This window comes from Topomyia yanbarensis, chromosome 2, assembly GCF_030247195.1.
Source record: "Topomyia yanbarensis strain Yona2022 chromosome 2, ASM3024719v1, whole genome shotgun sequence".
In the NCBI taxonomy this organism is placed as follows: Eukaryota; Metazoa; Arthropoda; class Insecta; order Diptera; family Culicidae; genus Topomyia; species Topomyia yanbarensis.
This window is the reverse complement of record NC_080671.1, coordinates 364,650,310-365,227,025: the sequence shown is the minus strand read 5'-3', so window position 1 is coordinate 365,227,025 and position 576,716 is coordinate 364,650,310. Positions and strand designations below refer to the sequence as shown.

Here is a 576,716-nt window from a genome sequence, read left to right as displayed (position 1 = left end):
TGTTACATGGCTAGTGTTACGATCTTAGTAAATTGGAGTTCGTACATAGGACGACATGATATGATATCAATAGATAACGTTTCGAGCACAAAGTGGGTTTAGGACCAAGCTCTCGCCCTGGACTTGGCGATGAGCCCTGGTTCGGAACTCTTTTAAACTTGGAGTGTCCCATACCAGGACTGCCAAAAATAACAAAGTACCAGATGGAGGCCCTTTGCGATCAACCCCCTTATACATACGCCTTCCAATGAGGATAATCCTCCTGTGATAAAGTGAACCATTCAGCACTTATTAACTTTTAACCACGGGGTGTCAAAAGTGAGCCTACGAACGCTCGTGTTCGAGCGATCATGAATTGATTACGTCAGGAAGTCTCTAATCTCGGCCCCAGCAACATAGATCCACGCGTTCTGTTGGACTAATAAAAAATAACGCTCATATCCACTAGACAACGCGTTCTATAGTGCCATCACCGAAGACTAGTGATATGGGGGATCTCACTCTCTTCTAGCATCTGAACTCAATACTGAATATTAAGTATCATATTCACTGTCCGCGCGATCATTCAGGACCACACAGGACCACCACAAATGGGCACACAGTTATAAAATAAAATTTATACAAGCGAATCTTCCCACCCACCAAAATCTCCAACCCGCCGTTCAGTAGGCGCAAACCCTGTGAAGTCTGCGCGTTCTATTTATACAAGCGAATCGAAGCATGTTGTCAGATGTCTTAGAACCTACAGAAGCATGTTGTCAGATGTCTTAGTGATAAAAACGCATGAAGTACATCCGAAATATGGAACGTGTATGCCAATAAAAAGAAAGAAGCGATATAAACTTATCACCCTAGGTACATAGAAAAATATTTGGACATATGACGTGGCTATAGCTTCTGTGGATATCTTTAAATATTTTTTAAAAGCATTAATAAATCAGTATCAAAAATAAAATGTATCTAATTGTTATTAAAAGAAGAGAAAAAGCAATTATATATCATATAGTTATTCAAATAACCTTAAGATATAAAACCCCTTTCAGATGACCACCTCTTTCAAATGATTGATGACGTCTCTCACAATTTTGTGGTAACCGGAAGTCGCCATCTCGGATTTCAAAATGGCACTAATCATCAATTCCCGATGTCTGCTGACCACCCCTTTTCAAATGACATCCATATTGATGATGTTTCTCACAATTTTGTGGGAACTGGGAGCCACCATTTTGAATTTCAAAATGGCGCTATTCATCAATTTTCAATGTCTGTTCGACCTTCTTTCACAAGACTTCTATGATGGTGGTTCTCAATATTTTGTGGTAACCCGCAATCGCCATCTTGGATTTCAAAATGGCGCTAATTTCGGTGTCTACTTACCAATCCCTTTAAAATGACATCCATATTGATGATGGTTCTCACTATTTTGTGGTAACTGAAAGTCGCCATCTTGGATTTATAAATGAGGGTAATCATCAATTGTCGGTGTTTGCTGAACCCCCCCCCCCCCTTGTTTTCAAATGACCCCCATATTGATGGTGGTTCACACTATTTTGTGGTAACCGGAAGTCGCAATCTTGGATTTGAAAATGGCGGTAATTGTCAATTTTCGCTGTCTGGTGACAATCCCCTTTCAAATGGTCGGTGTTAGGTCAGACCGGACTAAGTGACAGTGCATTGATTTCGAGAAAAACGCGTTGAAAGTTTGAATCGCAGCATCCTTTACATTATAATTGGAAAATAATTTTTACCATAATTCTTGTTTGTTGTTTTATATTTCAAATCTGGTAAAAGTGGAATGTAGATGAAGAAATTCTTTATCCAGTGCTATCATTAACTCATTTTTTGATGTTTTGCGACTTGGTCCGGTCTGACTTAACACCGACCAAATGACCCATATTTATTTATTTATTTATTTATTTATGTATGTATTTATTTATTTATTTATTTATTTATTTATTTATTTATTTATTTATTTATTTATTTATTTATTTATTTATTTATTCATTTATTTATTTATTTATTCATTTATTTATTTATAGTTAATATCAACAGACACAGTGTGGTCCTAATGATAATTTCTTAACATACTTAAAAAATTAGAATGTAATCTGCAACGTGGAATGTGAAGGTCAAACTCGGATAACACTCTGTTGAAAGTCCGTTGCAAACCAATGATGGCACCGTTAACTCCATAGTTGGTCCGGCGAAGAGGTAATCAGAGGAATATATTATTGCGAATAGAACGAGGATGAGGGTTCATATTCATCGCACTAAGAAGTTCGGGACAGTCGATTTGATCGTGCAAACGAATTGAATAAAAAAATACATTAACTTAACGCTACTCCCCCGCAAACAAATTTCCGGCCACCACCACTGACCAGAGTGAGCGGTGAATGGCGCTTATCAGTTTTCAGCTCGCACGAATACACCTTTTGTGGACAAATAATTATCCGATTGAAACGACAGTGATGACCACTAGCAGGGGCAGCTGAAACCGGAAGCAGCATTATCAGAATCGTTACGATAATGAATGGGATTACTATGGGAATTGATTTACGAGTTTCCTATCAAGCGAAAAATGCATACGAACCGAGATTTTATTTCGATAAGAATAGTCAACTACCGTGCATCGAAAAAGTATTACCGGAGTATGGGTACTATTTAGAATCAGGCGATCTGTAGCAAGTGTTCAATCGGTTGTCACATCAGTTTCGAAAACGCATTGTGGTTCGCTCATCGTTATTCATTTCACGACAAGAGATAGAACAAAATGAAAACAAAATTTTTATTTTAAAACAAATATAACTTAATCTATGAATTAAATACTTGCAGTACTATTTAAATAACATCACTTTTAAATGGTACTCGAATCTTGTAAAGGTACGGTACGAGCACATAATGCCATCATACGCGAACAAAACGATGATTAATTCTCATTTGTTCGGTAGATTATACTCATTCATTCCCGTCCCGTGGAATTTCGCTGTTCGATAGAGGGATCAAATTCTTGAGACACCGCGCGATTTACCTGTGCACTGGTGCGTACAGCATATCGAGGTCTGTCTGCTGGAGGTACGCGCAAAATGCGAATAATAGCCGGATTGACAGCAATAATTGAATAAATTATGATGGAGAGATTCCTATCCAAATTGATAGATTGCCTCCCAGTAAGCCGCAATGTTTCCGAAGCGTTTCTACTGGAAAGTGCCCGAGAAGAGTTTGGAGAAAACCGGCCGGTGCTGCGAAGGAGTATCATATTTGACAAGGGTAGCTGTTTCAGGTGGGGATTAAGTGAAATCTCTACTTTTTGTCATTGATTCCGCCCGAATGGAGATTGATTACGGGTGTTGCGACCTGACTGCGGCGCGACATTTCATGAGCTAGGAGGGAGTCGTCAGCAGCAACCACGCAACGGTAATTCCTAGTATTTGTTGATCTATTACCTTACTACAATCTGATGAAGTTGAAACATGCTTGGTCATGTATTTCTATCAATATACCATTGAAGTGAGCTGCTCCGCTGATGTGTATAATCGACAATCGAGTTTATTCTCTATCCAAATTTACACAAAAATCTTCCATTCATATAACGTTGTGATTTTCGGCGGCGAACAGCAATGCAAAAAGAAAACCTGTGGATAACGCAATCAGCTGCCGCCGCCAGCTTCAAGGCACAATTTACAGCTCAACGAATCGAATGCGATTGCTTTGAGTTCGAACTACAAAGGAGAAAATACGCACGTGTAGCTAAACGAGTTACACTTATAAAGATAAAGAACGAGACGCAATCACACTGTTCGCAATCACCTTGATCCGGCGGTATTCGATACAGGCATCCTCACGTTTGTGAGGTTCTAATTTTTGAAAATGTTTCGTTCGCAAAAAGCATCTTATATTACAATGATGGAGTCAGGGGTTAAAGTCTTCCCCGTCACCTGTCCCTACTCTTTTCTAGAAACAAACTAATGATTTGGGAAGAAGCGGGTCGAAAGACCAATTCATTCCGACTTGACAATGTTATTCAAAACTCACTAAATTAAAATCAAACAAACCACGCTAGGCACTTATGAAGGGCAGATTGCTACGTGCAAGTATTATACTCAAACGGCACACCACAGAAATCTTTATGCAGAGAAGAATGCATCACAACCAACCACCCCGTCATCTTCTTTTTTACGTTTTAACGACATTCAATTAGCTAGAGATTACTGGGTAGGGAAAGTTATGAAACTTAGAGCCATAGTACTCAAGTGAGAGCAAGGATGTGAAGTAAACAGATCGGAAAGCTAGAAGTGGCGGGGTCATTAGAACAGGCTTAATATCATGCGGGCTTAATTTTGCCTTCTGATAATGAGGGTCGAGCTTAGGCAGAATAACTACGAATCACCCGAGTTCACTATCATGTGTCCTGATAAAGGTAGACGTATCTATCTTTACCGTGACAACCGCCATCTTCGGCAAAAGCGTCCAAAGACACAGTCTTCAATACCATATCCTGAACCACAAACGGTTGCCAAATTTGTGCCCGCTGTTTAGATTATAATGGCTACTCCAAAAGCAGCATCCAGGACCCCGAAATCAACAACCAGCGCCCTCGGAGATTAATATCAATGACAGCGGACCTACGCTGGTGACCTGCAAGTTCTGCAAGAGGTAAGGAAGAGCATCTAATCGCTAGTACCAAAACAGTTTCGAAGATTATGACTACCCCGAACAGGCGAACAAACTAATGTTAGTTTTCAAATCATTTCCAGGGGTTTTTGATATTGACCAACGACTTAACCTGCGGGCCGACAATTCAGGGTGTTCGATCAACTTTCGTATTCAGCAACAATGGTTTCTGAACACAAAGTTTTGTCCTGAGACCATTGATGAAGGTCAATTAAAGTTAATTTGGTTCAGAATTTATCCATAAGACACATGGAACGTTCAGTTGGTTAAACGGCTGCATCAGAGACATTTCGAAACTTCCATGATAAATTGCCAAAGAATATTGAAAAAAGCTTACTGTGATAGTTCGGTGTCTGTGGCGAAAGTTACCCTTTTCAAAAATGTAGCGCTCTTAGAAAAGCATAAGCATAAGCATAAGCATAAGAGATCGCCCGTAGTTGCTACTCCGTTATTGACAAGAACCAAATTAGGTTGCAAAATGTTCATTGGAACAACATGCTTGGGAATAACATGATGAGCCACATTGTACAATCTATTTTGATCACTGCATGCTGATCAATACCGACGCCGGCCACGTCCGAATGCAGATCTTCTGGGAAAGGAAGGAATGTTAGTCCGATACATGTTGCTACTAGAGACCGAGGAATCCTCTGCATCTCCACATGTATCACGGGAATGGGAGAGTTGTTAGTAAGTGTGCCAATAGCGTTATCATGTGGTAATTGCTCTGGGCAGCCGGCTGCCGAGAATTTGGGAAATTTATCATTTGTTGTATTAATACGATTAGCAAAATAAGCAACTTGAACTCCGGATAGCCGGCTATAAGGAGCACTGCTTATATTTCTTAATAATATTCAATCACGCGACGAATTTTTTTCGTGGTTTCTATCGTGTCGGTGCTGATTTTACCCAGCGATCGTTTAAATAAAATAAGGAATCTTATACAGAAGGTTCATCAAACTCTTTGATAGGTGTTGCGAAGTTGGTGTTCTAGGATTCGCTCCATGCAAGCGATGTGACCTGTACATAGTTTATTAGATAGTAGTTTAGTAAGTTTTCGAGAACACGATCGCCCGAAAAAGATCTTGTTTAGTTTTTGGTTCTTTTTAAACTCTGGGTAGCCGGCTACCGAGAGTATCCTATGTTTTCTAAACAAAAGCAATTTCAACTCCACACAGCCGATCGTGGGAGTATTGCCTAGAAAAGCTAATCTTAACTGTGTAATGGGCAGGATCACTATTTATTGCGACATTATTTAGACTAATTTCGCTATACCTTCTCCACGATATATTTTTTGGGTTGCAAACTACCGAGTGATAACACGTTATACAGACAAAGAGTTATGATAGCTCGAGATGTTATAAATCAACGAAAGTATTTCCTATTTCTAATATCGGATTGTTTGTGAAATACACGTATACGGACGATTATATCGAACATTAAAGGGAAATACAGAGGATCGTTAATCTGATGCACGGGCTTGTTACCAATAACGGAACTTGAAATGAGATTCATTAAAACAAACGCGACCAATTTTCAGTACGTATTGACCCGCGATCATCGATACTAGTCAAATTAAAGTCTTATTGGAGCTGATTTCCCAACAACAATTCAATTTTACGGTATTGTTTTCTCCGCTAGATCTGTTCGCACCGTCTCATTCTGCTACTATTGGCAGAAGGCTGATAGTACCCAGTCGTCGCCGGTCTAAGGACCAAATGCCATCAATAGACTCGCGTGGAGGCATGAAATATAATATAAAGCTAACCAATGAACATGACAGCAAAACACTTATTCTTCGTGCTGACATAACTGAAGGTAATTGCTTACCGGTCCCGACCCGTCTCATGAATTGTCAATTCTCAAACCTTATACATGATTTAAGTCATCATTCCACTCAAATAAGACCATGTGTTTTCCCTAAGCACATTGAATCCTTTTTGGATCAGTTCCCCCGTTGGTAAAACAAACCCTAAACAAACATAGAAGTTAGTTTGTTCAGTCCAAAGAAAAGATTGCCGACCGGCAGATACGTGTTCCCTTACAGTGCCATCACACCAACGAACACCCAAAATTTACATACGACAAAATATCTGCAATCCCGAATATAAAAGAATCAAAACCTCTACTCATTCGCAATTAAATAAGAAAGTAAAAAAAAAACAGTTGAATATCCAAGGCGGCTCATTTCCAAAGATAGCACCGCCTATGAAATACCCAATAAAAATAGGTGACAAGGGACGCGGACGAAATTAGCTGAGCACCGACAGCCTGGTTTGCCACCTATTTTTCGGGTGAAGAATTTTGTGGCGACACCTGGTAGTCGCTAGTCGCTGGTGAAACGCCAATTATTTGGATATGGTAATTTTTCTTATAGCCGTATTTTTTTTCACTTTTCGGATTGAATTTTTTCTCTGAAAAGCCATTTTTCACTATTTTTAGAATTTACACTGTGTTCCTAGATGTTTTCTGTGCACTTTTATTGCCCTTGCATCGGGAATCGACGGCCCGTAATGCGAGGTGAAGATATTTTTTCATTTGCCGGAATTCGATTTTCACAAACTGTCACCACTCGCGTCAGTCAAAAATATGCCGAAAATGCTTTTATAAGCCACTTTACTTTCTATAATCGTTGAATTGCACCCTTATTGACACTTTCAATAACCGGGAGGCAGTAAACTGCGACGAAAATGATAAAAATTAACCGACTCGAAGGGAGCTCTACAAGAGTCAACCGCTCGCGACGAAGATACACACTCGACTCCAAAATGTAGCGCTCTTAGAAAACACCCTAAATAATAAAATTGAAACTTCATGTGAATACAAACGAAGCCGCCAAAAAAGAGGACAGAAAAAGAAATAGAGAATAAAAGAGTGGAATATGTTAGTAGAAGCTTATATTCTTTTGATAAATAGTGATCTTCTGAAGTGATTTTGTATACAATAAGTGAGAAGAAAAAAAAATGTATAAAGTACAAATTTGAAAAATGTGTTATGATTGGTCATACTGCACTATCCTTTTTTTGCTTCAGTTTATGTGTAGGTGCTGAAACCACAAAAATGAGTGAATCACTGTCAACAGTAACAGATAACCCGCCAGAGCAGAAATAGGTGCTTGATTTAGTCGTGTGAATAGAAATCATTTTTCGCTTGTTCTGTGCCCTTCTACCGCGAAATTCTACATTGTGTAAAATATTTGCTTTGCATTTCTCCGCTCTGCTGCGATAGAACATTGTGAAAGTAAATATCCTTACTGAATCGTAGACGTTTCTTTATTCCGGCGGTTGATTCTTACATCTTTGATAGAATCTTAAGTGTTTTATTCGCCCTCATTGGTTTTGTTGCGTTTTAATGTGTAGTAAGTCGAATAACTTCTGTGGTACAGGGCGATAAAGTGGAAAAGAGAGGCTTCTTTTGAGTGTAATAAGTCTCTTTTCCATATCGCAAAAAACTAAGAAGTTTTCAGTATGAGATTAATAACTATAATTGTCTCGTTGTTCAAAAATATAATTGATTACACGGTGCTGACGCAAGTGGCAATTGAGTACATTTATCCATGCACTCTTGCTTACACAATATCCAATCCATCATTTTGTTAGTGCTAAAAATCTTGGATTTTAGTCCGTAGTTGCAAATTCCTTACCAGATCTTCAGTTTCCGGGCAATTTTATCGACGAAAATAAACTTGAATGTGCAGAAGACATCACCACAAAATGTGGTAAAAGAAATCTTTTGTTCGGGCACTTGCCTGAAATTCAACGTGGCATAAGTTCCTGTCGCCGTGCGATGCCATTCTGTGAACTTTAACGTGGGCGTACGGGTTCAAGTTTTTTCTTCTTTTTCATTAAGCTTTTTTTTTAAACTCCACGTATCCAGACAAAACATTCACCACGAGGAATTCTCCGAAAATCATTAATTTCGTGATGGACAATCTTTTATTCCGATGAAACTTTGCACGTTTCACCGGCACGGAATACATTTTCTACAGTTAATGAGATCATTTTGACTCAAAAGCATTTTTTGAGGGCGAATAAGTTTTTGCATGCTGCATTTTCCAAAAAAAAAAATCGATTACTGTATTTTATATAGCAAAACAAAAAAAGAGAGTAGGGAATGCAAACTTCTACACGAAAAAAATATGCACTGAAAAAAAGTGTTTACAAAAATTTATGTAAAACACTTAAATTACAAAAGAACCATTTTTTATTTTTTTTGCCTTTCTCCTATAGAAAGGCTATGCAATCTCTCTGAAAACATTGCAAGAAAGAGTAAAAGGGAATGAAAACTTCTGCACGAAAAAAAAAATACAGTGAAATAAATTATATTTTTCACAAAAACAGAAATTTATATTAAAAAATTACATTACAAAAGAACCATTTTTTTAAATGCTTTATCCTTTGTCAATGATTATCTGTGCCAACCCAAGCCTCTGCATCAACTGCGGACAGGAACACTCGACACGTAGCCGAAAGTGTCCCGAATTCATTGAGGAGTGAATTATTACCAAAGGAAAAATTGACAATGACATAACCTTTCCCACAGTCAGAGCTCCACAAAGCCCAAGCTACTCCAGCACCCCCAAAGGAAACACCAAAGAAGGCGAATAGGTCACAATCATAGCCCAGCTACAAAAAGAGCTAGCAACCCTGCATGAAAGCAAAGCTCAAAGCCTAGATGACTATAAAGACCAAATAATCAACATTCTGAGGGAACTTTGTGCCAAGCAAACCAGCTATTTGCGGCCTCCGCCGAGATAGCCAAACTCTGGCAAGCCGTCACCGAGCTTTACAAACATAAGTCTATCCGCCCCTGGTAAAACAACAACAAAAACGTTCTTACGGAAACGATAGTCAAAAAGGGCAAGTTTATTGAGCCAACCCCCGTAGTCGGAACTCCTGTCGGCCTGTTAAACTTGCCGGACCCTAGAAGATCCAATCGCCAAAAAGAAAAAGACTCCTGAAAAAGTGTCTCGCATAAGCCCAGAAGTCCCAACTCGAAAGCTACCCCCCAGATGACTGCTTACACCCAACAATGACTCAACAATGTCCCGGTCCGCTCCCGCTGAAAAGCAACACTAAACACCCAAATCAGTTACCCTCATCGAACCTGGACAACCTATTCCACATCTCGCAATAAGCACAACAACTCGCAAACGCTCAACGCGTCAGTCAGCAACTACAAGAGCAACAAAATTCAACAGCCGAAACAAAACGAATAACCCTTCCACATCAACCCCAACCGAGGACGTTACAAGTCGTCGCGATGCATTCCCAGCGGCTGTTGACGCGGACCCGGATTTTACCCAGGCAAGTACTTCTAAACTAAATGCAACAGCACACAACCGTCCGTGCCTAAATCCTGCCAGCCAATACTTACCAGACGGTACCCGGCCGTCAATCATCGAACCTTTGAACTACGCTCACTCACCCGATGCACCAACTAGACCAAGAGCACACAAAGAACTCAACACTTTGGATTCCATCCCAATCACCCAAACCACAGCAACATCAACTGTTATCTCCGTCACCCAAGCCCTATAGCCGGATGCTCCTGGCACCCAGTACGGTCCCACTTCGGGAGCAGCGATACGAATGACCCGCAACGGAACAACTACACCTGTTCCACTAGCTGGTTAGCAGAATCCGTTTGCTCAGATTCACACGGATTCAGTAATAACAACAAAATCTGCATACCGTTCGTCAAAAGGACTCCTGTCTCGCGTTGTGACCGACTCCGAAGGTGCCGTAAACATTCGATGAGTCCCCGGCGGCTGCCGGCGCGGAGAACCTGGAACGCCTCTGGGTAAGCTCCATCAATTCCGTCACCCGTTCGTACCCATATGTCGCATTCTTCCTACCTTCAGGGTCCCATGTCACACAACTCGCCACATCAAAGTTACCGAAACAGCCTGCAACACAATGTACATATTGTTTACCAGAAACCCCCTTCTCAGCGTCGCCCCCGACTCGGGAAGTGCCGAGGACAACCGATGAGTTCTCGATGGTTGCGGGCGCAAGAGCTCGGGTTCAAAAACTGCCGCACCAACGACGAACTTCAGAGTCATCAGAGAAAGTAGCAGACATCGCCTACAACAAACCTGCTCACTTTGCATTAAAGAAGCACATTACCCTGCGCCTCCCGGGCTCGGGAAGCGCCGGAGACATCCGATGAGTCCACGACGGTGCCATGCCACACGTTTCCTGATGGCAATACCGTGACATTCTCGTCACCACCCGACCGAAGAGTAATCGAAGCACAGACTAACAGACATAACACTATGAGGGAATTCTCACAGTGGCCACTGTCCCAACTACAAATATATTTAAAATGACTTTATGGCGGGCGAAGCATTGTTTTCGAGTGTTATGTCTGTTAGTCTGTGATCGAAGTGCCAACCGTAGCTCAGACCCACCACCTGAAGGAATAAATTTCACAATGGCCATTCAGTGGAACACCAGCGGACTGAGACCTTCATCGCATGATTGCTCGCTCAGTGCCCATCTACCTCGCTATTCAAGAGATACATATAAAAATGATACAGATCCACCGTGGCTCATGCACCGTTACGCTTGGAATCCAGCTAAAGTGTCCTACTTCCTACCTCTACCAAACGGTCGGCCTAGGAACCAGAGTTGACCTGCCGTCTGAGTTAGTGAAACTTTCCTGTAAGATTCAGGGTGGCTTCTATATACATCCCTCAGGTAGTAAACGATGTCGGAAACAAATTGTGGAATATCTTCAAGCAACGACAGACTCCGTTCCTGCTAATGAGTGAGTTCAACGCCCATCACACAGCGTGGGTGTTGCCATCGCGGCAACGCCATCATCGTCACAGGTGAAGATAGCGACGCGGTGACGCTAGATTACGGCAGTATAACCTTTCTCCGGGGCCGATCCACATCCACCTTAGTTCATGCCGACATTGGAAACAGCGATCACTTCCCCATTGCAATTTCCCATGGTTGGATACCCCCATCAATGTCGCGACGTTGCCGTTGGATCTTCGATCGAGCGGATTGTCCCATCTACGATGACAACGTGATGGACGCCCTTGATTGAGACCGTAATTACTGGCCAGAGGAGCTCGTAAAAGTCATGAGCCTGGTCGCACAATCATGTATTCCGCTAACTAGCCTAGCATCACCAAACCGGGCTGTTCACCGGTGGAACCCACAAGCAGCGAAGGCAATCAAAAATAGATGACAAGCTCTTCGAGCTCTTAAAAATACCCCCCCCCCCCCATCCCGGACCATAAACGATGGGATGAGCGATGGCAGATTTTAAAGTTATTAGGAATCAGGCTAGGCAGGCCATCGCGAAATCCAAGGAAACCAGTTGAGCTGCCTTCCTGGACGGGATAGGTTCCGACTCGTCGGTTGCGGAACTGTGGAGAAAGGAAAATGCCCTAAGTGGCCAGAGACGACAAATCGGCTTTGCCTGAACGCTCAACGGTACCACGACAGTTGAACCCTCCGAAATTGCAAACGAAATCGGGAAAAACTTGCCCTTCATCTCGGGTGACTCCTCCCTCCAACCCTCCTTTCTAAAAACGAAGAGAGCCACAGAAGCCACCCCTACAATATTCACGCCAGATGCGAGCCAGAATTGCAACAAACCTTTCTCCGATGTGAAACTAGCCACTGCGCTAAGTACACCAAAGGGCAATTCTGCCAGACTCGACGTCTTCGGCTATCCCCTGTTAAGACATCTACCTCCGGTTGCCAAGCGAGCGCTACTAGACGGATTCAATAGGATCTGGGCCGGCGAGCCTTTACCAGACAACTGGAGAACGGCACTCATGATCCCCATCCCTAAGAAATAAGAGGGAACCAGAAGCTCGAATGACATCCGACCCATCAGTTTCCTCCCCTGCATTCGGAAAATGATGAAAAAAATGGTGAACAGACGCTTGTTAACCCTCCTCGAGGAACAGGATCTTCTTGACCGTTGGCAGTTCGCTTTCCGAAAGGGACTCTGTACAGGTGTTTAGCTAGGCTGCTTCGGCGCAATTCTACGCGACACCATAGCCAACGACCTGCATGCGGACATCGCAATCCTAGATCTCGTCAAGGCCTACAGCACGGTATGGCGCGAAGGAGTGCTACGCCAGCTGCACCAATGGAGCATCCGCGGAAACCTTGGCTGCTTCATCAAGCATTATCACAGTGACCGAAGCTTCATGGTAGATATTGGAGGAAACCAATCGGACCTATTTCGGGAGGCAAAGGGGGTTCCCCAAGCCTAGGCGCTGACAGTTACACTATTCTTAGTCAGCACAATCATGCTCCCGAAAGGTATATAGGTGTCTATTTACGCCGACAACGTAATTCTTGTAGCGATCGGCAAAACGACCGGTCGCACTAGAGTGAAGCTGCAGGCTGCCGTAAACTCCGTTGGGCATTCATATATCAACGAACCAATTTTCGCCTCCTGGGCGTGCTAATTTTCACCTCATCGGAAAACAATCTGTTTGAAACGCAATGCCTTATATTCCATTAGCGTCGCTTCTAACTAAGTATCCAGATCATGGACGCCAACGCATGGTTTATAAAATATATCGTTCTACTTTTTCACCCGATCAAAAAAACAATATATCATACAGATTAAAGAACCTCATCAGCTGCTAGAAGAATAGCGTTCAGTATTGCACTCGCAGGAAATAATCATGTGAAGGCTAACAACTAGTGATGACTAGTTTCACATCAAACATTGCATTGTCCCGAGCCGAATTTTATGATCAGATGAAGATAAAATCTCTGCCATTAGCAATCCGTTGAATTACTTGAAATAATTGATTATTTACGCCTGAAATTGCATTACAATATATTTTCAAGTTTATGTTTGGCCACACTGTTGATTCTTTCCTGTGTGCTGGATGCAAAAAGATTGGTCTGCGTCGGAAAAAAAAGTATGCCGGTCATGCGTATCACTGTATTGTTGAATAATCCATTATAACACTAGGCTTATATTAGCGTTTAGCGAGTGTTTTCAAAGTGAATGGATTCTCCAACCAAAATGAAGGTATGTATGTATCAGCGCAATGTTTAATATAGTTGTGGCAGAATAACGAGATATGATGAGGTAATTGTCGGCTTATAGCACATAGTTTTGCAAAGCGCCGTTGCATCTTGTTTCGGTTTAGTGTAAGAATGTGGTATTATTTTTCACGGATTCCCTACGGATACGAGGACCACCGCCTGTTGATCCGGTTCATGATGTCTTGGCCGCCCGAGACTGTAACTGATGGCACTGCTTTTCTGTTTGTTTTAAAGTTAAAAGTTTGTATTCTTCTTTCCATGGCGTCATCGTTCGCTTTGTCCCGCTGTCCTTGATAAGATTGCTGCTAGCCCGATGTAGGGATTATATCCCTTCTAAATATCTTGCTCAAGCATAAGCCTCTGTTATAGGGTTCGTCGCGGTTGCGGTAATTACCGCAACCGCGCGGTATTTACCGCACCCGCACCGCAAAAACTGCGGTGCGGTGAGACACTTTTTCTCGCGGATGCGGTGCGGGAAATGAGCTTTTACTGCGCGGTATTACCGCAACCGCACTTAAAAAAATAATTGATAAAGTTTGCATTAAAAAGTGAATTAAACCTTGACTTTTAGCATTTAAGAACGACGCAAATTATTACCTTACAATAGGGAAACATAATAAACATTTAATTGCTCTAATTTCCATGGACTTTACAATGATTTGAAAAGGAATCCGAATATAATCTGTATTCGACCCATCGTTACTTGATTTTTTACAATTCGTTTATTCAAATATGATAAAACAATTTGCTACTAAGAAATAAAATCTATAAGCTGTGTCCAATATAATTTGGCACCATTATATTTACGACATATTTTGAACACTTTGAAAAATGTACAAGCGAACCTTTTCAAACATATAAAATGCACAATCCAATAATTGAAAAACAATTGAATTGTACTGTCAAATCCAATTTAAAAAAGCCTCATTTCTCCCGATTCCTCTTGGCAATCGTGAAATTATGAATCGTTTACGATGGCGTTTTCTCAACTGTAAATTTTGATTAATTTGGAGAACTTAAAGATGAACTTAAAAAAGTCTTAAGACTTAAAAACAACCCAAAGAATGAAATTATCATCATCAAAACAAACGAATTTGGAGGAATCAGCAGTAAGGGAGACAAATGTTTGAAGAGCGTCTAAAATAAGCAGGGGTCCAAATTAGGCTGATAACTTTATTATTCGTTCTTCAACATCGTATTTATATCTCTGTTGTTTTCTGTGTAAATTCGCAATGAATTTTCCTGCAGTTCGTTTTTAAGACTCCTTCTACATAACTTTTTTTTTCATACGTCCATTGTTCGTCCAACTGAGAATATTTTCTACCAATTTAACAACTAATATTTTTCAGTTAGGAGTATTTTGTAACTTTTTGAAATTAAAGCTTTCGAAGTTAGTATAGGGTATTTCGATTTTTTTTGTGTTTCTCAAAGCCTCTTTTCATATTGTGACAAGTGTCAAAATTAGCCCAGATACCAAATTTTGCACAGGACAATTTTTGACCCCTACCAACTTCAATTGAAGTTTTCGCATTGGCATTATGGAAAAAATATTAGAAAAAATACATAAAAAGGTAGAACTTTCGAACTAGCTATTAGAAAATTACAACTCATACAATTTTAAGGGTGCAATCTTAGTATTTGAATAAGAATACATCCATTTCTTGAAAAATACGAAGTAAGTGTTTTAACGTATTTTGTTACTTAAATCCCCTATTTGTATAAACATTTCTGCTGTATGCTGTAGATCATACATCTTTTGCAGTTTTTCAAATGTCCTTCAACAACTCTGTACCGGTTGAGATGGGATGGATACCTGATCTGATATTAATTAAAAGTTATTAATCGCAGCTGAAGAACGTTTTTGTATGTATAATGATGAAATACAGCTACATTCCATAGGACTTCAGTGCTATGCTAATATTTACCTTGTTTCGAAAGTATTTATCTCAAGATGTATGGCATTTTATTAATAAAACTTGCAAAGTTTTTTAATAAATTTTTCATTCTGAAGAGTCCGTCAAAGTTAATGTTCGTGTAAATAGGAAATTATATATAATTATACAAATAAATTAATATTTTTTCAACACACTTTTGAAAAATACAGAATTTTACCGCATTTACCGCATTACCGCGCGGTGCGGTGCGGAAAATGCAGTGCGGTTGCGGTAAGCGGTGCGGTTTTATTATTTTCTTGCGGTTGCGGTGCGGACTATCCATTTACCGCCCACATCCGCACCGCGACGAACCCTACTCTGTTATGGAAAGCAATTCTGAATGCAATTTCCTAGTTTCAGTGGCTCAATTCAATCATGTGTCTAGATTAAAAATGTTTTCTAGATTAAAAATGTTTCTCTTATTGATCCGCTCTTTCTCTTAATCAAAATCAATTGTTTTCTCTCCTGTATAACGAGCTGCATTTTTATTTCTAAGATAGCTGCGAGTTATTTTTTCTTTTTTAATATTTAACGACATTCAATTTGCTTGGGATTACTGAGTAGGAAAAGTTTAGAAAATTTAGAGCCGTAGTACTCAAGTGAGAGCAAGGATGTGAAATATACAGATTGGAAAACCTTGAATCTTTGCCATGAGACCTGTTGGTAGAGTTGGGCGATTCGTAGTAATGAAGTCTAAGCTCGACTTCTGCCAGCAGAAGACTAAAGATTAGTCCGTAAGATTTTCAGCCTGTTTGTAATGACCCTGTCACTTTTAGTTTGCCGATCTGTATATTTAACATCCTTGCTCTCACTTGAGTACTACGGATCTAAATTTTCCTAATTTTCCCTAGTCAGTATTATCTAGCTAATTGAATGAAATTTAGGTAACCAGTAAAATAATATTTTTTTTTTCCTTTTTTTTCGACTATGTTAGTCACATTTTCTTTTTTACGTTTTAACGACATTCACAGGCCGGTTGTCACGGTAAAGATAGATACGTCTACCTTTATCAGGACACATGATAGTGAACTCGGGTGATTCGTAGTTATTCTGCCTAAGCTCGACCCTCATTATCAGAAGGCAAAGATTAAGCCCGTACGATATTAAGGCTGTTCTAATGACCCTGCCACTTCTAGTTTTCCGATCTGTTTACTTCACATCCTTGCTCTCACTTGAGTACTATGGCTCTAAGTTTCATAACTTTCCCTACCAGTAATCTCTAGCTAATTGAATGTCGTTAAAACGTAAAAAAGTAAAATAACGTTTCAACGATTAGTTCAAAGTAACTAACACACATATCCGAGTTTGTTTGTTTGCAATCCCTATTGTTACACAATATTCGCTCTTTTAAATAATCTGTAAATTATTCTCAAAAATTGCTGCTTTGCATTTGAAATCGCTTCGCGTACCGCCTTTGTGGTGGAGTCTTCATTACAGAGACGACAAGAAAAAGTTTTCAGTTGCTTCCACCATCCCACTTGAAGCTGTGTTATTTTAACATCTGTGGAATATGAACCAGATTAAACTTTTTATTTTGCATCCGAAGACTCTGCTATATGCGAAAATTTCAGCCAGTCAATAATTAAAATAATCACTCACTCTAAATTTCCGCAACATTTAGAATTACCCGATTGCGATACTTGTCAGAGTATGTAGCAGTCTGAAACAATTTCTGATTTTAGAATTTAAGCTAATTTGTTCACGAATGAATAAATTAGTTCTTCCGTAATTAGTTGAAGGAGAGCACTAAACGTTTCATGTATTGACAATTTTCCCTGATAGCTTTTTACCGGAGACAGGATAGCCTTCACCGGAAGAAATTTGTTCAGGTTATTTATTTATGTTTCACAATCCCTAATCACAGGCTAGAATTTCTAATTATAATTAGGAATACAATTAAATTATGCATTACCTTTCACACCCGCTTGCAACACTGGAAAAGTACTACGCGTCAGAAGGAACACATATACCAGGAAGTTTTGGTTCACGCGGATCTTGTGCCGCGATCAAAAATAGAATTAAACGTGGTTGTCGAAAGTTAAGATAAACTTCGCCTTTGTTTCATTCTCGCTGTCAGCTGCCACGCGGTGTGAACTGGGTGGTTTCCCCGTGATATAATTTGATGGAATCCGAGCATGTTTAGCAGGGATTCAGGGTGCAGCGAATTTCTTCCCGCGGCACAAAATTTTGCCATGACAGCAAACTTGGTCTTGTCGAGTCTCTTACTCCACTCCACGCAGACACAGATATGCATCCGATCCGGTTCCGGATAGCCTGACGGGATCACACCACGTACAAGTTTTACCGTGAAATCTCTCAATCCTGGCTAATTCGGTAGGGAAACTGAGTCTGAAGCTGATGCTGATACCGAGTGAATAATTTTCCTCTACGGAAACTTCCGGAAGTGTATGCAAATGTTTGTTTTATGCTGACAATCGGAGCCGGTGATTTCTGTCATGCGAGAGATATGAAACATAGTTTGCGGATTCTATCCGGTTAAGATTTGCGAAGCGCGACGACGCATTGTTGGACTTTTGTCTGCAAATAACGTTTTTGATTTGAAAGCATTGAAAGATTATTTGTTTGAGATAACAGGCGCTCAGATGGAGGAATCAGAAATAAATTTGTTCCGGTGTAGAATGTCCTATGAATTCCGTTAGTCATGCATTTATACAAACATCAAAACATGTAAACTCAACAATCAATAAATATAGGCAATATTCAAAAACTGAACCGTCTTTGCAAATTAAGTTTTGAAATTAAAAAATAAGTATATCTTCATACGAATAACCACTGTATTCATCTTCATTCTGTATTGTAGTATAATTAAAATTATAATAGTCAATAGAACAATTAATTTCAATTTTTATGAATTTTGGCAAGTGTGTCACTATTAACGTAAGTTTACAAATAGATTTTATTATTTTTTAACAACTTACACTGGAATTACTCATAGTCGCCCAGAGATTTAACCCTTTATAAGGCAGTGGCAACTATATTGCCACCTTTTTGTTTCGTTCATAACGCAGATATATGAAGTGAGAAGTGTTCTAATCTTATGAAATCTACTTGTTAGGAGTCTGGCAACTCTTCTTATTACTTTTTATTGAGGTACAGTGAAAAGTGTCAATTTGGTGAAGAGTTTTTTGAAAAAAATACGGCGATTTGCTTTTGGATAATAAAATTAGTTCGATTTTGAAAAAATACTCTAGACCCTATAAGTTGGTGATGAAAATTTGTAAAAACAACTATTTTCAATCCGAAAATTTGGTTTATGGGTGGTAAAAATTACGAAGAAAAAAATTAAATGAATAAATGAACGTCTGTAATCTGTGGTCTCATTTTTCAACTTATCTTCAGAATCCAGGGGCTAATCAGGTAATAACCAGTAACTCACCTTCATTTCTTTCTGAATTTCCGATCCAGCTCTTTTTCTCTTTATATTTCCACCAATCTCGTTGGAAGTTCATCAAACATTACGAAGACTGACGTTTTCTAACGGCGGTACGGGCGGTACCAAATATATTTTCAAAACATTATTTTATTACGAAATAAATGTAAATATATCCTAAACTAAGTGAAAAAAACCGTGTTTCTATTAATATAACATCCATTAATAGCCCCAAACCGAAGACTACATATTAAGAAGACTGATATCTCCTTCCTTCCCCCATACAAACGAGAAGCGACAGAGGTTACAATGCCTCTATTGGAGGAAGCTAGGAAGCTTAATGTAAAAGTGAATATGTGTGTGCATCACTATGGGAAGCAAGGTGCTTAGAGTTCTAAGGTGATTCGTCTTTGGCAGTAACTAGGTGAGAAGTGAGGTAGCGTGCAGCAGACTGCGAGGAAGAAAAATGACAGCGAAAAACTTTGTTTACGCACTGAAATCCAAGCAAACATATGGAGAGAACTAGTAAACAATGTTGTTAGCTTTCGTTTCTAAAACCAACATGGCTGATCGGCGTTTTTGAGGATCGTATAGGCAGTCGCCTATAGATGAATCGGGTAAAGAAACCATGGGTTCGCGAGTAGAGCTTATCCCAGTGAAACGTTTTGACTCAAGGGTCGTTGACAGTGTCACTTAGACACTTAATTTTGTCAGTCAAATCGCAGTATTTGTGGCCTCTTAAGTCGAAATTGGCATTGCCGAGCACGTAGCAAACATTGTTTTTTTTCTGAGACCTCTGTCAAAATGACGTTTTATTGCTAGGATTCATTAAATATTTTGCTGAAAATCAGTAAACAGTCACTTTGATGAATTATCAGGTTTAATAGTTGCCGTGTACGTATAAAGAATTCGTTATAATTTAACGATAGGTTTTCAATTTAAATATATCATTAGTGGCAACTGGTAAGTGTTGTACCGCTGAATCGAAATCACTTCCCTTTCTCGATTTCGTATTTTTCGCAAAACAATGGAATGCCAATAATGGCACGAAACACGAAATTCAATTAAAAAGTACCGCTGCGGCAGTGAGTAATGATAAACAAAATGAAATAAGTGATTCCCCCATTGAATGTGTTTATTATTTCTGGTGGTTACATGGTTTCCTGGTTTGTTGGAAATCACGGCAGGGGCGACGAACATTCGAACAAACAAACATTGCTTAATCGAGGATCATCGGATCTGGCGCGCACCGAACAAAACCGCCCAAACCACCCACTTCATTATAGTAGGACCCTCCATGAAGTGCTGCCATTGAGCGGTCGTTCGTCGGTGTGGATTTCAGTTGTTGTACTGTACAGTGCACCAGAACGAAACGATGAGGTGGTTTGTAATGAAGATTTCGGCGGCATATATGCGCACAGGAATGCCACATTCATCAGGATTTCGGAGGCTTTCCGGAAAGTGGTTTGTTTTTGTTCTCCTGTTTGGCGGAAAATATCGTTAAATGATTCGGAACATTGTTCGGAGGCATGAATGGAAACTGCTGAGCATGAATCACGTGGAATGTTGATAAAAATTTAAATGAAGCTTCTTTGTCAACAAATAAATCGAAATGTTTTATTTGCACACTTTGTGGTGGGATGATTTGTTACCCATTTGACACGTTGTTGCTCGGGATGAATTTTTGCTGCACATTCGCACACCATTCCGTCAGCCTGGAGGAACTTTAGAGAGTAAGTTATTTATTTTAGTTAAATTTATTTTTTGTTATGGAAATATAAGTGTCAACGAAGAAACCGTCGAGCTAACAACACTGCTTGGCAAAGGCAACACGTCAGCGTCGAAGCAACGCGGCGACAGTTAAGCGTCGCGTCAGTGGGTGACAAACGTCATTTGACGTCAGTCGAGTAACGTGAGTATCAAACTGTCAGCGACCAGATCACGTTCCCTTTGGCAGTTCTTTTCCTCATATAAGCTTGGCGTGAACAACTGCAACAAAAGTGATAGTGCAAATTGAAGTAATAATAGAGAAGTATAGTAGAGTATAGCATAGCCCTAGTAACAAGTAAAGTTTTATGGTAGGTTTATGGGCACTCATAAAACTTTGATGGCACTTGTAGCGAGCTATAAAACTGCAATTGTTGCTTGGGTAGTATAGTGAAAACAGGAAGGGAGTGACAGGGTGGAAAGTAGAAAGGTAATTAGAAGCGTCCTGGAATACCTGCAAAAATGAGTACCTAAGTAAATATACCTAAAGAAATTACAAAATTAAATCTGTAGTAGGGGGGAGCACAGGGAACCGCCCACCAAATTGTAAGTGAAATTTATACCAACATCAGTTATGAACTATTACGCAATTTCCTACAGTTTAAACTGAACACAACATTTACGCTGTCAAAACGGCCTTTTTTCTTTGTTCTACAGCCTCGACAATCTTCAAAATTTGAGGTTAGATGGACGAGCAGAGACCAACGGGAGATTCAACGGAGTTGGAACACGAGGAATCCAACTCTGAGGCCTGCCAACGTCCGAATAAAGCGGACAATATGGTCCAGCGTGACCAATGCGATGGACGGCGGCACTATACATGCGCCGGGGTGAATGCGAGTGTGATGAAGTTATGGGTATGCGGTGATTGCACCTCCATTCAAGAAAATTTATTTCGCTGGTGGTTCCAGTCGTTCCAGCGCAGCTTCGGCGCTTTTTGTCTGTTTGAGCCAGCTAGTGGAAAGGCTGCAGCTAAAATGAAAACGCGCTGAAATAGAGCTGTAACGCCGCCATCTTGAGGAGCAACAAAAACTTATTGACAAAGTGCTGGAAGGGGAAGAAAATTGCAGCCAACACAGTGGTGTTTCCGCGCCCAGTGCAACCAACGAAGCGGCTTCACTTCCACTTTACTTCCTCCGGTGCCAGACTAGCATCATCTATTCGTTGTTCGGTACCGGCGCTGGTTACACCCAGATCGATAGCGTCACCGATGGTGTCCATTCCCCTAGCAGTGTTGAAGTCGTCTGCGTCCCAGTCGCCGCAGGGAATGTAATCTTCTGAGAATGCATTGTTGGAACTCAGGAACCGAGTGGAGCAATGCGGAAGGCGAGCAAAACCGACACACGAGCAGCTATCAGCACTACAAGCACAGTTGAAACTTTGCCGCAATCTACTTGAAGGATTTTAATCCAGTGCGAACGAGTCGGACAACCAGAAGCAAACAGCACAGTGACGGAGCTGCTACCAAAGCCAGCGGCGAGCTAGTCGCGCATGGAGAAGCAGACCGGCGCCATTCTCAAGGCGGATCGAACGTTAGCAACTGTTCCGGAGGACGAAAGAATTCCGTCTAAACATTGCTCCGAAGCTGAAGCTGTAGGTGGAATCGACCCAATGTATCGTCGTGGGCCTGTAAGGGAGCCGGTAAGCCATACTAGTTTGGCAGTGATAAGTCAAGCAATCGCAGCAAAGGAAAGCAATCAAAGCTATATGAAACACTCAGGTAAGCGTCAAGCCTTCAATAAATGCAAACAAATACACTTCTCAATATTGATCCACGACTAATAAGTATAGAATCTCCCGTGAACAGTCGTGAAATTTCGCGCATCCGGAAAATAGTCCTGAATTGCCTCCTGAAGTTCCCCGCGAGTAGCATCAAGTTTTTCACGCGCGCCTGCGTGTAACACAAATACTAACTCCACCTAAAAGTCAATATAAGAATACAACCGATGAACGAATGCGTTACTCCCCCACATACTCGCTTCAATTCAATAAATTTTCCCTGCCCCCTCGTCGGTCAGGAAATGTGTATCAAGACCTAGTGTTCCCCCCTCAAGCTCCGGGAGGTCTAACGTAGCATTTCGAGTTACCATACACAACATAAGCCTGTGGCTTTCCAGATGGTGAGAATATGTTTCGTCTGCAAAGATGTCTGGTTGTGCGCTTGAGACAGTACGTAGTCTGCTAGTGTTACTAGCAGCAGTGTCCTAAGTGATCGAGACACTTCGTATGCGATTTGGATGTCCTAAGTTGCTGATCAATGCTCTGCTACGTAAGGTGCGAGGCATCACGGTCCGGTAGATTGGAAGGTCTCATCGATTTCGGCATGGCAGTGCAAGCGTTTTGCGACCACATCGAAGCGGCGAATGAACGCGCTCGTAATACAGGTACTTATTACGAAGCTTCCCGCAGATCAAGGGATGATGTGGACAGGATATAAGCGTAGTTTTCAAGTCGTCGAAGGTTTTTAGGCGATTACATGACGTCGGTGATGCAGGACGCGTTGAGCATAGTAAACTTCTTCGAACCTGAGTTCAAAAGGAACAACAAACGCAATAGTTCGAAAAACAAAGCGTTCGTGAACTCTCACGTGAAGAAAGGAGCAGACAGTGCTGTTCGATCAAGGAATGTTGCAACCGGCGCCGCGAAACAGTTCGAGTGCGCACACTGCAGCAAAACTTGTCCTCGAGTGCGTGAGTGTATTGCATGTAAAGCGTTGCGCATCGACGACCGTTGGAGAAAACTCCAAGCTTTGGGTCTTTGTCAGAATGGTCTATTTAGCCATGGACGCAGGGCTTGTCGGATTCGTAGTAGTTGTGACATCGATGTTTGTCAGTTCCGTCATCATCCGCCGCTTCACTCTCTAAATGGGCCACCAAAGGCTCCAGCATCGAATGCATTAGTAGCGGAGAATCATACCTACCGTCTTCTGACTTCCATGGGGGTGACGTTTCGAATAATACCTTTGCATTCTTGGACGAGAGATCAGATCTGACAGTAATCAAACATGGTCTGGTTGTAGCGTGGGGTTTGAAAGTCAGCCTTTGTGTCTGCGCTGGACGGGAAATACTTCCCACACGAAAAAGAAATCGCAACGCATACCTTTCGAGATGGCAGGTATTAACGGCACAAAATAGTAAACGCAAGAACGGTTCAATGTTTCAATCGGCCGGTGTGAATTTCCAGGTGCAATAGGCAGCTACAAAACACGCGCACCTTACGGGAAGTCCAGTTAGCAGCTACCATAACGCAAAGCCTACGATCCTCATAGGAATCGACAACCTACGTCTCGTGCTACCACTTAAAGTGAGAAAGGACGATGGTACCGGTCCGATAGCTGCGAAAACAAGATTGAGCTGGTGAGTATACGATCCATCAGAAATCGGGAACAACGAATCTTATAATTTCCAAGTAAGCAGTTGCGACGAAGAACTTCACGATACGGTGAAGCAGTTTTTCGTCATCGAAGAAGCAGGCGTGCGCCCGTCGAACATTCCAATGACTAGGGAAGAACAACGGGCGCTAACTATCCTGGAAGCTACAACCCAACGAGTAAAGAACCGTTTCGAAACGGGGTTGTCGTGGAAAGAAGATAATGCAGAATTCCCGAACAGCTACACGATGGCGGTACGTCATCTAGAATGTCTCGGACGCAGAATGGATCGCGATCCGGTTTAACCTCCATCCTCAGATGTGCGAATACGAAGCAAACGGTAACGTGCACAGCGCTACGAAAGCGGAGATTGATTCAGCAGGTCCAAGAAGGGTATGGTACGTCCCGGTGTGAGCGGTAATATACCCTAAGAAACCGGGAAAGGTCCGCGTCATTTGTGATGCAGCCGCCAAGGTCTATGGAGTCTCACTCAACAGCGCTCTCCTCAAAGGTCCAGATCAATTCTCGTCACTTCCAGCTGCGCTATTCCGCTTTCACAGTATGAGGTGGCGCTCAGCTTGGATATTCAGGTAATGTTACACCAAATCCACATCCGAGAGGAAGATAACAATTCCCAGCGCTTCTTGTGGCGTATTTGTCCATCGGAGATACCTACGATCAACTTGATGGATGTCGCTACCTTCGGGAGCGCCTGTTCGCTAGCTTCGGCACAACTCGTCAAAAACCGGAACGCAGCACAACACGCTGAGCTGTTTCCTGATTACCTATCGAGCTTCGGATCCGCAGAAGAGGCGACAAAGGTAGCAAGCGACGTGCGATGTATTCATGATCGAGGAGGCTTGATTTTCACAACTGGCCGTCAAATAGCAGTACGGTTCTCGAGCAAATGGGCGAAGTACTAGGCGGAATTGACAAGCAGCTGACCCCAATTGACGGGGTGAAAACCCTGCTCGGAATACTTTGGAGCCCATCATTCGATGAACTGAGTTTCTCTACCCTAATGAGCGACGAGGTACAAACACTGATTCGCATGGCAACTCGAGCGACGAAGAGACAGGTCCTACTTTGCGTCATGTACACTGTTTGATTCACTGGGGTTGCTCTCGTCGTTTATCATCCACGGAAAAGACTTGATCCAGGGCTTGTGGCGCGTCGGCACCGATTGCGACGAACAAGTAGGCGATTTAGTCTATGCGAAGTGGCAGAGGGAGATCGGTGTGATCAAACATATCGCGGAGATCCGAATTCTCAGATGTTACTTCCCCAACACCACGAGAAGGATCTACTCCGGGACTGAAATGCCTGTCGACGCAAGCGAAGTAGCCTATTCGTGCGCTATCTACTTAGGAACCTTCAACGAACACGGTAAACTACGACGTCCCAGCTTCCAAGACGATTTTCTGGACCGATTCCAGAACAGCGCTATCCTGGATTAATGCCGACCCTCGAAACTGTCGACAATTTGTGTCCTATAGAGTGGGCAAGATACTTGAGCTTAATTCGGTAAGCGATTGGAGATGGGTGCCTTCCAAATCTAATTTAGCGAACGAAATTGGGCAGTGGACAGTACTTCAACCACGACAGTAAGTGGTTCCAAGGACCGCACTTCCTGAGTCTCCTGGAAGCAGATTGGACCTGTCGCAATGAACCAGTAACGGTTACCACTGAAGAAATGCGCGCATCGACACTACATCACGGTTTCTCTGAACCAATGATCGATTTCGATGATAATCCCTTCAATGGCACCACTGCCACTTGCTCGCTAACCCCACCACGAGCGAGCTTTCACCTACACAGGGGTGGATTATTTCGGACCACTTCTGGCGAAATTGGGGTGATCCAATGTGAAGCGATGGGGCGCACTGTTCATCTACCTAACGATCCGTGCCGTACACCTACAGTTACCCACAATCAACAGAGTCCAGTATTTCGTGCGTCAGCCGATTTGTCGACCGAGTCCAGTATTTCGTGCGTCAGCCGATTTGTGGTCTACCTACCTAGTTTTTCAGAGACAACGAATTTCCAAGGAACCGATCGAGTACTGCAGCACCAGATAAACCAGGGACTGTCCGCAACGTTCACCACTACCAACACGAAGTGGAACTTCATACCACCAGGAGCGCCACACATGATGTAGATAACCCAGCTAAATCTCAATCATTGCGACATTGCATAGCAACCGTTGTGGCAGGCAACAACAGAAACGAAGTGCGACGTTGCAATTATTACAGAGCCGTATCGTGTTCCTCGCGATAACGGTAACTGGGTGGTGGATAGTGCAGCGATGACTGCAATCCAAGTAATGGGCGGTTTTTTATGTTCAAGAGGTGGTGAATAACACACACGAAGGCTTCGTGATCGCCAGGATCAACGGCATATTCGTCTGTATCTGCTACGCTCCCCTAAAAATGGACACCAGAGCAGTACAACCGGATTCTGGACGCACTAACCGAATCGTTTGTCGGACCATCGCCGATTGTTACAGGAGGATACTTTAACGTTTGGGCCGTGGATTGGGGTAGCAGGCTGACCAACGCAAGAGGTTACAGCCTATTGGAAGCACTGGTAAAGGTGGACGTAAGGCTGTGCAACAAAGATTCCACTAGCACATTCCGTAAAGATGGTCGAGAGTCCATCATCGACATAACATTCTGCAGCGCGTCGCTGATGGATAACATGAATTGGCGAGTTAGTGAGCAGTATACACATAGCGACCAGCAGGCGATCCACTACACCTTTGGTCGGCGGAATTGTACTATAAGGCGGAGAGTGAGGACCGGCAAGCGGAAGTGGAAAATAAAGGACTTCGACAAGGACCTTTTTGTGGAATCAGATCGTGCTGACAGCGTCACTCTAATTCGAGCGCCGATGAGCTGTTGGAAACAGCACAGAGGGCATTAGATGTAACAATGCCGAGGAAAATGTAGCCGAGGAACTACCGGCGTCCGGCGTACCGGAGGCTCAGCATCCTCCGGGCTTCCTGCCTAACAGCCAGATGGCGCGTTCAAAGAGCAAGATCTGAGGCAGTCAGAGAAGAGTGTAAAGTAACATTCCGGGCGGCCAGGGCGCGAGATAGTGGTAAGCAAGTCCACCTGCTACAAGGAGCTATGCAGATAAGTAGACGTTAACCCTTGGGACAATGCTTACCGTGTCGTTATGGCAAGGAGCAAGGGTCCAATGACGCTAGTCGAAATGTGCGCTCACAAACTGAAAATTACCGTGGAGGGTCTTCCCGAAGCACGACCTAACCGCACCGTATGTTGATGCAGACGGTGGAAATGCCGGTGACAATCAAGTTTCTAACGACAAGCTCCGTATAGTGCTGCAAAAACCAGGAAAACTACCAGGAGATCCAGCACCGTATCGGTTTATATGCCTGCTGGATACTCTTGGAAAACTTCTGGAAAGGGTCATCCTCAACAGGCTACCGACCTCCGCTGAAAGTGATAACGGACTATCGCATAGGCAGTTCGGGTTCCGGAAAGGGATTTCGACGGTGGACGCCATCCGCATAGTAATCGAGAGCGCAGAGAAAGCGTCGAAGCAAAAGAGAAGGGGTAATCGCTACTGCACCGGGACTATGATCGACGTGAAGAACGCGTTCAACAGTGCCAGCTGGGGGGCTATCGCCACAACGCTGCTCAGTATGCGGGTTCCGGATTATCTATGTAAGGTTCTGAAAAGTTACTTCCAGAAACGAGTGCTGATCTAAGAAACGAACATGGGGCAGAGGGAGTACCTCAGGATTCTTTTTTTTTTTTTTACAATGGAGAAGACCTTTATGTCCTAGCCCAGTACACGTGCTATTGGTAGGGTCCAATCTACCGCACGGGGTGCACTGGGGGCGCGTCGGACTCGAATGGTGACCAGCCATTAATACCGACTAAACTCCATTGGGCTCCGCCATCATTCCTCCCAGGAACTACCTCTCGGTATTACTTCTGGGGGGATGGCTGTACTAAATGTACTCATTCACTCTCACTCACGCGTTCATACATCCTGTATGAGGCTTACTTGGGTGCTCTCTCAATCGCACTTTGATTCACTCTCAAACACTCCCACATGAGGCTGACTTTTGTGCTCACCTTACTCATTCCTTGCTAGGCTTACTTTTGTGCTCGCCCTACCCATACCATGTGAGGCTGACTTGGGTACTCACCCTATCACCTGATTCACTTTCAATCGTGCCACTCTATTGTACCTTTGTCACTCCCCCTGGCATCCCATGTGGGACATTTTTCTTAGGCCCCACTTCTGACATACCATGCAAGGCTGACTTGTGTGCTCACCTTTTTCATTCTTTGCTAGGCTGACTTTTATCCTTGCCTCTACCAACCTGTGAGGCTGACTTTTATGCTCACCCTTAACATGCAGTGTGAGACTGACTTGGATGCTCACCCTTTCACTCCTCTGCCACGCCATGAGGCATCGATAGCTTAGTTCCAACATACTACGCTACGACCCTCCCGTCTTGGCATGAGGCAGTCCACTTATACGCCTATACACTCACTCTTCTGTCTTGCTTCGGGGTGGCTGGGTTTACCCCTTACGCGGTTGCCATTCGCTGCGCCAACCTGCCTCGGCATGAACAGACCATTCACTCTCTTTTTTGCGCTTGGCCTTTTTCGCTCCAGCTAACCAATCACTAATTAGCCGTGCCCGTCGTCTGTTGCTCGGTTCGCCAGATTACCTGTAGCCTACAGGCAATCTGGATGGTAGCAGCCGAGACTGCGTTCCACTTCTCCACCGATTGACACATCCGCTGAATAAGGGTATCAGGGGTTGTGTCCCAGCCACAGACGTCAAGCATTGCTCTTCTTTCGACGTCGAACCGATAACATACGAACAGTATGTGTTCGGCAGTTTCATCTACACCTGGGCAGTCCGGGCAGACTGGGACCTCCGCGTGCCCGAACCTGTGGAGGTACTGACGGAAACAGCCATGGCCTGACAGGAATTGTGTCAGGTGGAAGTGAACTTCCCCATGGGGTCTTCCCACCCAGCTCGATATGCTAGGTATCAGCCGGTGGGTCCACCTACCTTTCGAGGAGTTGTCCCACTCACGCTGCCATCTGGCGAACGAGGTCACCCTGGTGCGCTCGCGGGCTCCCCTATTTCCACGTAGCTCGAAGCACTCCTCATCTTCCCGAATGACCAGCCCGACTGGCATCATGCTCGCTATCACGCAGGATGCATCGTGTGATACCGTGCGGTAGGCAGATATCACTCTGAGGCACATGACGCGGTAGGTGCTCTCCAGTTTCTGTAGGTAACTGGTTACCCTCAGTGTTCTTGACCATGACGGGCCGCCGTACCTGAGGATAGATACGGCAACGCCTGCCAGTAACCTACGTCTACTGGCGCACACCTTTGAGCTGGACATCATCCTCGATAGAGCCGCAATAGCAGTCGACGCTCTCTTGCATGTATAGTCGACGTGGCTGCCGAAGGTCAGCTTGTCGTCTATAATGACTCCGAGAGACTTCAGACTCCGCTGTGAAGTGATCGCGACTTCTCCCACATGGATAACTGCATGTTGTGCCGACTTGCGGTTGTTGACGATAACTACCTCCGTCTTATGATGAGCGAGCTCCAGGCCTCTCGCGCTCATCCATTCCTCCACCGTGCTAATCGCGTGTTCTGCGGTTAGTTCTACCTCAGGAATTGACTCCCCGTAGACCTCCAAGGTTACGTCGTCGGCAAAGCCGACGATCTTGACCTCAGGAGGGAACTTAAGTCTCAGAACCCCGTCATACATCAGGTTCCATAGCCCCTCTCTTGCTGCTTTTAATAGCCTTGTTAAGGGCTAATTTCGCAGCTCGAAACACTTCACGGCGGTTCTCTCTTGCATCCTCGGTGCAAGCTCTTTGCATCCTACGTCTAGCTCTGAGGCAGGCTGACCGTAGAGCTGCAATATCGGCACTCCACCAGTATACCGGGCATCTACCGTTTCTTGGCAGTGTTTTTCTCGGCATAGTGGCGTCGCACGCGCGTGATAGAACAGCTACCAGCGCATCCCCCTTAGACTGTCGGTGTTGGCCTCCAGTCCCAGGGCCGCGGTGAAAGCTTCGCTGTCGAAGTGATTGGACTTCCACCCGCGTACCTGACAGGGATCTCCCGCCCTCGGATGCTGCACACCATAGTTGATCCTAAAGCGGATTGCTAAATGATCGCTATGGGTGTAGCCTTCGTCTACCCTCCATTCCATGCCTGGAGCCAGACTCGGGCTGGCAAAGGTCACATCAATCCACGCCTCCACTCCGTTTCTACGGAATGTACTAGCGGAGCCATTATTAGCTAGCACAGTATCGAGTTTCGCAAGCGCTTCCATTAGCGCTTGACCCCTGCTATTTGTACAGCGGCTGCCCCACTCCACTGCCCAAGCGTTAAAGTCTCCCGCTATTACTACCGGTTTCCGGCCCACTAGGTCCGACGAGAGCCTGTCGATCATCTGGTAGAACTGTTCTATTGGCCACCTTGGTGGGGCGTAGCAGCTGCAATAGAACACACCATTGATCTTGGCAATCGCCACACCCTCGGCGGAGGGGTGTATTACCTCTTGAACCGGGAACCGTCCCGTTGTACAGATTTCCACCATTCCAGACCCGTCCGACACCCAATTGCCGTTGCCGGCAGGGATGCTGTACGGGTCTGATAAGAGGGCGACATCTGTCCTCGACTCCGAGACCGACTGCCACAGCAGCTGTTGGGCTGCTGCACAATGGTTAAGATTTAGCTGTGTGACGTTCACGGCTTCTTCTTATTTAACTCGCCGAAGGGACACGAAGGTCCGCCCATAGCATGTTTATGGGCTTGCTTCTTAGCGGTGCAGATAAGGCACTTGTATGCCTTAGTGCACCCCCGCTCTTTATGTCCCTCCTCGCCGCAGCGACGACATAGTTTGCTCCTATCTATGCCTTTGCATTCGTATGCTTTGTGGCCGGATTCAAGGCACCGATAGCACCTATCCACTGAAGGCGGCTGGGGTATACTAATAGGGCATACCGACCAGCCGATCTTCAGCTTCCCTTTCTCGGTTACCTTTTTGGCATCCGCCTTCAGTAGCCTGAGGTAGGCTACTTGGGTGCCAGAGGGTCCATCTCTCAATCGCACAGAGGCCCGCTCGATTGTGACGTCGCAGTGCTCCTTAACGGCTGCGACGACGTCTTCTGCGGTCGTGAACTTGTCCAAGTGCTTGCACTGGAGAGTTGTTTCCGCACCTAGCGACCTGATTTGGGCGCCTTCACCGAGGACCTCTTGGGCCAACCCCTTGTATACTGCACTTGATTGTGCGCCTCACTTCAGCACCAGAAGCATCTCTCCCGTGTTAGTGCGTCTTACGCTACGCACATCCTGCCCAAGGGCCGAGAGGCTTTCGGCCGCCTTCATCGATTTTAGGACATCGGCATATTTGTCCTTGTCGGTTTTCAACCACAAGACTTCGCCTCTGTCCTTGGCCTTCTTCGCAGGCCGCGGTACCTCCGGTTTTGGTGCCGGCTTTTTCTTGGTGACCAGCGTCCAGGGGTTTGAGCTCCCCTGCCCCGGTCGTGTCGGGTTGCTGGTACCATCGCTCTCCACAGCGAGGTCACTCTCGCCCTCGCTTACCTCGCCCAAACGGCGTTTGACCTTAACGGTTGCACGCCGAGTGGTGTCGGTTTTGGCACCCTCGCCTGGCGACTTCCTAGGGCGCTTCGCGTTCGATGCCGTCTTGCGATTGCCCTTTCCTTTTCCATTCGAGGGGAACACGGTCGCCGCTCCGATCGACGTGGCTGCTCCGTAGAAGGTAAAGGCCACTGTCTGTGAACCTCTATCGACCTTCTCTCTTTCCTACCTATTGGAGGCCACTGTCTGGGTTTCTCTGTCGGGCCTCTCCCGACATTCCACCCTCTTAGCATAGGCCTGCTGTTCATGTCTTGCGACACGAACAGCTTTCCGGAGCTCCAGGAGGCTCAACTTCAACTCCTTGGCTATATTCTGCTTTGCGCTAGCGAAATCGATTATTGAATCGAGTTGCTTCGCTACTTTGCGCATCGCAGATAGTGGCCCCTCCGGTGCATTGGTAGGGCTATTGCCTACCGCTGCTGGGGGGTCACTGGTGCTTTCAGATGCAGCACTCATCGCTCCACTACTCTCTCCACGAGGGGGAGACCTCGCCAAACCACCTCTAGCGAAGGGGTTTGGCACCTCCGACTGTTTGTTGTTTTTATTTTTGTTCTCCATGTAAGTACCCACGAGTCGCGCGAGAATAAATGTCCGCCACGCCAGAGCTCCGCATTAACGTGGTAAGGGACGCTTACTGTGGGGGTTGCCCAGGTACCCCACAGGCTCCGTTAACGATCGAGCATCTTTTTCACCCCCTCGATCACTCATCCCTCGGCACGGGTCGCTTCACGCCTTGGAATTGGGGTTATGCCCTACCTTGCTTTACGTGGTATTCTATGCCCAGACTCAGGACTCTACACTCGGCCAAACGCTCTGGAATATTATGTACAACAGAGTGTTAACACTGGAATCGCCCAGGGGAGTTGAGATCGTCGGCTTTGCATATGATGTTGTCTTGACGATATCCGGAAAGGCTCTAGAGGAGGTGAAGATGTTGACGGCTGCGACAATAGGCATCGTGGAAACCAGGATGGCTGCCGTTCAGTTGCAGCTGGCTCACTACAAGACCGAGGTAGTGCTGGTCAGCAATACTGAAAAAAATTCAGCGTGTTGAGATCAGCGTCGGGGGACAATCCATCCCATCGATGCGTGCGCTGAAGCACGTGGGTGTGATGGTCGACGATCGGTTAATTTACAACAGCCATGTCGACTATGTATGTGAGAAGGCTGCAAGGGTAACTAACGCATTGGCAAAGATCATGCCGAATCACGGAGGAGCAAGGGGCAACACGAGACGTCTCCTGGTGGGTATTTCATCCTCAATGGGCTGCTTCGCTGACCTCAAAGCGGAACCGGACGAAGTTAAAAAAAAACACGTTTCGCCTTATGGTTGTTCGTGTCGTGAGTGCGTACAGAACGATATCGTCGGAGGCGGCATGCGTAATTGCCGGAATGATTCCCATCTGCATCACTCTGGCTGAGGACGTGGAATGCTACCAGCGGAGAAATGAACGTAATGCAAGGAGATTGGTACGAGTGGACTCGTTGGCTAAGTGGCAGCAAGAGTGGGATAACGCGGAGAAAGGAAGGTGGTTCCACCGACTCATCCCAAATGTGTCTGCTTGGGTACATAGGAAGCATGGAGAGGTGAACTTCCATCTGACGCAGTTTTTGTCCGGGCATGGATGCTTCCGGAAATACCTACATCGGTTTGGACACACTTCGTCACCCCTTTGCCCGGGATACGTGGTCTTCGAATGCCCCAGATTTGAAGAAGTCCGAAGGGATATGCCTGATATAACAGTGGACAATATCGTCGAAGAGATGTACCGCGACGAGCATATCTGGGGCGCTGTCAACAGAGTTGTTACGAGTATACTCTCCGAGCTGCAAAGGAAGTGGCGAAGGGACCAACAAAGTAACGACATTGGTTAGCACGCCGCAGTGGAACCACAAATAGGGTTTTGGGGAGAAATTCCGTCGCCGTGAAACTCACCGATGGTATAGACTGGGTCCACCGCCGGAGACCAGTTGAGTAGTACGCGATGTAGCACCGGGCTCGGATCGTCGGGGCGCCAGCGAACCGAACGTCAGGCTTCACCGGAATCGCCGGACCGACCTCGACACTCTACCGGGTAGCTCGTGAGCAGGCTAGATCCACCGTCGGGGATTAGACCGAGTAGACCGCGTCGAATAGCCAGAAGTGGGTCGTTGGGGCGCCAGTGAACCGGAAGCTACGCTCCACCCGGAATCGCTGGATGGACCTCAGCATCTGCTGGCTGGCCGTTGAGTAGGCTAGCTCCACCGCCGGGGACTAGACCGAGTAGACGAGGCGGGGAGCTAAATGGCTCACAGAAAGGTACATCGGTATCGGGAGCGGTCTGCCGCCGGGGAATTCACGATAGGGTAGATTCGGCGCCGTGGACTACCCCAGAATCGTGACGAAAAGGGGAGCTAAATGGCTCAAGAAAGCGGGTATCCATGTCGGGGGAAATTCCTCCGTCGGGGAACTATCGGTCGGAGTAGGATGAGTTCACCGTTGAGCACTATCCAAGCGGATCGTGATAAGGCCGGTAGCTGAATGACTCACGGAAACATGAGCTGAATGGCTCAGGGAATCAGCACCTAAACGGCTCACCACAGGGACGAGAAATAAACGGCGACGTAATGGATGGAGACAAGAAGCAGGAGAGGAATCGAGAGTTAAATCAAAGCTCATAGGTCGTGCCACTCCATGAACCAAGCGAGGCTCCCAGATAGAGCAGCAGAAAGAGGTGCGACGAAAGCGCAACGAACCCCCCCCCACGAAGTAATACGATGACGTAGTTCCGTGGGGAAGAAGGGCGTAAAAAGTAAGGAATGTTTTTAGTGGTTAGGCACGAACATGAGTCGTGAGTCCCACACAGTGCCAATACACTACAGGCCAGGCTTTTGAAGCTTTTTAACCTTACTATAAAAAACACACACAGACACACACAAACATTGTCCCAAATCGTCGAGCTGAGTTGATTGCTATATAAGACTTGGCCCTCCGTGCCTCGGAAAAATTCTTGAAAGTTTGAGCGAGTTCTATACATTTCTTTTATAAGAAATGTAAAAAATCAAAAAATTGCAGGAAATGTCATTATTTGCATATTAATGTATAAATTGTGTACAAACTGTAATTGTGACTAAAATGTAATATAAAAAATCGATGGGTAATGTAATTACCGACAAATTGAAATAAAATTTGTGAAAATCGGCAAAGTAGAACTGTAGTATATTTGCGACAAAGCAAAGACATATTTTTTTAAATGCGATTTTTTTTCTCGAAATATTGCAAGATCCGTCCCATAAAACAAATTTTTTGACTGTATTTGCGATTTGAGCGAGTCATTTTACTATGGAAATGGTATGAAAGAGGAAGGATACAATTTACTGTAAACTGGTGTAATTTAGCAGAAAACGGTACCTCGGTCGATGCTTAGAACGCCATAAATTTTTCCCCTTTTCATTTCACACTCAAACCTTATGATAGATTTAGTGTGAACAAAAGTCAAGATATTTCCTTGAAATATCGAAATACCGATGGACCTTCCCACTTGATATGTATTTACATTCCTTTTCGACCAGTTTTAAAAGTTCACACTATAAAAATAGTTCAAGTTTATCGTCCATAACTCCGACATTTAAAACAATGAGCGTTGACAACTGCCCACCACAGGGAATGTGTGCACGTTGTTGATCCCTGAGCACTGAGGTCGTCAGTCTGTCTGTTATTGTTTTTTGCACGTGGAATCCTTTCGGTATGTGAGCCAAACATATCCAGAGAAAAAGATTATCAGGAAATTAAATTACTGCTTCATAAGCTTCTAAATTACTCTTGTGGTTTTGCTCGGGTTTTGAAATAATTCACTTTTATGGCATTGTTTGTTGGTTGCCATTGGGAATGGCTTCACCGGTTTCTTCTCCGACTTTGCTATGCGACTCTGTCGGTGAATCGTCGGTGGTTGAAAACAGGGATGGGTTAAAATTGAAAGGATAGCACCGGGCCGAGACGACCACATGGCCAGTCGTCCCCGAAGAGCGTCAACACGGCTTGGGGGATGATAACCGGGAACATGTGTCTAAATCTTGCAAGAAAAGCACTCGGCACACATCGGTGCTAAAACCACATTGAAAGGATTAAAACAAGACTTAAATAAATTTTCAATCCTTGCTCAAGTGATGCTGGCTGTGTGAGATACCCCTTTAGTGCAGGAAATGCCCTAGCTTGAGGTGTTCAAATACCAAAAGATGCCGTCGGAAATTGACCACTTGCTGCAGCTCATATAAAACAGCCATTTCAATCGATCTAGAAATTTTAGCACCCCTAAAGACACAAATAGTCACACCGCAAAAGCGACATAAAGGTTGTGCTTCGCATAAAGACCAACCCACCCGACGGATGCGTCGTCTGCTACACATGCAAAGGAACGGAAGCGGCTTGTTGGAAAGCGGGAATGCTCCTCTGAACTATCGAAAGTGATGTCATACTTTCGCCAAGTTTCATCTGGCGGACGTGTCTGCTCTGTCCATCCGTCCGTTCGTCCTCCTCCTCAGAGAACTTCCTCATGCCGACAAATGATAAAGTTTATAGTCGTGACCAAAGTAGGTTTCCTTTTGCTGTTTTCGCCTCTGTCCGGGACGGAGAACCATCCTTCGTTCGGCAGTGACGAAACCACGAACTGCGGAAGCTGGTGCTGACTGGAAACTCTTTGTTCGGATAACTTTGGACGCTGCTGATATCGAGCTCGAACGGCAAAGGTAGGAAGGAGAAGAACACAATGTATGCACTGGGATTAGAAAGGACAAAAGTGTTAAGAAAAGTTTTATCGCCTCTGTTGACATGTTGGGCGGAAGTTGTTTTCCTATACCTGCTAACTGATGCGACGAGATGACTTCTGGGCAGCAGCGATGGGAAAGTTTTCCGAAGATTGGAGTGATGGGTATTGATCTCGGGGAAAGTTATTCCCTATGAAGAGAAACCGTCGCTGAAACTGTGATGAAGATGGACTGGTCAAATTCCTTTCAAATCTTTCGGTTAATAATATTGTTTCGTAATAAATTACTGTAGAAGATGGACAGTCATTTCAATATTTTGACAAACTAAATAATTGAACCTTAGTTTATTTGTTTAATACTACGGATGGTTCTTGTGGTTCATTGGTGAACACCCCAATCAGTGATTTCTTCCTCATGTCATTTGCACTCCACTGCAACGAATTTGAATGTTTTTCAATGATTACCCGAAAATGGAAAATTTATCCCAATGCGTATAAAAACACAATTATTAGTTTTTCCACATAAACCATGATCTTCTTTTCTCATGTTCGCGAGGGACTCCATCAAACAATCATCAAGAGGAGGAAACTTCTTATTTTTCCTGTCAAAATCCTAACTCTTGCCAAAAGTTTCCTAGCTATCAATTTTCGACTTTTCACACAGCACCTGAATAACATATTGCAGCCCGACCCCCACCCTGACGCCGTTTTCGCTAGAATCGTTCTGACCAATCTAATCTCTTCATCAACGGAGCCTTTGCGCCCTGTTTTCACTTGTTCACTACATTTTGGGCAAGATATGTACCCTATAATCAAACACTTATGCCCCCTTCCTTCGCCGATTTCGAGCACGTATCTCTTATTTCCAGCGCCAGCAGCAGCAGCAGGCAGCTGATCTGACGAGCTGATGACGATAATCACAAGGCTCGAGGCAACTGACTGATTTGGGGTTCCTGAATCAGAAATAAAAAAAGCCAGAAAAAGAGTGGTCCTTGCGGGCTTCAGGCAGTTCCAGACGCAAAAACAAATCAAGCTTGTACAATTGCGGTTCGAGCGAAGAAAAAAACACACCTGCTCTGATTCTTGTTCGCTTCGGAAATGTCTTAATTTTCGTGGCGTTTGTTTCGGTTGCTGGTTTCGGCGGGGGCCCCAGCCCTTTGCCAGGCTTGATACTCTATAATTTTGTGGGTAACAACCCACATCCTATCCTGCGGGTCCTTTGGTTTGAAGGGCGGATTCCGTGTGTGTCTTCAAATTTATGAACGCACGAACGGACACGGCTGACGGCGCACCTCGCAGTCAGTTGACATATGCCCGGTGAAATGTGGGGTGGCTGGTAGCTCCGGTTGGTGACCATTGCTGAGGGGTGTGTTTCCAGAACTAAGGCGACAAGCGACTCGATAACAAATCACTCTAGACCATAATGGATATGAATTATTTTCCCACTGATAAGGTTCTGTTTGAAATTCAGAAAATTGAGATCTGGACAAGGGGAAAAAGGTTGCCGGTCACTTGTGTTTATGGTGGTTACTTATGGGTGCGAGTTATAGTACCTTGCTGGAATAAAACATGGTATTGGTATTTGTTTATTATATGGACACAATCAGTGGCGTAGCCAGGAGGGGGGGTGGTCTTGTGGATTAAAACCCCCACCCAAACCAAAATTAATTAGATCGACAAAAAATTGGTGCAAACTAATTTAGTTAAACATTGTACAATAAAAACTTTAAAAGTATAGTGTCTGATCACTGCATTGAGAACCTATTGTTTTAGGCATCATGATGAATTTTGAAAAATTGTGGGAATTGGATCTTGTAAATGAACTCTTAGTCGAGGTTCCATAGTTGTCAAATTATTGCGAGCTCTTTTTTGAAGAGATGTTCCGAAACGTGGATTAGGAATATTGCTTGACTAGGTTGATTGTCTAAAAACTCAAACTTGCTCACCGAAAAATCTCATCCATTTAACTATTTGCTAAGAATATATTTCATTTTCGTTTGTCTCTATAAGCATTTGTTTTTAGTTGTGTTGTGACTAAGGATGGGAAATATTAAAAACTTTAAAAATTCTTAACCCATTATTGCCCAACTTATTTTTCACTCGCATTACATATTGAGTTTTCCGATCGGAACAAATGATGTGGTTATTCCAGTAAAATTATGTCTGTACTCAAAGTAGCTGATATAATAAGGAACAACCAGTGAAAATTTCAGATTGATCGATTAATTGGTTCCTGAGATATCGTGATCGTCGCGAATTAACTTTTCAACAAAATACAACTCCGAGATAATCGAGTTTTACTGTCGGTGCAGCGAGTCAACGGTCTAGCGTATCAAACACTACGCACCGCCTACGAGTGGTCAATGGGTAGCGGTCTATAAATAGCTATAACTCAAGTTGTAGTATTCCGATCTTAATGAAATTTTGAAAAAAAAAATTCCTCAGCGTATGTAGTTTCAGAATATTTAATTTACAAAATCTCGATTTTTGTCATCCTGACAAAAATGTGTAACCCCTTAAGAGAAAAATAGAATAACAACAAAACATAAACACCGGTTTAACCACTTTAACTTCTCTAAACGTATTCTGCAAGAGTATATGAACAATATTAACTCATTTATAATGCCTGTTCTGCATTGTTGCTTGAGTAATAGGAGTTATTCTCAGCGCCTACTACATATAGTAGGTTGGGCAATAATGGGTTAATTTGTTACTATGTTTTAATTGCCGCAAGGTTCTACTGTATCGATTTTGTTGGCTATTTTCGGCAAATTTGAGACTAAGAGAAACGAAAGCAATGAAATTGAAAGACGGATAGGTATTCTAGAGCGAATCAGTTATAAACTTAGAACGGAAAAACTAGAACTAGGCAGGCTCATATGGGCATGATCGAAAGGAAATGTGAAGAATTTTTTGCCTTCTGCATAGTAGGAGTTGGGCGTTCCACCCAAGTCTACCGCATGGTCTATGGTAGAACATAACTCATCATCATGTTTTACCGCCGGCGTCGGCGGTAAAACATGATGATGAGTTATGTTCTACCATAGACCATGCGGTAGACTTGGGTGGAACGCCCAACTCCTACTATGCAGAAGGCAAAAAATTCTTCACATTTCCTTTCGATCATGCCCATATGAGCCTGCCTAGTTCTAGTTTTTCCGTTCTAAGTTTATAACTGATTCGCTCTAGAATACCTATCCGTCTTTCAATTTCATTGCTTTCGTTTCTCTTAGTCTCAAATTTGCCGAAAATAGCCAACAAAATCGATACAATAATGGGTTAAGTTGGTGTCTATTAATGTTTTATATTTGAGTGTTGAATTGAGTAATGTAATAAAATTTTGTATACGAGGATTCGTTCTGGAGTTGTGAGCTTCAACAGTGAAGAAAAGTAAAATTAATGCTTGAAAACATTTTTTACGGTCACGATCACATTCTTTCAACTATGGATGTTTAGTATACTACAAAATATTACAACGTAAAGCAATAATAAAATAATTTTGGCGGGTAATCCTCCTAGAAGAAGTTACTCTTTTATATATATAGTTGGAGATTTTATGTCTTCAGCAAAGTTTTCAAAAATGCTATTTCAAACAACTTCGTTAAAGCGTAGGTGGTAAGTCGATTGCTTTGTACGTAGCTCACCTGAATTCGATTCCCAACCCTCGCACATAAGGTTAGAAATTTTTCTAGCTTGACAAAAGTGCCGAAAGACCCTAAGATTAAAGTCTCTATAATCAAAATGATAAAAACTTTGTTGAAGACATTCCATAACTAATTTTGTTGAAGGCACGATTACTCCGTGTATTCAGAATATTGAAATATATTAGACTGTATGTGAAAGAAACCCTTCAAAACAAGTTATTGTGATACTATTGTAATTGATAAATCTCTTCTGGTAAGTATAAATAATAAAATTCACGTTCTATTCAAGGTAGTCTCTGGTGCTTACAATAAAGAGATGTATTGGTAAGAACTGGCTTTAGGAAAACTTCTGAACTAGCGTTTTATATCTCAATATATTGCATTTATATAGCCTTCCTATTTTCAACAAAGTTGTTCAAAATTTCATTATCAACAACTTTGCTGAAGACACCAAATCTGTTACTATTTGAAAAAAGTAGTTTCCAGAATTACTTCAAGAAGATTTAATCACCAAAATTATCGTATTAAAAGGTGCGCTTTTTTATGTTGGAAAGCTTGATAGTTGATAGTTTCGTAATTAGAGGCACGATTGCGCCTTTTTCATGTGTCCAAACTATGATTCATTAGCTGGTTTTGTTCAATGGAATTGTGGAAACGTATGACATTCTTATTATACTTAGCGTGACTCACTTTAACGCAAAAGAATAATATTTAACTAGCTTAATCACCATAAGTTCAATGTTATCTTCATGTGATTATATTTTGAAATATTGGTGGAATGGGTTTGGAAGTGGAGGGAATGGGGGGTTAGTAGAGTGGGAGTGGAGGATGGGTAAGAAATCCTTCATCTTATTTCGGTATATGGGGTGGATGAAAGAAATGCTGGTGCGATGGTGGTCCAAGGGAAGGGAAGTGATGAAGGAGGGTGGTGCAAGGGAAAAAGGGGGGGGGAGTGGCGACGCAATTCTCAACTGTACATTTTGCCTTCCATTTGAGACTTGGTTTGAGGAAATCGGTTCAGTCATCACCGAAGAAGCGATGTGACTTTAATTGTGGAATATGCCCGGAATCCGGGACTTCCGGAATTGTCAATAGTGGACAATATATCCAAAGAATGTTTGATTGGTTATCAGTGATATAGACGTGTGAATCGAAGTAATTTGGTGACCATTTCAATAGATTTTGGCCTCTGAGATATTACGATTGAACCGATTCATATGGGAAATTCCGGTATAACCTTACTAATTAAACTACAACTCCGGAACAAATAGTGTGAACGCAATGAAATTCATCAGTGGTCAATGGGATTACTATATCCTTCATTTAAAATCAAGTTTGTAAAAATCGGTGAAGAATTCGCTAGGAAATAGGTTTCATATTAGTTAAGGAACTTGGCGAGATCATTGGAGGCATCACGAACCGTCATAGGTGGCCAATGGGGTCAAAGCTACTTTGATTGATCATTAATAATCTAGACCCGCAAATTAAAGTAACTTTGCACACATTTTAACATGTTTTACATGGGAAAATGTACTTTTGCATATAAAATATTGTTCGTGTATAAAGTGTCCGTTTTCGCTTCAGATAGTTATTCAGATAGTATTTACGACTCATGCCAGCCTGTATTGGTGGTCTAATAACACTCAGCGCTCTAATATCATAAATACCCTGACGTTTAAAGAGTTGCCATAATGATTTCAGGTTAGCTAAGGTCAGTTAGCTGACTAGTTGGGTACGGAAGCTGAAGTTTAACTATAATGTATGCATTGTTTGTTGTAGTTTGACATTACAACCAAATGTAATAAACTTTATTATTAGTTCGAATAGCAAAAATTTCGCATGAATTCATTAAATTTTATTTTTCTGGTGCATAAGCACATATTAATGGATCGTTTAACATTTTATTTTCTTATGGATCGCTTTGTAAATATTCATGAACCATAATTTAACGTTCGATATATGAATCATTTCTAATGTTCATTTTTACATCTTCTATGGACCAAGAAAAATTATTTAGCAAACATTTTCATCAAATTTATGGAACTTTTTCTGACATTTTGTTGCTCCATTTTGTAATACCGCGGAACATTTTTGTCGATATTATGGAACATATCGACGTGTTTTAATGTACATTGTTAATATTCTATGGATCAAGATGTCAGTTAATTTATGGCGCAAAATGTATCATTTTATGGAACATTTCCAATATTTTTATGGGGCATTGGTTCATTTTAATTGCTCTTTTATTACTATTTTAGTGCTCTTTTGAGACCATTTTATGGTTCAATTTTACATAATCTATGGATCAAATCACCCTTTTTTATGGATCATTCACACAGTTATTATGGATTTTCAGTTTTGTTTTATGGAACATTGACAACGTTTTTATGGATCGTTTTTCAATTTTTTATGGATCATTTTTGTTGTTTTAGCGGCGCAAACTTAGGGCTGCCGTTTTACATCATTTGTACATCATGGTTGTACCACTTTATATGGCAATTTGCTATGTAATTGCACTCTTCAATCCGTAACTCCGGAACCGGAAGTCGGATTCACTAAAAAAATCGATTGCAGCTTATGGGAGCGTTATACCTTTCAGATGGAACAAAGTTTGTAAAAATCTTTTCAGCCATCTCTGAGAAAATTGTGTGAATTTAAATGACACACGCACACCTACATACACACAGACATTTTTCGATCTCGACGAACTGAATCGAAAAGTATATGAGACTCGGCCCTCCGGGCCTCGGTTAAGTAGTCGATTTTTACAGTGATTGCATGATTTCTTTATATGAGATTATATGAGAAAGGCAAAAGCACACTTTGTATTTGCATTCTTTGACTTCATTGACATATTATAAAAGAAATTATAAAAAATCTTGTTGCTTCTGAAATTTCACCAATTTATCCAACTTACATTAAATGTACGCATTTGCGTACGTAATGTACGCATTAACGATTTTCATCAAACCCCCCGGCCCTCAAAAACAAACTTCTGGCTACGCCACTGTACGTTGCAAAATTCTTTGAAAATAATAAACCTCCAAAGCTGACGGTTTTGAAGCAATGTGATATTGACCATAAAAACAGTTTAAAGCATTTTTTTTACTTTTCTTCGCTATTAAAGTTAATAATTTAAGAACGACTCCTGGTATACGAAATTGTATTACGCCATTTTATTCAGTACTTGACTATCTTGACAATACTTTTAATTTTCTTCTTTTCTAATTCTATTTAGAGGTTATTCGAATAATTGATAGCAGGCATGTAATGCACCTCACAGCAAATAAAGAGAAGAATAAAAAACACTCTTTGCACTCTTTATGCGAACCACCGCTCTTCTCTCTCTCACAATAAACCTCTTCACTTCGATGTGTGTTGCTCCCATACGTGCATTCTACTCTATGGCTGCACCCCTTGAAGAGTAGAAATAAAAAGGCTCTTTAGTGTGAATCCTGGTCTCACGCGCACAGAAGCAGAGAAGGCAACCAAAAAACATTTTAAAAACATTCTTCCGATCAAACTTTATCTGAATTGTAGTTTGATTCGCCTTCCTACCTGTTTGCCAGTGAAAGGAGGCACAAAAAGAGGCCGTTCAAGGTGACTCTTTGAATGAAATTGTGCAGCTCTTGGTGCACAGATCTTTCTCTTTTTCGTTTTCAAGCTTCTCTTTGAGCGGTCGTTTTGTTCATCGTAGAGTTTTTGTGCTGCTCTATTTTTCGCCGGTGTATTTCGCTCTTTGTGGCACATTGTGTGAGCAAATAACAAGCCTGATTGATAGTACAAAACATAATCAAATGCTCATAAAAACTGATCCTGACCTACTAGTGGCCAACGGATTCCTATGTGGATATTTTCATACAGGTATTTAATTTAATTTTGACATAATTTGTCAACTATAAGATATTCACTAAGAGATCAGTAACAAAATCCTATAGCCACAATTTACCAAAAGTCCCATGGTGTTTAAAACATTAAATTCTCAATGTAATGATCAGATAATAAATTTCCAAAAAATATTATTTAAACATTAAATATTAAATATTTCTTCAAATTAAACTGGCCACCATCAATAACAATCAATTAATTTTGGTTTGGGGGTTTTAACCCCCAAACCCTTCCTTCCTGGCTATGCCCTTGGCAACGTAAAACATCTTTTGATAAAATAATCCTAGATGGATGCAATAATTTTTCAAACAAGTTTTGTCTCGAAAAACTTGTGTATTCAGAAAAGTTTTTGAGAATTTTGTTACAAATAACGTGACTGAAGACATGAGTACTCCATATATTGAAGGTATCGAGATATATTAGGCTATTTGCGAAAGTGAACCTTCAAAACAAGTTACTCTGATATTACTGAATATGATCAATCTCTTCTGCTTTTAATAAACAATAAAATAAAGCTTACAGTAATATTAAAGAAACCTGGATTTAGGAATAATTTCGTAAATTTCGTAAAGTCTCTTATTACGTTTTTGAAGAGTTGATTTCCCATGATTATTTCTAGGAGGATTTATCACTAAAATAATCATATCAGAAGATGTTTTTATGTTGGGAAACTTGCTGCTAAACTTTCCCAGAAATGCCTTACTTACCAGTCAGTCTAAGGCCATATTGCCTTTTTCTGTATCAAGAAGTCGTCTCCAGTTCACTCTGTCCATGGTTGGTTTGCCGCTTCGCAGGGCAGAAAAACTACTTAGGTCTCCTTCATCTTGGCCGATCTCTCCTCCGTGTAGCTGTCAGATTAGTTTCTAGAACCATTTTACCGAGCTGTTCACCATTCTGACGACATACCCAGCTCACCGCAGCCGCCCAAGTTACGCTGAGCGAACAATATGCGGTTCTCCAAGCGACTGTTGCAATTCGTGGTTCATACGCCGTCTCCACATACCGTTTTTCATATGCATACTATCGTAGATCGTTCTCAACACGTTCCATTCGAAAACACTAAGAGCGCGTTGGTCTCCCACCAGCATACGTCAGGTTTTTTGACCGTAGAGGACAACCGGTCTAATGAGCGCTTCGTAGAAGGTTGACTTCATGCGGTGTCGTAACCCAAAGTAACAACGTTCATCTGCTAGAATACTTTTCCGAATTTCACTGTTGGTGTTGTTATTGGCGGCCATTAGTGAGCCCAAATACACGAAGTCATCAACCAGCTCAATACCATCGCCATCAATCGATATACTTGGTGGACGGCGTAACCTCTTACTCTCATGTACTATATTTGACGCATTTACTTTAACCGTCAGTCGGATATACGTTCCCACCATCTCTTAAAATTTTGTGCCAGACGTTACCGGTGAAGCTAAGAAGCTGAACAGACTTCCCAACAAACATTTCGTGGTTTTATAAACGTTTTAACAGTTGCTTTATTCAGCTCTAGCTGAACATTGGAAGTATACGTGTAATCATATATCGTTTATTCCTCCCTTAAACATCCGGGATTTGGAGAATTTATTCAGCTTGTCTGATTAAGACACATGAAAGAACAATTCTTCAGCACGTATACAGCCTGAAGAAAACCACAGTTCAGCTTTATCAATAAACCTTTTCGTTACCGCTATTCAGCTGAGAGAATAGTCATAGGAAAATTGTTAAAAAAGACATTTATTTCAAGTTACACACACACGCCATCAATCTCTTTGGAAGCCATATTCTTTTATTAGTGCTACACCCAAAACGCGAACTGTATGAATTACATGCGAATAAGCATGATTCTAATGAGAATTTTGCATTGTAACTGGTATAATGCATATAAAGCGATATTGGTCCGGGACAAAAATGCATTAAGGCGATCACACCACAGAAACTTACACAAACCCACGATTGGGAATGTATTAGTGAATTTGACAATCGGAGTATTAGTATTAAAATGACTCCGCACTAATACACATGTAAAGGACATCTCCACTCGGATACATGTGCGCTCTGAAAATACTAATGCACGCTCAACGACCTGTTTCCTTTTCGCCTTTCTACTGATCACATGCTGCATATTGGAGAGAACAGTTTATAGCATCATCAAATTGGTGGGGTGTGGGTGATGATTATGTGTTGATAATATATTGAGCTTTCGGCGTTCTCTCAACCCTAAATTTACCAGCGATATGCGAGTTCTAGCCACTAGATAAGTTCATAAATGTTAATAATGGTTAATGATTATTTAAGCGCACTACACGCAGGAGAAAGTTACCTATATGGGAACATTGGCTAACAAGTTATTTCAATATTTGTCTGATAGAAGCCGTCCGCCAATCATTTTTGGCACTCCTCATATCAACAGTACTATCAGGTGATATCATATCAGTATTTCGCAGTAAAAGTATGTAGGTTTAAATTACCATAAACTATAAGGGCAGAGATGACATGGTTTTGCACTTTTGAGCAACAGTGGCAGTTACTCATTTCAGTTTTTATTATTTCCCGAACATGCGAATCCAGCGCACATCATACCCCTGGTCAACGATCATCGCAAATCAATCTGAGCACAAATCATTTTCTTCCGCTCTTCTCTGAAGCATAGAACGAGAGAGCGATGATTTACTGCAAAAACCATGCTATGGGAAAATAACAACGTGTATATCACACACTCTCGTAAACTGTTCACGCGTTTAGTGTAGTTGGGATTGAGCTGTTCGCAGACAAAAAAGCGTAACTGTGTATGAAGACAGAAGTTCTTACAAACACCACAGAGGTATTCATGTATAGAATACACCACCTTTTTGGCAGACTCAGCAAGCAAAACCAACTAATACTTTTACATGCGGGCAGATAATATGGTAGCGTGTATTCTCAATCAATTTATTTCATCATGAATCAAGCTGTGTTGGTATAATGCCGTAGCTATGCTTGGTCCACAATGCGAAGAAGGCATGATTCTAATTCGGAATATGCACGAAATGATGTAATGCCTTTTTTGCATTGTGAAATTGTTTTGGGTGTACGTTTCAGTTAGAGAAAAATTGTATTACCTTGTTGGATATCATATCACGTACCTGGATCCGAACCAGCAACCTGTTGAATACTAAGCACTTACCTTACTGTCTGCACCAATCTTGCATACATCAAATGCTTAAGATTTCACCGATGTACCGACAAGTCTAGGCTGCTGAATAAAGTCTGTACAAAGGCTACAGCAGCCTTCTATAGATTTGAGTGAACCTAGTTGGCTTGGGTTCGAATCCCAACCTACGATTATTTTTTTATTTCAATTTTTTTTAATTAATAATTTTTAGAACATTCGGGAATTTTAAATTAGATAATTTATTTATTTCAAAAATGATGATTATAGTCATTTTTGTTTCCAAGGTGAGGATTTATGGTTGTCACAAAACATTTAGATATGTAAAAATGATTCCGAAATTTGTACGGAATACACTAGTGAAAAAAGTATTTTTGATCTGACCACCTCAAACATATTTAAACTAAAAAGTCATAGTTCCAAGCAAATTTACCAAATGTATTTTTTTCGCTAACGAAGTTCTTTCGTTTTTCTACACAATGAAACTAGTTGTGCTAAAATTGGACCAAAATCAAAAGAGAAACATGCATTTGAAGTGAACAGTAAAACCATGAAAGTGGTGGTAACGGAATGATGGATTGAAGTCGTTTAAGGTGGCCATCTCCTCAATTTATTTACCACTCCCTGCCAAATGATTTTCTTTCCATTGTGATTTTTTTTGGTAAGCGGAAGTCACTGTTCGAATTCAATAGTTTATTTATTTATATCCATTAAGTTCGCCAGCGTGAATAATAATTTCATTGTACCTTTGTTTGCAAGTCGATGGATAGAAAAAAATCATGTCAAACATTTATAGCAACGTTGGAAAAAAAGTTTCTCTTTTGTTCAATATGAGAATATTCATTTTTCACAAGTAAACAGACCGTTTCGAATTAAAAGGTAAATTTACATAAACGAGGGCGCGTGTGATTTGGTAAGCTTGTACATTGAAAAACTGTAAATCGTGTATTTCCCGTGGTGAAAACTCAGTAGATATAAAAAAACTAAATAAACTTTCTTTATTTCTTTATTCATTTATTGATCTATTGCTCCTTAACTGTAATATATGCAAAACATCTCAATTGGAATATACCGAAATAATAAAAAAATCCTTCACTTAATAGTAAAAAAATGGTGTGTGTATTGGGACTCGAACCCAGGTCGGTTGCCATTCCTCATGATTTGCTAATCGCGCCAATTTTTGTAGTAATTACAATTACCTTTGTTAAACACATAATTCAGCTAAAAGTCAAAGGTGGTATAACAGCAAATGTAAAGGTAGAAACAACCTTTTGAAGACATGTAGTGCAGCTTAATGATTAAAGGTAGTACTATTGGTAACAGCATCGTTTATTCAACTCGCAATTCAGTCTAATTAAGATGGTTGAATAAAAGCTTTAATATTGTCGCTATTACATTTATTAGCAGTATAGTTCAGCCTAGTTGGAACTGGCGAATACTGGATTTTAAATAGGCTGAATAAACTGTTAATGTTTAAATAGTTCAGCGAAAGTTTTATTCAGCTTACATAACCTTTAATCTGCTTTAAATCAACACGTAGTCTTATAGTTCAGCTCCTAATGTTTGTTGGGTTCCGGAAAACCCTACCACTCGTGTCAATCCTTGCTCTTATTATTACACCTTGCCGTAGCCCTTTCCGAGTTTCATAAGGACTCGAAAATATCTCCAATTCTCACCACATATCACTCGATCTATTGTCGTTTGTCCGGAAATCCGTATTAGTGCATTATACGCCAATTTTCTCAACGAACTCGCTTTCTAACAGTGATTGGCGGCGACAAAGAATTTGAGAGAACTTCTTCAGCAATGTGTTAGCTCGGTAACTAGTTGCAGCAATTCTTCTCTTCGTCTACTGCTATTTCGATGTTCTTCATACAACGCGAACACTAGGACGAATTGGGCAGACGGCCACTGCACTGTATCGAAGACCGTTCAAGTTTTACTGCTGAATTGGAAACATCAGTAGATACAGAACACTAGATTAGGATTGTCGCTGGTGTTCCCATTATTTTCGCCTCGGAACATGTTTGTTTTGTTGTCGTCTTGAAAGCCTCTTTAGTAAAAGTCTGGTCCACACTTTTGGTACACGCAGAAAAATGAAGTCTGCTTGTAACAACCAACCAGTGCGAAAATGCTTCAATATATTCTAATTTTGATAAAATATTGAAAGTTCTGAAACAAAAACAGTTCAGCAGTTACCATTACACTCTACAAATGAGAAAAAATAATAAAGAATACCATTCATATCATCATAGATAAGTTTCTTTTATAAATTGTTATAAAATCAAAGAAAATACACTTTTGAAGTGGAATATATGTTCGGATCAACTTTGAAGGTTGGTCGTCAAATGGCGAATACTTCACAGTGCTCACAAGCTCCTATCTCATGCTTCCCTGTACGTCTATTGATAACATTTAATCTGTATGCCGGCATCGACTGGGTACTACCATCTTCTGCAGTTGAAGCGAAATGAGAAGGTGCTAGTGGGCATGGGTGGTACAACCCTACCGTAGACAGAATTGAATACGTGAGGTGGCAAAGAAACACCGCACGACTGTCCTTCGACGAGGCAGGAGGTTGGATTAAACCCAACAAGCCGCGTAGGAAACGCCACGTTACGAAGAATCAGGGAGAAAAGACGGATCGGAACACGATTGGAAAGTTGGCACATCGAAGTCAAGTCACTTTGCTTCCCTGGGTTCGAACGAAGTCTACACGATGAGCTGAAAAATCGCAACTTGTACACTTATCGATCAGCTCTTACTCGGTCGTGAGAAGGTTTCCATTAGTATCTCTTCATATGTCGGCCTGTGGCACATAGTCTTTGCTCGAGCGATTTACCTACTCGTAGAATTTTCGTAACTCTGTACAGATTCTCCATCGCCTCGATATCCCGGTCTTCCAGTTGGCGATTACGCATCTGTATTCGCACTGCGGAAGGTGTGAAGATGTGTGATGTCGGAGAGGAAATTTCGTTCGTTAGCACGTGGTTGTTTTGGCTCTCAGTTTGTTAGGCAGGTGATCTCAAGGGTGGCGTTCATGTCGCTGATGAGAAGCTTCACATTCTGACGCGAGCTCCAAATGCGCGTAAAATACATCTTTCTCGTTCTCGGCTCTCGCTTCGTGAGGGCAGTGCACGTTGACGATGCTGTAGTTGTAGAATTGTCCTTTGATCCACATACATCTTTTCGCTGATCGTCTGCTACTTGATTACGCGTTGGAATATCTTGCCCAGCACTACAAAGCGGATTCCGTTTGTTGTGCCGTCGCTCTAATTGATGGCCGCTTTTCCACACATTCTGTACCACCAAGCAAAGTTCTTACAATGCAACGGCTTTTAAGTTGCGATTTTTCAGCTCATCGTGTAGAATTCGTTCGAACCTAGGGAAGCAAAGTGACTTGACTTCGATGTGCCAACTTTCCAATCGTAGTCCTTTTTTCGTTACGTGGGTTTTGACCGATTGTTCCGATCCATCTTTTCTCCCTCATTCTTCGTAACGTGGTGTTTCCTACGCGGTTTGTTGGGTTTAACCCAACCACCTGTCTCGCCGGAGGACAATCGTGCGGTGTTTCTTTGCCACCTCACGTATTCAGTTCTGTCTACGGTAGGGTTGTAGCGCCCATGCCCACTAGCACCTTCTCATTTCGCTTCAACTACAGAAGGTGGTAGTACCCAGTCGATGCCGGCCTACAGATTAAATGTCATCAATAGACGAACAGGGAAGCATGAGATAGGAGCTTGTGAGCACTGTAAAGTATTCGCCATTTGACGACCAACCTTCAAAGTTGATCCGAACATATATTCCACTTCAAAAGTGTATTTTCTTTGATTTTATAACAATTTATAAAAGAAACTTATCTATGAAGATATGAAAGGTATTGTTTATTATTTTTTCTCAAACTTATTTCAAGGCGAAAACAATGGGAGCACCAGCGACAATACTAAACTAGTGTTCTGTATCTACTGATGTTTCCAATTCAGCAGTAAAACTTGAACGGTCTTCGATACAGTGCAGTGGCCGTCTGCCCAATTCGCCCTAGTGTTCGCGAATATTAAAGGTGTAAATGCATTTCACACTTACAGATGTCTTCGTCATTCAATTCCACCATACTCGTAATGCTGTACTCATAACGTTAAAGACTTTGGCCATGGCGAAGAGTTTTGCAATGGAAAGCAACAAGCAACACGTCGTTGGATATGACAATGTTAGTAACAAAAAATCAGATTATATGGACGATGATAAGATTGATATGCGTCTGCTGGATCTACCCCGCGAACTAGCCCTAAATTCATTACAACATGTCGGAATGCGGGACGGTGGAGTCCGTCTAGTTTGAAACCAGGAGAATTTTTTTTCCTGGGTACCTCCAACGGTGCTCGAGTCGTGAGAATTCGAGTGACGAAAACTAATTCTTTCTTACTTAAAATCAACGGGAATGATAGGCTAACAAGCTAAAATTCAGTCCGCATAAATCATCCCAGTTAACAGTTAACCCAGCAACAGGATATGGGTCAAAAAAGGTGAGTTGAAGGTGTGGCCCTATCAATGAAATTTCATAAACCAAAGTCAGGCCCGTTTAGTGCAGTTAGGAATGAAATTTTCGAAATTTTTCTCAAAAATCATAAAAATCAGACAACGGATGGATAAAATAAATACACACAGGACATTTAGAAGTATAAGCATAAACACCACAGACATAGAACAGACCTTATTCAATCCTTGAAAAAGACTAGAAAATATAGTCGAAACGTTGGAGAGAACATTAAAGCCTGTTCTGCATAAATTTTAAGACTGATGACCGCATTGCAGAATCGTAAATTTTCTGTTAATCAATCGGGATCTGGTAGGAAATTTTCTACGCGACCGTTTCCATTAAACAAACCATTGTAAACAGTAGAACAAAAGTAGATACCTACTGGTCCAATAATTCAATTATCTGCTCATTTCTTTCTGCCATAGAGTGCATCAACGGAGTCAAAGAACAGTGAAATGAAGGTTAAATTCTTACCCACAACAGTCTTCGATCATCCCCGAGAGATTTCAAATGGAATCAGCCAACCGAGGAGATGAAGTTTTGCAATCCTCTCAGTACACAGCATACAGACTAGGGTGGGTTATTATATCAATTGAATTCACACACGCTTTGTTCACGCCGTAAGGTAGTCGTTCAGGTCAAAAGATGTGCACATTTACAGGGAGTCCATGTGCGATGGTTTCTTATTACAAATCGCTCTAATGGTCCTGTTCATTTATTTTGCGATCGAAACAAAATTGACTGGGCTGGAAACTCCGCTGTCTCAGATGGCAGATGTAGAATGGTCCCTTTCTGAGTCTGCTATCGGTTGAAGGGGGTCCCGCCTGGGCTTAGCATAGAATTACATTGTTTCTGTAGGAAGGACTGCTGGATCGATTTGAGGGAAAATTGAGTTTTGATTAACGGTAATGGACTTTTGGGGTTTGCTCTAGGAGATTAATTGCAGGCAACTTACTGTCACGATAGATTTATGCCAGTGACTGCATATAGGATTTTTTGCGTTACACATGTATAAGTGTTTTTTTAGATTTGTATGCCAAAAATCAAGTTTTCAAATTAATTTCAACTATTGACTATTGTATTCAAACGTTTTAGTTTCGGCCATACCCGAAGAAAAAGGGTGTGTGAAGGTTTTCGTAGCCTTATTCGGTCGGAGCATAATGCTTGTTTTTCGACACTAATCAACACATCCAGCATCCAGCAAGCGCACGGAACTTTTCGTGAAAAAAATGAAATTTTCAAATGAATAAAAAAATCCTTTATTAAAATTTTTCGAAAATTCAACGTTGTGATTAGATATTTTTTACATAGAATGTGTATGCAAAGTTTGAAATAAATCGACTAAGTAGTTTTTGAATGGCAGTTAACACCGCAAATCGTGTTTTTTCCAGAGATGTTCTACAAAAAGCTTCATCACCGAGTCATTTATCGTTAAAAACATAGAAAAATTACAGAATTTTTAATAACATTATGTTATTAACACTGATAAATTATAATTTGCAAAAGTTTTGATCAATTCGCTTCACCCAAATTTCTAAAAAAACCTCAAAAAAGTTATTTTTCGCGCTAAAGCCCATACCCCCTCCCTTAAAGAAATTTATAACGTTGCCATAATCAAACGAAGAGGATAAATTTCTTATGAAAACTGCTTTTTTCGAAAAACTGGCTTGTCGTATAGATATAACAAAAGAGTTTGGTTTCAGTTTGCTTAACAACTCTCTACGCAAGAACCGTGCCAAGGAATCCGTTCCGAAAGTACATTTGACGAATTTCGCGCCAACTCGAACAAATGCTGGCAGCACCGTCTCAGATTTTAATGAAACTTTCTGTACATGAGAACTTTCCCACAAAAAGCCACTTTGCATAATTTGTTTTCCCAAAAATGATCTAGATTGGCCAAACTTTTTTTTACCAATGTTTTTCAAATGACTATAGTCTAAAAATGACAAATTCTACAAAAAAATGTTGTAGGAGTGATTTCACAAAATTAGTTAAATTTTTGAATAGAAATATTGAAAAAATTCTTCATCGACTCCTACACTGAAAAAATCGATTTTAAAAATTTAAGTCGCTTTACAAAAAAACCCATCTTTGATTTGGATGAAATTTTGTTCCAAGATAGAGAACTATGTTCCCTACCTATCGTCAAAATTTCACAGTTGAGCGCTTTCAAGGTAAAAAAGTTATTTGAATAAAACTCTTCCTTGTCCGAACTGAATTTTCGTCAGTGTATTTTTATCGAAAACTAAACCAATGAAAGTCATAATCGTCTCAGAATGATACATGCAAAAAGTATCAGTAACGAATTGGTTATAGCATCTCGGACTGGACTGGGATTCGTTTAACGGACATCTGGTACTAGAATACTTAGAGCACGACCAGACAACATGTTTGATATCGCGATAACCGCCACCACAAGCGAAGAGACTGCGATCATTATACGTAGAATGCCCATCTCCACGACTCCGCGATATCACCCGAATGAAGTCATGACCTTCATCCATTCTTTTGGACCAAGGCACAGTGGCGGATTTGCCTAAAACCAGCCAAAAAGGCGAAAATTGCATGGTAGTACTTTGGGTTCTAGTACATATATTGTCCTTCAGATGGTGCTGCCGCATGCTATTTTAAACGAAGCGTTCCATATTTGAGGTGTTGGAATATCCAAACAGTTTGAACCATTGCGTTTTGCTCATATTTTTTTTATCGAGGGCTCGAAATATCAGTATTATTCAAATGTAGCTGGATTTTGATAACACTGCTGGTTTCGAATATAGAATAATGGAAAGTTATGCTGAAGGTATGTACTTTATTTATATGTATTGATGTCAAAAGATGCTATTTTGTTTGTTTATAGAAAATGTCAATAACTTTCACGATTTTGTAGCAGACGGTTTCAGCACACATTTTTGCTAAATTATTGAAATACTTTTTTTGTTCACGTATGTCTATTATGTTTCAAAGCAATTTGTGTTCCTTGAACGATTCTCCATTTGTAAAATTTTAGAATTCTTGCCCGAATTTGCCCGTTTTTTAATAATCTTTGATTAAGTGGAGACGGAGACGGATTATTCGATTTTCAGTTTAAAATTTAGACTCGTACTTTTAAATACTGCTGCATCTGTGGTTGTCATAGTGAGTCGCACAAGACTGCATTTTGTATTTAGTGGTGAAAATTTCATCGAGATTCATAAACATTTTCAAAAGTTATCAAAAGTGGAACGCAAAAGACGTGAATAATTTTGGTAGTTCATATTGAAAACCAACGAGGTCAACAGGAGTGATCGCCAAAGGTTCCAAATTTCAAAAATCGATTACGAATAGCATGGTTAAACGTTTCCGGGAAACTGTAACGTTTGATCATGCAAAGCAAAACAAATCTAGAGGTGAAAATAAGACAGGATTCTACGAGCGAAAATCAGTAGAGTAGTGAAAAAGAATACTGGGATTTCATGCCGTGATTTGGCTAAAAATCTCACTTTGGCGCATACTCCAGCTTGGCGAATTTGTTTGTGAGAAGGTTGTCAGTCGTAGTATGTCAGCAAGTATGAAAACAAAACGTGGTTGTTCAAAATTACACCAGGAAGCAGTCCAGGCATGTTCTGACCAAATATAACGCATGCATTTGAATAGACGCTTCATCGTAATAATGGACTTTGGACAAATCCTCGGTCTAACAATTTAAATAAAACTATGAATCTCAATGAATTTCACTTGTTTTCGTATTTTTGTCATATTCATTTTTTAGTTACTAAAATTTGCATGCAAACTTGTCAATTTTCACACCATGCATTTCGTCGCAGAATCGGCTCATTTTTTATAATTTAAAAAAATACTATTTTTCGTTCGAGAAATATGTGCATCGGAATTGAATAATAATCGTACAGAGAGTTGAAAAGTTTTATAACTATGTTGTATAATATTTCAAAAAACATAGTTTGAAATGACTAATAACACCAATTCTCATAAAAGCTACATCATCTAGACACCCAAGTATCTTATTGCGTGCAAATCAACAAATTCTATCATTTAATTACACACAATTTAAAATTCGATACATTATAAACGTTATTGGCATACACTGGAACCATTAAAACCATTCATTCGTGAAAATTTGCTTATATTTATATTAAAATGTTGGCCATTTTGTATCCGACATTTTGAATTTTGAAAATCTGACATCAAAATCGTAATTTGCGCCCAAAAAACCGTGTTATGTACCTTTGCAGGTCAATCAAAATCATTTTCGACTTTTGGCCAGGTTTTTAGGGAAATCCGCCACTGTGTAAGGTTTGTTGCTATCGTTGGGATTTCTGAACATCCATCGCTCCACGAAATTTGCCAATTTTCGAGCGTCCTCTGAGAAGAAATATATAAAAACTCGTTGAAGCTACGCGATCTTTCGTAAATATCACCTTCTAATGCCTAAATGTCCATCTTCTCATTATCATTCTAATCCAAGTATCCGCTTTCTCATTACCCGGAATGAAGCACTGCGAAAAAACTCAAACTATGACGTCCAACGTTCAAAAGTCCCTTTCGCGTACAATTCTAAGCAATCTCTGCACACCACGAAGTAGACGACTGTTCACGGTTGTTCGTGTCGGGTACTCGTTCGTCTGACCTTTAATCGAAGTGCAAATGCATTGTGTAAAACCTGGGAAAAAATGGAGGGACTGCAATATAGGGACACTTGGGGTTTATGATGTCCCATGTGGAAATTCCTGCTAATTTTTTAGATTACCGAGACCAGGAACCACTTACTTCGGTTCTGTAACAGCACCCTACAAGGTACACTCTCAGGCCTTTACGAGGAAGCTTATGAGAGAAAACTGACTTTCCTCTTTAGGAAATTGATAGGCACATTAGAAGATGTTCCCACAATGGAATGGTCAGCTCTTTAGTGTACAAGCAAACGTAGAAATTAGTCGTTGTCGGTTAGGGCATTGCAAATTTTTTTTTTAAATTCTCAACCCCCCCCCCCCTCTCATATTGTGACAAATGTCAAAGTAAGCTCAGATGCCAAATTTCACATCATTTGTACAATTCTAGACTCCCGCCCACTTCGCTTGAAACGTTTGAAATTGGTATTATGGGAAAACATGGAGGAAAAATATATTAAATGCTATAAATTCTGAAGTAGCAATCAGAAAATTACAATTAATACCTCTTTTTAAAGGAAATAATCTTGGTATTTGAATGGAGATATCTTCGTTTCTGTAAAAAGTCGGGAAAGTGGGGTACTGGGTCATTTTGGCCCCCTATTTTTAAAAATCCCCTATTTTTAAAAAAATTTCTGCTCCGTAACGCAAATCATACATATTTTGCAGTTTTTCTAATGTGAAAAAATCTCAGAAATCGAACGGAACCTTTTTTTTTCCCTTGTCCGAATACGAGAAGTTGGGGTTTTGTCATTCATATTAAATTTTATAATTTTCTTGTGCATATATCTTTATTATCCTTCAATCAATTGTCATAAAAATGTACCTAGAAATGCAACAAAAATAAATTCGTTAGCGGTAAAATTCAGAAACATCTTTTTTGACATTGACTATGCCAATCACATTTTTTTTTCATTAAATGTCTTAATACCCCAACTTCCCCGATTTTTACAGGATGGAAACTTTTCTCAAGCGTATTTTATACTAAAAGTAGTAAATTAAATAAGAATTTTGTTGTTAATTGGAGTTAACATGTGCGATTTTATGATAAAAATGTCAAATCGAGGCTATATGTCAGGAAATTTGATGTTTCTGAATTTTACTGGTAACGAAAGTGTTTTTATTTTGTTCCAAAGGATTTTACACGATCAAAAAGATACAATGCATAAAAATTGAGTGAAGAATAATAGAGATATATGCACGAGAAAATGATAATATTTAATATGAATGACAAAAGGCCCTATAACCCCAACTTCTCGTATTCGGACAAAAGTCAAAAAGGTTCCGTTCGATTTCTGAGATTTTTTCACATTACAAAAACTGCAAAATATGTATGATTTGCATCACGGAGCAGAAATTTTTTTAAAAATAAGGGATTTTAGGGTCAAAATGACCCAGTATACCTCTTTGTTGTATTTTTCTAGAAACGAAGATGTCTCCATTCAAATACCAAGATTATTTCCTTTAAAAGAGGTATAATTTGTAATTTTCTGATTGCTACTTCAGAAGTTATAGCATTTAATATATTTTTCCTCCATATTTTCCCAAAAATACCAATTTCAAAAATTTCAAGCGAAGTGGGCGGGAGTCTAGAATTGTCCAAATGATGTGAAATTTGGCATCTTAGCTTGCTTTGACATCTGTCACAATATGAGAGGGGGGGGGGCTTTGAGAATTAAAAAAAAATTTTGCAGTGCCCTATTGTCGGTGGCGTAGCGCTCTTCTGTATTTCTTATCGAAGCGTTCCTTAAAAGAATGTTTCATTTTGTCCCCACATAATTTATATGCGAGATATGTCGAGAGATCATGCGGAGTCTCTCCACAGTAGGGAAACTTTTCATGATTCTCTCCGGATTTTCCACCGCGTGCCTTGTTTCTAGTTTGGAAGAGCAGATTCCGCGAAAGGTTCGAAATAAGACTGATGGAAAATAAGTTGTTTTCATATACTCGTTGAACGCAATTGCTTGCAAACCAGAATTTTCACTGGCAGAAGCAAGAACCCTTGAAGGAGCGAACCCTATACTTCGCAATTAAGGCCCCTGTTGAAGACTATACCATCAATCTCTACTTTCCGGGCGGGTACATAGACAAGATACTTCTTCGTACACGGCCAAGTGGTACACTGAAACCTCCATTTACGAACCACCTCCATTTTTTTTACGTAATATTCAATTTACGTAACTTTTTTACGAACTAAATTCGAAATAACGAACTCATTTTTTACGAACTAAATCCGAAATAACGAACTCAGTTGGACAGTTGGAATGTTTGAGTTCGTGCATTACAGCATGAAGTTATATACTTATGTATTTTTAATTAGTTGTTACTAATATAAGTTGCGTATTTTCGGAATGGGGTTGACGAGTGCATGACGGAAATCGATGTCATGAGCCGTTTTGGAATCCAATATGGCGACTTCCGGTTTTGATAAATTCTCTATATCCTCAACAATATGGGGTTGATGAGTGCATGACGGAAACAGAACCCATATTGTTCGTTATCAAGAATATTGCTCAACCGGCAATCGTCATATTGAACTTGGAAAAGGTTCCAATTGTTCATTTTTAGCATCTACTTGGCAAGCCCATTCCAAAAATACCCATATTGTTAGGGTTATCGAGAATATTGCTCAACCGGAAGTCGCCATTTTGGATTTCAAAACGGTTCCAACTGTTTATTTTCAGCATCTACTTGTCAAGCCCGTTCCAAAAAATACCCGTATTGTTAGCGTTATCACGAATATTGCTCAACCGGAACTCGCCATCTTGGATCTCAAACCGGTTCCAATCGTCCATTTTCAGCATCTACTTGTCAAGACCGTTCAAAAAATACCCATATTGTTAGGGTTATCCAGAATATTGCTCAACCAACGAATATTAATAAGAATGTGAAGCAAACTTTTTTACGAACTAAATCTTAAATAACGAACACTTTTTTTACGAACTAATTCAGTTTACGAACCCCCGGTTTGGTTCGTAAATGGAAGTTTCAGTGTATTTAGCTAAATCTCGCTTATATCGATGATGTTAAATGACTTATCTTTGACCTTATAAAAGTTTGTTATGAATATATACCAAACTCGTTACTGATACTTTTTGCATGTAATAGCAGTTGAAAAATTGGATTCTGAGATGATCATGATTTATTGGTTTAGTTTTCGATAAAAATACACTGAAAAAAATATTCAGTTTGCACAGTTGTTTTTTTTCTAATAACTTTTTTTTCCTTGAAAGTGCCCAACTTGAAATTTTGACGGTAGGTAGGGAACATAATTTTTTATCTTGGAACAAAATTTCATTCAAATCAAAGATGGATTTTTTTTTAAAAAAATTTTAAAATTGATTTTTTTCAGTGTAGGAGTCGATGACGAATTTTCCAATATTTTCATTCAAAAATTTAACTAATTTTGTGAAAACCACTCCTTACAACATTTTTCTGAAGGATTTGTCATTTTTAGACTATACCCATAGGAAAAATTTAAAAAAAAGGTTGGCCCTTTTCAAAAGACAGTTTGTGACAAAGTCTTCATGTACAGAAAGTTTCAATAAAATCTGAGAGGGCGCTGCCAACTCTGAATACGATTTAGCGCGAAATTCGTCAATTGCTAAATCGCAAATAGTTCACCTACGCCAATTACTAATGATAAATTTGAATATTATAGATCAACCTTTGTCCAAATCGCTTGCAATTAGTCAAACATTACGAAATTCGAACAATAATTCGATAATCAAAGAATTGAAAACTCCTAATAGCCGCATCCATGCACAATAACAGAATCCAAAGTCAAGTATAGCTGACCCACGTCGAATCCTCAATTTGTCAGCACAGCACGAATCTTGTCATATGGATTCATTTCAATTGCATAGGCAAAAGTTAGTTTCGAATTCCCACCTGACAAACACGGTTTGACACAGACGACACAGGTTGAATGCAGCATATTGTGCACCATGAGATTTGACCGTGCCCTATAAATAGTTCCTCGTTTGGCAAGGTAAAAAAGTACCGCCCAGCTTTGCAGGAGAAAGTTCTCCGTTGTCTCCGATTGTCCATTTAGATAAATAAGTGATTGCGGTAATGGTTAGTTGAAAGTTTCTCCTGCTCGTGTGTCGCATTCGAAGGTCCCACCAGCTAGCAATCGTGGATAGCAGCTAGCTGCAGGTTACTGTCACTGCAGATACTATGGCTACGGCAGAACGATGTGTGAACCATTTTGAACCACTGGCAGCACCAGAGTAAGTTTTGTGCTTTCTAATGCAAATTTCATGTTCGTTGGGAAATTGATTTTTTTCCCGTTGTTGGAAGGTTACTGCTGTTAGCAAACTGTCCTGTTCAGTCCCTGGTAAGTGCCTTGTGAATACAGAAGTAGCTTCAAATTGCATTTCGTTATTCAATCACGGGGGCTGACACTCGCCACTTGGAAACATATAAGTTCAAAACCTAAATCATCTGTGAATGTTCGCAGTAGTTATGGCGTAAAGTACTCTAATAACTAATTTGAATTGACATCAGGAAAAATTGTAGAAGCAAACTATTATCAAGAACATCGACCACAGATCATGGTAGACGTTCACGTTCATCAACATCTGAGTTCTTACTACAGATGTGTGCCTGAATCAGGGGAAATCCAGAAAAAAAACAAAACAAACATGAGTTTAGTTAGACATTACCTACATATCACAGTGATTACACCTTTTTCAGTGAGTATTTCACTGGGGTTATGAAGTTTCTCACTGCTACTTGAACGAAGCACCAACCAACGACACTGGATTGGATTCATTTGAATTACCCCTGCAGGCAGCAAAGTTCAAAGCAGATTCCAACTTTGGCCACATTTTCGCATAGGGGTGAAATCCGCATTTTGCTCAGCGCTGCTGACGGTGACAGATAAGTACACTTGGTTGTATCGCTGGCGGCTAACCGGAATCCCACCAAACCATGTCATTTATTACACCTCTTTGCGGAAAAAAGCAGTCTCCTCGATTTCCATGAATACAAAGAAGCTCTTTCGATTTTTTATGCGTACATGCCCCCGGGGCTATTAATCGATACCCTCTCGGACGGATGTTCGATGGGGCTTGCCAGCCGCAGCCTCAAGCCGTATGTGTCATCGACTGCCGATGGCATTAAATTATGTTCCTGTCCTGTCAACCGTAGATGGAATTTCCCGGCGACAGTAGATCCCATTGTTTCCCATCGGAGCTCCGTTGGTTTTTGATTGACGACTACAGCAGCAACAGCAGCAGCCAGGGGTTCTACGACCTGCGGACTGGGAATAGAGAGCCCGGCCACATCGGACTGCTTAATATTCATTCGACGATGATGGCAAAACAAATCCCACTCTTGGACCGAGCATTATTCATAAAACGAATTCAATGAGCGCAAAAGTAGCTTTCACGGCTAAGCCGGTATGGCGATGTTGCTGCTGCTGCTCTGAGACAAAAGCCTTCTTGCGACATCCGATCCCGGAGATCATCAAATCCGACTTGCAGGAATTCATCACTTCGCCCGACAGGCCCCAGTCACCGCTCTGTATCGCCTCGTTTCAAAAGGACAGAAACAAGTATTTATGATGAAAGCACTGATAAATGCAAATTTTCAGCTCCTTTTCCTATTTCCATTGCATCGACTTTGAAGATGCACCACGGGAAGGTAGCGCAGTCTGGTGGCATTTTCTTCCGCCGTCGGTTTTAGCTCTGCAAATCGAAAACGATGCAGATTTCGGAGATGACTGGCTGTTGTTTGGTAGGAATGAATCGAACACACTGGGTGAAAAGTTTATGGAACATTGATTTTGTTATTAGTCGATGTGAAATATTAAAATTTTATTCACTTCCGAAATATAGCCAAACAAATAATATATTACCAAAAATCCACAGTCCTGTAGTAATTTTTGTATGTACTCATTAAGGGGGGTAAGGGTACCAGGGTGAAAACAAATTTATTTGCGCAAATTGTTTTGGGTGAAGCGAATTGACTATGGATAAAATGTATCATTTCAATAACATTCTGTGTGAACATAGTATTAGGAAGCTGGCTTATACTATGTTCACAGTACAGAGTTAAAACATGTAATAATTAGCAACAAGAAGACGCTTTATCTGTAGAGAAAATTATTTTTTGCTTTGTGATCTTCACTCACGGTTTCCACTATGTCATTTCCAAATCGTTTTTCTGTACGTGAACTAGTTCACAACGTTATAGGCGTTATTCATAAAACAAAGATTGACTCATCATTTTATCCATAAAATTAAAAGCTTTGTTTACAATTCGACTATACAAGTTGAGCTAATTCGCGATTTATTAAATCTTGATAACGAACTGATTTTAATGGTTACGAATTAGTTCAGAAAATCAAAACAATAAGAATTAACTTGTGAATAATTTCACGAAACTCTGAATGTTTTTCAAGAATCCTTTCATGCATCGTGAACTTATTCATGATTGCTCAATATATTAATTATATATTATAGGCATATTAATAAATTGGTGTGGGCAAAGATTGAACAGTTTCGGAAAACAACCAGCCAGAACCGTAGCGTGCGGTTTACCAGGTTGGCCCCCGCCAAGATCGCCAACCTCGGAGAGGCGCTTACCGGTTTTGTAATTTTGGTGAGGATAAATCATGAAATAAGTCAAGATAATGTGCCTTTTCCAAATGAACTGAACACTGAAAAAGAAGAGAATGTAAACACAAAATGGTTGCAAAATTAATGCAATTTTTCTCGAGGAAAAACTGAGTCAGGTTCTAACTCCAACCTAAAGAATACGAAGACGAGCCCTTATTCATCTCATTAGTCAGGATGTCATAATATTTCGTTGATAACTCGACTTAGAGACACTGAATTGCGCTAAAATAGATATCATCATCTTTGCTTCATTCCTAAGAAGCAGTATAGTTAAATTTGAGCGAAGCGAAAAGTCGAGTACAACGTACCCTTATTCATCCTACCATTTGAGCTAATGCGTTGAATAGAGATAGCAGATACTGCTTTAACTAATGTGTTCACATGGTTCGGATGAATAGAGGAGCTAAGATGAATTAGGGAGCAGTAACCCAAGGGGTTTCCAACAGCGTTGATTACATGTCACTCACGAAAAAAATTACCTAGATTATTTAATGGTTTTAAAGATTATTGTTTCGAAAGTCCGATTAATAATTGAATACACGATTACTGTAAAATTCCTCAATTACTCTAGATTACTTGGAATCAAAGTGAATTCCTGTTGGAATTACTTCAGATTATTCGATTATTTTAAGTGGAATCTGCTCATCGCTATTTTATTAGATAATCCATTTAACCATTCTAGTTCTGCTGGATCATTTTTACTTTAAAAGCCACAATGTATGTGAACTGACAAAAAATCAAAACGACAATTCGAATAAATAAGAAACTGTTGTTTGCTTGTTTATTTATCATTTCTTATACACAATCTTCAACAACTAATAATTAAACGATTTTCTTGTGTTGATTGCAAGAGAAATTCAAATGACCTATGCTCACAAAGAGAAAAACTCATCAGTCTTTATGGATATCGAGGGGCTGCATCAGCATGCAGGCCCGTAGCGTGCGGTTGGCCCGCGTCAAGGGCGCTAACCTTAGAGGGGCACTGAAATCTTGATCTGTGTTATAAAATAAGTGAAGATAAATCATAAATTATTGCTCAAAATGAAAAGACCGAGGAATAATTTATGATTTATCTCCTTAATGCTGTAGAAAAAATCGTGAAGAAAGTTAGATCTTTTATCATCGTGAAGATTTAACTCCATCCCGTACCGTGAAAATTGAAGTCTCCTCAGTGCCGCTAGAAGTTACCCAAAATCATAACGTTCTCGGCAACTATCCTAGACGCAACCAATCCTGCACTAAAATGCAACTCTGATTGAAATGTTTGGGACTTTTGTTGTTCCTGATGTACAGAACAGCAGAAACAGTCACAGATGTCCCCACAAGGGGATCGTTTTCTTGCATTTAATGCAAAACATGACGCGCGGTATGAACACGCAGACGAACCTTGTCGAAGAACATTTGCTTAGACAACACAATCGCAGACGCGATACGAGTTTGGAGGGGCATACAATTTCATCCCATCTTGTGATTCAAAATCTCACTCACTGGAGAAAGGGGTCCCTGAAAAAGCCAACCCTATTCATCCCATGCAAGATCAGATCGATTCAGTAACCCCACCGTCGATCTCAACTATATGAACAGACATGTGGACACGGTAGTCCTTCAGATAAAACTTGTCATTTGTAATGTCAGTTGCTTGCTTTAGATAGGAGATCACCATTCTGAGTTTATGTGGTAAAACATTCTGTAGCGGCTGATTTTTTTTTTCGAAAGCTTTAGAGTACTTATCTTTGATCCGAAAGAAGATCAGACATGGCACGACCTAGTTTAATACGTATGATTTTTTAAACGAGAATCGGACTCTCTTCGATGGTGAATCTTGTTCGCCATCCATTTATCACACTATCTTTTTCAGGAGAATTCCCCCTAGAACCCAGCGAAAAGTGAAAACTTGAAGAATAGGAACGGTGGGACAGAAATTACGGGAGATACTAGAAATTTAAAAACGAGTCAGGAGATAATAAAGCAAAAGTGTGATCGCCTATCGTTTCTCGATGTATGGCTGGATGCTAATTCATGTTAATTCCAATCTAATGATATGCACCGTACTCATCAATTGACTAACCAGTTCACAGCTCCTAAAAATTGTCTTATCAGTATACTGGTCTTGATATACAATCTCCTGAATAAATGCCCCGCCCGTTGCCATCAAACACCCACCGTCAACTGATTCCACACAGGAACGGTTCAAGATTTGTGCGATAATTTACATAAAATGAACGATAATCAAACACGAACGATTTGCGATCGAATCTTTTAGATATCGAGTTTTTCGGCGTTGTTTCAGGTTTCCAGCCATTGGAAATAAATGAAACGGTTGGTGAAGGAACAAATATTCAAATAAATTTTTCGGATTGTTGTGTGATAGAGGCGGGTTGTTTTCCTAAATCGCTTGCTCAGTTGATCGATCCGCACGTATAGTCTCCCGAAAAAAATCGTCCGTTGCCTTTAAACATCTAACGATAACTGATTTCACGAAGTCTCCTGAAAAAAAACGCCTCGTCAATCGCATTCAAGCACTTGACTACGAATGATATTGCAAATAAAACCTGCAAACTTCTCTTGGTGCTCTATATTGATGTCTACCCGGTTAGATTGCCACAACGTTGAACAATTTCCCACCAAGGACGCTAGTCTTGGGAGAGCACTGAAAATTTTATTTGCTTCATTGACTAAGTGTAGATAAGTCACTAAATAACTCCGGATATGTGTGCAATTTCCAAGTGCACACTAAATTATTACTCGAAAGTCGAACTGAAAGGGGCGCAAAACTGAGATTACGCTACGGCTCTGTCAGCATGGTCTTTCACCGATATTAAACAACTTGCTATCTTTCGCATCACGATTCACAAATATCACCATTTGGCAAGTGGTCTTCTTCAGGATTCATATCATAGCCCCCTTTTGTACAATTTGTTTGTAAATGATGACGATTAATGTTTTGTAATTTTTTGCACGGATCAATTTTTTCGTACATTAACAAGAATATGGTAAGGTGCTCTAATGAGTCCAAGCTCGACGGTATATTCATTCAAAATTTTACTGCTCTACCGTTTATATCTTAGAATTAGCCGCAATTTAGTATATCCTTGGGATCGTTGACACTCTGCTCATAGACTTTTAGTTCATCGTTACAGATAGTTTAATTATAGAGGATCTCTGTTCGATGAAGAGTCGATGGCACTCCTCGTATTTTCTGGGGAAAACACAGAATCTCCAGAGTGTTTTATCTGAAAAACCATTCCAGATTACCTTAGTTTGGGTCCCTTCCAACTACTCCATTCCAGGCGGAGAAGGCGCAAACTCTAGCTTCACCATAGCTAGAGAGAGCGCATTAGAACGGGGTTTGGAGCTTGTCACGACGGGATATCACGACATTGAATGTGTTGTCTGGTCATGAGATGAGTATTGTCGTGCCAGATCCTAACTAAACGATTTCTTTTGGGTACTGGGTATGCTGGAGATAAATATCCAAAATTTAGTATTACTTTTTTTTCTAACATTGTTTGATCTCTACTACGAGTTTTTTAGAAAATCTAATGTTGCACTATCTAAAAGCAAATGCTAATAACGGTGTGAGTTTGCGTTCATCCTCTCCCTGCCATGGATGTCCGCTATCTCTTCTCTGTCTCTAATATAAACTCTACCATTCCCTTTGTGAATGTCGCTCTTGTGAATGACTCCGTTGTCAATGTATTTCAAAAGAAAATAAAATGTTTTCAAAGTCTTCAAAAATGTTCCGAATTGCCTCCCTTATTGTAAATGAAGTTCAGTCTTAGGCCTAAGGAAATTCAATTAAAAACTTTTGTATATTATCAATATTCCTAGTTTTGGAATGGCCATTGAATTAATATAAAAAATAATCTCAGGTCTTAAAAAAAATTGAAGCTGTAGTACCTTAGATTTAAAAACATTAAATTGTAAAACAATAAAATGTTAGCACCGTTAAGCTAACATAGACATGTCAGTTAAAATAAACAATCTAAATATAAAAATGAATCACTACGAAAGAACCCAAATAAATACTTCATTTGCTTCAAAAGGCAACAGTTAATGTGCTGCCGTTTGTGTTCATTGTTGCCTTGTTCCAAAATCATTGTCAAGAGTTGTACTTATCTTGAAAAAATATATGATACCTTGAAAATCTAATCTCATACATATCTGCAACGATGTAATATACTGCATTTTGAAATAAAGCAGGATTCATGATGAATGCAAGAGTAACTAGAAGATTCAATATTTTGCAATGTTGTCCCCTAACGCGACATGTAGACTTAACTGTATTTTGTGGTTTCATAACACCACGGAATTTTTGCGGATTTCTTCGACGACGAGTTATTAAAAGCAGCACCAGGCATGCAAACGTTTTCCTCCTAAATTGGAATAAGTCTAGCAAGAATCGAAATTCACGGATTATTTTCTTCCTAAAATTTAAGTGGAATAGGTCAATATATAAAAAAGGCCGAAAAGTCGTCTGAAAAAATGAGAATAAATGGTTTGTCAAATGCATGTAACATTTTGTGGAGGGGAAGTTAGCTAAACTGAAACTTAACGAATTTATACTGAATAAAAAATATCAAAGATATTATTTCGTAACGTGCTTACCAGGAGTGAAAAAATATCTAATAGAGGGTAAAACGTAAGCCATTTTTGGGATGACGATTGTGTGACAAATGCCAAAATCTAAAAAGATTTTAAATCGAAAAACACAACGGGAAATGCATGTTAGACTGATCCAGTAACATTTAATACAAAATCTATTTTTGAAAGTAGGCAAATCCTGTTTCTTATTCACATTATTATATGACCCAGTTTATCATTAATCCCTTTTTGTCGAAGATATTTAAAAAACTAAAATGTTTAAACACTCGTTTTGGTATTCGCCGATAAAGGGTATCGCTAACGGGCGTAGTTTACTATACAGAACACAAGAGTACCTTGTAGCCGGAAATGAGGATCGTTATACCTCGTTAGTTATTACTCGAGTTTGTGGCCCAATCATTTTGATATATTCTGAAATACAGGTTTTGACTGAAATTTAAGTATATGAGAGTGTTATTAAACCACTAGTAAAATATCTTGTGAAATTCATCTGTGGAATAACTGAAAAAATATTTAAAAACCTATTTTAATCCACCTAGCGGTGCAATTGTGCCTTTCTCAATCACGAATCACGAGAATGTGTGCGTTGTACATATTCATTAAAAGCTTTTAAATGCATATATTACATTTTATTATTATGCATCACATGACAACTATATACAGGAAAATAAATCATTATTCGAGTTCTAAAATTTTGAAAAAGAAGAAACAGCCATGGTAATATTAAACTGAAAAAAGGTGCAAAATCGGCAAAGTCCCAAAAAGTCGATTTTTATAAAAAAAAAAAAATTCGAGATAACATAAAATCTCGACGTTTCATGAATTTTAAAGATGTTTGGCATCAAAAATACGAATTCGATTTCTGAAATTTCATGGGGTCCCCCCTTTGAAAAAAAAATTTGAGTTCCGGCTTATATGGGAATTTCATATGTGACCGGACGATTTAGTCTATATTTCCGGACTCATATAAGCGATCCGTACGAAATTTTATAGACATCTATGGGGATATTATAGCTATCATTTGGAACTAAGTTTGTGAAAATCGGCCCAACCATTTCCGGGAAACTGATGTGAGTTCGTAAATTTTGAAAGATGGCCGCTTTTCCCGGGCACTTCCGGAACCGTCTATGGTGGTTAATGTAGTCAACGAAAGTTTGGTTGGCCGTCGGTGACCTAGAACAGCAAATTTAAGTTGTTTGAGAGACATTTTAGCGAAATTTTTACCTTTCTTGCTTTCATCGGAGTATCGGTTTGAATCACAATTTGCTATGTGATCGCACGCCACAACCTGTAACTCCGGAACCGGAAGTCGGATCGGGATGAAATTAAATAGCCATTTACGGGGACGCAATACCTTTCATTTTAGGCCAAGTTTAGTCGAATCGGTCTAGCCATCTCCGAGAAACCGATGTGACTGTTATTCTGAATTTAGATACTTCCGCCGGGGCTTCCGGAACCGAGGATGGTGGTCAATGTGGCCAAATGGACTTTGAATGGATGTTAGTGACCTAATACTACAAATCGAAGCAGTTGTGGTCATATTTTGGAAATTTTTTCACCTTTATACATTCATTGCAGAATTTATTAAAATCGACATTTGCTGCGTGTTCGTACTTATCACCCTGTAATTCCGGAACCGGAAGTCGGATCCATTAGAAATTCAATAGCAGCCTATGGGAACGTTGCACCTTTCATTTGAGACTAAGTTTGTCAAAATCGGTTCAGCCAGCTCTGAGAAAAATGAGTGACATTTTTGGTCACATACACACACATACACACACACATACATACATACACACATACATACACACACAGACATTTGCCGAACTCGACGAACTGAATCGAATGGTATATGTCACTCGGCCCTCCGGGCCTCCGTTAAAAAGTCGGTTTTCAGAGCAATTGCAATACCTTTCTATTGAGAAAGGCAAAAATGAGAGCTAATAGGTGAAAATTGAAATAAAATTGGTTTTGCAGTTTCGAATTATTTTACGGTTACGTTATGATTAATTGATTACATTGTACCTATGGTGGATTACGTGAATTATTTTAGGAATAATTACCCTGATTATTATTGATTACCAATGCAATCAATGGATTACCGAATTATTTAGAAAAATCAAAGTAATCTTTGATTAAGTCTCACTATGTTGGCTTGTTGGAAACCCCTTGGTATAATGATTGCCACCCGAAGGAAGTCACGACCTGCATCCTTCCTATCTAACCAAGGTTGATTGATGCCTTTGCGATTCCTAAACTTCCATTATCCCACGAAATTAGCAAAATCTGACAAGAAATACTAAAAAATTCGTTAAAGCTGTGCGATAGTTCACAAATATTACCTTATAATGCCTTAGTGTCCGCCTTCTCATTACCATTCCAATCTAAGTGCCACTTTTCTCATTACCCGGAATAGAACAATGCGAAAGAACTCAAACTAATATTTGTATCAGGCAATCAGGAACGATTTTAACATATTTTCTGCAGGAAAATAAGGTGTGCTTTCCATGCTCCATCGATCGAGGCGCCTACTTGGAACTGTAACGATGTGGACATGGTCGTATAAAACCATAAGTTTTGTAAGGAGAATGCTTAGCGCGAGTATCTTGCTGTCAGAAAAATTTGTGTATTTGAAGAACAAATATTACGTTTATTTATCATTTGAATGTAAATCTTCGTGGAATGCTGTTGTCGCCGATAAAGGATTCATAGTTCCATGTATTCCGATCAAAAACCAAATTCAGTACACAGCGTTGGGCCCAGCTGCCAGACGAAATATTGTTTCTCTCGTTAATCCCTTGACGAACCGGTGCCAATAACCAGGTTTTTCCGTTTTCATCAAGTTTTTTATTAGCGTTTCTAACGTCGCGAGTATTCGAAAAAAAATTGGGCGATCTGACGTTCAAAAAGTCCTCATAGGACCTTTTCGCATACAATTCTGAGCACTCTCTTGACAATAACGGAGTGGGAAACCGTCCACGGTTGTTAGCGTCAGATATTCGTTTCATCTGACCTTTAATCGCAGTGTAGAGAAACCAGCCAGTCAAAACGTTGGACGCTTACAGCAGAGGAATTTCTTATTTTGATTCGATTGTTTCGGATACAGTGGACGCGTTGCCTTTTCGATCAATGAGCACACTAATGAGGTAGAGTACAACGATAAATATAACGTGCTTGGCCGCGCTGGCCTGCCTGCTTCGTTTCATTTCCACTGTATTCAAGATGGTCATATTAAAACCACGCAGTAAGATAGATCGGTTATCAGAATGAAGACAACCCCATGACATAGCGTGGGAGTTGAAGTCTTCTAGAACCAGCTGAGGTGCGATTGGAAATAATACACTAGTTTACAAGAAAAATGAAGCTTCGAGAAAAAATATGTTTTAGACTAATTTTGGGTCGCTAAATACGAAAACAATATTCATTTTTTGCTTAAAGAAGCGATTTTGTGATTTTCGAAAAAAAAACTTGTTTTTGAGTTTTTTTTAGTTTTTAATAAATATTTCATGTGAAAATCATCCAATTAATTTCATTAATATGCAGGTTGAAAGGTACCGAGATGCCCTTTCCAAAAGCATATAATATGTGTCGATCATATGTAAAATGTTTAGTGTTGCAAGCGACCCAAGTTACTCAATTTTTATCATTTTTTTGCACAATTTTTTTTCGGACCTTTTAGAGTCTAAGATGATAGATAATATATTTACGTTAATTTTAAGTCTAATAACACTAACATCGGATGGAATATGTTGATGTTATGGCACATTGAGCGAAATTAAAATTTTGTAATTTTATGAGGCCCTGCCCTGGTGCGGAGATTCAGAGGGTGTAGCATTGGTCTCATAAGTCAGTCGTCAAATATTCGAGCCCCTATCGGGAAGGAGTCTCAGTGGGATTGTGGGACTAGTCACATAATGTTCTTTAAACTAAGATTCGACTGCGTAGTCTGTTGAAGCAAAAGGCCAAAATACCTCTAAGGGATTGTACTGCCAAGGCTGACGAAATGTGTATCTGCAAAGTTCAATAAATACCAACCACTTCATGGAATTAAAAACGAAATATTTTTTTATTATCTAATTATATACCTTTGTGCTGTTCACACAATCACAATTTACGCATTCGTTTGTGTTGGATAGAGTCTTCTCGAATTTTCATCCAGCAATAGTTACCCATCATATCTTCGTCCCAGAAGCTCTCATATCGCTTTTCTGATGGATTCTTTCTTCAAACACGATACGCATACTGACTTAGGAGTCCAAAGTCCATTTAAGAATTAAGCTTCGAATCCGGACTAGTGTTTATAAGCAGTAAGAACATTTTCGGTCAACCGGTTTCTGGGACGATTGTTAAATATATAATCACCACAGACAAAACAAAACTTTTCCAACGAATATTTGCACATTTTAAAAAGAGCACTTAGTTGTACAATGAAAAAAAAATCCGAAAGGGATCATCCATAAATGACGTAGCATAATATGGGGGAGGGGGGAGTATTGTATTTTGTGATGATGTGTGACGACATGGGGGTAGGGCGTCATGTCATACTACGTAGCTTCTTTAAAGGGAAATAACTAGCATAGTTTTTTATTTTTTTTTTAGGGGACAAAGGGGGGGGGGGGGAAGAGAATTACCGTCAAGCTACGTAATTACCAGGGGGGGGGGGGGGTATTTGGAGGTTTGTGATGAAATGCTACGATGGGAGAGAGGGTTGTTAAAAATCACTCAAAAAATGCTACGTCATTTATGGATCGTCCAAAACAATTCACATGCCGCAGTTAAAAAAACAGGGGCCAGCATTCATTCATACTCATTCGAGAGCCCCTTGTTGCAACACCACGAGAAATCTGTGTGTATTTTTTGTTTCTAAAAGTTAAATACCATTGGGGTCCATCAGATAATGAAATGCGATATCAGGGTTTTTGGGGCGGAGACATGGTAGGTGACTACTGCTGAAGGCAAGCTCGAGAAGGCTGTACCCAACACAAACAATTACTAACAAGTATAGAAGATTATTTCAGCCGAAAGCATGATTGTGCGACAAATACAAAGTTACAACTTTCACTCATACTCATAGTGCCTAATACCATCTACATTTTTCATTCGATGTTTTGTGACCATTGGCTTAAAATTTATGTAAAATTTTTTTTTTATCACATTAGATTATAAAAGAATTTCCTTCTGCCCTTCTGTTATGTGTTATAAAAAATTAACTAGAAATATGCATTTTTTAACAAGAGCTAACATTAGACTTTTTTACGTTGGTCGCTTCTAATCTTAATAATTGTACATTTGATCTACGCATATTATACATTTTCGGAAAGGGCATATCAATACCTTTTGAACTGTTAATTGTTTCGATCGGATCCTTTTTGATGGATATATTGACAATAAACTAAAAAGTGCCCAAAACATCCTTTTCAAAGAAATTTTGAATATACTTCTTTGAAAAAAAACATGGACTTTGTTTTCGTATTCAACGATCCAAAATTGACTTAGAAAACATCTTTCTTTCCAGCTTAACGCGATTACCTTAAAATTTTTAAAAACTGTTCCATTAGATTCAGAAAATATGAAAAATTAATTTTTTTGTGATAGAAAATTAGACCAAAATCAAAAAAAAAGTTAAGCAAAAAAATGTCTGAAAAAACTCAAACTTCTTTGCAAGAGAAATTGAGCATGATTTTCGTGTTCCTCGAATAAAAAATAATCTAGAAAACACTTTTTCTTCATTTTGCTTGTAAACTATTGTAATCTTATTTAAGACCAAAAGATATATGTGAAAAACAGAACAATTTTCAGTTAATGTTTAATAACATTACCAGTTTATATCGGATTTGCTTAGTCTTAAAATTCTCGTGAAAAATATGTCTGTCAAATAAGACTTTAAAAGATTTTTTTACTGGAATATTTTTTTTAAGAAAAATGAACTAAAAATGACTAATTTTTAAAAAAATCCTTTTTTGACTTTGGTTCCTCTTAACCCTAAATTGTTGACAATCCATCCGAACATGTTATAAATTTTTGAAATGGACACATCAATACCTTTCGAATGGTTCGTTTGTGTTAATCGGAAGATTTGTTGCTGAGATATTGACCAATAACTGCAAAAAGTGCTTAAAAACACGTTTTTCAAAAAATCTTAAAAACGATTCTTTGATAAAGAAAATAAATATGATTTTCGTGCTCAGCGACCCCAAATTGACTAAGAAAACATCTTTTTTCTTAGCGTCATGCAATCACCCCAAAATTTGTAAACTATTGATATCATTAAATCTTTGTCTATGATTCGGATTTAACAAGCGACATTTTCCACACCGCATTTTCCACACCGTGCTTTATGTGCAACGACGGCAGTCCATCCCCCGTAGTACAAAAAGGCGAACAAATAGACAGCCCTGTTCAAAAGAACAAATTTTGGAAGAATAAATCCGGCGAAGGGCTCGAAATGATGCTGATGGAAAATAAGTTTTCATTTATTCCTCGATTTTTGCTGAACGCAATTGCTTGCATTCCAGAATTTTCACTGACTGAAGCACAGGGATCAGGAAGGACCACTCCCTATTTCGCAATTAGGGCCTTCTCGGAGACAACACCATCAATCTCTACTTCCCGGGCGGGTGCGTCGACAAAATACTTTTTCGTACACGGTCGAGTGTTGTTTAGTTAGATCACGCGATATATCAATGATGTTAAATAGCTTGTCTTCGGTTCGGAAGTGGACCATCCAGGGGCCAGTTGTATTAGATATAACTAGCATCGAGAATGAGGCTTATCGGAATTATTTTTGCCATCGGAGAAATATTCAAAACGACCTCCACTACCTTCCCATTAGTCAACACTATCATGCGGGCTTCAGTACCCGCGAAAGGATGGTTTTATAGCAGCGAACGGAAAATTAATGCAACGAAATTTAAAGGAATGGAGTAATTGGTACTTAGCTGTGGAACATTTGTAGTATCTGTATTCAACACATTTACGCTGAGCCGTCAGACATAGAGCCCTGTTAACAAAAGGTGTTTCCAAATAGCCACCAAACATTATCAGAGAATTTTAATTTTCACTTACACACGCCATAGCTGAAAAATGTGAAAAAGGTGTTCCGCCGGCCCTGTTGGCTGAAGCATGGGGGCTATAAAACAGCCAACCCCGTGTTTGCGTAGATCCGTGCAACTCAAACTTAAATCGGAAACAACCCCGTCTACTTCAACCAGCTTCGCTGGAGCGTAGACTCTGTACTCCTTCGCAGAAGGCCCGTAGCCAGCTATATCACTGGCGTGCCATAAGCTGTTTACCACTATTCTAAGCTTATCATGGTGTATTTTCGAAATCGTTCGAATATCGTTCCATCATAATTCGAAAAATCTGTGATAAATATATATTTTTTGTCCTTGGCCCGGAAAGAATCACGAAGGGCCCGGTTGCGGAGCATGGATGTAGTTTTACCCGGGAAGTCGATTTTATTTCGATATGCGTGGGGCGAATCATAATCGGAGGAAAACATTTCTGCACAGTCCTAGCTCGGCGTTAAGTATAAATGTAAAGAATAAAAATGGGAAAACCGGATATACGCAACTGATAGGAAATGAAAAAAGGAAAGACGGATAGTGTGAGCAAAGCAAAAATGAAAAAGAAGACTTATTGCTTTAGTCCTATCATCTACTTAAGGAAACTGCTCAGAACCTAAACAATTTTCATAGACGATGGAGATAAGAAAAGGTAAAAATATGTAAATAATGTAGCAATAGAATGTTATACAGTGAAGATTCGTTAGTAAGGTTACGATCTCGCCCTTACTAATGAACACGATTCGCTAGTTGGGTCGATTGACAGATGTTAAAAACTGTCAAAAGAGGTAGGAGTGTAGAATTCAAATGCCCACATTTTTATTTCTTGTCTGCTTAATTGTCAAAGTAAATTTGACATAAGATTTTGACATCCAGTTGTATTTTAGTTGGGGCACAACCCAATTAGCGAACACCTATCCCATGTTTCTAGAAAAATACGGAAAAGTGGAGTACTGGGTCATTTTGGCCTTAAAATCCCCTATTTTTAAAAATTTTTCAGCTCCGTGATGTAAATCATGCATATCTTGCAGTTTTTCTAATGTGAAAAAAATCTCAGAAATCGAACGGAACCCTTTTGACCTTTGTTCGAATACGTGAAGTTAGGGTTATAGGGCCTTTTGTGATTCATATTAAATTTCATCATATTCTCGTGCATAGATCTCTATTATTCTTCACTCAATTTTTATGCATTGTATCATTATTCTTCATCTGAGTTGGAAACACCGTTCCGTACGGTACATACAGCGCGCATTCGGGAATTAAACACAGTGTTTTTTCGGTGTTTTTCGCGATATTCGCGGTTTATTTTTCGACAAAAACGTGAACGAAGTGCTTCTCCAGTGGTGAACAGTGAAAGTTTGGTGAAAATCGGTTCAGAAACGGCTGAAAAAAGTGAATTTTAGTTTTGCCCACGCGGTGCGATAGGTAAACAAACAGCCATCGCTGTGCCTACCCGCGTGGTTGCCGGGCCGATCTTGCATTCACTCACTGGTGGAGTGTGACGGTGTGCTGAACGGGCGATATTTTTCGAGTCGCAAAAAACGTAAAAAGTTTTTGAAAAATTATTGATTTTTTTTTTTAACGTTGGATTTGGTGGTATTTGAGATACCAGTACAGTGTGTACCGCTATTTGTACGGTACAGTGCGGGCCAAAAGTGTGTGAACGGCAAAACATCAATATTGGAAAAGTGCTTTTTTCTTGCTTGTTTTGCTATTTAGAGGCTGTGTAGAAGCAAGTAAGCGAGCAGATTCATCACTGCACATCTACAGTGTGTCCCAAAATTGTGGGAACACTTCGGAAAAAACGACGTTGAAGGGGCAAATAAGGTAAGATCTTTCCTTTTCGTTACCTTTTTTGTCCATTTGGGGTTGGTATCGGGTGACCGTGCCACCGCATTTACCAACGTCTGGTGGTGTGATCCAAGATGGCGGCCGCTAGTAGCGGTGACCCGGGAGGGTCAAGCAAAAGAAGACTACCAGAGTACATGGACCCTACGAACAAATTCGGCGAATTGACGTTCCTGCAGTTAACCGGCAAAGACGGTGTACCATTGCCTAGAAACCCGTTCATCATCGGTAAATCGGTAGAGGTTGTCGCTGGAGGTCCAATCGAAGGTGCGAATACCGAAGCTCAAGGGACACGGTATACCCTTCGAGTTCGGAATCCTGCCCAAGTTGCTAAGTTGCAGAAAATGACCCAGCTCATTGACGGCACTGAAGTAGTGGTCGAAGCTCATCCGAATCTGAACGTAAGCAGATGCGTAATTTCCTGCTACGATCTGATTCAGATGGAAGAGAAGGATGTTTTACAAGAAATTATAAGCCAGGGAGTGATTCGTGTACAGCGAATTACAAGAAAGGAAGCTGAGAAGAGAGTGAATACGCCAGCGCTAATCTTGACCTTCTGTAAAACCACATACCCGGAATACATAAAGATCGGTTTGCTTCACGTTCCTACTCGCCCATACTTCCCGAACCCGATGCTTTGTTACGGATGCTTCAACTACGGCCATACTCGCGTTCGATGTCCTGGTCCTCAGCGATGCTTTAATTGCTCGAAAGAACAACACGGCGAAGAAAAATGTAAAGAAACTGCGTACTGTCGGAATTGTGAAGGCGATCACCAACCAACAAGCCGCGAATGTCCTGTGTATAAAAAAGAAATGGAGGTCATAAAAATAAAAATCCGCGACAATCTAACATTCCCGGAAGCACGCAAACGAGCGGAACATCTAAGTAAAGGCAGCTATGCTCAGGCCACAGCACAACCGAATGAGATCCTTAGCAAGCTGAAAGAGTTGGAACTGGCAATGAAGAAGAAGGACGAAACGATCGCAAAACTTCTGGCGGAGACCAAACGAAAAGACGAAAAAATCGAACAAATGTTGGCGTACATCCATCAGATGAAACAACAGTCCGCCAGCCAAGAAAAACCACAGCACAGCAAAGAACAGAAGCAAATGAACCAGGCAATCGGGCCCGTAACGAGATCCAGGAACAACTCACCAGCGATAAATACGGATTCGAAACGAGGAAGATCGCAGAAGCAACACACCCAGTCCAGCAAACCAACGACAACCTCACCGGATAACTTTAGCCCGCCACCAAAAAGAACCGCTACCACTACCACCAACGAAACGATGGAATATTCAGACGATGAAATTGAGATTACCGAGACGCCTCCTAGCCAGCCTCTTCGATAATTCTCATTTTCATCAACGTTTGGATACCAACGACAACCCACGCACGAATACTGACCACGAGATAGATCGGTTTGGAAGAGAGGAAAGTGTAGTACTCCTTCCAACGCAAGCACAGCAGGATGAAGGAACTATCCGGGCCGTCATACCCCAACCCGTTGATAGTGAATTCACCTCTGTGGCCGATAGGAACACCGATTTCACCACTACAACTTGCGAACCAGTAAACAAAAGAATCCCGAGCGACGAACAGAAGGAGATCAGCAAAACTACACGAAGCCTTTCCCCAGTGCCGACTGCAGTCGGTGTTTTTAAACATGATAGTGTAGTTTGTACGACAGCGGTTGGCACTGCGGGGCTTGACCCTCCACAGGTCAGTTCTGACTTTGCCAAACCTATTACGGATACTGCTGCGCTAAATTCCTTTACAGAGTCGACTAACATCACCGTACCCATACATCTCTGGAACCAACCATTGCTTTCACCTGGAGAAGGCATATCTACAGGAATGTTCCACGTTGGCTCAGCAACTCTAGCGTGGAAGCAGCAAGCAACGAAAACTACACGAAGTCCTTCCCCAGTGCCGATCGCAGTCGGTGTTTTTGAACATGATAGTGTAGTTTGTACGACAGCGGTTGGCACTGTGGGGCTGGACCTATCTCAGGTCAGTTCCAAGTCTGCTAACCCTTTCACAGATACTGCTGCGCTAAACGTATTTACAGATCCGGTTGGCAACACTGTTCTTGCTGAACCTTGGCACCAACCGTTGCTTTCACCCGGAGAAGGCACATCGACAAGACTATACCACAACGAATCAGCAACCCGATCGTCGCAGAAGCAATCCACTAAAACTACACAAAGTCTTTCCCCAGTGCCGGTCGCTGTCGGTAGTTCTGGAAGTAATCGTGTAGTTGTTTCGACAGCGGCTGGCACTGTGGGGCTAGACGTCCCACAGGTCAGTCCAATATCGCTTCATCTACGCGCACATACTGCTGCGGCTTCCTCTGTTGCAGATGTAACCAGTTCGAGTCCAACGAGTAACCGGTTTGGGGAAGAAGAGAAGAAAGTAGCTTCCCCACTTCATAATGAAGGGATCGACCGGGGGGAAGAGAACTGTCCCTACCTCCCTGATATACAGTCCTCGCAATTCTCCTCCTGGCTTTCCGCCGGCGAAGATGCATCGCAACATCACAACCAGTACCAGAGTACCGATCGTTCCGTCGATATCAGCACACGCAACGTGCCAGCTGGACATAGCAGGTCACATTCGTCATCGTCTTCGTCAACGACTTCCGCCAGACGAGATAGTAGATGTTTCGCACTTCAGTGGAACATTCGGGGACTGCGAACCAATGTCAGCGAACTTAAACAGCTTATTACTGAACACGAACCGAGCCTAATAGCACTACAGGAAACCAAAGTGGACAATCGAGTGATTCCAGCCGACTTCATCGGCAAGAACTATACTCTGTTGCTTCAGACTGGTAGCTGTCGACACTGGCAACACGGAGTGGGCCTGGCCATTCGGGATGGAGTGCCTTTTGAGCGGATTGACGTCGATAAAGATATCCAAGCGATCGCAGTTCGGGTTCAACTACCACAGCAAATGACGGTGGTATCAATATACATTCCTCCCAGTACTCAACAGTGCCAAGAAAAACTGTGTAACCTTCTCGAACAGCTTCCACGTCCTATGTTAGTGCTAGGTGACTTCAACGCTCATCACATATGCTGGGGATCCAACAAATCGACCGCACTAGGTCATTTCATCGCAGAAAAAACGTTGGAAGAACACCTAGTTATACTTAACAATGGGTCGCATACACGAGTCGACCCAGCCACCGGTGCTACTTCAGCTATCGACCTGTCAATTTGCTCCGTTACTGTGGCCTCGAAGTTCACCTGGCGAACACTTCCAGACACCTATAACAGTGACCACCTGCCCATAACCGTTTCCATCCCCGGGTTCTCACATGTTCCAACAAAAAGGCGACAATGGATTTATGACCAAGCGGACTGGACGGCTTACGAACGATTGACCGCCAACGCTATACAACCGGGCGTCGAAATGTCAATCGACCGTTTTGTCGATCATTTGATCACTGCAGCAAACACTGCAATACCCAGAACCAGCGGAAAGGTCGGACCTAAGGCAGTTCCTTGGTGGTGTCCGGAGGTAAAAGCAGCCATAAAAAGTCGAAGAAAAGCACTCAGAGCACTGAAGCGTATCGAAATGGAGGACCCACGAAAACCTGAGGCACTAAAAAGCTTTCAGGAAGCGCGGGCAGCAACAAGAAAATCAATCCGTGATGCCAAACAACGATCGTGGGAGGAATTCGTCGCGAAAATAACCCCAAACTCCACTGCATCGGAAATGTGGCAGACAGTGAACGCGTTAAGAGGAAAACGTCAGCATCGCCCAGCCGTCATTAAACGTTCATATGGCTACACGGATAGTGCAGAAGAAGTGGCTGAAGAACTAGCAGAGCATTACAGCGCAATATCGGCAACATCCAGCTACCCTCCTTCGTTTCAAATTGAGAAGGAAAAGGCCGAACGAAACCGTTTCAACTTTTCACCAGATACCGACGGCATCTATAACTCCGACTTCACTTTGAATGAGCTTGTTTGGGCGCTCGACAGAGGACGAAGTAATTCTACAGGTCCGGATTCAGTCGGTTATCCCATGCTACAACGACTACCATTGTCGGTGAAAACTGCTTTATTGGAGCTCTTCAACAGGGTTTGGCGCAGTGGTGTATTTCCATCCTGTTGGCGAACTGGAATTATTGTGCCAATCCCAAAGCCGAATTCGAGCGACACGGGTCCATCTGCTTTCCGACCAATCACGTTAACGAGCTGTATGGCGAAGGTATTCGAGCGGATGGTGAATCGACGGTTAACTACCGAGCTTGAATCGAACGGGCGGCTAGACACTCGACAACATGCCTTCAGATCCGGCCGGGGTACTGACACATATTTTGCGGAGTTGGAGAGGTCATTACCCGACCGTGACGAGCACTGTCTGATAGCATCGCTTGACTTGGCTAAGGCGTACGACACCACTTGGAGATACGGCATCCTGCGAACATTACGAAAGTGGCAGATACGCGGAAACATGATAAACATGCTCACAAGCTTTCTTTCAGAGCGAACGTTCCAGGTTAACATTGATGGGCATTTATCGCGCAAGCTACCGCTGGAAAATGGTGTACCACAGGGTTCTGTGCTCTCAGTTACTCTATTCCTCGTAGCAATCCAACCTATCTTCCGGGTGGTTCCGAATACCGTGACAGTGCTATTGTACGCCGACGACATCCTTCTTGTAGTGCGGGGCAAAAAAGAACAACCACTCTATCGAAAGCTACAGTCAGCAGTAAAAGCCGTTCATAGATGGGCGAAAAGTGTTGGATTCACGATATCAGCAACAAAATCCAGCATCTTTTACTGTAGCCCGAATGCCCGCCGTGAGCCCACGCAATCCATCAGGATAGATACAGTAGCTATACCGTCACAAAATCAACTGAAAACCCTCGGTATCACTCTCGACAGATCGCTGAACTTCAAAGCGCATTGCAAGCTAACGAAGAAGGCATGTGAATCCAGGCTACGTATCCTGAAAATGATCGGAGCAAAGCTACCACGTGGTCAACGAACTTCCTTGCTACAAATCGGCTCCGCCATTGTCACTTCGCGACTATTGTATGGGATGGGACTCGTTAGTCGGGGCGGAGATGCCGTCACAAAAACTCTCGCGCCCACCTACAACAGGATGGTAAGATTTGCATCTGGTGCATTCGTTACAAGTCCGATTTTAGCCATCATGGCCGAAGCAGGCACCTTACCATTTGATCTCCTCGTTCTCCAAAGCATAACCCGATTGTCCATCCGTATGCTGGAAAAAAGCAGAGATAAAGCGGATCTCCCACTAGTACGTCGAGCTTCCGAAGAACTGTCAGAGGTGATCGGAATGCCCTTACCAAATATTTGTACTCGAACGCGACTAGCCACCCGAAAGTGGTACGAGCCCAAGCCCCACGTCGTGTGGGATATCAAAAGAAGTGTGAATGCCGGAGATCCCTCTGAGGTGGTCCGTCCTGTCGTTCAGGAACTCCTGAATGCTCGCTTCAGCAACTCAACGGTTGTGTATACCGACGGATCGAAAGACGACGACGCAGTAGGCGCGGGAATGTTTGGAGAACATCTCCAGCAGTCGATTGGTCTTCCGCCACAGTGCAGCGTGTTCTCGGCCGAGGCGTTTGCAATTAAAACAGCGGTAACTTCGTACTACACTTCCAACGATCTGCTAATAATGACAGACTCAGCCAGTTGTTTATCGGCAATTGAAGCTGGCACGTCCCAGCATCCGTGGATCCAGGAGATTGAAACCATGATACGACATCGTCCAATCAATCTCTGCTGGATTCCAGGACACGCTGGAATTCGCGGGAATGAAGAGGCAGACCGCCTCGCAGGAGAAGCCAGGGGTAATGCCCCTTTGCAAATAGCCATTCCGGGAGCAGATGCCAACAATCAGGTAAAATCAGCTATCCGAAATCATTGGTACCGTCGATGGTCTGCATCCACTGAAGTGAAGCTTCGCGAAATAAAATTCGATACGGTAAAGTGGACTGACCGCGAGAGTTCGGCTGATCAACGAGTGCTTACCCGGTTGCGAATAGGGCATACCCGATTGACGCACGACTTCCTTCTAAAGAGAGAAACCCCACCAGTTTGCGACTGCTGCGGGGTAACCGTAGATGTTCGTCATATAATTCTTCAGTGCCGAAAACACGACGATGCTAGAAAGATGCACAACATCGATTCGACCAGCCTGCGAGTGGCTCTAGGCAACGACGGGGACACCGAAGACAAACTGCTAAGCTTCCTCAAGGAAACTAATTTGTACAAACGAATATAAAAATGAATTGTAAATTATTATGAGATGTTAATACGAGTATAGAATCCAATTTTCTTCCGACACGAATGCACCGTTTGGTGTAAAGTGTCGTTAATAAACAACAACAACAACAACAACAAATCTATTATTCTTCAATAATTTTCAAAAAATGTAACTTGTTGAACGTGGAAAACCCTGTGGAATTAAACAAAAATATAAACGTTACCGTTGAAATTCAGAAACATCAATATTTTTGATATTAACTCTACAAACCTCATTTTTTCATTAATTGTCCTAATACCTCAACTTCTCCTATTTTTCCAGGAATGAAACTTTTCTCATGTCATCCCTAGGCGTATTTTACACATTAAAGGTAGTCAAATAAATAAGAATTTTGTTGCTAAATGAAGTTAATATGTGCGATTTTGTGATAAAAATGAGAAATCGACGCTATATGTCAGATAATTGCATGTTCCTGAATTTTCCACGTTCAACAAGGTATAGTTTATAAAAATTTAGTGAAGAATAATAGAGATATATGCACGAGAAAATGATGAAATTTGATATGAATGACAAAAGGCCCTATAACCCCAACTTCTCGTATTCGGACAAAGGTCAAAAATGCTCCGATCGATTTCTGAGATTTTTTCACTTTATAAAAACTACAAAATATGTATGATTTACATCACGGAGCAGAAAAATCATGAAAATAGGGGATTTTTGGGGCCAAAATGACCCAGTACTCCACTTTCCCGTATCTTTCTAGGAATAGAAATATCTCCATTCAAATACTAAGGCTATTTACTTTCAAAAGAGGTATAAATTGTAATTTTATGATTGTTACTTCAAAAGATATAGTATTTAATATATTTTTCCTCCATATTTTCCCATAGCACAAATTTCATAAAATTTCAAGCGAAGTGGGCGGGAGTCTAGAATTGTCCAAATGATGTGAAATTTGGCATCTGAGCTTACTTTGACATTTGTCACAATATGAGAGGGAGGACTTTCGAGAATAAGAAATTCACTACCTTTCCGCCCACGAGTGACACAACTCAACAACAGATCTGGTCAGCAGGACTATTCCTCAGAGTTTCATTGATGCCTTTAAAAGAAGTTGGATCTTAATCATGCATGAGCTTCATCGCATATTAGTGTAACTTCCTCTGAGTATTCACAAATTTGTTTCCACTAATAAACTTTAAATCCTTTCAGGTCCGTACAACAGCGACAAAATTCAGACTTCCGGGTGGTTATGCACTGGGCCAATCACTTCACACTATTGATTCTTCTGCCCTGTTCTAACTACCCGGGCAGAAATTTCCGAATCACAACTTCCATTTTCTGTCTATTTTGACGAGAGCGAAAAATTTCAACGCGTACGACTACTGCGATCAAATCAAAGAAGAAAATAAAGCTTTTTGACAACTCCAAAACGGGGGTCTTTGTTTGGACCAAGGGGTGTTCCATGATTCAAAAATTTAGAAAAGTAAATATTGGCCCTACACTAATAACTTCTCCACACGGTAAAAAAAACTTTACCCATTTTATGTATTCAAATTGCCCATTTGCGGAAGTTATTCGAGCTGTCAAAAAATAGGTATTTTTTTGTTCCTAACAATGAGTACTTTTTAACCATTTCACAACTACTTGATGAGTTAATGTCAATGGCTATATTGATCTTAGTAATGGGTGAAAAATCCTTAAGAATTATTTCAAGCGAGTTAATCTGCAAACTAAGGATCGTAGCGAAACCTGCAAATTATCGACCTGTATCGGAGTTCGTGGCGGAGACGGAACATTTTGGCAATGCTCTGAAAACAACGGCTGTTTAGACTACTGAGGATGTTACAAATATGCGCCACTTCGGCATTTTTAGAGCAGCCAAAAGATCCAGCCATTAAGAATATATCTAATTGGCGGTTTTATTTTGTTAAGTAGTTTTAGAATAGGATCTCTATCTAGATTCCTATTCTTTTATAAGGAAACAATGAACGTTATTTTGTTTTGTTTTTTTAATTCAGAAATAATTCTATTGGCAGTATTCTTTTCATTCTGGCGCGATTTTCATGAATGAGTATTTTTTACGCATTTTGTTGTAACAGTTCTGCGAAATATAATGGGTGAAACATACCCAGGTTGACGAAAACAGACCTTTTTCGTCAACCTCATTTATGGGTACAAACGCTTTACCTATTTAAAGCGGACCCTACACGTGTAGAAATATTGTCAATAAATCGATTATTGATCAATATATTGATCGTGTAAGGGTATCTTGAAAATATTGATCATGTAGAAATCAAATGGGATTGACGTATTGAAGCAGTCGTGACAATATTTTTATTGACAATATTCTTGTCCCGTGTAGGGTCCGCTTAATGGGTTATTCCACTTTTATTGAAAATGCGTAGTTTTCTACGCATTAATAAGTACTTTATTTTATCGTTGCAGAACTTGCTGAACTGCATGAAGTTGCATCGGCGGAACAGCCGATGCATAGTTTACTTATACTTTCCAGTATTTCTAACCGAATTCCCAAAACATTCCCACGATAGTGTGGAACATTTTGCATCTCGTTTCAAATTCAAAAGAGGAAAAATGAGAGAACTGCCGGTTTGAACTGGAAGGAAAAAAAAACTTAAGGGCACGGAATATCTGGTGGCGGGAACTTGGTTTGGATTTTCTGAATCGCTTTCCGTTGCAGTGCCATCCCCGGTTCATCGCCTTGCACCGCCTCAAGCATTGTATGCAATTTTGGATGACGGCAATGATGCAGAGTCCACGTCAAAAGTCTTGTTTTGATGGAAGATTTGAAATTCGTTCTCTCGCTGTAGAAAATAAACAAACAAGTTAATAAAAGGGAACCGAATATAAATTCATTTCTTTTCCTTAATTGAATTTGGCATTATTATCGCAAGGTACAGGATTGCGTGGTCTCTCTCTCTTTCTGTGATGTTTTTGGATATTTGAGGGACTGCTCGAAATGTTCAAGGTTGGTGTTTAAACGCAAATCCAAGTTTCGCCTGCGTTTGATTTTCCACAGCTTTTGTAGCACACATTTATAAGATAAAAGGAATACTGTATTATTCTAGCTCCGTTTGTTTCATTTTTCACTCAGAAAGAACCCTTCAGAAACGGCAAAAATCGCAACAAATTGTATTAGCTCTGCTCAAACAAACTTTTACATTTGTTAGTCTGTCTCGTTTACTTCGCAGCACAAAATGCAAAACAATTGTCAAGTCAGACATTTAAGCAGAAAAACGACACTTTCCATTCAACCTTTTCACTACACCGCAGGATTCCGCCATACCCTCCTTCCATCCTAGAGGGACACCATTCAGAACAACGAAACGCTTGAAGAACTGACAACCAGGGAACATTCATTTGAATCGCTCGCTGCCCTGCTATGCTAGTTTGCTGCCAGAAATGTTAAACCCGTGAGTTTTAGTTCTGCCTCTCCGTGTTCCTTCGACGCAGGCAAAAACGATTTACCGCGGCAACAGGGAGAAAAAAAAAGCTGCTAACCGCTGTCGGAACGAACCAAGCGCCATCATGTCACTTGTCTCCGGGCACGAGGCAGACCAGGCCGCGGCACAATTGACGAGAGAATGCCGGTGTAAAATTTTCAGCCATGTCAGCAACTCAATTTGGCGAACACAAGAATACTAGCAATCTAACAGAAGTACATAAATATTGTGTTTGCCTTCAGACTTTGCCCGGCGGAACGTTCTTCCGGGCATGATTATTTCAGCAGGATGACGCTTAAATGTCTCTTGCTGGTTATTACTTTAAATGGGCGCTTAAATTAAATGATATGTTTTTCGAGTTTGAAAGAAAGGATGAAATTTAAGCTGCTACGCTGCGATGGACTGCTATTGAGGTTAAAATGTACAATGAAAAAATAAAAATATTATTTAACAACGATTCGTTCGTTCAATTTTAAAATCCTAGCTCCATTAGCTCGTTGTACTGTAATCTGTTGCCGATAATGGGATTTCCGCAACGTAGCCACAAAAAAATAAATGAATAAATGCTGCAATGTTTATCACATTCACATTACATTATCCCATAACAAACGCATGATGATGTTATCGATGTGAATTTGTCACAACATTTCAATGTGACGTTTAAAGATATTCTTTGTCCAATTGAATTGGACGATAGTAGAAAATTTGGTAACTTGGTGCCGATCAACATTATTTGACAAAGCAATCTTTGGTTGTTGAACAAAAACTGTTATAGTAATCGCTGAAATCAACTTATTAGTAACTTTTTTGTAATCGTGCATGAAATAGAAGTATTCATCACCTGATCCACTTATGTATTGTACAAGCTAAAAAATGTTGTCAAACAAGAATGTATGTATATTGTGGCATTTTTTCATTAAAAAGAATCATTTTTTATTTTAAGTTCCAATTAGTGTAGTATATATATTAGACTGGTTCATTTTTTGACTTTTAGCTCCACCAGGCTCTACTGATTCCTTTTATGGCCCTTGTTAATTGTGCAAATTTTGATACCGATCGGTTGTGTCTACGGACCCTCCAAAAATTTCAAAGTTTGTATGGGAAATCAGGTAACATTGAAAATAAATTCATAAAAAATTACCCCGTCAATCAATTAATCAGAACACTATATATTTCTACTGAACACATTCGTGGAACATTAAAAGTTTATGAATATTCGCTGAGAAAAGTTATTAATTAAAGAAGCAGCATATCTTCAAAACAAGAGGATTTTACTATTAATCATAGCAACCCTGTTTGAATAGCTGTATCTGCCATACGCGAGCGGTGGGTGGCAAGTCTAGTTTACACTTGTATAATGATGGAGTTATTCAAACAGGGTTGCAATGATTAATAATAAAATCCACTTGTTTTGAAGACATGCTGCTTCTTTAGTTAATAACTTTTTTCAGCGAATTTTTATAAACTTACAATGTTTCCCGAATGTGTTCAGTAGATGCATACCTTTAGAAATAAATATTGTTCTGATTGATTGATTGATTGATGGGGTGATTTTTTAAGAATTTATTTTCAATGTTAACCGATTTTCCATACAAACTTCCATACAAGCTTTGAAATTTTTGGAAGGTCCGTAGACACAACCGATCGGTACCAAAATTAGCACAATTACTAAGGGCCATAAAAGGAATCAGTAGAGCTTGGTGGAGCTAAAAGTCAAAAATTGAACCAGTCTAATATCCATTGTTCACGGGAAAGTATAAAGGATAAGGTAGACAGAAAGTGTTGATGCTCCACCTACTTTACGGAAAGACAACGATTCATCAGACTCTTCCATAGATGTCGCGGAGTTGGTGGTTTGGAACAGTATAAGGTCTAGGATTCGCTCTAAACAAGCGATGTGACCTGTAAAGCATAATTTATTAGGTAGTTGTTTAGTTGGACTTCAAGTACCCAAGCACTCGAAAAAGAAAAGATCTTGTTTAGTTTTTGGTTCTATTTAAACTCTGGCAGCAGGCTAACGAGAGTAACCTATGTTCCCTAAACAAAAGTAATTTGAACTCCACACAACCGACCGTGAGAGTATTGCCTAGTAAAGCTAATCTTATCTGCGTAATGTGCCGGATCACTATGTATTGCAACAGTATTTAGACAGATTTCGCCACTTCTTCTCTACGATTTATATATATATATATATATATATATATATATATATATATATATATATATATATATATATATATATATATATATATATATATATATATATATATATATATATATATATATATATATATATATATATATATATATATATATATATATATATATATATATATATATATGTATATATATATATATATATATATATACATATATATATATATATATATATATATATATATATATATATATATATATATATATATATATATATATATATATATATATATATATATATATATATATATATATATATATATATATATATATATATATATATATATATATATATATATATATATATATATAGCTTGAATACTGGACATCCGGAGCACAAAAATAGAAAGCAACTAAAAACAAATTTAATACTACTAAGGGAAATTACATGGTGCTATGGAATGAAACAGATAACTTATTTAAGAGCGCCCAGTGAAATTAAGGATTCCTTTTAAGGGGCTCTAACTAGCACTAATTATATTATAAAAAAGAATTTAACTATTTAACAATCTAAGATAATTTAATTATTAGAATTGATCATTCAATTTATACGATAACAAAATATAACAGCCGTGAAAAAAAAGAAACTAGTTATGATAAAAACGAGTTTAATCCGACTAACAGTGTTATGAGACATTTCTTATAACACTTATCACTCTATTCGGATATTATAACGATTGAGAACATTTATAACGTGATGTTTCGTGATGTTTTTGATAATACATACTACATGGGACAGTGGTAGACCTCCAAGAAATGCTCAAATCAACATCTTCGGACATTATAATCAAATTAGCATGGGACAACATCTTTGGGAGAAATATCGAAAGTAAAACCAAAATAAAAGTCCAGCGAAAAATGCCCTTTAAAATAGGCTGACAATCCGCTTAATACTAATGCTTTGTGAATAAGATATTTAAGTTTTTCATTCAATGCATTATGAATGGAAAAACTGAATTTCCTTTTATGGACTATATATGTGCTCGGCCAAAAAATTGAAATAGAACATTGCGCATATTTGAGGTACATATCATTAATAGCGTTTATTCAAATTTTCATGGCGATCTAACTAGACCTGAAATTGCAGCTATTCAAAACACGTTACCTCAACTCAATTATTTCAATATCGACTTTTTCTGAAAGTGACCTTATAGTGAGCAACATATTTCGACTCACAATAGTTAGTGGTTGAAAAAAGGAATTTGATTTCACTAATCCTAATACCAAAGTCTTTGATAATATTTACACAAGTACTTTGTAATATTCACGCTCTTATTAACAAAAGTGAAATTCTAATTTTTATGCATTTGCCTAAAATATACATTAGGGTCTTAAAAGTAATATGTCCAAATATGGAAGGCGGCAATAACATATGAATATTCAAATTTACAAATTTTGCCGCCACGCTTGTTCTGTATACCCTGAGTGTACTAAAAACTTCAGTTGTGTTTTTCTCAATACCATATTTTTTCGGTGGCCGAACAAATAATTTTTTATCGTTCTGAAATTTCTACATTGTTTTCGAAATTGCTTTCTCCAGCGATGTACGTAGGATTTCTTTTTTATTGCACTTTTTTAAACAAGCAAGTTTGTATCGATTTTTATGAAATGTTCAGCGATGCCATTTTGCGAAAAATCAAAACATCGTCGCTTTCTATCGTTCTAAGGAATCGAAAAAACTTGTTTTTGGCTCTAGGTCAAAAATTACGGAAGGTAGATTTTCGGCAGTGGACCTTTCCAAAAGAACCAGTCTGTGGGAAAATGTTGTCCAGCCGCAATCTTGTGTTGAAAACACTTGACAATTTTAGTTTTGTAATATAACTCGCATTTTACGGGATCTCGATCTTTACATTGTATCAAGTAAAATTTCCAAAATATTCCCATGTTTTCGTGCTCTACAGTGGTGTAATCCCTTAATACAATTTTGCAATCTTGTTTAGAGCAAATAATGCCATTTTCTAATCTTTCTCGATCTGCTACATGTACAGACAAGATCGAAAAATAATTTTTTTTCTCTTATGGCGATAGATGAACTGAAAAATATATCAAAACAATATATGTAATTTTTTTAAGATTCTGACAAACATTTTAACCTTTTCTGTGGAACGTTAGTATCAAAAATTCATGTCAGAAAATGTAGAAATTACAGACCGCGGAAAAAAACGGGTACAGAAAAACAAACAGAAGGTATACATATAATATATAAAATATAAAATATATAATATAAGGATGTCGTGAAATCAGGTCAACCCCTATTCCCCTTTAACAAGCTACGAAGCATGACATGACCCCCTACCCCCCTGTCGTCACACATCATCACAAAATACAAAACTCCCCCTCCCCCATGTAATGCTACGTCATTTATGGATGGTCCCAATATGTAAATTGGAAATTTGGTTGTTTCATTGGTTTCAACTATAACTACCAGCTGCACTTTTCCAGTTAGGAAATTTTTCTTTACTCCGCCATATTGTGAAGTTTTCTAAGGAAAAGTTTTATTTTGACTCCCAAATGTGTGTACGAGTATGCATGAATTTTCAAAAAGTTAGGACGTTTCTTTCCCTTTCAAAAAATCACTAAAACAAGCCTCTTTTTATCTCCCAAAGCAGTCAACCCCCTTAATTGTACCTATTAATTTGGAACACTTTTTAAACATAAACTACGTAAACAAATGAACGAATGGGAGAAGGTTCGCCGAATTTTGAAAGAAACCGTTTAATTATTTTTTTAATAAACTACCAAAAATGGTGTACATGGTGTAGTTCGATGCATTGGAAAAAAGATATCCTCAAGTAGACATGACTTTGTTGTTACTTGAAGTCATTTATTTCGCTTCTCGTTTTCCGACATATATTTTAGAACGATCAAAGGGTTATAAGTTAGAAAATTAGCTATCAGAAGGTACTGTCAAACGAAGGTTTGCACACTGATAAGTGATCAAGACACAATTAGTCAACTTGAAATTGTTTGGTGCTTAATTCAAGCGGTGGTCGGTAAAAAATAAGGTACAAAATATATCCTGATATCATCCTTTTTCGTTTTAACGAAATAAAATTCGGCTGGTATATTAAAATGGATTATTACTATATTGAGCAATAAATAAAATGCTATAACTTTTTAAGCACACAAGACAGACACTTGGTGTCTTCAGCAAAGTTGTTCGCAAAAGAAAAATTGAAATTTGCAGAATACATCATCTCAATACAATCACTTAAAAAAAATTTAATGAAAATATCTCACTTATAAGGGGATTAATCAGTGAAAGCATATGATAGTTTGTTTTCAATACTTTTCATATGGCTGTCCCACAGTCTTCGACATCATCTACGCACTTTCTCTATGTTTACTTAGCCAAGACAAGGATTGTTGTGACTTGGTGGTTTTTCCTCGGCGAATGGAACACCATATACTTTGTTTTCGACAAATTCAAAGACAACAAATTAGTATTAAAATAATTCAACAGGACACTTGGATCATGATTTATACAATCAACTAACGTCAGAACACCTTTACATAGATAAAAAAGCGCAGTGTCATCGGCAAAGAGTCTAGGAACACCTTTTAACTTTAGATTCTCAATTTCGTTGATGAAAATTAGGAATAATAACGGCGCAATATTGCTGCCTTGAGGCACTCCCACGTTTATTGGGCGATAAGTATTGTTCACATTACCAACTGTTACGAACTGTTTCCTGTCTGACAAATAACTCTTGAGAATGTCATTTGCAACTCCTCTTATACCGCACCGGTCTAGTTTTTGCAAAAGTATACTGTGGTTCAATGTATCAAATGCTTTTCTTAAGAATGAAGGACTAGACCAGGGTTGTTAATGCGATACATTTTTCACGATAATTTATCGGCGTTACTCGTTAACGATAATGTATCGTTTTCGGTAACTCCGTTAACGGTAATGTATCGTCGTCTTCATCGTCATCGTCGATAATTGTATCGTCACTTTCATCGTCATCGTCGGTTCATCGATTATCGCGATACATGTTGCGTTACTTTCCCGTTTATTGGAGTTGAAGTTAATGCGGTTAACTTTCAATTGTTTAGAAATAAATACCTATTGAAGGACATGTTGTTGGTAGTTGAAAATCTATAGTTTTGGACATTTTCTATGCACAGCGGGGTCTGACGATGCGTCAAAATAAAATTATTTCAACTTTTCGGGAAAATATATTATGTTGAAGGGAAAGTTGTTGGCAATTGAAAATCAATAATTTTGGACATTTCAATACGCAGAAGGGTCCGACGATGTGTTAAAATTGAATTTTTTCAACTTTTCGAGTAAGTTGGTGCACAGAAGAGTCCCAGGTGCACAGTGTTTTCAAGCGGCAAAAAGGTGATCAATATTGTTTTGACCATGAAGAAAACAAATTTTGAGCTATTGTGCAATTAGTAATTTTAGCACGCAAAAACATATATTGAAAAAACTACTAAACCACTATTATTAGGCCATTCACAAATTATACTACACATTCAAGTCGTGTGGTGATTAACAGATTTTATTATAATTTTAATTTAAATCAGAAGATTTCGGATTTTGAAAAGGAGAATATACATACATATTTCCAATGTTTGATTTCCTTTTCTAGTTAGGAAGCTTTACGCCCCCTCCTCCGTTTCTTCTCTCCACTATGTAACAAGATGCTTCATGCTTCTTTGTTTTACCCTTAAATATGTAGTGTAATTTATGTACGGCCTCATAATAGAGTTTTAAACGTTTTTTGAATACAGTGAAGACCCGTTTTTATCAGCCCCTTGGCGAATTATAGGCTGATAAAACGATGACATTGACAAAATCGGCACATGTTTTTTCTGGTTCTGAAGAGACGAAGTCGAAACGCAAACATCTGGACTAACATATATTTTTTCTTTCTTTATAATAAACCGGAGCGGTTAAAATATTCTTCTTTAGTTACTCGACAAAGCCTCATAACCCGTTTTGATCATTTAGTAGAAAATTCCCTTAAGGAGGTCTTACAGTACAGTATTATTATTTTTGTATATTTTGCATCTTTAAGATAAGAAAAATATGCTAAAGAAGGAACTTACTCGAATTTGACTTGAACGTAAGCTAGAGCCCACCAAACGATTTTGAGAGTGTTTGTTTTACAGATTAGTATTGGTATTCGTCTGCGGAAATTGGCGGCTTCCGTACCAAAATATTGCTTTTTGGGCACTAAAACATTCGATAACTTCTAAGTTGTAAGAGATACAAATAAACTTACATTACAAAAATTCTGTATTTTCTTATGCTGAACAACATCTTGGAACATTTAGAAATTCTACAAAATTACCAGGAAAAGTATTTTGAATAAAGCAATTTTCAGGGGTATATCAAAAAAATGTCCACAAATGTAAATTAAAACCGACAGATAGACACATAGTCTCTTCAGCGAAGTTAATACTTAAGATATTCTCAACAACTTTGCCAAAGAATTTTTTTTTTATTTTCATAAACATAAGCAAAAACTTTCTTCTCAGCTTTAGAGGGATTAATCACCCAACTAATACTTTCTAAATGCAAAAAATATAATTAAACTTTGCTGAAGACACTATAACTAAAAATGTTTTTCGTGGTTCAAAGAATTTCTTTCACCTTTTTGCCAATTTGGATCCTCGAGTGAATTGAAAATGTCCAAAACTATCGATTTTCAACTGCCAACAACCTGCCCCTCAAAATAAAAAGTTCGCGAAAAGTTGAAAAAAAATCTATTTTGATGCACCGACGGTACATTGAAAATGCCCAAAACTATTTATTTTCACTTACCAATAACTTCTTCAATATAACAAACTTTCCTCAAAAGTTGAAAAACTCCATTTTGACACATCGTCGGACCCCCCCTTCCCCCCTGTGCATAGAAAATGTCCAAAACTATTGATTTTCAACTGCCAACAACATGTCCTTCAATAGTTATTTATTTCTAAACAATTGAAAGTTAACCGCACCAACTTCAACCCCAATAAACGGGAAAGTAACGCAAAATGTATCGCGATAACCGATGAACCGACGATGACGATGAAAACGACGATACAATTATCGACGATGACGATGAAGGCGGCGATACATTATCGTTAACGGAGTTTCCGATGACGTTGACGGGTGGTTAACGTTATCGACGATGACGATTAATTATCGATTAACAACCCTGGACTAGACAATCGCTCAATGGCTTTGTGACGTTTAAAATGTATTTAAATTTACTCGTGCTTAATTTGTATCATTAAAGTTATTTAGTATGTATGTATATAAAGTTAACATTCTTCGTATGTAAACTTAATTACATGCATTTATTTTTATTTCAATCTCTATACTCCCCACGAGTTACTTCCAAAATCCGCAATATTTGTTTACATTGCTTATTTGGAACCGTTGAATTGGGTTCGATCGGAACTTTTGACTTCAGTCTTCGCGCTTCTCTATACAATCATCTCTGCAAATTACCATGAAAAGATGAAGCTGCTTGTCACAGTGCGCTTGAATATTTCATTTTATTTCGTTGCGGGGGCATATTGTTTTGAACATAACACTCGGGGAGAATCGCGTCGACTACCGATCGGACCACTATATGAAAGCAAAAATCTAGTGCTTTCAATATGTTGTGATGTTGTTTGCTTCTTTTTGCTCCTTAATGAGTTATTTAAGGTGGAAGTTACCCGAAAAATATCGCAAAGTTTGGAATATCTTTTTAAATTCAACAGAAAGGAAGTAACTTTGTTCGGCAAAAATATGTGTTATGATACCGCAAACAATATATTTCAAGAGGGTAGGAGAATGTCTAAAAAAGCACTTTTTTCAGGTTTTTTATATAACTGTCGAAATTGACAACATAGGTAAACAACATATATAAACACTTTATACATCTTTAGATAGTTTGTACGAATACATTTCGAATGAACTATAGTTTGTTAAAATCGGACTATTAGCGAAAGAAATATTAAACATTAAATATGAATGACGGATTCTTACAGTTTCCCAATGTCTAGAAATAAGACCAAAAACATGAAATTGACTATTATTATTACTATGTTTTCACTGAATAATCCACCTATAAGTAGGATGTTTCCATTAATTTTCTTTTAAGTGATTATATTGAGATGATATCTTCTGCAGATTTATAGTTCTTTCTTTTGCGAACAACGTTGCTGAAGACACCGAGTGTCTGTCTTGTATTTTTTAAAAGTTATAGCATGTTATTTACCATTCAATATAGTAATGATCCGTTTTAATATACCAGCCAAATTTTTTTTCGATAGAACGGAAAAGCATGATATCATGACATATTTTGTACTTCATTTTCTACCTGTCACCGCTTGGATTAAGCACCAAACAATTTCAAGTTGTCTGATTCCCAGCCAACATTTTGATTCACTTTAATAAGTTGCAATTTGATTAACTGTAATCTTCTACGATATGAATTGATTGCAAAAAATGCACAGATCTCTTCTATGTGAACAAAAGTGGAGGCCATATCCGTACAACAAATCGGTATAGTAGAACTATGTGATTTACGACGAATTTTGATCTCATCAGAAGTATTATACAATCATCTAGCTTATCATTTTGAGTTTATATATGATCAACTTTACAATCACACATGAAGGTTTATGCAGCTTAAGGCCCCAATGTGGTAACAAGAAGTATTTTTAAAAAAAATAATATTATGAAAACAAAAAATCAGGATGAAATTTCCATAATTCTGTTATAAGACACAGTTACGCCCACACTGGTAGATATGTTTTTCACGGGTGAGGTTGGAGTTACTGGAACATCAATTATTATAATTATCTGCCACGATTTACTTCCAGTTTCGAACCTGAGATCTTCGTATTCCCAGCATAGCCGCTATGTACTCATCTATTTATACACTGTCAAGCAACGATTATATTTGATCGTTTATATCGCTTTATGATTACGATCTAAAAATACCATAATCCAACCTAAATATGGCCCTCCAATGATACCTTCTATACCTGTCAAATCACAACCTACATTCTGTACTCAAGCCATTTTTATTGCTCAATTATTGAACTAGAAGGAGGTGACTATTTTTTGAACGATTTTGCAGTTTAATCCAATTGCAAATTAATTTCAAAATTGCTTTTATTAATCCGCATGTACAATTTTGTTTTAAGTTATAGTGGACTAATAAATAACTTCAACTCAACATTGTATTTCGATCACAGATTTGCATTTTATGTGAACTTTTTACAACAAAACATAATTTTTGCTTGCACTATTTGTAATTTTGATTTAGTCTGTCATTATTTGTAATTTATTGTAAACTTTTATATACGATTGCTGGTTTGCTGGGTTGTGTCTTGAACACTTATCAATGTGCAATCTTTCATTTGCCAGACAGCTTATTTTCTAGCTTATGACTCTTTGTTCGATCTAAAATATACCTTGGAAAACAAGAAGCGAAATAAATGACTTCCAGTAAGTGGAAACAAAGTCATTATAAACTCGTCTACAAGAAACTTCTTCGAATACTGTCCACTTGAAAATTATTTTTGAGGATATCTTGCTTCCATTGCATCGAACTACGCAAACTACACCATTTTTGGTAGACTGTTAAAAGAATCATTCCACGGTTTCTTTCAAAATTTGGCGAACCTTCTGCCATTCGTTCATTTGTTTGGGTAGTTTATGTTAAAAAGTGTCCTAAATTAATAGCTACAATTAAGGAGATGAACTGCTTTGGGGGACAAGAAAGAGGCTTATTTTCGTGATTTTTTGAAAGCGAAAGAAACGCAATAGCTTTTTGAAAATTAATGTATACTCGTACACACATCTGAGAAGTTAAATAAAAATAAAAAATAATAAAAATTTTCCTTGGAAAACTTCACAATATGGCGGAGTTAAGGGATATTTTCTTACTGGGAAAGTGCAGCTGATAGTTATGGTTGAAATCAATGAAACAACAAAATTTCCAATTTACATAAGTATACCTTCTGTTTGATTTTCCGTACTCGTTTTTCCACGGTCTTCTAAAAATTATATTTTTTGACATGAATTTTTGATACTAATGTGCCACAGAAATGGTTTAAATGTTTGTTAGAATCTCAAAAAATTACATATGTTGTAGTGACATATTCTTCGTTTTATCTATCGCCATAAGAAAAAACCTCGATTTTTTATCTTGTATAGCAGGTCACCTCGTTAAGGGATTATATATGTAGCGTATCGACATAGATTAGAAAATTGCATTGTTTTCTTTAAACAAGATTGTTGATTTGTGCGTTTCTCTGAGGCCTACCCCTGTCCCGTATAGTATGTGTTATCAAAAACATCGCGAAACATCGTGTTGTAAATGTTCTCAATCGTTATATTATCCGAAGAGTAGTGTTATAAGAAATGCTTCATCACACTGTTAGGCGGATTAAACTCGTTTTTACTAATAAATCTGAACTACTAAACTACTAAACTACTAAATCAAACTGGCAGAATTTTTTATGTTATACTCCACTAGAGGTCGATTCCTTCACCCTCGCTTAACTGTTAAATCAGGTTTACTGGTGCAATAAACCTGGTTTTTGGATCGATTAGTTATTGGACATACTCTTTTAGCTATAAATTTAGCCTGTTTCGTGCTGGTATTTAAGCGCCTTAAAAAATGTTTTAAATTTAATTTTTTAGAAATATATTTTTGCTTGGTTCTATGTCTTTGAGACACTCATTACCCAAACTCATAGACACTCTTCTCTCATATATGATTACATTTGAAATGTTCTCTAAGGAATTTAGAACATTTTTTGTTTATTTTTAGAATAAAAATGAGTAGTGAAGCATCCATATGTTTGCAATCATAGGCAAACACATATGGATACTTTATTACTCATTTTTACAGCGAAACAAGATTTGACTTTTTTAGAAATAGCGGAAAAATAGATAACAAACAATACATTTGACATATTTGATTCAGGTATATTCTTGATATTATTAGTGGTTCGGGTCAAAAATGCATTGCGCTACATCAACGTACTAAGTTAGCTTCACATTTTTAATATGCCGCAAAACAACAACACGCACGAATTGGAAAGGGTCAAATTTAGCAGAGCTATTAGAGCATTTTTTAGAGAATATAAGTTCCTATCTTAGTTTTCGATATCGTTCGAAACAATGTGTGCGCGTAGAATGCTCATGCTTTCACAACAGCGCCATACCGGACAGAACGCCCCACTATAAGTTCTGGATGGTATGCCTAATTATTGGCGCAACTGCAATGTAACTATTTAGGAAATTGTGAACTTTAAATAACAGTAACACTGATTTTTATGTTAATTGAGGTTTCATACTTGGTATGACCTTTTTGTAGCATGATAAAACTTTCAATAATTCGACTAGGACATATAACCCCATTATTGTACGGCATATTACACTCTAACTGGGACATTAACAAACTTAAAATTTGAACATCCTTAAAATATGTTTAAAATTCTTTTTAGCATGTTTTAACAGAAAATATAGAAGGAAAAAATTTCCAACTATTATAGTAGGGGACGGTGGGGAGTTGTGAACATAGTTTTGTTTTCGGGGCATAACTACCATAAATAGTAGTCGATTTTCAATGTTAGAGCTGGTATTTGTTAAGGACACCTTAATACATCCACGGGCTGAAGGAATTAAAAAAAAAAATAGTTGTCTTGTTTGAGATATGACAGAATACGTGAGATGCATGGAATCGACATTTTTTTAGTTTGGTTGAGAGTTGTGAACCATCGCAAAAAGTAGAAGAGATGGAATATTTTACTAATTTATTTTTATTAGGGCTATAGAAGATAAATTTTAAGATATTTCCGAACTAAAGATGAGATGTACAAGTGATCTGATTTACAATGAGTCGGTGACAACATGATTCGCGCCTGAATTCGCGGTTGTGACACGGGGAAAAATAAAATTGTGACAATGAAATGTATGGTTCACAACTGTCCACTAATGGTGGTTCACAACCTCCCACCTTACATATCTTCGAAAAATACGTATCTTCATCGACACACTAAAGGTTCAACCAATTTTTTTTTGTCGATGAAAGACAATTGCCTCAGGAATGATTTGCACTAATTTACTTGGAAACCAGCTACATAAATGGACTCCACATACCACAAATACAATTGAGTAAAAAAACTTTTTGTATGGTATATTTAGTCGCTAATTACCTGAAATGGAGAACGTGAGTTAATGCAACATTTGGTAATGAGAAAGTGACGTCATGACAGGAGAAACATTTAACAGTAGTTACCACATTTTTATCATCTATAGCTTAGCGGGAATTGACGGTGTTCACAACTCCCCATGGTTCACAACTCCCCCCGTCCCCTAATGAATTAGAGTGGTTGCTGCGGAGCAAAATTAAACTATTACTTTTGCAAGCGTATCGATCATACTGTAGTGTGCATTCTAATTCAATTTATTTCATCGTGGATTTAATTGTGTTGGTATAATGTAACGTATGCGGAATAAAATTTGGACAAAATCCAAAAGGCATTTCTTTGTAGAAAACTCTTTATTGAATGTTCTCTCTATATGAAAATATTTGTCAGCTTATTAACTTAATTGTTAATAAAAAAATTTGAGCCCATTCGAAAAGGTTTATGACAGTTTGCAGGATATTTTTGCAAAGGAGGTGAAAAAATTGATGTTGGCATATTCTTAATTTCTTTCTTAATTTTGACTATCATGTTAGTTAGTTTTATGTCGAAAATTATTGGCATATACTCTCTGCTTCAAATTATTCCACAAATCCTCATTTGGACGCAGTTGTGGTACATTTGGAGGGTTATCAGCCTTTTGTACAAAAAGTATGCCATAATCCTCCAATGCGCCAAAAATTTTTGGCATTATAGCTAGGTGCCAGATTAGACGTTCGCTGCCATTTTGGTCACATGGTATCTCCTAGCGATCCGAAATTAACACTGGATGTTTAAAATAAGTGTGCCTAGAGTATGACGTTTAGTATGGTGCCTTGCAGAGGGTTGCATTTTTGTTTTAATGCTGGAAGCGTTGTCCAAATTTCATGCCGCATACGTTATTTACTAAATTTGCCCTATAATGCAGAAAAGGCATGGTTCTAATCCAAGACACGAACGAAAGATCGTAATGCGAAATTTGCATTGGAAAAATGTTTTGGTTCTGGTATTTCAACTACGACGTATAGTCTTCTTCGGTGTCATATCAGACTGATATGAGCATCGAATAAGGTTATACGTTGCGGTCGAAATATTAGTATCTGTTGTTTGATGGTGGAATGCAACAGCATTTCACTACTGTTGTAGTGGTATCAAGGAGAAGACATCTGTCTTAAGAGGGTTAATATATTCCTTAGTTTCATATATGTATCGTTTAGAACAAAAACTTTCACAAGTGGTGTGAATTAACTATCAGTAAGTTAACTGAATTTTCAAAATTTCACTATGCGGCTGTGTTATACATTTTTTTTAAATTCTTGAAAATTACGTAAAAATTAATCCCCAACATTTTATTTTGTGAATTCTAGGCACTTTATTATCAACGCAAAACCGGTTTTATTTGAGTTAATGTGTTTTTGGAGGATAATGGAAGGTAACCAGCCATTTTTTCTGATATTGTGAGCACTAATTAATCCTCCTAAAATAACATATCTTTTCATAACCATCCAGTTACAAGAAATCTTATAAAATGGTAATTGAAATGTTGAAATAAAATGTTCTTGACCATTCGATAGAACATTTTAAAATTATATCTCAAATTAAAGAGTTCTAAGCTTTCGTTTAGTGAGTGTTTCATCGACACTAGTTTTGTGATAATATATTCTACGTCGTAGCTGGAACGGTTTTGTTTCCTTCAAAATGTCTGGATTGTTCATTTTAAGTTCAGCTGTTCATATTTTTTACCATAAGCGACATAGTTTCTGATAGTATCATTCCGCATGATACACTTGTTCGTTACGATATTCCATTACTGCACTATATCGAATGTATCTTGTGCGGATAAATCAACCAACCCTATCTCAATAACATTAAACGAATGTGTTGAGAAACCGTCCCAATTATCTCCACGAGGCAGTAACTTTTCCCTCCCCATCCTTCGTGAAAGCGGCTTGTTAGTAATATTGTTATTTTCCTAACGCCTTTTTCCTTGGCACATTCCAGACACCCTTTCGTTGTTCAACGCTGCACCCTTCCGGAACACACTGTCTTTCTCATTTACCGACATAAAACCTCGCGGCGGTCCCAATAATGGAGTGAAATAATAACTATGGATTTCCAACCCCGGCACTGTTTGTCTGCTTTCTTTTATTCGCTAATCCCTGCTCACCAGCAAACCGAAGGGGGTTGGAAAAAGCCATCACAAAAAAAACTCATTTCTCGATTCCTTGATTAGCTTCTTCCCCTTCCTGTTGATTCACGCAAGCTGAATCCTTCGGATCAACTAAAAAAGCAACAATATTTATCCTAACTCCCTTCGTCGTCCCCTTCATCCTTTAACAATACGCATTGGACTGGTTTGACTTCCGAATTTCACTTTTTTCCCTTGCGCCGTTTCGCGAAATACCATTTATATGGCATTATCTCTTTCACCGCTTGATACACACGAACCACTGGCAATCGCCTCCACCCCTTCGGCGATGCGATGTTTGATTGGGAATTATGTTTGACACTTTAATTTCAGCATGTTCGCGCGTTGAGTAAGTTCGACCAGGAAGGAAATCAAAGGATGAAAAATCGAATTTGATGGGTGGATTTTTTTCATTCTCTTTCAACATACCGGTGAGGATGGTAAAAAAAATTGCAACATATATTGCATGTGTGCCTCGCTACGGGTTATGTTCACATTGACGGCTGTCACTGTTTAGAAAGGTTTTTTTTGCAGAGTTCCGGTGGTTTGAACTTTCTGCTATCGTGGTACGCACTATCGACTTGAAAATCAATTTACGACCGTATGCGGCTTGGCGGGTCGTTTTCACTGCATTTCGGTTTCGAGGTTAGAGAAAGGGATCGATCGTAATAATTAATTATTTTACATTTATCACACTTTCCGTCCGCCCGGATCAGGTTTCTTGCTCGTGAGGACTTGTTGTTATCGCGCACATGCCAAAATTCATTTGTATCATTTGATGAATGATGATGTGGAAAACATTCGAATTAGTGGAGAGTTGGAACTTGTTGTGACCGTTCAGATAACTCGTTGCATTTTGTGAATGTTATTTTTCTTCAAAAAATTATCATACTTACGGCCTAAAATTTTTTTTTGTGTTATATGATTTATTTTCAATAAGTTTTAATAACTAAAATAAAATAAAATCTTTGTATTCCATATAAGAAAACAGGAATTATTTTTAGATTACGCTTCGGTGGATGATAATTATCATCGCTTATTTTAATCATGTGCTTCTTAACCGTTATATGTCCAACGCGGTACCCAGATACCTTTTCAGGTTTCAATTAATAAAAATCCCATGTTTTATCCATAGCTGGAAATTGAAACTTTGTGACATCTTAGAACTCCACTAAGTCAAGGTTTTGGGTTAATAATATTGTTGATATAGTAAAGGGGGAAGGAGGAAGGGCTCCTGAATTTTTTTAATATGTGACAGGCCGATGTGGGTACCCGGGTACCCACAAAACTGAAATACCAAGAACTAAGGTAATTTCCAACCGATTTTGATACTTTTTGGTGTTTTGGATTCGGGAGCTCATCCACTTTTGGACTTAGTGAAAATGAATCGGGTTACTTCATTTGATTCCCGGGAATCCGGATTTCCGGAAGCATGTACCAGTGCTGGGATACCATTTGTGAATTTCAATGGAATACTAGCAATATTAGTATTAAAATTCTTGGATTTGCATCAGTAGACTATATCTCGTGGTTTTGGAATCATTTGGTGATTTGACCTCGGAACGGACATTCCGGAGCAGGTTCCCGTGGGCAGTAATGCACTCCAATTCCATTTTTCAAACTGCCATAGGGTCCAGTAACAACAAATAACAGATATCCGAGACAATTTGAAGAGTTTTGATACTCATATTGCTAGGACATTATTAAAATTTCCAATCATATCCTAGTACTGATACTTACTCCTGAAAATTCAGATTACCAAGAACCAGATCCATTCATCCGGTTCAATTTTACAGAATCAAAAAGTGGACGAGTTCCTGAATCTAAAACATATACAAGTGTCCAAATCGGTTGAAGGAAGCCATAGTTATGAGCATTTCAATTTGTGGGTACCCGGGTACCCTCGTTGGCCTGTTAAAGGTGTTTTTTTGTTGGACACATAACTGTTAAATAAATAGCAAAATAAAACCGAATGCATAATTAAAATAATCAAATTAAACGAAGAAAATGAGAAAGAAAATTGGAAAAGCATTGCAGAAATAGGAAAATATTGCAAAATGGATAAAACAGTGAAAAATGGGTAAATAACGAAATTAAAACTAAAACATCATGAACATGGAAAACATTAAAAATTAAAAAGTAAAAAAAATGAATACAGCAAAAATATAAAAACAAGACTACAATAACAAATATAGAAATGAACGAAATGGATCCACTGAGATAGTTGTAAAAATAAGAACTATACAAAATGTTTGAAATATAAGAATTAGTATCACATTTAAAAATTGAAAGCATGAGAACAGGGAAATAAGAGAATGTTAAAAATGTTTCAAAACAGAAGATATGATAAAGTAAAAGAATGGAATGAAAAAAATAATAAAATAACTATGAAAAATAAAAAAACTCAAAGAAGTATTAAGTAATAAAAATAAATGGAAATAGATTGAAGAAAAAATAGAAAACAGGAACAAGTGGAAATAGCCCAAAAACAGACAATAATGAAATCATAGAAAACATGTAATATGCTAACAAATTGTTTGAATGGGTAGAAATGAAAATCCTAGAAGAAATTGAAAAAAAAGGAATATTATCGTGAAGAAAAACGTTTTTAATCCACCTAACAGTGTGATGAGACATTTCTTATAACTCTTATCACTCTCTTCTAATATTATATCGTTTGAGAACATTTAGAACTTGGTGCTTCGCGATGTTTTTGAATACACATACTACATGGGATAGTGGTAGGACTCAGAGAATCGCTCAAATCTGCATAGGACAACATCAGTGCCAGAAATTTCAAACCAAATCAATGGGAAAGCGAAAAAATGGCCCATAAAATAGACATACAAACGAATTATTGTTAATGCTCTATTAATAAAATATCTAAATTGTGGTGGGAAAACTGAATTTTCCTGAACCAAAAAAATCGATTTTTTTTTGAATCGATTTGAAGTTTATACTTTACTCAAATTTCCAACGCGACTGAGAACTAAGAAATCAACGCTTTTTCTTGAAAAGGGCGATACTAGCAGTGATACCATTCAAAGAAAACCAACAATGAATATTTCCATTCTTGGTTTTATTTCCTATTTAAGAACTATTGTGTTTTTACATCCTAGATTTTATGATTCAGTGATCGAAACCCAAAACTTCATAAAGTATTTGAAATTATTAAATTAAAATTTGTTTTTACTATTGAAATTGACAAAATGATAGAATCGTCTTTTTGGCGATTGTTTACTTTTTCGGTCCCACCTATCAGAATTGAAGTATCGCCCTTACGTTTTTTTTTACAATAACTACCGTTCTACACCACAGATTTCGTCTGTGTTTTATCAATAGCGATCATTGTTACTATTTACAGCTGGTATCAGCTTGATAATCCTAAAAAAATACGAAAATAACAGTTTCGCCTCTAAACTGCTAGCAAAAAAGTATGGGAAAATGTACTTTTGCATATAAAATATTTAAAATAATCCATAAAGAATTGTAAAACGATCCATAAAAAAGTTGTCAATGTTCCATAAAACAAAACTGAAAATCCATAAAACAGTGTGAATGATCCATAAAAAGGGGTGATTTGATCCATAGATTATGTAAAATTGAACCATAAAATGGTCGTAAAAGAGCACTAAAATAGTAATAAAAGAGCAATTAAAATCAACTAATGCCCCATAAAAATATTGGAAATGTTCCATAAAATGATACATTTTGCGCCATAAATTTACTGACATTGATCCATAGAATATTAACAATGTACATTAAAACACGTCGATATGTTCCATAATATCGACAAAAATGTTCCACGATATTACAAAATGGAGCAATAAAATGTCAGAAAAAGTTCCATAAATTTGATGAAAATGTTTGCTAAATAATTTTTCTTGGTCCATAGAAGATGTAAAAATGAACATTAGAAATGATTCATATATCGAACGAAATTATGATTCATGGATATTTACAAAACGATCCATAAGAAAAGAAAATGTAAAACGATCCATTAATATGTGCTTATGCATTAGAAAAAATAAATTTAATGAATTCATGCGAAATTTTATGGTAAACTTAAAAAATAAGCTGTGCTTAATAATTCTCATAACAGTGACAGTGTTTTAACAAGTGAGCTTATACTGGGAGCTAGTGTGATCCGAGGCCAAGGATCCGAAGCGGCGCAAAGCCGCTGAGGATCCGTTGGACGAGGCATTGATTAACCCGTAGCTGGAATTGCAGGCAAACCTGTGGTTCTCTCGTTTGCCCGGTTTACTTAAACATAGGGGCTATAGCTAGTTAAAAGCCGACTGAGCGGCAGCGAAGTCGGACAGTGCACAAGAAAGCGATGTGGCGTAGCCACATTAGTCAGTGTTCGTGTATAAAGTGTCCGTTTTCGCTTCAGATAGTTATTCAGATAGTATTTGCGACTCATGCCAGCCTGTATAGGTGGTCTAATAACACTCAGCGCTCTAATATCATAAATACCCTGACGTTTAAAGAGTTGCCATAATGATTTCAGGTTAGCTAAGGTCAGTTAGCTGACTAGTTGGGTACGGAAGCTGAAGTTTAACTATAATGTATGCATTGTTTGTTGTAGTTTGACATTACAACCAAATGTAATAAACTTTATTATTAGTTCGAATAGCAAAAATTTCGCATGAATTCATTAAATTTAATTTTTCTGTGCATAAGCACATATTAATGGATCGTTTAACATTTTATTTTCTTATGGATCGTTTTGTAAATATCCATGAACCATAATTTAACGTTCGATATATGAATCATTTCTAATGTTCATTTTTACATCTTCTATGGACCAAGAAAAATTATTTAGCAAACATTTTCATCAAATTTATGGAACTTTTTCTGACATTTTATTGCTCCATTTTGTAATACCGTGGAACACTTTTGTCGATATTATGGAACATATCGACGTGTTTTAATGTACATTGTTAATATTCTATGGATCAATGTCAGTTAATTTATGGCGCAAAATGTATCATTTTATGGAACATTTCCAATATTTTTATGGGGCATTGGTTCATTTTAATTGCTCTTTTATTACTATTTTAGTGCTCTTTTGCGATTATTTTATGGTTCAATTTTACATAATCTATGGATCAAATCACCCTTTTTTATGGATCATTCACACTTTTTTATGGATTTTCAGTTTTGTTTTATGGAACATGGACAACTTTTTTATGGATCGTTTTTCAATTTTTTATGGATCATTTTTGTTGTTTTAGCGGCGCAAACTTAGGGCTGCCAAAAAGTATCGCCCTGTTTGTTTGCATGGAGCGTGGAGGGCGAAACTTTAAATAAATATACAAAAATACAGTTTCGCGCGTTGTATTTTTTGCTGTAGTTTAAGAAAGCAATATCGTAGTATCCAATTTTTTAGGTTAATTTGTTGCGTTTTAAAGCCCTCATTCGCATGTATGAAAAAAGCCTTATGTTTACATTTGTAAGTATCGCCCTTTTCACAAAAAAAGCGTTGAAATGAAAGCTTCTGATATCACACTATCTCTGAAGTGCATGCGTGCATAGTTCCAAATTTTACTTCGACATCGACTTTTTCTAAAGGTGACTTCCCAGTAGTATCCTTGATTTGAATTATTATCGCTAATCCTAATGCCAAAGAACAAATAAAAACCTCTCGAAAACTAACCGTTTGGGAAAATCATCATCATTACTGGAATTTTCATTTTCACGAAACTTTTCGATAACCTTCCGTCACTTGCGTTAATGCACTGGGTGCACAGTGCTCTGAAAATCTAGCGAAATCGTCTTAGGGCACCAGCGGGTCTGTAAAGAATACTAAAAATTAATTTCATAATTTTCAGTTCAGCAATTCGAGAGATCGTGATCACCGAAAGCCATGAAAAATAGACTACGTTGTGAAGCGATAGTCACTATTTATTAAAAAATCACGGTTAAATAAAAAATAAAACTATTAAAAAATTTCAAATAGTTTTCACAAACTTATTAGGAAAAATTGTTTAATAAGCTTTCGTAATATTGTGTAGGAAAAAAGCTGAAAATTTCAGTATTTTTTCTATCTGCAACGTATAAACCCTTAAGTATACCAATTAATTGATATACGAATTGGAATAGGTTCGCCAAATTTTGGAAGAAGTCTATAAAATAACCCCTTGAAAACTACCTAAAATTGTTGTAGTTCGATGCAATAAAAACATCTCCAAAAATGAAATGTACCTATTAATGTGAAACACAGTGAATAATACATACAATAAAGACCAGTCTCATGGTGTATTTTAGGCTGACAAAATGGGGACATTGACTAAATCGGGCAATTTTTTTTTCTTTATAATAAATTGAAGCTGTTAAAATATTCTTCCCGTCCCTTGATGTAGTCTGATAACTATTTCTGAATATGTTGAATTTTTCATTTTTGCATATTTCCATCTTCATGATAAGGAAAACATGCTCAAGAAAGGATTTACTCGAATTCAGTCTTGTTCGTCTGCTAGAGCCCATCAAACATATGTTTATATTTGGCTGATAAAATCAGGGTTTCAATGTATTATAATAGATATTCAGTATTCGAAGAAGTTTCTTGTGAACGAGTGTAGAACGACCTTGTTTCTACTTATTTGAAATCAGCGGCGTAGCCAGAAATTCGGTTTGGTGGGGGTTTGGTGAAAATCGATCATACTGTCCAAACGGCATAATTCCGAAACCGTAATTTTTGAAGCTTAAAATTATGCAGAATTAATTTTTCAGAAAATAGTAACAGAGTTCGTGTCTTTAGCGAATTTGTTGAGACTTTATTGTAGTTATGAATATTAACCTGAGAAAATTCACCATAAATACTTCTTGGACGATATACCGTCAAATTTTTTTTATCAACTGAAACGCTGTTTAACGTTTGTAAAACTCATCGAAGATACTAAACCTCCGAAATTGGCGGTTTCGAAATGATGCTAAATTACTGTTTTTGAATATTTTACCTATACATATAATTGGTCATACAACAAAAATCAAATGCTCATCAAAATCGATCAGAACCTGATAGAGTCGAATGGAAATCGTCATTTTTCATAAATTTCTCTCTACATTCGGAAAGTGTTATCCTCGTTATTAATCATATTACGTTTTCGTCTCAACTCGACGCATTCCAAAAAAAAACCTGTCTTAATCCACCTATTGGTGCAATTGTGCTTGTCTCATTTGTCCAGACTACGATTCCATGGCTGGTTATGTTCAATACAATGGTGGAAATGAATATTACATATTCAGTTCGATTTGCACATACATACAATGGATCAACAGCCACGATCTTGAGATACTATGTGATACTGAAACATCGCTTGAAACCAGCGGCGGATCATGGAGAAAGATCCGGGAGGTCCGGGTCCTGCCGAAAATTTTCAACTTGTTAGGAAATTTTAAACTTGTTTTAATTTTAAAGTAGTAACCCCTCACTGCATACTCCCTCCGGGCCGGTATGATTGACTATTTTTAGAGTGATTGCATAAGCTTTCTATATGAGAAAGGCAAAAATGTACCAAAGTCCAAAGAAGTCAATTTTTGTCAAACATCTCAATTTTTCATGCATTTTAAAGTCATTTGGCATCAGAAATACAAATTTGATATTGAAAATTTTTCATTTCAGTTTATATGGGAATTTGCTGCGTGATTGCACTCTTCAACTCGTAACTCCGGAACCGGAAGTCCAATCAATAAAAAATTCAATAGCAGCTGATGGGAAGGTTGTACTTTTCATTTGAGACTAACTTTGTGCAAATCGGTCCGGCCATCTCTGAGAAACAGAGGTCACATTTTTTTCCACATACACACACACAAACATTTTCCGATCTCGACGAACTCAGTAGATTGGCATATGACACTCGGCTCTCCGGGTCGGGATTAGATTGACGAATTTTAGAGTGAATGAGAAAGGCAAAAACATTTTTAGCAAATGTTGAAAGTTTTCATAGTTTCATAGACATTAAATCAATTTTAACTTCGCTTCCTATTAAATAAAGACCCTTATTACAGTACATTTCTACAAAAACGAGCTCAATTTGAAAAGAAATCTGAGGATTATGATTGATTTCAGAACTCTGTAATTTTCTATTGGAATGTTTTCAGGCAGGAATTTGATATTGATGCTATTAGACAACTGTGAAATCAAGACCAATAGATCAGTTACATATCAGGACCCCATTCCGACAATTTATCAAAAATCCTCATGATGTTTATAACAACAGGTTATCAATCTACGGATCAGATAATTGTTATTGTAAAATTGAATTAAATCAGTCTGCATCAATAAATTTTCAACTTCAATCCAATATATTTTTTGGGTTTGGTGGGGGGGGGGGGGGTTGTATGGTGTTAAACCCCAAAACCTTCTCTTGGCTACGCCGTTGCTTGAAGTTATTTATTTCGCTTTCCATTTTCCGATATGTTTCAGATCGATCCGATGGTCATAAGTTAGAAAAATTGCAGTCATAAGGTTCGCACAAATGAACATTTTTGCACTGATAAGTTATCAAGTTCCTTCCAGACAACTTGGAAGTGTTCGGTGATTATTTCTAGCGGTTGTAGATAGAAAAATGAAATACAAAATTCGATTTATCGAAATAATGTTTGGCTTATTTCAATTGATTATTACTATATTGAACAATAAATAGGCGACAAAGAGTAAACCACAAACAACAAGCCATAACTTTTAAAGTATTCAAAATAGATATTTGAAGTCTTCAGTAAAGTTATTCGCAAAAGTAAAAGCTACAAAATTGCTGAAGGCATCATTTCGATATAATCACTTCCAAAAAAATTTGTGAAAATATCTCACTCATAGGAGGATTAATCAGCAAAAGCATAATACCAAAAGAGAGGGCATATTACCTCCATTAAATTCTCCGAAGATACTATTGACCTAAAATAAGCCGTTTTGGCGTTAATAATAGATTACATGTTTTTGGTCATATTTCTGGCAATGGGAAATGATAAAAATCTTTCGTCCGCATTTAATGTTAAATATCTCTTTTGATAATAGTCCGATTTCAACAATCTATAGCTTGTTCGAAAGGTATTCGTTGAAGCTGTCTAAAAACATATTAATTATTAGTCTACATTGTCAATTTCGGCAGATAATTTAAAAAAATTGCAAAAAACGCCATTTTTACGCATTCAAACATTCATATCTTGGAAACTAAACATCAGAATCAAAAACAAATTAATAGCGTTCATACTGTTTTTTAGTTCTTTCATTTAAAATTGGTTTGGATAAGATCGGTTCAGCCATTGCTGAGAAACACGAATGAGAATTTGTCCGTTACATACACACACACAGACACACACACACACACACACACACACACACACAGACATTGTCCCAAATCGTCGAGCTGAGTCGATTGGTATATAAGACTCGGCCCTCCGGGCCTCGGAAAAAATCTTGAAAGTTTGAGCGAATTCTATACATTTCTTTTATAAGAAATGTAAAACAAGAGAAAATTCAAAAAATAAATAAATCTTTAAAAAATAAATGCGAACATTTTTTTTCTGGTCAAATGGAAAACCGAAAACATGCACAACACACAAAAAGATCAAAATAAAGTAGTAAGAAAAATATCCACAAAAAATGTAACAATATAGAAAACATGCAATTCAAAATTGTTTAAATGTGTAAAAAAAGAAAATGCTAAGTGTAATGGAACATACCAATAAACAAAGATGGGTGAATATTGAAAAAACCCATGCAAAAGAAAAGCATAAATTTCAAAACTGATAAATTGAGAACAGAAAATTTCACAACACGAAAAAAATTGAAACGAAAAAATAGTAAAAAACAAATGAGAGAAACCTATAATGAAAAATATGGAAAAAGGAGGATACAGAAATGCTACAATAAGTTTACTGGAAGATATGAAAAAATACAAAGAAATAATAGAAAATAAAAGTTGAGTTAAATAAAGAAACGAATAAAATGAAAGATAAAAAGCAAAAATGGAAAAAACATGAAAAGATGAATCGAATTGAAAAATTGAGACAAATTCAAAAAATGGGACATATTTTATAAAAGACACAAAATTGGTAAAAATAAAAAAAATAAAAATATGGGGCAAAATATATAAAAAAGTAAAATAAGATTGAATGAAGAAAATAGAGAGAATACAAAACTTGGATGAAATAGAAAAAGAAACAAAAAAGCAAATAGGAAACAAAAGAAAAAATGCAAAAATTCATTTAAATTGAGAAAGCTTGTTAAAAATGGCAAAAACTGTCGGGTTCTCGTATTTAAACAAAAATATTAAAAATAACTGTGGATTGATTTCTTCGTGGATATTCATGTTCTTTTTTGATTTGTGGAGTTATTCGGATATTCAGAATTAGTTTCACAAATCGTATTTGACCAGTCGACCTTTTTAGAGAAGGTTGCTGAGTTTTTTCTTATTTCTAATACATTATTTTTTGATTCATTTAGCAGCCACGTCGGATTGGAATAAGTAGAAATAGAAGTCACATGTCGTCTTGAAATAAAAAATCGCGATTGTACTAATCATTAAAAAAACACTGTTTTCTTGAAACACATACACAGAGTGAAAGTTTCGAAATAATTAGTAAAATACGAATTAAAATCAATTTCGAGAGCCCAGAACTTTCAACTTCAACTAACTTAATTTTTTAAAAAGTTGGTTAAAATTATGAGATAATTCTTGTAAAATATGAAATAGAAAGTAAACTTCAGGCTTTTAAAACACAATTCGCAAAAAAAGATCGTGTTTTTTTGCTTACTGCGCGTTAAAATCGTTTTTGAGTTCCAAGTTTCAAAGTTTTCCTTTGATTAGTTTCATACAGTATAAACGTTATAATGTAATAATGTACGATTAACTTTATAATAGAAATTGTAGGAAATTACATCATACCAATATTGAAATTCTAATTGAATTTTCAAATAAAATGTTATTGAAAAAATATTTGATAGAATAACTCCTTCTGTTCAAAGTCCGGGCCCCCTACAAGACTCTGGGCCCGGGGGGAAACACCACGTTCCCCCTCCCCTCTCGGCAGTCCTGGTGTTGGGTGCTTTCTCGGTGCAGTAAAATTTTAGTTCATTGAATTAGAACTGAACGAACGCAGCTAAGCAGTCGGCAATGGCAAGCATTCATATTTATTTACAACATATATGAACTGATCTTCAATCTGAACAATCGAACTCGTCCTATCTAGGAGGTGTTAGGTATTGTAGATTGTTGATTAAAGTCATTTTGAAATCCAAGATGACACCATTTGCATATAATTGAAAAGGGTCTGGTCCAGAGATGACGAAAATGGCTGATTAAGATGATTTTGAATCCCAAGACTGCGGCCTCCGGTAACTACAAAAAAGTGCAATTATCAATATGAGCGCCATTTGAAAGGAGCCAGTAGATGACGGAAATTGATGATTGAGGCCAATTTGAAACCTAAGATGGCGGCTTCTAGTTACCACGGAAATTGATGATTGAAGCCTTTTTAAACTCTAAGATGGTCTTCTGCATATGATAACTTTTTAGCGCTTTATAAAACAAGGTAGTTCTTTTGAAAGGAGGAAGAAAACAGATGATGGAAATTGATGTTTAAAGACAGTTTGAATGTGAAGATGACGAGGTTCGGTTATCATCCGTGGAGGTATAGTTCTCGGCATTATGATTATGTTCAAATCAGTGCATACATATGAATATTGATAACATTCACTTCATCCAACAATTAAACAAAATAAGGAAATATGAATCATCACTCGCACCGAATAAAAGCTAAGGCAAATATTCAAGATTCAGATGCAAGTCATAAGATACTCATTCTCGAGAAAAAATTGGAAATTTTTATCAGCTCCGATTTCGGAAGATTTTTAATCCGATTAAATTATTTTGAGGAATTTGACAGGATTTGTTGTTCCTAAAATATTAATATTTATTAAAAATCGGTGTGGATATGCTGTTACCTGGATTCCGAAGAGTTATTTGTGGTTTTGTATAGATCATCCACAAACTACGACAAGCGGATACTGGAAGCCACCATGTTGAACTTCAAAATAGTGGTATCCAACGGGGAAAAAACGATCGGAAATGGTGAGTGAAGCTAAGCAATCATGTGAAAAAAATTCACCACCCAGAGGCGAGACTCGAACCCGCAACCTTTGAGACTCCGGCCCAATGCACTAACCCTTATGCTATCCCTGGGTATGGTGACATCCCAGGAAGAACATATGATTATCCCACTGGCGACGGTGATCGTACCCTGCCTGCAAAGCGAGGAATCACACACAACGGCAGCTGATCACCCCAACACATTTGATCTATTTAATTTCCCCGCTAGATACCAAGGCCCGGGTTTTTATAATCGTCTGATGTCTAATTTTTAGTTCATTACCCATCGTACTTCGGTGGGTGACAGAGCTAATGAAGACTGTCGATTTCTGGTCCCTTGCCCAGTGAACAGAGGTATGACGGGAGCGAACCCGCCCGTTCGAATTAAACTAATAATTCAATTTTTTTGGTCTTTTGGCTTAAGTGCCAATACCTTATTTAGGACTGGTGGTATCCAACGGGGAAAAAACGATCGGAAATGGTGAGTGAAGCTAAGCAATCATGTGAAAAAAAAATTCACCACCCAGAGGCGAGACTCGAACCCGCAACCTTTGAGACTCCGGCCCAATGCACTAACCCTTATGCTATCCCTGGGTATGGTGACATCCCAGGAAGAACATATGATTATCCCACTGGCGACGGTGATCGTACCCTGCCTGCAAAGCGAGGAATCACACACAACGGCAGCTGATCACCCCAACACATTTGATCTATTTAAGTGGGATAATCATATGTTCTTCCTGGGATGTCACCATACCCAGGGATAGCATAAGGGTTAGTGCATTGGGCCGGAGTCTCAAAGGTTGCGGGTTCGAGTCTCGCCTCTGGGTGGTGAATTTTTTTCACATGATTGCTTAGCTTCACTCACCATTTCCGATCGTTTTTTCCCCCGTTGGATACCACCAGTCCTAAATAAGGTATTGGCACTTAAGCCAAAAGACCAAAAAAATTGAATTATTAGTTTAATTCGAACGGGCGGGTTCGCTCCCGTCATACCTCTGTTCACTGGGCAAGGGACCAGAAATCGACAGTCTTCATTAGCTCTGTCACCCACCGAAGTACGATGGGTAATGAACTAAAAATTAGACATCAGACGATTATAAAAACCCGGGCCTTGGTATATCTAGCGGGGAAATTAAATAGATCAAATGTGTTGGGGTGATCAGCTGCCGTTGTGTGTGATTCCTCGCTTTGCAGGCAGGGTACGATCACCGTCGCCAGTGGGATAATCATATGTTCTTCCTGGGATGTCACCATACCCAGGGATAGCATAAGGGTTAGTGCATGGGGCCGGAGTCTCAAAGGTTGCGGGTTCGAGTCTCGCCTCTGGGTGGTGAATTTTTTTCAAATGATTGCTTAGCTTCACTCACCATTTCCGATCGTTTTTTCCCCGTTGGATACCACCAGTCCTAAATAAGGTATTGGCACTTAAGCCAAAAAACCAAAAAAAATTGAATTATTAGTTCAAAATAGTATCCATTATAAATTTTCGTTATCTTCTAACCCGGTGCAAGGCACCCCTATTGACGACATTTAGCATACTTTGGGAGCCGGAAGCCGTCCTCTTGAATTTAAAAATGAAGAAAATTGTCCCTTTCAAATGAAACCAATATTGATGAAGATTTTCACTGTTATGTGGCAATTAGAAACCGGTATTTTGGTTTTCAAAATGGCTATGCATAAAAATTTCAAAAGGGAAATAAATTTTTGGATTAAACCAAATGTTTCTGTGCAAGAGTGTACAATACCTTATATTGGGTTAGAATTTGTAGGTTTTGGATTCTCAGTAACTACACTGATAATATAAATTCGTTAATATAATGAAATTGATCATGCAATGCGCGAGTTCATTCATTTCTGCAACGAATTATTTTCGTGTATTGTAAATTAGTAGGTTTCGTTCATTTCATGAACAAGAATGGCCGCTTGGCGAACGAAAGCTTTCGTAAATTTTACATATTAAATGTACACTGCACGAATGTTACAGTTGATAACGATATTATTTTTCGTGAATGAAACGAAATGTTTTGTTTATTTTAATAAACGTTTGTGTACATTGCGAACAATCACGTTGGTTCTGGATCAACAGGAAGAGAAAAAACTGGCAGACACGGATACTGTTACTAAATAGTCAGACCGATCCCTCGTGATGATCAACAAATATCTGACGTTTACAAAATTTCGTAATAAGACAACGAAAGTCGTTTTGTAGGCTCCAGATATTTGACCAGTTAGACGAGTTTGCTGATGAGAAAGTGAAAGACAGCGGTCACGATACTCAGTGTGCTCCTGCGTCTGTCCGAGACAGTGCAAAGCGAACGAAAAAACAGTTACTTGTGTGCATTGTTTGAAGAACAAAGGACAGTGGCGGCGCTAAGGGAGGGGGGGGGGGGGGGGGGTTGCGAAGGGGGCAGTGTCCAACAAAAAGAAAACAGGTTGACGGGGTATCCTGATACCCGAAAATTCAAAAGTTTTAGCTATGTCAATTTTTAATCGCTTTAGACCACTTTTGGATGTTTTGAATTCAGGAATTCATCCATTTTTAGAATCAGTGAAATTGAACGCGACGAATACATCTGGTTCCTGCTAATCCGGATTTCCGGAAGGATATTCTAGTACTGAGAAACAATTTGTAAATTCTAATAAAATTCTATAGGTATCAAAATTCTTGGAATTGTCTCGGAAGGTTTTTTCTTATTGTTATGGGATTATACGACGATTTGACGGTCACTCACGGCCTTGCAGGTACATGCTTCGAAAAGAGAGTTGCGGGGTCAACTATATTATAATACATTATATATCTCAGTATTGGAATTCGAATAACTGGGAACCAGATGCATTTTTACAGATGCTAAAAGTGGTTGAGTTCCGGGATTAAAAACATCCAAATGTGTCCAGATTGGATAAAAAATGCAATAGTTATGAGTATTTCGGTTTTGGCGGTACCCGGGTACTCGGCCGGCCTGTTTTGGGGTTAAAGAAATACAAAAACCCTTCCTCAAGCCCCCGATCACTGTATCATTAGTTTTATTCCCTCAAAAGCTATGTTTGGTATTATTCTAAAATGTCACTAAGTTGCAATTTTCAGTTTGGGAAAGAGTACTGGAATTTCATTAATTAAAATCTGCAAAGGAGTACAACATAAGTGCGATCTTATGAACAGAGTTGTAGCCTCACTTTGCACCGTGATTAATACGTAACGCTGTTGCAAGGCTTCTTGGTCAAGTTTGAATGCGTTTTATTCTGTTGATTCCAAATTGATAAAAAACAAAGAGAAATCCGCCCTTTTAATTTTTTTAATGTTTCGAGCAAATCTCGTTTTTGTTTAATTACTTTTCATAAAACGAACAAATGTAAAAAAACTGGATAAATTACAAAGTAATCCTTGTTGTTATCTATTTTTGAGATAGTTTGGTTAGTCAGAAATATGAAAGAGGCGGCAAATTTAACTTTTTGCTCCGAGCGGAAAAAAGCCTAGCGCCGCAAAGGATACCGTTATTAGTATTCTTGGGTGATTTTTCAAGATGACTGAGTCTCATCAACAAAACGTGATTATTCGGCCTAACACAGTGGCGATTGACTTCAGGTCTTTTCGCATAAGGCCAAGTATACGTGATGTGGAACATCTGCTGAAGGTGAAAATGCAGCTTCGGTTTTCGGAAGTCACCTCCATACAGCTTGAACACGTCAGACATACGGTGCTGATAACCAACAAATTCGTCCAGGCGAAAAGATTTATTTCGCAGAACAACTTGAAACACGTGCTTGTTTGTGACAACGTTGAAATCAAGATTCCTATATACATGGATAATGGAATTATTGAAGTTAAATTACATGATTTATCTCTACTTACTTGCAAAGTGGCAATTAAAAAATTCATGTCGAAATTCGGCGCAGTAGAATTTATTGCTGAGGACACATGGAGAAACTACTTCCCAGGTATTTCAAATGGTGACTTTGTGGTGAGAATGCGGGTAGACCAATCCATTCCCTCCTACCTTACCCTGCAGTACAAAACAAAAGGGGGTGATACCATTACACAGCGAGCTCTTTGTACATATCAAGGACAAACGAATACGTGCCAGTTCTGTGATCAGACGGCACACTACGGGCAACCCTGCCCAGAAACCACTGAGGAAAGCTCACCTGCAGAAAGAAATACCAGCACCCAAGCTCCAGTATCTTCACCTGAACCGCAAAAGGTTGCCAAATTTGTGGCTGCTGTTCAGGCAATAATGACAACTGTAAAAGCTGCGTCAAGTACTTCAAGCTAAACAACTAATACCACCAGCAAAGAAACTACCACCAAGGATGGAGTGTTCACATTCGTGACCCGCAAGGGTAAGAAACCAGGAAGAACATCTGATCGCGAGTATCAAGGCAGTAATCAAGATGCTGATACGAGCGTAAACGACAACGAGAGTGACATGGATAACCCCGAAATTGGCGAGAGAAGGAACTTCTTCCCGACGCGAACAAAGATCTCCGCTCGCAATAGCAAGTTGCGCGCACGGTATCCTACGGGCTCAAAAAAAAAAAATGCATTGTAATTTTCATTGTTTACATCTTGTAAATATATAAAAGACCCGTGGCTCCTCTAAGTTAACGCATTGAGCCGTGTCAAATAAACGAAAAAAAACTAGTTCTAGACATGACTATCAAAGAACTGATTACGGACAGGCCGAGCTCGTAATGGCGATGTGTAGTGTTTTACTAATGAGCGGGGAGTCTTTTTGGCGATTATTTCACCAAAACAAACGATAGAGTAATTTCGGGAGAGATGCCGCACATTTCAAAAAAAAAACAATCCTTCATCAAAGTAAGCCATACAATATATGATAAAATCATATTTATCAATTGTGGCAGCTATCTAAAATATTTTGAAATGGTTTTTGACATTAAAAAAATATATAAAATTTTCACGAAATTTTAAAAAACAAAGTTCAATTCGGGAGAGATGCCGCACCTTGGTCCAAAACCGAAAAATGATGAACAAAAGTATTTTAGCTCTCGTTGATATTTTCGTAATTAAGTGTCTTTAGCTTAGTTTCATGAAGCTGCATAATGCCTATAAATTGGCTAGCACCTTCCTTTTTGCCTTTCTCATATAAAGAAAGGCTATGCAATCACTGAAAAAATCGGCTTTTCAACCGAGGACCGGAGGGCCGAGTGCCATACACCATTCGATTCAGTTCGTCGAGATCGGCAAATGAATGTGTGTATCATTTAAACTCACAATTTTCTCAGAGATGGCTGGCACAAACTTAGTTTCACCTGAAAGGTATAACGCTCCTATAGGCTTCTATTGAATTTTTAGTTGATCCAACTTCCGGTTCCGAAGTTACGGGTTGAAGAGTGCGGTCACACAGCAAATTCCCATATAAACTGGTACAACCATGATGTCCAAATGACGTAAAATATATTACAATGGGTTCAACATTACTCTAGTTTGCGGGTCTAGATCACTAATGATAAATCAAAGCAGCTTTGACCACATTGGCCACCTATGACGGTTTATGAGGCCCCTGGGGAACCCGCCAAGTTCCTAAGCTAATATCACACCTATTACCCAGCGAATTCTTTACCGATTTTTACAAACTTGATTTCAAATAAAAGATACAGTAATGCCATTGACTGCTGCTGAATTGCATTCGGTTCTGCCTCTTGGTTCCGGAGTTACAGGGTGGTTAGTAAGGTTACACTGAAATTTCCCATATAAATCGGTACAATCGTATTACCACAGAGGCTAAAAACTATTGAAATGGCCACCAAATTACTTCGATTTGCACGTCTAGATCACTGATTGCCAATCAAACATTCTTTGGATATATTGTCCACTATCGACGATTCCGGAAGTCGCGGATTCCGGGCATATTCCTTAGCTTAGCTTAGCTTAGTTGACCGCCCGTGAGTTTCCCGTGATTGCTCAAAGCCTGTTAAAATTGCATATTTAACCAATTGTATGATACTTGGGAGTAGTTTATCATACTCAACGTGCAACCTAAAGAGACTAAGATTATAGTATGATCAATAACGTAGATGTCCACGCCCATGTAGGTCAATTTTGGGATGGGAAGGAATGTTAGTTCAACACTTGTGACTACTATGACCAAGGAATTCTCTGCATCATCCACAAGTGTCGTAGGACAGGATTGGTGTTAGTAGGTACCCGACCAGAAGGAAATAACACAATTATAACTCATGCTGATATTTTGTTACGAAAAATTTCCTATCACATTTTGTTATAAAGTAGAATCCGTTAGGTGTTAAAATAACAAAAATTCTAACAAAAAATTCTCTACTGATATCAAATTTATAACAAACGTTGATAGCAAAATAACACGATCATAACAACTTGAGATAGCTTAAATGACCACAACATAGCTTGTATTACTTATTGTATAATATCAACGATTTTAGCGTGTACGTCTAAAAATAGAATACGAGAAAAATACAGCATACATTAGGGCGCTTTTTGCTTTGGAGCAAAAAGCTTCATGCAGCAAAAGCTTTTATAGCATTGCCAAATGATTGCATACCTCTGCTGGCTGATTGTTATTGTGAATATATGACACGCAGATTATTATTTGTCGATAATGCCGCTTTGAACCTGGGTATTCTGAGTTTGATGGGGAAGTTTCCTGCATGAACCAACGACGTTGTTTTCGACTGAGGTTTAATGTTAGCATAATATTCCACGCATCCGTCAAGGGCAAAACGATTATAGATGCAGAAGACGTTTCCAGAACGCACACATTGACACTTTGCCCAAGCCTACGTGCTGTTTGTTTTCCTGGTGTCATACGCTTTGTTTTTATTCAGTTTTACTCACTAATACAGCTGCCTATATGACGATAGACTGAATAGCTTTATAATATCTTGTCAGATTAGGAAAGAGGGGCTATTTTTAGATTCTAAATAGTGTGCTTTGGCGCTTCTCCTATACGTTAATGTGTTTTACACACTTTTTAAAAATATTGTTGATGCGACATGGTAACATTGAGCGGATATTTTACGTACATTATTTTACGGCGGATACGACAAATCTTATCCAGGATTCCTCGTAAATTCAAAGCAACATATGAGGTTTCATTATTTTGTCTCTTTTTGGCATTTTTGATGTGGGAAAGACTAAACAAACCAGTACAATTATCTCGCACCTAATAAATTGCTAGAAATGCAAAATCTTTCACAGAAGTTATATCTATCAACTGCGAATATAACAGATGTATGAGAAAATTCGAGAAATTGTTGATGTTTCTTTGATGGGACGGATTCTTGAATATTTCATGTTTTTTTCTGTTGCACATTTTTTTCCAAATTTGATTAAATTTTAAGGAGGAAATTAACAATATTTTTGCATTAAAGTTTTTAGATATTTCAAGGATTATCTAAAACGCATTCAAATCACTTGTCAGTTGGACCATTACATATCAAATTTATCTTACGGGGCATGAAGAGTTATAATACTCAAGTAAACTCAAACACTTTTTATGCGGAGGATAAAATAAAAAAGTCGCGATATTTTAGAAATTCAAAAAACGCACAACCTAGAAACCCACAAACTGGATAAGGTTTGAGTGTTCATAAAAACCCGCATAAATTGGAGAAATCGCACTGAAAGTCTTATCAATATCCTCAAAATACGCTACGAAAATTTTGGAGATCAGAATAATATATATTTGGAGATCAGTATATATGAAATAGTTTTTGTGACCTGAAAATTCGTTTTCGCAATATGCAGTTTAGATTAGAGGAAAATTAATGATATACTCATTTGACTAAGCCATAAAAACTAGTTTTAAAACGCTTTTTGATTTCAATTCGCGTTTCTTCATTTCATGTGGACTGTTTCATACTACCTCCTACTCGACGTAATGTGTCAGACGAGTGTCTCAGAAAATAGGCAAGTGTCATCAAACACCTCACTGACAAGTTCTCCGACCGCATATAAAACATGTCTATACTCAAAACGCGGAATTTTGAAAATCCAAATAAAAAAAATCAAAAACTTCGAAAATTCGCTTTAAAAAGTTGAATTTCGACGCACAAAAAGAGACTTCAGTGTATAAGCAAATAGACTGTCATTTGTATAACCGTTAGCATTCAAAGATGATTGTGAAAGAATATATAACTTACTGTAACATCATCGTTGTATGCGTACATTAATACCATATTATTAATCCAATGATAGCACCAGAAGATATAATCTTGATAAAAGTTTTCTTGCATTCCTGATCGGTATATCATAAAGATAACACAGAGAGTAATAAATATCTACATGAGATATAAATTTGATAGCTTTCTGTTATGATGTTCTGATCGGGTAGGGAAATGAATCAGAATATATCTTGGTAGATATTGTGATTTAGCTAAGTACTCGCGCGATTTGTCTTTTTATTTTAGATCAAAGTTTTCAGGTGTGCGACCTCCAGTAGAAATATAAATCCATTCAAATAGGCATTTTAAAAATGATTCTTCCGTGGGGCGTAATGAAAGGATAAGGCCGCATGGAATTTGATGGAGGTCTATTAATCTATAGACAATATGATCTTAGCAATATGTACGAAGTCGCTCGCGATTAATTTCAGAGAATTCGAAACGAACAATTTGATTTCCGAACTGCCGGCCATCGGGAGTATTGCTTCGTATTAACACTTCAATAATCATTTTCAAAGTTTGCAGTACAAAGAAAGCGTTCAAATGTATAAAAGATATCCCAAATGAATGTGAAAAAATTCACTGCGAAACGTTAATGACAAGTTGGTATCTCCACTCTCCCTATCAGACACGTTCCCATGATTGGGTTAAATACCAATTGCAAACGACATGTTTATTATGCGTAACAAATTTAATAAACACTACGACAGGGGATGCCTCGGTGATCCAGCAGAAGAATGGATAGAAGAACAACAATACTAGCAAATATCGACTACAATATGAGCGGTACAAATTCGAATGAGTAACGTAGAGTACTGCACTGGATGATTTTGAAGAAAGGACAAAGAGTGCAATTTTATGAAGTTTTAGCTTCCGATGGCCCTACATTTTCTGTCAAAGTGAAGTTCTGGAATGTTGAGCTTTTTATCACTGTTTAGGAAAGCAAAAGTGTCATAAAGCTAGTGTCAGGCCTCCATGAGACCTCAAGAAGTCACTTTTGGAGGTATTCGTAAATGTAGAATTGTCGGTAGACGGTTCCAGATTTAATAAAAAAAATACCTAATTTAACACATCTACAGATCGCTTGCAACATAAAAAACTTTTTGTGGAATTCGACAGCTCCATCTTAGGCCAATTCAATAAATTTCCGTGGAAGCACCGGTATATTAATATATTCTGCTACTTAGTGTAGAATTAGATTTCGTCCTTTACGGCTAATATACAACCGCCAGAAGAAACTTAAAACGTTGGTACAAAATCGAGAGTAGCGAACCAGCAAAGGTGACTATATGTCAGTGATTCACTAAATTCAGAATGGATAAAGGTTATGATGTAAAACCTTAAGGTCCGTGCAGGTTAAGTCTTCGGTACGGAGCAATACCTCGACCTAGAACTCCTAGCATGTTGTTAGTCACCTCTGACGACATGGGAGCAGTTCTCAGAGGTTCTATTTTTGGCTGGAATAGTGCAAACAGATTTCAGCCCGCCGGACACCACACGGCTTACCGGATTCCGGGCATATTCCACATTTTAAGTCACATCGGTTCTTCGGTGATGACTGAACCGATGTTTTTAAACCAAGTCTGAAATGAAAGGCAACATTTGCGGTTGAGTATTGTGTCGCCACTCAGAACACCCCCCTCCACCCTTGCCCTCGCACCTCGTTCCTTCATCACTCCTCTCCCTTTGGACCACCCTCACATCCCCATTTCCTTCATCCGCACCGTATACCGAAATAAGATGAAGGATTTTGGACGTATCCTCCTACTAAACCCCCACCCGCTCCACTTTCAAACCCATTCCACCAACATTTCAAAATATAATCACATGAAGATAACATTGAACTCATATTGATTACGTTAATTAAATATTAGGGGAGCCCGGGGCTAGTTGGTGGTTGGGGTTATGTGACACCTATTATCCAATGTGTTTTTTAAACATTTTGTTTTGTAAAAGTTGTGGGTATTGTGTTTTCGTGCATACCAAGTATTTTTTTTAAACTTGAACACTTTGTGTTATTTAGGGTGATTTTAAATCTATTTCCCAATTGGTTTTGTTTTTCGATAATGCGTAAAAAGCGCTTTCAGGGTCCGTATAGATATTAAATCTATCCATGAATTGAAGTTATTTGTTAAATAGTTTTTTTGTAACATATACAGTTGGAGTAAGTTGGCGATGACGCACACGGGGCAAGTTGGTGCTACTATTTACAATGCAAATATAGTCATCAAATATTTTTATTTTTGGAATTCACTCCAAAGTAAAACTTTGTGTATCTCGTCAATGCAGGGGGTATTTACTTCGGCCAATCACCTGAAGAATTTCGAAAATATGCTTTTGAATATGGAATTCGCGTCAAAGTAAAATGCCGAGGTATTGAGACTGAAATATATTGGAAATTGTCGGTTAATATTCAATTTTATTGAAAAGATATTCAGCACGAGCCTTTGATATAATTGAATCTCCATTTTCTGGCGTATTCATACATACCGCCAACTTACCCCGGGGCCGGGGCAATTCGGCGGGATTTCCGTGTCACACGTTTTTGTCTATAAAAACAAAGACAATGCAACAAACACTTTGATAAAATTCAGGGCTGTTGGCTACAGCCGTATGTTCTATTTTGCAAGATCTATCAACATCAAAGCGGTAATAAATGGAAACACCGCAACCTAGCCCCGGTCTCTCCTATACTTTTTTGTTTAAAGTGAGTCTGCGTCTACTTTCGTGGTAGTCGTGGGATACGTGCTAAGTGAAATAGGAATGTAATGGACATTTCCACAATTCTATTGAACAAAACCAGCTAATAAATCATAGTTTGGATAAATGAGAAAGGCGCAATTGCACCACTAGGTGGATTTAAACAGTTTTTAATTAAGGGAGTAATCTCGTTTCTAGAAACAATTTTTTATCCAGAAATATAAAACTATTTTTCTTTCGCAACATTGTGTAATGGTTAAGATTCAAGTTACCTTTTTTGAGCATGTGTTAGATTTGAACGCTGGGTAGTATGGGTAGAAAAAATTGTGTTCAGCTTTGCCACCGGATTATCCATTTAAACCTTTTCCAAACTCTAAAAGAAGAATATCAGCCGATTTATTAGATCACAACGATTCAAATCATACAAAATAGTTGCTGGACAACCTATCGGTTTCACTAAATGGTGCTTTTGAAAAATTGTGTGATTTTTTTGTCACACTACCACACCGTACTGGGGTACGTAACACAACAGCGCAATGAAAAAACCACAGCCAGTTTTTCAAAACCACCATTCAGCCAAGCCGATAGTTTTTCCAGCAGGTATTTTGCATGAATTGAATCGTGATGATCTAATGAATCGACTGATATTTTTCTTTTAAAGTTTTGAAAAGGTTTAAATGGATAATCTGGTGGCAAAGTTTAACAGAATTTTTCTTACGCACACTACCAGGCCTTGAGGTAACTTGAGCCTTAAGTTGGTTTATCTTTATTATTTATCCATATATTTGTACGAGCGATATATATCTACGTGTTAGTAAGGGTTCCTTAACCCTCGAGCACTCGCGCTGTTGTACTTTGTACAACACTTTGGGATTTTTCGTTATCATTTAGTTGCAAAGGTATTTATCAATGCCAAACCACTATGTATTCCTCAGAAATCATGTTTTAGACAAGATACACTCATTTTTGTGCACTGATATACTTTAAGTGCAACAATACAATCTGAAATTGTTTGATGAAACCAGACCAATAGAACGCGCGATGTGGGAAGTTCGACCAAACAATATTATGTTCAATATATCTCGTGATCTCGATCATGTGGGGGGTCACTTCCTTCGGCAAACTTGTTTAGAAGAGCAAGAGCTAGTCAGTGGAAGATAAAATAGTTTGATATAAAATTCTGCCGCTAGGTGACGCCTGTTATTTTTTCAGTTTACTGTATCTGAAGATCTAGATTTTTTAGAAAGTCAGTATCTTCGACGAGGTTGCTAAGCAAACCTGTGAGGTGGTATAACGGCTGCTTCAGAAAACTACCGTTAGGCGGCGCTAGTGAGCATGTCAGTTGTTCATGCTAATATGTCACAATTTCCTGATTTTTTAGTGAGTAAGTGCATTCGGCAAAGTTGCTCAAGAGATTAAAACCTTCGAGGTGGTATATCGAATAATATGGAATTTTTCCACTAGGAGGCGCTAGTAAACTTGAGCATGTAATTTTTTTGACCCATCTCAGTTTCCTGTCTCTTTAGAAGTTCGTTGTTCTCTTTATTCTTCGAACTAAAACCGAAAATGGTGAATGTAATCAATGGAAAGAATAAATCGATGATATTCCGAAAATAAGTTTACTAAATTGTCAGGTGACGTTCCTCTTACTCAACTAAAGTAATTTATTTATTTACAATTTTGGAATATGTACGCAAAGAAATTAAGATTTGGAAGTCTCATGTGTACCATTTCTGTAACACCAATCAACCACTCACGATGGTAAACTGTAAAAGGGTATGCACAGAAATAACGACACAACCTTCCAAAGTACAGAAAAACGCTAAACAAACACAATTGTTCTTCAATTTCTTCAACCTACTGATTTGATACGAAAATAGTATAGCTCACTTATGACATGAATTATACTATCATACTTCTAAATAGTCGCAATCTTGAGATTCAGAAATCATGAATATGCACGCTCACTAGCGCTACCACGGTGTTCCTAAAACCGTTATTAACAAAAAATCACCATAAATTTGTCATACGGCATTCGAAAGATACAGTATCCCAGCATCTTCCCAGTGAATTTCAAAATGATCCATCGAGAGATTCGAGAGAAATTGCGATTTGAAGTTTTATGGCACGTTTCATAAGGCTACCAGCAAACACCCACGGGTTTGGTCCAATCTCTATAAACAAAAAAATATTTGTCTACTTATTTACTACATGGCATTCGAAATATAGTAATCAAGTATATCCCCTGCAAGTTTGAAAATAAATCATTGACGGAATCGAAATTTATAATGGTTTGGATGTGGTATGCGGTCATAGATGGGTTTTCTACCAGACTTCAAGCGTGAATCCATGTTTGTCCATTGACTATTTAGATCGTTTATATGTGTCGCGGTTTTTAAAGGAAAACCTTATCATTTAATTAAATAAATATAATGTACAAAAGGTGTTATTTATATGGTGCACTGAAAAAATATGAAAATAGGGTTGTCTACCAAACGTTGAATATAATGTGTAAAAAATAGATATTTGGTATTTGCTGATTCAGATCAATCTATGTTATGATACGGTTTCTGTTGGAAATTTTGTACAATCGTGATTCGCTGTTTGGGTTGACAGATGTTAAAACTAGTCAAAGGGGATGTTATTAGTACCAGCTCATTTGCTCATATCTCTAACTATTGTCAGTTTTATTGTCGGATTTAACCTTATCATGAGAATTTGACATTCAGATGTTTACACAGCAATTGCAATCAACTAGTATATAGAAATTGATAGGCCGCTATTTTTATTACAAAAATATTCACTAAATAATGATAATACATATAGTTGAGATCAATTATATTGACAATTTATTGATGTTGATGACTCTATTTCATATTCTTCTTAATGAAAATTAACGATGAAACGTCTACCTGTTCAATAATGAACAAATAATTAGAATTGATCAACAAACCATTGAGATATGGCCTTTTGATGTAAACATTCCAATTTTTATCCATTTTTTTAATTTACACATTATATTTAACGTTTGGTAGACAACCTTTTTTCATATTTTTTTAGTGTACCATATAAATAACACCTTTCGTACATTATATTTATGTAATTAAATGATAAGGTTTTCCTTTAAAAACCGCGACACGTATAAACGATCTAAATAGTCAATGGACAAACATGGATTCACGCTTGAAGTCTGGTAGAAAACCCATCTATGACCGCATACCACATCCAAACCATTATAAATTTCGATTCCGTCAATGATTTATTTTCAAACTTGCAGGGGATATACTTGATTACTATATTTCGAATGCCATGTAGTAAATAAGTAGACAAATATTTTTTTGTTTATAGAGATTGGACCAAACCCGTGGGTGTTTGCTGGTAGCCTTATAAAACGTGCCATAAAACTTCAAATCGCAATTTCTCTCGAATCTCTCGATGGATCATTTTGAAATTCACTGAGAAGATGCTGGGATACTGTATCTTTCGAATGCCGTATGACAAATTTGTGGTCATTTTTTGTTAATAACGGTTTTAGGAACACCGTGGCTACATAGTGGCAGAATCCTAAACTATTCAGTGTTTCGCCTCGTAGGTGCGGCTATGTCGAAGATACCGTCCTGTTAACAAATCAGGAATTCGAAATACAATATGCCAAAAATGGCACGGCCACTAGAGCCACGTAGTGGCTGATTATCGAACTATTTCGCATACCATCTCGTAGGTGTTTATCACTAGAACAACATTGCCGAAGACACATATCAGCTGAAAAATCACACTTTAGATACAGTAGATCGAAAAAATTAATGCTCACTAGCGCCGCCTGGCGGTAGAACTCCATCTTGTTAATTCGCCCATCCGAAAGGCCATTATCTACTGCCCAAGTTTACAGCAGACAGTAGTGCTCCAAATGATACGGTTCACGAGGTATTCTAAAGACTATCTGTGTTGTACAAAGTACAACGCGCGAGTGCTCGTGTAACAAAATTTGACGCGAGTACCGGAGGGTTAAAAGCAGCTTTTTGACGGTTTCTCCGTACAATAAATTTATATCACTTACGTTGATTCTTAAAAGTTTCATTTTGAAGTAAAAAAAGATCATTAATTCATACATTTAGGTTTTTTACGCGTTTTTTGCGAGGTATTTTTTACATTGATTTTTTTACGCGGATTTTTAAACATTTTTACATTTCTTATAAAAGAAATGTATAGAATTCGCTCAAACTTTCAAGATTTTTTCCGAGGCCCGGAGGGCCGAGTCTTATATACCAATCGACTCAGCTCGACGATTTGGGACAATGTCTGTGTGTGTGTGTGTTTCTGTGTGTGTGTGTGTATGTAACGGACAAATTCTCATTCGTGTTTCTCAGCAATGGCTGAACCGATCTTATCCAAACCAATTTTAAAAGAAAGAACTAAAAAACAGTATGAACGCTATTAATTTGTTTTTGATTCTGATGTTTAGTTTCCAAGATATGAATGTTTGAATGCGTAAAAATTGCGTTTTTTGCAGTTTTTTTTAAATTATCTGACGAAATTGACAATATAGATTAACAATTTATATGTTTTAGACAGCTTTAACGAATACCTTTCGTACAAGCTATAGATTGTTGAAATCGGACTATTATCAAAAGAGATATTTACCATTAAATGCGGACGAAAGATTTTTATCATTTCCCATAGCCAGAAATATGACCAAAAACATGTAATCTATTATTAACGCCAAAACGGCTTATTTTAGGTCAATATTATCTTCGGAGAATTTAATGGAGGCAATATGCCCTTTCTTTTGGTATTGTGCCTTTGCTGATTAATCCCCTTATGAGTGAGATATTTTCACAAATTTTTTTGGAAGTGATTATATCGAAATGATGCCTTCAGCAAATTTGTAGCTCTTACTTTTGTGAATAACTTTACTGAAGACTTCAAATATCTATTTTGAATGCTTTAAAAGTTATGGCTTGTTGTTTGTTGATTACTCTTTGTCGCCTATTTATTGTTCAATATAGTAATAATCCATTGAAATAAGCCAAACATTATTTCGATAAAACGAATTTTGTATTTCATTTTACTATCTACAACCGCTAGAAATAATCACCGAACACTTCCAAGTTGTCTGGAAGGAACTTGATAACTTATCAATACAAAAATGCCCATTTGTGCGAACCTTCTGACTGCAATTTTTCTAACTTATAACCATCGGATCGATCTGAAACATATCGGAAAATGAAAAGCGAAATAAATAACTCCAAGCAACGGCGTAGCCAAGAGAAGGTTTTGGGGTTTAACACCATACAACCCCTCCCCCCCCCCCCCCCACAACACACAAAAAAAAATATTGGATTGAAGTTGAAAATTTATTGATGCAGACTGATTTAATTCAATATTACAATAACAATTATCTGATCCGTAGATTGATTACCTGTTGTTGTAAACATCATGAGAACTTTTGATAAATTGTCGGAATGGAGTCCTGATATGTAACTGATCTATTGGTCTTGATTTCACAGTTGTCTAATAATTGATGCTAATCAAATTTCTGCCTGAAAACATTCCAATAGAAAATTGCAGAGTTCTGTAATCAATCATAACCCTCAGATTTATTTTCAAATTGATCTCGTTTTTGTAGAGATGTACTGTAATAAGGGTCTTTATTTAATAGAAAGCGAAGTTAAAATTGATTTAATGTCTATGAAACATAGAACTGCTCACCAAAAAATGCATAAATTTCAACATTTGCTAAAAATGTTTTTGCCTTTCTCATTCACTCTAAAATTCGTCGATCTAATCCCGACCGGGAGGGCCGAGTGTCATATGCTAATCGACTCAGTTCGTCGAGATCGGAAAATGTCTGTGTGTATGTATGTCTGTATGTATGTGTGTATGTGGAAAAAAATGTGACCTCTGTTTCGCAGAGATGGCTGGATCGATTTGCACAAAGTTAGTCTCAAATGAAAGGTACAATCTTCCCATCGGCTGCTATTGAATTTTTATTGATTGGACTTCCGGTTCCGGAGTTACGAGTTGAAGAGTGCAATCACACAGCAAATTCCCATATAAATTGAAAGGAAAAATTTTCAAAATCAAATTTGTATTTTTGATGAGAAATGACATTATAATGCATGAAACATTGAGATTTGATGTAAACTCGAAAAAATAACGTTTGACCAAAATTGATTTTTTTGGACTTTGGTACTTTTTTGCTCTGTTACTATTTTCTGAAAAATTAATTCTGCATAATTTTAAAACTTCAAAAATTACGGTTTTGGAACTATGCCGTTTAGACATAAAGATCGATTTTCACCAAACCCCCACCAATTGTAAAATTGGTATTGTAAAAAAACGTAAGGGCGATACTTCAATGCTGATAGGTGGGACCGAAAAAGTAAACAATAGCCAAAGGGACTATATACTATATATACAATCATTTTGTCAATTTCAATAGCAAACACAAATTTTAATTTAATTTAATAATTTCAAATACTTCATGAAGTTTTTGGTTTCGATCACTGAATCATGCAATGTAGGATGTAGAAAACACAATAGTTCTTAAATAGGAAATAAAACCAAGTCTGGAAATATGCACTGTTGATTTTCTTTGAATGGTGGGTTTTTTCAAGAAAAAGCGTTGATTTCTTAATTCTCAGTCGCGTTGGAAATTTGAGTAAAGTATAAACTTTAAATCGATTAAAAAAATTCGATTTTTTTTTGGCTCAGTACAATATACTTTACCTTTAGAAAAATCAGTTTTCCCACCACAATGCATCGATTGAGGAATTTAGATATTTTATTAACAGAGCATTAGCAATAATTCGTTTGTATGTCTATTTTATGGGCCATTTTTTCGCCTTCCCATTGATTTGGTTTGAGATTTCCTGCACTGATGTTGTCCTATGCTGATTTGAGTGATTCTCTGAGTCCTGCCACTATCCCATGTAGTATGTGTTATGAAAAACATCGCGAAGCATCAAGTTCTAAATGTTCTCAAACCATTTAATATCCGAAGAGAGTGATAAGAGTTATAAGAAATGTCTCATCACACTGTTAGGTGGATTAAAAGCGTTTTAATTATAAATATTGAGATGGAATCGGTTTCATACAGTGGAAATTTTGAATGTAAAGCCAACTTTAATATATTTTCGGATGACTCTCATTTACTCATTATTCAAAGTATCAAAATCATAAATAATTGAACAACACAACCATTTCATGAAAATTTTTGTCTCGCGTGCCCTCGATCGATTCATCAAAATTTCATTTCCAGCCAATGCGATTTCTGCAAGCATAACTTCCACATTCGGAACCGAAAACGCCACAAGAATATCTAATTTACCAAGGCGAGCTCTCATCATGTAGGTAGCCAAGGATGTGGCTATAAATATTCCCGGCACCAGCTCAACTCCCTACGGAGCTCGGCTAAGCAATTATCCTAATGGACACAGATGTTGCCAGCAGGTAATTAGGGATTCATGATCGAATAAAACATTTTATGACGATTCCAAAAATAAAACTTTTCAATCTAAGTTTTGCTTTGTTGAACTTAGGTGTTTTACCTAATGGCCAGATGTTATATATTTCGTTATAAATTCTGGAAAAATATTTTGCGATTTTTCCGGAAATTCACGGCAATAAAAACTGTTTAATGTGATGGTGTAATTCTCATATGTAATCAATTAGGCTTGTTTTCGAAAACAGCACACTTGTTATGAACCACTTGCATTAATTTATCATTAATCTTTATTTCCCGTATAATTAGCTCGATAAGTGAGGGCTCATCTCGATTGAAGAAATTAATTTAATTTCCCAGCAGTCTAGAGAAATTATACTATTCAATAAAATGATTTTTTCCGCCTTCATTCGCTCTATATATCAAAAATTATGCGTACCTACATCAAAGGTCATTCATATTCACATTTTCCCCGTTGGTAAAACCTATGGGGAACCAGTTGCGTGGAAAATATGCCCCATTAGCTGCATCAGGTTTACTCTTTAAAAATAAATTGCCGTCGGATGCATTTCATTTTTTATGTATTTCGCAGGATTGGTGGCACAGGCCTTTTAATTAAAATAAAAATGCCGGTGTTGGAATAGCTGCGGGTAAGCGATATTTTTTGTTGTTGTGAATCCTGTACAAAGGCCGCGTTTAATTGAGTTTTCATGCCACGATCCAATAAATAGAGCAAAACATTGTTATCAAAACAATAGCCCCTTTTCTAAATCCATCAGGAATATATGACCTGTCATCACCATCGCACGAATATTCGTCATTCAGGGAATATTCTGCAACACGGCAAGTCAAAGATTGCCATCGTGAGTGCTGGTTTTGAGAAGGTGCGCCAAACCTGGCCGGCGCGACGATCCCAGTATGAAGTTGGTGTGCAGAAAGGGACGACGGCAGCAGCGGAAGGTGAAGGAATCGTGAGGCCATTAGTCCCGACAGTGCATTCCATGCCGGTGTATCAACGGTTGATGGATTCTGAAAGCATGACGGTCAAAAACAAACAAATTTGTTTTCCATCAACCTAGTTTTGTTTTTTCATGGTGCACTCTAATTGGGTAGGGTGGTTCGGGATTTTTTAGGTGCGCCCATTTTTGACTGCAGGTTTGATTGCTGCAACAGTGAATGCAATTTTATATGGTCTTTCAAACGAGTGTAACTAGTGTAAAAGGATTAAATGTTCTGTAATAAGTGCGACAATACGAGATTCGTTTGTCTCTTACGGGCAATTTCTTCACTGGACGAAATCCGGTTTTCGCTGAAAACCAGTTTTCAGGTTGCTGGTAATCTATTGGCCGAAAACTGGTTTTCAACGAAAACCGGTTTTATCCAAGTGAAGAAATTGGCCGTTAGAGATTTTCCCTTGTTGAAAAATCTACTCAAAAATGAAAAAATCAATTGAATTTTTTTTTTTTAATTTTCGCAAGCATCTGAACTATGTTTACTTTATTAGTCAAGTTATTTGATTTATTTCGCTATCTTGTTTTTATCTAATACAAACACTCTAGTATCATTTGTCAATTCCCAATTTGTAGAACCATCCTACTCAAACGCCAACTTCCCAACCGTTGAGTCCGGCTGGCCGGCCCGGCAATGATGGCGATGATGTGGCTAACCCAAACTCACCGGCATTGGAGTAAGATGATAGATTTTGTATAAAAGCCGTTTAATGCGTACGAGGCCACATTAAAATGTCGTTTGTATAACGATGAGGTGGAAAGTCCGTGGTGCGTAGTCGTGAAACGGACTACGGGGGTGGTGCCTTAGCAGCAGTAGTAGCAGCAGCAGTCCCTTTCCTAGCTTCCGCTCCCTGGAAGAAAATACAGCCGAATGTTTTCGCGTGTAAAAGGTGTTCTCTAACCCGCGTCACGGCGCCACGGGCAGTGCGACCTCGAAGGGGAGTCCAAATCGAGTGTAATTCTTTTGTTTTAAGCTACTAGTCATGTTCATCGTCATCGCTTTTGCGTTGCTTGCGTGAAGCGCAGCTATTTGTTTCCAATTTTCAACAGTTACCCATCCATCATCGCCGTGGAAAAGTAACAGTTGCCTTTGCTGGCAGCGATGGGAGCCGAACTCGCTGATGGTTGATGTTTTCTTTTAAAAACGATAACTTCACTAAAACGAAGCAGAGAAGCGATCAGATCGCTTCTGGATTACTTCCGGTGCTGGTCCCCTCTTGGTTCTATTAGGTGATAGGCGCACGCTGGTCGGCCGAAAACCGAAGAGAGTAAGATATTAGACTTTTAAAAAATATGATGAGCAAGCTGAATCGTAGATCGTAATAATAGGTTTCGGTCGCGTTGCTTACTTTGGGAATATGGAAATCAGCATGAGAAGGTGGTTTTTTGGCGAAGAAAGCTATCTGTTAGGCCATTGGGTGTTTTATTCCGCCTTTTTGGGCAAATTTGCAGTGATTGTTGATGGAATTCAAAATAAGAAGTGATTGATAGAAAAAATGAATTAAAGTGGTGTTTTGGGTTTTGGTAAAAATGATTATCATTCAGTAAAAATTTAATCTTTCACCGAAAAGTAAAGTCGGCGATGTATTCTGCTTTGAACTCCACTCAAATAAAAGATTTAAACAGTGATTCTCAATCTGTGGCTGAGCCCTATGGAGGCGTGATGTCGTTGCTGGGATTCCGCGAAGAAAAATCTATTTTGAAAATAAAAATATACCTGCTGACTAAATTAATTGAATGTAATAACAATAGTTGTATGATCAATTCCCAACGGATTGATTGTTTTATGCATCATGGGGACTTTTGAACAATCATGGGAATGGGATCTTCTAACTGATCTCGCAGTCGGAATTCCCTTTTTTGTCAAATCATTTCAATATCATTTAAAATACCTGCATGAGAAGAATTCAGTCGAAACTGATCATGGAGTTCGGAAATAATAACTCCAAGATTTCCAGTCATCCAAGAGTTCACTTTGAATGGATGTACCGAAATATGGGCTGGAGACAATTTTTAGAATAGGAAGCGCAGTTGGAATAGCTGTGCAATGAAATTGCAATTGCATAAATTTCAACATTTGCTGAAAATCATTTTTATGAAGTAGAGACGAAGGTGAGTTGAGACGAATGATAAGTATGATTAATAACAAAATAACACTTTCGGAAAGTATAAAAAATTATGACAAATTGCGTCTTTTGTTTGTCTCTGTCAGGTCAGCATCGATTTTTACGAGCATTTAATTTTTGTTGTATTATCAATGATATCAATGACTGTTATTTAAAGGGCGAACATGAAATTATTGCGACACATTCAACAGGGCATAACTTTTTTACCATTGGGTAAAAATCAACCAAATTTTGCACACTTTCTCATTGATGTGTATTGTTTACATGCTGTCAAACTCGAAGTCGTGTTTTTCGATTCAACGAAAATGGAGGTGAACCAACGTGAGTCGAGAGAACAAATTCTTTCCAAACACCTGGAATTTCCTGACCTGTCGCACCGGCAGTTGGGAAAAATGTTGAACATTCACCATTCAACCGTCTCCAGAGTGTTGAAGCGATTCCAGGAACGGTTGACGTTGAACCACGGCAAAGAAGCTGGAAGAAAACCGGGACCGGAGAACAAAAAGACGAAGGGAAAGGTGAAGCGGATGATTAAAGCAAATCTTAACGTCTCAAGCCGTGATTTGGCCAAAAAGATCGGCATGTCGCAGAGCTACGTCCAGAATGCAAAGAAGAGAGCTGGACTACATACATACAAGGTACAGAACTTCCCAAACCGCGACGAGCGGCAACAATCGACGGCTAAAACTCGGGCACGGAAGCTCTACGAGAAGATGCTGACAAAATATGGCTGCTGTGTGATGGACGACGAAACGTATATAAAAGCCGATTTTAAGCAAATTCCGGGGTTGGAGTTTTTCATCGGCAAGAGCGAGTTCTATATGGACGACAAATTTAAGAAGAAGAAAATGTCGAAGTTCGCCTCCAAATATCTCATTTGGCAGGACATCTGCTCTTGCGGACTGAGGAGTGAGCCTTTCGTGAAAAAGGGCACAGTAAATGGCGAGATCTACAAATCTGAGTGCCTCGAGAAGCGCCTTTTGCCGTTCTTGCAGCAGTACGACAAAGCTCCGCTATTTTGGACAGATTTGGCATCATGCCACTATTCTAAAAGAGTCCTGCAGTGGTATGAGGCCAATTCTGTCCAGTTTGTTCCAAAGTACATGAATCCGCCAAACTGTCCGGAGCTGCGCCCGGTGGAGCAGTACTGGGCAATGATGAAGCGGGAACTTCGGAAGAGCAAGAAGACAGTCAAAGACGAGAAGGACATGTTAAGAAAATGGAAAAAAAAACTGAAACTGGTACCGGATGACACTGTAAAGACTTTGATGGAGGGCATCAAGCGAAAATGCGTTCAATTTTACACTCAAGGCTCCATCAATTAACTTTTCTTTTGAATTTTGAAGTAAATATATGTATAAAACTACCCTAAAATTTTGGTTTGATTTTAAACATTATAAGAAAATTGGCATGACATTTTCGGTGTCGCAATAATTTCGTGTTCGCCCTTTAAGGTCAAGATCACACAATTTCAAGACCGTCAGCATTGAAGGTTTAGTATCTTCGGAAAATTTTATAAATTGAAACAAAAAGATAAAATAATTTTTGAGTTAAATTGTCCTTGAAATAGTTATGGAGACTTCACTCTTTAAACAAAGTTAGTTGGTAACTTAATGTCTTCTCTAAAGTTATGGAGAGTGCTATTACAAACCACTTCCTTGAAAACATGTATGCTGCATGGGTTCAGAGTATCAAAATAAGTATCGAAATAGGCACCTGAGTTTCAAATTTTGCGCCACTTGTTCGAGCTAGTAAGTATTGAATTTCTTGGGCATTGAAAGTGTCCCTGTACACTTAAACTGTCTATGAGGCATGAACAATGTTCATTGAACATACTTGCAACTACAAATCTTATATTTGGCAAATAAATATGTTTTAGTTGCATTGTTCATGAGGTGTCCCGAAATATATTAGGTTAATTGTGAAAGAAAATCTTTAAAATAAGTTATTCTGATATTGCTGTGTATAATAAAACTCTTCGGTTGTTGATAAACGAAAAAATTCACATTTTGTTCAAGGTATAAGTTTCTGAAAGTTTAAATAAAGTTATTTTGAAGAAACCTTGATTTAGCTCGATGTGCTGCATACATGTAGCATTCATACCTTCAGCATAGTAGTTTGTCCTCAAACAACTTTGCTGAAGATACGCAGTCTCTTACTATTTTTCTCCATAGTTACTTCTAGGAGAATTAAAAACTAAAATGTTTATATCAGAATACGTGCTGTTTTATGTTGAAAAACTTCTTCGAAGTTTTTAAACCTCCAAAGATGATGGTTTCAGAATTATATCGTTTTAACCGTAAAAATAGTTTTCGATAATTTACTCCACTTTTAGAGTGTATATACTTCAACTTTTGAAATATAGTATAAAATAAAGTTATTTGTGGAGATGTGAAAGCGGCGAAATCAAATTTACATCAAACTATGACGGTTTTCACCAAACCCTCCAAACCGAATTTCTGGCTAGCACCACTTATCCGTGGGTGTACGCAGGAACCCAGTGTGATTTCTAAGGGGTCTGTAGTACGTAAAAAATTGAAAAATGCTACCTTAGGGTACGTGACGATATGCTGCAAGGGAAAAAAGTACACGTTTATACAAAGGGCATGTAGACGCTGACCAACGTAGGGGAGAGTGAGGACACTTGATCCTTGGGGATGGTTATGTTGACAAAGTGGGAACAATGGCAAAATATATTTGTATATTTCCTTTTAATAAACCGATGCTCCAAAACTATTCTTCTTTAATCCCTAGACATAGCCTAATAATACTGGTTGGTCGACAAAATCGGGTCAAAAACTGATAAAAACGGCTTTTGAATGTACAATATTTTAGAAAATATGTGTTTAAAATCTATCTCGAAGATCTTTTCACAAATTTTTTGAACGGTTGTAACGTATGCGGAATGAAATTTGGACAACGCTTCCAGCATTAAAACAAAAATGCAACCCTGTGCAAGGCACCATACTAAACGTCATATTCTAGGCACACTTATTTTAAACATCCAGTGTTAATTTCGACCCATTAGGAGATACCATGTGACCAAAATGGCAGCGAACGTCTAATCTGGCACCTAGCTATTATGCCAAAAAGAAGCTTTGGCGCATTGGAGGATTATGGCATCAGGAATCAGGAATCAGTAGCGTCTGGCTCAAATGGCACGTTCCCCATGTTGATCGTAGATTTGTGCCTTGCCAAGAGTCGTCTTTTCATCATTTTCCTGATGGGAAGGATTGGGGAAGTGGTAAGGTTAGGGGTAAGGAAAACAACGACACAGAACAATTATAACAGAGCATTCTGAACCCCGGAGTGATGCTGAACGATCTGCAGGTGCTACAACAGCAGGAATAAAACTTCCAACCCCCGGAGGGATTTAGAACCTCTACTCAAACAGTGAGCGGATATATCAACACCCCCGAGGGGATATTGAGATAACAGAACGACGACACCCCCGAAGAGATATTATCATTCAAATACGGCTAAAAAACTATAGCTCTTTACCACACTGGGTTAGGAACAAAAGCATATCCCTAAATTTCAGCTCTCTGTACATAGGTTCATCTATGTATGGAGAACCAAAAATCCGGATGCGCAATTGCATTAATACAGGGCAATTGCATATCAAATGATATGATGTTCCGTAATCGGCTTCACAAAGATCACATGAATAATACTCAGCGCGCTGAATAGTAGCCATGTGATAATTGAGTTTGCAATGTCCAGTCAGTGCCCTGACCAGAATACTGCAGTTGTGCTTGGAAAAATGCAACAAATTTCTTGACATTTTCGGATTCACATCCGGCAGAAAAGCCTTTGTTTGAACGCAAGTTTGCAAGCTACGCCAATGGTTGGCATGTTCGAATGCAGCCCAAGAGCGAATCTTGTGCTTTATCCAACTTATTGACAGTGGTAGAACTGGTTCTGGACCAACGAAATCAGTCGCAGCGCCAGCTCTAGCCAATTCGTCCGCCCATTCATTTCCAGTAATACCGGAATGACCGGGTACCCATAGAAGGTAGATAGCATTTGAAATGCTAAGTTCTTCGATTTGAGTTCGACATGCGATTACTAATTTCGATCTCGAATCTGCCGAACTAAGTGCTTTCAGGGCAGCCTGACTGTCAGAGCAAAAATAGATTCTTTTACCGCAAATTCCCTGTTGAAGTTCGGATTGTACGCCACACAGAATCGCAAAGATTTCTGCTTGGAATACGGTACAGTATCTACCAAGCGAATGAGATTGGTTTAATCTCATTTCATGACAATAGACACCAGCACCGGCTCGGCCCTCCAACAAAGAACCGTCTGTATAACAAACTACGTATTCTTCAAGTTGTCGCTCCATCCAGCCAGACAGCCATTCCTCACGAAGAGGTATTCTCACATTGAAAGTTTTAGAAGGAAAACTACATGTGAGTGTAAGGTCACTGGGAGCAAGTGTATACTCATCCCAAGTAACCATTTGGGGCCACAGTCTTGTGTGGCTAGTTACACGATCTATTGGGTTACTGTTCCAGAGCCCAGTAACCTTAAGACGGTATGAACAAGAAAGTGCTTCTTGTTTCAGAAACACATGTAGTGGTTTTATGTTCAAGAGTGCCTCGAGAGCAGCAGTAGGCGTTGTCGAGAACGCACCAGTCATCGCCATCAAGACCATCCTCTGAAGATGGTTTAACTTTGATTGGATTGTCATGACTTCTCCCTTCTGCCACCAAACAAGGCACCCGTATGCCAGTATTGGTCTAACAATTGTTGTGTAGATCCACTGAATGTACTTGGGTTTGAGTCCCCAAGATTTGCCGAAAGCCCGTCTACATTGGCCAAAGGCCATGCAAGCTTTCTTGATCCTGAAATCGATGTGAGCTGTCCAATTAAGTTTTGAGTCGAGAATTACCCCAACGTACTTAACTTGATCTTCGACAATAATTTCAGAGTCAAAAAACTGCAATGGACGAGCTCCGGTTGTAATCCTTCGTTGCGTGAAAAGCACCATTGAGGTTTTATTTGGATTAACTGATAGTCCAACATGAAGACACCACCGCTCAACAACACATAAGGCTTGTTGCATCAAATCAAAAAGTGTGTTAATGCAAATACCGGTGATCATTATATGATAATCATCGGCGAAACCATACGTCGGAAACCCAAGCTCATTTAGTTTTCTCAACAAGCTATCGGCGACAAGGTTCCATAGAAGTGGTGACAGCACACCACCTTGAGGACATCCGCAGACACTCAGTTTCCTCACCCCTACTTGTCTTAACGATGAGCACAGATGTCGGTTGCTAAGCATTGCGTGTATCCAGTTCGTGATATATGAAGGTACTCCATGATCTCGTGCTGCTTCCAAAATGGATTCGAAAGACACATTGTCAAAAGCGCCTTCAATATCGAGAAAAACTCCTAAACTTGATTGCTTTTGTGAAAAAGCTTTTTCAATGTTGTAGACAACATTGTGTAACAGGGTGGTAGTAGACTTCCCCCGCTGATATGCATGTTGCATTGCATGCAGCGGGTGCTCGCCCAAGCTACCATCCCGAATGTAGTGGTCGATTAAACGTTCCACTGATTTGAGAAGGAAGGAGGTCAGACTGATCGGTCTAAAGCTCTTTGCCTCCTCATAAGTGACGCGGCCACCTTTGGGAATGAATTTGACAGTTATTTCCCGCCACGCTAATGGAATGTATCCTGTTGCAAGACTGCAAGTAAGAACCTTTTTCAAAATATGCTTGAAGTGTTCATATCCTTTTTGTAGTAGAACTGGAATAATTCCGTCCTTTCCCGCAGACTTATACGGAGCAAAACTTTCAATCGCCCATTTGATCGATTCGGTTGTCACAATTCTACGAGCAAATGCCCAAGAATCAGAACTGCCTGAAAAGAACTCAGGGGCAGTCGTCAGTGATGGCTCCGTACAACCTGGAAAGTGTGTGTCAAAAAGACAGTTGAGTACTACATCTTCGTCAGATGAGTATTCACCATTAGCAGTTCTAATGGAACTGACATGAAAATCTTTCGATTTCGAAAGTAACTTATTTAATCTACTAGTCTCGTTGAGACTTGAGACATTTGTGCAGAGGCTTTTCCAACCACTTCGCTCAGAGGATCGAAGGGCATTTCTGTATGCTTTGCGAGCCAACTTAAATGCCTTCGACCCGTCCCTGCGTCTGTGATTCCAAGCTCTCCTACATAACTTTTTGAGTCGAACAAGTTCGGTATTTCACCAAGGTGTTCCTCTAGAAGCACGCATAACTCGAAGCGGACAAGCCTCTTGGTATGCTGCTACTATGAGCGAGCTTGTTTTATCCACGACCTCATCCAAATCACTTGGAGATTCAATCGTCGGAAGATACCCATGAAACCTAGTCGCCAAGCCCTCTTCGTAGAGTTCCCAGTTCGTAGATTTGGGATTACGATAGGTGACGATATCTAGCGAGACGTTTAAATGATCAAAGACGATGTACTTATGATCAGATAACGACGGTTCGAGCTCGTTTGGTACGAGCCAGTTTGTCAACTCATGCGTAATACTGTCAGAGCAGAGAGTTACATCTAACACCTCTTCTCTGCCAGCTCGTGCAAAAGTTGGGCGGTTTCCTGCATTAAGAATGTACAGATTTGTACTACTTAAGTATTCCATCAATTCGGTGCCTCTCAAATTGATATCAGAGCTGCCCCAAATTATGTGGTGGGAATTTGCATCACTGCCGATTATGAGAGGAAACCCATTTCTGCCACAGTATGATACAACCCTTTTGAAATCATCAGAAGGTGATGGTTCATTATGCGGCAAATATGCCGAACAATAGACGTATTTCTTGTTTATGTTGTCAACAGTCATATTTACCATGACAGTACAAATATCACGAGTTGTGAGGTCCGATATAAGACAAGCGTCAATTGCACTATTCGCAAGTATACATGCGCGAGGCATTTCACGTGGATTTGTCATGCCATTTTTGTTGAAAGCTACGAAGACGGGGTTAAGTAGCTTTCCAACATAGAAGTTTCCTTTATGGAAATACGGTTCCTGAACCAAAGCTATGGAAGCTTTCCCTTCCTGCACAAGGCGAGATAGATTCATAGTTGCTGTACGTTTATGCTGAAGATTAATTTGTGCTACTCTAACCATATTCGATTACAGCACTACACATTTCATCATCAGCACTTGTTGTACAGCAACTAGAAGATACCAAACACGTTGGCTTATAATCGCATATAGCGAACCCCGAAATGGGTATTAGGGACATGAACATCATTTGAATTCCACGATTTGCGAAGAAACGAACGTCCACTGTGTCAGAGATTCGCATAACACAGCAAGGGTAAGACCCACGACACTCCGTGCGCGACTGGCATATTTTAGTCCTGCCAGCCATTCAGTCCTCGGCACGGAGTAACACCTTGACTTGAGGACTCCTGTTTTCAGTCGCCTCCTACGACATGGGAACAGGAACACAGTGGATCAATTCTTGGTTGACATACTTCAACCCGCCGGATGCCACACGGCCTCTAGGCTGGTTTTGTCCGGAGAAAGATAATAGAGTTATCAACCTCCTAGTGGACCACAGAACGTCTAATCTGGCACCTAGCTATTATGCCAAAAAGAAGCTTTGGCGCATTGGAGGATTATGGCATACTTTTTGTACAAAAGGCTGATAACCCTCCAAATGTACCACAACTGCGTCCAAATGAGGATTTGTGGAATAATTTGAAGCAGAGAGTATATGCCAATAATTTTCGACATAAAACTAACAAACATGATAGTCAAAATTAAGAAAGAAATTAAGAATATGCCAACATCAATTTTTTCAACTCCTTTGCAAAAAGATTCTGCAAACTGTCATAAACCTTTTCGAATGGGCTCAAATTTTTTTCTACATTAAGTTAATAAGCTGACAAATGTTTTCATATAGAGAGAACATTCAATAAAGAGTTTTCTACAAAAAATGTCTTTTGGATTTTGTCCAAATTTTATTCCGCATACGTTATGAGATCGTCGAACTAATTATTTATGAACATTTTCAAGTACAATTATTTTCTAAGGGCTTTTGCCTAGAAAAACACATTTTTCGAATAAAAATAACTACAAATACAAAAAAATTAAATTTTGTTCACCTCATACTCATAATCTTAATAATTAATTTGTCAATATAGGATAGCTGAACTTCCATATCTATAGGTTATAGTGTGCTTTGTTTCTTTAGCCCTAGTACACGGGGGATCAAGTTACCACTCGCTTTTACAAAAAAAACCTCGTTTTGGCATGATTTTCAAAACTGTTCATATTACTGACAGGACATAGTTTTCGGATTTACATATTATTCATAGCGCTTATAATTCGAATGGACTAGAAGATGGCGAATTTTGCAATTGAAATTTTCATTTAATTGAAAAGTTATGAGAAAAAACAAAAGTGGGATCAAACGTACCCACTCTCCCCTATATACCAATTGGTCGATTCTGAAAGGTGTGGAATTAAGAATTAAATTTCTTATCACTGAATAATAAACAGCTATTAACTATTATGGCAATGCAATTCAAAAAAATTTAAATTTTCTTGCAAAATTAAAAATGCGCGATATCGATCTTCATCAACATCAAGGGAACCTTCGAAAATACTGCCTTCGAATCGAGTCAACGAGAGAGAAAGTAAAAGGTGATAGGGCGGTCCACTGCATTGAAAAAATGTGCTGCCAGACAACGACAACGTCGTTCGTTAGGAGGCTAGACCATTACCATGAGAGACTGTCCTCAAGGAGAACTGCTGTCACCTCTTTTGTGGTCTCTGATAGTAAACGGACTCCTCAATGAACTGGAAGATGTGGGATTCAAGGTACCGGATCATCACTATTAGTAGCAATGACGAATTTACTAAGTAAGACTCAACATATCAAAAGAATTACGGAAAATACCTTAAAACGCGACGTAAGGGAATTTTTAATATTTTTAATGAAGAATGTCCCGAAAAGTTCTTCATAAATTTTAGTATTTCTGGAAAAGAGTGCTGTGAGCGTGTTATAAGGTTAGGCTTAGAGCAAAAGGTGTACTCAAGTCAAAATTTTATCGTATCAGTTCAAGCAGGACGGTTTTATATAATTTTGGTACGTACAATTCGTTTTTGTTGTGAAAATTCATTAAAAATAAACATTTACTATTCATTAGGGTGGCTTAAAAATAGTTTTTGTAGAAACTGTTCATAAATTATTTTAAAAGTAACTGTTGTGCACTAGATTCGTTTTGGATATCAAAACTTGTAAAAAAGGAATATTCCCACTCATTAAGGTGGCTCAAAAATAATTATTTTGATGAAATCTTTCATAAAATTGTTGAATTGTATCGATCGTGCGCTGAATTTGTTTTCCCTTCACATTAGGGTGGCTCAAAAATAATTATTTTATCGTAGCATTTAATAGTTTTGTAGTAGTTATTTTTGTACACTGCATTTCTTTTTGATATTAAATCATATTAGAAAAAACCACTTGTTAGGGAGTCTACAAATAATTATCTTATCGTCCAGGTTCTTAATTTTTATGTTAATTTTGGTACGCTGAAATTATGTTTAATTTTCAAAAGAGTTAATTTCTATCTCATTAGGGTGCTTTAAAATGATTGTTATATCTGAATGATTCAAGTAAGATGGTTTTGAATAACTTTAGAACGTTGAATTTATTTTTGATGTGAATTGATAAGCAAACTTAATTTAGTTTGATTCACGCATAATTTTGTTTTCGTCATGGTTTGAATTTTTTGTCTATATGAATGCTTCAAAGAGATTTTTTTTGGTTACAAGAATTGAGTTAATGTTTTATTATAAAGTATTTCGGGGCTACCATAAGTCTACTCGCGTCTTTTAGAATTGAAATGTTTATGGCTTAATAACACGTCACATGTAGTTTTTTTTTCAAGCAGATTCAATTTTACTTGGGTGTGTGTTAGTATTATACAATTCTGGGTTGGATTTTTTTTAATTCGTTTATTTTACACGGCTCACTGCGTTAGCTTAGAGGAGCCATGGATCTTTTATATATTTACAAGAAGTAAAAAATAAAAATAACAATAAATTTTATTTTGAGCCTGTAAGATCCCGTGCGCGCAACTTGCTATTGCGAGCGGAGATCTTTTTTCTAGTCGGGAAGATGTTCCTTCTTTCGCCAACTTCGTGGTTACCCATGTTTGTCTCGTTGTTGCTTACGTCGGTATCATCATCTTGATTACTGCCGTGATACTCGCGATCAGATCTTCTTTCTGGCTTCTTGCCCTTGCGGGTCCCGAATGAGAACACTCCATCCTTGGTGGTAGCTTCTTCACTGGTGGTAGTACTTGTCAAGTTTGAAGCTTTTGCAGTTGTCATTATTGCCTTAACTGCAGCCACAAATTTGGCAACCGATTGTGGTTCAGGTAAAGATATTGGGGCTTGGGTGTTGGCATTTTTTTCTGCAACTGAGCTTTCCTTAGCAGTTTCTGGGCAGGGTTGTCCGTAGTGCACCGTTTGTTCACAGAATTGGCACGTATTAGTTTGTCCCTGATATGTGCAAAGAGTTCGCTGTGTAATGGTATCACCCCCTTCTGTGTTGTACTGCAGGGTAAAGTAGGAGAGAATGGGTTGGTCTACCCGTATTCTCACCACAAAGACGCCATTTGAAATACCTGGGAAGTAGTTTCTCCATGTGTCCTCCGTAATAGAATGCACTGCTCCATAATGCGACATGAATCTTTTAATTGCCACTTTGCAAGTAAGTGGAGATAAATCATGTAATTTCACTTCAACATTCCCATTATACATGTATACAGGGATCTTGATTACAGCGTTGTCACAAATAAGCACGTGTTTTAAGTTGTTCTGCGAAATGAATCTTTTCGCCTGGGCGAATTTGTTGAAGGTTATCAGCACCGCATGCCTGACGTGCTCAAACTGTATGTAGGTGACTTCCGAAAACCGAAGCTGCATTTTCACCTTCAGCAGATGTTCCACATCACGAATACTTGGTCTTATGCGAAAAGACCTGAAGTCAATGGCCACTGTATTAGGCCGAATAATCACGTTTTGTTGATGAGACTCAGTCATCTTGAAAGATCACACGAGAATAAAAATAACGGTATCCTTTGTTGTTCAGACAATGCACACAAGTAACTGTTTTTTCGTTCGCTTTGTACTGGCTCGGACAGAAGCAGGAGCACACTAGCTATTGTGACCGATGCCTTTGATGGTTAATTCTGGGTTGGATCGATTTATCTACAAAAAATTGAACAAACGATAATTTAAACAGATACAGTTTGATTTAATGTCGATAAAAATACTCTTTGCGCTCGGCTCCCCTCATTTGTGCACTTGTAGAAGCTTTGTGGATCATAAAATCAATATTATTTGAAAGTTGTGCATGTCTTCATGTCATTATTCTAGCTTTAAAATAATAATTGAAATTTGATATCAATAATTACTATCAATACTCCATTCGCGGTTTTTTTTTCAAATTTTGATTACTTATCGCAAGTTTTCGCAAAATTACCATTAGCTCATGTGAAAGAGAAAATTTAATGCATTCAAATGAGTATAGTGCGATAGCGGGCATTGGTGGGCGTCGTGGTTGTTATGGCTTTAGAAGCTCTTACTTTATTAATTATCATGACCAGCTATTTACACAATGAATAAACCAACTAATAACTAATTTGTGGTAAGTTGACGATGTAATTTAATCAAACGATTCATTTTGCTGAAGCAACTTATGCCATAATAACAACTGTTTCTTCGAACAACTAAAACAATCGGATAAAGTCACTGTGAGCCAAACCCTGGAGTTACGCGCTTCTGAAAGCTGTGAAATTTTTTTTCCAAATTTTCTCCGACGCATAAGCCAACACAAGAAAAATATTGATGAATATATCGTGTGACCTCCATATCTGGACTTAAGTGCGAGCTCATCCCACTATGCACTGATTGTACATGAGACGTGGTGATAGATCATGTGGATCCTCCCCACAAAAGGCACTTTTTCCAGCATTCTCAATACCAGAGTCATCTTCGCGATTCGCTGTGCAATTGTCGCTTTGAACGTTATTGCTATAACGTCGTATTCGCTTGTATTTAGTGCAATGCTGCAATTTATGTTGTGCGATAAAAACAGCCTAACATGCAGACGATTATTGTCGAAGAAGTCGTAATTTAACGCATAGCTGTCCCACTTAACGTCACTTGATACGCATTTTAAGGGTCAGACAATTTATTCCCATCCATTTGCATTTAAAATATTGGCTCACTGGAGCAAGAGGTCCTTGAAACAGCCAACTCCATGCTACAGTAGATTCACTCGAATCGATGACCACACCGTCGATCTCAAATTTGTGAGCAGACATGTAGACATTTTTGATCCAACAGAAGATTAGATGTTATCTGACCGAGTTCAATTTGTATCATTTTAAGCGGCAAGTCGGCGACTTTGGTGACGAATCTTGTTCGGTCTCGATTTCATCATCAGCTGGGTCTTTTCAGGAGAGTTTATTTTTTATTCAGTATTCTGTTTGTGTTGGCGCTCCATATTGATGGCTTTGTCCGAAAGCTGGAACATTTCGGTTTCCCGTGACGCTTTCGAAAGATCTTCTGCAAGATGGTTTCCGATTCTGAGACAATTTTAGAATATGTTGATACCTTTATTGCTAGCATTTTATTAAAATTTGCAAAATCATATCATAGTACTGGAACCTCCTTCCAGATATTCAACTAACTGGAAAACAATTGCATGCATCCAGCTAGTTTAACGATCCTAAACGTGGACGAATTTCAGAATCAAAACCATCCAAAAGTGTCCAAATTGTTTAAAAAATGTCATAGCTTTGATTTTTTAAGTTGGGAGGTTAAAGGTGTCATTCGTCGGACACACAATTGTTATGCCTAGAGGATCTATATAATTAACCAGCGATAAGCATGTGCCAACTCCTTCACTCACGTAACGGTTTCCAACTTTTCACAAAGATGTCATAATGTTGCGCTCACTAAAAACCATTAATATCACATTAAGCGAAGACTGCAGAAAAAACTGAACCAAAACTAATTCGCTAACTATGAAAATACCTTTCTGTGGCCTGATCGTTTGATACAGGATCCCTGTTCATTCGACGCTTCATGAGACAAAGGAATACATATTCCTTTATCTCATGACGAAAGGAATGAATAATGATCCTGCATCAAATATCTATGTTTTCCCACACCTTTTGGCGACCCATTTCTCAAACGTGTCTTACAACGATTGTAAGCTTGAATCGAGGAGAACCTAATTTATCTATCTATCCACATATAACGTTGTCACCTTTCGCCTAAATAAAACAAAACATTCCAAAAGAAGAAGCTACGTGAGATCCCTGGCCTATACACGTGCGCAACGAAAACAGGTGCCCCTGACGGTTACCGGTATAATTAGGAAGGAAAAAGATAATTTTCGATGGCACCCATATGAGTTATGGGCTTTTGTATTATCGTTCCTGCAACAGCTGCATAAATGCAGCATTGCCTTTCCGACGCGCTCTGGCAACTATCTGTATATGTACCTACCTAAGGAGCCTTTCCTGCCCACTTGTTTCGGTAATTGTCATTTATCATGAAAATAGTTTTCGGAAGTTAGTCAACAGCACAATTGCGGCCGATGCAATATACAGAGAGAGAGAGAGATGAAAATTATGCCAAAAGGAGCAATTTCCTGTGCCGGCTTTTATTTCAGTCAACCGAATTGTGCGCTAGTCGGTAGAAGGAAATATGATCTATTTGGCACTATCATCGAATGCTTTAAATATTATGCAACGCAGTAAAAAATATACAATGTACAATAAAATTATTATATTTTTGTAATAAAATGAGATAAATTACCCAACAATTGGAACGTTTTTGCCTTTCTCATATAGAAAGGTTATGCAATCACTCTGAAACACGTCAACCTAATCCCGGCCCGGAGGGCCGAGCGTCATATCCCATTCGACTCAGTTCGTCGAGATCGGAAAAAGTCTGTATGTGTGTGTGTATGTGTGTATGTATGTGTGTGTATGTGTGTGTATGTGTGTGTGTGTATGTGTGTGTGTATGTATGTGCATATGTGTCAAATAATGTTACTCATTTTTCTCAGAGATGGCTGGACCGATTTGCCCAAACTTATTCTCAAATGAAAGGTGCAACCTTCCCATCGGCTGCTATTGAATTTTGGATCGATCGGAATTCTGGTTCCGGAATTACGGGCTTCAGAGTGCGGCCACACAGAAATTTCTCATAAAAACTATATGAAAAATTTAAAATAGAATTTTTATTTTTGATGCTAAATGTATTCAAGGTGCATAAAACGTCGAGATTTGATGCAAACACGAAAAAATTTTGACGACGATTCACTTTTTTGGATTTTGCACATTTTTGCCTTTCTCATATAGAAAGGTTATGCAATCACTCTGAAAAACGTCAACCTAATCCCGGCCAATTTTTTTTTCGACTCGCATAAGGTTTCTGGATTTTAACAGGGGCGTGGTAGATGGTTTACGGAGAGGGGTTACACCCCCCCCCCTCTACTGTTCACTCCCCTCCTTTAAAAATCTCCTTAAATCACCCCTCAGACCACCACCTCATACCCCTCCCTTTCAACCCCATCATCTTTAAACTACCACTATATTACAAAGCATACCAATTTAAGCTGGGGAGTCGTTCGTTCATGGGACATTCGCCCTCCTCACATACGCACCCCCGCATGACAAAATGAGTTAGCAAGCAGATACAGTGGCGTAGCCAGGGGGGGTTTTGGGGGTTAAACCCCCCCCCAAACCAAAATTAATTGGATTGAAAAAAAAATTGATGCTGACGAATTTAATTTAATATTCCACAAAATATGGATTAGAGACAATTTTTCGAATGGGAATCTAAATTTGAATAGGTTGATTGCATATAAAACATAAGCTTGTTTACCGAAAACTTACATACATTTCAACATTTGCTGAAAATGTATTTTTTAGATTGTGTAGAGTTTAGACAACAATTCAATATGGTTAACAACAAGAATAACATTTCAGAAGCTGGTTGAAAGCTGATGTAATTTTGTCTCTAGCAGGTCAGGATCGGTTTTATGAGCATTGGATTTTTGTTGTATTATCAATTATATGAATAGCCTCTTAGCAGGATGCAATGAATGGCGTACTAAAATTTTGTGTGCTACGTACTAGTACTGCAAGTTGTGAGGTTGACTAATGAAGAAAAGTAAAATTAATGCTCGATAAATTTTTAACGGTCACGATCACATTCATTCGAAACTGCGAAATTTCGATGTTAAGTAACATTGAAGAATTTCAAAACGTAAAACTGTTCATCTGTTGATAGAATAATTTTGACGGTTAATCCTCCTAGAAGTAATTGTAGACAAGAATTACTCTTCAACCAAATTTGGGTCGAGACTTAATGTCTCCAGCAAAGTTTTCGAAAGTGCTATTGTCAAAGACATAAATATCCCACATATTCAGAGTATCGAAATATAGTAGTAGAAAACCTTTACAACATGCTATTCTGAAATTACTGTATTTGATAAATCTCTTCTGCGGTAATTAAATAATAAATTCACATTGCGTTCAAGGTGCCTTTGAAGCTTACAAAAAAATAAGGGAACTGGATTTAAAACAAATAATTCCCAGATATTAAAAGGACTCAAAAACACAATGAGTGATTCCATTTTCAGGAGCTAGCATCAATTCGGCGCAAGCTTAGTTCGCCCACCAAGTTAGTGTCGGATTCTGATGAGATGAAGTCGAAACGCAAGTTTCAGTTCCATCCATCCATAATTTAGTTATAGGTTTTGTGTTCTCAACTCGCAATGATTGTTTCAAACAATTTTATCCGTAGCGCAGAAAAAAATAGTTTTCACCTAAATGTTTCTTCACTAAGAAGAAATATAGCAGGCCCAGTCCATTTCAATCCCTATATGTTGAATTCATGTAGCCTTCATATTTTCAACAAAATTGTTTGAAATGACATTATCAAAAACTTTGCTGAAGGCACCATGTCTCTTAATATTTTTGAAAAATTAATTCACCATAATTACCTCTATGAGAGTTAATCACTAAAATTTCTATATCAAAGCAAGCGCTGTTTTATGTTGATAACTTCCCGAAGTTGTCAAACCTTCAAAGTCAAGGATTATTATTTTAGGTGATCTTGAACGTTGAAAATTTTTTAGATCATTTATCCCACTTTAAAATAACGCAATTTTTGACTTCATTGACATATTACACAAGAAAATAATCTATAGAGGTTTGAAAACTGTTCCATGTTGATCCTTCTGGTTTGTAGACTGGAATGACATCTGTTAAACTACTTATGTTTTTGAGTTTTCAATAATTTATCAAACTCATATTAAATTTTAGCATTTTTTCAAAAAAATTGCGATTTTCAGCAAAACCCCCTCCAAACCAAATTTCTGGCTACGCCACTGAGCAGATAACATTGATCTAATGCTGATTAGGCTAATGGAGTATGATATTTTTTTGTTTCAAGTGTTTCACCGTCGACACGTAGCTCATCAAGTTCGTGGCTGGCATGCCGTTGTGTATAAGTGCAAAGTGTACTAAGAATGTAATGGACATTTCCACAAGTATGTTGAACATAAAAAGCCTCCGTGCCATAGTTTAGAGAAATGAGAAAGGCACAATTGCACCGCTAGGTGGATTAAAACAGGTTTGATATATAGGTACCAGTACTTATTTTGAAGATACAAACAATTACAACAGCGTGATTTATAACGGGTTTTCAATAAAAAATAAGATTTTTTTCAGTAATGTGGTAAAAAAACAAAACCAATTTTTCAACGAATTTAGTATTTTTTTATTAAAAAGATAATGATTAAAACTTCAGTCTACTTTCTACTTCTGCAGCACTCAGACGTACAATCGAGCCAAGTGAACAACAGGCCTCTCGATCTAGTGTGCATTGTCTCGAGAATAAAGGAAACATCGGATTATTCTTGTCATCATAAGTAAAATTGACGAAAAAGCTCTACACCGACCCAACGCTGCGGTCGTTGACTTTAAATATTGTTTAAAAAGACCGAGTTTTAGTGAAGTGGAATACCTTCTGAAGGTAAAAATGCAACTTAGACTTACGGAAGTGTTGTACCTTCAGTATCATCATCAGTGCTGAGCTCCATCACGGTGCTGATGGCAAACCTACTAGACAAAAGAGAATGAAACGGTTAGCCGTTAGAGCAGTAAGCGATGCTTATTGAGTTACGGTTCTCATTCCAATGAATTGACAACAGTCAGACGGTTCTCTTCTGAATCTCTCACTCATTGGAATCATTATTGAGAGGAAGGGAAATTGACCGTCGTTTTATTAACAATATAAATACGGTTATGACGGTCATCTTATTAGAAACAACGAGCTAGAATTAACAAACAGGCGGTTTCACATAAATAGCTATGCATAAAAGAAACTGAAAGGTGGAGAAAAAATCAACAAAACACCGCATGCTGCCTGAATACAATACACTGATAATATTTCGTTTACCATACCAATACAAAATAAATGGTACTCAATCTGTCGATCATTTCAATGCGTTCTCTCTCGCACGGCTTCTGTGAGAGATAGTTAACTGAAACACTATCCGAGGAAAATGGAAATGAAATAACGGTCATTTTTGTGGTGATACGGTTACTTCATATTTACCGTCACAATTTAAAGAGCATCGTGAGATTGCACAGCACTGATCATCATCTTTGCAGTGCATTGTTAATATTATTCAACGCGTTAGCACAAGCCGAGCGTTTCGTTTTGAAGAACAACTTAAAACACGTGGTTGAAAGAGACAACGTTGGAATTAAGATTCCCGTATATATTGAGAATGATTATATAGATGTAAAGTTATATGACCTATCACCTCGTACCCCTCCTGAGCCAATTGCAAAATGCATGTCGCAATACGGAGAAGTAGAATCCGTTACACCTGATACTTGGAGAAACCACTTACCGGGTACTCCTAACGGCGTTTTTGTAGTGAGGATGCGGGTTGAAAGGCCTATACCCTCCTACTTGACAATAAAACTCAAGACTTACGGAACTACAATTATGCAAACTACGCTATGCACCCATGAGGGGCAAACTCCTACGTGCAAGTATTGTGATCAGACAGCTCATCATGGACATAGTGTTTATGATTTGAGATAACCGAGCACACAGCACCAGAAAACCTAATGATATTTCGAAACATCGTTGCTGTCTAAGCCTATGTATTTGCGAGCAACTTAAAGACTTAATCACTCGCAACACGGCTCAATGTGCTAGGTTAACGAATCATATATTTACAATGTGTGAAACTTAAAACAAAAAGTCGAAATCCGACAGATCACGCACACGCAATTTGCTATTTGCTGTGAATATCTTCTTTAATCTGGGAGGAACAAGGGCTTCTTCGCCTACTTTATCTTGGCGGTCATCCAAATCACTCTCCATGTCGTTATCGTTATCGTTAACGCTGTGATGGTGTTCGTGTTCAGATGTTCTTTCTTGTCTCAACTTACGGATCACATACTATCTTTGGTATTAGCTTCCTGCTGGCTGTTTATTTGGGGGTACCGTACGCAGATTACGTTTAGATGTCTCTACTGTTTCATCATACATTGCGCCTGTGTGTATATATACAATCATGTAAAGAGACAAAAAGTTGTTACTGATAGTAACATTGAGTTCTTTATGATAAAATCACCTAAGAACAATGATGGAAGCAAAAATTGATACAAATAATGTGACTATTGAACTTATATGTGATCGGCATCTGACCAAAGGGACGACTGAATCACGTAGCTTATTTTAAGGGGAGGCTTTCAAGTAAACTCAATTTATTTGAGGAACGACCTAAGTACGAGTAAAAAACTTCAAATCTGACGTAATAGTACGATCTCAAACTCTGAGATCGATTTTTTAATCCTTTTTTCCACTTAAGGGATAGTTTTTAAATTGAACCATTTTCCAATGAGATTGCACGCAGTTTTGAAAAATCGTGTTTTGAGAACACTTTCGATGAATTATTAGTGGTAGAATGTCAATATTACATAGAATTATGGGTTTTTAAGTTTCTCAAAATTCAAAATAGCCTATCCAATATGGCGCACTACCACTAAAAAAATAAATGGTATTTCATCCAAAAGCGAGAAAAAAGGTTTTGTGATTCGAAAACAATAGTTAAAGTTTATATGAATCAACATAATAAATAAAAGTGGCGATTCCAATATGGCGGAGTAAAATGTGACTTCAACAATATTCACTAATATTTTTCGTTTTCACGAGTTTCTGTGATTTTTTGATTAGTTTGCGATACTTCTATGGATCAAGCCGTGAAATTCGATCACGAGACCTGTTTACATACGTACAGTGCAACACGAAGCTTTCTGGGAACGTGCATAATTCCATAAAAAGGTTTCGGGCCGAGAGTATCCTATGACGGCCAGGACGCCGCTTCAAACAATGGCCCGTAGGAACTTTTTTGATACGTGAATCGAAAAACCCGTTTAACACAATATAGTAGACACTTATACTTTTCAAAAATGCAAAGAAAAAAAAATCATTTTTTTGGAAATTTTGAATGAGAACCCCTTAAAAATTTTGTCCAACACTACTAGTGTATACGTGCTCAAGTGGTCGGTGTTAAATCAGACCGGACTAAGTGACAATTTATTGATTTGGAGAAAAATGAAATTAAAGTTTGAATCCAGTAGGCAGCATCCTTTGTACTATAACTAAAAATATATTTTTGCAATAACTTTTGCTAATTGTTACATATTTCAATTCTGGTAAAAGTCGAATGTAGCTGAAAAAATTCTATATCCAGTGCTATCGTTATCTAATTTTTTTATGTTTTGCGACCTAATCCGGTTTGACTTAACACCGACCAATTCTTGCTAACATAGGCTCTCATAACTAGATTCGCAAACCGTTTAACTCTTATTGAATACCTCTATAAGTAATTATCTGTTGTTTATTATCGTAGCAATCAATAGCGGGCTAGAATTGGTTTTCGAAATTTTATCGCTAAGTTTTCTATATTATATCTTTCACAACATTTTCACAATACGATCTTCGAATCAGTTCTTGAGTATGCACTAGATGAAAGTGTATTATAAGTTGGGTAGGATTAGTCGAAATTTCGCAAAGAAATTATTTTTTATAAAAGTTTCGGGAGGGGCTTTAGCCCCCTAGCCCCCTCCCCTCTGGCTACGTGCCTGAAAACAGAGTTTTCAATACCAATGCCTGAACCACAAACAGTGGCCAAATTTGTGGCAGCAGTTGCACAGACCATAATGACAACCACAAAAGAAGCATCCAGTACCGCTAAATCAACTGTAAGCAACATTGGCAAGGATAACAATAACAGTGACGGATTTACGCTGGTCAACAATAAGTTCAAGAAACAGGGAAAAACATCTGATCGCGGACACTAAGCCGGCTTCGACCTGGACGTGAAAAACAAAAAAGAATTAAATGATCCCCCAGATGCAGCTTGCCAGCAATCCCCGCGAAAGAAGGTCTCCGCTCGCAATAAAAAGTTGGGACCGAGTCTTCTTCCGACAGATGATGTCCTCCATCTTGAGGGTTCGGTGAATCAAGGTATGGGAGCAGTTATATTGACGGCCGGCGTCACGCAAACTCATTCCGTCCATGTTGTCGAACAGCTTTTTCAACGTTTCCTTCCTCTTCTTCGTCATTATCATCGCCGGACGGCCGCTATCGGCCTTCCGCTCCACGCTAAGGGATACCAGGATCCGGTAAACCGTACTCATGGGCACGTTTTCGTCTCGAAAGTGGTCTAGCGTAATTTTTTTCCACGATTATCATGCGTTTCGTAAAACCGTACAACACGCTCGCGGAGTGCTTGCTGTTTCAACGCTATCTTTGACTGAACTGACAGCACCCGAGCGAAAAAAAACATGTCACCCGTTTCTAGGGAATCCAGGGAGCAATTTTCTTGGCGAAAAAAATACACTCTTTACTTTAATTACAGAAAGATATTGAAATCATTCTCATTTTTATTGAGCACCCGTTAGTGAAATTGAATCTTGGTTAGCAATAGCAAGCCAAAACAAAACATGCTATGTTATAATTTTCACAAAGAAGAGAAATTTAAACGAACATCAAGTTTTCTCCACTAGAGAGAAAATTGTGTAAAACTGCTTCTGTACGTGAAGAGCACAAAACCTTTAGCTTAATTAATTGTGGAAATTCGACTTCCTCTCATCAGACCCCGGCATTAACAATTAGCCTGGACTAATCTAAGTTTGAGTCGAATTCTGATGAGACGGAGGCGCGTAAAAGTAGGTTTTCCCAATTTTCTTCTTAGTCTTTCGTTTTCTTCTTAGAGAGAATTAAAATATAGTAAAAAAATTAGTGTAAACATGGGAATGACATAGTTATCCTAAAATATTTTATGACTTATCTCTTATTTTATAAAGCAGATACAGATTTCAGTGCCACCTAGGGTTGGCGTCCTTAGCGAGTTCTCCAATAAGTATCGAATGAGTGCGGTCGTCTAATAATATTCATAAAATTCATAAAATAATATTGATATTTGCGATTTCGGATTAGTTTTTATTTTCAGTTTTCAATGTTACCATAAGTTTGTTTAAATCAAATAGAATTTTTGTGTGAGAACATGCCATTTCTTAAGACAGCCAGCTTTAAAAATATACGTATTTCCAGAAATGGCGATCTCTCACACATTTTTTTTTCTATTTTTAACATTGTTGTAGCGATTTGCATAACTTTTTATTGACTTGTAAGTATGTAACCCAAAAACTGTTAAATATTGAAGGTAGCATCACAAAGATTGGATGAAAAATATCCGGTTTTGTGAGCAAAAAGATTGTTTCTCGACACATTGATATAAAAAACGCCTATTGATTATTATTATACATACTTCACAAAAACACACTAAAGCGGCTTCCTGACCTCGCCAGAGATACTCATCGTGTGGTCACATTTTGATATATGATTATTATCGACAGCAGCTGGCTCTCCTCCTGTTATTTCGTTTACACTCTAATTCGCTGCAAAACAACTGCCATTCACGGCTGCTGCCTGCCACCGATTAGATTCGATCCTGTGTAGTAGAACTAGGAACAGAGCACACGTAAATAAACACATAAATAACAATAAAAAGATAGCAGACCACCATCGAGGCAGCGCTGACCTGCGATAAAGCCGAACGAAGCGATCAAATAGATCAGGAATACACTAACACGAGTGGTTTTATCCCTCCTTCTATACCAGCTCGAAGGTTAAAAATTTTGTTCCGGAAGGAAATAGTCAGGAGTGAAAAAAAACCGACAATATGTCATATTTCATTAGGACACTATTGTCTTCGACTGGAATTGTATAGTGGAATATCTGCGAAAAAATAAGCCCTAGAAGTGTCTTCCTGTCATGTAATAAGTGTTACATTTTTTGTTGACGAGAGAAAACATAGCATTGAAATATAGGAATCTGCTGGACGAGTAAAAAACGACATAGCCAAAAAAAACCTTATCTCTGACTGAGTGACTTCTATGCATATTTGATGATGAGGGAGTTGAGAAGTGCCAAACGAACCAGTAAATATTCATTCATCTAAAAATATCACTGTTCACGTCCAAATAAACATAGTACAAAAACAAAAACATCCGTTTGATATAGAATAATATCCAATCGAGTAGTTTAGCTTTAGAAAATATTCCTAATTTCCATTGAACTTATAACGATTTGACAAAGGCAAAGGACCTATACGCGAATTTCTCGCGATCCGAATCCGTACATTTTATTGGGAGTATTCTAATCTTAATCTGATCCGCACCCAGACTAGAAACATTCTATGTTACTATGATCTCATGAAAATTATGTCAAGCTACATATGATTTTGTAGTCATTCCTATAGCAGCAAAGTAAAAAACTTTGCGTGTCCTTTATCAATCATCGTTTGCTATTTTTTTTATAAACTTCATGATGAGTCCATCTGGTACCCTCCGAGAGGGTAAGTTAGTTGATGTTTACTGCACCGAATCTAAACCGTTCCCTGTTTTTGCTGTTCAACCATGTAGAAAAGTTAACAGTTACTCTCCAATAGTTATCGCTCCCAACATTGTAGGATGTAGTCCGCAATCTTGTGTCAGTCGAAAAGGAACATGAGGTTAGGTTATGTGTGAGACAAATGAAGAATTTATTACAACGAATATTTGGCATTCCGTTCTTTGGTCCTCCATGCGGAATGAGTTCCCTCGAAACACACGACGCGTCGTATGAAAGTGCGTTGCATGAATAGACACTGAAAAAGGGATTCCGCAAAGTGGGTCCCGGGTACAGACTCGGTTGGTTGCACCCGTCCAGTCTAGCCGGAATGTGTCGGTCATTTAATCAAAGCCATAAATTACCTTGGGGTTGGTCCTTTGTCATTTTATTCCAGGTTTTTTTGTACTAAAAACTCAATTAGAGCCAAGGGACAAGGGATAAACAAATGTGGCATTTCAATTCGTGACATAAATTTAATTATATGCAGTCATGCGAGGGTGTCAGTAGGGACTAGCAGCTGATGAAGGTATTCAATCATGCCGGCAAAGAGAATAATAATGGATTTATTCGGTCTACACATTTTGCTTACATGGATTTTAAAAGGGATGCAAATATAACAATACTTTAGGAATTATTGCAAAATAATCACTTTTGGACAATTTTTGGTGGTTTCAATAACTTGATTCTTGGGTTAAAATATGTCAACTTTATTTTTGTTCAGCCAATGCATTATAGCCCCAAAGCCGTATTTAGGAAGATCAAACTGTTCAGTTTTAGATATATAGTGTCTTCGGAAAACTTTCTTAGTATTTTTCTGTCGATTTTGTGGTATTAGTAAAATAAGGGTGGTCCTTGAGATTAAGGTGTTCAAAGTATCAACTTTTTAGATATGTGAAATTGAGCTACGTAATGTTCAACAATTTTATAAATTATAAAACGTTTAATTAAAGTAACTTTGCTAAATGAACCATATGGCTATTTCTAACGGTGCATGTGTTATGATTTTTTTAAATATTTAATGTAGGCTCTTGAACAATATGTTTTCTTTTAATATCTTTTTATGTGTTAATTTGTCGCAAATGCTTTGTTCTAGAAATTAGAATTTTTATAAAGGCACAGTTTTGCCGAAGCAACCAAACTTCTATCTCTTTTGTTTTCTCAATTACACGCAATTTTCAAAACATACTTTAGAAAACATATTCGCCGTGCAACATTTTAAAAATACTGAGAACAAAGCACTTACGTTAAATCATTGAATGAAATGTCAAATGAAAAATAATGATTTTTGGAGATTACATCTTCATCTTTCTTATAGTAAAATCAATTGAGAAATGGTCAATTTGTCTGATAATGCTGAAAATCGCAGCCCATTCTATTGGTTAGGATTTGTTCAATATTTTGATTTTTCTGTTTAATTGATAAACACTGAAAATGTCAAAAGCGACACCGAATCGCTTATTAATAAAAATTCTGCAATAAAAAAGCATTCTGTGAACGTCGTTGGAGAAAGCAATTGTGAATATAGTGCGAAAATAATTTAATGTTGCGATGTATTTGTGCAGGTTTAAGAAGACAAACATATTTTTCAACAGTTGTTACGGCATTTAATTAGCAAGGGACTGGAAGGTGAAGTATATTTTTCAATATTTAGAGTCATAGTACTCAAGGGAGAGCAAGAAGTTGAAAGGAGAAAGTTTAGAAAAGCGTGGAAGGATCATATATGCAAGCTTAGAGCTCACCGGCGACTTAACCTTTTGTCTGCTACCGTAGGAGTCAGGGTCTTTTGGCATTAGAAATGCGAATCTCCTGAGTCTACGGCATGTCCGAACAAGCGTAAAGTAACTTGTTACTTCATGCTGTCGGAACCGACCTATGCTAGCAGGGTTGAAGTCAGTGTGGTCGTTTCCGATTCGAGTCTGAATTGCGAGGACCTGCCAAAAAAAGGGACTGGCTGTTTCAAAGACCCCATGCTTAAGTCAGTGAAGATACTGGAATGCAAATGTTTGCATTCAGCATCAGTCGCAGCTGACGGCAAGAAAATATACGTCAACTCAGACTCTTATCGGGTGACCTTGCTCTGCCCTACCCAACTACCTTCTCTTTGACAAGGTTCGTCTACCTGTTCGCCTCTTTGCGCCGCGGGTCATAAACTGTACTAATTGCAAACAATTGGGACACACAGCCTCCCATTGTAGCAATAAAGCCCGCTGTGGGAAATGCGGTGGGAATCATGCGGATGATTCCTGTGGTAGAGATGTCGAAAAGTGTCTCTACTGTGGGGGAAACCCACATGATCTCCCTTCATGTCCCGCGTACAAACAGCGCGAGGAAAATCTTAAGCGTTCCCTTCAGGGACGCTCTAAGCGATCTTTTGCAGAAATGCTTAAGATAGCTACGCCACCTGTCTCTACGAACATCTTTATCAACTTGTCTACTGACGAAGGCGACTGTGATGAACCCCAGGAGGGAACATCTTCTGCTGTGCCTAGAAGCAATAGAAAAAGGAAGAACATTTCCTCTTCCAAGCTTCGTCGTAAAGGCCAGAACGTGTCTCTTCATGGTCCCCCTAAAATAACTACCCAAAGAAGTACTGGTGCAAAACCGAAGCAAGTCGCTCCCGGTCTCAGTAACCTGAGCTCAGAAAAAGAGTTCCCAGCACTTCCAGGAACATCAAAAACCCCATGTGTTCCCATATCTCAGCCAGAGAAAGAAAACAGTGCTGGCTTAATAAATTTCTCTGACATTGTGGACCGTATTCTTACAGCGTTAAACATTTCTGACCCCCTTAAAAGTGTCTTGATAAGCTTTCTCCCCGCAGTAAAAACATTTTTGATGCAGTTCACTGCGAAATGGCCCCTCCTTTCAGCGATTGTATCCTACGATGGCTAATTCATCGAACGAGGTCAAGGATTTAATCACTGTTCTACAGTGGAATTGCAGAAGTATTATCCCAAATATCTATTCGTTTAAAATCTTACTAAATAATTTGAAATGCGATGCATTTGCTTTATGCGAGACATGGCTCACTTCAGAAATAACCCTACACTTCCACGATTTTAATATTATTCGCTTGGATCGAGAAGACTCTTACGGAGGAGTACTTTTGGGTATCAAAAAGTGCTATTCTTTCAATCGGATCGACCTCCCCTCGACACCAGGCATTGAAGTTGTCGCTTGCCAAACCAGAATTAAAGGCAAAGACCATTGCATTGCTTCCACCTACATCCCCCCTAGAGCCTCAGTTAGCCACCGACGGCTTTGCGATATTGCGGAACTCCTCCCCGCATCGAGGCTAGTTTTAGGTGACTTCAACTCCCATGGCACGGCATGGGGTTGCCTTCATGACGATAATCGATCTGCCCTACTCCATGAGCTTTGCGACAACTTCAATATGACTATTTTGAATACGGGTGAAATGACACGGATTCCTGCCCTTCCAGCGCGACCGAGCGCCTTAGATCTGTCCCTCTGCTCGACATCGCTGCGGTTAGATTGCATGTGGAAGGTAGTCTCTGATCCCCACGGTAGCGACCATCTGCCAATCGTAATTAATATTGCTAACGGTTCAGGGCCACCGAATACAATCAATGTTTCGTATGACCTCACACGAAATATTGATTGGAAGAGCTACGCGTCCGCGATATCCGACAAAATCAAGTGCACTCAAGAGCTTTCTCCGGAGGAAGAGTACGGGTTCCTGGCAGGCTTGATTCTCAATACCGCGATTCAAGCTCAGACTAAACGCGTACCAGACGCGAATTCACGCGGGCGTCCTCCCAATCTATGGTGGGACAAAGAGTGCTCAGACGTGTACGCGGAGAAGGCTAGCCAGCTAGCTACCGACAGTACGCGATGGCGGAAACGCGCATGAAGAGTTTGATAAAAGCCAAAAAACGTAGCTACTGGCACCGGTTCGTCGACGGACTAACGAGAGAAACATCGATGAGCACTCTTTGGAGTACGGCCCGGCGCTTACGAAACCGAAACAGTACTAATGAGAGCGTGCAATATTCAAACCGTTGGATATTTGATTTTGCCAAGAAGGTTTGTCCGGATTCCGCCCCGGCACAGAAGACCTACCGCGCCGCGTCCCCTCACAATAACGCGAACGAAACACCGTTTTCGATGGTGGAGTTCTCACTTGCTCTCTTATCATGTAACAATAAAGCCCCAGGGCCAGACAGAATCAAATTTAACTTGTTAAAAAATCTGCCAGACTCTGCCAAGAGACGCTTGTTGAATTTATTTAATAAGTTTCTTGAGGGTAATATTGTCCCTCATGACTGGAGGCAAGTGAAGGTCATCGCCATTCAAAAAACAGGAAAACCAGCCTCCGACCACAACTCGTATCGACCGATTGCGATGCTGTCCTGTATCCGAAAGTTGTTCGAGAAAATGATCTTGTTTCGCCTCGATAATTGGGTTGAAGCAAATGGCGTACTGTCAGATACACAATTTGGTTTCCGCAAAGGCAAAGGGACGACCGATTGTCTTGCGTTGCTCTCAACAGAAATTCAAATGGCTTATGCTAGCAAAGAGCAGATGGCATCAGTTTTCCTAGATATAAAGGGGGCTTTTGATTCAGTTTCTATCAAAATTCTTTCTGAGAAGCTGCACCAGCATGGTCTTTCACCGACTCTAAAAAACTTTTTGCTAAACTTGCTGTCTGAAAAACATATGCATTTTTCGCATGGTGATTTATCGACATCACGAATTAGCTTCATGGGTCTTCCCCAGGGCTCATGTCTAAGCCACCTTCTCTATAACTTTTACTTGAATGACATTGACGAATGTCTTGTCAATTCCTGCACGCTAAGGCAGCTTGCAGATGACGGTGTGGTCTCTATTACAGGTCCCAAAGCCGTCGATCTGCAAGGACCATTGCAAGATACCTTGGACAATTTGTCTGCTTGGGCCCTCCAGCTAGGTATCGAGTTCTCCACGGAGCAAACTGAGCTAGTCGTATTTTCAAGGAAGCGTGAACTATTGCTCAGGTTTCATCTTTCAAATATCTCGGGGTCTGGTTCGACTCTAAAGGAACCTGGGGATATCACATTAGGTATCTGAAACAGAAGTGCCAGCAAAGGATCAACTTTCTCCGTACAATAACTGGAACATGGTGGGGTGCCCACCCAGGAGACCTGATCAGGCTGTACCAAACAACAATATTGTCGGTGATGGAGTACGGGAGTTTCTGTTTCCGCTCCGCTGCGAACATACATTTCATCAAACTAGAGCGAATCCAATATTGTTGTTTACGTATTGCTTTGGGTTGCATGCACTCGACACATACGATGAGTTTAGAAGTGCTGGCGGGCGTCCTTCCGCTGAAAAATCGATTTTGGGACCTCTCATATCGATTGCTCATCCGATGCGATATCTTGAACCTGTTAGTAATTGCAAATTTCGAAAGGCTTGTCGAGCTCAATTCTCAAACCCGATTTATGTCCTTGTACTTCGATTACATGGCACAAAATATCAATCCTTCTTCATACTATCCCAACCGTGTCAATCTCTTTCATGCTTCTGATTCAACTGTATTCTTCGACACATCCATGAAAGACGAGATTCGTGGAATCCCGGATCACATACGTTCGCAAGTGATCCCAAGCATCTTTCATAGTAAATTTTGAGAAGTCGACTGCAACAAAATGTTTTACACCGACGGGTCAAGCCTCGACGGCTCCACTGGCTTCGGTATATTCAATCAAAACCTCACCGCCTCATTCAAACTCAATGATCCTGCTTCAGTTTACGTCGCAGAACTTGCTGCTATTCAGTATACCCTTGGGATCATTGATACTTTGCCCACCGATCATTACTTTATTGCTTCGGATAGCCTCAGCTCAATCGAGGCTCTCCGTTCAATGAAACCTAGAAAGCACATTCCATATTTTCTGGGGAAAATCTGAGAGCGCCTGCGTGCTTTGTCTGTAAGATCGTACAAGATTACCTTAGTTTGGGTTCCCTCGCATTGCTCCATTCCAGGTAATGAAGAAGCGGACTCTTTAGCTAAGGCGGGCGCTTTACAAGGTGACATATATGAAAGACCAATTAGCTTCAGCGAATTTTTCAGTATTACTCATCAGAGAACCCTCGAAAGTTGGCAAACTTCATGGAGCAATGGTGAACTGGGAAGGTGGCTACATTCGATAATCCCTAAGGTATCGACGAAACCTTGGTTCAGGGGGATGGATGTGGGTCGGGATTTCATTCGCGTGATATCTCGGCTCATGTCCAATCACTACACGCTGGACGCTCATCTCCGGCGTATTGAGCTCGTGGATAGTGGTATCTGCGCTTGTGGCGACGGTTATCACGAGATCGAACATGTTGTCTGGGCATGCGCCGAGTACTGTTCTGCCAGATCTCAACTATTCGATTCCCTTCGGGCCCGAGGAAGATCACCCAATGTCCCGGTTCGAGATGTACTAGCAAGCCGCGATATTCTTTACATGTCCCTTATATACACGTTCCTCAAAACCATCAATATCCAAATTTAAATGCCCCTATCTTTTCTCTTATCATTCCCAGAAGTGCCCTCTTCCGCCTACCGTACCCCAACGATGGTTTGATACGACACCAAGACGAGACAAAACATCTGTCGAATGAACCAACAACACGAGATCTACAGTACAATATCACACGCGCAACGCGGTGTGTTTCCGATCCGTATCTGAGCCGTACTACGAAATCGTCTGGAGGAACCCCTGCCGGCTCGAGGAAAACCGCCAGGCGTCCCAATACTTGATACATCCGTTCGAATCTGTAATCCTGGCCGTTGATTCCTGATGCCGGAAACTGAAAGTTTATATCCCCCCCCCCCTGTTCAGCCTTGTCCACCCTCTCTGCCATGTCTCTGATACACAGATGTTTGACTTCACCCCTTCTCCCCTTGAATATCTTCCCAAAACTTATGTGCCCCCCTATCTTCTAGTTTTAGTTGATCAATATTTAATCTCGTTAAGAAATGCACAACAGTACCACTACTTTAAAATAGCCCTAAATAATTCCCCTTAATCTTGAACCACTCTCTCTAGTTATTTCTAGTTAATAAGCTTGTAAAATGTTCCGCTTAGTTAATAATTAATTTCTCCTACAATCTCCCTTCTAAAAATCATAAAGTGAATTACTATACAAAGAACACACAAAATGACCCGTCCCCCAAATTTTACGAATATTATATTATACCCTCTTTTATATTTATATGTTTTTAGTTTCATTATATAAAACAAAGTAATATTGAAATGTGTAACCCCTAGTTTTAAGAAATTCAAAATGTAAAACAATGAAAAAATGGCACCTTTAAGCTAACGCGTACGTGCCTTATCAAATAAACAAATTGAAAAAAAATCCTTATCAATTTAGACTGCTTACGGCTAAAAATTGAGCAGCTTCTAACATTACTAGAGAAGCACCTATCTTGATCAAAACAGGTTTGTCGGGTTTCTTTACTCTAATACTTTAAGGAAAAACGGGTTTGAAACCCTATATGTGCTAGAAAAACATTAGGTATGAAAGAGTTAATTTTATCCATCTTATTTGTCTTATTAATTCAATAAATTTATTTTTTTTTTGGTTTTATTCATATTATTTATTTCATTTATTTTAATCATTTTATTAAATTGTTAATTTTTCCCAGTTCATAATTTTTTTTCAGTTTCTTAATTTTATTAATTCGGTTTAGTAAGTTTCCTTTTACGATTGGATGACATTTTGTTCGTTTGAATCAATATATATTTACTCTCTTATTTTTATAACTTTTTTGATATTGTCTAATTTTCAATTGAGCTAATTTGATTTCATTATTTTTTTTAATTTGATTCGATTTAATTTGATTCATATTAATTCTATTCGTTTCACTTCAAATTAATTTTATTTATTTTTTGCTTTAATATTTTCCAATGATTTGTTCAGTTTATTCGAAGTGTTATTCGTGCCGGACTCGAAACTTTGCTTATCTCACATCCAGTTGCTTGTTAACTTCGCGTGAGTTCGGTAAACTAATAAACGATTCAATGATAGGTGGTGTAAATCCGCCACGATGTGCCATGCACTCTTAGAAAAAATGAAAATTACATTTCACGTAAACAACGCAGCGATGTATTTTTCTGTCCGATAATAGGATATACATGCTATGATATGTAAAATTGAATATTGTGGCTCTTTTGATGTAAAACTCAGACTGAATGACCTAGAAAAAGCCGAACATCTCATATTTTTACATGTAATAAAATGTAAATTTATGTGAATTGGGACGCACCTTTTATGTGAATCTGGCAAGACGTAAAGTTACATGATTTTTTTTTTTGCTGCGTGCTGTTCAGCAAAACAAAAACATGTGTTGCTATTATCATTGAACTGAACTTTGTTGACTGTTTTTGATTTGACAGAAGTGTGCCTCAATGTTCCACACATTGTAAAAACGAGTGAAATGATTGTTTATTACTGTGTATCGTATTCTTATATCGTGTTTTCTAAGCTAATAGAGCATGTATGGCACATTGTTCTAAGCGACTCACCCCTTGAGAGTACCTACTTTACTACCCATAATCACATATTCATGTCATTTGGATTTCTGTGTAGTAATTTTTGCCATTTTTAACGTATAACTGCGTTTTGGTTATTGATAGAGGGGTGCACTTTGCAAATTCAACAAAAATGATGTGTAACGAAATCAATATTTTTGTTATTTTTGCGCATATCGCTCAGAAATACTTCTAAGAACAGATTGCAGTACATGAAACTATCGACTGTTGATAGTGTGGAATAGTATGCAAACTTGCACATGTATCCTAGCGCCCGGATTTACACCCTCTTGCTGCGTTTGGGAAAAAATGGGATTATTCACTCATCCGGTACGAACAATTAGCGGGTTAACGTAAAAAATCAGCGAAATATTCCATCAAAATTCTGAACTGGACTCTGTCAGAATCCCTATAACCAGAACCAGGACAAAGACAGGGCCCTGAACAGGGTTTTGTCAAAATCGGTACTAGACAAAATTACCCTAAAAAACAGCGAAAAAAATATATCATGAGCTATTTATTATTTGGCTCGCATTGAAAATACCGAACAGCTAAGAAATCCCGAAATAGGGCACCGAATGTGTGAACCATGCAACTTTACTACAAAATACGATGTTGCAGCTTTACACAGATTTATCAAAAATCGGCATAACTGATTATAGCGTCTTCAAGACCAAGTGTTGCCGGTTGTCATTTTTTTTTGACGTAGGACTTACGTCTTTCTTTACTATACTGGGTGTCATTTCAAAATTTTCAAAACGGATGCGTTACGTACACTTTGAACCTTAATAACTTTTCTCCTACTAAAGGAATTACTAATATTGTTTCATAAATCGAAAGGAAAACGTTCAACGCTTGCTATTGATACCTTGTTTGCTATGTAAAACTTGTTTAAAAAGTTCAAAAACTACTTTTAATGCGAATCAACATTAATGCTAGAACCTATAAATATGGGTGTCACAGTTTTACTTAAAGCCAGACGTGTGTAAGCCACAGAGCAGAACGCACGTACGTGTGCTGCTCAACGAGAAGCTGCATTTTGACCACCAACCAAATCATAGCTACTGCCTTATCGCTGCCAACCAAGAACTGTCGTCGCCCTGCGTGAAATTCATCGCTCTCAGAAGTGGACAGAGTTACTAATTCGCAAGCTGCTCTTCCAGTGCCTGGTTTGTGAGATTGCACAGCATTTCAAAACCGATCTACTCTTTCAGAGCTCAGCCGTAATGGCCCTCTAAGAAGCCAGCGAGGCCTGCCTGGTTAGTTTGTTGGAAGATACCAATCCACAGTGGTTTTTTTTTTGCAAAAAACACGCGATTAATTATTTACACAAAAACGGTCAAGTTTGGATCAATAATGTCTTCTGAAAGTTTTATCAGTATTTCAAGACCTTTCTTCTGGTTTAGTACATTGAGTGATTAATCTCCCTAAAAGTGAGATATTTTTATTATTTTTTTAAAATGTATAGATAATGAGATAATATGTTCTGCAATGTTGTAGAGCTACTTTTTGCGAACAACTTTGCTTAAGAGTTGAAAACTGTATATTCAATACTTGTGAAGTTATAGTGCCTTGTTTGTGGATGACCCCTTAAAATATTTTTTTTTAATATAACTTTTTTGGTATCGTACCTATGAGTTTAGAATGTTCTACAAAGTTATTTGCGTCAATGCCACCCACAACTCTTTATAAGAACGTTTTGTTGTAGCTCTTCTATCTTCGAAGTTATTTAGCAATTTTTGAAAAAAATAGTGTTATTTCCAATAGCAATAACTTTTGAACGGGCGAAAACGGGCAACCAGCTATAATTATAAACATTAGTACAACAAATGAACTACAAAATCCAATTTATTTCATTTGTCTACTGTTGTCTCCGGTGCTGTTATGGACGGTTTAGGAAGTGCTTTTCGCTGCTTAGTATGCATTTTTCATTAAGTGGAATTGTTCATCTGTTCCTCGCTGGATTCTCTTTTTACGTATGCGTGTGCAGGAAAGAAATTGAGAGAGAGAGAGAAAGAGAGGGAGAGAGAGAGAGAGAACAAGAGAGAGAGAATGAAAGAGAGAGAAAAAGAGAGATTGGAGAGGACCGCTAAGCGCATAACTTCTACGAAATCGCGCAAAAATCGCTTTTAAGAAAATTTTGTGTACGTGAGTTATGAGCACCCAAAGTTTTATTATAAGTCACCAGAATGGAATATTTTATTTCTTATAGAAAAAAAAACCACATTTAAGTTAAATACATTTATTACAGTTTATTTAAACATCTCATCGCTGCTATTGTCATCGCCATCGTCATCGTCATCACTGCTAGTGTCATCGTCAACACACGCAGACTGAACATGGGTCATAATATGTTCCGGCACACTGAACGGGGAGTTGAAATACTCAGCATTCATACTAAAAACATTAGTTACTGTGAGATTATGCTTGATCCACAGTCTTTTGAAATAAATACAAGACTTCTTGACTATTTGCATTATTCCAGCGGCAACATCGGGCATATTATGTTCGTCAACGTTATAATATTGAAAGACTTGTTGAGCTACTGAACCTATTTTCATACTTTCTGTCGCGGAAACCCCTAAGGGAAAACAAGTCACGTTTATCAAGGGAACCTAAATAGTATAACGAGTGTACTTTTCAATAAACAAGCATACTAAGTATATAAATCGTGCATTCCAATTGTACACATTTTGATGAAAATCCCTTTAAATTAGTTAAGCGATACTACGTTTCGTATCATTGAATGTACGAAAAAACGTTTACAGACACTCTCCCGCACACGTGACCGCGTCGAAATTCGGAAATCTTCTAGTTTTGAGCGTTACCCTTAGTAACAGTCAAGGATTGTTACATCTCGGAGCTGTGTAACACTGATTTTCTTAAAGGCGATTTCGTAGAAGTTATGCGCTTAGCGGTTCTCTCCAATCTCTCTCTCTTTTTCTTTCTCGCTCTCTCTCTTTCTTTTTCTCTCTCTCAATTTCTTTCCTGCACACGCATACGTAAAAAGAGAATCCAGCGAGGAACAGATGAACAATTCTAGAGAAAATTTTCAATAGGACGTAAGTAACATTGAGAGCCTCTCTTTGTTTACTTTCTCTTTCGTTTATTACGACGTCATTACAACACTTTGCACTAATTTTCCAGTACATATCGAAAGCCGACGGTTTTTACTAGAATATTATGCAAAGCATAGAGTAGTAAATGTTTGAATGGCCGAGTAATGAACAGAAGAGAAAGACCCCAAAGAGAATCTCTCATTGTTACTTCCGTCCTATTCTAAATTTTCTCTAGAATTCCACTTAATGAAAAATGCATACTAAGCAGCGGAAAGCACTTCCTAAACCGTCCATAACAGCACCGGAGACAACAGTAGACAAATGAAATAAATTGGATTTTGTAGTTCATTTGTTGTACTAATGTTTATAACTATAGCTGGTTGCCCGTTTTTGCCCGTTCAAAAGTTATTGCCATTGGAAATAGCACTTTTTTTTCAAAAATTGCTAAATAACTTCGAAGATAGAAGAGCTAGAACAAAACGTTCTTATAAAGAGTTGCGGGTGGCATTGACGCAAATAACTTTGTAGAACATTCTAAACTCATAGGTACGATACCAAAAAAGTTATATTAAAAAAATGATTTTAAGGGGTCATCCACAAACAAGGCACTATAACTTCACAAGTATTGAATATACAATTTTGGACTCTTAAGCAAAGTTGTTCGCAAAAAGTAGCTCTACAACATTGCAGAACATATGATCTCATTATCTATTCATTTAAAAAAAAATAAGAAAAATATCTCACTTTTAGGGAGATTAATCACTCAATGTACTAAACCAGAAGAAAGGTCTTGAAATACTGATAAAACTTTCAGAAGAAATTATTGATCTAAACTTGACCGTTTTTGTGTAAATAATTAATCGCGTGTTTTTGGCAAAAAAAAACCACTGTGCAATCTGTGCGCTATCAATACCAAGCGAATAATCATCATGCCGAGCGGGAAACGGCGAAATAATATTCACAACAAACGGTTCTTATTAGGACCACAAAATCGTTCTCAGAAGAATTACAATTGAAATTTCCATTTCGTGCTTTGGAAAATAACTTCCCTCTTATCGGGTTAGTTATTTTATATAACAATATCCGAAAAATGTACGATAAAACTAATAAACTGACCAATTGGACGGAAGCAAGAAAATACCTACAAAAATTTGAGTCAGAAAAGTGACATTGACGGAAAAATGCTTCGATCGTGTCTAAGTGTTTGGCAGCTGAAGTTGCCGATTTGTTTTCCAACGTCAATTATTTGCGCTGTGATGTACGGAACAAACAGATATTTGCGCGATTCGTTGGGAAATAATCAAAACAATTGTGTAGTAGATTCCGTTGATTTTACCGTAAATTTTGATAGATTTTGTAAAAGCATTAATTAGCCTGCTTTGATTGGAGTTTTTTGCAAATTTTTCAAGAACATTAGTGAATGTGGCAACCCTGCTACTAAGCGAAAGCCACACCAAAAAGAATGATGAAAATATTTCCATTTGTCGCACAAAAGGATGGTCTTCCATTTGCACTAAGAAGTTTATAAAAGAGATCGCATTGCGATATACAATGCTCATTCGATGTGAGCTGCGAAAAGGGAATGTTCGTGTATGTACGCAGCAGAAACGAATTCGGGCAAGGTTCGAATCGTTAGAAAGGATTCTCGTCTGGTATCACCAAAAATAGTTATTTGCAAACCGTTCTTTTTAGGATGAAAACGTAATGGAGAAAGAATTGAATTAGAAAGTTCCATTTAATAACTTGGATTGAGTTTGCGCCTGTAAAGTCTGCTGTACTTTATCAGTGACACATATAAACCAATGTTTATCGAATTAATCTACAAACTACTAAGCGAAAGCCACACCAAAAAATGATGAAAATATTTCCATTTGCGCACAAAAGCATGGACTTCCATTTGCTCTAAGAAGTTTATAAAAGAGATCACATTGCGATATACAATGCTCATTCGATGTGAGCTGCGAAAGGGGAATGTTCGTGTATGTACGCAGCAGAAACGAATTCGGGCAAGGTTCGAGTTGTTAGAAAGGATTCTCGTCTGGTATCACCAAAAATAGTTATCTGAAAACCGTTCTTATTAGGATGAAAACATAATAGAGAAAGAATTGAATTAGAAAGTTCCATTTAATAACTTGGATTGAGTTTGCCCCTGTTAATTCTTCTGTACATGTACCAGAGATTCATATAAGCAAATGTTTATCAAATTAATCTACAAACCCGAAGGTTTTTGCAAGTCCTAGAAAATCAGTGAATGTGGCAATCTCATTCGACATGAAATTTCCAGTAAACATTCATTCAAAATTGGCATTGGCTCAAATTATCCATGAATGTCATATGATATGCCCAAGTTTAGTCTTACGTCAACACCGCGGTTATGTCCCGGACATTACCCACTCCAAGTTTTTACGTATGCGTGTGCAGGAAAGAAATTGAGAGAGAGAAAAAGAAAGAGAGAGAGCGAGAAAGAAAAAGAGAGAGAGATTGGAGAGAACCGCTAAGCGCATAACTTCTACGAAATCGCCTTTAAGAAAATCAGTGTTACACAGCTCCGAGATGTAACAATCCTTGACTGTTACTAAGGGTAACGCTCAAAACTAGAAGATTTCCGAATTTCGACGCGGTCACGTGTGCGGGAGAGTGTCTGTACACGTTTTTTCGTACATTCAATGATACGAAACGTAGTATCGCTTAACTAATTTAAAGGGATTTTCATCAAAATGTGTACAATTGGAATGCACGATTTATATACTTAGTATGCTTGTTTATTGAAAAGTACACTCGTTATACTATTTAGGTTCCCTTGATAAACGTGACTTGTTTTCCCTTAGGGGTTTCCGCGACAGAAAGTATGAAAATAGGTTCAGTAGCTCAACAAGTCTTTCAATATTATAACGTTGACGAACATAATATGCCCGATGTTGCCGCTGGAATAATGCAAATAGTCAAGAAGTCTTGTATTTATTTCAAAAGACTGTGGATCAAGCATAATCTCACAGTAACTAATGTTTTTAGTATGAATGCTGAGTATTTCAACTCCCCGTTCAGTGTGCCGGAACATATTATGACCCATGTTCAGTCTGCGTGTGTTGACGATGACACTAGCAGTGATGACGATGACGATGGCGATGACAATAGCAGCGATGAGATGTTTAAATAAACTGTAATAAATGTATTTAACTTAAATGTGGTTTTTTTTTCTATAAGAAATAAAATATTCCATTCTGGTGACTTATAATAAAACTTTGGGTGCTCATAACTCACGTACACAAAATTTTCTTAAAAGCGATTTTTGCGCGATTTCGTAGAAGTTATGCGCTTAGCGGTCCTCTCCAATCTCTCTTTTTCTCTCTCTTTCATTCTCTCTCTCTTGTTCTCTCTCTCTCTCTCCCTCTCTTTCTCTCTCTCTCTCTCTCTCTCTCTCTCAATTTCTTTCCTGCACACGCATACGTAAAAAGAGAATCCAGCGAGGAACAGATGAACAATTCCACTTAATGAAAAATGCATACTAAGCAGCGAAAAGCACTTCCTAAACCGTCCATAACAGCACCGGAGACAACAGTAGACAAATGAAATAAATTGGATTTTGTAGTTCATTTGTTGTACTAATGTTTATAATTATAGCTGGTTGCCCGTTTTCGCCCGTTCAAAAGTTATTGCTATTGGAAATAACACTATTTTTTCAAAAATTGCTAAATAACTTCGAAGATAGAAGAGCTACAACAAAACGTTCTTATAAAGAGTTGTGGGTGGCATTGACGCAAATAACTTTGTAGAACATTCTAAACTCATAGGTACGATACCAAAAAAGTTATATTAAAAAAAAATATTTTAAGGGGTCATCCACAAACAAGGCACTATAACTTCACAAGTATTGAATATACAGTTTTCAACTCTTAAGCAAAGTTGTTCGCAAAAAGTAGCTCTACAACATTGCAGAACATATTATCTCATTATCTATACATTTTAAAAAAATAATAAAAATATCTCACTTTTAGGGAGATTAATCACTCAATGTACTAAACCAGAAGAAAGGTCTTGAAATACTGATAAAACTTTCAGAAGACATTATTGATCCAAACTTGACCGTTTTTGTGTAAATAATTAATCGCGTGTTTTTTGCAAAAAAAAAACCACTGTGGATTGGTATCTTCCAACAAACTAACCAGGCAGGCCTCGCTGGCTTCTTAGAGGGCCATTACGGCTGAGCTCTGAAAGAGTAGATCGGTTTTGAAATGCTGTGCAATCTCACAAACCAGGCACTGGAAGAGCAGCTTGCGAATTAGTAACTCTGTCCACTTCTGAGAGCGATGAATTTCACGCAGGGCGACGACAGTTCTTGGTTGGCAGCGATAAGGCAGTAGCTATGATTTGGTTGGTGGTCAAAATGCAGCTTCTCGTTGAGCAGCACACGTACGTGCGTTCTGCTCTGTGGCTTACACACGTCTGGCTTTAAGTAAAACTGTGACACCCATATTTATAGGTTCTAGCATTAATGTTGATTCGCATTAAAAGTAGTTTTTGAACTTTTTAAACAAGTTTTACATAGCAAACAAGGTATCAATAGCAAGCGTTGAACGTTTTCCTTTCGATTTATGAAACAATATTAGTAATTCCTTTAGTAGGAGAAAAGTTATTAAGGTTCAAAGTGTACGTAACGCATCCGTTTTGAAAATTTTGAAATGACACCCAGTATAGTAAAGAAAGACGTAAGTCCTACGTCAAAAGAGAATCCAGCGAGGAACAGATGAACAATTCTAGAGAAAATTTTCAATAGGACGTAAGTAACATTGAGAGCCTCTCTTTGTTTACTTTCTCTTTCGTTTATTACGACGTCATTACAACACTTTGCACTAATTTTCCAGTACATATCGAAAGCCGACGGTTTTTACTAGAATATTATGCAAAGCGTAGAGTAGTAAATGTTTGAATGGCCGAGTAATGAACAGAAGAGAAAGACCCCAAAGAGAATCTCTCATTGTTACTTCCGTCCTATTCTAAATTTTCTCTAGAATTCCACTTAATGAAAAATGCATACTAAGCAGCGGAAAGCACTTCCTAAACCGTCCATAACAGCACCGGAGACAACAGTAGACAAATGAAATAAATTGGATTTTGTAGTTCATTTGTTGTACTAATGTTTATAACTATAGCTGGTTGCCCGTTTTTGCCCGTTCAAAAGTTATTGCCATTGGAAATAGCACTTTTTTTTCAAAAATTGCTAAATAACTTCGAAGATAGAAGAGCTAGAACAAAACGTTCTTATAAAGAGTTGCGGGTGGCATTGACGCAAATAACTTTGTAGAACATTCTAAATTCATAGGTACGATACCAAAAAAGTTATATTAAAAAAATGATTTTAAGGGGTCATCCACAAACAAGGCACTATAACTTCACAAGTATTGAATATACAATTTTGGACTCTTAAGCAAAGTTGTTCGCAAAAAGTAGCTCTACAACATTGCAGAACATATGATCTCATTATCTATTCATTTAAAAAAAAAATAAGAAAAATATCTCACTTTTAGGGAGATTAATCACTCAATGTACTAAACCAGAAGAAAGGTCTTGAAATACTGATAAAACTTTCAGAAGAAATTATTGATCTAAACTTGACCGTTTTTGTGTAAATAATTAATCGCGTGTTTTTGGCAAAAAAAAACCACTGTGCAATCTGTGCGCTATCAATACCAAGCGAATAATCATCATGCCGAGCGGGAAACGGCGAAATAATATTCACAACAAACGGTTCTTATTAGGACCACAAAATCGTTCTCAGAAGAATTACAATTGAAATTTCCATTTCGTGCTTTGGAAAATAACTTCCCTCTTATCGGGTTAGTTATTTTATATAACAATATCCGAAAAATGTACGATAAAACTAATAAACTGACCAATTGGACGGAAGCAAGAAAATACCTACAAAAATTTGAGTCAGAAAAGTGACATTGACGGAAAAATGCTTCGATCGTGTCTAAGTGTTTGGCAGCTGAAGTTGCCGATTTGTTTTCCAACGTCAATTATTTGCGCTGTGATGTACGGAACAAACAGATATTTGCGCGATTCGTTGGGAAATAATCAAAACAATTGTGTAGTAGATTCCGTTGATTTTACCGTAAATTTTGATAGATTTTGTAAAAGCATTAATTAGCCTGCTTTGATTGGTGTTTTTTGCAAATTTTTCAAGAACATTAGTGAATGTGGCAACCCTGCTACTAAGCGAAAGCCACACCAAAAAGAATGATGAAAATATTTCCATTTGTCGCACAAAAGGATGGTCTTCCATTTGCACTAAGAAGTTTATAAAAGAGATCACATTGCGATATACAATGCTCATTCGATGTGAGCTGCGAAAGGGGAATGTTCGTGTATGTACGCAGCAGAAACGAATTCGGGCAAGGTTCGAGTTGTTAGAAAGGATTCTCGTCTGGTATCACCAAAAATAGTTATCTGAAAACCGTTCTTATTAGGATGAAAACATAATAGAGAAAGAATTGAATTAGAAAGTTCCATTTAATAACTTGGATTGAGTTTGCCCCTGTTAATTCTTCTGTACATGTACCAGAGATTCATATAAGCAAATGTTTATCAAATTAATCTACAAACCCGAAGGTTTTTGCAAGTCCTAGAAAATCAGTGAATGTGGCAATCTCATTCGACATGAAATTTCCAGTAAACATTCATTCAAAATTGGCATTGGCTCAAATTATCCATGAATGTCATATGATATGCCCAAGTTTAGTCTTACGTCAACACCGCGGTTATGTCCCGGACATTACCCACTCCAAGTTTTTCTAACAATTTTATGGTCCTGTAATTTTCTTATCGCAAGTAACATTCCGTTATATTTGATTGATGCTTTTTGTTACAACTAATATAATGGAAATTCACGAATTTCTTTAAAACTGTGCAGTTACGGTTCTGTCGAACCAAACGAAATCCTTGATTATTAATTTCACTTTTTAATTGGTTTAATCAGTATCAGTTTAATTTTTCTTAATTCGAAATTATTTTGGGTTGGAATTATAACTTCCAGTTCAGTTAGAAGTACAGTCCTCCCTGCTACCTTCGGTTGAAAAATGTGCTCTTTATTCGCAATACGCAGTTAAAATATTGGAATGTCGTATATAAAGACTCCGTCGATCCCATGTGGTTGCTTCAGATTATATACCGATACTGTGATAAAGTTGCCTAATACTCAACCTGCCTCCATATTTCGAACCCATTCTAATAAACTATAAAATTGCTTCTGTTCAAACTAACTCACAAACAGCCTCACAGAAGGCTTTTTCCTAAAGCAATAAAACATCTTACCAAGAAATGTATTCAATCGGAAAATTAAATTTTCACCCTCGTGCTGCCGCCACCCGTTTCCCATAAAAAAAACACTACCCTTCTCTCGTGCCAGGAGCTGTGCGTCTTGGTGCTAACCTCTCGAGTGAGATTACAGTGCCAGCAATGTGTTTTCCGACTGATAAATTCCACACCCCGGTTTGACATATGTCCCCCGTAATTTACTTCGAGCTTACGTGCTATCTCTTCTCCTGTAGCTACGCGCGTCACTCGGATGCGGACGGGTTACTCCACAGCTCTGCCCTGCTATACCGGCAGCAACACGTGTGCAACAAGCAACAACATCAGCAGGCAAGAATCTCACAGAAAGTCCCATATCAACCCGGAGCACCTCCTACATCCCGTGTGACTGTTTGCAGGGCTGGTGGTACGTTCGTATAGTCACTCAATCGTGCTTGAGCTGCTCCAAAAATTGTGGAATTCGGTGATGTATGTTTTCCCACACAGGGACCGTTAACCAACCTGTCGGAGATACCGTAGACTGACTTACATGGTATCTACAGCGCGGGAAACCATTCCCATCACTCGGTGCTCCGGGGAATGTGAAGCTTTTGGAACTAGTCACCACCGTTGAAATACGTGGAATTGTTTGCCACTATTTGGTGTGTCAGCAGATCTCTCTTGCTCTAGCTCTACCTGTTCAAATACGCCAATGTCAAGTAACTTAAGGGATCGGTTCATATTTTGGGCTGGAAGTAACAAACTACTGCTATGCAAACAATCGAACCGAAATGTGTTAGGTAGGCTGACTTTCGCTGGCTTCCAAGATGAATTGAATGTGGAAATGTAGCAAATTGATGGTCGCGAATAAATTGATGTGCCAGTCGCGACACAATGTTATACCTTCTCTTGGATTTGTAGCACAGTTAAAGCTTCATCGTACTTTGGTAAAATACAATTCAAAGTGATTTTCTGGCTCGCTTATTACGAATTCCACAACACCGATGGAATCACTTGACACCTAGTGATGGAAAATCGTACATCAAGCTGTACAGGTATGGCTGTCGAAATTTGGGTAGTGTAGAGCTAAGTTGGCCGCCACCTTGTTTTTATATATTTCTACAAGGTAGTTGCTTCTTCCGAAGGGATTTGACGATTCGATTTAAAGAATGAATGCAAATATAGATGCAGCGGCGTGGGAATAGATTTTCAGATTTGAACATTCAAACCTTAATTAAACAGCGTTGTCCATAATGGTAACAACGGATCTCATTACTGAAAAATAATGCCACTTTTAGTGATAGGAAAAGCGGCTGCAGCAGAAATGATGTAATGTCAAAAATCTAGATTTTGACGTGGGACTACGTCTTTGATTACGATGTGGGGGTACACTTTGCAAAGTTAACAAAAATAGTACGTAACGAAAAATGGTTAGATTTTTAACGTTTATAATTCAACCATTTCACGATAAACTTTTGCGCATATCGCTCAGAAATGCTTCTAAGAATACGTTCCAAAAGATTACGGCATTAAAAATTTAAATAAAGTATAACATAGTCAAAATAGCACGCATCCACACACAAAAGACACATTCCAGCGTTAGGGGACAATGTTTGCACGCATTATGCAACTGTTAACAGCTTGTCATTTGAAAAATCCTACGATGTACGCTCAAAACACTTAATTGAATACTTTAAATGTCCTAACACAACGTTAATGTTACGGGTTCGATGTTTTTCAGGTTGTCATTTCATTCTGAGAGGTGAAAATGTCGCGTTAGGGGACAACAGACCAAAATATTGATTTTCGAACCTACACTTGTATTTATCAAAAAACCTGCTCTATCTCAAACTTTAGAGCATCCATTTGTTCTGGGAATTTGATCATCGATAGTCACAGAACAATACTGTATACTTAGATTTTCGTGCATTCATGAATTTTTTTCCACGGCCGTTGCAAACGCTGCGTTAGGGGACAACACCAAAATGAACACAAACGGTCGCATATAAAGTGTTGTCCCCTAACGCGACCGAAGTGTTTGTTGAACCTCAAACAAAGCGAAGTATATTACCTCTAGACATGTGAATAACTTAGAACAAAGATTTGAAATGCCAAACTAGATGTATTTCTAGTTTCACCTTCATGTGTATTTGACAAATGATATTTAGAAATCAAATTAATATGGATTGAGAACAGGCCACACCGCATACCACAGTGTGGCCCGGTATAGAAGAGATTGTAGACCACAATCGCCACTTTCTAATGGTTCGAAAAAGGTGGTTTCAAGTAGTTTTGGTAAGTTGAATACATTATTGACATCGGAAAATATATTAAATAAAATTAACTGTTGATTAGGGTGACTCAACAATTTTTTATTTTGTTGACCAAATAAGTTTTTTCAAGCAATTTTAATGCGCTGACTTTGTTTTTTGACATTGTAAAATCTTGAAAATAAAATTGACATTTGATTGGGGCAGATCAAAAAACGTCATTAGGGTGGTTCAATATTTATTTTCTTGTTGCGTTAAAAATAAACAAATAAACAAGGTAAGACTGTCAAACGATTATACTCAGTCAAGCAGTTATGATATTTACTACATATTGTATATAATGTCGCGAAAAACCAGTAATACGGTTGAAGTAAAGATTTCAAAATAGAATATCGCCCTTCCAGTTCAACATCTGGCGTTTGTTCAACCGTTTCTACTCATAGATCTGCAAGAAAACACTTAATAATTATGATTGCGGAAATTAATCAAAATGCAGCCGTTTTACGCGATTTTTGGAAAAGAAGGGAAAGACGCAGCTTTTGGAAAATTTAGATATATTGCAGTATAAAAAATTGTTAAAATCTGCACACAATTGCGGTCTTATGGGTCAGCTGGCCGGCTTGTCACTGAATTATCTAGTTTTCTATAACTGGAGAATTTCGTGAAATTGCATCTTTTATTTGCGAATTCTGAGAAATGCGTATCCTCGATAAAATTTTGACTTTACCGTGCTATCAAAACATTAAAAAGCTGTGTTAAACTACAATGCTTGGTTCATGTAAAAGAAAATCAATTTCGAAAAGACAAACCGTGGTTTGTTCCAAGTGGTCAATAATTATAAACTGCGAAGTCCCGTTCCAATTTTTTTTTCAAAAATTTTCCAACGGTGATTTAGTTGGAACCGTAAATCGCTGCCATCTTTTTCTGATCCCAAGCCCAATACGTTGGAAAAATTCGGTAAAAAATGTCCATTTTTACTGAAAAGATGCAAATTTTCAAAAATTTCACAAAACTTTGGTAAAGTCCCGTTCCATTTTTTTTTCAAAAATTTCTTCACGGTGATTTAGTTGGAACCCGAAATTCCTGCCATCTTTTTATTTGTGCTGCTACCAAGCCTAGTTCGATGGGAGATTATTTTTCAATCGTAGGGCATTACAGTAAAATTTTCGATTTCCGAATCATTTTTTCAAAAATTCCCAATTCCTTTGATCTAAAAAAAATTATAATTTGTTTTCAGTGGTTTTCGTTTGTTTTGAGACTAGATGCTGCTGTTTCATGTTATTTTTAGACATATTTCGACAATTGTTTTTTTCGATTTTCAACATTTCATGAATTTATCATGAAAACAATATTCAAACGCCGCACCCCCTTAATGATGTCCGATTGCGCTAAAAACTTGCATAGATTACTTTGTCGATGTAATTTATGTAAAACTTTATGCGAAAATTTAAGATGACCATTTTTATTGATATCCTGCCTCCTGAATACCCCTAGTTGTCCATTCAAATTTTGGTTTTAAACTGTGAAGACCGATTACAATTTTTTTCAAAAATTTCTTCACCAGGGGTTTCCTGGGACCCAAAACTCGTAATTTTTTTCGTTCTGCTCCCCGATCGTGTGTTGAACAGTGTTATCCCGTCAATTTGAAAGAATATTTATGGAGGACAAGTGAGTGTTATTCTCTATGACCAAATTCTTCCATGCGCTCTCATACTTGTTTGGTATATTGCGTTCCATTCCACATCTTTGAACCCTGTTCTGAAATTGTGGATTTATTCTTAGATAGTTTATCCATTGATAGATGTAATAAAAACTTGATTATTTGGCGATATTATAAGGTAGTCCTGTCCATAAATGGCATAACCCCCCCCCCCCCCTCTTTCCACCCCTTAGGCTACTCATACCATTGCATGGCTGTGCTATTTCTAAAATAGGTTGCTTATATCTTTTATGTCTATATCCTGTTCTGTAGCTCCCAAAGTATCTCTGCAGAAGGATTTACCGTACTGTAACGGAAAGCGTTAGGGGACAACACTTCAGTGCACCCCTATGAAAGAACGATTTCAAAGTTTGTTATATACAAATAGCACATTTTTAGAAAGGTATTGATGAGTACTAATAGCTTCTGAAAGTATTTCATAGATATCGTGCATTGTTTTCGTGAAAAATTGAAAAAACATGATTTTTGCGTTAGGGGAAAACGTAAAAATGGTCAATTTTTGCCCCCTTTTATCCGGCAATCCATTCACTCAAAAAATCTGCGTCCAAAGATGAAATCTTTGTACAATATGTATACAATAAAATGGCATTTAAGAGTACTCAAAATTAATTTTATTACGAACACACCGATGTGGTACGGGAAAATATATGCAATTATTAAAAACGAGTCTTAAAAGTATTATTGGTTTTTATTGACGAGCGTCATAAAATTCTTTTAAAAAATTTCTATATATCTATGATTTGGGAGCCTTAAACCAATTCCAACATATTTGAGAACAACTTTTACTTATATTAGCAGATTTATTTTCATGAGGTAAGCGATACAAGTGCGTTGAATGTGTCTTTAAGCATTAGAAACGATACACATATTCTCTCACTAAAGCGGATCATACTATATATTAGTATTGATTCTTAACATTTCGCTTTAGTAAGATTGATAAAGAAAAAATTAAAAAATTTAACATGTATGTTAAATAGAGGTAAAAATTATGTTAAATCGAAGTACGTTAAATCGAGGGTATGTTAAATCGAGGTATACCTGTAATCCGGATTTTCCGGAGTAATGTTCCAGTACTAGGATATGATAAGTAAATGTTAATAATGCCCTAGCAATATGAGTAACAAAACAGTCTCGGAAGTTATTTGTTATTACGGGACCCCATGGCAGTTTGAGAAATGGAATTGGTATGGAGATACCACTCACGGCCCCAAGCGATCCTGCTCCGGAATGTCCGTTCCGGGGTCAAATCACCAAATGGTTCCAAAACCACGAGATATAGCTTACTGATGCAATTCGAAGAATTTTGATACCCATATTGCTAGTATTTCATTGAAATTCACAGATAGTATCCCAGCACTGGAACAGGCTCCCGGAAATTCGGATTCCCGGGAACCGAATGAAGTAATTCGATTCACTTTTACCAAGTATAAAAGTGGATGACTTCCCGAATCCAAAACACCAAAAAGTATCAGAATCGGTTGGAAATTACCTTAGTTATTTGTATTTATGTTTTGTGGGTACCCGGGTATCCACGTCGGCCTGTTACGTAGTAAAAAAATTCAGGAACCCCTCCTCACTCCCCCTCTTACTATTTCAACGATATTATTAACCCAAAAGCTTGACTTAGTGAAGTTCTAAGATGTAACAAAGTTTCAATTTCCATCTATGGATAAAACATTGGAATTTCATTAATTGAAACCAAAAAAGTACCCGGGTAACACATCGGACACATAACGGTTAAACAGGGTTGTCCAAAACGGTAACAACGGATTCCATTACTATAAAATAATGTCACTTTTAGTGACAGATAAAGCCACTGTAGCAGTAATGATGCAGTAATGTCAGAAATTTAGATTTAGACGTAGCACTACGTCTTTGTTTTCGATATGGGGTGCACTTTGCAAATTTTACAAAAATGCAACGTAAACGTAATGAAAAGTGGTTAGGTTTAAAACGCTTTTTTTCGTAATTCAGCTATTTCACGAAAAATTTTCGAAATTTGTTTCTAAAAATAGATTCTGATGGATTAACCCAGAGATTTTTGATACCATGGCATTAAAAATTTAAATTCTGTATAACATAGACAAAATAGCATGCATTTGCACACAGTCCCAAGTCCGACACGACAGATTTATGTACCGAGCGCGCAGAGTGGCCATATCTACCGATTTATCGGTAAACCTACCTGGGCTTCCCTACCGATTCACAGACGTCCAGGGGAAAACTATCGATATTTTCTTATTCTTACCGAAAACTACCGATTTTCATTGATTTTGAGCACAGCCTACACCAACACAAATTTTTTATTTGCGTTTGTTCGAAAATCTTAGGGTGCCCACTGCCCAGTGAAAGTTCCAATAACTAAACATCTTTCCTCAATTTCTTCAAAGGGTCATTTGTCGTTTCCGTGTATCAGTATCTTACAACTTTTTTTCAACACTACATTTTTGCAACAAAAAAATGGCCTACCGATAACTAACGATAAACTTTTAGGAACATCGGTTATACAACTAACTTTTTCCTATCTTTTTTAAGAACATTATACAAGCAAGTCATAACATAGCTCCTACGCCACATACACCCCTCCACCCTGCCTAACCATGCATCTGACATGAGCAAATATAAAAATACGTTTTTCAACACACTAACCTTGCCGGTGTTCCACGAAACTGCTACTTGAGGAAGCTAGAACATTTTCCTATACAATCAACCCGAGTTTTTGACGGAAAGCCATCTGTAGTTCTTATTTTGTGCGAAAATATCACTCCTCTTCATTTGGGGTTTCTTTTCGAAACACTCTTATTTTTCTTCTTCCCAATTTCATAGCACATATTCAAATGCACTTTAATCACACACACCACTGCAAAAACACCCGCGAAACTTTAATCGTTTGCTAACAAAACTTCAAATTTTCTGCCACTGTGCGAAGGAAAATATGTGAAAACTCTCATTTGTGCGTTTGAATTTTCACTTCGATTTCCATTTTTTCTCAATGTATACAAGCGAGTCGGTGCCTAGCAACAAGCGTGCGTTACTGGCTTCCACATATCTTCACCTTAAAGAAAATAATTAAGCATGAATGAATTGCACATATTTTGTCGTATATAATTTTAAATGTTCTTTGATTTGATGGCATTGTAAGGGAACACTAATTTCTTTGTTTGTTTAGTGTTCATTTGGTCAACTAGGAAACTAATCCACTGGATATTTAATGCTTAATGCTTGTGGGGAAAACGCATGGTCTTACCTGAGTGAATGATGACTTTTGAATTATGTATGAGGGTTGAGAATTGACAATTTGCAAGAACAATTCAAAACCAATTATCAATTTGCGGCAATCTTTTCAGCACGAGGAACAAATGTTTTATTGTCATATTTAATGATTTACTTTTACTCCATTAATTCGTCAATCAATCATATCGAGCTAGGAATAAGTACATACTATTTCGAGATTTGTTTGTTTCGTGCATGATATTAATATCGTTTAGTGACGCAGCATCGATATTTTTCTGTTTCGCGTCTTCATTGTAATATGGCAACGTTTACTCGAATGAAGTTACGGGATCTCAATATGCTTGTGACAATACCTATAAAGGACCATTTATAATTTCTGCCCCGCTATTAGGGGGAGGAGCAATGGCAAATTGTGACATAAATGGGATGGGAAGCACAGCCGCCTTACGCACGATTGTGCCATGTATTGTATTGGGCCAGGGGTATGAAGAACGTGATAATATGAGAGAGAGAGAGAGAGAGAGAGTTAGATAGTAATGGGCAATCTTTCCGTGACATAATTTATGAATGGTCCACAATACTACTTTTTTAATTTGCTGGGATTTATATAGACTAACGCATCCCTTTAAACTCATTGTTTATGGTCCATTTTATATTGTCGACAACACTCCCGACAGCCGGCTGTCCGGAGTTCAAGTTGTTTTCAATGAGACAAACTCTCGATAAACGGTTACCCAGAGTTTAAACGCCATAACATCTAGAAAGTTTACGTATCCTACAGTCAATAAACTATTCAAACTTCTTATGCACGAAACTATATTCTCAGTCGCATCGCTTGCTTGAGGCGAATCCTGACAGACAACTCTTCCACTACCCAATCCGTGGTGCTTATGGGAGTGTCATTGAGTCGGAGCCTTCTGTTAAGTAAGTACCACATCAACACCTCCTTTCTCATATCCCAAGTTACGGTAAAGATGGTCGTGGCTCGCAATAGTGGTTCTCAGGCGAAACTCTCGCTTGGACTGAAACAATTGTTATTCTCAAACAACGCTCCTCAAGTAGTCTGGCTGGAAATGAGAGTCATCAGTCTGCAATCTACGAAGTACACCGTTCCTGCGCAACGCATATCGCGCACTAACAAACACTGTAATCATTGAAATCGTTACACACAAAAATGACTTCTAGATCAATGAGATACTCCTTATTGAAAAATGCCCTTAAATTTAAGTATTATACAATAAATACACATAACTAATTAAATTCAAAGTACACAAATACATCATTAACTGAAAATTTATTTTCTGCTACCAATGATTCATCAATTTAAAAAAAACAGTTTGTTCCTCAGATGGACGAGTAATGAAGCATTCATATGTATATGAACTTAGATATTTATTTCTTTTTCCAAAATTAAAAAAAAATCTAAGCCCTTAGGAAGAACAATTCAATACTTGTCTCGTTTAAAGGAGGGAGCAAGTTTCCGGATAGTGAGTACATCAGTGATATTGATTTGTTTGTGATAATATTGTTCTACCAGAGACAGAAAAAACCGAGAAGAAATATTATTCAAATTTGAAATATGAATTAACGCGAAATTGGCTAAATGTCGGTCATTGGTGTCTTCGGAGGTACTTATTAACGTAACGAGCTGTTCCTTCTGATACTGTATTTCTAAAAATTCATTCCCCTAAAAGTTAGATATCATCTGAGAACTATGCAATGGAACGCAATCTTCAAAAATAATCATCAAAATGTTAAAAAAAAGTAAATGGACATTTCAAATTTAGTCTCAGATGAAAGTGGAGAATCTAAGCATTTGATTAGTGAGTACTTCAGCAATACTGATTTTTTGTCTAAACAATGTTCTACCAGAGCCACCGTTTGGAGAGTTGTGTTAGTGAATACGTTTTCGGGGCATAACTACCACAAACATAGGTCGATTTGCGATATTTAGACTGGTATTTGAATAGGACCCTTTAATACATGGCTGAAGAAATTTAAAATATGCAATCTCTATCTTCTCTGATATTGAACGGGTTGCGTGAAATACGTGCAATAGGCATTTTTTTGTTCGGTGGGAAGTTGTGAAACATCACAAAAAGTTGGAGAAATAGTATTTGTATAGTATTTGTATGTATTTACACCAACAGGCTTCTAGGCCCCCAATGGTGGTTTCTTATACACTAGTTACATCAATTAATTTATTTACATTCAACAGACCTTTACAGTTTAAATAAAACAGAAATTTACAATCTTTACATGGCATGACAAACAAATGAAAAATAGACATTACAATATCGACAGACCTATTTAACAATATTCACATTCTAAACAAACATACTAAATTCAGCTACATTGTGAGTTCTAACGTCCAGGTCTTCATGTTGTATTATACTTCTTTGTAAATTCCCGATATCGGATGTTATGTGGCCAAGTAGTTGTTTGCAGTGAGTAAAGCCATGTCAAGTGATCCTCGAATTTTTCGCAAAATCACCGATCTCCATGAGGTATATTTTATTGTATAGGGATTATGGTGATTAGCTTTTTGTATAAATATTTCGTTAAAATTCCTTTTTGTCTTTTAGATATTAACCCTTAAAATTCATTGCATGAAAAAATTGAAAATTTTATATCTCAAAAACTACTGAAGATAATTCAATGAATTTTTGCACACTTATGGAATGATATTTGCACTATCTTATAAAAATATTTTTACTTTATAATTGTGTGAATAACGGTACTTTGCATCTATTTAAAATTTTCAATTGTATTTTTTCTAGTGTTTTTCACGCTAAAAATTTTCAAAACGTATATCAAATTATGCGAAAATCTTTCACCTTCAATAATCTGTAATGACAATTTTTCATTTTTGTTCCTATCGAGAGTTATAGAGGATTTTGTAACAGTGCGCTCTTTCAACGCACGGCCCACTTTGATGCAACCCGCGAGAACGTACATATTGGCAACGCCGCACGTCGCAACCTCCTAATGCGCATCGCTTTGAAGGAGCGTATCTCAGGTCAAAAATTTGCATCTTTGAGACTATAGCAAAAAGACAAGCTTTTCTTTATGGATAATTGAAAGTGATGTTTTGTGAGTTATTTAATTTTTGTCACTCAATACCTCGGACAAGCGCGCTCGGATGTTGCCAGCCGATGAGAAAAGTGCAGTGGGCATGTTTTAAACTGCGTTGACATATTTTTCGCAAATTGACATACTTAACCACGTTTTATTTTCAGTTGGTTCTGTCTGAGAGGTAGGTATTTCGAATCTTTTCTTAAATCCACATAGCGACTTTTCAGCCATGCGCCATCGGGTCGCGCGTTAAATTACGCGCTCATTTAATTTGCATCAGTGCGAGTGAGAAAACGTTTCAACGTTTGTTTTTGTTTCGATCGCACTTGGGTGTTTCCCATATAGAGACAACTCGACGAAATGCTATATTATCTCAAGATAAACAATATTTGCTCAAAAAACCATTCGATTGTTTTATGTTATAAATATGGGTCGATCACACGGATTTTGCATTCCGTTAAAAAAAATTCATAATTATGTTCGTCGCATCTTGTTTTTGTGGCATCCATGTGGAGTGATAAATTTGAAAATTATATTGGTTATCACATGTGTAGCATATGTCGTAATGGGCGCAAAAAATACAACGAAAATAAATATGGACATGAACAAAACACAATTTCAGTTAAATTTTCAATTTTACATCCCATGTTTATAGTAATGGGTTCCTCTATAACGTGTTTAAAATATAGGAAAATTTACATTATATTGCAGTGTTTGCCAAAGTAATGGAACTGGAATATTCGGTGACTCAACAGGTACATGCGGAAAACTGTAACGATGATTTTGAAATAAAGATCGTTGATGATTAATTGAAATTCGACAAAAATAACTAATATCTTACCAGAACTTGGAGAACCTCCAATTAACAGAAGCAATAGTGATAAAAAAACCCAACATCGATGCGATTGAACAACAGATTTTATGTAAACTTTTTTCAAAAGACACATCGTTGTTTAAAGGCAATATCACTCGGTGAAAACAAAAACGTGAAATAAAATGCTGTTGGTATAAGATTTTCCGCTTTCAAATATTAATGTTGTAGACTAAAAAAGAATTTGGATATAACGTAGATGTATTTTAACTAACAAAAGTGTTTCTAAAGATGTTAATTGTTAGTAACGTTAAATTATAATAATAAAAAATATATTAAACAACTATAATTTTTGTTGTGCGCTTATATCAATAAAATTTAACGCATCTCAAAATATCCGGAAAAAAATCCCCTTCGATAATCCGTATTGAAAAGTTTGCCCTTTTGCGCTAATCGAGAGATGTGATTTCTTTTAGTCATGCGATGCGCACTTCCCACACGATGCGCATTCTGACGCAGCGACGTGCGACGTTGCCAATATGAACGTTCTCGCGGGCTGCATCAGAATGGGCCGTGCGTTAAAAGAGCGCACTGTTACAAAATCCTCCATAACTCTCGATAGGAACAAAAATGAAAAATTATCAATACAGATTATTGAAGGTGAAAGATTGCCGTATAATTCGACATACGTTATGAAAATTTTTAGCGTGAAGAACACAAGAAAAAATGCAATTGAAAATTTTAAATAGATGAAAAGTACCGTTTTTCACACAATTATAAAGTAAAAATATTTTTATAAGATAGTGCAAATATCATCCCATAAGTGTGCAAAAAATCATTGAATTATCTTCAGTAGTTTTTTAGATATAAAATTTACAATTTTATCATGCAATAAAGTTTAAGGGTTAATATCTTAAAGAAAAAAAGGAATTTTAACGAAATATTTCTACCAAAAGCTATTTACCATAATCCCTATACAATAAAATATACCTCATGAAGATCGGTGATTTTGTGAAAAATTCGAGGATCACTTGACGTGGCTTTACTCAGTGCAAGAGGTTTCCATTTACTATTAAGGCATACTCTGAACGAAGCATATTCAATGGTGTCGCATGATTTCGAAGCAGGCACAAGTTTCCTCACCTCCATTGCGTCGCTCGTACTAAGTCTAAGGCATTTCGATACTAAAGTGCTAACTTCTGCTTCGCTTACATGTGGTTCAATATTAGACAGGTATAGAGAGAACTCGACATCTGTCTCCAAACTCCGCGGCATAATAGTTGGAATAATTCGACTAGTGTCGCTCGATGTGTTTTGACTTTTAACAGAAGAAACTGGAGTTGAGTGACGATCGCAGACTTTCGCCAAAGGGTTTAGTTGAGATATGCTATTCTGAATTTCATCGATTTTGGTTTTCATGTACAATATTTCCTTTTCCATGCATGACGATGGTGATTCCGACTCCGTTGGACCCAAAAGTGAAGCAATTAGAGTTTTGTGGAAAGCATCCAAGCACGAATCGCAAAGCCATATCACATTTTTTGTAAGTGCATTGATATTGGTTTCGTTTAATCCTACGCATTTGGCGTGAAACCGTCCACTGCAGCTTCCTTCGCACATAGTGAATAGATCCATTTTGCAGTCGATCACCGTATCACATTTTTTGCACATCATCCTTCACTGCTCAGAGTAATAACAATTAGACGCTGTATCCAATGAACAATGGCACCTCGGCACTTGAAATTTATCGAAATAATTCGTAAACTAATCGCAAAACCACTGTTCAATTTGCACTTTGGTATAACACAGCTTTAGATTTAGGCGGCAACTATATCTCATCACTTTATTTCCACGGAATCAGTACACTTCTTGTATATAATTCAACGAAAACGAAGAGCAGAAAATTGCAAATAAAAAAGTGACATCATGACAGTAAAAATATTTAACAATAGTTACCACATTTTTATCATTTCATACTACGTTCACACTACGAGTTAAAACGTGTTTTAACGCTATCTTGGTGACATTTTTCTTGTTGCTAATTATTATAACATGTTTTAACCAGGCCCGTAGCCAGGATTTTGTTTCGGGAGGGGCTTAAAAAAATTGCATAAAGCTTTTAATTCTGACAATTTGATATAGTCACTAGAAACTAAATTAAATTTTGAAAAGCTCATAATGAAATGAATTTCAAATCTAAGACAATCCTAAAAATATGTTCATTGTCACAAGAAAGGTTATAGTACTTACTCTCGTTACAACAAAGTATATTCTAGAGTTCACAGTGTTTATGCGCTAACCGAATATGACAATGCTTGACGGTGCTGGAAAACACTAGGTGTTCCAAGCTACACCTTTAAAAGGCGTAGAAGATGCTAAACCGAAATGAGTAGAAAAATATCCATAAAATGTTCGAACGAAGAGAATGTCGAAATTCGCACAAAATCTTCTGATTTAGCGAGCGATTTGTAGATGCCCAGAGACGGTTCAACTTCTATTTTCTTTGTCTTGCGTTCTGCGAGTATTACCAGTTCTATTTAAATGAAACTATTTTCAAGACTAGCCTTGGTCTGGTAGATTAGAGATTAGAGGATTTTTGGTGATCAATAGGATCAAAATATAAATTTAAATGATTAAATAAACTGAAGGAAACTGCCCACAATTTAATTTACTAAAGAAAATTGTCTACAAATCGAACGAAAACACTGATTACTAATATCTTCTAATTTTCCTTCAAGTCGCCAGTCGCCGTGCATATTTCGTTCACCGTGCTGTTTCAAAATCACGAAATTTAAAGAACTAGCTCCTTGAATCTATCGGAGAGATCCAGATCCCAAATCCTCTCGTTTTATTGAAACATTCCAACTAAAGTTGAATCAAAATTTTAAATACATGGTAAGTTGATCATATAACGTGCACTGGTGCCAAACAAACTACTTATTCTCGTATTGTTGCTAATAGTTTTATGTTATTTCTAAATTGTGACGTATTTAGATAGGTATTTTTACGGTGACTATGAGAGCGGTTTTCATTTTGATAAAAAACAGAGTTAGAAGTCACGTCAAATCCACCTAAACGCACGGTAACTGGTGACTTGACGGTACGTGAAATTTGTTAAATGTATTACCAAAATAACTAGAATGTCTATCTTCTGACGTCGCAAAAAGCAGAAGCAAAAAAAATTGCTACGCTTTAGCAGGCTATAGGCACCAGTGAATCAAGCTAGCTATTGTTCTATATCAGTGCACATACAAATTGTATCGTTGCTCCTGGCTGCGGAGTGAAATGAGTTTGCCAAATGAAGCAAAAGTGTCTGTGCTACGGGATAACACGAACAGTTCAGGAAGTGGAACAATTAGTTAAAGTGAAAATTGAGCTTAATCTCGCTGAAGTTACCTACATTCAGCTACATCACGTAAAAAACTGTGTTTTGATCACGTTTAGAAGCTTAGCACAGGCCGAAAACTTCATTGCAAAGAACAACATGCAACACGAGGTCGAATTTAATAACACCAGAATCAAGATCCCCGTGCATATGGAAAACGACATGGTGGACGTGCATATCCATGATTTGGCCCCGCGCACGAAGGAAGATTTCATCAAACGAATCATGTCGCAAATGGAGAAGTAGAATCTATTACGAATGATACCTAGAAAAATTTTTTCACCGGCATTCCCAACGGCGTTCGTATTGTGAGAATGCGAGTGACTAAACCAATACCTTCTTACATGACTATCGAATGCAAATCACCGAAGGATGGCGTGACCTATAAGCAAACAACGCTAATCACATATCCCGGGCAGACCCCAACATGCCAATTCTGTAACTATACAGCCTACTACGGAAAAACATGCGCCGAAGCAACTAGTCAAAACTCATCTACTACAGCCAACTCTAACTAGCAGCCACCGATACCTTCAGACAAACCTAAAACAACGATCCAATTACCCAATAATGCAGGTACAACGACCACGACAACCGCTCCCAAACCAACAACTAGCATCGCCAATAAAGAAGCAAATACCGATGAAGACGGATATACAACAGCGACCCATAAGAACAAGAAACAAATAAGAACCTCTGATCGTGAACAGCAAGAAAGCAGTACCGATGACGACATGGACGGGAACGATAACGCGAGAGAAGGCAGACTGAATGACCCCCAAGCGGCCTCACCACCAAGGAAAAAGATCTCAACACGCAGCAGCAAACTGCGTCAACAAGATCTGGCAGACCGACATTCTTAGATTTTTTTTAATTTTTACTTATTGACCCACGGCTCAGTTGTGCTAACGCATTGAGCCGTTTCAAATAAAACTTTAGATTGGAAAAAAGAACTAGATATAATTAATATGAACAAGCTCAATAATTTCAGCATCTTTTTATTCCGACACATGGACGGGTATACATCGCACTTACTTCACCTCTGCCGAAGAGTAACGTACGGCCAACTTTCTTTGATGATTTCTGTTGTTCTGTAGTTGAGTGCCCAGAAAATATAGAACAGCTGCTCTTGGGTCGATTTCAATTTATTTATTATTTTCTCTCTCTTTTTCTTCGTGATCTCTGCTCATCTCTCTCATTTTATTTCATAACGAACACAAATAAAACGAAAACATGAAATCGAAACATTAATCCCAACTTATTGACTGTAGACTCAACTAGTTACAACATTTTAGTCGCTCTTCGTGATAGGCTACTGATGTTTGTTCACTTTATCGTCACGTCGTTTTTAGACTTACATGGACATTAATTGGAAACCATCGAAAGAAACAGAAATGCTACTGCTTACAACATTAAGTTTATTATGACTGATTGACTAATATGTGGTTTAGCATCAATTGACATCCGTTGAAAAGTAAGGATAAAATTACAACAGATAGTCCTACCGCTACTATGTACGTTTGTGTATGTCAAGAACATTAGTAATATACGACGGTATACAATTCGTGGGTTGATGAACACCTCAGAAAAACCACTGTTTTACCACTTTTTGGCTTGTTTATTTTTTGGTGTTTTTCTTGCTTATTGTTCGATTGTTTAAAATATCACTAATTTGCGGTCTAATAATGTTTAAATACGGAACGCATTCTCCGCATAAAATGAAATTGAGTGTCAACCGAAATACTTTACTATTGCATTAAAATGACGCGAAAACAAAAACTGTCTTCTCGACTATATTGTCATCAACTAACGGAAATGTTTTTGTCTAGCACGCTTGAGTGAGATGCCTGATGTTTCTACTAAGTGTACAGTGCACTAACCTATTACAGAAATTCAATTTGCTTATGCTTTAACTAACTTTATTCTGGCTAATATATAACATGATATCTGAGTTTTGTTAGACACAACCACTAGCGATAAAGTTCTCATTTTGGGACAGTTTTTGAGCTCACTTTTCTATAAAACTTCTGCATTTTATTATATATTTCGTTTATTTTATTCGGTTCAATGCATTAGCTAAATGAAGCCTTGTGTCTTCAATATATTTCCATGATGTGAACAATGAAAGTGATAAAACGTAAATAGTTGTCCTACAGATCTCGTGCGAACAACTAACGATTGCGTGTGGAGAACTATTTACTAGGCTGGGAAATATTTTTCCTAACCAACAGTGTCGCGGTGGTTGTTCATTTCTATCTCGTACACTTCCTTATCATCATAGTGGTTACTGCCACGTCCATGTTCGCGAATTTCTGACGGGTCACGAGTGTCGACTTCCTCAATGATGGTGCCGACCATTGATTTTGAGATACTAGACGCAGTTTTTGCCGTCAATATTATCCGAACAGCAGCCAAAATTTGGCAAATGTTTGTTTTTCAGGAAATGGTTTTGGAGACTATGTATATGCAAAGATATAATGTGTAAAATAATACTATCGCATTCAGTTTTTACGTGCAGGGTCAGGTTGGAGGAAATATGTCTGTTCACCTAGATTTTCACCACAAAAACACCATTTAATATATAGGGAATTACTTCCTAGATGTGTCCTTTATAATAAATACCATTTTTTTTCAAATGTGACAGGAGCCTTTTAATAGCCACGGTCCAAGTAAGTGGTATCAGATCTTGTAGCCGAGCAATGATTTTCTCATCGTCCATATATATGAGGATCAACCACATGTTTCTAGTTGTTATGCAAAATGACTGGTTTCGCTGGGCTAATTTGTTAAATGGCATCAGTACTGAACGCCTGACAAGGTTAAACTCGTTAAAGGCGATGTTCGTAAGCATAACCTCCATATTCACCTTCAGCAAATATTTCACATCATGAATGTTGCTCCAGCCAAATACGGAGGCTATTGACTTCAGGTCTTTTCGCATAAGATCGATCTTATGCGAAAAGACCGGAAGTCAATAGCCTCCGTATTTGGCTGGAGCACTACTTCTTGCTTCTGCGACTCAATCATTCGACAGATCCCCACAGCAAGAATTAAAGTAACAATTTCTTTTGTTCTTCCGACGAGTCACACAACATGAAGGGAACTGTTTTATCACACTCAGCATACTGAGTAGATATCCTGACCGCTGTCTTCGGTGGTTCGAAATAGCAATCTTCCTCACAACTCTCGCATTAATTTGTTGAAACCAAACAAGATACATTTTGTTTAAGAGTCACCGAAAAACAGGTTGTTTCTTAAATTTATTTTTGAAAATTTTCGGGGGGGGCTTTAGCCCCCTAGCCCCCCCTCTGGCTACGTGCCTGGTTTTAACTCTGTAGTGTGAATATAGTATAAATGTACAAACCTTCCTGAAAAGCTGAGCTGCGTATGTTTTGGTACTGCACCTTAGGAAAATCATTTTCACACATAAATCCAAGTGCCTCCTCCGCAGTAAACGCTTCCGCAATCGGAAGAGTCATAGCTTCTAAATTATCGACGGTCGATCTTACAGAACTTTTCGACAATCGTTCGATTTGTTTGCCTGCTAATCGGAAACCAGCAGAAGTAGCGTTGGCGGTTGAGGCTTTTCTTTCTTATTTATCGCGTAACATTCCTAATCGCTTTATTTTTGTTTTTCGACATGCTTCGAAAAATGGTTTCCTCATTCATCTTTTATCTTCGACTTCGTATCTTAGCTTTTCTTCAAGCCACACAAAATGTCCGGTTCAAACCAGTACTATTTGCGAACTTCAATGGAATTCTAGCAATATGGGTATCAAAATTCTTGGAATTGCATCAGTAGGCTGTATCTCGTGGTTTTGTAACCATTTGGTGATTTGACCCCGCAACGGACATTCCGGAGCAGGTTCCCGTGGGGCCGTGATTGGCCATTCCATTCCAATTCCATTTTTCAAATTTCCATAGGATCCCATAACAATAAAAAAAGACTTCCGAGACAATTTGAAGATTTTTGATACTCATATTGCTAGTACATTATTAAAATTTACAAATCATATCCTAGTACTGGAACATTACTCCGGAAAATCCGGATTACCAAAAACCAGATCCATTATTCCGGTTCTATTTTACAGAATCAAAAAGTGGACGAGTTCCTGAATCCAAAATATCTAAAAGTGTCCAAATCGGTTAGAGGAAGCAGGAAGCTATAGTTATGAGCGTTTCAATTTGTGGGTACTCGGGTATCCTCGTTGGCCTGTTAAAGGTGTTTTTTTTTGTTGGACATATAACTGTTAAAACGAATATAATTAGAAAATATTTTTGACAGTTGTTCAACTTAGACAGTGCTTGCTGCGATGAGAGAATATTTTAAAGTGGCTTTCTTGATAATACATCGATATGTGTGTGTTAATGCGTTAAATCTGTTAATTCGCCAATTTTAGCTCATATATACTCAGAAGTATGATCTTTTATGTGGTTGAAACGGTATTCAATTTCAAGTGCCCGTCCAAGTACAAGTGGTGATTCAAACAAATACAATAAAGGTCAGTCTATTGAAAAGCGTTATTTCTCACTCATTGACATTGATTGAAATCCAATGTCTTAACGCAGCTTTTGAAGAGCTGCTAGCTCAGGCTCAATCTTAGTTGAAATGCCTATATGTTTCACACAAGGAAGTCTCTTAGGACAATTGATGTTTGGTTTATTTATTTATTAAAAATCTATGCCATTAAAGCGAAAAAACTGAACATTGAATTATGTGGCGAATCCGTCGAATTTTATAAGACTACTGCTCACGATTTCTAGTTTGTTTTCGAAACAAATGGTTTGGCAAGGGAACTGTTCCTGTGGCAAGAAAATCAGTATTAGCAGTCCCATGATGGCCTAATTACGTTATGGCAAAATCTAGCCAGCTGTCATAACACCAAGGACATGCTTCAATTGTTGTCAATGGGGTTCAATTGTGTGTGTTTTTTTACTTGGTTGTAAAGCTTCTACGCCGACCTAGCACTAGCTCAATAGTTACACCATAGTCTTCCATTTCGAGTGATTTCATTCTTTGTGTGCCAGAGTGAGGGACTCTGAACAGAAAAGATAACTCTAAACCCTACTCATCTAACCTCCACCAAGGAGTCCGACATATGCCTGATCCCCTGGATTCCGTTTGAAATGACTACTTTGGGAGGAGGCTGTATTCATGTACTTCACTTGTTTCTAGATATAACTGGTCGTTAGGGCATTGCAAAAAAAAACTTTGTTTTTTAATTCTCAAAGGCCCTCCCTCCCACATTGTGACAAATGTCAAAGTAAGCTTAGATGCCAAATTTTAGATCATTTGGACAATTTTAGACCCCCGCCAACTTGGCTTGAAATTTTTGAAATCGGTACTATGGGAAAATATAGAGGAAAAATATACTAAATGCTATAATTTTTGAAGCAGCTATCAGAAAATTACAATTTATACCTCTTTTTAAAGGAAATGACCTAAGTCTTTGAAGGGAGATATTCCTCTTTCTAGAAAAATTGGGGAAAGTGGGTTACTGGGCCATTTTGACCCCAAAATCCCCTATTTTTCAAATTATTTTGGAGTTTTTCTGATGTGAACAAATCTCAGAAATCGAACGGAACCTTTTTGACCCTTGTCCGAATACGGGAAGTTGGGGTTATAGGACCTTTTGTCATTAATATTAAATTTTATAATTTTCTCGTGCATATATCTCTATTATTCTTCAATCAATTTTCATGAAATGTAGCTTGTTGAACGCGGAAAATTCTTATGAATACAACAAAAATTAATTCGTTAGCGGTAAAATTCAGAAACATCAAATTTTTGGACATTAACTACAAATCACATTTTCGTTTCGTTGTCCTAATACCTCAACTTCTCCTATTTTTCCAAGATGGAAACTTTTCTCATGCGATCCTCAAGCGTATTTTACACTAAAAGTAGTAAATTTAATAAGAATTTTGTTGTTAAATGGAGTTAATATATACAATTTTATGATAAAAATATGAAATCGAGACTATATATAAGATAATTTGATGTTTCTGAATTTTACCGATAACGAATCTATTTTTATTGTGTTCCTAAGGATTTTTCAGGTTTAACAAGGTACATTTTATTAGAGTTGATTGAAGAGTAATAGATATATGCACGAGAAAATGATAAAATTTAATATTAATGACAAAAGGCCCTATAACCCCAACTTCCCGTATTCGAACAAAAGTCAAAAAGGTTTCGTTCGATTTCCGAGATTTTTTTACATTAGAAAAACTTCAAAATATGTATAATTTGCATCACGGAGTAGAAAAATTATTAAAAATAGGGAATTTTGGGGTCAAAATGGCCCAGTACCCCACTTTCCCCTATTTTTCTAGAAAGAGGAATATCTCTCTTCAAAGACTTAGGTCATTTCCTTTAAAAAGAGGTATAAATTGTAATTTTCTGATAGCTGCTTCAAAAATTATAGCATTTAGTATATTTTTCCTCTTTATTTTCCCATAGTACCAATTTCAAAAATTTCAAGCCAAGTTGGCGGGGGTCTAAAATTGTCCAAATGATCTAAAATTTGGCATCTAAGCTTACTTTGACATTTGTCGCAATCTGAAAGGGGGGGGGGGGGTTTGAGAACTCAAAAAAAATTTTTTTTTGCAATGCCCTACTGGTCGTACTAGTACGCTGGTCTCATAACCGCCATATCAGTTCTGCACGGCATGATATTCTACATGCGTTCCTTTCTGCGTTGACCAGTTGGATACCGTGACCGATCCAGCGATTCCGGTTGGAGGGTGGTTTCTGGTTTACTGATGCCCCGACGATTTGTTGGTGATTTGTCGCGTTCGGTGCTACTCGGCTTAGTCCCCATCGGTAGAACTAGCCTATCTCGGTGAAGAGTTCCTGGACGAAAGAATATCTCCCGCAACCGTTGACGCACGCGTTATTGTTGCTTCAATGTAGTCCGGTAGAATGCCGAGGTTTGTCCGGCGATTCCGGGTGGAGGATTGCGTCCGGTTCACTGGTATCCCGATGATTGAAGCTAGCGATTCGCTACGGACTACTCGGAACAATCCCCGACGGTGGATCTTTCCTACTCCGACGAAGAGTTCCCCGGCAGTGGAAGATCTTCTGAAACCGATAATACCCGGGGAGATGAAGAGGTCAAACCTGTGATTCCGGGTGAAGGGTTGATTTCCAGTGCTACCTCACGATCTATTCGAACTAGTTTCCGGCGTAGCCTACTCCAACGTAGAAATTTCCAGACGGCATAAGTTCACTCGTAACCGTTATCACGATGCTGGTCGGTTAGGTGCTGAGGTCAGTCCTGCTATTCTGGGGGAAGGATCTCGCCTACTCCGATTGCACCTGGGAAGGATCTCGCCTACTCCGATTGGAACAGTTGAGTGCCAAGGTCGGTCCGGCGATTCCGGTTGGAGTGCAACTTCCGGTTTATCGGTGCCTCGGCGACTTGAAACCGTGTACTGCTACGTTGCTGGTCGTTGCTCCTCTCGCCCTCTTCGTTGCTACGCCGACATGATCTGATGAACTTTTCTATTCATCGCGTCCAATTTTCGATTGTCCGCACACATTCTTTGGACAATATTGTTCATGTTAACGTCCTCCTTGACAATGGTTTTCATTTCGTTTTGCTCGTGCTCGAATCATGAGCATTCGAAGATCATGTGCTCAGACGTTTACTCTACATCACCGAACGCGATGCAGAACAGTGATATCGCGTGGCCGAACCTATTCAGATACTTTTTAAGGAAGCCATGCCCGGACAAGAACTGTGGCATGTGGAAGTTCACTTCTCTGTGCGATCTGTTCACCCAAACCGACAGGCATGGAATTAGTCGATGGATCAATCCACTGTTTACAACGTTATCTCACTAATATTTCCACTTGCCGAAGGTATCAGTTCGGGTTTGTTAACGGACTCCTCTCGTGCCTTGTTCCCTACAACACTCGCTATCTTCTTCGAGTAGAAGGTTTAAGGGAATCGTTTCAGTTATCACGTAGACTGCCTTTGACGCACCCAGTCTTCCACAACATCTATCGCCTCTGTTGAGAGTATTTCTAATCCCTTTAGTGATTCGCCGATCACTAGGAGAATCACGTCTTCACACCCCTGGGGAGGCTTAGCGTCAAGCGTCGTACATAGCATTCCAAAGATTTGGGCCGAGCATGGAATCCTGCGGAACGCCCGCTGTCCCGGTTATACTTCTTTTTTTGGCGGCAGTTTCGTAGATCAGTTGCCGGTTCTGAAAATAGCTCCTCAGAGGTACTCGGGAACTCTCAGTCTGTGCAGTGAATCGGCGATTGTAGCCCAACTAGCACTGTTGAAGACGTCTTTTACGACCAGTGTAACCATTTTGTTTACTTATACTGCGTCATTCTACTGATGTGTGTGTGTGTCATTTAGCTTCAGTTATCACCGAATAGATTTCTGGAGGCGATGGCATTTTAATTCTCGTCATGTTTTAACTGTAGGCTATATTTAATAGAAACGCGACGCGCGCGAGCCAGGGCACGGCGTCCCGTAGATGACCAACAATGAGCTCGTCGGGATTCCTGGATTTTCGTTACCTGTAGCACAACCATAGTGTTCCAAAGAACAAAACGAACTGATCCCTTTGTTGATCACTTCAAAAATATTAGCATGTTGAAGTAGGAAAATGCAAATATCTTTTTACCAAAACAGCTGCTAGTCGAATAGGAGGGGCACGTGCCCCCCGTGCCCCTCCCTGGAGCCGCCAGTGCCAACGGCGTCTCAAAAAATACGCGGTCTGAAGTTTTCTAAAAAAATGTCAAAATTTCACAAAGCCTTCTTTCACAAACTCCCTACTCCATTGTTTTAAATTTCTTATAAAACAAAAAGTAAGAGAGGTAGGGCTTCAATCTGATTCAAAATAAACTTATTTAAATAAATTTATCTTTACAACTTTGTGAAGACCGTGGACGTCTATCTTCCATCAGGAAAAAGTTTATTTTGCTATTTCAGCTAAATTAAAACCACCCTAATAACCATCCCAACAAAAAAGGATCGTCTTACGTACATAAAATCATTCTAAGACATGATAAGGGTAAATCATACAGATTCGTCAGAAAATAAAAATTCCTACTAAATTAGCGATCTGGACAAATGTGTATCCGTGGAAAAAATTGTCACCGGAAACAGTCGGCAAGGAATAACTTCTAGTATAAACCCTGGTAGAAAATAAATAATTCTTCTGCAGGAGAGTTGGTATCGTTTCATTATGTCAGATTTTTAAGCGTGATGTTTATATGCGATTCTAATATATTTAACCTGCGCAGACCAGGTGACTACATTTTCTAATGTACAAGAACCTTTTTCTTAATATTGAAATATCGGTATTTAGTCAAGTAGAGATAATATATTTTTTTGTCAATTTATTCTTAATACTTCAAATTTACCTCCTTCAAGGTAAAATAAAACCCCTTTCCCCTCCCCATGCATGCGCTAGCGGTTAGTCTACAGCCAATAAAACATGGGGTCGTAGCCGACCCTACCTGGTCTGCGGAGGGTTGAAGCGGGTTTTACCAAACCTGTTCTGTTTTTTCCGACTGCTGAAATCATACTCTTTTAGGAAGCATCTAATTTTCAATCATTTTCTGAACCATTGATACTTTTATCAATGACGATTCCTCCCACAAAAGGCTCATCTAAAATTCAAATTTCTAGTAACTCCGCTGCCTAAAAGTTCATTAAACAATGAATGTATTTTGTGTATAATACTCTAAAACTAAACCGAGTTTCTGCCCGAAAAAAGTATGAGTTAATGTCGGAATTTTTGAACCTTTTACAGCACTTTTCGGTAGAATTTTATTTGACATTGTTTATATTCTCAAAATAAAGTTTAGCGTCTCATAGCTACCAAATAAATTGCTTAATCAATCGCCCTTTAAAATAAAAAAAATTCTTCATAAATTTTGCGACTATCAGAAATATTGACGGAGCGGCAACAAAAAATATATGGACGACGAGGATGGGATTCGAACCCACGCGGGCAGAGCCCATTGGATTAGCAGTCCAACGCCTTAACCACTCGGCCACCTCGTCACTCTGTCAGACCGTGTGAAAACTACACATTTTGTTGTTACGTCTTTCCTTGGCCGCCCGGCTTGGCATTGGCAATCACACTTATCTTTCGCATTTTAGTCAGCTACCTGGTTCTAATAAAGGGTGACTAGCTACGACGGCACAAACTAAACCGAAAGAAGCCAGACAGACAGAGAAGTGACTTTGTTTTGGATTCTAGCATTGCCCTGGTAGGTACCTTCTTGTTGCCTTTGTGCCATGCTGTGTGTGCTTCAGTCAGCTCCCGAGAGCCAACGGAGTTCGCCCATTAATCTGATTGATGTAAAATAATTTACCGTACGGTAATGTGTTTCGTTTCGTGCGTGGCTCGGTCTGCCCGGGATGAAACAAAGCGCACAAGGTGATAATGATCTCATCTCGTTCGGGGTTTCTATACTTATTATCTCATTTAGTTGGACGTGTTTCCCTTAATTTTGCTGGTTACGCTGATACGTAAGGGGAATGGGGTGTAACTGCGCTTTAGAGGCGGTGTTGTTATTGCAGATACTAAGGAAGATCGTTTTTAATTATTATGACAACTGTAGAACACACTTGATCAATAATCGATCAGAAACAGTTGAATCAAGCTGTAGGCGCATCCCATACCAGATCACCCTACCTGTATGCTGCCTGCTTTCGTTTAGTTATTTCTAAAAGATGACTTTATCTTATCCCGAAAACAGCGCTGCGGGAAAACGCGTCGCTTACCACGTCGTTGCTGGCAAGTGTGTCGTTTCGTGGGTAGTTATTTAAACTAAATTAGCCCTTGAAATCACGGTTGAAACAGAGGACTATCAGACGTTCCAACAAGACACCAGTTATTTGCTTGTTTAAACTTCGGCTTTAGCTCACTTCGGATGTGTCTGTAAAATGTATACCATGAATACAAATAACCTAATTATTTAAACTTTAGGCACTTTAACATAAACTTGTTGAAAAATGTTAATTCGTTAGAATAATGACATGACTTTTTTTATTGAATGTCATTTAATTTTTTTGTCGTATCACGATATTGTGATACCACATAAAAATAAATTGTGATAATTTCGAATATTATCATTCCATGCATTCCCCCACTCCTTCGGACATAATCATAAAAAACCTGACTGTCCAACATTGTAGCCATTCGCTGCGATTATCTCGCGTCGTATCATATTCAAGCAACTTCATTCACATCGTTGGCTACCGTTCAGTCGTTTCTGTCAAATAAAACGCACTGCTCTCGACTAACAAGTTAATTAGTGAAACATGTGTGAGCGAATGGAATTAAGATGTTAACTAGGCGAATTCGACGTTCGAAAGCGGAAGCGATAACCGTCAGCCACTGAAGAAAGATAAGTCCAAAATTTGATGTATGATGAATTTAGTACGGATTCAACACAGTTAAGTTGTTTTTTAGTCGTTGCGAGATATTGAGTTTTTTTGTAATGGTATCGGCTCAAATTACCTTGAGGTTTTAGATGTTTATGCAGAACTTGTCTTGGAAACACGATGGCACTGGAATTTTCAAAATAAAAGTTAGAAAGTTGTTAAAAAATATTTAGGACCAATATGGTGAAAGAAGGCTCATGAGTCCTAAATATTTTTAACAACTTCTAATTGAAGCTACATTATCAATATTATTTCACACAATAATTCCAATTTGTATGTGCCTTGCTATGATCTATGTAAACACACTCTGTCGTGGATCCCTAGAATGCGTATGAACAAAATAATACAAGATGTTTCCGCAGATTTAACGGAACATGTCATGTATTCGATTTTTACACTTCCATGTATAGATATGAATTTCTTATAAAAAATAAATAGCTCTAAAAGGCGTCCGTACGGTGCATACCGAAGATACGAAATATACGTCGGTGGTTGAGAGGTAAGCGTGTGTGACCACTTCTCTCACCCCAGTGGGTCTGTGTTCAATACCAGCTGAGGTCGTTGAGATTTTTTAAGGTGAAATATTAATAACAATACTCTTTAGAAAAATGAATTTTACACGTGATGTAAATCTTATTTCACTCAAATATTTTGATACTGAAATATGACGAACATGTGGATCTTTTGATGCATCTTGAATCACGAATAAACGGGACTTAAAAATAAATAATACTCTATTGAGAATTATGTCCCATAAACCACTTTGACACCAAAATCTGAAGTATATTTCATGACTCTAAATCTAGCAAACTGGATCATACTGCGTTTTCATGGAAGCAACAAATGAACCCGAAGGTACCCTTTTCATGATCAATGTGATTAGAAACATATTTATTCGCAGAAAATTTAGACTTGTAATTTTAAGCATGTAAATCCATCCAAAGCAGTTTTTATGTTCAGCGATACTTTCAATGGCAACTTGCGTTTCCAACAATTTAAATGCTTATCCTGATCGTTTGAACCATTTCTTTTTCATAGTATTAGTTTGTATAGGACTCATTTATTCATATTTCCTAAACGAGAATTCCGAACGAAACAATATGGAAGCTATAAGGATAAATGGAAAGAGACTGCATTATAATCAACTGAATGCACGGATTTTGTGCTATCGACATAACCTAGACACTTCACACTGAGTTTACTTCAATGCAAACGAAAACTTTGAAATATCTATCTTATTCCCGAATCGCATTCTTCCTCTGTCGCTCTCTGTTTAAGGGGCTTGAAAGCACATGTGATCTTGTCTTACTTTGCTATTTCGAATTGCGTATTCGAAATTCTGTACAAAAATCTTTACTTGGGAATATGTGACCAAAAATACATTTTTTTTGTCCCTTTATGGGCAGCTAGGGCCGAGGGTGGTGGCTAGCGGGTTTCATACATCCTTGACCTGACGGACAAAGCTATGGTGCCTTGAACACAGGTAACGCAGATTCAAGGCCATCATTGAAATGATAAGTTCTGCGTTTGAGATGTACTTTCCCCGGTTGCCAGACGAATACCTGTAATTATTACTTGTTGCTTTGTATGTATGTATGTATCTAATGTTCAGTCCTCACAATCGTCTGAACTCTCGATCGAAGCAGATCGTTTTCTTGTGCTGTGCATAGAGTGGATCAATATAAATATATACATTGTGAAGGCCAGTCATTGTTTGCGGCAGGCTTTGTTCGCCGGTGCCTAGGTTTGGTGAAGTGAATAGTTCAATAACCGGACAAGCCGCTATACAAGCTAAGTATCTTTTTTTTTTCTCATTTCCCTTTCCCCCGATCTGTCGCTACTTCTTAGATCCCTTTCCCCTGAATATAAGTTTCATCTCTCGTTTACACCACGTGCTATTCTCGTGCCTAAATGGCCGAGGGCGAAGTAACATTGGATGGGAATGATATTCCCATGGATATACCGGATAAACCCGAAATTACTCCCTCCCCTGATTCCCCCAGTCCTCCTCGTATTAAAACATACCCACCCAGTTCAACTGGGCCCTGGGTGGTCTATTTCCGGCCCATTACGAAATCGCTTAATATTTTAGAGATCTCACGGGAGCTGACTGCTAACTACCCGGCCGTAGCTCAGATAACACGTGTTAGAGCTAATAAGATACGCATATTAGTGAATGACCTCGACCAGGCAAACCAGATTGCTCGCAGCGAGCGCTTTACAAAGCAATTTAAGGTGTATATACCTTGTTTGGCAGTGGAGATCGACGGGGTCGTTGCCGAACCGGGTTTGAAGTGCGAAGACGTGTTGAAGTATGGAGTTGGTTGCTTTAAGGACCCCTCACTTGAACATGTGAAGATTCTGGAATGCAAGCAATTGTATTCAGCAAAAACTGAGAATAATAAGACAACTTATTCATTGTCAGACTCGATTCGGGTGACTTTCTCCGGGTCTTCCCTCCCCAACTATGTCCTCCTGGATAAGGTTCGTCTACCGGTTCGCCTGTTTGTACCGCGGGTAATGAACTGCAGCAATTGCAAGCAGCTGGGCCACACAGCCACCTATTGTGGCAATAAGAAAAGGTGCGGCAAATGCGAGGGAGAACATGAGGATGACGCTTGCAGTGGAGAAACTGAGAAGTGTATTTACTGCGGGGGCCTTCCGCATGATCTTAAATCATGCCCCGCGTACAAACAGCGCGGGGATAAAATTAAGCGCTCCCTTAAGGAACGCTCGAAGCGCTCTTATGCAGAAATGCTAAAGAATGCTTCGCCATCTGTCCCTTCCGAAAATTCCTTTGCTCTTTTGGCTGGCGTTGAGCAAGAATCTGACGACCCACAAGAGGGAACATCTTTGGTTAACCCAGGGGAGTCCAGGAAGAGGAAAAATCAAGCTTCCCCTAGATTGCCTCGTAAGGGTGCCAAGGTGTCGTCCACTCAGAGTGCGCCAACTACAATCAATAAATCCAACGGAAGTGATGCACTAAAGCCGAAGCAATTTGCTCCAGGACTTGGAAATTTTAATTCTAACAAGGAGTATCCACCACTTCCAGGGACACCAAAAAACCCAAGTGTTCCCTTTTTTCAGACAAATACTCAGTCCAGTAGCGGACTAATGAAATTTTCTGACATAGTGGACTTAATTTTCACAGCTTTCAATGTTACTGATCCTCTTAAAAGCATTCTGATACATTTTCTCCCTATGGTGCAAACATTTTTGAAACAGTTGACTGCTAAATGGCCCCTCCTTGCAGTGATCGTATCCTTCGATGGCTAAGTCATCAAACGAGGTCACTGATTCGATCACTGTCCTACAGTGGAATTGCAGAAGTATCCTCCCGAAAATCGATTCCTTCAAATTCTTACTAAACAGTTTAAAATGTGATGTTTTCGCATTATGTGAAACTTGGTTAACTTCCGATATAAATCTCAACTTCCACGACTTTAATATAATCCGTCTGGATCGAGAAAACCCTTATGGAGGAGTACTTTTGGGGATCAAAAAGTGCTATTCTTTCAACCGAATTAACCTCCCTTCGACACCAGGCATTGAAATTGTCGCTTGTCAAGTTCTAATCAAAGGTAGGGCACCGAACGCTTTGTAATATCACGGAATCCTTACCGGCACCGCGGCTAGTTCTGGGAGACTTTAACTCGCACGGTACGGTATGGGGCTGTCTTCATGATGATAATAGATCAACATTAATCCAAGATCTTTGCGACAATTTCAACATGACCATCTTAAACACGGGAGAAATGACGCGGATTCCTACACCACCAGCACGCGCAAGCGCGTTGGATTTATCGCTATGCTCGACATCGCTACAGTTAGATTGCAGGTGGAAGGTGATCCCTGATCCCCACGGTAGCGATCATTTGCCTATCGTGATTTCAATTGCTAACGGTTCAAGACCATCGGAAACAATCAATGTCTCGTATGACCTCACACGGAACATTGATTGGAAGAGTTACGCGACCGCGATATCCGTTAAAATCGAATCCACTCAAGAACTTCCTCCGGAGGAAGAGTACAGGTTTTTGGCTGGCTTGATTCTCGACAGTGCGAATCAAGCTCAGACTAAACCAGTACCCAGCGCGAATACCCATGGACGGTCTCCCACCCTATGGTGGGATAAAGAGTGCTCAGAGCTGTACGCGGAAAAGTCCACTGCATATAAGGCCTTCCGGGAAGACGGGTTACCCGCTAGCTATCTACAGTACGCGTCGTTAGAAAGGCGAATGAAGAGTCTAATGAAAGCCAAAAAACGCAGTTATTGGCGCCGGTTCGTCGACAGGTTAACGAGAGAAACAGCGATGAGCACTCTTTGGGGTACGGCTCGACGTATGCGTAACCGTAATAGTACCAACGAGAATGTGGAATATTCAAACCGTTGGATATTCGCTTTCGCCAAGAAGATCTGTCCGGACTCTGTCCCGGCACAGAAAACGTGCCGCGCCGCGTCTCCTCACGATACCGCGAACGAAACACCGTTTTCGATGGAGGAGTTCTCACTTGCTCTCTTATCATGCAACAATAACGCCCCAGGGTTAGACAGAATCAAATTCAACTTGCTGAAGAATCTGCCTGATACTGCAAAAAGGCGCTTGTTGAATTTATTTAACAGGTTTCTTGAGGGTAACATTGTCCCTCATGACTGGAGGCAAGTGAAGGTCATCGCCATCCAAAAACCAGGAAAACCAGCCTCCGACCACAACTCGTATCGGCCGATTGCAATGCTGTCCTGTATTCGGAAGTTGTTCGAGAAAATGATCATGTTTCGCCTCGACAATTGGGTTGAAGCAAATGGCTTACTGTCAGATACACAATTTGGCTTCCGCAAAGGCAAAGGGACGAACGATTGCCTTGCGTTGCTTTCTACAGAAATCCAAATGGCCTATGCTAACAAAGAGCAGACGGCATCAGTCTTCTTGGATATTAAGGGGGCTTTTGACTCAGTTTCTATCAACATTCTGTCAGAGAAGCTGCACCAGCATGGTCTTTCGCCAATTTTAAATAACTTTTTGCTAAACCTGTTGTCTGAAAAGCACATGCACTTTTCGCATGGCGATTTAACAACATTGCGATTTAGCTACATGGGTCTTCCCCAGGGCTCATGTCTAAGTCCCCTGCTCTACAATTTCTACGTGAATGACATTGACGATTGTCTTGCCAATTCATGCACGCTAAGGCAACTTGCAGACGACGGCGTGGTCTCTGTCACAGGGCCCAAAGCTGCCGACTTGCAAGGACCATTACAAAATACCTTGGACAATTTGTCTGCTTGGGCTCTTCAGCTGGGTATTGAGTTCTCCACGGAGAAAACTGAGTTGGTTGTTTTTTGTAGGAAGGTGCCGTGCGTGAGCCGGCGCAACTCCAGCTTCTATTAATGGGTGTAACGATCAATCAGGTTTTCACATTTAAATATCTCGGGGTCTGGTTCGACTCTAAAGGTACCTGGGGATGTCACATTAGGTATCTGAAACAGAAGTGCCAACAAAGGATCAATTTTCTCCGAACAATAACTGGAACATGGTGGGGTGCCCACCCAGGAGACCTGATCAGGTTATACCAAACAACGATATTGTCGGTGATGGAGTACGGGTGTTTCAGTTTCCGCTCCGCTGCGAACATACACTTCATCAAACTGGAGAGAATCCAGTATCGTTGCTAGCGCATTGCCTTGGGTTGCATGCACTCGACCCATACGATGAGTCTCGAAGTGCTGGCGGGCGTTCTTCCGCTAAAAAATCAATTTTGGGAACTCTCATATCGATTGCTCATCCGATGCGACATTCTGAACCCGTTGGTGATTGAAAACTTCGAGAGGCTCGTCAAGCTTAATTCTCAAACCCGATTTATGGCCTTGTACTTCGACTACATGGCACAGAGCATTAACCCTTCTTCATATACTCCCAACCGTGTTCGTTTCCTAGATACTTCTGATTCTACTGTGTTCTTCGACACATCCATGAAGGAAGAGATTCGTGGAATCCCGGACCATATACGCCCGCAAGTGATCCCCAATATATTTTATAATAAATTCCGAGAAGTCGACTGTGACAAGATGTTCTACACTGACGGATCAAATCTCGATGGGTCCACTGGCTTCGGTATCTTCAACAATACTATCACCGCTTCATTCAAGCTCAATGATCCCGCTTCAGTTTACGTCGCAGAGTTAGCTGCAATTCAGTACACCCTTGGGATCATCGACACTCTGCCCACAGATCACTACTTCATCATTTCGGACAGCCTCAGCTCCATCGAGGCTCTTCGTGCGATGAAGCCCAAAAAGCAATTCCCATATTTCCTGGGGAAGATACGGGAGTCCTTGTGTACGTTATCTGAAAAATCTTATCAAATTACCTTTGTTTGGGTCCCCTCTCATTGCTCTATTCCGGGCAATGAAAAGGCCGACTCATTAGCAAAGGTGGGCGCATTAAATGGTGACATATATGAAAGACCAATCTGCTTCAACGAATTTTTTAGTATTTGTCGTCAGAGGACACTCAGCAGTTGACAAACCTCGTGGAGCAATGGTGAACTTGGACGATGGCTACATTCCATTATCCCAAAGGTATCAACGAAGCCTTGGTTCAGGGGGATGGATGTGGGTCGGGATTTTATTCGTGTAATGTCCCGACTTATGTCCAACCACTACACCTTGGATGCGCATTTGCGGCGTATTGGGCTTGCGGAGAGTAGTCTGTGCGCTTGTGACGAGGGCTATCACGACATCGAGCACGTTGTCTGGGTATGCGCCGGGTATTTGGACGCCAGGTCTCAGTCAAAGGATTCCCTTCGGGCCCGAGGTAGACCACCCAATGTCCCATTCCGAGATATGCTGGCAAATCGTGATTTGCCCTATATGTCCCTTATTTATACTTTCATAAAAACGATAAATATCCCAATTTAGCCCCTCTCTTTTTATTTCTCGTTTTAGAAGTTTTCTCCTGCCTTTTGGGACCGATCAGCTCCAGACTGCAACTATGTAACCGCCGTCGCACTTACCACTACGGAAACTGAAGCGAGAGCGACTCGAGGTCCGATGACTTTTGAAGGATTCCCCGCGGGTCCGAAGAATACCATCCGCCAATCCGACCTACTAGACTGAGGCGCTAATTTGTCTCGCTGATCTCCCGTTTGCCCGAAAGTTGCAAGTTTTGCTCTTCTCTCCCGGTCACCATCTACGCTTTCTCTCCCCTGTCCTTGATACAACTGCTTCTACAGCCCCCTCTGAATATCTTGACCAAGCATAAGTCTCCGCTAAAAAAGTTCAAATTTGTATTCTGTATTCCTAGTTTTAAGATAGTTGTAATTTTACCTTTTTGTTAAAACTATTGTCCCCCATCTTGTAAATAGAATTGTATCCCTAGTTTTAAAACACCGGTGAATTTTCTCATAAACATTTGTTCCCCCTTTTGTGTACCAAACTATATTGTTAGTTTCAAGATAACTGTAAATATTTCCTAAAAAACTATTACTATTGAGTTCCTTGTTTTAAAATTTTTCATAAAAAAAAATCTTTTGCTCCCTCTCTTGTATATAGAATCTTATTTCTAGTCTTAAGATAGCTGTAAAATTTTTCTTTAAAAAAAAATATTTCACCATTGTAACCTCCTAGTTTTAAAATATCCAAAATGTAAAAAAAAAATTTCACCATTGTAACCTCCTAGTTTTAAAATAACCAAAATGTAAAAACAAAAGAATTTGGCACCGCCAAGCTAACGCATTTGTGCCTATCAAATAAACGAAATGAATAAAAAAAAATGTTCAGTCCTGGGTGGTGTATGCGTGGAAGGTGTGCTTTTTAGCTTTCGAGTCCAGGAGTGCATATCTGTCTGGGTTAGCGTGGGCGTTTACTAATTGTGTAATAGTGTGATCGCTAAAGGCTCGAGAATTTGAATGCTAGCGTGTCTCTAACTTTGCGTGCACAAATTCGATTTTAGATTCGTGTGGCCATTCGCATCTTCACGTGTATTCTTGAACGATCGCGCGCGGACCGTCAGAATCAGAATATATTGGCTCAAATGGCACGTTCCCCGTACATAGTCGGGGATTTGTGCCTTAAACGTGTTGTCTGGTGAATATGAGCATCATTCTTGATTGGTCCAACTGAAGGCATGAGTCTAGGCTGATCGAGAGTAGAGAATTCCGAACGTAGCCGGTCTATGATCGCGCGAGTGGTGGGTTAATGCTTGAGACCGCGATTGTAAAGTTATAGGTGTTGAAAAGTTCACTTAAGTAAGGGGGTGTTTTAATGTTGGCGAAATTGCGAGCGTAGGTGTGTGTGGATGATTGAAATTGTAATGTAAGTTCGCGTTTTTGGCCAGGTTTGTGTTATCGCGAAAGTTAGGGGCGTTTGTGCGTTTTGGATGTGAGTGTATGTGGGAGAATATGCAATTGATTTTGTTAGTGAGTATTAGTATGAACCTAACTTAAGATATAGTAATAAAAGGAAAAATAACATGCCGAATGTTTCTTTTTTTAGGTCACTAACCGTGCATTGAAGAATTCCCAAAAACTCTGAACCAGGCCCCGTCGAGTCCAGTCTGTCCGTCTTGTCCTGTCGTGCCTGGGCCCTCCAGGTTACATACATTCACCAGACGAGACTAGCTTATGTCAGCCCACCTGTGCACTGGCCTCGCAGAATCGAGGCGATCATTGAAATGACAGATCCTACGAGTGAACGCACTTGGCCCAGTCACCTGTCAAGCATACGTTGATTTGTGTGTATTGAGATATACGTGAAGCCCGTAAATAATATTTTAATACGAATAATATTTTATACGTTAAAATAAGAAATGTGTAATATACTACTTGCAGTTTGTCGATCGTTCCTACTTATCTGATTCCATCGAGCACGAGAATACATCTCCATTGTTCCAAAACCTGATGGCAGAGAAGAATCATTGTTGGCAGCAATGTTGCTCTTCTTGGATGTATGAGCTCGAAAAGGTCATCACAAGAATATAACGCATGAGACCGAAAATAAATAAAAATAGAATAAAGAGAAGAGTTAGTATTGTTATTGAGTATTAACAATATGCCGATTTTTTCAAGAGTTGTCCTACTGGAGTTGTAGAGCTAATTGATTCAATTAAGGCATGGACCTAGACTTCTGGAATCGAGGATAGAGACTCCCGGACGTGAACGATTCATGAATGCGTGAGTGCGGGGGACTGTAGGTTCACGCTTGAGACCGCGTCCGAGTGATTACAAGTGCTGAGACGTTCATACTATCACCGGAATGTTATAATATCTGGAAGAGCGCGAGTATAGGTTGCGTGGATGGCCGCGAAGGGCTCAGGCATTTTTATATTTGTCTGTCGCGTGTATGTGACTTTGTGTGTATACATTCGATTTTATGTAGTTTAGTGGATATGAGCACTATACTGTCCATAACAGCATAAGAGTCCCATGTTGAAAAACAGCAAGCCGAGAAAAACGCTGTTCAAGATTGTCCCGTCCATTGAGCCAAATGGATGGGACAACCATGTTTTGGTATTTTTTATATTTTCTGCACAAACCCGGTAATATTTGTGCAGTGTGATTCAGTGGTGATACAGAATACAATCCAACGGATAACTCATTTTCGACAAAAATCCACATGGGACTCTTATGCGTTTATGGGCAGTATATCTTCGATTGATCCACCTGAAGGCATTGGACCTATGCCACTGGGGCCGAGAATAGGGGATTCCTGTCGAAATCGATTCATGATCGCGCTAATACGGGCATTTGGAGGTTCACTCTCGAGACCGGGATTGTTAATTTATAAGTGCTAAACCATTCACTCAGTCACCGGGGTGTTATACTTTTTACGAGATCGTGGGTGTGGTCGTGCGTGGATGATCGCGAAGGACTCCAGCTTTTGTATGTGGACGTTTTTGTCGCGTGTGCCAGTATGTACGCAACTTCGCGTGGACACATTATTCTTATAAGCGTGTGGCCATTCGCATGTTCGCATATTCTTCAATGATCGCGCGTGTTCGTCTTGACTAGTTTCTACCTCTATTGGTCCAACTAAAGGCATGAATTTGGGCTACTAGGATCAAGGGCGGAGACCTCCGGACGTGACCAATTCATGATTGCGCGAGCTTAGGTTCATAGGTTCCAACGTTCACCTGATCAATCGGGGAGTTTGAATATTGGCGAGATCGCGGGCGTTCGTACTTGTGAACAGGTTTGTGTTATCGCGTAGGCCACGTTTGTACGTTTGGAAGGAGAGACTGTTAGTGTACATGAGCGAATAAGCAATTTGTGTTAGAATGTTGTGCAGAGAGAATTGGGCCCAAACCCACATTGTATATTATTTGACCATGGCAGTGGATAATAAAGGTCGCCAAGTTAAGTACAAAAATTGCACTATGCTATATTTCACTCTAAGGAGGAAAATTTGGTAAAAAACAAAATTTCTCGCTAGGGTGAAAATTTGTTGGTAAAAACCAGTCTTTGTACAGGAGGGCACAAATCCTTTTTTCATACTGTGTTGCGTTTCGGCTTCGCCTCATCAGAAACCAACACTAACTTATTGTCGGAATAGATTAGCGCCGGCTTGACGCAAATCCCTTAAAACTAAACACACACTTTGTGTTTCAATCAAACGACTGATCAAACGTGATGTCTCGTTCGAGCAGAAGTTCTGTTTATTCCGACAATAAGTTAGTGTTGGTTTCTGATGAGGCGAAGCCGAAACGCAACACAGTATGAAATAAGGATTTGTGCCCACCTGTACAAAGACTGGTTTTTACCAACAAATTTTCACCCTAGCGAGAAATTTTGGTTTTTACCAAATTTTCCTCCTTAGGGTGAAATATAGCATAGTGCTTTCGCATAGGCCTGCTAAGCTAAGAACTTCTGCTCGAACGGGACATCACGTTTGATCAGTCGTTTGATTGAAATACAAAGTGTGTTTTAGTTTTAAGGGATTTGCGTCAAGCCGGCGCTAATCTATTCCGACAATAAGTTAGTGTTGGTTTCTGATGAGGCGAAGCCGAAACGCAACACAGTATGATACTAAAATTGATCACAATGTAGCTTAACTAAAAAGAAAATAATCGTATCCCAAGTTTCTGTGATATAATCACTGTAATACTGCTTTGGTGGAAAAGCCACCGGACCACATCAAGGTACAGTATCATGCCGAGGGGTGACCGTAAATACAAATTTGGATTCAAAATCAAATTGAACGTTCCAGGTTCCTGATCATTAATTAACCAGATAATGAGATTTTCAAAAACAATTCATAACTTTTTGATACAATGGTTCTCAAATTCATACAATCCGGTTTATTAAATAACTTTATTCAAAAATTGTTCAAGAATTTCATTTTAAATAGTCAATTCCTTCAGCTTCTTCATTTCATGGATTCCATTCATTTTGGATATTTGACAAATTTTAGATAGGATAATTGCAAATTTATTTCATTCAGAATACTTTTTATTCATTAGGGGAGACCGGGGCTAGTTGGCGGTGTTTTCAGTTTTTATTTTTCCCGCTTTGATATAGGTAGATCTTGCAAAATAGAACACGCGACAATAAAGGGCAGACTGTTAGCAACATCTCTGAATTTTATTGAATTGATTTATGCATCGGCTCCATTTTTAGAGACAAAAATGTGTGACGCGAAAACCTGCCAGCTTAGAACGGCCTCGGGGTAAGTTGGCGGTATGTATGGATTCCCCAAAAAATAAGCAATGAAATGAAAATTCAAATACTTCGGGTTTTTTTTTGGAACGTGCTGAATGTCTTTTCAAGAAAACTGTACATTAACCGACATTTGATATTATATTTCAGTCTCAACACTCCGGCATTTTGACTTTGACGTGTACTTCATATTCAAAAGCAAGTTTTCCAAATTCTTCAGGCGATTGACCGTAGTAAATGTCTACTGCATTGACGAGATACACAAGAAAAAGATTTTCTTACTTTGGAGTGAAACGCAGAAAAATTAATTTGATGACTATTTTTGCGCTGTAAATAGTACCGCCAAATTACCCCAACCCCATATTTTATAAAAAAAAAGCTATTTAAAAAATATCTTTTGTTTGTGGATAGGTGTAATATCTATACGGATAGCTCTTTTCAAGTACTATCAAAAAATATAATCATTCGAGAAATATATTGAAAATCAACCTAAATAACACAAAGTGTTTAAAATTTAGAAAATTTATTGGTGGATATGAAGTTACGTGTCAACGATGGAAAATTGAGCAGAATTAATACATCAGTGGGAAAATTTTTATTCAATTTAGTATGACTTTTATTAAAAATGCAGAAACTAATCGTTTAAAAGCGACGCGATAACTGAAATATTCCGCCCTATTTCGGGCTAACTCATCAATATGGAGCACCAAAAGCACACTAAAGCATTGGGATGCTTTAAAGATAAGTTCCCTGCTGATTTGTCTGTAATATCATTTGAAGCTAGGTGTTTGAAGGTGACGAACGGAGGATTTTTTCGGTGGACTTTGTAAAATCAGTTGACGCTAGGTATTTGAAGGCGACAAACGGAGAATTCTTCGGGAAACTCTACGAGCAGAACGGTTTACTGAGCGGACGACTTATTAGGTAATTTAACCCCCATATCATACAATATTCCGAACGATTTCAATAATTGACATTATATTTATTTTTTGTGCTAAGAAGCTTGTAAATTTTCCGAAAAATCATTTTCCAAAAAAATAAAAAAATCGTTACCATTCAAGCATGCATCGAGTGAAGATATTTTTGGTTTATTCCGACTTTCCGTAGAAAATTATACGCATGGAACTTAGTTGAACATTTTATGATCTTCTTTCGGATCAAAGATAATCAGTGGACAGATAGGTCAAAAGTCCGCCCAGATAAGCTCATAAGACTTGTGATATTCATTACTCACATGTTTACATGCCCGCTCATAAAGATGAGATCGACGGTGTAAACGGGATAAAATTGTGTGTTCCTTCAAATCCGTATTTGGCAACGATTGTCTGCCCGGTCGGTTGTTTGTACCAAACGTCATGCATTGCACCATGGTAGCAATAAGGCCTTGTTTGACAATTTCGCAGAAAATCGTGCGGATAACTCTTACATAGAGAATGCTGTAATGTGTGTATATTGTGGGGACATTCCACATGATCTATTAGCATGCCCCGCATATAAACAGCGTCCGAGGAATCTGAGGCGCTCTATTTTCGTTGATTTTTATATTTAAGAAGTAAAAAAAGCTTGAAAAGGTGAGCTTACCCTATTCAGAGGCTTCTAGAGTGCCACGGATCAAATATTCTTATTTTTAGTGTGCATAGTCTAGACATTGAAAAAAGTACCTGCTCGTCCATTTTGGTTTGCGCCTTTTATGCAGTTGAAGTTGGCATATCGTCGTTGTTGTGCTATCGTATGACAAACACCATTTTGGTGTAAACTGAGTTAGATATGCCACATCATTTGTTTAAAAAATCTCTACAAAGTGACGTTTTCAGAATTTTGACATTCGACTTGGTTACTGAGATATAGCGAGAAACGTGCTGAGAAAATATTAATTTTTTGTTTCAAATGACTGTGTATGGGGATTGGTTCAAGTTATCTTAATGTAGAAGATGGTTTTATGTGTAAAACTATCTGAGGGACACAATGGAATAATCATTTTCAATATAAAAATACACGAATTGTGTGAAAAATGCAGTTTAAGTTTTTAACTGGAAATATAGCATATTTGGCAACACTGCAACCAAAAATAACTATTTTTTACAGATTCCCTGTCTCATTTCCTTCAAAATGCATTTCCTCAATTGTTTATGGACCAAATGAAGCCAAAGATATAAATAAAAGTTAATAATTGATGATTTTTTCTATGGAAAATTTCAAAATTTATCGAGGATGGATTGCGAGAGGCATAAAAAGGGGGCACACTGCTGTTTAAAACTCAACGAGGTCAGAATTGACCGCAAAGTCTTGCGACATCAACTTTAAATGCAGTGCTTGAGAGTTACTGGGAAACATTACCATTGAATCGCGCAAAACAATACAAACGCAGAAGTGAAACATATGACCAAAGCTAACAGCTATGAACAGTAACAAAACTAAGGATTTGGTCAACTGATTGACTCCGACGCATAGTACAGTGAATATAATGTATGAATTTTAATGGACGATGAAACTTACTACTGTATCTAAACTAGTACCCAAATTAGCACTAGTTAGACACAAACAATATCAAACAGTTCACAGGACACATGTGAATCTCTAAAGCAACTGACTTGTCCTCAGTGCTGTCCCGGGAAGGAAATGCAGAAGCTTTTTTCGAGATAACATAAAATCTCGACGTTTCATGCATTTTAAAGATGTTTGGCATTAAAAATACGAATTCGATTTCTGAAATTTCATGAGGTACCCCCTTTGGAAAAAAATTTGAGTTCCGGCTTATATGGGAATTTCATATGTGACCGGACGATTTAGTCTATATTTCCGGACCCATATAAGCGATCCGTACGAAATTTTATAGGCATCTATGGGGATATTATAGCTATCATTTGGGACTAAGTTTGTGAAAATCGGCCCAACCATTTTCGGGAAACTGATGTGAGTTCGTAAATTTTGAAAGATGGCCGCTTTTCCCGGGCACTTCCGGAACCGTCTATGGTGGTCAATGTAGTCAACGAAAGTTTGGTTGGCCGTCGGTGACCTAGAACAGCAAATTTAAGTTGTTTGAGAGACATTTTAGCGAAATTTTTACCTTTTTTGCTTTCATCGGAGTATCGGTTTGAATCACAATTTGCTATGTGATCGTACGCCACAACCTGTAACTCCGGAATCGGAAGCCGGATCGGGATGAAATTAAATAGCCATTTATGGGGACGCAATACCTTTCATTTGATGCCAAGTTTAGTCGAATCGGTCTAGCCATCTCCGAGAAACCGATGTAACTGTTATTCTGAATTTAGATACTTCCGCCGGGGCTTCCGGAAACGATGATGGTGGCCAATGTGGCCAAATAGACTTTGAATGGATGTTAGTGACCTAATACTACAAATCGAAGCAGTTGTGGTCATATTATGGAAAAATTTTCACCTTTATACATTCATTGCAGAATTTATTAAAATCGACATTTTCTGCGTGTTCGTACTCATCACCCTGTAATTCCGGAACCGGAAGTCGGATCCATTAGACATTCAATAGCAGCCTATGGGAACGTTGCACCTTTCATTTGAGACTAAGTTGGTCAAAATCGGTTCAGCCATCTCTGAGAAAAATGAGTAACATTTTTGGTCACATACACACACACACATACACACACATACATACATACACACATACACACACAGACATTTGCCGAACTCGACGAACTGAATCGAATGGTATATGTCACTCGGCCCTCCGGGCCTCCGTTAAAATGTCGGTTTTCAGAGCAATTGCAATACCTTTCTATTGAGAAAGGCAAAACGAAAAAAATGCAGTGAAATTGTGAACATTCATGAAAATTAAAACTAGATCGGATATTTTAGTTGTGCCCCCCCCCCCCTTGCTCAATCGGCTGGAGCCGCCTACAGCTGCATTGCCACGAACCCGCATGATCCAAAATGTCTGCCGCAGCTGTTTTCCGTTTTCGAATCAAAACACGGTGCTACAGTGATTTTGTACTTTTTAAGAGACCTAGTATAGGTTGTAGATCTCATCAAATGCAACACTGAACAATGAATGAAAAATGTTGTATACCCTCAAAATCTTGATTTATAACAAAAAACGATTTTTCGAAACATACGGCACTAATTTTTTTGCGTGATCATTTTTTAAATGATTTAAATTTTTTTTAGGTGTATTGGAAAGAAGAAGAAATTTCCTTTTCTACGGTATGCTATTTTATGTTCTTTAGTTAAAAATACTATGCGGTTTTGGGACAACAATATGAATGTCACTATTATTTTGCTACTTTTTCATTAAAAATATGAAAATTGATTAAAATTTTTATTAGGATTGTTTTAATATAAATTTAAGGAGAGCATTTATATTTATATTTATATTTATATTTATATTTATATTTATATTTATATTTATATTTATATTTATATTTATATTTATATTTATATTTATATTTATATTTATATTTATATTTATATTTATATTTATATTTATATTTATATTTATATTTATATTTATATTTATATTTATATTTATATTTATATTTATATTTATATTTATATTTATATTTATATTTATATTTATATTTATATTTATATTTATATTTATATTTATATTTATATTTATATTTATATTTATATTTATATTTATATTTATATTTATATTTATATTTATATTTATATTTATATTTATATTTATATTTATATTTATATTTATATTTATATTTATATTTATATTTATATTTATATTTATATTTATATTTATATTTATATTTATATTTATATTTATATTTATATTTATATTTATATTTATATTTATATTTATATTTATATTTATATTTATATTTATATTTATATTTATATTTATATTTATATTTATATTTACATTTATATTTGACCTATTTCTGATTTAAATCGGTTGAAAAATGACTGAGTTGTTAATTTTTTTTCAAATTAGAAACCGGCTCGCTTCAACTCTTAAGGGGTATTGTCTCGCACTATAAGATTTATCCTATTTCATATTCAAAGTTCACACACATGCTTTTGAATGTATATATAATCGAGCAAAAAAAATCGTTTTTTTGAAAATTTTATATGAGACCGTCCCCTAAAAGTTCATGCAAGCAAGTTTCTAATTTGGAAAAAAAAAATTAACTCTGCCATTTTTCAGCTGATTTGATCATAAGTAGGTCGTTGGATACGGAATTAAATGTTCTCCTTAAATTTTTATTAAAACAAGGACGCTTTCTGATAAAAATGTTGAGCAATTTTCATATTTTTAATGAAAAAAAAATAGCAAAATTATGATAATTTTCATATTGTTATCCTAAAACCGCTTAGTACTTTTAACAAAAGGACATAACATAACATATCGTCATTTCTTCTTCTTTCCAAAATACTCATATAATTTTAAATCGGTTGAAAAATGACCGCGTAAAAAATTTTTTAGTTCCGAAAGTTTCAAAAATCGTTTTTTTTTGCTATAAATCACGATTTTGAGGGTATAGTAAATTGATCAAACATGGCTTTGTGTTATATTTGACCAGGCCTACAACCTGTACCATATCACTTTAAAAGTACATTGAATTATTTTTATTTTGTGGCACCGTGAAATTAATGGAAAGCGTGGCTTTTTAGTCAATAACTTTGAATTCGAAGCGATGCCATGTACATTTTATATGCCGATCGATTACAATTATTGTAGGCTACAATTTTTTACACTACTAGAAAAACTAATTCGAATATAATCATAACGCGAAGAAATCACTTATTCAGCCTATTCCAAGCAATGCCAATAATTACAATGAATTAAAAAAATGTTTTTACCATAAATTATAGTCTGCATTAAAATCAAACGATATATAAAAATGAATACCCATAAAAATGAAACGCCTTTTATCCACCTAACAGCGTGATGAGAGATTAATGATAACTCGTGGAAACTATCTCATCGGATATTATATCAATCTATTTAGTGACCGGTTAAATTTTGTTTTCGCGAAATCAATTCGTATTCTATGTCGTTTACTTTTTGCTGGATATGGGTTTGAGAGTACTAGAGTAACTAATTACTAAAGTAGTACTCGGTATTGTTTGGAAATTATTTTCTGTTTTGGCAACCGTTCGTGATTTACCAGATGATGCTGAAAACTGTGTGATGGTGTTCATTACAGTGGATATAGTTTCCTCAGTAGTATCTCCTCCTTCCCGTGGTGAGAGATCCGATTACTGAGCTGCCACGTGGTGGTGTCTGTTTATTGCATTTGAGCTAGGAAGGAATTAGTTGGACCTACAGCTTTATTACCATACACATGTTGAGCGCAACGAAATTCCTTCAAATTTCAATCGAAAAAGGTCTCACCTTTTCGTACGGTTACATGATATGTTTAGTAAATTCTACTACAGTATCCGGAGCAAGATAGGTTGTCATACATAGGCATTTTCATAGTATTGGGGATCACGAACAAATTGAACCACCACCGTGCTACTATCTTGAATCTTTTGAGTTTACTTATATTTTTATTGCGGTCTTATTAGACATATTTTCTTTCGTGGCTATGAACAAACACTGTTGCTTAAATAAATTAAATAATCCTGCATAGCGCTGTAAAAAATGCCAACAAAATGTAAATACTATACAGTAAAATAAACACCGTTCCGGAAACAGCCAACTGATCCAGGCATCCTGATCGGTGCGACGTTAACAGTCGCTTCTACTAGTCGGAACGGACGAAACAAACTTCCACCCGGCAGGCAGCAAAGAACAAAAAAAAAACTCAAGCTACTCGGCAAGAGATATTATGCTGTAAAGTTTTGTAAATAATTTCCAACAAATTGCAGAATAATAATTCATAGGAAAAAATACAGGCGAAATGTTCTACTACCACACTTTTTATATATGCAACAGTTCGTGGAAAGGAAGGAGCGAATCCCTTTTCTCACTGTTTGCTGCGGCAGAAAGTACAGGATTGTTTGTACAGGAATTTACGCCTTGAACAGCAAAGTAAGAGCAAGAAAGTTTTCCTCCACTTCATGTTACTCTTTCATGTTGTTGATCATTTTTTTCAGTTGTATTTTGTAAGAGTCTAGTAGCTGGTAGCAGCTCACTTGTGCAACTTGCCATAGAGATGAAGGCTCGACAGTACGTGTGTATGAAATATTTAAAAAAAATTACCGTCATTTTAAAACATTTTTTAGTTTTATTTTGAAAATTTTGTTTTTAAATCATTTCTTAAACCCTGCTGCAGAGCTCGATTAATACATAAAATTACGCAATTTAATATCTCGTATTTCGAGAGTAATTTTATGTATTAATAAATTTCTGTGTTTACTAATCAAATCAAACCCAGCCTCCCCTACAGTATTTGTTTCACACTTTCTTTTGCCAACTACATAATGAGCAAAATAGCACTGTACTTCTTTATTCATAGTTGAAGAGCAACTTTCTTTTTGCCGCGCGGCATCCAGCTCCATTTCCAGATAATATTTCATGTAGACAGAAACGGTGCATTTTTTTGTCGCTGTATAGTTGTTCCCTTGGGGGTGAATATTTCCGGCGAAAGAGCACCGATTGCAATCACGAGCAACAGCCAAATGAGCGGGAATTTAATTAGGAGAGAAAATAACGATGAAACGCAATTATAACGCGGTTGTTGTTGCTGCTGCTGCTGCCCGTGCAATGTTTTCTTCCCTTCTCACTGCTAACTGTTGCGTGCAATCAAAATTAACACCATTTATCCAGGACGAAGTGCAGCAAGTTTCGGTCTTCCCCGGGTCGGTTTGCCGAAATTAATCCCAAGCAACTTTTCATCAATGTTAGTACCCCGCTGAGAATTCTCGCGAGGCGTATAAAAATCTACGACCAGCCAGTATCGTTTGGGAAATCACACCTCACGGTACGGTTGGCCGGCAGTGAAAAGCAATGTGAACATCAGGATAATATTCATTAGACTTGAGCACATAATACACAGTGCTTTATTAAACTTTGCCAATGGCATGGTGCTATCTCGTGTACAGGGGATGATCATAATCGCCTCGTAATACGCTTGCTGTAAACATTGAGTTCCGATAATGGAATTCCTTGTCCAGATCATAACGTTATGACGATGGCAGTTTTATCCCTTTTCGTCAACAGCACGGAATGAAGCAAGCAATATCCTTTCATTATGCAAAACCTGTAGTTAATGAAATTGGCGCCGAAACGACGCTTCCGCTTGAGGTGAATCTTTTCCACTAATCTTCTCACAAAATTTTGCTTACTTTCACGAACAGCAGATCAGAGAGTAATTTTGCGGTAGACTGACTGACGAGTCCAAACTAGGAACGAATCATGTTTTTTTTGTGAAGAGTCCAGCTGGGCAGAATGTGCCTCAAACCGTGATTTTAATAAATTTATCATTTCGGTTAACCCTCCGAAAGTCGCGCTTATGGCCCACTGAACGAGCAGCCGCTGGTGTCCTAAGACGATTTCGCTACAATTTCAGAGCAGCGTGTACTTAGTGCAATGTGGTATAAATAGGTGTGGAAGAACACACGGTTTGCTAGTGTTGGCAACCAAAAATATGTAAACAATCCAGAAGCACAACGGGTCGACGTCATAGCTCTCACACGATTTAATGGGAGCAGAACGAACGGTGTGACGAAAGAGAGTCGATTTATTCTGTGATCACTCACACCACTCATAAGATTCATCTTACGAATACCAAAGTTCTATCTTCACCATTTATTTATTTATAATTAATTAATATCAACAGACACAGTGTGGTCCTAATGATAATTTCTTAATCTATTTAAAAAGTCAACATGTAATCTGCTACGTGGAATGTGAAGATCGAACTCGGATGACACTCTGTTGAAGGTCCGCTGCAAACCAATGATGGCACCGTTTACTCCATAGTTAGTCCGGCGAAGAGGTAATCGGAGGAATAAATTATTGCGAAGGGCGCGAGGGCGAACATTCATATTTATCGCACTGAGAAGCTCGGGGCAGTCAATTCGATCTTGCAAAATATCCGAAATCGTCATAGCACGGAATAGATCCCGTCGCACTTGCAATGTATCGAGTCCAATAAGCAAACCCCGGCTTTCATAACTTGGCAGCTGGTGAGGATTGCTCCAAGGCAATCGACGAAGGGCAAACCGAACAAATCTGCGCTGTACTGTCTCAATTCGATGGACACCGTTGAGATAATGAGGGTTCCACACAACTGAACAATATTCCAGAGTTGATCGAACGAGTGAGCAGTAGAGAGATTTCAAGCAGTAAATATCTGAAAAGTGCTTAGATATTCTCATTATGAACCCCAAACAGCGTGATGCCTTTGCGACAATATAGCTGATATGCTGTTTAAACGTCAGTTGTTCATCGAGAAAAACTCCGAGATCTTTGACGCAATTCGCTCTGTCAATTGTGGATTCAGCTAGACAGTAATTGAATCGAATTGGCGTTTTTTTCCTCGAGAACGTAATGACCGTACATTTCTTGGGGTTTAGGGTCATTCGGTTGATCTCGCACCATTCCGCAAAGGTTTCCAGTTGGCGTTGAAGGAAAGCTGCATCATCAGTATTCCGTATTCTATGGTATAACTTGAGGTCGTCGGCGAAAGACAACCGTGGTCCTTCTAAACAAAAGTTAACGTCGTTGAAATACAGAAGAAAAATCAATGGACCGAGATGGCTGCCTTGCGGAATACCAGATGAAGCAAAGAATTCTTCGGATACACAATCACCTATCTTGACTGCTAGACGACGATCACTGAGATAAGATTGCATCCAACGGAGAATATTAGTACCAAAGCCAAGTCTATCCAATTTTGCCACTGCAATAGCGTGATTTATCTTGTCAAAAGCAGCTGAAAGATCCGTGTAGATAACGTCAGTTTGAAGGCCGTCCGACATAGCATCTGTAACATATGTTGTGAACGACAGAAGATTCGTAGATGTTGAACGTTTCGGCATAAATCCATGCTGAGTCTCGTAGATATACTGTTTGCAGTTGCTGGAGATGGGTTCCAACACAGCCATTTCAAACAGCTTAGGAACTGCGCTTAGCGTTGTAATACCACGGTAATTGTCAACTACCTTTTTATCACCTTTTTTGTGAACTGGAAACATGAAGGACGATTTCCAGAGTTCGGGAAATACTCCGGTTGATAGCGACAATTGAAACAGATGACAAAGAGGTTCAATTAGACCAGCAGAACATTTTTTTAGAATAATAGTTGGTATACCATCTGGGCCTGCCGAGGTTGAAGCCTTCATTTTGCTAATCGCCAGTTGTACCATATTATTGTCGATATTGATAGAGTTCAAAGACTGGTATGATTGAGATACATTGAGAGCCGCGCGTGAAGCCTGGGTCGGTGTCAGTTTCTCGTTGGAGAAAACACTCGCGAACTTTTCAGAGAATAGTTGGCAGATCTCCTGTAAACTAGAGCTCATACGTCCTCCATAGCTCATCGTTGAAGGCAACCCGGATTCCTTTCTTTGCTCGTTTACATGCTTCCAGAATGTTTTAGGTTCGGACTTCAACTTACGTTGCACGTTTCGCAAGTAATCGGCATGGCAACGCTTCGATGTCTTTTTATAGACTTGGTTAACATGAACGTAGTGTTGTCGCAGCACGTAGCCCCCAAACTTGGAGTACTTCTTCAGAGCGGCTCTTTTAGTCGCTTTTAACCGTCTCAGCTCGGCAGTGTACCACGCTGGGTGCTTAGATTGAAGGCCACTTCTTTTGGGTACATAGCGATCGATAGCATAGCTCATAACATTGGAGAAGGTCTGCACTGCACACCATACCTGCATATACTACATTTCACTAAGTGCACTAGCGCGAAAGGTTAACTACGAGTGGCCCTGCACTTCGCAAAGTTGTTTTTTCTGGAGTCAGTAATAACCTTTGCCCTCAGTTCTCTGTCTCTTTTTGGTCTTTCTCGAAGCGGGAAGCCCCAGCTTCTAGGTTCACCCCCTTCACTCTCTGTAAGATAACGAGAGAGAGAGAGAGAGAGAGAGAGAGAGAGAGAGAGAGAGAGAGAGAGAGAGAGAGAGAGAGAGAGAGAGAGAGCGAGAGAGAGAGATAGAGAGAGAGAAAGAGAGAGAGAAAGAGAGAGAGAGAGAAAGAGAGAGAGAGATAGAGAGAGAGAGAGAGCGAGAGGAGGAATGATGCGTAAATATCATGCATAGAATATACATCCCTTAATAACACAGGGAAAACAATCCGTTCATAAATTCATTAACAAAATATCACGACTTCGTGAACTGAACGATTTACGAAAATCGTGACCAAGTTCCTGGAATTGTGAATAATAAACCTCGTATTCATGAAACTATTTGTGTTTCCAAATAACTAGTTCGCCCCGAATATATATACTTGACGTTACATTCGAATTTGTTTTGGTTGTGTTACTGTTGTTATTCCCTGCCGCGATTTTTCTGTTTTCCGATCACGTTAACTTGCTATTTAACTCTTGAGTTTACTATCGGATTTTTCTGTCAGACTGGCGGGATTTATGATACTGATTTCAGCATCTTAGTCGCAAATTTCATAATTTCTATTCACGATATCGTGATATTTTAATCATAAAGTGTGATTCATGCTAATGATTTCAGGATCTGAGTCGCGATTTTTGACAAATTAAACATGCGTAATGTGGTTTATGTTCATGATTTGAGGAACTCTGTCAAAATTTTTGTTATTTATATTCACGTTGTCGTCATATTTTAGTCTTATTTATTATTTATTTATTTCCTTATCTTCGGTATACACCGTACAGACGCATTTTAAAACTATATATTTCTTATTAATATCTTATATCTATGCTTGGAAATGTTAAAATCATACACTGAAGAAGCTTCGTTAAATCTGCGGCAACATCTTTCCAGTGGATTATTTTGTCCATATGAAGTACGGTGTCTAGGGATCCACAACAGAGTGGGGTTACGGAGAACACGAGGAGGCGCATGCAAATTAACGCCCGAGAGAAGATCGGGACTATCGATATTACCTGACAGCAAGTCGAAAACAAAAACTCTTTGCAGGAAGATACGGCGAGTCGCCAGAGTCTGCAGACCGAGTAGCATACATCTATCGGCATAAGGAGGCAACACAACTGGATCATTCCATGGAAGTTTCCTGAGGGCGAATCGCACAAAACATCTTTGTATACGCTCTAGTCGGTCAATTTGAACGGCATGGTATGGTGCCCACAGAACACTTCTGATCAGGGCACAGTAGAGTGCTTTTAGTGCGTAGAAATCATCGAAGTCCGCCGTGTTCCGCTTTAAGAAGCCCAGCATTCCGAAAGCCTTAGCAGTTGTCGCGGTGATATGGTCGGAAAAGCTTAACTTCCTATCGAAGAGCGCTCCCAAGTCACGGATCGAGTCGACGCTTTCAATTGTTCTACCTTTTAGGCTGTATTCATAACGTCCTGAAGTAAGCAAGCGTCCGAAACTGATTACTTTGCATTTATTAACGTTGACTTCCATTCCGTTAAGCGTGCACCATTCTTGAATAGTACAGATATCTTCTTGAAGCACTACGGCGTCAAGTGCAGAAGCGATAGTTCGGAAGATTTTGAGATCGTCCGCGTACAGCAATTTCCCAGACTTGATCCGACTACAGATATCGTTAATAAACAGAATAAAAATAAGCGGGCCCAGATGACTTCCTTGCGGGACACCTGTGGGTGTTCTGAATGTGCTTGAACGCGTGTTTTTTATACTCACGAATGCCGAGCGATCGGAAAGATACGACTGCAACCAATTAGTCAACCAGGTGGGAAATCCCAAACGCTTTAATTTCAAGATTGCGATGTGGTGCGGTACTTTGTCAAAAGCTTTTGAGAAATCGACGTAAATTGCGTCCACCTGATGACGCTTCTCGACGGCGGGAAACAACTTAGAAGTGTAGGCTATCAGGTTAGAAGTTGTTGATCGTTTTGTGACAAACCCGTGTTGATACTCCAAGATAATGTGGGATGCAGCTGCATACGTGACGTTGTAGACCAGCTTTTCGAGAACTTTGGAGAGACAGTTTAATAATGAGATACCTCTGTAATTTTCGACGTTGTGAATATTTCCAGCCTTGTGAATGGGAACGATAGCAGCTTCTTTCCAGGCGATAGGAAAAATGCCTTCAGCGAGAGTGCGATTGAAAATGATACACACCGGAAGAGACAGCACGTGGGCGCAGCTTTTTATAAATTGGGGCGAGAGATGATCGGGGCCAGGCCCTTTCGACGAATCAACAGCAGTCAGAGCCTTCAAGACGTCAGCTCGGCTTACAGTGGGACGAGGGAGATTTATGTTGTACGATGATAATGTTTCCAAATACTCTTCCGAAGGGACGGTATAGTCGTTTCTAAACACTCCGCGAAAGAAATCAGCAAACAAATTTACGGTATCAGCTGGAGATTGCGCGCTTGCGTTTCCAAGGAAGACGTCAGTGGGAGTACTACCAGATCGTTTTCTGCTGCTAACGAATTTCCAAAATGTTGCGGGGTTATCGCGAAGGCTATTTTGCACATGATTCAAATACTCCGGGCCGTTTCGTATTGCAGCTCTATCCGTCGAAGAGTAACTTTGTTTTCGTCTGACTTATGGCGGAAATACCGCTTGCGTTGTTTTCGCAGTGCATTACGCAAACGGCGAATCTCAGCGTTCCACCATGGAAATTTGAAATCCACCCTCCTGTTGACTCGTTTCAGTGGAACCTTTAGGCGGAGTATGTCATATACTTTGCCATAAAACAGCGCGACTGCTTCGTCAAGCTCATTACAACACATTAAGTCGGTCCAGTCGACAGTGGCAATCAGTGCGGAGATTTCGTCAAAGTTGCAACGGTTAAAGTCAAAATCAAGCTCGTCAATCGAATGAAATGAATCATCTCCAGTGTTTGTACGTACATCTAGCCGCAGGACAAACGGTTTGTGGTGAGGATCGACTTTGAGAATAGCAGTCGGAGGTTCAAGCAGCTCTACGATATCCGTGTTGTTTACGAATGCAAGATCGAGGATCCTCCCGTTCACATTCGTCAATGAGCAGATCTGGTACAGACCGCCTGCAACCATAGACTCCGTTACAGCTATTTCTTGTTCCGAAGAGGCATTAATAGGTAGGTAACATTTTAGATCATTATCGAGCGACCACTGAAGGCGTGGAAGATTGTAGTCTCCAAAGACGAGAACAGTGTCGGTGCTGCCAGCATTGTCTAGAATTGTTTGAACGGCATTAGCGTGCGCGTGATACAAATCCGGATCACTATTTGGCCTGAGATAAACACAGCTAATATATACAGATTGATTCGGGAGCGCGATACGCACGGCGATTTGCTCCAGGCGTTCAATTCCAGATAAGCTTAGCTGCGAGCCTACGAGGTTGTTCTTTACCGCTATTAGGACGCCACCGCCTCGACGCAGATGACTGGTTGTTGAGTTGCGGTCGCAGCGATATATTACGTAGTTTGACGAGAGCTCAGCGTTTAATATGTCTTCGCGCAGCCAGGTTTCCGTAAGGACAATGACGTCGTAGTCACTAGAAGAGAGCGCTAGATGGAATTCTTGTGTTTTCGTTCTCATTCCTCGCACGTTCTGGTAGTAAACGGAAATAAACTGCTCGGAATGTGCGGTAACTTCGGGAAAAGGCGATACAGGATGTGAAACAGGCGATGTAACTAGTTGGGAGGAGGGCGAAGAGCAGTGGAAGTAGTCATTGTTGCTGAGTCGGGCGCATTCGGTTTCCAAAAAACCTTTCTGGAATCCGACTTCTCTTCAAACTCACGATAAGCAATGCCAACTGGCCATGTAGATGCCGTCATAGCCTTTTCTTTGAGATCCGTGGGCATGCCAACTTTGTAGGAGACAAAATTCAGCGTTCTAGGATCTCTGCCACGAGGGACCAACTTGACGACAGTGATGTTCGAATTTCCGAGTTTATCCGCAGCTAGCTTGGTGACGCTTTCATCAGGGACATCGGGCGAAATTCCTGACAGGTACAACCAAAACTTTTTATCTTCACGATTCACAGCGATAGATGGTGTCAATGAGTCGGCGGCATCAGTACCACGTAGCAGCTTAAAAGGATTGGAGCCTGTATCATCGTTGTCTCTCTTTCTTTTAGCAGAATTAAAGGAAAATTGTCGCGGTCCAGGAATCGGCGTTTTTGGTACAGCGTCTATCAACGTTTTGAAGTTGGTCCGAATTTCTACCTTTAGTTCCTCCAGTATGTCGTTGCGAATGGAATTTTTAAGCTCCTCGATCACCATTTGGTTTGCGGACTCAACGGACACTAATGCGTTACGAAAACGTGCTTTGTCCATGATATTTTTGCAGGTGTTACACATCCAAAATAAGTTAGACTTGTTAATAACAGCGGCAAATAATTCGTCGTTTAGTCCGCAGCATTTTGCGCAAAATGACGAAGAGCAAAAACCGCCACATTTTACAGCATTACGACCATCGGAAAATTTATCAGTACAACTCTCACAAAATCCAGGCATTTTACGATATGCGGTAGTGTAAGGGTTACTAGTTGAAATGCTCAGTAACAGATGGCGCCACTTACACTCTACAAGATGATGACAGGTATGTTTTTGGGTACGAAATTCACTTAGGTACAAGATCGAAGGAGCGCAAGAAAGTACTAACCAAAACAACTACGAAATTACTTCTCACCTTTCTCGTTCTGGCACCTGGAGTTCAGGAAGGCGGAGGACAACTGATGGATGTATATGTTCTTTCGGTTGGCAGAAATAAAACACAGCAGCGGCGATGATGTTTATTTCTGCTGGATGATGAATTAGCAAATTGATGGGCGGTATTTGGTCGTGTGTTATGTTGATAATTTGTTCAGATGGTGACACTTTTGTAAACTGCGAGTGGAAGTGATGGTGGTGGAGTGGCGAGATGGCGGAGTGGCGAGGTGACGGAGTGGCGAGGTGGCGGTGTAGCGGTGGTATGGCGGTTGTGGCAAATCAGCAAACTGCTTCAGCTTGTCCAGAATACCTTGATATTGCGGTCCTACCTTGCGTGTGAGCAAAACACCGTCATTCGGCAAGTGAACACGGAGGCTGGATATCAAGTTTGAACGGTTTTGCAGGATATCGAGGCAACAAATTACAATGATATAAACAAAAATTGAGGAGCGCGGAAAACAAACTAAACTTTCACAAACAGTGTTGGCAGTATTCCGGTCTTATTTAGTGTTCATGATTTCAGGATCTTAATCACAATTTTCGACATTTTTTTTCACGAGTTGTGTGATTCACGTTCAAGATTTCAGGACTTAGTCACTATTTTCGTAATTCCTGTTCACGTTATCGCGATATTTTATTCTCGACCTTGCTTTCGAATTTGACACGTGTAGTAATATGACCCATGTTCATGATATCAGCAGTTTAATTCTGTGAAATATATCATGAACACAATTTGTGGTGCTGAACGCAGTTTTCGTTTTCTGCACAAACATCACACTGAACCCTATCAAATGAATAACGATGTTCGAGGTCCTAATAGTTTTCTCATATCTACTGCTCGTACCTATTACTGGTCGCTAGCAGCTGGACATTTCATGAAAACGTGCTGGGAAACAAATAATTCCACGAATAATACTCCAAATTTTGTGAAATAATTGACATGAAAACTTTATTACCATGTTGCATGAAATTGAAAATAATCAGAAAAAAAATAATTTGACGAGTATGAATGTGCATAAATGACGATTCACTGTTCGTGAACTATTTTATGATCACGAATAGTTAGTCGTGACTATAATACTAGGTGTCATGAACCAGTTCACGAATATTTCAAAATTTCTCACTAGGGTGAGGGTTTTTACCAAATTTTCCTCCTTAGGGTGAAATATAGCATAGTGCTTTCGCATAGGCCTGATAAGCCAAGACAAGTTTCGGCTTCACTGTTTCTCATCAGCATAAACAGAACTTCTGCTCGAACGGGACATCACGTTTTATCAGTCGTTCGATTGAAACACAAAGTGTGTTTTAGTTTTAAGGGATTTGCGTCAAGCCGGCGCTAATCTATTCTGACAATAAGTTAGTGTCGGTTTCTGATGAGGCGAAGCCGAAACGCAACTGAGTATGGATATATTTAATGATTTTGTGACCAACTTCACGAGCACGAATGGTAGGTCGTGGCTATTGGAGGAACATGGGGAGACTTGATCAAGTTTTCAGTTAAATCTACGTAAATCTCTAAAAAGTTTTCAATCCTTCAAAACTCGTTGAAATGTAATAGATGTGTGCGAAAAATGTCGTTATCGGCGGCCTTGGTGCGACTTGGGCAATCGGCGGCCGCTTATCAGCGTGACGCCATTCGCTGAAACCATTGGCGGCGGCGTCGGCGCAATGCGGCGTCTGATATTTTTTTATTTGGATGGGAAGTAGGCTATTGTGTCTGCGTGTTTCAAAATTAAACCAAATATTAACAACGTAACGGTGTCATCAGCTTTAAGTATAACACTATGTTGTTCAACCGGGAATGAATTTTATTTGAGAAAGCGAAAATAAAATAAAACGTAAATATTTTCAACAGACCCAAAATTGTGATTGATAAAGATAAATTTAAACCATCGCTCCCATTGCTTGGAATGCTAACCGTTAAGAATATCAATGCTAACATTTGAGAAAGCATGAACAGTTTTTCACCATCCAATTCATTTTAACAAATATTCATCTGAGATAAAATAAGAAGACCTGTTCAGACCTAAAACCGAGTGAATTGAACGACAAGTCGACAACTATAAGCCTCCCCATCTAGTTTGAATTATCTCGAGAACAAAGGTAACGTATTTATTCTTGCCATAATGAGTAAAGTTGATGTAGGATCGTTGATCCAACCCTACACCGCCATCGTTGACTTTCAATATTGTTCTATACGACTGAGTTTACGTGAAGCGGAATATTTTCTAAATATGAAATTTGAGCTTTTGGTAGTCGCCTTTCTTCAGGATCATCACCTGCGCAATGCCACACTAATCTCATTCAATATATTACACCAGGCAGACATATTCGTTTTGTCGAATAACCTGAAACGCGTGGTTGGAAGTGACATCATACAGATTAAGATTCCCGCATATATGAAAAATAATAATGTAGAGGTAACCGCATACCCCGTCTAAGCAACTTGAAAAATGCATGTCGCAATACGGAGAAGTAGAATCTGTTACACCTGATACTCGGAGAAATTTCTGTATGCTGAGAATGCGGATCAAAAGACCCTACTTGACTATACAACTCAAAAATAACGTAACTATCAAATAAATGCCCATAACGTACAAATTCCTTCGTGCATGTATTATAATCAGGGGCCACACTATGGACTATCCTTGCGCAATATAAAGATACAGATACAGAGGAGAATGCATCTCAGCCAATTGCCGACTTATCTACGATAAACCAACCCAAAGAGAGTTTTTCATACAAATACCTGAACAACAAACGGTTGCCAAATTTGTAACAGTTGATCAGGTCCTAATGAAAATTGCAAAACAGCATCCAGTACCCCAAAATCAACTGTTAGCACTATCGGCGAGGACGTTAATAACAATGGCGATGCGTTAACGTTGCTCAAGCGCAAAGACAAGAAGCAAGAAACAACATCCGACCGTAGGCACTAATACAGCTTTAACTATGAAGATCTCGACGTGAGACATGAGAGAAGCAAATAATTCCAAAGATGCAGTAGGCGAGTAGACGACTGTATCTCACCGCGCAAGAAGGTCTCCGCTCTTAATAGAAAGCCACGAAATCCTATGGATAATCAATGATACTTTTTTATTTATCTCTTTTATATATTGAAAATATATGTTAAGCTCTCACGATGGGCCACGCCAAATAAACGAATTGACTCTGATCGTTTTATATACTGCACTCCATATTTTGGCCACGAATCTATAGCTAAAAATCTGTTTGAATCCACCTACCGGTGCAATTGTGCCTTTCTCATTTATCCCAACTATGATTTTATGGCTGGTTATGTTCAATATAACATTGTGGAAATGTCTATTACATTCTTATTACTCTTGATGAGCATATCCCAAGTAGCACGCTTTGTTACTGTATAGTATTTGTAACTCTCTTGGTAACAACTATGTTATGGAAAAAGCGCACTTTGTTTGTTTGTTGTGCAACATGTTCCTAATTCCAGCAAAATAATGAAAACAATAGCTGTGCCACTTGTCGAGCACTGGGTAGTTGGACAGTTCTGTTTTACGGTGAAATGGCAAACAAAGAGGAATTTGCAACTTGTTAGACTGTTTGTGCAAGTTAGCAAAGTTTCTGATCAGTTTCACAACTGTTATTGATGTTTGCATACACATTATTGGCCAGCTCAATAGTTACATAGTTGCACAATCAGTTTAAAAACCCGTGGAAATTCTTTTCAAATATATCCAACAATAAAAAATATTGTGTAACAGTTGTGCAACATTTAAAACTTTCAACAAGTTGCAATTGCTATTTGGGATATAAGTGCACGACTATCACGAACCTGATAAGCAACATGTCGATGTTGACACACTTGAAACAAACAAAAATATAATACTTATATAGCTCAATCAGCGTGAATCGCATGTTGTCTTCGTGTTAACTTCATGGTGAAGAAGGAAAAGGATATAATTAGTAGGAGGGGAGGATGCGTCGGGAATCATCTAACTTATTTTAGTATACGGGGTGAATTAAGGAAATGCATGTGGGAGGTTGGCCTGAGAGGTGGGGGGAGAAAGGGGGAGAGGGGGTTGAGAGGTATGAGGTAGATGGAGGGTTCAATACCGAATTTCATATTATACCTTCTTTTTGAGACTAGGTTATTAAAATTTGGTTCAGTCATCACCGAAGTGGCTTTAAATCTAAAATTTGCTTGGAACCCCGGGACTTCCGGAACTATCGATAGTGGACAATGCATTCCAATAATTTTTGATTCGCCATCAGTGATGTAGGCTTGCGAATCGAAGTAATTTGATGTTCATTTCAGAGAAATTTTAAACCTATGAGGTATTACGATTGTAACGGTTTATATGAGAAATTCCTTTGTGACCGCCATAACCAACCTATAACTCCGGAACCAAAAGTCAGAACTGAATGAAATTCAATAGCAGTCAATGGGAGTATTATATCTTTCATTTGGAATCAAGTTTGTAAACATCGGTTAAGAGTTTGCTAGAAAATAGGTGTGATATTAGTTCGGTAACTTGGCGAGTCCCCAGGGGGCATCAAGATCCGTCATAGGTGACCAATGTGGTCAAAACTACTTTAATTGGTCATTAGTGATCTAGACCCGTAAATCGAAGTAATGTTGAAAGTATTTGAATATGTTTTACATCATTCGGACATCATGGGGTTACCAGTTTACATGAGAATTTGCTGTGTGACCACACTCTTCAACCCGTAACTCTGGAACCGGAAGTTCGATCAACTAAAAATTCAATAGCGTCTTATTAGAGCGTTATACCGTTCATTTGAAACTGAGTTTGTGCAAATCGGTTCAACCATCTCTGAGAAAATTGAGTGACATTATTGACACACACATAGATACACACATACATACACACACAGACATTTAGCGATCTCGACGAGCTGAATGGAATGGGATATGAAACTCGACCGTTCGAGCCTCGGATGGTAAATCGATTTTTGGAGTGATTGCATAGCCTTTCTTTATATGAGAAAGGCAAAAAGATTCTTACCATGACAAAATTTCGAACAATAGGCTAGCATGTTAGTAAATTTCGATTTCGCAAAGTTCTACTGTATCGATTTTGCAGGTTTTTCGGTAAACTAAAGGCTAAGAGTAACGAAGGATATAAAAATTGAAAGGCAGATGGATTTTCTTGAGAGAATTTGTTACATATAACCTTACAGAAATTCTTCCATCATGGCGATATGAGTATGTCTAGGACTAAGTTTTCCGTTCCAAGTTTCGTTTCGGTAGATTTTCTAGCCAGGTTTTAATAATGTACAGAGCTATTGCATGGCTACCCTAGTCACAATTGTGGTTTTATGGTAGTTTTATAGCCACTGATAAAACTTAGATTGCACTTGTAGCGTGCTATAAAACTTCAATTGTTACTTGGGATAGTGTAACAAACTTACTGACTACTAAGAATCCTTCCTGGCGGGGGCTCGAATGTAAAACGGGTGGCTTATAAGACCAAGGCCTTACCCTCTGAGCCGCCAGACCAAGGTGAATAGTTAAGCGTCGTACGGCTTTGAATACTATATCGAAGGCATTATGTGACGTGAGTTAACTTCCAAGGCCTGTTTTTAATACCGCAATACGAGTTGTCTTACCGATTAAATACGATTTCTTGTCAAATACAAGTCTGATTACATCACTGAGAAATTACATCCAAATCAGGTTTTCGACTTGTGCAAAAATAACACTCTAGTTTTGAAAAGCAGAAGGCCGATACAACGATCGACCAGCAGACGTTCAGCAATCGCTATACGGGACTTTCTTGCGTGCACATTTAGGTAGAATGGATGCAAAATTAAAATTGTCGCTATTTGATGCAACCTCGAAAAAAAAATTTGACATGGAGTGACTTTTTTGAATTTTGGCACATTTTTGCGTTTCTCATATAGAAAGGTTATGTCTTATGTTAAAATCGTCAACCCGTAATCTCGGCCTACCAGGGCCAAAATTTTCTTCGACTGACATAGGGTTTTTGGAGTTTAACATGAGGGTGTACGGAGAGGAGTCCCTCCCTTTCGCTGGAACCCCCCACCCCATCTTAGATAACCCATCATTACACCCCACTCAGTCCACCACCCCATCCATCCCTCGGAACCACTCCCGTCATCGTTACACCACCACTAGGCGTACCAAACTAAACTGGGGAGTGGTTCATTCGTGAGTTTTTCACCTTCTTCACACACCCACCCCCGCATTTCAAAATTAGTTAGCAGGAAGACAATATTGAACTAATCCTGATTAGGTTAACTAAATATGATATTTTACTTTGGTTCAAGTGTGTGACCGTCGACACTTAGCTCATCAGGGTCGTGGCTGGTGAGCCATAATGTGTAGGTGCAAAGTGTACTAAGAATGTAATAGACATTTCCACAATTATATTGATTATTAGTCATAGATTGGAGAAATGAGAAAGGCACAATTGCACTGCTAGGTGGATTAAAACAGGTTTTCCATTATCTATTCTCTCCGTTAAGCTTACACTGGTCAGCTATTTTTGTCCTCGTCCCTTATCTTTTTATAAAGTGATTCATCAACAGTGCTATATTGTAAAATGAACCACATAAATTAAGAAACTATTTTCTCGATTTTATTGTAATGCACAAGCAGTCTTCATGTTATTATATTCAGAATTGCACATATTTTGTCGCATGTAATTTTAAATGTTCTTTATTTTGATGGCATTGGAAGCGAATACATATCCGCCGGTTGATGCCAATCGAGCTGACATTTCTTTGGACAGAGCAAACTAATTACTTTGTTTGTTTAGTGTTTATTTGACCAACTAGGAAACTGAACTGCATGTAATGCGCATGGGGAATACGCATGGTCTTGTCTGAGTGAATAATGACTTGAATTATGTATGAGTGTTGGGATTTAACAGTTCACGAGAAGAATCTAAAACCTGTTACCAATTTGCGGCTGTCATATTATCACCAAGAACAAATAGGCCCTATTGGAAGATCTGTGCCGATTTCATTTCTAATAATAATACCAAAGTTTATACAAGATAAATAATGCTAGTATTACGAAATCTTCAGTTACATAGGTATTTCGACAAATGTATCGAGACCGCAAAAGTAATCGCTTTTCATTATATTGTATTGTTTTTGGAATGTAGTGTTTCACCGGAACGAAGAAGCAAGGAATAAAAAAATCGAATCCAGATTTGTTTAATTCTTTACTCCATCCTGTTAACAAAAAAAATTAAGGGTTGTGTACAAGACACGCTCGCAGTCACATTGAAAATGCAGCATTTTTGGTGTGGCTTTCGGTTAGTGGCACGGTTGCCACATTCACTAATTTTCAAAAAAGTTTTGCAGATATCATCGAGGATTATTATTTTGAATATTTTCTTATATTATGATTCAATGGTAAACGGACAGAATTAACAAGCACAAACTTAATACAAGTTTATTAAAGGAATTTTCTAATTGAATTCTTTTTACATTATATATTCGTCCTAATATGGACGGTTTGCTAATAACCATGTTTTGGGTTACGGACGAAAATCCTATGGACCGATTTGAGCCTTGCCTGCACGATTAATATTAACGATATGAACCAACAATTCGCCATCTCGCTTCTGTTCCGCCATCGTCATTTGGAACTGCGAACAAAATCCTTCCAGCGGACAGATAAACGTCCCCCTTCTGTAGCTCGTGTCAAATAAAGCATCTAACAGGTAGCGATAATCTAATTGGTTCTGCCAGCAGAGCAGGCATGGCAAAGAAGAAATTCGGTCAAAAATATTCCATTCATATCTAGCGAAGGATTTTTTTAAATTTTTGTTAACGTGACTTTAAATTTTTATTCATTTGTCACGGAAGCGATGGAATGTATAGAATGCTTATGAATGTCAACCTCATGGTCCGTGTTAGGGAAAGTCTGGCGCAAATTTGTGAAAGTTGTATACGTTTATCCCTATTTATTCCATATTTACGGAATTTTCAATATTGTGCTAATAAAATACACAGATAAATTTCATAACAATTTTTTACTGGCAATTTTTAAAATCGATTGGTGTTCGAATTATGAACATCCTTCAACAATTAACAAAACGTAAGCAAAAACTTTGTCTGTTTTCTTACATTTTCCCAGTGTTTATAGTTGCAACCAATTTTTAAGTTGAACTTCTCTGAATCGATTAGTGTACAAATGACGCAAATCCATCAACAATTAACAACGCTACAGCAATTTAAAATTATGCCATATTTTAGTAACGCTACTCCAAATCCGATTTTAGTTTTACACCTAGCTCCAGTCCCATATAGTAGAGTAAAGCATTTCAATTTTTCAATGCTAAAAATTGCGTCACCTGAAAAGCAACGTCGCGAAATGATTTTACACAAGCACTTGTAAAATCGTCTACTCTCGCATCGGGATATCGGAAAACAACTCGGAATCGCGCAGTCAACGGTGAGTCGTTTGATTAAACGTTTCTACCAAACTCTCAATTTCGAGCGAAAGGTGAAATGCGGTCAGAATGGATGTTCTATTAGTGATGAGGATCACAAGCGTGTAGCGAAAGCTTTCAAGTCGAAGCCTCATCATGGGCCTACTGTTTTTAACCACCCAGCACAAGTTGATGTTCCGGAGGAACAAAGAAAGCAGGAACTTTCGAAGTTTGCCAATAAATACATGATTTGGCAAGCGATATGCTCTGTGGGAAATGAAATCTACCTCAAGGAGAAGCGTTTGCTTCCACTGTTGAAGCAACTCGAGGGCCCTACGGTCTTCTGGCCGGATCTAGCTTCATACCACTATTCAAATGTTGTCCAAGAACCGGAACTAAGGCTCATTGAAAAATACTGGGAAATTTTGAATCAGGCACTACGGAAGTATCCCAAGGAGGTCATTAACTGAGGAAGACATGAAGAAAAAGTGTGTTTCCGTACAGAAGAAGCTGCAGCCGGATGTTATACAGAACCTAATGAGTAAAATTAAGCGTAAGGTGTGATGGTATTGAAGTTGAATAAAATAGAAAACATCTCTTGAGTAAAAACAATATAGTTGTTTTCGCTGTCTAATTCACGACTGATAAGCTGAAAAATACCCTTTACAAGTTGAATAAAATAAAAAAGTAAATGCTGACTAAGGGGTCATATTTTATTGTCTGAAAGTATATGTATTGAATCTGTAGTCGACATGAGAGAACCCATTTTCGATTTTTCAGCGGAGGAAGGACTAACAGCACTTCGAAGCTTATCGTTCCAGTTGAGTGTATGCAAATGTGAGTTACAATAGAGCATGCTACCCAAGTTGATGCAGCGTAAGTAGAAGTACTGTTGTGAATGCCATTCTTGGACGCTTTAAAACTAAATAATTGAATTAAAGAATATCGACGATCAAAGTTATGTGCGGAATTCGTCAATAATGATGCATTCGAAGCAAACGTATAAATTATATTGTTTTGTAAACATTATTATGAGAAATGTGGCATTCTTTTTTCGGAATTCCGAAGCGATTTCGATTTACCTTGAAAATCACATCTTCTCAAATGTGTAAACTATGCCTATCCACTAAACCATTGTGTAAGTAAGATCCGAGTTGAAAACTACCCTCGATTATATATGACTATAAATGGGTTTACCGATTAACCTAGTTAGAAGCAAGCCAACCAGTCTGCTCACGAGAAGTCTCCTTCGACTGCAAACAGAGTGATTTGAGTTTCTTTGATTCAATAATTGCTTCGGAAACTCGGTCATTGGTTAACTTCTCCATTGAAGTCGTGATCAAACGAACGCTTCTTCCACCCAGAAGTCAAATCACGGTGTTTCACCCACTCACAACATATCTCGTACGAACACGGCGGCATCTAATTTATATCGCCTTCTTTCCGATTCTTTCCCCGTACCCCAATTGGCAAGAGCAAGAAAGGTGATCCCGGTGTTCCTATTTAGCAGGAACCCGCCAAACTGCGCTTGATTCTGTTTGTTTTATTCACCCGAAGAGAAGTTGCAAACAATTTTCTTGAAGGAAGAAAGGGCCGCCAATTCGTCACTCTCGAGCAAAACCGTTTCCTACCGCTCATATGGCACCAGCCGCAGTTAACGAGAGATGTCTGAATTTGTATCTGGAGGGGCTCAAAAGCGTGACTTATGGTTCCCGCTGGATCACACGATTTCAAACAAACTGCGAGTTCGGTTGATGATTGAGGCATTCTGCAAATAAAAAAAATCAGTTCCTCCGTGGCTGACTGTTGACCCCCACTCTTTAGTAAGCAAGCCTGACTGGATGAACGCTAATTAGAAACATATAGAAGACTTGCATCTTCTATTCGGAGAAATTTAGGGATCGTGACATTGGATTTCCCGGATATGTAGGTAAGCTGTTGTGGATCAGCTTTGGTAACGAACTGATGACTGATTATTAAAAATTTTCAAAATATTTGCTATTCTTATATACACTAGTTTGAAAATTGTTAACTTATAAGACTAGCAAAATTAGATCTCTGCACAACATGGTACATATTTTGACAAAACATCGACTAATGACTTCATTGGTACTGAATGCTCAGACTGCACTTGGTGAATGTTGATTATCACAAATAAGGAAGGAATGAGCTAGCTTGTTTGCTCTGAAAAATGCTCCGACTTGCTACAAGCGGACAAACTCCCGTAACATGAAAACCAAGTGGGTGTAAAGTTTTACGCTTACGTCACTTCTCCAAACTGTGTGCCGTTTCGTACCAAGTCAAAACAAAAAAGTCAAGCTAGAAAACGAGCTCTCATCTAGCTTGACTTTGAGGGACTTTTCCAGCAAAATATAAATAAATATGTACATAGCTGGAAAATGAAGTGCGCTTCGTAGCGACAGCCCAAAGTGTCCCACCGAGTGTCATTAGGAATCTTTCGCTTCACCTGGCCGGAAAGGTGGAAAATCAGGATTCTTATACGTAGCACTGCTGCTGCAACGTCTTAGTCTTGGACTGCTGCTACTTCTACTTCTGGCAATTACTTTTGCCCTCGGGGTGAAAAGGGACGTACTGCAGCGGCTCAAAGAGGGTGATGTGCAAACAAAGCAAGTGGAAAACCTTGTTCATTACCGACCATTCCCAGATGGGAAGGTGCACTAGAAGTGGGTACTAGGATAACAACGGACGTTGTTATGTAAACGATTTGCATATGAATATACATAGACAGCACATTTTTGTGGAGTTTTTTTGTTGTTCTTTTGCAACTAATAGTACTGAATAGGGGAAAGGATCGTGACGTAATAAAGTTATGGAAAGTACAAGAGTGAGAATGATCTAGGATTTAGATCTAGTTTAACAAATGGTAGAATTTATAATTTAACAATGGAATGGAAATTTTGTAATTAGATAGAGTTACTACTCCCAGAGCCGTCTTAAGACCACTCGGGGCCCCTGGGCACAACTGCGTTGAGGGGCCCCTATAATTGAACAGGCATATACTGCCATCTATGCCACCTTGAAATATATTCTATATTTTTCAAATTTAAGCCAAATCATTCAACCATGTGAAAGTATTAAAAATACTGTAGGTATCAAAACATATCGAGAAACAATTTAGATTTCCATCACTATAGATGGCCTGGTAAATGTCCAGGTACCGTCGAAAAACAGAAAATGATTTTGATAGATCTTAAAAAGATATAGCATTTCTGACCAATCTTACCGAAAGTGACAAAGAGCATTACATACTATATGCGGTTATGGGAGTTCGAACTCAAGTGAGCTGCGTACAGTGTAATGGACTTACCAGCTGCGCTATTCCCACCCCATATGATATAATCTGATCTTCATTGTTGTAAGCCGTTGTTGGTAGGGTTCGCAGTACCGACCCTTTTTGGCGAGAACCGGTACTACGGTACTGAAGCCCTCAGTACCGGTAGCACCGGTAAAGTACCGGTACTCGAATATTTTTTTTAAAAATTCGAAAAAAGCTTTAAACTGAAATTGAATGCTCAAACTGATGATCTTATTCTCAGATGATTGATTTTTGCTGATCAAAAAACATGTTTATTGTTTTTAATTGCTTCGGAATGGCAAGACTCATTTCACAGAAGATATTTTTCGTATAGGGCACCTTCTTTTATTTCGAAATCTAGGCCATTTTGAAATCAATAACTGCTAAGTGGTGCGATTTTCGTCGACTTGAACAGATGGTAAATGTATGAAACCCTATTAACAACAGTAAATCAAAGTGAGAATGGCAGTAAATCCGAGCAGGTTAATCGCATTTCCTCTCTTGCTTTTTTGAAAATTGGTTTCGAACTTTATGTCGTTTGCCTACTATTCTCTAACGCATATCCAGGCTCTTTGCTTTCCTGTTAAATTATGGAGTTTTGCTGAATTTTCCGATTACCAATAATTACAAATCGCCCCATTTGAAGCAGTTCACCAAGTCTAAAACTGTTAGCTACTAAATCGCTGTTCGTTCTATTATAGATAAAGGTTTAAGAGTAAATCAAATACAGACATGACTTGGACCATAGTCTTATTACGCGCCACCCCAGTGAATAATGGAAACCAATCAGAATGTCGCTAATAAAACTTTAACTTCTAGAATTACTATGATGATGGCCCCACCTCATTCCCACACAAAGGTGTTATCTCAACGATTTATCTAGAAGTCAAATTAATATAATTAAACGTTATCTTGCAGACCGATATTTTGAAACAGATCCCCCTGCAGAGTTAACATATTTGTCATACAAATTGTATAGTACCGAAAATAATGGTACTGGCACGAATTTAATGTGGGTGAACATGAAGGTTATCAAAGTCACCCCGGAATACGAAAGCGGACTTGAAATTGAAATCATTTTTGGACAAATAATTATCATCGAACAATTTGAGGTAAAACCATCAAATCTTCTTCACCATACATCAGTACATGGTTTAAAAATGTTAAACATGAAATGTTAAACTTGAAAAAATGTGTGGTGTTGAAAAATATGTAATGATCACTTCGAAAAATGATCAATATCACCTCGGTTTACGGTACGTATTGCAGAAAACATTTCATTGGAGCGAGTAAAGGCGCTATAATCTATCCCAGGAGCTTAGGACCAAAGGAGTGACATTAACCTTTTTAGCCAAATCACTCCCAACGATTTACCAAATCCCCATCAAATTGAAACGATCGGTACGGTTGTCCCCATTTCTTCCTTATTCAAGGTTCAAAATGATTCGTTGATTGAATTCTTCATTAAATGAATAATTTGATTGCCGTATAATTTTGAATCATCTTCATTCTGTACGCTGCACAATTGGTCTGGCCGTTTTAATGATTGTGTCACATACCATATGTGCCACAAACATTATTACTGACAAGAAAAATTGTACGTGAAAGTCTGCAATTTTCCAAGATTCCCACATGTATTGGCTGTGTATGTGCATAATAGACTAAACCAGCATTGTAGAAGATAATTCAAAAATGTTTTTGCTCAACATGATTTGAAACTTGAATCAAAATGTTGGATTGACGTTTGAATTGGTTCAATACCATCCTGATAATGTGGTGCCTCGTTCCCCATCGCTAACATCACTCCGGTTGATTGTCTGATGCTCTTTAAAATCACATTGGATAAGGTGCAATGTGTGAATTCGAGCAACTGATCCATTGTTTCCCCGCAAGCTAAAGAGTTATACACAATTAAGTGCTACTATTTTTTGGAACTATGATTCTATATTCATCCTAAGTTGGGGGCCCCCAAAAGTCCGGGGCCCCTGGCCCTGGCCCAGTGTGCCCATGCGTAAAGACGGTACTGACTACTCCATTAGACATCTCAAAAGGTTGGTGTGCCGATAAAAGTTAGAAATGCATGCAGTTTAATCAATCGCGCAACAATACACAAACTCGTTGTCACAAAAGGTGACAAAACTTATCTCATTTAATTTCAATTAAGCTCCACTATCCTGTATCCGTCACCATCACCGAGTCGCTTGTCGATATTTTTACATAGACAAATTACAGTGTTATTGAAATGATACATTATAATGTACAAAAGTTTTAATCAATTCGCTTCACGCAAATTTCTAAAAAATCGCAAAAAAGTGTTTTGTTTTTCATGCAGAAATCTTTACCACTCCCTTAATAAATATGCTGCCGTTTTTTAAAACTACTGAATATTTTTTAAACTAAACTGAAACTGAAATCAGGAAATGAATTTCTCATATTCACTCATTGCTAACCAATTTTTCTTTATCAACACTTTCTTTAGTATCAGAATGATTTATATTCCCTCCCCAAGGTTGAGGGGTTTGACGGTATTGCAAACATCATCAAGCATATTGCGCTCTACAGAAGCTCTTACAGACAATTGCTTTAAGATGGTTATTGATTACGCCTCGATAGTGGCGCATCGAGGAGACCGAGAGGGCTTATGGGGCTTTTTAATGTTTTGTGTTTCTTTATACTCTGCGTCTGGGTCGTCCTGGATTGATTTTTGCTGTGGGCCGTATTTGATGACATTGTTCCACAGTTTGCTGGCTGTGTTGGCGGACGGGGCTCACAGCGGGTGTCATTGTGTGCCCATTTACCGGTTGACTTCATCATCGTGCAAAGACTTATTAAATTAATTTAATAATTAAATTAATTTAATAAATACATAAGTGCACCCAAAACTCTAAGAAAAAACGCTGTAACAGCAAGACGTTTAATGCTAGAACGGTCGCAATAAAAAATTCACCAAACGGCAATACCAACACATTCAAATCTTGTCTGCGTCGCACTCACGTTTCATTAATTATACATGTAGCTTTCAAATTGTTTACAATATCGCCTTGATGTCAATGGGAAAGTTACAGGAAATGTTATTGGCCTTACGAAAAACTAATTTCTGTTGATGGAGAAACGCGAAAAACTTCTGAAAAGGTCGTAATAAAATAAAATAATTGGGTTGTTAAAACAAAATTAAAAATATTTCGAGAACTACTACATTTCAGAATATTTTCGTTATAAGAATTTTGATTTAAAATGGCGTTTAGAATCATATTTAAAAATAAAATTCTACTTTTGACTGCAAAAAGTATGAATTATGGAAATTTGTGAAAAGTTGTTGTTAGGAATACTTTTTTATTTAAAGTTTCTCCATGATCCAAATACACTGAAAAAGCTTCTTTTATATCTGTAAAACGATAAACATGAGACTTTTGACAATTTATGATGGAGTAACACGAATTACTTTTAAAAAGGAAATAATTACATGAATTAATTGTTTGTGTTGGAGCAAAATTCCAAATATCCCGAAAACTATCGCATTTTGGAAGATATTTGTTCTTTATTCTTTATTAGTCTTATACACCAACAGGCATACCAAAGCCCCGATGGCGTTGGTCTTAATAATAAACTTATTACTAACATTCAAGTCATATACACAAATAGTGGTCATACAATAATTCACAAAAACGGTAAAAAAGTCAAATGTAGTTAAAAGATTGATTAAAAAGTCTGGAAAATCGCTGACGCAGAGTTTGTCTAGACACGTTGAAATCGAAAGCTGAAGCAACCTGGTTGAAAATCCTTTGTAGACCAGTGATGGCTCCATGCATACTATAATTAGTGCATCTGAACGGTAATCGAAGCATAATGTTGTTGCGTAATGTTCGTGGTGCGACGTTTATATTAATTTGTTCTAATATAGCTGGGGCATCTATATGACCTTGCAAAGTGTCGGCGATGAACAAAGCTCTTGCTGTATTTCTTCGAACATAAAGGGGTTCCAGTTGAATCAGCTGACACCGGTTTTCATAGCTAGGTAATCGGACAGGATCTCTCCACGGCAATCTACGGAGCGCGAAACGTAAAAAGCGACGCTGTACGCTTTCAATTCTCTCAACGCCGTTATTGTAGTTTGGGCTCCACACTTCAGGGCAATATTCTAGGATTGATCGGGATAAAGCGCAGTACAGCGATTTGAGACAATAAACATCTGTAAAAATTTTGGCTATCCTGAAGATGCATCCTAGCGCTCGAGACGCTTTACCGACTGCGTAGGAGACGTGTTGTTTGAACGTAAGTTGAGAATCCAGAATCACTCCCAGGTCCTTCACGTGACTGACGCGTTCGATTTCTGTTTCTAGAAGACGGTACTTAAAATAGATCGAATCCTTTTTCCGTGAAAACGATATTACCGAGCACTTCTTCGGGTTTACATACATGCGGTTCATGGTACACCAATCAGCAATGGCTTGAAGCTGCTGTTGGAGAAATCTTCAATCTTCAATTGTACGAATTATGCGATAAATCTTGAGATCATCCGCGAAGGACAATCGGGGAGTCTGCAGAATTAGATGTATATCATTGAAGTACATCAGAAACATTAACGGTCCCAAGTGGCTCCCTTGAGGTATTCCTGACGTAGAAGTGAATATAGGGCCCTGGCAATCTCCTATGACAACCGCTATCTCTCGGTCTGTGAGGTAAGATCGAAACCACTGCAAAACACTACCATTTATTCAAAATCTCTCCATTTTTGCTATTGTGATATCGTGGTTTAGCTTATCAAAAGCGGCGGATAAGTCGGTGTGAACGACGTCAGTTTGAGCGCGTTATGTAGGATGTTAAGCATAACAGGTTAGATGCAGTTGACCGCCCGGACGTGAAGCCATGTTGATCGTCACTTAGGTACTGCTTGCAGTGAGCCTGAAGAGGTTCCATAATCACCAGCACGAACAACTTCGAGACAGCGCTCAATGAAGTTATCCCACGCGCTTATTGCCCTTTTTATGAACTGGGAACATGTTCACTGATTTCCAGCAAGATGGAAAAATACCTCTAGTATTAGATGCTCTAAAGATCTGAAGAAGCGGAGCAACCAAAACTTCGATGTGCCTTTTCAGTATCGCGGAGGGGAGCCCGTCGGGTCCCGGATTGACTTAAGTCGAGAGGAAGCTCTGGTAATCATCGTTGCATTAAAATCGATAGCTCCCAGAGTGTGACCCACAAGTGGAGCTCTGCTAGCCGCGAGTTCGATTTGCTCAATAGTTAGTGCCTCATCTGTGAATACATTCCCGAATTTTTCGGAGAAAAGTGAACATATGTCTCGAGATGTAGCAGCTGTGTTCCCATTGAAAGTCATAGACGACGGCAGTCCTGATTCCTTGCGCTGCTCGTTCACATATTTCCAGAAACGTCTAGGATGCGACTTGAGATTACGCTGAATATTTTGCTGATATCGATAGAAACAGTGTTGACTGGCTCGTTTGTACGCATGGTTGAGACTGACGTAATAGTCTCTGAGTGATATTGTGCGATACTTGGTAAACCTCCGCAGGGCAGCTCTTTTTATAGACTTCAGCCGTCGCAGAGTATTCGTTTGCCATGGAGGGCCGGTTTGTCGATGGTGAACTTTCTTTGGGACATGCCTGTCAATAGCGTACACCAGAACGTTTGAAAAGGTTTGAACTGCGGTTTCGACATCTTCGAGGTCCAGAATATTTTCCCAATCGATAGTGGAAAGAAGGTCTGCGATACTGCGATGATCAGCTTTACGGAAATTGTAGGAGACAGAAAGCGGTAATATATCGAAGTCATGCACCACGGAGCTATCAATCGTGGCGATCAGTGGAGGATGATGTGCCACTGGTTTTACTAGGGGAGAGGGAGCCGTGACTATTGATGTGGCGGAAACCTGGTCGCTGACAAAACAAAGATTGAGATGGCGGCTATTCTCATTGGCAATAGGATTGATTTGTACTAACGTGGCTGAGCTATAGCTATCAAGTAGCCTCACTGCACATGGGTGGAGAACGGAATGGTCCGAATCCGGATAAAGAAATCCATTACGGGAAGATTTCCATGAAATGCTAGGAAGATTAAAATCTCCTAGTACCATGATCTCATCAACAGCGTGAGCATCTTCGAGGATAGTAAAAACTGAGCTGCAGTGTGCTTCAACGTATTCGGTATCACGAGCGCGGTCGGGTGGAACATACAACGCACACAAGGACAACTTTCGGTCGCCAAGCTCGATAATCGTCCAAACCTGCTCTAGACAAGCCCAAGAAGTGTTCTCGACGATTCTTACCTTCAAGCTGGTTTTAACCGCTACTAATACGCCGCCTCCGGTGGATTTTCGGCTGTTGCTAGGGCTCCGGTCACAGCGAAACACCTCGTATTCAGTACCAAACACCTGACTGGAAAGTGTGTCATCGTTCAACCATGTTTCGACGAAGACAATGATGTCAAAACTCTTATCGGAGACTGCAAGACGATATTGCTTAACGATTGAATTAATACCACCAACATTTTGGTAGTATAGCAGCAGTTTAGCCCGTCGTTGGAAATCGAATAGCTTTGAGGCAAAGAAGAGCTCATAGATGCATTGTACTTGCCTGAGGTAGGTTTGCGGAAGACCCCTCGTCCCAACTTCACCACAGGACCGGGACGGCTGCTGGTCGCTGGCAGGAAGGGCTCGACTGTGGTGGGGGGACTAAGGGCTTCCTCACGGCTGGCGGCAGGTGTGCGTCCCGGTGACCGAAGAGACGACATTACGTGTGATGTATGCAATGCAGCTGAACTACGTGTCTCTCGTAAACAGCTGCGCTTCGCAGGCAGGAAGAACGGCGTCTGGTGCTGATACGGTACAATTAACGGAGAACTGGAATCGGGGAACATTTCAGCGCTTGAATTATTCAGAAAGGATGGGTACTTGCCGCAGAGGGAAGTTTGGAAGACCCTTTCTCCACTCCCGCACACAGGACCGGGACGACTGGTGAACGTTGGCTGCAGTAGCTGGACTGTGGCGGGGGGATCGAGGGCTTCCATAATACAAGCTGCGGTGCATCCCAGTAGCCCGTTAGCGAAATCTATCCTGCTTTGGCTGGTCGAAATTAAATTCCCGAACGAGTACTCCAGTAGGCCAAGTGGACGCTTTGAGTGCAGTGTCCTTTAGTTCGCTCGGAAGCTCAACTCGGAAAGAAACGAAGTTGAGTTTCGTGAGGTCGGTGTCCTTCTTGACCAACAAAACTGCTTTGGGTGCATCGCTTATTCCAAGGCATTCTTGGGTCATGGCGACGATTTCCTCCACTGTATGGCTCGGGTCAAGACGGCTCAAATAGACCCGGAATTGCTCCCGCTCATCCGTAAATGTTCTGATTTCCCGCTGAATGGCTCTAGTACCGAAAACAGTGGCTGCAGTGCCGCGAATTTTAGCATTATTCTCGCGACGTCGTTTCGGAGTGGGCGGATCCTCCGGAAGTCGCTTGACAAACAGCCCCCTTTGAGTTACAGAACCATAATTGGCCGGAAAATGGTTTTCAATACGGCTCGAGAGATTTGAGACGACCGTGTTCAAATTATCTACAGCCTCACATAATTTTTTTGTGTCCACAGTGGGAGCAGCGGAAACGGATTGCTGCACCCACTCGTTAAAACAGCGAGCACAATCGTCGCAGAGCCAGTACAGGTTGTTGTTGAAACTAGACAACAGGTCTAGTGCGGATCGCTGCACACCGGGAAAACAGGTGCGGTAGAAAATCGATCCGCAATGGCCGCGACATGCAATTTTCTCAATCCCATTAACGGGAGAGTCGCATGACTTGCAACTAAAACTCATGGCTGATTTCAATCCGCCTTTTGTCGCTTACGATCTTTTGAAAACCTACCCGAGATTTCGTCTCGCTGTGCGCAAACTTGAAGTGTGGGGAACACTTTCCACTACTCGCGTGCAGATGGCGAAGTGAGCGAGTAAATTTTTTTGTGGGGAATTACACACAGGTTGCAGTCTCACAATTTCACCGTAGACTCACAAAGTTTTCACAAGGATTTCAAAGTTTTCACAAGGATTTCACTGGTGAGCAGTACATGATACAAAACGGAATGTCCATCAAGCGACTGGAAATTTTTTGGCCGAAAAACGGTAAGTGAAACACAGATAAAATGCAACTTTCTCCAGAGCAAAAACAAACGTCAACACGATGTAAACAAACTTCACAGAATTTTTTTGTTAAATGCATTTTGATTTAAAATGATACTTAGAATTATTTTCTCTAATAAAATTACAGTTTTGTATGTCAATTAGTATGAAATTTAAAAACATGTATAAAGTTATTGCTAGAAAAACTTTTTTTCTGATAATTTCTCCATCAAGAAATTACATTCAAAATATTTCTTTTCTCCTTAGGTTTTTGTTGACAAAATTTAAAAACTAGAAAAAATGGGTTCTTGCAATTTGAATTTTTATGATAAATTTTTGTTTTTGTGAAAAATGACACATTTTTTTCAGTGTATATTTTTTTCTTGCAGAAGTATTCATTCCCTGTAACTCGTTCTCAGGTAGTTTTACTGTATAAAATAGTGTAATCGAACAAAAAAATTGAAATTATTGCACGTAGAAACGTCTACGCCCTTTTTGAAAAATTGCTCTTGTATTAGTATATTGCAATTACCAGAAAAAATCATGGAGATTCATACAACGAACACAAATGTAAAGTTTCGTTCGAATCGACGATGGTCTGCCGGTTCTCATGGAATCCCTCAGCTATCTTAAGACTAGGAGCTCGGCTAGCTTCAAAGTTTGAGTCAGAAAAAACTGACTCGGAATAGTGGTGGAGTGTTTCGGTCGATGTTAAATTGAAATTTCTTCTCTATCACGGACGTCAACAGCAAGGTAGCGACTGCACAAATCACGCTCAGTCCTTCCCGTCATGTACGGGAAGCAAGACCGACGGTTTGGATCCATGCACCCGAACCGAGGGTCCGGATCCAGACACTTGTCTGCAGCGTTGCCAACTTTATTTTCAAAAAAACTGGAACCTCTCTTTAAAAAAGACTGGAAAAAACTGGATGCCCGAATAACCAAATTTATCCTTGCAAAAGGGAATGTAGTTTAGGGATGCAAAGTATTTTAAAATAAAATGGATCTATTTTTAATAAAACAGGATTCTCAAATATGAAGACAAACATTCAATATGAAAATGTTCAGCTACTAGACAAAATAAGAAAACAATTCTCATATAGCAGCGAATTTCTAGTTTAAGATAGTATAAAAGCGATCGCTACTATTTAAATATAACTTTTAGATCATTTCACATTACAAGTTTTAAGAAATTTGAAATGTTAAACGAAAAAATTGGTACCTTCAAACTAACGCACTATGCCATGTGTAATTAACAGACTAAAAAAACAATCTTCATTTTAATTAACAATATCTGCTAATCTTGCACTCCATAGCATATCAATTTCTAATGACACATTCCAGCGTTAGGGGACAACGTTTGCACGCATCTTGCAACTGTTAACAGCTCGTCGTTTGAAAAATCCTACGATGTACGCTCAAAAAACTTAATTGAATACTTTAAAAGTACTAACACAACGATAATGTTATGAGTTCGTTGTTCTCTAGGTTGTCCTTTCTTTCTGAGAGGTGAAAATGTCGCGTTAGGGGACAACAGCGCAAAAAATTGATTTTCCAACCTACAGTTGTATTTATCAAAAAACCTGCTCTGTCTCGAACTTTAGAGCATCTATTTGTTCTAGAAATTTGATCATCGATAGTCACAGAACAATACTGTATACTTAGATTTTCGAGTTTTTAGGAAATTTTTTTCACAACCGCTGCGAACACTGCGTTAGGGGACAACACCAAAATGAACACAAACGGTCGCATATGAAGTGTTGTCCCCTAACGCGACTGAGGATTTTGTTGAAGCTCAAACAAAGCGATGTATATTACCTCTGAACCTGTGAATAACTCAAAATAAAGATTTGAAATGCCAAACCAGATGTATTTCTAGTTTCACCTTCATGTGTTTTATTAAGAAATCAAATTAATATGAAATGAGAACAGGACACACCGCATACCACAGTGTGGCGCGGTATAGAAGAGATTGTAGACCACAATCACCACTTTCTAATGGATCGAAAAAGGTGGTTTCAAGTAGTTTTGGTAAGTTTAATATATTATTGACATCAGTGGCGGATCCAGGGTCTTGGGGGTCCGGATCTCCCCCCCCCCCCCGAAAATTTTTAACATCTTGATAATTTTTAAAAAGTTTCTTTTTTAAATTGATTCTAAGTTCAAAATCTTTGCAAACCAGATTCGATTACCAAAACTGATTTTAATTAAATGAGGGTATTACATATTACATATTGTACAATGAACATTTTAAAGTCGAAATATTGGACCCCCTCCGAAATTTTTTTCTGGTTCCGCTCCTGATTGACATAGGAAAATATATGAAATAAAATTAACTGTTTCTTAGGGCGACTCAATTTTTTTATTTCGTTCACCAACTAAGTTTTTTTCATGTAAGTTTGGTGCACTGACTTTGTTTTTTGACCTTATAAAATCTTGAAAATAAAATTTACTGGTGATTAGGGCAGATAAAATACGCCATAGGGTTGTTCAATATTTAGTTTCTTGTTACGTTACAAATACACAAATGTGACTCAGAAGCAATTCAACAAAGGAAAGACTGTCAAACGATTATACTCAGTCGAGCAGATATTCTTTTTACATATTGTATATAATGTCGCGAAATACGAGGAACACGGTTGAAAAAAAATTCGAAAGAGAATATTGCCCTTCCAGTTCATCCTCTGGCGTTTGCACAACTGTTTCTACTCATACATCTGCAAAACGACACTTATTAGTGATGATTGCGGAAATTAATCAAAATGTAGCCGTTTTACGCAATTTTTGGAAAAGAAGGGTAAGATCCAGCTTTTTGAAAATTTTGATATATTAGAGTGCAAAAAAATTCGTTAAAAACATTCACACAATTGCGGTCTTATGGCTTGTTATTGAATAATCTAAATAATGGAAAACTGGAGAATTTCGTAAAATTGTATCTTTTATTAGCGAATTCTAAGAAATGCGCTTCCTCAGGATAACAATTTGAATTTAACGTATAAAAACATCAAAAAACTGCATTAAACTACGATGTTTGGTTCATGTTGAAGAAAATCTATCCCGAAAAGACAAACCGGGTTAGTTCCAAGTGGTCAATAAATAACCCGCTAATTTGAAAGAATGTGACGACGAGTGAGTGTTATTCCCTATGACCAAATTCTTCCGCGCGCTCTCATACTTATTTGGTATTCTAATGCGTTCCATTCTATATCATTGAAATCACTTCGAACTCTGTTCTGAAATTGTTGATTTATCCTTAGATAGCTTATTTACTGATATATGTAATAAAAAACTTGATAATTTTTCGATATTATAAGGCCTCACCCTTAATGAACCCCTCTCCCCGCCCCTGAGACCACCTATGACACTGCATGGCTTTTGCTGAAATAGGTTGGTTATATCTTTTATGTCCATATACTGTTCTGTAGGCTCTCAAAGTAACTCTGCAGAAGGATTTATCGTATTGCAACGGAAAGCGTCAGGGGACAACACTTCAGTGCACCCCTCTGAAAGAACGATTCCAAAGCTTGTTATATACAAATAGCATATTTTTAGAAAGGTATTGATGAGTACTAATAGCTTCTAAAAAGATTTCATAGATAACGTGCTTTGTTTTCATGAAAAATTGAAAAAAAAACATGATATTTGCGTTAGGGGACAACGCAAAAATGGTCAATTTTTGCCCCCCTTGTATCCGATGATCAATTCACTCAATAAATCTGCATCCGAAGATGAAATCTTTGTACAATATGTGAACAATAAAATGGAATTTAAGATTATTCCAAATAAATTTTCTTACAAACCTGTCGGTGTGGTACGGAAAAATCAATTCAATTATTAAAAACGAGTCATAAATGTATTACTGGTTTAATAGACGACCGTCACAAAATTCTTTTAAAAAATTTCTACATATCTATGTTTTGGGAGCCTTAAACCTACACCAACATATTTCAGAACAACTTTTACTTATATTAGCAGATTTATTTTCATGAGGTAAGCGATACAAGTGCGTGGAATGTGTCTAATGTGTATTGAAATACGACAGGGTGCAGCAAAATATGGTTACTGAAAAACAATTTCCCTTGTTCCCTAGAGAGGTTGTACTCTTCACAATTTCATTTATTTTATTTTATTATTTATTACTAGTTTATATAGTAAACTACTATTGTAATGCAAATAGTGAGGAAATAATTTTGGCGCACACCTCTGGGAAAAAAACTGGATAAAACTGGACAATATTTAAAAAAAACTGGACGATTTACACATTTGTCTGTTTGACTGGATCGAGTAAAAAAAACTGGAAGAATCCAGTTTAAACTGGAAGGTTGGCATCGCTGCTTGTCTGGACCTAAGCACCAAGTCTCGGCCTGGTTCAGGTCCGGACCTGGTAAAGGGAAAAGGGGTTGGGCTGGATCCAGGGACTGGTCCGGACCCGGGTACTGTTCCAGAATATCCTGTTTAGCTTTTCACGGTTCCGCTTGGTTTTCAGCGCAGCACTCCAGGCAGGAAGCCCATATCGGAGTGACAATTACGAAGCAGTAGATAGCAGACGTCTCGTGCTGCGTCTTGGACCTCCGACGTTTGGCATGATTCTCACTATTGCGTCCGTTGCCTTCGCCGACTTTTCACAGGCGTAGCCAATGTGGATGTTGAAGCTCATCCGGTCGTCGATTATAACTCCTAATTGCTTCAACGCACGCTTCAATGCAATCACGTGCCCTCCGACGTCGATCTGCATCCGCTGAACCGCTTTGCAGTTACTGACCAACAACATCTCCGTCTTCTGGTAAGCTATTTGCAGCTAGACCCCGTTCATCCAGCTCTCGATCGCGTCTATTGTCTCCATCCCCGACACCTCCACTTCTTCAAGTGAACACCGTTAGTGACACGTCGTTCGTGAAACTCACAATTTCACTTTCCTGGGCAGCTGCAGCGTTAAGAACCTCATTCTATGCAGTGCTGCAGCGATGGCTTCCCAGCTCGCACAGTTGATCGTGATCCAGCAGGCATATGGGCCTGTACGAGGCCGGATCGCCAGGTGGCTTCCCAGTCTTTGGCAGCAACACCAGCATCTTGACTTTCCACATTTCGAGGAAGTTGCCTTCATTTAGACACTTCTGCAGCACTATCCTGAACATGTCCGGATATACTAGGATCGCAGCATTCAGTACCACGTTTGGTATTCCATCGGGACTAGGGATATTCTTTGATTTCAGGCGCTTCGATGCTTCTGCGATCTCGTCGTTAGTCACTTGCCGATCCGTGTTTGTTCCTTTTCCTTCGCCGTACGGTGTCGGTGGCCATATAGTTGGATCGAGCTTCGGGAAAAGACCCTCGACGATTATCTTCAGCTTACTCGGGCACATTTCGGCTGGCGTCGTCGAGCCCTTCATTTTTGCCATCACGACTCGGTATGCGTCACCCCAGGGATTGGCGTCTACTTCTCAGCTCCTTGTGGCAATCTGACTTGCTAAGTCTGATATCCCGTTTTAAAGCGGTCCTAGCTTCCCGAAACGCTGCCTTACTCTCTTTTCTAACTGGTTCCGACATTGCTCTTTGAGCCCGCCTTATGGCTCTGAGACAAGCAGCGCGTAGCGTACTAAGCGTCTCGTTCCACCAGTAAGCTGGACGCCGTCTGTTGCGTGGTTCCAGTTTTCGAGGCATTGTGGCGTCACATGCCACCAAAATTCTTCTTGTTAGATCAGCCGCATCCACGTTTTCGGTCCGGCCGAACTGCCTCAACGAAGAGGTCTTTGTTGAAGGTTTTCGTCTTCCACTTTCGCTCACCGGTCATCCTTCTCCGTACAGCGGTAGGGTTCCGTTGATCGATACGGTAGCGGTCACTATGCGTATACCTTTCGCATACTCTGCAATCCATGTCCGCCGTTATTGAAGGACTACTGAATGTGACGTCGATGATGGACGTCTTTTCGAAACGTGCTAACAGAACCTTCATTGCACAATCGTACGTCTAACTTCGCTAGAGCTTCCTACAGGATACATCCTCTTGGGTTGGTTACTCTACTGCCACACTCCACAGCCCAAGCGATGAAGTCACCCCCAATTACTACCGGCTTCCGACCGATCAACTGCTCGGTTAAATGCTTCAGCATTAGGCTAAACTGCCCTACTGTCTACCTTGAAGGAGCATAAAAGCTGCACACGAAGACGCCGTTGATTTTGGCTATCACGGAACCCTCATATAAGCGTTCTACCACTTCTTGGACGGGGAATCTGCCCATAACTTGTATCACAGCGGTTCCTGATCTATCCGCCACCCAGTTACCTTTATCAGGGGGGACTTGATACGGCTCTGAAATCAAAGCGACATCACACTTTGTTTCTGTCGTAGACTGCCACAACAGCTGCTGTGCGGTGTCACAGTGATTCACATTTATCTGGGTTTTCTCCATTACCGTTTGCCTGCAATCGCCTTCTCATAGGCAGGGCATTTAAGGCCACCCGTCTGCTGGTCGTTTCCGTCCACTGGGATGCAAAGCAAGCACTTCGGTCTCTGCGTGCAGTCTCTCGCAAGATGACCCGTCTACCCGCATTTCCAGCACATCCCGGAGCTATCCGGGCCATTGCAAGCCCCTGCTAAGCGTCCAAAACCCAAACACTTGTAGCATTTCTCCGCTTGTTTATTCACTCGCGGGGCGGCTCTCAGTGGGCATCTCGACCATCCTACCGTAACTTTTCCTACCTGCAGTGCCTTATCGGCAGAGGTTATCGGTAAACGAATCATCGCTGTCTGCGTTCCTCCGTATCCCTTCTTAAGCCGGATTGTCATGTGCACCAAGGTTACACTGTTGCTTCAGTGCCCCTATCAGCTCGTCTTCCGTCGTGATTTCATCGAGGTCTTTGCATACAATCACCACCTTCGAGTTTAGGGCATTAACTTCTGCCGTTTCACCCATCGATTTCGTGATATTTTTACTATTTTTTGTTAACGACCTATTGAGTCAATTTGTCAACTGTAGTTACGGCATTCAATTAGCAAGGGATTGGAAGGTGAAGTATATTTTTCAATATTAAGAGCCATAGTACTCAAGGGAGAGCAAGGAGTTGAAGGGAGAAAGTTTAGAAAAGCGTGGAAGGGTCATATGTGCATATGTGTCTCTGTTGTAGACATTTCCATAATGTTATATTGAACATAACCAGCCATTAAATCATGGTTTGGATAAATGAGAAAGGCACAATTGCGCCACTAGGTGGATTAAAGCACGATTTTTTTTATTCGGCATATTATGATTCCTTTTCTTAGTACATCTCTGTACTATACTCTATCTATAGTCATATTGGTACAAACGTACAAATGCTCGTTACCTTCGCGATAACAAAAACCTGGTCACAAACGCGACCATGCAATTTCAATAATCTACACACACTTACGCCCGCGATTTCGGCAACATTAAAACAGCTCGGTAGTTAAGTAAACGTAGCACATATGGTCGGTGTTAAGTCAGACCGGACTAAGTGACAAAATATTGATTTCGAAAAAACAAGTTTAAAGTTTGAATCACAGCATCCGTTACATTATGATTGGAAATAAATTTTTGCCATAATTCTTGTTTATTGTTACATATTGTGACCGAACCCGCCTCGATCGGCCACGTAGCGTAAAAAATGCTTCTACCACCGTACTTATTTGGCAAACACGCGGTTAGTCCCCACTCGGAAATATAACCAATAAAATAAAGAAATCTCCCGCGAAATCCCCGCTAGTTCACATCGACCTATTCACTTACCGATTAAAGTCGTACCGTCTCCTTGTATCCAAGTAAAGGCGCTCATCTTCACTCTTATTGATTTTGCGGCTAGGGTGGGCCGTTACATCACCCCCTCCCAGCGATTACTATGAATGGCACATTTTTAGTTTTCGCGTCACTTATCATTCCATGCCATTCAGTTCCAGTTTGTATGAAGATGTTAAAGTTTAGGGCCCGGAGACCCATAGAACGGCTTCAACAAGCTTATGTGGAACCGCCCTCTTTCCTTGTCCTTATCTGGATGAGCCAAACAATAGACATCTTCATGACACACCTTGGTAACACGGTACGGTCCCTCATACACCATGAAGAATTTTTTTATTACACCGTCTATTTCTGAGGATACCGGATTTGCTTTCACTAAAACCAGGTCGCCTACTCGGAAGCTCATAGTTGGTCCTACCAACCTTTTGTTCCGGACCGCCGCCTTCCGTTTCATAGTATGTATTACCTCTAGATTTACAGCTTCAGGGCTGCTTCCACCCGGTGGGTAATCCAAAAGGCCTCGTAGAGCATCGGTGGGTTTCGTTCCGAATTGCAACTCGTAGGGTGAACACAATGTTGACTCATGAGATACAGCGTTGATCATTTCCGAAAATTTTCCCAGCTTATTTGCCCAAGTTCGGTGATTCTCTTGACAATAGCTTCGGCACAGACGGGACAGTTCTCGCATCACCCGTTCTACTGGGTTCGCTTGAGGATGCCGAACACAGGTATGGATCAGCTTAATCCCTTCTAACATGCAGCTGTTCACCCAGTCTTTAGCCGTGAACTGTGTTCCCTGATCGCATAAAATCGCTTCTGGTTTTCCGTGGGTACTAATATAGGCTTGCATTCTACGCCATAGGACCCGAGCGGTTGGTTTTCGGATGCTGCACAGAGTCACATATTTTGTAAACACATCAAGGATTACCAAAATGTGTTTCACTCCTGCGGTCCCTGTAGGTAGGGGTCCATACAAATCAATGGAAATGATTTGGTTTTTCTTTTGAGGCAAGATGCTACGGCATGTACCCGTCAATTTGAAGTTTCTGTTTTTTGCTAGCTGACACGTCAAACACTGTTTAACGAAATTTTTCACATCCTTACGCATGCCTCGCCAATACGCTGATCGTTTAATAGTCTCGTATGTTTTGTAGACACCGAAGTGCCCCCTTTCCTCGTGGAAGAACTTCAGAACGTTCAGCACCAGCCCCTTCGGGATCCAAACTCGCCAATTTGCGTCTCGTTTCATGGACACAAACAAAATACCCTCACGAATCTGGCACTTCATGTTCTTTTGAACGATACTTCCGGACTCATCCAGTATGCTCTGAACTTTTCTTATCGACGAATCTGTCTCTTGTTGTGATCGTATATCCCGAATGGCACAGCGGAAACCCTTCTCAGTTGCACTTAGCCGACCAGTCATCAAGGCTATGTGAAACGCTGGACCGGTTTCCCTTTCGTTGATTATAAATTCTGTGGGATATCGTGATAGGGTATCCGCGATAGTATTGTCTACTCCCTTGCAATGTTCTATATCATAATCATATTGTTGCAGGAAAAGGACCCATCGGGTAAGGCGTCCGTTGAGAAGCTTACACTGTTTTAGAAATATCAGCGCCTTGTGATCGGTTATTATTTTCATGTGTCTCCCCAACAGATATTGTCTCCATTTATCCAGCGCCCATACCACTGCAAGCGCTTCCAACTCGGTAACCGTATAATTAACCTCCGCCGGTTTTAAAGTCCTACTCGCGTAGGAAATCACTTTCATGTCGCCCGAACTGGGACGCTGAAAAAGTATCGCGGCGATCCCTTTGGTTGAGCTATCAGTCTGGACCTCGAATACGAGGTTCGGATCAGGGTGATTTAACATAGTATACTTAAGAAACAGCTCCTTCAGCTCATAGAATGCAGTCTCTTGTGGTTTCAGCCACTTCCACGGCTTTTCCTTTTGAAGGAGATCATATAACGGTCGGGCTATCATGGAGAATTTTGGTACAAATCGGGAGACGTAGCTTACTAGTCCCAGGAAACTGCGCAAGTCGTGCAATGTCCCGGGTGTAGGAAAATTGTGTATAGCTAAGGTTTTATCAGGGTCAATTGCAATGCCGGCTGCTCCAATGACGTGGCCCAAAAAACTAACGGTATCACGGAAAAAATGAGACTTTGCCACACTGACCTTTAGCCCTGCCTCTCGCAACCTGACAAACAGACGTCGCAAATGAGTGATATGTTGTCTGAACGTGGCAGAGTGCACCAACAAATCATCCACATATTTTTCTACGAAAGCCAAAATCTCCGGCCCAAGAATCAAGTCCATCGCTCTCGAAAAACTGGCCACGGCGGTGTTCAACCCAAATGGCAGAACATTGAACACATATGTCCTCGAATTGTACATGAACCCGGTATATTTACGATGTTCAGGAGTGATCGGAATTTGCCAATACGATGAAGTAAGATCGATTGATGAAAAGTATTTCGATCCATGAAACTTCTGCAGTATTTCCTGCATATTCGGTGGTTTTTCATGATCCCTGACTAGCACTTTGTTTAATCGGCGTGCATCAAGGCAAACTCGCACATCGTCATTTTTTTTCATCGTGGTGACTAGTGGATTGACATATGGAGTTGGACAGCGGCCAATTACTCCCCATTCCTCCATCTGAGTTAGCGTTTCCTCCACCTTTGCTGCTCGTGAAAAGGGGACTGGATATTGTTTCATGTTAAATGGTTTATCATCTGTCACTAATATTTCGTGATGATATAGGGTAGTTAATCCTGGTCGTTGTTCTGAGAATATGTCGGCAAATTCTTGCATCAGTTTTTGTAATTCAATGTTTTCAGTCTCGCTTAAGGTTATTCGCGCCCCTGGATTATTTTTTAATTCTGTCTCTATCGGTTCTTCGTCGACAAAGTTGATCATACGTTCGCACAGGGAAATGTTTTCTACGCAATCTTTTCGTCCACTGGTTGGGCTGAAGTTGACCTATAGCTCCTTTCCCTCTTTCACTAAACGGATTCTCTGTTCATCCAGATGGATCCAGACACTTAAATCATCTTGAAAATCTCCACCAAGTATCATAGGGTTAACCAACTCTTGTACAATTACAAATGGGACATCTACCGGCCACCCATTGAATTCCACTGTTAATAAGACTTGTGTTGTGACTCTTTTACTTTTCTTGCCAAATGCTCCTCGTAGAGATATTCCTCGCATGGGTAGTTCGGCCATACTTATATCGCTTCTTTTTAATTGGTTGTACAGCTCTCTGGAAATACACGACAGCTCGCACCCGCTGTCTACTAATGCCTGTAGTTGCATATCCCCGACAGTTACAGTAACGTATGGAGACTTCCTCGGTTTTGTTTTTCTAACCTGTTCGTGATCTTCCTCGAGTAACTCATCAGGTCCAACAAATACTGTTAGAACCGAAGAATCCAGTGATCCGGATACCTCTTCTTCTTCCACCACGGCCATCCGCACATTGCTTGAACTGGTGTAATTGTGTCCTCCATTCGGGCCTAGCTGACCCCCAGTCGTGCCTGCCCACGCGGTTCTGTTCCCGTTTCGACCGCTGCCAGCTGATTCACGAGAACGCCAGTTTTGTGGAGTGTTCGAGTTACTATAACGCGTTGAAGAGTTAATGAATCTATCTTCGGATTGTAGAGTGTCGAAGGCCGCTCCGATGTCCATACATGATCCCAACAGCTGTTGAACATTTCGAGGAAAATGCTTCGACAAGTGTTGAATAAGTTCTCTTTCAGTCGGAGCAGGAGTAAGAAACCTAGCTTTGGTGACAATTCCCAGAAAATATTGGGCCATTCTGGACCCTTCCTTGGGGACATATGAGCCCCGTGCAATATCCTCTGAAACTTGGCGTTGCGTCGTGGGTCCCCAATATTGATCTCGGAAATAGTGTGTGAAAGCTCCATAGTTCTGGAACAAATACCCAAACCCTCTAGCCCATATCTTGGCTTCACCCACCAAGCAAGAGAGCGCGACAGGCAATTTATCATACTCCCCCAAGCTTTGATGTACGCAATACCGTTCCAGTTCGGTTAAAAATTCCACCGGGTGGAGATCGTCATTTACGCCACTAAATATCGGTCGTGGAAAGAGATTTCCTCGAGAAACATATCCTTCTGCGGTGGTGGGAACAGCCGAACTGTTGTTGTTTAAAGATGGACCAAGATCTGTGCCCCTCGGCCCAACTGGTCGATATCCATGTGGAATACTGATACCAATTCCGTTGTCGCCAGGCCAGCCGTGTGACATCTGCTGCGGCAATAAATGACCAGATGCATATAAGCCAGACCACCGGCTACCGTGCGCATTCACACTTGCAGGGCCGAACCAGGCAGCGTTATGACTTTGTGGAACGTTAGGGTGAAGAATTGGCGCAATGTTCGGCCAATCTATTCTGGTCGTGGGAACAGCGTATTGTACTCCAGTTCCGCTATTTGATGGAAAAACCCGTTGACTGTCCTGCGTTTCGATAGGTCCACTGATGGTTGGTGGGTGAACCAACGCTGGGTTATTTTGTGGAGGTTTAGCCGCAATGTTTTGTTCTAACGCATTCATCCGATTATGCAGTGACTGGACAAGGTTCACCAACGTTTCATGACACCTCCTATTCTGTTCTAATAGACTAGCCGTCTCTGATAAACCCTCATTGGATCCTAACGGCGGTCCTGCTTGTTCCGGATTCTCTATCTGCCCTACACCAGGCTCTCCTCCCGGCCCGATGTTTTGATCCCACGCATTGTTCACTACATTTGCATTAGCGGGAATTCCGTTTTCTCCGCCATTATTTAATTGCGAACCCACTATATCATCTGACCTCGCTGGGTTCGATTGCGGTGTAGATGAAAACTGCACTCGGTTCATTTGACCCTGAATAAACGGTCCAGTTGGGGAAACCAGCCAAGAGGAATTATTCATTTTGTTTATTTCACACACTGTTTGTTCCGATAAACGATCTCTTAATGTTTAACCTCTACCCGACTTGCTCTCGATCAGGCAGATACTCGCTCACTCACTGGAGTGTTTGCACTACCACCAATTACCCTTTGCTGGGTTACCAACACATTTTGGAATCACTTCTACATTTGCTGATCGATAACACTCAACGGTTGTCTCCTTCACTGCTCGAATCTGACAACCATTCTAATCACAATCGTATCTTTACTGGTTGTCTCTTTCACTGCTCGAATCTCGTAACAATTAGCTCCAATCGTATTTTCACCACTTCCTTTGTCCCGAGAAATAAAGCACTATGCAAATTATTACTCCCCGAGCAATTCTTACAATCAAGTTCCCGGACGAGCCCCCAGATGTGACCGAACCCGCCTCGATCGGCCACGTAGCGTAAAAAATGCTTCTACCACCGTACTTATTTGGCAAACACGCGGTTAGTCCCCACTCGGAAATATAACCAATAAAATAAAGAAATCTCCCGCGAAATCCCCGCTAGTTCACATCGACCTATTCACTTACCGATTAAAGTCGTACCGTCTCCTTGTATCCAAGTAAAGGCGCTCATCTTCACTCTTATTGATTTTGCGGCTAGGGTGGGCCGTTACAATATTTCAAATCTGTCAAAAGTTGAATGTAGCTGACGATATTCTTTATCCAGTACTATCATTATCTCATTTGTTTATGTTTTGCGACTTGGTCCGGTCTGACTTAACACCGACCATATAAACTTCAAAACGCGATCTCAAGCATTAATCAACCACTCGCACGATCATGAAACGGTAACGTTCGGAAGTCTAACCTCGGTCTTAGCAGCCTAGATTCATGACTTCCATTGGACCAATTAAAAAAGGAAAGCTCTCATATTCACTGGACAACAGGTTCCATAGCGACATGACCGGGAATTCTAGTGTTATGGGGTAACTCACTCTCTGTCAGAATGTTAATTGTACACCGAAAACTAAATATCAGAATGAAGGTCCGCGTGATCATCCAAGAACGCACGCGAATATGTGAAGGGCCACACGGTTACAAAATCCAGTTTTGTACACACGAAGTCACATGCATGCGAGCACATGCGTAGAAAACCGTTAACATTCGAACGCTCAAGCCCTTTGCGATCAACAACGAACACCTACGCCCACGATTGCGTAAACTTGATAACACCCCGGTAATAAGGTGAACGTTTTAGCACTTACGAATTTTCAAACGCGGTCTCAAACGCGAACCTACAAACGTCCGTGTTCGCGCGATCATGAATTGGTCACGTCCGGAAATCATTACCCTCCGTCCAAGCAACTTAGGTCCATACATTCAATTGGACTAATTCAGAAAATAAAACTCGTATCCACTAGACAACATGGCGTCATGACACGAAACTTTAGTGATATGGAAGACTACTTTCTTGTGGTATCTGAGCCGTACACCAAAAATTAAGTATTAGATTCACGGTTCGCGCGCGATCACCCAAGAATACACGCGAACATGCGAAAGGCACACGGGTATAAAATAGAATTTATACACGCGAAGTTACATACACGTTATTAAACGCGAAATACAAACGCACACGCGGTTGAACACGTTAACGTAAAAAGGCTCGAGCCCTTCGCGATTATACACACGATCGCGAAGTCTCTATGCCCGCACATATCTGAACCGCACAATGAATATCACATTCAGAACCACGGCCCAATGCAACTGGCCTTAAGTAGTGTTTTATTGGGCGACATTGCCTGTCTCGTCTGCAATTGTACTGTGTGAACTCTCGAAAAAACAGAATGAATGTTGTATTAACTATACTGCCGTTCTAAGCATAATTGTCCCATGTATATAGGGAATCCCATAGAACATGGGACAAATATGCTTATAACGGCAGTATATTATACATAAAACTGACTAATTTTTCAAAATATTTGTCATACGGTTTGGAGCCAATTTTTTCGTTTGCGATTTTCATAGCATTTTCACTTCAACCCTATATCCACATGTGTTACACTACTATTGTCTTTTTTGCTTAGTGCCAAGGGAAACTGTTCTATATTCGTTAGATAAAGTTAGTCTGTTCAGCTCAGCACCCAATTCAATTATTCTAACAAAACACGTTCAAAAATACCCACCGAAAACACATATAGTTCCCGGCCAATGAATGAAAACACTGCCGTGTAAACATGCATTCCACCCGAGTCCTGAACGGCCAACAAAGGCCGTCCAGTGAGTAGCGCAAACAAAAATTGCAAAATACATATTCAAATTTCATTACCAATTCCATAACCGTACTCAGCGCGACAGTGGCCGGTGCGCGATGACCGACAAGGACGCGTCCCAAAACGATTCCGTTGCCTGGTAGCACGGCCGGCCTAGGGAACACAGGATCGGGAACCTAGCTAGCATGCATCTATAGCGGCAGTCTGCCGCTACGCCGCGCTTCGGTTGGTGGATGGGAAAATCTAAATCTAATTTCAAATTCAATAAAACCGAGCGCAACATTCGTCGGGACCATTTCGGGGGCGGAAGTTGATTGACCGTGAGACCGCGGCATACTGGCCACTATTCATCGTTGATGTTGGTGCTGATGCTGGGATACGGCCCAGCGAGCAGCACAAATGGATGCGCTTTTGTACAAGTTGTAAACAAATATTTGATTAGTTGAAATTTGTTTGTTCTAGTTTTTGGGAAAATGCATTTCCTCCGGTGTGCGGACGTGTTATGATACTAGAATTGAGTTAAAATTTTTACAGATGACTCCGTTGGTCACTAAAATCAAATTTGCAATGGAATCCAGTTTCGTGCTATTGAAATACTGTTTTGTGTAAACCAGGTCGTTGTTTATTGAATCGAACAGTTGTTTTGTTAAGTTTTTCCAATTGTAACTAACCATTTTGATTATTGCAATCCGCTTTAATCGTAATAACATCACAAAGCAGCGTCACAAAAATGCAAACGCATCCGTAATAAACGCACATCCATCCTACTCGTGGACAAGGAAGCGAGCAATAAATGAAACTAATAAAATTTCACGCATATCCCGTAGATAGCACACCTCAAAATGGTGAACTTTATTCCCCTCGGAAGTCGGCGTAACACTTGTCCGTTCCGAGCAACACTTCCTTCACGCGGTGAAAGTACGCAACAAGAAGCCGTTTCAGTTTATTATGTGCATTCCATGGATGTAGAATTCGGAACTTAATAAGATTTTCCCCCTCGCTTACTCGGATTACCGCACGCTCGTCGATGGTAAAAATCGCCATCAACGCCACCCTCGATCCAAGAGTTTTAGCTGCAAACTTCCCTTATTGCACGGAGGAATACATTTCCAGCAAGCGTAGTGCTTCGTACAGATACCTACGCCATGTGTACGAAATGGGTAGGTACATTCCGGTCCTCATTCGTCATACCGAACCACGTGCAGTATCCTGGAACGAAGTGAAAACTTTGACTGTTTCTTAGCAACCACCTACCGACCGGTGAAACAACACACACAATCTTTGACGGAGCCAGCTCAAGCGGAAAAATTTAATACCAAAACTTATTTACAAAACAGAACAAAAGTAATCCCGCGGGAAAATTTCGATGGCCTCTGCAGAGTTGGGCTGCTGCAGCTGGTTGCGAGTGAAATTATGAAATGTGACAACAGGGTCGCACTGAGGTAGGGTGTGGAAAATTTCGATAGAAATAGTTTTGAGTCGAATTATATGATAAATAAGATAATTGTGCGGATTAAGCCAATTTACTCTGATTATTAAAAACTCTTGTGAATTAGTGCTTCCATTTTCAGTCTGCTTCCTATATTTGCCGATTAAGGTATTTTCAGAATCTCTTTAAAAAACTAAAGGCATCTTTTGGGAGTCCCGGGAATGAGAAAATATAAATTATCGGAGTTTTAGAATCCCGAAATGCGTCAATCCCGGCAGTTCTATTGGTAATATCGTGTCCATAATGGATTAAAGTTTAATTTTTGCTTTTCAGCTGACAGAAAATGTACTAATGACCGTTGAACCCCGTCAAAAATGGATCGATATTGATTCGTTTCCAGTGTTATATTATGTTATGATCAGGGCTATAGAGAGAAATTGCGGGCCCGGGGAGTCCAGCATAAGGGCTCCCTCCATCAGTGTAAATTTTTCGAACACGCAAACTTTCGTTTATTTTCCGTCGGTCTCTGTCCGCATTCAGTATCTATCACCGACTCCAGAGAGGTGTTTCCACAACCAGATATCGGGTCATCAACACATGGACCGGGACCAACGGCTCTACTTCCCTTGTAAAGGGTTTTCACCTCAGAAAATTTCATCGACCTCGTCTGGGATTGAACCCAGACCCACTGGACTAAGTGGCAGTCACGCTTACCACTCTACCAGCGCAGTCTATAATCAAAATTTGGTCAAATAAGAATGCATGAAAACTGATTTTTGCGAGTCCCTCATTTATATATTTGGTGCAGTACCATTAAAAAAATCACTATTACAACATTACGCAAAATGCAGTAATAAAATTGAAACACAATAAATTAAAAAAAGCAAAAATAACATTCAATGGATGCAGAATTAAAATAAAAGAAAGCAAAAAATAAATGAATAAGGAACAAACGAGAAAAAAAATAAGTAGCTAAAATGGAACAAAACAAGAAAGCTGAAAAGTGACATTTAAAATGATGGAAATAGATTAATAACATGCAAACACTGAAAAACTCGAAACCCAAAGCGGAGAATCGACAGAAAATGGACAAAATTAAGATAATGGAAAAGCTGAAGTTTGAAAAAATAAAGAGCAACATAAAACAGATTGAATAAATGAAGCAATCAAATTAGACGAAGGAAATTAGACTGAAGAAAAAGAAAAATATTGCCAAATTGTTAAAATAATAAAAAACGGGTAAACGACAAAATGAAAAATAAAATATCATAAATATGGAAAACAGGAAATTCGACAAAAGGGAGGATAACGAACATATCAAAAAAAACCCACAAGCAAATAAACAAGTATAAAAATGGACGTAATGGATCCACGGAGTTAGACGTAGAAATAACAATAATGCAAAATGCTTAAAATATACAAATTTGCAACAAAATAACATACAAATAGAGAAAAAAATGTTGAAAATAGTTCAAAATAAAAGAAAAAATGAAGATAGGCTATTGAATAAATAAATTGTTTAGCTTTGAAAATTAAAAAATGGACATATTATATATTTATTTAAAGAACTAATTTAGAACTGAATAAGTACAATAATATTATTATTATTATTATTATTATTACTTTTTTTTTCATCAGACATTATTGTCTTAGTGAAAACTAACCTAACGCTTAACTAAAGTTGACAATTCACACTATAATAAAAAACAGCTGAACATTGCATAGTAAGATTTTTTGCTTGAAAGCATTAGTCGTTTCGTTAAAATCAAATAGATTGTAAAAGCCGTTAAATTCCCTGATCATTGCTGTCATCGGTTCGTTCATGCCATAGTTGGTTCTGTGTCGGGAGGTTTGGAGCAGCATAATAGAACGCCTAGGTCGTAATGGTATAGCCAGTAATAGTTTGGATAACAGTGACGGGGCGTCGATTTCGGATATCAGAAGTTTGGCTATGAAAACAGCTTGGTCTGCCTTTCTTCTTCCCTCGAGAGTGTTCATCCCAATCAACCGGCACCTCTCGACATATGGCGGTAGATTAAGAGGATCCTGCCAGGGTAACGATTTAAGCGCATACCGGATAAATTTCTTCTGCACTCTCTCAATACGCTCGACCCAGGTTGTCTGATAGGGTGTCCATACCACAGAGGATGATTCTAGTATCGGTCGCACCAATGAGCAGTACAGTGCTCGCAAGCAATGTGGGTCTTTGAACTCTCGCGAAAGTTTTAGCATGAAGCCTAATTGACGATTGGCTCTATCAATAATCGCATTTCGGTGGTCGTTGAAGGAGAGTGCACTATCTAAAGTCACACCCAAATCCTGTACAGTAACAGACCTCAAGAGGATAGTCCCATTTGTTTGGTAGTCAAATAGGATTGGATTTTTTTTTGCGGTGATAAGAAATGACGACGCACTTTTCAATGCTTAGTATCAGGTGGTTATAACGGCACCAATCGGCGAATGTATCTAACATTCGCTGTAAAATCCAACAGTCTTCGATTCGGCGAATAACAAGGTATATCTTTAAGTCATCGGCATAAAGTAGTCTACAACCACGAGGTAAAAGATCCACAGCATCGTTAAAGAAAAACGCGAATAGTAGTGGTCCAAGATTGCTGCCCTGGGGTACACCTGAGCCGTTATGGAATGGTTCGGAAGTGGATGAACCAATACGTACACGTAATTGTCTGGCTACTAGGTAACTTCGAAACCAGCTAATTAATGTTTCGGAAGCACCAATTCGCCGCAACTTTTCCAGGAAGATTTTGTGATCGATTCTATCAAACGCCGCCTTAAGATCAGTGTAGATAGCGTCCACCTGATATCCGTGCTCAATTTGTGATATACACGTTGAAGTGAAATTTACTAAATTGGTAGTTACAGATCGACCCGGAAAAAACCCGTGCTGATCACATGATATATGGGTTTTCATGCGTGAGAATAAATATTCATTAACAATTAGCTCAAATAACTTGGAGCCAGCACAAAGAGAAGTGATTCCACGATAATTCGCAATATTTTGCTTATCGCCTTTTTTGAAAACAGGAAACATGAATGACTGTTTCCAGGGCTTTGGAAACCGGTGCTGGCTGAATGATTTATTGAAGATTGCAGCAAGCGGTACCAGCAAAGAAGCGATGCACTTTTTGTATACTACAGCAGGAATTCCATCGGGTCCAGGAGAGAATGAGGATTTAAGTTTACTTGCCGCTCTCAATATCGCTGAATGTGTCACATCGAAAATATCCAGTTGCAAAGAGTTCGCCGCAATATTCTCTGCAGCTCGCCGAGCAGCGTCATCGGGGGTTGTCTCATAACAGAATGCACTGGCAAAGTGGTTGGCAAATAACGAGCATTTGTCGGAGGAATTACAGCAGTTCTGCTCTCTTAAAAACATGCTTACTGGTAGACCAGTATGCTTACGCTTACTGTCAACAAAGCTCCAAAATGATTTAGGATTTCTACGTAGATTGGTTTGTGTCTTTCGAACATATCTTGTGTAAAGTGACGCATTCAATCTTGTATACGCAGTGCTAATACGCCGGAATCTTCTCTTCATTCCAGCCGTTTTATAGCGACGATATTCTCGTAGTGATAAATTCTTCCTGCGTTTCAGTTTTTTGAGAGCATTGTTACTCCATCGAGGGCCACCTTGATATTTTATTCTAGGAACGTTCGCGTTGAACCAATCAATGATGATATTAGTGAAGCAATGTACAGCGGCGTCTACATCAACGTTATCAGTTACAGGAGACCAATCGAAATCGGCTAAATATTCGGCTAGTGCAACATAATTGGCTCGTTTTAGGTCAAGTAAAGAAAAAGCTTCTTCGTCATCTTCCAACACTGGCTCTGATGTAACAGATAACAAAACTTCCAGGGGAGGATGGTGAGCGTCAGCTTCAATCAAAACGTCAACAGATTCGGACACTTCATGGGTCGACGAGTTCGAAAATACCAAGTCCAAGGTTCTACCATTGGTATTGTACACCAAGTTCCTCTGATCAAGATTAGAAAAAGCCATACCATCGATCAAAGCATAGCCAGCACGTCCAACTGTTGACTTTACTGGATCGATTTTTGCGCAACCTTCTTCTTTATGCATCCAGCACAGACCGGGTAGATTGTAATCACCAACTAAAACAATTTCATCTCCGACGGATGAAGAAGCATTAATCGTAGAAACCGAAGCGAGATGGTTTTCCAGAATTTGATGCTCATTAACTCTATCAGGTGGGAGGTAGAAAGAGCAAACAAAAAGCGTTTTGTTCGGTAGCACAACTCGAACCCATATCTGCTCCAGCGCATGGCAAAACTCTGTCACAACTACCGAGGAGTCCAAACTTCTTCTCACAGCAACAAGAACTCCTCCTCCAGTGCTCTTAGAACTGTTATGTTTGTTACGATCACGCCTGTGAACATCAAACGCTGAGCCGAACAACTGTTCCGACTGTATTCGTTCATCCAACCAGGTTTCTGTCAGAATGATAATATTGTATTCGCAGCATGTTGCAGCAAGGAACCAAGAATCCAGTTTTGTTTTTAATCCACGTACGTTTTGATAATATATGCTTAACAAGTTCCCTGCAGTTTCTGATGTCGAGAGTTGCGTATTACTGGTTGCCGGAAATTCGTAGACGTCGGGCTGCAATTGTGAGTTGCTTTCAGAACGTGCAGAATCTTGCCAAGCTTCGGCCGAACATATACGTTCGTGAATATTACCTGGACAAAGACGAATGATGTCATCGCATATATTACTGTCTTCCACCGCTTCGAAGGAGGGCCAAACGGGATCAGTTTGGGCATCGGGCTGCAGAGTGTCTGGCTGTAATCGTGAGTAACTTTCAGATGGTGCAGAATCTTGCCAGGCTTCGGTCGGACATATACATTCTTGAAAATTACCTGGACAAAAAATAGTGGCATCGCTGCGTGCGTCGAAAGTGGCAGTTGAAACGTTGGCATGCATCTGAAATTGGTGAATTTCACTGAGAGAGTGCGCAGCATCATCCTTAGCTTCGAATGGGCATATACTGCTCATCAAGTTACCTGGAAAGATCCATGATGAAGAAGTTGATTGCTATGTAACATAGTCAACACGCTGTCTGGCCCTCTTTAAACGTATCTGGTATAGCGGGCATTCGGAACTCCATGAAGAATGACTGGCATCAAGTTGTTCCTCGATCGGTAGACTCTGCTGCGTATTTCGCTTGTAACAATTTACACATTTTCGGACATCCGAGTTACAATCCTTGGCCTGATGGGCTTCGGTGCATTTGGGACAGCAAACAGCATTCTTACATTCAGATGCTTTATGACCGTATTCTGAGCAATTGAAACACCGATGAACATCAACCGCTTCGACTACTCTGCAACGTTCCCATCCAATATTGATTCGTTGACATTTCATCAAAAATTCGAATGATCGGGCGTCGGTTTCTAACACAGCAATCATTGGATTATGTAGCCATTTTTCATTCTTTTTTACACGAATGATATTCAGTACAGCCGAGTCAGGTAGTCCGTTCTGTTTCCTCAATTTTGGTACAAGCTCATCTTCAAGAATCTCTTCGGAAAATCCAATAATCTTGATCCTGGGTTTGAAGGCCTTCATGATTTCGATATCGTATTTCTCACCAAGCAGCGCATTGGCTTTCTCTGTCAGCATTTGAGCAAACTGACTCGATTCACATCTAACGCTGACTTCTCCAATATTTCTACAACGAACTTCTTTCACAGCGAAGATAATGGGATCAATTTTGCTTTGAATCTCGCATTTAGTAACCTCAGCTGGTTGGACACATTTTGGTTTGAACAAAACTGTTTGCTCGATCAACGAGATTGTTTTCGACTTTTGCACAAACGAGCTGGAGTTAAGGTTGGACGAATCTGATAATACAACAGTGGTTCTAGGGTTTTTAGCTGGCGGTAGAACTGCACGAGAGGTGGTCAACAGACGTCGTTTTCCAGACCGTAAAGACCCTCCTTCTTCCAGCGTGTCAAGATTTCCGTTATACACATTCTTTCCCACAGCTGGAGATTTTAATTCCGTTGTTGGTGACATACGAGCAACATTAGCAAATGATCTGTTGATCACATTTTCATTTCCTTGTGCTGAAGACGCAGCGAGTAGTTTTGGCAGAGTGGAGAGATTTTTACTGATAGTGCAATCTATAACAGCGAGCAGTTTCTTTTCGACATTATCAAAACAGTCTTTCATCGTGCTTTTGGTTGGCTAAAATAGAACCACGAAACAGACACATTCCACAACAAAATTAACGAAAAACTTGGAGAGCGCTCTGATTGCGTGATTGTATACAAATGCAACTCAATACAGAAGAAGTAGAAATAAATAGAAACAATTGGACGAAATAGATAGAAGGAAAATATAGAAAATAGGAACAAGAGGAAAGAGCCCTAAAACAGACAAAAGAAAAATCATAGAAAACATGTAAAATCGAAACGGTTTAAATAGAAAATGGAAAAACTAGACGAACGGGGGAAAATAGAAATACTACAATAAAGAAAAATAAGAGAAAACTAGAACAAAATAAAAGGGGTTAAATATTAAATAAATTAATATAAAGTAATACTTAAAATTAGATGAAGTGGAAAACAGAAAACATGCACAAAATACAAAAGTATCCAAATAAAATAATGGGGAAAATGTTCAAATTGTAGAATGAACAAAACGGAAAACATAAAATTGAAAATTGTTTGAATGGGCAAAAAAGGAAAGTGCTGAAGGTAATAGAACAATAAATAACAATGAATGGTAATAGAACAATAAATAAAAATTAAAGAATATAGAAAAAAATCATACAAAGAAAAGCATAAACGCATTTATCATGCCTTTAGCACAAGAACAAAAAATTCACAACAAAACAAAAAAACTAAAACGAAAAAATAGAAAAAATTATTTTGTCGAAAATGAGAGACCTAATAATGAAAAATATGGAAAAAATACGGATGCAGAAGATACTAACGTAGGTTTATTGAAAAATATGAAACAAAATACAAAAATAATCGAAAGGGTTAATATTTTGTGAAATTAATTCAATAAACTTAGTAAAATTAATTGAACAATTTTATTTATTTATTAACAGACTAAGGCCGAAGTGGCCTGTGCCGTATACAAAAGATTCCTCCATTCCACTCGGTCCATGGCCGCGCGTCGCCAGCCACGCAGTCTGCGAAGGGTCCGCAAATCGTCTTCCACCTGGTCGATCCATCGTGCTCGCTGCGCGCCACGTCTTCTTGTACCGGTCGGATTGCAATTGAGAACCGTTTTCACCGGGCTATTGTCCAACATTCTGGCTACGTGCCCGGCCCACCGTAGTCGTCTGATTTTCGCGGTATGACAGATGGGCGGCTCCCCCAGCAGCTGATGCAACTCATGGTTCATTCGCCGTCTCCATGTGCCGTCTTCCATCTGCACTCCACCGTAGATGGTACGCAGCACTTTCCGTTCGAAGACACCAAGTGCGCGTTGGTCCTCCACGAGCATGGTCCAGGTCTCGTGCCCGTAGAGAACTACCGGTCTAATCAGCGTCTTGTAGATGGTCAACTTCGTACGACGGCGAACTCTGTTCGACCGAAGTGTCTTGCGGAGGCCAAAGTAAGCACGATTTCCTGCCACGATGCGTCTACGAATCTCTCTGCTGGTATCATTGTCGGCGGTCACCAGTGAGCCCAAGTACACGAACTCTTCAACCACCTCGATTTCGTCGCCACCGATGCAAACTCGAAGCGGGCGGTTCTCATTCTCTTCTCGTGAACCTCTTCCTATCATGTACTTTGTCTTCGACGTGTTGATGGCAAGTCCGACGCGCTTGGCTTCTCTTTTCAGTCTGATGTAGGCTTCCTCCATCTTTTCAAAGTTTCGTGCAATAATATCAACGTCATCGGCGAAGCCAAGTAGCTGAACGGACTTTGTGAAAATCGTACCACTCATGTCGATCCCTGCTCTTCTTATGTTGTACTCGCGGCATTTCTGCAGTACTTGACGAAGAGCGAACACCTGGTCCGTGGTAGATCGTTCGCTCATGAAACCCGCCTGGTACTGCCCCACGAACTCTCTTGCAATTGGTGATAGTCGACGGCATAGTATTTGGGAGAGTACCTTGTAGGCGGCGTTCAGCAGGGTGATTGCTCGGTAATTACAGCAATCCAGCTTGTCGCCCTTTTTGTAGATAGGACACACGACACCTTCCATCCACTCCTCCGGTAAAATCTCCTCCTCCCAAATCTTTGTAATCACCCAGTGCAGCGCTTTAGCCAGAGGCTCGCCACTGTGTTTTAGTAGCTCGCTTGGTATTTGGTCAACCCCAGCGGCTTTATTGTTTTTGAGCCGGCTAATCTCCTCCTGAATTTCTTGGAGATCCGGAGCCGGTAGTGTAATGTCTTCCGCGCGTGCTCCCAGGTGCGTTACCGTGCCATCCTCGTCGTCTGCTGCATCGCCGTTCAGGTGTTCTTCGTAGTGCTGCCGCCACCTCTGGATCACCTCACACTGGTCCGTGAGAAGATTCCCGTTTGTATCTCTGCACATGTCGGCCTGTGGTGCGTGGCCCCTGCGCGAGCGGTTCAACTTCTCGTAGAATTTCCGTGTGTCTTTAGCGCGGTACAGTTGCTCCATCGCTTCGCGATCTCGGTCTTCCTGCTGGCGCTTTTTGGTCCGGAAAACCGAGTTCTGCCTGTTCCGGGCCTGTTTATATCGCGCCTCGTTCGCCCTCGTGCGGTGTTGCAGCATTCTCGCCCATGCTGCATTCTTCTCTTCGACTAACTGCTCGCATTCGCCGTCGTACCAGTCGCTTCTTCGGTCCGGGCCCACCGTACCTAGTGCAGTGGCTGCGGTGCTACCTATGGCGGATCGGATATCTCTCTAGCCATCTTCAAGGGCAACTGCGCCTAGCTGCTCTTCCGTTGGTAGTGCCACTTCCAACTGCTGCGCGTATTCTTGAGCCACTCTGTCATCTTGTAGCCGCTCGATGTTTAGCCGCGGCGTTCGGCTTCGACGAGAGCTATGCAAACGGATGACAAAAAAACAAAAAAAAACGATAGAAAAAACGCGAAAATTAAAAGACATGAGAAGATGAAATGCATCTAAAAAAATGCGACGAATATTAAAAATTGGACTAATTTGAAAGAAACAGCAAGAATGGTAAAAATATAGAAAGGAAAATATGAAACAAAATATATAAAACAAAACGTAAAACAAGAATACATGAAAAACATAGAAAGTCTAAAAAACCTGGATGAAATAGAAACAGAAACGCCAAAAAATGTAGAACATTTAAAGAGAAGAGAAAAAAAATTGGAATGAATAGAAACTCTAGATTATATGAAGAATATAAAATTTCTCCGATGAAATGCCGAAAACATGGAGAAAAAATATTTAAATTGAGAAAGCTAAAAATGAAGAAAAACATTAGGGTTCTGGTATTTAAATAATATCATTTCAGTGAACACGAGAAATTACTATGAATTGTTTTCTTCGTGGATTTTGCACATTAAAATCGCTTTCGAGTTATCAAAGTTTTCTTTTGATTAGTCTTTCATGCAGTATTAACTTTATGATATAATTTACGATTGACGTTATGATAGAAATTGGATCATATTTGGTAATTTCTGTTTTTGACAGTACGAACCCTTTGACCACAGTTAAGTTTGGGCTTATCAGTTGCAACACCTTCATTTTGTTACGGTCCATAAAACCACCTATGACGTCGTCATAATTTTTTCAATCGAAAATTTAGAGAAAAATATTTTTATCCCATTTACAAAATTCTTACGAAATCAAAAAATCTCATGATAATTCACCAAATCACCAACATTGTTTATACCATGAAATGTTAGATCTTCTAATTGATAAAATCATATATTTGTTTTCCAACATGCTGAAATTTAGAATTTATGCAAGGTATCCTAATTAATTCATAAGAATTTATGCAAGGTATCCTAAACATACCAATATTCAAACTCTAATTGCATTTTCAAATAAATTGTTATTGAAATATTTGTCAAAATCATGCTTTCTGTTCAAAGTCCGGGCTCCTTCCACAACTCCGGGCCCGGGGGGAAACACCCCCTTCCACCTCCCCTCTCGGCGGCCCTGGTTATGATGGTTTAATATATTTATATAATAGTGTTATTAACGCCGAACGTCAATCAGATTTTTCCCCTGAAGAAGGCGCGCGCGAAAGCGATTTTATCTAAAACGAAAAGTTGGTATTAGAAACTATTTATACGAGTGTTTTCTATAAAATATTAGTAAGTCAGAAGCAAAAACTATCCTTTAAGTGTCATTCCAGTCTACAAATTCAAAGAATTAACTTAGAACAGCTTTCAAACCATAATAGATAACTAATTTCAAACCAAAAGATTCGACAAATCCGAAATATTTGTCTTGAAAACCTGTTAAGTCCGCTGAAAAGAACATTCATAATTCATATAAAACAATACCGCTTCTAGATTCTCAGTAATCCATTAAGGATTTCGAAATTCATATCCTGTCCAAAACATCTCACACTTTAAATAAGTGTCTGACACGTGTGTGCACGCAACGTGTTATTGCGCGTGGAGCAATTTCTTGCCCGACAGGGAACCATTTGTTTGCTAGTCTACTCCATCATGGGGGATCATTCAGTTTTCTCTCTTTTAATCGTTCACGTCAATACCATCATCGTTAAATATAATGTTATTCCTTGTTTCATGCACTTATGAGTCACGAGTGTGATCCCGCCGTCATTAGTATTAACTTGTTCGCTGATGGAGCTGTTTATTTGGGGGTGCTGGAAGCAGCTGCTGCATACGTCATTCTGACCAGGCAAGCATTTGTATATCAGATGATGACATTCAAGGTTGTGTTTTGGATTTGAAATACACTTAATTTTCCTACCGAATCTCAGCTTTTTGCATCTTTTGCCGAAACCTCACCAGCTGAGATCTCTGCAAACAATGTTTTCGCTGAGATCTTAGTAAAAGTGACGAATGATAGCTGAGACTCGGAAAATATTTCACCGAAAATCAGCGAACAAATCTCACTTTGCTGAGATATTAGTTTCTAAATTTGCTGACTATGTGGCTATTGGGAAATTGCCGAGCCGAATTGAGTGTGTAGCAGTGGATTGTGATTCATTTTCCTCAGCCAACTTCGCACAAGATATGCCGTCTGAATATAATATTAGCACAAATTAATTAGTCATTGATGGGTGCTTAGTGTAGTTTATGTAATTTTATGCTCTGTGTATTTTGAATGATATAGTTAGGTAAGAAGGAATACGTTTTTGCGATCCGCATCCTCACTACATAACAGCCGTTAAGAATTACCGAGAGCAAGGTTAACAGATTTGAGTTAAAATACTCAAAATAAATAAAATTTTAATTTCAATGGAAGGTCAATTTTCAGGAAAAAAGCACACAAAAATATTAATATAACTTTTGAAAAATCCTTCTGACAAGTTCGATATGTTCAGTAAAAAGCTTTGATTTATCAAAATCAGTCTATCTTCTGACCTCGCACAAAGCAGAAGCAAAAAAATCGCTACGCTATAGCAGGCTATAGGCACCAGTGAATCAAGCCAGATTTTGTTCTATATCAGTGCACAAACAAATCGTATCGTTAAAAACTGTGTTTTGATCACGTTTAGACACGGAAAACCGATTCATCACAATTTGAACCAAACAATTAGTTGATTTTTTGGTTTCGTCTAGTTAGCATTTGGGCGAACTAAGTTTTTGTTGAAAACAATAATCCAGCGCTGTTAATTTGGGCTGTCAGTCTTAGTCTGGACACGAACGTTTCAGCATAGCACAAAACTTAAAAAGCCTACCTGAACAAAAGCCGGAAACGCTTGTCTCAGCTTGTAACGTTTGTTTCAGTCCGGACACAATTGCATATTCCGTTACACTACCATTTCAGCCAAGACACAAACGACTGGAATCCAACTGATCTCATTGTTGAATTAAACTGCTTCATCGCAAAACACAACATAGGATATTAAAAACTTTTTTTTTCGCCGAGCAATGGATGAGGGTATGGAATTAAATTGAGGAAATACTCTGTATATGTTTCTCATAATATTTTCTTTTTAAGAACTGTATTCTTAAAAGAGACGAAATGGTCAAAGGTATTTAGGGATTGTTGATAATTGATTGATGATTTCAATTTCGGACGATTTATTTCTTTTCTATTAAGTCAGCAATCACTACAAAAACACTTCATACTCATTCCACATCTAGTTTGACATCTCAAAAGATGAAAAATAATTATTATATTGCATATTACAAAATTTGTTAATAATTGAAATTTTACTTTCAATCTTCAGTAGTATACATGTATTGAATTAAAATGTTAATTAAAATTATTCCTTTATTGAAATGTTTTTAAAGAAAAACTAGTTAAAACCGACTATGAGGTTAGTTGAATTTCTGTTGTTTATGTACACGGAAAAATCCGTTCATTAATTCATGAACAAAAAGGTCACGATTTCGTGAACTGAACGATTTACGAAAACCGTGGCGTTACATTAGAATGTTTGGTTCGGTTACTGTTGTTCCCTGGACATGTTCAGTTTTTTTTGTGATTCTTGTTCATGATTTGGGAATACACAGTCGACAGTTAAACGTTGTTCATAATTTCAAGAGTTTATTTGCGATTCTTGTGAATTCCCATAACGTTAGCGGGATTAAAGTTAACGAGTCAAGGTCTTAGTCGCGATGTTCGTGCTTTCTATTCACGTTATTGTGATATTTTAGTCATGAGCAGAATGATTCGTGTTCATGATTTCAGGATCTTTGTCATGATTTTAAATATTTTTGTCACGAGTTGTGTGATTTGTGTTCATGTTTTCAGGATCTTAGTCTCGATTTTCGTAATTTCTGTTCATGTTACCATGGTATTTTATTTTAGAGCTTACTTTCAAAGAGTAACGTAACTAATGTTCATGTTATCAGCAGTTTTATCATGGTATTCGTAAATTCTCTTCACCTTATCGTGATCTATTATTTTTGGGTTCTAACGATTTTTTTACTCGTAATAACGTGATAATATGAACTGGATCATTAAAATAAGACTCATTCGCGATATCTGGTTCTGTGAACTATATCATGCACACTATTTGGGGTTCTTAGTGCAGATTTCGTTTTCTGTCCAGACATCACAATGAACCTTATCAAATGAATACGTTACGATGTTCGAGGTCCTAATAGTTTTTTTTATATCTTACAGCTGGGTATTTCATGAAAAAGTGCATGGAACAAAAATGATTCCATGAATAATACTCCAAATTTTGTGAAAGAGTTCACGTAAAAATTTCATTACCGTGTTGCATGAAATTGTAAATGACTAGAGATATCTTCTAAATATCACAAGCACGCGAATAGATACTAGATAGATCGTAAATCATGAACCAGTTCACGAATACATGAATAATATTTTATGATTTCGTGAGATTTTTCGCGAAAACAAATGATAAGTTGTGACTATTATACTAGGTATCATGAATGCAATAAATAATACTTCATGATTTCGTGAACTATTTCACGGGCACGGATATTGGATCGTAACTAATATATTAGGAATCATGAACCAGTTCACGAATACATGAAAAATATTTCATGATTTCGTGAACTATTTCACGAGCACGGATATTGGATCGTGCCTACTATATTAGGAATCATGAACCAGTTCACGAATACATGAATATCATTTTATGATTTCGTGAACTATCTCACGAAAACGAATGGTAAGATGTGACTATTATACCAGGTTTCATGAACCGGTTCATAAATACATGAATAATATTTAATGATTTTGTAAACTACTTCATGAGCATGGATGTTGGATCGTGACTAATATATTAGGGATCATGAATTAGTTCACGAGGATTGAATGAATTCATGAATAAAATTCCGAATTTCATGAAAAAATAGCCAAAATATATTGATTTTGTGAATGAATGTTCCTATAACTATGAAAAAATCATGATCCAACCTTTTATTTTATGAATAATGTTTATAAAGCTGTGAACTAGTTCGCGTACCGAGAATCGAATTAGAAATAACTTAGTGGAATCCGTGACTGAAGTTCACAAAACAAAAACAAATATTTCCACAAATGAAAGCGTTATGCGGGCGTTACTGAAGAGAAATTGTACATAATTATAAAAGCCATGATTTTTGTTCATGGTCCTGTTTTCGTAACGTGATTGTTCCAGGATTCATGGCTTCATGATTTTGGAAATAATTTTTTTCCGTATACTGGTTCAGGTAGTTGCGTCTAGGATAAAACAAGCTTTCTAAGCTGGGACATAACATTATGCCCGGCTTGTATGAACATAGTTGCTGTTTCTACCTTGATGTATTTCAGTAAGGTGTGCATCTTGGCTGGTTTGCTGTTATTTCGTATGATGTGCGTCTTGAATCAAAATCAATAATAATTTTCAATAACTATTATTTGAGAATGTCGTAAAATTAAAGGTAAGTTTAGTTACGATTTTAATTTTTCTGTTGAAATCAACTAATTAGGAAAACAAAATTTGGTTTTGTTATTTTTTCCATCGAATGGCTTTCAGTGGAAGCACAAGCAGAGAACTTCATTGCAAAGAACAACATGCAACATGAGGCCGAATTTAGTAACACCAGAATCAAGATCCCCGTACATATGGAAAACGACATGGTGGACGTGCGAATCCATGATTTGGCCCCGCGCACTAGGGAAGATTACATCAAACGAATCATGTCGCAATACGCAGAAGTAGAATCTATTACCAATGACACCTGGAAAATTTTTTCACCGGCATTCCCAACGGCGGCGTTCGTATTGTGAGGATACGAGTGACCAAACCAATACCTTCTTACATGACTATCGAATGCGAATCACCGAAGGAAGGCGTGACCTATAAGCAAACAACGCTAATCACATATCCCGGGCAGACCCCAACATGCCAATTCTGTAACCATACAGCCCACTGCGAAAAACATGCGCCGTAGCAACTAGTCAAAACTCATCTACTACAGCCAACTCTAACAAGCATCCATCGACACCTTCAGATAAACCAAAAACAACGATCCAATTACCCAATAATGCAGGTACAATGACCACGACAACCACTCCCAAACAAACAACTAGCATCTCCAATAAAGTAGCAAATACCGATGAATGTGGCATTTCTAATTGAAATTAGACCTGGATGCCCGTTTTTTCCCGTTCAAAAGTTATTGCTTTTCAAACTTTTGCTAATTTTACCAAAAAATATTCAATAATCTCTAAGTCGAAACCAATGATCTTTTCTGGAAAGATATGTATCTCCATATTCAGTAAAGATGTTCGGAAAAACAAGTTTTTGACAGACATTTCTGAATACTTTATCTAGGTCTTGGATCATCAGAAACCTTCCCAGAAGACAGCATTGCTGTACGCTTGACCGTTTTCGTGTGAATAATTTTTCGTATACTTTTGGCGAAAAAAAACCACTGTGCACTGCCACGAACCCGCTTGGACCAAAATGGCCGCATTAGAAGCGCAGCAAGCAAGCTTGATAAATATTTATTCAACCTATAACTTCGAATTCAAAGCGGTTTTGTATATCAATCGATTGCAGTTAATGAAGCCTAAAATTTATGGAAGAAATTTTGATGAAATTGAAAAAAAAATGTAAATTTGCCTAATAACTAGATTTTTATTGGAAACAACGATATATTAAATCAAGTTCATTGTTGTATTACTTGTGAAAAATTGTGCGCAATTGATCATGCTTACAGAAATAAAAAAGTATTTGCAAAGCATTTGTTCGGTGACTCTCGGATCGATAGGTCGATCTTTCCAGTCCGTGCAGTGTAACGTTCTAAAGAATAGTGCTAATCCGCTGTCAAGGTTATCTTGCACATTCCCCCTTTGTCGAGGTTTCAGTATTTTTCCCTCCTTTTGTGTTTTGCGCGTTTACCGTTACCGATCAGTAGAGCAGTGGAGCAGCAGTAGTAAGATGCCTGGATGTCGTTATTTGTACAAGTTAAGTACCGAAATAATATGACATTTCCCATTCTTGTCTCCAATACAAGCTTGCATTGGGTAATAAGCCCGTGCAAAAATGACTTCCCCGATAATGATTTTCCTCAAGACGAGATGGATGTAGAAATAACATAGCCTCCCACATCGGTCGATTGCAACGATGTTCTGTATCCCGGAAAAGGTTTTGTTTCGCCTCAATCAACAATTGGGTCAAAGCAAATGGTTTACTGTCAGATGAAAAATTTGGCTTCCGCAAAGAAAAAGGGACGAACGTTGCTCTCGACAGAAATTGCCTGTCATCAGAGCAGTAGAATGGGATTTCTTTGCATAATTGGCATTACGTGCAACGCGTGGTATTTTTCATAATTCTTCTTTGTATCATTCGGATTTTTTAACAAATAATAAATTTTCGGGAGAAAAAATCACCCGCTTTCTTTTATTTTTAATATTTGACCTGCGTCTTTTCTGGGAAAACCCCGACATGTTTAAAAATCATATATTTTTGAAGTTTTCATAGGGACACTTATAAGGTACTATTGCAATAACTACTTTTCCGCATTTTTTTTCTATTAATTTCACACTGTTTTCAGGATGGAAAAAATATGTGTTCGTATGTTAGGCAGTTAAACACTCTTGGTAGTTGGGTAGTGGTAGTTTTGTCTAAATTGAACGGATGTTCAAACTGACGATTTCAATACTTTGTACAGCTAGACACTAGAGGTGTGCGCCGATGAAAAATGTCGTTGTCGGCGGCGTAGGTGTGATTTGGGCCGGCGGCGGCGGCGTATCGGCGTGACGCCGTTTGCTAAAATCATCGGCGGCGGCGGCGGCGCAAAGCGGCGTGGGATATTTTTTGATATGGATGGAAAGTAGTAATTTGCTCAATCATCTTGCTATGTTGACTATTGTGTCTGCGTGTGTCAAAATTAAACCAAATATTGATGACGTAGCGGTGTCATCAGCTTTAAGCATAACACTGTTTTTTTAACCGGGAATTAATTTTATTTGAGAAAATGGAAAAAAAAATAAAAGTAAATATCCAAAATTGCGATTACTAAAGATAAATTTAAACAACCGCTCCTAATGCTTGCAATGCCAACCGTTACGAATATCGATGCTAACACAGTTTCAGAAAGCAAAGTTTTATGCCATTCATTTTAATAAATATAATGAGATAAAATAACAATACCTGGTCTTCAGTCTAATTTCTACTTCTGCCTAAGCCAGACCTATACAACCGAGTGAAGTGAAATAGAATTTATTAACCTGATACTTGGAGAAATTTCTTTATGCTGAGAATGTGGATCGATTATTCAACTAAAAATCACGGAACTATTAAATAAACCACGCTTTGTCCCCATAACATGCAAATTCCTACGCGCATGTATTAACATCAGACGCCACATCGTGAACAATCCTTGCGCAATACAAACATACATATACAAACGAGAATGCATCTCAGCGAATTGCCGACTCATCGACGATATACCTATTTGAACAGTGATCTCTATACAAATACCTACAAACGGTTCCCAAATTTGTGACAGTTGTTCAGGACATAATGACAACTGCTAAACAGCATCCAGCACCCCAAAACCAACTGTTAGCACTATCGGTGAGGATAAAAAGGCGACGTTGCTCACGCGCAAGTGCAAGAAGCAAGATGCAACATCCGACCGTCGGCACCAATACAGCTTTAACTATGAAGACCTGGACGTCAGACATGAGAGAAGCAAATAATCCCAAAGATACAGCAGACAAGCAGTCAACTGTATCCCCACCGCTAAAGAAGGTCTCCACTCTCAATAGAAAGTCACGAGCACGAGATTCTGCGAATAACCAATAATGTTTTTTGCTGAAATATTGAAATAGAAATTAACGGGACGTTTTTTGGGCCACTCTGATCGTTTGATACACCGCACTCAATATTTTGTCCACGTATATCGTTGGAAAAAATCCTTAGCATGATAAAATTACAAAATAGTGCGGCTTCCAATACAGGTTAAACATCGAATCACTTTCGAACAATAGGCCAATATGGTATGGTAGTTTCGATTGCGGCAAAGTTCTACTGTATCGATTTTGTAGACTTTTTCGGTAAATTAAAGGAAAAGAGAAACAAAGGATAAGAAAATTGAAATGCGGATTTTTCTAGAGAGAACCAGTTGTAAACGTACAGAAAACCTTCCATTATGCTGACAGAAGTATGTTTCACTAGTTTTTCGTTCCAAGTTTCATTTCGGCAGACTTTGCAGCCAGGTTTTAGGAATGTGCAGTGCTACTGCATGGCTAGTGTTACGAGGCTACTGACTACTAAGAATCCTTCCTGGCGGGGGCTGGCTTATACGACGGGTGGCTTATACGACACCAACGCCTTACCCTCTGAACTACCAGACCAAGGTTAATAGTTAAAAGTCGTACGGCTTGAATTACTATATCGAAGGCATGACGTGACGTGAGTTAACTTTCGAGGCCTGCTTTCAACATCGCCAGTAGATGTTCAGCAATCGCTATACGAGCTTTGCTTGCGTGCAAATTTGAGTAGAATGGTGATTCACGCGTGCGATGGTAATTTGCAACGTATTTTTATTTAAATATTTACACAGATTTTGTAGAAACAATTGTACTGGCTTATATGTCGGTTCATTAAGTTTTAACTGTTTCTAACCATGAAAAAGTGACATCATTCGCGATCCGGATGACTATGCGAGTAGGAAGTCAGCAAAAGTATTGTCCAGGCTATTTTATTATCATATCGATTGATTGATTAGTAAAACAAGAAACGCTTAGAACAAGTATATTGCTTAACTTCTGAATATCTTAATACCTTTTACCGACCTATTCGGCTGATATTCGCTTGTCCAGTCTTTAAACAGCGGAACACTATATAAATTCACAGTTCATAAGCAAACCGCTCGCAGATACGGTGACAGTTTAATTTCTTGCTGAATTACCGTGCGGTTCGAAAGCAGCTTTGTTTCCATATGGACTACAATATGCTGCCTCAAGATTGGTAATGGTAAGAATCACACAAAACTATTACAACCAATAAGATTATCGTAAAGTAAACCAAAATTCTTTCACTCAATACACATTCAGGTCAAATTGTTGCTTCGCAATGAGAGGATCAAATGATTTCCGAATAATTATTTATTCACAATGAATAATAAAAACTTCCTAGGATGACAATGATATGTTATAAGCATATGCTATATACAATTCAGAGCGCATAACTTACGTTTAGTATTTATTCCTCTTCTATTCCTCCTATATTTGCGTTCGCAACTTATTTGTGACTTCGTGTCAATTCTGCAATATTATATTGCATTAATCCTAGTATTTTTAGTATTAAGTTTCAATGATATTACCTTCAGTAGCGTCACTAGTGACCTAATCGTGACTGTGAAGTGCGTGAATTAGGTTCCGTTAACTACAATATGAAAATTTGCTAATTTTATGGAGTTATACAAAAGCAGTTTAGTGGGAAACTAACCTCGAATTAGTTACAGATTGTTAAATGTGAATTTCTATCACCGATAATGATCACAGCTGCTTTACGAGTTAATACATCTAACGCGACTTGCAAATTGCAGCGTATAACTGTGTTTTAAATACAATTTCAAATAAATCTTTATAATTTATAAATCGAGTAAACTTTTTAGAATATAATCTTCAGCACACGCGGATTGGCTTTCTTCTACTGGTTGTCGTTTCATACCAGCGCGATCGAGTACACGGTGGGTCTCCTGTCATGATCGTTAAGTTGATGGGTTTTTTAGATCTGGTCGTCTCGATGAGGCGCGTGACCCATTGGGTCGTTTACAATGGACTCGGCGCGAGTTTAAATATGATCGGCGGCGCAGCACAAAAAAGGCAATCGGCGCGCTGACCATTTTTTCCTAAAATCGGCGGCGTGTCAAAATCATCGGCGGCGGCGGCGTGGCGCGGCGGCGCACACCTCTACTAGACACTATCGTGAAGTTCAAAACTCCAACCCTGTCTCTTCGCTTCAATCCCAATCCGCTTACCTTTTCTCGAAGAACTGCACCGTTTGCAAATCGTATTCCTCCTTCCCGCTTGTTGACGAACTTGAGAAGATAACTGAGGGGGAAATCAACAATTCGTCCTAACATCTTCAGCACAAAAAGGAAATAATTCCTGAAAAAAGGTAGACACTGCTGGAAAATATAGTAAAGTGTAAAATTTAGATCAGCCAGATGAGATAGAACAGCAAACTTCCTCCGGTCGGAACAGCAAACTTCAATTAAGATCGCTGTATCACGATAGGAAATCCTCACTTCTAGTGTGTTTACCTTCTCACCCCCTCCCGCCCAGGGAAGGGTGTCTTGTAATAACTCCGGCCTGCAGCATCCTTCCTGATTTTTTTCTCCCCGTTACAGAAGACGTACTGTTTGAGGGATAGCCGTTCCCCCTAAAATGGATGGTTATTACCGTGTTCTGGAACATTGACAACTGGCGCAGGAATCTAGTAGGGCAATAATATTCGACTCCTGACTTGAATACCTACTCCTCCGCACATTGGTCACGACGAAGCCTCGGCGCGAAGGCGATTGTCACCCGGTTTCCATTGTCGCCGCGGGCGCGGTGAAAAACTTTGTCTTTGCCTGCCTGTCTCATCGATGCCGGAACGGAATGGCGGTATAAATTTATTATGAAGCTATTTATTGAAATTTTTAATTAAATTTTCGTTTTTCGGCAATCCCTCACCCGTTGGGATTCTGAGTGGAAACGAGTGAACTGCCGATGAGAGGAATGCTTGATGCGCCGGCTAGTCAGCCATCAGCTGGAAACTTTTCGCACGCGCGTTCTCACACACACACAGTAGCAACTTTTTTTTCCCTCGCAGCCCCTATCAATAATGCAGGGAAATGAATTTTCGCCAGCCGCTGCCAGCCAGTACACAATGGAACGAATCAACGAAACGCGCAGTGTAAACCGTTCACCTGGAAAGAGATGAAAGATATAGGCTTCCAAATTGGCTGAACGAAAAGGATGAGCTATTTCGGGATGTTAAATTGATTGAAAATTGAATCATTACTTTGAAAATTGAGTGATCCTCGTGGCTGAAAAAATTAGAAGATGATTGCTTTTGTTCGAAGCTGCATGCTTACAAAAACGCTTTACCCAGCAGTGGGCGTTCAATATAAAATGAATAAGTAGGCATCAATAATCAAAAAAGGTTTTTTTTTACAAAAGTAATAATAGAATTCAAATAGTCTTTAAATATACAAGTTAAAATCCCAATATTGCTGTTTTTGTGCGTTTTATTTTATTTTGGAAAACATGTTTTCTTCAATTTCTTTATATCTTTAATTTTTCGGATGATGGACATGTAATGTAATGTAGATCTTTTAGCTTTTAAGAATTTTTTTCACTAATTGGTACTCAGACAATAGTCAAAGCTCAAAATTGGAAATTAAGAGCAACTGAAAAACCGAAACTTATATTCTTACTCTTCGTTACTTTTAAGCGCAAAAATTAAATAGACCAAGCTTGAAACAGAATTCTGAGCCAGTTTTCGCTTCCATTTCAGTAACCCATTCTAAAACATGTTTTCCAAACAAACAGATTTGGTTATACACAGCTAATTTTTCATGGCTTCTTGGCTGTAGACACAAACCAAATCACGCTCTGCCAGCTTACCAATTCATGCATGGCTGTCTCGCAAACACAATGCCTTTGCCACTTTGCTGTCTGGTAAACTCTTCATTGCATTGTTAGACATCATTCTTCGAAGAAGAGGTGAGAAGTTCTTTTTTCGACGAAAAACAACTATCCGAAAGCGTCAAGTCAAGTCAAGCAAGATACTTAATTTATTATGTAAATAAACAATCCAAAACAGCAAAGAATGCAGCCCCGTTTGGCCGAGAGAAGAGAGACAGTCAGGTAGGTGCAGAGCTGCTATCAGGTACACATCGACGCACGGTCCTGGGGAATGTATTTCTTTTTCAAGCATTTTCACTGTTCGATCCCTTGGGGCCATTTTTTCCTTTTTCGGCAGCTATTCTTGCCTTTGTGTTGGATGAAAAGAATGTGCACTTGAAAAAATAACAATTCTCCATTTCTTTCCCTATCTGGTCTAAACAGTTCGTTGGTCCAACACCTTTTCAGAAACCTAAACTTGTTCTTCAATTCTTTTTCCCTTCTAACTTTGAATACCTGATGGCGAGCTGTCCTATTTGTGAACCAAGCTCTTTTATACGACGATTACATTATTCTCAAGAGGCGCTTCAATCACTTTCAAGAGTTTAATTTTTTTCACATATTCAAGTGGTCGTCTTTTTACGACCGGAATTCAATGCACGGGATGAATGGACTTTTCGAGGAGATGCTGTCGAAAACCAACCGCCGAGTACGTAGCGCCTGGTTGCTAGGTGACCTAGGCTGCAGCCGATGGACGAAATCGTTCGTAGTTCGTACGTTAAACTAGTCCAATTGAACAATTTTTTTATACCTACCTTTTATTCATTCGGGGTAGCTATTATGGCAGTAGATCCTGTTGTGACCCTTTTTTCACCTCGAACCAAGCGTATGAGATAGTGACAATATCCATTTGGCTAAAAATAGTGTGCAATAATAATTTTAAATTATAGGCCTCATTAATTAAGCACATATCCATTCAGAGCTGTCGACCAAATTAAACTTTTTATTAGAATAAATTACCATATTTAAACAAAATCAAAACCCCAAATTTAGAGCGGACTGTTACCGCCTCCTATCTCGTTATTCTACCACTAATATATTAAACATTGCACCAGAAAACCTTCATTTAAGCTAAACAATCCATTTATGATTAGTTTACTGGAAAAGTACTTGTTAAACGCTAGAGTAGGCCTAGTGTTATAATAGCTGAATGAGAAATGCGGTAATACAATTTATCGTCTTGTTTTATCTTTCTGCATCCAGCACACAGGACAGAATCAGCAGTGCAACCAAATTAAAACATAAAATTTAATGCAATTTCAAATATAAGTAATCAATTATTTCAAGTTATTCAACTGGTTGCTGATTGCAGAGATTTGATTTTCATCTACACACAAAATGCGGCTCGTGACAAAGCAATGTTTGGTGTGAAACTATCCATTACCAGTGGTTAGCCTTCGCATGGTTACTCCTTGCGAGCGAAATTCTGGGCGCTCTTTTTCTAACAACTGATGCGGTTCTTTCATGTAAATGATATTTATGTTGGTTTGGTTTTGTAATAAAAAGTAGAATGATTCGTTTTACATAGGAGTGGATCCAGAAAAAAATTTTGGAGGGAGGGTCCGAAATTTCGATTTAGAAATGTTCATTGTACAATTCAATTGTAATACGTAATGACCTTATTTAATAAAAATCAGTTTTGGTGGTCCAATCTAGTCTGGAATGATTTTGAGTTTAAAACGACTGAAAATGGAAGCTATTTTATAAAGGCGCTTTAACCTAGGCTTGATGAGCCAGGGCAGGGTGTAAATACCTCTGTCCCATCCCGAAGGAGCAAAGGAGTGACATTAACCTTCTTAGCAAAGTCACTCCCAACGTTTTATCCTAACCCCCTATAAACTGAAACGGTCGGTACGGTTGTCCTCGTTTCTTCCTCATTCAAGTTTCAAAACAATTCGTTGGTTGGATTGTTCATTATATGAATAATTCAATTTCCGTATAATATTGAAACATCTTCAAACCCAACTCTGCACAGTAGGCCTGGCCGTTTTAATATTTGCGACATATTGTAATATGCTTCAAATATTAATGTTGACAAGAAAAAACACTAAAGAATATCTGCAGTGTTTTCCAGGATGCTTTTCAATACTGGCTGTGTGAGGGTTAGGATAGAATAGAATAGAATGAAAATGGAAGCTATTTTAATTTTTTTAACAAGTTAAAAAAATTTGGAATGAGTCGTCCACTATGCGTATACCAAGTTAGAAATTTTTCGACGCAATGTGTTTCAACTTGATTTTTTGTTGATGAGGTACAATTTGGCACGTCCCGGAGGCGATGGTTGGATTGTTGTGGTGAGAATAGATACAGAATTGATCATTTATTATCATTTATCCTGAAAATACAGAAATTTCTGCTAAATAAATATTATATGTATAGATGTTTAAGAAACAGTTCAATCATACTTTACTCTGAGAAAGGTTATAGATAGTATAACTTCATTTAAAAGTTGTTCAACAAACAGAACAATTCTCTCTCTAGTAGGGCTAAAATAGGGCCATTATCCTATTTATTTTTTATAAGAATTAGTTCGAACAAGAATTCCAAGAAACCATGTTGCAGGAAATTTTTGGTTTTATTTTGATAATCATAACTTATAAACTGAATTAACGCCTGAAGGCGAATTGAACTCATCTGCCAAATGAATGGAATTAGATCGAAATTAGATGAAATCGACTGTTTAGATGTGTGAAGTTTACCTGCTCAATGCCCTACAACATAATAACACAAACCTCTCAAATGCATTGTTCTAGAGATTTTTGGAATTTTCATTGGAGTATATTTTTACCGTAGCACTGATGTTTCAATCCATTTTGTTTGGACAGTTGCAAGTGATTTTTACAACAAAAATGTTTTTTTTTAAACCTTCATATTTTAAAGCATTGCAATTCGATTTTCAATCTATCAATTCCATTTTAAAGATCAACGATCGGTTCGTTATGAAGAATCAATAAATGTATTTATTTTTTAAAGAGCTGTGTTTTTTTAAACAAAATTATTCAATAATTTTCAGAAAGAAGAGATAACAGCCCTAGAAGCGAAATGAACACTACCATGCAGTGAATCGTTTGAGTTTTGACGTCCAGTGGGCCGAATAAAAAGCGATTCGAATTGAATGATATGCTACACCTCCGCAATAAGGGGCATTGCACTCGAGAAGAATTTAAAGATTGTAGGAATTCTACTTTTTTATTTTGATTATAGAGGTTTTAACCTTAGGGCCATTCGCCTCTTTTCGGGTTAGAAAAATGTTTTTTGGAAAAATCTCTAACTCTCTGTGCGGGGTTGGGAATCGAACCTAGGTGAACTGCGACCAAGGCAATCGATTTACTGATTGCGCTATGCCTGTCATCTCGAGAATTCTACTGGATGACGACTGAATTTAATAAAAACATGAATAAAATTGAATTAGCTTATTTTTTCTTTCATCTCATTCTATTTCACATAATATTAAACATCCTTGAAACATTTCGGAAGTCGTTAGTTGAAGATCCAAACTTTAAAAATAAGGTTCCATTTTCTGCACAGTTCCGGTTTTGGTAACTGAAAAAAATTGTTGCCAAAAACGGAACCCTACTGTACTGTGAAAATTTCAAAACGATAAATCACTTGCTCTAGAGGAATTCCACGAAGATCCGTCCGAAAATCTTTAAAATCGTGACCGACCTTCTTAGATTCCAATGAAACTTTACACGTTTCACCGTCATGTAAGACTAAATATTTTCCACAGGTAATAAGATTATTTTGACTCAAGAGCAACTTTCAAAAGGGCGTAAACGTTTTTTTTTTGAGTTTCAATTTTTTTTGTTCGATTACTGTATTTTATACAGCAAAACTATCTGAGAACGAGTTACAAGAAATAAATACTTCTGTCTGAAAAAAATATACAATGAAAAAAATGTGTCATTTTTCAAAAAAAACAAAAATTTATGATAAAAATTTAAATTGCGAAAAGACTCATTTTTTAAATTTTTTATATTTTGTTACCAAAAACCTAAAGAGAAAAAAAACATTTTGAATGTGATTGCATGATGGAGAAAAAATCGGTAAAAAAGTTTTCCTAACAATAACTTCGTACATGTTTTTAAATTTCATACTAATTGACATACAAAATTGTAATTCTATCACAGAATATAATTCTAAGCACCATTTAAAATCAAAATGCATTTAACAAAAATCTTCCAAAATGCGATAACTTTCGAAATATTTGAAATTTTGCTCCTTCAAAAACAATTAATTCATGTAGTTATGCTCTTTTTAAAAGTTATTCGCGTTACCCCTTCAAAAATGTCAAAAATTTAATGTTTATCGTTTTAAAGACGTAAAAGCAACTTTTTTAGTGTATTTGGATCCTGGAGAAGCTTTCAATAAAAAAGTTTTTCTAACAACAACTTTTGACATTTTTTTTTATAATTCTTACTATTTGCAGTCAAAAATACAATTTTCTTTTTGAATATGATTCTAAACGCCATTTTAAATCGAAATGCTTTTAACAAAAAAATTCTAAACTGTAGTAGTTCTCGAGATATTTTAACTTTTGTTTTAACAACACAATTATTTTGTTTTATTACGACCTTTTCATAAGTTATTCGCGTTTCTCCATCAACAATAATAGGTTTTTCAAAAGGCCCGTAAACTTTCCTGTAACTTTCTCTTTGACATCAAGGCGATATTGTGAAACATTTTAAAGTTACATGAAAACAACCAAAATATGATTCAGCTACATAGTTTAATCAACAGACCCTATGGTTGAAATATATTTTGGTTGCTTTCATGTAACTTTCAAATGGTTTACAATATCGCCTTGATGTCAAAAAGAAATTTGCACGAAAGTTTACGGGCCATTTGAAAAACCTATTATTGTTGATGGAGAAACGCGACTAAGTTTAGAAAAGGTCGTAATAAAACAAAATAATTGTGTTGTTAAAACAAAAGTTAAAATATCTCGAGAACTACTATATTTTAGAAAATTTTTGTTAAGAGCATTTCGATTTAAAATGGCGTTTAGAATCATATTCAAAAAGAAAATTGCATTTTTGACTGCAAATAGTAAGAATTATAAAAAAATGTCAAAAGTTGTTGTTAGGAAAACTTTTATATTGAAAGCTTCTCCATGATCATAATACACTAAAAAGGTTGTTTTTACGTCTTTAAAACGATAAACATTAAATTTTTGACATTTTGTGATGGGGTAACGCGAATAACTTTTAAAAAGAGCATAATTACACGAATTAATTGTTTTTGAAGTAGCAAAATTTCAAATATCTCGAAAACTATCGCATTTTGGAAGATTTTTGTTAAATGCATTTTGATTTTAAATGGTGCTTAGAATTATATTCTGTAATAAAATTACAATTTTGTATGTCAATTAGTATGAAATTTAAAAACATGTACGAAGTTATTGTTAGAAAAACTTTTTTACCGATTTTTTTCCATCATGCAATCACAATCAAAATGTTTCTTCTTTTCATACGTCTCCCAACCTTTGAACGGAACGGATCGTTATATTTCACAGTAGTGTTCGGTGTGTAAATTTTAGTGAGTCAAGGTCATCCTTTGTTCGTTCGTTAGCTGCAGTTCTGCTGGTGCCGAAAGTAAATCCAGCACATTGTTTTCGCTGGTGCGGAACAATCGACGTTGTTTGCAGATAAGTTTTGCTTTATTTTTTTTCCCTCGTTTGCTTTCTCTCCTTTTCCCTACTTTTACTCTACCTTGTAATCAAATAATAAGACACATTCCCGTTTATATAACGCTCTGCCCTCGTGCTTAAATGGCCGAGGGCGAAATACCATCTGATGTAATCATGGAAGTCCCTGATCCCCCTATTACTCGCATTGCTCCCCGTATAAAGCAGTACCCAGAAGGTTCCTCTGGGCCATGGGTGGTATATTTTCGGACCGGAGAGAAACCGGTTAATATATTAAAACTTTCTCGAGATCTGACTGCTAATTACCCGGCCGTAACTCAGATAACACGTGTTCGGGCAAACAAGATACGTGTTCTAGTGAATGATCTCGGGCAGGCAAACGCGATTGCTTGCTGTGAGCGCTTTACGCGGGAATTTAAAGCGTACGTGCCTTGTGTGGCCTGTGAAATCGATGGGGTAGTGTCCGAACCGGGCCTGAAATGCGAAGAACTGTTGGAGCACGGGGTTGGCTGCTTTAAGGACCCCTCTCTTGAACAGATTAAGATCTTAGAATGCAAACAATTGTATACCGCAAACACCGAGGGAGGTAAGACTACCTACTCTCTATCAGGCTCGCTTCGGGTGACATTCGCCGGGTCCTCTCTTCCCAACTACATCCTCCTTGACAGGGTTCGCCTACCAGTTCGCCTGTTTGTACCGCGGGTCATGAGCTGCAGCAATTGCAAGCAGTTGGGCCACACAGCCACATATTGTGGAAATAAGAAACGATGCGGCAAATGCGAAGGAGAGCATGAGGATGACTCTTGCGACAAAGAAACTGAAAAGTGTATTTGCTGCGGGGGCCCTTCACATGCTCTTAAATCATGCCCTGCGTACAAGCAGCGCGGGGATAAAATTAAGCGCTCCCTTAAGGAACGCTCAAGGCGTTCTTATGCAGAAATGCTAAAGAATGCTTCGCCATCTGTCCTGTCCGAAAATCCCTATGCTGGTTTGGCTAACGTTGAGCAAGAATCTGACGACCCACGAGAGGGAACATCTTTGGTTAACCCAGGGGAATCCAGGAAGAGGAGAAATCCAGCCTCCCCTACATTGCCCCGTAAGGGTGCCAAGGTGTCGTCCACTCAGAGTGCGCCATCTACAACCAATAAATCCAACGGAAGTGATGCACAAAAGCCGAAGCAATTTGCTCCAGGACTTGGAAATATTAATTCTAACAAGGAGTACCCACCACTTCCAGGGACATCCAAAACCCCAAGTGTCCCCTTTTTTCAAACAGATACTCAGTCCAGTAGCGGACTAATGAAATTTTCTGACATAGTGGACTTAATTTTCACAGCTTTCAATGTTACTGATCCTCTTAAAAGCCTTCTGATACGTTTTCTCCCTATAGTGCAAACATTTTTGAAGCAATTGACTACTAAATGGCCCCTCCTTGCAGCGATCGTATCCTTCGATGGCTAAGTCATCGAACGAGGTCACCGATTCGATCACTGTTCTACAGTGGAACAGCAGAAGTATCCTCCCGAAAATCGATTCCTTTAAATTTTTACTAAATAGTTTAAAATGTGATGCTTTCGCATTATGTGAAACTTGGTTAACTTCCGATATAAATCTCAACTTCCACGACTTTAATATAATTCGTCTGGATCGAGAAAACCCCTATGGAGGAGTACTTTTGGGGATCAAAAAGTGCTATTCTTTCAACCGAATTAACCTCCCTTCGACACCAGGCATTGAAATTGTCGCTTGTCAAGTTTTAATCAAAGGTAAAGACCTTTGCATTGCTTCCATCTACATTCCTCCTAGAGCCTCGGTAGGGCACCGAACGCTTTGTAATATCACGGAATCCTTACCGGCACCGCGGCTAGTTCTGGGAGACTTTAACTCGCACGGTACGGTATGGGGCTGTCTTCATGATGATAATAGATCAACATTAATCCAAGATCTTTGCGATAATTTCAACATGACCATCTTAAACACGGGAGAAATGACGCGGATTCCTACACCACCAGCACGCGCAAGCGCGTTGGATTTATCGCTTTGCTCGACATCGCTAAAGTTAGATTGCATGTGGAAGGTGATCCCTGATCCCCACGGTAGCGATCATTTGCCTATCGTGATTTCAATTGCTAACGGTTCAAGACCATCGAAAACAATCAATGTCTCATATGACCTCACACGGAACATTGATTGGAAGAGTTACGCGACCACGATATCCGTTAAAATCGAATCCACTCAAGAACTTCCTCCGGAGGAAGAGTACAGGTTTTTGGCTGGCTTGATTCTCGACAGTGCGAATCAAGCTCAGACTAAACCAGTACCCAGCGCGAATACCCATGGACGGTCTCCCACCCTGTGGTGGGATAAAGAGTGCTCAGAGCTGTACGCGGAAAAGTCCACTGCATATAAGGCCTTCCGGGAAGACGGGTTACCCGCTAGCTATCAACAGTACGCGTCGTTAGAAAGGCGAATGAAGAGTCTAATGAAAGCCAAAAAACGCAGTTATTGGCGCCGGTTCGTCGACGGATTAACGAGAGAAACAGCGATGAGCACTCTTTGGGGTACGGCTCGACGTATGCGTAATCATAATAGTACCAACGAGAACGTGGAATATTCAAACCGTTGGATATTCGCTTTCGCCAAGAAGATCTGTCCGGACTCTGTCCCGGTACAGAAAACGTACCGCGCCGCGTCTTCTCACGATACCGCGAACGAAACACCGTTTTCGATGGTGGAGTTCTCACTTGCTCTCTTATCGTGCAACAATAACGCCCCAGGGTTAGACAGAATCAAATTCAACTTGCTGAAGAATCTGCCTGACACTGCAAAAAGGCGCCTGTTGAATTTATTTAACAAGTTTCTTGAGGGTAACATTGTCCCTTATGAATGGAGGCAAGTGAAGGTCATCGCCATCCAAAAACCAGGAAAACCAGCCTCCGACCACAACTCGTATCGGCCGATTGCAATGCTGTCCTGTATTCGGAAGTTGTTCGAGAAAATGATCATGTTTCGCATCGACAATTGGGTTGAAGCAAATGGCTTACTGTCAGATACACAATTTGGCTTCCGCAAAGGCAAAGGGACGAACGATTGCCTTGCGTTGCTTTCTACAGAAATCCAAATGGCCTATGCTAACAGAGAGCAGATGGCATCAGTCTTCTTGGATATTAAGGGGGCTTTTGACTCAGTTTCTATCAACATTCTATCAGAGAAGCTGCACCAGCATGGTCTTTCACCAATTTTAAATAACTTTTTGCTAAACCTGTTGTCTGAAAAGCACATGCACTTTTCGCATGGCGATTTAACAACATCGCGATTTAGCTACATGGGTCTTCCCCAGGGCTCATGTCTAAGTCCCCTGCTCTACAATTTTTACGTGAATGACATTGACGATTGTCTTGCCAATTCATGTACGCTAAGGCAACTTGCAGACGACGGGGTGGTCTCTGTTACAGGGCCCAAAGCTGCCGACTTGCAAGGACCATTACAAAATACCTTGGACAATTTGTCTGCTTGGGCTCTTCAGCTGGGTATTGAGTTCTCCACGGAGAAAACTGAGTTGGTTGTTTTTTCTAGGAAGCGTGAGCCGGCGCAACTCCAGCTTCTATTAATGGGTGCAACGATCAACCAGGTTTTCACATTTAAATATCTCGGGGTCTGGTTCGACTCTAAAGGTACCTGGGGATGTCACATTAGGTATCTGAAACAGAAATGCCAACAAAGGATCAATTTTCTCCGAACAATAACTGGAACATGGTGGGGTGCTCACCCAGGAGACCTGATCAGGTTGTACCAAACAACGATATTGTCGGTGATGGAGTACGGGTGTTTCTGTTTCCGCTCCGCTGCGAACATACACTTCATCAAACTGGAGAGAATCCAGTATCGTTGCTTGCGCATTGCCTTGGGTTGCATGCACTCGACCCATACGATGAGTCTCGAAGTGCTGGCGGGCGTTCTTCCGCTAAAAAATCGATTTTGGGAACTCTCATATCGATTGCTCATCCGATGCGACATTCTGAACCCGTTGGTAATTGAAAACTTCGAGAGGCTCGTCGAGCTTAATTCTCAAACCCGTTTTATGTCCTTGTACTTCGACTACATGGCACAGAGCATCAATCCTTCTTCGTACAATGCCAACCGTGTCCGTTTCCTAGATACTTCTGATTATACTGTATTCTTCGACACATCCATGAAGGAAGAGATTCGTGGAATTCCGGACCATATACGCCCGCAGGTGATCCCCAATATATTTTATAATAAATTCCGAGAAGTCGACTGCGACAAAATGTTTTACACTGACGGATCAAATCTCGATGGGTCCACTGGCTTCGGTATCTTCAACAATACTATCACCGCTTCATTCAAGCTCAATGATCCCGCTTCAGTTTACGTCGCAGAGTTAGCTGCAATTCAGTACACCCTTGGGATCATCGACACTCTGCCCACAGATCACTACTTCATCGTTTCGGACAGCCTCAGCTCTATCGAGGCTCTTCGTGCGGTGAAGCCTAAAAAGCAATTACCGTATTTTCTGGGGAAGATACAGGAGTCCTTGTGTACGTTATCTGAAAAATCTTATCAGATTACCTTTGTTTGGGTCCCCTCTCATTGTTCTATCCCGGGCAATGAAAAGGCCGACTCATTAGCAAAGGTGGGCGCATTAAATGGTGACATATACGAAAGACCAATCTGCTTCAACGAATTTTTTAGTATTTGTCGTCAGAGGACGCTCAACAGTTGGCAAACCTCGTGGAGCAATGGGGAACTTGGACGATGGCTGCATTCGATTATCCCAAAGGTATCAACGAAGCCTTGGTTCGGGGGGATGGATGTGGGTCGGGATTTTATTCGTGTAATGTCCCGACTTATGTCCAATCACTACACCATGGATGCGCATTTGCGGCGTATTGGGCTTGCGGAGAGTAGTCTGTGCGCTTGTGACGAGGGCTATCACGACATCGAACACGTTGTCTGGGTGTGCGCCGGGTATTGTGACGCCAGGTCTCAGTTAAAGGAATCCCTTCGGGCCCGAGGTAGACCACCCAATGTACCAGTCCGAGATATGCTGGCAACTCGTGATTTCCCCTATATGTCCCTTATTTATACCTTCATAAAAACGATAAATATACCAATTTAGCCCCTCTCTTTTATTTCTCGTTTTTAGAGTTTCCTCCTGCCTTGTGGAACCGATCAGCTCCAGAGTGCCACTATGTAACCGCCATCGCCCTTACCACTACGCCTGCATAGAAGGAAACTGAAGCGAGAGCGACTCGAGGTCCGATGACTTTTGAAGGTATCCTCGCGGGTCCGAAGAATACCATCCGCCAATCCGGTACTCGACGACTTACTATACTGAGGCGCAAATTTGATTCGCTGATCCCCCTCCCCCCCCCCCGTTCGAGCGAAAGTTGCAAGTTTTGCTCTTCTTTCCCTGTCTCTCCCCTGTCCTTGATACAACTGCTGCTACACTGATGCGGAAATAAGCCACCCTTTGAATATCTTGACCAAGCATAAGTTTTAGTTAAAAATTCAAATTAGTATTCTGTATTCCTAGCTTTAAGATAGCTATAATTTTTACTCTTTATTGAAACTCTTGTCCTCCATCTTGTAAATAGAATTGAATCCCTAGTTTTAAGATTTCTGTGAAATTTCTCATAAATATTTGTTCCCCCCTTTTGTGTACTAAACTATATTGTTAGTTTTAAGATAACCGTAAAATACTATTACTCCCACTCTTGTATATCAAAGTGAATCCCTTGTTTTAAATTTTTTCATAAAAAAATCTTTTGGCCCTCTTTTGTATATTGAATCTTATTTCTAGTCTTAAGATAGCTGTAAACTTTCTTTTCCTTTGTAAAAAAAAATATTTCAACATTGTAACCTCCTAGTTTTAAGATATCCAAATGTAAAAAAAAAAGCATTTGGCACCGCCAAGCTAACGCATTTGTGCCTATCAAATAAACGAAATGAATAAAAAAAAAAAAATGTTTCTTTTCTCTTTAGGTTTTTGGTAACAAAATATAAAAAATTTAAAAAATGGGTTTTTTCGCAATTTAAATTTTTATCATAAATTTTTGTTTTTTTGAAAAATGACACAACATTTTTTTCAGTGTATATTTTTTCGGACCGAAATATTCATTCCCTGTAACTGTTCTCAGATAGCTTTGCTGTATAAAATACAGTAATCGAACAAAAAAATTTTGAAATTCATAGACGTAGAAACGTTTACGCCCTTTTGAAAAATTACTCTTGTATCAAAATATTCCAATTGCCAGAGAATATCATGGAGATTCATACAGCGAACACACCTGCAAAGTTTCGTTCGAATCGACGATGGTCATATTTTGCGATCGTTGTTAAATACACATGAAGGTGAAACTAGAAATACATCTATTTTGGCATTTCAAATCTCTGTTTTGAGTTATTCACATGTCTAGAGGTAATATACTTCGCTTTGTTTGAGTTTCAACAAACACTTCCGTCGCGTTAGGAGACAACACTTCATATGCGACCGTTTGTGTTCATTTTGGTGTTTTCTCCTAACGCAGCGTTTGGAACGGTCGTGAAAAAAATTTCACGAAAGCACGAAAATCTAAGTATACAGTATTGTTCTGTGACTATCGATGATCAAATTCCTAGAGCAAATGGATGCTCTAAAGTTTGAGATAGAGCAGGTTTTTTGATAAATACCAGTGTAGGTTGTAAAATCAATATTTTGCTCTGTTGTCCCCTAACGCGACATTTTCAGCTTTCAGAATGAAATGACAACCTGAGAAACATCGAATCCATAACATTAGCGTTGTGTTAGGACTTTTAAAGTATTCAATTAAGGGTTTTGAGCGTACATCGTAGGATTTTTCAAACGACAAGGTGTTAACAGTTGCATAATGCGTGCAAACGTTGTCCCCTAATGCTGGAATGTGTCAATAGTGATATGTCATAGTAGATAGTACACTTAGATTAAGCAAGGTGCATACCACAATAGATCTAAATACTGGTCGCAGTGGTTCGTCTCCAACAACAAAAAAAACTATGAACGAACCACTCCCCAGCTTAATTAGGGACGTCTTGTGATATAGCGGTGGTATAACGATGATGGGGTTGAGAGGAAGATGGCTATGAGTGATGGGGGTGCAATGAAGAGTTATCTAAGGGGAATTTAAATTGGTGATGATCAGTGAGGAGGAGGGGGTATACCAACGCTCAAGTTTCAAATGAATACAGTGACTACGTTACTATAATCTCAATATCACGGAAGTGAGGCAGAAGGCAACTTGGAAAAAAACTTAAAAAAATGCAAGGTCAATATCTGTCGAAGTGGGATGAAAACAAAATGAGTGGACGTAGTTAATGTCATGGCTTCATGAGACCTCACCTGGAACAATCGTTAAGCACTCTAAAATAGATGATCGTTTTCAAAAGAGAATACGAAGATGTTTTTCCGTAATCTTGATTCAGTTTTGTCCGAGTATCGATATCAGACAGCAGATATTTGGAATATATACAAGCGAAATTATAAACGCGTTAGTCTACGAGACATACAATGCACACTACAGTGCCCAGAAAAATAATGAATTTTTGAAAACTCAATCGGCCCACCCCTGAGTCGATTGCTAGTCCAACCAGGAGTACTTGCTCCAAATTTGAAGCAAATCGGATAAGTCTAGCTACCGGACCAACGTGCCTGAAGTTTGTATGGGATTTTTCGGTAATTTACATGTAGAAAACCCACTAACTCGCATTTTCACCGCTAGGTGGCACTATATGCATCGTATTATCACTGTAAGTGAAAATAAGAAAGATAATTTAATTATCTATAACTTTGTCGAAGACTGCTAGTCAATCCGGCTTTGGTAAAAGAAGTTGTTGAACTTTGAACGAAGTGATGTCTGAGTCAGTTTTGCATGGGGCCTATCAGTGCATGGTTGTGGATCGGTACTCGATTACCACCAACTATACATTTTTGTGAAATAATGGTTAGATTTAGCTGAATGGTATGTTCACAAGAATTGTAGTACATAATATGAGTTACGTTTTGGTTAGAAAATTTTAGTTCCACATGTAACGGCATAGAGGGCGCCAACACTAACTTTTCATAGGAGTGAGATAGAATATCGAGATGTTCGGAAGAATTATTTAAAAATGCTTGCTCTACAACTTTGTGGAAGACATCTAATCTCTATCTCTTTCCGTTGAAAAGTTAGTATTGGCACCCTCTATGCGCTAAAATGTGGAACTAAAATTTTCTAACCAAAACATGACTCGTATTACTTACTATAAATCTTCCGAACATACTATTGACCTAAGCCTAACCATTATTTCACAAAAATGTTTAGTTCGTGCGAATCAAGTACTGATCAACAATTATGCACTGTTAGGCCCCTTGCAAAACTGACTCAGACATTACTTCGTTAAAAGTATAATAACTTCTTTTACCAAAGCTGGATTGACTAGCAGTCTTCAACAAATTTGTAGGCAATTAAATTATCTTTCTTATTTTCACTTACAGTGATAATACGATGCATATAGTGCCACCTAGCGGTGAAAATGCGAGTTAGTGGGTTTTCTACATGTAAATTACCGAAAAATCCCATACAAACTTCAGGCGCGTTGGTACGGTACCTAGACTTATCCGATTTGCTTCAAATTTGGAGCAAGTACTCCTGGTGGGATTAGGAATCGACTCAAGCATGGGCCGATAGGGGTCATTTTTTTCCTGTCACTCTAATGCACACGCAATAAAAAGAACGTGCACAATAACATTCAAACGCTCGTGTCATTCGCGATTGTACAGACCCGGTCACAAAAGCGATCATTTACGTGTAGCTACGCCAACGATCTCGCACTTACGGATTTATAAACGCAGGTGTCACTTGATTTTTTCGATATTGGCACTATGAGAAAATATGAGAAAAAATGTATTAAATGCTATAAGTTTTAAAGTAGCACTCGAAAAATTACAGTTTAAATCTTTTTTAACCCTCCGGAAGTCGCGCAAATGGCTTACTGAACGAGCAGCCGCCGCTTCTCTAAGACGATTTGTCTAGATTTTCAGAGCAGCGTGCACTCAGTGCACTAGCACGACTGCAGGAGGGTTAAGAAAGCATTCTAAGCATTTCAATAGAAATATTTCCGTTTCTCGAAAAATGCGGGAAGTTGGGTCATTTTGTCACAAAAATTTCCTATTCTTTATAATTATTCTGCTCCATGATGAAAATCATAAATATTTTGTTGAAACATGAAAATATTTCTAATTAAGTAAACGTTTTAGCGCCAACGAATTTAGAAAACGTGGCCTCAAGTGCGGTTATACACATGCCCGTTCCCACGCGATCATGAATCGCTCATGGACGGAAGCCCATACTCTCGGTCCTAGCAGCCTTGGTTCATGCCCTCCGTTGGACCACTCTCAAAAACAATCATGAAAATTCCACATTCTCTCATCTGAAGCGTACACTCAATATCACAATCATAATCTTTTTTTGCGACAAATGTCCTTTTAGTAGGTGACATTTTCCGTCTCGTCTGCAATTGCAGTGATTGGTTCAGGGCAGGGAACCCTCCTGCAGAGAATCCTACTCTACAGCTCCAGTTGGATCGCTCTAAAAATAGTATAGTAAATAAATACAATTTAGCTTGAATTAATCCAACGCTAAGCATTGTTTGTTATCTGTCTTGTCTGTAATTAAGATACATTCAACGCCCTTTTAAATTGGTCCATTCACCATATTCACGCCAATTTTCCAGAAAAGCTGCATAATCGCACATACACAGTACAATCACATCAAGATGTCAAAACAGAAAAAAGGAGTCGAAGTTGCGCTTCAACGCAATCCGACAATCGAACCGAATCACGACACGCCATGCTTTATTTCTCCAAGCGCATACACTGAACGTTTTCACTCTAGAATTCAGAAGATCCTAGGTCGGATTTGTTTGCTCACTTGTTTCATGCGCTACTTGATCCTCACCGTCCTGTTGTTAGTAGACGTCGGCTGTTGAATGGGAAGAAAAATATTTATGTTTTCGATTTCATGGTATTTTGGTGTTTTCAACTAGATATTGACGGTCATGCGTCATTGCAACAATTCTTTCACGGTCTCTTATTAGTGCTGGGAAATTAATAATTTGAAGAGCTCGAAATTCATTGGTAGGAATCTCCAGTTCAGTTTTAAAGTTTTAGTTATCGATTTTATTTGTATTACTACTCCCACAAAAGTTAAAGCTTACTTCATCACACAGAATTAATTATCAAAATCATTTGTCGATTGATTTGTGAATTTCTATTCTATTTTCTATAATTTTCTGTTGTAAAATCTTCAAATAATTAGATCTTCAATAGTTGAAACTTCATACACATTAACTGTGGAAAAGAAACGTACGAAAGCATGCAGTCAGTTAATTTACTCAACCAGTCAGTCATTCAGTCAGTCAATTTGAGCCAACCGTTAACATCAGCAAAACAACAGAAAGATAAAAAAACAGCCCCATTCAGCCCAAAACTGCTTCATAATTAAGACATCAAAATAAGAACATTAATTTGTATTCTCGCTCGTTTCATCCTCCTTGTTTGGGCAGCAAGAACGAACGAAGGCGATCATCATACACATCAGGCGAGCAAGTAAACGAATGTGCTTCTCCCTTTAAGTTCCTACATGGAGGGAAGAAAAGAAAGAGTGCCTTTTTGCACACGCGGCTAAATGGCTGTTTTTGGTTGTTCCACCTTCCGCATGGGGCACCGTGCCGTCCCGAAGCTGCTGGATTGATGTTGCCACCGCCGCCGCTGCCAGCCAAGCGGAGCCAAGAGAGCGGAGTCGTGGCCCGGTAATTCAGATTTCGCGGAAAGCATTCCTCATGACAATGACAGAGCTCGGGAACCGCGCGCACCGCGCCGCTGATGGGGCGCGGGCACGACGGGGACCTAAAACGACCGGCCGTAAAGTAAACAAATGCGAGAAACAGTATGTTCGGCTGACTGTTTTATTTTGAATCACCATGAATTTGGGGGAATTTGTGGAGGCCATTCTTGGTGCATTGAGTTTGCTAATGGTCTTGGCTTTTTGTTTGATGCATTAGGTTATTAATAAATTATTTCGGAATGTTCTGGAGTCTTTCGGTGGTCGGAAATTTCGAGAAGCTCAAGGGGTTTGTTTAAAAGCTGAAGAAATTATTTTACAGAAGTCTTTTTTCTCTTATTTTCACGTTGTTTTGCCGTATCTTCCGTTTCTTCCGTACTACATTCTTACTTTTTTGCTCAAATTTTTTTAAATTTGAACTTTCTTTCTCTCTTACTCTTTTACTCTCTTACGCTCTTACGCTCTTACTCTCTTTCGCTCTTACTCTCTTACGCTCTTACTCTCTTACGCTCTTACTCTCTTACGCTCTTACTCTCTTACTCTCTTACGCTCTTACTCTCTTACGCTCGTACTCTCTTACGCTCTTACTCCTCTTTTACGCTCTTACTCCCCTGGTAACAATTTAGGTTTTATGATAGTTTTATAGCCACTCGTGAAACTTAGATTGCACTTGTAGCGTGCTATAAAACTTCACTTGTTACTTAGGTCTCTTACGCTCTTACTCTCTTACGCTCTTACTCTCTTACGATCTTACTATCTTACGCTCTTACTCTCTTACGCTCTTACTCTCTTGCGCTCTTAGTCTTTTACGCTCTTACTCCCCTGCTAACAATTTAGGTGTTATGATAGTTTTATAGCCACTCATAAAACTTAGATTGCACTTGTAGCGTGCTATAAAACTTCAGTTGCTACTTAGGTCTCTTATGCTATTACTCTCTTACGCTCTTACTCTCTTACGATCTTACTCTTTTACGCTCTCGCTCCCTGGTAACAATTTAGGTTTTGTGATAGTTTTATAGCCACTCGTAGAACTTAAATTGAACTTGTAGCGTGCTATAAAATTTCACTTGTTACTTAGGTCTCTTACTCTCTTACGCACTTACTCTCTTGCGTTCTTACTCTCTTACGATCTTATTCTTTTACGCTCTTACTCCCCTGGTAACCATTTAGGTTTTATGATAGTTTTATAGCCACTCATAAAACTTAGATTGCACTTGTAGCGTGCTATAAAACTTCAGTTGCTACTTAGGTCTCTTATGCTATTACTCTCTTACGCTCTTACTCTCTTACGATCTTACTCTTTTACGCTCTCGCTCCCTGGTAACAATTTAGGTTTTGTGATAGTTTTATAGCCACTCGTAGAACTTAGATTGAACTTGTAGCGTGCTATAAAATTTCACTTGTTACTTAGGTCTCTTACTCTCTTACGCACTTACTCTCTTGCGTTCTTACTCTCTTACGATCTTATTCTTTTACGCTCTTACTCCCCTGGTAACCATTTAGGTTTTATGATAGTTTTATAGCCACTCATAAAAGTTAGATTGCACTTGTAGCCTGCTATAAATCTTCGCATATTACTTGGGTCTCTTACGCTCTTACTCTCTTACGCTCTGACTCCCGTACGCTCTTACTCTCTTACGCTCTTACTCTTTTACGCTTTTACTATCTTACGCTCTCACTCCCCTGGTAACAATTTAGGTTTTATGATAGTTTTATAGCCACTCGTAAAACTTAGATTGCACTTGTAGCGTGCTATAAAACTTCACTTGTTACTTAGGTCTCTTACGCTCTTACTCTCTTACGATGTTACTCTTTTACGCTCTCAGTCCCCTGGTAACAATTTAGGTTTTATGATAGTTTTATAGCCACTCGTAAAATTTAGATTGCACTTGTAGGGTGCTATAAAACTTCACTTGTTACTTAGGTCTCTTACGCTCTTACTCTCTTACGCTCTTACTCTCTTACGCTCTTACTCTCTTACTCTTTTACGCTCTTACTCTCTTACTCTCTTATGATTTTACTCTCTTACGCTCTTACGCTCTTACTCTCTTACGCTCTTACTCTCTTACGCTCTTACTCTCTTACGCTCTTACTCTCTTACGCTCTTACTCTCTTACGCCCTTACTCTTATACGCTCTTACTCTCTTACACTCTTACTCTCTTATGCTTTTACTCTCTTACGCTCTTACTCTCTTACGCTCTTCCTCTCTTATGCTCTTACTCTCTTACACTCTTACTCTCTTACGCTCTTACTCTCTTACTCTCTTACGATCTTACTCTCTTACGCTCTTGCTCTCTTACGCTCTAACTCTCTTACGCTCTTACTCTCTTACGGTCTTACTCTCTTATGCTTTTACTTTCTTACGCTCTTACTCTCTTACGCTCTTACTCTCTTACGCTCTTCCTCTCTTACGCTCTTACCCTCGTACAGTCTTACACTCTTATGCTTTTACGCTCTTATTCTTTTATGCTTTTACTCTCTTACGCTCTTACTCTCTTACGCTCTTACTCTCTTATGCTTTTACTCTCTTACGCTCTTACTCTCTTACGCTCTTACTCTCTTACGCTCTTCCTCTCTTACGGTCTTACTCTCTTACACTCTTACTCTCTTTCGCTCTTACTCTCTTTCGCTCTTACTCTCTTACTCTCTTACTCTCTTACGATCTTACTCTCTTACGCTCTCACTCTTTTACGCTCTCACTCTTTTACGCTCTTACTCTCTTATGCTTTTACTTTCTTATGCTCTTACTCTCTTACGCTATTCCTCTCTTACGCTCTTACCCTCGTACAGTCTTACTCTCTTATGCTTTTACGCTCTTACGCTCTTATTCTCTTATGCTTTTACTCTCTTACGCTCTTACTCTCTTACGCTATTCCTCTCTTACGCTCTTACTCTCTTACGCTCTTACTCTCTTACGCTCTTACTCTCTTACGCTCTTACTCTCTTACGCTCTTACTCTTTTACGCGTTTACTCTCTTACTCTCTTACACTCTTACCCTCTTACTCTTTTAATCTCGTTTATTTTCGTTTTTGCTACACCTTTTCTCGTTGCCAAAAAAAGTTTTGTTATGGTATAGGATAATTTTTATTAAATCGCTCAGACTAAATGCTTAGTCTGAATTTTTAATATTATGGTTTTTCGGAATGATTTTGAAACTGTTGAAAACAGTTTAAAGTCAAATAGTTCCCTTTAGTTAATTTTTGCATATTAAGGGTGCAATATTTATAACTTAGTAAGACATGAATTGTATTTCGAATTCCTCTCATCAGTGTCTGATATCGACTTTTCACAATTTATATTTCTGATAGTAATAGAACACAATGCAATTCCTGACTTACTAAGTTATGGGAATTGTGTCCTTCACGTCAATTTTTTTTTTCATTCTCTTTCTTCCATAGACAGTAATATATCCTAGTGCCGAAAACAGATTTTCATTTCGCCATATTCATCAACAAATCAAAACTTCTATTCTTCTGAGACACATGATTCTGTGTGTGGTACTAAGTTGGCGCTAATTATTGATGCCACGAAGTCCATGACTTAGCCAATAGTCTTGTTCAAAACTTCCATGATAATTCTACTGTTAAACTGAACCTAAAGTAAAGATCATTTGTATTTTCATTTATGTAGACTTACTATAATGAACACGCCTGATTGATACAAACAGAATTACAAGCATACTTCCACAATTTTCGCATTTATTGCTCAATGATTACTCGTCCTACGGTCGGACGGTAATAATTAAAAAAAAACTCAGCACCCCGTTCAATGACCAGAACGAAACCAATCACGTTGAACTGTGTGAAAAAGAAATCATGATACGTTGAAGTATGGTAATGAGCCAGATAAATTTGCATTTTAACGAGTAAATATTTTAGACCGTTTTAAAAATTCATAACGCTTTCATCAATTTTCCGCCATGATACAGCCACTTTTCGCCAATTTGAGGGACGTATGCCACCAATAGCAATTCGCCCGCCTACTACTCTTTCATCTCACTCTCTGTCTCTCTCCCTCCCCCGTGATCGTACGCGCTTATTCAAATCAGGTGCTCTTCTCGTCTCGTCGGTTGGCCATCAGGGACAGACAGGTTCACCGCAGCCAGGGTGTACTTACCCGTCGTCGATGTCACCGTGATTGATCCAATCCGACCGCAGCAGCTGGAATGGTGGAGGAGCCCAACTGCCATAAATTGCGGATCGTAGCACACGCCGTAAACCGCTTAATGAAGAGAGAAACTGAGCATTTGCGTATTTATGCGAATCGGCTTTCCAAAATTGTTCATGAATATTTTACCGAAATATCTTGTCAGCATGCCATCACCTGTTTTGCTCTGCGCGTTTGTTATTTTGCACTCTATATCATCGAAACAAAAGTTTGATTCCTCTCGACTGATGCCCAAAAGTTTCATCTATACTCTTGTTGCTCGGAATATGACCAATCATTAGGGGCGAAGACGATGGCCAGCTGAAAACAATAAAAGACGCCCGGTGAACCGGTTAAGAGATGGAACCACACTACACTACCATGGCAACCCGGTGGTTTTCGTCGTCGTCGTCTTCGCCTGCCCGGACAAAAGTGAACGGTGACGGTGAAGTGTTGTTAAAATTCATGACCAATTAAACTTTATGGAGCAATAAGATAGATAGGCAAAACGATAGTTGTGAGAATGTTTAGAAGGTTCGAGGTTCGGAGCGAAGTAATTCCCAGGGTGTGATTTCGGATGTCTTGATTCGGCCATGGTAATTTTGTTTTTGCCTTTTATGCGATTATGGAAGTTGAAACAATTTCGCTGATTGGATTTAATAGACCTCGAACGAGTCGTTTCTTGTTTGGTTAAATAAAGCATTGAGAATGTTTAAAACATATTCATACATAAAATTGTTTGCGTGCTACAGCCACACCTTTCAACGTTGGAGAATATTTAAGGGGGTGCTCTACTCTCGAGGCCTGAAATTAAGATCATATAGAAAGGTTATGCAGCTGCTAAAAAATGACAACTTTTTAACACGAGGCTTAGACGATCAAATCGCATATACCATTCAACTCAGTTCGTCGAGATCGAAAAATATTTGTGCGTGTGTATGTATGGATGTGTGTGTGTCGTGTGGACATGGTAACAAAATTTCCACTTAGATTTCTAGGAGATGGTTGATTCGATTTTCACAAATTTAGTCGCAAATAAAAGGACAGCGTTCCCATCGGCTGTTATTGAATTTATTGTATATCAGACTCTAGTTCACGAATTGCAGTATGATTAGTACGGTCGGAAAGCACAATTTGTTCCGAAGTGCCATCTGGCGGGCAGACAATCCCCAACCAATAGCACACAAACACGCTCCATAATAAATGCCTACTATGTACAAATTTTGACGGCAATCGGTTAACCCGTTTGGGAGTCTATAAATCATATACATACAAACAGATAGATTGATAGATAGATAGATAGATAGATATGGAGGCTTCAACCTTAGCGTAGGTACATCGATTTCTCGGAGAATGTTTCGACAGATTTCCATAAAATTAGTCTCAGACGAAATGTATGTTATCGCCACAGGCTGCTATTTTTTACGGATCAGCTGTAAGGTTTCGGAAATATAAATTGAATTGTTCGGTAATAGGGTAAAGTGCCTATTTTCACCATACTAAGCAGGGTGCCTCACTAATTCATTAATTTCTTGGCCTACAATCATTGGAATGCGTAAAAATAGGCATCAACAGCTTTGCTTTGTTGTTAAGAACCAATATAATAACACAAATGCACTAAAAACAGTGAAATTCTTGTGTTTGAGCGCAACGAAAGCTCGAATCGAGTTCTCCTATTGTTGCGCTACCATTTAACTCAATGCGTTGAACAAAGATGGCAAACACTGCTCTAACTAACGGCTTCAAATGGATAGGGCGATAATACAAACATGACGAAAATGGGCTTAGCACTCTATATGAAATTGCCATAGATGAGCTGGAACTGGAAAACTGTTAAAGAGGGAAAATTTAAAAATCGAATTCGTTCTTTAGATGTCAAATTTCTTTAAACTGCATGAACCGTCGAGATTTAATGATATCTCGAAAAAATTGAACAACCATCAACTTTTTGGGATCTGGCTGATTTTGTATCTTTTTGCCTGAGTAAATCGTTAAGAATTAGCTTCGTCCAGACAATTTTCTTAGTATATACGAATTTTTCGCAAACATGGTGGACGATTCATAGTTCTTTGGATAAACTTATATTTTTCATAATGAGTTTTTCGTAAAAACCATGAAACGACCTCCGCTAGCTTTTTACGAATCGGTTTCATTAGAAAAACGAATAGTTCGATGAAATAGATGAAAGTCGTACTAATATTTACGAAGATCTTTCGTATTTTTTCCGAAGTATCCGCCACCAAGCCTCACATTGATTCCACTCAATACAGAAGTTAGCAATAACCCAAAAGGTGTACGAAAACATTTACTTGATAAATTTGTTCCATGATTTCAGGTCTCTGAAACGATTTTCAACATAATCTTATTCGAGAAATGTATGAGTGTAATCATGCTGAGTGAGCAAATAATTAAACGTATGCTCTATTTATGAAAATGGATGTTGGATTTTCGATGCAATAATCGCTATCTGTGGCAATCAGAAATTTTAATTCCGGTAGTCGATAACGATAAGAAACTCGCCAAAACAAATAGCTGTGGAAATGTTTTTAATTATAAGGAATCAATCTTTCATAAATATAAATGCAGTACAGTAATGACCCGATATTATTAACTAACCGTAACTTCAATGTTAATCGAATGGAAAAATTAATAAAATCGAAAAATATATTTGATTTTTTTTTCTATCAAAAAATCAGTGAACAATTTCAAACTGGTTGGTTGCAGAAATACCAACCCCAATTTTCAATAAATGCAGATATTTTAATTTTGCAGAACCCTGCGACAACTTGTAGTCGAATTTTAAATTTTTGGATCGCTCTGAAAGAGGTCAAGTTCCTTTTAGAGAGAACGAATTCTATAAATGAGTGGCGAATCTGCCTGAAAGTGAGATTAGAAATTATTCGATTTAATATAAACAGAAAATTGTAACTTCCTTTTTCTTCATAAGAAACTTTTTGGAAACTACATTAGACTTCAAAGCAATTAAATTATTAATATATTTTGACGAAAAGATATTACAGGGTAGAAATCAAGATATTCAAAAAATTCAATATATATTAAACATTACACACCAAAAAATAATGAAAATTAAACGACATGTAAATCAATACGAATGTAAACATACAAAATTTTGGCAAGTGCATGCGATCACTGCGCGAAAACCGTCAAATCGGATGACGACTTTATTGAATGTATGGGTTTTTGCAAAAATGTGGTACATATGCAATGTGGGAAACAACTGAACAAGCCGTTTTTGAAAAAACTTGCGGAAAACCCAAACTTATTGTGGATGTGCAATGAATGTGTCAAGCTGATGAAGTTTGCTCGCTTTCGCGACACCGTTTCTTCACTTGGATGTGTTATCGCTGGGAAAACGGATGACGTCTGTGCTGAACTAAAGGCCGAGTTATCCAAAAATACCCAGCAAATTTCGCGCCTGGCTAGAAAGGTTTCAACAGCTACTCCAGTCCTGCCAAACTCCGGTACCTCTCGACCACTTCAGAAACGTCGTCACGAGGATGGCCCTGATCCGAGCAATATTCTTGTTGGTGGTCGAAAGCTAGTCGATAATAGCAACATTGTTACGGTTCCACCTCCCGCGCCGTTACTCTGGATGTATCTTTCCCGCTTTCATCCTAGCGTTAGCAAAGAGACTGTCGAAAAAATGTCTAAAGAAGGACTAAATTGTAACGAGGAGATAAAGGTTATTCCGCTTGTTAAAAAAGGCATAGACGTCAGTACTTTGAACTTCATATCCTTCAAAGTTGGAGTTCACCCAAAGTACCGTGATGCAGCTCTTAATCCTGACACATGGCCGCAAGGCATACTGTTCAGGGAATTTGAAGACAGCCGTACCCAGAACATTTGGAGCCCGCCGACTGATTTTCCACCGCCTCCAGAAGAAGCATGTACCTCTCTAATGCAACCCGGCCCATCAATGGTCCTGCAGAGGACTCCGCAACGATTGGCCATGCCACTATACCAAGCCACACCGCCCTTGTGAAGGAGTATCGATGCCGATCGCATACTGGGATGCAACGCAGTTGGTACTATGGAAGCCCTCGATCCCCCCGCTACAGTCGAGCCCTTGCCGCCAGCGTTCATCAGTCGTCCCGGTCCTGTATGTGTGGGTGGGGAAAGGGTCTTCCAAGCCGCCTTTCTCAGCAAGTATTATAAAAATTGTAACGATACAACGGTTGAACCGATTCACGCTTCTAGCTCATCGTACGACTCTCGCCGCAAGCTGCTACCACCCCGTTCCTGCTCTACGCATTCCGCCATCGGGTTCCAACGCATACTGGGACGCACCGCAGTTGGCACTATGGAAGCCCTCGATCCCCCCGCCACAGTCGAGCACTTGTAGCCAGCGATCATCAGTCGTCCCGGTCCTGTGTGTGGGATGGGTAAAAGGGTCTTCCAACCTGCCGCAAATGGCAAGTATACATCTGTTCCGAACACTTCAAGCGCTGATGTATTCTTCGCTTCCAGTTTTTTGCCTTTTGCTCCGACATCTTGTTATCAGATGCCAACCATTTCTCTCGACGACGACGATAGTCGTATTTTGGGGCGCGACGCAGTTGATTCGGGATGCCTCGAATCCCTCACCACAGTCGACCAGGCGACCGTGAACCGTCCCGATACTGTTCGTGGGATTGACGAAAGGATCTTCCTACACGGCAACATGGCTTCGCTCTCTGCTGTACCTGATCCGTCCTCCAACAACATCGAGGTTTACTACCAGAATGTTGGTGGCTTAAATTCATCAACGGACAGCTATTTGCTCGCGACCACGGGTTGCTGTTACGACGTTATCGCCTTGACCGAGACGTGGCTCTACAACCGTACTCTGTCCCGCCAGGTCTTTGGTTCAACATTCGATGTCTACCACTGTGACCGCAATGCCCTCAACAGCCAAAAGACATCAGGCGGTGGTGTGCTTATCGCCGTTCGCCGTGGTATAAAAGCCCGAGTGATCAACGATGACCGGTGGGCGAGCTCCGAGCAAGTGTGGATTTCAGTGAAACTTGCCGATCGCAATCTGTTCCTGTGTGTTGTGTATTTTCCACCTGACAGAATTCGTGATTCCAGCCTGATCGATGTACATCTTTCCTCCGTTTCTTTTATCGCCTCGATCGCCGCCCCGTCTGATGATATCGTTATACTGGGCGACTTCAACTTACCTGGCTTGACGTGGTGCCAAGCAAGTAATGGTTTTCTACGATTGGATATCGAAAAATCTGCGCTTATTAACAATGCCAGTTGTATTGTGGACAACTACAGCAGCGCAACTCTTCGGCAAATTAATAATGTCACCAACGAGAATGGACGTACATTGGACCTCTCCTTTTAAGTGCCCGGGACTGCGCTCCGTACTGCTGCACTGTACCGACTCCTTTAGTCAAGCAGGTGCGTCATCATCCCCCACTACATCTTGTACTTGCTGGTAACCTAGGAGCGAATTTTGAAGACGTCTCAAGCTCTATCGTCTACGATTTTAAAAACGCTGACTACGACAGCATCGTTAGCACGCTGTTGGATATAAACTTGGACGAAAATATTAACAATGACGACGCGAACGAAGCAGCGATGACGTTTTCTAGTATTCTTAACTACCTTATCGACCGCCATGTACCAAAACGAACAATTAGTACCGATGAACACCCTCCCTGGCAATCAACCGTCCATAGACGTTTAAAATCTGCCAAACGAGCTGCATTTAAAAAGTTCTCGAAGCATAAGACACTTGCATTACGAAATCACTACTTTCAACTCAACCACGAATACAAACAACAAAGCAGACGCGCCTTTTTTAGACACCAGCGAAACGTCGAGCGTCAACTGAAATCCAAGCCCAAGTCGTTCTGGAAGTATGGTAACGAGCAGCGAAAAGAACCCGGTTTGCCATCTTGTATGTCGTTTAATGGAGTTTTAGGCACCGACACTAAGGAAATTTGCCAACTGTTCTCCGACAAATTTTCAAGCGTTTTTTCCAACGAGCGCCTGCCACCACAACAAGTCGCTGCCGCCGCTAATTTAACTCCTTCTCTAGGACGAACCATCAACCGAATTTGTGTCGATAATGCTGCCATTCTTGCAGCAAATGCCAAACTGAAAGCATCTTGTTCCCCGGGTCCAGATGGTGTTCCCTCGATTTTTGTCAAAAAGTGCATCAGCGGGCTTCTTGAACCACTTCGGCGAGTCTTCGAGCTATCACTCACTACTGGTACATTCCCTTCCTGCTGGAAAGCAGCGCACATGTTTCCAGTTCATAAAAAAGGAAACAAATCGAACATTGACAATTATCGGGGAATCTCGTGTTTAAGTGCTGTATCAAAACTGTTCGAGCTGGTTGTGTTAGATCCTATTTTCTTTCACTGCAAACACTACATTGCAGATGACCAACACGGTTTCATGCCTAAACGATCGACAACGACAAACCTGCTCTCGTTCACAACATATGTAATGGATGGATTCGCTGACGGATTGCAAACCGATGCTATTTACATGGATCTATCTGCGGCCTTCGACAAAATCAACCATGATATCGCAATAGCGAAGCTGGACAAACTCAGCATTCATGGACAACTTCTGCGCTGGTTTCGTTCCTACCTCGATGGAAGGCAACTCCAAATCAGCATTAAGGACTGTCTATCTGCACCATTCTTCGCTACATCCGGCATCCCACAAGGAAGCCATCTCGGTCCAGTAATATTCCTCCTCTACTTTAATGACGTCAATTTCACATTACAAGGACCCCGCCTTTCTTTCGCCGACGACATGAAAATTTTTCAACAAATACGGGATAAAACCGATGCCGGGCTTCTTCAGAGGGAACTGAACAGCTTTAGCACGTGGTGTGATCTAAACAGAATGGTTTTAAACCCGAGCAAATGCTCAATCGTTACGTTCACGCGGAAACGCCAACCGACTCAGTTTAACTACCATTTCTTCGGCTCGAGCATTCCAAGACACTCTCACATCAAAGATCTCGGAGTCATCATGGATTCGGCATTAACATTCAAACCACATACGTCATACATCGTGGATAAGGCATCACGACAGCTTGGGTTCATCTTCCGAATAGCGAAAAACTTCAGGGACGTATATTGTCTTAAATCGCTTTACGGCGCGTTGGTCCGCTCAACGTTAGAATATTGTTCAGCTGTTTGGAATCCGTACTACCAGAACGGGATTGACAGAATCGAGGCTGTCCAACGCAGGTTCATACGCTTCGCCCTTCGTCATCTCCCATGGCGAAACAGATTTCAGCTGCCGAGCTATGAAAACCGTTGCCAGCTAATACACCTCGATACACTCAGCATCCGGAGGGACTGCTCTCGAGCCCTGTTCGTCTCGGACTTACTCTCTGCCAGAGTGGATTGCCCTACAATCCTCGGACGTCTGGATCTTCAAGCCCGCGTTCGAGCTCTACGCAATAACTCCCTTCTGCGAGTTCCGTTCAGGAGAACCAACTATGGTTACCAGAGCGCTGTTACCGGACTCCAACGAATTTTTAACAGTGTGGCGACGGCCTTTGACTTCAACAGGACGCGGAATGCGATAAAAGTGAAAATTTTGTCAATTTTAAAATGTAATTAGTTTAAGCAACCACCATTGGGGCCAAGGGGCCTGTTGGTGAAGGTAATAAACATAAACATAACATAAACATAATATTTTACAGCAATATGCATTTAAAAATACATTCAAGAGCATTGGTTTGCCGTTTAATGAAACTGTAATCTCCAATCAACGTGTAAAATTACAATAAATATCGCTGGAAAAAGCACGACAAGTTGTGTGTATTTGTGCTGGGACTTAATTTTACATTCATATTCATGCTCCAAATATGTGCATGAAAATAAATTTAAAATTACAAAATATTTTTTTCTGTGTATCGTCACAATAATTAGTTTTATTTGGCTATTTGGCCTAGTTAAAACGCGAAATAAGAATAATTGTGTACCAGATTCAAAATTGTCGAAACCATCACTTTTAATATTTGGCATATTTCAAAACTGTTCCAAACAATAAAAAAACTATTGAAATTCGAGATTAGCTTAGGTTAAGATTTAAAAATTAATAAAAGATTATAGTAATATTCTTGATACCACTTGATACCTAAACCTTGCGTAATTTCAGTTATCAATCATAAAAAATGGGGATTTGGCGAACTTTTCTTAAAAAACGGTTTTTGAGTGCTTTTATATTTGGACAAGAGGTGTAAATGGTTAAAATTGAAATTGTGTAATTATAAACAATCTCTGAAAATTTCAGATCGATTGGTTCAGCGGTATTTAGAATATTTTGGTCATCACGCGGTCACTTTTTGGAAAAGTCTCCTCGAGATAATCACGTTGTGTAATTTATTCACATTTCAATGAAAACGTACCCGAACGTGGAGCACAGAAGACTATTATTTGTTTGATCCCGTTGATTTAAAACACGGCACAACAATACTCAAAGTTTGAAACAGGTCTCCGGAAATACACTGTGATATAGCATGCACCCATGTATACCCCATGCACTTCAGAGTGCTCAGTTCGCCATGAAAAGTGGATCAAACGCTATTGAGGATATGATACTCCAAATATATGAAATATATTTTCGGTTTTTGGCCAAGAACAACATATATAAACCCTTAAGGTAAAATAGTAAAAGTATGTATTTACCGAGGAATTTTTGATGAAATGTTCATCTGACTGTAACGCAACAGTCTGCGTTTTGGCTTATATAAATGTCGAATTTTGATTGCATTAATCGTAATTCTCAGCGGTCAGTAATCATAAAAAAACTCAACAAAACTACCGACTGTAAAAATGGCATTAAAAAATTTTCATTCTCAGCAAAGTTACAATCTAAACAAACTTTTTTGAAGATATTACTTCTCTACCTTGAATAGACTTCGAAATTTATCGCAATCTTTATTGAAGTCTCCAAAAATAGGTTTTTATTCCACAATATCTCAATATATACATAATGTTTCTGAATAAAGTATCCCGATATCACCAACCGTTTTCTTTGTGATAAATTCGTGTACAAACAAGCATTTCATGCACTTTTGAATAATAGAAAAATAATGAATTTGATAAATTATTTCGTATTAATCCCATTTCTGTACGCAGACTCCTAGTAGTGTTACCAAAAAAAAGTGCCGAATTGTACTTAATGAAAGGACAATGTATCTCTGCCATTTATGCGATTGATATTTCCCTCTGGATTGAATTGTCTAGGAATAACAAATCGAAATAGGCTAGTTTAGGATTAAAACACATAATTGAGCTATTTTTGTAAATGACACGTTGAAATGAACTCCTTATTTATAAATTAAAAATTATAAACAAACTATGAAATTATAAAATAAAATGAAAAATGGAATGTGGAAAAGAATGGAATGGAAGTGCCGGCAGGCTTATTGCTACTTAATGTAACCACTTTTCCAAACTCTTGTAAACAAACTTTCAAAAAGTAGCTCTTTTGCTCATATTTAGAGATTGTTGAAACTATGACAAACAAATTTATCTCGTTCGTTTTATTTATGTCATTACTTTAGTTTATTTTAATTTTTCATTTTTTTACATTATATACATATAACATAGGAAATTTATTTTTGACGTTATTCTTTACTATATTTTATTCTATGTACTTTGATGATTTGCTAATTTTATTTGTTGTTTTTGCTCATTTTGTTTATTAGATTCATTTTCGTATTTTATTAATTTGAATCGTTTGATCAATTACAGAAATTTTATATGATGTTTAATTTTTTTGATTTTTATCAACTTATTCATTTAATCATTTTCATTCCTATCATTTATGAATTCCTTTTAATCATTTTGTTTATTTTATTCATTGTTTATTTTGCTTATTTAATTTATTCTTTAATTTTTTCCATCATTTTATTTATTTGTGTTATTCTTTTTAATTCATTTTGATTTAATTTCCTTGTTTTGTTTATTTCATTTATTTTATTTATTTTATTGATTTTTCATTTCATTCTTTTTTTTTCTTTAAATAATTTTATTAAATTTCCTCATATTACTCATTTAGTTCATATTGCTAATTTTACTCGATTAATTCATTTCATTAGTTCTTTTTACTTTAATTATTTCATTCGAATAATTCATTTTATTTTTTATATAAATTTAATTCATAAATTCATTTAATTGGTTTTGCTCCTTATATTCATATACTATTCATTTCCCTGTCTTCTAGCCGTGAGTTCGAATTTCGAGCATTTTTTTCAGGATGTATTGCAAAGAAACTACTCAAGATATTTTATTGCGGTTTTTTTTATTTCGCTTATCAAAAAAATTAACTATTTCTTTTAACTAGAATCCCAAATAGCTCGTGTCTGTGTAGTAGCACCTTTTAAATCAAAATTCGTAAACACACGATATACTAAAAATTTTAGAACGGAATTTGCCTACAGTAACGAAAACACGACTTTTTAGAAAACGCATCATAAGCTAAAGTTTAAATAGAATATTATTAATGAAACTTGCGATTTAATCGGTTATGCCAGGGTAATAGATATTCCATAGATTACAAATATGTAAAACAAAAAAAAAATTTGAAATCGCCCAACCGGAAGACCTCCGAAATTTGTTAATTTTATTCATTTAATACAATTTATTTATTTTATTCGATTCTTTTATTTCGTTCATTATATTCATGGAATTCATTACATTGTATCGTTCACTTTATTCACTTCATTTACTTTATTTTATGAACTTTATTATTTTATTCATTTTTTCATTTTATTCGTTTTGTTTATCTCATTAACCTTTATAATTTCATTCATTTGGTTGCGTTCTTTCCGTTTATAGTGGTGTAAATATGTATTTCACATAGATTTTGAAAAAAAGAAAGATCAAAGAAGTGATATAAGAAATATCTTATCTCACTGCTAGGTGCCTTAAATGTTTTTTTTTCAGTGTATTTTGTCAATAAGTACCACTTACTATGCAATGATATTAACTCGCTCGTCATTTCGATCAAACTTTCTTTCATACTTCATGATGTTCTTAAATTGTTTTGATACGCCATTTTAAAAAACTAAGTCTTGAAAAAAACATTTGAATGAAAAAAAAAGATTCTAGGGTGGAAATCAACATATTAATAAGGTTTAATATAAATTGAACATTGTCGATACATAAAACCCACTTTATTCGTTAGTTGGCCCGGTCAATGTGAGAAATGAGGACCGTTATGTGCCAAGTACAAAATAACATTGGACGGTTTATTTCAAAATAGTTCTTAATATTCAAAATAAGCATCAAAATTTGAGATCAGCTTGGATTATTTTCTGGAAACCAAAACAATTTTTTTTTGGCGATTATCAACTTTATATCACTTGATACCTAGTTCTTGCGTAATTTCAATTAAAATTAATCATAACTCTTTTGGTGTAGATTTGCGCAAGATCGCAGTAAGATTTCCTTAAAGTACACAAAAATTGCTACAAATTAAAGTTAGAGCTCCGTTTCTGCCTTTTCCTTCGTATTTAAAAACCTAGTTGTATTATTGCATTATAGAGCCATGAAAGGTATAAAAAACATCGTTCAACACCCCTAGTTCAAAATGCTCTGGAGAGCTTATTTCACATACGATATTCAATAAAATTGGAAGTATGATTCCTGAAGTACCGTAGAATTGGGAAAAATAATATGGAACATGAATTAAATAAAAACTTTTTGGGGAGTTGTCATCTCATTAAATTTATTTTGTAATTCCGGTGTGGTTTAAGCGTCTAGCAGACAATTAACCGCTGGATAATCTGCAAATTATTTTCAATATTTATCATATGCAATTTCCTTCACCTGTTGGAATTGGAATGACCGGCGCGGAAGTCCGTTTGCCTACCTTTTACCTTGTTGGCTACAGCGTCATCTCGTCAATGCCGGGTGTATCGTAGAGCTTCATCTTTGTCGGTCTTGGGTAGCGTCCAGTTCCGGGGATCCGCACGTTCAGGGATCTCAGGCCCCCTTCCAGTGCATATAGCCAACGTGTCCGTCGCCTCCCACAAAGTCGGCGTTCTCTTTCTGGCTAAATATTGTTTCTTCTGACATTCGTAACACATGACCAACCGATTGCAGTCTGCCGTATTTTATCTGTTTAACAATATCGGCAGTTTTGTAGACTCAATGGTACAACACCTGATTCATGCGTCTGCACCATTTTCGTATATCCCGCCGAGTATAGTCCGCAGCACTTTACGCTCGAAGACTCCGACTGCTCTCCTACCTGACACCCTCAACGTCCACGCTTCGTGGCCATAAAGTTCGACAGGGAGGATCAGTGTCTTGTATAAAGTGAATTTTGTTGACGTTTGCAAGTTGCGGGACCTAAGCTGGTTACGTAGACCATGAAAGGCCCTGTTGGCCTTTTTACTTCACAGGAGACAGTCACAAGAACCAACACCACTAGACCTGCTTGTCTCTTTACCTGCGACCATGTACTTCGTCTTGGTTTATGACTAAGTCTATCCTCGCGGTCTCCTTCTTAGAAAACACGAAGGCCTCTTCTACTGCTCTACGATCGATTCCAAATACATCAATATCTTCCGCAAAGCCAAGGAGCATATGCGACCTTGTGATGATAATTCCGTTCCTTTGCACTCGAGCTCTTTTGATAGCTTCTTCATGAGGAATATTGAACAGGAAATTTGAAACTGCATCGCCTTGCTTCAGTCAATCTAAGGTCACAAATAAGGTTGAGATCTCATCTACAATCCGAATTGCTTGATTTTGAACAACCCAACGTCGCAACAACCCAAAGACACTTGTGCTCTATAACCTATGTAACAAATGAAACTGAACCGTCTCTATCCGATCATAAATATGTATTTTTCGATCATGTAATCCTAAATCTACAAACTGGGACCTCTCTTTGGAAAACTTGCCGACTAAATTTCATGGATATTTTCCAACAATTAGTCAACTAGACGACATAGATGACGTCGTGGATACGACAAACTCATTCATAGAAGTATCCTACGAAGAAGCTTGTCCACTTCGTACTGTTAAAACGCCTAGGGGAACTCCGTGGTGGAGGGCTGAGTTTGAAAGAATGAAGAAGGATATGAGAAGAGCTTGGAATCGACGCCAGCGTGATGATTCCAGGGTTTTCAGATCAGCTCGTAGTGCATATATGAATTGTCATAGATCTGCAGAGCGGGCTGGCTGGCAGAACGAGGTTAGCAGGTTAAATAAAATTCTCTCGAAATCGAATGATTTTCAAATGAACTCCTTAAAAACCAGTGATGGTGTTCATGTGACGGACGAAAAAGATGTTTTTAATTGTCTCTTCGACACACACTTTCCAGGTTGTATCGATCCGGAGCTGAACAATATTCACAGATCTCATTCTGGTGTTTCGGGCTAGTGGGCAGTTGGCAGCTTTACTCCATATAAATCACTCGGAAAAGATGGAATACTTCCCGTGCTACTGCAAAAGGGATGTGATATGCTTGAACATGTCTTGAAAAAGATTATGCTTTCCAGTCTTGCTACCGGGTATATCCTGAAAGCATGGCGAGAAATAACACTATCACTCTGCTTCACGATGTTGTTTATAATATTTAGAAAACCTTCTCGCTCATGCAATCTAGCTTGGGTGTATTCCTAGATATTGAGGGTTCTTTTGACAATGTGTCCTTCCAGTCTGTTCTGGAAGCGACGCGCGGTCATGGGATACCTGCATGTATCTCGGGTTGTGTTACGCACGCTGCAGCGACAAGAAATAATCCAATTTTATCAATCCTCAATAAATGTTTATTTAGATTATAAAATTCCTAGGAAATAAGTAAGTAGATGTAAGTTGTAGATTTAAGATTGTAAACGAATTGTGCTTACGCTTAGTATTTCTCTTTGTCGTACAACGCTCCGTATAACCTTTACATATAATCACGCGTTGCAACTGTTAAAGTTCGCGGAATCTAGTAGTAAATATGCTTAGGTGAGATGGCTATGGCTACAGTTATAATAACTCACCTAATAGTTGCTCTCGCAAGTGTTCTTACACAGCGCAATACGGAGTTTCAAGCTATATTGATTCCTAAATTATGCACGAGCTGCCTATATGCAGCAACCAGCCACCTGTCCGTACTATTGTTCTTCAGTACTTAGCTATTATTTCAATTTAGGTTAAGATTTAGTTTTAATTAGTATTACAATAAATTTAAGTTAAGTTTAAGATTCTTCAAGTATTTTCTCACCTAGATATTTTAATTAGATTTAAGTTTCAATATATTCAATAGGAAACCTTAGATTTCAATTACTTAACAGAATATACGATGGGACGCCTAGCTATCACTGCGCACGTTATCAATCTGTTCTCTTTTTCCTCTCTGTCACTTGCGCTCGATCGATATAAGCTAGGTAGGTCACCTTCACCATCGCTGACGATCCCTCGGCTGGTGCACCCTCAGTACACTATCGGTGTCACTCAATGAACGGGGCAAATGGGGCTCGTTGGTCGATGTGGCGTAATCAACACTCCCCCCCGTAATTCGTTGTAGATTCTTCCGCGACGCATTACTACGAACGCCTACATCAAGTACTGCGAGCTTCACTGTTGGTCTCTCGTAAATTCCGCCGCTAACAGTTTGCACCGTTGCAGATCGTACCTGTCCATCCGAGGCAACCTTTGTTGCTATGACTCTTCCCTTTGGCCAATAGTTTCGTGGGAACTTTGGATCGGCTACGATTACAATATCGTTAACTTCGATGGGCTTCATCGCCACGAACCATTTGGATCTTCTCGTGATGGTCGGAAGGTAATCTCGGAGCCACTGTTTCCAGAAACTGTTGGCAAGGATTTGAGAAGTTTCGTAGTTGTTTTTCAAGGCCCGAGAGCTGTCGTCGAAAGTGATTAGTGGTTTCAACCCGTTGGAGGATTGCAGGAGAAAATGGTTAGGGGTTAGTACCGGAGAGAGGTCGCCATCAACGGGAATATTGGTCAACGGTCGAGAGTTGACTATGTTCTCCACCTCATTCAGTGCGTTCTCGAGTACCTCGGCGGTTACTATCCTTGACGCTATAACCTTACTCAAGTTCTGCTTCACGGTCCTGATCAAGCGCTCCCACGCCCCACCCATGTGTGGTGCCGAAGGTGGATTGAATCTCCACTCGGTGTGCCTTGATGTGAACTCGGTCACTAATTTGTCCTGATCTATGTTCCGAATCGCCTCTTCGAGAACCTTTTCAGCGCCTTTAAAGTTGGTGCCTCTGTCACTATATATTACCGAAGGTGTTCCCCTTCGGCTGAAGATATTTCTCAAAGCCATAATGCACGAGTCCGTCGATAGTGAGTATGCGACCTGCAGATGGATGGCTCTAGTAGTGAGACAGGTAGCTAGAACACCCCATCGCTTCTCAGTGCGACGACCGATTGATACCGTCATCGGCCCAAAATAATCCAAACCTGTGTGAGTAAATGGACGAGTATAGGCAGCCAGCCGTGCTTCTGGTAAGTCAGCCATCATTGGAGGACAGGGTGTTGCGCTGTCGTTATTGCACTGCTGACATTCCCTACGCACTCTCCTGTAGACAACTTTCAATCGTGGGATATAGAAGTGCTGACGTAGTTCATTTACCACGGTTTCGTGATTTTGGTGATGGAACTGCCAATGAAAGTGCGCCACAACGAGTTTTGTTATGGTGTGTTCGTGGGGAAGAATTACTGGGTTGGAGGCATCTACATCGATGTACTTGCATCCCCCTGTCCGGCCTTGAACTCGAAGCAGATTCTGATTGTCCAGTGTAGGACAGACACGGTAGATTGAGCTGCTCTTCGGTATTCGCTTCTTCTCTGCGGAGAAGGCATTAATCTTCAGGATTGCCACCTCGTCCGCGAACACGTCGCCTTGGGCTATGCGATACAGATAATTTTCGGCTTTGACCAGTTCTTCGTGGGTGAGTGGTCCACTAAGTGGTCGCTCCTTTTTCGCCAATCGTCTCCAGTTGGAAGCTTGCCGAGCGAACACTGCAGTTCGGCGTAATAGCGTCGTCCAGCTTGAGAATTTCTCCAGCGCGATCAACGGTTCTGGTGCAACAATGTGTGTAAGTAGATGAGGACGAAGTTCTTCGTCAGTTGTTCCATACCGCCGCGAAGTTATAGGCCACTCTTCTACTGGTGTCGATAGGAACGAGGATCCCCGAAACCACGGACTTTGCGAGCTGAGATCCGGGAAACCTTTCCATTTAGTACCCAAGTCAGCTACGTTCTGTTTGGTCGATATCCAATGCCATTCATATACTTCCGTGCTCTCCAGAATTTCACTGACTCGAACGGCAACATATTGGCTGTATCTTCTATGGTCAGAGATCAGCCAGCAGCACACGTCCCTGGCGTCAGTGTGGAAGAACCGCTGATTCACCTTAAAGCTCAGGGCAGTTTGGACGGCATTCGTTAGTCGCACTCCGAGGACAGCTGCTTGAAGTTCGGCTCGAGGAATGGACAAGAAGCGAAGTGGAGCCACTCTCGTCTTGGCGGCCACAAGCGCACATTCTATATTAGCTCCTTGTCGGAATCGCAGATAAACCGCGGCTGCAAACCCATTCTCACTTGCGTCGACGAATGTGTGTATTTGTACCTCGGCGTTAACTGAGATCTGGATCCGAAAGCATCTTGGAATTTCAACTTCTTCTACCTTGGGAAGGACTTTCAGCCATAGCAGCCACTTTTCGAACTCATTCTCTTCGATTTTATCGTTCCAGCCAATTCCAGAGCGCCATATATCCTGCAGCAAGACCTTGAGGTACATCAGGAAATGTGCGATAAATCCGCATGGATCGTACATCAGCATCAGCATTCGAAGAGCTTCTCTCTTGGTTGGTCGCCGTTGACCAGATAGGAGATCTTCCTGGCACTTCGAGGAGAGCTTAAAGGTAATGCAGTCTTTCTCTGTGTCCCACCACATTCCAAGAATTTTCTCCGTGGGAAGGCCATCATTGACGTTTAAGTTTTTATTGGTCACTGGTTTTTCATTCAGCGATAGCAGCACCGTCGATGAATTCGACAGCCAATTTCTCATTTCGAAGCCGCCTTCCTGGTGAATCATCTTGATGTCGTGTACGAGCGAAATCGCTTCCTCTTCCGTCTCGACGCTGATGAGCATATCGTCGACGTAATGCTGCTTGACTATCGCATGAACTGCGGCCGGAAACTCGTTTTCGTACAGTTTGGCATGCTTGTTTTTTACATACTGGGCCGTGCTTGGTGAGCAGCAGGCCCCGAACGTCATCACCTGCATGATGTAGACATTAGGTCCGCCTGTGCTCTCCTCGCGTCCCCAGAAAAACCGTTGACAATGCTGGTCCTCTTCTCGCATCAGTACTTGATGGTACATCTCCCTCAGGTCTCCGCAAACTGCTATCCGGTGTTCTCTAAATTTTATTAGCACGCTTAGCAGAGACGCTAGGAAATCGGGTCCCTTAAGAAGGACGGAGTTGAGCGAAACATCGTAAGCTTTCGCGGCGGCGTCCCATACCAACCTCGTCTTTGCAGGTTTGTTCGGGTTAACAACGGGAAATACCGGAAGATACCAGACCCTGGGATGCTGGATCGTGAGCTCGGCATCGGTAAGCTTCCGTATGTATCCTTTGCAGATGTAATCCGCGATCTTCGTGTTCAAAACTTCTGCCAGATGCGGATCATTCTGCAGCCGATGTTCCAGGCACTCCCAGCGCTTTAGTGCCATTGCTTTATTGTTCGGAAGGCGTACACCGTCGTATTTCCAAAGAAGGCCTGATTCATATTTATCCCCTTTCCGATGCGTTAGTGTGTCCAGCATTTGTAGTGCCCGTTCATCTTCTGTGGACATGAGCACCTTTCCCGATTTGACCACGCCCATACTGTCAAGGGAAAAATATTCCTTCATGGCCTTATGTAGATAATCTCCGTTTTCTTGGTTACATGAGCAAATATCTAGCATATGATTGTTGACGACACCGGTGCTGGACGAACTATGTGCGACATATCCGTAAACGCACCATCCTAAGCAAGTCTTGACCGCAACTGGTTCCTTTGTTTTACCTTCACGACTCTTCGTTACGTGGCCAAGCTTGGCGTGGTCGACACCGATTAGTATGCGTGGAGCAGTGTCACTATACGACTCGATGGGAAGTCCTTCGAGGTGCCGGAACCGTTTCTGCAATTCCGAAATAATCATCGTTTGTGGTCGCAGTTCTAGCTTGTTCACGGTACGCGCATCCGACAATGCATGTCTCATCGATTTGTTCGATGTGCCAGAAATCTGCAGACTGACCTTTTGGGACTTGCACTCCACTCTTTTCGTGCCACCAGTCCATTTTAGACACAAAGGTGCTATCTGTCCAGAAACTCCTAATTCATCTGCCAGTCCTTGCTCCAGAAGGGTCAGCTCAGAACCATCGTCGAGAAATGCGTATGTATGTAATTCTTTCGACGGCCCGTATAGAACAACAGGAACAAACCGGAGAAGTACTCCACTGGTTTTAGTTTGATGGACATTGACACTGCTCTCGAGTTTCCCGCCGGGGATTAAAGAAGTGGATGGACCAGAAGTTATTGTTTCCGACTCGGACTTTTTGCTACCGTGAAGAAGGGGATGATGAAGGTATGTACATCCGTTGATTCCGCATGTCCTTTTCAGTTTACAGGGACTATTATGCCGTTGAAGGCATTTTCGGCAGAGTTTGAGTTCCTTGATCGTAGCCCATCTAGAGTCGTAGCTGAATTCTGAAAACCGTTCACACTTGGCTACCGAAGAGCAGGTTCCCTTACATACTCTGCACGATTGCGAGAAATCCTTTTTGTCCCTGGTTGGGTTATACGGTTGCTTCTTATCCGTCTCGATATGCACGTTAAGCACGTTCTCCCTTCTGCTGCGGACCTTTGATTCGTCTTTCGGTCCGTTGTTCTGCGTTCCCATCACTGCGCTGGCATCTTCCGCCATCACGTACAACCAAGTGCTAAACTCTAGCAATGTCGGTACCGGATTTCCCCTAGTCGATCTTGCCCATTCCAACTTAAGTCCGGGCGGTAGACGTTCTACCAGCTCGTATCGCAGAGAAGAGCTGTACATGTAGTCACTTATCTCGCACGCTTGTATTGTGGCGCAGAGATTCTTCACCGAAAGTGCGAAATCGACAAGAGTTTCTAACTTTTCGACCCTAGGAGCTGGCAAATCTCTCACCTTCTGGATGACCGCTTGAATGATCGCTTCAGGCTTGCCATATAACATTTTGAGCGTTGACATCACGCTCGCCACATTGCACGGGTGCAGCAATTCGCACCTTACCCTATTCAGCGCCTCACCTTTCAAACATTTCCGCAATCGAAGCATATTTTCTTCGTTTGAAAAACCGCACATTTGCGTTGAAGAGTTGAACATGGCCAGAAACAATGGCCACTCTTCGGCTCGTCCGCTGAACTCTGGCAAATCCTTGGGAACGGCGTGACGTGCAGCCAATTGACTTCTATTCAGAAGATACATGGTATCGTCGCCATTATTTTCCGTGGGTTCAAGTCGATAACGTGGAGGATTTGGCGTTGAACCCTGCTCAGGAACAAAGTTGTCGACGCCACTCACCCTTCGGGTTAGAATACTAGGTTGTGTCCATTGCAAGTTGTGAGGAACTGGGCGAGGGGGATGCACCCCAATTTGTTGTATTGGACGTCCTCCAGGGTTTGACAGTGGAACGTGGAGGGGAACTTGTGACGTTCTTTCTCGATTGTAACCGATTGGTGGTTGCCCTTGACCGTAAGCGATGTGCTCTACAGGCTGCGAACTTATCGGCTGCTGTTCATTAGTCAATGTGGGCTGAAAATGGGCCTCACCTCTATCACCAATACGGTCCGTACCCTCTATCCACTCCTCTATTTGCGATACTTTGTCGACTATTGACCCAACTTCATCCTCCTCACTATCGCTTCTGTATTTGTCGAGTATGGCGAATTTCATGTCCAGAAACCTCTGCTCCAAGGCTTTAGTCTCTTCCAGTTTGCGTAGCTGCAACTTCATCTCACGCCTTGATCGACTTCTGCTGGTACAGGTGCTCGACCTTGTTAGGGTATTGTTAGATCGCACAGATATTATATCCTCAGATGGTTCAGGTTCGTGTGTCGATTGTTGCTGTGAAGAACAGATATTGTCCGGATGGAGAGGATTGGTACTGTTACTAGTTCCACAAGACGGGCAACTCCAGTCTGTCTCTGAGACTGCTTCAGTAACATTTGCGCACGTGAAATGGTACCAGTTGTCGCATGAGTCACATTGGACCATTCTGCTATTATCCCGTTCATCGCACAGGGAGCAGTGATTATTTCGTGTGGACCGGCGAACTTTGTTTATCAAGTTGGCACCCGCGGCGCCTTGCTGGCTTCCTGATCCCGTGTTAAGTACAGGAACATTCATAGTAGTGTTGAAAGAGAGTCCAAGTACTCGTTCAGGTTGCGTGTTGATGGCTGCTGCATCGGTGTTAACAGCAACGGCATTAGCAATGGCGGCGGTACCCCTTGTCTGAATCGTCAGCTTAGCGGTTTTTACTTTTTTATTGGATTTTGTATTGGACTGTTTGCCCGGCATCTTCTCAGTTCCAATAAGCGAATTTTATAATGTTACGCACGCTGCAGCGACAAGAAATAATCCAATTTTATCAATCCTCAATAAATGTTTATTTAGATTATAAAATTCCTAGGAAATAAGTAAGTAGATGTAAGTTGTAGATTTAAGATTGTAAACGAATTGTGCTTACGCTTAGTATTTCTCTTTGTCGTACAACGCTCCGTATAACCTTTACATATAATCACGCGTTGCAACTGTTAAAGTTCGCGGAATCTAGTAGTAAATATGCTTAGGTGAGATGGCTATGGCTACAGTTATAATAACTCACCTAATAGTTGCTCTCGCAAGTGTTCTTACACAGCGCAATACGGAGTTTCAAGCTATATTGATTCCTAAATTATGCACGAGCTGCCTATATGCAGCAACCAGCCACCTGTCCGTACTATTGTTCTTCAGTACTTAGCTATTATTTCAATTTAGGTTAAGATTTAGTTTTAATTAGTATTACAATAAATTTAAGTTAAGTTTAAGATTCTTCAAGTATTTTCTCACCTAGATATTTTAATTAGATTTAAGTTTCAATATATTCAATAGGAAACCTTAGATTTCAATTACTTAACAGAATATACGATGGGACGCCTAGCTATCACTGCGCACGTTATCAATCTGTTCTCTTTTTCCTCTCTGTCACTTGCGCTCGATCGATATAAGCTAGGTAGGTCACCTTCACCATCGCTGACGATCCCTCGGCTGGTGCACCCTCAGTACACTATCGGTGTCACTCAATGAACGGGGCAAATGGGGCTCGTTGGTCGATGTGGCGTAATCAACAGGTTGGATAAACGCAATGCTTAGTAATTGCATACTTTGCTCGTCACTGCGACAGGCTGAGATACGGAAGTTGAGTATTTGCGGTTGTCCTCAGGGCGGCGCGCCATATACATATTTCGGAATCATTTCGGAACGGTCACATAGTATACATTCTATGTGAAAATACCTCTACTTTTCGAATATCATGGTCTCGTTCTGCGCCTAGGTGCGCAAAAAGTTTTAAGCAGATTTTGAAGCTTTGTTGCTGATATGGAGACGCATGGTGTTTTGTGTAAAATAGTTAGACAATCTACAGTAAACCAACACGTTCAACAATGGTTTTTAAGTAGTGTTCTTCATTTTTACATTTCTTACAAAAGAAATGTATAGGATTCGCTCAAACTTTGACAACTTTTTCCGAGGCCCGGAGGGCCGAGTCTCATATACCAATCGACTCAGCTCGACAAATTGAGACAATGTCTGTATGTGTGTGTGTGTGTGTGTATGTGTGTATGTATGTATGTACAAAATGTCATGTAATTATCTCAGCAATAGCTGAGCCGATCTTAATAAAATTAGTTTCAAATGAAAGGCCTAACGTTGCCATTTGACACTATTATTTTTGATTTTCGATATGTTGTTTACTTTCTGAGATATGGGCGATTTTGTCAAAACACGGCAGGTTTTTTGCAAATAACTTTCGAAAAATACATTATTATCCCACAAACTGCACATAAATAGAAAGCTTGTAAAAATACCTTTCTAACAAGCTGTAGATTGTTCGAATCCGTGCACGAGCGGCGGAGATATTAGACATTTTGTATTTTTAGTCCTCGCTTACCAATTTCCACTAATTAAAAATGAGATTGTTTCATACAGAGTATTGCTTTACTGGTGTTTTAGGGGCAAAACTAAACCGATTTTGAATATCGGGGTATGAAAACACATCTACGTGATTCAAGGAATTCGATGTTAAAAACATTTTGTGAATTACCTTTATAATAAATGAACTATTTCTCAAAAATCAATATATTAGTTCACTTCAAAGACAAAATAATGTGTTGATAAAGAAACAGTGAGTTCTAGTATTTATTTCTTAGATTAGGCATTGCGTTCAATCATAAGGTAAATGTTGGATAGTATATCAATACACAGATCAACAAGTAATTCACCTAGTAGTGAGATAAAAGATTTCTAATATAATTATACTTGTGGCGTCACCGAAAGCAACTGTATGTTTGAAGCCCAAAAATCTAGCGAAAATTTAGCTCTTTTGCAAGATTTAGGTTATACTGGTTATGGCGCAAAAATTACTACTTACATTATTTATGATAAGAATGTAAGAATCAATATATCATAATAATATACCTATAAAAATAATGTCACTGCATTAACCATCATTTGCCATTCCTCACACGCCCCCACCATCTCTCTCTCTCTCTCTCTCTCTCTCTCTCTCTCTCTCTCTTTTTCTCTCTCTCTGTCTCTCTTCTATCGCACCTATCTAGCTATTTCTGTATGCATTTCTAAGTTGTGTGATAAGATCTTCTGCCAATCTGAAATATTTATTAATTGTAATTGCGAAGGTTTGAGAAAACAAAACTATTTCTTGTCTGCTGCTACATCAACTCAACTTTAATTCAATTCTATTCAAAGCCTGTATCTACACTATAATTAAGGAAATTCATGGCTATATCAGAAACATCTTTGGCTTAACTGGGTAATATGAAAGTTTGACGATGGAAATTTTCAAAAGAGACATTCCACGTGCGATATTTAAACTATTCGTATTTCTACTGAATTTTGAATGAAATATATACTCAAAGACTGAAAGCTGAAACCAGGATTTCGAAGACAAAATACAAGAGAGGAAGAGGTTCTAGAGACGACAATGCGAACCTCCCACCCGAGTTCGGATTGACGGTGACGAAATCGAGATGGTCGACGAATTCATGTATTTGGGCTCACTGGTAACCGACGACAATGATAACAGCAGAGAAATTCAGAGAGGGATCTTGGCGGGAAATCGTGCCTACTTTGGACTCCGGAGGACGCTCCGGTCGAACAAAATTCGCCGCCGCACGAAGTTGATTATCTACAAGACGCTGATCGGTGGTCCTCTACGGCCACGAGACCTGGACTATGCTCGTGGAGGACCAACGCACCCTTGGAGTTTTCGAACGAAAGGTGTTGCAGATGGAAGACGGAACGTTGCGCAGGCGAATGAACCATGAGTTGTATCAGCTGCACATTCGTTGTATTGGTACGAACTTCCATGAAAAATAACGGATCAAAGACCAAAAATATCCACAAATTAGATCCAGGAAAAGAAGTCCCCAAAGTACCCACTCTCGATGGGGGATGCAACTACAATGTGTCTTCTAACTTATCGTCGTCCATATTTGGATATACTGAGTAGTTTGAACCATTTCTTTTTCACTATATTGGTCTGTATAGGACTTATTTATCCATATTTCCTGCACGAGAATTCCGAACGAAACAATACAAACACGGCTTTTATGCTATCGACATAGCCTAGACATTTCACACTATTTACTTCAATGCAAATAAAAACTTTGAAATATCTACCTGTCTCATTCACGAATCGCATTCTCCCTGTCGTTCATTGTTTAAGGGGCTTGAAAGCACATGTGACCTTGTCTCATTTTACTATATTCAATAGCGCGTTAAAATACTGGACCAGTAAATTCTATTCTGTACATAAATCTTTTTTTCGGGAATATGTGGCCAAAAAGTAAACTTCGAATTCGTCAAGTAAAGAAGTCAAGTCAAACAAAAATAATAAAACCAAAAAAAGATGGAAGACCTAGAAAGTCCATTGCATATTTATTAGCCTTTTTTCAAAAGATGGGATTTTCAAAAACATTTCAAAACTTTCTGATGCAATGGTTCTCAAATTCGTACAATCCAGTTTATTCATTTTCTTAATTCAAAAATGTTTTTTGCTTCAAATATATAACCATTTTATTTTAATTAATTATTTCATTCCGCATCTTTTTATTCGTTTCGTTCATCTGCCTTCATATTACTTATTTTATTCGTTTCATTCTTTGGATTCACTCTGATCAGGTTATTCTTTTTGTGCATTTTACTCATATCATTCATTGTTTTCAATGTATGCATTTTATTCATTTTTTCCAGTTTATTCATTTTGTTCAGTTTCTTCATTTTAATAATCTGACTACTTTTTCAGTCTTAATCATTTCATCCAAATAATTTATTTGATTCAATTTATTTCTTTATATTAATTTATAACCATTTACTGTTGTTCAATTTTTCATTTTAATCAATGCATTTAATTCTGCTCATTTTCTTCTTTTTATTCATTTTATCACTTCAGCTCATTTTGTTTATTTGATTCGTTTGTTTTATTTATGCATTTCATTTATTTTTTACTTTATTCATTTTGTTCATCCATTCTTTTTATTCATTTGATCCATTTCATTAATTTGATTCATTGTATTCACTGGATGAATTAAATCAATTTGATTCATGTGATTCATTTGATTCATTTGATTCATATGATTCATATGATTCATTTGATTCATTTGATTTATTTGATTCATTTGATTCATTTGATTCATTTGATTCATTTGATTCATTTGATTCATTTGATTCATTTGATTCATTTGATTCATTTGAATCATTTGATTCATTTGATTCATTTGATTCATTTGATTCATTTGATTCATTTGATTCATTTGATTCATTTGATTCATTTGATTCATTTGGTTCATTTGATTCATTTGAATCATTTGATTCATTTGATTCATTTGATTCATTTGATTCATTTGATTCATTTGATTCATTTGATTCATTTGATTCATTTGATTCATTTGATTCATTTGATTCATTTGATTCATTTGATTCATTTGATTCATTTGATTCATTTGATTCATTTTATTCATATCTTTAATTTTATGCATTTCATGTTCAGTCATTCATTTTATTTCATTCAATTTGTTAGTATGAGTCAATTTATTCTATTAATCTTATAACTATTTCTAAGCATAATCTTATTTCTTATTTAATAACCTAATCTAATTTTATTCGTGTATCTTATAATTTTGATTTACATTAATTTTTCTACTCATTTTATGAATTTATAAACCTATTATTTCATTCTTTGCTTTACTTTTTTATTTCGGTCGTTTTGTTGATTTCTATAATTTATTCAGTTTATTCGAGATTTTATTCGTGCAAGACTAGAAACTGTTTTCATCCCACCTCTAGTTGGGTGCCTACTTCTCGTGAGTTCTGCAAACTAATCCAATAGTGAAATGTGTAAGAAATGTCTCATCTCACTGCTAGGTGGATTAAATCGGTTTTTATGATACTATTGACATTGGTGAACAGTAACGGAAAATCTATCATGAAAACGAGATCATAGTTATAAGAAAGGTTCAACGACACTGCATGGAAAAATGCATTTAATATTTTACGACTTTTGACATCAAAAATGAGCTCAGCACCTCAAAATTAGCTTAAATTGTGATTTTCAGCCAAATTAGGTAACATTTGAGGTTTTGTCCGACTTTTGTTTGAAGAGCCGCCACTGTGCGGCGGCGTTCTGTCACCTTTGTTATGGAACTTGTTAGCCGATTGCTTGTTGAAGAAACTTGGATTTCCAACCTACGGGTTTGCTGACGATTACCAAATACTAATTACTGGATTTTGCATCGGAACAATCTTTGACTTAATGCAACAGGCATTAAAAACTGTCGAACAGTGGTGTCGATAAGTTAAATTATCAGTTAACCCAAGTAAAACTTCAATGGTTCTTTTCACGAAGAAGCGAATAACAACCGGGGTTCGTCCCTAGCAGTTCTTTGATTCTGAGCTACTGTGTGCGGATCAAGTCAAATACGTTGGAGTTTTATTGGATTCCAGACTGAATTGGTCTGCTCACATTGAGTTCAGAGTCAAGAAAGCGTGCATGGCCTTCAAGCAGTGCTGACGAACTTTTGGAAAGACCTGGGGTCTCAAACCGAAATACATCTATTGGATTTACACGACAATTGTACGTCCAATACTGTCATACGGATGCCTTGTGTGATGGCAGAGGGGAGAGGTGACGACAGTCCAGTCAAAGCTAAACCATCTGCAAAGAATGGCGCTCATGGCGTTGACTGGTGCTTTTACCACAACTCCGACTGCTGCTCTTTTTTATAGTTAATAGATTTATTTAGGCCCAAATGCGGTAGCTCGACGGGGCCGATTGTTCATTTTTTACAAAAAATAAAAAAAACAACTAAGTCAAGTTTTTTGTCTCGTTCAAACGTAGCTTTCAGCTGCGTGTTGAGATCCTTTTTCTAGGGGGCGAAATATTGCCAGTGTTGTCCACTGCAATTTGAGGTTCGATCCGTTTGTCTTCTTTCGCGTTGTCGTTCATGTCCATGTCCTCAACCGTACTACTTTCCTGCTGCTCGCGGTCAGATGTTCCAGTTTGTGTCTTACTCTTATCGGTCGTTATTGTATGTTCGTATTTTTCGGCATTCGTTTCGTTGTTGTTGTTGCTGGTTGTTGGTGCTTGATCCGGAGATGTTGGTTTTGCAGCTGTTAGTGGTTTAGCGTAAGATGGTTCTGGGCTGATTTCAGTTGGATTGGTTAAGTTTCCCTTAACAGTTTCTACGCAAGGTTTTCCGAGGTGCAGCTTCTTCGTGCAGAACTGGCACGTAGGAATTTGCCCTGGGTAGTACTAAAGCTTCACAGTGTTAGGAAGGGACGATGCTCTCATTCAACAGACATCACTAGTAACGTACCCAGTGGGTACGTTACTAGTGATGTCTGTTGAATGAGAGCATCGTCCCTTCCTAACACTGTGAAGCTTTAGTATGAGGGAATTGGCTTGGTCACACGCATTCTCACCACACGAACACCGTTAGGGATGCCCGGGAAAAAAATGCTCCATGTATCATGTGTAATGAAGTCTACTTCTCCGTATTTTTGCAAGCATTTTTTAATCGCGCCGTCAAGCGTACGCGTAGCCAAATCATGGACCCGAACTTCTACAGCGCCGTTCTCGATGTATACGGGAATGCTATATTTAACATTGCCGCATTCGGCGGTGTGCTGCATGTTGTTTCACGAGGCGAATGACTCTACTTGGTTAATGTTGTTGAACGAAATCAGCACGCAATGTTTGATATGATGCATTTGTAGGGTTTTCACTTCAGCCAGATTGAGTTCCATCTGCACTTTTAATAATTGTTCCACTTCCCGAATGGCTGGTCTTACGGGGCATTTTGAAAAATCAACAGCAACACAGTTCGGCCGCATCTGGGTTGCTTTTTGCTGGGCACCGTCACTCATCACTATATCGCACAGTAGGTATAGGCTATTGTTATATGGACTGCTTGTGTGATAGGCACCGATTGATTTTTAGGTAGAATTGACTGTTTCACTTGCGCGGGACGATTTTTTGCTTCTGCTCAAGGCGAGATGTGAAGACAAACTGTGACTGCTGCTCTTGAGGCGCTTCCAAATATCAAACCATTACATATACAACTCAAACAAGAAGCACTATCATATGCATACAGACTGCAGGTTACTGGGCTTTGGAACAGTAACCATGTTGATCTTGCTATCAGTCATACGCGATTGTGGTCACAAATGGTTACATTGGGTGAAGATATTCTTGCTCCCAGCAATATTACACTCACATGTAGTTTTCCTTATAGGACATTCCATGTGAAGATTCCCTCTCGAGAGGAGTGGTTATCTGGCTATATGGAAAGACAACAACAAACGCAAGTGGTCTGTTACACTGACGGTTCTCTGATGGAGTGACGAGCTGGTGCTGGTGTCTACTGTCGTGAAATGAGATTGGAACAATCTCACTCACTAGGTAGATACTGTACTGCAGTGGCGGATCCAGGGGGAGGGTCGGGGGGGTCCGGACCCCCCGGAAAATTTTAAAATTGTTATGAAATTTTAAATTACTTTCAATTTTATAAAAGTTTCAAACTTAAAATCATTTCAAACTAAATTTGAACGCCAAAACTGATTTTCATTAAATGAGGTTTTGACATATGACGTATTGTACAATGTTCATTACAAAATCAAAATTTCGGACCCCTCCCGAATATTTTTTCTGGATCTGCCCCTGCTGTACTGTATTCCACGCAGAAATCTTTGCGATTATGTGCGGGGTACAATCGGCCCTTCAACTGAGTTTGTCCGGCAGAGTTGTAAATTCTGCTCTGATAGTCAGTCTGCAATCAAGGCCCTTAGCTCAGACAAATCACGGTCCATGCTAGTGGTCGCGTGCCGAACCCAAATCTACCTTGTCTAGGTGCCCGGCATTGCGGTATTACTGGAAATGAATGGGCTGACGAATTGGTCAGGGCAGGTTCAGCGATTGACTTCGTTGGTCCTAAAGCCCGCCCTGCCAATTTCGACAGGTTTGATAAGGGAAAAAATACGGTCCTGGGCTTCGTCCGAGCATCGTAATTATTGGAGAAATCTACAAACGTGTCGCCAAACAAAGGCGTTTCTAGAACAACCGTGCCCAGTTATTTCTGAAAATGCCCTACATTTTTCTGAGCTTCACTGCGGCATGCTGACCAGGGTTTTAACCGGCTACTGCAAACTCAATTATCACAATGCAACTATTCAGCGCGCTGAGTCTTTTTTATGTGATCTTTGTGAATCCGACTACGGAACCTCATATCATCTGATATGCAACTGTCCAGTGGTAGCGCAATTGCGATTTCGAGTCTTCGGCCGTCCTTATATAGACGAAACCATGTTTGGACGACTGAAACTCAGAGACATACTAAAGTTTCTTATCCAATGTGGTAAAGAGCTTTGGGCTTATTCGCAGGCAAGTTGAACTACTTGTGAGTTTAACTTACCTGTTGTTTATTTTTGTTTTTTTTTGCTGTTATTTTTCCCACCCTTCCAATTCTACTTCCCCACACATCCTTGTCCTTTCCTTTCGCTCAGGAAATGACGAAAACATACGGCAAGGCACAAATCCCCGACTACATGCGGGGAACGTGCCATTTAAGCCAATATATTCTGAAAGTCAAAGTTTGTATGTTTGTATGTATGATTTATAGACTCCCAAACGGCTTAACCGATTTCCGTGAAAATTTATACACAGTAATAATTGTTATGGAGCGTATTTGTGTGCTATTGGTTGGGGATTATCTACCCGCCAAATGGCGCTACGGAACAAATTGTGTTTTCTTTCTATTTCGTTGAAAATCGCAGTAACGCGCGATGCGTATTAGCTAGTATATAATAAAATGATTATTCGTTTGTATATAGCGACGATTGTTGGAGCAGTATCAAAGTTTTCATCCTATATTTAGGATTTTAACTTGACCTTCTATTTAAATGAGTTTCGCAGCCAACTTGTAACAAACATGAGAAATTCAGGACCAGTACAATGATTACACGGATGCTTCTTAGGCGGGCTTCAGAGAATTAACCGTTTTGTGCCCGACGCGGTATCCGGGTACCTTTTTAAGTTTCAATTAATTAAATTCCTATGTTTTATCCATAGCTGGAAATTGAAACTTTGTGACATCTTAGAACTTTACTAAGTCAAGCTTCTGGGTTAATAATATTGTTGATATAGTAAGGGTGGGAATGAAGAGGGGCTCCTGAATTTTTTACTACGTAACAGCCCGACGTGGGTACCCGGGTACCCGCAAAACTAAAATGCCCGTAACTAAGGTAATACCCAACCGATTTCGATACTTTTGGCCGTTTTGGATTCAGGAACTCATCCACTTTTGGACTTGGTAAAACTGAATTGGCTTACTTAATTCGATTCCCGGGAATCTGGGTTTCCGGAAGCAGGCTCCAGTGCTGGGGTATTATTTGCGAACTTCAATAGAATACTAGTAATATGGGTATCAAAATTCTTGGAATTGCATCAGTAGGCTGTATCTCGTGGTTTTGGAACCATTTGGTGATTTGACCCCGGAACGGACATTCCGGAGCAGGTTCCCGCGGGGCCGTGAGTGACCATTCCATTACAATTCCATTTTTCAAATTGCCATAGGGTCCCGTAATAATAAAAAACAGACTTCCGAGACAATTTGAAGAGTTTTGATACTCATATTGCTAGTACATTATTAAAATTTATAAATCATATCCTTGTACTGGAACATTACTCCAGAAAATCCGGATTACCAAAAACCAGATCCATTATTCCGGTTCTATTGTACAGAATCAAAAAGAGGACGAGTTTCTGAATCCAAAATATCTAAAAGTGTCAAAATCGGTTAAAGGAAGCCATAGTTATGAGCATTTCAATTTGTGGGTACCCGGGTACCCTCGTTGGCCTGTTAAAGGTGTTTTTTTGTTGAACACATAACTGTTAATATAGCTAGCTAATACAAGGCGCATGAATTCTAATAAATAGGATGCTATACAGTATTATCATATGGAACAACCAAAGGTCATTTTGTGACCTTCGATGTGTCTAAGAATAAAATTACAACTTTCGGGAAAACGTGTATGGAGTTCAAGAACGTTATAATTTTTGTTCAACGGGACGTACTATTAATCTGCAATTCCATAATTCCCAATCCTCAGGAGTCAGATTCAAAAAATGGAATTAGGGAGAAACTTTTTTTTTAAACCACAAGGTGTAAGTCCCCTTCAACGTTTTAAAGCCATCACTGCGGTTTTCCCGAAATTTTGGAATCAATACATATATTGAAAGATAATTATTACGCAAAAAAAAATTTATAATGAAAAAAAAAAGATTACGAAAAAAAAATCCAGATTTCATCAACTTTCCCGTTTTGTCAAACAAGATATTTCGCCTGGTTTTTAAAAACTGGTCTTTGATGCACTGGAGAATGGACGTTAAGGGGTCATTCAAACAACATTATATAATTTAAAAAGCATTTAAGATAGGTATTTGGCTTCTTCAGCAAAGTTGTTCGCAAATATAAGTAAATTTGCTATATGGCTCCCTAAGAGGACCATTATGCATAACGTCACACAAAAGAATTGATCCCCCCCAACAAATCACAAGTTGTCCTCTCTCATATCTTAGTATATCACGAAATGAGTTTATTTTTTCAATTTATGATTTAGAGATCGGCGTTTCAGTCAATAAAAATCAAGAACACTCGTTGTTCTCTTTCTCCAACGTTTCGGTCCTTATTGGACCTTTTTTTAAGGACCGAAACGTTGGAGAAAGAGAACAACGAGTGTTCTTGATTTTTATTGACTGAAACGCCGATCTCTAAATCATAAATTGTCACATTAACAGTCACTAGTTTATTTTTTCGTCAAAGAAAAAAAAATTGCTCCACGTCCACCAAATTTTATGAATGGTCATCGTGGAGAAAATGGAAAAGCTTTAACACACGAAATTCAATGGAAAGTTCGACATTACTTCAATAACACATCAGAATAGTTCTCATACATTATTTGTTAGAAAGATCAAACATAAAATATTTAAACATCCGTTTTCTAACTGGAGTTCAAACACATCGTTAATGATTCTTGTTTCAGTTCAAGAACAAACAAACGTATTTGCTGCCGTATTTTCCATTTAACCTTGAAATCACCTAATTCTCTAATTGAGACTATACTAATAATTGCCCCTCGAAAGACAAAAGTTGCTGCGCAGTCATTGTGCACTTTTTCCCAACTACCAAGTGTGCAAATATTGCTTCTCACCTCGTGATCACGAATCACACGGCCATCCGGCGTCGGTGTAATATCTTAAATGGCTCTCGATGATTTGCACAATCTTCCGAGCTGAGTGATGCCTCATTTTACCGCTCCACTGGCGTTGACTGATTTATTGCTTGAGTAGCGCGAAATTGGTTTCTACGCCTACCTCTTTGTTCTATCTGCTGACGCTCTTCCGATATCGACCGGAATCCGATTGCTTTTTGTTAAATTTTCTTCACCCGGCAGTAAAACGTTAAAAATTCATCATTTTACTATCAATCCTAAATTATAATTTTTGCTCGTAAATTTCCTCTTTTCAAAAATACCATAACGAATCTGACAGACCAAATGTGCTCTAAATTTATATATTTATAAACCATTCAGCATTTGACAAACATGTTAAAGCTAAGATTTCAAACAAATAATTACTAAAAGCCCTTAACTAGCAGCTCGTTACTGTTATTGGCACAGCAAAGCGCAAAAACCATCAAATCATTGCAGCACAATCTCGTCGTCACCACATCCAAGGGGATAAGCACCCAACGAGAATGCTGCCAGCTAGCAAAAGCTGACAGTCTATGAAAACTCTTAGTCACAGGTCTGAACATCATAATTACAGCCGTAAACGAGACCGCATTTGTTGTCCCCATCGATCCGAACCGATTATCGTCTTCATCAGTGGCTTTATTATCCGCGAGATCCATTGCCAGGTACCCATAAAAACGCGTCGTCCCTTCATGAGCACCGATATTCGCCATAAGTCGCAACTCTTCTATGTGCCCGTGGGCAGTGCGGCCAGATAATTGCTGGACTTTCCTGGATACAGGTTACAATCGATTTAGAATCGTACTAAGAGAACTGGAGACGCTTCCGAGCGGAGAGCTGAAAAAAATTGCAACAAAGGATCGAACATCAACAGATTGTCCAAAGCGTGTCAACAAGTCTTGGAAAATAATGAACCACTAAATGGCAAGTCGTTCGCTTTGAACAGAGAGGCGGAAAGGGCGTAAAAATCTCACCGCCTGTTGTAAAGTCGTTTTGTAATGCCTCCACCCTCACGCTCCGGCGTCGACAATATTCAGCCTCACGCTGGCCGAGATCAAAGCGGCATCCTGCCTGGCCGTCGCGTCGTTTAAGCAAGTGAGTGTGACCTGGCGATTATACGGTGATGAGTGATTCTTTCCACCGGCCTGTTGAAAACTGTGTGTCCCACCCGGCAGTAGATGATGGAACGATCTCCACTTTCCTATAGATGTGACGATCTTGATCCTCTAATGAGTGGGAGTCGTCGTCGGCGGTGTCGTCATTCGATTTACGATCTCTGCCCCGTGCCCATGAGCGAGTGATGTTAGGGACTTGTTCGCATTCTGAAACCAGATGGTCCTCGTCATGGTAACCGCGACATGACACGGACTGATTCGCTCCGCGGCGATCGAAACCCACCACCACCGCCGAGCAATGCCTATGTCGTTAGCACATACATAGGCCACCAGTCAGTTCATGTCACGCACATGTCCACGACATCTTCTTGGCGGATAATAAACGGCTGGATGCTGATCGAGAATTAAATCGATACTTTTGAAGACATCTAGGATGATGTGAGTTGTTTGGAACAGGGCAGACTTGCTCCAATTTGACGCGCTGCGTTGCTGGTAGCTCATATGGTTCCGGGGGAGTCGAGCGTGTATCTAGAAGAACAGTAATAAATATATAAGTTATGTTATAAATAGGGACAATTAGTAGAACGCTTCCATGTATAAAGACTTCCTGTATTTAGGTGCGTGGTTGGAAACAAAATGGAAGTTTTATATTCTAAAAATGACAAATCCTACAAAAAAAGAAGTTGTAGGAGTGATTTTCACAAAATTAGTCAAATTTTCGATTAAAAAATAATGAAAAAATTATTCATCAACTCCTACACTGAAAAAAATCGATTTTAAAAATTTTAAGGAAAAAAAGTTATTTGAAAAAAACTTTTCGTTGTCTAAACTGATTTTTTTCAGTTTATCGAAAACTAAACTAATGAAAGTCATAATCATCTCAGAAACCAATAAAACACAGTTTGTGAGAAGATATTGTCTAATTTTGCAACTAAGGATATTTTTATCAGTTTGTTCAACTGCCCAGTTATATAACTCTCGGGGAGTTGTTATGGTATTTCCATAGTCGCAAGCAAGACTGGCACTTTTTGCCACTCGCTTGAGAGTGCTACCAATAGAATCACAAAGTCCATTTCCATGGGATGTCACTGAAAACATGCCATTCTGCGCCTAACCCATACTTTGAGTGGAACCTGCACAATCTTGCGAAGTTTTTCTTATTTTTGTATGGTACTGCTGCTCCATCAAACATGGAATAAATTTTAGAAAAGTTTGTCAATTGTTTCTTAAAATTTATCAATTTTGAGATGAACAACTGAACTACAGTCTTCCAGTCCTCCAGTATTCCAGTCCTCCAGTATTCCAGTCTTCCAATCTTCCAGTCTTCCAGTCTTCCTGTCTTCCAGTCTTCCAATCTTCCAGTCTTCCAGTCTTCCAGTCTTTCAGTCTATCAGTCTTCCAGTCTTTTAGTCTTCCAGTCTTTCAGTCTTCCAGTCTTCCAGTCTGCCAGTCTTCCAGTGTTACAGTCTTGCAGTCTTACACTCTTCCAGTCTTCATTCAAGTTTGTTATGAATATATACCAAATTTGTTACTGATACTTTTTGCCTGTATTAGGCAACTAGCTGTTGGTAAATTGGATGCTGAGATGATCATGACTTTCATTGGTTTAGTGTCGATAAAAATACACGGAAAAATCAGTTTTGATAGGTTTTTTCCTTGAAATTTTTGACGGTAGGTAGGGAACATAATTACCTATTTTGGAATAAAATTTCATGAAAATCAAAGGTGAGGTTTTTTGTAAATCGTTTTTAAATTTTTAAAATCGATTTTTTCAGTGTAGAAGTCGATAGATTTTTTTAAATATTTTTATTCAAAAATTTGACTAATTTTGTGAAAATCACTCCTACAACATTTTTTGGAGGATTTGTCATTTTTAGACTATAGCAGTTAGAAAAAAAATGATAAAAAAAAGTTTGACCCTATACCAAAAACAGTCTAGATCATTTTTGGGAAAACAAAGTATGCAAGTGGCTTTTTGTGACAAAGTCTTCATGCACAGAAAGTTTCATTAAAATCTGAGGGGGTACTGCCAATATTTGTTCGAGCTGGCGCAAAATTCGTCTAACGCAAAAATTATTGATTTACATGTCTGCCACCCCTGAAAAAGATGACCGCGTAGCAGCGCAAACACTGAGTACTTATTTCTGGTACCTGTCCGAGACACAAGTTGGTATGGCGATTTATGTCCCAGAATTTAGCACAGACGAAAAGGTCCAGATGTTGACTGCGATAAAAAATCGCGAAGGAAGCGAACTTCGTCAGGTACGGTATCAGCTGTCTTCGCTCAACGTCCTTAAAATCATTGAAAGTGCCAGACTTTGTTAGTAAAAACCCTATGAGTTTCTTTGAAAACTCTGTCAACTCAACAGATTTCATGAATGAAGATCCGATGCAGTAGGAAACTTTAAGCGAGCTTCAGAAAGGACAAAAAGTTGCCAAATTAGATAATGTCGTAAATGACTGTGCGGAACGGGGAGTTGCGCTAATACAATGTTTTTGCGGAAAGCTTACAAAAGACGAAACACAGCTTCATTATCTGTTACAAGTGATACAAGAACATAGACAAAACTTCGCAAACAGTAACAAAAGCCCATTAGATCGTAGGCAAAATAAATAAGCACTGGCAGATTACACAGAGACATGCGTTTTTTTAATTTTTTAAACATAAGGTGATCCGAGCTTTTGATATCTTTACCACTTTGCGCGTAAAGGACACGAAACCTAGAACCAAATTAGTTATTGGAGGGCGTTGCGAGCTCCTCCCATCAGAATCCGGCACTAACTTAGTTAACGGACTAAGCTAGCGCCGGATTGACAGTAGCTCCAAAAAACGAAAACACGATTTGTGTTTATGAGCAAACCTCTAGTCCTACGTGATGTCCCGTAAGAAAAGAATTTCTGATTTAAGCTGATGAGAATTCTCACGGGACATCACGTAGGACTAGAGGTTTGCTCATAAACACAAATCGTGTTTTCGTTTTTTGGAGCTAGTGTTAATCCGGCGCTAGAAATAAATGGAGCCCGCCCTTTTCGAATGTGAAGCTGTAATATGTATGTTTGAAGATGAAAATTTTGAAAAGAGATATTATACGTGTGCCATTTACACTCTTCGTATCTCTATTGAATTTTAAAGAATCATGCTCAAATATGAAAAGTAAGAATACCTTTTTGTGATAGTAATATTGAAAATACATATTCATTGTATTGGTATGAACTATTGTGAAGAATAACGGATCAAAGTCCAAAAATATCCACGAATTAAATCCGGGAACAGAAGTTTCCTAAATACCCCACTCTCGATGAGGGATACAAGTGCGATGTGTCTTGTTCCTTATCGTCGTCCATTTTTGCTCTATACTGAGTACACTTCAATTGATGTTTCAATGTCAGTCACAATTAGTAGAGAGGCATTGGATAATTCAGTACCGTTGTGCGCACTTTTCATCAATTTTTCAATTTTGACGAATTACAACTCCTTTAATAATCGATGGATTTTTATCATATCAGCACAGATTTATCGTCATCGTGTATGTTTTATTTATGCCAAATATGAGCAGAATTAGTCCACACATAAAAAAGTTGTTCATATAGGGTTCAAAAATATTTTTGTGGACTAGCTGGGGGTTACTTTGCACTCTTCTTGAATACGATATAGAATCAAAATTAACCAGTTTTCTTTTATTGAAATATCATTAATTTATTCTGATATCAGAGGCTTTTTCAACAATAAAACTTCACCCATTTATCGCATTTTCTAAAATAAGGGGTGTAATTTAATTCAACATTTACAACGTTACTTGTCAATAAAAAACTTGAGTGGGTTTAGACTGCATATTGTTTTTCGTAGGGAGAAAAAAGGAAAATGATGAAAAATGGCAATATTAGTTTATTTCTAGTATGTCAGAATAGGGTTTTGAGAGCATTTAAAGATTTTTTGTATTATAAATTATAAAAATAGCCACACAGTGGGATTGAAAATTTCGCAAAATGAAAAAAAAAATGAAATAAGGGGCTATTTATGGCGTACATTTGAGTGCTAAATTTATGTCGTAATTAGTACACGAGGCCACATTTTCAAGTTATGCACTTTTTATGTCAAGAATTCTGAAATGAAGGTTCGAAACCGGTTTTTTTACGGCCAAGATCACCAACTTTTTCAATGTTTTCAAAGAAATTATACAGCATAATACAGAGCATCTTTTGCAAAAAACAATTCTGGTAATTAATTCTTTTAGAAATAATTACGAAGAATAAACTCAAAACATTATTGAGAGGCTTGGTAGCTTCGGTAAAGTTCTTGATAATGTTATTCAAAACAACTTTTTAAATACACAAATATCTTCAATAACTCATAAAAACCGATCCTGACGTACTAGAAAAAAACGGAAAACGCCACTTTTCATCATTTTTTGTCTTCTTTCCGAAAATCAATATGTGGTCTCAAAACACTTAAGATTTTTTGTTTTGTTGAGCAGTTTCAATTTACGAGCCTCCAATCACTTTTATCGATCCTTGAAGTGTTTTGTTTGTTTTGGTAAACAGTGTTAGGAAAATGACAAAAGGCATATGCAACATGGTTAAAAGACATGGCTCTACAAATGTCAAAAGTATAATAAAACTAACAAAAGCGCGGCTGTTAGTAAATATTGAAAAACTAAAGTATACAAAGTAGCCCCACGCCGATACACGTTTCGTTTGAGTTCTTCGTATTGTACAAGTAAATTAGTAAATAGATATTTTTCAGATGAAGAGATTTTGAAAAACATTTCATAACTTTCTGATACAATGGTTCTCAAATTCGTACAATCCGGTTTATTCATTTACTTTATTCAAATATTGTTTTAAATTTCATTCTAAATAGTCGATATTTTCAGATTATTCATTTTATGGATTTCATTTGTCTTGTTTATTTTATTCATTTTGAATATTTGACTAATTTTATGTACATGATCATTGCATTTTAATTATTTATTTCATACAACATTCTTTTCATTCATTTTGTTCGTTAGGGTTCATTTTATCTATTCTGTTCGTTTCATTCTTTGTGTTCACTTTGATCAGTTCATTTTTTATTTTATTTTATATGTTCTATTTGATTTTTTTCCAGTTCATGCATTTCATTCAGTTTCTTCATTTGAATAATCTATCTTTTCAATTTTATATCTTAAATTTATTGGATTAGAAACCACCGAAATAAATAAATAAATACGTAGAATGGACAAATAGTTATGATAGTGTTGTGTCAAGGAGAGTATTCCTCATTCTTCATTCATATTGTTAGTAGTTTGTATACGCATATACGAGTAATAATACATTGAAAACCCGTTTTTATCAGCCCCTGTTTTTATCAGTTTTTTGACCCGATTTTATCGACCAACCAGTATTATGAGACCATGTCTAGGGATTAAAGAAGAATATTTGAAGAGCTTCGGTTTATTAAAAAGAAATAAACAAAGCAATATTTCAAAATTTATATAATTTTTATTCTTTTACAACTTATGGCACATATTACGTAAGATTTATATCATGGTCCATCCAGATACGCAGAGATGTATGAACAACAAACAGTATCTCAGACATTCAGCTTATTAAAGCTTTTAGACACAGGACGAACTATATTGTAATTACAAGAACTGTGTATCAACCCAAAACCAGACTAATCATGACATTATAAACTAGTTTCCCCTAAAGATGATGCTAAAAAGCATCGAAACGTCGGACAAATATTAAAATTCCTTCCATTATTTATCAAAAGACTGACAAAGCCGTTAAAAGAAATCTTATATAAACAAATATGTTTTGCCATTGTCCCCATTTCGTCAACCTAACATAAACAAAGAGGGCTGATAAAAACGGGTCTTTGCTGTAACCTAATGATTGGGTTTAACGGAACTTCAAATTACATTCATAAATGCAAACGCGGCGATTTTCCAATGCCTATTGACCTATGATCACCGATACTAATTTCTATTCTATTCTAACCATTACACAGCCAGCATTAAAAAGTATACTGGAAAACACTGCTGTGATTCTGTAGTGATTTTCTTGTCAATATTAATATTTGAAGCATATTTTGATATGTCGGAAATAATAAAGCGGCCAGACTTACTGTGCAGAGTTGGGTTTGAAGATGTTTCAAAATTAGACGGCAATTAAATTATTCATTTAATTAACTAATTGTTTTGAATCTTAAAAAAGGAAAAAAACGAGGACAACCGTACCGACTGTTTCAGTTTGAAGGGGATATAATAAATCGTTGGGAGTGACTTGCTTAAGAAGGTTAATGTCACTCATTTTGTCCTTTGGGATGGGACAGAGGTATTTACACCTTGCCTTGGCTAACAATCCTAGGTTAAAGCGCCTTTACTCGCTCTCATTATAGACCAGAACCAATAGAGATTGCAAAACGACCTCTAAAAAAATGTTTGGGAATAACATGATGAGCCACATCGTGCAATCTAAATTGATTCCTGCAATCCTGATCAATACTAACACCGGCGACGTAAGAATGTACATCTTTTGGAAAAGGAAGAATTGTTAGTCCGATACTGACAGGTCTCCTAGTCGATTGGAATGAAACGGATAGATAAATGGTAAACACACGATTTAAATGACAAGTTCTTACACCAAAGATTTCGCGTCGGCATCATTCCCAAGGCAAATGGCTCACTGAACGAGAAGCCGCAGTTTCTCTAAGACGATTTCGCTAGATTTTCAGAGCAGCGTGCACTCAGTGGAACTGCCGGAAGGTTAAGCTCTTACGGTAGAAATTAATAGTGTGCAACGAATTTTTCACATAAATCATGTCATACTTACACCAGTCACGGTGGATAATCAATGCATCAGGGCGATAATTGGGAATTTTGCTGCATGTCATAGAAAAAATATTCGACTCTAATTTCCTCTTCCTAGCAAAGGTTTGAGACATCGGTAAAGCATCCTTGTGATCATCCAGGCGCCAACCACTCATTAGCATCAAAACAAATATTACTCTCATTTAATTGCTTTCGCTGTCGAATTCGATACCACCGCTCGTTGAATTTTTTCACTCTAAAGAGCTAACCCAGTATGTATAAGCCGTGAAGGACCCATTCAACTTAAAACTCCATGTAACAAGCGCGTAAGTGAACTACTCCTTTCGCCTTACTCGGAATCGAAACGCATTTCACAGATGAAAAATAAGTTACTGATGAGGAGAATTCAAGCATAAAATGCTAAGTTACTTTAAGTTTGTCCCGACATGCTGCAGACTCAGGTAGATCCCGACTCAAACGGTTAAACAGAAAGGGTTAAGTTGTTAACAAACTCAAAATTTGCTCATATGACCCAATTCCACGTTTTTTAAACTTTCATCCCTCACACCCTTACTCTTCCTTGAGTACTATCCCTAGTAACAATTGTGGTTTTAAGGTAGATGAGTTGGACACCCTTGAAAGAACTATTTTCATAACCAAAATGCTCAAATCCGTAGCTCACGCTTATTCACTATAAACCAAATTTTCACTGGTTATGCAGATACTATCTGGACGTCATTGCACACTCCCTAGGAATACTCGCGATTAGCTTATTAGAGCTATAAACTACGATTGTTGACGAGAACAATTGATGTCATAAACTAAGACCTGCTAGCAATGGACAAATGATCACAAATACGAAATTTGTTCGAAAAATACAGAGTCCTATTTGAAAGCAAAACTTGTATCCACAGATAGCAGCTTCAATATAAAGAATATATGAAACGATCTCACCGGTATCCAAAACGCAAAACGTATCCAACATCCCTCGCCAGAGCCGTAGCAACCTAAGGGGCAAGAGGGGGCTTTGCCCCCCCACGCGTTTTCCGACGCACCTCATACTTACATACTTTCTCACATTTAAATAGTTTAAAAGAAAAATGGAAGGAATAAGGAAAGAAATTAAGGAATAATAAAAAAAACAATAAAGTGATCTATTTGTATAGTTTATACTGTGTTAATTAGTAACGGCCCGAAATTTCACCGCAGCAAATCATCACAACATAACGCGATCTTGTGCATGTATGTGTTGGCGGTTTACTGCCCAGCGGGCGATATATCGCAGCAGATAACGGTAGTTCGGCACAATCTTTTCCAAAAGACCAAGTTCCAGCGCCAATTGCAAAATGCAACTCTATTGTGACGCTCGGTGTAAGCTGAGTTAGCTAGTACGCAGCAACCTGACATAATGAGTTCGATGGTCTGGTGCGGTAACTAACACATCCGGAATATATCCTTGACGTCTTGGTGGCAAACATACCTCCTGCAATTCCTCGTCGGCATTATCCTGTCCTGGATGGCTATCAGTAAATTTATCTTGTTTTAGCCACAGGTTCGATGCAGCCTTGTTGATGTGCGGCTGCTCCAACTGGTGGGGGTGGGCACCAGACTGCCCAGTCTCAAGTTTTTGAAAACTCAGTCGGCTCATCCTGAGTCGATTCCTAGTCCCATCAGGAGTCTTTTATCCAAATCGGACGAGTCTAGCTACTAGACCAACGTGTTAGAAATTTGTATGGGATTTTTCGACAATATACATGGAATCAGCGTACTAAGTTGCATTTTCACCGCTTGGTGGCACTGTATTAATCATTTTATCACTGCAAGTGAAAATTAGAAACATATTTTTTTACCTACAACTTTGTCGAACACTGCAAAGCATAAGCATAAGCCTAAGAGATCGCCCGTAGTTCCTACTCCGTTATTGACCAGAACCAAATTAGGTCGCAAAATGTTCATTGGAACAACATGCTTGGGAATAACATGATGAGCCACATTGTACAATCTATTCTGATCCCTGCGCGCTGATCAATACCGACGCCGGCTACGTCCGAATGCAGATCTTCTGGGAAAGGAAGGAATGTTAGTCCGGTATATGTTGCTACTAGAGACCGAGGAATCTTCTGCATCTCCACATGTATCACGGGAAGGGGAGAGTTGTTAGTAAATGTGCCCATAGCTTTATCATGTAATAATTGCTCTGGGCAGCCGGCTGCCGAGAATTTGGGAAATTTATCATTTGTTGTATTAATACGATTAGCAAAATGAGCAACTTGAACCCCGGATAGTCGGCTATAAGGAGCACTGCTTGTTTTTTAATAATATTCAATCACGCAACGAATTTGTTCGTGGTTTCATTTGCACCGCTTGGTGGCTGTATAAATCATTTTATCACTGCAAGTGAAAATTAGAAAGATATTTTTTTTACCTACAACGTTGTCGAACGCTGACAATCAGTTTAAATTCTTTAGAAGAAATTATTAAACATTTAATGAAATGCTGTCTGAGTCAGTTTTGCATGGGACCTAACAGCACAAGGGGGTGAATCATTAGTTGATTCCTACGAACTTTATTTTTTGCTCAATAATAGTTGGGTTCAACTGAAAAGTATGTTTGGAATTATTTTAGTGCATGATATGAGTCATCTTTTGACCACAAAATTTCAGTTACATATTTCACCGCATAGAGAGCGCCAACACTAAATTTTAAAAGAAGACAGATATAATATGGAAATGTTACCAAGAATTACTGGAAAAGATTTGTTCTACAATTTTGTAGAAGACACCTAATTTCTATCTCTTGCCACTAAGTAGTTATCTTTGGCACCTTCTTGGTGGTGATGTGTAGAACTAAAATTTGTTAGTTAATTAATGATGCATAGTATGTTCTCAAATTCTTTTAAATATACTATTTTGCTAAACCCAACAAGTATTTCACAAAGTAAAAATTCGTAGAAATCGACTACTCATATCATGTGCTGTTAGGTCTCATGCAAAACTGACTCAGACATAGCTTCATTAAAAACACTCCCAGTAGGACGAAGAATCGAAGGAGATGGCCCGAAAGGCGTTGGGTTATTTTATTCTTGTCACTCTAGTGGGCACCGTGCTTTCTGCTTCCACTACTGCTTTCTACGCAGTCTGCAGATTGCAGTTAAGGTTGTGGTTCGCTTACGCTAGGTGAAGTGCGCAGTAGTTGCTGCTTCATATAGTCCATGTCGGTTCGCACTTTCCACAAAGTATTCTCGCAATTGTAGCACCTGCGCTACGCATAGTGCCTGAATGTCGACTATTCCTTGTACCTAGGCAATGTGAATCTCTCCAGCGCCGACTGCGGATGACGTATTCCCGCTTGTCTAAACACCTTCCTCAATTTACTCTCAAGATATTCCAGGTCAATCCGGTTCCATTTTGATGACACCGAAACTGTAGGTCAACGCGGGGACAGCAAACGTGTTGATTGCTCTCCTTATTTCCCGTATTCAGGAAAGAACCATGTCCCAAATCATCACGCTTTCGTCGATCTCGCAGCCTTCAGTGTCGACTAATTGCCCTGGTAGTAGCTGAACAGATCGGAATTTCTCTAGGCCAAACGCCATGCCGACGTCGTCACTTATCTTTTCGACTAGTTTGATGACTACACCCAGTCGTTTTGTCGAGTCATCATAGATCTTGAAATCGTCCATGTGGAAGGTATGGATATTCTCTTCCGGTGAGCTTTCTTCATAATTTATCTGATAGCCATGCCCGTTTCGATTGAGTGTCCTACTGAACGTTTTAGAATGCAACACGTGTTTCCCACTTCTGAGCCTGCAGAGTCGTCGTTTTCCTCTCCAACGCCTGCTGCAAAAACCTCATGGCTACAGGATTAGCTTTATACATCTCCAATACCTTGATGAGGAAAACATACCACGTATGCTTTCTTGTAATCGATTAAGGCCATACTAAGGTTCCGTTGGTAACATACAACTTCTTCAACAATGATTGCATCGATGATGGCTTGATCTATGCAGTCATTGTGTTTTTCTTGCATCCCTTCTGCTCCTCTGTCAGGATGCTATTCTGCTTACAGTGGGTCCATACGTATGTGGTGATGAAGGTGCTCCTGGTCTAATGCGGACTTGGACTGTACTTGGATGGGTTGGACGTGTTGCTGCCCTTAGGAAGGAGAATTGTAGTACCACGGGTGATTGAATCTGCTAATAAGCATGGTTGGCGTAACGCCCTTTTTGAAAGTGCAGCCATCGTGGGATGTACAACGGTCAGCTTCATGTACCAAAAGGCATCTCGTCAATATCTTAACCTGACCATTCCTCCTTGCGCTATAGCCGCGGTTTCCCTTTGCGATGTTGTACGGGGGTCTCCCAAATAGTGACCTAAAAGTTAGTGACATCGCCGATATCCGGTAGGCCTTCGCTTCGGGCTTCTCGTGTTTGATTTGGTCGTACAAGTGTATCGCCTCAGCCGTTTTAATAAGACACTGTGTTGCTGTTCTAGTGTGTCGAGTTTTTCTGTCAGCAGGTGAGCTCCCCGCACGCGAAGCTCAGTAAGTGCAATGATCGTAGCCGCATGACGGCATAATTTCGCCGATCTTTTCCCGTCTCTGTACGCCAATAGCCTTTCAATAGCGGCACGTTTATTCGACATCCTACTCTCCCATGGAGGTTCTTGCCTTTCCCGGTGATTTTGAGGCGGGTCGTCTCTACGTATAAGTCGGTATCCTAATCATCTTCCGGACACCACTACAGCCTGTGCCCCCTCACGCAAAATAGGATTGCTACGGCTCTGTCCCTCGCTCCATCGAAATCGCTTTTGATACCAGTGACCGGGTGCAGATATTCATTGTAAACAGGACAGCAAAGCTTCGTGATTTGAGTGTGTTGAACGGAAATAAACTCGTAGCCTTCCGTTCTCACAGAACACTACAACTTAGTCGCTCACTTTCCGCTTGATTTTCCATTATGTGAGAATTCAACAACAATGAACCGGAATACGGAACTGAAATTCTTTCTATTATATCAGAAATAATCACATATATTACAGATTTTGAAAATCGAATAATGAAGAGCAAAAAAAATAAAAACTTTGACGGGAGCAAAAATTGTTTGCGTGCGCGTTCGTCGACGCTTGCTTCGATCTGACCCATGATCACCGATACTAATTGGATCAACGTCGTATTGGGACTAATTTCCAATCAACTATTCATGTTTTCGGTAGTTTTTCACCTATATATCCGCTCGCGCCATATCATACTAGATTGGCAGAACGTTGATAGCACCCAGTCATCACCGGTCTAAGGATTAAATGTCATCAATAGCGTAAGAGCATAGGAGACTTGTAAGTATTAAATTATCTCATCGTTTGACTACCGTTATTTGCACATCAAAGAAAGTCTCCAGAAAGTAAAAGTTTCGATCGTAGTGAGACGAATATTATTCACTTCAATGTTGTCAAACTACTGCAGTATTTGGGAACTTATTGCTGGAGTTTATCTGATGACAATACAAAACTTTTTCCTTGCTCGACTGATTCGTTTCGCCACGGTAAGCACTAGTAACGAGACGCGTTACCCGAAGGCATACGAATCGAGTATGTAGTAATATCGAACTGAAGGACCAAACCATAAAAATTGCGATGATTATGACTGAAAGAACGACTGAGATAAAATGGTACATTCTGCATGTCCTCTTAGTCACGCAAATCAGTTCGGTCCATTTCCCGCCATTCTTAGTCGCGATGCACCGAAATATAAATCTCCATTCCAAATTAAGACATAATTTAGCACGAAACAAACGCATTCCTCCCCGCACCCAGTGCAAGTGGGACGGGCCGAGGGACGAAACGGGTGCCAACATACTCACCACAAGGTAACACAAATCGCATTTAAAATGCAATGTGTGAATATTCATGAGCATCGATAATTTCCCATTCCTTTCAACGCCGAGTGAATGTTTCACGCTTTTATGAATCCCTGCACAGAAGACCAGGGAGCATCCCGCCCGCTGGAGGATTACAGTTCCGGTACCATCACCGAGCGTGGTCTGGCTGGGAAAGGTCGAGTGTGCAAAATTGGAGTTAACAATTTTGGCAGCGCGTCGGTGGTGATGCTGAGTGGAGTGTCTCTGGATGCAATGGCCCCGGAAACTACACGCTCACAGCATTGTAACGGTGCCGCTGCTGATGCCTACTCCCCGCGATGACTCTGACTCTGTTTTGGTGGGCTTCTGTCACGTACAAAGCGAGACAGCAGAGCGGGAGTATTTTCGGGGCCCCGAAATCCGGCGATTGGTCTGGGGTCTGTCGGCACTCTACTTGCTCGCTGTCTGTCTCATGGCAGCGGCAATTTAAAATGCAAATTTCACGGCATCACCACCGCACAACAATTAAGTGTGATTATTCATATTTAGTTTAAAGAGGGTTTAATGCTTTACCAATTTTTGTCGGCGGCTTGCCTTTTGCTGCCACCAGGGGTGTAACTTGAATGTGTAACAGTTGCAAGGATATAAATTTTATTTTAAATAGACGGCACATGCATGACATTATGTATATTCGCTTAATATTGATTTTGACGGCACGGTGCTTTGCTTTCCTTTGCATATCGGGTCTCCGTATTGCCCTTTTGAATGCGATGTCAAAATTAAAATTAGAGAGTACACCTATAACATAGTACTGTTAAAATATGTGGTTTATAATTTATCAGGACATGGAAGTGTCATATTGAATGTGGCTGATAAAATAGACTGCAACAAATTCGTAAAATCGGATTTAAATAAAAGGTAATAAATAAAGTACATGTAAAATCGGAAATTGACGAAAACGGATCGACACTGTATCTCAAAAAAAAACAACTGATTCGTCCAAAAGGTCACTCGACAAATTGCACGCAAAGCCCCACTTCAAGCATGAAAGCGCATCAAGTGAATCCTCCGAGGGTACACCGAAAATCGTATTACGACCGGGGAAAAAAGCAATCATCCCATCCACCCCGGACAGCACGGCTCAACGCTCACCAGTGATAATATTTTAATGCGGGAACAAGAGCACTTCGTTGAATCTCCGTGGTCCCAGTCGGCGTGCTTGCGAAACGCGCCCAGTAGACGAAAATCATCTAAATCCGTGGAATTAAGTCTCGACCCCGAACTAACTCCCCATCGTACACCCTTTGCCCGTCTTCACTTGTCAAGAATTTTTCCAAATAATGTTTCAATCTCACCTCTTCCCAATTGTTCCACCGCTGCACGGTGTGGCTCACACTTGGGTGCAGTTTGTGGTAAAAAAATAAAATAAGCCGCCTTGAACTGAATTTTAAACATTTTCCGGTTCCTTGCTCATTTTGACTCACCGCACAATGCTAAATCTTTTAATTCGCGCATTTTGCATTCGCGGATTGCCGATTTGCATACCGGCTGACACGTCGTCGTCGTCGCGGCAGGTCGCGCGGATGCATTTAACGCTGCATGTTTATCTAATGGAAGATTTAATGATTCAGTGGCGGTGAATCTGGCTTTGCCTTGCCTTGCCATGGCATGGACCCGCGCGACTCGTTGCTGGCGGGAAGGAATTCAAATTTATACTTGTTTTGCCAAAGATCAACTGCGTTTTTGTGGTGCGAATGAATCGCGAGCATCACCGATGGCCGGCAGTGATTAATTGTTTGTGGTTGGTTTGTGTTTTGGAGATTTTGTCTGGATATGGAAATGTTTCTGTTTTGGGAATCATGAGAAGTTTGAGCATTTTTGTGCTATTCGTAATAACGGAATTTTTACTTCTGCAGATTCATTTGGGGACAACGCAAATTAAGCCTCAAGTTACCTTTTTGAGCATGTGTTAGATAGAATTGAACGCTTGGTAGTATGAGTAGGAACATTTTTCTTCAGCTTTGCCACTGGATTATCCATTTAAACCTTTTCAAAACTCTAAAAAAAGAATATCAGTCGATTTATATTCTTCTGATATTCTTCTTTTAGAGTTTTGAAAAGGTTTAAATGGATAATCCACTGGCAAAGCGGAACACAATTTTTCCTACCCATACTACCAAGCGTTCAATTCTGACACATGCTCAAAAAACGTAACTTGATTAACATTACAACCTAAAGCTAGCCAATTCAAACACTGTAGTACATATTTTGTTGGGAGTCTGCCATAGAGATGGTTAAGGTTCAGGATGGTTAAGTTCAGGTTTTTTAGACCGAAATATGGACAAGACCCGTACCCAACGGGTTACGGTTTTTTTTGCCAGAAGCATGCGTTCGTTTACTATACGTGCATCTTGGGGGCCATGCATAAATGACGTAGCATTTTGGGGGTAGGGAGGGTATACCAAATTTGTGACGAAGTTTGACGAGGGGGAGGGTAGGGTCAGAAGTTGTGCGACGTAGCACTAAGTTTAAAACCCATTGTTTATAGAAAACAATTTAATGATCCTCCATTCCCAAGAGAAATAAATTTTAATTCAAACAAGTTACATTTGATGCGGTTTTTCATGAAGTAAATTTTACGATTCGTGGAATTACAATTGTATGTGGATTTAACTTGCTACATTAGTTATCTAATGCTGATAACTAGTAAACTTATTTTGGAAGCTGAATTAAATTTTCACTTCGGATTCAACCAAGCAAAGTTTAGTAATTTAGATGCACGAATGCTTCTTAGAATCATTGGCAGCTGCAGTATTGTGAACTGAGAGCAGTGGCGGCGCTAAGGGAGGGCGAAGGGGGCAGCCGCCCCGAGCGGCAAAATTTGAGGGCGGCATATGCTGCTCAACATAACTTAATTATTTATTAGTGATTATCATTGTTCATTAATCGTGATAAACGTTAGGCGCGTGTGAAAAATTTGAATTCATATTGTTTTTGCGCCTGTAGAAGATTAAGAGTGTTAACGATCAAAAGTACGACGGATCTGACAGAACAAAACAATATATATCTGAACCTGAACCTCAAAAGTAAAGATATTAGCAAATGCAAAAGGAAATTGTTTTGAAAAAAACCTTTATTAATAACTTAACTAATTTTGAGAAAAAAAAAAAACTGTAATGGCCTGAAGTTAACAAAAGGAAGAATAAAGGTAAAAGTGCAGTTTATGTCTCACAAATAAGGAACCAGAAAAAATGGGCTCTTGCTGCTGTAATTGAAAGTAAATTTAATATAACTTTGTTTCTTATATTTGTATTAACAGTGTCTAATTGTGGCAAATATATCCCACACGTTATACGGCACTTTATTTATTTGCAATAACCTTTCCCAACTTTTGTGAATTTTGGTTTATACGCCATCTCTACATGTTGACATCCAACTGAATCAGACCATGCATCGTTTGCAACACCAAGGGTACGTTGCAACTTCGCCTGTATAGCCCCAGAGCCGTAACCTTGTCTTCTGGCGCCCTTGGAGGAGTCTCAGTTTTGTGCCCTGAACACCACTTTGACTTTCCTTTTCTGTTCGACTTTCGAACAATAATTGAGTGTGTAATTGAAAATGGCACACTTATCGTGACTTACTTTATGACTTATCTGCACTTAGTTTATAATGTAAATTAACATTTCGAAGTATGTAGACTTTTTTAAAAAAGCACGAAAACTATGTTTAAGAAAATCCTTCGAAAGTGACGCGGAAATTCGAAACCCTCAGTAGTACCGACAGATCACTAGAGTTTGAAGACTTTTTGAAAATAACGTCACTGCAGATTTGTTTTTCGTTAGGTTAGGTTCGAGGTTAGGTGTTTGATGCCTTTTTTTAGGAGACTTTATGTCGGACTGACAGCATCTAAATGTCGGTTTACATAGTTGAGATCGACGGTGTTGTTACCGTTTCGATTAGGCGATGCGTAACCGCTCTAAGCACACTTTTAACAGAAAGACTAAAAAAAGCTACTCTTCACCACGTCAAATCGTTATGCTCTCTTGGCTCAGGAAGAGTATGACTCGGACGATCTCCATGATGAGACATCTGTTACTGCTCCTAAAAACTGTAATCGAACGAGATTTGTTGTAAAGGTAAAAAAATTCTCATGAGCGACCGAATATAACAGCTACAGGAAGTGCTGACACAAAGCTGAAGCAAACAGCTCCTGTTCTTGTAAAGTGCCCCTTTTTAGATTCGACTCACGAACAATAATTTAGCCTGTATAGCGCATTTATCCTATTTATTTTATACAGGAGATTTCAGCGTACCTCTAAGCTTGGCGCCCTTGGCGGGGGTCAACCTGGCCAACCGCATACTACGGGTCTGCATAGCCCATTGGCCAACCGGTTCAATGAACATTTTGTAGCTGGTTTGCTTCGTACCGTATCGTACTCTGTTTGACTGAAAACCCGAACCCAAAGTACCTGCGAGAATCCATCTCTGAATTTCTCTGCTCGTGTGCTCATCAGTGGTTACCATGCTCACCATACAATCCTCTGGTAAAATCTCTTCCTCTTAAGCCTTCTAAATCGCCCAGAGGAGTGCTCTACCCAATTACCTCCTCTCTCACATGGCAGTTGATATTTATCCTTTTTCGACCATATGATTTCCTCTTATTATCTTATTATTGTCGTTTAGCTTCATCGCCTCGTTATCTGGATCTACCTTTTTTTCGTCCGAATACCGAGTTTTCTCTGATTAATGCTTGTCTGTACGATCATAGCTGATAGATGTTGAGCCTTTGCGTGTTGTACTAACATTTGTGTGGCTGTGAAGATTCCGCATCGTTGGTCGTTGTCGTTCGTAACGGAGTGCAGACTGTTCGGTTCGTTCACTGGTTTGTACCTGCTGACCTATCTGAGCGTTCATGTTGCCGTAAAACAGGTTAACATCCCATCGTGAGCAGCAGTCATAGAAACGCTCCAGCTCCGCTTAAAATGTATCTTTGCCATTCGCTGGTCTCACTTTGTGTGTACAGTGAACGTTGATGATACGGTAGTTGACGAAACGGGCTTTTGCTTCTCACTACACACATTCTCTCGCTGTTACTTGATCAGGCGTGGACGAATCTTGTCCAGCACTATAAAACCCAACTCGGTCGTTGTACCGCCGCTCTGGTAGAATGTGGTTTTCTGTCCTGCCGAGCAAAGTTTCTGCAATGCTACGAACCCAAACTTGCGAGTCTGTTGCACGTCGTGCAGAATTCGGTCGATCCTCTGGAAGCCAAGCGACTTACAGTTCCAAATTTCCAATAGCAGTCTTTTATTCGTAGCATGACTTAATTGAACCGATCCGTACGCAAAGCTGTGTTTCCGGACGGCTTGTTATACATGCCCAAACCTCCTATCTGGTTGGAGGCTTCTCATTTCGCTACAGAAGGTGACGATAGCCCACAGATTATCCGTTGTGTGCCCAACAAAAAGAAAACAGGCCGACAGGTTACTCGGGTACCCGCAAATTCAAAAGTTGGGAGCTATGTCAATTTTTAATCGATTCAGAATACGTTTGGATGTTTTGAATTCAGGATATCATTCACTTTTAGAATCAGTGAAATTGAACCCAACACATCTAGTTTCTGCTAATCCAGATTTCCGAAAGGATATTCCAGTACTGATTCTATAGGTATCTAAATTCTTGGAATTGTCTCGGAAGGTTTTTTTTTCTTATCGTTACGGAATCATATGACGATTTGACCTCGGAACGGCCACCCACGGCCAGGCGGGAAGCTGCTTCGGAAAGAGCATTGCGGGGTCAATTATATTATTATAAGTTATATATCCCAGTATTGGAACTTACCTCCGGATATCCGAATAACCGGGAACCAGATGTATTTTTACAGATTCTAAAAGTGGTTGAGTTCCGGAATTCAAAACATCCAAATGTGTCCAAATTGCATAAAAATGCCATAGTCATGAGTATTTCGGTTTAAAGGGCACACGGCTACCCTGCTGGCCTGTTAAGGAATTAAATAAATCCAAAGCCGTTCCTCAAGCCCGCGATCACTGTATCATTAGTTGTATTCCCTCAAAAGCTGTGCTTGGTATTATTCTAAGATGTCACTAAGTTGCAATTTCCAGTTTGGGAAAGAGTACTGGAATTTCATGAATTAAAATCTGCAAAGGAGTACGCTGTCGGACACATAACGGTTAAGTGCAATCTTGTGAACAGATTTGTAGCCTCATTTTGGTTACCGTGATTAATACGTAACGCTGCTGCAAGGCTACTTGGTCAAATTTGAATGCGTTTTATACTGATGATTCCAAATGGATAAAAAATCAAAGGATATTCCGCCCTTTAAATTTGGTTCGGGCTTTTGTACTATATATCCAATTCTTTATTGAAATTTTAATAAAAAAACCCAATAAATCATTTTAGGTGCAATATATGTTTTATCGACAAAATGGCTGAAAAATTATAAATTGTTTTATTGTTTATCTGTCAAAAAATGAAATTCGTAGCCACGCTACCAAGTTTCAAAGAATCTTAGCATCAAGTAATGTTTCGAGCAAATCTCGTTTTTGTTTAATTAGTTTTCATAAACCGAATACATCCAGTGTAAAAAAACTAGATGAATTTCAAATTAATCCTTTTTGTTGTTAACTATTTTGTAACAATTTTCATCAACATGCACAGAAAACTGTATTGATGAGATAGTTTGGTTAGTCAGAAATAAAGGGCGGCAAATTTAACTTTTTGCCCCAATCGGCAAAAAGCCTAGCGCCGCCACTGACTGTATTTTTTTCATCCCCCGGCCACTTTGCATGGGACGAGGGGGAGGGGGTAGGTAAATGCTACGTTATTTACGAGGGGGAGGTTAGAACTTTGTGACCAAATGCTACGAGGGGGGAGGGAGGCGTCAAAAATCGCCGAAAAAAGCTACGTCATTTGTGTACGGCCCCTTGGATAATATTGCGGTTGGCTGCATCTAGCTCTAGTTCAACGGGACGTGAAGTCGTTTCATGGCGCTGCATTCCATTGGTTCGATGAAACTTATTTAACTAAAGTTTACAGACCAGTTCCACATCACATCCATCGTTTGTACGGATCTACGCTTCCCATGCAGTCGTAGAATTCCGAGAGAGCTCCTGGGAACTACTACGGTCTTACAATCCGAATCGCACTTCGAGCACACATTGTTCGATTCGTTTGCGCTGTAGTATATCACATGCGTTTCTACGTTGCAAAACTTCCTAACCCCGTCTTCGTAGCTTTCAACAAAAATGGCATGACAAATTCACGTGAAATGCCTCGTGCATGTATACTTGCTATTGACGCATATCTTATATCCGACCTCACAACTCACGATATTTGTGCTGTCACGGTAAATATGACTATTGACAACATAAACAAGAAATACGTCTATTGAACGGCATATTTGCCTTTCATTTTCTGATGATTTCAATAGGGTTGTATCATACTGTGGCAGAAGTGGGCTTACCTTCATAATCGGTAGTGATGCAAAAGCCCACCACATAATTTGGGACAGTTTAGATATAAATTTGAGAGGCTCCTAATTAATGGAATACTCAAGTAGTACAAATCTGCACATACTTAATGCAAGAAACCGCCCAACATTTGCACGAGCTGTCAGAGAAGAGGTGATAGATGAAACTCTTTGCTCTGACTGTATTACGCATGAGTTAGCAAACTGGCTCGTGCCAAGCGAGCTCGAACCGTTGTTATCTGAACAGATGTATAGCGTCTTTGATCAATTAAACGTTTCGCTAGATATCGTCACATATCGTAATCCCAAATCTACGAACTGGGGCCTCTACGAAGAGAGCTTCTCGACTAATTTTTATGCGTAGCTTCCGACGATTGAATCTCCAAGTGACTTGAATGAGATCATGGATAAAACAAGCTCATTCAAAGTAGCAGCATACCAAGAGGCTTGTCCGTTTCGAGTTATGCGTGCTCCTAGAGGAACACCTTGGTGCAAAACTGAACTTGTTCGACTCCAAAAGTTATGTAGAAAAGCTTGGAATCGCAGGCACAGGGACGTGTCGGAGGCATTTAAGTTGGCTCGCAAAGCATACAGAAATGCCCTTCGATCGTCTGAGCGAAGTGGTTGAAAAAGCCTCTGCACAAATCTCTCATGTCTCAAATATGTTACTCTCGAAATTGAAAGACTTTTATGTTAGTTCGATTTTTTTATATTGTAACGACATTTAATTAGCAAGGGACTGGAGGGTGAAATATTTTTTTTTGTCCAATATTAAGAGCCATAGTACTCAAGGAAGAGCAAGGATTTGAAGTAAGAAAGTTTAGAAAAGCGTGGAGTAGGGCCAATGAGCAAGCTTACAGTTTCCCGGCTACTTAGCTCTTTGTCTTCTGCAACGCAGGAGTCAGGATCTTTTGGCATTAAATGCGAATCACAAGAGTCTGCGGCATGTCCATACAAGCGTAAAGTCGCTTTAATGACCTATGCTGTCGGAACCGATAAACAGATAAGTCACGGAAAACTTCCACCCTAAGCATTTTGCGACGATGAAACTCATTGAATGAGTTAGTTTTTGCCGTCACTAATTGCGTGCCGGGGTGTTTTATTTCATCGACTATTGTGTCTGCCTCTCAACAAGTTGTGCATATAGTCACTGTGTGTTGATTGAACACGGCGTCGGCAGCTTTCACCCAAAGCTACTGGATGGATCCCCATCGCGGCACATTTTTTTTCCTTTTTTATTAACGACTTAGAGTGAGTCAATCTTTTTCCTTTTTTATATTGTAACGACATTTAATTAGCATGGGACTGAAAGGTGAAATATTTTTCAAATATTAAGAGCCATCGTACTTAAAGAAGAGCAAGGATTTGAAGTAAGAAAGTTTAGAATCAGTTCGATTAGAACTGTTCATGGTGAATACTCGACTGACGAAGATGCAGTACTTTTTGATACACACTTTCCAGGCTGTATGGAGCCATCATTGACGACTGCTCTGGGTTTCTTTCAGGTAGTTCTGATTCTTGGGTATTTGTTCGTAGAATTGTGACATCAGAATCGATCAAATAGGCGATTAAATGTCTCCAGTTCTACTACATAGAGGATATGAACACTTCAAAAATATTTTGAAAAAAAAATCTTACTTGTAGTCATGCAACAGGATACATTCCATAAGCGTGGCGCGAAATAACCGTAAAATTCATTCCCAAAGGTGGCCACCGCGTCACTTATGAGGCAAAGAGCTTTAGATCGATCAGTTTGACCTCCTTCCTGTTCAAATCAGTAGAACGTTTAGTTGACCTCTACATTCGGGATGTTAGCTTGGGAGAGCACCCGCTGCATGCAATGCAACATGCATATCAGTGGGAAAAGTTACACAATGTTGTTGAAAAACCTTTTTCACAAAAGCAAAAAAAGTTTACGAGTTTTTCTCAATATTGAAGGTGTATTTGACAACGTTTCTTTCGAATCTATTTCAGAAGTAGCACGAGACCATGCAGTACCTTCATATATATCGAACTGGATACACGCAATGCTTAGCAACCGACATCTGTGCGCATCGTTAAGACAAGTAGAGATGAGTAAACTGAGTGTCAGCGGATGTCTACAAGGTGATGTGCTGTCACTACTTCTATGTAACCTCACTGGTATTTGCATTAACACACTTTTTGATTTGATGCAACAAGCCTTACGTGTTGTCGAGCAATGGTGTCATCAGTTAATCCAAATAAAACATCAATGGTGCGGATCACGCAACGAAGCATTACAACTGGAGCTCTTCCATTGCAGTTCTTTGACCCTGAAATTTTTGTCGCAGATCAAGTTAAGTACATTGTGGTAATTCTTGACTCAAAACTTAATTGGGCAGCTCACATCGCTTTCAGGATCAAGAAAGCTTGCATGGCCTTCGGCCAATGTAGACGAGCTTTCGACCAATTGTGAGGTCTCAAACCAAAGTACATTCAGTGGATCTACACAACAATTGTTAGACCAATACTGCCTCACGGGTTCCTTGTTTGGTAGCAGAAGGGAGAAGTCATGACAATCCAATCAAAGTTAAACCATCTTCAGAGGATGGTCTTGATGACGATCACTGGGGCGCTCTCGACAACACCAATTGCTGCTCTAGAAGGAATCTTGAACATAAAATCACTATATATGTTTCTGAAACAAGAAGCACTTTCTTGTGCATACCGTCTTAAGTTTACCTCCAAAGTAGCATTTCTGGTTTTATAGCACACTACAAGTACATTCTAAGCTTTAAGAAGGGTTTGAAGAGTACCAAAAAAACCCCAATTGTTACTAGGGTTGGCTCTGGAACAGTAATCCAATAGATCATGCAACTGGCCACACACGACTGTGGTCCCAAATGGTCAGTTGGGATGAGTATACACTTGCTCCCAGTGACCTTACACTCACATCTAGTTTTCCTTTTAGAACTTTCAATGTGAGAATTCGTCTTCACGATGAATGGCTATCTGGCTGGATGGAGTGACAACTTGAAGAAAACGAAGTTTGTTTTACTGACGGTTCTTTGTTGGAGGGCCGAGCCGGTGCTGATGTCTATTGTCGTGAAATGAGATTAAACCAATCTCATTCGCTTAGTAGATACTGTACCCTATTCCAAGTAGAAATCTTCGCGATACTGTGTGGCGTACAATAGGCACTTCAATAGAGAATTTGCGGTAACAGAATCTACTTTTGCCTCTGCTGAGAAGACAGAGCAGATCGGTGGTGAGCGTAGTGCAAGACCAGTTTCTATACTACTGACGCCCCTTCATCTAGTTTGGCCCGTCCGTGTATATTCGCGCGTGGTTGGCGTACTTTTGCTCGACAAGTTGATGGTAACTCGCGTTACGCTGAGAGGAAAATATTACACTGATACTATTAAAAATCATTAACGCGTTGATAATTCCTTCTGGACCGGGCGGACAGTCTTCTTATAGTCTTCGAACAAAAGTCGGACAAAACTAAAAATGAAAATAACATGTTAAGGTAATTTTGGGGTGCTAAGTTTTAATGTCAAAAGTTATAAAAGATGAGATAAATTTCTCCATACAGTGTTATCGAACCTTTCTTATAAGCATAATACCATTTTGATGATAAATCTTTTTTAGTGGTTAGCTATATCAATAACAACATAATAATTGGATAAAACTACTTTCAATCACTGCATAAAATGTATGTTTACGTTTTATTCAGTTGTTGTTTTACACTAATCATCATGCTCCTCCATATTAACAAATATTTATGTCGATTTTAAACCCCTTCGGGAAAAATGTATAAAACGGGACCTTGATTTTCGAAAAGTAGATATGATTTCCCATAGATTGTATAATAAGTGACCGTTCCGAACAGTTTCACCTGATTGTACAGAATACATTCGTGAAAAAAAAATTGCTGTCAGCCTACCTATTATATATTTGTAATAATAAAATATAGTTCGAATCAAATTTGGCGAACATGTTGAAATGGCCAACCAAGTTCTTTAAATGCGCTTTAAAATAAAACGATTTGTGCTCCAATCGGATTAAAATTGAAAGAGCAACATGTTTTTGTAGTGAAGATAGATACTGTGATTTCGAAAATGAATTTCATTAGAATTGTTTGACACAGAGACGTTTAAATTGCTATTAAAAATCTAATTCTCATTCGGTGGTCACAGAAATTGGAGAATATGTTATCATAAGAAACCTAGAAAAAATAGCAATATTTGAAATATAGGTATTGTCCGGCCTCCGGCCACTGTGCAGCGTATATAATAAATTCATATTCACATAATACCCATTCAATCGCGACTGCGCCCAGCACCTCAAAACCAACAGCCAGTGTAAAAAAATATATTTCAAAGGAAACAACAACAAGAAACAGGCAGATACATCCGACCGTTAGAATCAAATCAACAATAGCGATTTAGACATGGAAGTAATGAAAGCCAAGCTGATTGAGCACCTAGCTGCACTCATAGACGCAGCTACAATTTTGACGTTGCTGAAAAGAATCTGCACTAGGGCACTGCAAAAAACTCACTTTTTAATGCTCGACGTTTCCCTATCACTTTCTGGCATGATAAATGGTGTACGCTATCGAATCGCATCACTTTCTAAGCGCTGCATTGTTTTCATTTTGTATTTTCTCTAGAAATTTTGGGTGAATTTAGTTCAATGTGTAATGGTCACATTGTGTAACTTTCACTAGCAATTGTACAACAGCGCATTGGTTTTGTATCATCAAAAACGTGTGTTAAATTATTCACACGAATGCGTTGAAGCGTACAGCAATGATGTCTTATGCAATATTTTATAATGATCCCAGATATTTACACTTAATTTTTTCTGCCGAATCTTAGCTTTTATGCATCCGTTGCCATAATTTCAACAGCTTAGATCTCAGTAAGCAATTTTTTGGTTGAGATCTCAGTAAAAGTAACGTGTCATAGCTGATACTCGGAAAATACATTACAGAAAATCTGCAAACAATTCTCACTTTCCTGAGATATCAGTTTCTAAATTTGCTGACTACAGGTCTGTTGGGAAATTGCCGAGCCGAATTGAGTGTGTTCATTTTGGTAACATAGTTATAGTGATTAATTCCCCGTGTAGTGCGTTATTCCCCGCGACATTTATTTCAAAGTGTGAAACCAGCTGAAGTCTTTGAAGAGTTTGCTTTACGAATATCTTTAGTGAAGACTACATTAAAAGTTATAGAGCGTTGTTTGTGGATGACCCTTTTAAATATTTTTTCGACATTACTTAGTAAATGTTGCAGATAAAGCTTCAGCATCTTCCAGAAAGTTATACATCTTATCAAGATACCTACCTTTCCAGAAGGCATATTTGGTCTATCAAGGGATAGACGTTTGTTTATCTTAGTCTTAAATTTGCCGAAAATAGCCATTATTACAAAGTTGATCTCAAATGTAAGGTTCAAGATCCCCATCACCGTGTATCATTACCATGTAGAACGAAAGTAAGTTAATTTAAAATTTGATTGAAAATTAAGAAAAAGTCGATGCATATGATTAGAACATCGAAAACATTTCACACTTTTTTAAATAGAAGAAATAAATAGAAGGATGAAGCAAGCAGGAAGAAAGAGAAGGACAAAATATAACACTTCTCATTTTAATCGGCACCACCACCATTGCTTGTTATGCATAGTGTCTGAAAAATAGGTTAAGTACGGTTTAATTTACCTAAACCTATGATTGTATTTACACAACTATATCCATTCGCATCATCAAACTGAATGCGACTAGGGCCCAGAGACGAAAGCAATTCTCGCTTGAATAAACGCTTTCATCTGCTGGGAACGGCACATGAGTGCCTACTGTAAGCCTGCCCGGTATACGGACAAGACAGGCTGGACCTAACCGAAAGGTGCTCGTTAGATACACGTATAAAAGTAATAAAAGATATCATGCATTTACACATATTTAGATATATTAATATGTTTCTTACACTTCGGTTTCCGATGCTGGTCCCTTCTGTGGTAGAAAGGCAATCATCTGCAATGTATGAACCCGGGATTCGTTTCCCAACGGTACATGAGGTTAGCACTGATTGCAACTAAACGTCCTCCCAGCGAGCACACATTTTGCATTTGATTTTTCCATCGAAACACCGCGAAACGAACTTACCCCGCCACCGTCCGGTCCGGTGTACCGACATATGCACGTGATTATTGCGCGCCCGATCATCGGGATCGTGATGGCGCACATATAGCCAAGCAGCCACGGTCCGTATGCAGAAAAGGAGCAATTGAGTCTATCGTTTATTATGCGTCCACCTTTCGCACCCTCCGCCATCGCTTGATTCTTGCACGATTGGTGGAGAGGCGGAGCCTCTCCTGTGATCATGGGGACCGACATGCAACAGTGGTTTTCGTCCGCACCCCCTTCCTCAGCCCGCCATGATTGTCAGCTGACGACGCCGCGGGATTCTCTATTGCCGGTACCACACACTTCATTACGATCCATATTAATGTCTCAATTGCTTACGGTGAGTGCAGTTTGTAGTTTTCGCGTAGGGCTTGCGGGTCTAAGTACTAATCTACCTTTATGTATATACAGGGGGTATTTATTTGACCTTAGCAGTGGATCGTGTTGTTAGCTTATTTTGTATGCTTTATTTTCGATTCGATTTGCAGGTCTCTTGCCCGTCTAATGCTGTTAGTGCAATTCTATCGATGGTGCCCCGTCAATTGCACAATTGAGAAGTTGATGTAAACATTATTGTAGCCATACGTCAAGTATGCTTGAACTGCATCTGAACTCAAATCATAGACGGCAAGCATGTAGATTTCGTTTCGTTGTTGTTGCATTGCGTTGATTTTTTATTGACATGAGAATATTAAAACAAAAACCGAGAGAGACATATCAAAATTGGTCGACAATGACTGGGCAGTGCGTAAGCCTCTTGTACCTGAAGGCATAAAATAGACCCCACTTGCGGTCCTTAGCTTCCTGCCCAGTAACTCCTAGTCCTGGCCTCCTCGTGGCGTCGACTGGGATACGAGTAACCTTAGTGAAGATCGGGTAACCAAACCCGGTGGGAACTTTGGTCGTATGCTGGCAAGGAAGGGGGGGGGTACCCTTCTTCGGAAGGTGTAAACCTGTCCTGGTGTCCAGGTGGGACCTTAAGCAGTCCTGGCACGACGGCCCACCGGCGAGACAGGTGGTTGGCGTAGGCCCTATAAGCCGCCCCTTAAAAAACCCACATAACGAACAATACAGAAGAGAATACGACCCAGAACAATCGGCAACGACCCACGGATAAAGGCCGTCAAGTACTGCAGAAATGCCGCGAGTACAATGTACCCACACATCATTTGTTCATCGACTTCAAAGCGGCATACGACACTATCGATCGAGATCAGCTATGGCAGATTATGCACGAGTACGGATTCCCGGACAAACTGACGCGATTAGTGAAGGCGACGATGGATCGGGTGATGTGCGTAGTACGTGTCTCAGGGACGCTCTCGAGTCCCTTCGAATCACGCAGAGGGTTACGGCAAGGTGATGGTCTCTCGTGTCTGTTATTCAACATCGCGCTGGAAGGTGTAATAAGAAGAGCAGGGATCGACACGAGTGGTACGATTTTCACAAAGTCCGTTCAGCTACTTGGCTTCGCCGATGACGTTGATATTATTGCATGAAACTTTGAGAAGATGGAGGAAGCCTACATCAGACTGAAAAGAGAAGCCAAGCGCGTCGGACTTGCCATCAACACGTCGAAGATAAAGTACATGATAGGAAGAGGTTCACGAGAAGAGAATGAGAACCGCCCGCTTCGAGTTTGCATCGGTGGCGACGAAATCGAGGTGGTTGAAGAGTTCGTGTACTTGGGCTCACTGGTGACCGCCGACAATGATATCAGCAGAGAGATTCGTAGACGCATCGTGGCAGGAAATCGTGCTTACTTTGGCCTCCGCAAGACACTTCGGTCGAACAGAGTTCGCCGTCGTACGAAGTTGACCATCTACAAGACGCTGATTAGACCGGTAGTTCTCTACGGGCACGAGACCTGGACCATGCTCGTGGAGGACCAACGCACTTGGTGTCTTCGAACGGAAAGTGCTGCGTACCATCTACGGTGGAGTGCAGATGGAAGACGGCACATGGAGACGGCGAATGAACCATGAGTTGCATCAGCTGTTGGGGGAGCCGCCCATCTGTCATACCGCGAAAATCGGACGACTACGGTGGGCCGGGCACGTAGCCAGAATGTCGGACAATAGCCCGGTGAACACGGTTCTCAATTGCAATCCGACCGGTACAAGAAGACGTGGCGCGCAGCGAGCACGATGGATCGACCAGGTGGAAGACGATTTGCGGACCCTTCGCAGACTGCGTGGCTGGCGACGCGCGGCCATGGACCGAGTGGAATGGAGGAATCTTTTGTATACGACACAGGCCACTTCGGCCTTAATCTGTTAAAAAATAAATAAATATCAAAATTGGGAACCCAATTTAGTAAAATTTGTCATTTTGAACGAAAAACGATTCAGCAACAATTCCTGTCGAATGAGATACTTGGAACTATGGCAGCGCAGTAGGTATATATGAGTCAATATTATTTATGAAAGCAGCATGTTGTCTGGTCATCTCTGAGTTATTCACGCTGTATGCTCAGAAATATTGATAGAATATTTAACCGTGAGGTCACAAATGAACTCGAGCGTTCATCTTTGATAGCTCACTAGTTATGTTATCATATGGACATGGATTGTCTTTGCTTTGTGCTTTGAATGAACCGAATCGACAACTAAAACTCACGATATTGCTGAGATATTTCAAACAATTTTAAAAATTCAAATCTCTTGATTTTCTTTTTTTTTATAACTGTCTCGCTGAACATAACAGTCCTGAAACGAACTGAAAAAATAAATAATATTCTTCATAAAATCACTCGAATTGCTAGGAATGGAGAGACACTAGCAGTAATCCCCCCGTTTAGTGCCATCCCAATCCAACCCAGTCACCTCTGGGGAGAAGGAATAAATTATTTTAATTATCAGCTTTATAGCGCTCCCCGCGAAAGCAGAGCTCTCCCACTTGTCAACGGCTCCACCAAAGTATCGTAAGCCCATAAGTCATATCCGTTGTACTGTGCTGTGATGCCGCGAGGTAAGATCCTTAGGTACGACAAATTTCCTGCTTGCTTTCTTCCGCACGTTAGACACAACCGGGTGTTCCATTCTAGACAAGACCCGGTCGGCGGCGGTAGTAATTTTAGTTACCACCCATCATCGCCCACAGTAAGCGGTACGCAACTCTTCGTCAAGTGTCTCAAGCTTCTTATGGTGTCATTAGTTGATAATTCTTATTAAAATCACTGTGCGTTGGTGACGTGCGGTGGTACTTTCCGAAGAAGTGACACTCTGCTAGTAACACTGCAATTTTGCCTACCGAATGATTAGCGTACAGAAATATTCGTGAAGTACTTGAAACTGCTTTTTTATGAATTATACATCTTGGGTTATTTCATCCAGAGCAACGCCTATACGACCGAAAATTGCATAATAATTTGCTAACTTCAATTGCTCATGTAAGCAGAAGATACCAAGAGAATATAATTTAGCAAACGAAAAGAAAGAAAAAAAGACCGGTTCCAACATTTCCATACTTTGTAGCATCAGCAGCAGCTCGATGCAGGTTTTATACGAAGCCAGCAGAAAATAAAACAGTGAGTGAGAAGGCATCTTGCTAGTCGTATTTCATTTCGAAGTTTGCCAAGCCCGCCCTCCCAAACACCGAAAGGGAGGAGATCGAGCGTCGTGTACTGGCGCTACCGACGCAGAAGTTAGTAATTTCAACAATGTGTTACAATATTTTAATATCGCCGGTTGTATGTTTCTCCTGGAGCGCAATCTCACATGTTTTAGCGACAGGTTTCGTTTCTCTTCTGTTTTTTTCTATTTTGTTTGTCTTTTTGTTCATTCTGATGACTCGAGTGAGTTGGAATTTGCCTATTTTTTATTCGCTATAAGTTATTTTGAGTGAAAAGCGCATGAATTATTTTACGGAATGGTTCTAAATATTCACCTGGAACTAACACCGAAAATACATTTCGACAGTAAAGCTGTACGCACACGAGGCGGCATGACACACGGCACAAAAAAATCCCCCAATCTTTTTTTCTATCTACTCCAACGCGGCAACAACAACAATATTGAAATTGGTAGAACAAAATCCATTGTGAATATTTTGTGGCATGTGTCCTGTCGACTGGAGTGCAAACAGCTTAAATGGCTTTTGCAATAGATTTTATTATTTGACATGGCGTAAATTAAATTTAGAATAGAAATTTGAGAACATATTCAACTTTAATTTTCTTAATCGATTGACAAGTAACAAGCGACAACAAGCAACTATTGAAGCTATGGAAGGCCTTCTTTATCGGTCTTCATCGCACACACAAGTAATGAGAAAAGCGTGTCTGGATAGAAAAATAAATTGTAGTATTAGGGGGATTTAAATTGCCACCTGAGCTTAATGAAGAAACTCTTAGTAAACATGTAAAGATAAACTGGAGGTTAAACCGAAATTCGTTTTTTCAACTGAATTGTGGATCTTCAAGTATGGCATGTAGGAGGTGATGCCATTCAATTTAGCACTCAATTTTCAATTTTTTAATTCATCATTATTTTAATGGATGTTTTTAGGTTTGGGATCCCAAGTTTTCCTGAAAATTCATGTGTCCCTGTCCCAAGCCCCTGCACACTTTCTTGGCTCTGAACTAAATGTGAGCAGACCTGTTGAGTTTGGAATCCAATATAACTCCAACGTACTTCACTTGATCCGCACACAGTAACTTAGAGTCCAAGAACTGCACGGATGATCCCCGGTAATTGGTCGCTTCTTCGCGAAAAGAACCATTGATGTTATGTTTGAATTAACTTAGAATTTAACTTATCGAAGTCACTGGTCCACAGCTTTTACCTGTTGCATTAAGTCAAAGGTTGTTCCGATGCAAAGTTCGGTAATTAGTATTTGGCAAATGACAACAAACCGTCAGCAATCAGGTTCTATAGAAATGGTGACAGAACGCCACTCTGGGCTCAGCCGCAAATACTCGGCTTCCTTATCTCTGCCTGTCTCAGTGATGAACGAAGAATGTAATTACTGTGCATTGCGTTAATCCAACACGAGTAAAGTAGAAGAACACAGTGTCAAAAGCATCCTCAATATCTAGGAATACACCCAATCTAGTTTGCTTGAGCGAGAAGGCCTTTTCAATGTTGTAAACAACATCGTGAAGCTGAGTGATTATGAAATATGTTTGTTGCATTTTGTACAGTGGATACTAGGCCGCGCTTATGTTTCTGGTGTGATGATCGATTAACGGTTCCAAAGAGATTACGCCGATTGACCCAGAACTCTTATCTTCTTCATAGCTTTGAGCTCCCATCTTTGAGAATAAATATAACAATTATTTCTCGTCGTGCTTTCAGGATATACCCGGTGGCGAGACTGGTAAGCATAATCTTCTCTAAGATATGTGTGAGAATATCAAATCTCTTTTTCAGTCGCACAGGGAAGATTTCATCTTTTTCAGGCGATTTGTATGGAGCAAAACTGTCAGTGGTAACCAATGTGCATGCTAACGCCCACGAGTTCGAATCATCGAAATAGGATCTGTACACTAGGGTGACAGGAAAAAAATGACCCCTATCGGCCCACCTCTGCGTCAATTCCTAGTCCCACCAGGAGTACTTGCATCAAATTTGAAGCAAATCGGACAAGTCTAACTACCGGACCAACGGGCCTGAAGTTTGTATGGGAATTTTCAACAATTTACATGGAGAAAACCCACCAGCACGCATTTTCGCCACTAGATGGCACTGTATGCATCGTATTATCACTGTAAGTGACAATAAGAAGGAAAATTGAATTGTCTACAACTTAGTCGAAGACTGCAAGTAAATCCGACTTTGTTAAAAGAAGTTATTAAACTTTTAACGAAGTGATGTCTGAGTCAGTTTTGCATGGGGCCTAATAGTGCATGGTTGTGTATCAGTACTCGATTCATACGAACTAAACATTTTTGTGAAATAATCGTTAGGTTTATCACAATGGTATGTTCAAAAGAATTATAGTAAATAATACGAGTCATGCTTTGATTAGAAAATTTTAGTCCCACCTGATACCGCATAGAGGGCGCCAACACTAACTTTTCAACGGAGAGAGATAGAAATTTGGTGTCTTCTACAAAGTTATAGAACAGGCATTTTTATATGAGAGAAATACAAAAATAAGTGAAATTAACTAAGATTGATAGTTTTATTTAAATTAAGTTTGACCGATGATTTCTTCAAAGTACATTCTACGATGAAACGTCCATTTAAATTCATGCGTTATACTTGGTCAGAACATGCTAGTACTGCTTCCTGGTATAGTTTTGAGCAACCACGTTTTGTTGTCATGCTTGCTGACATACTACGACTGTCAACCTTCTCACAAACAAATTCAACCAATTAGAGTGTACGCCAAAGTGAGCTCTTTGGCCAAATCACGGCCGGAGATCTCAGCATTCTTTTGCACTACTCTACATTTTTCGCTTGTAGCAAATACATATTTGTATTTGCTTGTAGTATCCAGTCATATATTCCACCTCTAGATTTTTGATATTTGGAACCTTTGGTGATTACTTCTGTTGACCTCGTTAGATTTCACATGAACGACCAAAATTATTTACGTCTTTTGCGTTCCATTTTTGATAACTTTTGAACATTTAATATGAATCTCGATGAAATTTTCACCACTAAATACACAACTCTTCCTAATCAAAATGCAGTATTGTTCGACTCGCTATGACAACCGGAGGTGCAGCAGTAATTAAAAGTACGAGTCCAAATTTTAAACTGAAAATCTTATAATCCATCTCCCCCTCCACTTAATCAAAGATTACTCATAAACGGGCAAATTCGGGCAAGAATTCTATTATGTTCCATATAGAGAATCGTTCATGGGACACCAATTTGCCTTGAAACATAGTGGACATAAGTGGACAAAAAAGTATTTCAATAATTTAGCATAAATGTCTGTTGAAACCGTCTTCTACAAAAGCGTGAAAGTTATTGACATTTTCTATAGACAAACAAAATAATATGTTTTGACATCAATACATATAAATATAGTACATACCGTCAGCATAACTTTCCATTATTACACATTTGAAACCGACACTTTTATCAAAATCTAGATACACTTGAATAATACTGATATTTATGAAAATATGAGCATAACGCGATGGTTTAAACGATTTGGATGTGTCAACACCTCAAATATGGAAATTTTGAAGTGTTTCACTTAAAATAGCATGCGGCAGCACCACCTGAAGGACAATATATGTACTAGACCCCAAGGCACTACTATGCAATTTTCGACTTTTGGTCAAATCCGCCACTGTGCGCTGCACCACTTACCACAGATAAAACAGGTGAGCACCCCCCTAGACTCGACAACCAAGAAGGAGCGAACGTTCACCCTCCCCCACCCGGACCGAACGATCGAGAAATGTCAGTACGGTTTGAACCTTCGTTCGATCCGGTTACAAATCTTGATAGCTCCTGGTTTACCCATAATTTTCCAACAGCAACAGTCTTTCTGAAGACTATCTGCCTTTTCTACTCAATCAGTCTTATTCAAGATTGTTAACTGATTAAATACTACCAGTGGCCATTTATATACACTAATATTTACAAAAGAAACAATTACATATAAAGTCTTCGTAACTGACGTTGCAGCCGTGTGCGTGTGTGCCCTCAGTGCAATGATAATACTAAACGACAGCAGGGCCGGCGGAACACTTTTTTCCCGAGTGGGTAGTAATATTCGAAATGATTTCTACCCGTACTGACGAAAGTTGAGACATGGTGTGTGTGTGTGTAAGTGAAAATGAAAATACCCTGACAATAGCTGGTGGTTATTTGGAAACACCCTTTGTTAACGGGCTGTGTGGCGAACGGCTCAGCGAAAATGTGTTTGTTGATAACTGATACTACTTGGAACATTTGTACAACTAAGTACCAATTGCTTCATTCTTTTAAAATTCGTTGCTTTGATTTTCCGTTCCCTGCGATAGAACCTTCTTGGGTGGATACTGAAGCCCGCATGATAGTGTTGACTAATGGGGAGGTATCTCCGATGACCGACATCCTTTCAGGCTATCCATATCCATTCAATACAACCGGCCCCTGGATGGTCTACTTCCGGACCAAAGGTAAGCCATTTAACATCATCGATATATCGCGTGATCTAACTTAAGAACTCTCGGGCGTATACGAATAAGTATTTTGTGTACGTACCCGCTCAGCAAGTATAAACAAGGAGTAGTCTCCGGTAGGGGCCTTAATTGCGAAAGATGGTGTTGGCTCCTTCCAGAACCTTTCGCTTCAGTCAGTGAAAATTCTGGTATGCAAGTAACTGCGTTAAGCAAAAACCTAGGAGTATAAGAAAACAACTTATTTTCCACGGACTCATTTTGAGCCTCTCGCCGGATCTGTATTTACAAACTTTGTTCTTTCGAATGGGGCTCGTCTAGATGTTCGCCTTTTTGTGCCGCGTGACATAAACAACCGTTGTTGCAAACAATGGGGCCATAGAGTTACCCATCTAGAAACAAGGCACGGTGTTGAAAATCCGGAGAGGATCATGTTTAGTTTTCCTTTTGTGGAGAGACTCCGCATGAACTGTCGACATATTCAGCATATACATTATACGGGGAAAAACTGAAGCATTTTTTTTAGGACCACTCCGAGAAGAAATGCCATAGAGGGCTATATCTGAAACAATCGATCAAAACAAGAAATTCCTCCGGTGGAAGCGTACAACGTTTTGACTGGTTTGATTCTCTACACTGCGATATAAGGTCAGACGAAAAGAGTGCCCGGTGCGAACAACCGTGGACGGTTTCCCACAACGCACAGTGGCTGGAGGCCGGACAAAACCCCGAAAAGTTATGTTTGAAATATTGATATTTTATATTTTTTTCTAAATTTCTCATGCATTGAATGATAAATATACAAAATTTTATGATCATTGGATAAGAATAGGACTTGTAACAGCAGTTTAAATGTAGCAATGTCCAGACTTTTTAATGATTTTCGTTTCTGAAACCACAATTTCTATGTTCGCTTCAAATGCATGTTGCTCTTTTGATTTAGGTCCGATTTTAGCAGAACTAACTTCATTTTATAGGGAAATGGAAGAACTTGGTTTGCGATTATAATATTTTCACTAAGTTTGCTTGGAATTATAACTTTTTTGTTTAATTATGTTTGAGGTGCTCAGATCAAAAATACTTTTTTCCCAATTGTATTCTTTACAATCAGGTGAAACATTTTGGAACGGTCACATATTATACATTCTATAGGAAACTACCTCTACTTTTCGAATAACATGGTCTCGTTCTGCGCCTAGGTGCGCAAACTGGTTTAAAGAGATTTAAAAGTTTTGTTACTGCTGTAGTGGCGCATGGTGTTTTGTGGAAGATAATTAGAAAATCTATAGTAAACCAACACTTTATACAATGCATATAAAGTAGTGTTCTTCATTTTTATGATAATGTTGATATTGATGAACAGTAACGGAAAATCTATCATAAAAATGAGATAATAGTCATGACAAAGGTTCAATGACACTGTATGGAAAAACTCATCTAATATTTTATGACTTTCAATATAAAAAATGAATTCAGCACCTCAAAATTAGCTTAACTTGTGAGTTTCAGCCAAATTAGACAACATTTTAGGCTTTGTCCGAGTTTTGTTCAAAGATCCGCCACTGTGCAACGTGGTGGTGGGCGCCACCTTAACGTTCGTAAGATGATGAAAGCTTTGCATAGCGTCTATGCTAGTTACTGCTACAGTAGCGATGAGGGCGATCATAAAAGAGTCTGTGCTGCAAACATTCTCGCCACGAGACTTTTGGTTTTATTTTTACGTATCAACGACCATTCCCACATCGTTACAGTTCTAAGGAGGCTCTTTGTTTGATCGAGCATGGAAAATACTCCTAGTTTTTTTCGTGGGAAAAATATGGGAGTTCCTGAGTGCTTTATCAGAAAAACCGTACCAGATTACCAGAGACAAATATGTTCTTTCTCATTGCTCGATTCCGGGTACCGTAAACCGGGGTGACATTGATCACTTTTTGAAGTAATCATTACATATTTTTATACGCAATATATTTTTTTAAGCTTAATATTTTTATACCATGTACTGATGTTTGAAGAACAAGATTGGACAGTTTTACCTGAAATTGTCAGCATACTACTACTTTTTCAAAAATGATTTCAATTTGAAGTCCGTATTCCGAGGTGACTTTGATAACCTGCATGTTCACTCATATTAAGTTCTTGAAGTGAATGTTTTTCATTTAAATGTTTGTTTAAACTAGTTCTGAATAGATACTTTTTGTTAAATAGATGGTAATTGGTATTGTACAAAGTATTTCAATACTGTGCAAAGGTCGAGTGACCAAAGTTCGTATAATTCAAGAACTAGAATAAAAGAATCTGAAAACAATTTTAACCGCCAAGTTTATTTTATTTCAGTGGTTTATCAATCAACAAAGAATTTCACTCATTTTAACATGTTACAAGTTTGAATATAAAATAATATTGCGAATTTAATATTGAAATAATTTGAAATAATCGTGAACTAGTTTCACAATTTTTTTTTAAATAAACAAGCTCTTAAATATCAATTTTGCACATCTGACCCTAAAGACGAATCGCTTGGAATTCATTACTCTTGCTAAAATCTCAGATTTCTTTGTGATAGAAAAAATAGTCCTTTTACAAAGCTTTGTAAAAATAAAGTAAAGTAAAATTTCGGTTTTTTGTACCCAAAAATTAAACGATATACTCAAAAAGTATGTCAAATCAGTGCACAGTGGAAGAAATCCGACAAAAAAGGTAATTAATTGGAAGCCGCTGAAAAAATATGACAATATGTACACCAAAATTTTTTTAGGAAATAAAATGCAATCAAATTTGTTCACCGCACGCACTTGTGACCGGAGATATGGGGCTTTGAAGATCCGGAACTTTACCGGTATTCATCAAATCTGAGGCCTAATTCAGAAGCCGCTAAAAATTACAAATAATATACCCTAAAAGTTAAGGAAAGCTCTAGCGATCAAGATGCAATGAAATTTGGTCACCGCACGCACTTGTGACCGGAGATATGGGGCTTTGAAGATCCGGAACGTTATGCAATCGCCAGCTTTATCGCATTTTCGTAACAAGGATTTTGCTGATCAAAGTCTCAAAGGAACTGGAATCAGATAAAGAATTATGCTCAGTAACTCAACTAATCAAAAGTTCCACATTAAACAGTGAACGTCCTTCAAGTTCATGTTAAATTTCATAGAAACTTATATTTTTACAAAAACTTTCGAAACTCCTGCAATATAAATTTCAGAAGTTTCAGAAGGGCTTTTTAAGAAAAGTACGAAAGGATGTCGTAAATCATTCATTATACCATCAATCGCCAGCTTTATCGCATTTTCGTAACAAGGATTTTGCTGATCAAAGTCTCAAAGGTTGCGAGATCGACATCAGACGATAATAAAAACCCGGGCCTTGGTATCTAGCGGGGAAATTAAATAGATCGAATGTGTTTGGGTGATCAGCTGCCGTTGTGTGTTGATTCTCGCTTTGCAGGCAGGATACGATCACCGTGGCCAGTGGGATAACCATATGTTCTTTCTGGGATGTCACCATACCCAGGAATAGCATAAGGGTTAGTGCGTTGGGCCGGAGTCTCAAAGGTTGCGAGTTCGAATCTCGCCTCAGGGGGAATTTTTTTCACATGATTGCTTAGCTTCACTCACCATTTCCGATCGGTTTTCCCCGTTGGATACCACCAGTCCTGATCAAAGTTAGCCAGAAAACAACGAATGGAAATTTACAACAAAAGTATTTTATTGTTATATTAAAATGAAATAAATCAACCAAAAATTAGAACATTTTCAACCTATGGGTACCAGAGCGAACAAATACATCAACTTGATTTAACCGTTATGTGTCCAACAAAAAACACATTTAACAGGCCAATGAGGGTACCCGGGCACCCACAAATTGAAATGGTCATAACTCTGACTTCCTTTAACCGATTTGGACACTTTTAGATGTTTTGGATTCAGGAACTCGTCCACTATTTGATTTTGTAAAATAGTATTCCATCGAAGTTTACAAACAGTTTACCAGCACTGGGACCTGCTTCCGGAAATCCGGATTCCCGGGAATCGAATGAAGTAACTTGATTCATTTTTACCAAGTCCAAAAGTGAATGAGTTCCTGAATCCAAAACACCCAAAAGTATCAAAATCGGTTGTAAATTACCATAGTTATTGGCATTTCAGTTTTGTGGGTACCCGGATACCCACGTCGGCCTGTTACATAGTAAAAAAATTCAGGAGACTCGCCTTACTCCCCCTTTACTACATCAACAATATTCTTAACCCACAAGCTTGACTTAGTGAAGTTCTAGGATGTCACAAAGTTGCAATTTCCAGCTATGGATAAAACATGGGAATTTCATTAATTAAAACCCAAAAAGGTACCCGGGTAGCGCGTCGGACACATAACGGTTAAAGAAAGTTATTCGAAAAACTTTTGAGCAATGGTCTTTCGTTTTACCGTAGTCCACAGTGGTCAAAAGATGACAAAAGAAAACAAAAGGAAAATAAATAAATCAATAAAAAATAAACGTACAAATAAATAAACAAATTTGAAAAAGAACCTTTACATTCACATGAAATACTGCATGAGCCCAAATTAAAATCTTTCGATTGAGCTGGATTCGAAAAAGGAATTATGTACCTATTAGCCGGAGCTAAGTGCTGATCGTAACTAGGGTTCGTCGCGGTTGCGGTAATTACCGCAACCGCGCGGTATTTACCGCAACCGCACCGCAAAATCTGCGGTGCGGTAAGACACTTTTTCCCGCAGATGCGGTGCGGGAAAGAGCTTTTACCGCGCGGTTTTACCGCAACCGCACCGCAAAAAAAAAAATTGATAAAGTGATAATTTTGGTTATTCTAAATTGATAAACAGACTGCTATTACGAAAGAAAATCTAGCTGTGTCCGAAATATTTTGACGCAATTATTTTTACGACATATTTTGGACTCTCGTTATTTTATACTTCTAAGTAAGACTTCACAAACTAACCATTTCAAATACATAAAATGCAAGATCCAACTTAAGACAAAATTATTAGATCATTTAAAAACAATAAATTTTTACTCACAAATCCAATTTAAAAGTCCATCACTTCTCCCGATTTCTGTTGGAAATCGTTGAATTATGAATCGTTTCCGATATCAATTTTTCAACTGTGAATTTTGATTACTTTAAAGAAATTAGAGATAAACTAATTATGCGGGAACTTAAACACAACCCAAAGATTTTTATAATTATCTTCATCAAACCAAACGAATTTTGAATAATTGGTAGTAAAGGATACAAATGTATGAAATCGTCCAAAATAAGGAGGGGTCCAAATTAGGATGATCATTCTATCATTCGTTCATCAACATCGTATTTCTATCTTCTTTGATTGCTGTGCAAATTCAATGTGAATTTTTCTGCAGTCAATTTTATTGGACTCTTTCTCAAAAAGTATGCTACATAACTTTTTGTCGCGTACTTCCATTCAAATTTACGATAGTTTTCTACCAAATTAAGTCCTAATATTTTTCAGTTAACCCTCCAGCACTCTCGCGAATGGTTTACCGAATGAGCAGCCGCTGTTGCTGAAAGAAGATTTCGCTAGAGTTTCGGAAGGTGTTTCACAAAATACAACGGCGCGTGTGCTGGATGGTTATTTTGTAGCTTATTTGAAACTATTTTTGCCAAATACCACATCGTTTGACTCCCGTCTACTTTATTTGAAGTTTTTGCCATTGGCTCTTTGGGAAAATATTATAGGAAAATACATTAAATGCTAGAACTTTCTAGAACTAGCCTTTAGAAAATTACACTTCATATATTTTTAAAGGGAGCAATCTTAGTTTCTGAATGAGAATACATATGTTTCTTGAAAAATGCGGAAGTTAGAGTTTTGGGATATTTTGTCCATAAAACCCCCTATTTTTAATAACATTTCTGCTGTACGTTACAAATCATACATTTTTAGCAGTTTTTCTAATGTTCAATAATTCTGTACCGGTTGAAACCGGACTCCTGATTAGATGTAATGTATAGATCAATTTTTTTTCGTCAAATATGGCGTCGTTCTTATTGATGAAATACAATGTTTTTATTTCACTGTATTGGAATATATGCGCTACTATATAGAAGTACTGGTATTTTGACTTTAAAATTTTTGTTGTTGAAATTCCTTTAAGAATGAAAAGTGGTTTTTACTACGTAAATGCGCAAATCATCCATTTCATTTTCATATGTCAAACACATTGAAAATATGACAATTTAAAGAAAAAAATACTTCATTTCTTATTACATTTTTTTCAATTAACTGAAGGGTTGCTAAAATAAAAGTTTTCCTATTACTGCAGTACAACGTTTTTGAATGTATAATGGTTGCATGTTAAATGTACGGAGTTTTATTAATAGAATATGCAAAAGTTGATTTTTTCTTAAACATTACATTCTGAGAAGTCTCTTAAAGTTAAATTTCGTGTAAGTAAGAATAACATTTTATTATATATGGTTATACAAATGAACAATTTTTCAACACAATTTTTAAAAATATAAAAAAATTACCGCATTTACCGCATTACCGCGCGGTGCGGTGCGGTAAATAAAGTGCGGTTGCGGTAAGCGGTGCGGTTTTGATATTTTTTTGCGGTTGCGGTGCGGACGATCCATTTACCGCCCACATCCGCACCGCGACGAACCCTAATCGTAACAATATCATCGACAAACTTATTCCTTGTCCCAGCCCGAAACCCGTTAGATTGACTTTTGCCAGATATGGGTCCCGCAAAGATTGTCCGCTCCGAATCCGCTCAATGCAAATTCCTTCCCCATTGTAACAGTCCGGAGCGGAGCCGAAGCTAATGGTAAGCACTCGGAATAGATCTATCGTTATCGTAACGTTCGAAATCAATTGTGCCACTCATGTGTGTTTCCCATAAGCAAATATGGCTCAACCATCATTCGCAAAGCCGCACTCGGCAAACAATTGCTATTTGCAGGAGATTTCCTCATTATACGCCTTTCTCCCGCACTAAATGTTAGCGTTTCTCCGTGGCATCGTGGTAGGCATTCGGTTTGTTGGGTAGGCCTATTTATCGCAACAGCAGCGGTTTGATGCTGCGTGCGTATGTTGTGTGTATGCCGTTGACTCGGTCATGTCGGGGTCCTTTTGTGCATCCCACATAGCCAATATATTCCATTATGTTTCTTTACCCTTTTGAACATTAGGCCAAACCCATATCCGCCGTTCGCTGACGACGATGACGATGATGACGACGACGAGGAAGAGAAGGAGATAAAGGATGGGGACGTAGGTAACAATTGTTCGTTCCGCGAGATGACGATGGATGCAGCAGCAGCAGCAGCGGGTTCGTTATCACAAACCGCATGCCAATAAGACCCGGTCCAACTAGAGACGCACACAGCCTTTGGAGATGGTTCGTGGTTACAGTTATGAATTCGGTTCACGGTTGCGGGTAACTCAAATGCAGCGGATCGCACTGCACTGCATTCACACGATGTCACATAATGTGTACAATCGGGGAAGAATGCAAATACATTACCGGAGAATTTCTGAAACGGATGATGTCGGGTTTGCCTGCCGCAATCTGAGGTGCACTGTTTGCCTCCGGTGGGTTTGTTGGCCTAGTTGGTAAACAAACGACCGTGAAGATGCAGCGACATTTCCGTTTGTTGACGATGCGGATAGTGATACCGTCGGTTGCGGAATGAGGTCAAAACAGTACGGTACATTGTTTGTTGAACCGGTCGCTTTGCCTTGAGGATGAATCGAGTTTATTTTTTATCTGAAGCACCTAACTTGATCTTCACGTTTTAACTTTTTTTTTATTATATCGGCATGTAGCGATGCAACATCTGATTTTGTTCAAACTAATTTTAGCTTTCCGGAACACACCAAATAACAACCCTTAATTTTCACAAACTCCAGTCTCAATCCACCGAACTCCCAGTGTTCAATCGTTCGAGTAAACAAACCGGCACCGTTCGGAAGCGAGTTCTGCAATTCGATATTCTCTGGACCAAATTCTTGTTCAGCGCAATGGAAACAACCGTGCAATCGGTACAGTAATAGCCATCCCTGAACGAACATACAGAATCCATAATTTATTATATTAGACAAATAATTCAATTGAATTCCAAATATTCCAAATAGTGCCACCGCGTGCGCAATCGAAGCCCAATGCACAGTCGGTGTGTGCACAGAGCACACAATTGTCGTCGTTTCTTGGTCTTGTAGGACACTTGCCGTAGCAAACCAATCGATTGGCAGTGGAAGTCCCTCGTTCCTCACCCCCGTTTCCCAATCGCATGCTAGCTAGCGGAAAAGATATGCTAAAATCTACACCCAGTCGATGCGCACGAGAACCGAGTGAAGCAACAATTAGAGCGAAGTATGCAAATGTGCAATTTATGAACAAAAATTGCTCTGACATCCAAGTACGGGTTGCGTGGAGGTTGGACAAATGGGCCGACTAGAAGGCGGTATTTGTTTTGTTTCAGCAACGCTGCAGGAAATTCCGACTCGCCTTGCCTGGGATAGTGGTACGGCTATGGTACACCTAGTTTGCTCGGATGCTGCACATGTAGGTACGAACGATCGGAGAAACGTGCTTGCGATGGCGACGTTTGCCACAATCGGAACCAGGTGGATTAGGGAAACGAAGTATACATATCTGCATCCAAAGATGTGGGCTTGGCTTTACTTTTTGCCAGGCGATTAGAATCAATTTCCAATTTTTCCGATAATTTATGCCTTTATTCTTTGCCATATGCGAAGAAGCGTCGTTCGTTTTGCGGTAGGGTGGCATGAGATGCACTCGGGCTAACTTGTATATTATGCTGGAACTGGAATCAGATAAAGGATTATGTCCAGCAACTCAACTAATCAAAAGTTCCGCATTAAACAATGAACGCGTCGTTCAAGTTCATGTTAAATTTCATAGGAACTTATATTTTTACAAAACTCTCGAAACTCCCGAAATATCAATTTCAGAAGTTTCAAAATACTCAATTTTTTTGAATTTGACTCGAGTTCAAATGCATCGATCATAATACTCTGTCACGTAAATTTCCTAGTTGAACGTCTTCGGTTGCAATGAAAATGTCACTTTTCGAACCACAGGTACAGAAAACCTGCCAAATCAGATATTTCTGTGTGAGCTTTGGCAGCTTCAGATGCTTGAAAATATCGGCCACTTTTCCTTTCCGGTTGGAATTACGCTGGTGGCAGTTGATTTGTCTACTTTTAAAGATTTCGCTAACTCGACGTGCAAGTAGTTCGGATTCAGAGATCGGTTTTGTTATCCACCAAGTTTCATCCTCCAAGCAAAATTGTTCTAAATTTTTAGTACGATTAGTTATCCACCAAGGCCCATCCACCAAGGGACATCACTTCTACCCAACTATAGGCGTAATTGTATCTATTTCTGGCATTGCGTAGCTCGAAACAAACCGGTTTTTGTATAAAAATGCTGATAGGGAGAAGTCGCTTCGATTTAAATTTGAAATGTGACTCCAGTATTATGAATTATGGCTAAAACAGAATTGGTGTGATTTTACCTCGATTTGATTCGACCCAATCATAAAAAATCCTGGAGGATAGGGCTCTGAAGTAAATTCTAGATATAACCAATATACAGAACAGATCCTTATGATCCTGGCAACGTGTCCTGATGCAGCTAGTCAAGGCCATTTATATGTGGAGTGACCTCAGCAGTCAATCAAAATGATTTTTTTTCGATTTTTATTGACCCAAGCACAAAAAATCCTGGAGAATGGGACTCTGAAGTAAATTCTAGATACAACCAATACACAGAACAGATCCTTATGATCCTGCCAACGAGTCCTTATATAGCTAGTCAAGGCCATTTATATGTGGAGTGACCTCAGGAGTCAATCAAAATGATTTTTTTCGATTTTTATTAACCCAAGCACAAAAAATCCTGGAGGATGAGACTCTGAAGTAAATTCTAGATACAACCAATATACAGAACAGATCCTTATGATCCTGGCAACGAGTCTTGATACAGCTAGTCAAGGCCATTTATATGTGGAGTGACCTCAGGAGTCAATCAAAATGATTTTTTTCGATTTTTATTAACCCAAGCACAAAAAATCCTGGAGAATGGGACTCTGAAGTAAATTCTAGATACAACCAATACACAGAACAGATCCTTATGATCCTGCCAACGAGTCCTTATATAGCTAGTCAAGGCCATTTATATGTGGAGTGACCTCAGGAGTCAATCAAAATGATTTTTTTCGATTTTTATTAACCCAAGCACAAAAAATCCTGGAGGATGAGACTCTGAAGTAAATTCTAGATACAACCAATATACAGAACAGATCCTTATGATCCTGGCAACTAGTCCTGATGCAGCTAGTCAAGGCCATTTATATGTGGAGTGACCTCAGCAGTCAATCAAAATGATTTTTTTCGATTTTTATTAACCCAAGCACAAAAAATTCTGGAGGATGAGACTCTGAAGTAAATTCTAGATACAACCAATATACAGAACATATCCTTATGATCTTGGCAACGAGTCTTGATACAGCTAGTCAAGGCCATTTATATGTGGAGTGATCTCAGGAGTCAATCAAAATGATTTTTTTCGATTTTTATTGACCCAAGCACAAAAAATCCTGGAGGATGAGACTCTGAAGTAAATTCTAGATACAACCAATATACAGAACAGATCCTTATGATCCTGGCAACGAGTCCTGATGCAGCTAGTCAAAGCCATTTATATGTGGAGTGACCTCAGGAGTCAATCAAAATGATTTTTTTCGATTTTTATTGACCCAAGCACAAAAAATCCTGGAGGATGAGACTCTGAAGTAAATTCTAGATACAACCAATATACAGAACAGATCCTTATGATCCTGCCAACGAGTCCTGATGCAGCTAGTCAAGGCCATTTATATGTGGAGTGACCTCAGGAGTCAACCAAAATGATTTTTTTCGATTTTTATTAACCCAAGCACAAAAAATCCTGGAGGATGAGACCCTGAAGTAAATTCTAGATACAACCAATATACAGAACAGATCCTTATGATCCTGGCAACGAGTCCTGATGCAGCTAGTCAAAGCCATTTATATGTGGAGTGACCTCAGGAGTCAATCAAAATGATTTTTTTCGATTTTTATTGACCCAAGCACAAAAAATCCTGGAGGATGAGACTCTGAAGTAAATTCTAGATACAGCCAATATACAGAACAGATCCTTATGATCCTGGCAACGAGTCCTGATGCAGCTAATCAAGGCCATTTATATGTGGAGTGACCTCAGGAGTCAATCAAAATGATTTTTTTCGATTTTTATTAACCCAAGCACAAAAAATCCTGGAGGATGAGACTCTGAAGTAAATTCTAGATACAACCAAATACAGAACAGATCCTTATGATCCTGGCAACGAGTCCTGATGCAGCTAGTCAAGGCCATTTATATGTGGAGTGACCTCAGGAGTCAATCAAAATGATTTTTTTCGATTTTTATTAACCCAAGCACAAAAAATCCTGGAGGATGGGACTCTGAAGTAAATTCTAGATACAGCCAATATACAGAACAGATCCCTATGATCCTGCCAACGAGTCCTGATGCAGCTAGTCAAGGCCATTTATATGTGGAGTGACCTCAGGAGTCAATCAAAATGATTTTTTTTCGATTTTTATTAACCCAAGCACAAAAAATCCTGGAGGATGAGACTCTGAAGTAAATTCTAGACACAACCAAATACAGAACAGATCCTTATGATCCTGGCAACGAGTCCTGATGCAGCTAGTCAAGGCCATTTATATGTGGAGTGACCTCAGGAGTCAATCAAAATGATTTTTTCGATTTTTATTAACCCAAGCACAAAAAATCCTGGAGGATGAGACTCTGAAGTAAATTCTAGATACAACCAATATACAGAACAGATCCTTATGATCCTGGCAACGAGTCTTGATACAGCTAGTCAAGGCCATTTATATGTGGAGTGACCTCAGGAGTCAACCAAAATGATTTTTTTCGATTTTTATTAACCCAAGCACAAAAAATCCTGGAGGATGGGACTCTGAAGTAAATTCTAGATACAGCTAATATACAGAACAGATCCTTATGATCCTGCCAACGAGTCCTGATGCAGCTAGTCAAGGCCATTTATATGTGGAGTGACCTCAGGAGTCAATCAAAATGATTTTTTTCGATTTTTATTAACCCAAGCACAAAAAATCCTGGAGGATGAGACTCTGAAGTAAATTCTAGATACAACCAATATACAGAACAGATCCTTATGATCCTGCCAACGAGTCCTGATGCAGCTAGTCAAGGCCATTTATATGTGGAGTGACCTCAGGAGTCAATCAAAATGATTTTTTTCGATTTTTATTAACCCAAGCACAAAAAATCCTGGAGGATGAGACTCTGAAGTAAATTCTAGATACAGCCAATATACAGAACAGATCCTTATGATCCTGCCAACGATTCCTGATGCAGCTAATCAAGGCCATTTATATGTGGAGTGACCTCAGGAGTCAATCAAAATGATTTTTTTCGATTTTTATTAACCCAAGCACAAAAAATCCTGGAGGATTAGACTCTGAAGTTAATTCTAAATACAACCAATATACAGAACAGATCCTTGTGATCCTGGCAACGAGTCCTGATGCAGCTAGTCAAGGCCATTTATATGTGGAGTGACCTCAGCAGTCAATCAAAATGTTTTTTTTTCGATTTTTATTAACCCAAGCACAAAAAATTCTGGAGGATGAGACTCTGAAGTAAATTCTAGATACAACCAATATACAGAACAGATCCTTATGATCCTGGCAACGAGTCTTGATACAGCTAGTCAAGGCCATTTATATGTGGAGTGACCTCAGGAGTCAATCAAAATGATTTTTTTCGATTTTTATTGACCCAAACACAAAAAATCCTGGAGGATGGGACTCTCAAGTAAATTCTAGATACAACCAATATACAGAACAGATCCTTATGATCCTGGCAACTAGTCCTGGTGCAGCTAGTCAAGGCCATTTATATGTGGAGTGACCTCAGCAGTCAATCAAAATGATTTTTTTCGATTTTTATTAACCCAAGCACAAAAAATTCTGGAGGATGAGACTCTGAAGTAAATTCTAGATACAACCAATATACAGAACAGATCCTTATGATCCTGGCAACGAGTCTTGATACAGCTAGTCAAGGCCATTTATATGTGGAGTGACCTCAGGAGTCAATCAAAATGATTTTTTCGATTTTTATTAACCCAAGCACAAAAAATCCTGGAGGATGAGACTCTGAAGTAAATTCTAGACACAACCAATATACAGAACAGATCCTTATGATCCTGGCAACGAGTCCTGATGCAGCTAGTCAAAGCCATTTATATGTGGAGTGACCTCAGGAGTCAATCAAAATGATTTTTTTCGATTTTTATTGACCCAAGCACAAAAAATCCTGGAGGATGAGACTCTGAAGTAAATTCTAGATACAACCAATATACAGAACAGATCCTTATGATCCTGGCAACGAGTCCTGATGCAGCTAGTCAAAGCCATTTATATGTGGAGTGACCTCAAGAGTCAATCAAAATGATTTTTTTCGATTTTTATTGACCCAAGCACAAAAAATCCTGGAGGATGAGACTCTGAAGTAAATTCTAGATACAACCAATATACAGAACAGATCCTTATGATCCTGCCAACGAGTCCTGATGCAGCTAGTCAAGGCCATTTATATGTGGAGTGACCTCAGGAGTCAACCAAAATGATTTTTTTCGATTTTTATTAACCCAAGCACAAAAAATCCTGGAGGATGAGACCCTGAAGTAAATTCTAGATACAACCAATATACAGAACAGATCCTTATGATCCTGGCAACGAGTCCTGATGCAGCTAGTCAAAGCCATTTATATGTGGAGTGACCTCAGGAGTCAATCAAAATGATTTTTTTCGATTTTTATTGACCCAAGCACAAAAAATCCTGGAGGATGAGACTCTGAAGTAAATTCTAGATACAGCCAATATACAGAACAGATCCTTATGATCCTGGCAACGAGTCCTGATGCAGCTTATCAAGGCCATTTATATGTGGAGTGACCTCAGGAGTCAATCAAAATGATTTTTTTCGATTTTTATTAACCCAAGCACAAAAAATCCTGGAGGATGAGACTCTGAAGTAAATTCTAGATACAACCAATATACAGAACAGATCCTTATGATCCTGGCAACGAGTCTTGATACAGCTAGTCAAGGCCATTTATATGTGGAGTGACCTCAGGAGTCAATCAAAATGATTTTTTTCGATTTTTATTATCCCAAGCACAAAAAATCCTGGAGGATGAGACTCTGAAGTAAATTCTAGATACAGCCAATATACAGAACAGATCCTTATGATCCTGCCAACGAGTCCTGATGCAGCTAATCAAGGCCATTTATATGTGGAGTGACCTCAGGAGTCAATCAAAATGATTTTTTTCGATTTTTATTAACCCAAGCACAAAAAATCCTGGAGGATGAGACTCTGAAGTAAATTCTAGATACAACCAAATACAGAACAGATCCTTATGATCCTGGCAACGAGTCCTGATGCAGCTAGTCAAAGCCATTTATATGTGGAGTGACCTCAGGAGTCAATCAAAATGATTTTTTTCGATTTTTATTAACCCAAGCACAAAAAATCCTGGAGGATGGGACTCTGAAGTAAATTCTAGATACAACCAATATACAGAACAGATCCTTATGATCCTGGCAACGAGTCTTGATACAGCTAGTCAAGGCCATTTATATGTGGAGTGACCTCAGGAGTCAATCAAAATGATTTTTTTCGATTTTTATTAACCCAAGCACAAAAAATCCTGGAGGATGAGACTCTGAAGTAAATTCTAGATACAACCAATATACAGAACAGATCCTTATGATCCTGGCAACGAGTCCTGATGCAGCTAGTCAAAGCCATTTATATGTGGAGTGACCTCAGGAGTCAATCAAATCAAAATGATTTTTTTCGATTTTTATTGACCCAAGCATAAAAAATCCTGGAGGATGGGACTCTGAAGTAAACTCTAGATTCAACCGATATGCAGTACATCTGCTCGTTTATAATTTCTAGCTATAATGGTCGCTTAAATCAAATTTTTCAACCAAGGCACAGTTGTGGTGGGTCGATGTTTCGCAGTAACTTAAGTTGTAAGCACACAAAGTTTCAATTTTAGCACCGGCGATGGAAAGCCTGGTGAATCGATTGAATTAAAGAATTCAACAAGATAATTTATACATTTATATGGATAACTGAATTTCCTTCGAATTTATTTTCGATGCAGTAGTGTACGAAATTGAAGTTCACATATGTAATCTATCAATTCTGCAACGAATTGTATTATTTTACAAATTCCTGTGGAAATGTGTTGCATCGTTTAGCAATTTCCCAATTCATATATCCAACATTTTCTTGGCGAATTGACCTGCGAGGGTGACTATAAGAATCATGCAATAAATGAATGCACATATTAGTGGAAAGTTCTGTTTCCGAAATATATTTCCAATAATACGAAGGCTTAAAATAGTGATGGGGGCGTGGGTAAGGTTCGTTCAGAGAAATGGCAGAAAAAATGTTTTGGCGATACAGACGAATTTTGATCTATATCTATCTAAGTTTTTATTTTGAGTTTGTATATGATCAACTTTACAATCCCACATCAAGGTTTATTCAGCTTAATGTCCCTAATAATGTATAAAGATCAATGGTTGCATCCAGAAAGTAGATTGAAATAAATATTATGAAAATAAAAAAATCAGCATGAAATTTCCTCTAAAGCTATTTTAACTGATGTTTCTCATAGTTAAAATTATTGCTTTATGAACATCGATTATGACAATTACCTGCTACCAGTTATTACTTCCAGTTTCGATCCTGCGATCTTCGTATTCCCAGCTTGGCCGCTATGTACTTATCTATATATACACTGTCGAACCACGACTATTTATGATAATTTTAATCTCTTTGTGATTACGATTAAGATATACCATAATCCAATCTAAATATGGTTCTTCAATTATACCTTCTATACTTGTCACCATTGGCGTGCGCAAGGGAGGGCTAGGGCCCCCTAATGTTTTGGAATTTTTTAAAAACTTTTATAAGTATGATTATCATGTTCAAGACATACGAGAAACATATGAAACTTACTGCATAACTCATTTTGTTTAAACAAGCCATGTAATCTTTGAACGCCTCGATAAAATCAACAGTCGTAACAAGTTCGTTGAAATCAGGAATCTCGATAAGAAGATAAGATTGCTGAGAGGAAGCGGTAACTGCAGCAAAGATTCGGTTACCGATTTAAAAATATAAGAGTGCTGGCGATCAATTTTTTGCTTTGACTAAATTTTTTAAACTTTTTATTGCAAAGGCACATATGGCGATTCCAGGAGGTATTACATGGAAAGTAATAACAAGAGAAACTTTCAACTTTCTTCTAACAGTAATATAATATTAAAAAAACTTTTGGAATTGTAGATATATGTTACTTGTTTGGATAACAACTTATTCTGCTTCTGTTTTTTCCCTTTAATCACATTAAATTAGCTAGAGATTACTAAGTAGCAAAATTATAAAAATTCCAGTTATGAAAGGATTTGGATTATACAGATAGGAAATATGGCGATTCGCATGGTAAAGAAGGATGACTCTGCTGTTGCCGTGAGACATTTCTAGCTTTCCGATCTGTAAATATTTAATCCTTGCTCTCACTTGCGTACTATGGCTCTAAATTTCAATATCTTTACTTTCATTACTAAGTAATCTCTAGCTAATTAAATGTCGCTAAAAGGAAAAAACTGTGTAAGAACTCTTTTTTATACGAAGGAGAAATAGGAGAAAAGGTTTTTGTGAAGCATATAAAAAAATGATAGTTTTTATTGTAATTTGTTATATTTTTACTGAAAAAGCAATACAAAATGATGATAAATATTGGGTTATTTGCCCTAGCATATAACCCATATATTGAAGTTTCATTTATAGAAAAAAATGCTTCTGAAACATCTGAAAACATTCCTTTAGGAAACTGAAAAAATACCTATATTAATAAACAATACTTTAATAGTGAATACCAAAAAATATATGTTTATATTTCATATTTCATGGAAAGCATGAGATATATAATTCCACCTTTAGGACAAAAAGTGTTGAGGAACGACCACCAAGAGATTGCCTGATCATAGCGTAGCATCAAATTCATAAAGCGATCAGTTCAGCAGTCACATGACTATCGAATAACAGGCGAGCAAACTGGTTTGATGTGGGGTGCCAACGAGCCACAGATGAGAAAAATCAGACTAGGAGCTTATTGATCACACTGGTTATATGTTGAAACAGTGTAATGAGCTGAAAGCCGCTGAAAAATCATGACGATCATGACAGGGCGCATAAGGCTTGAGAATTATAGACTAGCATGTTAAGGGCAGTGTAAAATTCAGGAGTTGAAAAAACGGCACGAAGTGGTCGCCCACGTAATCTCGATGATGGTTGGAAAAGAAACTACAATCTGAATGTTGGATGGCCGCATATGGCTTATCTACAGACTCGATTGTGATAATTATAGAGACATAACGCGCCTCAATATCGTTTATAAGGTACTCTTCCGTGTTCTGTTTAGCAAGCAGATTTTTTTTCTGTGATTACCCCAGCGGGCTACAAGAAGACAAACGACGAACCATTGCCTTATGACAATACTACTAGTGCCCTGGTAATAAAATTAAAAGATAAATTGAAGCATGTACTCGAAAATACGATTCTATACAGTGTACGAAGAAACGAAACCATAATCACATGCTTCTTGGTTTCATGAAAGACTTCGGAATTGGCGTCGATTACAAACTTGTCAAAAATGTAACTTGATATAACTTCTGACAAAATACTTCTAAAACTTTATTGTTAAATACTATGATGAAGAAAAGAAAATGGAAAATAACTCCATGCATGCTTACGACGAAAAGCTTTTGGGCATGTAGTGCGCAGGAGAGAGATTCGCTAGAGTGATCAGTAGACAATCTGAAGGGCGTCGTCGACTTGGGGGAAAGCGTTGTTCTCGCTGAAGTTATGCAATCGAGGAAAATATCTGTGTGGAGCGTAACAAAAAGTGGCTTACAGAAAATCTCTAATGCATTCTACCACGGCACTATGGGAAGGTTCCATACAAACAGGTGGCGAAAAATATATTCTTTCACGAAAAGCTTGCTTGAGTTGTTAATGTTGTACATTATTAATTACATTATTACTCATAATAGACGTATCCAGGATTAAAAACCTTAAAGGAGGAAGGGGAAGGGAAGGGGGGCTTGGTGTGAAGTATGCAAGTTTAATTTTTTTTTCAAAGAAAATATTAGCAATTCAAAGAATTTTAGTCAATTCATTCACTTTCCACATAATGATGCAACATTTGAACAATATTTGCTTAAATTTTCATTGGGCGAGTGATACTGTTTCTTCGAAGGCACCTTTAAAAAAATGCGGTGCGCATTATTACTCAAATTCTACTGGAACAATCGTTTCGAAATTTTGCACAGTTCTTCTTCACATCATTCTCCAGGTAACTACGAGACCTTTCGTTAAAATTATTACTATACCTATTTTTACAATAAAATGTTTTTTTAGCGAAAATGGGATTTTTGGCTTTAAAACGGTACGAAAAACTTAAAAATCAAAAAGTAAAAACTCAGATTACATGTGCTTACCCCTCAAAAAGATAGTGACGAAGAGAGAATGAAAGTCGCGAAAGAGGCAGATAAGTATTTTAATTTATTTATTTACATAGAAGTAAATAGAAAAATGTGTGAAGTGCTTAGGCTATTTGGTGATTATTTCAATGTCGATATGACCAATGGGCTTTAAAGGTAATGTCGCTCTTTCAGGTGATTGCTATGCAAATATATCTTCTTCATATTTATAGCTTGCGATTATTTTTGATTCATTTGGAATTCTTGTTCCGGAGATACAGATTAATGAATCCTATATAAACCAGTATCATGAAAACGAAATAGTTAAGACTATCAGAATGTATTAAAAAATTTCTTAGCCACAAACACTGTTTTTAACGAATCCGAAGCTCATTAATATAAGCATAAAAAGTGAATTGTAAATCATGCTTTTTGGTATAATAAGAATTTCGTCGCTGTTCTGCTATCTTATGACAAGTGCCATTTATCACATTTCGAGAAAAACGATTTTTAAAGTTTGAGATTGAATATCTTGAAGCGTATAAATGGTTTAAACAATTCAAAGAATACAATTGATTGCGAATTTTTAATATAAATGTAAACAAAAGTCACGCTAACACGTATCACAGGTGTGTATTGATGACAAAATTTTTATGACGTGTCATAATCGTGCATGGAAAAATTTCCATGGAAAAAATCATCAATTTTTAACTTTTATTCATATCCTTGGCTTCATTCGGTCTATAAACAATCGGTGAGATGCATTTTGAAGGCAATGAGTCAGGGAATCTAGAAAAATCGTTATTTTTGGTTACAGTGTTTCCAAATATGCTATATTTCCAGTTTAAAACTTAAACTGCATTTTTCTCACAATTCGTGTATTTATGTGTGTGTGTGTGTGTGTGTGTGTGTTTCTCAGATAGTTTTACACATAAAAACATATTATACATCAAGATAACTTGAGCCAATACCCAGACACAGTCATTTGAAGTGAAAAAATTAAAATTTCTCAGCACGTTTCTCGCAGTATCTCAGTAACTAAGCAGAATGTCAAAATTCAGAAAACGCCGCTTTGTAGAGATATTTTGGACAAGTGATATCTAATTCAATTTACCCCAAAATGGCGTTTGTCATAAGATAGCACAACAGCGACGATTTATCGTGTTAACGGTAACTTGGGGGTTTCAGTACAACTCAGTACCATTTGTTGCTATACAGTAATGTTGTATGACATAAATGTAGTCAGATCAGCTATCTTTTCAATACATCGGCTCTAATTGTAATCCTCGTTCATTTAATTGTGGAATATGGAACACTCAACCGAAACATGTATGAAATGAAATGAAACATGAATTATCCTTCTCTGGTCTAGTAGTTGAGACAGCCAATTAAACTTCAAGTGAGGCGTTCTCAGCTTAGGGCAAATTAGGGCAACTAAAATCTTCGCTATTAGTTAAAAGATACCTTGCATCCCCCATCGAAAGTTTAAGGGGGACATTGGAGGCCTTTTTTGCATATAACTTCATATCAATACGATATATATGCATTTCTAATAAATTAATCACAAAGCTGGCATTCTTAGCTTTAAAATGGCATATTTCAACATATGATTCATCTAAAGTTCAGCAAAGATACGTACAGTTGAGAAAATGCACATGATATGTCTATTTTTCATAATTTTTTTCTTTAGACATCCATATTACACAGTTAAGTTAGATATTTTTCCGAGATACTCTTCTTAGCTACAGTTTATATTAATACTGAGTAAAGAATTGAATTAAATGCAATTTTCGATTTTGCCTCCCCATAGTGCATGGTTTGCATCAAATACCCGGATTCTTCGGTCGTTATAAATAGCACTGGTTTACGAAAAAAATTGATTTCTTTCCTAACTATGTTTTCTAAATGTATTTTGGACCAGTCACACCCACCTCGAAAAGTGTTAATTTTTTTTTTCCTACAGAAAGACTATTTTAAACTTGATTCTCGGAGTTGTTCAGAAGTTTTTGTTGGTTACCATTTTTCTTATAAATACAATAGAGATTCACCCAAACCTATAGATAGACATTTTTTCATAAAGTATAATTGTAATATTTTGGTGAAAATCTTGGTGAGAATGCACATATTATCCTGAAAGTAGATATCATAAAATAAAATTTAAAAAATAAAAAGTAGAATCAAATTATTTTTTAAGCCTAAAGCCTATAGTTGTTACGGAATTTAATTAGCAAGGGACTGGAAGGTGAAGTATATTTTTCAATATTAGCCATAGTACTCAAGGGAGAGCAAGAAGTTGAATGGTGAAAGTTTAGAAAAGCGTGGAAAGGGTCATATGAGCAAGCTTAGAGTTTACCTGCGACTTAACCCTTTGTCTGCTACCGTAGGAGTCAGGATCTTTTGGCATTGGAAATGTTGATCACCTGAGTCTACGGCATGTCCGAACAAGCTTAAAGTAACTTGTTACTTCATGCTGTCGGAACCGACAGCGATATGTGCAGTGCGAACAGATTTCAAGTAATGTTTGTCTGCTGTCCAGAAGGTGCCATCATGTTGTCGAAGCGGTGCCGGAAACTGCGTCAGGACTTCATGAAGGCTTTCAAAGCTAATCCAGGACTTTCGGGCATGAATGTAGGAAGTTTTCTTCAAGTACAGGTCTATTAAGCAATAGAACTGGACCGTAAAGCAAAGCATTACGGCAAAAACGCGGGTCTGAAAAACGTATGTTCAGGATCTGAACACATTTAATAAATACAAAGGCTGATGAGACGTATGTCAAATTTAACTTGAAACAGCTTCCGGGACAGAGGCTTTATGTTGTCAAAGATCACTGAGATATTTCAAAGGAGTATAAATTTGGTGTTGCGGACAATTGCAGTAATGGCCGTAAAGCTCCAATTTACGAAAAACAAAATTTCAATGAAGTTGAGAATGTGTAATATTAATTTCTTCTAGATTTATAAAATAAATGAAACAACGTAAATTTCAATAACAAAATAAAATAACTGTTTCATAATCAAACTTATACCAGAAATCTAACTGATAATGAAGGTCATAACTGAAAGTTTTGAATCTGTTAGCCCCCCCCCCCCCTAATGGAAAAGGCTGCGCACACCTATGCTTGTCACATCACAACCGACATTTTTTCCGCAAGGCATTTTTTCTTAATACGTAAAATGCGTACATTTTTATTGTTTAAATATTGAACTAGTTTAGCAGATAATTAGTGAAGTGCTATATAGATGTGATTATTTTTACGAACGATTTTGCACTTTATTTCAATTGCAAATTGATACTCCAGAGTATCCACGAACCTTGGTCAAAGATGCATTTCTTTCATCGGACCTAAGTTATTCAACCAGCTTCCTACTGATTTAAAGCAAATAACATGTCGCACTCGTTTCCAAGCAAAATTGAAACTAATTTTAAAAAATAAAATAGGAGAATTTTTAATATAAACTTCGTTCACCACCAATCGAGCTTATTCCTTTAGCTATAATTGGTTTACATTTTTTTAAATAAAAACAATTGATAAATGCATTTTTTATAGCAATATGTAATAAATAAACTTAAATTATTATGAGCTTCCTGCAAAGCTACGATGGGACCCTTAAAAGGATTCTTTTCCGCTGGGTACTCGCCGTAGCTTCTTGTCAAATTTTGTGTTTTGTCGGTCTCGTATTTTTTTTTGTTCTCAGCATTTCCGCGATTCGTAACTTTGTTTTGTTGTACTGACCTTTTTTTGTACGCTGAGAACTGATGTGTCCACTACCAGGGGGCTCCGTTTGTGAGCTTTTTGGTGTGGGGGTAAGAGGCGGGCTATTAAAAAAAAAAGAAAAAAAATTGATTCGTATACAATGTTTCAAAATTGTCATGAAAATTCCAGATTTACAATTTTGTTTTAAGTTGGAGTGGACTCATAAATCACTTTAAGTAAAAGTTGTATTTCCATCATAGGTTTGCATTTTATGTGAACTTTATACAACAGAACAAAATTTTTGCTTACACTACACTATTTATGTGTAATTTATTTTAAACTTTCACATACGATTGCTGGTTTGCGGGGTTAGAGTTATAGTGTACATCGCATGTCTCCTGAAGACTCACTCTAACTCGCCTAATCTTCAATATTTTGCGGTGAAAATTTAGGCAAATATTGCTCAAAACTTACATTATTGACTGAATAGACTCGGTACCCCTTTAAAAAAATTTTGAGGGGGGTTTTTTCCTTAAAAAAATATGTACCTACTCTTTCAATATAACAGTGTTACGTTCTTTGCTTATACCCGAATTTTAATTGATATTGTAAGTAGCGTTTTCCGTAAGCGCAAGATTTAGTGGCTATTTTAGAGCAGAACAGTTCATCCATCATCCAGCAATGTTGATTCTACTTCAGATGAAGCAATCGCAAGTGCAATTTTCAATTTAATTTTCAACCTAATTTAATTTACGACGAATTCATGCAATTCAACAGTATTGTATTGTCATTCGCGTAAAATTTCTCTATCAAATTAATACTTGCCATTCCATTTGTGTGTTGGTAAACCTAAATGAAATAAAATAAACCTAATTACAATAAAGTTTTAGACGACCCCCCTCCCCTTCCTCGGCTCAAGTATGCTTCCTCCCAACATCATGCAAAAATCCACCTCATGAGGTGACCATCTCCTTGGTGGAAGAAACACTTATGTCAAAATCGAATTCGTCGCTAATAATCACATTGAATAAATTAGATAAGGATTACTTAAAAAAATTCACCCCCCTTCCTTTCGTGGTCCCCCCACCCATCATGGCCACCTCCTTAGTGGGAGAAAAAAATAAAAAAAAGAATTTTTTCAACTTTTCGCGAACTTTTTATATTGAAGGGCAGGTTGTTGGCAGTTGAAAATCGATAGTTTTGGACATTTTCAATTCACAAGAGGATCCACCAGTGCACAGTGTTTCCAATGTGTCAAAAGGGGAAAAGAAATTCTTTAGCCACGAAAAAACATTTTTTAGCTATTGTGTCTTCAGCAAACTTTATTTATATTTTTTTGCATTCAAAACGTATTAGTTGGGTGATTAATCCCTCTAAAGCTAGAAGCAAGTTTTTGTTTGGTCATTCATGAAAATAAAAAAAAATTGGCAAAGTTGTTGAGCATATCTTTAGTATTAATTTTGGTGAAGAGACTATGTGTCTATCTGTCGATTTTAATACACATTTGTGGAGGTATCTTTGATATACCCCTGAAAATTACTTTTTTCAAAATACTTTCCCTGGAAAATTTGCAGAATTTCAAAATGTTCCAAGATTTTGTTCTGCATAAAGAGAATACATAATTTTTGTAATGTAAGTTTATTTGTATCTCTTACAACATAGCAGTTATCGAATGTTTTAGTGTCCAAAAAGTAATATTTTGGCAAATTTCCCCAGACGAAGCTATACCAATACGAATCTGTAAAACAAACACTATAAAAACCGTTTGGTGAGCTCTAGCCTACGTTCAAGTCAAATTCAAGTAAATTCCTTCTTTAGCATGTTTGCCTTTCTCATATAGAAAGGTTATGCAATCACTCTGAAAAACGTCAACCTAATCCCGGCCCGGAGGGCCGAGTGTCATATCCCATTCGACTCTGTTCGTCGAGTTCGGAAAAAGTCTGTATGTGTGTGTATGTGTGTATGTATGTGTGTGTGTATGTGTGTGTATGTTTTTTTTTTACAATGGAGAAGACCTATGCAAAGTGTACTAAGAATGTAATGGACATTTCCACAACTATGTTGAACATAAAAAGCCTCCGTGCTGTAGTTTAGAGAAATGAGAAAGGCACAATTGCACCGCTAGGTGGATTAAAATAGGTTTTTCTTATCTTAGAGATGTAATATACACAAAAATGAAAATACTGTACTGTAAGAACTCCTTAAGGGAAATTTTTACTAAATGGTCAGAACGGGTTATGAGGTTTTGTCGAGGGACTAAAGAAAAATATATTAACCGCTGCGGTTGTTTGCGTTTCGACTTCATTTCTTCAGAACCAAAAAAAATATGTGCCGATTTTGTTAATGTCATCGTTTTATCAGCCTAAAATTCACCAAGGGGCTGTTAAAAACGGGTCTTCACTGTATTCAAAAAACGCCTAAAGCTCTATTATGAGGCCGTTCATAAATTACACTACATATATAAGGGTAAAACAAGGAAGCATGAAGCATCTTGTTACATAGTGAAGAGAAGAAACGAAGGAGGGGGCTAAAAGCTTACCAACTAGAAAAGGAAATCAAACATTGGAAATATACATACACTCCTTTTTAAAATCCAAAATCTTCTAGTTTAAATTAAAATTATAATAAAATCTGTTAATCACCACACCACTAAAATGTGTAGTGTAATTTGTGAATGGCCTAATAATAGTGGTTCAGTAGTTTTTTCAATGTACAGCGACACAATCTCATTTTCGTACACCGCTATGCGGAATGCTTATATGCATTTTACAAGTAAAAATTGAGTTCACGAGACATTTTATATATGTAGAAATGTTTACTAGACAGCATAGAGAAGATACAATAATTATTTTTGTACCACAAATGCTCATTTTTTCAAAAATAATCATAATTCTAAAGATAGTCAAATATACACGCAATCTCATATTCGTACAGTACACATATTTTTTCAAAAATCAATTGAAATTTCTACAATAAATATTAAATGTGCTAGCTTTTGTTTGTAATTACAGTTTTCAATCGTATTGGAATGCTAACCACTAGTTTTTGTGTGTATTCAACTTAAATTTTATCCCATTCTTCTAAATAGTAGTTTCTAAGATCATTCTCATTATAATCCGGATAGTTTCGCACTTTTTATCCAAATACTCCCATTTATTCTTCTAATCAAGTAATAAATGGGGTCCGCAGCGGAGAATCCAAAACATTCAAACAATCATAAATTTACTCTAAACGTTTTTTGCACGCCTTATACTTTAGGTTCTTCTCCTGATCGAATTTTCAATATCCACTATTTCTTAGTACAAGTACCATTTTATGGAAGCGTTGCCTTCAAATGTATTTCAAGATATTCGTATTAAAATACACATTCTGATCCATCATTCCATCAATGAAGATCATATTTCTAGCACTTCTAGTGGACATATAATACCCCATACAAAAAAGGCCACTGTCTCTGCGCTTGGCTGCTGTTATAAGGCTTTTACGTCCAGGTCTGAGTTCGATTTTCTCCACTCGAAACAACAGCCATTTGCGTCAAAAATGCTGAATTTGGACAATCAAACAAGACAAAGTTTACAATCTTTCCAATATTCCGATAAAATGTTTCAATGTTGTTTAGTAAATAAAAAATCAATTATTTGTTCTTTTCATTGATGAACAGCTTGTTGCTCAGAACACAGGCATTGTAATTGTCCGTTCTTCATACATTACGAGCCGTACCAGAGCAGACTTATACTTAAATACTACGATTCAATTTATTTACCATGTATATAACATTAATTATTCGATTTTCCCAAATTTTTCTAATTAAAATCCGTTTATCCCTCATCGTAAATTGTCCACAGTTCAAGTTTTTCGCAATATCTGCTCTACGTTTCGCCACATCAAAGCTTTTAACGACATTTTAAACTGGGACGCAACCTTTGAACAATTTCAAAGATTTCATGAAGTGATTTACCCTCATTTTGGCGAGTAATAATTAGTTTTCGTCCCATAATAGCAGCTAGTTTACTTTTTTTTAACTATTACGTTAATTTGAGAGAATTTCTTAAACTAGTGTAGAGGAAACTGTGCCAATGAACACTTTTCTGTAGTCATAAAATCCATTTTCTAAGTAAAACAAACAATAAAGAAATAACGGGTCTTAAAATTGACAATTTGATTGACTTTTCAAAAGTGTACGAATATGGAATTGTGCCATTTTCACACCAAGTAATGATTTTTTTATGTGTACTGTACGGAAACTTGCACACTTTAGGTTACAAATGATAAGAAAATGACAGATGATGATTCTACTACCACATTTACAAAACAATACCTATTCAGCTTTTTGTTGGTGGCTGCGTTCCCAAATGCGCACCCCACTTTGACAAGTCGTCCGTCCAATGTCAATTTTGACAAATCATCAGTCTTGTCAATTTTGACAAGCCGTCGCTTGAGTTTCAATGTTCACATCACGGTAGGCGTTCATTTCTGTTCTCAACTAAAACGTTAAACGTCAAATTAAAATTTTGTATATTTTTCCGTGAAAATAAAAAAACCGATTTCCTTTCGAGTCGGCACAATCGAGTGAATTGAGGTGTTTGTTTTGTGGATCATCTCTAATTCAATTCGCCGATTGATATACTGAGAAAAACAATTATCAGCGACACTCGATTTAGTTGAAACAAATAAGCCGGTTGAATTGCAACCGATTTCGTCATTACAGCTGCAATCGTCAATTTTCTATGAGATTGTTTTTATCGCTTTTCTAGTTTGGCTTTATTCTTTTTTACGACGAATGCAAGATTCGTTCGGGCTTACTTCGAATAAGGGTGGTTGTGATAAATGGTTAATTTTGATCGAAAATCGCCCATCTCTAAACAAGGTTTGCAAATTTACTGTATTAAAAAAGATGGAGTGCTTTTCCGGGTGATTTTGCACCGAGTTTCGTTGGTCATATCGTACGTGATGAATTCATGTAGGAGCAGAAGCTTGAATCCCTTAATTCTCTCGACACTCATAGTAGCATCCAAACAACTGAGAATATGTTATAAATCTATTAACCAGCCTACAAAAAGATGCGCGAAGCGATTGATATCAACGGAAAAGATTATTGAAAACAAACTAACAAATTTTAAATTTGACGTTTAACAGTTGAGAACATGAGCAGGGTAGGTTAAAGTTTGTGACACTGAAGGCTTGTCAAAATGGACACTCCTGTCGATTTCTCAAAATTGACACTGGACGGTCGACTTGTCATAGTGGGGAGCGCATTTGGGAACGCAGCCACCAACAAAAAGCTGAATATTAAATAGCGCAAACATTTGTGAAACAATATTAAACATATACACTAGAGGTGTACGAATATGAGATTGTGTCACTGTATGTGCTAAAAATGCTAAAAATTACTAATTACACAATAGCTCAATTTTTTTTTTCTTCATGACTCAAAACAATTTTGATCACTTTTTTGCCTTTCTCAATAGAAAGGTATTGCAATTGCTCTGAAAACCGACTTTTTAACGGAGGCCCGGAGGGCCGAGTGACATATACCATTCGATTCAGTTCGTCGAGTTCGGCAAATGTCTGTGTGTGTATGTATGTGTGTGTATGTGCGTATGTGTGTGTGTGTGTATGTGACCAAAAATGTCACTCGTTTTTCTCAGAGATGGCTGAACCGATTTTGACAAACTTAGTCTCAAATGAAAGGTGCAACGTTCCCATAGGCTGCTATTGAATTTCTAATGGATCCGACTTCCGGTTCCGGAATTCCAGGGTGATGAGTACGAACACGCAGAAAATGTCGATTTTAATAAATTCTGCAATGAATGTATAAAGGTGATTTTTTTTCCAAAATATGACCACAACTGCTTCGATTTGTAGTATTAGGTCACTAACATCCATTCAAAGTCTATTTGGCCACATTGGCCACCATCATCGGTTCCGGAAGCCCCGGCGGAAGTATCTAAATTCAGAATAACAGTCACATCGGTTTCTCGGAGATGGCTAGACCGATTCGACTAAGCTTGGCCTCAAATGAAAGGTATTGCGTCCCCGTAAATGGCTATTTAATTTCATTCCGATCCGACTTCCGGTTCCGGAGTTACAGGTTGTGGCGTGCGATCGCATAGCAAATTGTGATTCAAACCGATACTCCGATGAAAGCAAAAAAGGTAAAAATTTCGCTAAAATGTCTCTCAAACAACTTAAATTTGCTGTTCTAGGTCACCGACGGCCAACCAAACTTTCGTTGACTACATGGACCACCATAGACGGTTCCGGAAGTGCCCGGGAAAAGCGGCCATCTTTCAAAATTTAAGAACTCACATCAGTTTACCTGAAATGGTTGGGCCGATTTTCACAAACTTAGTCCCAAATGATAGCTATAATATTCCCACAGATGTCTATAAAATTTCGTACGGATCGCTTATATGGGTCCGGAAATATAGACTAAATCGTCCGGTCACATATGAAATTCCCATATAAGCCGGAACTCAATTTTTTTTTCAAAGGGGGGACCTCATGAAATTTCAGAATTTGAATTCGTATTTTTGATGCCAAATATCTTTAAAATGCATGAAACGTCGAGATTTTATGTTATCTCGAAAATTTTTTTTTTTATAAAAATCGTCTTTTTGGGACTTTGCCGATTTCGCACCTTTTTTCAGTTCAATATTACCGTGGCTGTTTTTCTTTTTCAAAATTTTAGAACTCGAATAATGATTTATTTTCCTGTATATAGTTGTCATGTGATGTATAATAATTAAATGTAATATATGCATTTAAAAGTTTTTAATGAGTATAAACAACGCACACATTCTCGTGATTCATGATTGAGAAAGGCACAATTGCACCGCTAGGTGGATTAAAATAGGTTTTGTCGCTTGGAAACACTGTGCACCTGCTGCTCTTCTGTGCACCCACTTACTCGAAAAGTTGAAAAAATTCCAATTTGACCCATCGTCGGACCCTTCTGCATATTGAAAATGTCCAAAATTATTGATTTTCAATTTCCAACAACTTTCCGTTCAATATAATACACTTTCCCGAAAAATTAAAAAAAAATCATTTTAACGCATCGTCGGACCCCGCTGTGCATAGAAAATGTCCAAAACTATTGATTTTCAACTGCCAACAACATGTCCTTCAATAGGTATTTATTTCTAAACAATTGAAAGTTAACCGCATCAACTTCAACTACAATAAACGGGAAAGTAACACAAAATGTATCGCAATAATCGATGAACCGACGATGATGATGAATATGACGATACATTATCGTTAACGGAGTTTCCGATGACGATACATTTTCGTTAACGAATAACGCCGATAAATTATCGTGAAAAATGTTACGTATTAACATCCCTGACACATACACATACATACATACATTGTATCAATTTGTCGAGCTGAGTCGATTGATAAATGGGACTCGGCCCTCCGGGTCTCGGAAAAAGTTTTCAAAGTTTTAGCGTATCCTATAAATTTCTTTTGTAAGAAATGAAAAAAAAATATTAAAAAAATGAACGAGAAGTTAGCCGGGATAAAACGAAACATCATTGTCTTACTGCAAAAGCTATTCAGATCGTTAGGAAATTATTTGATGGCCACGAATATGCCCATTTTTTGGTAGTTAGATAATTATTCGCGACAATAAAATCCACTGCATCTAGCAGCCATGCGTCTCCACTGAAATCCTTCTTGGAGGAAGCGCATGGTGCTTCATATTTTCCTAGGTTTTACAACACGCGCTTTCACAAACTGGTGGTAATGCTTAATTTTCTATATATTTTAAAATCATACATTCTCATGGACTCGGAATCGAGTGCGTCACGACGTCCTGGACATTAAGACGTACAAGAGCGTATTATAATATCTGAAAGTAAGAATGTGTCAAAAGATTCGAAATCATTCTTATTTCGCAAAGTCCGAAATGATACACAGAAAAAAATATTTCGTAATTTTAAGTTTATTTTCATGCACATATTTGGAGCATGAATATAAATGTAAAATTGAGTTCCACCACAAATCCACACGACTTGTCGTGCTTTCTTCAACGATTTCAATCATAATTTTACCCGTTCATTGACAACTACAGTTTCATTAAACGGAAAACCAATGCACTTCAGTGCATTTTTACTTCAATATTGCTGTAAAATGAATGACATGTAATATCACACGAATGAAAGTGTAAAATCGTATGCTTTTTGATGCTCCAATTGAGTGCATTGATTTTAACGTAATTTTCAATCAAATTTTTTATTCAAACTTTGTATGTTTACATTCGTATTGATTTACATGTCGTTTAAATTTCATTATTTTTTTGTGTGTACTGCGTCATAATGTCCAGGATCCTATAATGTAGATAAATAATTGGATGTTATGATGCACAGTAATTGTGTTGTAAGGTCCAGGAAAAAAGATGGCACACTCATAGTTTCGAATAAAATGATCTTTAGGAGCTGCATGACACCCAAGATTACAAGTATTTAAAAACGACAGCGCTGCCACAATTTTATGAATAAAAAAATGTGATTATATAATATAAAAAGCACAATACCTAAAACGCTTCATGTTATATTCACGTAAGAAAAATCGAAAAAATCATTTTGATGCCCCCTGAGGTCACTCCACATATAAATGGCCTTGACTAGCTGCATCAGGACTCGTTGCCGGGATCATAAGGATCTGTTCTGTATATTGGTTGTATCTAGAATTTACTTCAGAGTCCCATCCTCCAGGATTTTTTGTGCTTGGGTTAATAAAAATCGAAAAAATCATTTTGATTGACTCCTGAGGTCACTCCACATATAAATGGCCTTGACTAGCTGCATCAGGACTCGTTGGCAGGATCATAAGGATCTGTTCTGTATATTGGCTGTATCTAGAATTTACTTCAGAGTCCTATCCTCCACGATTTTTTGTGCTTGGGTTAATAAAAATCGAAAAAAATCATTTTGATTGACTCCTGAGGTCACTCCACATATAAATGGCCTTGACTAGCTGTATCAAGACTCGTTGCCAGGATCATAAGGATCTGTTCTGTATATTGGTTGTATCTAGAATTTACTTCAGAGTCTCATCCTCCAGGATTTTTTGTGCTTGGGTTAATAAAAATCGAAAAAAATCATTTTGATTGACTCCTGAGGTCACTCCACATATAAATGGCCTTGACTAGCTGCATCAGGACTCGTTGCCAGGATCACAATGATCTGTTCTGTATATTGGTTGTATCTAGAATTTACTTCAGAGTCTCATCCTCCAGGATTTTTTGTGCTTGGGTTAATAAAAATCGAAAAAAATCATTTTGATTGACTCCTGAGGTCACTCCACATATAAATGGCCTTGATTAGCTGCATCAGGACTCGTTGACAGGATCATAAGGATCTGTTCTGTATATTGGCTGTATCTAGAATTTACTTCAGAGTCTCATCCTCCAGGATTTTTTGTGCTTGGGTTAATAAAAATCGAAAAAAATCATTTTGATTGACTCCTGAGGTCACTCCACATATAAATGGCCTTGACTAGCTGCATCAGGACTCGTTGGCAGGATCATAAGGATCTGTTCTGTATATTGGCTGTATCTAGAATTTACTTCAGAGTCCCATCCTCCAGGATTTTTTGTGCTTGGGTTAATAAAAATCGAAAAAAATCATTTTGATTGACTCCTGAGGTCACTCCACATATAAATGGCCTTGACTAGCTGTATCAAGACTCGTTGCCAGGATCATAAGGATCTGTTCTGTATATTGGCTGTATCTAGAATTTACTTCAGAGTCTCATCCTCCAGGATTTTTTGTGCTTGGGTTAATAAAAATCGAAAAAAATCATTTTGATTGACTCCTGAGGTCACTCCACATATAAATGGCCTTGACTAGCTGTATCAGGACTCGTTGGCAGGATCATAGGGATCTGTTCTGTATATTGGCTGTATCTACAATTTACTTCAGAGTCCCATCCTCCAGGATTTTTTGTGCTTGGGTTAATAAAAATCGAAAAAAATCATTTTGATTGACTCCTGAGGTCACTCCACATATAAATGGCCTTGACTAGCTGTATCAAGACTCGTTGCCAGGATCATAAGGATCTGTTCTGTATTTGGTTGTATCTAGAATTTACTTCAGAGTCTCATCCTCCAGGATTTTTTGTGCTTGGGTTAATAAAAATCGAAAAAAATCATTTTGATTGACTCCTGAGGTCACTCCACATATAAATGGCCTTGACTAGCTGTATCAAGACTCGTTGCCAGAATCATAAGGATCTGTTCTGTATATTGGTTGTATCTAGAATTTACTTCAGAGTCTCATCCTCCAGGATTTTTTGTGCTTGGGTTAATAAAAATCGAAAAAAATCATTTTGATTGACTCCTGAGGTCACTCCACATATAAATGGCCTTGACTAGCTGTATCAGGACTCGTTGGCAGGATCATAGGGATCTGTTCTGTATATTGGCTGTATCTACAATTTACTTCAGAGTCCCATCCTCCAGATTTTTTTGTGCTTGGGTTAATAAAAATCGAAAAAAAAACATTTTGATTGACTCCTGAGGTCACTCCACATATAAATGGCCTTGACTAGCTGTATCAAGACTCGTTGCCAGGATCATAAGGATCTGTTCTGTATTTGGTTGTATCTAGAATTTACTTCAGAGTCTCATCCTCCAGATTTTTTTGTGCTTGGGTTAATAAAAATCGAAAAAAAACATTTTGATTGACTGCTGAGGTCACTCCACATATAAATGGCCTTGACTAGCTGCATCAGGACTCGTTGCCAGGATCATAAGGATCTGTTCTGTATATTGGTTGTATCTAGAATTTACTTCAGAGTCTCATCCTCCAGGATTTTTTGTGCTTGGGTTAATAAAAATCGAAAAAAATCATTTTGATTGACTCCTGAGGTCACTCCACATATAAATGGCCTTGACTAGCTGTATCAAGACTCGTTGCCAGAATCATAAGGATCTGTTCTGTATATTGGTTGTATCTAGAATTTACTTCAGAGTCTTATCCTCCAGGATTTTTTGTGCTTGGGTTAATAAAAATCGAAAAAAATCATTTTGATTGACTCCTGAGGTCACTCCACATATAAATGGCCTTGATTAGCTGCATCAGGACTCGTTGGCAGGATCATAAGGATCTGTTCTGTATATTGGTTGTATCTAGAATTTACTTCAGAGTCTCATCCTCCAGGATTTTTTGTGCTTGGGTTAATAAAAATCGAAAAAAATCATTTTGATTGACTCCTGAGGTCACTCCACATATAAATGGCCTTGACTAGCTGCATCAGGACTCGTTGGCAGGATCATAAGGATCTGTTCTGTATATTGGCTGTATCTAGAATTTACTTCAGAGTCTCATCCTCCAGGATTTTTTGTGCTTGGGTTAATAAAAATCGAAAAAAATCATTTTGATTGACTCCTGAGGTCACTCCACATATAAATGGCCTTGACTAGCTGTATCAAGACTCGTTGCCAGGATCATAAGGATCTGTTCTGTATATTGGTTGTATCTAGAATTTACTTCAGAGTCTCATCCTCCAGGATTTTTTGTGCTTGGGTTAATAAAAATCGAAAAAAATCATTTTGATTGACTCCTGAGGTCACTCCACATATAAATGGCCTTGACTAGCTGTATCAAGACTCGTTGCCAGGATCATAAGGATCTGTTCTGTATATTGGTTGTATCTAGAATTTACTTGAGATTCCCATCCTCCGGGATTTTTTGTGTTTGGGTTAATAAAAATCGAAAAAAATCATTTTGATTGACTCCTGAGGTCACTCCACATATAAATGGCCTTGACTAGCTGCATCAGGACTCGTTGCCAGGATCATAAGGATCTGTTCTGTATATTGGCTGTATCTAGAATTTACTTCAGAGTCTCATCCTCCAGGATTTTTTGTGCTTGGGTTAATAAAAATCGAAAAAAATCATTTTGATTGACTCCTGAGGTCACTCCACATATAAATGGCCTTGACTAGCTGCATCAGGACTCGTTGCCAGGATCATAAGGATCTGTTCTGTATATTGGTTGTATCTAGAATTTACTTCAGAGTCTCATCCTCCAGGATTTTTTGTGCTTGGGTTAATAAAAATCGAAAAAAATCATTTTGATTGACTCCTGAGGTCACTCCACATATAAATGGCCTTGACTAGCTGTATCAAGACTCGTTGCCAGAATCATAAGGATCTGTTCTGTATATTGGTTGTATCTAGAATTTACTTCAGAGTCTCATCCTCCAGGATTTTTTGTGCTTGGGTTAATAAAAATCGAAAAAAATCATTTTGATTGACTCCTGAGGTCACTCCACATATAAATGGCCTTGATTAGCTGCATCAGGACTCGTTGGCAGGATCATAAGGATCTGTTCTGTATATTGGCTGTATCTAGAATTTACTTCAGAGTCTCATCCTCCAGGATTTTTTGTGCTTGGGTTAATAAAAATCGAAAAAAATCATTTTGATTGACTCCTGAGGTCACTCCACATATAAATGGCCTTGACTAGCTGCATCAGGACTCGTTGGCAGGATCATAAGGATCTGTTCTGTATATTGGTTGTATCTAGAATTTACTTCAGAGTCTCATCCTCCAGGATTTTTTGTGCTTGGGTTAATAAAAATCGAAAAAAATCATTTTGATTGACTCCTGAGGTCACTCCACATATAAATGGCCTTGATTAGATGCATCAGGATTCGTTGACAGGATCATAAGGATCTGTTCTGTATATTGGCTGTATCTAGAATTTACTTCAGAGTCTCATCCTCCAGGATTTTTTGTGCTTGGGTTAATAAAAATCGAAAAAAATCATTTTGATTGACTCCTGAGGTCACTCCACATATAAATGGCCTTGACTAGCTGCATCAGGACTCGTTGGCAGGATCATAAGGATCTGTTCTGTATATTGGCTGTATCTAGAATTTACTTCAGAGTCCCATCCTCCAGGATTTTTTGTGCTTGGGTTAATAAAAATCGAAAAAAATCATTTTGATTGACTCCTGAGGTCACTCCACATATAAATGGCCTTGACTAGCTGTATCAAGACTCGTTGCCAGGATCATAAGGATCTGTTCTGTATATTGGTTGTATCTAGAATTTACTTAAGAGTCCCATCCTCCAGGATTTTTTGTGCTTGGGTTAATAAAAATCGAAAAAAAATCATTTTGATTGACTCCTGAGGTCACTCCACATATAAATGGCCTTGACTAGCTGTATCAAGACTCGTTGCCAGGATCATAAGGATCTGTTCTGTATATTGGTTGTATCTAGAATTTACTTGAGAGTCCCATCCTCCGGGATTTTTTGTGTTTGGGTTAATAAAAATCGAAAAAAATCATTTTGATTGACTCCTGAGGTCATTCCACATATAAATGGCCTTAACTAGCTGCATCAGGACACGTTGCCAGGATCATAAGGATCTGTTCTGTATATTGGTTGTATCTAGAATTTACTTAAGAGTCCCATCCTCCAGGATTTTTTGTGCTTGGGTTAATAAAAATCGAAAAAAAATCATTTTGATTTGATTGACTCCTGAGGTCACTCCACATATAAATGGCCTTGACTAGCTGTATCAAGACTCGTTGCCAGGATCATAAGGATCTGTTCTGTATATTGGTTGTATCTAGAATTTACTTCAGAGTCTCATCCTCCAGAATTTTTTGTGCTTGGGTTAATAAAAATCGAAAAAAAAACATTTTGATTGACTGCTGAGGTCACTCCACATATAAATGGCCTTGACTAGCTGCATCAGGACTCGTTGCCAGGATCATAAGGATCTGTTATGTATATTGGTTGTATCTAGAATTTACTTCAGAGTCTCATCCTCCAGAATTTTTTGTGCTTGGGATAATAAAAATCGAAAAAAATCATTTTGGTTGACTCCTGAGGTCACTCCACATATAAATGGCCTTGACAAGCTGCATCAGGACTCGTTGCCAGGATCATAAGGATCTGTTCTGTATATTGGCTGTATCTAGAATTTACTTCAGAGTCTCATCCTCCAGGATTTTTTGTGCTTGGGATAATAAAAATCGAAAAAAATCATTTTGATTGACTCCTGAGGTCACTCCACATATAAATGGCCTTGACTAGCTGCATCAAGACTCGTTGCCAGGATCATAAAGATCTGTTCTGTATATTGGTTGTATCTAGAATTTACTTCAGAGTCTCATCCTTCAGGATTTTTTGTGCTTGGGTTAATAAAAATCGAAAAAAATCATTTTGATTGACTCCTGAGGTCACTCCACATATAAATGGCTTTGACTAGCTGCATCAGGACTCGTTGCCAGGATCATAAGGATCTGTTCTGTATATTGGTTGTATCTAGAATTTACTTCAGAGTCTCATCCTCCAGGATTTTTTGTGCTTGGGTCAATAAAAATCGAAAAAAATCATTTTGATTGACTCCTGAGATCACTACACATATAAATGGCTTTGACTAGCTGCATCAGGACTCGTTGCCAGGATCATAAGGATCTGTTCTGTATATTGGTTGTATCTAGAATTTACTTCAGAGTCTCATCCTCCAGGATTTTTTGTGCTTGGGTTAATAAAAATCGAAAAAAATCATTTTGATTGACTCCTGAGGTCACTCCACATATAAATGGCCTTGACTAGCTGTATCAAGACTCGTTGCCAGGATCATAAGGATCTGTTCTGTATATTGGTTGTATCTAGAATTTACTTCAGAGTCTCATCCTCCAGGATTTTTTGTGCTTGGGTTAATAAAAATCGAAAAAAATCATTTTGATTGACTCCTGAGGTCACTCCACATATAAATGGCCTTGACTAGCTGCATCAGGACTCGTTGCCAGGATCATAAGGATCTGTTCTGTATTTGGTTGTGTCTAGAATTTACTTCAGAGTCTCATCCTCCAGGATTTTTTGTGCTTGGGTTAATAAAAATCGAAAAAAAATCATTTTGATTGACTCCTGAGGTCACTCCACATATAAATGGCCTTGACTAGCTGCATCAGGACTCGTTGCCAGGATCATAAGGATCTGTTCTGTATTTGGTTGTATCTAGAATTTACTTCAGAGTCTCATCCTCCAGGATTTTTTGTGCTTGGGTTAATAAAAATCGAAAAAAATCATTTTGATTGACTCCTGAGGTCACTCCACATATAAATGGCCTTGATTAGCTGCATCAGGACTCGTTGGCAGGATCATAAGGATCTGTTCTGTATATTGGCTGTATCTAGAATTTACTTCAGAGTCTCATCCTCCAGGATTTTTTGTGCTTGGGATAATAAAAATCGAAAAAAATCATTTTGATTGACTCCTGAGGTCACTCCACATATAAATGGCCTTGACTAGCTGCATCAGGACTCGTTGCCAGGATCATAAGGATCTGTTCTGTATATTGGTTGTATCTAGAATTTACTTCAGAGTCTCATCCTCCAGGATTTTTTGTGCTTGGGTCAATAAAAATCGAAAAAAATCATTTTGATTGACTCCTGAGGTCACTCCACATATAAATGGCTTTGACTAGCTGCATCAGGACTCGTTGCCAGGATCATAAGGATCTGTTCTGTATATTGGTTGTGTCTAGAATTTACTTCAGAGTCTCATCCTCCAGGATTTTTTGTGCTTGGGTTAATAAAAATCGAAAAAATCATTTTGATTGACTCCTGAGGTCACTCCACATATAAATGGCCTTGACTAGCTGTATCAAGACTCGTTGCCAGGATCATAAGGATCTGTTCTGTATATTGGTTGTATCTAGAATTTACTTCAGAGTCTCATCCTCCAGAATTTTTTGTGCTTGGGTTAATAAAAATCGAAAAAAATCATTTTGATTGACTGCTGAGGTCACTCCACATATAAATGGCCTTGACTAGCTGCATCAGGACTAGTTGCCAGGATCATAAGGATCTGTTCTGTATATTGGTTGTATCTAGAATTTACTTGAGAGTCCCATCCTCCAGGATTTTTTGTGTTTGGGTCAATAAAAATCGAAAAAAATCATTTTGATTGACTCCTGAGGTCACTCCACATATAAATGGCCTTGACTAGCTGTATCAAGACTCGTTGCCAGGATCATAAGGATCTGTTCTGTATATTGGTTGTATCTAGAATTTACTTCAGAGTCTCATCCTCCAGAATTTTTTGTGCTTGGGTTAATAAAAATCGAAAAAAAAACATTTTGATTGACTGCTGAGGTCACTCCACATATAAATGGCCTTGACTAGCTGCATCAGGACTCGTTGCCAGGATCACAAGGATCTGTTCTGTATATTGGCTGTATCTAGAATTTACTTCAGAGTCTCATCCTCCAGGATTTTTTGTGCTTGGGTTAATAAAAATCGAAAAAAATCATTTTGATTGACTCCTGAGGTCACTCCACATATAAATGGCCTTGACTAGCTGCATCAGGACTCGTTGGCAGGATCATAAGGATCTGTTCTGTATATTGGTTGTATCTAGAATTTACTTCAGAGTCTCATCCTCCAGGATTTTTTGTGCTTGGGTTAATAAAAATCGAAAAAAATCATTTTGATTGACTCCTGAGGTCACTCCACATATAAATGGCCTTGACTAGCTGCATCAGGACTCGTTGGCAGGATCATAAGGATCTGTTCTGTATATTAGCTGTATCTAGAATTTACTTCAGAGTCCCATCCTCCAGGATTTTTTGTGCTTGGGTTAATAAAAATCGAAAAAAATCATTTTGATTGACTCCTGAGGTCACTCCACATATAAATGGCCTTGACTAGCTGCATCAGGACTCGTTGGCAGGATCATAAGGATCTGTTCTGTATATTGGCTGTATCTAGAATTTACTTCAGAGTCCCATCCTCCAGGATTTTTTGTGCTTGGGTTAATAAAAATCGAAAAAAATCATTTTGATTGACTCCTGAGGTCACTCCACATATAAATGGCTTTGACTAGCTGCATCAGGACTCGTTGCCAGGATCATAAGGATCTGTTCTGTATATTGGTTGTATCTAGAATTTACTTCAGAGTCTCATCCTCCAGGATTTTTTGTGCTTGGGTCAATAAAAATCGAAAAAAATCATTTTGATTGACTCCTGAGATCACTACACATATAAATGGCTTTGACTAGCTGCATCAGGACTCGTTGCCAGGATCATAAGGATCTGTTCTGTATATTGGTTGTATCTAGAATTTACTTCAGAGTCTCATCCTCCAGGATTTTTTGTGCTTGGGTTAATAAAAATCGAAAAAAATCATTTTGATTGACTCCTGAGGTCACTCCACATATAAATGGCCTTGACTAGCTGTATCAAGACTCGTTGCCAGGATCATAAGGATCTGTTCTGTATATTGGTTGTATCTAGAATTTACTTCAGAGTCTCATCCTCCAGGATTTTTTGTGCTTGGGTTAATAAAAATCGAAAAAAATCATTTTGATTGACTCCTGAGGTCACTCCACATATAAATGGCCTTGACTAGCTGCATCAGGACTCGTTGCCAGGATCATAAGGATCTGTTCTGTATTTGGTTGTGTCTAGAATTTACTTCAGAGTCTCATCCTCCAGGATTTTTGTGCTTGGGTTAATAAAAATCGAAAAAAAATCATTTTGATTGACTCCTGAGGTCACTCCACATATAAATGGCCTTGACTAGCTGCATCAGGACTCGTTGCCAGGATCATAAGGATCTGTTCTGTATTTGGTTGTATCTAGAATTTACTTCAGAGTCTCATCCTCCAGGATTTTTTGTGCTTGGGTTAATAAAAATCGAAAAAAATCATTTTGATTGACTCCTGAGGTCACTCCACATATAAATGGCCTTGATTAGCTGCATCAGGACTCGTTGGCAGGATCATAAGGATCTGTTCTGTATATTGGCTGTATCTAGAATTTACTTCAGAGTCTCATCCTCCAGGATTTTTTGTGCTTGGGATAATAAAAATCGAAAAAAATCATTTTGATTGACTCCTGAGGTCACTCCACATATAAATGGCCTTGACTAGCTGTATCAAGACTCGTTGCCAGGATCATAAGGATCTGTTCTGTATATTGGTTGTATCTAGAATTTACTTCAGAGTCTCATCCTCCAGGATTTTTTGTGCTTGGGTTAATAAAAATCGAAAAAAATCATTTTGATTGACTCCTGAGGTCACTCCACATATAAATGGCCTTGATTAGCTGCATCAGGACTCGTTGCCAGGATCATAAGGATCTGTTCTGTATATTGGCTGTATCTAGAATTTACTTCAGAGTCTCATCCTCCAGGATTTTTTGTGCTTGGGTCAATAAAAATCGAAAAAAATCATTTTGATTGACTCCTGAGGTCACTCCACATATAAATGGCTTTGACTAGCTGCATCAGGACTCGTTGCCAGGATCATAAGGATCTGTTCTGTATATTGGTTGTATCTAGAATTTACTTCAGGGTCTCATCCTCCAGGATTTTTTGTGCTTGGGTTAATAAAAATCGAAAAAAATCATTTTGGTTGACTCCTGAGGTCACTCCACATATAAATGGCCTTGACTAGCTGCATCAGGACTCGTTGGCAGGATCATAAGGATCTGTTCTGTATATTGGTTGTATCTAGAATTTACTTCAGAGTCTCATCCTCCAGGATTTTTTGTGCTTGGGTCAATAAAAATCGAAAAAAATCATTTTGATTGACTCCTGAGGTCACTCCACATATAAATGGCTTTGACTAGCTGCATCAGGACTCGTTGCCAGGATCATAAGGATCTGTTCTGTATATTGGTTGTATCTAGAATTTACTTCAGAGTCTCATCCTCCAGGATTTTTTGTGCTTGGGTTAATAAAAATCGAAAAAATCATTTTGATTGACTCCTGAGGTCACTCCACATATAAATGGCCTTGACTAGCTGTATCAAGACTCGTTGCCAGGATCATAAGGATCTGTTCTGTATATTGGTTGTATCTAGAATTTACTTCAGAGTCTCATCCTCCAGAATTTTTTGTGCTTGGGTTAATAAAAATCGAAAAAAATCATTTTGATTGACTGCTGAGGTCACTCCACATATAAATGGCCTTGACTAGCTGCATCAGGACTAGTTGCCAGGATCATAAGGATCTGTTCTGTATATTGGTTGTATCTAGAATTTACTTGAGAGTCCCATTCTCCAGGATTTTTTGTGTTTGGGTCAATAAAAATCGAAAAAAATCATTTTGATTGACTCCTGAGGTCACTCCACATATAAATGGCCTTGACTAGCTGTATCAAGACTCGTTGCCAGGATCATAAGGATCTGTTCTGTATATTGGTTGTATCTAGAATTTACTTCAGAGTCTCATCCTCCAGGATTTTTTGTGCTTGGGTTAATAAAAATCGAAAAAAATCATTTTGATTGACTCCTGAGGTCACTCCACATATAAATGGCCTTGATTAGCTGCCTCAGGACTCGTTGCCAGGATCATAAGGATCTGTTCTGTATATTGGCTGTATCTAGAATTTACTTCAGAGTCTCATCCTCCAGGATTTTTTGTGCTTGGGATAATAAAAATCGAAAAAAATCATTTTGATTGACTCCTGAGGTCACTCCACATATAAATGGCCTTGACTAGCTGTATCAAGACTCGTTGCCAGGATCATAAGGATCTGTTCTGTATATTGGTTGTATCTAGAATTTACTTCAGAGTCTCATCCTCCAGGATTTTTTGTGCTTGGGTTAATAAAAATCGAAAAAAATCATTTTGATTGACTCCTGAGGTCACTCCACATATAAATGGCCTTGATTAGCTGCCTCAGGACTCGTTGCCAGGATCATAAGGATCTGTTCTGTATATTGGCTGTATCTAGAATTTACTTCAGAGTCTCATCCTCCAGGATTTTTTGTGCTTGGGTCAATAAAAATCGAAAAAAATCATTTTGATTGACTCCTGAGGTCACTCCACATATAAATGGCTTTGACTAGCTGCATCAGGACTCGTTGCCAGGATCATAAGGATCTGTTCTGTATATTGGTTGTATCTAGAATTTACTTCAGGGTCTCATCCTCCAGGTTTTTTTGTGCTTGGGTTAATAAAAATCGAAAAAAATCATTTTGATTGACTCCTGAGGTCACTCCACATATAAATGGCCTTGACTAGCTGCATCAGGACTCGTTGGCAGGATCATAAGGATCTGTTCTGTATATTGGCTGTATCTAGAATTTACTTCAGAGTCCCATCCTCCAGGATTTTTTGTGCTTGGGTTAATAAAAATCGAAAAAAATCATTTTGATTGACTCCTGAGGTCACTCCACATATAAATGGCTTTGACTAGCTGCATCAGGACTCGTTGCCAGGATCATAAGGATCTGTTCTGTATATTGGTTGTATCTAGAATTTACTTCAGAGTCTCATCCTCCAGGATTTTTTGTGCTTGGGTTAATAAAAATCGAAAAAAATCATTTTGATTGACTCCTGAGATCACTACACATATAAATGGCTTTGACTAGCTGCATCAGGACTCGTTGCCAGGATCATAAGGATCTGTTCTGTATATTGGTTGTATCTAGAATTTACTTCAGAGTCTCATCCTCCAGGATTTTTTGTGCTTGGGTTAATAAAAATCGAAAAAAATCATTTTGATTGACTCCTGAGGTCACTCCACATATAAATGGCCTTGACTAGCTGTATCAAGACTCGTTGCCAGGATCATAAGGATCTGTTCTGTATATTGGTTGTATCTAGAATTTACTTCAGAGTCTCATCCTCCAGGATTTTTTGTGCTTGGGTTAATAAAAATCGAAAAAAATCATTTTGATTGACTCCTGAGGTCACTCCACATATAAATGGCCTTGACTAGCTGCATCAGGACTCGTTGCCAGGATCATAAGGATCTGTTCTGTATTTGGTTGTGTCTAGAATTTACTTCAGAGTCTCATCCTCCAGGATTTTTTGTGCTTGGGTTAATAAAAATCGAAAAAAAATCATTTTGATTGACTCCTGAGGTCACTCCACATATAAATGGCTTTGACTAGCTGCATCAGGACTCGTTGCCAGGATCATAAGGATCTGTTCTGTATATTGGTTGTATCTAGAATTTACTTCAGGGTCTCATCCTCCAGGTTTTTTTGTGCTTGGGTTAATAAAAATCGAAAAAAATCATTTTGATTGACTCCTGAGGTCACTCCACATATAAATGGCCTTGACTAGCTGCATCAGGACTCGTTGGCAGGATCATAAGGATCTGTTCTGTATATTGGCTGTATCTAGAATTTACTTCAGAGTCCCATCCTCCAGGATTTTTTGTGCTTGGGTTAATAAAAATCGAAAAAAATCATTTTGATTGACTCCTGAGGTCACTCCACATATAAATGGCTTTGACTAGCTGCATCAGGACTCGTTGCCAGGATCATAAGGATCTGTTCTGTATATTGGTTGTATCTAGAATTTACTTCAGAGTCTCATCCTCCAGGATTTTTTGTGCTTGGGTCAATAAAAATCGAAAAAAATCATTTTGATTGACTCCTGAGATCACTACACATATAAATGGCTTTGACTAGCTGCATCAGGACTCGTTGCCAGGATCATAAGGATCTGTTCTGTATATTGGTTGTATCTAGAATTTACTTCAGAGTCTCATCCTCCAGGATTTTTTGTGCTTGGGTTAATAAAAATCGAAAAAAATCATTTTGATTGACTCCTGAGGTCACTCCACATATAAATGGCCTTGACTAGCTGTATCAAGACTCGTTGCCAGGATCATAAGGATCTGTTCTGTATATTGGTTGTATCTAGAATTTACTTCAGAGTCTCATCCTCCAGGATTTTTTGTGCTTGGGTTAATAAAAATCGAAAAAAATCATTTTGATTGACTCCTGAGGTCACTCCACATATAAATGGCCTTGACTAGCTGCATCAGGACTCGTTGCCAGGATCATAAGGATCTGTTCTGTATTTGGTTGTGTCTAGAATTTACTTCAGAGTCTCATCCTCCAGGATTTTTGTGCTTGGGTTAATAAAAATCGAAAAAAAATCATTTTGATTGACTCCTGAGGTCACTCCACATATAAATGGCCTTGACTAGCTGCATCAGGACTCGTTGCCAGGATCATAAGGATCTGTTCTGTATTTGGTTGTATCTAGAATTTACTTCAGAGTCTCATCCTCCAGGATTTTTTGTGCTTGGGTTAATAAAAATCGAAAAAAATCATTTTGATTGACTCCTGAGGTCACTCCACATATAAATGGCCTTGATTAGCTGCATCAGGACTCGTTGGCAGGATCATAAGGATCTGTTCTGTATATTGGCTGTATCTAGAATTTACTTCAGAGTCTCATCCTCCAGGATTTTTTGTGCTTGGGATAATAAAAATCGAAAAAAATCATTTTGATTGACTCCTGAGGTCACTCCACATATAAATGGCCTTGACTAGCTGTATCAAGACTCGTTGCCAGGATCATAAGGATCTGTTCTGTATATTGGTTGTATCTAGAATTTACTTCAGAGTCTCATCCTCCAGGATTTTTTGTGCTTGGGTTAATAAAAATCGAAAAAAATCATTTTGATTGACTCCTGAGGTCACTCCACATATAAATGGCCTTGATTAGCTGCATCAGGACTCGTTGCCAGGATCATAAGGATCTGTTCTGTATATTGGCTGTATCTAGAATTTACTTCAGAGTCTCATCCTCCAGGATTTTTTGTGCTTGGGTCAATAAAAATCGAAAAAAATCATTTTGATTGACTCCTGAGGTCACTCCACATATAAATGGCTTTGACTAGCTGCATCAGGACTCGTTGCCAGGATCATAAGGATCTGTTCTGTATATTGGTTGTATCTAGAATTTACTTCAGGGTCTCATCCTCCAGGATTTTTTGTGCTTGGGTTAATAAAAATCGAAAAAAATCATTTTGGTTGACTCCTGAGGTCACTCCACATATAAATGGCCTTGACTAGCTGCATCAGGACTCGTTGGCAGGATCATAAGGATCTGTTCTGTATATTGGTTGTATCTAGAATTTACTTCAGAGTCTCATCCTCCAGGATTTTTTGTGCTTGGGTCAATAAAAATCGAAAAAAATCATTTTGATTGACTCCTGAGGTCACTCCACATATAAATGGCTTTGACTAGCTGCATCAGGACTCGTTGCCAGGATCATAAGGATCTGTTCTGTATATTGGTTGTATCTAGAATTTACTTCAGAGTCTCATCCTCCAGGATTTTTTGTGCTTGGGTTAATAAAAATCGAAAAAATCATTTTGATTGACTCCTGAGGTCACTCCACATATAAATGGCCTTGACTAGCTGTATCAAGACTCGTTGCCAGGATCATAAGGATCTGTTCTGTATATTGGTTGTATCTAGAATTTACTTCAGAGTCTCATCCTCCAGAATTTTTTGTGCTTGGGTTAATAAAAATCGAAAAAAATCATTTTGATTGACTGCTGAGGTCACTCCACATATAAATGGCCTTGACTAGCTGCATCAGGACTAGTTGCCAGGATCATAAGGATCTGTTCTGTATATTGGTTGTATCTAGAATTTACTTGAGAGTCCCATTCTCCAGGATTTTTTGTGTTTGGGTCAATAAAAATCGAAAAAAATCATTTTGATTGACTCCTGAGGTCACTCCACATATAAATGGCCTTGACTAGCTGTATCAAGACTCGTTGCCAGGATCATAAGGATCTGTTCTGTATATTGGTTGTATCTAGAATTTACTTCAGAGTCTCATCCTCCAGGATTTTTTGTGCTTGGGTTAATAAAAATCGAAAAAAATCATTTTGATTGACTCCTGAGGTCACTCCACATATAAATGGCCTTGATTAGCTGCCTCAGGACTCGTTGCCAGGATCATAAGGATCTGTTCTGTATATTGGCTGTATCTAGAATTTACTTCAGAGTCTCATCCTCCAGGATTTTTTGTGCTTGGGATAATAAAAATCGAAAAAAATCATTTTGATTGACTCCTGAGGTCACTCCACATATAAATGGCCTTGACTAGCTGTATCAAGACTCGTTGCCAGGATCATAAGGATCTGTTCTGTATATTGGTTGTATCTAGAATTTACTTCAGAGTCTCATCCTCCAGGATTTTTTGTGCTTGGGTTAATAAAAATCGAAAAAAATCATTTTGATTGACTCCTGAGGTCACTCCACATATAAATGGCCTTGATTAGCTGCCTCAGGACTCGTTGCCAGGATCATAAGGATCTGTTCTGTATATTGGCTGTATCTAGAATTTACTTCAGAGTCTCATCCTCCAGGATTTTTTGTGCTTGGGTCAATAAAAATCGAAAAAAATCATTTTGATTGACTCCTGAGGTCACTCCACATATAAATGGCTTTGACTAGCTGCATCAGGACTCGTTGCCAGGATCATAAGGATCTGTTCTGTATATTGGTTGTATCTAGAATTTACTTCAGGGTCTCATCCTCCAGGTTTTTTTGTGCTTGGGTTAATAAAAATCGAAAAAAATCATTTTGATTGACTCCTGAGGTCACTCCACATATAAATGGCCTTGACTAGCTGCATCAGGACTCGTTGGCAGGATCATAAGGATCTGTTCTGTATATTGGCTGTATCTAGAATTTACTTCAGAGTCCCATCCTCCAGGATTTTTTGTGCTTGGGTTAATAAAAATCGAAAAAAATCATTTTGATTGACTCCTGAGGTCACTCCACATATAAATGGCCTTGACTAGCTGCATCAGGACTCGTTGCCAGGATCATAAGGATCTGTTCTGTATTTGGTTGTGTCTAGAATTTACTTCAGAGTCTCATCCTCCAGGATTTTTGTGCTTGGGTTAATAAAAATCGAAAAAAAATCATTTTGATTGACTCCTGAGGTCACTCCACATATAAATGGCCTTGACTAGCTGCATCAGGACTCGTTGCCAGGATCATAAGGATCTGTTCTGTATTTGGTTGTATCTAGAATTTACTTCAGAGTCTCATCCTCCAGGATTTTTTGTGCTTGGGTTAATAAAAATCGAAAAAAATCATTTTGATTGACTCCTGAGGTCACTCCACATATAAATGGCCTTGATTAGCTGCATCAGGACTCGTTGGCAGGATCATAAGGATCTGTTCTGTATATTGGCTGTATCTAGAATTTACTTCAGAGTCTCATCCTCCAGGATTTTTTGTGCTTGGGATAATAAAAATCGAAAAAAATCATTTTGATTGACTCCTGAGGTCACTCCACATATAAATGGCCTTGACTAGCTGTATCAAGACTCGTTGCCAGGATCATAAGGATCTGTTCTGTATATTGGTTGTATCTAGAATTTACTTCAGAGTCTCATCCTCCAGGATTTTTTGTGCTTGGGTTAATAAAAATCGAAAAAAATCATTTTGATTGACTCCTGAGGTCACTCCACATATAAATGGCCTTGATTAGCTGCATCAGGACTCGTTGCCAGGATCATAAGGATCTGTTCTGTATATTGGCTGTATCTAGAATTTACTTCAGAGTCTCATCCTCCAGGATTTTTTGTGCTTGGGTCAATAAAAATCGAAAAAAATCATTTTGATTGACTCCTGAGGTCACTCCACATATAAATGGCTTTGACTAGCTGCATCAGGACTCGTTGCCAGGATCATAAGGATCTGTTCTGTATATTGGTTGTATCTAGAATTTACTTCAGGGTCTCATCCTCCAGGATTTTTTGTGCTTGGGTTAATAAAAATCGAAAAAAATCATTTTGGTTGACTCCTGAGGTCACTCCACATATAAATGGCCTTGACTAGCTGCATCAGGACTCGTTGGCAGGATCATAAGGATCTGTTCTGTATATTGGTTGTATCTAGAATTTACTTCAGAGTCTCATCCTCCAGGATTTTTTGTGCTTGGGTCAATAAAAATCGAAAAAAATCATTTTGATTGACTCCTGAGGTCACTCCACATATAAATGGCTTTGACTAGCTGCATCAGGACTCGTTGCCAGGATCATAAGGATCTGTTCTGTATATTGGTTGTATCTAGAATTTACTTCAGAGTCTCATCCTCCAGGATTTTTTGTGCTTGGGTTAATAAAAATCGAAAAAATCATTTTGATTGACTCCTGAGGTCACTCCACATATAAATGGCCTTGACTAGCTGTATCAAGACTCGTTGCCAGGATCATAAGGATCTGTTCTGTATATTGGTTGTATCTAGAATTTACTTCAGAGTCTCATCCTCCAGAATTTTTTGTGCTTGGGTTAATAAAAATCGAAAAAAATCATTTTGATTGACTGCTGAGGTCACTCCACATATAAATGGCCTTGACTAGCTGCATCAGGACTAGTTGCCAGGATCATAAGGATCTGTTCTGTATATTGGTTGTATCTAGAATTTACTTGAGAGTCCCATTCTCCAGGATTTTTTGTGTTTGGGTCAATAAAAATCGAAAAAAATCATTTTGATTGACTCCTGAGGTCACTCCACATATAAATGGCCTTGACTAGCTGTATCAAGACTCGTTGCCAGGATCATAAGGATCTGTTCTGTATATTGGTTGTATCTAGAATTTACTTCAGAGTCTCATCCTCCAGAATTTTTTGTGCTTGGGTTAATAAAAATCGAAAAAAAAACATTTTGATTGACTGCTGAGGTCACTCCACATATAAATGGCCTTGACTAGCTGCATCAGGACTCGTTGCCAGGATCACAAGGATCTGTTCTGTATATTGGTTGTATTTAGAATTAACTTCAGAGTCTAATCCTCCAGGATTTTTTGTGCTTGGGTTAATAAAAATCGAAAAAAATCATTTTGATTGACTCCTGAGGTCACTCCACATATAAATGGCCTTGATTAGCTGCATCAGGAATCGTTGCCAGGATCATAAGGATCTGTTCTGTATATTGGCTGTATCTAGAATTTACTTCAGAGTCTCATCCTCCAGGATTTTTTGTGCTTGGGTCAATAAAAATCGAAAAAAATCATTTTGATTGACTCCTGAGGTCACTCCACATATAAATGGCTTTGACTAGCTGCATCAGGACTCGTTGCCAGGATCATAAGGATCTGTTCTGTATATTGGTTGTATCTAGAATTTACTTCAGGGTCTCATCCTCCAGGATTTTTTGTGCTTGGGTTAATAAAAATCGAAAAAAATCATTTTGGTTGACTCCTGAGGTCACTCCACATATAAATGGCCTTGACTAGCTGCATCAGGACTCGTTGGCAGGATCATAAGGATCTGTTCTGTATATTGGTTGTATCTAGAATTTACTTCAGAGTCTCATCCTCCAGGATTTTTTGTGCTTGGGTCAATAAAAATCGAAAAAAATCATTTTGATTGACTCCTGAGGTCACTCCACATATAAATGGCTTTGACTAGCTGCATCAGGACTCGTTGCCAGGATCATAAGGATCTGTTCTGTATATTGGTTGTATCTAGAATTTACTTCAGAGTCTCATCCTCCAGGATTTTTTGTGCTTGGGTCAATAAAAATCGAAAAAAATCATTTTGATTGACTCCTGAGATCACTACACATATAAATGGCTTTGACTAGCTGCATCAGGACTCGTTGCCAGGATCATAAGGATCTGTTCTGTATATTGGTTGTATCTAGAATTTACTTCAGAGTCTCATCCTCCAGGATTTTTTGTGCTTGGGTTAATAAAAATCGAAAAAATCATTTTGATTGACTCCTGAGGTCACTCCACATATAAATGGCCTTGACTAGCTGTATCAAGACTCGTTGCCAAGATCATAAGGATCTGTTCTGTATATTGGTTGTATCTAGAATTTACTTCAGAGTCTCATCCTCCAGAATTTTTTGTGCTTGGGTTAATAAAAATCGAAAAAAATCATTTTGATTGACTGCTGAGGTCACTCCACATATAAATGGCCTTGACTAGCTGCATCAGGACTAGTTGCCAGGATCATAAGGATCTGTTCTGTATATTGGTTGTATCTAGAATTTACTTCAGAGTCTCATCCTCCAGGATTTTTTGTGCTTGGGTTAATAAAAATCGAAAAAAATCATTTTGATTGACTCCTGAGGTCACTCCACATATAAATGGCCTTGACTAGCTATATAAGGACTCGTTGGCAGGATCATAAGGATCTGTTCTGTGTATTGGTTGTATCTAGAATTTACTTCAGAGTCCCATTCTCCAGGATTTTTTGTGCTTGGGTTAATAAAAATCGAAAAAAATCATTTTGATTGACTCCTGAGGTCACTCCACATATAAATGGCCTTGACTAGCTATATAAGGACTCGTTGGCAGGATCATAAGGATCTGTTCTGTGTATTGGTTGTATCTAGAATTTACTTCAGAGTCCCATTCTCCAGGATTTTTTGTGCTTGGGTCAATAAAAATCGAAAAAAAATCATTTTGATTGACTGCTGAGGTCACTCCACATATAAATGGCCTTGACTAGCTGCATCAGGACACGTTGCCAGGATCATAAGGATCTGTTCTGTATATTGGTTATATCTAGAATTTACTTCAGAGCCCTATCCTCCAGGATTTTTTATGATTGGGTCGAATCAAATCGAGGTAAAATCACACCAATTCTGTTTTAGCCATAATTCATAATACTGGAGTCACATTTCAAATTTAAATCGAAGCGACTTCTCCCTATCAGCATTTTTACGCATTACGCCTATAGTTGGGTAGAAGTGATGTCCCTTGGTGGATGGGCCTTGGTGGATAACTAATCGTACTAAAAATTTAGAACAATTTTGCTTGGAGGATGAAACTTGGTGGATAACAAAACCGATCTTGGTACGTGAGCGAAATTTCGCAAGAGGAGAAGCTTGGACTACATTTTAAAACTGAAGAGCATATGTCAAAATCAAAAATTTATTTTAATCCAGCTAGTTGTGCAATTGCCATTTGTCCAAACTACGATTACTTAGCTGGTTGTGTCCAATTTAATGGTGTAAATGTCTATAACATATTCAGTACGATTTGCACGTGTATACAACGGATCGACAGCCACGAACTTGAAATGCTATGTATCGACGGTGATACACTTGAAACCTACGACGGATCCAGTAAGAGGGCCCAGGGGGTCCGGACTTCGTCAAACATTTTCAATTTGTTGGGGTATTTTAAATTAGTTTCAATCTTAAACTTGTATCAAAATAATTTCACTGGTTTTTATTAAATGCGAATATTGCGTATTATGTATTGTGTTCATTTTAAAATCGAAATTTCAGACCCACTAGAAAATTTTATTCCAGTCCGCCCCTGCTTGAAACAAAAATGTATTATATTTAATTAACTTAATCAGCATTAGCTCAATGTTGTCTGAGTTGTTTTATCATGTGGGGGTAAGCGTGTGTAGGGGATTAATAACCCACAACCGAACCACTCCCTACAATTTGGCATCAAAAATACAATTCGATTTTGAAATGTTCCTTTACTAACCCCCCACCCCTTGATCATTTTCAGTTCCTGCTTATATGGAATCAAGAAGCAAATCCAAATGATTTTGCACCCATTTTAATAAGTTTTGCATCATTTCAATATCATTGTGGTAACAGTTTGGATGAAAATTTGCTGTGTGGTTGCACTATTCAACCCGTAACTCCGGAACCGAAAGTCAAATCAATAAAAAAAATTCAACAGCAGTCGATGGGAAGGCTTTACATTTCATTTGAGTTGTTCAAATCGGTCCAATTGACTCTGAGAAACAAAGGTGATATTGTTTTTGCCACGTACACACATACATACACGTACATACACAAGACAATTTCCCGAAATCGACCTTTCATTTTTTGCATGCAGATAAATTACTGTTTTTTTACAGATTTTTTCGAATATCGTTCAAAGAAATGCATCAAACTTTAGTCAACCAAATTTTGATCGTAAAATCTTTAAAATTTTTAGTGATTTTACAAGGAACCGATTTACCAATAATTCATATTTATCCAGGGGTCGGTATTGCATGGATTTGTTCGAATCTTTGCTTAGTTTCACCTGGAATTCATTAAAGAAAAAGCACATTCGGACAAGTCGATGCGCTACAACACTGCCAGCCTGTGAAAATAGAGCATCTCATTTGCTCGAAGGTGAAGCTGAACTTCATCGGTTTCGGGGAAAACTGATTTCTGAAAGATTCTCATTTATGTATTTGGTACAATATTATTAAAAAACTCACGATTAAAACATTGTGCAAATTGCCATAGCAAAATAAAAAAGCAATAAATTAAAAACTCGTGTTAATCCACCTAGTGATGCAATTGTGCCTTTCTCATTTATCCAAACTACGATTTAATGGCTGGTTATATTTAATATAATGGTGTAAATGTCTATTACATATTCAGTACGATTTACACATACATACAATGGATCGACAGCCACGAACTTGGGATGCTATGTGTTGAAGCTGAAACACTTGAAACCAGCGGCGGATCCAGGAGGAGGGTTCGGGGGTTTGGACCCCGCTAAAAAATTTCAACTTGTTAAGAAATTTTAAAATAGTTTCTCAACTCAAAATCATTCATTCATCTATTTAGGTCAATATCAATTTCATGATAACACTGAATCAACAATTTGCCGCCACAATACTCGATTTCTAGCTACGGGTCTCCAACGTCGATTACGCCCAACACTCGCCAAATCACGTTCCACCTGGTCCACCCATCGTGCTCTCTGCGCTCCTCGCCTTCTTGAACCAACCGAATCATTAGCGAACACCATCTTTGCAGGATTGTTGTCCGGCATTCTTGCAACATGCCCTGACCACCGTATCCTTCCAGCTTTGGCCACCTTTTGGATACTTGGTTCGCCATAGAGTGCAGCGAGCTCGTGGTTCATCCTTCGCCGTCTCCACACCGTTCTCCTGCACACCGCCGAAGATCGTCCTTAGCACCCGTCGCTCAAAAACTCCTAGCGCTTGCAGGTCCTCCTCGACCATGGTCCAAGTCTCGTGCCCTTAGAGAACCACCGGTCTTATAAGCGTGTTGTACATGGTGTATATGGTGCGGGGGTGAATCTTTTTTGACCGCAGTTTCTTCTGGAACCCATAGTAGGCCCGACTTCCACTGATGATGCGTCTTCAGATTTCACGGCTCACGTTATTGTCTGCCGTTAATAAGGATCCTAGGTAGAAAAAATCCTCCACTACCTCGAAAGTATCCTCGTCGATCGTAACGCTGTTTCCTAGCCGAATCCTGTAGCTTTCGGTTCCGCCTACCAGCATATACTTTGTTTTGGACGCATTTACAGGCCTGCCAGCGTTCCAAATGTTCGGGCGATAACGTCCATGGCGTCCGCGAAGCATACAAATTGGCCGGATTTCGTGAAGATCGTGCCCCGGCTGTTGAGCCCGGCTCGTCGCATCACACCTTCCAGAGCGATGTTGAATAGTAGACACGAGAGTTCATCACCTTGTCTCAGCCCCCGTCGAGATTCGAATGGACTGGAAAGTTCACCCGGAATCCTTACGCTGTTTTGTACACCTTCCATCATTGCTTTGATCAGTCGCGTCAGCTTCCCGAGAAAGCTGTTTTCGTCCATGATTTTCCATAGCTCTACGCGGTCGATACTGTCGTATGTCGCCTTGAAGTCGATGAACAGGTGATACGTTGGGACCTGGTATTCACGGCATTTCTGGAGGATTTGCCATACGGTGAAGATCTGGTCCGTTGTCGACTGGCCAACTCAAACCCATTCCAAACCAAATTTTTCACTGGTTTTTCAGACCCACTTGGAAAATTTATTCTTGAGGAACTTGAAAATTTTATTTGGGTAGGGGGGTACATGATGAGGGAAGGGCGGTTTAGGGAAGAGTGGAGGGTGATGTGGGGGGTACCCCTCACCGTATCCCACTAAATACGCCACTGTTAAAATACCGAAAATCTATGCAAGTGGCCCTCCGGGATTAAATTGACGATGTTCAGAGTGATTGCATAGCCTTTTTATAGGAGAAAGGCAAAAAGAAAAAAGAATATTCATTGGAGGGAAAATTTAAAGAAAGATAAATAAAAAATAGAAAAACTATGAACAAACGAGAAAAATAATCAGAAGATAAAATGAAACAACCAGAAAGCTGCAAAGTGACATTTAATAGAAATAGATTAGTAATATGCAAATAGTCAAAAATCTACCAATATACAAAATAATAAAAATCCAAACCGAAGAAACATCAGAAAACTAACAAAATTAAAACAATGGAAAGGTTGAAATTTGAAAGGTTGTAAAAAAATTAATAAATAGTGACAGCGTCTACAAACATTTGCCTTAACACTATACTAGCACTCAGCCATCAACATTATCACAATCGATTTGGGTTGATAAGACCAGGGAAATTATAAACGATCATGATAACCGATTCAATACATGCGCAGTAGTCAAGTCGGCCTACGGTAGCTAGTAAAGGCAATATAATGTTAGCTAGGTAACAGTAGCGGTAGTCGTTTCTCCAAGTTCAGTATTAAAACTAAACTCAGGCGTTTTGTAAGCAAGATAGTTTTTAAATTTTTTGGATAATATATAGACATAGAGCATGAGATCAATAAAGGTTGGTTGTTCGTCAAACCGTAATGAAAATTCGTTTCTGTGAACCGGAAGAGGAAGCCGGTCAATTGGAACCTGAGGACGATACCAACGGAGATTCAACTTAATTCATCTTGATCCGTGGAACCGACCCCCACAAATAGCAGCATAAAACCGATAGAATAAATGAAAAAATCAAATTAGACGAAAGAAATGAAAAAGACAATTGAAGAAATAGAAAAAAAATCGCAGAATGGTTAAAATTATGAAAAACGGTAAACGATAAAATAAAAAATAAAAAATTATAAGTATGGAAAATAGGAAAAACTACAAAAGAAACAAAAATGAACGTAACGAAAGAATATAAACAAAGCTGCAAAAAAGTAAACAAATATAGAAATGAACGTAATGGATCACTGAGGTAGACGTATAAATAACAATAATATAAAATGTTTAAAATATAAAAAAAATTGCAACAAAATAAACAATTCAGAGAATGAAAAGAGGTGAACGGAAAAACTGAAACTACATGGAATAAAGAACTTTTTTTTGTGTCGAAAAATAAAAAAGGACAAATTATTTTCTTTCAAATGAACTAATTCAGAACTGAGTAAGTGTAATGGTACAATGGAAGTAGAAATAAATGGAAACAATTGGACGAAATAGATTGAAGGAAAAAAATGGAAAACATACAAGTGGAAAGGATCCAAAAACAGACAAAAGTGAAATCATAGAAAATATGATTTAAAACGATAAAACTGGAACTGCTAGACGAAATGAGAAAAATAGGTGTATTATAATAAATAAAAATGAGAGAAAACAAAAAAATTAAATGGGTTAAATAAGTTTAACTTTCATAATTTATATAAATTAAACCTTAAAACTAGATGAAATGGAAAACAGAAAACATGCACAAAACACAAAAAGATCAAAATGAAATAATGGGTAAAATGTTCAAATGGAAAATGGAAAACATAAAATTCATAATTGTTCAAAAGTGCAAAAGAAAAGCATAAATTTCAAAACTGATACATGGAGAACAGAAAAACTCACATCAAAATAAAATAAAACTAAAACATGGAAAAAATGATTATTTTTTTAGAAAATGAGAGACCCAATAATGAAAAATATGGAAAAGTGCGGATGGAGAAAATAGTAAAATAGGTGTATTAAAAAACATGAAAAAATAAAGGAAGGATTAAAATTTTGTAAAATAAATTTAATGATAACAACGAAAAACCGCTTTTAATCCACCTAACAGTGTGATGATACATTTCTTAGAACTCTTAACGCTTTCTTCGGGTATTATATCGTTTGAGAAAATTTAGAACTTGATGCTTCGCGATGTTTTTCATAACACATACTACATGGGATATTGGCAGGACTCAGAGAATCGCTCAAATTATCATAGGACAATATCAGTGCAATAAATTCAATGGAAAAGCAGAAAAAAGGGCCCATAAAATAGAAATACAAATGAATTATTACTAAGGTTCCGTTAATAACATATATAAATTCTTCAATCAATGCATTGTGTAGGTAACTAAACTAAATTTTTCTAAAGGGGTTATATATGTTGTACTGAGTCAAAAAAATCGAAAAACAAATTTTCGAATGGATTTGAAGTTCATACTCTCAATAGCGTTTACTCAAATTCCCAACGCAGCTGAGAACTAAGCACTGAAATTTCAGCTCTTGATATCTCGCTACCTCTGAAGTGCATGCGTGCATAGTTCAAACTTTACTTCGATATCGACTTTTTCTAAAAATGACTTCCTATTAGTATCTTTGATCTGAATTACTATCCCTAATCCTAATGCCAAAGAACAAATAACAAACTCTCGAAACTCATTAGGGAAAATCATTATCATTACTGGAATTTTCTTTTTCCCGAAACTTTTCGGTAACCTTCCGTCACTTCTATTACAAATTTTCAAATGCTTTATAATTTACATAATCTTATTAGGAATAGTTATTTAAGAAGCTTTCGTAATATTGTGTAGCAAAAGCTTAAAATTTATTAATTTTCTCTATTTGCAACATATAAACTCTTAATTAAAACGATCATCTCCATGGTGTATTTTAGGCTAACAAAATGGGGACATTGACTAAATCGCGACATTTTTTTCTTCATAATAAACTGAAGCTGTTAAAATAATCTTCCCTTCACTTGATGTAGTCTAATAACTATTTCTGATTATTAAATATAGTATTCTAGCGCAAAACAAAGAAAGCATGGACAAGAAAGGATTAACTCAAATTCTGCCTTGTTTGTCTGCTAGATCCAATCAAACATAATTTTATATGAGGCTGATAAAATTGGGGGCTGATAAAATCGGGTCTTCAATGTATTATAATTGATAGGCAGTATTCGAAGAAGTTTCTTGTGGACGAGTGTAGAACTACTTTGTTCCTACTTACTTGGAATCAGCGGCGTAGTCAGAAATTCGGTTTGGTGGGGATTTGGCGAAAATGTAACATACTGTCCAAATGGCATAATTACGAAATCGCCGTCTATAAAGTTGTAAAATTATAGAGAATTAGTTTTTCAAAAAAATTGTAACGGAGTTCCTGTCTTTAGTGAATTTGTTGAGACTTTCATTTAAAACAACTTTATTGTAGGCATGAATACTACGTATATGGAGTATATCGAGCTATATAATGATATTTACGAAGTGTTCCTTAATCTAGTTATTTTTCTAAAATAACTTTCTATTGTGAGCTTCACAAACTCAAGCTTTGGATAAAATGTAAATTTTATCGTTTATAAACAATAGAAGAGATTCATCATAAACAGTAAAATCATAATAATTCAATTTAAAATTAAATAGAAATATCCTATCTTCTGTGTGTAAATGCGCGATATTTTGACTAGGTTGTACATTATTTCAATTTTTAATGCCAATGTATCAAAAATCTTTGGGTTTATCTCTTGGAATCCATTCTTAGAAGTATTTCGGAGCGATATGTGCAAACAATTTGAAAATTTATCGTGATGGCTGAATTATATTCGTTTAAAATTTGACCACTTTTTGTTACGTACCATTTTTGTAGAATTTGTAAAGTGCACCTCCATATCAAAAACAAAGACGTAGTCCTACGTCAAAAAAATTAGAATGAAGAGAAAATCTAGATTATACGAAGAATATAAAACTTCTACGACGGAAAAAACGAAAACAATTTACATTGAGAAAGTTAGTTAACGATGAAAAAATACTTTTGGGTTCTATGAAACAATATAACAAGAGAAAAAAAATGAATTGAAGAGAAAGTCTAGATTACATGAGGAATATAAAATTTCTACGACGACATGCAAAAGAAATGGAAATATGTTTTAAATTGAGAAAGTTAGTTAAACATGAACAAATACTTTCGGGTTAACGTATTTAAATAGTATAATTTAAGTAAACATGAGATATTACTACGAATAGAGGGCGTCGACACAACAAAACGACCAAATGCAACAGCAAACACAACCGTAACAGCAGCAGCAGCGAGAGCAGTGCAGAGATTCTATATTGAGCACGAGCGGCGACAAACCTATAGGACGCCAAGGAAGTATAGGGTTTCAGGTGCGCACTTCGAAATCTAGCATTACCCAAGAAGACCAGCAGTCTGGGTTGCCTACAGTGACGAAGCTGAGGCAAATAAATCGAAGAGCTTTACGGTCTAGTGATTAGCATCAAATCCGCCGTAGTAGCAGCCGAATGCAAACAGATGGCGTTACTGGAGAGAGCTGAAAATGAAGAAAAGACACTGAAGACCACGGAGTGAATGAAGAATACCTTCGGCCACGCCAGGAGGGGTATAGAGGAGACGCACTAGCAAACGCATGGCGTGACGTACGCTGCGATCCTCAAAAGGGTGGGTGAGACCTATCCCAAGTAGCAGGCTTACTGTATAGTATTTGTAACTCTCTTGGTAACAACTATGTTATGGAAAAAGCGCACTTTGTTTGTATGTTGTGCAACATGTTCCTAATTGCAGCAAAATAATGAAAACAATAGCTGTGCCATTTGTCGAGCACTGGGTAGTTGGACAGTTCTGTTTTAGGGTGAAATGGCAAACAAAGAGGAATTTGCAACTTGTTGGACTGTTTGTGCAAGTTAGAAAAGTTTCTGATTAGTTTCACAACTGTTATTGATGTTTGCATACTTAAAACTATTGGCCAGCTCAATAGTTACATAGTTGCAGTTTAAAAACCCGTGGAAATTCTTTTCAAATATATCCAACAATAAAAAATACTGTAGCAGTTGTGCAACATTTAAAACTTTCAACAAGTTGCAATTGCTACTTGGGATCAGGAACTAATAGTAAAAGGGGGGAGAGGGGAGAAGCCAACATGAGAGTATTACTTTAGGAGACCTTACTTCAGTGGAGTGCAGAAATCTGGACGAGATCACAACGGAAGACGAAGTGAGGAGCGCGCTAATAGAGGTAGAGGAGGGCGTACAGTGGCAAACAGACAGTAGTGATACGCTTATCGCCAACCGCAGCCAACAAGCTTATGTCGACCGGTAAGATCAAAATCAAATGGTCGGTGTGCTTGTTACGATTGTTCCCAGAGCCATTCAACAAAATGAGAGATGCTTCAGGTGCCTGGGTTTCGGCCATCCGACAAGTAACTGTAAAGGCTCGGACAGTTCTGATCTGTGCAGAAAATGCAGAAAATGAACATTGCTATAGAATGCACAAAGAAACCGAAGTGCATACTCTGCACAAAAAATGGGCAAAAGTCAAGATGACATTTTTCGAATCTGTAACTACGAGTCCAAGAGCTCGGGACATATTCTCTGCCATTGTGCAGTACTATTTCTTCGAAGAGAGCGATAGTTCGGAAGGCATCTTATGACACCTCACGAGGCATAGCATACCTGCCCCCAGTTAGATTAATACTGCACCTCCCGGTTGGGACGACACATGTGGACAAACAAACAACTCGCTTCCAACTACATTGGATTCGGGCAATTTGAAACATGTAGAGCAACATGGATAACATGAATTGGCGAGTTAGTGAGCACTCAATCCATAGCAACCACCAATCGATCAATTTCACTGTTGGTCGGTAAAACTATACTGTAAAGCGAAGAGTTAAGACTGGCGAGGGGCTTCGAGAAATACCTTTTTGTGGAAGCACGTCGTGCCGAGCATTCAGAGAAGAGTGTAAGGTGATATTCCGGGCAGGTAAGGCCGCTTTGAAAATAAAATCAGTGCTTAGTAAGTCGTTAGTAGGGCCGCTTTTAAAAGCAAATTAGTGCTTAGTAAGTCCACCTGCTACAAGGAGCAGTACAGACGCAAACTCCTTGGGCTACGCTTACCTTGTCGTGATGGCCAAGATTATGGGTCCAACGACGCCAGGTGAAATGTGCGATGATAAACTGAAGATGATCATGAAGGATCCAACCACTTGGCCGCCTACACCGCACCTTGATGCATACTATTCCAGAAGCTATTTTTGCTACCCAAACCAGGGAAGCCACAGGGAGATTCAGCATTGTATCGGTATATACGCCTGCTGGATACACTGCTGAACTTCTGGAAAGGGCCATCCTCAGCTGGCTGACGAACTACGCTGAAAGTGAGAACTATTGCAGAGGCAGTTCGGATTCAGGAAAAGGATCTCAACGATGGACGCCACCCGCACAGTCATCGCGAGCGCCAAGAAAGCATTGAGGAGAAGGGGTAATCGCCGTGGCTACAATCGACGTGAAGAACACGTTCAGCAGTACCATCTGGGTGGCGATCGCAGTAGCGCTTCTCAGAATACGGGTGCTGAAAAGTTACTTTTAAAATCGAGTACTGGTCTACGCAATGAACATGAAGCAGAAGTCGATTGGGGTCACAGCGGGAGTACCTCAGGGCTCCATACTCGGCCCATGCTCTGGAACATTATGTAGAACGGAATGTTAAAACTGTAACTACCCAGGAGAGTGGATATCGTCGGCTTTACAGATGACGTTGTCCTGACAATAACCAGCGAGACCCTCGAGGAAGTGGAGACAGTTTGTTGTGATCAGCGTCGGGGGACAATTCATCGCATCGATGCGTGCGCTGAAACACCTGGGAATGATCGTCGACGATCGGTTAAATTACAACAGCCATGGTGACTATGTATGTGAGAAGGCTGCGAGGACAACTAACGCATTGGCAAGGATCATGCCGAATAACGGAGGAGCAAGAGGCAGCGCGACACGTCTTCTGACGGGTGTCTCATCCTCAATACTGAGGTATGGCGCACTGAACTCAAAGCAAAACCGGACTAAGTTGACAAGCACATTTCACATAATGGCAACAAGTGCCGCGAGTGCATACAGAACGATATTATTGGAGGTAGTATGCGTCATTTCCGGAATGATTCCCATCTGCATTACTTTTAAGACATGGAATGCTTCCCGCCGAGGAATACACGAAATATAAGAAGACTGATCAGAGCGGACTCGTTGACTAAGTGACAGCAAGAGTGGGACGTGGTAAAAGAAAGGTAGACCCACCGAGGCATATCAAACACGTCGGCTTGGGCCCATAGGAAGCATGGCGAGGTGAACTTCCATTTGACGCAGTTTCTGTCCCGGCATGGATGCTTCCGGAAGTACCTGCATCAGTTTGGACATGCTTCGTCACCCTTTTGCTCGGAGTGCATGAACTCGTAAGAGACACCGGAACACGTGGTCTTCGAATGCTATAGGTTCGAAGAGGTTCGAAGAGGTTCGAAGAGGTTCGAAGAGGTTCGAAGAGGTTCGAAGGGGTATGCCTGGTGTTTCAGTTTACAATATCGTCGAAGAGATGTACCACGACGAGCATACCTGGGATGCTGTCAACAGAGTGGTTACGAGTATACTATCCGAGCTGCAGAGAAAATGGCGAAGGGACCAAAAAGGTAGCTCCATCGGCTAGAAAACCGCCGTGAAATTCCGCCGCCGGCAAAATATCAATATGTGTAGACTAGGTCCACCGCAGGAGACCAGTTGAGTAGCCGGCTACATTGCACTGGGTGCGGGCCGTTGGGGCCTTAGTTAACCGTACATCAAGCTTCACCGAAATCACAAGACCAATCTCGACACCCTAGCGAGTACCTCGTGAGTAAACTCGATCCATCTCCGGGGATTAGAGCGAGTAGATCGCGTCGAATTGCGGCGGGTCTTTGGGGCGCCAGTGATGATCCGCTCCACCCGGATGGCTGGACGTACCTCAGCACCTACTGGTTAGCCCGTAGAGTAGGCTAGGTCCACCACAGGGGAATAGATCGAGTAGATCGGGACGAAGCGGGGAGCTGAATGGTTCATGAAAACGAACATCGGTATCGAGCGAAATCACCGCCGGGGAATTTACGGTAGGGTAGATTCACCATCGTGAACTATTCAACTAAATCGTGACCAAAATGATGTTCACGAAATAGACATTGCTATCGAGAGAAATTCCACTGCCAGGCAACTCTTAGGTGGAGCAGGGTAGTTCATCGTCGGAAATAGCCGAGTAGTTTTCAATAAAGCTGGGAGCTAAGTGGCTCGAAGAAGCGGGTTACGGTGTCCGGATAAATCATTCCGTTGGGGAATTCTCAGTCAAAGTAGAGTGAGTTCACCGCTGGGAGCTTTCCGAGTAGATCGTGATAAAGCTGGGAGCTGAAATACTCACGGAAACAGGATCTAAACGGCTCACTAGGACGAGAGCTAAATGACCGGGTAATAGATGGAGACAAGAAGCAAAAGAAGAGTCGAGGTTAAATCAAAACTCAAAGGTCGAGCAATTTCATGACCCAAGTGAGGCTCCGAGATAGAGCAGAAGAAATAGGTGCGAATCAAGCACAAAAGCAGCGAAATAATACCTAGACCTAGTTCCATGGAGGAGAAGGAAGACAAAAGAGTAAGGAGTATTTTTGGTGGTTATGCACGAAAGTGAGTGGTGAGTGTGTCAATACACTACAGGTCACGCTTTTGAAGCTTTTTAAACCTTACAATAAAAACTGGGCTCTACCTTCAAATTGTATGGTAGATGAACTATTGAGGAATATTTGTACTACAATTATTTTAGGAAGCACCCCAGCGATCCCCCTGGTACAGATTTACCATTTATAGGCCAACATAACGCGTTACCAGCCTCTAAACAAAAAGGCAATAATCATTTAACGGGCACTGCAGAGAGGATCAGGAACACACCCTCCTTAGCACCGACATGAAGAAATGACATTCATTTTTGCTTTCCATTTGTGGAATCCGACATCGACCGCGTGCTCTCCGCCATTCAAACGCCGAGGTATCCACCCGATTGCCAACCCCTTCGCCACAATTTCGAAACAATAATGGGCAAAACACGAGATATGCGTTTAAGAGAAGAATAAATTGCATACACTAACGATAGGTCCGGTCCTCTCGTAAATCCGGTAGGACGCATGTTACGACCAGGGTTGGGAATCGTAGTGAAAACCCGGTTGCATTACTGTCTGAAATTGAACCCTGAAAACTCTGGTGGAAGGTGGCAAATGGAAAACCAGGTTGATGGCAAAAACAATAACAATAAAATATGTGTAATGACAACAATGTATGCACACATATCTACGATTATTTTTTTAGGTCTCCAGGTTCTGTTTCCGCGCTGCATCTGGACCATTTCGGTTCCATCCTATAACTAAATAATCAGTCGCTGGAGGAGAAGGAGGAGGACGAAAACGATGCTAACATCTTCGCGTTCAGCGGCGGTTGCGGTTTGTTGTTACTTCGATATGTGGTTTGTAGCAGGGAACTAAGGGGTAACGGGAGCTGATCTTGTGACTCCCAGCAGTTCAACGGTGGAAACGCTGCATATGAATGGGAATTTTATGCAACCGGAGATCGTCCGTTCTCTCTCTCTCTCTGTCACATATCGGTACATGTGTGAAAAAGCAGCAATTTGAAATTTATCTTTCTATTTTATTCACTTTTCCCCCCGGTCGAACTGGTTTGCAGAGAAATAATAAAAAATACGGGAGCCGCGCCAAATTCTGCATTTACCGATTGTCGTTTCGCCACGAAATGTCACTTGGGTTGGGTGCGAAACAGTGGTAGCTGATGACAGGATGCAGGATTGTATTCAGAATAGTTTGTTGATTTTAAATCATTAATAAAATATCATATTATAAAATAACTTCGATTATTTTCGTTTTATTATTCACATTTTTTCATCGGAATCTGTCCTCTCTGAGTGCCTACCACCGATTCGCAAAGAAATTATTCCATCATCTGGGCCCTAGATATTGACCCATCGCATGATCTGGGACCAGCGCCTTTACTTTTCTTCCGAAGGAAATAGTCATCCGGTTAATGAGTCTTGGTCTTCGTCAAGATCTCTGATCACTCGAGCTATATTTCTCCTTAGTGGAGAACAATATTGGTAAAAACTATTTTTTCTCCATTAAGGAGAAAAAGGTTTAAAAACCATCTTGCGCGTGAAGAGCACAAACCATGTAACTAAATTAGTGATGAAATTTGCGTTTCGACTTCGTCTCATCAGAATCCGACAGTGATCGGACTAAGCTAGCGCTGGATTAACGCTAGCTCCAAAAAACGGAGACATAATTTGTTTGGAAACCCCTAGTCAAGCGTGTGTCCCGCAAGAAGTGGAAGTTGGAAAGTCTAAACCCTTCCCATGGTAATGGTCCAAATTCATACCCACTGCATAGTGTTTCGATAATGTATGAAACCCACAAAGACACCATCACCATGGTCCGGTAGATCCCATATAAAAACTTTATTTTGGTATTATTCCATGGTGCTTTGATGGTCGTGAAACTTGGCACGGACCATATTCATGGTATTTGAGGGGCTGTGTGACATTTGAGGTTATGAGAATTTGATTAACCCTCTTCCGTTTAATTCCCACGTCTGTCTTATGACATTCCACTAAGTTGCTCAACAAGTTATGTTTTTATTTAAATTGTATGAGAATTTGCTCGGGTAACCTGCCTTATGTTCAAATATAAAAAAAGAATGATCCCCACAGACTGCGTTTCAATCGAAAAACTTCAACCCTGCCAAATCACCTAAGCTCCGCCGCCGCCGTTTCCCTAACGCGTCAGAAATCTAGTTCGGTTGCGGCAAATCGTTATTGTTTTTCGGGTTCAGCTGCATCCTCCGCCGGTCGATTTCCACAGGAGCAGGAGAGAGGTCTGACGAACGCTTTCCGCAGTCCCGGGTCGTCCATTATCTCCCCGATGGCCGGTCCTGCTAGACTGGTTGGTCCTGTATGTTGGGGTTTGGTTCTTTTGATTTTTTTTGTGTCATTGCGTGAATAATTTAGCATAGCTGGTCGGTTGGGATTTTCTACTTCTGCTTCTGCTACCGACGCTGCCGCGGGTGTCGTTTGTGTCTAGTGATTTTTTTTTCTGTGTTCTCTTATTGCGTTCACCAGTGTTTGCTTTGCTCTTCTCTAGATCTGTTGGTGGATGGTTTTGCACTTTGCATTTAACCGCCAGAATCACCGCCATCGCCGTCCCGATCGCACCACACCGGGTACGAGAGCCGCATCAGGTCACAAACATTCGATTCGGTCTCCACTTCCCGCTTCCAATGCGAGACCGATATCAACAATTTGCATATAAATGTTTCGGTGTTTGATAAATGGGTTCGCTATGTTCAGATCTGTAGCGCTTGGCTCTTCTGGTGTTGGAATGAGAAGTTGCTGATTGCAATCTTATGCTGCGACTTGCCAGTATGTGCTCGGTCTGGTTCCAGGATGCTGGAAAACATAATCAACGACGCCGCACCGCACGCCCCGGTTCGATTTCGTCGTTCCGATTGCAGCCCCTGGAAGTGGGACTTCGTTAACGTTCATCATGGCAATGACAAAAACATAATCAGTGCAAATTGAAGCAGTTTTTTTGCGCTTGGATAACTTAATCATGTAGGTAGATTCTGATTATTGCTTTTGATGTGTTCATTAGAACATTAGTTACTCTTAAAGTGATTAGCTATAGTACATTTTTTGCTTCCCATAAATCTTATTTATCTAAGTCTTACCCAAATATCCGTTGTATTCCGATTTCAGTTTCACGAGAACATCCATGTCTTTAGAAAAACAACAAAGTTTTGGAATTACAATGTTTTTCCTGGTCGAGGTTTGGCCATATTAGGACATGCTTCGTGGACCAGTACCTCGCCGTGGTCCAACAAGCTATTCACAATAGCCCCAAAAACGCTTACTCCAGCACGTGTCGCGTTTACAAATACTAGCTTTCAACCAGTCATACCAGTGATACTCTATTTTTGCTTGCTGATGAATACAGACGATATTTTCACTGCCCAATCGTCGGTTTTGCTTGATGCCTAACATGGTGTAAAATAGACTGTTCCTAGGTGTGGACTGTAATGACCAGGGGTGTTGCAGATAAGGGCGTGATTTGTGTACATTTAGCACTTTTAGGCAAATTGTGTTTTATATCCTAATATCGGACGTGTGGCCACGCGATGAACAGCCGTGGTCCGTACTTAGCCTAAGCGAATTTTTGTTTATGCATCATCAGTTAGCATGCTTTTTGGGATGTTTTAACATTATTTATAAAATTTCATAAAATTTATAAAAAACAACGTTTTCAAACAGTCTTAACTTTGGGGTTAGACAAAATTTCCTCACAAAAACAAGTATGGCTAGTTACTGTGACTATTACCTTAGAATTTTCTGGATATAAATAGATGCATGTTTTGATATAATAAATTGAGTGAAATCCCCTAAAAGTGAGATAGAAAATTTATTTCCCCAAATAATTTAGCTAGAAGCTCACTGTCTTCAGTAAAGTTCTAGAAAATATTATTGTGAAAATCTTTACTGAAGATACTAAAGCTCTATATAGTAACAGTAGCGAGATATGTAGGTTTGCTTGGGATAGACCCCTTCAAAACAGTTTTCGAATATAACTTTTTACGATTACTTTTTATTATTAAAAGTGTCTTCTACAAAGTTGTTAAAAGCGATAAAATACACATTTTTATAACAACGATGAATCTGTAGCTCTCGAAATTTACACCTTTACAATTTACACCTTAAGCAACTTCCTTAATCGCAAAAATTCGTAGAAAGAACTTTATTTTTTCGATTAGACTTTCGTCTGACGGAGACTGCTGGGTTAGTAACGTATAAAACCAATACTCCTGAAAGCATGGTGGATCGACTGAATTAAATAATTCAATACGATAATCCATAGAATTATATGCGTAACACAATTACCATCGATTTTATTTTGGATAGAGTAGTGTATGAAATTGAAGTCAATTTACGCAATCGATTAATTCTTCAACAGATTGTATTATGTTACAAAATCATGTGGAAATGTGGTGACTATAAGAATCATTCAATAAAAGTATGCACATATAGTGAAAAGTTCTGTTTTCGAAACATATTTCCAATGATACGAAGACATAACGGAGTGTTGGTGGACGTGGGTAAAGTTAATTCATAAAAAATGGTGCATTTAAAAAAATATTTTGGCGATACAGAGAGTGTTAGTATATTCATTCACTTTTCATATATTTACTGCACAATTGAACAGTATTTCTTCAAATATCATAGCAGAATACTAAAAATTGAGCCAGTGACAGAAAATCTCTGAAGGTATCTCGTTTAAAACTTGCTTTGTGGTGTAAATCATAAATCAAGATATATTGGACCAATCGTTTTCAAGGTTTGTACAGTTCTTCTACATATTCCCAGGTATTGATCGAAGCTTTTATTTTTTCTTAATATTTGAATTTTGTTTATAGCATTCTGCAGCTAAAAACGCAATTTTCGCTAAAAAAAATCATGAAACTTATTTTTGTGAACAAAGTTATGATCTTTAATGATGATATGATATGAAGGAGAACTGTGCAAAATTTCAAACAATTTGGTTCAGTAGATTTAAAGTTATTCTGTGCATCGCATTTATTCGTGGTGGCTTCTGAAGATTTTCAATATTTTGCGGTGAACATTAAGGAAAATATTGCTTAAATGTTGCATTATTGTCTGAATAGACTAACACTGTCGGTATCGCAAATTTTTTTTAAGCACGATTTTTTTTCAACAAAAATCCTACCCCCTTAAGCAAGAACTGATTTCATCAGTAGGTGTCGACTAACGGATAAAATTTGACGAAGATCGCGGACCACGCTACCAAATATTCGATTAGTTCCTTTTATGGGTCATCGTCCTATATAACAGTGTTGCATTCTTTCAGCATTTTGCTTACATCCGAATTTTGATTGATATTGTAAGTAACGTTTTCCGCAAGCGCAAGATTTAGTGGCTGTTTTAGGGCAGAGCTGTTCGTCCATAATCCAGCAATGTTGATTTAACTTCAGATGAAGCGATCGCAGGTGCAATTCTCAATTTAATTTTCGACAAATTCATGCAATTCATCAGTATTATATTGTCATTCGCGTAATAGATCTCTATCAAATAAATTCTTGCCATTTCATTTATGTGCTGGTAAACATACATGCAACAAAATTTTAGATTTTTGAAGTATTTGATAGATATTGCATCAGAAACCCTCCCTCTCCTTCAGATTCCGAAACCAACAATCATGTCCAGCGTTTTGGTGCCAAATCATATATAATATATATATAGCTAAAAAAAGTTCTTCAGTACACCCCCCCCCCCTCTCCCTTTCCTCGGATTAGGTACTTCTCACCCTTCCCATCGTTCACAAAAACCACCCCATGACCATCTCCTTAGTGGAAGGAATACTTATGTCAAAATTGAATTCATCGCTAATAATCACATTGAATGAATAGATAAGGATTACTTCAGAACCCTCCCCCCCCCCCCCCCTTTCTTGGTCCACTCCCATCATCCATCGGCTCAGTGGGAGAAATACATATGTCAAATACTAATAAATATGGAGATATAAATAATTCTTTGCCTAAAAAACAACCCCCCCCCCCCCCCAAAGGTAAGTGTACCCCCCCCCCCCAAAACATTCCATGAACATCTTGGGGAAAAGAATACGTATGCCAAATTTCATCAAGATCGGACTTGTAGTTTAGAAGTAGTTAGCGGACATACATACAAACATACATTGATTTTTATATATATATAGATAGATATATCTTCGTTGTTTTGAAATAATATGGAAAGCTGAAAAATCTTATCAATTTAGACTGTCTTCGACTACACTAGTTTACAAAATAAAAATAAAAATCTGAACTTCAATATTCGAACACCATTTCTAATGTAAAATTGCGTGCTGAATCCGAAAATGGGATCCAAAACATTTACAGTAGAACAGTTTTCGAGTTACAGTGAAAAAATGAATTTTACCATTAAAATTAAAAGTACGTTCAGTAAAATCCAAATATCTTCGGTTGTAGTGCATCGATATGAAATGTTATTATGTTGTATTAAAGATAATTGAATGCACTTTCGATCTTTTAAACATTTTGTTTTAAAGCGACTACTGGTTCTGACGTCATTTACGAATCTATTGAACTTTTTCTTAATTTTACGTCATTTTTTAAACAAAAATGAGTGTGTGATCAATATTTTCGGCAAGATAAAGCAATCCTAAAAATTATATTTTTATGGGAAATTAAAGCCTGCTTAATACCCAATGAAAATAAGCACTTGTTAGTTTGAATCCAATGAAAATTGCGAAAGAAATTCATTTTTTTTTGTAAAATGCCAAATTTTGGGTTTCTCTAGGTCAACTTATTGAACCGTTTCGATTCCAATTTTTTGTAGGGCTTGTAAAATAATATACGAGGGACTTTCTGTCAGAATTCTGTTAAACAAGTAAATGGAAGTATTTTGAAAGAATTTAATGTGGGGTAATATTCGAACTCGTTTATCCAAATAATTGAAGACTTCTGATAACAATAATTTCAGGCTCAATGAAACTATAAGCCATCGAATGATTGGTATGCAATACTTCGTGTAATATTTACAAGTGTATTACATAAAATAACGCTCTTATGATACAAAATTCGTTGAAAACTAAACCCGCACACGTTATAAAATTCGTATTTTGAAACGCTATCTGCTCAGTTGGGTTTTATACAAACTTAATACAAACTATACGAATCCGTAGAAGTATGTGATACTACATACGTCAAGTATTATAAACTTTTAATTTGTGTTCCTTCCTAGAACATCTAGCAGTTTGTGTTTTGAAACTATGTAGGATATGGAACAAGACTTTTTTTGGGTTTAAAATCTTAAAATCTGAACTTAAAAATGATTTGAAGAACGTAGAATACTTTGTAATTGCAATTAGATGTTTCACGCAATATATTGTAGTATGTTGAAGTTTTGTGACCCGGTACATCATAGAAGCCAATATGAATCCAATATAATTTCAAATTATAAACTTCTAGACGTTTTAATAACGTAAATAAATTGTTAGTATAACAAAACGTGACGAAATAGGTGGATAAGTTTTTTTCGTGAAGCTAGTGCCCGAATTTAGCATTTTGCACAGTCATAAGCTTCCGATGTGTATCAAGGCATTGTGGAGCGTGCAGTTTACAATGTGTTTTGTACATATAAGATTTCTTACATGTAACTATTATGCGTATCTTTCAATGCGGAATTTTTGATAACATTTTTCTACTGAGGCTGAAATTATTGTTACCAGTCCTTAATCATTAGAATGAACGAGTTCGAATATTACTCCACATTCAATTCTTTCAAAATTCTTCCATTTACTTGTTTAACAGATTTCTGACAGAGAGTCCCTCGTATATTATTAAACAAGCCCTAGAAAAAATTGGAATCGAGACGATTCAATAAGTTGACCTAGAGAAACACAAAAATTGCCATTTTACAAAAAAATGAATAACTTTCTCAATTTTCATCGGATTCAAACTAACAAGTGCTTATTTACATTGGTTATTAGCAGACTTTAATTTTCCATAAAAATATAATTTCTGGGAATGCTTTATCTTGCGGAAAATATTGACCACACGCTCATTTTTGTTCAAAAAACGACGAAAAATAAAGAAAAAGTTCAATAGATTCGTAAATGACGTCAGAACCAGTAGTCGCACTGAAACAAAATGTTCTAGTGATCAAAAGTACATTCAATTACCTTTAATTCAACATAAAAATACTTCATATCGATGTACTACAACCGAAGATATTTGGATTTTACTGAACGTACTTTTAATTTCAATGGTAAAATTCATTTTTTCACCGTAACTCGAAAACTGTTCTACTGTAAATTTTTTGGATCACATTTTCAGATTCAGCAGACGATTCTACATTGAAAATGACCGCTAGCTTATTTAGTTCAGAAATGCTGTAAACTAGTGCTATCATTACCGCCCAATTTAAGTATAGAAAACTTTTCTGGAGAGGTGTACGGAGGATCGGAAGTTAAAAATTGAGCAGCTTCTAGCATTGATAGAGAAGCACCTATATTGGTGATTTTTCGTGATTCTTTACTCCAACATAGTTAGGGAAAAACGGTTTTAGAACCCTTTATGGATTAAAAAAAAGGTGGGCATGAAAGAGTTAATTTATTCCATATTATTCATTTATTAATTTTATTATTTTAATTACTTTTTTTTCTTTCATTCCCCCTTATTAATTTCATTAAGGTTATTCATTTTATTATTTTCTTATTTTTCCAGTTCATATGTTATTTAGTTTTTTTTTTCATTTTATGAACCTTATTGATTCTCTTCAGTCATTTTTTGTTGATTTCATCCAATTTGTTGGTTTGAAATAATAATTTTCAAAACTTTTTTAAAAAATTTCTTTGATTTATTTATTTGATTTAAATTAATCATTCTACCCATTTCACGAATTTGATAACTCTGCTTCATTTTTACCTCCATTCACTTTTTAATTTTTTTAGTTTATTCAGTTTGTTCGTGCATGACTCAAAACTGCTCATCTCACATCTAATTGGGTGCAAATTTCGCGTGAGTTCTGCAAACTAATTAATCGTTAAACAATAATATATGTGGAATAAATGTCTCATCTCACTGTTGGGTGGATTAAATCAGGTTTTCGTTATAAAATATTCGTTCATTTGAGAGATATTAACGCGTAAATTTACTTAAGTCGTCATGTTTTTTTAGTTGCTGTCCCGAATTGCAAGAGAACGGCTTGATCCATTTTCATGATATTAAATTAGATGTAATTTTAAGCTCTTAAATGTGATAATTTTTTAATTGATTTTTGATAAAAGTAGTACAAAAGGAGAACACTTCATATTGAAGAGCCTTTAATTTGATATCAAAATCATGAAAATCGAGCATGCCGTTCTCTTGGAATTCGGTACGCCAATATTTCCCAAATGAATATTTTTCAACAAAAAATTAAAATCTTTATAATAAACTATTTAAAACTTAAAAAGAAGTTGGTGTCATGGAAACTGTTTTACAAACCATGCGCAAAGATTCAGCATGATTTTAACCGTTTATATGATAATTCCCTCTTAAGGGAGTCCTCAACTTTAGAGGCTTGAAATTGAGCTGCGTGTTGGCGAATAAATTGCAAAGTAGTAGTAAGTGATTAAAATGAAAAATTAAACGATATTAAAAAGTTATAAAACATGAAATAATTTAAATTGTGTCAAGTGAATATTCTGGATGAAATGAATAAAATGAACGACCGAACAAAGTTAGTTAGGTTATTGAAATGAAGAAAATAAATAACAAGCATAACATGAAAAAGTGAATATAATAAGGTGAATGAATGATACGAATGAAATGCACGAAAAGAATAAACTGATCAGAATGAATCCAAAGAATGAAACGAATAGAATAGATAAAATGAGCCCAAATGAGCAAAATCAATAAAAAGAATGCTGTATAAAAAATGATTAGAATGAAATGATCATATATTTAAAATTAGTTAAATATTTTAAATGAATAAAATAAATAAAACGAATAAAATCCATGAAATAAATGAATTTATAGAAGATTTAGCTAAAGCAAAAGAATAAAACGAATTGTACAATTATATAAGAGCCAATGTTTCAGAAAGTTCTGATATGTTTGTGAAAATCTCAATATTTGGAAAATGTCTAATTAATATAATTCTAGTGTTTCCGTTATTTTTTGTTTTCACCTTTTCGTTTTCGTCTCTACTTTATCGATGAGCCTTAATTAGTTTTTTTTTCATTTCCTTAATTTGGCACGGCTCATAGCGGTAGCTTAACGGAGCCGTGGATCTGTTATGAGTTTACAAAATATAAAATATAAAAATAAAAACAAATATTATTGATTGTCCGTTGGATCGTCTGTGCGCTACTTTTTATTGCGAGCGGAGAACATCTTTCGCGACTCGCCTACAGGGTTATCATGAGGAATATTTAATTCTTTCCTGTCCTTCACATCAAGGTCATCATCGTTAAAAGTGTCTTGTTCGCGATCAGAAGTTCTATCCTACTTCGTCGCTGTTGTGCTATCTTATGACAAGCGCCATTTAGCACATTTCGAGAAAAACGATTTTTAAAGCTTGAGATTGAATATCTTGAAACTTATAAATGGTATAAACAATCCAAAGAAGACAATTGATGCTTCTATCTGTTCTGCATTAATCTCTCAAATATTACGAAGATCGGTTGACTATGTTGCGAGTTTTTACTATGAATGTAAACAAAAGTCGCACTCACACGTGTCATAGGCGTGTATTGATGACAAAATTTGTATGACGTGTCATAATCGTGCATGGAAAATTTTCCATAGAAAAAAATCATAATTTTTTAACTTTTATTCATATCTTTGCGTTCATATGGTTTATAAACATTCGGTTAAATTCATTTTAAAGAAAATTAGTCACGGAATCTAGAAGAAATGGTTATTCTTGATTACAGTGTTGCTAAATATATTTTATTTCCAGTTCAAAACTAAAACTGTGTTTTTCTCACAACTCGTATAATTTTCTTTCGAAAATGTTTATGCCATTGTGTTCCTCAGACATTTTCACACATAAAACCGTCTAAAACTTCAATATAACTTGAGCCAATCCCTAGATATAGTGATTTGAACCAAAAAACTCACAATTTCTTATCATGTTTCTAGCTATATCTAAGTAACCAAGTAGAATTTCAAAATTCTGAAAACGCCACTTTGTAAAGATTTTTCAAACAAGTAATGTGGCATATCTAACACAGTTTACCCCAAAATGGCGTTTGTCATAAGATAGCACAACAGCGACGACTTATTGCACTTACGGGTAACCAGTGTAAATTCGTCGTCATTGTTATTAACTTCTTCTCCGATGTTGCTTACAGTTGTTTTTGGGGTGCTGGATGTTGCTTTTGCGATTGTCAATATGGACTGAATATTCTTTTGTGTTGGTTTGTCGTGGAAGCGTTAGCAATCGGTAGAGATGCATTCTCCTCTGTGTCTTCCGCGCAAGGTTGTCCGTGGTGCGCTGTCTGATTACAATATTGCACTTAGAAGTTTGCCTCTCATGGGTGCATAACATAGTTTGATTAATAGTAGCTTCGTGGGTTTTGAGTTTTATAGTTAAATGGGAGGGGATAGGTCTTTCGTTCCGCACACTCACCACAAGAACACCGTTGGGTGTACCCAGAAAATTTCACCACGTAACAGGTGTAACGGACTCTACTTCTCCGTATTGCGACATGTATACTGCAATTAGATCAGGAGGGGTGCGTGGTGATAGGTCATGTAGGTTTAGATCCATATAGTCTTTGTATACACGGGAATCTTAATTCTAACTTTATCACTTTCAGCCACGTGCTTCAAGTTGTTCTGCAAAACGAATCGTTCGGCTAAGGCTAACGTGTTGATTGATAGCAATACTGCATTGCGAAGATGATGATACTGATGATAGATAACCTCTTTAACATTTTGCGACGCAGTAGGACGCACCGTCCCCAGTTTTTATTGGATTTCCAGTTGACATCTAAATACAAATTATTTCTTTTAATTAATTCATAGGGATGTACAACTAGCACAAACAACTATGTGAATTTTTAATTACTTATTAGTTATAAACAATTAAAACTCGAAAATCGCGTTTATTTACAATAAATTTGGCTGTGTCTGAACTAAAAGTTCTAGAGATCTATTTTTTTTTTGCAAGTATCTCAAACATTGAACTAAATAATAGATTTTTTTGCAGAATTTCTCGTAGGTCAGTTTTTTCGAAAAAACTTCTCAACTAGCATAAAAACAGATTATGTAGTTTTTGAGGTCGCTGATTACGATTCTGATAACAGAATTCGAAAATTCAAAATGGCGGCTACACAATGGCACTCATTTTTTACGAAATTTGCTAATTTTGTTACAGTCAGTTGAAAACGTAAGAAAAAAAATCAGCGACCCTCTTTTAAGACGTGTTAGATACAAATGGCTTACTATCAGATACACAATTTGGCTTCCGCAAAGGCAAAGGGACGAACGATTGTCTAGCGCTGCTTTCTACAGAAATCCAAATGGCCTATGCTAACAAAGAGCAGATGGCATCAGTCTTCTTGGATATTAAGGGGGCTTTTGACTCAGTTTCTATCAACATTCTGTCAGAGAAGCTGCACCAGTATGGTCTTTCAACGATTTTAAATAACTTTTTGCTAAACCTGTTGTCTGAAAAGCACATGCACTTTTCGCTTGGCGATATAAAAACATCACGATTTACCTACATGGGTCTTCCTCAGGGCTCATGTTTAAGTCCCCTACTCTACCATTTTTACGTGAATGACATTGACGATTGTCTTGCCAATTCATGCACGCTAAGGCAGCTTGCAGACGACGGGGTGGTCTCTGTTACAGGGTCCAATGCTGCCGATTTGCAAGGACCATTGCAAGATACTTTGGACAATTTGTCTGCTTGGGCTCTTCAGCTGCGTAGCGAGTTCTCCACGGAGAATGCTGAATTGGTCCTCTTTTCTAGGAAGCGTGAGCCGGCGCAACTCTAGCTTCTATTACTGCGTGTAACGATCAATCAGGTCTTCACATTTAAATACCTCGAGGTCTGGTTCGACTCTAAAGGGACCGGGGGATGTCATATTAGGTATCTGAAACAGAAATGCCAACAAAGGATCAATTTTCTCCGGACAATAACTGGAACATGATGGGGTGCCCACCCAGAAGACCTGATAAGATTATACCAAACAACGATATTGTCGGTGATGGAGTGCGGGTGTTTCTGTTTACGTTCCGCTGCGAACATACATTTCATCAAACTGGAGGGAATCCAGTATTGTTGTTTGCGCATTTCCTTGGGTTGCATGTACTCGACCCATACGATGAGTCTCGAAGTGCTGTCGGGCGTCCCCCGATGAAAAATCGATTTTGGGAACTTTCATATCGATTGCTAATCCGATGCGACATTTTAAACCCGTTGGTGATTGAAAACTTCGAGAGGCTTGTCGAGCTTAATTCTTAAACCCGATTTATGTCCCTGTACTTCGACTACATGGCACAGATCCTTCTTCCATATAACCCCAACAGTGTCCGTGCCCTAGATACTTCTAATTCTACTGTATTCTTCGACACATTCATGAAGGAAGAGATTTGTGGAATCCCGGACTATATACGCCCGAAAGTGATCCCCAATATATTTTATAATATCTTCCGAGAAGTCGACTGTAGCAAAATATTCTACACCGACGGATCAAATCTCGATAGGTCCACTGGCTTCGGTATCTTCAACAATACCGCTTCATTCAAGCTCAATGATTCCGCTTCAGTTTACGTCGCAGATTTAGCTGCAATTCAGTATACCCTTGGGATCATCGACATTCTGCCCACAGATCACTACTTCATCATTTCGGACAGCCTCAGCTCTATCGAGGCTCTTCGTGCGATGAAACCCAAAAAGGAACACCCGTATTGCCTGGGGAAGATACGGGAGTCATTGTGTACGTTATCTGAAAAATCTTATAAGACTACTTTTGTTTGGGTCCCCTCTCATTGCTCTATCCCGGGCAACGAAAAGGTTGACTCTTTAGCAAAATTGAACGCATTAGATGGTGACATATACGAAAGACCAATCTGATTCAACGAATTTTTTAGTATTTGTCGTCAGAGGACACTCAACAGTTGGCAAACATCGTGGAGCAATGGTGAACTTGGATGATGGCTACATTCGATTATCCCAAAGGTATCAACGAAGCCTTGGTTCAGGGGGATGGATGTGGGTCGGTATTTTATTCGTGTAATGTCCCGACTTATGTCCAACCACTACACGCTGGATACACATTTGCGGCGTATTGGGCTTGCGGAGAGTAGTCTGTGCGCTTGTGATGAAGGCTATCATGACATCGAGCACGTTGTCTGGGTCCCAAGTAGCAAATCGCAACTAGTTTTATTTGTCTAAGTCCGAACTATGTTGCAACGAAAGAACAATAAGGTTATTTTTGTTGCACTGGTTGAACATAGATAACATCAAGGTTATTTCAAAACATCTTTTGTCACAAAATAGTCATTTATGTTGCCAGCTAGAACAAGTTCATTAATGTTCCGAACTGGTTGCTGATGTTGCAGTGTTTGTTGAAAATTAGTTGCGATTTTGATTTTGTGATATGTATTATGACAATTGCACAGTTATCAAACACCGAAATTCTTACTAAAAACGTTTCAGTTTACGAAGTCGTATTCATGTTATATGTATGTATCCGTCACATATCATCATTACGCCTTTCTGTACAAACTCACACGTATCAACAAAATGCTTTCACAACACTGAATCAACAAGCTCACAACAAATGCTTAGCAAAACGAAAATAAGTTGTATTTTTGTTGCCATTACATTGCGAAGATTAACCGATGACACTTCATGCGCTCCACTTGATATTATAGAGGCCCTGAACTGTACGGTGGCGCCAACTATAATATTTGAAAATAATTTCGGAACAAGAACAAGAAGGATGGTAAATAGAACGGGTAGTATGAATTTGAGACAAATCGTTTAGTTAAAGTACCTTCCGAAAACAATAGCAGCCTATTTAGCAAATTTTCTGTTTAATATGTGAAGCGTCTTGTAGATTTTGTTATAAATAACTTATGCTAACTGACATTTAGTCTAAGAATGCAAGAATTTCCCAAGAACGCCAATTGAAAAGATACCGTTTACAAACCTCGTAGAAAAAATTCCGGCATTTTTAGACCCAAATTAATGATCAGATGCGAACTCAGTTTGTCAAATCATCCAATTGGAAAAAAATGTTGAAAGTAGCAGCATTACAGCAATCAAATACTATCAGGTCCTCTTTATTGGAAAACATTAAAGTTGCGAGTAAATTTATTTTTCATATAGTAATCGCGTCCAATTTCAGTTCCTATAATCATTGAGTTCTTATTCCTATCCATTGATTTTTATATGAAACGCAAGCATAAACATTTGATTTACCGTTGGTTTCAAATAGCTCCAATTTTAGTGGATATTGATTATTTTATTGTTTCTTGTAATAATATTTCCCTGTGCTTCTTTTAGGAGTATGACCCAATAGCTGAACTATTGGTATTAATGCTACCTTGGCGGTAAAAGAATAATTTCCTTTTAAAATTTCTCGTTAAAGTATACATGTCACATGTTTACATTTTTACCGATACACCGAACATGTTATAGTTGGCACCACCGTACAGTTCGACGCCTGTATAATATGAAGTGTAGCGCATGAAGTGGCACCAGGGTATTTTCTCAACGTAATGGAAACAAAAATACAACTTAATTTTTGTTTTGCTGAACTTTAGTTATGAATTGGTCAATTCAGTGTTGCGAATGCCTTTCATCAATACATATGAGTTTGTGATTCAAGGTATAATGATGATATGTGCCTAATACGTATGCATGACAAGAATACGACTTTGTGACTAGAACGTTTCAGAAAGAATAGTATAGTACAGGGTCATATTAAGGAAAGGTATATTTTGATGCAAACTGAAAATTACTCAATGGAGACAAACCGTATGCTGGAAAATGGTTGTTCACAAATTAAAAGCTTTGCTCATTAATATAAATAAGTTCGGAAAGCATATTGTTTCGTATTCACCAAAATCACATCCTTAATTTGACCCTGGATGGGTTGAAAGCCATACTGCTGATATGCTCCATTTTCTAATATATTGGAAATAAAACCTCAACCGGCTCGCGAACCTTAATAAATGTTTACCTTTAAAGCAATTTGTGTCCCTGATTTATGTTTAATGTGTGTTTTCTTTGAATAATATTGGATTTTTAGAATGTTTCGGTTTTCCTAATGAAAAATGGCTTTTAAATACTATTGCGGATTTGGTTTCACCAAGAGCGCTTGAAATAATTAGAAGTAGAATAAAATATCACTCGATAGACTCTGCTGCGCAGTGCAATTTGATGCTTCGTTGCCAATTTTTGATATGAAAAATGACACTACTGTTCATATTTAAATTATCAACATATATTTGGACTTGGTCTTCATTTTGATTTCCACTGGTGACATAATCTTAACATATTTATAATAAAATAGGTTACTTTTCAGCTGCGATTAACAGTCCAAATGAACGGCAAAAAGGTATGATTAAGTAATCTTGTTGCGACCTACAATCAACATGTTGAAAACAATATGATTTCATTTAGCTATGCTCGCATCGTTAGTGCAACGAACCGGCAACAAGTTTTTACTGTTTTGCTCAATCAATATTATGTTGAAATTCGGCCTAAAACTGCGCTTTTTGGGTCGCGCAGAAAGTTAGATGTCAGTCGCAACAGCACATATTTTTGTTGCCAAGTGGTTATGAAATAGTTACTGAAACAAAAATTGCTACTTGGGGTATGCCCCGGGTATTTGGACGCCAGGTCTCAGTTAAAGGATTCCCTTTGGGCCCGAGGTAGACCACCCAATGTCCCAGTTCGGGATATGCTGGCAAATCGCGATCTTCCCTATATATCCCTTATTTACATTTTCATACAAACGATAAATATCCCAATTTAGCCCCTCTCTTTTATTTCTCGTTTTTAGAAGTTTCCTCCTGCCTTGTGGAATCGATCAGCTCCGGAGTACCACTATGTAACCGCCGTCGCCTTTACCACTACGCCTGCATAAAAGGAAACTGAGGCGGGTCCGAAGAATACCATCCGCCAACCCGGTACTCGACGACCTACTAGACTGAGGTGCTAATTTATGTCGCTGATCTCCCGTTTGCCCGAAAGTTACAAGTTTTGCTCTTCTTTCCCTGTCACCATATACGCCTTCTCTCCCCTGTCCTTGATACAACTGCTGCTACACTGATGTGGAAATAAGCCACCCTCTGAATATCTTGACCAAGCATAAGTCTCCTTTAAAATATCAAATTTGTATTCTCTATTCCTAGTTTTAAGATAGCTGTGATTTTCATTCTTTATTAAATTATTGTTCTCCATCTTGTAAATAGAATTGTATCTCTAGTTTTGAGATAGTTGTGAAATTTCTCATAAAGACTTGTTCCTCCTTTTATGTACCAAACTATATTGTTGGTTTTAAGATAACAGTAAAATATTTCGCAAAAAAAACCTTCCCCTCTTGTATATCAAACTGAATTCCTAGTTTTAAAATTTTTCATAAAACGTAATCTTTTGCCCCTTCTAATGTATATCGAATCATATACCTAGTATTAAGATAGCTGTAAACATTTTCCTCTTTTATAAAAAAAATGTTTCAACATGGTAACCTCCTAGTTTTAAGATATCCAAAATGTAAAAACAAAAGAATTTGGAACCGCCAAGCTAACCAATTTGTGCCTATCAAATAAACGAAATGAATAAAAGACATTTTAGGCCAATATAAAACCCTGTTTTAATCCACCTAGCGGTGCAATTGTGCCTTTCTCAAACATGAACACGAGAATTTTTGCGTTGTTTATATTCATTATAAGCTTCCAAATGTATATATTACATTTTTATTATACACGACATGACAACTATATACAAGAATAGAAATTATTATTCGAGTTCTAAAACTTTGTAAAAGAAAAAACAGCCACATTAATATTAATTTGAAAAAAAAAGTGCAAAATCGGCAAAGTCCCAAAAAGTCGATTTTTTTAAAAAAAAATTTTCGTGATAACATAAAATCTTGATGTTTCATGCATTTTAAAGATGTTTGGCATCAAAAATACAAATTCGATTTCTGAAAATTCATGGGGTCCCCCCTTTGAAAATTTTTTTGAGCTTATATGGGAATTTCATATGTGACCGGACGGTTTAGTCTATATTTCTGGAACCATGTAAGCGATCCGTACGAAATTTTATAGACATCCGTGGGGATATTATTCTACATGACATGATAACTATATACAAGAAAAAAAAAATCATTCAAGTTCTAAAATTTTGCAAAAGAAAAAAACAGCACGGTAATATTGAATTGAAAAACCTGTTTTAATCCACCTAGAGGTGCAATTGTGCCTTTCTCATTTCTCCAAACTATGATTTAATCGCTGGTTCGTACAATATAACATTATGGAAATGTCTTTAATTCTTATTACACTTGGTAAGTATATATAAGAGCACCTTTTTGCATTCATCGCGGTATCGGTTTGAATCGGAGTTTTCTATGTGATCGCACTCCACAACCCGTAACTCCGGAGCCGGAAGTCGGATGGAGATGGAATTTAATATCAGTTTCCGGGGACACAGCACCTTTCATTTGAGACTAAGTTGATCAAATCGGTCTAGCCATTTTCGAGAAACCAATATAACAGCTATTCTGAATTTGGATGCTTCCGGATCCGTCGATGGTGGCCAGTGTGGCCAAAGAGACTTTGAATGACTGTTGGTGACCTAGATCTACAAATTCAACAGTTGTGTTTACATTTTGGAAAAAATTTCACATTTTTACATTCATCGCAGAATTCGTTAGAATCGGGATTTGCTGCGTGATCTTACGTATCACCCTGTAATTCAGGAACCAGAAAATTCCGAGAAACCGATGTGGACAAATCAACAAATTTTGTTTTGTAACCATATTCTTCAACTCGTAATCCGGAACAAGATGTCAGTTGAAAATGAAATTCAATTGCAACCTATGGGAATATTATACCTTTCATTTGAATCTTAGTTTGTAAAAATCGGTTCAGCCATCTCCGAGAAACCGATGTGGACATTTTGTTAACAAATCCGCACATACACATATACATACATACATACATACATACACACACATACATATACACATACATACACACAGATATTTTGCGATCTCGGCGAACTGAGTCGAATGTTATATGAGACTCGGCTCTCCGGGCCTCGGTTAGAAAGTCGGTTTTTGGAGCAATTGCATAACCTTTCTATATGAGAAAAGCAAAAGAATAATATTTAATTAGCTTAATCAGCATGAGTTTGATGTTATCTTCAAGTGATTATATTTTGAAATGTTGGTGGAATGGGTTTGAAAGTGGAGGGAATGGGGGGTTAGTAGAGTGGGAGTGGAGGATGCGTCAGAAATCCTTCATCTTATTTCGGTATACGGGGTGGATGAAGGAAATGCGGGCGTGAGGGTGGTCCAAGGGGAGGGGAGTGATGAAGGAGGGAGGTGTAAGGGCAAGGCAAGGAGAGGGAGGGGCGGCGACGCAATACTCAACTGCATATTTTGCCTTCCATTTGAGACTTGGTTTGAGAAAATCGGTTCAGTCATCACCGAAGAACCGATGTGATTTTAATTGTGGAATATGCCCGGAATTCCGGACTTCCGGAATCGTCGATAGTGGACAATATATTCAAAGAATGTTTGATTGGCAATCAGTGATCTAGATCTGCGATTAGAAGTAATTTGGTGACCATTTCAATAGTTTTTAGCTTCTGAGGTATTACGATTGTACCGATTTATATGGGAAATTCCAGTGTATCCTTACTACTAATGAAATTCAGCAGCAGTCAATGGTATTACTGTATCTTTCACTTGAAATCAAGTTTGTAAAAAATCGGTAGAGAATTCGTTGGGGAATGGGTGTGATATTAGCTTAGGAACTTGGCGGGTTCCCCGGGGGCGTCATGGCCAATGTGGTCAAAGCTGCTTTGATTGATCATTAGTGATCCAGACCCGCAAACTAGAGTAATGTTATATCTATTTTAATATGTTTTACATCATTTGAACATCATGGTGGTACCAGTTTATATGGGAATTTGCTGTGTGACCGCACTCTTCAACCCGTAACTCCGGAACCGGAAGTCATATCAATTAAAAATTCAATAGCAGCTTATGGGAGCGTTATACCTTTCAGATGAAACTAAGTTTGCGAAAATCGGTTCAGCCATCTCTGAGAAAATTGTGTGAGTTTAAATGACACACGCACACATACATACACACACAGACATTTGCCGATCTCGGCGAACTGAATCGAATGGTGTATGACACTCGGCCCTCCGGGCCTCGGTTATAAAGTCGATTTTTACAGTGATTGCATAGCCTTTCTTTATATGAGAATGGCAAAAAGGGGCGAAATCGGCAAAGTCCCAAAAAGTCGATTTAAAAAAAAAATATTTCGAGATAACATAAAATCTCGACGTTTCATGCATTTTGAAGATGTTTGGCATCAAAAATACGAATTCGATTTCTGAAATTTCATGAGGTCCCCCCTTTGAAAAAAAAAATTGAGTTCCGGCTTATATGGGAATTTCATATGTGACCGGACGATTTAGTCTATATTTCTATAATACCTTTCATTTGAGGCCAAGTTTAGTCGAATCGGTCTAGCCATCTCCGAGAAACCGATGTGACTGTTATTCTGAATTTAGATACTTCCGCCGGGGCTTCAGGAACCGATGATGGTGGCCAATGTGGCCGAATAGACTTTGAATGGATGTTAGTGACCTAATACTACAAATCGAAGCAGTTGCGGTCATATTTTGGAAAAATTTTCACCTTTATACATTCATTGCAGAATTTATTAAAATCGACATTTTCTGCGCGTTCGTACTCATCACCCTGTAATTCCGGAACCGGAAGTCGGATCCATTAGAAATTCAATAGCAGCCTATGGGAACGTTGCACCTTTCATTTGAGACTAAGTTTGTCAAAATCGGTTCAGCCGTCTCTGAGAAAAATGAGTGACATTTTTGGTCACATACACACACAGACGCACATACACACATACATACAAACACAGACATTTGCCGAACTCCGTTAAAAAGTCGGTTTTCAGAGCAATTGCAATACCTTTCTATTGAGAAAGGCAAAACATGAAATTTAGCCAAGCACACTCGCCATTTTGAATTGTACACTTTCGACGTCAGAATCAGAATATTAGTTAGTGACCCCGAAAACCTTTATAAAACTAAAAATATCAGTATTAACAATGAAAAAAAAACGCGTCGCAAATGGTTAAATCAGTTGAACATTATCAATGTGCACAATGGGCGAATAATTATTGTATTCTTCATTTATTGACTTTTGTTGACATACACAAAAAAAAATTATATTTTGTGTTCAGCAAAATATTTTACTGAAACTTTTCCAGCAAAACAGAATTTGCTAAGAGTTCAGCTATGCCATTTTTATTCCACTGATTTTCAGGAAAGTCCATTATTTTGCTGTTAATTAAGAAAATCTAAAGAATTTGATTGCTGAAACAATCAGTGAAAGGATGGCAATTTTTCTGAGTTTCGGTAAAACAAACTCAAACAAAGCAGTGGCGGATCCAGGGGGAGGGTCCGGACCCCTCCTGAAATTTTTTAACTGGTTGAGAAATTTTAAAACAGTTTCTATTTTAATTCGTTCTAAACTCAAAATCATTCTAAGCCAAATTCGACCACCAATGATTTTAGTTAGATAAGGTTAATATTAGGTATTGTACAATGAACCAGAGGTGGGTAAGAAAACCAACCGGTACGTACATATACTGGTATTGTTCTCAAAATCTCAACACGTGTAAACGAGTGATGCACATCGTATTCGGTTTGGATTTCGTTCACACGGTAAACGAAAGAAAAACCTCCACCGACTCCCAGTTTACCCAGTTTACCTACCTACGACTACCAAACCGAGCCACTCAGCACCGTTTACAAGTGTGTACGAATTTCAACTTGTGTTGATGTATTCTCAGCAGCGGTTTCGGTTTGGCTTTAGAAAACAAAGCCTGGTTTTTTCTGTACACGGTGCTTCGGTTGAAAGAAGAAGCAGTAAATTCGTCTGCAGTGCTGCCGAATAGACAACTGAATTGAGTTCAATTAGTTGTTGAGAGTCAATAGGGTAATATCGAAATGGCTGGTTCAACAATTGTTTAAATTGAAATTAAAGAAGACAATGAAATCAGCGATGTCAATAAAATAACAAAAACAATAAAATCAATTAAATTAATGAAATCAATAAAATTAATTAAATCAATTAAACATGACTTGAATCACTCGAAACCTCACATTAACACTCAATGCATTCAAAGTGGCCTGAATTTATATCGCCAATAGTCATATCAATGAGATCTAATCCACGTCTGGTTGCGCTGTTTAGGCGATTCTCGAATAATCTCGAGCACACACTCGCATTTTGTATACATATAACCTTATTATTACTGCAACGGCGCATCGTATTGATACATCTATCCTTGCACAGAGGCAATTGCGTGTATGTGTGTGTTATTTACATATGGTAAGCAACTCAGACGCAAGTGGGGGGAAACTCACGATTAGGTTCTTATTTACTGAGTGCTGGTAATACGTATTTCTGTTATTTTTGCTGTTACTGTACATCGTTTTGAAACATATAGAAGGTTTGGTCGCGAACATTCGAGTTTAGATAAAACTACCACTAAATTATTCAATTACAAAAAAACTTAATTCATTGAGAACAGCAACCAACCAACGAATAGCAAAAACACTTTCATTTTATAGACCGCCATTAAAAACTAAGTTTTTTTAAGGAATAAATATTTCCGGCGATACCAGTCGATGTGTGTATGTAAATCTACTGCAGAAAAATTAAATTTTTAAAAAATGTTGCGCAATAATCTGAATAAAAAAAATTGTTCACATTGTGTCCATCACGAAGTTGTCTGTCTCATTACAACAAAACATGTAAAACGACCTTCAATCATTAATGTGGATATTGGTCCACAATGTAACCATGCTAGTTGTTAAATCATCATGAATAGGCCGCCATTTTGAATTTCTAATTTACGACGCAATTCAAGTTTCGTTTCCTTGGAAATATATGCCTATTTAAATATGCATGCTTTTAAATGTTAAATCGTCGTGAAAATAACACCATATTGGAATGCAAAATGACGACGAATAACAATTTTTAATCTCTACACAACTTTTCGATATCAAAAATACCCTTGTTTCATGATATTTTTACCATTAAAACGTTATTGAATACCAGTAGTATTGAATATAGCTCGCCATTTCAGATTTTAAATGACGGCAGGCATCAATTTGCGATCTTTTGACATATTTCTTATAATTAAAATGTCCATGTAGCGTGATTCTAGATGACAGAATATCTTGAATATACCGTCATCTTAAATTTTGATTTGCTATCATAGGTATAAAAATAGCGGAGGCTATTAATTGTACTTTTACTTTCGATTCTTGGGCAGTTTCCCATACCAAACATACCCATATTGCAAACATACCCATATTGCAAACTTCCTAATGATAAATCATTATGAAAATGTCGTAATATTGAGTTAAGGAACGCCATTCATGACCACGAACATAATTTATTTGAACAGAAATATGTCTGAAGACATTTTTTCAATTACCGAAAATATACCTTATATTATAAAGAAATTTGTTTAGAATTCATAATAAAAATACTAGCAACACTAGCACAGCCGATAAACATCAACCCGAATACACAACCGCAACACAACCGAAGTTTGGTTTCGTTATTCTCGTGTTTCCTTCCCATACTCGTGCACCGGTAAACGAAAATCAAAACCAAATCGCGGTGCTGTGTAAACGAAACTCGGTTTGGTTTTCGTGTCTCGTATAAACACAACCAGCGATAAAACCGCACACAATGTAAAGTAAACATAAACACTTGTAAAAATTTGGTTTACCGTACCGGTACTCAACCGGTATTTTCCCACCTCTGCAATGAACACATCAAAATCAAAATTTCGGACCCCCTCCGAAATATTTTCTGGATCCGCCTCTGCAGCCAGGCGTTTGCTGGTTACCAGAGTGTATTACAAACCTTCACCTTTCAGTGTGAGCGACCACTCTCAAAAGTGAAGATAATTTTAATATAGAGGACTAAGCTGAGAGAAACAGAGGGCAAGTATCACCGAAACTGAAAAAAAGGATTTCCAGCAATAGTTTCTGTAGAATCATTACTCAAAAATCTGTTTATCTGTGCACACAGATTCTTGGTCTAAAATTGGATGAAAAATCTGTATAAATTCAGATTATTGTGTATTTTTGGTAATCCTGAGGACGAGTTAGCTCAATGAACTAGAACACAGTAGAGTAAGCTATGAAAAGAAAGAATAGGACAAAGAAAGAAATACGCGTAGGTAAATGTCTGTTGCTGAAAAAAACGATGCAAGCACTCACAATAATGCTTTGTATTTTTCCTACTCTTCTATGGCTGAGCTATAGCTCAGTACAGCGTGACTATGCTATATTTTTTTCTTTTTTTTAAGCCAAAACAAGTTTCGGCTTCACTATGTCTTATCGGCATAAACAGAACTTCTACTCGGACGGTGACATCACGTTTGATCAGTCGTTCGATTGAAACACAAAGTGTGTTTTAGTTTTTAAGAATTTGCGTCAAGCCGGCGCCATTCTATTCCGACAAAAAGTTAGTGTCGGTGTCTGATGAGGTGAAGCCGAAACGCACCCACGTCACAGTACAGCGTGCTAGCTATTACTGTGCTAGTGAGGGCTCTCGCTAATCGGTGCTCGTGCTACTGGCTAACTCTAACTCATCGAAAACCAGCATAAGCACTAGCTCGATGAACTTAGTTCTGACACATTGTGAGCCAGTGCATAGGAATAGGACACGGTGCAGCACCGTTCTTGTGCATACCTGGAAGTAACTGCCAAATAGCTCGAAGAGCAAGATGCAAATGCTCATCATTTGGCAGAGGGAAGCAGTGACACAAGGGAAGTTGGTGAGTACATCTTGTAATATCCTGATTCAGAATATATGAGAACGAATTGGGATACGTCAATGTTACAGAATACAACAATCTAGACGAAGCTACAGGGAAACTAACAGACTGCATGATTACCACGTGTGCAAAGAGCCGTCCAACAACCAAACGGACCAAAGTTCTGTGGTGCAACATCTGTCCAAATACAACAAAAGCATTAAGAAATTTAAGAGAAAATCCTGGAGAGGTTTTTGCGAAAATGTGGATCATCCTACCGCGACACGTATCCGGGTGATTCTCAACTAAGATCACTCTAATAAGATTGATACATTGAGAAAACCAGATGACTCGCATAGCGATGATCAAAACGAAACGCCTGAGTTGTTGAATTCACTTTTCCATTGCTCAACGGTTCGATGGATCTGAATCGGAAAATCCGCTTAAACACATTACCCATTCAAGCGGGACTACCAATTCGTCGTCCGCATTTAGTACGGATTTTAAGGTAAAATTAGTCTTTGTGGTACACGCCGGTATACTGGAACGAAGAAAAAGAGTTGTTGCCGGACTGTGCCAGTGTCGTTGGGATGCGAGACTATAACCACTAGAGGTTACCCTCAAGGAGGAGAACTGTCACCCCTTCTGTGTTTCCCGATAGTAGGACTCCTGAATGAACTAGAAGGTGAATCTACGATAGCGAACCATAATCAAGCTGCTCTAATCATGCCATGGCAATGGTGTAAAAGTGGAGAATCTTACAGTTATCAGATTAGTTGTTGTATATGCTTCAATGGTGTGGTGGCTCAAAGTGGAAAGCAAAATGGCCTGTCTGGAACCATCAAAGGTAAAAAGAGTAGCTTCTTTAGCAATCATAGTGACAATGAAATCGGTTCAACCAATTGCCTTGGATGTTAAACCTAGCACCATAACATGTTTATATTGAAAAGGAGGAAACTTCATCTCTATCGGTATTCACCGGAGGATTTTACGGGGCAGCTTAAACTCCTGGACTTAGTCTCGGATCTGTTACATGTAAACACATTCACTGATAGCACGCCGATTAGGCAAGTGTTTTTATATTCCATTCGGGGTTATAATATCGAACAGAACTGAATGGATGAATGGAGGCCATCCGGTTCCTGAAGGTGTCCTTGAATATTATACTGATGGCTCGAAAAGAGACTGTTGCGTGGGAGAAGGGGGCTATACTTACTATAGGTTGTACAAGGTTCTACCTTTTAGACCGTCAGTCTTTTAAATGAAAGCACATGCAATTGAGACCTGTGCCAAAAAGTGTCTGCTTGGAAGCGACTAAAGGGCAAAGACTTGGCCGTTTTATCAGATCGTCAGGATGGGTTAAGAGCTCTGGGTTCATGTAACTTAAGTTTAATCTATGGATGTCGGCAAATTTTGATGGATCTCAAAACTCAAAACTCAAAGAGGAAGGCTAGATACTTCCTAGCTTTACGTAAACCCGAAAAAAAGGTTATCACTGATCTATTAACAGGCCATTGCATTCTTGCAGCTCATTTGGTTAAGGTTAAGTTACCAAAGGCACAAGATAGTGCCACCAGGATATGCCATCAACAGAAGGAAACATCTAATCACATATTACCCGACTACCCTGCTCTCTGTCGTACAAAATATAAAAGTTCATGTTTAATCTGCTCACAGTTCAAAAATTGCGCGAAAACTTAATCAAAAGTTGCAACGAATTGAAACTTTATGAACTATTTACTCCAGCAGAGCAGTTAATTTGCCCGCCCTACACTTCGAAAGTGCCACTCATCTGCATATCAAGTGAACGTGAATGTAATCCCGATAAGTATAGGTAACCGTACACAATCGAAAGATTTTGTCTGCGCATATTTGATGAAGCCAGACAGCAGAGTTTGGTGGGGCTTATGGAAATCCATTCCGGGGTAATGAACGGCGATTATGTGCAATTACGAGCGAATTTTACACCCTCCAATCTGCACGGTGGTACCCGGATTGTCCCGACATCATCGCACCGGTCGCAGCGAGACAGTTTAACTCAACCGTTTAAGTTGTGATTCATACGACCTACCAGCACACGGCATTCACTGCTGGTAGGCACTGGTGACATTCCTAAATTGGCAACGTACACGACCGGGAACATGCAGGAAAAAACGCTTGTTTTGTTCATCCAAGCTGAAAAATACAGGAAAATACATGTGAGCATGTTGGCAGTTTTTCCTAATATGTCAAAAAGTCAAGTTTGCGTAAACAATTCCACCTAATTTAGGTGGTATTCGATGCGTGTAATTCAAGAATGAAAATGTGTGCAATTAAGACGACTGCGAAGTTTATCGAAATTTCGAAGAAATGCGCCTTTGTCGAAGAGGGTTCCTCATTTTGATTCATTTCTTTGTTCCTTTCGGGCCCAGTTTAAGCTCCAAATTAAACATCTCAACCACACTTTCATCATTCTACTTTGGACCCACAGCTGTGTGAAACATTTATCGACGATTAACAGGCGGGCTGTGTTTGATCGACGCCATGCAAACCCGCTCCAGCCATTCTTGAGATGATAATTTATCAATCAATTAGGTTCCCTTAATTGATATGTGGAATTTGTTTCATCTAAGCGGATCACGTTTTCATAGAGTCGGCTGGAATCAAAACGACGACGATGATGGTGCGGCATGGTGTCACTAAGCCGGCAAAGAAATACCTTCCTATATGTTCAACACGCTAACGCGATGTGGCGCGGCTGCCTGGCTCTAGAGAATACCCTTAGGGGCCTCCAAATCAGAGCTAGTTCGGTCTTAGGTGTACCGAATGCCGACGAAACGGCAAAAGCCGATCCAATTGCTGCTTGATATGACAACCTAGGGGGCGGCAGCGGGGGCGACGGTGTCGGCAGCAAACCAATAATCGGGAATTCGGCTGAAACTCGTTATCGCTGTCGGGTGCTCAGGGAAGAACAATTTTGAAACATCGTAAATATTGGATTAGAGAATGTTAATGGTTCTGTAAGTATGCGTGAATATTTCAATCGGAGATAATAATTGGAATTCGAATGGGAAGATATGTATACATTTCAGCGCTTTGCGAACTTGGCATTATCGATAACACCTGGTTGAAAAGGCATAGTGGTTCAGAAAGAGTTTTTTGTAGGGAGAGTCCTATAAATAACTCCCACTAGCATATGGCTGTAAATAGAACGGGAAATTGCTCTAGATGTTGACTAAAATAGATTAGTAAGTTACAACCATTTCCAAATATTACAACCTACTAGGAAATGCTACGGATGTTCAATGTTGACGTGTGGCATACAAATCTTATTGAGTTTTGTTACTACGCGTACTCGGGCAGTTTTGGAATATATTGTTATGCTTTACCAGTGGTTTCTGAATGGTTCCGATCAATCGGCCTTTTGGTTGTGCGATGCCTGTGTCGTTCTTTGCTCTCAGCTTCGTCACGATCTACTCTAATAAAAAGAGGAACGGTCAGAACGGTACTTTGGTTGAACCAAAAATCTGAACATCGGGTCAGATTTTTGGTTCAACACTCTTCATCAGATTTTGTACCGCTGCAGCGCTGTTGAGTTGAATTTGCAATTAAATTTACTTTTAATTGGTTCTTATTTTCAACTATTTCCAGAGTTTTCTTAAGGTTCCGCTTTTTCAATTGGGTGCAAATGTGGCGAGTAACTTAACTGAGTTGAGAATCTTTTATATTAAAATACGAAAAATATGAATACACCCAGGTTTTTTACGCGGTTTTTGCGCGGTTTTTTTACGAGGTTTTTTTTACGCGGATTTTCTAATTAACGCGGTTTTTACGCGGATTTTCCAACTAACGCGTTTTTTTTCGAGAGTTGTCCTACTGGAGCTGTAGAGCTAGTTTCTCGGAAGGGCTCCCCGTCAGAATCACATACTACAATTTGCAGACGAGACAGGCAATGTCGCCCAATAAAACACTGCATTAGGCCAATTGTAGCGGGCCGTGATTCTGAATGTGATATTCATTGTACGGTTCAAGTATGTGCGGACGTAGGGACTCGCGATCGCATGTATCATCGCGAAGGGTTCGAGCATTTGTACGTTAACGTGTTCGATCGCGTGTGCGTTTGTATGTCGCGTGTGCTAACGTGTATGTAACCTCGCGTATATAAAATCTATTTTATAACCGTGTGCATTTTGCATATTCGCGTGTGTTCTTTGGATAATCGTGCGCGGACCGTGAATCTGATACTTTATATTTGGTGTACGGCTCAGATGCTAGATGAAAGTGAGATCTTCCATATGGCGAATTCCCGGCGATGTCGCCGTAGAGCGTGTGGTCTAGTGGATATGAGCTTTTTTTTTTTGATTGGTCCAACTGAATGTATGGACCTAAATTACTAGAATGAAGGCTAAAGATTTCCGGACGTGACCGATTCATGATCGCGCGCGTTTGCGGATTCGCGTTCGTAACTTCGTAAGTACTAAAACGTTCACATAATTACCGGAGTGTTATCAAGTTTGCGCGATAGCGGGCATAGGTGTGCGTAGATGATCGCGAAGGACTTAAGCGTTCGTATGTTGACGTGTTTGTCGCGTTTGCTCGCGTGTATGTGACTTCGCGTGTATAAATTCGATTTTGAAACCCTGCGGCCATTCATATATTCGCGGACCGTCATTCTGATATTTAGTTTGGTGTACGGATCACATTCTGACAGGGAGTGAGTTATCCCATATCACTAGAGTTCCCGGTCATGTCACCATGGAACGTTTTGTCTAGTGGATATGGGAACAATTTTTTTTTAATTCTTCAATTTTATTTATTTTTTTTTTAAATTAACATGGACCTAGACTGTTGGTACCGAGGATAGAGACTTCCGGACGATTCCGATTCATGATGGCGCGAACGCGGGAGTTTGTAGATTAACGCTTGAGATCGTGTTGGTAAGTTTATGAGCGCTGAGACGTTAACCTTATCACCGGGGTATAATCATGCTTGCGAGTTGGTGGGCGTAGGTTGTTTAGAAAATCGCGAGGGGTTCTAACGTTTGTACGCTAACGTGATTTTCTAACATATTTGCGTGTGTTGTGTGTTCTTGAATGGTCGCGCGAACCGTGAGTCTGATATTAAATTTTCGGTGTGCGGCCAGAATTCTGGCAGAGAGTGGGATCCCTTATATCGATAAGCTTCCCGGTTATGTCGCCATGAGACGTGCCACCGAATAGGTATGAGCGTATTTGCACAATTGGTCCAGTTGAAGGCATGGACCCAGGCTTCTGGGATCAAGGGTAGACCTCCGGACGTGACCGATTCGTAATCGCGCGCGCGAGGGCATTTTTGTAGGTTCCCGCTTGAGACCGCGTTTGAGAATGTGTGAGTGTTAAGATGTTGGCTATCACCATCTTTGCTGACCCAGCTGAAGGCGAGAGTAGAATGGCAGTATAGGATTCGAAAAGAAGAGATAAAAGACACTATATGAGAGACGCAATAGATAAAACAGGTACAAGATACAGCTAAAGTTATGATCATAACATGAAAGACATACATTAGTACTTCAAACACTACTAATACTTGAATACCCAACCACCACACATAGCACATCCTTTCTCAATTATCTATTTGTTACTAGTTGATTGTTGTTTATGAGCGGGTGAATAGAAGAAAGATAAAGAACAGAAAAAAGGCTCCTATCAGCCCTCCCGGCCTTCTCGATACACCACTATCGAGGCGTATTGTAATCAACATCTTGAAGCGGGCTTCTTATATAAATAAAATTTTGCGTCATAATGATTGGTGGATTATTGACATAAGAACTAATTAACCTCTAGTAGTAGCACTTGGTGCAAATAGAAACCAAAAAGAACGAAGGGTCCTTATATATAGATAATTCTATTTAGTCTACTGTGGCCTGATGATGCTTACAATACCGTCAATCCTCCTGCGAGAGGGATAAAGAAATAGATATTAATAGATAATAGAATAGATAAGATAATAGATAACACAGAAATAGATATTACGTGCATCTAAACTACTTTTAGGTGTTTGGTGATGTGGTTCACGTGGATTGGATTTCTTCAAAAACTACGTGTTTCAGTTTATTAAGTTGATCTAGTTGAGCATTAACTAGTGGCTGAACAGTATGTTTAAAAGAAGGTTCCATCCATAAGAGATTGTCATCTCTGTTTCTGAAAACAGCGAATCCGATTCGTTATAAACGAGTGTTACTCGCCATCTTCACGAGCCAGAGCGACAGAGCGATTTAAGAGATAAAAACACCCACCTTCAGTCTGATCATCTCATATAGATGACAGTCCATCGATCCGAATCGAATGACTCGATCACTATGCTCAAGATCAAATGAGTCCCCGAACAACCGAACCAGCATGTTCCCCCATTTGAAAGTAGAAACATCCATATCAGCCGCCCGCCAAAACACTCGATCGAATGATTATTAGTCATGAGATTCAGAGGTCAATGAACCAGCACTCGCTCGGATCTCCCACTCTTATCGACCAAGCAAGAGTACGCGCCCATTAGGCTCATCACCCAAGCCCAGGGGGATTTTCCAATTATCGCGGTTTTTGCAAAAATATTCTAAGTCCTTATGAATGCAAAAGACTTACTTTTTTCTGAAAAAATATTCAGTCCTTTTGAATGCAAAAGACTTAGAAGATTTTCGGAAAGATGGAAGAGACGGGTCTGGAAGATTCCTTATAGCCCGCACCCCAACAATATGGGTATTTTCGGAATGGCGGAAGCCGCCATTTGGGATTTGAAAATGGCACCAAAAAGCAATTTTCATGGAAAACCTTGCGGGGAAGGTGCAGATTTATTTATTTCTGGAACCTACTCGTCAAGACCATTCCGAAAATACCCATATTGATTGGGTTACAGTGAATTTAGCTAAACCGGAAGTTGCCATCTTGGATTGCAAAATGGCGTCAAAAATCAATTTCTGGCACCTACTCTTCAAGACCATTCCAAAAATACCCATATTGATTGGGTTATAGCGAATTTTGCTAAAACCGGAAGTTAATTTATTTATTTATTTATTTATTTATTTATTTGGGAGCAGGGAAAAGCCCGCTGGAGCTGAATTTAGCTTTAACTCTCTCTCCAGCAGGCATAAAACCTCCTCATCTTTTATATCAACAGATAACAAATATCCAAATGATACAATTCAACACTTATAACTACAATTAAAGCTAACAGCAAATCTTAATTACTATGAACTATTACTAGACTACAGCTAATAAGATAATGAGCTCAAAAACGATTTTTTGATGGCATTACGGGACAAATGAAAGTCGAAATCGTTGGAACAGCGATTGAAAAGACGGCACATACTGACGAAAGGTCCGTTATAGCCATAATTTGTTCTGGCTAACGGAATGCGAAAGAAAGGATGGGTTCGAAGACTACGACGATGAATGTCTATATCCAAAAGTAGCAGAAGTTCAGAGCAGTCGATTCGAGATTGCAGTAAATCGGCGATGAAAACTGCTTTCGAAACGTCTCGGCGTACAGACAGGAGATCGAGATCAATAAGCTTACAACGATCTATGTAGCTCGGTAGGTGCAGTGGGTCCCTCCATGGGAGTCTACGAAGTGCGAAACGAACGAATTTGCGCTGAATGGCTTCGATGCGTTGAATATCATTATGGTAATAAGGTGCCCAGACTACATTGCCATATTCGAGTGTAGAACGGACTAAAGCACAATAGAGTGCTTTTAAACAATGTATGTCGGTAAAGTTCTTGGAGACTCTAAAAATGAATCCTAGCAGCTTGGAGGCCTTAGAAATAGTGTACTCAATATGGTGTTTGAAGTTTAGTTTGGGATCTAAGTAGACTCCCAAATCTTTAACATATGATTCCCGTTTGAGAACGGTTTGTGAGATATTGTAGTCGAAATTAACTATCGAGTGTTTGCGAGTAAAGGATATAACCGAACATTTGGAGGCATTTAACATCATCCTATTGGAATAGCACCAATTGGTGAATACATCCAACTGGGATTGCAAGAATTCTGCGTCTTTGGCATTCCTGATAAGGTGAAATAGTTTAAAGTCATCGGCAAATGATAGTTTCTTGCACTTAAGCAAATGGTTTAGGTCGTTTAAATAGAGCAAGAATAGGAATGGTCCGAGATGACTACCCTGAGGAACTCCGGAGCTGATGGCAAATGGTGGAGTCGTGCAGTCGCCAATTTTCACTGCCATTTCACGTTCGGTTAGATACGAGTGGAGCCAGTCCAGGAAGGAGCCATTAAATCCAAGTCTGCTTAATTTGGAAACTGTTATCTGATGATTAATTTTGTCGAATGCCGCGGAGAAGTCGGTGTATATGGCATCTACCTGCAGTCTTGCTTGCAAGCATTGACTTATGAAAGATGTGTAAGATACCAAGTTTGTGGTAGTTGACCGTTTAATCATGAAGCCGTGTTGAGTCTCGGATATGTAGTTAGAGCAGTTATGAGTGATGAAATCGAGCACAATCAGTTCGAATAACTTAGACACTGCACATAATGCAGCTATCCCGCGATAATTCGAAATTTCGCTTTTGTTCCCTTTTTTGAACACTGGGAAAATGTATGATTTTTTCCATAAGTCGGGAAACATTCCTGATGACAGAGAGCTATTGAACAGCATTGATAATGGAAGCTGGAGACTATCAGAGCATTTTTTTAGTACGATAGATGGAATTCCATCGGGCCCTGGACTGGACGATGACTTCAGCTTAGAAAATGCTCTGCTGACTGTAGCGGGTGTAATAATAGGGTGAGAGCCGATTGGAGAACGTAGAGGAACGACGTTAGCAGCTTCGGAGATTTGATTATCAGTTAAGATTTCTTCAGAAAAAACGCTACTGAATTGTTGGCGGAAGAGGTTACATATTTCGGTAGGAGATGATGCTTGAACCCCGTCAAGTGACATATAAGATGGTAAACCGACTTCCTTCCTCTGGTCATTGACATGATTCCAGAAGCTTTTAGGGTTGGTTCTGAGTTTGTTCTGAATACGTTGGTTATAGGAATAGTAAAGAGCCTTATTCAATCGTTTATAGCGGTTATTGAGATATAAGTAATGAGATCTAAGGTGGAGTGAGGGTCTCTTCGTTAGTTTTCTTAATGCGGAACGTTTAGCGCATTTGTAGCGTTTCAAAGTGGAGTTAGACCAAGGTGGGTAGATTGGTTCACGGCATAGCTTCTTTGGTATGAATTTATCAATAGCATATGCTACAACATGAGTCCATGACATAGCAGCAGAATTGCACTCACGATTGGATAACAGCGCGTTCCAGTCAAAATTTGAAAGAAATTGATTCATTGCCGCAAAGTTTCCGTTTTTAAAGTCATAGAATACAGCTTCAGCGGTGTTTTTAAAAATAACTGGTGAGCAATTGTGAATAGTTATTCGAAGTGGAGGATGATGGCGACAAGTTTTTACAAGCGTATCTGCAACATCTACTGTAAGTAAACCGGAAAGATCTTGACTGGAAAAACAGAGGTCAAGCAAACGATTGTTGCTGTTGAAATTATCGTTCAACTGAACTAAACCGGCAGTATTATAGTCGTCCAGAAGTCTCAGAATATTTGAAGTTTTTGTAGAATAAGTAGCATCTGGGTACAGGTAGTTAGATGAGCAGCGGATCCATTTAATACCGGGAAGATTGAAATCGCCTAATACAATGATTTTATCATTCAAAGCCATTCGATCCGTTACCAATGACAGTGAGTTCAAATGTTGGTCGATTAAGCCATAATCAGACACACGATCGGGCGGAAAATAGAGAACGCAAACGTAAAGTGTATAATTTGAGAGCGTGAGAGCAATCCAAACTTGTTCGACACTGGCACAATCTGGGAGAGGTACGAGTCGCCATCTTTGATTTCAAAATGGCGTCAAAGATCAATTTCTGGAACCTACTCTTCAAGACCATTCCGAAAATACCCATATTGTTGGGATGCGGGCCATAAGGAATCTTCCAGCCCCGTCTCTTCCATCTTTCCGAAAATCTTCTAAGTTTTTGCATTCAAAAGGACTTAGAATATTTTTTGCAAAAACCGTGTTAATTGCGAAATCCGCGCAAAAAAACTTCCAAAAATATTCTAAGTCTTTTGCTGAGAGTTTTTTTTTGTGCGCGGATTTTCGAATTAACGCGGTTTTTTTCTGCGGATTTTTCAATCACGGCGGTTTTTTTACGCGGATTTTCCAATTAACGCGGTTTTTTACGCGGATTTTCCAATTAACTCGGTTTATTTTACGCGGTACGTATCCCCGCGTAAAAAAAAACCTGAGTGTAAATGAAAACAAATATTGAGTGTCCGTCAGATCCCGTGCATGCAGTTGTGAAGACCTTCTTTCGTGGCGGATCAGATGTTCTTCCTTGCCCTGTACACCTACCAGCGTAAACCCGTCGTCAAGGAATTAACTTCCTCGCTGATAGTGCTGGCTGTTGATGTTGGGGAGTTGGATGGTGCATTTGCAACTGCCATTATGACCTGCAAAAAATTCAATTCATTTGGCTACCATTTGGGGTTCAGGTAGCTGTAATGAAAACTCTACTTTGGATTGATTTGTCGAAGATGGGTGGGCAATCGATTGTGATGCTTTGTCCTAAGAATCAGTAGCTGCACATAGGAATCTACCCTTCAAAAGTGCGTAGCATGGGATGTTCAATATAAATTTAGTCATATTTAAATTGTATCTTATAATTGTATTTATTCTTGCCGGCATGAGTGAATTTTACGGAAAAGTGCTGCTCCAGGCCGACATCGTGGCCGTTTATTTTCATTTTTGCTCTTTATGACCGAGTTTTCAGGAAGTGGAATGTTTTCTGAAGGTGTAAATCGATCTTAGGCCTACGAAAGTTATTATAATTATCTCTTCAATGATGCTGATACCATTCAAAATGATAGCCCACGGCGAACGTTTAGGATTCAGGAACTACTTGAACTTAGATTCAGGAGCAACTTACGGCTGCACACACTTTTCAATTATTCAATTCAACCTTCGTGGCCTATTTTCCCGTAGTGACTGGAAGCCAGGTCTGATCAAAACCTCACGGAACAACCGTGTTTCTCTAAGAAAAGGCAACAAAAATTTTCGCCAACAGTTCTCAACATAAATATTTTGATTGACAGTGCCAGTTATCACAAAAAATATCACATAAAAATTTCGCTTTTTAGTCCATATGTGCAAATTTCTTTCCAAACTTTGATCCTTTACTTTCATGGTAATCGTGTAAAACTCTTGATCTGAAAGTTACTTGAAATTCATCTTGATGCATCGCCCATTACGACGTAATCACACTTGCTTTCGCCTTGTCATCTCATTTGAGTTTCATTGTAGCTTTGTACGTTAACAGACCTGTTCAATTCTTGCCTTTTTGAACTATTGCCCTAATTTGTTGCTGACATCTCTAATGGAAAGCATTACTTTTGAAAGTGCTGGCTTATATTCCTCTAGTTAATATGTAATTTTGTTTCCAGTTTGTTTCGGATCCGTTTTTCTAGCACTCCCGAAAGCAAATTCCGTTTGTCAGAGTCATTTTGTCAACTTTCAATGATTTTGCCAAAACCGCGCTGGAAAATTTTGGATTTTACTTATGCGCGTACAACATTTTGATTCTCTCTTACTTCGAAGCCGTTTTGACAACTGCATAGCCACTAAAAGAAGAGTGCTCCAGCTGTTCTAACTACACGATTAAAAGAAATATAATGCGTAAGAGTTGCCGTAAGAATCATTTCATTGTTGGTTGCGGAAACTTTCCTCAAACAAATCGATGAAATATTCTGAAGTTATACCAAATGTGGAACAAAACAATTTCAAATTACTGCAAACAAGCTGTAAAGTATTGTTTCTTTATTGCGATGCGGTTCCTGTTTATTCTGATATTACTTGATACGCCTTGGTTCCCAACTTCGACTTTTGGCGCCTTGGTTACCAACTCCGGCTTTACCCTGTTACTACTACAAACATTTCCGCAATAATTCCACCAATCATACAAATACCTAGTTTCCACGTTGAAATCATTATGTTTAAAATTTGGGAAAATCGAGGAAAGAAAATTATGTTGTGTAATTGAACGAAACTTTGCTCAGGGAACAGAAGGTTAAAATGAAGCAGTAACCATGTTCTTCAATATTTCTGTGCTCAATCATTTTCAATATGTGCAAATTTAACTGTGTTAAATACTCTTTCATTTTTAAGTACTCTGTTGAATTGATCGATAGTTCAGAAATCCTAATTATTTTCTTCATTACCATTGTCATTATCGACTTGATTCAAAAATAATCTTTACACTATCATTTTTTATTTATTCTTGGATTACGCAAAACTGATATGCATTAGGTGAACTGAGCCGTGACAATAAAAAAAATAGATTAGAAATTTCAGTGTGCGTTGTAATCCCTTTTACCGCTATGAAATTTTTTACAGAATTTGTAATACTCACCCGATAAGAAGAGCATAACAAAACAATAACACTATTATAACTATGGTTGATATTTATAACAACTGGAGTTATATTCAGATAACGGAATTGAAAGTGGATTGCGGGCAGTTTTCTATACTATCAATATTATAACATAATCTATTGTGAGACCACCAATTTATGAATTGATCGTTTGTTACTAGGTCACTGTCATTAGATGATTGTATCTAATACAGTTCTCTCACAGAATACCTATATACTTTTGGAAAAAAATTATATCTCATTTAGTTTTAACTTTGATAAAATCATATCAAATTGTGTTATAATTTTTTTATAATTAGGCAGGTTTTTGTTTTATTTTTTGTTATTTTAACAACTAATCAGCCGGATTTATAACAGATTCTGTTTCAAAATATTCTTGAAATAAATAACTCCAGGCGTTATAAATCTGTTATGCCCTTCTGATCGGGCATTTGAGGGTAGTTTAGTGTGTTTTGTTTCGTATAGATCTATGTTATCATCGCTTTAGCACTACCGGATTTTCTTGTTTGCCTCCAGTATTTACGGTTTATGATTGAGTAATGTGTATTAGTTTTCTTAGCCGTATGATCTTTCGCTGCCAGTACTGGCTGTTGGTTAGGGGGTGTTAGATGTAATGTTCGCTAAAAGTACATTGGTTGAGCAACCGTTGTATATTGAGAAAAAATTAAAAATTAAAAGTCAATAACTTGCCTAAATCGAGCCATATTAAGCGAGTTTTCTTTGCATTATCTCAGGGATCAAATGATTGGTTTATTCTCGTGTAGATTAGTATCTATATTATGGTGATGTTTTAGCCGTACTTAGTTCAAGTAGTTTTAGTACATTGAATTCATTTTTGACATTAAATCATTAGGGAAGGTTTCCATTCAAAATTTTCAAAACTTTTTTCGTAGCCTTTCTACTAGATTGTGTTAAACGGGTTTTTCGATCCGCGCATCAAAAAAGTTTCTACAGGCACTTGTTCGAAGCGGCATGCTGGCCGCCACGGGACGTTCTCGGCTCGAGACGCCTGCATCCAATAAAAACTTTTTCATGGCATTATACACGTTCCCAGAATACTTTACGTTGCATTGTACTTGTGGTCTCGAGAACGTATTTCACGGCTTGACCTGTAGAGGGCACCACTGCTGCCGCGGCTGAACTGCGTCTGATTGTAGCGTATCTGAATAGTTAGTATTCCAGTGCTTTCCAATGAATGTTTCAATGGGTGTGTGGAGACTGACTCCGAAATATGTGCATTCTGCTTCTCAAACCATGGGAAGTGTCACTTGTACACTGAAACCTCCATTTACGAAGTCTTCATTACGTAATATTCGATATAAGTAACTATTTTACGAACCAAATTCGAAATAACATACTCTTTCTAACGAACCAAGTTCGTACAAAAAGTTTGAGCGTGTACAGTACAGTAACAGGTGTTCAATAAAAAATGAGAATTTTTTCAGCCATATAATTAAAAAACAAACAAAAAATTTAACGAATTCATTATATTTTATGAAAAACATAATGTTTATTCTTCAAAATATATGCATATTGGAAAAGGGGCCCTGGTAAGCCGCACGACGCACAGAGGAGTAACTAGAACAAATTCTTGGTCAATAACCAAAAAGAATTTTTTTTCGGTTTTTTATTTAGTTATATTTTTTTAGATACCTAAAAGCATACTGTATATTGTGGCCAATTAAAGGGTATGCCTTAAATTGCTAAAGAATTTTTTAATCATTTTTATTATATATCCAGCAAAATCGACATAAATAAGACAATATTATAACAAACGTAATAGAACACAACTATTTGTATAACCTCCGCTTAAAAATTACCGAAAATAGTAGTGTTGCTGTTTATTGGACCAACTTTAAAAACACTTTTTTTAAACAAGTTATTCCAAATTTGAATGATAAAAAAGTTACATTATACGGCAAGATCCGGCAAAGTTGCTGAAACAACATTACAAAACAAGATTCAGGCTATTCAAAAAACATTCAATCTCTTCCGATCTTTTCCGATCCACAAATTCCAAGCGATTTGAAAATATTGATATTTTTACTAATTTGAGGTACGCCAAAATGCTGTAGGGTCAAATACTATGTTTGGCAAAATGAATCTTTATGAATATGTGCACAGGTATCCCTTTTCTTCTTCCTTTTCCACTGACCAACTGTTCATGCAGCGGGAAAAACAAATGTATTCACAAAGATCACCTCGAAAATACTAGCATTCGGAAGGATCTAGAAAATTGACCCCTGCACTGGTAAGTGGATAGATTCCAAATAGTCCCAAAAACCAGTTATTTTCTATTTGTAGTTCATATTAAGGCATAATAACAGCAATAGCCGCAATAAATAGTTTTGGCCAGGATTCGACCCCAGTTACTCCTCTGTGCGACGCAACTTAGTCGCGATGGTCTCTCAAGAGCGTTCGACGGCACTGACGTCCATCTTCCGGATTCCTGGTGGTCAACTGCTTCGTATCCTTGTTCCGCCAATTATTTTTGTACTCTAGGGCACTGAGAGAGCCGAAAAAATCCTCGATGGGACAACACTGGGGCAACTTGGTCGGGTTCCTTACTTTTGGCTCGTATAGGGAATAGGGTGTAATAGGAAGACATACTCTCCATCCGCATGATGCTCCTTTAAGAACGGCAGAAAAATTTTCTCAAGACACTCCTCCTGGTACACCTGTTGATTGATGGCCAGACCGCTCGGCTTGAACCACGGCTTTGAAATCCCTCTGTCCGATATGGCGGTGTGCAGCATAACTTTTTTTTTCAAATTTATGTTTAAACCTTTATTTTACTTCCGGGGGGTGTGGCCGACTTGTCGCTGGAATAGCTGTCCTTTCCTGAAATGAGGGTCTTCGAGAGCGGAAAGTAACATTCGTCGTCCAGCACGTATGACGTCACGAGTCCTCTTCCGACATATGATGTACTGGGTTCTGTAAATCAAGGTATGAGGGCAGTAATATTTTCGGCCGGCGTCAAGCAAGCTCGTTTCGTCCTTGTTGTCGAATTGCTTTTCAACGCTTCCTTCTTCTTCTTCCTCGTCATTATCTTCGCCGGACGGCTGCCACCGGCCTTCCGCTCCATGCTCAGGAATGCCATGATCCGGTAAACTGTACTCACGGGCACGTTTCCGTCTCGAAATTGGTCTACCGTGAACTTTTTTCCACGATGACCATGCGTTTCGTAAAACCGTACAATAAGCTCGTGGAGTGCTTGCTGTTTCGACGCCATCTTCGATTGAACTGACAGCACCCGAGCGCAAAGAAACATGCCATCCATTTCTAGGGAGCTCATAGAGCAATTCTCTTGGAGAGAAAAATTTACGCTCTTTACTTTAATTACAGAAAGAAATCATTCTCATTTTTATATAACACCCGTTAATTGATCTGAATGTATAAATTCGGTAAAACAAAAAAACTGCGGCTTTTTTCACCCTGAAATCTATCTTCCAATGGTACACTGGCAGTGTTGTCAAAAAAACTGAGATTCAATTCAATTCGAGTCATCGGATTTTGAACAACTATAACATTTTTCAGTGACTTTTTAGCATTATATTTCCTTCGGCAACGTTGTTGGGCATATTCTGGACTATGCGGATCCCGAGCTAACGAAAAGCCCATAATGCCCCCATGCTCATGGTCCAAATTCACCCCCACTGCATGGTGTTTCAATAGTGTTTGGTATGGGTTCAACACATAAAAACACCATCACCAGATGGTCCAGAAGATCCCATTTAAAACCTTATTCTGGTATATTTATAGGTTTTTGGCACCATTTCATAGTATTTTGATAGTTGTAAAAGTTGGCGCGGATCATATCCATGGTATTTTTATGGGGTGTATGGTGTTTGAACCCATGAGAAGTTGATCGGTATATGCTACAGTTTGCATTCTTAACGTAACTAAATGAAACTGAAATAACTAGAAGTGAAAATGCAAAAAATAAAGTTTTCTTATGCGAAATCCCATACAAATTTCAAACGCAATGCGCTATGCCGAATCATAACCAATCGTCCTAAATTTTTCACAGTTATTTATGACCTCAAATGGAACTAATCATTTGGGAACATTTCGCTTACAGTGCAAGAGCGTAAAAAATCAGTTACATTTACTCTCCCTATGATATGTTTTGGGTGTATCTAAACAATCCTGGTATACGCATGCAAATCAATAACTTCTATGGTTTAAATTATCACCAATTTGATTTCGACATGTTAAAATCATTATTAGCAGCTACTGAAACCATTATTGCATTGTATATGAAAATGCATTTACATTTAGAAAAATTTGTCGGCAATTTTGCCATCATCTGATATCGAAATTGTAATCTGCGCCTTCAAAACAGAGGGTATATACTAGATGCACTGAGAGAATACATTTTTTTAATCTAAAGTTTTATTTGAAACGGCTCAATGCGTTAGCACAACTGAGCCGCGGGTTTTGTAATTTTTTTTTACAATAAGTAAAAATAAAAAAAATAAATTCTAAGAATGTCGAACTGCCAGATCTTGTTGACGCAGTTTGCTTCTGCGTGTTGAGATCCTTTTCCTTGGCGGTGAAGCCGCTTGGGGGTCATTCAGTCTGTCTTCTCTCGCGTTATCGTTCCCGTCCATGTCGTCATCGGTACTGCTTTCTTGCTGTTCACGATCATAGGTTCTTATTTGTTTCTTGTTCTTACGGGTCGCTGTTGGATATCCGTCTTCATCGGTATTTGCTTCTTTATTGGCGATACTAGTTGTTGGTTTGGGAGCGGTTGTCGTGGTCGTTATACCTGCATTATTGGTTAATTGGATCGTTATTCTTGGTTTATCTGATGGTGTTGGTGGCTGTTTGCTAGAGTAGGCTGTAGTAGATGAGTTTTGACTAGTTGCTTCGGCGCATGTTTTTCCGTAGTGGGCTGTATGGTTACAGAATTGGCATGTTGGGGTCTGCCCGGGATATGTGATTAGCGTTGTTTGCTTATAAATCATGCCATCCTTAGGTGATTTGCATTCGATAGTCATGTAAGAAGGTATTGGTTTAGTCACTCGCATTCTCACAATACGAGTGCCGTTGGGAATGCCGGTGAAAAAATTTCTCCAGGTGTCATTCGTAATAGATTCTACTTTTCCATATTGCGACATGATTCGTTTGATGTAATCTTCCTTAGTGCGCGGGAGCAAATCATGGATGCGCACGTCCACTATGTCGTTTTCCATATGCACGGAGATCTTGATTCTGGTGTTATTAAATTCGACCTAGTGTTGCATGTTGTTCTTTACAATGAAGTTTTCGGCCTGTGCTAAGCTTTTAAACGTGATCAAAACACAGTTTTTTACGTGATGTAGCTGAATGTACGTAACTCATGCGAGATTAAGCTCCATTTTCACTTTAACTAATTGTTCCACTTCCTGAACTGTGGGTCTAACACGAGTTTTATTAAAGTTGATCGAAATCATGTTATCCCGTAGTACGTGCACTTTTGTTTCATTTGGCAAACTCATTTCACTCCGCAGCCGGGGGGCAACGATATAATTTGTATGTGCACTGATATAGAACAATAGCTAGCTTGATTCACTGGTGCGTATAGCCTGCTATAGCGTAGCGATTTTTTGCTTCTGCTTTGTGCGATGTCAGAAAATAGACTCGAGAGAATACATCCGTAAATCTGCTACGAATATATTTCGTGCAGACAACTTTTGCAAAATATTCCTATTTTTTTTAGAGTTGTCTTACTGGAACTGCAGAGCTAGGTTCTCGGAAGGGCTCCCCGTCAGAATCACATACTACAATTTGCAGACGAGACAGGCAATGTCGCCCACTAAAACACTGCATTAGGCCAATTGTAGCGGGCCGTGATTCTGAATGTGATATTCATTGTACTATTTTATAATCGTGTGCCTTTCACATATTCGCGTGTGTTCTTGGATAATCGCGCACGGACTGTGAATCTTGTACTTTATTTTTTGGTGTACTGCTGAGATGCTAAAAGAGTGTGAGATCTTCTATATCACTAGAGTGCCCGGTGATGTCGCCATGGAACGTGTTATCTAGTGGATATGTGCTTTATTTTTTGATTGGTCCTACTGAATGTATGGACCTAAGGTATTAGGACAGCGAATAATGGTTTTCGGACGTGACTGATTAATGAGCGCGCGAAAACGGACGTTTGTAGGTTCGTGTTTGAGACAGCGTTTGAAACTTCGTGAGTGCTAGAACGTTCTCCTTATTACACGGGTGTTATTAAGTTTGCTTGATCGCGAACGTAGGTGGGCGTCGTTAATCGCGAAGGGCTTAAGCGTTCGTAGGTTAACGTGTTTGTCACGTGTGCTCGCGTTCATGTGGCTTTGCGTGTATAAGACTGAATTTTGTAACCGTGTGGCATTTCCTATATACGCGTGCGTTCCCGATCAGAATGAAATAACAAGATTATAACATAACACAATTTTTTTAACATGTTGTGTTATATATTAGGTCTCGTTAGTAGTTAAAATAACAGAAATTTATAACAAGTAACACAGCGAGATATAGTTTTGAAATATTTCTGTTATGTGTTTCTGATCGGGTTCGTGGATGGTTAAGCGGACCTTCATTCTGATAGTTAGTTTTTGGTGTACAATTCACATTCTGACAGGGGGTAAGTAACCCTATATCACTAGAGTCCTCAGTCATGTCGCCATGTAACGTGGTGTCCAGTGGATATGAGAGCTTTCTTTTTTTAATTGATCCAATTGAAGGCATGGACCTAGTCTGCTGATACCAAGGATAGAAACATCCGGAACTGACCGATTCATGTTCGTGCGACCGCGGGAGTTTTTAGGTTCACGATTGAAACCGCATTTTATCACCGGGATGTTATCATGTTTATGAGAGCGCGGGTGTTGGTGCCGCGGATGGTCGCGAACGGCTCAAGCATTTGTATATTAACGTGTTTGTCACGTGTATGTGACTTAGCGTGTATAATTTTGATTTTATAATGATGTAGCGTGTATTCTTGTTTGATCGCGTGCGGACCGTGAATCTGATGCTAAATTTTTAGTGTATGGTACAGATGGTAGTCCGTTTCCCCATATCACTTGAGTTCCAGGTTCCATGTCGCCATGGAACGTGTTGTTTAGTGAATATGAGTGTCACTTTTTTGATTGGTTCAACTGAAGGCATTAGTCCAGACTGGTAAAACTTTCGGACGTGACCGTTTCATGATCGCGCGAGTGGTGGGTTAATGTTTGAGACCGCGTTTGGAAATTTAAAGATGCCACGTTTTCTTAACTACCGGGGTATTTTCATGTAGGCGAAATCGCGGGCGTAATTATATGTGGATTATTGCAATTGCATGGTCGCGCTTGCGGCCAGGTTTGTGTTATCGCGAAGGCCACGAGCGTTTGTACCCATATGAGTATATATAGCGTATAGTAGAGATATACTAATAAAAGGAATCATAACATGCCGAATAAACAAAAAAGATGCAAAGAGCTTGACTAGAAGTGTATAAATTGAATAATACTATTTTGGTATACATAAATAATGGAAAAGCAAACTAATAGATGTACAAAAGAAACAGACTAATGAAGTATAATTGAAAAACACATGCATCATGCAATCAAACTCGTCTAAATGCAGCAAATGTTGTATATTTATCATTAACGACAATTGCATGCTGTTAGACTTTCATCATGCTATGCTGGCCGGGAATGGATGACTCACGTGCGTCGGTAAATTTATTTTACCCTCATTTATCCAACCCGACTTTCCCGAATGTATAGAACCAAATTCTAAGATTGATCACCAGAAGTATTAGCCACTATTCTATCATATACATCAGTTCTGCATCCATTCCCTGACCCAACTGTCACAAATACTCAGATGAATACATACCTAGATAGACATACGACGAGCACATAACAGTTGTACACTAGTACGAAAAGCTACGATTATCACAAAGATACAACTAATAGATTTCTACTTATTCTACATTATTAAATCAATTTAATTATAAAATTAATTTAATTGGTATATGCACGATGACGAAGTCGACGGATAAATGGACACACAATGACTCCCTCTGTGAGCTCCGTCCACGAATACCACCAATAGAATAATATTTGCAAACACGGTACACAGCAAAAGTCAATCTACGTCGATCCGCCAGTCGGCCACGCCACCGCACATAGACCAGTGGTTTAGCGTTGGTATGCGCAGGTGCAGAGTATGAAGAAACATATAACATAAAAATGGCGCATAAGCCCTCTCGGTCTCCCCCATGCACCACTATCGAGGCGTAATGCAATACCCATCTTCAAGCAATGGTCTGTCAGAGGTTCTGTAGGACTGATGCACGCAATATGCTTGAGGATGTTTGCAATACCGTCAAACCCTTAAACCTTGTGGAGGAAACTTTTGCAAAATATTCGAATTATTCGTACATAAAATGAATCATTCGTAGTTCTTTGAAAACATTTTTATTTTTATTATTAATTTTTCCTAAATACGTATAAGTTTAGTACAATAAACTTTCATAAAATGTACTAATTGTTTTTATGAAATCAGATGAGTTTTTTGTTTAACCCTTAACGGCGCAAAGATTTGTTTTTTCGAATTCGGTGAACATGTTGTTTCATACACGAAGCATTTTTCGTCATCGAGGACAACTTTTGTTCAACTTACTTTAACCCCTCCATGCCCATGTTCTTTACAAACAATAACAATTGTAATTAGCTATAACTTTTAGTTTAGACTACATTTGATTACGAGAACAAGTAGAGCTGATAGCTAAGGCTATACAATTTGTTCAGCAGAAAAATACTTTTAGGAATATATAATGTTCTGATTAATTGATTGATGAGGTGATTTTTTAAGAATTTATTTTCAATGTTAACCGATTTTCCATACCAATTTCTATATAAACTTTGAAATTTTTGGAGGGCCCGTAGACGCAACCGATCGGTACCAAAATTTGCACAATTACTAATGACCATAAAAGGAATCAGTAGAGCCAGGTGGAGCTAATAGTAAAAAAATTAACACTTTACATTTTCATCTGAGAACTTATCACAGTTAAAAGTATTGTTAGTAAAACTGAAGTTATTGCAATTAGCTTGATTAGGATCCATTGTAGCAGTGCTGCTAGGGACAGTTTTATTTGACGGTGCAAAATGAAATTTTAATATAATTTAATATTGTTGTAGAATATTACTGAGAACTGATAAAATCAATCAATTCAAACTGTCTTCAACTATCTTTTTCAAGCAATTGCACTATTGCAAATATTCTAGCTTGCATTGAGCATCTGATGGTGAACAGTAAGTAACTTCTAACACTGCGATAGTAACACAAAACTTGAACAAAATATTTTTTTGAGTTTCTTGACTCCAACAATATTACGCTAAAGTAAATTTGAAGTCTTATACGTACTAGAAAAAGTTGGTCATGAAACTGCAAATATGCAAAGCGCTCTGGCTCGATAAGTTGCTAGAGCAGTGGCGGATCCAGGGGGAGGGCCCTGGGGGAGGGTAAATTCGTTCTAAACATAAATTCATGCCAAACCATATTCGACCACCACTACTGATTTTAATAAAATTAGGTTATTACATATTACGTGTTGTACAATGAACATTTCAAAATCGAAATGTAGGACCCCCTCCGAAATGTTTTCCTGTACCCGACCCTGTACAAAAAACTTGGAATTAGAATGATTCCTGGTAGTTGAAAAACGTTCAAATTCTCAATAAATCAATCTAAGAAAATTTAATAAAATGTTCAGTCCAAAGAACATGGCATCACCAGAATTTCATTACAAGGCGCTGAGCAATGATTTATCACCTCATCTTGATTTCTTAATTTTAACAAACTTCCCACAAGGAGGCAATAAATCGTAGATAATAATCTCACCTGTTTGGTCATTTGGCTTTTTCCCCATGCCGCAGTTGAGTCAAATGCTTAGCTGGCAAGCATCACCGAAACACCAATAATAATAATAATAACAATAATAACACCTAGCAGTAATTTTACCCACGGCCACAAGTGCGATCATTATTCTCGCATTTACGTGGTCGGTCGGAAGGAAGATCCAGGCCGCTCATTTTGGACAATACAATTTGAATGGAAAACAACAAAAAGATTTCTATCGGGCGCGGAAAGCCATTCCCGCACGATTCCTATTGGTCGAATTTCGTAGGCCAAAATTTCAATGTGTTCATTATTTCATATCCCGTGGCAAGTTTGTACCATTGCCAGTGCCGCGAATGTTGAAATTGTAATTTAATTTTTCTGCTGGTGTGGGTGAGGTACTGCCCCCTTCTGTCGTTTCTTCGATTGTTCGGGTTTAAGTAAGGCGAAATAAATAAAGGTGAAAAAATTAAAGCACGCCAATCGTAGCAGGTCGTTTGGCAAGCTGTGAAAATTGAAGATCCATCACAGGCAGGTGTTGAAATTGATGGCTTTTTTGAGCTGCGTAGGCGGTGACGCCATGATGTGGGTTTGTTCATTAAATTGTAGCCTCGAAATCGAAAAGGATGTACCAGTCGAAATCGAAAAAAAATGCGTGATTTACCAATATTAAACAAAATTTTATAACTCTAGCGAAATCGTTTCTGAATACCTGTGCGTAAGTTTTTTTTGTTAGTATCGATTTCAAATATCGTTACACCTGTTTCCAATAGTTCGGATAGAAATATTTTTGTTTCAATGTTGATTTTGTAGTTTACGGTCATCACTTCAAACTCAGTAACTGTTTCGACATTCGAAAATACTATTCACAAAGCTCACGTATGGCGATTCATTGACTCGACCATAAAATAAATCACCAAACAAAAGCGCAGGCAGAAACTCCTCTCGGAAATACGAATGACCTCAATTGAACTGCGGAGAAAAACAATTGAAACATTGTTCTCCCTGCGGACCATCCTTCGCGGGACGCCCACCTTCTTCGCTTCGGATGGTATTATACGCGCTTGAAGGCCTTGTTCTCACCAACTATGTAACGTCTCGCAAGCCGGCTGGGCCCTCGTCAGAGGTCAGCGCCTGCTTGTGCACCTCGTGGCGGCTAAAAATATGATTGCCAAAATGCGCACGCCAGCGCGGCTGATGCAACCCATCAGCATCAAGCTCGTAGCGAAGGGAAAGGTTAGCCATGCGGGTAAGGAAAGAGCCCACATAATGAATTTAACATTTTCCGCCTCAAGTCAAACCGGACAATGGTTATTATAATCACCATTCATTTGAGCTGGATTTTGCGTTGTTGTCCAGCTAAAAAACCTGGCACAAGTGGGTATGCCAATGTTCACAGTTCTGGCCGGAACATCTGGTGGAATCAGCTACGGGGCTAGGGAAGGCTGCGTAAGCTTTACGCAGGTTGAGTGTAATCATTATAAAGATCTTTATTAAGCTCAAACCAACTCAATGGTGTGTTAGTAAAATCTGAAAATACTTTTAGCAGTATTGATCACGGTGTCCAGTCTAACAAACTAAACTAATTGAAGTCTTTCAACTTCATTCATGATAACCATGGTAGCTTCTTGTGTAAAAATTGAGCATTTGATTTTTTTCCAAATAAATAATTCTAAGGAAAATTGTCCTTAGGATCTGCTAAGCGATGAAGAATTCTCTTCAGTAAATTTATGGCTACATTACCATTCACACTTTAACTTCTCACGTAATGTCAACTCCATAATCATTCGATCTATGCGTGTAAATGATCGAAAAGTTTTATAAAGACGCCTTAATAAATCGAACGAGCAAGTAAACAAAGAAAAACTCTAAATGTTGGCTGTATCCAAATGAATTGTTTTTCGAAATTTAATGCATATTCAACACTAATCACTTGAGAGTCCATTTTGGCCCAATTACTACACACCTGACCCAATGCGATGAACAAAGATGGCGGCTGCTGCTCTAATCAATGTATTCATATAACGAGGGCGAAAAAAGGTCGATACACTAAATAAGTTCCAAAATACATAACATCACGTGGAACTAAACCTAAGCAACAGCCCGGATGTAACGCCAAAAAGATAATGTTGCGATAGCATAACAACAAAAAAATTTACCCTTCAACTCCAGGAAATCCGCCTACTTAGTTCTCTACTGAAACACCGCAGAACATACATCACTGTAATTAGTTCAAACACCCAGCCTACCCCGGCAAATCTCTTTCATCGAGCAAATGAAGTTGTCAAAGCCGCGAATGTCCAATTTCGAAACCTTACAGCTTCACTCTCGCTTACTGGAACATGACAAGACAGCCGCCATGCTGCAGCCAGAGCCACCGACCGGGTAGCGATTCGCTGCGATGACAGACGCAGTCAGTGTATCTTTTGTGGCCCCATTGACTGTCCCCCCAGTAGCGCAGAGTATAATGAGCACGTTTAACTATCTATTACGAAAATACGCTGCTGCCGTGCGGCGTTTGCCACCGTTTGTCACCAAAACGACCGCGAAAGGCAGCTAGCTAGCGCTGGCTGTCAACAAATTAAAGACTAATTATTTATGACATGTTTAGACGACAAGCATATGTTCCAATTTTGAGTCGCCGCCGCTGTTTCTTTGAATGCTGAGATCCGCAAGAAATAAAAGAAAAAGTTCACTTTTCTCGAACGACTTCAGACGTCGTCGCGCAGAGTCGCGTCAAAGTATTGTTGATGTTTTATTATTTGCGTATTATTGGAGTGGTACTTTTTGACTGCGGAAGAGCAAGCGACAGCAGTTCTATTTATATTATTTAGTGGCACTGTTTGTTTACGACGTTTGTGATTTATTGTTTGAGATTCCAGAGACGTCTTCGCTGTTATTGCTGTTCCTTATTGCAAAACTCTAATCAGAGTGAAATGTGTGTTCATAGTTCTATAAATGCCTTTTGATTAAGTGTGTGTTGCTGAAGCACCAGTAGCGGATTCAGGAAGAGGGTCCGGGGGTCCGCACCCCTCCGAAATGTTAGTTACAAACTTAAAATCATCCCAAATCAACTTTGACTAACAAAACTTATATTTATTAAGTAAGGTTATTACATATTGCGAATTGTACCATGTTTATTTTAAAACCGATATTTCAGACCCCTCCCGATTTTTTTTCCCGCCCCTGTGAAGCACAGTAAATACGTGTCGTTCAAATATATGCTGCAAAATTATGCTAAACCACTTTTTTCCATGAGTTGAGCAACCTGAACCCGACTCTACCATATTAACCCATTATTGCCCAACTTATTTTTCACGCGCATCACAAATTGTGTTTTCCGATCGAAGAAAAATGATGTGGTCTTTCCAGTAAAATTTTTTTTGTACTCAAAATAGCTGATATAATAAGGAACAACCAGTAAAAAAATTAAGATTGATCATTTAATCGGTTCCTGAGATATCGTGACCATGAACTTTTCAACAAAATACAACTCCGAGATAATCGAGTTTTACTGTCAGTGCAGCGAGTCAACGGTCTAGCGTATCAAACACTACGCACCGCCTACGAGTGGTCAATGGGTAGCGGTCTATGAATATCTGTAACTCAAGTTGTAGTATTCCGATCTTAATGAAACTTTGAGAAAATTTTCCTCAGCGTATCTAGTTTCAGAATATCTAATTAAAAAAAAATCGATTTTTTTCATCCTAACAAAAATGTGTAACCCCTTAAGGGAAAATTGATTAAAAACAATACATAAACACCGGTTTAACCACTCTAACTTCTCTAAACATATATATATATATATATATATATATATATATATATATATATATATATATATATATATATATATATATATATATATATATATATATATATATATATATATATATATATATATATATATATATATATATATATATATATATATATATATATATATATATATATATATATATATATATATATATATATATATATATATATATATATATATATATATATATATATATATATATATATATATATATATATATATATATATATATATATATATATATATATATATATATATATATATATATATATATATATATATATATATATATATATATATATATATATATATATATATATATATATATATATATATATATATATATATATATATATATATATATATATATATATATATATATATATATATATATATATATATATATATATATATATCAACAATATTAACTCGTTGATAATGCCTGTTCTGGGTTATTAATTGAGTAATAGGAGTTATTTTTGGCACCTACTATATATAGTAGGTTGGGCAATAATGGGTTGAATTAAAAAAAAGCTCATTCAATGAGTTTCATCGTCGCAAAATGCTTAGGGTGGAAGTTTTCCATGACTTAACTTTTTGTCGGTTCCGACAGCATAAGTCATTAAAAGTGACTTTACGCTTGTCTGGACTTGCCGCAGACTCAGGTGATTCGCATTTAATGCCAAAAGATCCTGACTCCTGAGTTGCAGAAGACAAAGAGTTAAGTAGCCGGTAAACTCACTCTGCAGTCGTGTTTTGTTTATGAATCTTCATGATTTTTTCTGCCAATTGCAATATTTTGATACAAGAGTAATGTTTCAAAGGGGCGTAGAAGTTTCTAATTGCTGAGATTTATCAAAAAAGTGCGATTACTGTATTTGATACAGCAAAACTAGTTATAGGGAATGAATACTTCTGTACGAAAAAAATATGCGCTGAAAAAATGTTGTGTAATTCTTCAGAAAAACAAAAAGTTGTGTAAAAAAATTAAATTGCAAAAAAACATTTTTTTTAAATTTTTTATATTTTGAAGAAACATTTTATATGTAATTGCATGATTTATTTATTTATTTATTTATTTCATTTATTCTTATTTTTCATCTGACCTATGTTGGTCTATATGAAATGTAGTTGAATGGGAAAAGCCCATTCAACTACATTTCATGTACTTCAGAGGCAATCCTCGAATGGGCGTGAAAACCCATTTTCTTTTCATATATTCACACCTGATTACAATGAATTCACACTACAATAAAATATAATCACATAGTACACAGCATTACAAAAATAAAAAATACAAATATTACAAAAAAAATAATCTTAAAATCTAAGTCAACCTTCTTAGTCTATTTTTGAAAACATCACAAGATACAGAAAAGTCAAAATGGTCATAAACACTATTAAAAACGTTACACATCGCCCTAATGGGTTCGTTTTGACCGTACTCGGTGCGTTGAAACTCGAGTCATAAAAAGTTATGCGATCTGAGACTTCTCGGAGGCACATTGACATTTATTTGTGAGAGAATATCTGGAGTATCTATTTGGCCAGTTAATATCTTCCCAACAAATACTGCTTTAAATGTGTTCCGCCTTTTGGCTAGGGTTTCCATATCGAGCAGATAACAGCGATCGATGTACGGTGGTAGCTCTGTTGGGTTACGCCACGGCAGAGTTCTAAGAGCAAAACGGAGGAATCTTGCCTGCACTGCTTCTATTCGGTTGATCCAAATGCTTGTGTAAGGACACCAAATGGATGCTGAAGCTTCCAAGACAGATCGCACAAGTGAAAAATAGAGTGCCCGCAAACAATATGGATCAGTGAACTCTTTGGCGATTCTTATAATGAAACCGAGATTTCTATTTGCCTGTGCTGTAACATGAGAGTCATGATTTCTGAATTTCAGTTGTGAGTCCAGAAGTACACCGAGGTCTCTGACAACTGATGGTGTAGTTCCACAGTATTGGATTTTTTCTACGTGTAAAAGATATTATGGGTACTTGGACACGCTGAGAGCCAGCAAGTTGCGATTACACCAACTACAGAAAGCATCTAAGTATTGCTGTAGTTCCTTGCAATCTTCTATTGACCGCACAATAAGAAATAGTTTGAGATCATCGGCATATATAAGTCTCCACCCAGGAGGTATAACAAAACAAACGTCATTGAAGAATAACGAGGAAAGCAAAGGTCCTAAATTGCTCCCTTGAGGCACTCCCGACAAGTTGATGAAATTGTATGACTCGTTATTTTCTAATTTTACAGACAGAGAACGATTTACGAGATATGATTTAAGCCAACCTATAAAATTTTCCGAAGCACCCAGCCGCTTCATCTTTGCCAGTAGAAGAGAGTGATCTACACGATGGAATGCAGCCTTGAGATCCGTGTATACAGTATCGACCTGAGATCCAACTTCAATATTTTTAATACAGAGCGAAGTGAATTGGGCTAGATTAGTAGTTGTCGATCTACCTGAAAAAAGCCATGTTGTTCCTTCTATATATATATATGCTCTTGTCTCACGAAACAGCACATTTACTACTTATATTTCAAATAACTTTTAGCTAGCGCAGAGTGAAGTTATGCCACGATAGATCGCAACATTTTGCTTATCACCTTTTTAAAAAACGGGAAACATAACTGATTTTTTCCAACAGACGGGGAACGTTGATTGCGACAACGATTGGTTATCCCTTAAATGTGCAATGTTGTTTTAAAACAACATTACGAAAACCATCTCAAAATCATCAGAGTAACGTTTGAAAGCTGTGAGACAATTTTCAGAAAATTTGAAAAAAATTGGTTTGCGCATTTAAGGGTTAATAATTAGTCTTAAAGGCTTACATAATGCGCTTGCGCATCTTTTCAGTTTAATGGAAGGAATACCATCTGGTCCTGCCGATGTTGAAGACTTTAGCTTTCTCATAGCAGTTAGAATATCTTCGTCAGTAAATTGAATAAAGCCCAAATTAATTACATCATGAGGGACATCCTGAAGACTATGTTCCACCTGAATGGAGTTGGCCGAGATTTTTTTAAACACACTTGAGAATTGCTGCGCAAATAGGTCACAGATGCCGCTTGGGGTACTTAATATTTCATTTGCTAGGAACATACTGGAAGGAAGCCCATTTTCTTTACGTTTCCCGTTAACGAAAGACCGAAACTGCTTTGGATTTTGTTTTAGGTTCGATTGGGTTTGTGCGACGTGTCTTGAATAGAGAAAGCGATTATATGTATTGTAACTGTTGCTGGCTTCAATAAACTCTCGTTTTGTGAGGGGGTTTCGTCGGCTGGTGTAATGCCGAATTGCGTAAACTGAAAAGACTTCGAGCAGCTGAGTCTTTTCAGTTTACGCAATTGACGATTGGACCATGCTGGTTTTAGTCGGGGACGTGGTGCGGGAACATGTAGTTTGAAAAGTTGTTTTAGGACCAGTGAAAGTTTTTCTACGACAACATCTACATCGATCGCGGAATTCAGCAAAATCTCCCAATCGATTGCCTGCAGTGAGTTCTGGAGCCTATTGAAATCAGTTTTTGAAAAATTGAACTCCCTGACATCTAGCATTTCGTCATAAACAACTAACTGGGGACAGGTCTGCGTTACTAGAAGAGGAGGATGGTGTGCGTCACAAGCAACTAACGGCTCAAGGGCTTCTGAAACGGTGCAGTTAATAGAAGCTTCTTCATTTACGAAAAGGAGATCCAGGGTTCGATTTCGTCTGTTATTTACTGTACACATTTGCAGCATGTTCAATACAGACATTCCGTCCAGTAAGGCAATACTCGCTCTAGAGAAGGTTGATTCAGAAGGATCTGGGAAGGCATAGCTGGAGGAGGTACTTTTCCATAGAAGTCCAGATTGATTGTAATCACCAAACAGTAGATGAACCGTGTTGGGTTGAATGTAAGTTGCGATGTCAAGTGCTGAGTCTATGTCCTTCTGAATAATATCTATATCACATGCGGAGTCGGGGGAATATACACTACACCAACACAAATATTAGTATCGCGACCGCGAATATCTACCCATAGTTGTTCGAGATCGATTCTAGCAGTTTTATGTTTAGACGAGAGCCGGTTGGACACTGCGATAAGCACACCGCCATCGCGTTTTTTCCCTGTACTGTCTTGATCGCGATCGTTACGGTAAGCCGTGTACTTTGAGCCGAATAACTGGAGTGAATTGATTTGATCATTCGGCCACGTTTCGGTTAGAACAATAACATCAATTCATTTTGGTGCGTAGTCCTCTCACGTTCTGATAGTTGATACTAAGATGTTCCTACAAGTAATGTCCTGACGGTTAAGCGGTAGAAAGATGAGCGGCGATGGCGTCCACCTGTAATGGGGGTGGGTTTTCAGTGGGGGCAGCACCTGTATATCCTGCTTCGGAAGAACATATACATTCATTGCATTTACCTGACAGGGAAAGGTTGCTACCATAACATAAAAGTTCCGTGGAGAGCAGAAAGTCGTTGATGGAATCGAGCTGATTGCACCCGTCGGCATTCTGCAATTGTGGATCTAGTTTAAGGTGCGCAGTATCTGCGCAGTGATGGAGAACTTATCGGAGAAAAAGTTTTTCTAACAATAACTTTATACATGTTTTTAAATTTCATTCTATTTGACATATAAAACGGTAATTTTATTATAGAATATAATTCTTAGCATTATATTAAATGAAAAGGCATTTAACAAAAATTTTCCAAAATGCAATAGTTTTCGTGATATTCTTTTTATGAGTGACCCTCCGCTCTCCCCCACACCAAAAAGCTCAATATTGAGCCTCCTGGTAATAGACACTCAATTCTCAGCCATAGTTACCGCGGAAACTTACTAGATTTATAAATAATACATTTAAGATGGCTGAGAATAGTTTAAATTAAAAATCAACATAAAAAGAGAGAATATTACTGACAAAACATATAATGTGCTTTTAGTGGATACGGTATCCTTTTGAAGAAGCACGAGTACAGAAAAAAATCGAATATAAAAAAATTACTTAATTGCTACTAAGAAAAAATTAAATTTAAGTTATTGGAATTTTGCTCCAACAAAAACAATTAATTCGTGTAATTATGCCTTTTTTATAAGTTATTCGCGTTACCCCATCATAAAATGTCAAGAATCTAATGTTTATCGTTTTAAAGACGTGAAAGAAACTTTATCAGCATATTTGGATCGTGGAGAGAGTTTAGTAAAAAAAAATTCCTAACAACAACTTTTGACATATTTTTACAATTCATACTATTTGCAGTCAAAAATACAATTTTCTTTTCAAATATGATTCTTAACACCATTTAAAATCAAAATACTACTAACAAAAATTTCCTTAAATGTTTTCGAGATATTTTAAATTATGTTTTAACAACATTATTATTTTATTTTATTACGACCTTGTCATAAGTTATTCGCGTTTCTCCATCAACAACCATAGGTTTTTCGAAAAGCCCATAAAATTTCCTGTAACTTTTCCTTTAATACCACGATTTGAAATTTGAACATGTATAATTCGAGAGGGTCTGGTAGTTAAAAGCCGTATATCAACAATTAGTATCACGAAATGGATGTCAGAGGAATAGGCTTCGCTAAGGTTTTAATTCATTTTTGGCAATTCAATAATCATCATCATTCAATAATATAAAGCATACACAGATATTGATTTATTTGTTAGCGATATTTTTAAATTTTCGAATTCTATACGGTATCCACTGTATAGGCAATACTTATCTGGACAATTTTTTTAATTAATAATAACGTTAAATGCCACAGAAAATGACTGATGTCATTGGGGATCAATTTCGCTGGAATATCTTTTCCCAAGGCCATCGTGTGCAAAGAGCCGCTGATGCGGTTTTTTTCGCGACGAGATTACTCGCGATTTTCTCCGGAAATATAGGACCTAAAACATTGTTTCGTAAACCAAAATGTTTGTAAATTTATGCTTAAATATCAACAAACGCACAATTTGTCAAATTTCCACATTCAATTAGTTTGTTATACTTCAAAAGCAAGCCGGAACATTTACCTGCACAGAAATGTGGTTGATACTGGGTCAAAAAGGTTTAAAGTCCAACTTTAAAATAATTGCCACAATAAAGCTATTGCAAATTTTAACTAGATCTTCTTGTCAAAATGACGGCATCAGCTTAGAGTTTCAAAAAATAAATAAAACGAGTTTTCAAAAATTGACAGTTATACGACTTTGAATATCCACTCTTCAGTTTTTTCTGATATTTGAAGAAATATTTTGTCAAAAACTAACGAACAGCAAAATCCATTTTAAGTTTGTACATTATAAGCAAAATCAGATATTTACCACAATAGGTCTAAATATTGGTCACAGTAGTTCGCCTCCAACAAAACAAAAACAAATGTTGCTTTAAGCTTGTCAAATGTATTATTCGACAGTTTTCACGACGCCTTTCGCGTTACGATTTTATAAGGCAAAACTGGTAGCGAAGGAGGTCAGTAGAGCTCCTCCGACGTCTCCAATCGCAAACGTTTCCAAATCTTCACTAATTCGCCAGTGGATATCAGGAAATTTTACGTCGTTAGCGGAAACTTTAATAGAAGATATGCTGTCCACTAACCTGGACATAAATTAATTCGATAGAAACGGAATGATTAAACGAAAAAAAAAAAACTACGCGCTGATCTACAACAGACGGTCCCCGCTTCACTAGCAGACTGAGCAATATTGTAGTATATTTTGAGCATTTTCAAACCATATCACATTACATTTATCACCAATAACATCACAATAAATGGGAACTAAGAGGAACCAGTAGAGCTTCCGGTAGAAACAATTTAGACAGAAAGAGTGGAGATTCCAAATTTCTGTTCCTAACGTTTCGTTGACAAAGGGTGAGCTCCTCTCCCCACCTACAGTACGGAGGTTTTCATTGCGATTGACTCATGAGCTCTAGTCATTGGAACAAGATTCTCAAACACACCCGTAGATCATATGAGCGAAATGATTACTCATGAGTAAACGAAATTCCCCGGGAACACCCCTGTATTGTATGACCATTAATACAAAGCCTAGCTGATTGGATAAAGATTAAGGGGGTCTTCTGCTCTTGCGGTTTCAAAAAATCGATTTTATTTTCTTTGTTTAATTTCAATCTATATGTATCTGAGAATACGCCACAGAAAGCATTTGCGGCCGTTTCTGAGATACCAAGCGCGGCGCACCACGATGGCACTTGTCTATAGAAAAATCATTGTTTAAATAATTCACCGGTTCATTCTTTGTGGTTTATGTATATGTGAGCGTCTGTGAATGGATTCTTGTTTTTTTGACGAGATTATCGTACGGAAGAAGGAATGCGTCGGACATGTTGAAAAGCGTATGGGAAAGATTACAAAAACTGAAGAAAGTAAACAAAGATATCGGTGGAAAAGGAAAGGGAAAGTTGACGGACAGATCAATCGACCAGCTAACAAAATTTGATGGGCTGACGATTTGGAGAAACTCAAATTCTGTAGAACATATGCGAAATGCAACCTGGACATCCCTCGAACATTGCTCGTCATTGAACGAAAATCCGCAACAATCAAAGTGTTCACCCGGCGAGGACAGTTGGTGCAAGTGGCGTCAGGCTGGTAAAGTAAAAGGTACTTTAGAAACTTGCGAACATGTCAGGATCTACGAAAGTCTATCATCTAATGATCTATTAGAAAGATGCAGAGGAGCTCACACCCAAAACATCAATGAGTCTCTGAATAGTAAAATCTGTTCCTTAGCGCTAAAACACATGCACAAATTCTGGCAGGCAGGTGGTCAATGTTGTGACATTTGGCAGTCAGTATTTTCAACCAAGGATTTTCATCGATCTTATAAGCTATGGAGGTGATGGGAATTACCTTGGGGACTTGGAGCTGAAAGATGTGCTACTCGACGCGACAGTGAACGTATAACTCGTTCTGAACGCAAAGTGGGTGTCGCGGCAAAACAGATCCGAATTCAATAGAGAGCAAAATGTGCAAAGCCAAGAAAATTCGTGATGATGAAGCTGAGCTCTGCAGATCCGGTTTAGTAGATTATCTAGTAAGTTACTACTATCGAGTTATACACCGTACTTTATCTTTAAATGCGTTTTCCCGAAAGTGTTATTTAAGCGGTCAAGTAAGGCTTTTCATAGAAGTACTGCTTCGATTTCAAAAATTTTTTCTCCAATTGTTCAAAAAACATACTGCTATGTTTGCTCGAGAGGGAATTGCAAAACGTCAATTTGTTCTATTTTTATGACCCCTAATAGGCCAAAAAATAACGTAAATTTAGTAAATTTTCACAAATCGTTACATAACTTACAAATCATAAAATAAAGAAATGCCTCTAGTCTAAATATAGCCAACGTGACTCTGATTATAAAAAATATGAGTTTTCTGATTACAGATTACCCAATTTGCCGAAACTTTACTAAAGCGGGACCCATGCAGTGTCAACATCAATGAAGTTTCAAGGTCGCGAGAGGTTTTTCTTTTTGTCTTCAAAAGTAAAATTGAAAAATCAAAAAATGTATCTTCAAAATAAAAAAAAACGTTACGAAAGCTTTAAAATTTAAAAAGTGGTCAATTTTAGACCTTGCTAGTAGAAGACCCCCTTATGCAAGTCATAATATAAGTGCATCCCATTGCATTAAAACGGTTGTTTTGCCAGATCACATCATCATTAGATAAAGTTGAATTTGTTGCATATATATATATATATATATATATATATATATATATATATATATATATATATATATATATATATATATATATATATATATATATATATATATATATATATATATATATATATATATATATATATATATATATATATATATATATATATATATATATATATATATATATATATATATATATATATATATATATATATATATATATATATATATATTGCCAACAGAAATACTGCTACAACAATAAAATAGGTATCCAATCGTCGTTCGATTACAAATGAAAAATTGTGCAACAAACTTTGTGTCGTTCTGAGGTCTTCGTGCGTTTGTTACCTCGTTATGCAAAATATAAATTGTTTGATTATTAAAGGTTTAACTATTTCTGTGGGTATTGTTTCGGACAATTTCATTTTTCCATAAGAAATCGCATACATAATTCAAATCGTTTGCCAAATATTTAGTTTCATTGAGCGATCTGTGTTTGGTACAGCTGTTACAAAACTGATTACAGAGAAATTTAACTTCGTAGTAGCCTAGTAAAATGGCACATATTTCTCAATTTATTAGACAACGGTTAGTTGAAGAAGCTGAAATTATCGGTTCAAAGAACTTCATCAACATTCTGGCATACAATTATTTCCAGTTCCAACATATTACTGAAATTTCATTAGGAATTTCACTTATTTATACTGTTCAAAGAAATAATGCTCCAGGATTGCTGACCTTCATAAGCCATTGGACTAATGACACGCTGTAGTGATGCATTTCCTCGAAATCTGCCTAACTGATTGAAACGTTACGCGAAACTCTTCCACATTTTGCATCGTATAATTTACCCATCATGCAAACGGCCATCGTGGCGATCCTGGCATCCGTCGTGGTGCTTCACGGCATCGTGCGCGCAATCGGCCGCACCGTACAAAATATCGGAAAGCAAGCGGACAGATAACAAGGCAGCAATCTTGTTTGCAAGTAATGAAGTAGCCGCAAAGGCAACAAAAGGGAGCGACCAGTCCGCTAGATTAAGTCATTATCTCAGACTCATTATTAAGACGCTCATGCGCACAGAAAGAACTACCACGGCGCGGTGGTAGCAGCGGCTGGCCAGCATTACGGATCCCCTACATGATCTCCAGCCGCAGTTTGATGGTTTTGCGAAAACTGCGTGCACAACCCCGGGGGCAACATTTGCAGCCTCTACGACGACGTGCACACGAACACAGGCATGCTCGGAGTTGTTCATCAAAAGCGACTGAGAAATGTGTTGGATAAAAGATGTTGTCTTATCGCGCCTGGAATTAAGAAACAGAAACCGCAGGTACGGGGCACAGTTATGGCGGCAACAGAAATGGCAGCAGGCACTGTATGTAATAGTGCCAGTCAAAGGACGCTAGCCGCCGATATGAGGCGTAAAACAACGGCCGAAGCGCGGCGATGGCTGCCGGCCGAACGGCTGACCACGTAACTCCAAAATGATGAAGAATTGTTGCAGTACTCGGAGGGTCCAGCGCGGTAATTGTTGCCTCGTTGTGCGATCTTTTCGGTGGGATTCCTTCCGGCATGTCGAAAAAATTATTTAGTCAGCTAACCGAAGCCGGTCTCGGTGTTTCTTCTTTCGATCGCTGAGACGAAAGCGGGGTTTCACGGAGAGGGATGCAAGTAATTGGTGCCGCAGCCCGCCAGCGATGAAACATAAATTAGATGATTGTGGTTTGTGGGCTCGGGCGAAGTATTTTGAATAAATTTTGCTGCAGAAAAGTTTGGACGTATACTTGGTGCAGCGTGAGTTTGACATTTTGACAACTTCAAATACAATGTAATCGAATATAGGGTAGATACTCACTAAATAAACTCATTTTTTGATTCAACTTCAAACAGAATAGCGAAATAAATTCATAGGAATTTTACTGATATATGAGCATTTATCACTTTCTTAAAATAGATACAGGAAGCTTTTAATTAATTGAAAATAAAGCGCTCTAATTTTTTTCTTCTTATTTCTTACATTGAGATTAAAGATGAGATAAATTTCTTCATCGCTACTATTTCAATCATCTCAATACATAAAGATACATAATTACGTAATAATTCACTCTATAACCACATGCACTATCCCACAGAGCGATTTTTTACGAAATTCGGAAAAAATACTAACTAAAGAAATTTTCACTAATTTGTTTAACATAAGGAAATAATGCGATTATTTTTTATTTCGAAATGCTTCTTGGGTTCTTCCTGGATTCGTCTCGAAATATTAATTACATACACTCATTATCACGCACAATGTTGCCATGTGTGATATTTCGAATTTTGTGAAAAAGTCCACGTGAAAATTTCGAAACCATGAACAAAGTTGCATGAAAGTCAAAATGAAATCATATTGTACCTAAATTTCACAAGAACACAAGATAGATCGCGAAACATGAACCACATAAAATCAAGAAAGAGGTCACGACTTCATGAAAAATATTTTATGATTTCGCGAACTATTTGACATGAGCCAGTTCAATAATCCATGAATTATATTTTATAATTTTGGGAACATTTTCACGAGCACCAGTCGAAAGCAAAGTACTAGGAGCCACGAATGTTTGAGAAATTGTTCACATAATAATATTAAGATCGTGTACAAAACTAGGTGCAGTCATTAGACCGAAATCCGTTAAGCTGAATACCGTTCGGCCGAATCTCGCACGAATATTTGTTTTAAAATATTTCAAAACTATATCTCGCATTGTTACTTGTTATAAATTTCTGTTATTTCAACTACTAACGAGACCTAATTTATAACACAATATGTTACAAAAATTGTGTTCAGCTATAATCTTTTTATTTCATTCTGGTCGGGCGCGTATCGAACAATTTAAATACCTGTTCTGATAGTTTGAACCATTTCTTTTTCGTGGTATTGGTTTGTACAGGACTCATTATATTATATCTTCTCTCTGTTTCACTATCCGTCTCTTTTCAGAAATCTGACTAAATTGACATCATTGAATTTCAAAACAAATTGAACCTTCCAGTTCACTGATAACTAATTAAGGTCCATTGATTCACCAGACAATGTTAAACGACGTTGTTAAAAAAGAAGAACGAAAACGAAATGGTGAAAACGAAAATGAATAAACACTAGTAAGGGTATTGTTTTTCTATCATTTTTCAAAAAAGGATTTTCACAAATATTTTAGAACTTTCTGAAAAAATGTTTCTCGAACTTGCAGAAATCGTTTTCTTCATTTACCTTATTTAGATTATTTTATTAATTTCATTCTATAGAGTCATTTTTTCAGTTTATTCATTTCATGGATTTTATTCGTTTTGGTTATTTTGTTTATTTTTAATATTTGACTAATTTTAAATATATGATTATTTTAGTCTTTTTTTATTCCGCGTTCTGTTTGTTCGTTTGATTTCATTTTATATATTTTATTTGTTTCAATCTTTTGATTAATTCTAATCAGTTTGTTGATTTCATGCATTTTATTTATATCATTCATTTAATTTTTATTTATATCATTCATTTAATCTATTTTGTACATTATTTTCATTTTATTCATTTTATACCCTTTTTCCATGTATGAATTTAATCAGTTTTTTTCATGTCAATAATCTGACTATTTTTATACTCATTCAATTTATTCATTTCATCCCTATAATTAATTTGACGCAATTTAATTTTTTAATATCGTTATTTTTTATTTCAATCATTTAATTCTTTTTAGGGGCCGCTCATATACCAGGTGGCCAAAAAAACTTAAATTTCTGTACCTACGATGTCCACGTGGACTTTCCAATTATTTTTTCATTTCATAAAAAATGGGGTTTCAAGAAATTTTCCTGTTCGGCTATTATGGTGAAGGACTTAATCAAAATCATTCAAACTCATACACTTCTCTAATCTTGTCTGATATTTATGATCTTTTATATTTACGTTTTAAAGATTCATCATAGTAATACAAAATTAAAATAACCTATAGATTCTTAAACTGGTTCGAAACTTCTACGGCAAGCTTTCAAATTCAAAATAAGTGGTATTTGAACAAGTCACAGAAAATTGAATGAAGTGATTCAGACAGAATTTTTTTCTCAAATTTTGTTTTGCACGATTTCTAGATTTTTTGATGATAGTTGTCATCGTTGTTTTAATTTTCACACATGCATGCACACTCACACACTATGCTGTTATAAGCACTTTGGCTATTTCAAAATCTTGAAATAAAAGACATAAATATAATGATACCTTTATTTTTCTTAAAGGAAATAATGGGATGTACCAATTTGCGCATAATGGCAGCAAGTTGGTGTCAGTTACTAACGAGTGGAACACGAAACATTAAAGTCCAAAAATATAATGAAAAGTGAACGTGTACGTTTCTAATACCACCACTCCGCTCACCATGAACAAGCGTGGACTACAATCCTCTAAATTTTCCACGGAGTATATGGGCGGCTCCTTAGTTTATTCATTATGATTTTATTGATTTTAAGTTTTTTTTCAGTTTATTCAATGTATTCAATTTTTTCATTTTTTAATTCTCTTCAGTCATTCCTTTCTTTTATTTAAAAAAAATGATGGCTTGAAACAAATTTTATTCTATTAAACTTATAGCCTTCTTTTTAATATTGTCTAATTTTGCAATTGATGAGTTAAAATAATTTTATTTTTTTAAATCGATTTATATTAATCATTCTACTCATTTCATTAACTTGATAACTTTTTTTCCTTAATGAGGCATTTTTTTAAATTTCATTTGTATTATTGATTTTCTATAATTTATGCAGTTTGAGGTTATTTTAGTGCAAGACTCGAAACTATGTTCATTCCACCTGTAGTTGGGTACCTACTTCGCATGAGGTCTGCAAACTAATGTATGATTCAACAGTGATATGTGTAAGAAATGTCTCATCGGATTTAAATGTTTTCGAACCCGAAGCCGAGAGTTTGAAAATTAAAAAACCTGAACCCGAAATTTATCAATTTGAAAATCTCGAACCCGACCCGAGCCCGAACATTTTAAAGTGGAAAAACCCGAAACCGACCCGAGCCGAAGAATGAAAATTTTGTAAAATCCGAGCCCGACTTGAACCCGATAAATATAAAATTTAAAAACCCGAGCCGGACCCGAACCAGAAGATTTATAATTTGAGAAACCCGATCTGAACCGAACATGGTAATATGGAGAATCAACCGAAGATACCGAAGATTTTTTATTTTATGCACCCGAGGTGGATCCTACACACAGAAAAAATATTGGTAAATGTAAGAGTGTTCCGCTCTTTACAAAAAACAACTAATGTCTACTATTAGGTTGAAAGTAAAACTTTTAAAATAATCAAGAATAATAATAAAAATAAAAGTTTTCCTTTTAAGATTATGAAGAATAGTAATCAAAATAAAAGCTTTATTTTGAAACCAAGAGTATGCGTTGGTTGTTTTTTTTCTGTGTGTTAGCTTACCTAAGAATTATAGAATTACTCGAACCTGACGCACATCATACGTGTTCAGTTATATCTACCTATGGCAAAACGAATTACTGACGAGACGCATTCGCATTTATATTTACTATTATTGAACGTCGAATTTGTAATGTTCTGAGGAACTTATAAATCGTCGATATCTTAACCGGAAAGTAAAATAATTCGGCGGCTAACGCATAGAGAAACAAAAGGCGTAATGATGGCAGATTCAAAGAACCTTGCTCGCCGTACTAAACCAAGATTTCTAATTTTTTTTTATCGAGAACCATTCCTGCAAGAGTAGTTTTGAAAATTTATTATATATTTTAAATTAAGCTATATAAATTGGCTATTCGTATTCGACAGTTTGCACGACGTCATCCACGCTACTGCTTGGTACGATCAAACTTGTATCGAAGGGTGTCAATCAAGATTCTCTGACGCGTTCTTGGTGTCACATCATTAGCTAGTATGGTATGCACGCCAGTACATATGCTTCGACATCTCCTTCTAGACATCTCCTTCTAGAGTTCTCTAAACGACTCCAAACTTCCACAAACCCGCTAATGTTTTGAACAGAATACACAGTATTTGTACGATCAATTTCTTAAGATCGAGAAAATTCATGTATTTTCATGGAGGAATCCGCATCATGCAACGGCCCAGCCCGGGGATAATCTGACAGAAAGTGCTTGTTTCATATATGTACCACTGATTTGATAGTGGCGCTAGTATACCATTACCATATGAGTACCATTGTTGTTCATGATCTTAAGGAATTGATCGTAAAAATATTGTGTGTTTTGTTAAACCATTAGCGGATTTGTAGAAGTTACAGGTAAAAAGCGTGTTTGGTACAGTATGTTATAAACGCCGTCAGTGCATATAGCGCCAGTACTACAACATTCAAATTAATATCGGTAGATATTTAACGTGGCCTTCATTTGCTCTTAATCTATTTGGTAACCCTAGCTAAACCAAGCACAGCCAGAAACCTGGCGGAAATTTTAGCTCTGAAACACTTATTGTTGAATGCTCTCTCATGGGTGCCCGTTTAAAATATCAAATAATTCGGGCAGTCTACATCTCAAGTGAAGAAATTTTATATATGAAAAAAAATGGTTATCAGAAAAAATGACGAATTGTAGCGATTCAAAGGTGGTAAAATTTAATAGGTTATATGTCTTATCCATTTGTATCACGAAGTAAAGTACTACAAAAAAGAGACTGAGTATTGTGTAATGACGTAAAGAGTGTCAAGAAATGGTTGGTGTGAAAATACCATCGCACTGCGCTAACTAGAAATCCCCCATCACGGTGATGCGAGTAAATACCGGAGGCTGGAGCACGTCTTACCTGTGAGGCGGTCGGGAGCGAAAAGATGACGAGTCGGGGTAACTGTCGTCAACGAGGCCTTCGACTCGTCGTCGCTAACGCTTAAGTGCGTGTCGAAGCAGTGCTCCCAATTCATGATATTAAACCGGAAATAAGCACAAGGTTATATAAATCCCAACATAGCGTTAGCGTGTGCCACACATCTCCCCTTCTCTTCAAAAAAAAATCTCAAGAATATTAGTTTTATACATCGTTCCAAAACTCTGAATAAGTGTTGTTCCTATCGCTCTTTTGTCTCCTGTCACAAATGAGAGTAAACGGGTGCATTGTCTGCTCTGAAAAGTGATATGCATGTTCAAGCAGTGCTAGAACAAATCTTATTTGTAGGCCCCGGCATAGTAGGAGTCTTCTCCCATAACAGCTTTCCAACCATGTGTCAGAAATTGCAACCCATTCGTGCCACCGGCCTTGATGTAGTCTGGGAGGGTTGAGTAGAATCGCGGTAGGCGTAACCTAGGATAGGATCCGCCAGCTGGCTTCTTCTTATATTTTACTAATCCCTGTTGAAAACGACATACCCCCACTCGACCAATGTTGCCAAAATATTTGTTTTGTTTCGGTCGTATATTTGTTCTGATTAAAATATTCTATATTATGTACCAATTTCATGGAAAAATCAAAGATTTAGTCTTTATATCCGCATTTAAACGATCATAACGTTTTTTCCATCGGAATACAGCAAAACAAAATAATATATATTCGTTGTTGGACATTACGAAAAATATCTTCACGCCTCTTCATTTTTGTAAGTTGCTTTCTGAGTCAAGCAACCTCTGTCACAAGAAGAATTTTCTCTGTTCGGATTTATATTAAATATTCTAAAACTACTTTTCTGCAAGGTTTAATTTTTGTTTTGGAGGAATGTATAGGTTTTTACATGTGATTGTTTCGGAGAAAACAGCAGTAGAAAATACACTCTCCTATTTACACCGATGACCGATTCAGTTGAAAACTGTAAAATTCAACTGTATCGATAATACCAAAGGAAGAACAAGAAGCGACTTCCGGGATAACTTTCTCCCTGTTTGCTCAGTACTTCCAATTTACTCGGTACTGGAACAAAGACAATTTTTACATGATGTTCAAAATATTTTCATACTTACGCTACACAGCCTGTTGATTTCGAAAAGAGGCATTTCCGCATTACTCCGCACACAGAACAGAATCCACGATAACCGCGCTACCGGATCTCTCTGGAATTTCAGTTCTGGATAATATGTTTGATTTCGTCTGCCAAATAATGCCTGCACTTCATAATTACAGACGGATGTTATAGAAAGAAAGCGGTATCTCGAGAAAACAAAAAAATCAACACGGTTAACAATCGTCGTTTTATGTTTGATATCACAATATGACAACACTTCCAAGCAGCCCTTTGGTACTTTTAGTTTCCAAGCCGAAGGTTTGCCTATGTCACTTTCGTCCAATCACGAGCTGGTTCAGAATTGGTTCAAAAACAGAAGACAGAGCTGGCGGATCCTATCCTAGGGCGTAACGATCCAAACCCATACTTACCGAAAACGTCAACAAGCATAAGATAAAGAATGCCAGAGAGGATTTTGTTGTGGCATTTCGTTCATTATTTAAATTAGTAAAACTTCAATAAGAAAGCATCAGGTATATAATGCGATATTTATGCATGTTATTCATGAATTTTATTTTTAGGACGTAGTGTTTTTATCAATAGACCGGACGTATTGCTTTAAATATTCCGGCGCGTTTCTTGTACGTTCTCCCCGGCGATTCAAACAGGATTCCTCTACTATCTTCGGTATTTCACCCTCGATTGCTCTAGGTGTGTCGGGTTCCAAGCCGTGCAATATTTTTCTCGTTTGTGAGACGTGCCGTTTTATGGTTTGACCATCTGAATCTTTCAGAACTAAGCTTCCGTTATTTTCATCCGTGACTTCATATCTTTTGGATGAAAATCTGGATTGCCCTTTGCTTCGAACCTGCCGCTGGATAATTACGGTGTCTCCTGGCTTCACACGACACTTTCGAGCTCCTCGGCGAGAGTCTTCCCTCAGCTTTCCGTCCAGCTTCGCCTTGCGATCTCGGTTATTAAGGAGTTCATCGTCAATTATTGCTCGTCGGTGGTCAAGCAAAGGTAATCCTCGTTTAATTTTCCTCCCCAGCATAATTTCCTCGGGTGGAAGCTTAGTTATGCTGTGAGCTCCTGCATTATACGCATGTACTGCTTCACATAGCTCGTCAATATAATTTGTTTTATTGGATGAGGCTGCAATCATTGCTTTGTTCACTACTTTCATAGCACTTTCCACCATTCCATTTTGTTGTGGAAATAGCGGTGTAGAGAATATTGTTGCTATTCCTCGTTCTGCACAATATTCCTTATACTCCGTGCCGTTGAACGGTGGTCCGTTGTCGGATTTAATGCTTTTTGGGTATCCCTCTTTCTCGAACACTTCCTCAAGAATTTTCCGAGAACATTCAAAGTTCGTAGACCTGACGGGTCGAGCAATAAGGTATCTTGACCTGTAGTCGATAATGACCAAGATGGAGATACCACCAAACATTACGTAAAGGCTGTTAAAATCGAGTGCTATGGCCTCCCAAACAACCTTTGGGGCAAAAATCCGTCGCATAGGTGTAGGCTTTTCCGGTTTGCCGTTTGTAGCACAAATTTCACACGATTCTACCCATCTTTGTACCATGTTTGTCAAACCTGGCCACCAGACGCGCTGTCTAATTATGCTTTTCATTTTCGCGATAGATGGGTGTCCCTCGTGTGCTACTCTGAGAGCTTTATTTTGCAATTCTGTTGGTATCACAGCACAGCCTGTTTTTACTATGATACCATCGCGGGCGGATAGATCGTCCTTTACTTTGTTATAGTTGGCATCAACGTTTGACCATTGTCCGGTTTCTAAAGCAATCAGAACAAGTTGAAGCGTTTTGTCTTTCGATGTGGCATTTTTGATTTCTTCTTCGGTTAGGATGTGCACTGAATTAGCTTCAAGTACTGCTATTTCCCATGGACTGATTTCGTCGTTGAACGGTTCGTCTTCACCATCATACAACCTAGATGAAGGGTCGGCTATGTTGTCCCTCCCGCGCACGTACTCTACGTCGTAGCTGTACGGACTTAACCTGAGTGCCCAGCCATCTGCACGAGTTAATGCCCGCTTGGATTCCTCACGCGACCTATTTAGAATGAAAGCTACTCCTTGCGCATCTGTGCGAAGGGTAAACTGTCTTCCGAGTAGGAAATATGAAAAGTGCTCGACCCCCCATACTGCACCGAGTGCCTCTCGTTGGTTCTGAGCATATTTCCGTTCAGTGACCGTAAGAGCTTTGGAAGCAAAACTGATTATTCTCGGTTTCCCGTCGTTGCTTTCCTGTATTAGTACTGCCCCTAGTTCGTTTGGAGAGGCGTCGGTATATAGGATGGTTTTATCACTATGCGAGAAGAATCCAAGGGCGATTGTGCAGTGGACTATACGCTGTTTAATCTGCTCAAACGCCTCTTTTTGTTGCGCTCCCCAGTTCCATATCTTCTTTGTTGTGGCCTCCCACAATGGATGGGATATATCTGCGAAGTTTCTCACGTACGGGCTAATGTAGGACGCTAAACCTAGGAAACTTCTTAGTTCAGAAATTGTTGTAGGCTCTCTAAAATTTTGAACGCTTTTAACTTTTTCCTCATCGATGTGAAATCCTTCGCCATCTAGTTTGTGTGCAAGAAACTTTATTCTATCCTTATCGAATTCACATTTTGCGTTGTTGAGGGTTAGGTTGTTGGCTTGTAAAATTTCGAGAACTCTGCTGACAGTAGTTCTCAGTTCTTCTAGCGTTTTCGCAAAAATGAGGATGTCGTCTATGTAGACAATTACGTTTTCTAAGCCAATGAACAAGCGTACCATTTCGCGCTGGAAAATTTCGGGAGCGCAGTTGACCCCGAACATCAGTCGTGTGAAGCGGTACATGCCGTTTTCCGCGAGGAAAGTGGTGAGTTCACGCGACTCTTCAGCTAGCTCTAGATGATAGAAGGCACTGCTTAGATCTAGTTTAGAGAAGTACTTTGACCCGTGAAGCTTGACCCGCATTTCCTCAATCAAAGGAAGTCGAAAGTATTCCCTGTTTATGGCTTTGTTTGGGGCTCGCATGTTGACAACAAGTCGAAAATCTGACTTGCCTTTTGCCACAGCTGACATGCCGCTTATCCAGCTAGGCGCGGACGTCACCTTTTCGATGATTCCGCGTTTTTCCATATCATGCAACCTTAGTCGTGCTGCTTCCCTGAACGCGGCTGGAACGTTATAGTACGCATTTTTAGTAGGTGCAACAGAGTTGTCAACGCTAAACTTGACTTTTACACCCGGAATTTTAGGAAATAAATCTTCGTCAAGAGTCTCGAAAGTGTTCACGCTCTTTCCTACCTGCAATAGTTTCAGGTCGTTTGCTGTAGATCGGCCTAAAAGTGATCTCGCTCCATCGGAAACAACGTGAAACGTCGCAACCACTGACGGTTTCGTTGATCCTAGTACCACAACGTTTCCTTTGAATGTACATTTTATTGCCATTGGTTTGGCGGAAGCGTAAGCGTGCAATCCTGGGGTCAGTCTTTGAATGATTTCGAATTTTGCTATACCCGCTTTGAGTTCGCGCTCTAGGTATAACCAATCCTTGCCACCAATAACGTTAACATCGGAACCAGAGTCGATAAGAAAGCATATGGGACTAGACTCTCCAATACTGCAATTGATTAATGCGTCATCCAGCGTAAGAGCATTTACACTCTAGAAGGGAATGAAAGAAAATTGTAGTAGAGAATTGGATTGCTTGTATTATACGTATATTTAACTGTTTAGTTTTGCTATAAGTGACAATTATGTTTGTTTTACCTGTTTCGTGTCGGTATGCATTTCTTCGCCAGAAGATTCAGCATCAGAGCGTCTTGTGCGCACCATCCTTAAGCGTCCTGTTCGGCATGTAGCGCTGAAGTGTCCTCGTTGACCGCAAGTATTGCACGTTCTGGACAAAGCAGGGCATTCGAGGTTCCGGTGGTAAGCGTTGTTGCACCTTGGACAACGTTGACGACGCCCTAGTGTTTGTGAAGTTGAGCGGCCGTCTTTTATTTGCTTACGAAAACTGCTTCCGCGATTTAATGTTGCTGCATGTCGTTCTTGTTTTTGTGTGAAGCCTGGGTCCATTCGGCGGTGCTTGCCATAGCCAGGATCAGACCACTGATAAGAACTACCTCTCTTATTTAATTTATACCCTTGACCAATTTCAAAAATATTGGGTTCAATCTGCTGATCAGCTGTTTCTGCTTCATATGCTTCACAACGGGTGGATGACTGCACGATGAAATTAGTGTCATATCCATATGTGCGCGCTGCTTTAACCAACTCTTTATTTCTTAAACCGTTGAGCAATTGTGCCCGCACAAATCGACTTTGATCATTAATGCTATAGCCACAAAGTTTAACGTTTTTCACTAATCGAGCATGGAATGTGACTGTAGATTCACCTCTCTCTTGTCTCATGCGCAGAAATGCTTGGTGTTCGGCAGCTGTGTCCGTCATTGAGCGTAGGTGGCTTTCAATGTTTTGAATGAATGCTGCATAACAGTTTGTATCCTTTAAACTGGGTCGCAAATTAGAAGCTTTGACAATTGCTTGTAGTTCCTGACCAAGGGAAAGGTATAACAATTTCGACCTGTACGCGGGGTCATTAGCGTTGTGCAAAGATATCGCAACTTCGAAATTTTCGATGAACTCAAACCATTCCGCCAACATTTGATTGGGGCGAACGCCGCTGGGAAAAGGCTTGATATGTTCGGGGCGAACATTCGAGTATGAGCATTGTGGTTTAGAAGGGTCATGGCTGAAATTCCAACTTTGTTCAGCATCATGATTCGCTGGTTGTTGAGTGCCTGATTCAAAGCGGCTAATGGCCTTTGTCAGGTCTGCAAGGACTTGTTCAATTCGCTGCATTCGATCACTTCCACAATTAGCTTCATCCACTGGTTTAGTGTTCGTGCTGACCTGAATCTCAGGATTCGTGTCTGTGGTTCCTTTACTATTTTGTGGGAGATTAGGTGACCTAGCTTCACAAAGAGAGCGGACGCTTCCAGAGCTAGTTATGCTGTTTCGGTCTTTAATGCTTTCGCTATCCTCGCTGTTCTGACTCTCACATTCGCTGCTACAGTAACTCTCACTGTTTGAGCGTTTGCTACATTCATCACAATCGTCATTGTTGTTTCCGACAACGCTACAAGAACTCGCTTCCTGCTCTAGTTCTACATCATTTGAATGCGGTTCGGATTCGTTCTTTGCCAGCACGTATTTTCCGTTACTTGCCATGTTTGGATTGTGTTGGGACAACTATCAGAATTTCTATTTTCTACCTGCAATTATTAATGGAGTTCAATCAATAGGATTATAAGCATGTTACTGTGTGACTAAAAGCTTGCTGAGTGGCGATACCGCCGTAGTAGTGAGTGGATTTGTGTTGGAATAAAGCTCATTGAAATGTGTGCCATATGGTTTTGTTGCTATTTATTTATTTTATTGAAATGCATATACATACGAGCAATATGTTGTTTGCGGGTTTGTTCCTGGAATTATTTAAGCGATTTGTTTTTGATTTGCAATTGCACATTTATGCTCTGCTGTGATAGACACAAAAAGAAAACCTATTATTTAGCTGAATACAGTGCGGTTGTCCCGATCCGCCATAGCAAGCGTTTATAGCGGCAATATTTTATGCTAGCGTCCATTTTAATTCTGGATTGCGAATGATTATGTACATTTATACGTTGCAATAATGCAGTCACAAAAATATAACTTCGCTCAAGCTATATTTCGCTGGATGTAATTCGGTCGTCCCGATCCGACATGCCAAGTTTTTAAAGCGGATTTTTTTTTTGCGGACTTAGGCGGCCATTTTGCTTTTGTACATGCGTTTTTGCTGCGTAATTTTGCTGTTACACATTTATGCGGCGTAATAATGCTGTTACAGGAGCTTGTTAAGAAGAAACGCTCAAGGGAGATGCTACTTATGCCCGGAAAAGTATTTTTTTGATTGCAAAGTAACATTATTTTGTTAAATATAACGCGGACGTCCCGATCCGCCTTACTAAGCATTTATAGCAGCTTTCTTCGCATGCGATTACACAGCCATTTTACTTGATTGAAAAACAAAAACTTGCAGTTCACACGCCTTTACTGAACATATAATTTTTCCTTCGGGCGGCCATATTGTTTTTATGGAAGTCATTCAGTTACACACTTTTACTGTTATTTGATTTGGCTACCGCGTGGGGGATTTACACGGGTTCTTATTACAATAACCGGCAGGATCGCCAATGTGAAAATACCATCGCACTGCGCTAACTAGAAATCCCCCATCACGGTGATGCGAGTAAATACCGGAGGCTGGAGCACGTCTTACCTGTGAGGCGGTCGGGAGCGAAAAGATGACGAGTCGGGGTAACTGTCGTCAACGAGGCCTTCGACTCGTCATCGCTAACGCTTAAGTGCGTGTCGAAGCAGTGCTCCCAATTCATGATATTAAACCGGAAATAAGCACAAGGTTATATAAATCCCAACATAGCGTTAGCGTGTGCCACACAGTTGGGTGTGATCTGTTCAAAATCCGTACACGACCCGAATCCGAATTCCATGTTCGGAAAACCCGAATCCGATCCGAACCCGAAAGTTTAAAATTTGTAATCCCCGGAACCGACCCGTACCCGAGAAATTCAAATTTGAAAACCCGACCCGAACCCGAGCAGTTTGAATTTGAAAAACCCGAACCCGACCATCTCTATTCTACAGTGATGGTACCGCGGAAAAACGGGTGCGGAAAAACAAAAAGAAGGTATACTTATGTAAATTGGAAATCTTTTTTGTTTCATTGATTTGAACAAGAGCTACCAGCTGCACTTTACCAGCCACAAAATATCCATAAACTCCGCCATTTTGTGAAGCTTTTCAAGGATTTTTGTAAATTTTACTGTCCAGCTGTGTGTAATTTTCAAAAAGTTAGAACGTTTCTTTCACATTCAAAAAAAACACGAAAGCAAACCTCTTTTTTGTTGCCTAAATCAGTCCACCGTTTAAGTGTACCTATTAATTTGGGACACTTTTTGACATAAACTACCCAAACAGATGAGCGAATGGGAGATGGTTAGCCAAATTTTGAACGAAACCGTTAAATTATTCTTTTAACTCAACCAAAAATGGTGTAGTTGGTGTAGTTCGATGCAATAGAAAAAAATATATCCCCAGAAATAATCCTCAAGTAGACAGTATTCAAAGAAGTTTATTTTGGACGAGTTTATAATGACATTGTTTCCACTTACTTGAAGTCATTTATTTCGCTTCTCATTTTCAGAGATATGTTCAACATCGATCAAAGGGTAAGTTAGCAAATTAGCTGTCAGAAGGTACTGGAAAATGAAAGATTTCACACTGATAAGACACAATCAGACAACTGACACATCAAGATACAATCATAGAATTTGAAATTATTTGGTGGTAGATAGAAAATGAAGTTCAAAATATGTCCTGATATCATCCTTCAGTTTCATCGAAAAAAAAATCGGCTGGTATATTAAAACGGATCATTACTATGTTGAACAATAAACAACATGCTATAACAAAAAATATTCACTATGGATTTTGTTCTAGCTATTCCAACGCGGCAACAGCAACAGCGTTGGAATAGGTAGAACAAAATCTATAGTGAATATTTTTGTTGTGTGTGTCCTATCGCCTCGTGAGCGAACAGCTTTAAAGCATACACGATAGATACTTGGTGACTTCAGAAAAGTTGTTCGCTAGAGAAAGTGAAGACTTCATCTCAATATAATCAAAAAATTAATTAAAATATCTCACTTATAGGTGAATCAATCTGCGAAAACAAATAAAGAGTATACTACATACAATAAATTCTCCGAGGATGATATTGTACTCAACTTAGCCGTTTTGGTGTTAATAACCAATTTCTTGTTTTTGGTGTTATGTTGGGAAACCGTAAGAATCCGTCGTACGTCGTTCAATGTTAAATATCTCTTTTGCTGATAGTCTGATTTCAACAAAATATAGTTCGTTCGAAAGGTAGGGTAAGGTGGGGCAAATCCGACCTAGTAAATGGTTTTGGCTGTAAAATGCTCATTTTACATCGGATCAAGTCGTTCTATATGGCAAATTAAAGGTTAGACTCCTGGGCAACTGCGCATATAGCATTTTATTTGGATCTTCTGAATATCTTAATATACAGGTTTTGTACAAAAATGTTCATTTTTGCTGTTTTCAAAAATGGTGGGGTAAACCCGACCCCCTATGTTTTTGGTTGATTTAGTGCGGTATTACTCAAATTTTATGGTTTTTCAATTATAAATCAATGAATGTTGTGTTATTGAATTGTAACATGAAGAAAATGGAGCTTAAGGTGAAGCTTTCCCCAGGACACGGTGTTTCGCCGAAAACACCAACTTTCAATGCATTATCTCAAACTACTCAAGAACGAGAAAAAATTCGGGAAAACCCCCTCGTCTGATTGTTCACAAGTTTGTTATGAACAGATCTGAGAAAAAAATTTCACGAAAAACGGTTCAGGAAAAAAGTTGTGGTGCGAGTTTTCCATTCCGTCCCTATATTTACATCCCATGGAATTTTCAGCAGTAAGCGGACTGAAAAAAGGGATATGGCAATTGAAATAAAACGATAAACTACTTTCGAATTGCAAAAAAAATAATTTTTTTTTGGTTTTACTAGAAGTGTGGAAATAAATTATGTCATAATAATTGACATAGTTCCGGAATTTTCCCGAATGGTGGCGCTACCGATCAATGAATAAAAGACGGTAAAATCACTGTGGCTAAGTAGCTGAATATGATAGAACTTTAGAATGTTCTACAAAATTTCAGAATCCGTAAATATCTTCATTTAGATGATATGATTGTTTCGGAATTACTCCGATTGGCGGCGCTAGAGAGCAAAAGTGTGCGTCATCAGATCATATTTTCTGTGTATCTCAGCAAGTAAGAGGAGTAATGCTTTGAAATGTTCAACAAAGTTGTGAGTTGAGGGCAGACCTTCTCTTGGGCCTTGAATATGTTTTAGAATTTCCCCGACGGGCGGCGCTAGTGTGCGAAAATCGACGTTTTGAGATGGTATTTTGTAAACTTGGAGGAATAATGCTTTGAGGTGTTCAACAAAGTTGTAAGTCGAGGGCAGACCTTCTCTTGGGTCATGAACATGTTTAAGAATTTCTCCGATTGCGGGGCTAGTGTGCAAAAAACAACGTTATGAGATGGTATTTTTTCTCTATCTTGGAAAGTGGGAGGAATAATGGATAGAGGTATTCAACAAAGTTATAAATCGAGTTCATGCCTTCTCTTGGGTCAAGAACATGTTTAAGAATTTCTCCGATTGGCGGCGCTAGTGTGCAAAAAACAACGTTATGAGATGGAATTTTCTCTGTATCTACGAAGATGGGAGGGAAAATGCTTTGAGGTGTTCAATAAAGTTGTAAGTCGAGGGCAGACCTTCTCTTGGGTCATGAACATGTTTAAGAATTTCTCCGATTGGCGGCGCTAGTGTGCAAAAAACAACGTTATGAGATGGAATTTTCTCTGTATCTACGAAGATGGGAGGGAAAATGCTTTGAGGTGTTCAACAAAGTTGTAAGTCGAGGGCAGACCTTCTCTTGGGTCATGAACATGTTTAAGAATTTCTCCGATTGGCGGCGCTAGTGTGCAAAAAACAACGTTATGAGATGGAATTTTCTCTGTATCTACGAAGATGGGAGGGAAAATGCTTTGAGGTGTTCAACAAAGTTGTAAGTCGAGGGCAGGTCTTCTCTTGGGTCATGCACATGTTTAAGAATTTCTCCGATTGGCGGCGCTAGTGTGCAAAAAAACAACGTTATGAGATGGAATTTTCTCTGTATCTACGAAGATGGGAGGGAAAATGCTTTGAGGTGTTCAACAAAGTTGTAAGTCGAGGGCAGGTCTTCTCTTGGATCATGAACATGTTTGAGAATTTCTCCGATTGGCGGCGCTAGTGCGCAAAAACAACGTTATGAGATGGAATTTTCTCTGTATCTACGAAGATGGGAGGGAAAATGCTTTGAGGTGTTCAACAAAGTTGTAAGTCGAGGGCAGACCTTCTCTTGGGTCAAGAACATGTTTAAGAATTTCTCCGATTGGCGACGCTAGTGTGCAAAAAACAACGTTATGAGATGGAATTTTCTCTGTATCTACGAAGATGAGAGGGAAAATGCTTTGAGGTGTTCAACAAAGTTGTAAGTCGAGGGCAGGTCTTCTCTTGGATCATGCACATGTTTAAGAATTTCTCCGATTGGCGGCGCTAGTGTGCAAAAAAACAACGTTATGAGATGGAATTTTCTCTGCATCTACGAAGATGGGAGGGAAAATGCTTTGAGGTGTTCAACAAAGTTGTAAGTCGAGGGCAGGTCTTCTCTTGGGTCATGCACATGTTTAAGAATTTCTCCGATTGGCGGCGCTAGTGTGCAAAAAAACAACGTTATGAGATGGAATTTTCTCTGTATCTACGAAGATGGGAGGGAAAATGCTTTGAGGTGTTCAACAAAGTTGTAAGTCGAGGGCAGGTCTTCTCTTGGATCATGAACATGTTTGAGAATTTCTCCGATTGGCGGCGCTAGTGTGCAAAAACAACGTTATGAGATGGAATTTTCTCTGTATCTACGAAGATGGGAGGGAAAATGCTTTGAGGTGTTCAACAAAGTTGTAAGTCGAGGGCAGACCTTCTCTTGGGTCAAGAACATGTTTAAGAATTTCTCCGATTGGCGGCGCTAGTGTGCAAAAAACAACGTTATGAGATGGAATTTTCTCTGTATCTACGAAGATGGGAGGGAAAATGCTTTGAGGTGTTCAACAAAGTTGTAAGTCGAGGGCAGACCTTCTCTTGGGTCAAGAACATGTTTAAGAATTTCTCCGATTGGCGGCGCTAGTGTGCAAAAAACAACGTTATGAGATGGAATTTTCTCTGTATCTACGAAGATGAGAGGGAAAATGCTTTGAGGTGTTCAACAAAGTTGTAAGTCGAGGGCAGACCTTCTCTTGGGTCAAGAACATGTTTAAGAATTTCTCCGATTGGCGGCGCTAGTGCGCAAAAAACAACATTATGAGATGGAATTTTCTCTGTATCTACGAAGATGGGAGGGAAAATGCTTTGAGGTGTTCAACAAAGTTGTAAGTCGAGGGCAGGTCTTCTCTTGGATCATGCACATGTTTAAGAATTTCTCCGATTGGCGGCGCTAGTGTGCAAAAAACAACGTTATGAGATGGAATTTTCTCTGCATCTACGAAGATGGGAGGGAAAATGCTTTGAGGTGTTCAACAAAGTTGTAAGTCGAGGGCAGGTCTTCTCTTGGGTCATGCACATGTTTAAGAATTTCTCCGATTGGCGGCGCTAGTGTGCAAAAAAACAACGTTATGAGATGGAATTTTCTCTGTATCTACGAAGATGGAAGGGAAAATGCTTTGAGGTGTTCAACAAAGTTGTAAGTCGAGGGCAGGTCTTCTCTTGGATCATGAACATGTTTGAGAATTTCTCCGATTGGCGGCGCTAGTGTGCAAAAACAACGTTATGAGATGGAATTTTCTCTGTATCTACGAAGATGGGAGGGAAAATGCTTTGAGGTGTTCAACAAAGTTGTAAGTCGAGGGCAGACCTTCTCTTGGGTCAAGAACATGTTTAAGAATTTCTCCGATTGGCGGCGCTAGTGTGCAAAAAACAACGTTATGAGATGGAATTTTCTCTGTATCTACGAAGATGAGAGGGAAAATGCTTTGAGGTGTTCAACAAAGTTGTAAGTCGAGGGCAGACCTTCTCTTGGGTCAAGAACATGTTTAAGAATTTCTCCAATTGGCGGCGCTAGTGCGCAAAAAACAACATTATGAGATGGAATTTTCTCTGTATCTACGAAGATGGGAGGGAAAATGCTTTGAGGTGTTCAACAAAGTTGTAAGTCGAGGGCAGGTCTTCTCTTGGATCATGAACATGTTTGAGAATTTCTCCGATTGGCGGCGCTAGTGCGCAAAAAACAACATTATGAGATGGAATTTTCTCTGTATCTACGAAGATGGGAGGGAAAATGCTTTGAGGTGTTCAACAAAGTTGTAAGTCGAGGGCAGGTCTTCTCTTGGATCATGAACATGTTTGAGAATTTCTCCGATTGGCGGCGCTAGTGTGCAAAAACAACGTTATGAGATGGAATTTTCTCTGTATCTACGAAGATGGGAGGGAAAATGCTTTGAGGTGTTCAACAAAGTTGTAAGTCGAGGGCAGACCTTCTCTTGGGTCAAGAACATGTTTAAGAATTTCTCCGATTGGCGGCGCTAGTGTGCAAAAAACAACGTTATGAGATGGAATTTTCTCTGTATCTACGAAGATGAGAGGGAAAATGCTTTGAGGTGTTCAACAAAGTTGTAAGTCGAGGGCAGACCTTCTCTTGGGTCAAGAACATGTTTAAGAATTTCTCCGATTGGCGGCGCTAGTGCGCAAAAAACAACATTATGAGATGGAATTTTCTCTGTATCTACGAAGATGGGAGGGAAAATGCTTTGAGGTGTTCAACAAAGTTGTAAGTCGAGGGCAGGTCTTCTCTTGGATCATGCACATGTTTAAGAATTTCTCCGATTGGCGGCGCTAGTGTGCAAAAAACAACGTTATGAGATGGAATTTTCTCTGCATCTACGAAGATGGGAGGGAAAATGCTTTGAGGTGTTCAACAAAGTTGTAAGTCGAGGGCAGGTCTTCTCTTGGGTCATGCACATGTTTAAGAATTTCTCCGATTGGCGGCGCTAGTGTGCAAAAAAACAACGTTATGAGATGGAATTTTCTCTGTATCTACGAAGATGGGAGGGAAAATGCTTTGAGGTGTTCAACAAAGTTGTAAGTCGAGGGCAGGTCTTCTCTTGGGTCATGCACATGTTTAAGAATTTCTCCGATTGGCGGCGCTAGTGTGCAAAAAAACAACGTTATGAGATGGAATTTTCTCTGTATCTACGAAGATGGGAGGGAACATGCTTTGAGGAGTTCGACAAAGTTGCCATAGAAAACATATCCCACCGTAATTTTCTGATCATAGCAAAGGTTTTGGACATCCGCATAGCTTCCTTGTGATTTACCAGGTGCCGATCATTCGTTAGCAACAAACAATATATGAATTTCATGTTTTCGCCGACGATTTCTATGACGCGCTCTCGTCAAATGTTTACACTCTGACGAGCTAGCCTAGTAGATGTAAGCCGTGTGGTTCGGCTTTGTTTTAGCAATTCTCGATTTGCTGACTGGGAAGACCAAAAATTGAAAATCGTCACTGGATTCATAACGAAAATCTGTTAAATGACCTGCTGAGCTGTGTCTAATGTTGGTCCAGCGAAGGACAATCATTGGACAATTCTGAAGCATTTATTTCTTATGGGGTTGTATCGGGAATCCTACAGAAAAATACCGGCATATTTATTATTTTGTATGAAATTGTTCTTTACGAGATCTTTATCTGTAATTTCTAAAGCATAAATCTACGTTTGTATTAAAAACAACACCAATAGTTATCCCTTATTATGTAGCATTTTCTGCTTCAATTTCGCTTTAAGCAAATGCTGGCATTTTTTACTGAATTTGTTTCCATTGCCGATATTTCATATATTTTTGCATACAAACATAAAAATTCTTTTGAGTAAACCAGAAGCATCCGAACAAATTTGTTTTTGGAATGGGGGATCTGGAGCCAATTACCATTCGGTTGAGTGGTGTTTCGAAAAAAAAGTCAATTGTTTTGACAATCTAGCTCTCATGTCTTCTTCTCATGTTTTGGTCTGTATGGAAGAATAACAGTTTTGGCAATACCGTTTTATTACATAGCATTGAAACAAGTTGTGAATTCATAGTTTTGGTAAAATAAGGTCAGTATACTAGCACACGAAGCTGGCATCTTAGAGTATTCAGATTTGACAAAGTTACACTACCTATGATCGCAAATCAGTCCCATAAATATAGAAAATCCCATAGAAAACGGGACAAATATACAATCATGAGCAGAAGTTTTAGACAAGCGTTTTGAAAAGCACAAATTTCGATTATTATTTCACAATGGTTTCATTGTTTAACTGTTTGTTATAATCTTTGAATGTTTCTTGCAAAGCGAAATGAACAAAAAACACGTAAGGGGAAATTTTGTAACGCTATGTCGACCGTGCTTATCAAACAGTACCATTCAATCAGCGAATGGAGCTGAAAGCTTATCGCTTATAGTTACATTTTATTGTATTGAAATATGGAGGTATGTGTCTAAATTAGATGCTTGATAAACTTTTTTGGAAATCGAAGAAAAATCGAATGGGACTGATATACCTTTACGGGCAGATAATTTATTCCACTATCGCACTGTTGATCATTTGCACTATACCACTGCTCACAGCAACAAAAATTTATTCACAAACCTATGTAGTACGGAAAAAATACATAGCTAACACCGTCTTTGCACTACTTCCTTCCTTTGCATTTTGTAGACCACATTAAAGCATTATTCCTCCCACTTTCCAAGATAGAGGGGAAATATCATCTCATAACGTTGTTTTTTGCACACTAGCGCCGCCAATCGGAGAAATTCTTAAACATGTTCTTGACCCAAGAGAAGACCTGCCCTCGACTTAAAACTTTGTTGAACACCTCAAAGCATTTTCCCTCCCATCTTCGTAGATACAGAGAAAATTCCATCGCATAACGTTGTTTTTGCACACTAGCGCCGCCAATCGGAGAAATTCTCAAACATGTTCATGATCCAAGAGAAGACCTGCCCTCGACTTACAACTTTGTTGAGCACCTCAAAGCATTTTCCCTCCCATCTTCGTAGATACAGAGAAAATTCCATCTCATAACGTTGTTTTTGCACACTAGCGCCGCCAATCGGAGAAATTCTTAAACATGTTCATGACCCAAGAGAAGACCTGCCCTCGACTTAAAACTTTGTTGAACACCTCAAAGCATTTTCCCTCCCATCTTCGTAGATACAGAGAAAATTCCATCTCATAACGTTGTTTTCTGCACACTAGCCCCGCAATCGGAGAAATTCTTAAACATGTTCATGACCCAAGAGAAGACCTGCCCTCGACTTAAAACTTTGTTGAACACCTCAAAGCATTTTCCCTCCCATCTTCGTAGATACAGAGAAAATTCCATCTCATAACGTTGTTTTTTGCACACTAGCGCCGCCAATCGGAGAAATTCTTAAACATGTTCATGACCCAAGAGAAGACCTGCCCTCGACTTACAACTTTGTTGAGCACCTCAAAGCATTTTCCCTCCCATCTTCGTAGATACAGAGAAAATTCCATCTCATAACGTTGTTTTTTGCACACTAGCGCCGCCAATCGGAGAAATTCTTAAACATGTTCATGACCCAAGAGAAGACCTGCCCTCGACTTAAAACTTTGTTGAACACCTCAAAGCATTTTCCCTCCCATCTTCGTAGATACAGAGAAAATTCCATCTCATAACGTTGTTTTTGCACACTAGCGCCGCCAATCGGAGAAATTCTTAAACATGTTCATGACCCAAGAGAAGACCTGCCCTCGACTTACAACTTTGTTGAGCACCTCAAAGCATTTTCCCTCCCATCTTCGTAGATACAGAGAAAATTCCATCTCATAACGTTGTTTTTTGCACACTAGCGCCGCCAATCGGAGAAATTCTTAAACATGTTCATGATCCAAGAGAAGACCTGCCCTCGACTTACAACTTTGTTGAACACCTCAAAGCATTTTCCCTCCCATCTTCGTAGATACAGAGAAAATTGCATCTCATTACGTTGTTTTTTGCACACTAGCGCCGCCAATAGGAGAAATTCTTAAACATGTTCTTGACCCAAGAGAAGACCTGCCCTCGACTTACAACTTTGTTGAACACCTCAAAGCATTTTCCCTCCCATCTTCGTAGATACAGAGAAAATTCCATCTCATAACGTTGTTTTCTGCACACTAGCCCCGCAATCGGAGAAATTCTTAAACATGTTCATGACCCAAGAGAAGACCTGCCCTCGACTTAAAACTTTGTTGAACACCTCAAAGCATTTTCCCTCCCATCTTCGTAGATACAGAGAAAATTCCATCTCATAACGTTGTTTTTTTGCACACTAGCGCCGCCAATAGGAGAAATTCTTAAACATGTTCATGACCCAAGAGAAGGTCTGCCCTCGACTTACAACTTTGTTGAACACCTCAAAGCATTTTCCCTCCCATCTTCGTAGATACAGAGAAAATTGCATCTCATTACGTTGTTTTTTGCACACTAGCGCCGCCAATAGGAGAAATTCTTAAACATGTTCTTGACCCAAGAGAAGACCTGCCCTCGACTTACAACTTTGTTGAACACCTCAAAGCATTTTCCCTCCCATCTTCGTAGATACAGAGAAAATTCCATCTCATAACGTTGTTTTTTGCACACTAGCGCCGCCAATCGGAGAAATTCTTAAACATGTTCATGACCCAAGAGAAGACCTGCCCTCGACTTAAAACTTTGTTGAACACCTCAAAGCATTTTCCCTCCCATCTTCGTAGATACAGAGAAAATTCCATCTCATAACGTTGTTTTTGCACACTAGCGCCGCCAATCGGAGAAATTCTTAAACATGTTCATGACCCAAGAGAAGACCTGCCCTCGACTTACAACTTTGTTGAACACCTCAAAGCATTTTCCCTCCCATCTTCGTAGATACAGAGAAAATTGCATCTCATTACGTTGTTTTTTGCACACTAGCGCCGCCAATAGGAGAAATTCTTAAACATGTTCATGACCCAAGAGAAGACCTGCCCTCGACTTACAACTTTGTTGAACACCTCAAAGCATTTTCCCTCCCATCTTCGTAGATACAGAGAAAATTCCATCTCATAACGTTGTTTTCTGCACACTAGCCCCGCAATCGGAGAAATTCTTAAACATGTTCATGACCCAAGAGAAGACCTGCCCTCGACTTAAAACTTTGTTGAACACCTCAAAGCATTTTCCCTCCCATCTTCGTAGATACAGAGAAAATTCCATCTCATAACGTTGTTTTTTTGCACACTAGCGCCGCCAATAGGAGAAATTCTTAAACATGTTCATGACCCAAGAGAAGGTCTGCCCTCGACTTACAACTTTGTTGAACACCTCAAAGCATTTTCCCTCCCATCTTCGTAGATACAGAGAAAATTGCATCTCATTACGTTGTTTTTTGCACACTAGCGCCGCCAATAGGAGAAATTCTTAAACATGTTCTTGACCCAAGAGAAGACCTGCCCTCGACTTACAACTTTGTTGAACACCTCAAAGCATTTTCCCTCCCATCTTCGTAGATACAGAGAAAATTCCATCTCATAACGTTGCTTTTGCACACTAGCGCCGCCAATCGGAGAAATTCTTAAACATGTTCATGACCCAAGAGAAGGTCTGCCCTCGACTTACAACTTTGTTGAACACCTCAAAGCATTTTCCCTCCCATCTTCGTAGATACAGAGAAAATTCCATCTCATAACGTTGTTTTTTGCACACTAGCGCCGCCAATCGGAGAAATTCTTAAACATGTTCATGACCCAAGAGAAGGTCTGCCCTCGACTTACAACTTTATTGAACACCTCAAAGCATTTTCCCTCCCATCTTCGTAGATACAGAGAAAATTCCATCTCATAACGTTGTTTTTTGCACACTAGCGCCGCCAATCGGAGAAATTCTTAAACATGTTCTTGACCCAAGAGAAGGCATGAACTCGATTTATAACTTTGTTGAATACCTCTATCCATTATTCCTCCCACTTTCCAAGATAGAGAAAAAATACCATCTCATAACGTTGTTTTTTGCACACTAGCCCCGCAATCGGAGAAATTCTTAAACATGTTCATGACCCAAGAGAAGGTCTGCCCTCGACTTACAACTTTGTTGAACACCTCAAAGCATTATTCCTCCAAGTTTACAAAATACCATCTCAAAACGTCGATTTTCGCACACTAGCGCCGCCCGTCGGGGAAATTCTAAAACATATTCAAGGCCCAAGAGAAGGTCTGCCCTCAACTCACAACTTTGTTGAACATTTCAAAGCATTACTCCTCTTACTTGCTGAGATACACAGAAAATATGATCTGATGACGCACACTTTTGCTCTCTAGCGCCGCCAATCGGAGTAATTCCGAAACAATCATATCATCTAAATGAAGATATTTACGGATTCTGAAATTTTGTAGAACATTCTAAAGTTCTATCATATTCAGCTACTTAGCCACAGTGATTTTACCGTCTTTTATTCATTGATCGGTAGTGCCACCATTCGGGAAAATTCCGGAACTATGTCAATTATTATGACATAATTTATTTCCACACTTCTAGTAAAACCAAAAAAAAAAATTTTTTTTTGCAATTCGAAAGTAGTTTATCGTTTTATTTCAATTGCCATATCCCTTTTTTCAGCCCGCTTACTGCTGAAAATTCCATGGGATGTAAATATAGGGACGGAATGGAAAACTCGCACCACAACTTTTTTCCTGAACCGTTTTTCGTGAAATTTTTTTCTTAGATCTGTTCATAACAAACTTGTGAACAATCAGACGAGGGGGTTTTCCCGAATTTTTTCTCGTTCTTGAGTAATTTGAGACAATGCATTGAAAGTTGGTGTTTTCGGCGAAACACCGTGTCCTGGGGAAAGCTTCACCTTAATATCAATCTTGGAATGCTACAATCACGAGCAGTGGCACGTAATGATATTCCCATTTGCATCGGAGCAACTGCTCGACGAATACTATAATCATCACGTTTTTGTGTCTTTCGTTTGTAATTATGAACCATTTTGCATAAAAATAATAAATAAGAACAATAAAAATATATTTCAATTGGATAAATAAAAATATTCTTAGCAAAAAGCGGTCGGATTTAACCCACTATTTAGAGGTCGGATTTGCCACACCGCGTCATTTTTCATTACGATGCAATTAAAAATATATGAAAAAGGTTGAACTAAATTCATCTATGCCCTTTGTAGGACTTAAATCAAAGAATTTAAATCCATTTACATTTATTATGCAATCACTTTAACAATCAGAAATATCCTGTAGTCAATGATGCACAAAAGTCAAATCAAAAGTTGTAAAAACACACATTTTGTCGTATGAGCATCGCAATGTAGACTAATTAAATGCTGTCATACCACCATTATGATTATTTTCGATGCTCTACACGACAACATTGATATTAGTTCGCGTAGTGCTTCTGATTTTTGGTAACAGAGGGGGGTCGGGTTTACCCAACAGTCGGATTTGCCCCACTTTACCCTATTCATATAAGCTATCTCAAGATATATAAATTGTTTAACTATGTTATCAGTTTCGACAGTCATTACCAAAAAACTGCGAAAAACCTCTTTTTTACACATTCAAACATCCATATCTTGGAAACTACACATCAGAATCAAATACAAATTAATAGCGTTTTGTCTGGGTGTTAGGTACCTAATTCATTTCAAAATGATTTGGATAAAATCAGCGCAGCCGTGGCTCAAAACAGCGTTTTGAGGTACTTAATTCATTGGAGTCAAAACTGTCCATATTAGCGATTTCACATATTCTACAAGGTTTGTGTGTGTATAAAGCGCCATCTTTTGGTAACATCTCTTTCGGTTCAAAAGTTAAATTTTCTGTAGCCTACTATGAACAATTTAAAAAAAAAATAATATTACCAAAGGATGGCGCTTTTTACACACACAAACAAGAATATGTGATAATGAATCGCTAATATGGACAGTTTTGACGCTGTTTTGAGCCACTGTGCGTTGCTGAGAAACACGAATGAGAGTTTGTCCGTAACATACACACAGAGACATTGTCCTAAATCGTCGAGCTGAGTCGATTGGTATATAAGACTCGGCCCTCCGGGTCCCGGAAAAATCTTGAAAGTTTGAGCAAAATCTATATATTTATTTTATAGGAAATGTAAAAAGTTAGTAAAATTAAACTTTTGAAGGTACTAAATTGTTTTTCACACTAATCGTTCTCTATTTTTAATATAACTGGACTTACAGTAGTGTTTTTCTGAATGTGAACGTAAGCAGTACAATGTTTCTGTTGTGAAGAAACTGGAAAAAATAGTTTTGGTCATGCATCACTTGAAAAAAATATTTTTTGTTGACCCCTTGCAAAGTAATCCATTTTCGAGGGTTCTTGGGCCCGTTAAATCGCGGGACTCTGGCCCTAGTACAGTGTGTCCGTTGGTAAAGACTTCCTCGAAAAATCTTTTCTGATTACAACTTTTCGGTATTGAAATACCTTTTGATGTATTTTAGGCCATTAAATGTAGAAACTAAGGTAGCGTATCGCTCCGTGTATTTGGTAAACGATCATAAACGGATTCAAATTTATTTTTGATTCAGAACTCAGATTCGTGAAAGTTATAAACTTCACCACAATTCATCCGTTCAGAAATTTTATGATTAATTTCAAGAAATTTCACCTCAATAACTATGGCAGTGGGTGTCCCCAACCGAACGTGATTCATGAATGGCAATATTTTAAACACCGTTTTACCTACCCGTGCGTCAATTTCTCCGCTCACTTCAACTCTGCGACACGGATCCATCCCGCATACCGATGGTAATGATATACCTTTTGAATAAATTATCACGCCTGAAAATCTCCTGTGCCGATGCGTGTTGCTGCAGATGTAAGCCAACGACGACGACGACGACGAGACATCTGAGAGATGCCATTTTTCTTCACCCATGTCGTTAGGTGGTTAGATGGGCGATTAAGCTATCACCGCACACATTGCATTGCCCATTGGTCCGGTTTTACCCATCAGCTCTCAGCTGTAGATCTATCGATGACCTCCGGACCAACCTGTGACTCGTTCAACATATTGTGTGTGTTCCCGGACGAGGATTATAAGGTGGTTTCTCGGTCAGTGGGGGATTATTCCGGCCATTTTGCTGTCATTATCCATAATCAATCTGCAATTAGTGCAAAGTGTGAAAACGTAATCCTCGTCTGATATAAGCTTACACCTGCATTCGAATAATCGTCGGCATATTTATTAGATAGATTAATAGTACATAGTGAATCATGGAACTGAGCTTAGAACTATGGCGGACGCGCCAAATCTTAGAACGGTGATTGTTAAGGAATATCAATTACGGATGCACATTACATTCATATTCAAATAGAGTTTAATGCGACAATCGATGCTTAATGAAAGCATTACCAATGTTGCAGTAATTTTTCAATTTCATTTCAAGTCTCACAGACAACCAATCATGCTAGATTATTTTTGATTTTGTTCAAGCTTAGAATGCGAATCCGGGCTCCAAGACAGTCGTTCCAGTTTTTAAGGTGGGAAACGTAGTAAAAGCTCTGAGAATGTATTTTTGAGCTTCAAAACTCATCGGAAATTATAGGAATCTCTTTCCTCTCGCTCTTAAATATATTCCAGTTCCGCTATTCAGGGATAGCCTAAACTAGATTCAAAACTTCTTTGGTTCGAAAGCTTCACTTCTGAATTCAAAATATCGGCCATAACTGCTTGCGTCACCCTAATTTTCAAACCATCCAAAAACTCATAAATCTCACGACATCCTGTCACAACAGACGTTCGTAATATTTCTACCATCGACACTCATCACCTTTGTGTCGCAACATTACGACACTAATCATCCACACTGTGACGGCTGTCGGAGGCGTAACAACAGTTCTCCAGCCGATATACTACTAGACCGACTGGGTGGCGATGTGAACCGAACACCCGCTGTTGCTGTTTCACGTGTGCGGCTTTTCATGCGGCAAAATAAGAATCGAAAACTGATTTTCCCCAAAAACTTTTCTTATTTCCACGATCGTCCCATCAAAACGCAGCGAACATATGACGACGGACAAACGATGGGAAGGAAAATAAAGATTCAATAAATCTAAATTTTTTTCTACTCTTTTCCGATCCGATCCGTGGAAAGTTGGAAATTCAACCGAGATATAAAAAAACTGAACGGAAATCGCTCCCGGGTACACACACTACATATCAGAGAGGAAAAGTGTTATTTTTTATATTTCGCCGATCCGGCATCCGAGGAAAGGAATGGGGAAAAAATGAACATTCGAATGAAAACTTCTCACATCTGACAGTGGATTATAAAATTATTATTTTATTTTTATTATCTTTTATGGTTCGTAGTGGTTCCAGAATCACTTTTCCCGTACCAAGAAATAAACAAATAAATCATATCAAAGTGAAACTCGGAAAGGGAAAAATCACGTCCGAGCGGACTGATTTTCGCCACTGTGTTGGTGCGCGGCTGTTTGGCTGTATGCGAAGGGGATCCAACACCGGCAACCGGGCGAGTTGAGTTATTTATGGACCCCCTTCGGCTTTGTCACCTACGGGTTTGACTTTTCCATAATGTGGTCCCGTGTGCCGACTGGCTGCATTTTCCGGCCATTTTCTCCAACTCCTTGTTGAGTAATGTGAAACTCACAGATCATAATTATGACGAGATGTCGTTTCCATAAATTCATTAAAAACAAATTAAAAGCATCATTTTTCACCGCGACAGTCTAGTGCACAGTAGAATGATGGAAAATTTGGAAATGATAGATTTCCTTTGGATACGTAATTGGTGCGTTTTTTAGTGCTGGTTGTTTGAGGGATCGAGTTGGTTATTCGTTGAGACTTGGTTGAGAGGAAATGGACTGTTGATTTAAAATAAAATTTACATTGGGATGTTGACAAATTAACAGCAGATGCGCTAAAGAAAGGAATGCAAGAATAGATTGTCTTATTCTTAGGTAGGGTTGTAGAGAAAAAAAAATTGGCCCGGTGAGTTCAGCATAAGGACCCCCTCCATCATTGTAGATTTTTCGAACACACAAGCTGTTAAACTAAAAATCTATTGAAAACCTAGTTTTTTGCTATTATGTATAGTGGATAGAAACTGTTGTCTAGATTTATAGGAGAATACACTAAATGCCGTTCATGCCAATGTTTATTTTTCCTTTCAAAGGATGCGCTCAAATTTTTTGACGTAGGACTACGTCTTTGTTTTCGATATGGGGGTGCACTTTGCAAATTCTACAAAAATTGTATGAAATGTGGTCCAATTTTAAACGAATATAATTCAGCCATCTCACGATAAATTTTAAAACTTTTTGCACATATCGCTCTGAAATATTTTCAAAAATAGATTCCAATAGATAAACCCAAAAATTAATATCATGGCATTAAAAATTTAAATAATGTACAACATAGTCAAAACATCGCGCAATTACACACTGAAGATAGCGCTTCCCAAGTCCGGCATGACATATTTGTGTACCTAGCGCGTTACGCTTCTATGAATGACGTCATCATATACTATTTAATGAACGGCTTTGGCCGGACAAGCTCAGTTGCCTGTTGAACGGCAGGCGGAACAGATCACTGCGCTGTGTGTTTTCACAGCCAGTGTAGCTGAGTTAGAAGTCCGTTACATTGGCTGTGGGGTACGCAACCCAGAGCCGTCCACCACACGACTGAGCTTGTTCTCTCAAACACTATACTTTCTTTTGTGTTATGCTCGTTTCCAGCACACTTTTATGTTACAATCTCGAACACAATTATTCGTACACAAAATCGCTTGTACATTTGAGCTCCATTTGTAAACACGCTTAACATAATGTCGTGGTACTAGTTGTCTCTTTCGCTCTACCCATCAACGTCAGCGTTGACTCATTTTGCTTTGTGCACTTGGGTTCAATGTTTGAGGCGAATGTGTAGGTAGGTATATCTAATTTGTTACTAAATTGTTTGCGGTTGCATGCGTAACCTGCATGATAGCAGTCTGTGCTTTCGTTGCGCAAAGACGAAAACTTTCTTAGCAACAAATTTACGCGGATCGATGGAAGCACAAGGAAAGTATATTATTTACGTTCGATCAATTCATTGATCCATTTCCACTTCACGTGATTCATTTCCACTCAGATCATCCTATTTTGATTCTGCCAATAGGTATATACTACAAAGCCTATTTATGAATTAATACACTGTCACTCGAAAAATCGTTGCAAAAACGCATCTAAGTCCATATATAAAATTATTTTCGATTTATGTATATTTATAGTTTCGATAATAATGGGAAAATAAAATTAGAAAGCTTGGTCTGTACATGAAATGTGATTATATTGTCTAAAATTTCATTTTTTGCCGGTTAGGGTTTTTACCAAGATATTAGTTCGGTCACGGTTTTCTGTCTGATTTCTTCAGATCTTCTCAAATAAGTTTAAGCGGATTCGATCACCTACTACAGATACAGAAAGCCTTCCAAACCAGATAATTCTGTGGGAGCTTCGATAGCTTCATATGCTTGAAAATATCTGCCACAATTATTTCCGGTTCATTACACTGGTGAAAGTTGATTTGGTCACTTTTAACGATTTCCTTAGCTTGGCGTTAAGGACTAAGGTTATACGCGAGCAAAATTTTTTTATGTTGCTGCACTTGCTTGGACGACTCTTTTTTAACAAAACAGAAAATGACAATATTAAAAATCGGCATCTTCCTGCACACAGACAAATGAGGGTTTTTCAAATTCGTTGAATATCGCAAAGAAATGCATCGAGTTCTACTCGTCATAATTTTGATCGCAAATCCTTTTAAATATCGAAGTTTTAGTGGCTTAGAAAGTAGCCGATTTATTAAATATTTTCTTGTTTATCGTTAAAGAAACAACACAAGTCGGTGAGCTACAACATTGCCAGCTTCTGAAAATTTCATCTCATTTGTTCGATAGTGTAGCTGATTTTTTTGGTTTCGGGATAAACTTATTCAAATGATTTTTGCGAATCGTTTATTTATTTGGTGCCATATTATCAAAAAATTCAAAATCAAAAAAACTTGCACAAAATGTGAAAATAGTAGTAAAACCAGAAGCGCGATAAATAAAAAACTAAAGAAACATTCAATTGAAATAGCATTCAAAGAAAAGAAAAAGAAATGAGGAAGAAACAATTAATAAATAAAATGATACAAAACGTGAAAGCTAAAAAATGACATGTAAAATAATGGAAAAGGATTAGAAATATGCAAATAGTCCAAAACCTACCAATATCAAAAAATATTTAAAAAAAATCCAAAGCGGAGAAACAACATAAAATGGACAAAATTAAGACAATGGAAAACTTAAAATCTGAAGGTATATAAACAATTTGAAGAAATGGCAAAGTAAAATGGATTGAACAATTGAAAAAATCAAAGTAAACGAAGAAAATAAAATGGAGATTAGACAAAAAATTAAGAAATAGAAAAATTTGGTAAAAAGGGGTAAATATCAAAATGAAAAAAAAAATCTTGAGCATTGTAAACAGAAGAAAACGACAAAAGAATGAAAAATTAAACAACATATAATATAAAAACATGATTGTAAAAAAGTATTCGAATATAGAAATAAACGAAATGAAACCACTGAGTTAGACGTAAAAACAACAATAATACACAATTTTTGAAATATAAAAGTTAACAACGAAATAAAGACTGAAAAGTATAAGAACAGAAAATGGGAAAATGTTAAAGGGCTCAAAATTGAAGAAATGCTAAATTTGGAGATATTTTGTTTAAATGAACTCATTTATATTTAGATAAGCGCAATTCACAGTGGTCTAGAATGCAATTTTAGCAGGAATTTTGAGATTTTGCTAAAACTAATCAACTTAGCCTTATTAAGTCTTTGGAGAAGTTTTCGTAGTTTATGAGCCCCCTCTTTTTTTAAAACAACGGTTAGAGTGGTTCTAATTTTACCAAGACCAAAAAATTAACTTTTTAATCATTCTAGCTAGAGCCAAACGACCTTCAGCAAAGTTGTAGAACGACAAATTTTGGAAAAGTTTACTGAAAACATGTAAGCTCTATCTGGCATACTTTTTATTTTACAACAAATTTAAAGTCGGAGCTTAGGGTGTTTCTTAGAAATAGTTTTATTCCAATAACTTTTGCTGTATTCATTTAAAACTTAAGTAGTCTTCAGACAACTTTAAGATTGTTTCAAGGCGAATAATTTGTTTCTTCGCACCATATATCTAGGTAGTTCCGTTGAAAAGTTATGAGAACTTTTTCGCCTAAAATGGGGGTGTTTGCAATGAAAGTATCACTCATTTGGGGCAAATAAAAGATAATTCTTTTTGAACTATAAAAAAGGTCATGAATAGAGCTATAATTGAGCAAAAAATGGCGAATACGATATTTTTTAAAATTTCATAAAATTGATTTAAAAAAATCTATTTTTGAAATATTAAGTGTTTATATCTTCTGAACAATAAAAGCTAGAGTTTTGATGTACTAGAAGAAAATGTTCGTTTTCAAAAACTCTGAAAAACATCTGAAGGATGGTTTGGAAAAAAAATGAAAACTGAAAAAGTTATACTAAAATTTTGGTTTTTCATGAATTGACTCTTTGTAATATGTTTAAATTACTTTCACGGTGAACAATTTAAATAATGTAGTTTCGTTTTCATGATAAAATATTGTACTTTACAATACTTTTCCATTATTTTAAATAGTGGGTAGGGTGGTTCTAATTTTTTAAAAATAAAAAATAAATTAAAGGGTTGTGTACAGGACACGACCACGGTGACATTAAAAATGTAGCATTTTTCAAGAGCGTGCAAATGAATTTTATCTATCACACATATCGACTCACGTTCTTGTTCACTCGCCTGTTTTCATATGTTACAATTTGCTATATACCCTCCCCATCAAAACATAATTTATTGAAGGTCTTTTAACGGTAATCTATTAATTAATCAAGTATCTCACTAGGTGATTGGCATTATTTGGCTGATCCATCTAGTAAAAATAGGCTGGTCTGTCCAGAAAATATATTCAAAAGAAAAGTTCCATATTGAGAGCTGTGATGAGGAAGCCCACGCCCGCCAACGGAAATATACAGATTCTCCATGAAATATGAAATTTCATTTTCCATTTAAATTTTCAATAATGTACTAATGAACTTAAGTAAGCAATCTAAAGTTTAAGTATTTCTTGATCGATTAGTGGTGGAAAAAATGAAATTATTTGATAAATTACATTGTTATGCAACGTTCGCACTACCAGTTAAAACAGGTTTTTATGCTATCTTGGTGACATTTTTCTTGTTGCTAATTATTAAAACGTGTTATAACTCTGTAGTGTAAACATTGTATTATTAAACCAATTCTGCAGCGTTTTATGTTATATAGGTGTTTTATGTGGTAATAGGACTGACATAATTATATCTTCAGTACAGCGGTTTGTTTCATAATTTAAAACATATATTTTAAAATTTAAATTAGTATACCCAACCGTTCTATTTGTTGTATACTTTAAAACGCAATTAGAACTGTGTTTTAAATACATAGGGTAGGACAGATATTCTGACTGGATAAACTGGGAAAACAATTTTAAGTCCAGTAACGCTTAAGACATGGCTTGAATTTGAATCGAAAAAGAACACCCGCTTCAAATGCTGCTGGGACGGTAAGTTCTGTTTTAAAATTTTCCGTTGTGTGCAGTACGAAACAAAAGTGTTTGAAATTATAAAACAAAAAGTTCTGCTGGGAATGTGATTGTTTCCGCTACAATTACACTCAGATTTTTCACGCATGGGATACAGGCCGTGTAAATGAAAACCGCGTAAATTTAAAAAAAACGCGTTAATGAAAGCCGCGTAAATTTCAAAATCCGCGTAAAAAACCTGAGTGTACTCTCCTATATAAAATACTACGCTGCTGAACAGTGCAATAACTACAGAAGCACGTTGTCAGATGCCTTACTGATAAAAAACATATAACCGAAATATGAAACATGAAAACCAATAGGCTCTTTACCCTACGCAGCTACAAAGCGCCGTAAACATGGATTAACAAGTTACAACGCACACGCATGCATAAAAATAAATATATTTTTTTCAAACGCAACACTCTTAAGCAGCACACACCGTATATAATTAAATCCAAACCACCCCTCCCACCCACTTTGCAAATCATTCTGTGACATCCGCACACGGCCACCGCTGGCGCTGCCGAAAATGCATAGCGTCTACCGCTTATTGTAGTGCCCAGACGCTGCAGCCATGATCTTACCCGTTCGACATAAGAACAAAAACTGATTCAAACGGGTACGCGTCACCTCTATTCATAAACTAACCGTATATGGTTTAGTCACTTAGGTGCGAGTGTGTGCAAATGCCAACGTTACCGAAAATCGATAGCGCTTATTGTATCGCCCGGAGACGATGTAGCTCGTATGGGATAAGAGCAACAACTGATTTAAACGGACATGCGTTGCTTCTATTTATGACTTTTCGTGTTTCATTGAGCAACTAAGCTGCCCTCTCTTGACGGCTGTGTCTGAGAAATCTGCCTCACGAATGGTAATTTTCCCGTTTTTCGTGAACTTTTTAATTTTACCAATTTCCAAAAGTCTACTTTTATTGGAGAGATATTAAATTATTATCAATATTTAAGTTAGGTGTTTCTGAATCGGTTGGTGTATGAATGATTAAAATCCATCTAGTAATATCGGAGTTATAAGCGTGCAAACCTTACATAGTTTCGTTACATGGGAGATAGTTCAGATTTTAGAATGACACCTAGCCCCAGATAGTGGAGTAAGACATTTTTAATGTCAAAAAATAACTTTTTAATGGTTCGAGATAGAGTTTCGCTGTCGTCCATAAAATTGAAGAAAATTAAATTTTAAAAACTTTGTCGAAGACACTTAAAATCTATGTTGTGTACTTTTCATTTTACAAGAAATTTACCAAAAAAATTTAGGGTGTTTCTTAAAAAATGGCTTTCTTTGTATAACTTTTAATTTTTGATGACTTTTGATTTTTCATTACACTTCAGAAATACTTTCAGATATTTTGAAGGAGAACAATTTGTCTTAATATATTGAACCTCTAGCTTCGCTCGATAGAAAGTTATATATACTTTTTACTAAAAATATACTATTTTTTGAGTAAATATTGCAAGATATGAAAAAATATCGTATTTGCCATTTTTGGTGAACTATACTACAAAGCATGCTATTTCATAAGAAAGCAACAGTATTTAATGTTCAGTGCCCGAATCGAAGATAATTCTATTTGAAAAAGTTATATTTTTTATATAAAAGTTCTTATAACTTTAAAAGGAAAAAAGTTAAGTAGTTGGTATTTTAAAGCAAATTATGCGCCTTAAAATAATCGTCAAGTTGTCCAAAGGGTACTTTAGCGTAAAATAAAAACTTCAAAAGTTATAGAAATAAAACCGTTTTTTGAGGAACACCCTAAAGCTTACATTTGAATTTCTCGTGCTATGGAAAATATAAAAGCTAGAGCTTGCATGTCTTCAGCAAATTTGTCTAAAATTTGTTGCTCTACAACTTCAATGAAGACAGTAATGCTCTATCTCAAACCGTTAAAAAGTTCTATTTTAAATATTGCCAAATTTAGAACCACCCTAGCATCGGTTTAAACAAAAAGCAGGGCCTTGCAAAGTACAACAACTTTGCCAAACATATTGTAAGGCTAAGTCATTTAATTTTAGCAAAAAGTTAAAATTCCTGCTAAATTCGCATTCTGGACCATTGTGCAACGGAATTATAGAAATAGATATAAATGGGAACAATTGGACGGAATAGACTAGAGGAAAACTAGAAAACGAAAACAAGTGCAAATAGCCCAAAAACAGACAAAAGTGAAATCATAGAAAACATGTAAAATCAAAATGGAAGAACATGTAAAAGCGAAAAAAATATAAAATTCGATGAAATATCATAGAGAAAACGTCAACAAAACTCAATAGACATAGAGAAACTCTAAATAGAGAAAACGTCAACAAAACTTAAAAATATCAAACTAAAATAATGGGAAAAATGTTCAACTGAAAAAATTAACAAAATAGAAAACATGGAATTCAAAATTGTTTAAATGGGTAAAAAAGTAAAATGCAAGGATAAATAGGAGGATATAGGAGAATATTGACACAACCCACACAAAAGAAAAGCCCAAATTTCAAAACAAATAAATGGAGAACAGAAAAATTCACAACAAAAAAACGTAAAACGAAAAAAATAGAAAAGAAATGATTTTTTAAGCGAATGAAAAATGTGAGAAAAGGGCGGATAGAGAAGTAGTGAAATAGATTTATAAAAAAATATAAGAAACGAAAAAAATGTTTAGTGAAAAAAACTAAATAAATTTAATTAAATCAATTGAACAAACATATGAAAAGGAACAAATAAAATGGTAAATAAAATTAAAGATACACTGAAACCTCCATTTACGAACAAAACCGGGGGTTCGTAAATTGAATTAGTTCGTAAAAAAAGTTTTCGTTATTTGGGATTTAGTTCGTAAAAAAAGTTTGCTTCACATTCTTATTAATATTCGTTGGTTGAGCAATATTCTCGATAACCTCGACAATATGGGTATTTTTGGACGGGCTTGACAAGTAAATGATAAAAATGGACAATTGGAACAGTTTTAAAATCCAAGATGGCGACTTCCGGTTGAGCAATATTATCGATAACTCTAACAATATGGGTATTTTTGGAACGAACTTGACAAGTAGATGCTGAAAATTGGAACCTTTTCGAAATCCAAGATGGCGACTTCCGGTTGAGCTATATACTCGATAACCCTAACAATATGGGTATTTTTGGAATGGGCTTGCGAAGTAGATACTGAAAATGGACAATTGGAAACTTTTCCAAGTTCAATATGACGTTTGCCGCTTGAGCATTATTCTTGATAACGAACAATATGTGTTCTATTTCCGTCATGCACTCGTCAACCCTATCCCGAACATACCCATTTGGTTGAGGTTATAGAGAACTGGATTCCAAAATAGTTCAATACATCGATTTCCGTCATGCACTCGTCAACCCCATTCCGAAAATACCCAACTTATATTAGTAACAATTAACTAAGAATACATAAGTATATAACTTCATGCTGTAATGTACGAACTCAAACTTTTCAAAAAGAGTTCGTTATTTCGAATTTAGTTCGTAAAAAAGTTACGTAAATCGAATATTACGTAAAAAAAGAGTTTGTAAATGGAGGTTTCAGTGTATGAAAAAACATGAAAAGATAAAACAAATTGAGAAGATGGGAAAAACGCACATATTTCAAAAAGATGCAAAACTGATTAATATGGTAAAGGAAAATATGGACCAAAATATACAAAAAATGTAGAATAAGTTTAAATGGTGAAAACAGAAGAAATGAATAGCCTGGTTGAAATGGAAAAAGAAACAAAAATAGCAAATGTGAAACAATGGAAAGAGAAAAAATTGGAAACAATATTAAACCTAGATTATATGAAGAATATAGAATTTCACGACAAAATGCCAAAAAATGGAAATTATTAAAAATTTATTTTGATTATAGATGTTTTAACTATAGTGTCATTCGCCTCCTTTCGGGTTAGAGAAATCTCTTTTGGAAAAAATCTCTAACCTTATATGTAGGGGTTGGGAATAGAACCCATGTGAGCTGCGTACTAGGCAATCAATTTACCAACTACGCTATTCCCGTCCCCTGAAAAGTTTATTTAGATTGAAAAAGTTAAAGATGAAGGAAAACTTTCCAAATGCGCACGAAAAACTACTATGAATTATTTTATTCAAGAATTTTCATGTTCTTTCTCGATTTGTGGAGTTATTCAGCTTTCGTTTCTCAAGTTTGGACAATTGAGCATTCTAAAAGAAGGTTACAAAGTGTTCTTCTTCTTTTTAATAAATCCTTTTGTGATTCAATTAGCAGTTACGGCGGATTGAAATAATTAGAAATAGAAGTATATCGTCCTGAAAAGATAAGAAATCACAGTTGGACTGATGTTTTAGTTTTAACAGCATAACTTAAGCAAAAAATACTGTTTTTAAACCCATCCACAGATTGCATAGTTTTAAGTTATTTAGTAAAAGGAGAATCAAAGTCAATTTTGAGACTTCGGAACTCAAAACCACTTAAGAATTTTTTTAAATTGTAAATAAATCCATGAGATAATTATAGTAGAGTGAACTGAAAATAAATTTCACACTTTAATAAACAATTTACAAAAAATAACTTATGCTTTTCTGCCCTTAGCGCGTTTTAATCGCTTTTTAGTACCGTAAACCGGGGTGACTTTGATCAGCGGGGTGACTTTGATCACTCGAAACTTTTTTTCCTAGATCGCTTATTAAACCAGAATAATCTACCAAATCATTTTAATTTAAACTGATTTTTACTCTAAACTTATAAAATACTGATTTGTTATACTTTTTGAGTATATTGTTCGGTTTTTGGGTACAAAAACTACAAAAAACCGAAATTTGACTTTACCTTATTTTTACGAAGCTTCGTAAAGTGTCTATTTTTTTAAAACAAATAAATCTCAGATTTGAGCAAAAGTAACAAATTACAAGCGAGATTTTATTTTCCTTTAGAGTGGGATGTACCAAATTTACTTTTAAGAGTTTATTTATTTTAAATACATTTTTTTGTGAAACTAGTTGGCAATTATTTCAATTTTTTTAAGCTAAAACTCGCAACATTTTTTTATTGTTCAATATTCCAACGTGTTAGAATGGATGAAACTTTTTGTAAAGCGATACAGCTCTGAAATAAAACAATTTTAGCAGTTTTAAAGGTTTTCAGAATCTTTTTTTCTAGTTGGACACGAATTATAGGAATTTTGGTTACTCGAATTTTACAGTACATTGTAATACTTTGTATAATACCAATTAACATCTATTTAACAATGAGTATCTTTCCAGAATCAGTTTAAACAAGCATTTCAATGAAAAACATTGACAATGATAACTTAATGTGGGTAAACATGCAGGTTATCAAAGTCACCCCGGAATACGAAAACGGACTTCAACTTGAAATCATTTTTGGAAAAATAGCTGTAAGCGGATAATTTTAGGTAAAACCATCCAATCTTATTCTCCATACATCAGCACATGGTTTAAAAATATTAAACTTGAAAAAAAATTGTTGCGTCTAGAAATATGTAATGATTCTTCGAAAAGTGATCAATGTCACCCCGGTTTACGGTACTAAGTTTCAAAGTTTTCTTTGGATTAGTCTTTCGTGCAGTATAAGCTATATGCTATAATTTACGATTAACTTTTTGATAGAAACTGGAGGAAATTGAAACTCGAATTGAATTCTCAAATGAATTGTTATTGAAATAATATTTGACAGAACCATTTCTTCTGTTCAAAGTCCGGGCCCCTCCACAACTTCAGACCCGGCGGGAACACCCCGTCCCCTCCCCACTCTCGGTGGCCCTGCGAGGGGGTAATATAGTTTTCATATTAGGGGTTTAGTTTTTGGCTTTCTCATATAGAAAGGTTATGCAATCACTCTGAAAACCGTCAAACTAATCCCGGCCCGGAGAGCCGAGTGTTATATACTATTCGATTTAGCTCGTCGAGATTGGAAAATATCTGGTGTATATGTGTTTTTTCTCTTTTTTCTTACTTGGTGGTAAAGCTTTTACGCCGACCCAGCACACGTTCAGTAGCTAGACCATATTACCGATTTCTTCCATCGTGTGCCACAGTGAGGGACTCTGAACAGAGAAGATAACGCTGAGCCCTACTCCCCTAAACTCCACCAAGTAGTCCGACATTTGCCTGATTCCCCGGATTGCATTTGAAATGACTACTTCGGAGAGAGGCGTGCCAATGCACTTCGCTTGTTTCTAGGTCTAGCTGGTTGTGCTAGATTTCGCTGGTCTCATAACCGCCATATCAGTCCTACTCGGCATGATATTCTACATGCGATTCCGTTTGAAGAGTGGGTTCCGGTTCAGTGTCCCCGACGGTGGAGCTGGCCTTCCCCGGCGGAAAATTCCCCGACAAAAGAATGTCTCCCGCAACCGTTGACGGACGCGTTATTCTTGCTTCGCTGCAGTCCGGCAGAATGCCGAGGTCAGTCCAGCGATTCCGGGTGGAGGATTGCGTCCGGTTTACTGGTGCCCGACGACTCAAGCCGGCGATTTGCTACTGACTATTCGGAATATTCCCTGATGGTGGATCTTTCCTACTCCGACGAAGAGTTCCCCGGCAGTGGAAGATCTTCCGAAACCGATGCTACCCGGTCATGCCGAGGTCGGTCCTGCGATTCTGAATGGAGGGTGATTTCCAGTTCACAAGCGCCCGACGACCATTTGCCGCTGCTACTTCCCGATCTAAGGGAAGTAGTCCCAGGCGGTGGGCCTAGCCTATTCCGTCGGAGAAATTTCCCGACGTTGACGGTTGGATACTGAGGTCAGTCCTGCGATTCCGGGGGCAGGATGACTTCCGGTTCTCAGGTGTCCCGGCGGTACCTCGACGATGCTTGCGCTCAGTCTAGTCCCCGGCGGTGGTTCTAGCCTACTTCGGTCGCACCCGGTGGTCTACTTTATCTCTTTTCCTCAGCCTGACTTGTCAAGGCAGATGGCGCCGGTGGTTGAGTGGTAAGCGTAACCGCCACTCATTCCAGTTGGCCTGGATTCAGTTCCAGACGAGGTCGTTGAGATTTTTCTGCGGTAAAAAAATCTGTGGTCACGTCTTCCTTCGGAAGGGAAGTAAAGCCGTTGGTCTCCGGTCCATGAGTTTAGTCCAGATAGTGGAGCCACCTCTCTGGCTTCGGTAAAGAAGAAGTAGAATGTAGCACATTGAAAGATCTTTCGCTACTCCCAAGCATAATTATCTACTTATTCCCTGTACAACTTCAGCTAGTCAAGATCGATAACGGAGTAGCAGCCAGGGGTGGTCGCACAAGCTCAAGCTCCTCAGATTGACTTGTGAAGTGGCATGGTCGGTCCGGCGATTCCAGTTAGAGTGTAACTTCCGGGTCATCGGTGCATCGACGATCCGAGGCCGTGTACTGCAACATTGCTGGTCGTTGCTCCTCTCGCCTGTTCTTTTTACCGCGTCCCATTTTTCTTTGTCCGCACACATTCTTACGACAATATTCGCCATTTTACCGTACTCACCGACAATGGTTCTCATTTCGTTTCGCTCGTGCTCGAATCGCGGGCATTCGAGGACCACGTGCTCAGGCGTTTTCTCTGCATCTCCGCACGCGATGAATAACGCGTGGCCGAACCTGTGCAGATACTTTTTGAAACAACCATAACCAGAGAAGAAGTGCGTCATGTGGAAGTTCACCTCAACGTGCACTCTGTTTACCCACACTGACAGACATGGAATTAGTCGATGGGTCCATTTACCGTTTACAGCGTTATCCCACTAATGCTGCCACTTGATTAAGGTGTCAGCTCGGGCTCGTTTATGGGCTCGCCTCGTGCCTCGATTCCTATAACACTCGCTATCTTCTTCGAGTAGAAGGTTTATAGGAATCGTTCCAGCTATCACGTAGGTTGCTTCTGACGAGATAGTTCGATACGCGCTAGATACCCGCATGGCCATCAGCCTGAACGCGCTGTTCAGCCGAGATGTGTTCCTTTTCGTCAGCAGAGCCGTCACCCACACCCGTCCTGCGTTTCCTAACACCGATGTGGAGACAATCGCCAGTAGTCGCTTTTTACTGCTGCTAATCGCCGAATTGTTGGGTATGATTGGAGATAGTGCCGAAATCACTTGTACGGCCTTCCCAGTACCGTCTTTATGCATGGGCACACTGGGCCAGGGCCAGGGGCCCTGGGATTTTAAGGGCCCCCATCTTAGGATGAATATAGAATCATTCTGAAGGCCACGTTCCAAAAAATTTGTAGCACTAAATTGTTCATAACTCTTGAGCGTGTAGGTAACAATGTATCAGTAGCAACTCGGAATCACACATTGCACCTTATTCCATGTGACGTTTGAAGAGCATCAGACAATCAAGCAGAGTGATGGTAGCGGTAGGAAACGAGGCACTGCATGACCAGGATGATACGGAACCAATTCAAACGTCAATCCAACATTTGGATTTAAGTTTCAATTAATTTTGAGCAAAAAAAAAAGAAATGTTTTGTACAACACGTATAGAGAGTTCTAAAGGCACCAAGCAGGAAGGGCATCCAAGAAGGTGGCAAAATTTGCACAAGGAAGCTGTACAGAAAGTGGAAGAAGTTGTCAAAATTTGGTACAAAGTCCTTGTTTGGCAAGCGATCCACCGATGTGGCAAATTTTCATTTCTTCATCAAATCAGGAGAATCTTGAACGGACAAATTTTCATGAAATCCTCCAAAAATGACGTCGTATTCTGGAACAGAACCAATTATGTTGTTTTTGTACGACACAGCGCTTTATCAAAAATATAAAATTCCAAAACACCCCTGACCTTGTGATAGTGTGATTGAAAGTGTCTACACAAATCGACTCTACTTTTACCCTTAATCTGATTTAAGGAGTTCATGCAAACTTGCGTGCTCTTGAAGATATTTGAAGAATCTTGGGCATTAGGTGACCTACATTGTGTGTATATTTTTTCGATTGGTCCCAATATTTTCTGCCCCGATAAATGTTTTTATTAAAATTCTTGAATTGTTGTCTCTAAATATGGTTACCACAAGCAGAAAATTTTTGTGAAACAGAAATAAATAATTTCAATTTTAAAATTCAGTTTTGCTTTGCTAATTTCAAAATTTCAGTATATGGTCAAATGGCAAATTATGGGTTACGGCGAAGTGCACGAATCAGAAACAGGAATCAAAATATATTGGCTGAAATGGAACGGATCCCGTGGGTATTCGAGGATTTGTGCCTCACGGCAGCGTGCATTCGTATTTCGACTGTTTTACATGACTGGCATTGAAATGCATTATGCTGCTCATATCAATAGGTTCGAGTTATTTCGATGTTTCGCTATGTTTCTTTGTTCTCGTAATAATGAAGGTATTGAACATTTGTACTTTAGAAAGGTGAAGAAGCTAATAAATTATATTATTTATTTTTTTGCCTTCGGTCTCTTTCTGCACTGAACGCCTATCACCGGCATCAGAGAAGCGACTCTACGATCTAAAACCTAGACTTGCCACTTAGCTACTGCATCATTCCTCATTATTGACGAAAGCACTTGTTAGCACCAAACAACGTCTTACAACTATGAAGATCAGATTTTATCATATGGGGAGGGCATAACGTAGCTGGTAAGTCCATTACACTGTCACTGACACTGTCAGAAGATAATAATGTCTGCAGTGACTTCCTAATTTTTCGGAATTATGTAATTATTGTAAGTATTCCTATCTGCTACGGTGCAGTAAGTTTGACGCGCTCTTCTCATACAAACCATCAGGTAGTGCCTTAACGAGAATCGCAAATGCTGCTATTCAAACGCCTGGATTTTATTGTGGGAAGGAGATTCTTTGTCCCTGTGGAGTGCGCATAATAACTTCTGCTTACGGATCCAACCCTTTATGGCCCTTCATACAGCAATACATTGAAAGTCGTTCGTTAGCAATATTTAGCTTTGCTGTTAAAAGCAACTGCAGCCACTAGCGTAGCCCTTGCACTGATGGTGGGTTCACTAGATCATCATCATCACATCATACTTTGATTCCCAAAGTGTTTTGACTACTTTCACAATGTTGAATGATCTGGTTTAAATTTGAAAAATAAATATCAAGGTGTCATATGGCTCTCTGCTTCTGGGGATTATTTTTTGATCATCCTACTCTACAGCACTTTATACCAATTATAGGGGCCCCTTAGCTCAGTTGTGCCCAGGAGCCCCGAGTGGTCTTAAAGCGGCCCTGAGCCTTCCCGCATGCGTGGTTGAAGTGGCTATGTGTGTATGTGTGTGCGTATGTATTTGCGTATGTGTCAAAAATGTCACTCATTTTTCTCAGAGATGGTTAGACCGATTTGCCCAAGCAAACTTCCCATTGGCTGCTATTAAATTTTGTGTCGATCTAAATTCTGGTTCCGGAGTTACGGGTTTAAGAGTGCAACCACGAAGAATTTTCCCATATAAACTGATACCATTATGATATCAAAATGATGCAAAATTAACATTATCGATATTTGATGCAATATCGAAACAAAATTTGGCAAGTTGGGAGTTTCAGAAACTGTAACATGAAATAGGGTGGGTGCTCCTATAGTTGGAGGTGTACCAATAGTTGCAGTACAGGTCGGACTCGATTATCCGGGGAATCTATTATCCGGGAAAAATGATTCGATTATCCGGGTGTTTCGAAAGAAATTCAAAATTTCAACTAGAATGTCTGATTACAGTACAAATTCGATCATTGCAGTCAATAGGGCCTTTTTTTGGGGAATGGGTGTCTAGGGTTAACCACCTCTCAAATTGTGGCCTACTTTAAAAATAGCTTATATATGGGTTATTCCGTGTAAAGTGACCAAAAAAAACCAAAACTTGGATTCGACCTTACCGGATTGGAACCAGTTTACAAAAAATTGCCAATATAGAATAAGTTAAATTTTTGTGTCATTTGAACCACCCCTCGGACCATGGGCACACTCTTAATCTGAACAAATTGTTTAGAAAAATAGTTTTCTTCGGATTATATCTCTGGCACTGTTTGCATTAGAGCGCGAGGTTATTGTTGAAGGATTTGTTCAAGGAATCTAGAAAGTTCTAGTTTTTAATGGCAGTGTTGCCAAATATTCAACTTTTTAGTACATTTTTCTCGTTTTACACATATCGGTTACTGCAGGCCTTACTGAAACATAATATGTCATTATACCTACTTTGATCGGTCGGTTTCTGGCACTAGCTTGGAATTATGAGCACATGGATTCTCAGGATCCGGCTTGGATACTTTCAAGGACTCTGATCGAAGTTTTCTTAGCATTCCTATCTATTTCAGAAAATCGATTGAATCCTTATCCGTATTTCTACGATTTTTTTTATGAATTTTGATGCAGGATTTTAGAGAAAAGCTTCTCAGAAGTCTGGTGGAATCCTTTTCAAGATAGAATTCTGTCGAAGATTATGATTTATTCAAGATGCTGATAGAATCTTGTCCTTATTTTTAATAAAATCCGGTGTAAAATTCTGATGAATATGTTTCTCTGAGTTCCAGTGAACTTTGACACAATATTGCTCTTCTCCTATTATTCCCCTTTAACAACTGATCCCTGCTGAGAATTTCAATGGCATCTTTAACCCCTTCATGTCCATGTTGTTTATAAACAACCTTGTTTCTAAACGACTGTAATTTTTGGTTTACACAACATTTGTTTACAACGAAAAGTGAGGCTTATGGGACTAATATCCTTCATTAAACTTTCAAACTTTGAGCACTAACAGTTATTATCAGTAGAACAGAAGTTATTACAGTTAATCTGATTGGGTTCCGCTCAAGCAGTGCTGCCAGGGATAGTTTCTTTTAATGATGAAAACTTTGGAATATTTTCGTAGCCTGGCAATATTATTGAAAACTGATAAAACTTTCTAATCCAGACTGCCTTCGACTACCTTCTTCTTGTAATTGGACTAGACCAGAAGGTAAATATTGACCAGCTTCTATCACTGCAACAGAAACACCTATCTTTATTAAACCAAGTTTTTCGTATTTCATGACGCCAACAGTTTAAGGAAAAATAGTTTTGGAACCGTATACACGGTATAATAAAGTTGGTCAAGAAAGGGTTAACAAGAATCTAATAAGAGACCCGGCTGTCACTTGAGGCGATTTCTGTTTTGGGTACTTCAAGTAAAGTTGAATGTTAGCCTATGTAAAGAGGGCGCCAGCAGTACTCTCGTTGAGGCGGCCAGTAACTCATCTTCTACGTAACCTTCGGTAGTCCTTCGCTGGTGACAAACAACATTGGGAGAGTTTACGAACACTACATGCGTAGACTACATGCGTACAATCCGGTACGGTCAACTAAATAATGCTACAAGGACAAGGACAAGAGGCACAACGCGCACTCTTCTAACTAGAATGAGGGATGAAAGAAACGTTAGCTGTGATATGTGACACCACCACTTAAATTAAACTGGAGTCAAGAAACAGACGACCTCCAGCTTACTTACTTACTGCATATCGAATCATTTTTCCAGTAAAATCGATGCCCCGGGTAATCGAGTTTGACCTGTATTGCAAGACACACACCTTATCAAAAAGCTTGCCTTAGAATTCTTGCACAAATAGCTATAAACAACTGATACGTGCCGTTAATTCGTTACCAATATAAATAATAAATGAAATCCAACTGAAAATACAAATCACACATTCGACTAGGGTCAAAATAGGTCCACTTACATTTACCGTAACAAGAAAATTTATCCTGATTATTTTATTTCCAATTTCTTCTTGAATGAAGCTAAAATTCAGAAAATATCGAGTCCAACCTGTAGTGGGTTTAGGGTTCGTCGCGGTGCGGATGTGGGCGGTAAATGGATAGTCCGCACCGCAACCGCAAAAAAATAATAAAAACGCACCGCTTACCGCAACCGCACTGCATTTACCGCACCGCACCGCGCGGTAATGCGGTAAATGCAGTAAAATTCTGTATTTTTGAAAAATGTGTCGAAAAAAAATTTTTTTTTTTGAATAACCAAATATAATAAAATATTACTCTTATTTACACGTACATTGACTTTGACGGACTCCTCAGAATGTAACATTTATTAAAAAATTAAAAAAGTTGACACTTTGCAAGTTTTATTAATAAAATTCCGTACATTTTGAGATAAATACTTTCGAAACAAGGTAAATCTTAGCATAGCACTGAAGTCATATGAAATGTAGCTGTACTTAGGGTTGTGGTACCGGTAATACCAGTACCGAAAATCCCGGGAATACCGACCCATTTTTGGTACCGTAATACCGGTACTGAAGAAAAGCCAGTACTGGTATTTTCGGTACCATACAATTTTTTTATGAAAAATATGTGGATTCTCTAGGGGGACATGTTTCAAAATATCGGTCTGCAAGATGACTTTTAATTATAATAATTACCTTCTATAAGTTAAACATTACTAGCTCCCGTTATACTGAACGGAATGTTTAAATTCTTTATATTGTTATTATTAAATTTTAACGATCTTGTACTAAATTTCATAATATTCACATCTAGCGTAAGAGACGTAAAAATTTGCTATGATTTTTTTTATTAGCGACATTCTGATTGGTTTCCATTTTTTACTGGGTGGCACGTAATAAGACTATGGTCTAAATCATGTCTTTGGTTTTCTCTTAAACCTTTATTATTAAAATAATGAACAGCGATTTAGCAGCTAACAATTTTAGACTTGGTGAGCTACTCCAAATGGGGCGATTTGTGATTATTAGTGATAGGAAAATTCAGCAAAACTCCATAGTTTACAGGAAAGCAAAGAGCCTTGGTATGCAGGTCGAAACCAATTTACAGCAAATCAAGAGAGGAAAAGCGAGCAACCTGCTCGGATTTACTGCCATTCTCGCTTTGATTTACTGTTATTAATAGTGTTTCTTACTTTTACCATCTGTTAAAGTCGATAAAAGTCGCACCGCTTAGCAGTTATTGATTTCATAGTGGCCTAGATTTCGAAATAAAAGAAGGTGCCGCATACGAAAAATATTTTCTGCTGAAATGAGTCATGACATTCCGAATCAATTAAAAACAATAAACATGTTTTTTGATCAGCACAAATCAATCATCTGAGAATAAGGTCATCAGTTTCGGCATTCAATTTCATTTTGAAGCTCTTTTCGAATTTAAAAAGGGCTTCAGTACCGTAGTACCGGTTCTCGACAAAAAGGGTCGGTACTGCGAACCCTACATGTACTTCATCATTATACATACAAAAACGTTCTTCCGCAGCAATCAATAGGAAAACTTTTAAGTTCTCCAAATTAATCAAAAGTTCTCCAATTTAATCAAAATTCACAGTTGAGAAAATGTCATCGTAAACGATTCATAATTCCACGATTGTCAAGAGGAATCGGGAGAAATGATACATTTTTAAATTGGATTTGATAGTGCAATTCAATTGTTTTTCAATGATTGTATTGTGCATTTTATATATTTGAAAAGGTTCGCTTGTAAATTTTTAAAAGTGTTCAAAATATAACGTAAAAATACTGATGCCAAATTATATTGGACACAGCTTATAGATTTTATTTCTTAGTAACAGATTGTTTTATCATATTAGAATAAACAAAATGTAAAAAATCAAGTAGCGATAGGTCGAATACAGATTATATTCGGATTTATTTTCCAATCATTGTCAAGTCTATGGAAATTAGAGCAATCAAATTATGTTTATTATGTTTCCCTATTGTAAGGTAATAAGTTTCGTCGTTCTTAAATGGTATAAGTCAAAGTTTTAATTCACTTTTTAATGCAGACTGCAGACTTATCAATTATTTTTTTAAGTGCGGTTGCGGTAATACCGCGCGGTAAATGCTCTTTTCCCGCACCGCATCCGCAAGAAAAAGTGTCTTACCGCACCGCAGATTTTGCGGTGCGGGTGCGGTAACTACCGCGCGGTTGCGGTAAATACCGCAACCGCGGCGAACCCTAAGTGGGTTATACGCCTAACTAAGGTACCAAATATATCAAAATATTTTTTTATTGGATCATCACACTAAAATCATGCGACAATAAAACTGTTATCCTTGAAATTTGCTCAAATAACAATTGAAAGAATTATTTTCTTTGAATTTTGAGCTCCCTTGCACCTACAGTTGATCTAATGTACATGTAGTTGCATGTCCCATAAGCAATCAATGGGATTTACAACAATAGGAACCGAAATTAGAGATTGCACCACTATTGGTACATGTGTTCCTCTAGTGGTACATGTGGTTTTGGATACATAAGTTGGTTAATAAACTATCTTTATATTATTGTATGAAATAGTTTGAAAGCTTTCGTTTAACGTGTTAATATCGCTCATAGTTTTCCTTAAGTATACGACTATTGGAACATCAACCCTATAAATTCAATTTGCAGATCTAAAAAAATGTCTGACTATTATGCGCTTAGTAGAATTTCGTCTTTGTGAATAACTTAACGGCGGCACAATAACGGCGTCGGTGGTAAAACATGATAATATCTCCTACTTAGCAGAAGGCAAAGGATTCACATTTCCTTTCGATCATGTCCATGTGAGCCTGCCTAGTCCCAGTTTTCCGTTCTAAGTTTATAGCTGATTCGCTCTAGAATACCTATCCGTCTTTCAATTTCATTGTTTGCTTGCTCATTCTCTTAGGCTTAAATTTGCCGAAAATAGCCAACAAAATCGATACAATAAGTTTTATAATTATAAAAACAGTTTGAGGCTAGTACTAGCATCGACCAGCTCACACAAAAAGAATTACTCAAGTGACAGGGCAAATAAAGCCAAAATTTCATTTTTCCTCTTCATTTGTAAAGTTCGTGTCTCTAATTTAATACCACAAAAATCAGCCCTTATGCCAATCACAAAGAGCTTGACGAAAAACATTTTTACATACCCAGAAAAACGCTCAGCGCTCCCAATTAGCATGCTCGTTAATTACCGATGCTATATTGAACAATGAGAAGCCATATTATATTACCCGCTTTCACCAAACACTCACCTGCCAAATTGGTACCCATCGAATCATACTTCAGCCCTGTTGGCACAATAGAGTACGGCGCTTAGTTTCAAAATGAAGCGCACGTGCACACAACTCGAGAACGCAATGCAGTGCACTGCACCGAAACGAACGCACACTCAATTCGCAGCTAAGTGGAATCATCACCGGGCGAAAATTAAATAGATTTGCCCCAACCGGCGAAGTGCGCTTGTTCGATTCCATTCAATTCAATTCAATTATCAGGAATTTATAGTATAAAATATTTATCTTCCAATAAAGCGGAGAAGCGCACAACATTGCGCCAACTTGTTGGCTGGAATGGGCTACCTCCTAATGATGGGTTCGGTCAGGAGGATACGGGTGGATTCGATTCCGTTGTATCTGCGATTAGGCACGCTTCTTCAGTCCAAAAGTAGCGTGCCAAACTCAAAACGAACGGAGCAGAGTAGCACTAAACAGAGGAGATTCCCTCAGCAGAAAGATGCATCGGAACATTTTTATGCCACATTCACCGTTCCTGGAATATGGCAGGGTTGATCTCGTCGCGATGCGTTCCGATTGGATTTGAGCGTCACTATTAAGGTTAATTTCAATCTGGTATCTGACTACATATAAGATGATGGTTGATGTCGTAAGGGTTGGTTTTTTGCACGGCAAGTCTTTGAGAAAGATAGAATTTCAGTTAGGACAAATCTCGTCAGGTTGAGGATAATAGATGTAACTTATCGCACGTCACATTAGTCGACAGGTTCACTTCATCCTAGTCGGAATACATCCCTTTCGTCTAAGCCCGCAGTTGCATCCAAACCGATAGCAACGAGTGCATCATTCAGGGAAAACACAGTCAGGATATTTCAGATAGCAACTTTTTCTCCATCGTCGAATGTTGATCGGCTCCCTGGGCTTCGAGGTTCCCGCGAAAAAAAAGAAGCGCTGACGCTTCTCCGAGGCCGAGTTCCTTCGAATCGGGGATGATAATGATGAAAGTGCACCCGAGCGGGAGAGTGTGGGAGTTTTATCGATTTCCATTTTCAGACTCGTCCAGAATGAGCGCCAATGCTGCTAACGATGAATTTAAATTGCATAGTTTGTTTTATATGTTTCCTCTTACTCGCGCTCTTGGGTTGGGGCCATCGTTGCTGTGCTGCTGGTTTGGGAAGACAGTCGTCGTAGTCGTCGTCGTCTTGGTGGGATAAGCAGCTGATCACTGCTCGATGAAGGTTAGCCCATTCCGCTTATCCGATATTCTATTTATTTAGCTCGATGCAGTAAAAGTACCCACTCCGGTTAGATTGTTTTCTGCCATCAGCAGTAATTGCATGTTTCGCCGAATGTTTGCACAATTTTCACTTCAATTTGCCGGAATGCAAGTTTATTCAGCTATTGCTAGAAACGACAAATGGGGACTACTTTGGTAGCCCAAACTCGTTAGTCTTCTATTCCTTCTAACGTGTAGCTTTCGTGCAAATGGCATATGCAATTTTAATTATTTCTTGTTATAATGGCAAAGACTCAACCGAATGTTTTAGATTTCGCATTATAAATTACTTTCAATATGTTTGGCGAGTTTTTATTAAGTGATTATTTTTCAGCTTCTTGTGGAGCTTGATTTCAAGAATGCTTCTTTGTCGTTTGATACATGAAGATTCGGATAATAATAGGAGAAGGGATTAAAAATGTTCAATGCATTTTCAGATTCAAACTTGCTGAACTGAATGAAATACTAAGAAAACATGACGGTATAACTATCAGTCGAGCATCGTCCTGTAGATGGGTAGCATCGAGCCTGAAACCGGGCGACCGGCATTTTTTCACTCCTTTTTATCTTTAGTAAGGACAATAAGTGTTGTATCCTGTCTCGCGTCGCGTTTTTACGACTGTGAATCGAATCATTACGTTAGAACAGCAATAAAAAAGAAGATTACGATACACTTTTTCGGATTTACAGACATGCGATTCTACAACAATCAACAAAAACTAGAAGCTTATTTTAAAAAAATTTTAAATTTCAATTGAGTGAATTTGATAAAATATTTAAAGATCGTCCTCGAAAGACGGTCTTGGCATCTTCAGCACGAGATGTATAGCAGAAACATCAACAAGCCCAGGTGCCTTCCTTGGACCGTTCTGGATGTAGAAGTAAATGTGGTGCGTACCTGGCAATCTATGTCCCTCAATATGTTAGGTAGAATCGAAATAACTGCAAAAAATATTGTTGATTCTATTGTTTCGCATTTTCGCGCTGGTTATATCCACTTTACCAGTTTCAACGCAACGTTCCACATTCTTTGGGGTTGGCAAAGCTGTATTATCGTGCAATATGAGGCCAATCTATGTCGTCATTCACCTCTGATACAAACTCCTATTCTTTACCGCCCCGCGGTGCCAACCAGGGTACAGACCAGTTTATACCGTTTTTGCTTCAATTCGGGACTGGGTCGGGTTCTATCTCCAAACGCTGCCAGTTCATTCACCTCGACAGGTTGACGGATTGGAGCCTGTCTCAGTTTCGTTTCTAACGGGAGTGGCTTTAGTTAAAATCGGTTAGAGTCTGTGGTAGTATGCTGACAGGGAAAGTGAACAAACGACGCGCGCGTGAAACTTCAAGTGTATCCGTCATGTAGAGTGAATTTTTCGTTACAGTTAATGGTTATTTTGGGCAGCTCAAAATTATTTCTTGGTTTTCTTTTGTAGGTTTGGTTTGCATACAACCCTTGATTAATATTTTTTCTCTTTTGCTAGTTTTCCTTCCGTAACAATATTTGGAAAAAGTAATTTCAATTGAGACATTTTCTCGTTACTTGCCGCCATGGTTTCAGTAATATTAGTAAGTCCAGATCAATGTCGAAATTGGTAGGCGGTCGTACGAGTTAAGTAAAAACTTAAACCAACACTCCCATTATAAATAAGAAGCAAACACTCGCGATGGACGGCTGTCCGGAGTTCAAGCTGCGCGATTAAAATTTTCGGAAATCGACCGCGAACGACTTTCGTGCATATATCAACTTGTGGTTTTAGTACCTAATTCTCAAACGATTATAGATATCTGACTAGCTAGCTAGACTAGTTTTTGCAATACTCCCACAGCCCATTGCATTGTTTGGAGTTCAAATTACTGTAGTTTAGGGAAAAAGTAAATCACTCTCGACCCAGAGTTTAAACTCCAGCAAGTCATAACTAAATATCGTTTTCCTTTCTCCTATAAAAAAGCTATGCAATCACTCTGAAAATCGACTTTTCAACCGAGGCCCGGAGGACTGAGTCTTATATCCCACTCGACTAAGTTCGGCAAATGTCTGTTTTTTTCTGTTTGTACAAAAACCCAAATGTCTCAGGGAACGGGTTTGGGCTGCCATCACCCGACCCGCTAAAAAAATTACTCTTGCCCAGAACCTGATTCCTCACCGGCACGGCCTTACGGCATTACATCGAAGAGACTCGGCTCCCTTGTGCCAGTTAGCACCGCAACTCCCTTCTCGTACAAAACATCGCCATCATCGTTGAGCTCCCGACTTGTTCGCGAACTACTCGGTCTAGTCCCCGACGGTGGACCTAGCCTACCCAGACGGAAAATTCCCCGGCGAGAGAAAATCTCCCGAAACCGAGCCAACCAACCTGGTATCGAGGTCAGTTAGGCGATTCCGGTGGAGCAGGTGCCCCGACGACCCGCCACTGGTGGCGTCTGTTCGTGGTGGCGGTGAATCAAGCTTACGCCGACGAAGAGTTCCCCGGCGAAGAAAGTTCTCCCGATACCGATTCTTCTTTGGTTTTAGCACCACAATTTCTTGAGCCCTTTGGCTCCCTCTCGTTCCATTTCCCTTTACTTTCCCGATGAGCCATTCAGCTCCTGCCCTCACTCGTTCGCGAACTACTCGGTCTAGTCCCCGACAATGGATCTAGCCTGCCCCAACGAAGAATTCCCCGGCGAGGAAAGTTCTCCCGAAACCGAGCGGTAAATTTCTCTCGAGACCGATGTTCGTTTCCGTGAGTCATTTAGCTCTCCGCGTCGTCCCGATCTACTCGATCTAGTCCCCGGCGATGGATCTAATCTACTCAACGGACCAGCCAGTAGGTGCTGAGTTCTATCCGGCGATTCCGGGTGAAGCGAAGTTTCCGGTTCACCAGTGCCCCAACGAGCTGCTAGCTGTGCGACGCAGTCTACTGGTCTAAGCCTACTCACGAGCCATCCGGTAGGGTGTAGAGGTCAGTCCGGCGATTCCGATGAAGCATGACATCCGGTTCACAGGCGCCTCGACGACCCTAACTCGGTGCTACGTCACGTACTACTCAACTGGTTCCCGGCGGTGGACCTAGTCTACACATTGGGAGAGTTCCCCGGCGACGGAATTTCTCTCGAAACCCGATTTGTGGCTTCTCGTGGGTCCTTTCGCCACTTCCACTGCAGCTCGGACAGTATACTGGTAACCACTCTGTTGACAACATCCCCGGTATGTTCGTCGTGGCACATCTCTTCGAAGATATTGTCAACGTTTATGACGACTGGGATGGTTTTATCTGAATGCATTTGAACGGCTGTCTCAGTCAACAAAAAGCAAAACGAATGTTTTTTACTGCCCGACGTTTCGGCCTGTGGTGTTGGCCTTTTTCAAGGGAAACTGTTAATTTATTGGGGATATCGTTAGTTAATAATAACAATAATGAAAATCTAGTGACGGTTAACATTGTGAACAAAAACTTACTACGGTCTCTCGTTTTTTGTTAAGTTGTCGCTGTCCGACTTTGCGGTGTCTGATTGTTTTTCTTCATGCGTATCTACTTGTATGCAAATTAAAAATAATAAAAATCGAGGTTGCATGGGGAATATTTTTCGATGTCACTACTGCACTATAAAAATAACGATTGATTTGAAAAGCTAAACATAGATATTGGGAAAGCTCATCTGGTCTATCGTGGCCCAAAAAATGACATTACGGAGCTTTTGATGGAACAATATCAGTGTTAGTAGAGAAACTTTTTCGTCTGTTTCTGCTACTACAACTGATGGATTTGGTAGCGTGCAAAATCGTTATTTTTATAGTGCAGTAGTGACATCGAAAAATATTCCCCATGCAACCTCGATTTTTATTATTTTTAATTTGCATACAAGTAGATACGCATGAAGAAAAACAATCAGACACCGCAAAGTCGGACAGCGACAACTTAACAAAAAACGAGAGACCGTAGTAAGTTTTTGTTCACAATGTTAACCGTCACTAGATTTTCATTATTGTTATTACTAACTAACGATATCCCCAATAAATTAACAGTTTCCCTTGAAAAAGGCCAACAGCACAGGCCGAAACGTCGGGCAGTAAAAAACATTCGTTTTGCTTTTTGTTGACTGAGACAGCCGTTCAAATGCATTCAGATAAAACCATCCCAGTCGTCATAAACATAACCACAAACATGGCTCATATACAACCTACCTTCTTCATGCAATTAGAAAGGAACTTTGGTCGTCACACTGTACAACATTATAAAACATATGCGTTGCATAATACAAAACTCTGCAACATGCTAGTACGAAAAGATTTCCTCATAGAATGCCGCAAACGAGGAATTTTTCCGGCACACATTGTGAACTCGCTGAAATGCATCCACCCACTACTCGAAGAAAACAGTCCATACACACAAAAGCTGCAAAATACCGTCGAACGTTTCAAAAAAGGATTACTCAATATAGAAATACAACACACCCACTATAAAATCAAAGAATTCAAACGCATCCTAGAGATAACCCAGCAACAAATAGAGACTACAGCTACAACAGAAATCACCTCCCGATTCATAACTACACAAAACCAATCGTTTGAAAACAAAAAGCATATCTTAAAACGCAAAACCAACTCCAAGCTGACAAATTTATTACGTAAATCCGACCCTACTACAGATAAAATTCCGACCATCAACGATAAGTCTATACTAAATGCCACCAACTTGCACATTCCGCCTGAAATGCAGTTACTGCTGAGTATGGGACCAAAATTTTCATTACCGATAGTCAATCCTAGTCAAATACCAATCTACCATCTGATCGCCGACTTGGAATCGATCCTTCAAACGTCGCCAGACAAATTCGTTCAAGATAAAAATAGATGCCAAGTTGTATCGCACATCCAAAATCACATTTCAAGAGCAAAATCCCACCAGCGCAAAACACCACTTACGAGTTTCTGCCAAAAAGCGTCAGCAACCACCAAAACATTCCTGCAAGAGCATCCAGACGTGTGTGTCCTTGAGTCGGACAAAGGTAAAAAGATGGTTGTTATGTATCTAAACGATTACGAGCAAAAAATGTCAACATTACTCGATTGCACAACGTACAAAGTCCTACCGAAGGACCCAACATCCAGCATACAACGTCAGAACAATCAAATAGCCACTAGACTCCAAAACCTCAAACTCATAGATCAAGTAACATTTCGCCGCCTGCAGACCAGCACTTCTACCTGCCCATCTATCTATGGTCAGCCCAAAGCACACAAACCCGCGCTTCCGCTACGCCCAGTCGTCCCTAACGTAACTGCACCTACCTATAACATGTCAAAATTCATCGCAACCGCTTTAAAACAGAGTTTCCACAGCAAATACAACATAGTGGACAGCTTCAAATTCGCCGAATACATCAACACGATAAAGCTCCCTAAAGACTATGTACTAGTGTCGTTTGACGTAGTATCTCTGTTTACCAATATACCGAAAGATCTTGTCATCCACGATATCATTATGTACTGGCCTGATATCAAAACAAAAACCAATATCAATTTAGATCTGTTTATAGAGATCGTAGAATTTTGCTTAAACAACAGCTACTTTCAGTTTCGAGACAAATTCTATCTGCAAACATTTGGAACGGCAATGGGTAGCCCTTTGTCGCCAATATTAGCCGATCTGGTAATGGAAAACCTCCTAAACACAGTGATAAGGCGTCTTCCTTTTGAAATTCCAGTATTACGGAAGTATGTTGACGATTTACTCTTGGCACTGCCTAAAAATCAAGTACAGTATACATTGGACACTTTCAACGACTACAATGAGCACATACAATTCACAATAGAAGAGGAATTAAACAACACCTTGCCATTTCTCGACACATTAATCATACGCAGCAACGATCAAACTATATCCACGCAATGGTATGCCAAGCCAATTGCCTTAGGCAGACTTCTAAATTTTCACTCGCTACACCCAACATCTATCAAAGTCAACGTAGCAACCAACTTTATTAAACGAGTGGTGATGCTATCTACCAACAAACCAATCAATCAACTAAAACACATCATCTTCCAACATCTGCGGCAAAATGATTATCCATCTTCGCTGATCAACCGACTCATCAACAGAAACATTAGCAAATTCTCCATTCAGCACCATGATTCTATGTCCCAACATAGCTCACCACCAAACAGCCTGAGGCATAACTCAGCTCAAAACTTCAATAACCAGCCTTCTACACCTGTTCCAGTCGAAGAACCAACATCGGAAAACACAACAACACCATGCACCACCAGCATTCCATCTTCAATAACGTACAGATCGATTCCTTTCATCCCAGTCCTAAGCAAAATTATAACATCAATTCTCCGGCCAGATTTTCCAACATTGAAATTCGCGTACAGACCAATCAAAACAACCAAGTGCCTACTCAAACAGATCAAAGATCCAGTACCCCCACAACTGCAATCCAACGTTATTTACAGTATCCCCTGCTATGAATGTCCAATGACATATATTGGTATGACCAGAAACCAGCTAAAAACGAGACTCAGCGGACACCGATCGAATATAAACAAATATACCAATCTAATTGACCACCCACCCCAATACCAAAAAGAAGAAATAGCCCAGTTAAGCGAAAAAACAGCACTCATGCAACACATCATCAGTCATGGGCACAGCTTTGATCTGGCGAACACGAAGATCATCGATCGCACACTCCGGACTTCGGCATTACCACTGCTAGAGATGTGTCACATTGCGAATACACCTAACACAGTCAACCACCGCACCGATGTACAGGGCCTCAACACAACCTACGCTGGTATTTTGCACGCTACCAAATCCATCAGTTGTAGTAGCAGAAACAGACGAAAAAGTTTCTCTACTAACACTGATATTGTTCCATCAAAAGCTCCGTAATGTCATTTTTTGGGCCACGATAGACCAGATGAGCTTTCCCAATATCTATGTTTAGCTTTTCAAATCAATCGTTATTTTTATAGTGCAGTAGTGACATCGAAAAATATTCCCCATGCAACCTCGATTTTTATTATTTTTAATTTGCATACAAGTAGATACGCATGAAGAAAAACAATCAGACACCGCAAAGTCGGACAGCGACAACTTAACAAAAAACGAGAGACCGTAGTAAGTTTTTGTTCACAATGTTAACCGTCACTAGATTTTCATTATTGTTATTACTAACTAACGATATCCCCAATAAATTAACAGTTTCCCTTGAAAAAGGCCAACACCACAGGCCGAAACGTCGCGGGCAGTAAAAAACATTCGTTTTGCTTTTTGTTGACTGAGACAGCCGTTCAAATGCATTCAGATATTGTCAACTGTCACACCAGGTATACACCTTCGAATCTCTTCGAACCTAGGGCATTCGAAGACCACGTGTTCCGGTGTCTCCTGCACGATCGCACACTCCGGGCAAAGGGATGACGAAGCATGTCCAAACCGTTGCAAGTACTTCCGAAAGCATCCGTGCCCGGACAAAAACTACGTCAAATGGCAGTTCACCTCCCCATGCTTCCTATGCACCCAAGCCGGCATACTTGGGATGAGTCGGTGGGCCCACTTTCCTTTCTTCACGTTGTCCCACTCTTGCTGCCATTTAGCCAACGAGTCCGCGCGGACCAGTCTCCTTGCGTTACGTGCATTTCTCCGCTGGGAGCATTCCACGTCCTCCGCCAGGGTGATGCAGATGGGGATCATCCCAGCGATAACGCATACTGCCTCCGATGATATTGTTCTGTAGGCATTAGCGACTCGTACGGCCATCAGCCGGAATGTCCTGTTTAGCTTTCATTGGTTCCGCTTGGTTTTAGGCGCAGCACCCCAGGTAGGATCCCCATATTAGAGTATCGATGACGAAACAGTAGATCGCAGACATCTCGTGCTGCTTCTCGAGCCGCCGACGTTGGATATTGTTCTCGCTATTGCGTTCGTTGCCTTCGCCGACTTTTCACAGGCGTAGTCAACGTGGTTGTTGAAGCTCAATCGGTCGTCGATTATCACTCCCAATTGCTTCAGTGCACGCTTCGATGCAATCACGTACCCTCCGACGTCGATCTGCATCCGCTGAACCGCTTTGCAGTTGCTGACCAACAGCACCTCCGTCTTGTGGTGAGCTATTTGCAGCTTGACCCCGTTCATCCAGCTCTCGATCGCGTCTATTTTCTCCGTCACCGACACCTCTACTTCTCCAAGTGTCTCACTCATAACCGTTGGTGACACGTCGTCCGCGAAATCCACGATTTTCACTTTCCTGGGCAGCTGCAGTGTTAAGACCCCATCATACATCCCGTTCCAAAGAGTTGGACCGAGAATGGAGCCCCCTTCTGCCCTTCGCTCGTCTCGTACAGCAGCACTATCCTGAACATGTCCGGATATTCCAGGATCGCAGCTTTCAGTACCACGTTTGGTATTCCATCCGGACCAGGGGCTTTCTTTGTTTTTAGGCGCTTCGATGCTCCTGTTAACTCGCCGATTCGTGTTTGTTCCTTCTTTTTCGCCGTACGGTGTCGGTGGCCATATAGTTGGATCGGGAAAAGACCCTCGACGATTATCTTCACCTTACTCGGACACATTTCGGCTGGCGTCGTCGGACCCTTCATTTTCGACATCACGACTCGGTATGCGTCACCCCAGGGAATGGCGTCTACTTCTCGGCATAGCTCCTTGTGGCACTCTGACTTGCTGATCTCCCGGCCCTAGCTTCCCGAAACGCTGCCTTACACTCTTCTCTATCTGGTTCCGACCTTGCTCTTTGGGCCCGCCTTCTGGTTCTGAGACAAGCAGCGCATAACGTACTAAGCGTCTCGTTCCACCAGTAAGCTGGACACCGTTTGTTGCGTGGTTCCAGTTGTCACGGCATTGTGGCGTCACAAGCCGCCACAATCCTTTTTGTTAGGACAGCCGCATCCACGTTCTCGGTCCCGCCGTTCGGCCGAAGTGCCTCAACAAAGAGATCTCTGTTGAAGGCTTTCGTCTGCCACTTTCGTGCGCCGGGCACCCTTCTCTGTACTGCCGCGGGGTTCCGTTGACCGATTCGGTGGCGAATCTCTTGATGGTCACTATGCGTATACGTTTCGCATACTCTCCAATCCATGTTCACCGTCAATGAGGGACTACAGAATGTGACGTCGATGATGGACTCCCTCCCATCTCTCCGAAATGTGGTAACAGAGCCTTCATTGCACAATCGTACGTCTAACTTCGCTAGAGATTCGTGCAGGATACACCCTCTTGTGTTGGTTACTCTACTGCCACATTCCACAGCCCAGGCGTTGAAGTCACCACCAATGACTACCGGCTTCCGATCGATCAACTGCTCGGTTAACTGCTCCCTCGTATTAACGTTCTACCACTTCTTGGATGGGGAATCTTCCCATTACTTGTATCACAGCGGTTCCTGATCTATCCGCCACCCAGTTACCGTTATTAGGGGGGACTTGATAAGGCTCTGCGATCAAAGCGACATCGCACATAGTTTCTGTCGTAGACTGCCACAACAATTGCTGTGCGGTATCACAGTGATTCAGGTCTATCTTGGTCATCTCCATCACCGTTGGGCTACAGTCGCCTTCTTGTAGGCTGGGCATTTAAAGCCACCCGTCTGATGGTCGTTTCCGTCCGCTGGGGTGCAAAGCAAGCACTTCGGCCTCTGCGTGCATTCTCTCGCAAGATGGTCCGTCTCTCCGCATTTCCAGCACATCCCGGGTCTGTCCGGGCCTTTGCAAGCCCCTGCTAAATGTCCAAAGCCTAAACATTTGAAGCATTTCTCCGCTTGTTTATTCACTCGTGGGGCTGCTAGCAGTAGGCATCTCGACCATCCAACTATAACTTTACCTACCTCCAGTGCCTTGTCTGCAGCGGTTACCGGTAAACGAATCATCGCTGTCTGCGTTCCTCCGTATCCCTTCCTTATCCGGAACGTCATGTGCACCTCGCCCAGTTTGCACTGCTGCTTCATAGCACCTCTCAGCTCGTATTCCGTCGTTATTTCGTCAAGGTCCTTGCACACAATTACCATCTCCGGGCTTAAGGCTTTAACTTCTGCCTTTCCGCCCATTGATTTATTTATGGTCTCCTGCAAGGCAGAGCTACTAGTCGTAGTATTCTTCTTCAGCTCGAGGAGCATCTCATTTTTTTGGGTACGCCTGACTCTTAACACGTTTACCCCCAAATCTTTCAGCTCCGGGTCCTCTCTGACCTTTTTGAGCAGTGCTGCGTACGTAGTCTCGTTATTTGCTTTGACGAGCACGGCTTCTCCCTTAGGCGCCTTCTGACGAGTCGTGTGTGTGTATGTGCGTATGTATGTATGTATGTACGTATGTGACCAAAAATATGCACATCGGTTACTCTGAGATGGCTGAACCGATTTTCTGAAACATAGTCTCAAATGAAAAATACGACACTCCCATAGACTGCTATTGAAATTCATTCAATTCCGACTTCCGGTTCCCGAATTACGGGTTGAAGACGCGATCACGCATGCAATTCCCATATAAATTGGTATTATTATGTTATCTAAAAGATGAAAAGTCTCATAAAATGTGTTCTAAATTGCTTGGATCTATAGTTTCAGCTCACTGGTTCCCAATCAAACCCACATTTACTATTTTGGACACCTTCGGCGGAACCGGAAGTTTCGGGAAAGTGGCAATGTTCCTGAAGTGAATTCACATCTGCTTCTTAGAACTGTCTGACTCTATTTTATCAAATTTGGTCTCAAATGAAAGCTACAGCATCGCTATTGACTGCTATTAAATTTGTTTGGAATAGGAGTTCTGGTTCCCGTGTAACGGGTTGAAGTATGCAGTCACAGGCGAAATTCACATACAAACCAGTATAATCATTTTATCTAGACACATTCTTTCGTGACGTTACAACGATTTGATGCGTCTCTGTTCCGTAAATATACCATAACTTTTTGCCTTTCTCATATAAAGAAAGGCTATGCAATCACCGTAAAAATCGACTTTTTAACCGAGGCCCGGAGGGCCGAGTCTCATACACCATTCGATTCAGTTCGTCGAGATCGGCAAATGTCTGTGTGTGTATGTATGTGTGTGTATGTGTGTGTCTATGTGTGTGTCATTTAAACTCACACAATTTTCTCAGAGATGGCTGAACCGATTTTCGCAAACTTAGTTTCATCTGAAAGGTATAACGCTCCCATAAGCTGCTATTGAATTTTTAGCTGATCCGACTTCCGGTTCCGGAGTTACGGGTTGAAGAGTGCGGTCACACAGCAAATTCCCATATAAACTGGTACCACCATGATGTTCAAATGATGTAAAACATATTCAAATTGATGTAACATTACTCTAGTTTGCGGGTCTGGATCACTAATGATCAATCAAAGCAGCTTTGACCACATTGGCCACCTATGACGGTTCATGACGCCCCCGGGGAACCTGCCAAGTTCCTAAGCTAATATCACACCCATTCCCCAACGAATTCTCTACCGATTTTTACAAAATTGATTTCAAATGAAAGATACTGTAATACAGTAATTGACTGCTGCTAATTTTCATTCGGTTCTGACTCTTGCTTCCGGAGTTACAGGGGTGTTAGTAAGGATACACTGGAATTACCCATAGAAATCGGTACAATCGTAATACCTCAGAGGCTAAAATGGTCACCAAATTACTTCTAATCGCAGATCTAGATCACTGATTGCTAATCAAACATTCTTTGAATATATTGTCCACTATCGACGATTCCGGAAGTCGGGAATTCCGGGCATATTCCACAATTAAAGTCACATCGGTTCTTCGGTGATAACTGAACCGATTTTCTGAAACCAAGTCTCAAATGGAAGGCAAAATATGCAGTTGAGTATTGCGTCGCCGCACCTCCCCCCTCCCCCCTCCCCGCCTTGCCCTTACACCACCCTCCTTCATTACTCCCCTCCCCTTGGACCACCCTCATGCCCGCATTTCCTTCATCCACCCCGTATACCGAAATAAGATGAAGGATTTCTGACGCATCCTCCACTCCCACTCTACTAACCCCCACTCCCTCCACTTTCAAACCCATTTCACCAACATTTCAAAATATAACCACATGAAGATAACATTGAACTTATGCTGATTGCATTTCTCGGAGATGGCTGAACCGATTTTTACAAACTAAGATTCAAATGAAAGGTATAATATTCCCATAGGTTGCTATTGAATTTCATTTTCAACCGACATCTTGTTCCGGATTACGAGTTGAAGAGTATGGTTACAAAACAAAATTTGTTGATTTTTCCACACCCGTTTCTCAGAATTTTCTGAACCGATTTTGACACACTTGATTTTAAATGAAAGGTCCATCAGCGGCTGTTGAATTTTGTGTGGATCCGAGTTCTGGTTCCTGAATTACAGGGTGATACGTACGATCACGCAGCAAATCCCGATTCTAACGAATTCTGCGATGAATGTAAAAAGGTGAATTTTTTTCCAAAATGTAAACACAACTGTTGAATTTGTAGATCTAGATCACCAACAGTCATTCAAAGTCTCTTTGGCCACACTGGCCACCATCGACGGATCCGGAAGCATCCAAATTCAGAATAACGGTTATATTGGTTTCTCGGCTAGACCGATTTGATCAATTTAGTCTCAAATGAAAGGTGTTGTGTCCCCGGAAACTGATATTAAATTCCATCTCCATCCGACTTCCGGCTCCGGAGTTACGGGTTGTGGAGTGCGATCACATAGAAAACTCCGATTCAAACCGATACCGCGATGAATGCAAAAAGGTGCTCTTATATATACTTACCAAGTGTAATAAGAATGAAAGACATTTCCATAATGTTATATTGTACGAACCAGCTATTAAATCATAGTTTGGAGAAATGAGAAAGGCACAATTGCACCTCTAGGTGGATTAAAACACGTTTTTTATAAGCTTAAAATCACTGCTTTTGTGAAAATTAAATCCTCTTAGATAGAAAATTTCAAACGTGTACATTAAAGAGTCTACGGAATCAAATGGTATCACAGAAAACGTTCGTCGAAATTCACCAATTGTTTTCGAACTTTCAAGGAATAAAATGAAGCATATCATTGATTTTTTTCCATACTCGTTTCATTCAATTTCATAGCAATATTCAAAAGCACGTATCTTCCTCTTAACACTGTTCAAATGGTCTTGTACAATTGTCAATTTGTTTTTAGTGGAGATTATTTTTTTCCACACTTCTGCTTTTGATTTCATTTTCTTAGAATGCTTCTGGAAGGCCTGCTTCATGATGGCCCAGTATTTTACAACTGACAGCAACTCCGGTGTGTTCAAGGAATTAAGATCCTTTGGCACGAAATTGACCTCCTTAGCATTGTACCACTACAAAACATCTTTCGAGTAATCACATGAGAATAAATTCACCTAACAAAACGTAGAGCCATTGTGAGATGTCAGAAGTGAAAGCAGACGCTTTTGGGGGCATTTTTTAAGCACACCTGTCCAATGATCGTTCCGGTTATCACGAACGGGATGCTCCGCTTTCCACACGAGCAAATTGTCTACTAAATAATACATTTTTATCAAACTTAGACATCCTCTGCTTTCCAGCTTCCTAAGGAATGCCGAACTTATGACGAGCTTGAAAAAGGAAGCTGCCGGAAATCTGCAGTGACAAAAGTTAAAGACAAGATGACTCGGTTTTATGAATAGTTGAGTAAATTCTAGAGCTTCCGCCAGTGGCGGATCCAGAGGGGGGGTCTTGGGGGTCCGAACTCCCCCCCCCGAAATTTTTTAACTTCATGAGAAATTTTTAAAGTAGTTTCTATTTTAAATTCATTCTAAATTCTAAAACATTCCACATCAGATTCGTTCACCAAAGCTGATTTTAATTAAATGAGGGTATTACATATTACTTATTTTACAATGAACATTTCAAAATCGAAATTTCGGACCCCCTCCGAAATTTTTTTTTGGATCCGCTCCTGGCTTCCGCGCACGTGATTTCCCCATAGTATTCAGTCGTTTAACGCAATTCTACAGCTTTTGAATATTGCACGTGTGTAGTCCTGCATTTCTTTGCATTTTGCACAAAAGATTTGGCTAAAGGTTGATTCTTCTCAACAGGTTTCACTGAGCTATTGGTTTTCCTCTTGAAAGCTTAGACGTTCCGTATGAGATCCTTCTCACTGTACGGATATCAACTGGTCGGTGTTATGGCAGACTGGACTAAGTGGCAATTTATTGATTTCGAGAAAAACAAGTTTAATGTTTGCACGGGAGCATCCATTCCGTTATAATTGGAAATTAATTTTCGCCATAATTCTTGCTTATTGTTACACACAGGTCGGACTCGATTATCCGTGATTCGTGTGTGCTGTTATAGTGCTGATTCGATCATCTCAGTCAATACAACTTCCTTTTCTGGAAATTGGGGGGTCTAGGGTTAACCTACTCTTAAATTTTGTACTACCTCAAAAATAGATTATATTTATCTGCGCAAAGTGACCAAAAAAACAAAACTTGGAATCGACCTTCACGGATTGGAACCAGTTTTGAAATTTTTTTTTTATTTAGAGCCAATATATAATAACTAAATTATTGTACCGTTTGAGCCACCCTTAGATCCATGGGAACACTCTTAATATTAACCCATTCATGTCCATGTTGTTTGTGGACAACAACGTTTTTAAACAGCTATAACTTTTGATTGAGGCAAGATTTGTTCACAAAAACAAGTAAGGCTAATAAACGTGTCTATAGCCTTTCATTTGATTACTAATAGTTACAAGGATCAGCTCTAGAACTGAAATTATTGTAATTAGTCTGATTGGATTTCAATGGAGCAGTGCTGCCAGAGACAGTTTAGAGTGCCTTTGGCTACGTTTCCCACGTAAGTGGACTATTGTAAATATTCTAGGAGAATTGTATTGAGCATTTTAAGGTAAAAATTGAGCAGCTTCTAGCACTGCGAGGGAAGCACCTATCTTTATGAAAAATGGCTTTTCGTATTTCTTGATACCACCGTTTTCAAGGAAAAATAGTTTTGAAATCCTACGTGCACTAGAAAAAAGTTTGGCATGAAAGGTTTAACAAATTGTTTAAAAAAATGTTTTTCTTCGGATTACATATCTGGTACTGTTTGCACTTGAATCAATCAGCTAGGTGATTTTTGAAGGATTTTTTCATGGAATCTAAAAAAAAACTACTAGTTTTTAACGACAATGTTGCCTAATATGCAAATTTTCTTTTAAACTAAGAATACGTTTTCTCGTAATACACATATCGGTTACTGCAGGCCTTTTTGATTCATAAAATGTATAATACCTACTTCGCTCGGTCGGTTTCCGGCACCCTCTTGCGACAATTCTGTTTTGATAATTTCCAGGATTCTGATCAACGTTTTCTTAGCATTCTAGTGCAATCTATTTCAGAATTTCAATTGAATCCTTTTTCGTATTTCTACGATTTTTCTCTCTGAATATTGATGCAGGATTCTAGAGAAAAGCTTCTTAGAGGTCTGGTGAAGTTCTTTGGAAGATAGAGTTATGCTGTAGATGCTGATTTATTCGAGATGCTGATAGAATCATGTTTCAACTTTCAATGAAATTCGGTGTAAAATTCTGTTGGATATCCTGCTCTGAGTTGCAGTGCACTTCAACACAATATTGCTCTTCTTCCATTATCCCCTTCAACAATTGATTCCTACTCAAAAGTTCTAAAGTTTCTAAACAACTCTAACTTTTGTTTTACACAACATATGTTCACAACGACAATTAAGGCTAATAACTGAGACTAATATCTTTCATTTAAGCCCTATCAGTTATAAATATTATCAGTAGAACAGAAGTAACTACAATTAATCCCAATCGGTTCCGCTGAAGCAGTGCTGCCAGGTGCCGGCTGTTAATGGTGAAAATGAAATTTAACATGTTTTCGTTGCCTTGCAATATTATTGAAAACTGATAAAACTTTCTAATTTAGACTGCCATCAATTATCTTTTATCATGCAATTGGATTAGATCGGAAGGTAAATATTAAGCAGCTTCTAACATTGCGAAAGAAGCTAAGCCGCTCATAACAAACGAGTGTACAAAACGACTATAGAATTATTTAACAGGAAAAAACTACCTCAACAAAAGTTTCGCACAAAAAGGGAAAATATTGCAAAGAACCGTTGTATCTATTCCTACATGAATCAACCTCAAGGCATTGTGCGCGCTTAGAATCAACAACTTATCGATTAATTTTAAAGGTGGCAAGATTCGGCGAAGGGGAATGCTGATTGGAAGGAAATATGTGTCTTTCTCCGAAGTTGGATGTCGACTCTGACCAGTTTTCCAAGAATGTTGTACTCCTCACAATCAAAAGGTTCCAAACAAATCTAAACGGGACAATGCTACTGCGTACTATTGTAACTCCCGTAGCATAAAAACTAATGAACTTTATTTGACGTTTGCATTTTTGGATAAGACGTCTACCTCGCAGTCAAGGTGGCTTTCATACATTTGTCAGAAGAATTCGAAACGTTAAGCCCAACTTATCATACTCGGTCAAATGGTGTACTTGACTATTACTCCTTGGCAAATGCATTTCCAATTTCAATTAGCTCAATTCGAAGCAAAATACATAATTTCTTTTAGATTGAACATTCTTTAGCTTAAGAGCTATGAGAAGATAACTCTGAAAAAAATAACGACAATACACACGAATAACGATCATTATCAACAATAAATAATTCATTCTATATTTTGTCAGCGTTGCGAGTATTAGAATGTGTGATGCTTTACATAACCTATTTCTCTAAAATATTATATTCGTATATTAAAGACTTCTGCCAATTATAGTCTCGATGCTAACAAGTTCAGATTGAACATTGGAAACCGTACTATTAGAAACCTGTTTTAATCCACCTAGAGGTGCAATTGTGCCTTACTCATTTCTCCAAACTATGATTTAATAGTTTGTTCGTACAATATAACATTATGGAAATGTCTTTCATTCTTATTACTCTTGGTAAGTATATATAAGAGCACCTTTTTGCATTCATCGCGGTATCGGTTTGAATCGGCGTTTTCTATGTGATCGCACTCCAAAACCCGTAACTCCGGAGCTGGAAGTCGGATGGAGATGGAATATAATATCAGTTTCCGGGGACGCAACACCTTTCATTTGAGACTAAGTTGATCAAATCGTTCTAGCCATTTTCGAGAAACTAATATAACCGTTATTCTGAATTTGGATGCTTGCAGATCCGTCGATGGTGGCCAGTGTGGCCGAAGAGACTTTCTTGTTGGTGACCAAGATCTACAAATTCAACAGTTATGTTTATATTTTGGAAAAAAAATCACCTTTTTAGATTCATCGCAGAATTCGTTAGAATCGGGATTTGCTGCGTGATCGTACGTATCACCCTGTAATTCAGTAACCAGAACTCGGATTCACACAAAATTCAACAGCAGCTGATGGACCTTTCATTTAAATTCAAGTTTGTCAAAATCGGTTCAAAAATTTCCGAGAAACCGATGTGGACAAATCAACAAATTTTGTTTTGTAACCATACTCTTCAACTCGTAATCCGGAAATAGATGTCGGTTGAAAATGAAATTCAATAGCAACCTATGGGAATATTATACCTTTCATTTGAATCTTAGTTTGTAAAAATCGGTTCAGCCATCTCCGAGAAACCCATGTGGACATTTTGTTAACAAATCCGCACATACACACACATAGATACATACATACATACATACATACACACATTCATGCACACATACATACTTACATACACACACACAGATATTTCGAGATATTTTTTCCGGGCCTCGGTTAGAAAGTCGGTTTTTGGAGCAATTGCATAACCTTTCTATATGAGAAAGGCAAAAGAATAATATTTAATTAGCTTAATCCGCATGAGTTCAATGTTATCTTCATGTGATTATATTTTGAAATGTTGGTGGAATGGGTTTGAAAGTGGAGGGAATGGGGGGTTAGTAGAGTGGGAGTGGAGGATGAGTCAGAAATCCTTCATCTTATTTCGGTTTACGGGTTGGATGAAGGAAATGCGGTCATGAGGGTGGTCCAAGGGGAGGGGAGTTATGAAGGAGGAAGGTGTAAGGGCAAGGCGGGGGGGAGGGACGCCGACGCAATACTCAACTGCATATTTTGCCTTCCATTTGAAACTTGGTTTGAGAAAATCGTTTCAGTCATCACCGAAGAACCGATGTGACTTTAATTGTGGAATATGCCCGGAATTCCGGACTTCCGGAATCGTCGATAGTGGACAATATATTCAAAGAATGTTTGATTGGCAATAGATCTGCGATTAGAAGTAATTTGGTGACCATTTCAATAGTTTTTAGCCTCTGAGGTATTACGATTGTACCGATTTATATGGGAAATTCCAGTGTATCCTTACTAATACCCCTGTAACTCCGGAAGCAAGAGTCAGAACCAAATGAAATTCAGCAGCAGTCAACGGTATTACTGTATCTTTCATTTGAAATCAAGTTTGTAAAAATCGGTAGAGAATTCGTTGGGGAATGGGTGTGATATTAGCTTAGGAACTTGGCGAGTTCCCCGGGGGTGTCGTGAACCGTCATAGGTGGCCAATGTGGTCAAAGCTGCTTTGATTGATCATTAGTGATCCAGACCCGCAAACTAGAGTAATGTTACATCAATTTGAATATGTTTTACATCATTTGAACATTATGGTGGTACCAGTTTATATGGGAATTTGCTGTGTGACCGCACTCTTCAACCCGTAACTCCGGAACCGGAAGTCGGATCAACTAAAAATTCAATAGCAGCTTATGGGAGCGTTATACCTTTCAGATGAAACTAAGTTTGCGAAAATCGGTTCAGCCATCTCTGAGAAAATTGTGTGAGTTTAAATGACACACACACATAGACACACACATACACACACATACATACAGACACAGCCATTTGCCGATCTCGACGAACTGAATCGAATGGTGTATGAGACTCGGCCCTCCGGGCCTCGGTTAAAAAGTCGATTTTTACGGTGATTGCATAGCCTTTCTTTATATGAGAAAGGCAAAAAGAAGCAGGAAATTTCGCGCTTTGTTTTCGAAAACCATCTTAAACACCATCACGAAATATTTTTTTTCTGGTCAAGAAACCCTTCAAATGGTGGTCGGTAAATCCGCCCTAATTCAGCATTCCCGCTTGACCAAAGCATTCTTCATCCTCAAACAACGTCATGCAACTATGAATGTCAGATTACCCTATGTTGATTCAGTCAGGTTACTGAGGGATTCCATGAGAAACCGGCCGACCGCAAAATATGATCATCGTAGATTCGAACGAAGCTTTGCAGGTGTGTTCGGTGTATGAATCTCCATGATATTCTCTGGCAATTGGAATATTTTGATACAAGAGCAATTTTTCAAAAGGGCGTAAACGTTTCTACGTGTATAAATTTCAATTTTTTTTGTTCGTTCACTGTATTTTATACAGCAAAACTATCTGAGAATGAGTTAACGGGTATAAATACTTCTATCCAAAAATAAATATGCCCTGAAAAAATGTTGTGTCATTTTTCAAAAAAACAAAAATTTATGTTAAAAATTTAAATTGCGAAAAAACCCATTTTTTAAATATTTCTATTTTGTCTACGAAAACCTAAAGAGAAAAGAAACATTTTGAATGTGATTGCATGATGGAGAACTTATCGGCAAAAAAGATTTTCTTACAATAACTTCATACATGCTTTAAAATTTCATACTAATTGACATACAAAATTGTAATTTTATCACAGAATATAATTCTAAGAATCATTTAAAATTAAAATGTATTTAACAAAAATCTTCCAAAATCCGATAGTTTTCGAGATATTTGGAATATTGCTCCATCAAAAACAATAATTTCCTGTAATTATGCTCTTTTCAAAAGTTATTCGCGTTACCCCATCATAAAATGTCAAAAATCTGATGTTTATCGTTTTAAAAACGTAAATGCAACTTTTTCAGTGTTTTTGGATCATTGAGAAGCTTTCAATAAAAAAGTTTTCCTAACAACAACTTTTGACATATTTTTATAATTCATACAATTTGCAGTCAAAAATACAATTTTCTTTTTGAATGTCGTTCTATACGCCATTTTAAATCGATATGCTCATAACAAAAATTTTCTGAAATGTAGTAGTTCTCGAGATATTTTATCTTTTGTTTTAACAACACGATTATTTTGTTTTATTACGACCTTTTCATAAGTTATTCGAGTTTCTCCATCAACAATAATAGGTTTTTAAAAGGCCCATAAACTTTCCTACAACTTTTTCTTCGACATCAAGGTGATATTGTAAACCATTTGAAAGCTTGTACAAAGTACTCTTATATTATATCAAATAACTGTCTCATCACCGCAGCAAAAAAAAAACTATTCCCCGCTACACAAAGGAATCCTTAGGACGCACGTCTGCTAAAAAATCAGCGCATCTCGCGACTTGATTCAATTGCAACCAAAATTAACGCCCCTGTTCGGCACTATGTCTTTGAGACTAACGAGACCGCGCTTGGATGCTTGTGGTGTTCCCCTAGAAAGTGGCACCATGGTCCGCCGGATGCCAGCAGAAGACAAAACCCCGAGAGTACATCCAAGGAATGATAATAGACTCGCGCAGAACTGAGACCGACTGCTGTGTATAGGTCCAATCGTTTTCCAGTAACTAACAATAACAAAGCAGACTTCGGTCGGGATGGGATCAACCGAACCGTAGGAGTCACGGCCGGTACATGTTCAAAGCGAGGATATCCTTTCTCTCACGCCCTGTGCGACCTGGCTGGCAGACGACCGATGCATAGCTATTACGTGTCCCTGCTTTCGCTGCTGAGGCGGGGGCAGCTTTTTTCAATGTCGACATATTTCCCTGCTTTAAATAGCTCCGATGAATGCGCTTTCGCATCCCGGCCTGTAACGCAACGCTGCCAACAGGCGGAGCGAATCGCTGCGAGTATGTGGAATGGAATTTAAATTAAATTCGCAACTCGAAAAAGGATCAATAAATTTGACTTGAAGCAGGTTAGTCGCCGCATCTTGTGCACTCCGAAAGAATGGCAACTTGCGATAAGATGCGTTACATTCCGGTTTCTCGCATAGTTTACACACAATTGTGTTTGCGCTGGCAGGGAATGCATCGAACTTGGAGCCCCTTCGCCGACTCGCTAAGTGACGGTTGTTTTACGATTCCGATGTTTCCTGAGCGGCAGTAGGGGTAGGTAGTTCGTTTGCTTCTTGATTAAGATTCAAAAGGCAGCCGGAATTTACAAACTGGCAAATCCGGATGGTCCGATTTAATTGATAATAAATTCAGGGTTGGAATTCCAAACAGTAGCTGTAAAATTGAACCGAGAAGGTTATTTGGATTTCCAAACTAGTGCTGTGTAGAATGGACGGGGGGCTGATGATAGATAATATATGATTAACTACAATCATTTTGAAATTGGCAGTAAATATAAACAATATCATTTGTATTAAATTGCAAGCAAACTCGAGTGATGATTTTCCTCCGGATCTGATTAAGTATAATGTATTTATTTAATAGTCAAGCTCTGTGAGGTCACCACCATGAACCATGTCAAATTAACACATTGTGTAATAAGGACTGGAATGTGCTAATTGCTGCTTTATAGTCGAATTATTTTGAACTTCAATATACTTTAATCACTTCAATTTTTATTTTTACTAGACTTACGGAAATTGTCATAGTTGATTAACAATTATGTTCGCCTAATTATCCGGTAATTAACTTTACTGCACTTAACAATGATATCATGTTTTCATAGAACCATATTAAGAATACTTAAGATAAGACTCTTACACCGTTTAAAATAATGATCGAATATCATTAAACATAAAATTTGCAGCTTGTGCACCAATTGAGCATAAATGGATTCCTTTGTTTCGTTTCATCTCGCAAATGGAAAATAAACGAGTGAATAGGGCTCCTGGAGTGTACCGGGTCGCTCGCTTATAGGATGTACAGACCAATCAACGAGAAATAAATAGGTATCCATCCTCCCGGCCACATCCAGTCAATCTAACTTACCTTGGAGAATGGAGAGCAAGTTCAAAGACGTTCTCCTGTAAGCTTACCCCGAGACACCCAGCCACCCAGTTTGTGGAATCACCGAAGCACTTTATGCTCGTTCAATCTGTCGGTTGAAATAAATATCATTATTAGTTACTCTGCTGGGTCTGCTGTATAGCTTCGATCGCAATCGCTCGGCCTGGCCGGGACAGAGGAGAGAAATAAAAGGAGCAAATCCTATGCTAATTAAGAAACAAGATTTCCGCTTACTTCCTTCCTGAGCCCTATTAATGTAAATACCAACACAGATAAAAGTGGACGATGTCTAAAGATCTTAAGCTCTTGTTTTGCTATTAACATTCTCGTTGTTTCGATTGATCCAGGAGCGGCTTAGGGAACTTTTCAAATTAAATATTTTTATTCAACTATTGTAATTGGTTGGACTTTCGTTGCCACTGTGACATGATTGGTCTAGCAGTCGCCGGTTCTCAATTACTGGAATCATGTCAATCATTCGGATCGGTAGTCAATAAAATGTAAGACGCTAGAGCATCGTGGCTGGATAACTGTTGAATGGATTGGAGCTGAAGACAGTGTATGTAAGATTACAATGTTTCAAGAAACAGGAAATATTCTACGAAATAGAAATGTTGGATGTAGAGACACCAAGCTAAAGGATGAGTCAATATTTATTGGCACACTTTCAAACTCATTCTTTTTTCATACTTGACCGAAATAAAAGAAATTAGCCCAGTCTACCTTTAGAGTGTAGAAAATTCTTAAGCCGTTCGCGAAAAAATTTTGTGCACCCACAGGCAAAATCCTGGGTTGTTGCATCGCGCCTTGGGAAAACTGATGGATTTATGTACATCGTTCAACCATGTCAAAGGTCCATGAACGACGCAGAACAGCCAAAAAGACTTGATGTTTCGCAAAGTTTCGTCCAGAGGGCTAAAAACGATCCGGATTGAAAACGTACAAGTGGATTCCCGAATCAGGGCAAAACACAGCTGAGTTTTGCCAAAAAGTGCGCTAGAGAGCTCTACACGATGCTGCTAACAAATTTTCGCACGGAATTGTTTGCGGAATTTCGCAAGGAATTTCACACGGAATTTCGCACGGAATTTCGCACGAAATTTCGCGCGGGATTTCGCAAGGAATTTGTCACAGAATTTCGAACGGAGTTTCACACGGAATTTCGCACGGAATTTCACGCGGAATTGTGCGTGAACATTCGGGCGGAATATCGCGTGGAATTTCGCACGGAATTTAACATGTAATATCACACGGATTTTTGTGCGGAATTTCGCACGAAATTTCGCACGGAATTTCACAACGAAATTTCGCTCGGAATTTCGCACGAAATTGTGAAAAAAATTTCGCACGAAATTGTGAAAAAAATTTCGTGCGGGATTTCGTACGAAATTTTGCACGAAATTTTTCGCACAGAATTACGCACGAAATTTCGCACGGAATTTCGCACAGAAATACGCACGAAATTTCGCACGGAATTTCACGCAGAATATCGCACGGAATTTCGCTCGGAATTTCGCACGTAATTTCGCGCGGAATTTCGCACGGAATTTCGAACGTAATTTCGCGCGGAATTTCGCACGAAATTTCGCACTGAATTTCGCACGGAATTTCGTATTGAATTTCACGCGAAATTTCGCACGGAATTTTGCACAAAATTCAGCACGAAATTTCACACGGAATTTCGCATGACATTTCGCGCGGGATTTCACACGGAATTTCACGCGGAATTCCGCATGAAATTTCACGAGGAGTTTCGCACGGAATCTCGCGCGGAATTTTGAACGAAATTTCGCGCGGTATCTCGCGCGGCATTTCGCACGAAATTTCACAAGAAATTTCGCACGAAATTTTACACGGAATTTCGCACGGAATTTCACAAGGAATTTCACACGGAATTTCGCAGATAATTTCTCGCGGAATTTCGTATAGAATTTCGCGCGGCATTTCGCACGGAATTTCGAACGGAATTTCGCACGGAATTTCACAAGGAATTTCGCACGGAATTTCACAAGGAATTTCGCACGGAATTTCGCAGATAATTTCTCACGGAATTTCGTATTGAATTTCGCGCGGCATTTCGCACGGAATTTCGAACGGAATTTCGAACGGAATTTCGAACGGAATTTCGCAATAAAATTTCGCGCGGAGTTTCGCACGGATTTTCACATGGAATTTCGCACGGAATTTCGCGCAAAAATTCGAACGGAATCTCGCACGAAATTTTAAATGAAATTTCGCGCAGAATTTCGCACGAAATTTTGTGCGGAATTTCGCACGAACATTTGCACGGAGATTCGTACGGAGTTTCGCACAAAAATTTGCTCGGAACATCACACGAAATTTTGCGTGAAATTTCGCACTGAATTTCGCGCGCAATTTGCACGAAATTTCGTGCTTAATTTCGCCCGGGATTTCGCACGGAATTTTTTACGGAATTTCACACGAAATTTCGCACGGGATCTCGTACGGAATTTCGTACGGAATTTCGCACGGAATTTTTGAAGGAATTTCGCACGGAATTTTGCACGGAATTTCGCATGAAATTTCGCAACGGAATCTTTCACCGAAATTCGCACGGAATTTCACACGAAATTTCGCCTGGAATATCGAACGGAAATTTTGCACGGAAATTTCGCCCGGAATTTCGCACAGATTTCACACAGAATTTCGCTCGAAATTTCTCACAGAATTTCGCACGGAATTTCGCACGGAATTTCTCATGGAATTTCGCACGAAATTTCGCACGAAATTTCACACGAAATTTCGCGCGGAATTTCTCACGGAATTTCACACGGAATTTTGCTAGCAATTTCGCATGAACTTTCGCACGGAATTTCACACGGGATTTCGCACGGAATTTCGCATGAAATTTCGCGCGGGATTTCGCACAGAATTTCGCGCGGGATTTCAAACAAAATTTAGCGCGGAGTCTCGCGCGGAATTACGCGGGGCATTTCGCGCGGAATTTCGAACGAAATTTCACACGGAATTTCGCACGGAATTTCGCACAGAATTTCGCACGGAATTTCGCACGGAATT

General features: G+C 38.8%; 3 protein-coding genes and 1 non-coding gene across 4 annotated transcripts; 1 reads left to right on the top strand and 3 right to left on the bottom strand.

Moving 5' to 3' along the window:
* Window positions 1–201,765: 201,765 nt before the first annotated feature.
* On the bottom strand, window positions 201,766–201,847 carry Trnas-gcu (transfer RNA serine (anticodon GCU)). The gene has a single exon. It is a non-coding gene; the product is annotated as a tRNA-Ser (tRNA).
* Window positions 201,848–323,517: 121,670 nt separating this feature from the next.
* LOC131680725 (uncharacterized) lies at window positions 323,518–329,697 on the bottom strand. Its single transcript, XM_058961432.1, has one exon. It carries the CDS (start codon window positions 329,695–329,697, stop codon window positions 323,518–323,520), a length of 6,180 nt encoding a protein of 2,059 aa, XP_058817415.1.
* A 212,489-nt stretch (window positions 329,698–542,186) lies between these two features.
* LOC131680724 (uncharacterized) lies at window positions 542,187–542,570 on the bottom strand. The gene has a single exon (XM_058961431.1). The coding sequence runs from the start codon at window positions 542,568–542,570 to the stop codon at window positions 542,187–542,189; it is 384 nt and encodes a 127-aa protein (XP_058817414.1).
* Window positions 542,571–555,916: 13,346 nt separating this feature from the next.
* On the top strand, window positions 555,917–558,541 carry LOC131680723 (uncharacterized). The gene has a single exon (XM_058961430.1). It carries the CDS (start codon window positions 555,917–555,919, stop codon window positions 558,539–558,541), a length of 2,625 nt encoding a protein of 874 aa, XP_058817413.1.
* The last annotated feature ends 18,175 nt before the right edge of the window (window positions 558,542–576,716 follow it).

Excerpts from the sequence above, each read along its gene's own strand:
- LOC131680725 (XM_058961432.1), bottom strand. The coding sequence starts at position 329,697 with ATGCCGGGCAAACAGTCCAATACAAAATCCAATAAAAAAGTAAAAACC.
- LOC131680724 (XM_058961431.1), bottom strand. The coding sequence starts at position 542,570 with ATGCATAAAGACGGTACTGGGAAGGCCGTACAAGTGATTTCGGCACTA.
- LOC131680723 (XM_058961430.1), top strand. The coding sequence starts at position 555,917 with ATGCTAGTACGAAAAGATTTCCTCATAGAATGCCGCAAACGAGGAATT.